Raw genomic sequence first — 568,610 nt, 5'->3', positions numbered from 1 at the left:
GATCCATCTTCCTTCCTTCCTTCCTTCCTTCCTTCCTTCCTTCCTTCCTTCCTTCCTTCCTTCCTTCCTTCCTTCCTTCCTTCCTCTGATTTGTCCTGTGTGCCTTTCACAGAAAAGGCACGTAGAGAGGGAGAGAGAGAGTATGCATATGATGGGGGTGGGGGGGGGAGTAGAGTGGGAGAGAAAGAGAGGGACATGTAGTCAGCTTTGGAGCTCATTATCATTCTTAATAAGTCTTAAGGAATAAAGAGAAGCATTGAGTGTAAATGCTGGGTAATCCTAACACTGCTCAAGGTGAGAGGAGTCTTGAGGACATGGGAGAACAGAGAAAGGAAAGGGGAAACTGGTTGTGGAAAGGGAGGAACAAAAGGAATCCTTTTAATCAGGCCCAAGTTGGCTAAGCTTCTTCTGTTTTCTTGGTAGATGGAAACTTGTGCCACAGGGACATCAGAGTGGCTTAGGAAAGTTCTAGCTGAATTTGGATCAAAAGAGAGCTTTTTGGCAAGCTTCATTATTTGAAATCTAGAGTGTTACCTGTTTTCAAGTGTTGCTTTTAAAGTTCAGCATTTCAGAACCAAGCTATTGCTTATTTTATTTTTTGTGTTTGTGATTGGAATTGTTTTTCATTATTGTAAGATTGTTTGCCACCCAGAGTTACTTGTTGATATAGGTAGCCATACAAATTGAATCTCCCCTTCCTCTCTCCCGTCCTTTCAAATCCATTGAAAGCAGTTCTTCAATGGGTGAATGTTTTAGCTTTGTAACAGACATTGCAGCAATGAGAAATGCTTTTTGTGCTTTGACAGTTGTTCACCTTCCCCTCACCATCTTCCAGCGTATTTGCACACTGACTTGCAATCATGTGTGCCGCAAGTTAAGGCGCTATTAGAATGGAATTGTCCTGAGTTCTAACTAGCAAAGAGTACTATGTGTGGGATAGACTTCTGTATAGCTGGAATCTCAGTTGTGAGAATACATTTGCCTCTCTGATTGGAATAATTCCCATGGGAGAATGTTGGTGTCAAAATGGAACATTTACCTAGATTCACATGAAATATTTCCAAAGAATGATAGCTTCCCACCACATCCTGCTCAGAGACTTTTCATGAAGAGATCATTATGGCATTTCCATTATGATCTAGATATTAATGCTCAATATTTCTTGAGCAGGAGAAAAGTTGAAATGAGAGCTTAGCCCCTTCCTCTGTGTTTGTTGTTATTATTTTGATTCCTGTCCTTTTTACCCACTCATCATGGTGAGTCTTTCTAATTTGGGAAGATGCTTTCTCAAATTTCTTCCAGCTAACTTCTCTATCTGCTTATTTGAATTTCTCCTTGCATCTCTTGTTCTCTAATTCCTAAATAATTTATATCCAGATGTTGCTCTGTGTGTGTGTGTGTGTACATACACACATGTGTACATTTGTACATATAAATTGAAGGAGGAGATGTAGTTTTGGACACTAGGTGGCTTAAAGTTATAAGAATGATTTTAGGTGGTAGCTGTTGAAGAGGCAGTTGCTTTTGCTGGGTGGGCATCCTTTGAAAGGAAAAAAAATCATACTTCACGGATGATGAGAGAGCTTGGTAACTTTTTCAGATCTATTATGGGAACCTGAAATTCCCTTGGCCTTGAGAGTCCTGGAACATTTCTGACTCTACATTTAAATGGGCTGGGGAGAAAAATAATAGTATGGAGTTGAAGGTTTATCCAAACGAATACCAATGATAGGTTGTCATTTTTGCAAGACCAGATGGAGCTATGGCACCTTGGGTTAGATTTTGTTGCAGTTTTTTGTCTACCTCCTGGAATTCCTAAAGGCTGGTTTCAGAATTTTGAGAATGATAGAGCGGAGTATTTAAGCTGTTAATATTTAGATATTGTGAGTTATCTAAATATCCAACATTCCCAGGGGACAGGGAAGGGGAAATATTTATGAGACATTTGAATTGAGTTTTTACCATTGAGCTTCAGTTTCCAGAGAGGAAGGGAAATTACTAAAGAAGGCACTGCTGTCTGAGTTTCCTCACAGTATGTGCATGAATTCTTTGAAGAGTATTCCAGAAAGTACTGTATAGGTTTTTGCTTCATTTTTTCCTTTATCACAGCCCCTCAAATTGCATATTTAGAAGTGAATCTGTAGAGGAGGGTCAATAAGTTTCATATCTTTTTACTTTTCAAAGGAATACAGTATGGTCTAAGTGGGCTATATTATATTAATCTCCGTAACATATCTACTCAGAGGTACAAGTAGCTTAGTAAAAGACAAAGTTGAACAGAACCAGGTTTGAGGATTGGCGTTGCTCTGGACTTCCAGAGATCATTGTTTCACAGCACTGTACTGAAATAGATTGGCAAAAATGGAGTTTAGAATCAAAGATCAGAGAGAGTTGCAAGCAAAGATGGAAGCAAACAGACAAGCCAAAATTTAGCTGGCTGTCTAGTCAAAGGATCAGGCCTGTCCCGGAAATATTTATGGCTAGCCAGGCCACAGAAAATGAACATTCTGGATTCAGTCTCTGGCCCATATTATAACATTGCTGTTTGGGTCCTGGAGCAGATTACTGGTTTAAATCCTAGATGATCTTGAAGGACCCCTTATTCGAGCTATCTGTTTTGCTTTGTGAGCACTTTTGTTTGTACCCTTATAGTCCTGTGCTCTAAATTGTGTAGTTAGATCTATGGGGCTCTGCAATATAGATAGCCCTCTCTTGCAGAAGCAGTTGTTTCCCTTCCAATTACAACTATGAATGTATTTTCACAAGCATTTAACCTTTCCCTCTTTTCTCTTCAGAGGTGACTGATGATTTCCATGTGTGTGTGTGTGTGCATGTGGGAGGGAGGGGGCAGTGTTTTAGCAACATAAAAGCACATCCATGTCTGTACTGAAATAAAAGCAAGTTAAAAAATGTCACAATCATTTGTTTTAGAAAATGCTTCAAGCCAACCAAAAAACATTCCAATTTTGAATTTCATGAGACTCCCAAGACAGGAAAGTATGGGAGACGTCAGCATAGGAGAGCTTTCAGACGAGCAGATTGCATCCTGGTTCAGTAGCTCAGATGGTACATTTCATCAAAACTGTTATGCTTCCTGGTTATGAGCTAAAGTGACAACCACATTTTAGTCTTGTGTATTGTGTGAACCCAGCCCATGTAGTTAATTTATGGTTCAGCATGTCATGTGAATTCACAATTAGTCATTTAGTAAACTGTGGTTAATTTAATTATGGGTAAGTATGCCATGCAAACAGAGTCTCTCTGTCATACTGGAAGCGTTTTGGCAACAAAAACTCCTTGGCCTTTACTGCGGAGAGAGAATATTTAATTGAAAGAGAATAAAGTGTCTGATAGGCATTCAGAGGGTGTATGTGTGTATCTCTGTGTGTCTCATTTTGTCACTTTTGCCAAAACATACATTCTTATTTCAGTAACTGTGATCTTTTGAAGAGGTTAATTTCCATGACGAACTTCGGGCCACGTGCCCAGTGGATTTACCTAATTAGATTGACACTTTTTTCTTTTAAGAAAGGAAAATTCAGCTACCCCTTTGGAGGCACTTAAGTCTTGTTAAAACTATGGGAGTAGGGGTAGCAGGTGGCATGGTCTATTGCAGTGAAAAAAAAAGAGAAAAGAAAAGAAAAGCTTTTAGAAAATACACGAGGTAGATGCCTTTTCCCTGTAGTGGTGCCAAACTGCTTGACTTGGCTAACAAGATAACCTGGTTTTCATTTCTCTCTCCCATTTACTACTATTTTATCTGTTTCTAGTCTAACAAGGATTATTTTTAAAGTGCTTTCATTAAGAATTTTTTCAAAAAAGGTTCAGTGTTTTTTTTAATTATTATTTTAGAAGTCCTATGAGGTGAAGCTGTATGACACATTTTTGCTTTGTTTGAAAATTATTTACTTCCTTAAAACATTTGAAAGGTCAGTAAGATGGAGGGGTTAATGAAATACAAAGGTATAATGTTTATAATTAAAAACAATGCTAATTGTAAAATAGCTTACAAGCCAAACTCTGTGGCACCACAAAGCCATTCAAAATGGCAAGTGTCTACAAGAGTCCAGGTAGCTCCCTGCAACTGACCTACCAGGGTTATTATGAGGACAGAAGAGAGATGGATAGGAAGAACTATGGACACGTGTAAAGATGTACTAAATAAAGAACATCCAATCACAGGGATAATAGTAAAAGTATAATACATCTTAGAAGCATAAGTCAAGTGGATTAAAGTAGCTGGTGTAGAAATACTATGAGAGTTTGACTACCTGCTGTTGGGAGATGGAATGTTGCCTTGTATGTGCTTACCCTTCCCACCTACCCTCAAAGGGCTTTTAATGACAGGCGTACTGTTTTTCAAATGGTGGTTCAGAAATGTCCAGATATGTGTGCTTTTCCTATCTGTGAACAGCTTCCATGCTTATATGTGGTGTTTTTATCCCTGACTTAGGTCTAGGGAATGCTGTGAGTGAGTCAGAAATTACCCTCACTGGTAACACCTGTTGTCCTTTGCCCAAATCCCTTGACCAGGTAAAATAAAAGATAATTTTTTGCTGTACAGTATATAGGTCTACCCCCACCCCCACGCACTTTCCTCTGTTCAAAGATGTGGGTTGGTTTTTCTCTTTCTATTTATTAAAGGTGGGGAAGCAGGAAGGACACGGAGCTGGGGGAAGGTAAGCAAATGTAAGGAAACCCGGGTGGAACTCAGGTCCCAAGGAATGATCCAAGCTGACAACAAAGTTTCTTTTAATTGGTTGATGAAAAACAAGAGAAAAATAATAGTGGAATGTTGCAAACCTTTCACTCTTGCACGTTCCATTTTTTCCTTTGTGTGCTGCATCTGTCATCTTGGCTTTTGTTCTAATTTATGTTTTTGTCTCCATGCAGCCTAAGCTAGGGAGTGCTGCCATTAACAGCCAGCTTGGGGCATAGGTGTGGCAAAAAGATATTACCTTTCTAGCTAAACCCACAATTTCTATCCATCCATCCATCCATCCATCCATCCATCCATCTTTCTACACACACACACACACGTATGTGTGTCTGCACATGTGTATATTGCCCAAAAGGCTGTCCCCTCTCCTCCAACTGCTTAAAAATAAAGCTACAAAAATTAAACTATATAACAAAATATGACAAAACAAAGTAGATATTCAAATAACAAAGATAAAAGCAGCAGAGTATAAGCAGAAATTCAAAACATTGGAAGTCCCAAGTTTTCCTGAAGAACCCATTCTTTCCCCTGCCCATTAAAAGCAGAGCAGCGACTGAGCTCAGCTGAGGGGAAGGGAAGTGACCAATGACATATGGCCTCTAACCACTTTTCTGCATTCTGTTTCAGCTGGGGTGGACATGCATTTGGTGGCCAGAGGCACACTTAACAGGTGGGGGGGTGGGGCTGAGGGGCGCAACGTGGAGGTGAGTTTGGATTTGGGGCTAGTTTTTCTAACTGTAGGTACCTATTTTACGTTTTCTATCACGGTTTCCATTCCTTTCTACCTCAAAATGGCAGAAAACAGTCGTTTTTAACAGACCGAATCATGGGTGGGAAAATGTATGGGCCTTGAGAGATGGAGAAATGCATGCACCAACACCACACTGTCAAAACTGGCACTGCATGCAAAATATAACATCCTGAGGAAACCTGTTTCCGTTTTAAAAAGAAAAGAAGTCTCTAGTCTGTAGGGATGTGAGAATAAGTTAAAAAACATGTAAACAGTGATACCCCAGGGAGCAGAGCATTGAGCAGGATTCTGGTGATGAAGAGCTTCAGATGAGAAGCTTTTTATATGGACAGTTGCTCTTACCTTTGTTAACCTGCCCCCTCTGATTTTCAAAGTAGGTAGGAAGGCATAAGATTACCCTTTATACAACCATTTTTTAAAAGGTAGTTTTTAGCGCAGTTCATTTGTGTGTACTTCCAGGTATACACTAAGCTGTATGTCAAGACGTCTAGTTCCCCTAGCCTTGCTAGCTATGCTGAGACCTTGCCTCTCCTCCTGCCTCTCTTGTCCGTCCTGCGCAGATAGCAGATGCTTCAGGCAGGCAGTGCGAGCTCCAATGCATCGCATACTGACCACGAGTATCTTTCAACAAAGCCAGCTTTGGTGTCTGCTGTAAGTTGGACTTCATGAAAGTCTATCATTTTGGTTCAAAGTTGGCTGGTTTTGCAGCAACATTACTGAGGGTGATGGCAGGCTACTTGACTCTTCTCCTGGCTCTTGGAGGAAAAAGCAGGGCTGCGCTTAGAGCAAAGCTATCTTTCATAATAGCCGGTCCCGAGCGAACATTAGCCCTGACTTGGGGAGAGTGATTTTGAAACCACCAATGTGGAGATTAAGGGAGATGAGAATGTAAATCTTAAGTAAAAAGGTAATTGAATGTAATAGCAAACACAGCACAGGCTATGTTAATTTTAGCCCTTTCCCTGGATACAAGGCGCTGTATTAGTGTTTTATTACCATTTTGTTTGCTCTAATAAAATAGTAAAATTTATTTCGGGGAAGTTGAGCGATGGCTTTACAATGCAAATGTAAAGAAATTGGACTTTTCATTTATGCTGCTGCTTTTTCTTCTCTTTTGAAGAAGCAGCTACGAAAGGGCATAAATTAGGCCTGTGAGCCCCAGGTAAAAAATCATTGGGGGTGTGGGGCTTGTGTGCATGTGAGAAATAGCTTGGAAACAAACCTGCGTATGGTTTTAGAAGGACAAGTATTTTAGAGAGATTTGGTTTTAGTGGGCACCAGTTAGGATAAGCTATAATGCGAGCTTTAATATGAACAGTCAGGTAAGCTGTCCAGCAAAGAGAGGATTGTCTGGGCATAGTTTCAAATGATGAACAATTTGTGGCTCAGCTGAGTAAGTTCATTCTGATAACTCTGGGAAATGCCATGGCTGCTCCTGATTTTAGTTACAACATTTGAGGATCATTTGGACTGGCCAGATTAGGTAGGCATTTTGACCTTAGGGAGAAAAGTTCTGATTATTTTTCTGATATTATGGCAGGAAGGCTATTGCTCTACCCTCTCCAAAATGGAATTTTGAAAGCCTCAACCAATTCAGAAGAAAGCTAGGTTGTCTCTCTGCAACCATTTGTGTGACTGGGAAAGTATGGCACAACTGTACCAAGTGATTTGAACAGTCCATTAATAAATAAGTGTGTGTGTGTAAAACACTTCAGATGGATTTCCATCAAGAACTATAATTACATCAAATAGTAAACGGAAACAGGGATGGATTACACATGCTGCCCTGAAATCTTTGGCTGCCAGGCCTCAGAGCCAAGGTGCATAAGCAGGCAGTCATCTGCCATCTCATTCATTTCCTTGATCCATTTGTGGCCTATTACTCCCCCCTCACCTTCAGCTTTGATGCCCTTAACACAGAAGAGAACAAAATTTGTCTAGTCACAGCTGCACATCTTCCCAATCTCGTGTCCTCAAGTTGAGTTAGACATCAACTCCCAAAATTCTCAGGGCTTTCTTCCCTCTTTGATTGGACTTCTTCCCAAGAAGTACTGGACTCTTTGTCAAGTTGGGGCCATGCTCCTCAACCCTATATATTGTCTAGTAACTCAGAGCAGCTTGTGAGTTTGATCCAGTCCCAAAGCATCATTTTAGACTCCCAACCCCAGTCCATACAAAGCACTGCTTTATAGAATGATAAAGTGAAAGAAAGAAAAATCTAATTTCAAGGAAAGGAGCAAGCAGGCTCCCAAATATTTTCTGTGCCATGGTTACTGCATTGTACAGTCTGGTATGTTCTAGAGTGGAAGAGAATCATTGCACATGTATCTTTTGAGGAAGTAGTTCTGAAAGCATCTCCATAGCATAGAGATTAATTGCAGAGTAATGCCAGCTTTGTATAAAGTCTGACCAGCATTTGATATGCTCAGTCCATTTGGCCTTAATCGGAAGGAACCAGCGGTTGCTTTTGCCAGTTTGTCGCCCTTGCATTCAGTTGCTTTTCTCTATTTTTTTCACCACCTCCTGTTCCTCACACCTCCCCAGTCTTTCTCTTCCTTCCTGTCACAGTCTTGGTGTGTCTATACCTGTCCACCTGCACACCTGAGGTTCACAACTGCTTTGGGACAGCTGTATGGGGGTATATTTTTCCTTCAGACAACAGGGATCAGGTTCTAAATCCCTTGCCATTGTCTTCCCAGGCCTGCTTCCTCTGATGGCTTTCCAGGCATATAATCCTGGAGCCCACAGTCTGGCTCGGCCTTCGTTTGATCGTCCTTTGATGCAATTTTTTCTTCTCAACTGAAGTCTGGCAGCGTGTAGGGGGCTGGAAAGTAGTGCCTATCTCCTTTGCTGTCCTTTCTTAACAAAATGTAATTGCAGATGTGTATCTCTCTCTCTGCATAGGTAAAGTGGTATTCAGGCCTTGTGGGAGGTTTAGTGCTATTATACAGAGCAAATTCCTGGGCCAAGTGTATGGATAGAGGCACACGTCCTTAAGTCTAAGCGCCCTTCTGAGTCATTCTTCTGCACTTGGTTCCACAAGATGGAACTTTATAAACTTGTCCCTTAAGGGCCTCTCTGTCAGTGCTACCTGTTCATTATTATGTACTTTAAATCATGTTATTAATTAATTAACTAGCTTTGTTTGTTTTATCTTGCTTTTATGAATTGTAATTCACCATGAGGTCCCCTAAATAGTGGACGAACTATAAATATTTCAAATAAATAATTAAACAAATGTTCTAGAGGTCTGTGGATACCTTGCCAAAGAGAGCCAATGTAGTGTTAGAGACAACTTTGTTGGGGTGGAATCAGAGAAGCCTGGTTTCAGATCCTTGCTCGGCAATAAGTTTTCTTGGCTAACTTTGTGTTAGTCATCACAACATTATTGGGTGTTGCAATTCAGCAATATCTGCAAAATTCCCCCACCTTAAAATCCATGCATAAATTTGAAGAGGCCATGCAGTAGTAACAGACAAATAAGACAAACAAGTTGGTGAACAAGAGATGGAAATATCTTCTTCTCCTCTCCTGACCTCCTTACTTATAGTTATCCACTGAATTGTTAAAATTTGAGACTGCTGGTGTATGTCACACAATCAAGGCCCATTTTAAATTGGATTTGAAGGCCCCTAACCCTAACCCTAAGTCTTTATTAAGTCTCTGCTACACTTTGATGGTCTTTCAAAGTATATTAGTGGTGATGGTGGTCAGAGTGGGTTGAAGTAGTATATTTTTGTTTAGTTCAGATGCTGTTGCCTGAATTCTAAATTTGTGATTCATCTTCACAGACTTCAAAAAAGCATTAGGCAATGCATTTTTACCTACCTTTCTGCAAAGGCAGTTGTTTACTCCCACTTGAGCATCAATACATTACTCCACTTCTGTACTGTTCACACTGTTGATTCAGTGTGAATTAAGTCATTGTTGTTGTGTGGTGTGTTGTTGAAAGAATTAAAATTCCTAAACCCTCCAGAGATTGGTCTGGCTGACAGGAAAAAATTCACACAGGTATATGAATAGGTGATGTAGTATAGTGCTGAGGGACCACAAGATAACAGGCAATTGAATAGCATGTCTTGCATATTGGTTGCTGGGAAGTGATAGTAGAAGGGGTTATCATTCTCTAGTCCAGACTTTGGAACTTCCCAATGGTATACAGTTGGCCATTATGTCACACAGAATGCTGAACTAGGTGTGCCTATGGGCTGTTCCAACAGGGTCCTTATATAGAGTACTGTGGGGATGTTCTTGAAGGGAATGTTCAGAAGCCATTACCTGAAACAAGGGTAGAAGCATTGTTAATTGTTAATCCACCTAATTCCTGGGAAAGGAGATAGTGCTAGGAAGAGACTCAGGCTGACTCAGTGGGGTAGAATAAAAGGGAGTAAAACACAAGCAGATGTGCATGATTCTGTTACTGTAGCCTATCTCAGTAAGGTACAGGTCTAGTCTTCCTATGGAGTCAATTTCCTGATCTGGTCTACCTTGTAGGGCTGACACCTTCTTACATCCTAATAGGTAGCAGTCAGGGAGGTGGCTACATCTAACCAACCATATTCAGTTACATGTTTTTTTATTAAGGGCTGACAATCTGGGTTGCAAAAATCAGCACAACCAATAGATGGCAGCAAATTGATACAGAAAACACTGATTCTTTGCTGCCATCTAGTAGTTATGATGATTTCTGCAGCTCAGGTCTGGGAGTCCAACTCTTGTTAACCTAATTCTGTGTGAGTAATTAGTATACAGGTAGTCTTCAGCTTATGACCATTCATTTAATGATGTTTGAAGTTACAATAGCACTGAAAAAATGGACTTATGACCAGTCCTCATATTTACGACTATTGCAGTGTCCCCTGTGGTCACATGATCAAAATTTGGGTGCTTGGCAACCAGTATGTATTCATAATGGTTGCAGTGTCCTGGGGTCATGTGATCACCATTTGTGACCTTCCCAGGGGCTTCTGACAAGCAGAGTCAATGGGGGAAGCCAGATTTGCTTAACAACTGTGTGATTTGTTTAACGACCACACTGATTCGCTTAATGGCCACAGCAAAAAAGTCATAAGATCAGACTCACTTATCAACCACATCTCTTAGCAGTGAAAGTTCCGGTCCCAATTGTGATCGTAAGTCGAGGACTCTCTGTATATAGTAATCATAAATGTAAAGTCTGGCAAAAAAGGATGAAAAAAATGCAAAAGATTATTTGTAGATTTATTGTAAAGAATTTTGTTGGGTTTGATTATGGAGAGCACTCATATATTTGAGGATTGTGGGCTTGAAACTTTCCAGAAATGCAAGTACTTCTCTTCAGAAACAGGGTGTGGGGTCTATCCAGCCAATTGAGTTAATTTCCAATACCCTTGTTCATGCTGACTCATTTTTTTCTCACCCAGGATTTGCCAACTCTGCCAATTTCATCATTCAACTTGTGACTTATTTATATAGGGAGGCTCCTTTTTATAGCTTAAACCTGAAAAGCTTGAAATGATAATCTCTATGTTTGTTTCAAAGAGCTAAGTTACTAGTCCTCGTGCATTTAGAGCAGGAGGTTTGAAAATGTGGCTTATTCACTAACATCAAAATGAAAAACTCTCATGTATAATCCACAGATAATTTTTGCTGATGCTTTAAATTGTATTCAGCACTTTGAGGTTCTTGCGTTCATATTTTTGAAAGCATTTAATATTATGAGACTGGAGGCCAGTGCTTCAGTTTGAAAGCTGAGCATGTACTATTAAAATCTGTGACACATGGGCAAACTTTTAAAGGGGGAAGAAACCACTTTATTGCTTTATTTGTAAGTGTATCTTTCTGGCATTTGGTCCCACGCATTCACTCTGGATCACTTTATTTGAGCTATTTAGGTCTTTGGGTTACTTTATTATAAATAAATAAATAAGATTGTCAGAATAGTTGGAATCCTTTGGCTTTATGTAGGGTGTCTGTTAGCACTCCCACTTTCTAAAGTTAGCATCTTGACCTTTTCCCCCCATAGACATAAAAACTGCCTTCCTGGATTAGATCAATCCAGCATATTGTTAGTATATACTCTCCCCCCACCCTATTCCCATGGGACACTTATAAGTGGGGTAGAATATAGGTGGGAATACCCTGTTTTTTTCAGGATCTGATAATACATACAGTACACTGTTCTTGGAAGGAAGGTTGTTGGAAAGCCACCTGAGAAAGAAGCTGGCCAGACCAGCATACTGTAGCTGTGAATTCCTTCCATTTATTCTGTTCATCTGTGGAATATAGGAAGTTGCTGTTTACCACATTTAACTGTTGGTTCATCTCAGTATTGTGGGTGCTACCTAGCATGTCTAGCTGGGCCCCCTTCATGCACAATTGGCTTCTTTTCATCAAGAGCTGTACCTTGGACACTCCACAGGAAGAACAGCCATTGCCTCTTTGAACTGTGTACCCACAACTCCTTTCTGGGGAGAATAAGGCGCCCATTTGTTTATCCTTGAATATACAGCCACATAATTGTACCAATCTCCAAAGTAATAGAATAGCTACTCTGCTGTACTGAATCCAAAGCACAGAAAGAAGAATCTATGTGATAATCCTGGGATCTGTTCTGGCTACCCTTGTTTTTCTGGAATGCAACAGGTAGAGCATTTTCCAGTACCGTGACAATGAAAATGGCACCTTTTGAATGTTTGTCTGTCACAAGCTCCTATGGTCACAAACCTTTTTTTTAGGCAGCCACCCTTACAGGATGTCTTGAGAATAAACAATCCAAGAATTATAAATGTGCTCTCAATAGAGTTAATGATTAATATTTATATTCAGCATAGTATTAATTATATGTGCTGGGTGCAATGAGGCCCAAGCCACCCACTGCTTCTTTCCTATCTTCAAAATCTCTTTATTATAGCCTGCCTAACTGCATGGCTATAGGGTGGGTTAATCAACACTTTAACAAAAAGGGGGGAAAGACAGACATTCTCTGGTTTTCATAAAGCCCCTACAGCAATTTCCCCCAAATAGATGTGTTAAGATTGTAACTTCCATAATGCCCAGTCAGTATTTGGGCCAAGAATTCTGGGCACTGTAATACCAATACATCCGGAAGGCACCAAGTCCTGAACTGCATTATAAAGCATGCAAAGGAACCCCTTTCCTTCTCTCCTGGTTCAATTTTTTCTAGTCCCTACAGCTGTTTAATCTTGGCTTGGTTTAGCTTGCATTTATTAGATATTTAAGAAGCTCCATCAACAAAGTTCCTGCCTTCCACTGCTGTTGCAGCACATAAGACACAGTGAGGGGATGAGAAAATTGCTTGAAATGCATTAAACACAAGCCAAATCAGACTGTTGGGTGGCTTTATGTGTTCAAAGGTCCTTACTTTGTCTGAACAAGCTTCAGTTGCAAGGTTCATTTTCAGGCAAAGAATCAGATAGCAGCCAATAGGGAAGACCTCTCTGTACTTAAGGTTGAAAGCGGGGAACCTATGGCCCTCCAGATATTGATGAATCACAATGCTTGGCAGCGCCAACCAGCATGGCTCTTGGCAAGGGGTACTGAGAATGGTATCCGGCAATAGATTTCCCCGTCTCTAGTACAGGCAGTCCTAAGCTAGACTGACCAGGAGACTTGATGTGTTCCTCTGTGTTTGGATTGGCAGGTTGCAAGAAAAGGGTTTGGATTTGGCCCACGGTGCTTTGATGATCTCCTATCAAAGCAAGAAAAAGGAAAGCCCTCACTTTTTGGTAGAATGAGATTCTGATACACAAGACCGAAACCAAGAGATGTATCCGCCTATTGAATATTGGTTGTTTCCTGATTCATTTAGCAATATATCCCTTTCAAATTCCATCTGACCTTGCTGGTTTTGGAGGTGTAAACAGGTGGAATGTATTAGGAAAACTTGTTTACGGTGTAGCTTTAGTCATTGTGGTGCTCTCCCATTTTTAAACTCTACAATAAGCTGCTCATTAAAATAAAAAATGAAGCAACAGGTTCTCTTCTGCCTCTTTTTTTCTCCCTCATCCTCCCTCCCTTACAGTTTTAATTGCGTGATTTTTACATAGTGTAACTTTTGGAAACGCCCAGTGAGGCTCTCATACAGACTTTTTTTTTTTACAAAACAGTTTTTGCTTTATTACATTTGAATTTGTGATTCAGGAAAATTGATGACTCACAAAATCTACAGGTATATACATATATATTAAAATAAAACAAAGCAAAACGAGCCATCTAGGAGAGATCTCTGATAAGCATGAATGAGACATTGTGGGCCAAAAAGACAAACGTTTTCATCAAAGTTCTTTTTCAGCCAGCATTTCTTCACTTGGATCTCTGTCACAATACCCATAAGTGATCAAGCCTTTAAGTAAGGGCAAACAACCTATGCCTTGTCTAAATGCTGGTTCACATATGCATGTCTTTTCTGTCTCAACTGCAACCAAGGGAGTACTTTGATTTTGCTGAGATGCATCTTGGCAGCAATGTATGAATGTGTGTGACTGTGCACACAAAGCCTCTGTATCCTTTGCATCCCCCTCCTGTAACCACTTCTAGATCCTTAGCACTGCTGCATCCGTTTGAAGCTGTGGCTGTTCTGTGCTAAACAAAACCAGACCTACATTGAAGTTATATTGCCTATTACATATTTTTGGGAAGTCCTTTGGGTACCCTGTACAAAAATCTGCTTTGAAATCCAATGAAGGGCATGCTCTTGGAAGGTGAATTCATATGACAGACAAAGGAGAACCTTTATCAGCACAGAAAAGAGGAAGACCGTGTTCCTTCTTTGGGGGCCATCTGAGAGGGCCTGCTTTTAGATGCAAGTTCTGGGGGGTGGGAGGACACACTGGGATTTTAAAAAGTCAGAAACTCTGGAGAACTAGTCTCTCTCTTGTCTACTCTAGCTTTATGTGCAAGAGGGGGTGTTTGTATGCTGCATTAAGCAGTCATCCTTCCCTATTTCCACAGGCTTTGTTGCCCATGTAAATATCTTTATAGAGCATACGCAAGGAGTAAAGACTTGCTTTTTAAAAAATGGAATGTTGTGGCTACTGCCACATGCTGTGAGTCTTTCTGCACATGAACGTAAGTGAGTCCACACAGCCTGGGCCTGACTGACTGGAACAAAATAAAAGGACTTGCAATCTCAGGCCAGTGTTTTACAACCTAACTCTTAAGGACATTATAACTTCAACCTTTCCATTTCTCTCCCCCCACCCCCCATCTAGTCTGGCCGGGAAAGTGTTTGGTTTTGTTCCAAAGTTTGCATACGCAACAGCAGTTGCACCAAGAAAACCCATAACTTGAAGGGTTTTTTCCCCTCTTAATTCTCAGTAATAAACACTCTTAGCAGCTATATACACATCTACACATGCATGCAGCTGAAAGGGCCAACCCAGCTGCAGATATTGTTAGCTATTTGTCTCTTCTCCAGCAAGCACCTGCCTGGCAGGCGCAAAGACTTGAAACAAACATCTGCCCAGGGGTAGCCCTGCCCTTTTCTTCCCTCTCTTCCCTTCCATACAAAATTCACATACAAATGGGAAGCCTGAGTACCAGGGCAGCATAACTCAAGACACAGGGTTACACTTTGCTTTGTCAGTAAGTTCAAGTCCTGTGTTGGATCTTTAGCCTGCTTCTCCTGTGAGAGGTCCCAGTGGCGTGCAGCAGCACTTCCAGTACAGATTTGGCTAAGGGAAGGGGACTGACTGGTGAGCTTTCTGAGTGAGTGAAGATTTGAACCTGGGTCTTCCAAATCATAGTCTGACTCTCTAATCCATATGCTGTTTTTGGCACAGCAGAAACTGCCTAAACCAAGAGTAAAACTCTTGTAAGAACTTAGAGCTTATATGCTGTCCTTGTTTCCCCTAGCCTCAAAATTGTGGGAGACTTCAGGAAGCCACTACCTCCCCTCCCCTTTTAATATCAGTCTGAAGCTACTATGTGTTAGTTGTGCGGCGTAAAGTGGAGAAAATCAAGATGGTTTATTGAAAATCAAGATGGTTATAATGTTGGATTAAGGTTAAAAAGACTCCATTTTGATCAGTACAGTTCATTGGTGACCTTAGAGGGTTAGTAGTCTGTTTCAGCCTACCCTACCTTACGGAGTAGAAATTTGTGAAAATAAATTGAAGTGAGAGAGTGAGAATTTTACCTCTCTGTGCTCCTTTATGGAAATACCTGTCTTATAATGTATGTGGCAAGGGCAATGTAACAAAAATAATTTAAAAATTAAATTTAATTCTTTTAAGGCCCAACTTACATTAATGTCAGTGGATTTCCATGTCAGGCCTCTCTGGGGAGTTGCCCTCGCTCTCTAGCCTAGCTTTTCCTAGGCAGATGTGTTAGGTCTGTGGTTCCTCAGAGACTCTTGGAATATCAGTACTTGTACTTCTGGAAGGCACCAGGCTGGGAAAGGTCAATACAGATTTTCTTAAACAACTGTTTGGGGTGGGTGGGGAGCGTGGTTGATAGATCCAAATGTGCCAGCTTTCATTTATGGAGTTTGTAAGGGAACATGACAGATGATTGGAACTAGCTACTGCAGTACAGGAAAGTAGAATGAGCTCAATGATTTTAAAAAATGGGGCAGAGATGTCTTGTGGGATCAAATGATTAGAAATTCTTGCATTTTATTTCCAAAAATTGTATGTTTGGTAATACATTATATAGACATTCACTCAACACACAGAAATGGACTGTAGTACAAAGTTGTAGTAGGGCAAAGTTGTGTTTGCTGCCCAGCTTAAAAGTAAAAAAAGAGGTAAGGTATTGATTGTTTGATTATGTGCCATGAAGTTGGTGCTGACTGTTAGGGACCACATAGATTTCCAACGGTGCCCCCATCGCAACTGTAACTGAGTCCATCTGGTTGTATTTTATGTAATTTTATTACAATTTTTAAAAAGTCTTATTAATAATTGCAGGTCTGTGTATTTTATTGTTGTGCTTTCTGGCCCATAGGCCGTAATAAAAGTTTGATTTGATTTGAGTCTGTCCACCTTTCTGTTGGTCATCCTCTTCTTTTTCTTTCTACCTTTCCCAGACTTCTCCAGAGAGCAAGGTTTTTGTATAATGTGTCCAAAGTAGAATAATTTGAGCAGGCTTTAGTGAATATTAATGACAGAGAACTGTTCTCACAAAGTTATAACTTGCTCAGTTCTTATTCCCCAACCTACTTTAGCAAGGTATTCCTTTTTCAGGGGAAACTGGGAAATAATGTGTACAAATTTGAAACAATGTATGAAAATACATAAAAACTCTTTTTGTTCAAAAATATCAAATCAAAACTGTCACTGAATTTTTTTAAATAAAACTGTTCAGAACAACTAGATTTACAACTTCTCTTTTAATATGAAAACCTAATGTGTATTAAAACACCAAAACGAGCATTGCCAGTTAAATTGTTTAGGGGCATTTGGAACAACCTGCTCTGCTGTCCCTCATCCTTCATCCTTCTTTTTATACTTGTGTGTGTGTGTTAGTTCTGGAGCCAGGGTGGCACTACCCCTGGACAGAATCAGGATGCTAAGGTGAAACAAAGGCTCAGAGAACATCTGCAACAGTAAAGAAATGTAGGGGAAGAGAAATCCTGTGATGGTTTAGAAACCCTAAAAAGCGAGACAGTGAGACAACGCTCCATGCTGGCTGACTGGCTGGGTCAAGGACTGGGAGCGTTGTGCTGATGCTGTAACAGTCAGCTAACGCCAAAAACCAACCCAGAAGTTAATTGGGCCTAAATTTATTCCTCCTGATCAACTGTGGTTAAAACAGAGATGCTCCTTGTTGGAGGGTGGGTCTGGATAGGACATATGCACACACACAGCCAGTACTTAAAAAAATGAGGGATTTTATTCTGGACACTATGATACCTATACTAAAAAATAGCGTGATTTAAGATTATATACAAGTGAAAATACCATTTACAAAACCAGTAAATGTTTCTGTGTATGTTCAGAATAGTATAAGAAATATAATAAATCAAATCTTAACCTATTTAATTTTTCTCCCTATCAAATCTCTTTCCCTCACGTTCCACTTGTACTTTATTATGGCTTCTTCTTCCCCTCCTTATCTCAATTAATGTCTGTGAGCTTTCTTCTGGCTGTCTTGCTGGCAAGCAAAGCCTTTAACTCACAAGGTTCCACTGTCCAGTGTCTGAATCTCTGTACACACAACACAGTCCATCCTCCTGGTCTTTCCACGTTTACATAAGCTACTCCAGGTTTTTCTCCTGGTCTTCCTCCTTGTCCCAGGGCCTCCACTCCACATTAGCCAGGTGAGGTCCTCTCCGGCAGTATGGCCTGCAGCATCTGAAATCTAAAACCCTCCTTTCTCTGATTTTCCTTACTTTTTAACTATTCTGTATCTAAAGCATATATGTACCACTTTACTGGTGCAATCTAGCATTTCCCCTTTTTCTGTCTGTGTGCCCTTGGTCTTGTGCTGAGTCATCTGTCTTCCCTAAAAAAATCCATGACCTTGGCACAGACCCAACCACTTTTCTCCAGCCAGGCACTCTACCCTGCCACACTCCTGAAGAGGCCTTGTGCAAACAAGTGTTTTCTAGGCACTTCAGCTCTATTTCCTTTTTATTTTCCCACTCCTCCCTGTGGCCATAGAGGGGTATGGAAAAGAGTTAGAAAGGGTAGAATGGGTAGCCCTTCCCCAACTCTGTCTCCAGTGGTATAGATTCTGATCACCATTGGCTTTTTTCCCATTCCCACTTTTCTGGGGAGGTGGTAGTAATTGCCCTAGAGCAGCTGATTCAGTCAGTCCTGCTGTGCATACCAAAGCCTTTGTTTCGGTGAGCAAGACAGAACCTGAGGAGGGAATGGTACAGAGTGGTTAGAGTCCTGAATAGGGAGCACTCCACTGCACACTATTTTGTAGCAGTGCCCACTTGTTAACAGAAAAGTATGTTAGGAGCTGCCCTCACCCAGTATTCATTAGAAAACCAGACACATAGAAACAGGGGAATGTTTTTAAACTGTGCCAACTGGAAATAATCAGATGGAGAAAAAGGCGTTTCAATATCCCCCCCCCCCCCGAAGGGTTTCTCTTTGAAGGGGAAACTTCAGTGAAACTAAAAATCTTGACCATCTATAGTGGATCATATCACTTTGTTTTTTAAAAGCCGAAGGAAAATTCCTCCACGGAGAAGGACTTTGTGGTTGGATTACAAGTATTAAAATGCATAATATCAGGAGAGCCCACATGATCATGCCTTTCCTGAGAAATGTTCTCTGTGAAAATGAAGTTTAACAAGCATCATCAAGCCAGTGATTCGCCCAGGAAGGATTAAGGTATGAAGGAGGTCATGTGGGTGTCTCCCAGCAGGTGGAGGGTAAAGAGCTGGCTCTTTCCTAGGAATTTCCTGCCCCTTTGTATTTCTGCCAGCAAAATTGGGGCTCCTTTGGGTGTGCCCCAAAATTCCCACACATGCACCTGCCTCACCTGTGTGTCCAAATATCTGTTTCTCTTGCTCTAAAGCCTGTGAACTAGTTTTTTTTTTCTCTCTCTCTCTGTTGCCTGGATAAGTTATGGGTTGGATGCACTATCTTTGATTTCCTCCCCCTCTCTATTACATACATTCCCCTTTTTATATTAAATAGAACTGTTGTGAATATTATCTTTAATGTACTGCCACAGTCTCCCAGAAAAGGCTGATTTGAAGAGAATAAAGGAAAACTTGAACTCCATAAGCAAAGTTCTTGACCATTTCTTCAACTCATAGAAATCACCTATAGCAAATGGACATTTAGTTCCCTCGGAGTCTTTTATCATATTTTGAAAAACAGAAGTTGCTAATCTGAATGAAACTGATATCATCGGGAACAAGGGAGCCATTAATCTGTGATGTGTTTATACTAGCCTTCCCCAACCTGTTGTCTTTCACAAATTGAATGTTTCCATCTTACCGTTTGGGAATTATGGGAGTTATGGTCCAGTACCTGACAGCTGGTTGAGGGAAGTCTGGTCTGTTCAATTTAAATTGGTTTAATTGTGGTTTGCTTTGAATCTGACATGTATTTTCTTAAAAGGGGGCATCTTCTGACCCTTCCTTGACTCCCCTCAATGGCTAGATCAATTTTCCCCAGATTCCCTTTGTATGTAAGGATGTATTTATTTATAAACCACCTCACTTCAGATGCCAGATTGGGACAGTTTGAACTTGATTCATGCTTCTGAATTGAGCTTTTGATTCAAATATTTCCTTAGGAGATGACAGTCACACACTGAGTGTTATCTGAACCAGGAGTATGCAACTAATGTTATTCCAGGCTTTGCATGGCATGCTAAGAGCTGTATTCCAACGGTCAGCATGGCTAGGACCCATTTTGGAGAGCTAAGCCTCTGTTTTTAAGGCACACACTTTGCCCTTTATATCCCCACCCCCAGCTTAAATAAAAAGCCCAAATGGGCATATAGTCTAGACATTAATGAGCTGGAGATTCAAATTCTAGAGAAGATTGGATGCTACTAATCATACGAGGCACCAGGAAGAAAGGCTTGGGAGGGTATTTAGTTGGGCCCAGGAAGGAGCTATGCTTGGAATCTGGAGTTTGCTCCAGTTGCATGCTGAGAAGTTCACCTGAAGGCAAAAGAAGGAGAGGAGAAATCATACAGGCAAAGGCAGAGCCTGGCTCTTGGCTGGGCATAACTTGGAGATATTTATAGCTTGGTCAGACAAGGAAAGCCTAACAAGAACTGGAGGGAAAGGTGTTCCAGCTGTTTCCATTCTGCCACCTGGACTGGCTTAATACCAGTATGCGGGCCAAGGGGGTCTTGGTCTAATGTTCTGGCAGCAGCCCCTTCTTTGGAGAGGAGAGGGGAAGATTGAGCCTCTTGTGCTAAGACGTGATGACAGAACTACCTTTTGAGCACTAAGTGGCATACTTTCTCTGGCTTTTTAGACGAGCAAAAGCCATTAGTTTGCTCTGGGGATGGAGAGCTGGCCAACTTGTCACTTTCAACAATGGATCTTGTGGGTGCTCTCAGAGGCTTTGTTTCTGAAGATGGCATCTTCTGCAGGAAACTACATCTAATGGCACTCTGTATTATGGGCACATCATGATGAGGGGACCAGAGCTTTTATCCTGGGCAACAGATCCATAGATGTGACTTTTGTTGTAACGGTGTGGTACGCAGTATGCACACAGTCCCCATATCCACTTGTAGGTAGCATGACTTTTCTAGAAACATGCAAAGAACTTGTAATCAGGGTTAGCTGTCACTGGTGACGTCTCAGGATGCAGAAGGACTCTGCAAACATGTGTCTTCCATGGGTGAAGAAGCACAAAGAGTCAAACTAGCCAGGATAAGGATGGACTTCCCTTCCTACTATCCCTATTTCATTCCCAGTATGAAAGCTGAGAACAGATACAATTAACTGAAACAAATGATTGTGGGAGGAAAGCTTTAGAAGATTTCTGCTAGCTTATTTCTCTATTAGAGTACGTTACACACACATATACACACACGCCCCTGTATATATAAACAGAGCAGACGTTCAGACAATGGCCCTGTCACATCTGGCTTGGCGCCACTTGCAGTAACAAGAAAGAGAGATTTGGTGGAAGGGAATAGGAAAATGAATACCACATGTTGTAGTAATGGTAGCCATGGAATAGAAGCCCGCATAAATAAATAAATAAAATCAGCCTTTTCCAGCGTGGTGCCCTTACAGGTCTCCTCATTCCAGATAGCATGGTCAAGGCTGAACGTCTAAAACATCTGGATGGCACCCAGTTGAGAAAATCAGGATTAGATGAAATAATAGCTAGTATGATTCAATTCAACAGATCCTTAGAGATTGATTGTAGTTCACTAGTAGAGCCTCTGCTTCATTGTCAGAAAGCGTACCCCTTGGCATCTCCATTTAACAGAAACAGGTCTCATGTGGTGGAAAAAGTTTGTGACTGGAACACAGGACTGTTGCTTGCAGTCAAGCAAGATAGACAGTTGGCAAGCAGCCTAACCTTGTAGAAATTCATTTCCTATGTTCCTGTCACCTCTGTTTCCAGGAGCAGAATGTATCTCAACATCAGCTTCGCTGGGCAAAGAGAGAAATGCATCTTCATTCCCTGGTAGGGATTTCCTAGGAACCAAATGACAGATCACATAGATCATTGGTATCATGTGACTGGGTCTTTGTCATGCATACCTTCTTATAACAGAGTTTAAGTGATACGCTTGCTAGTCAGTGTCAGAGTAGTACACACCTTATTCACTGGTTCTCTCCTCTCAGCTGAGAAAGGACTCATGGTGGGGCCTCATCTCTTGACCCCCACTCCTGAATTTAAGAGAAAGCTGCTTTGGCCTAGCAACCCCCTGGCTTCCTGCCTGATGGGAAAAGGCAATTTCAACTGACTTGCAGTTCTGAAGTCTATTTGAGGCCCCTGTATGACCTCCTCTCTTTCAGCTGGAGCAAACCTAGAATGCTTTGACCCTTCCAAAGATTCTAAAGGCAGTCTTCTGTTTTGTATTTGGATTAATGCAGCCTTCATGTCTTTGACACCCATTTGATGGGGGGCATCACTGAGAGGTTACTCTATTGACTATACCATAGTTCAGGTAAGACAGTATTGAATTAGATGCATCACTGGTCTGATATGGTAGAAGACTGCTTCCTGGTTAGCAAGGATGATTGGTGTCTTCCTCCCACATAGCTTGGTGTGAGAAGCCATTCTCAGTATCCTCTCATGCCGATCTGAAGTAGAAAGGCTGTGCTCCCAGCTGGAAATAGGTCAGTGGGAGGAGACCCTCAATGTTGAGGCAGGCTGGAAGGTTTCCGAGAAGGGCGGGGGGATGGCCCTTGAGTTAGAAGCACTGCTGGAAGCCAAGGCTAGTCCTGCTGATGAGGTCCTTTCTCCTGCAAGCAACTCATAAAATATGGCTCAAATTTTCATTACGGGCTCTATTGATTATCTTTGGGGACAGATGAATTATGGGGGACATTAAATTAAAGGAAGAAAGGGAAATATTTGAATGAGTTTGGGAGGTCGATGCACAAATGGCTGCAGCCCCCGTCCACCCTGCTGCCTCTCTGGCACTTGCAGCTCTTAGGATTGAGCCCCCCAGCCTGTGCCTGCTCTCACTATGTGCTTGCTGCCAAGGGCCAGGCACGTTCAGGGGACTCACTTAGAAGGAGCACCTAATGGGGGTGTGGTAGGCCAGTTCTGCAACTGCTATCTTCTATAACCTGGAATGACATACTAGTTCTTAAGCTGGTTAGCCTGCTGGGTCCTGCGTCTCTGTGAACTAGTAGTGAGTTAAAACAGAAGGGGAGTAACGGAAGAGATTTTTGCTCTCTTTTGGCAAAGATACTTATCAAGCCCCCGCAGTAAGGGTTTGGGATCTTGACTCAGTAATAAAGAATATACTTTCTCATACTAAAAGTGTGAAGAACTGCTCCTTATCAAGCAGGCAGTATTGGACTATAGATGGACATGACTGAGGGCAGCTTCCAAAGTCGGTGTGATGGAGAGGATTTACAAACAGCTCTTTTCCTACCTTTCCCTGAAAACCCAATAACTGATAAAAATGTGCTCTTCCCCTCTTCTTTGTGATTGTTTTGGTTTCTTGGTTCAGTTGAGCTGGCGGCTGGAGCTTCTTTGGGACTTTACATTGCTTTTATGAGCTTGTTGAAGAATGCTGCCTGGATCATTTTTTGCCTTCTGAGGTGCCAGGCACAGTCTTTAAAAAGCAGCTTTTTCCTGTCCCACATGTGCCCTGTACCAAGGTGTTCAAAATCCATTTCTTTTGATGATATTGCTGATATTCAAACTCTTTTCCATCCTGTTTTGGCCTCCTTACCAAGGAAGTTATATTATTTCTTCTGGGCTGCTTCTCTTCCTGATCCTTTGCTGTCTCTTTCATGGCAGGCCTGTTTAAAAGCTATCAATTCCAACTGATTTTATTTATATCTATCTATCTATCTATCTATCTATCTATCTATCTATCTATCTATCTATCTATCTATCTATCTATCTATCTACAAACCATTTCGCATTTCTGCATTGAAGAAATTGTTCTGCCCACAATAAATGCACAATACAGTTGACAGTGGTTCCCTGGTGGGTGTTTGTTATATGCTAACATAGGGAAGGACAGACCGCTTTCTTGGTTGTTCATGTGACGTGTGTTCATTGTGAATCCTTTCTGCTCCAAGTTCTGTACACGTATATTTTTGAAGAACTGCATGAAAATGTGCTTTTAAATTGGGCACCCCCCCATCATGCATGTTAAATGTATCTTTCCCTAAACTAACTAACTAACTAACTAACCTTTCTTTCTTTCTTTCTTTCTTTCTTTCTTTCTTTCTTTCTTTCTTTCTTTCTTTCTTTCTTTCTTTCTTTCTTTCTTTCTTCACAAAGGATAACATTTTAATTTTTTTCTTTAATTCATATCTAACCAGCTTACTGTAACAAACTGCATTAGCACCCAAGGAAGCTCAGGTTGCATGGAGCAAATGCTGCAATTCCTTGCGTGCTTGAATTGTAATTTAAAAGTCTGAAGAGCATGTGTGTTTCTCATGTAGCTGTTTGCAGAAAGTTTTGCCCTTGTGAGGATCACTCATGTTCACAGCTGGGCTCAAGGCTGCCTAGTATAAGTCTGCGGCAGACATGAGGCTGGTTCACCTATAGCAAAATGAAAATACAAGGCCAGGCAAAAGATGGTTATGTCTTTTCTGCCCCAGACTTTTTGCCAGTGAGGCAGGGACGGCGACAAGAGGAAATCCAAGCTTCCTCATTGCTTCTGTATTTGATGAAATAGCTTGCCATTTGAAGGCTGAAGTGGCAGAACTCCACACTGTGCCTTATTCGGACAGCATTACAAATGGGGGGATGCAGTGGTCTGTTCCCAGCTTTGCTGTCCTTCCCTTCTTGCGCAGTTAGGGTTAAACTCAGAGGCGCTATGTACCCTTGTAGGTATTTCTAATTATGGGACACTCTTTGAACTCAAAGAGAAAGAAAGGGATACTATTTTATGTAACTCTTTTCCGAGTGTTGTGTTTACCTTGCTCTGCGTTTACTCCCTTACCATTCTTGGTGACTCTTTAAAAAATAATAATAAAGTGTTCTGCAAAGCTTATGTTTTCACCTGGGCTAACTCAAAGGGCTGCCCGTTTCCATGGCTGCTCAGTCTCCCTGTGGCAACACGCCCTTTTTTGTGTAAGCTAACTGATTGTTGTTAGATGATTTTTTTTTGCCTCCATAACTTCTCAACATTTAAGCAGCAATAGGGATTGGAGAAGAAGTCAAAAGAAGTCAACGTGGATGGCACTGAGGGCAGATGAATGGTTTGGTCCTATCCTGATCTGAAATGTATGTTGCAAACAACCTTTCCTTTGGAGGTGATTTTTTTTCCCCTGTTCTTTCTGTGGAATGATCTGAGAGATAACAGTTTCTATCTTTCTGGCTGAAAGAAACTTCACCAGTCAAGAAAACTATCTGATCTCAGTAGCTCAGAGAAAAAGTTATGATTTCTGAGGAAAGGTTCCTGGCTATTGAACATGGTTGGGGTTGTGCTTTCCTAGAAGAATCAAGATTTTTACTTACCTTGTCATTAGAATAATAATAACAATAATAATAAAACTTGTATGCCACCCGACTCACAACAACTCATTTAGAGTTGTTGGATGTGTTATGTATAAAGATGCAACTCAAGACCAACTGGGAACTTTAACTTTTACCAGCCTACATTCCAGATGAATAGGCACATTACAATTCCTAATATGCCAAACCACGACCTGACTTGCGGGTTATTCTTTAGCTTCCAAAAGTCTTCCTAGTGGGGATGGATAATACACGATTCTTCCAATGTTGTTGGACTGCAACTCCCATCTGCCCCGTGAGGGACTTTGGGAATTGCAGCCCAGTGATACTGGAAGGGCCACATCTTGCCCATTTCTGTTCAAGAGGGAGCTGCCTTTCAGCCAGAATCTTTATCTTTTCTGTACAAGTTTTGAGTTATTTAACTGCTTTCTCTGAGAGGAAAAGAACTCCCAGTGATGGTGCTTTTGCCCCTTTTAGCCCACTGCTATTTTCTGAATGCAGTTTTGATGTTTTACTTGCATTTTTATTTAGAGCTATTTCATCTGAGCCAAGGGTGTCTCCCGCTCAGCCCCAGGCTAGTTATGGGATGATTTGTGCTTACAGGCCAGGGACCTTCACCTTGCTCGGAACTGTCTACTCTGAGTGGCAACTATGATGACTTAGTTCTTTTAACTGAGGGTGTTAAGGATTGATTTGGAGATCTGTCCATGTAAAACATAATCTATTACCCCCATCCCTCAAATAAGATTATCAGAGTACAGCTGCTCAACAGAAGGGGACAGTAATTCAATAACTAAAATAATGAAAAGAGCTTGTTCTGAAGAGTTTCTTTCATACTTTGTGCTTGATATTTAAACTTGATTGCAGAGTAATCATTAAACTGTGAGCAGGAATTACATCGCTTAACAATTCTTCTGCAGTCCATCTGTTGAACTTTCATACCTCAGCAGATATTTCAGGCGATTTGTGGTATGTTTGCAAATATTGTTGTGAACATGTTCTCCCAAGTTTGGTTGTTTAGTGACTCAGGACCTCTCAATTTTTCCTCTACAGTGGGTGGCTTGGCTCGCTTTGAGACAGCTGGGTTTTGTTTTTCTGGATTTCTTCTCGGACATAGAGGATGGATGCTTGACTTGGTCTGGCTTTCCATATATCGGGCATTTTTTAAATCTCAACCTTCTTTCCAGTTTCACAAACTGTTAAATACAATTTATATTCCATGACCCCCAAAATTTCAAACCATTGGAACCTGTGTTCCTGTAGAGGTCAAACACCTTCTCATAGGTGGTTCCTACAACGTTTTGCTGGCTCCTAAATTTTTATGCATATATGTTGCAAACTTCTCTTAGGGAGTGGAGCTGGCACAGATGCCTGTTGATTTAAATATTTACCAATACTCACTGTGGTTTTTTTCCTTTTTATTAATTGTGTATATATTTGCTGTGCCTGTATCCCATAAAATACCTGCTGTTTTGGGCGTACCCCATTTTGAAGGGTACATGAGATCATGTTGTAAAAATGCAGTGAAAAACACTTTCATGCCACAACACATCAAATGGGATTTTGTAGTAAGATGAAGATATGTATTTTTTTTTCCACAGTATATGCTGAGTACAACATATTTCTCTGTCTGCCTAAAAAAGGTTAAATATTTAATTTTATAATGGGGGTCAATCTGTTCTTTTCAGAAAATGTTTCTTTGGGTCATTTTTCTGCTCTGGAGAGCCTTCTAAAGACATCCACTGACTTAGTTTCCTAAAATAAACCAATTCTGTGCATTTTTCCCCCTGTCTAGAAGTAGTATTTATTTAATGTGACTGAAAATCCTTGGGAGGAAGCAGTAAGGTAGTGGATCAGGCCAACGTTCCCTTTTTAAAAGCATCTATGCCAGTGCCATCAGTATATATTGAAGCAGTGAGTTCCATACGTTACTTACATATCATGCAAACCTTCTTTCGTACATCCTGCATCTCCTGGCTGCCAGTTTCCAGTTTATTGGAATAGGAGAGGAAGAAAAACTTATGTCTGTACACTTTCTTTAAACATGATCATTTCCCCCTCCCCCTCAGTACATATACAAACTGAAAAAAGAGTGTCCTTTTCTTCTGGGAAAGATTCAGCTGATAATTTAAATTGACTTTTCTGGAACTAGAAATTATATTGTTAAAAAAAAATGAAAAAGAGAACAAATCTTGGGATCCCTTTGTCTGGAAGCCTTCCTGAAACATTCTAAGCTATTTACTCAGGAGGAAACCCTCTGAGTTTAATGGAATGTCATTGCAATAGTATTTTCAGTCAGAAACTTCTTCAGATGTTCCTTCCACTAGAGACAAGTAGAATCTGTGAATTTGGCAATAGGGAGAAAAAGTTTTATACTGAAGAACATGTGTGAATTTTGAATGACTGCTGTCCTTTTCTGCAGAGGACCATGAAGATTTAGTGTTCTGAAAGGGCCAAAGCCCCTTCAAAAAATTCTCAGACTCATTTAGAACTATCCACAGATGACAGCTAACTGGTTCATAACTTTATAATTTTAATCTTCCTTTCTCTAACTAAGATTTTTCCCCGAAGCGCTCTCAAGCACAGATCTTAGCCTCACCACCAGAGGACTTAATAAGCAATCTCAGGCATTGTATTATCAAAAGACGACCACTGGAAAACAAGGGGAAGGTATGGACATGCTTCAGAGAACCTTGAGGTTGTCAGAAGTTGAAAAAATCCCTGTGAGGAATGTAATGGAATTTCCTGGAATAGGGCCAGCCTGGCAGGAATGCTGAACAAGATTATATTGCATGGAAACGATTTGTTGCAGATTCTACTTGTCTATTTGATTGTTGAACAAGGGCCCCTTTTTGTGTGAGTGTGTACCCCTATTCCATTAACCAATATCAGCTAATGTAAAAATCTGGAAACTTGGTCTGTTTGGGGAAAATAAATATGGTGAAATTGGAATTGGAATTTGTTTTAGTATTACCTGAAGATCCGGCTTTATAGGAAGGGTTCCTACAGAATTGCTCAACAGCTTCAGCTTTGCCACCCTCCTCTTTGATCAGTTATTACTTTTCTATTTCTTTGCTTTTGTTGCTGTAATCATTGCAAAACTTTTCTGCTTTTTGGGAAAGCTCCAGGACTTCAGGGCCCTTATTGCATTGTACTCAGCTTTGGAAAAATGGGTCACAAAGTTTGGTTTGAGAAGGAGGGTGATAATGATCTCAGTGTGGCTTGATATTTATTAAGAGATAGGCAAGAGATTTAATCCTGTCTTTGCATAGGTTTCTTTCTTTCTTTCTTTCTTTCTTTCTTTCTTTCTTTCTTTCTTTCTTTCTTTCTTTCTTTCTTTCTTTCTTTCTTTCTTTCTTTCTTTCTTTCTTTCTTTCTTTCTTTCTTTCTTTCTTTCTTTCTTTCTTTCTTTCTTTCTTTCTTTCTTTCTTGTACAGAGTGAGAGTGGTGAATCCATAGCTTTTTCGCACCCCAATCTTTGATTCTTCTCTGAGTTGTACATGTATTGATGGGTGTGGGTTTTTAAAATGTATCCAGTTCAATGGCATTCCAGCAATCTGGGTTTAGAGCATGAGGTCTCCAGATAAAAGCTGGTGATGACAGCAGGAGATAGGCTTTGAGATAGGACATAATTTTATCAGCTTCCCTGGAGTGGCCAGCTATTTCTCAGGGGAACAGACGACTTGTAATTAACCATCAGGTATGATTAATTTGGAGGCTGTTCCTCTCATATTCTGTAAGCTGCTTCTCTGGGACTCAAGTTTTAGTATGGCTTGCTGAGGACAGAGGTACAGATCCTGAATGCTATGTTTTCACAATAAGAAGACAGTGCTCTAAAGAGGTACTTCCCTTGTCACAGTGGACCCTACAAAACAAGGTTTCAGAAGAATGGACTATAATTTAGGAGCAGAACATCTGTGCGTGCAGATTCAGTACCCAACACCTCCAGCTGAAAATGATGGATGTTTGAGACCCAGGAGAATCTCTGCCGCTCAGAGCAGACTAGGCTAGATGGTCAAATAGCCTGGTCTGGCATCAGATAGCTTCCTGCGGCAGAAGGCATAACTTCCTGGGTTCCAGCAACTCTTATTTTAGGAGTTAAGCATCTTTTTATACCAAACTGGTATGGTACCTTGAATTACATGAAGGAAAGCCAGGAAAATAAACAAGTTAACATAGGAACTATCAACCATGTAAAGTCCAATGTCCATCTTTAACCCTAACTTGCAATATGGGTCTGTCTTCTTTTCTTTCTACCTTTCTTAGGACATAATCCACGTCTCTCCAAATTGTAGTTAGTTTGATTGAGATTTGTTTTCCTTTTATTTTTATCTTTCCCAGTAAGACCTTTTGAGTTCTGCTTTTTTGTAAATGCATTGCTATTTATTATTTTGCAACATGGTACTTGAAATCAGTCAAAATGGGTTCCTCTGCCACATGCAATGAAAGTGAAGTCCAATACTCATAAATGGTTAGGATTAAGTAAATTACGCATTGAAACTTTCTGTGTGCTTGTGAGTCATTTCCCAATAGCTGATAATCACCAGAGGATTTTACTAGTCCATATCTGTTCAATTCATCATTTATAGCTAAATTTGTAAGCCATTTGTGGAATATGGATGGCTTAGACAAAATTAAAAAAGAAATTTTCCTGATTTACTGCTTTTGTGGGTGATTCCCTTGGGGTGATTCTTTTTTACCATACACAACTGAGCAAATGAATGTACATATATGAGCATATACTGAGAGGTCCATGTTTGTGTTTATTTTCAAGAGTGTGTGATTCTGTTTCTATTGTGGAATCATTAGTTCCCAGGATATTCGATTTTTATCATCTTTATCTAGAAGGCGTTTCCATCGTTCAATATTGAAACAAAACCCAACTAGCTTGCCAGTGTTTACGCCTTTAAAGTGCAAAGTTCTTCACAAGTTTTTTAGATGGATGCTTAATAATTTTCTGGTTCTGATCTGCTAAGCATTTTTTAGACTTTTGTTGTAGTAAATAGATTTCACACATGGTTTTATGTACAAAGACTTAGATGTTGCGGATGTTGTTGGCTGTGGTTTCCCACATCAGGGAAAAATGCCATTATAAACATTTTGATTAGCATGGTAGGCTAAAAATGTTCTTTAACATAATGCTGAGGCATTCATCAGGAAGGCTGAGGATGTCAACTTGCAGCCAGTATCTTCATTCACATTCTACAGGTTAACTTGTGGAAAAACATTCAGTGAGATATTGCAATATAAATGGCTTCATGGAAAGGTGGAAATATTACTCCTATGGATATTAGGAGTAATCATTATTTTGCCACAATAGCTAAGAATAAGGTCTTTGATGTTCAGGGATAAAGTGTTTCTGCTTCTCAGATGCTGAAGACAAAGGCAATTAATCAAAAACACAACTCTCTGTCATTCCCTGGATTTTTCTGTACCTGGTGCATTTAAAATTAGAGTCTGTGGCCTTTGGGTCTACAAACACAAACCGCTTGGTCTAAGAGGTTGTCTTTGCACCACAAATGAGGAACTATCTAGTCCAACCTGTTGCCTCTGGATCTGTGGATCTGAGGTGTAGATAGCTGTCAAAGTGGCCCTGGGAAAGGAGCCAGAAACTGCTGAATGACAGTGCTGGAGGTAAAATGTCAAGTTCAGGTGTCAAGCCAGGACTGAATCTCAGAGAGCCAACCAAAACACTCCTGAACTAATGGGAAGACCATTCTGGGCTCAGGCTGGACATGATTGCTTCTAGAACCTGCTCAGGAAGCCCTGCAAATATTTGACCGCCTGGGAATAAATTTTGAAGTATCTGTTTGGTGTCTCAGCATGCAAGACAGTCTGACATAGCCCCAGAGGTTTCCAGTTCTTCTCCCACAATCTGCAGGATAAAAGCTTTTCCTGTTGTCTAGCTCAAGCCCCTGGTTTCCCCTCTCCAGATTTAAATTCACTCTATATAGCTATAGTAGCTGATTATAGCTGAGATAAGCCCAGACAGTAGAAGCCATAATACCTAGATCTTTTGATGATAGTAAATTTTTTACCAAGTAGTTGCATTCTGAGAATTTTATCATGTTGTTTTTAAATAGTTGTAAATATTTTTAACCTTCATAATTGTGAATTAGATCATAATCAGATGAATAATAAAACAATGTCAGAAACTGTAATTGACCCTTCCTGAAAAAGCTATTTGCAGCAGCAAAGAAAATTCTATAGACCAGAGGCTGGCGTTGTCCTTGTCTGACGCCTTGTTTAGGCTCATGATTGTGTGACTTAAAAACCGTCTTGCTGATCTCCCTTCTGAATATTACCAAGGTGATTTCATGCCAACCTAACAAATAACTGAACAACAGCTCAGTCTCAGTTCAACTAACTGCATTGCTCCCCCCCCCCCCCGGCATTAGTTCTCTGAATCTGCTTTGAGCTGGTCTGTTTGTCTCTGCCGGGTGAGGCATGCCCCTCCTAGAACAGCACAGGGGGTACAGTAAATCCTACTCTTTCACCAAGTTTCTTCCTTACCATTGTCTGCAGGAAAGACATAGGCAGTCTAGAGTAAACTTGCTCTTAGAGCTTTGACATTATCTCTGTTTCTCTCTCTCTCTCCCCACCCCCACCCCAATTTTCTTGAGTGGACTAAGAAAGGTGATTTGATGAGGAGCTGCTCTATAGATCAGACACAGGTGAGAAGAGGGACACATGGTTCAAATAAACTATCCCTGCTATCTCAGTATGAGAAATCTGAAGCGTTCAGGCTTGGTCAGTCATACAGGGCAGAATCTCACTGCTGCAGCTGGGTGGGAGTGGAAGCTGATTCATGTTGCAAATTCTACTTACAAGTAGTTCCTGGGAAATTACATTAGGGAAAAAGAAAGGAAGAAAGAAAAAGAAATGGCATAGTGAAGAGCTTCAGAATAACTTGGATGATGCTTGTTACAATTATGAATCTGGCACAAACAGTGACCAGTGCCAGTTAGCTGTACCATTGCTCTGGTTTGGCTTGACCTGATAGGATTATGATTTGAGCTAAATAGTTAGCAAAAGAATATGGGATAATATTTTCAATGGTAAAATTCATTTAATTCAATTCAATTTAAATTAAATTAGTCTGAATTTTAGAGGTATGATCTGTGTGTGCATATTCCTTGAAAGGTAGGCCCTTTGATTCCCTTGTTTGATTTTCAGCTATCAAATGCCTATAAAGCGTCTCCTGGACAAACAGTCTTGCTTGATGATATGACATTTCCAGAGAATGTTAAAATCCCAAAGGAAACTTGACTTCCCCAAAGTTACATATTAGGCTGATGTTTGGAGCCTGGCGCCAGTGCATTGCAGCCAGGAAATTCGGACTTTTTTAACCACTGCCTTACTGCTGGTGAAATCCTAGGGCAGTTGAAAGTTGGCAGGGGAATGCTTTATGTTTCCCAAGGGTAGGGGTGGTGCTGAGGTGCAGCAAACTAGCTTTATAAGTGATTCACAAGACGATATAATGTGAATATAATTCCTACATTTTCTGCCTTAAACTGATTGGGATTTGGCTATTTTTCCATTCATATGGAATATAAAGAGGAGTAAGAGATTGCCTGGTAAAATGGGTGAATGCCAAAGATTCCAGGATGAATTAATGGCATCCCCATCAGAACTGAGAAATACTTGCATCTGAAATGCTGCAGAGACCCGTCTCCTCCAACCTAGTGCCTTCTAGATTTTGCCAGGAGGAACAAGCAACTTGTGGATCTGCTCTCACGCTGGTTTGAAACCAGTTGAAGTCTAGAGGGAAGATGTGGGAGTTGTAACGCAAAATAAAGAAGTAATTTGGCTTACTTGTGCTGGAGGGCTAATTTCAATTAGCTATCTTGGGGGACTGAAATAAAGCTACTAGTCTTTAATTATCAATGCACCAGTTGGGATTATTGGAATTTTCCCATGGGATGAGCTGAAAAAAATAGCACTTTGGGGTTTTCTTTTTTGAATTTCACCATCCTGTCTTGTCCCAAGTAGTCATCTCTTAAGTTCTGTACTGATAGAAGGGAGATAAGAAGCCAATCTTCCTTTTCTGTCTTTACTTTTTTTTTCCTGAAGGATACGTGCACTAAGGCAGAAAATATTTACAAGTTTAAAGCTGAAGCACAAACAGGAAAGACCCTTTTTATTTAAAAAAATGACTGTAGAGGATATTCAAAACAGGAATTGCCATGGAAACACATCAATATTTGCTTAAATTCACACAAAGGAGGCTGCTGGTAGCAAAATTAGGCTTCTTCATCTTGCTCTTTTACCTATTTCATCCTACTTCAATACAATTCTTTATAAAAAATGTAATTGTACCATAGTTGGAGTGTACCCAAACTTAAGAAAAGCATTAGGTTTGATTCTCTGTCTCTTGTTCCCGGCTTACATATAGCTCAGGACAGTTGTCATGGATTTCAAACTTATGAAAACTCATTTGTTTTTTTTACAAGTACCCCAAAATCCAGCAACCTGAGCCAGCAGCACATTCTGAACCACATCTTGAGCAAAGGTATACTGCTGCAAAAAGTGTAGGTTCCACTTAACTTTCATTGCTTCCTGCCATGATGGGGACTTTGTCCTTTGTCCTTTTTCTAATTCTCTTTAACACCACTTGAACTTTCACAACTTTTAAGCCCTGAGTACATCTCTCAAGTCTAGTGCAGTACACATTTTTGTTCTGAAAAATGGTGTAATTTCCCACAGATATAGAAACTATCTTTCAGAACTTGAGCCCCAACCAGGGATTTTGAACCGAGGCCCAAGTGAATATTAACATACGAAAGAATGAGAATATAGTGGGTGAAAATCAATGAAATTTAGAAGAGATACTCAAGCATCTAATAGGTGCTGAAGCCTTAAGATCTTACTGAATGTGGCCACTGGAGTTCAGAGGGCACCATATGGGTAGGGCTTCTTTAGTTAATTGCTGTTGTCTGGGCTGGTTGAAATTGTAGATTAAATCTTGGATGTATCTTCCTTTTCTCACTTAATGTTGTTTGTCTTGGACTACTTGAGGTCACTGCTGAGTCCTTGTGCTTTTTCAACTGGAACTCTAATCAAACCGTTTCAATTTATTGATTTTCGCTTTTAGCAGAATTAAAAAAAAAACACCTGTGTGTGTATGTGCTATATATTGAAAATTATGCTGAACATATGGATGGATCATTGCTTTGTAGTAGTCAGGGCTAAGCCAAGCCATTTTGCCGCCTACATCAAAAGACAGGGTTGCATGCCAAGGAGTAGGATTGCTAACAAGTTCTTCAGCGCTTGCGACACAGCAGCATTCTCTGCTCTACCTGAAGGCCGCAGATGTCCAGAGTGGGTCATAAGGCACACCATTCCATCATTCAAGCCCTTGTTGCCACCTCTTGGCATCTGCTGCTTGAAGCAACTCCCTCACTTATTGTAGGGCCAGTTCCACTGGCACCTGTTCCTTCAGATTCCTTCAGAAGATACTGCCTTTAAACCCCTACCATTATTAGGGAAATGACCTTGGATGGAATGGCTAGGGAAGACCCTGGGAAACTGTTGGTGGGGGTGGAGCAGACAGCAACAGTCTGCTTTTCATATAAGTGAATTTTATATGATGTAAAGATTAGGAGATAGAAATGCATTTCAAAACTCTGTTGTTTTTCCCTCGTATTTCTTCAGAGCAAAGAGACCTCACAACATACAGGGAACCTATCAGACTTGAGCTGCATCTGAAACACCCTAGTGGGGTTTCTAGATCCTGACAGTCCCTCCTTTAAGTGTGGTTTGGAATGGATTTCAAGCCCAACAGCCTCCAGATACAAGGTATCCATTTGCCTTTATTCTATGCATTGCTTGTTACTCAGTCAATGAGAAAGAAAGGTCCTTATATTTTTCTGAGCTGTGGAAGTTTTCCTTCTTTCTGTCAAGCTTGTCAACAAAGAATTCTGTCCAGGAAATGTATTGTCACTAACTGCGAATAAGGCTTGAGTGCTCAAAATATCAACAGTTCATATGTGTACAGCCCTCTGGGCTGTTCAGTGCTCATTTATAGGAGCCATGATACATAAATTTATTTCTGTTGGAATGGAGGATTTTTCGTTCCTACCTGTGTTGTGTATACATATGCCTGTGAGGAGAAAGAGGAAGAGTCCAATTACTGGCATTAAAAAAAAAACCATATATACCAATAAATTAACTCTCAGTCCCACTCCTACCACAAGTAGCCGTGTTGAAAAACTGATGAGATTGAACATAGTCCACTTATTGCTCAAACCACGAGTGTGAAGAAATTCAGTAGTAATTTCTTAGAAAATATTAGGTTCTTTCCTGGTTCTAGAAGTATATAGAACAAGTTATCTCATTGGTGGAAAAGAAAGTATTCTGTACAGATTGTGTAATTGGGTTGTGGAACTTCCTGCCGAAGATGCAGCAGCAAGATGGTTTTATTTTTATTTTTTTAAGGACCTAGTGAATTGAGCAAAGGTGAAGTTTACAAATAGATTTTAGCCTAGATGAAAAGCAGAAGCTTCTTGTATAAAAGCACGGCACCTCCAAATACTGTATGCTGTGGGGAAATAAGGAAAGGCATCAATTTATATCCCGTTTGCTCCTGGAGCATTTAACTTGAGTACTGATGAAACACTTGGAAATGTGGACTTCTTAGTTTACTCCAAGAAGGCCATCTTAAAGTTGGCTGTACTCCATTACATAATCAAGATCCTCTGCATTTACAATGATTTGTTAAGAGGAAAGCTCGTTCTCTTCTTGTCTTCTAGTAACCTTCAGTCAGATGCTTTAGAGAGGTGGGTTCTTTGGTGAAATAAATAGGTCAGGCCTTCCCAGTTCTCCGGGATACTCTGGTGCAGCACAGATTTTTTACTGAGCTGAAGTTGTACAGTTGGGAAGCACTAATAAGATCCTCCACCATATCTGAAGGCAGAAGGCTAATTCGCCTGTTCGTTTGTTTCTTTATTATTTAAATTTATATAGCCATATATATCTCAAATACATGACTCCAGGCAGTTCAGAACAACTGAAGCTATATAAAAACACAAAACAATACAAGAATCATATATAAAAACAGTATAAAAACAATATAAAACTTATAATAACACAGTAGCCGAGGTATAACAAGAACCACCAGCAACAGTCAGCATAACCGCTGTTACGGTCTCTGCCACACTTGCGGATCCCCAAGCCCAAAGGCAAAACCAAGCCTTTAAGGGCTTACGAAAAGCCAGGCCAGTCTGATCTCCAGGGGGATGATGATCTCCAGGCATCATGACAGAAAAGTCTCCTCCCTGGGCCCCTCCACATGGCATTCCCTAACAGACGGGATCCGAAGCATGCATCTCCTGCCAGACCTAACGGGATGGGCAGATGTAATCAGGGTTAGGATAGGTCAGGCTTTAATTAATTAGATTTATATGCTGCCTTTCTACTCTGGTACATTAAAACCATATCCTTTAATACGGAGACAGGTATCTGAAGACATCTGGATTCTAATAATCTTCATATATTAATTATCAGTATGACCACTTCAGTGGTTGTGGAGACTCCAGTCTTGCAACTGGTTATTAGATAGGAATTCAGTTGATTTAACCGATGAGTCATAATGAATAAGCAAACAAGACCAAATGAACACTGTAAAACCAGCACAAAAACTCAGTGGTTTAAATATCTTGATTTTTTAATGTCTTTGAACTGATTTTGATGTTCAGCCAGGGCATGGTTTTGCTCTCTATCAGAATTCTGTTCCCTGCCACTCATGGACAGGAGCTAGAGAAGGCAATTTCAAATAATTGCCCAGGTGCAAAGTTTGGGCCATCAGGCTTTCCCTGTGTCAGTTCTCAGTGTTGTTTGGTTATGCTGTCTGATGCAATTTGGAAGAAGAGCGGAGGTACAAAATTATTTGCTTGGAGTCAGGTGTCATATAGATGATGATGATGATGATGATGATGGAGCAGTTCCATCTCCCAATGAGGTTTCAGTCCAAAAATCAACACAATGGAGATGAGAGGGAAGGGAGAGCGATGGAGAGGAGAGGGTATGAGGGGAACATGCGTAAATTCAAGTTCAGTTATAGAAAACTCCCAGAGTCCTAGAGAATGGGACTAAGGAATTGTTCCTAGATCTTTGCAAGAAAATGTAATTAATAGATTATATATAATATAGGGTGGAGGCTTTGCAAATTCTGGGATTTCAGTTCTTAACTATTAGAATGTGGCAATACCCATGCCTGTCTAATCTTTGCCTTGCCTGATGGCTCACACCCTTTGACCAAGTAAGAAGATTGGCTAGTATTTTGCGGAGGAAGTCATATCTTGATTAAGGGGAAAAAGAAACAGAGAGAGGAATGAGGCCAATGATGTATAACCACCTGCATAATAGCTGATAACAAGTGCATCCTGGTTTGCACAGTAGTGGTGGACTTATTTTCCAAAAGGACTGAAATCTGGGAGTGTATGGTCAGGTTGGGAATCTGTAGTAGTATGCATTTTCACCAGCTGCTACATGAACTTACACGCTCTATGTTACAGTAACTCATTGACTTCCATAAATGAACTGTACATTTAAATCTTGCCTAGCCACAGACTTTTTCTGTGTCTCTACTGAAGCTTCCTCTTCAGTATTGGCTGATGATCATGTAGTACTCGTCTTTTAGAGGCAGAATAGACACCATGCTTAAGAGGTTTCCTGGCATCTCCAGGTAAACATAGGAAAGAACCCTGCCTGAAATCGTAGAGAATAACATGTGTGAATGTTGGCTGGTGGATTAATAATTCAGTCTACAGCAGCTTCTTGTTCCTATAGGTAAAGTGCCCACAGTCTGTGGAAGTCAGGCGGCATATAAATTTAATCAAATCATCATCATCATCATCATCATCATTGAATATTGTCCTATTAGATTTGGATTTATTTTTGTTTCTAGATTAGAAGCATCAGAATTAGAAAATCTCTTTCTTTGTTTTTTAATTTCTTCTATTGAATTCTATACCTGTCCTCGATTTAGCATCATGTAACTGGGGTGTTTTGTTCTGGTATGTTCCAGGAACCTTATCTGTAGATTCTCTCATCCCACAGATATTATAACTTGTTATTTGATTGTACATTGAATGATTGCCTGAGCTATTGCAAAATTTAAAAAGACAAGGATGAGCCTTAGGTGGCAGTGATGTAAGAATCCTGATTCCATGCTAAAAACAAATTGAATGACTAAAACTAAAATTGCATAAAGGAAACTGTATTTGGTGATTGCTGACTGGTTGAGGATAGGATCATCAAATAGAAACATAACCTAGCTGCTTATGTGATGAAGGCCTACATCATTTTGTGGAACATGTTAGTAGAATAAAATAAATCTGGCAGAGCAGATCGTGTAATTTATTTTTTTTTACTGGAATTCACAAAAATAAAATTTCTCAAGTTTTCTTAATTTAAATTACACAGTTAACAGACAGAATACTGTATAACAACTTTGGTGCCTTCCAGATGTGCTAGATCACAACTCATAATTCCCAGCCAAAGGCCAAAGGTGAGAAAAACGGGAATTATAGCCAGTACATTTGGCAGGCAGCAGATTGGGAAAGACTGCCTTGTCAAATACTTTGAGCCTTTAGTAAAGGATCAGTGTTTCTGAGCATCATCTGAAGCTTTTTAATACATCAATGGACCACTTGCTCATTTTGTCCAGGGCCTCCAACTCCCAGAGAGTTGTTTCAACACAAGCAATGTTGGTACCAATTTAAAAAAAAGGAAGGAACCCTAAGCATTGAGGGTTTTTGCTTTGTTTTGCTTTGCCTTTGCCAATTAGGCTTAAATAGTCAAGCAGTCTTGCATTTAGACCAGGGAGGGCAAAATGCACAACACATTTCCCATACACGGTGCCCTATTAAACATGTAATTCCAAGGAATCTATCTGTTGATGAAAGGGGGAAAAAAACCCAAACAGCCCTTTGATGTTTTACACACATACGCACATATATCTCAAATACACTGCCTTCTGCAGTGTGCCACCATGAGTTAATTTTAAATGGGAGGGTGTTAAATATGACAATATCCCAAGATCTATGTTTGAGCAGATCAGAACATAGTCTGCCTTGGAAGAGAGAGTCTTGTTCACCCAGATCTCTCATTTCCAAATGGTTTAACATTTAAATGGATATATTTAAATGTAATAGTTTAAACATTTAAACTGATGTGTCAGTCCAACTGTCTTGAAACAAGTGATGTGCTGATGTTTCCTATTGGCTCCTAAAATCATGCAGCGAAGACTTTGTTTGTAGCTGCTTGTTTAACCACACTCCCAGGAAAAACACAGTAATAACGTACAGTAGGCTAACTTGAGAAAACATCTGCTTTGACAAGGGGCATATAAAGCTAATGTAGAATCCAGAAACTTGAGAAACTGGTATGTAGAGTGTTAATCTGTCTCAATGTTGCTGGTAGCGAATCTCCGAGATTGAATGTGGTAGTTTGGATATGTCTGTGAATGAATCTGGGGCCTTTTGTGCAATCCAGCCCCCTTGCAGATAAAGAAAAGTTTTCTGGAAAAATTTCAGCCAGCCACTCTGGAAAACCACCACTAGCCAGTCTAGGCCCTTTCCCCCTAATCTAGGATCCTCTAGATGCACTGGACTACAGATCTCATAACTGACCAAGCAGGCAGGAGATGATGGCAGTCATACTCCCAGGTCATCTGGAAGGTATCAGCTTGGGGGAGGCTAAGGTGAGCAATCCTGAAATAGGCACAGTGACCCATTGGGCTCTGATCCTGCCCTCTGGCTGACTTACAGTGGGGCAAAAAAGTATTTAGTCAGCCACCAATTGTGCAAGTTCTCCCACTTAAAAAGAGGAGAGAGGCCTGTAATTTTCATCATAGATATACCTCAACTATGAGAGACAAAATGGGGGGGGGGGAATCCAGAAAATCACATTGTCTGATTTTTAAAGAATTTATTTGCAAATCATGGTGGAAAATAAGTATTTGGTCAATATCAAAAGTTCATCTCAATACTTTGTTATATATCCTTTGTTGGCAATGACAGAGGTCAAACGTTTTCTGTAAGTCTTCACAAGGTTTTCACACACTGTTGCTGGTATTTTGGCCCATTCCTCCATGCAGATCTCCTCTAGAGCAGTGATGTTTTGGGGCCGTCGCTGGGCAACACGGACTTTCAACTCCCTCCAAAGGTTTTCCATGGGGTTGAGATCTGGAGACTGGCTAGGCCACTCCAGGACCTTGAAATGCTTCTTACGAAGCCACTCCTTCGTTGCCCGGGCAGTGTGTTTGGGATCATTGTCATGCTGAAAGACCCAGCCACGTTTCATCTTCAATGCCCTTGCTGATGGAAGGAGGTGTTCACTCAAAATCTCACGATACATGGCCCCATTCATTCTTTCCTTTACACGGATCAGTCGTCCTGGTCCCTTTGCAGAAAAACAGCCCCAAAGCATGATGTTTCCACCCCCATGCTTCACAGTAGGTATGGTGTTCTTTGGATGCAACTCAGCATTCTTTCTCCTCCAAACACGAGTTGAGTTTAGACCAAAACGTTCTACTTTGGTTTCATCTGACCATATGACATTCTCCCAATCCTCTTCTGGATCATCCAAATGCTCTCTTGCAAACTTCAGACGGGCCCGGACATGTACTGGCTTAAGCAGGGGGACACGTCTGGCACTGCAGGATTTGAGTCCCTGGCGGCGTAGTGTGTTACTGATGGTAGCCTTTGTTACTTTGGTCCCAGCTCTCTGCAGGTCATTCACTAGGTCCCCCCGTGTGGTTCTGGGATTTTTGCTCACCGTTCTTGTGATCATTTTGACCCCACGGGGTGAGATCTTGCGTGGAGCCCCAGATCGAGGGAGATTATCAGTGGTCTTGTATGTCTTCCATTTTCTAATTATTGCTCCCACAGTTGATTTCTTCACACCAAGCTGCTTGCCTATTGCAGATTCAGTCTTCCCAGCCTGGTGCAGGTCTACAATTTTGCTTCTGGTGTCCTTCAACAGCTCTTTGGTCTCGGCCATAGTGGAGTTTGGAGTGTGACTGTTTGAGGTTGTGGACAGATGTCTTTTATACTGATAACAAGGTCAAACAGGTGCCATTACTACAGGTAACGAGTGGAGGACAGAGGAGCCTCTTAAAGAAGTAGTTACAAGTCTGTGAGAGCCAGACATCTTGCTTGTTTGTAGGTGACCAAATACTTATTTTCCACCATGATTTGCAAATAAATTCTTTAAAAATCAGACAATGTGATTTTCTGGATTTTTTTTCTCATTTTGTCTCTCATAGTTGAGGTATACCTATGATGAAAATTACAGGCCTCTCTCCTCTTTTTAAGTGGGAGAACTTGCACAATTGGTGGCTGACTAAATACTTTTTTGCCCCACTGTATCTCAGTCAGTGGTCTCTAGAGTGGGTCGTGGGAAATTCTGAAATTCCTCAGAAGAGTCCCAGCATTTCTTTGTCAAGCAGTCTTCCTTTCAGAATACTGTTCTATGAGTTGCGTGCATGGCTTCTCTTGACTGTGCTTTGCCATGGGGCAGTGTCCTCTGAGATGAAGCCCACTCCTCCTCTGGGAGTATAAACTTGCTTTGGAATTAAATGCAAGACTTCATTTGCACAGAATTTGACAGCATTTGCACAACACATTTGATTATTGAAATAACTCGTTTTCCCACCAAAAAGCTAGTATGTTTGCAAATGTATCCACTTACCAGGTCTTTAACTGACCTGGCAAAGCCCGTTGTATGAATGCAGCCTCTGAGAAACAGAACTTTTAGATTAAGAGGCCTGAGCTGAATTGTAACCGGTTCCCAGAACCCCAGAAGCTCTAAGCTAACCTCTCCCAATCTGCTGCCTCCAGAAGTGTTCAGACAAGAACTGTCTAAACTCCCTTTGGCCATCCTGGCTAGAAATTACCAGAGTTATAGCAGGAGGGCAACAGGTTGGGGAAAGGTAAGCTAGGCCTTCTAGGGTAGCTGGAGGAGAAGTTGTCATTTTGAAACCCGTTCAGCTGAAGGAACTCCACCAAACTTACTGGCATTTGCTGTAACTTTTCTGAAGCCAATGTCCTCCACACCCCCATTCCCCCTCTTGCTCTGTTCTTTAGGAAAAGAAACCTGTTTTTCTTTCTTCTGCTTTATATCTACCTCCCTTCCCCCAAAAAAGTCTTATCCATGACTCTATCACATAGCTCACCCCTTCTATCTCTGGAAATGTAAGAAATTTGCACTTTCTTACCCCAGTGAGCACTTGGTTATCCCTCAGTTGATAACCTGAAATGAGGTCAGTTCAGCTTGCCCAGTGTGGACTGTAGGGTGGGGTTGGGGGGAGAGAGATGATGTGGCAACCATAAAATGCCTCTTCAGATTAATCAGTATGTTCTCCTCTGGAAATGCTAATGGGGAAAAGCAATTAAAGTGCCCCTTTCACCCCCCCTTTTTTTCCTAAGTAATCTGTGTTAAGAGCTGGTAATGAAGGTTTAGTGCCATTGTAATTCAATATTTCAGCTTCGTCAGTTTGTATCAAAAGGAGTCCCAAACTGGGAGCATGGGACAAGGGATGGGTGGCAAAAGCAGGTCTCTAGAAACTGCCAAGCCTGCTTCAAGCCAGAGGCTTTGGACTCCAGCACTGGAGGCACTGCTACTCTGGGCAGCCTGGAAACGGCACACAGGATAACAGACATGTGGGCCTGTTCACCTAATTTTCTAGACAGGACAAATACAAGAAGGGAAATAGGCATCTTCAAGTCAACCCTTGTGACAGGAGGCAACTGGGAGGAAGGCAGGTCTGTCCCTTTAAACAGTCACATGTCCTCACACAATTGTCTTTAATTTGAGGTCCGGTTGCGTGTTATTCCAGGGTTGATCTGCTTTAGTTAATTAATAATCTGACAGAAGGCACCCGAGGGGTTAGTTGTGGAGAGTGAGACCAAACCCCCAGCAAATGAGCCCCATGCTCCTCAGGGGCTCTGGGGTGACTCTGGGGAAAGGAGAGGACCTCAGCAGAGTTAGGGGACCTCTGAAGCGGGTTATGGCACCTGCGAGCGGAGAGAGCAGCAGCTTGGAAAAGCAGACAAATGGGACACAGGGTCTTGGAGAGTCCAGGGATGAGAAGGATGTGCAAATTCAGTGATGCCATCTTAACTGGTATTTAGGCCTTCTTGTTTTTCACAACTGCAACCTGCCCTTCTATCTGGAATACAGAGTGTCAAGTAAGGAAACGGTTTTCTCCTGTTTCTTGCTTTGCAACAATCCTGCGAGGCAGGTTAGTTAATGGCCAGTTTGGGGGACGCTGTTGAATGAAGCCAGTTCTTCTATCAGCACAGAAGACCACCCTCAAGGCCAGCACACAGCTGCCAAAGCTCCTAGGCAAGGAGAAGGTCGCTATCCCTCCACATTCTCCCCATTGGATGACACAGCTTTCCTCAGCCAGTGCCCTTCAGATGGGATGAGCTGAACACCCTTATCCTACTTCTGAGTCTTTTCTCCCAGACGCACCCACATAACAGTAGATTTGCCCATTCCTAGCTTTTTTTGTTTTCTGAGTGCCAACTGTCTTCTGCTTGTAGCATGATGGGATAAGGTCCATTCCACCACCTCATCACTGTGCACCTGTCCTCAGTTTAGTGTCCTCCAGATGGTAGTTGTAATCCAGCACATCTGGAGGGCACCAGGTTGGAAGAGGCTGTCTCACACATGCAATATAGTGGATGTTTCTGAAGGATTTTCCCAGAACAGAAGCTGTTAACTGTGCTATTGCAACCTCTTACATTTTTGTGTGCACACTCATGTGCATACATGTGCTTGTGTGTGTGCGTGCACGCATGTGCACGCGCGTGCGCACACACACACACACATGCAGGCATGCATGCAGGGTGAAGTGGCTTGGTCTGCCTCCTGCAATCTTGTCAGTTGCCCATACTGCCTCCTGACCAACATCATTAATGCTGGGTATTTATATTTCATTAACAACATTAAGCCGAAATGGTATTAAAAGCTAGTGCTGGTGATAAATAGCATATTAATAAAGAGGGAAGCAGACTGCAATGTAAGCAAGTGTTTTCTTCAGAGCTGTTGAGCCCGTTGACTCTTCTGAATCTCTTCCTCACTCTGGGATAAATTGAAGGGCAGGGGGATTGGCAGGTGGGCCTGAGAAGCATGTTGCTAGAGGTTTCTTGATGCCTGCTTCCCGAGAAGGCAGCAGGAGCTGCAAAAGACAGGCGAAGAGCCCAGTGCTAGGAGGCAAAGTGAGGAACTAGGCACGACTAGAATCTTTTGCCAGAAAACTGTATTATGTAAAAATCCCAGTCTTGTGCAGAGGAACATTTGCTGGAGAGCAGTTACTGTTTGGCTGTACTTCTCACCGTACTAGAATTCATTGATTTGATTTTGATTTGATAGGATGCTAGAGTAGATATTTGTTCTGAACCAGCAGGCTTTCCCCATGATCGTATGGCCAAGACTATTTGGGGCGATAGTGTATGTTTGAGGGAACTCCCCTCTGTTGTCAGCAACCAGGTGCTAACTTCATTTTCCACAAAACATATATTTACCCCATTTCATCACCAAAGCAGTTTTCCATAATCAAAATCAAAGAAACAAAGTAGCCATAATAATAACAGCAGCAACATAGAACTCATCAAAGCAAAGATAAGATTTTAAAAAATATATAGGAAAAAAAACTGTAAGAAAATGCAAGAAACAGATAGGCTTAAGATGTCATTCAAGGCATGGAAGAACAGGAGAGACTTTATCTGTCATGTGTCCAAATGGTAAACTTCCCCAAATTGGGTATCATCATTGAAAAAGTTAGTGATGCTGCTTACCTTGCCAGAGAAGGGCCTCCAAAAGCCTATCAGTATTTATCTTATTTTGACAGAAAGAAGGTAATCTTACCTTCAGGCTTGCTCACTGAAGCCCTGTTCTGACCTATTCCTGGCAGTCCCTGGTGTTTTAATTTCAGGATTCTGTGAAAGGTATCTCAAAAGTCATCTAGTCTGACTTCCTGCCAAAGCATCCTGGTCTTGGACACATCCTTGGTAGGTACCAGCCAGACTGTGCTTAAAAACCTCTAATGAGCAAAATACCACAACCTTTCAAGGCAGCTAATTCTACTCTCAAACTGTCCAAACCACCAGCAAGTCAGCTTTTGCAAGAGAATGCTCTTGGTTCTGCCCCCTGCTGCAAAACAAAAACAGATACTCCACCATGTCCTTAAAGTGTTTGAATAAATATTTCTTTTTCATATTGTAGGGGCTTGAATATATCAGAGCAGACTATGCAGGGTTTTGCACATAATTGGATTGATTTCTATGTGCTGGATAATAGAGAAGGATTTTTGAAAAGTTAGGAAGTCACAAGGAGACTTGACAGTGAGACAGTAGGATTGCCAGGTTTTTTTTTTTAATCCGCTTGAACACTTGTAATTTCTTTGAGGGAAACAAACATTTATTTATTTTTTACACAACAGCAACAAGAAGAGCTAGGTCATAGCCCCTGAACATTTATAGAGCGCCCCATATTGAAGGTATCATTTTGTGTGTGTGTTCTTTTTCAAATCGTACCTTATAAACAATGGACAAAAACAACAGAAATGCCAGCTACGAGCATGTGATTTTCCCCCCCCTCTTCTGTTGACAACCTCCTGTTCTAAAAACTGCACTGGAGGATGAGACTTGGCATTGCTTGGGTGAGCTTCCTTCGCATCCCACTCCCTCCTGAAGTTTTTGTGGTCCTGGCTTCAGGCACAACCCAACAACTCCTTTTCTGAATGGAATTTTAATCAAACTTGACTGAGGAGTGCTGAACGACACGAGGACATAATTAGATATCAAAATTTATGACCGACTAATATAGTTCCCTGTCCTTTTCTCTTTTTGTAAAATCTCTGTGTTTACCCTCTGCCTCACTCCTTCTACCCCTTTCGCCCACAGATTTGCCTCCCATAGTGGGCTGTTTTTTTTAGCTGATCAAACAGCTTCCTGAGATGTTGTTCTCTATCCGCAAGAGTAAAAAACAACAGGCAGGCATAATTTTGAGGGAAGACAGGATAGGTGTCAAAAAGCCCTTTTTAGAAACTCCTTATCTTGCCAGAGTTAATGTACAAGCCAAAAGGTTGACATTCCTCAGACTGACCCTTCTTTGTGAGGGTTAAAAAAGTCAGATATTGTGTAGAGAAGCATTTCAGAATAGCTTGATCCAAACTATCCAAAAAGATTACATTCATGTTGTGCCATATTCTCATCACTCAATATCTACTAACAGCCTGGATCTTTCCATTATGACTGTTTTATTTATTTTAAGGATACTAGGTTTACATATGGGCTTTCAGATTGGCTAACAAAATTAAACGCAATTTAAACATTAACTTAAAATAAACTAAACAGGCATAAAACAAGTACATTGCAGCAGCTTTCCCCACCAAGCATCCCCCTCCCCATAACTTTGCAGGATAAATTACAGAGGAGTTGGATAAAAAAAAGTAGTAGTTCAAGGTCAAACGAGTGACAAAATAAAATTGTCTCGATAGGCTGTCAGCAAGCTGGGAGAGGGCATTCCACAACCTCAGTGCCTCTACCATCCTTATTGGCCACATTTCTGAAGGTGGGGATGGCCCACTTTTTTATTTAAGGGACACACTATCCCATCCCTGTTCACTGTAACTGCATGAACAAAAAGGAAAGACGGAGGATGCATCTGAATTCTCCTGTTTTTACACATACAAACACACACACCTCTTGCTTTTTAGCCAACCAAGTAGGAGTGGAATTGCAGAAAAAAGAGGGTCGTTGTTTAGATTTGGGTTGTAGACCAAGGAAGACAACATCCATTTGTTTCAATGGACAGAGACAAGCCAGGGGCCTTTGTCCTTGGTTCCAGTTTTGCATCTAACTTAGTGAGAATATGGCTCTGATTGTTGGTCTTCCAGGTGAGGGCAACATGTTGGGAGCTTTATGGGAGCTTAATAAGTCTGAGCTGAAGCTGCAATTTGGAAAAAGCTGAACCCTGTTCTTTGAGCTGGACAGCTGAGCTCTCGTGGCACAAGCAGCAAAGGAGGCAACAAATGTTGGGTGTGTTTGTTCTCCAGAGAGCTGCTCCCTTTCACGCTGCTTGGTATATGAGGCAGCTGTCCAATTCCATAAGGCTTGCCAGAGAAGGAGTGCCTCTTTCCTCCCAACAAAGCTGGGATGGAGTTTCTTTTCTGACCCTTCCCCTTCTATTTCCTACGTATGCCATTGGGCAGGTGCCTCGTGTATCCTTCTGGATGCGGGTCAGTATGCTTCCTGGGTCGAGGGCTGGCTGAGAAGCTACCAGGCAGAAAGAAAGTATAGATTTCAATATTTGCTTTGGGATTCACAAGCACACAGTCCAGCATGATCCATGGTGTGACACTTTGATATTCCTTGTTGCTCTTTTCTCTTGCTGGTTTTTTTTTTTTTTTTTGCTTTTGCTAGAAAACCACTAAAGCAGAATTATGAGACACAAATGCTTGACAAATGTGTCCTTTTGACTTTCCTGGTGACCAAGCCTGAAAGTATTTATTGGGAGGGCAGGCAAAGGATTCCAATCTACCCATGCTTCCCCATTTGTTGCTTTTTCCACGGGGGGTTTGGAAAGCCAGGTGGGAGCCTCAGAGCAAAGCCGCCCGGGACCACCCAGCACTTAAACTCTTTGAGATGAGCTAGGAAGATCTCTCTAGCCACTGTTCCACATTTTTTTACTGGTAGCAGGCACTGAACAACTGGCAGTAACCAGGGAAGTAAATTCTCCCTCTTTTCTTTCACTTTCAAAAGTAAAATGAGGAAAATATGGACTGCAGAAACAAAAGATACAGCTGCATGTGAAACATGTATGAAATATTCACAGCCACAAGTTGGAGCAGTGAGCACAGTATAGATATGCTTAAGGTTCTTGGGCTTTTAATGGCAGTAGTATTAGAAGCCATCCGGAGTCATTTGGCAGTGGGTGGCATATCAATGTTTAAAAAATAATACCTGGATCCCGCATTGGCTCTTGGCACGCATGAATAGCCGCTGCCTCCCAGTATTTAGCAGGACTCCCTGGGCTCTGGGTGGATCCCTGTTGGATGCTGCTTTTGAAAGACATCTACTTCATCATGGCAGCACCCACGTTGTCCAACTTTCCGTTTCATTTTTTAATCTATGTGCAGATGCTTTCCTTTTGTTTTGTCAGAAACTCATGTGCCTTCCCCTCGTCTTACTCTTATTTCAGCTACATGCTGCTGACACAGCTTGGTGGAATGAAGAAGCCTCTCAACTTTTCCCCCTATCCCAAATGTAGGAACACCCCTTGCTTCCTCTTAAAAAACAACCACCATCTGCAGACTGAGTCTGTCATTTGCGTGAGTAGAAGGGGGAAAAAAATAAACTCAGCCCCAAAGCTGGAGGTTTAAGCCAGTTAGGGAAGACAGGCAGAGGGGGGAATCCTCTGGTTTCCAAGGAATGATTAGATGGTCTGCCAAGGGTATTAAATTTTGCAGACATTTTAACAGCAATATGCTAGATAGTTGGTTATTCCCTGGGGCTGGTGGATTCTTTATATCCTTCACTGAAGGTCATAGTCCTCTCTTTCTCGCTGCCCCCTTTTCCCTCAGCGTCTTCATCCTTTTTTCCCGCCCTCTTTCCCGCGCTTAATTCGCTGGTGTTCTGAGCATAGGAAATAGCAACCAACTACACTTGGTGTTCACCAGGGAAATTGTGAATACCTTGGCAGTTTCCCTTGCGGACCAAACATGGGGAGACCTTTGGGTACTTTTTTCCATTCCTTTTTCCTTCCTATAGTTTTTCCCACCCTTCAGTAAAAATGTCACGATTTTAAAAGCAAAAAAAAAAAAAAGGAAAAGAATCCATCTGGCATATGAATAATTTAAATGGCTCAGCCCTGTTCCTGTTTTGCTTTAATTCTTCCTGCATACCCTCTCCCTGCTAGCAATCTCACAGGGGGGAGTGGCGGGTGGGGGTGGCTGGGATTCAGAGGTAGAGCGGTCTTGGTTTCTTTGGAGTATATTTGGCAGAGAAGGTCAAATGGGGTTTGTCCCATAGCGGTGTCACAGTATAAAGGTGAGAGTGGAACAATGCAATATCACATTTGTCTATTACCAGAACAAGAGGCAGATGGAAACTGGCCTTCCAGCCAAAAGAGAGGGCCATCCAGCCTGTTGCATAGCTTCAGTGGTAGAAAGAGGCGAAAGAATCAGAACATTGTTAATAAATACGATTTGCATGTAATCCACTACAGTTGCTGGAGTTTTTTCGTAATGGATTCTTAGGTTTTCTATAATACAACTGCCTTATCAGAAGTTCCTGGGCTGTTGTGAACTTGTTTAATTGGTTCCAGTCTGGCCTGCAACATTGAGACCAACATCATTGAGACCAACATGAAATGTGTCTGGCTATGTGTCTACCCAGACATACAAATGATGAAAAGACCTGTGAAACTGGAAAGTTTTTCTGCTTGACTATCAGTGCATTATGAGAGCTTATGTACAAGAGCATATAATGTTTACCTTGTTTGCATACCTTTTTCATTAGGCCATAACAAATTGCTTGTTGGTTTCCCCCAAACTGTATTATATTCATTTTTCTTTGTGTAAAATAATATCTAGGTAGGAAAACGTATATGTGGCTCTGTATATGGTGTTGGATAATCAAGTTGGTTAATTGCTTTGCCATGGATGCACTTGTTCAAAATACCGTAGTATGATAACTGTTGTCCAGAATATATGCCAGAAAATTGTTCTGTGTGAGATGGGAGGAGGGGGAAGTAAAGGGCTGACAAGTAAAAAGAAAGAGTTGGGGACTGATAAGTAAAGAAATCAGAGTTTTCAGGAAAAGGTTTGTGAAAGAAGAGGACTTGAATAGGAAGGAAAAGTCAGAGAAAGCATTTGGCCAAGTTGGGGAGCATATGGGAGGTTAGCCCAGTAGATTTGGATGGCACCAGGTTGTGTGCCTTGGGAACAGTGAACATTAAACATGACAGCTTGAAGTAGAGATGTCAAAGAGTAGTTTGTCCTTTCAATTATCTGGTTTTTATTCCTTCCAACCCAATGGAATGTGGAAAACAATTACGTAAAGGGGCTTAATATCTTATCTATCCATGAGCAGGACTGAAAACTGAACCGAACTGGACTAAATTTTGTGTGGGGAGAGATGCAGTCAAAAGAAACATCAGACTTGAAAGTGGGCCTGATCCAGCTAGGGGCTGTGAAGGACAAACATCAGAAACATTCTCCCATTTCATCCACATGGGGGAGGTGGTTTGGCAGTGGCTAGGGATGTCGTTGATTGCTCCATTCTAAGGCCCCCTTCCTCTTCCTTTCCGGTCTTGTGACCTAGAGCAGAACTACTGTACTATTATGGGGTTGGAAAGAATTCCCGAAGCTATGTACTGCCAGCTTTCCTTTTTTAAAAAATCTTGTCAGCCAAACCCAATTTAAGATTTTTTATAAGCTACCCCACTCTTGGTATACGAGCTCTTTAAGATATTAGAAGATGTACAGGATTACCTGCAGCTTAATAAACATAAACTAACACAACAAGGGAATATCCGTTTTGAGGTTTCCCACTTTAATTTCCCTTTTTTCAGTTAACATACCAGAAGCAAACTAGCCTTAAAAAACTAACAAGTATGTACTTTGCTCTCTGTCCCAACAAGAAATCAGTTATGGATTTGACTGATCTTTTGAGGGAGCAACCAATAAAACAAGAGCTTGGTAGAAAAGTGTTAAAAGGGCGGGTGGGGGGGGAACTGACAAGAATGGGGAGGCATGTCAGGAAGATGTGACTAAATGCAGTCTTATTTGGGACTACTTGTATGGGGACAACAAGCTAGCAAGCTTTTACATTACACAGAGATCTTTTTGGACAGTTTCAAGAAAGGCCAAATATTAATCCCCTCTTAGGAACCAGAACCAGATTTTTTAGAAAAAACGATGAACCTAAACAAGGTAATGTGGATCAAAGAATGCAGGACCAAGTATTAAACTCCTTTAGCTCCTTGGAGCTCCTCCATCTCTTACTGTCTCCTGTTTTCTTCTCCACCTCAGCACTAGAATCCTAGTAATTTTTCTGTTCTCCTTTTTGTAGTGTGACATCCCACAACTATGTGGTTGCAAAGCTCTCCCATTGCATTCTGCATCTTCCTGTTCTCCTCAACATCTTTGTGCCATCTTAGAGCTGGACTCCCTCCCCATAAATGCATACGCCGTTCTGTCCAGCCTACAGGAAGAAACTGCACATTGCAGATTTGTGAGTCCATCCAGTGTATTTCAAAGTAGCACTAAATAATTAGCGCACTTCTCCCGCTCGGCAGATCATGCAGAGCCCTTTCTCAGCGCTCTCTGCCCAACTGTTTGTTGCGGTCTCAGCTCTCACATCCTCCAATGTGCTGCTTTTTCATTTTCAAAATGCTTGAGCCAGCTGAAGTTGCTGAAGCAACGCTGCTCAGAGAGTCCAGAATGGAGCCCCAACTGTCTCTTTAAAACCATTTAGAGGGAAAACAAAGAACTTTAGTGCATTAATTCTGGATGAAGATGAGTCTCTAGATGACAGCCTGATACATATTCTCCCCCCTAAGACAACTCCTATTTTCCCTTTCTCTCCATCAGTCTTCGTCTTTTCTGATTTCCCAAGAATTGAAAAGTTGCTGCTCTGAATGTTTTCAGCTTTTCAGAGTTCAAACAGTGAAATTTCTTCTTTCCCCATCCTTCCCACTAGGTAGCATGAGGTTTTTTAGAAGAAATCTCAGAACAGTGAGTTAGAATTTGAATTTCACTGAATTCCTCATATTTAAAATTGGCAGAAGGGTATTGAATAAAGAAGCCCCATTTGCAAATATAAGATACAGCAATAGCAAGTTCAGTAGCAGGTTGCAAATGGTATTTATTCCAACATCATCATCTCTTTCTTTTTATTTGTATTTAATGAGGTTCCAGAAGTACTCTGTGAAACTGGAAGATTTGCTCACTGTTTTGTGATCTCTCTCTTTCTCTCCCTCTCATTGGAATTAGGTAAAGCCTCAATTTAATGGATGACAGTTTAATAGACTCTAGATATAATGGACAAATTTTTCATTTGGACTTCACCCTCCATTTAATGGACTAATGTCTGTTAAATTGAGCTTTTACTGCAAATGATGTCCGTTATGTCATTACATGAAGGATGTAAATCGGTGCAAATGAGAATTTAACAGATGTTCGGATTTAACGGACACCCTCTCTTCCTAAATGGTCCATTAAATTGCGGTTTTATTATAAAGCTGTTAATGATACACGGTTTGGTTTACAGATCTTTTCCCCACCCAAATAGGCAAACGTGCCTGCTTGGAAAGTGGTGGCATTGTGAGACAGATTTGTTGGAAGGGAAGAGGGAAATTCAAGAACAGCATTGGGCTGGTTCTAGCAGCTCAAGGAGGGATACCTCTAAGCAGGTAGGAGTGTCAAAACTCCCTCGCGTTGAGTTTGACTCTACCACAAAGTCAAAGGATGCATGCAACCTTTGTTTTAGTTTTGGGGAAGGTTATTTTGGTTGTTTATGCCAAAATATACATGTATATTTTATAGTCCTGTGTACTGTTTTATATGCTTCTTGTTAGTTGTGTATACTTTTTGAGTTTGGGATTTAGTTGGAGGTTTGCAATTATGTTATAACTGTACAAGGTAGAGGGGAGGCAGGCAGGTCACATTTATTTATTTATTTATTTATTTATTTATTTATTTATTTATTTATTTATTTATTTATTTGCTTACTTACAGTGTAACAAATCCCAGGCACCCGGAAAAGCCCCACATAAATACAATGTATAAAATAACTGGTCTAACAAAAACTGATGTCAGAAAAGGTAGATGAAACCATCATTTTCACCATTTGCAACATTTGCAAATACATGACAGAACAAGATAGTTTAATCAGCCTTGTGAAAGGCTACTAAGTTGAGGTGGGGAAGACCTCTGAGGGTCTCTGGAGGTAGTCACTGCTAAGGATGGCCCTGGACCGCTTTCTCCTTCACCTTACATAGGATAAATACCCCCAGTATCACTTCTCAGGATGAACACAGAGGAAATTCAAATCAGATTTGAGAATGTATTTGAGAGGGGAAAATAGAGTTATGTGAAGACTCCCAAAGCAGCATGTAAAATTTCTCGCACTTTATCACTTGCTACAGATAAAAAAATGGCTATATGCAGTGAACAGAATTTTTTTTCAGAGGCACTGGCTAAGTCCACCTGTCTGTTCCCTCTTGCTTTTCTGATAATACAATTGTGGTATTTGGCACTGTCAGCATATTTTTTTTTGTAAAGAAAATTACAATATCTGTTTTGTTCTCCTTATGTTCTATCTAATTGTCCTTTTGGACACAAATATGCCTTTTTAAATGGTTGAGTAAAAATATTCCTATTTGACAGACAATTGGGGAAGAAGTACCGCAGAGCTGCAAAGTATGGGATTCATAGCATATTCCCCTCTTCCAAAAAATACCTATTTTGGAATATTATTTATCTATGACGTGCCTTTACCAAGATGTGGTACAAAACAAAGCAAATGAGTTGTGCGAATGCAGTCAGTGCGTCGGATCTTAGGTCAGTCAGCTTTATAGTGTATACTGTGACTGAATCAGTTTTCCAAGGTCTCCAAGAGAGGTCTTCAGCCATACCTAGAGATGCTGGGCATAAACCTGGACAGCTATTTAGGCAGAACAAGTGACCTATTACTTGACATGGTCTTGGTTCATAATAACAATTAAGGGGAATGGAAGGAAGGAAGAATCCACCACTTGCAAAAATGGACCTGATCTCCTAAACAGTTCCAACCTTATTCACCACAGATGAATAAGCTCTTTAAGAAAGGCCTGTTGGTGGAGACAGAGGTGGAGCCTCTGAGGTTGTGGATGGAGTTTTAGTGCTGGTTCTTTCGATTTCTGGTTAATGCCCAGTGATTATGGTTAGTTGTTTGCAAAGATCTAAGAGGTCGTAGACCTCAATGCGTTTCATTTTCTTTGTGTGGCTTCTTGAGGGGAGGTGGAAAGGGTGCCTGTTGCTTGCAGGGGTTTCATAAATGTATTATCTAATAAGAAACATTAGAAGAAGGTTTTAAAAATTGCTCCTCCATGCTGTACGGCATCAGCGACACCTGGAAAAGCTAGTCAGTGTGTGTTCTTAACACAGCAGAACGGTGTTCTGCTGCTGGGATTGAGCTGCAACAACAACAACAAAAAAGGGGACATGGGGGTGGGGAGCACTTCCTTCATGCATATGGAGTTTTTTTGTGAAAAAATGGTATTTTAATGCTTTCTATTAAATTGGGACTAAAAGTGGTATCTTAATTTGCATGCATTAGCATATTTGCATATAGATCACTGAAATGGTGGGTGAGCAAAGAGCCTATAAATGAAAAATCTTTTAAAGGCACACGCTCCTCATTAAATGCAGACATTACCCACAGCACCCCCTCCACAATATTGTTCCCCCTTTTTTGTTTTTTTGCCAACTTTCTACTTCTTTCCCCTTGTTTACTTCAGTTTGCACGTTTTTTTAATGTAAGAAATACTTGGATGTGGGTTTGGCAATGTTTTATGGTGAAGTTGGATCTTTTGTCACCAGCTTCTTTGATAGCAGAATTGAGCTATTTTATGCACTAATGAAAACAGTTGCTTTGCAGAACTGTGACCTCAGCTGGAGCAGGCAAGAGTTTTTCCAAGGAGTTTTTTTCCTAGAAAGCTTTTGAAAGTGGGAACCCAGAGGATCATAACATTACGTAAATGTAATCCCTAAAGATAGAGGTACATATCACTGTGTCCTTCAAATCTCTTCCTATGTGTTTACACTGTAAAATAACCAGTGCAAAAAGAAGCATAAGACTTGGGAAGGAAAAGTACTCTGTGCATGCGCAGAAGCCTCTTCTCTGTCTTGTTGCTTCAAAAACATCACGTGGGCCTTTTTCCCTGGCTTGTGCTTTGTGTTTATCCTTTGCCTTGCACACTAGTCTGAATGAAACTGTTGTGTGGGCTGGACCGAGGATGAGTCGATGCCCCACCACTAATGAAGATCGGAAACCAAGGGAATAGCCCCAGGTGCTCCGCCATGAGGTTGTGGACGTGAGGGGAGGTTGGGGCTGGGAGCCTAATGGAAGCTGTTTCAGTCAAAGCGGATGTTGCATTGATTCCTGTGTGTCTGTATTTATATATATGATCAAGTGTATAAACTTCAGCAGATATACGGCGCATAGATAAATAAAATGCATTCTGAAAAATTAATGAAATGGGCACGCAAGTCCACCCCCATTGATCATGACGGCTGCCTGGACCATCGGGTATTTCTTCTCTCCCCTCCTGCCTTCCACTTTTATATAGGATTTTTTTCCTTGTGAAAAAAGGTTGAACGTGCAACAGGGGAATTGTTTTAGGCAAAATTACGAGCAGATAATTTCCAGGGATGTATTTGGTTTGGTTTCTTTTGAGATGCTCACTGGTTGGTGCTCTTAAAACGGAGGCATTGAAGGTGAATTTGTCTTCTCTAGCTTGAGGTGTCCTCTGGAATACAGGTTCTAAGCAAGCAGAGGATGACCCAGAGGCCTGTGAAGTCCAAATATCGTGGCCTTTCCTTCCTCTCCTTTTGGCTGTGGGAGTGGTGAAGGAGGCAAAGAATCGAGGGGGACTTCTATTGTGCCACCAGAATAAAGAATAGAAGGGCTCTGTCTGAACAATGTTCCATCCCAGTTCCAAACCTCAATTCACAGGATTCTGTTTTGTCCCCCTTCCAGTGCACAGGCAAGCTGAATACGAGGAAGTTCAGATTTTGCCTTTGGCATGAATTGTACAGCCTTGGACATCTCTCTGCCCGTCTACCCCCTCCTATCTCTACAAAATGGAGTTAGTAATGCTGAGCAGTTTTGCTGAGCAAAATGTATATAAGGGATGACCAACATTTCTATGAATAATCTCCATTCCCCCCCCCCTTTTCATTAGCGAAGACTTTTTCAGGGTTTCTGTTTATAGAAGTTGTTATATTGTTGCTGCTATGTTCATTATAATGGAAACGTTTATTGAAATATTTTTGAATGCATTTCTGCTGCGAGTTATGAGCATGTTACGTGGGAAAGTAGCTTGTAAATGTAAAATTTAATTTAAAAGTTTGCTAGGAAAAAAGTGTCCAAGGGAGATATTAAAAGGCTCAAGATGGAAGAACTGATGGGTTGCACTCAACAGAATAAACTGTTTATCTCTTGTCTCTTACTTGCTGGGGGCAAGCATTTAGGAACTGCTGTGCTACTGGACAAAGAAACTGCCAGGGCAGATGAGCTAGGCCCAGGGAGAAAATGGAGAAGGGACTGTGGCTTTTAGTTCCTGCGAAAGAGGGAAGGGTAGCATGGCATAGTATATACCACTTTATTTTTAGTTCCTTTTTTCTTCTCACTGTTAATTGTGCCTCTGTTGTTAAGTGACAACGCTCCTGCATTCTGCAAGGGTCACCAAGAGTTTAATAGGGCAGCCAGTAGTTCCTTGTTGGGGCAGCCCATGACCTCCTCCCGAGCTCTTTTGGCATCTGTAAAATGTACAAGGGCTTTTGCAGGGCCTCCTTCTTGATTGCTGCTCTGGGAACCATCAGCCTGGGGAAGAGGGGAAGCTGATGGAGCATAGGCTTCCTTCAAAAATTATAGTATTTTCACTTCTGAAGACAACCATTGCAGAAGGAGACAACTCCCCATGCAGATGCTTTCTATTTTTTTCCAAGGGTGAGGTTGAGTCTCTCTGGGGTGTTTTGCTGGCAAGGATCTCCATATCTTAATGTGTACCTTTACTTTAGGATGTGTTTTACTGTGCTTAGAGAGATATGTATGTACGCTGACGTGCGGTTCTGAAACGATGTCTTTTTGTAACAAATGTTACATCAAAAAATGAATCCTCTGAAGAACAAAGGTGCTCATGATAGTCACGATTTCTTGGCCTCCAGAACAGTCTTCTGTTTTCAGTGAAATCCCATGCGTGGTTCCTGGATATATTTTGACAGGCTGAGATCTCTTTGCTTCTTCCAACAGTAATTGAGAAAAATATGTCACACATAGCCAAGAATATGAACCTTCAGTCCTATTGAACTATTAAATTTTTATCTAGTATTTTAGTTATGCCACTCAATGAGGTCATTTGAATTACTGCAGTGTAATTTTTGGATTCTCATCTGTACTGAAGATTCCTCCTGTTTTTGTGTCATCAGCAAATCTCACCTGTTTCTTGATTAGATTCCTCCTCTGTCTTCTCCAAGGTCTCTGATGAAAGTGTTGAAGGTACTATTCACTAAGCCAGATTCTTTAGCAACACTATTACTCCTTTGAGCAATTTGAGTATTTGATCTAGAGTGTAATTTCTTATGTACTTACTTTTCTTCTTGGACTTCTGCATTAGCTTCTTTAACATATAATTATTCCTTATGTGAGGTTTTCTAGCACAGTATAAAATTTATATTTTACGGTCACTGAGCTTCAATCCACCTTTGTGGCTGCTTTTTCCAAGTTGTTTTTTTTAATCCCTGTATACCGCCCAGGGTCACTTTTGTGAGGTGGGCAGCCATATAAATTGTTTAAATAAATGAATAAAGCTAGTAGCTCAGCGCCTCTTAGAATAATGATCTGTTGAGATCTCTGGGCTGTAGAATCTGGATGGAGGTTTATTCACACAATGTGCTAAGTCAGTAATGTGATTTGTTTGACTTATCATGTGTGAACCTAGACAGTTGTGTCTTATTCAAGGCCTGTGGCTATCAGTGAGTTAACATGTTATGTAAACCAGGCTGGATGCCTAAAGAACCCTGGAAGCCATTTAGTCCAATGGTGTCCAGATATTTTGGACAATTATTCCCAGCCTGCATATTAATGATAGAGTTTAAGTGCAGGGAGGCTGCTGGAACATTTTAAAGAAGAAAAACAGTATCTTGGATGGGCAACCAGGGCAGCACTTTGAGGAAATTTGTAGGTTGCAAGCACAAGCCAATTTATGCTCACTCAGACTGGGTTCAGTGGGGAAACTCCTTAACAAGTGTGCGCATGACTTCAGACCCTAGGATTCTTCTGGACAGTTGGCTCAAGTTGATGGCCTTTTTGTTCTCCTAACCCTCTATTATATGGCCCTTCTTTTGGAAAGTGTGGCCTTGCTCAAGCATGTTTCAAAGGATGGCAAGGCCAGCGACAACTTCCTGGAGGTTAAAGAAGTAAGGCCGGGTGGAAATCCAGTACCGACTTGGGGAAAACTGGGCTAGGCCATTAGTCTCATGAGCCACGCCAAGTGGGAAGCTTGTCATGGCCAGATTCTTTAAATTCACCAGAAGTAGAAACATTAGGGGCCCTGAGATAACAAGTTCAAGAAAATACGTGAATTGAGCATAGAGAAGGCGGCAGCGTGTGCTTCCCTGTTTTGATACTTTCTCCTTTTTGCCCCCCCTTCCCCATCTTCCCGCTGGTGTTTCCGAGAGACTCTTGTCGGCTTGGAAAGCTGCGTAGGCCCATGGCGGCTCAACCTTTTCCTCTCCCCGAGCCCCGGTCTAATCAACCCCTATAATTTATGCAGAAAATATGATTTATATTTAATTTCACCACACTTGCATTGTTAATTTGAGATGTAATTAACCCGTCGCTATGACAACTAATTTTGTGATGCCGTAAATTACTGCCGTCTTTTCATCAAAATTCAGTTAGTTTGGCTCCTGTGTGCAATGTACTGATGCAATTAGGTTGCTAAGGGCAACTCAAAAGTGTTCAATTTCTTTTGTGTATCTGCAGTGGGGCAGAAGCTTTTCTGGTGCCGTTATTCCCAAAGTCTTGTTTTATTTGGGAAAGTGAGCTGGGCGACAGCAAGCCCATAGAGAAAAGTGTCTAATGGAGGAAGAAAAAGATGAGAGAGAACGTTCTCCTGATCTCCCTTCTGCTCTTTGCTCTCCTTTTTCTTCCTCTCTCTTTCTCTTTCTCTTAGCTGGCTTCGGTAATTGTTTTTAAACTCTTTCTTCCCTGTTGAGCGTGTGACCCTCCATTCATCCCAGACTCGCTCCCCTCCACCTTCCTGTTCACTAAGAAAGAGGAAAAATACTTTATTCCGGAGTTTTCGGCCTCAACCTTAGGAAAGAATTTACTAGCCTGTCCAGAGGCTGCATCCCTCTGAATCGCACGCACGTGTGTGTCTCTGTGTGTGTAGTGTTTTCTTTTTTACTGCAGATTTAGAACTTGTTTATATAGATTTTTTCCTTGCTGCCCCCCTTCTTTATTTAAAACAAAAAACCTCTGTGTTGCTTTTGTCACGTTAATTCCCATTTTGCCAACACCAGGGGCCCAGGCAGACGAGTTACTAAGGAACACAAAATTTTAATTAGTGTATTTTAATCATTCAGGCTTTCCGAGCTAATCCACAGACCCTGGAGAATTCCCGAGATGCAGCTCTGTTCTGCTTTACCATTTATTGTTGAGTCTATTATAATTACTGTTAGCAGGTGGGGACTGGGAGATGTTTATTATGAGTTTTTCATCTTTAGTATAATTACTGAAAAAAACAAAATAAAAAGGTATCAGTACATTATGTTTTTCTAGATATATTTTTTCTAAAAAAAGAAAGAATAGAGATTAAAAGCGTGTGTGTGCATGTGTGTGCGCGCGTGTGTGTATTCCCACGCTTTCCTGGAAAGCATTGCTCAATTAGTGCTGCTACTTAAATTATTTATTTGTCTTGTCAAAATGGCAAAAACTAGTACCAGCTCCCTCTTTTGCAATTTTAAAAACTGTATTTCCTTAATTTCAAAACTTTTTTTCAATAAAGAAGCTAGAGTTCCAAGTAGTTTTCCTCCGTGAGCGTTGGGATTGGGCAGGTGGGAAGTTTACAGTGAAGAGGGTGGGATGGTGCAGCTGAGCTATGTGGCAGGGTGGTCTGCATATGGGTTCCAAACCCCCTTAGTGAGAGGAAGGAGATAGAAGTTAGGAGGGACCAAACCTAACATGGGCTTCCTGCGTCATTTGGGCTGGAACCCTGCTCTGCTAGCATTTGTCATGTTCTGGCTTCAAAACCTGAGGAGGGGTCCCTCTCCTTTCATAAGCCCCCCTGTCCTTATCCAGGACCATGCACTAATGTATCCCAGCATGGAGCAAAAATGCTGAGGACAAGATGTTTGTTGGAATAGCGCAAAGGTATCTTCACACGGTTCAGACAGTATGTTCTTTCTGCCCAGAGTGACAGACTCCTCACTGGAAACTGATTTCCAAGCTTTTGGTCAGAAAGACAGACTTTTTCGTCATCCACCTCTTCATCCAGGGGACGGTGCGTTTTCAGCAGTCGGCCTGCCACTCTGCTGCTCTTCTTGAGGAGACTCTTGGATGCCAAGCCAGATATCCATCAATCTCCTGAACTTCCCCCACCTTTGGATTGGGCTCCAAAAAGACCAGTGTTGATGCAACATATTGTTTTGTAAAAACAAAACTACAAGTAGAGGTGTTAAGCCTCTGCTAAATTTAATGGAGTCACATTATCCTTAATACTTGTATGATATGTATAATACAATGTTAAATATATATTTTAATTGCTTATTAGTGATTCTGTCTATCTAGAAAGGTAACATATCTGGCTACTTCAAATAATGCCAGTTTTAAAAAGTATAATATATTTTACATCTTATCAGAGGAGACAAAGGATTTTGGAAGGCTTTGAAAATTCATCCACGTGCATTTCCATTTGACTCTCCAAACTTTCCTGGTGTTGCCCAAGGTGGAGGGCAGCCCTTGGCCTGAGATTTGCTCCCTGATTGGGGACCTTGTAGGCTTCAGCCTCACAGTTGTGCTTCATCCACAGGCCCAGCAAATAGTGCCAATCTGACAGACTAGATGTGAAGGGAATTAGAAGCTACCCTTTCTTCTGTTTAGCCCACTAGAGGAACCAAGCCTCAGATGTCTGTTCCCAATTTTTTTTCTTTCTTTTTGCTTTTTCGTCCTGAAGCTTGTATTTTCTTTGATCTAGTAGCTCTTGGCTGAAGAACATGTAGGAAATCCTCCCCAAATTGGGAATCCTTGAATTACTTTGATAAAAAGAATTGTGCAAGAGATGAGTGTATGTTTGTAGGCATAGCGACCTGAGATTACCTCAGCTACTATGCTAGACTATTCCTGCCATCCCACCAAATCCTTCAAAATTCCCCTTATTTTGCTCTCTACTTACAAGATTAGGTAATGAAAAATCTGGCTGCAGGAACAACTGTTTACTCTTACCCTTCTTCCTACTCTCCAGTTCCATCTGAGGCTGAATCAAGATATTTTCCCTCTTGGGTGACAATTTTCAAGTTTCTCTGGAAAATACTGCATCTCTCTCTCTCACAGAAGTGCTTGACCTCAGCAGTGAAGGAAGACTTGGAAGCAGGACTGAGAATTCCTGATCCATTTACGTAGAATTTGGGCAGTAGATTGATGGGCTTTCACACGCATGTACACGCAAGAGTGCTTGGTGCTTTGAAGAACTGGGCCACCCCATTCAGCTGCTCCTAAGTATAAAGAATGTTCTTTGAGTTCAGAAGCTTGAAGCTCTGAAAAGGCAGGTCAACCTTCTCCTCTCAGTGTCTTCAAATACCTAGACTCAAGGTATTTTCACCCAGAAAAGGTCTCACTATCGCCTCCCTTTGTGCTTCAAGGAGGGAATCCCTATGAAAATAACTGAATATTCCCTTGCAGCCTTGGAAAATTTGCTTCTGGATCTGTACAGGGATGCAGTAGAGTGTGCAGAAGCCACTAAGTGATGCTGATTATCCTTTGGTAATAAAGTGCCTGGCTTCCTCACTTGGGGAACGGGGGAGATCGCACATGCTTGCCCCCTTCTCCACTTCCTGCCAGCTATTCTTGAGTCAGCAGGACAATTCCTGGCTGCCTCAACAGAGGAATAGTCATGCAAGGTCCTAATATTACTCTGTTCTGCTTTGATCAGATCTTACCTGCAGAGTTGTTTAAGATGGATATTGGCAAACTGGAATATTTGCATAGGCTCACACATGAGGAAAATTTGAAGGAGTTCCTCAGGATGAGCCTGAGGAAAAGGGTACTAGGAGGCAGTAGAGTAGTACATATAGACCACTGAGCACAGACCACGTGCTCCCACGTTTGCCCAGAGTCCGTGTGGCAATCTCACCCTGCTAAGAGAAGGCCACAGCTTGAGCAGAAGAGTCGGAGGGGTGCTGTTGCCAAGCCTGGCTTTTGCCTGTCTGATTGTGATGCCTAGTAATAAAGGCCTGCTGAACTGAGGCAGCAGCGGAAAGGGAGGGGATGCACGATCTCCTTCATTTTGTATTTCTCCCTCTTTCTTGGAATGTGAGTCCCTCTGCTAGTCCCAAACAAATAACATGGATGTGAAAGTGCAGCTTCCCCTCTCTGTGCTCGGTGATGCTTCCCACCTCCCATCATGTTGATTCAGTTACACCTGCTTCATTCCGATTGCAGTTAATGGTGCTGGGCAGGGATGGTACAAAGGGTGTGTGCCATGTGTCTTCTTTCCAGGCCCTTTGTTTCGGGCAGCTTCCTCTCTTGATGTAGCTGTGCAAGACTGTTAGGCAAGGTGGGACACCTGATGCATGAACCTGGAGGTTTTTCTCTTGGCCCTTTCCACGTTGTCCCGTCTGAGCCAGAAGGTTGCCTCGCACTTCAGAGAAAGCGTCCCTAGTCCTGTTCACACGGTCTTCCACTATTTTTTATTAAGTCTTCAAGTGCTGGCAGGGCACTCCATTAAAAAGCCATTTGCCTTTTGTGCTGGCTGCTCCACATGCACCCACCCCCCCCCACTCCCAGAGTCTCCCCCCGCCGCACTGCCCCTAGCTCCAGCTGCCTCTTGCTCAAGCAAGGACACTGACCACATTGTAAAATGACATGCATAGTTGGCAACCTGGCAAAATAGTGGTCCCCATAGCAACTTGCCCAGTCATTCACTTCTTCGAAGCAAAGTGTGTCTGTGTGTGTGTGAGGCGGGGGGGCGAGAAGTGTATCTGTTGAGCCACTGTCTTTAAAACTCACTTACACCATTCCAAAAATGTCCTTTAAAAAAGGTAGAAATAAGCATCTGATTTTGTTCTTCATTTATCCTTTCTCCTATTGGAGAAGGGCTGGGTTGTAGAAAAGCCCCCCCTCCCAATGGGCAGCCACGTCTGCAGGCCTGTTGTTCTAACCACCCTCCACCCCGGCACGTGGGGACAGTCCCGGCAGTGCTGCCATGGGCCTCCTTAACCTTCACCCTCCCAAACACCTGGCATGTTTCTCCAGAATTCCACCATGTGCCATCTTGGCCCTTTGCCTACAGGGCACACACTGAATTCTCCCAGGCTCATTTGGCATTTTATTTTGGAGGTGGGGCAGTTGGATGTGCCCAGCACCTGGCACGATGCCCACAGAAGGGGTGTTCCTCAGTTGCATGTCAGTGCTTGGCAACCAATAGAATCCCCCGGCCCCTCCCAGTCACTGGGCAGGCTGCCCAAGTTGGGGTGCTTGCTTTCCTTCAGTCGGCTTGGCAGGATGCCTGGGGGTTATTTGAAACCAGTGTGCAGGGGGAAATCTGCAATAGAGTGCACAGTGGCAGTGGCACCTAGTTGTCACCCCTGCAGGCATGCTTGGTACCTGGCTGTTATCTGTTCTAGGTGAAAAGGACCACACTGTGTGCTGACCTGGGATCAACATTCCTCCTCACAGCTGTTGCCTTCAAATTCTGTCTTCCCGCAATTGGTTACATTCTGTTTTGTTCATTTTGCCCATGGATCATTTGCCTGGAAGAGGAATGGCCTCCAGAAGCTGGTGGGGATGTTGACTGTTGCAGCAGCTTCTGGAGGTCATTCCTCCTCTGGCCCCCGACTCCTGCTTTTCTCCTTGCAGCCTCCTTTTGGCCACGGTTTTCACTTTTCATCTGCTTGCCAGTGCTGCACTGGGAAGTTCAAAAACGTTCTGGAAGAAGGCAGTGTTGACAAGAAAACTGTATGCCTGCAGTCAAGTAACATGAGGGCTTTTAAATTGTTTTTACCTCTAGGTGATTTCAGCATGAATTTTAAAAAATGGGAGAGGGCATGTGCTCTCTTGGACGGTACAAATGAACAGGCACCAGCAATAGAAAAGAGCAACCCTGCCTCCAGCCCTGTGTTGGGTTGTTAGCCTCAAAGTAAAGACATTTATGTGATTTATACTTTTTTGGTGAGATGAGGCTGCTGATTAGATTAAGAAGCTGTGGTGAGTTGAGCCTTAAAGAAATGCTACAAACTATCTAATGCCGCAATCAACAATTGGTCTATTGAACTTACAGTGGTAAACTTTAGCCTTTGCTCATTCTGGACCTGAAGGCAGTTAGTCCCTGTACAGAAAATGAATCCTACCATAAAGTAGCTTATATTTTGTTTGGAATCCCACCCCCTTGCATTAAAGCTGGAAGATTTAGCTGCCACTGAAGTTTTTCAACTGTAGCTTCACTATTCTTGAATAGTGGTAGATACTATGGAGTTACACTATTTTCCTGGATTTCATAGTATTGTGCAATTTTCCAGTGTTTCATAGAATCATAGACTGTAAGGATTAGAAGGTCTCTCTTGAGATCATATAGTCCAACCTCTTACCCACTGCAGTAATCCACTACTACATTATCCCAAATAGATGGACATACAGCCTCTGTTTGAATATCTCTAGTGATTTTTTCTTGATCTTTAATCACAATCTGCTTCTTAAAACCATTGCTTCTGGAACAGTTCTGCCCTGTCTTCTACATGACAGCCCTTCAGAAACTGTCTCCCTGAAGTCTTCTCTTCTGTACAATAAACACACCCTATGCCTCCAATAGTTTTTCATAAGTTTTTCTTTCCAGGCCCCTTTTCATCTTGGTTAGTTTCCTCTGAGCGTACTCAGGCAGTGTATGCAGTGCCCAGAATTGGATGAGTATTCAAGGTGTGGTCTGACCAATACAGAGTAGAAAGAACAGTTACGTCTCTTGATCTTGACTCTGTGCTTCTATTAATTCAGCCTAGGATCCTAGGATTGCATTTTCTTGCTTTCAACCACATCACATTGTTGGCTCATGTTCTACTTGTGTTCTTCAAGACCCTTTTTCTAGGTAGTGCTGCCCTCCTCATCCTCTACTTATGCTTTTGATTTTCCCTGCCTAAATGTAAGACTTGGCTCTATTCAAATTTATCTTGTTAGTTTCTGCACATTGTTCCAGCTTGTCATGATCCTCCTGATAATGCCCTCCAAGGTGTTTGCTATTCCCCTAGCTTTGTGTCATCTGCAGATAATCATGCTTCTAACCCCTCATCCAAGCCATTTATAACTATATTGAACAATATGGGGTCTGTAATGGAGCCATGTGGCATAACAATTGACACTTCCCTCCAGCTTGACCCACAGCCATTGTCATACGAACGCTGGATACAATTGTTCACCAGTGCTGCATGCATCTAATGGTAGCATAGTCCAGCCTCCTTTTTATCATCTAAGAATCTTGTGGGAGATTTTGACAAATTTCAGAGATGATCAAAAGATTCCAAACTGATTGTTACTTACTCATGTTTACTTGGAAATCAGTCTCGCTTTATTTAACTGTGCTTTTTCCTTTGTAAAAGTGGGCTTAGAACTGCAGTCTCAAGTGTTCTAATGGAATCCAAACAGCATACGAGATAAGATTAAACTCCACAGATTTTTTTTCTCTTCAAAACCATTATTTTTAAATGGTTCCACTAAAAGTGAACAAGACCAGTTCCATGGGTGTCTAGAGGTTCCCCCCTGCAAACGTATAAACCTGGATAGCTAAAGATGACACATGCCTCAGCTGTGGACTCCTGGGCCATTCCAAGACTCCATAACCAGTTTACCCTGCCCTTGAAAACATACCTGCCGTAGGGCTCTCTCTTATCAGCCAGGGCTTCATTTGCTGCCTCTGTTCTTGGCCTACCCCTCCATCTATCCTTCCACTGCCCCAGCCACCCAAAAGGAAAAGCTCCTGCAGGGTGAGAATGTTAAGAATCCACTCAGTTGCCGAGTTGGCACTGAATTGATCCACCTTTTGCTCAGTGCCAGGGCTTGACAAAGCTGTTGACGAGCACTCTGTTCTCCACGCCTTCCCTCTCTTTTCTCACCTGTCAGTTGTGACTTACTTACCACTATGTATGTCTGGAATGACATGGAGAGAAATCTACCTAGAAAAATGGAGGAGGAATTCTGAGAGAATCAAGATTTTAAAGGAAAGCTACATCAAACTCAATAGGGCAGAGCAATGGTATGTTGTGCATTTTTCAAGCTTGTTGATTTGTAGGATATAAGCTTGGGGGCATTGTTGTAACCTAGTGACTTGGAAACTCACACCTTAATTCTTCAACTCCAGCATGAAGGTAAATAATACAGTGCTACCTTTCAGAGCTGGTATGGAAAAGTATCTGAAGTGCTTTGAGTAATTGAGTGCCGTAAAAATGGTAAATTATGTTGTGATTGGTACACATTCACACTCTGTGCGTACTTGTGCAAAACTGGGACTAAGGTTTGCCATCCTAAAAAGGACAATTGCTTATTTCCTGTTGTTACTGATGATGAAGATGATACAGTCAAAATCACAAACAAACTGGGAGAAAGTCCAATTATAACCCCAAATTACAACCACAAACTGGGAGAAAGTCCAATTACAACCTCAAATTGATGAGTCTGTGGAACAGGGAATTTTCCCCAAGGACATGATCTAGAGAGCCTTCTGTCAGAGGGGAATATTTGTTCTTCTCGTCCAGCATTGTTGTTGATGCCACTGTCCTTCAGGGTGGTACCCTCCAGATGTGTTGGACTATAACTCCCAGCATCCCCAGCTGGCACCAGCCTTTGGCCCTGATTTCTAGGGATGATATGAACAACTGAAGTCCACTACTCTGACTAGCAGGGGCTGTCCCAGCTTTCAAGCACAGGAGGCTTCCCCTTTTGGCCATTGCTCAGTCTATTTTACCCACGTGGAACGTGGGCTGTACTGCAGGCAAGCCAGGCAGCCTCTTACTAAGCCCTGAGCCCTGGCCATCACTCTCATTTATTCTCTGGAAGCCTCTCCTGCTTGCCTGGCTGGATTAGCCATTCCCAATGAGCGGACCGGAAATGGCACAGTGGTGTTTTGTATCCATTCTCACACATGTTAATGCTTGTGCAGAGGATTCTGTTGGGGTCAAAACCTGCCAAATTAAAGTGCCCACAGGAGGCAATTTTAAGAGGAAGCCTCCTGATATCCTTCCCCAGCAGGCAAAAGAGGGGCAAAATGGGAATGCCGGGGATAGTAGAAGCATAGAAGCATACTGGACATGGAAATCAACTTGGCATGTTCTCAGAGGCACACTTGTTCCTTTAAGTGCTTCAGGGCTGATTAAGGCTGTTCTGAACAGACTCTGTGTTAAGTGAACCCCACAACGGACAGTAAATGCTCCAGCTCCACAGTTTGTGTTTCTTCAGCTCCCAGCTTCTCACCATCTATGCCGTAATTGCTTTTGCACTTCCTTTTATTCTTTTAACACCCCCCCCCAACACACACACTCTTTAAAGAAGTAGCTCAGTAATTTAGTAGCTGGATGAACTCTGTTTCAAAGGTTAATATGAAAATCTGGAATGGATTACTTAAAAATTACTTACACCGCTATTAAAATGATTATTATTATTTCTTTTTTTCTTTGTAGAGGTGTCTGTTGTGGCTGTAGAATTAATTTAAAATGCTAGGGTTTTTGGTTTTTGTTTATGTGTTTGTTTTTTCCTTGAGAAATCCAATAAGAAATTGAGCCAGCAGAGCAATCTGCAAACTGTCTGGCACGGACGAAAGTGTATCTTTTCAATTGGTGAGGGAAAAAAATATGGGCCTTAACTGAAACCATATGGCAGTGCACTTGAGAGAAATCTGCTGAAAAAGAAAGGGAGGGGAGTGGAGGAAGGGGGAATGCGTGCCAGGCAGAGGCAACAGGCAAGCTTGCTGCACGTGGTTGGGAAGGAAGGAAGGAAGGAAGGAAGGAAGGAAGGAAGGAAGGAAGGAAGGAAGGAAGGAAGGAAGGAAGGCAGGCAGGCAGGCAGGCAGGCAGGCAGGCAGGCAGGCAGGCAGGCAGGCAGGCAGGCAGGGGGTAGAGGCAGGTGCCTGTCTTGAGTGGGTAGGTGAGTAAGAAGGGATCAAGCTTAGGAAAAGGCACTGGCTGACGACAAAGGCCTGAAAAATGAGAAAGTGTTTCTTCCTAAAACACACTTCAGCTTTTTAATTCAGTTTTGGTTTACCTCAAGCAGTTTTGCAAGCAGCCCTACGAAATGAAAGCAAGCCAAGTTGTATATGCATACACGGACAGAAGTGGTTCTATCATATTCCTCCACTTGACTGAGTTGAGTTGGTGGGGTGAGCTATTATCTCTCTCCAGACTTTTTCATGTCAGTAATGCCTCCGTAGCTTATTTTCACTCTTCCTATCACCCCCAAAGGTTAGCAAATAGTGGAACAGCATACCCTGCTGTTAGCTAATTGATGGCTTCTGCCAGATGTATCCCTACCCCCTCATAAAGCTGGCAGAAAGTAAGCCTTGAAAGTGGGTGCCTCTGCTCCCCTCTACACATGCTGTTTCTGCTCTGGGGATGTGTCTGAGCTTGGCTACTTACAGCCTGAGTCTTTATGGCGTCACTTCCATTCTGATGGGAAAAGGGAGGCATAAATCAGTTGGCCTGCATGCCAAAGATTTCATAATCTCTACCTGCAAAGGTATGAGAGAGCATAGTTTTCCAGTGTGGTAACATAGTCTTCCCCAGCCTGCATCCCACATAGTTCCCAACCAGCCTGTCTGCTTGAGTCATCTGGAAGGTACCAGGTTGGGGAAGGAAAAGAGAAAAAGACCCTGGAGAATGGTTCCCAGCCAGCATCAAATATTCCTTGCTCCATGGGTTTGAATGTTGGTGTTGCATCTGAATCAAAGAGTGACTTTCAAAGGTTCCTGTTCAGATTCCTCTAGTGACAAAAGGAACCTCATTTTCACCGACTAGTGAGAGGCAACAGTTTGATCTCCTTTGGGCTTGTTTGTGCAAAGCTTGACCCAGCTGCAAGGAAAACTAAATTGTATGGTATATTGATGTTTTTTTACCTCAGTTTCTGGAAACTGGATAACATGCAGCACACATCTTGGCACAGATGCCATGCACAGTTCTGGTTGGATGCAAGAGGAAAAATCATGTAAGGAAAGCTTGGTTCTACCATGACCTTTCTCCAATATTGACACACTGTTCCAGGGACTGCCACCTCTGGTGTACTCCATTTTTTAGGTTGTGCTGATAACAAAAGGATCACAAACAAAAGGATAGGGATGACAAAAGAAAGGTGTTCTGGGTTACAGATGTAACCCAGTTTGCATTCCATACACAACATGTAAATCAGAAGTCAGCTTTAAGCAGATCTATGCATTTTTCTGAATTTTGCATTGCAGCTCAACCACGTATATATTGGGGAAAAAGCGCTGATGAAAAAGTGCATATGATTTGGAAGTGGGATAGAACAAGTTTACGGCTGGAAAAATGAAAACACAATGAAATCCATCTTGATAGATTCACCAGGCTGAACTCAAGTGCAAGTCTGATTTGTGGCTGTTGTTTTTTACCTACTACCTACTTCCTTTAGGAGTACTAAAGGAAGTACTACCTACTTTACCTACTTCCCCGGAAAAGAGGGGGTACAGAGCCAACTTTCTCTTTTCCCACTCGCTTCTGGTTTGCCTCTCTCTGGCACTCCTCCCTCACTGTGAGAACACCCAGCTTCCTGACTCTGTCTTCTGCCTACTGACATGTGTTCCCCATTAGACCTTAATTTCAGAAGATTTACAACACATTAAGTAATTTGTAGGTTATTTCAACTTTAATCTGCTGAAGTCAAGAAAAATCAAGATTAAATTCAAAGCACACGGTTCTTCAAAAAGCTGGGAGGGGGAAGGGGGTTGTTTGCCAAGCCCCACAGCCATCCTGTTTCATGTCTGCCCCAGAAGTTGCCAAGTGACGCAGAAAGTCAGGAGATAAGGAAGCTATTGGGTGAAATGTGAAGTATCTTGTTGGGCTATTGCTCAGTGACAGAATACCTGCTTGGTAATCAGTGGGTCTCAGTTCAAGTTCTACTGTCAAGCCTGCCTGCCTGCCTGCCTGCCTGCCTGCCTGCCTGCCTGCCTGCCTGCCTGGCTTCCATCCATCCATCCATCCATCCATCCATCCATCCATCCATCCATCCATCCATCGTGGAAGTTCTCGATTAGATCAAGGAAATAGTTATATATCAATACTGGCATTTGTCTAGGCTGTACTTTGAAACACAAGCTCTGCTTTCCTTTGTCTTCAGAACACACTGGGGTGGCTAAAGGAAAACAACAGGCTTTTGTCAGCTGGGAAGAGAATGCGTCTTACTTCTCCAGCTTCAGAGGAGACAGGTGGGTCATTCTAACCCACCTGGTAACCTGTTCTGTTTAGCCATGGGAGTTGAATTCCAGCACAAGGATCTGGACCCTCCTGAATTTTTTACCATGTTTTCCACCTTTGCAGTCCCTGATTAGTAGCTCCTGTAGCTGAGTAATTTGAAAAGATGGGCTCATGTTGGATGCGCGTCCACTAGAAATGATCGGTCAGTTGCAGGCCGTGGCAAAGGTCCGTCTTTGAGCCGAGACCGAATTTGGGCAGGGCCGGTTTGGACCAGCCAGTGTTCGAAAGGGAAGACTTGCTGGCTGGTGGGAGGAATCCACCTGGCCGATCCAGTCGGAAAAATGGCTGGAAAGAAGGAGCTCCCTGTAGAGACAGTGAGACATCTTTTCCTGCTCTTGCAGTGGGAGAGCGCCTGGGCAGGGCTAGGAGATGTGATGGCCAAGCACGCAGGCTCATCCAAGCGTGCCAGGCAGGTAGCACCATTGCTGCCCTGCTTCCCCTTGCTTGTCTCTGAGTCCTGGATCATGGCTTCCAGCGTGCTGGGGATGGAGGAGACCCTATGAAAATGATGATATGTGACAATCAGTCACAGCAATTAGTGTTTTGGTTAACAGGCCTTTTTTGTTTTCTCTCACCCAGACAGAATGTCACAAATAAATCCTCGCCTGCATTTGCATATTAATTGGATCGGAGACGTCAAGCATCTTTCATTAAAGAAAATGATCTGCATATTTGGAGACATAAAATAGTTATTTTGATGGGTTTTTCCCCCCTCCCTAAGATCAGGGGGTGGGGGAGGAAGGTGATGGGAGCAGTGGAAATTGAGGTAGAATGAAGGCAGAAAAAAGCTTCTTGGCGGGCTTAACCCCTCATGGCCTGTGACAAACTCACTGCTGAGCAAGGAAACATCAAACTAAATAAATAAAGTGTGCCTGCTGGAACATGTGGGTGTGCAAGCACATGTATATGTCTGATGCATATGTGTGTTGCTTTCCTTTGCACTATGTGTATTTTCACCCAATAAAGATTCTTTTCCATTCTGATGAGGGATTCGTAAACGCACAGATCTTCCATAATACAGCCAGGGGCACTGAATGATCCAAGCTGCTAGTGTAGCGGTTCAAAGTTGAAATAGTCTAGTTCAGAAGAGGGTTTGCTTTTCATCTGAATTATGGCTAGTGCAGGTAAGTTCATGCGGATATAGGAAAACTTTTTCCCCCATGGCATGGGTGCTTTAGTCAAACAAAGTAAATGGCACTTCTAGCCACAGAAGAGAGAAGAAATAGGGGAGGTACTAACTGACAAAGCAAGAGGAGAGAGCAATTCTCATAAATATTCAAGAAAAGAACATTCTGATCAAGTGTGTTTTGGAAATATTCATTCATCAAGGCAGAGAGAGAGAGAGAGATCCCCTTTTTTGTTTAAAAAACAACTATTTGTCAGGAAAAAAATGTAAAGAATATTTAGAATGAAACTATTCACATTCTTCAAGTGGAATTGCCTTCTCATATAAAGTTCTAATTTATATAGATATAAATAAATTGATCATTGCCTGTCTCCAGAAGATCTGTTTAAATAATCTTATGTTTTCAAAACAGGAAAGCAAAAGGAGGCAGGTAGCCGTTGAGCCCTTTCTAGATACCTCAGAAAATGTGTAGATGTGCAGTAGATATTCCATTCTTCCCCACAAGAAAAGTTTATGTCAAAATGCTGTCCTTTACTAGGTCAAACTGTTCAGCCATCTGGCCAGTATTATCTTATTAGGCTGCAGCTGGCTGTCTAGGGTCTTCCCAGAAGGGGCTGCCTGATCCTTTGCTAAGTGGCATGCCAGGGCTTCAACCTGGCCCTTTTTGTATGCAAAGCAGATACTTTACCACTAAACTATGATTAAGTCGTCTAATATTCTTAGGAATCTCTTATGCCACTTTACTGCTTCAGCATCTAATACTGCTGAGAGGGTGACACGCAGCATATGGAGAGGAAGAGTCAGTGCGCAAATGGGGGAAAGGCTGAAACTCGGGGAATCAGGTGCAAGGATGAGCATGTTCTGAGTGCGCAGAATTTTTCCTGTGTTGCTTTACTCATGGCAGGAAATTGTGCGGCAGGCCTGCTTCACGTGTGATTTGCCCAGCCAGTCTTGGTGCTCCTGTCTTCTATGTGTCTACTAGATTCAAGGGAGTTTAAGGGCTTTACGGGAAGAAGTCTCAAGTTAATTACCCAACATCTTCAAAAGGGCAGGGAAAAATCCTGTCCCAAACACCCTCAGACAAATGTCGGATGGATGGACCAGGGCTCTAGCCATGTTGAAGGCACCTGGCTCTGCTTCCAACCCTTACAGGCCATACTGCTTTTCTGGTCCAGAAGGTTTCCTAGCTCCCTGCCAAAAAAATGTTGTAGCATGCTTATTCTGAATAATTTGGGCAGTAGCTGAGTGACTACTGCACAGGATCTTGACAGATAGCTTTGGTTTGACCTTGTTTGCTTCTACAGCACAGTAGAAATCCGCCTTCCATTTTGGGTCTCTGGGAGTACAAATTACAGCAAAGTTGTCTGTGACCAAAGGCAGCTGGTGACAGCCCTGACAGATTTGTGCCAGCAACATCTGAAGCTGGGGCAGGCGTATATACGTTTCAGTATTACTGAGCGGAGGCATTTTTGTTGCAAACTTCCAATCTCTTTTTCTACACTTTGGGCTTATGTACGTCTGCGTGTAAGAGTGTGTGCGTGTGCAGGAGTGCGTGTGTATATACATGCATGCATACCTCTGACACACACACACACACACACACACACACACGTATGTCTTTCCATCTGATCCTCGGAAGCCATTGGTATCCAGGGAACATTATCACACGTACTCGAAATAACCCAGAAAGCTGCCAGTCCCTTATTAGGGAATGAATCCCTGTCGGAGAGTTATGGGAAGGCACAATTTATTGACAGGCCGGTGTGACTGCCGGCAGCTTGGGTCTCACCCTCCCTCTCCCCGGCTCCTAATGCCAACAGCCCAGAAACCATCTCTGGAATGAATGGGAAAGCCTTCACATTCTGCCAAGTTTTGAGGTAGCCCTGCTGCTGCCACTTGTGTTTATGTAGGATGTACTCTATGTGTCTGGCAAACAAGCCCCCTCTTTGGAGGGCTTCAGACATTTCTCAATACTAGCCTGGCATTCAGCTGATCTTTTGTGTTCGTACTTCTTTGCTCTGCTACAGTTTATGCTGGGTTTAAAATGTCTTCATTCCTCTTAGGTTGAGGATGACTTCCAGTAATATACTGCTGATTTTCCTCCATCGGTCCCAAATGTTTACACTTCTAAAGAGGTTCTGAGCTTAAACGCTTAGTCCCTTCTTAACTGAATACTTGTGCCAATGGCAGCCTTTATTCCTATCTCTACATTGTCCCAATTTTTATTTTTATTTTTTCTGTGATGAGGAAAAGAACAGTGGCTGTAGCTTTATTACTGTAAGAATACAAGGAGAACAGGCTTCCTTAACCTGCTACCTTTGAGCCTGTTGGAAAATAACTCCCATCATCTCCCAACCAGAATGCCTTCAAGGGGACCAGGTTGGGGAAGCCTAACGCATATAACCTTGTGAGACAAATTTATGGAGATTTATCACTAGTCGTCCTGACTCAATTTAGCCTCCAGAATCAGAGGTAGGGTTAGGGTTAGGGTTAGGATAATTTTCCTCAGGATAATTTTCCTTGTGGGCTGGAGCGGAGCAGGGCTTTTTTTTCAAGCCTTGCCTAGGGCTTCCCTAGGGCATGCAGTTGACCATTGGGGGAAATTGGGTGCAGAGTAAATAGGACTTTGGGTTTTGATCAGGCAACACTGTATTAGGAAGAAATTCCTTTTTCTTGCCCTCCTAAAGCTGTATCAAGAGTCACAATTTGTAGACTCTTGAGGGCAAATCTAAACGACCTTATTCTTGTTCTCTCATTTGGATGCCTGTGCATCTGGTAGAAAAAGGATGATCCTTCCTCAGGTTGGCTTCCCAGAGCGAATGCAGAGACATATTTGAGAAAGAACCTTCAATCAGAGCAAAGGAAGATGTGGGGCTGGATTTAACCGGTGTACTATTGTATATACATAAAATTTTAAAAATGTATAGGCCGTCTTTAAGGGTGAAAACTCTCCAAGTGGCTTCCAATAATCAATAAAACGTCAATAAAGTAAAATGTCAAAACACTATTAATAATGAATAAGAGTATCAGCTTAATACAGATATTTAAATCCATTAACAGTTGCCCAATAAAACCCACTTAAGAGAAAGCTCTTGGAATCCAAAATGTTTTGAAGGAATTCCTAAAGATCTATAAAGACAGGGTGCAATATTCACAAAGGGTAGGATATGCCACCAAAGTGGGACCACAGCTGAAAAAACTTGCCTTTTGTACTTGCCAGCCCAGGAGAACGGCAAGTGTAATTTCCTGACAGACCAGTTGTAAGCCTCCATCCAGAATTACTGATTTCCCATGCTAGAATTATTCTCTTTCACTCGTCCAAAACCATCCCATAGCTTTTCTTGAAATGATGCGGAGTTTCCACTTTATACTAATAGTCAACCCAGACTTCTAGATGACTTTGCCACAGATCTGATGCTTAAAAGTGTATGAAACTAGATGGAGTGGTTGAGTGCTGCATAGGCCAGTTAGCAATGGAGTGAGGCAGAAGACTGAGCAACGTTTTCTGAAACTCTTCTGGCAGAAGGTTCAGAATCTTTAGCGCCCTGTTCCACTCACTGCAACCACTGAGAGGTCCAAGAGAATTGACGGGGTACCCCATTTCCTCCCTCCAGGCATCTGTGGCTGGGCCTCCAGGATAGCTCCTGAGCTACGCTGGCAGGGGGCCATTATGGGGAAATGAAAATGTCATGCCGACTTGGGTGAAGGAAAGTCAGTAGCCATGCCACACATGGAGGGGAGCGCCAGGCATCTCTCATTACAGGGGAAGCTTCACAACTTTGATACCCCATCAGGGTCACCGCTAGCTGCTGACTGGAGATGCCCAAAGGATTGTTGGGTTTGTTTTTGTGGTGGATGGCATGGAGGCAGTGCAAATCTTCCAGTTGAAGTGGAATTTCAATCTAAGACATCTTCTAATCTTTAGTTGGGGAGGGAACCGCCTGAAGCATTTTGCGTGGCTTGCGAGCCTTCCCCAACTTAATGCTATCTAGATTTGCCACAATTGTGGTCATACTCGGTCACCGGCCTCCCTTGGTTGGGGAGTTTGTGATGTTCTGTTCCAGAATTAGCATTTTGGATGGGGCTCCATTCAGCGAAGAGCTGCTTTTGATTAGGTTGTTTTGTCCACCTTTGATCAAGGCTATTCATGAGAGAGTCTGCTTTGCCACTGAATCAGGAGCTTTACTGAGAGGGAAGGACATGGAGGGTTGGCGTATGCTTGGCTTGGATGGGCAAGAGCTAAAAATGGCCTCCTTTTGTAGGAGTAATTGGTGGGTGCTATCAATCAGGCATCTGCACTATCAGGAAATGATTCTCAATCAATTGTAATTGCTCTTTATCTATTTCCTGTGTAAATATTTTAAAGTGCCCCCCACCCACCCCCCGGTTTTATACTGGCAAATGCACAAGGAAATTGGAGACATCTTCTTCTGCCATCTGGACCAGAAAGGATCATTAGGTCCAGCTCTTCTACTTTTTAAGACAGAGGCTTCCATATTTCAGTGCATCTTTTCAGTTCAATGTCCAGAAGCAAAGGGTGGTTACCTACAAGTTGTACCTGAAGTTAAATGGCCACATACAAAGAGGGTAGCAAAAGGTCATGTGAGAGAGTCACAAGCAAGGTTGACCTTCTTATGGCTCAAAAATTATGATTGATTAATGCACAGAGTATCTATAGAAGGTGTTTTGACGAGATGCAAGCAAGTTGTTGGATTGAAAGTGGCAGCATGGGCAAAGTTAGCATGATGTGGTATATATTTGACTGCAACTTTGGGTTCAGTTTCTCAAGGCCCTGCATTTTTCTTCATAAAGAATTTCAGTTCACCAGTCCTTAGGTTTATGTTGTGTGCACACCGCTGGGGAAACTATTCCTTCCATGGCATGACATTCTACCCCATTTGCCATTTTCTGAAAACGTATTCCCCCTTTTTTTGAGCTTTCCTGGCTGACAAAGCTGACAGGCGTGTTTCAGATAAAATCTATAGAAGAGAAGAGAAGGCCCATCACTGAAAAGAGGTGGGATATAATAAATCAAGGGGCTGCTTGTGCTTCTGTCTGTATTGCCACTTCAATGAGGGACACACTTGGGACTCAGGGAGGAGGGTGCTGGGAAGAGCAAGCAGAGTGAATCTCTGCTCTTCCAAGGCGATGGGTAACGAGTTGGCGGGTGGCTCCAGTCCCAGCCATCCATCTTGGCAGTTATTTTATGGAGTTCTCGGATGTCCGGAGTTCTGCGGTGTTTTGTTAAGCGTCGTAACGCAGAGTTTATTTAATGTGAGTTTAACTGCCTTGTGCTTTTATAAATCAAAATAATTAAAAATAATAAATTTGAAGGTTAAACAACAGCTTGTGTGGTGACTGGGAGAGAAGGCCTGATGGAGAGAGTGAGCAGCAGGCTTGCAGAAATTGTACTTCTGAGCAGGAGAGTCTTTCTTTTCATGGCACTGGGGCAGGGGAAAGAAAAGAGTAGCATGGCTGGGGGTGTGTAGGAGGGTTGGGGTTATACCTGAAATAATTTGAGTCGGCTCCTGCCACCACCAAGCAAGTGGGAACTGCCATTTTTAATTCCCAGGATGTCCCAGGGCAATGCTAGACCAGAGGCATTGTGGAAAATTGGAAGGATGGGTGACTCAAAATAGTGGGGTGGGGGTGTTTTCCACTAAGGGCAGTTGGCCCTATGTCCTCTGATGCCCTGGAGGTTCTTCCTGGAGGTGGGAAGTGGGGAAGCCGGTTTGCAGGATCGAAGGATGATGGACACAGCCCCAGAAAGGTTGGCTCTTGAGGTATCTTTGGTTGGCTTTGGTCTGAATCTGAAGGTGATGCTCTTTCTTTTGTGTGCTTTGACTGTAGTTTTGCCTGATGGAAGAGTTTCTTCCCTGTGCTTCGTTCCTTGCTCAGGTCAATCACCGGACGCCGTAGTTCAGAGTTGAAACATTTATTTAGCACCCAAGGCAAGAGCATTGAGTGCAGCCAGTCCTGTGCCAGGGGCACAATACCCTTTTATAGTCAGGTACAAACAACTAGCTTGCACATGCCTAATTCTAACATTCTCAAGTTTAACTTTCCTAATAAGGTATAGCCCAATTTCTCACTTTCTAATTGGTACCCTTTATCTCTTTTGCCAGAAGCCTAACAGTTCTTCTCATTCCTTCCTTATCTGTCTTCGTGACCCTCTTGCTTCTCTGTAATGGTGAAACACTAACTTCCCTTCTAAAATGGTGTTAGTTCAGCTCTCTGATAACTACTTTCCAACATGGGCTAGCTCACTAACTGAGAAAAAGGCACCATTGCTGCAATGGCCACAATTTCTCTTCTTTTAATGAGTCTGTGTTGTAGTTCATAATTAGCAGTGATTACATCTGTACCTCACTTTCCCTCTGAAAAGCTCTTGCTGGTGGTGTATTTTGTTTTCCCTTCATTTTATTGGAATGATGGTCCTAGGAGGTAGGCTAGGCTGAAAGAATATAATTGGACCAAGGTCATTCAACAAGCTTCATGGCTGCATGAAGATTTGCACTGGCATCACCCCATTCCTGGTCCAACCCCTTCATGTTACTCTGGCTCTCATTGGTAATCCCTCTCATGGGTTCAAAGCAGCTCTAAGTATCACCCCACCAAGCATTATTATTATTATTATTATTATTATTATTATTATTATTATTATTATTATTAGTGATCCAACAGGATGGCTTCACCCAGGACAATCTTTCACCCAGCACTCACACAGAGCCAGTAAAGTGGTGGTAGTGGTGGGCGCCATGGCAGATGCTGGGCATAACCTGGTCATCCTCGGCACTTCCTACTCCAAATGGAATCTCCCTGCCCAAAACGTGTGTGCAAAGAATGCATGCTGAAAGTCTCCACCCCTCTGAGATGAGAGCACCTCCCTTCCTTTCGTGGGTATCATGGGATTTATAAGCCAGTTGATTCAGTTAACTGGAGCAGGATAGGAGTGGCAAACACACCAGCAAACTCCCCTTCAGGTGCTATGCTGAACGTCAGCAGTTAATGCAGCTAGTCTAATCTGGCCAGGGTTCTTTAAATGGTGAAATAAACAATGAGTCTAAATCATGTCAGTTTCATTTTGTGTACAAAACCACTGCTCAATTCCAAATAGGTGTGACTTATCCCATTACCAAGCTGCCAGACATATAAACTCGTACTGAACGTTGAGGTGGAGCAATAGATGACGCATTTTTCTCAAAAGTAAATGGATTTCGATAGTCTTCCCCAATGTTGCGCCTTCAAAAGTTGCTGGCGTACAAGCAGCTTTATGGGAGATATTGTACAATGCACATGAAAATTGTAATGTTAAGAAACTGCCTTAGAAAAGTTCAACTTGAACATTCTGGGAAAAGGTTTGCTATAAGGGGTACAGAGTTTTTATGGACTCCCATCTCCAGTTCACTGTGATTCCTGGTTTAAGTTTAAGATAGGTATAGTTGTTCCCCCCCAAAAAACTGAGTTTTCTGTTTTGTTTGCTTGTTTTGTTTTTGAGGTCAGAAACTCCCCTTTGAAGTGGCTGGGAAGGGCTACAAACTGAAAGGGTGAAGGGATGGGACCCTAGAAGGGTGTGCGTGCTCTCTCTTTGCAAATGTTCTTTTTGTGTTAACGTGATAAGGAATTTGATGGCTTTATCAGAAATACCAATGCCTTATATAGCCGGGTGAGGCAAGTGCGGTTCGGGCTCAGCACAATCTCTTGATAAATGGCAAAGAAAAGGAGGGGGAAGAGTCAGGCAAGCAGGAAAGCTGAAACTTTTTTTCACCAGATTGTGCTTGCACTTTGGGACAACTGATAACAAGAACTTGTTTGCTCTCCAGCTTTTCCTATTTTTATTCACAGGGTACTGGAAGAAAAATTCCTTAAAAGGTGGGTGGTGGGGAAGAGAGAGGATTCCCACTTCTATTTTTTCAGTTCCTCTCTTCCTCTTTTGCTTTTGACCAGTATTTTTTATAGAAAATGCACTGTCAAGAATTGTACATATTCCGGGTATTTTCACAAATTATGCTGAAATCTAAACTCAAGGAGCAGAAAGAGGATCTGAAATGATTGAGAAATTGGTATGTTTTTGTTACAAAGAAAGGTTAAATTATTGGGTTGGGAGGGGAAGCAACGAAAACGAAAGGATGTTATTGACATAAAATCATGGCACTGATTTAGAGAATTGCACTTCTTCTGAGAGGTTGTAACTGGGTGGCTGAGCCTCTGCTGGGCCTGCCAAAAAGCTCAGGTACGTGCCTAGAACATCCTGTTAAAAAGGGTCTCGACAGTCGGCTGAGAGACCTGCCACAATCAAGCAGAGTGGACAGTCCTGGAGAGGACTGAGCAATAATCTCATCTAGTATAAGGCACGCTCCTGTATTCCTATAAGCTTTGACCCAGTAACTAGCTTGGCCAAAAAAAAGAAGACAAAATAAAATTATGGTGTGGTAATTTGGAATATATGGGTAATCCTGGGCAAGTGGGGGCCAAGTGGTTCTGGAACAGCAGCTGGTGGCTGGCCTGGAATTAAGTCCCCTAAAACCCAACAGTGATCGTTTTTGGAATCACGGCAAAAGGCACGATGTTTGTATCAATCCTTCAGATGGATTCAGTGCTACTCCTGCAGACTCCTCTACCACACCCTGAAACTCATCCATCCCCAGAGATAGGAAGTTCTGGTAATGTAGGGTTGTTGCTTAGTATTATAAATGAGGTCAGAAAACATTTTACCTAAGAAAAAGGGAGCCTGGTTTTTCCCATGTTCCTCTGCCAGGCACCCTGTGCTAATTACAGGAGATGTCATTTAGTCCCTTGAGGTCATTGTAATATGGAAGTGTTGAAGGAGTGTGGCCAATCCTGGGGCTCCCTCCTACCCCATTGTCATCAGTTTGGTAGGAGCCTGGCCCTTCACTGATAGGAAGGAATGGGTTTCAGTGGAATAAGAACAATTTTGCCTGGCATGGAAAGACTAACAGTGTAGGTGAGCCTCCCCGGGGAAGGAATTTGACAGACTGAGCAGTCTTCTAAATGCTTATAAATATCTAAAAGTGAGAACATATTAGGGTGTGGCATCAAGAATTCTGCAGGTATTTTATTTTGAGTATTCACACCCACCTATATCTTTTGGTGTTGATCTGATAAGGATCTTTGAGTTAGTAACTGTGTCTGAAGGGAAGAAAAATGTGTGGCCTGATCTCTCTACTTTGTGTTCTGCCCTAAACTAGCCATTATTGTTGCCGACACTGGTCTTTTTTATGCAGCTATCACTGCACAAAAGTAGTAAACCATGATTTGCGTGCTGCAGACTAGACTCCACTGGAGAAATGATCCTCTTTGGGGTTTTGTAAGGTGTTAAAAGGGTTGAAAATTTGCCAAAGTAATAGCTGTCTTCCGGAAATGAGCTCATGCTTTTCCTGTGAGCCATCAGTTGTTCTACAGCTTGTATTTAGAGGATCTAGGTCATATTGTTTAGGGATTTTTTAAAAAATTTTTTTGGCTTGCAGTTGCTGGGTGGAAGGAGAGAAGGTGGGCTGTCCCACCCCCCACCCCATGCCCTGAAATAAAGAAATAAAGCCACTGGTCTTTTCCAAAGCTTATTGGGGGGGGGGGGTGATTGTCGGCTTGATGAATTCCCCCTGGATGTAACGAGCTGGTTTTCGGCTGTTAATATTGCATCTGCTGATGAAGGCTTCGTTAGGATAATGGAACGAAGCTAAAATATAAATGACTCGCTGTCAAGAAACAGCTTTTGCTTGTGTTCTCTTGACAGTTCCTGGGCCATGATGGCAGTGGTGGGGAAGGGAGGGGGGTTCAAGTGTGCTCTTCGAGTGCCCACGTGTTGTGTCTGTCCCTTTAGGATGCCTGCTGGGCGTGTGGCCAGCACCAGCCCCAAGCCCTGAAGGCTTTGGGGCTGGACAGCTGGGAAATCTCATGGGGAGGTTGCCCAAGCAGTTTGTGGAATCACAAACCCTGGACTCAGAGGCATCCCTGCTTTACTTTTGGAGCTTGACTTGGGCTGAACTAATCAAGCCCATATAGCAGATCTCTTGAGAGAGTTCTCTAGCTCAGTTGTTTGTTTGTTTGCATTTCTTTCTTTCAGCATTTGGCCAAGGCAGCTTCTGTAAAAACATTAAACATCAGGTATGTTTCAGAAATTGAAATCCTATGTTTCCAGCATGGCTTCTGCAGACACTGGTGTGCCTGCTTATGTATCTCTTCATCTATGTGAAGTTCTCTGCCCTATCTGATTTTATTATTTTTTAAAAGGATCCTTTTAATTAAAAAAAATTAAATCAGAAGCTAGCACACTACAAAGCAAAGCACTTATTTATAAGTCATGGGCCCATAGGCCTTCTTAGAAAAATAGTGGGTGGCTGCTGCCCGGTGATTTTCTTAGAAGGATTCCTATCTAAAGCAAAAGACAAAGGTAGAGCACGTTTTGGTATTAGGCTAGAGAATATTGTGGAGAACAAGCTAATCAGTTGGCGTGCTTCTAAATGGGTGTGTTGGGATTGGCTGTGGAACCATGTGTGAGAATGCCAATAACATATTGTCAAACTTCCAGATTGTCCATTGGCCCCAAAAGGTGGGGGATCCATGGTACGATCGTGGAATGCCGTCCAACAAACCTGACTGTTTTCTGACTGTATCTGGGCCAGGGTCAGAGATCACAGGTCACGTTCGACCTTCACCAACCTGGTACCCTTCAGATATGTTGGACTATAACTGTCAGCAGCTCCTACAATAGTGCTGGGGATTATGGGAGATTTTGCAGTTTTGCCAGCTGGAGTACTCATCTGGAGGATACAAAATTTGTTTTGCAGTAGGTTTTGAATGGAAAGATTCTTCTTCCTCTCTCCTTGCCTTCACTGACAAGTCACAGAGCATTTCAGCTGATTTTTTTTCTTCCTCCTTTAGTACAGTCTCAACCTAATAGAACTGCAAAATACTGGCATAAAGTTAAAAAAAAAGTATACAGTTATAACAAACAGATCGTACTGACCTCTTGTATTCATTCTTAAGTGAATAAAGTATATGCAGTTTATACCAAGCTATGCTTGAAGAGAGATTGTTCTTTACTGCTTGAATTTTTCAAAATACTATCTGCAGATGTGACACTGAAGCAAAATTCAACACCCATGTTGAGATGGCACGGTTAGCGCTTCTGTAGTAACTTTACAGTAACTTCCAGTGTCTCTGGCTGCAATTCATCCCATTATGGATGGTTATTCTCATTCACATGAGTTGCAAATGAGAACCCTCTCCTAGTCTGCAGTACTTTAATTCTGTCCTGTGGCCTACTCCAATCGTTGCCTCTCTCCTGACAATAAACCTATACCTAATTTGGGGGGTGGGGGACAATCACCAGTACAGTAGCAACCAGGAGATCTACTATTTATTAAATGCATCATCATCATCATTTATTTTATTTTTTTTACTACCAGTCTACTAATTAAAAATGTAGGGGTGACTCAGCTCAGGTCCTGGCTTCCTGCAGCTGTGGGGATGTGGATCCAAAACAAGATAACACCACCCACCATACAAGAATCCTATCTCAGGGAGTCAAATGATACTGGAGGGCCAGTCAGGCGCTATCCAGGAAAATAATGTCAGATTGGCTGCCTTCTCTCTTTCTGGACAATGTGACACCAATGAAAGCCAGTGATAGTGGATTTTTGTGTATACACACCCGACTTCAGTCTCTCTTCTGCCTGATTCCCCCACTGATCTGCTTTGGCATGATATACTGTGTTTGCGTGAAGCATTTGCCCACCAAAAAGACCAAACAACAGATAAGCCATCGCATAAAAACAGCCACAAAATAAATGCAACAACCCTAAGAATGGTAACATGAAAATCTGTTTTAAAAGCAACAACAAAGTACCAAAATAAAATGGAGATGTTTGTTTAAATCAAGACATTCGAAACGACTTGCTGTATATAATTTTCTAAAGAAGTAGCTTTGTAACTCCAGAGAGGTGGAGCACTGTCTGAGCACTGCGATCTCCATTCAGCTTGTCTCCCAAATGTAGACAAAAACAAAAATACAACCACACCAACCCATTTTTAACAGATTAGAATTATGTTATAATATTAGGGGATGGGGAGGTTGGTTCATGCCTTAATAATACTGTGACTGGGAAAGTAGCAGGATATTTCCTGAAGTTACTAAGGACTGAAAAGTACATGGTAGATCAGATTTTTTTTTCTTAAGTGGCTTTTCATTTTGTGGCTTAATTGACTCCCCCCCCAAAAAAATGCCTGCTTTTCTGTGAAATTTGGCGGTGGTGGGGAGTCGGTTGCTGCATTAATCCTCCTACTAGTCCTGGCCCCATCTGCATGTCTGGTTGCAGCTAGTGGAGAGGATGGCCAGTTAGGGATGTGAGAACATGAGGGTGACCTTGCCTGTGGTTGCTTGCGGTCAGGGCTGCCTTCCTGGGGTCTGGAGGAATCTCCCCCTGGTTGGAGGACGTTAGTTTCTGTATGCATCAATGGCAAGGATGCGTGTTTCCCTGGTTTTCTCCCTTCCCCTTTGTGAGCCTTCAGCACTTGGAGTTGGGACTGGCCCTCTTAAATTGTCGATAGTGAAACATGATCATCCTAGGCATTAATTAATGATCTCCAGTCTGTCCGTGGTCCAGAGGGGTATCAGCAGACTCGCTGAACCCCCCCCCCCATTTGCAAGGCCCCCAAACAGCCCAAGAAACTAAAAGGCTCCTGGAGGAGGGCTGCTGGCTGAACGTGTGAATGGGAGTCATTTTGCGGCAAATCCCACTGATACGAATTATTTCTGGGGCTGCTCCTAATAATGCTGAGGCAAGACTTGGAGATCTCAGCTAAATCTCTCCCTTCTTCTCGGGCAGCCCTCACAGTTAGCAAGGCTCCTGCCTAAAGCCTGGAGTGCATTTAGTGCCTCACTCCCTCCTTCCCAGCTTCTTCATTATCTTAATCACTGTTGTGGTAAAGTTTCATGCTTCCTTTTGACCTTTCTTTTTGGCCTGGTTATGCTGTTTAACTACAACTGACACTCGTCCCCTGGCGCTATTACCTAGGAAACCCACCACTTAGGCTTTTGCTTTCCCTCTCCCCCTGTCATTCTTGCTTCCCGTGTCTTTTTCTGTTTTATGTATTTTCCCCTCCCCCCCTTTTTAATCCTTTAACATGGTTTTCCTAAAAAGTTTTTTAATCAATCAAATTTTGGGCAGAAAATAGGCTCAGTCACGCCTGGTCTTTGGGTCGTGTGACACTCTCCTGGGGTCTTGACAGCTCCTTAAAAGAGGGAGTTGGGACATGGAGGCCAAACAAAATGTTTGCCCAGGAAAGGGACGGTTTCCATGACACTTTTCGGGCCCCTGCCTTCAGTTGGGGTAACCCAGAGGGGGGGAAGAAGCCTGGGAGGGGGAAACGTGTGTGCATTTGGGAAGGAGAGCAGAACAAAAACAAAACAAAGGAAGAGATACCACGGAGAGGTGGCCAACAGAGGGGTGAGGAAGTATTGGATGCATTGACAGCTGCCCTAGCTCTCGGGGAGGGGGAGTCAGCACATTGGGGGGCCGGTGGGATAGACAGTAATTTAGTCAGCTTTCTGATTCTGCATAATCAAGAGTCTTTTTTTTAAAAGTCAATTTTTCATCCTCTCTCGAGGCATTTCCTCCAGGAGAGCCGTTCACCCTGTCGCAGAGAGAGAGCTTTCCTGGGCCTTGGTATGCACTCTGTTCTCTGACCCCTTTAATCTCTCATTTGCACTTAGTTCCTTTGCAAGCTGCCTTGAGGTTCAGGAAGGGACTTGCGATTGTTCTTACCTCTTCCCTCGGCTGCTTTGGACCTCAGCGGATCCCGGTGGAGAGTCACAAACGCCTTTCCATCTGGTTTTAGCAAGGGCTTCAGATTAGGGCCTGAGGGGCTGGCATAAGATTCATAAGGGTCTTTGACGAGCAAAGGGCCATCCAATATGGGGAGTATGACAGAGCCTTTCTGTTGTGGATGCTAAGAATTGGATGGGGCTGTGCTTTGCGTTCCAGCCTCCTTTGTATGGTCCACCTCCATTCTTCTCTCATCTCTCCATATACTTTCCATATCCTCTTTCTCTCCCATTCTCTCCCCCTTCCCCACTTTATAATTACAGATTAGACTTAATTGATTTGTTTAGACAGCCAAAGAGCAACTTAAGCAGGAGGTGATATGGGACTGCCAAATTATTTGCAGAGCAGTTATGGTGTAGGCTTAACGGGGCAAAGGGAAGTTGGAGATCTCTTTTCCATTTCTCTCTTTCTCCTACCATGTTTGGCCACTGGGTTTGGCTTCCATTCCATTTGTTCCATAACTAGAACAAAGTTATTTTTATTCCAGCTTTCTGCTCACTCTCCTGCTTCAATCTGGTAACCGTCTGAGCAAAAGGGGCTGCTTCTTACACCAGTTGCGTGTTTGTCAGTCTTTGTGGATATATATGCATGTATTGTCCGTTTAGTGAATGCTTTTCTGTTGAGAAGGTCTTTGTGGAGGAATGTTCAGGATATAAATGAATTGTATTAAATTGTACCTGTTTGTTGGGTCCTAGATTGAAATAGGAGCTTCTCATCAGAAGGGACCAGAGCACTAGGTGCAAAATTGGGCTGCTTCTGCCGGCTGTCGTTTTTGTGTGCTTTGGGTGCATCTCTTTCAAAAAAGAAAGAGAATATTAGTTGAAGTTTTTGCTTTGAATGATCATTTGCATACTACCTAGAAAACAAATCTGGGTACTTGTGTGTGTGTGTGTGTGCGTGCACGCATGGCCTTAATTCCTTACGTCTACCTTTCTGTATGTCTGGTTATATATTTGAGCTTTAGCACATTTCCATAGCTCCCCTGCTCCCCTTAAATAATAAATTGGTTGGGCCTCTGTGGCTTAACATATTTGAATGAGGAGAGAAGAGAGACTTTTTTGCTCCTTTCCTACTCTGTCATTCTTTTGGCTGAGGGCACCCTTGTGCTGCCTTGCCTTGATTTTGTGGTCAGCTTTCACTGAGTAGCTGCTCCCTTCCAAAGTGACTTGATGGGACATTTGCTCTCTCATCTGCAGATCTTGTTTTGTCTGCCCTTTGGGAGGGGGAGATCAGGAAATCAAAACACCTTTGGTTCTGTTTGCTTTTCTCCCCTTCCATTACTCACTCTCAGTTTCTGGCAAAAGTTGAGATCAACAGGAGTGGGTAACTTGGAAGGGATCCCCCTTCCGCATCTGGGCACCAAGCCTCAGACATCTCTAGGGTTTCCAATCTACTCTGTGTAGGCTGGCGACTGAGAAAGAGGGGAGTCCCTTTATTTGACTCTTTGGCACTTGCTAGCTGTATTCACACAGCACGTTTAACAAGGTCAGTGGAAGATCTAGTAGCTGCACTTGCACAACAAATAAAACTTTGTTATTTTTAACCTTGTGTAGGACTTTTGTAGCTTAGTGTGTTTTACAAAGCTAGCCCATTTAATATGGTTCAGTGTATTAACCAGAAAACGGGCTAATCCAGTAACCAGGTTATTATGCAAACACTATCAAATTCTATAACTGCTCAAAATTGGAGAAATCTAGTATTCTTCTGGGTCTGGGGCAAGGTCCTACTTCCAAGAATAGCAAGAAACAGACTGAGGTAGTGCCTTTGTAAAAGCTGAAAATCACTCCAATATTTATGGAGGTTGGATTGGGAAAAGGAATCAGATGGTTAGAGAAAAGAGATCCATTGGTTCTCCCCTTCTGTGCTTTCCAGCATGTTGCTGATCATGTCCTTCACCTTGTAAATTGAGGGCTGTGATCCTGCCTTCTGGATCCTCCTAAGTGGCACTTAAATTATGGAATCAAAATAAATTTGTTAAGTCTTCTAAGATGCTATAAGAATAGCCCTTTGTGGGTTGATTTGCTCTTTTTTATATGAAGTGAGGAAAACAAAGTCTTTTCTTAATGATCGCAAAGTGCTTGGATAATAAGATTGCTATTTCCTGCCCTCCCACCTTCCTTTCTGAGTGGCAGTAAAAAGTTCATTAGAAAAGCCTTTTTTTTCCCTTTGCTGTATGCCTGGAAAAGCAACACCTGTTGAATGCAGCAAAAGTGGACAAAATATCCCTATTGAGTATCTTTTTTGCCCTAACCTCTTCCCCAGATGCTTTGCTGTGGGGAAGTAGATCCCTAAAGGCTTGCCTACGCTGTTTTAGCTTGTCAGTTGTCCTGAGAAGCCTGGAAGATTTCTAACCAAGTGGCCACTCAAAACTACAACTCCCAGAGTACTTTGACTCGGGGCTAATACATCCATAAGAAAAAAGGAGGGAGGGCTTTGGATGGCAGAACTGGGGCACTTTTAAAAGAAATCAAATTATAAGGTCTCTGATTTAATTGAAATATTTCAGATGGGAAGAAGATATGGATTTGTCAGTTCAACCCCAGAATCTCTTGAACTGATCCTGAAAATTTCTTAGCATCCATTTCAGATGTGTGAGTTTATTGCTCACCTTTTAAACACTAAAAATCCCACATTAAAGCTCCAAACGTATAGGAAATCCAGTCAGTTGCACAAGATTAGTTTGACAGTTAAGTACCAAATCTGTTTGAACTGCCAGGAAGGTGCTTGCTTATTCTTGCTCCCTCCCTTATTGTGTCTGCCATGATGGCTGAATGGAAACAAATTCTGTTCTGTTCAAGTCAGAGACGGCTGCCAAACATGATATTGAATGATACAGCAAATCATTAAACTAGCAATGAAAGAGGAGATCTGAATGAGAAGAGTGAGGTCATGGTTTAGCTGCGAAGTATGAAGCGAGCTTGGATTAGAATGGAAGAACCTTGATGTCTTTTGATGCGGAGATTGCCCTGTTCCTCGTCTATGGATGTTCAGACAAATGAGCTCCATCCACTAGGCCCCCCGTGTCTCTTGAATGAGACTACAGTGTAGGGAGCTCCTCCTGCCCAACCAAGTCACCATAAAGGCAAGGAAAAATGTGTGGCTGGCTGCAGTCATGCCTCTGTCCGCTCGTGTGTGTCTGCTGTTCCTTTAAGATGAGACTGGTGGGGGAATTGCATGCCAGTGCCAGCTTTCATTCAGAGGCACTTCTGCCGCTGTTTTTTTCACCCCCCTTTGGAAACTTTCCTGCCCAATTGTTATGTGTGATCCGATCTGAAAGTTACTCTCTAAGCTTCTTGTCACATTTTGACTTAATGAAGTGCAACTGAAGTGGGAATTGGGGTTCATCACGTCAGTTTCTCTGTACTCCCTTGTTGTCAGAAAACAGGGGCGGTTGGGGACCGTAATGCAACACTGCAAGTCGTTATCATTCCGGTCAGTCTGTTTAACACAAAATTAAACAAAGAACTAATTAGTGCCTCATGAATTAATAAATACGCAGTTGCTGGGGAGGAAGAAGAGGGGGAAAAAAGGTTGGTAGAGAAGGGATATTGGAAAAAGTCAAATTAAGAGACACTCTGATTGGAAAGGGTAAAGGGAAGGCCGAACGTCCACCTGTGCAACAGAAAGTTTTATGTCTGAGTTTGTTCCAAATGAAGCAGCTGAGTCAGGGGAGTAGTCCAGCCTCAGGTTGTGCTTGGTGAATCAGGGTCGTGTTCCTGAGAGGTATGAATATTCATACGGGGAAAAGACTTTGCTGCCAGTCAAGACAGCTTCCGAGGTCAAGAGGAGGGATACCAAGCACTCCCCTTGGTGGCTGCGGATTTGCACGCAGCTGGCACCATAAACCAGGTTGTGGGTAATTCCAGTACCAAGCGGAGGATTTCAGCATCCTGAGAAATGGCAAATTCTCATTAAAAAGAAGTTTCTAGTCCTTAATATTACAAGCTCGCTCTCTCTCTCTGAAAGCATAAATGGCACAGATGTGTGTTTGAAATTTCTGATGTCAAAGAAGGGCAATTTCTAGGAGAAACAGCAAAAAGAAAGTATGAGGCATGTAATAATAATCTCTGTTTAAAATAAACTTAACATTTATAAATGCGTTTAATTGGGTGTTTAATGCCATATTTTGTTTGTTTCTTAATGCAGTCTTTTGGTTAGGCTGCCTCTCAAAGATGTTTCCCCCTCTCTTCAGTCTCTTGTATCAACCTGGCAGAATCATGAGATCATGAGGTTGCCTTAGGGTTTTACTTCTTTTTCCCCCCTTTTCCCTTTTTTCTGACAGTGAAAAAAAGCAGAGGCCTGGAGCCTGAGTGTTAAAAATGCTACCAGGCATAAATCCTGCAAAATATAGGTGGGAGGGGAAAGCATATGACTAGTTCATGAGTGGCTAACCTGTAAAATGGGTACAATGGGGAACTAGGTCTACCTGGGAGTTTTACTGCAAAAGAAAATGTGGAAGCATCCAAGATAGACTGTTGACTATGTAGTAAAGAGCAGCAAGAACTGAAAGAGCCAGGAGGTAGGAGGGAGCAATCCTGGCTTATGTTTTAGGGGGCTTGCCGTTTTTAATCGCTGCTTAACAGTGGCCCAGAAAGGAGCATACCTGGGCAGCACACGGAGCCCCAAAGACCCCCTCTGGGTTCTTTGGGGATTGGCTTCAGCATCTCCCTTCCTGTGGTTTGAACAAGGAGACCCGGGCCAGAGCCTGGAACCTGGCCTCGGTGGCAGCTTAGCCTAGTCTGGCTGCGCCCTGCGCTAGATGAAGAGAGCAGCTCTTCCGTTGCCTTGGCGGGCTGATTGTCAGGGAGCGCTGAGGAGGAGACGAGAGTCCATCCTTAAGAGGACATGTCAAGTACAATTAGTGTTATCTGTCTAAATATGTGCTGGGAACACAGAATACAAGCGGAGGCTTGGATGGCTTTGATGGAGACATATGCAAGGTCAGCCTGCCTCATACAATCCCCCAATCTGATTTGGGGGATTACACGTTCTAAGTAAATTGGCGTTACTCCTCTTGCATCATTGATAAGCCGTGGTGGCCAAAATAATAAATGGGGGCGTGAGTGTCGGAAGAGCGCATGGGGGGGAGGTGCTGAAATCTTTTTTTTTTTTTAAATCCGGTAACGGGTGAGGGATGGGATGGGCAGGGAGGGTAGAAAGAGGCGATGGCATCCAGAAGTGGCCAGAGAGAGGAGGAAAAGGAGGCAGTGAAAAATGCAAAAAGAGGAGGAGGAAGAAGAGGAGGGGGAGACATCGAGGAGACTCTGCTACAGCTGAAATATTTGGGTTTAAATATTTAAAGTCAGGGCCTGCTGTTGGCACTTCTGAAGCACTAAAGAGGATAGGATAGCAGTGGTAGCTCTGTTCATGCGCAGAGCACCTCTTGCTTGCCTCTTAGTGCCTTCTAGCTCGCTTTGTCTGAGGACTTAAGCCACAGAACGAGACATCCCGAGGAGGCTTTAACTCCTCTTACAAAGTAGCTCGTGTAGTTTGATGCGAAGCTGGAAGCATTCCGATTTCATCCCACCAGTGAACCCCCAGAGCGGCATCAGATGAACCATCGCCGCTCCGCCCCCATTCCCCCACTTCCACCGGCAGGATGTGTGTGAAAACATTGCCCTGCCTTGCAAGGTGCTTGGGAGGATTCTGCAGTACTTGGAAACTCCAGCCTAGTTGCTGTTTCAGTCGGGCAAATCTTTTTGTTGCACGCAAGCTCCCCTTCCTCAAAGAACCCCTTCTCCCTTCCCCGGAGACCCCTTTCTTTCTCCACCCCCAGCTGCAATGGGGGACCCTGCCGTGCTTCCACATATATGCCTGCCCCCATATGGTGGCTTTTGGGGGGATAAATAGTGGAGGGGCCCAGAGTTAGAGGTCAAGATATTTGTATGCCATTCCTCCCCCCCGCCCCCAAATTAGTGATAATCATGGACTTTTGAAGGGAAACATGCTTTCTAATCCATGCCACCATGTAGCGGAAATGGAATTGCTACGACTGTGACGCATATGCAAGTTGCTCCACCCTGTGAGTTATATCCCAGGCTAGGTACATCCACCAAGCGGGCCAGGAGACCCAGTGTGGAACAGGCAGGTACGTCACCTTCCAGCCATCAGAGGGAAACAGGAACCCGTTGCCAGCTGTTTTGTAAGCAGCTGGTTCTACCTCCTTCCCTCCTCTCTCCGTCCAAGCACAAGGAGGCTCCCAATCGGAAGCCGCACAATATGGCTCTTTTTTTAGGCTTCTTCACAGTTTGGGAACATCTGGCTCTAAATAATTCAATTTACTTTGCATGATTTTTGTTTGTTTCTTTTTTATTGCAACTGTTGCAAGATGTGGAGAGGACTGTAAGAAGAACGCACACCTCATACGACTTACCTTTGAAGCTTATGTTGCTGAAGCTTGCTGCTAATTGTTGAGGGCACTCCTGTCCCCCACCCACCCCTGCCGCCCCACAGCCCCAAGGCATGGATCTTTTAAAAAAGAAAGAGAAAAGAGTGACTGCAACTGAGCATTTGCCTCTTCTTTCAAACAGCAGTAACTAATTCCTGCGTTAAGTTCCATTAGTCAAATATTTCAGTTTAATCCTGCTTGTTCAGGCATTCAAACTGCAAATCTAAAGGATGTCAGAAGACAGCGATTCTAAAACAGAGATTCTAGTCCATGTTGAAGACCCCTGTCCTGATTTTCAGTTGAACATAGTCTGCCCCACTTCTGACCTTATTCCCTAGGTAGGACAAGAGACTAATGTGCTGCGTATCTCCTCTCTGGTTTTAACAAGGTAGTAACTGTACATAGGGTTAAAATTGCTGCTCTCAGATTAAGGTCACAAATAATTAAACTGAATTACATGATAGCAAGATATATGGTGTTGTTTATAATGTTTTATGAATTGTCTTATGTAAGATTTTTTTTTTTTTTGCTTTTAGTTTGATTGAAAGGGTTGTTGTCCAAATTTTATTTTCAATAAACAAACAAATTGAATATATTCTTTTGAATTGTGACTTTTCTCCCCTGTCTGCCAAGATGTCCACTGCAAAGGCAGTTTTCGGATGGGAACAAGAAGGTTCACTTTGGGCTTTCCTTAGCAGTACATCTGAAATGAGCCTGCTGCCCTCCCTAACAGACAAACAGGCTGATGCAAGGTGGCTTACAGCAACAAAAATAAGCATAAAATGTAAGGAAGGTGCAGATAATTAACCCTCTTAAAACTTTTTTTTTTTTTTTTTAACTGTGCTCAGATTCTATTTTATGCACTTCTGAGTACTGCAGGTGAGTGAGGTTTGGATCTTCCCGCAATAATTTAACATTAACATCACTGGCTAAATCAAATGTTATAACGATGAAATGGGAACACTGGGGCAGCCTCTGCATTAACAGCCTGCTAAATTGTCAGTGATGATGTGTCTTACCAAGTGGCGTGGTCTCCAGAATTGACCATGTTCCCTTCCCTTTCCCTCCTCAGGATGAAGTGACTTCACAGCTTTAAAACAATAAACCAATTTGCGGAATCTGATTCCAGATTTATCGAAAGGTAGGAGAGCCTGCCAGGACCACAAATGGGTATGTCTGCCCACACGGGATCTTTTTTCCTACTTTTTTTGTATGTCTGTGTCAGTGTGGTGCTTCAGCTCGTTGGATGGCCTCTCTGATGCTTTATACTTCCCTGAGCCTAAAAGAGACAATATAAAGCTGCAGGAAAAGACCTAGGGAATGGCAACCCAGCCGCGTCTTGCAAAGAGAGACACGGGGACATGCTTCCTTCTGATGCCACACAGCTACTGTAGCTGGTTGGCCATGTGTGGTGCCCAAGTGACAGCCTGCTCTCTTGTGGGGAGGGAAGGGGAAAGACCAGTTTGAGGAATATTATTAAAATGCTTTCAGTTTATAAGAAGCTTTGTACAACAGGATTTGCAGATCTTCTTTCAGAAGACATCGATTTGAAATCTTAGTTGTCAGCATCTTAGATTAACCAGGCCACCTGTGGACCTGTACAGTTAGGAGTTGTCATCGCATTAGGTGAGGGCTGCCCTAGTTCTGCCCCTCTTTTTCCTCCAAAGCAGGGCTTCCTCTCTTGATCGTTCAGCCCCTGAACTCTACCACTTTGAATTGTGCTAAGGGGAGAGGTGCATCGCCCCCCCATTTTGGGAGAGGTGGCAGGGATGAAATCATGTGTACATCCTAGGACACAGCTCAGGGAGAACTCTGGGCTGCAGCTGTTCTCTCAGCTGGGCTGCTTTTACAAGGAACATTTTTTCCGAGGCCTGCCTCCCCTGAGCCAGGCAGAATTCACAATTTCTCTAGATTTTTGAGAACTCTGCTGGGTTAGCTGTCCTGAGAACGTGTTAGAGCATGGGCCATAAATTTTAAAAATTCCCCCTACCCCACCCCCCCGTCTTCAGCTGTCTGATATCTGTCTCCGGAGGTTCAGTTGAGAACATTGGGGTGCCTGCTCCCTGACTGTCCTCTCCTCTCTTCAGCCAGGTGTCAAGAGAGGGAGTGAGCAGGGCCTCTCTCTTTCCTAGCCGATCCATGCAGGGAGCCAAGCCCAGTTGGTGTCAGAGGTGACCGATAGAAGGCCAATGTTATGTAAATATTTCTGCTGCAACACGGCAAGAATGGGTAGGGGCTTGCTCATCCATCCATCATTGACATGGCCTCTCTGGAGACAGGGGGCTTAGTGGGGGGGAGAAGAAGGCGAAGGCAGACAGAGGCAGCATGTGCCCCACTCATAAACTGTTTGTTTTCTTTTTATCCCTATTGGTTTCAGGGAGCCCCACTGGGCTCCCGACTCTCGGCTTTGTCCTCTCAACCTCCCCACCCTCCTACTTGGCCCTTCACTTCACACACATCTCTGCCCCCAGCCCTGCAAAAATGCCTCCAGTTTTTGCATTTCAGTTTCTTTTTCTGACTTCAAAGGCGCCCTTTTATTGTCTTGGGATTGCCAGGCAGTGGCCCTGAAATGCGATCACAGCCAGGCATGGTGTAGGTCACCCTCTGAGCACCCTGCCTTGAGTGCTCAAAGGAACAGGCGGATGCTTCTTTTTGCAGCCTTCACAACCGTGGTTACAGCTCTTTCCTTCTCCTTCTCCTTCCCCTCCCTCTCCTGTTTTCATGATCCCTCGCTGCTTCATCATAGATCTCCCCCCTTCTCAGATCTATTTTACTCTTCCCTCCTAGATCTCTGTGGCCTTCTGCTGGTTCTGCTTCCAGACACTGGTCTTCTTGCACTGCTTGGAGGACTGGAGGAGACACTTTGGAAAAATCTCAGGGGAGACGGTGTTTCCCCAATTTTTCTAGCCTCCCCCACTTGGGTCAAGTTTTCCCATTCCCACTCCAGCTCTTGGCTTCCAAGGACCAGGATTTTTGCCCTCTGATGATTTGAGAGGGTCGTTGCCTCCCTGGGCTTGAAATGCTGGTGTCTGCTAAGTGTGGGAGGCCTTGCCTGACGCAGCAGCGTTTGGCTTGCAAATCCTTTTCAGGCTCCTTGGGGCTAGCACTGGCATTTCAGACACCCAGGTGAAGTCCTTGGGGCAGAAAAAGTTATCGTCATATTAACCCCTTGTAAAGCAAAGGATCTGGGGCTTTGGGAGCTTTTTATTAACTCTGCTTGCTGCTTGTCCCACCCACAACAACCTCCTTATGGCACTTACAGACCATTGCAATTTCTTTGAGTGTCACTCTTCTGTTTGGGGCAAGAGGGGTTATTTTCTTCTGTGAAGATGTGTTGCTGGGACTGTGGCATTTTTGTTTTTTGCACCTTTTCTGAATCTCCTTGCCATGTATTGTCTTGTACCTGCGGCCTCGTTGGGGAGGCCCCCCCCCCCCGCTTCTGGATCATTCCCTGAAATGTTCAGATTCTGTGTATTCTTGGTTTTTGTTTTATCCAACATTTTCAGGAGGATGAAAGGGTTCTCCTCTATTCTGTGCAAAGAACGCATACCAAACATTTAGAGAAGATGAAGAACAAATGAGATGATAATCCTGCAGTTGACCTTTTGTCTTATTTATATCTCTTTTGAATGTTGGGCAGCCCCCATCTCTCAGGTCTCTCCTATTTTTTGTTTTGTTTTGTTTTTGGAAGCTTTGTCCAAAATAATAACATCTCTTAGGCTATATAGGATAGGTTATTGGACAACTGACAGTGAACTGGGGTTTGCTCAGGTATAATGTGTAGAGGAAAATTGGGGGTTATGTTCTTATCTTTTTCCCTATGTCCTGGTGAGGCCTCTTCAGCCTTTGTCTCTCTTTTTCATCTACTCAGAAGCCTCCCTTTACTTCCATGTCACCCTAATTGATTGCATTAACCTTTCAGCGTATTGGATTTCCCAGGCCTCGTGTGGAGAGAGCAGTGCAATATGCTTATAATCTGGGCCAGAATGGACAGGGAGCAGTCAACAAGCCTTCTTCCCCAACAGGATCCCTGACAAATTGGCTTTTAGAAAAGACGAGTATTTGGGATGGGGGGCGGAATCTCTGAACTACGATGGGGCAGGCAACGCATCAGCATTGCACAGGGCCCTTAAGGAGAGCAAAACAGAGAGAGAGAGAGAGAGATGATGATGATGATGATGATGATGATGATGATGATGCTGCTGCTGCTGCTGCTGCAAACTTGATAGACTTGCAAATGCAGAGGAGTCTGAAGGCTAAGACTACCTTATTTATGAGGGTCAGGTCAACACGAGTAACATGTTCTGTAGGGATGTTGGCATATTTATAAAACTTCAGCAAATGTTCAAGAGAACGAATGATGCAGGGAGGGAGAGGGGTCCTCGCATCTTCGTTCTATCAAACCCTGAAATGAATTTGATTGGCAGGGTAAGTCCTGGTCTGACCAAAGAGAAGTGCATCTTCCAAGGTGCATAGTGATGGACAGATTGCTAGATTGGACTGGAGAGAATTGGATTCAGATCCTTACTTGTCCGTGACTCTCCCAAGTTGATCTTATGCTAATCTCAACCTTAGAGGGTAGACAAGAGGATAAAATGGAAAAATACAAAGCACTTCAGGCTGGGAAAAAAGGCAAGCATATAATGCAGGAAATAAAATCCTATATGAACCCTGGGTTCATATAAAATAAAATGTGATTTTATATGAACCTGGAACCCAGTAGAACAGCTGTAGCTTTGGCTGTCAGCTAGAGTCTTCACGTCAAGGGTGAAAGGGTACATTTATTTTGAAGATCTCTGCAAGCTGGGGTATCTTTAGCCAAATTTCATGCTGTCTTTAATGTCATTTGGGCTCCTGGATGAATGAGTCAGTCCCCATTTAAAAGGACATTTCTTCATACGTAACTGTTTTGATTTAACTTTTATCTTGATTGATTTATTATAACTACAAAACAAAAAGAAAACCAAACATGAATACAAATAAAAAGAACAAGTAAACAACTGAATAGTATACTATAATATATATATGTGTGTGTGTGCGCGTGGGTGCGTGTAAATTAATACAACTCTGGTTTTAAGCAAGTTTATGGAATCATATTGTCCAGTCTACACCAATGAAGAGTCCGTTCAAAGATCGACACATTTCATTAAGCTAGCCTTTTGTACACAATATATAAGTGTCTGTTGAAGAACATTAACAGTCTTTTTTATGATAATCCAGGCACAGGAGGCAACCAAGCTTTTTAAAACAACCACGGAGGAGTTCAGTAAACCTCCACATTTTTAACAAATCAATCTCATTTTAAGATAGTAAGAAATGTATTCCACCTTTTTTAAAACATGAGACTATTGATTTGATAAAATAGGAAATTCCAGCTTTCTTGTATATTAGCTATATTTAATTTAGTATAACTCTTTAATTGTTGATCAATTGATTTGTTGGATTAGCCTCTGGGGGGAAAAATAAGCTTTCTGAGGCAGTATCATTAACAATTACCTGATCTGGAGCAAAGATCCCATTTTCAGCCCAAACTTTCCAAAAAAAATGTTTTACCCACCATTTCAAACTAAGAATCAGTTTCTCCTAACAAGAATCAAATTTCCCAACACCATCTAAATATCTCCAACCATCTTCAATGCTGGAAGTAAGACAGAATTCTTACAAGAGTAGGAACCAGATGCTTGCGCGGATGTTGAGCTCCTTCTGCGTTGGCTGGCAGGGACCAAGCAGTGAGAACCCCTCGTTTTTCTGCCAGTTGCCCACCTTCCTCTTTTGCCTGGGTGGGGTTTGAGCATATTCATACTCCCAGGCAGTCTCCATCTCTGAGACTGGGAGCCCTTGCTGATATATAAAACGCATTTCTGCATAAGATCTCAACTTTAAAAAAAAAGGCCTCTGCAACGAAATATCAATGCAGTTTAAAATAAAATATAAACAGTGCCATAGCTGGATAAAATTAAAAGCTAGGCAGAAAAATTCACCGTTGGGAAGGCTTGGATTTGCCAGTATCAAGAAAGGGGAAATGTTTTTTGCGGGGAGGCACTTTCAAATTAGTGTTGACTCCTGGCGAGTGCCTGGACTAGTCCCTGCAGTTTTCTTGGGAAGGTTTTTCAGATGTGGTTTGCCTCCTTCCTAAGGCTGAGGGAGTCTGGCCCAAGGTCACCCAGCAGGCTTTGTGCCTAAGGCAGGACTAGATCTCACCATCTCCCAAGCCTAATGCCTTGACCACTACACTAAACTGGCTCTTTAGTTTTGTCTTATGTATCTTTTTTAAAAAAAAAAAAACTTGTCCCATGTTTGCCAACTGGAAGAGGCTGACAAGAAACTTCTGAAACAAAGGATGAGGTGAACTGGAGCAGGAGGGAGGCTCCTGATGAAGCAAGGGAAGAAGTGGGTCAAAAAAAAAATGGCAGCATCTTTGCATGGAAGAGGAAGCAGGCACTGGGTGGCATTAAGTTAATTGATTGCTTTGCAACAGGCAGACAGAATAACTATGTTATTCTGTCACCGTGGCAACAACCCCCAACTTGTCAGGCTGTTTAGATGATGTGAAGTGAAACATTGTCGAATTTGCAGTGATCTTGTTGATAGTTTTTTTCCGGGGGCAGGATCCATTTCCATTTCCCCAATAAGATGATTTGAACAAGGAAACAGAGATGGTGGAAGCCAGGAATAAAATGATTTTTTTTCCCCCTCAAGCCACTTTGCTTTTTAGGGTGAAACATAGAAGAATTTTTCCTTGCTTGAACTTTTTGAAGAATGGGTTTGTGTGTTGCATAAGAAGGAAACTGCTCTGCTTATGGAATGAAAGAAAAATGAAGTTGAGTGTCTTAAATCCTTGTTTATTTTGTCTGGATTGGAGAAAAAAAAAGAAAGTAATAACCAATATAAAGGACAGTGTTATTCTATAGTTTAATATTTATTTCTTCATTGGCTGAATGCTGTACTGTTTTCCCATGCAGGACTCTCTGTTGGAGGGGATTGAGGTATTCAACAGGTGCTTCTGCTCCAAGCACAGAGGTGCACCTGGGGGGATGCTGGCAGTCTATTTTGTACATCCTTCTGCCAGGCATCTGTGAATTGCATGAGTAGGGGGGAATTGGTTTAGTTTATCTACCTTGGTGGACCTCTGCACCCTGTTTTTCAAGCACAATGCCCATTAATAGCAACTTACATATTAAAATAAAACATCATAGGCAAAATCAGATACACACGAAAGAAATCAATCAACAATACCTGAAATGTATTGATTTCCCTTTAAATCAGAACAGTTTTTAATAGGGCAGATCAAATATCTCTGAGTATGCGTGCGTACGCTGGGAACTCCTGAAGAGGGTTTAAGCAGTTTATGGAAGCTTTTGTACATGCCAGAAGACTTGTTGTTGCTTCTGCTTGTCCATAAGTGTGCTGTTGCTGCTCCTCCTCCTCCTGATAATAATAATTAGTATTTATACCTAGTGCTTTCAGTCATCCAAAGTCCATTACTAGATGACTTGGTTGTCATTCTTACAACAACCCTGCCAAGTGAGTCACTATAATTAACTCCTTATTGCAGATGAGTTGATGGAGAGAGAGTGAGTGACTTGCTTAAAGATTCAAACCGGGGACTTCCTAATTGGTAACAGAGTCCTTTTAGCAGCTCTCAAGCCCTTATGTCAGAAACAGCTGAGTGAAGTTTTTGAGCAAGCTTTTTCTTTAAGAGAAGCTGTTGATTATTTATTTTGGTTCTAGTAACTTACATTCACATGCCCAAGTCTACTGTTGGCAGACATAACACTACCTATTAAAACATCATTAAGAAGCGTGGCTGTGAGAGCCAGCAAAGGTGAGACCTGAGTTGTTTGGGAACAAAAGTAGCTCCCGTGTGTAGACGTTCCCTTTTATCACTTAGACAAGCCAATCAGACTTGTATTGTATTAACTCTTAGGTTTGGTGAATGCAACCAGACTTGCAGTCTGGTTGAGTTGGGCCAATATTCTGTCATCTTCTTTGCTTTCACCTTCTAGCAGTCTTCCCCAGTTTGGGGACTTCAACTCCCAGAATTTAAGGGAGATCTTTTAAGGATTCTTATTCTACTACTGAATAGAAGGCAGTCTGAGGGAAAGTGACTTTCATGAGGTTGAGTCTTAGTTTTATCGTGAGAGAGTCCCAATGTTAATCTGGTGGATCAAAGTGGCTTTTTAAAATGCCTGCTTCTCTTGAGATTCAGACTTGGCCATAGTCCACATTGCTTTTACCCAAGAAGCTCTCCTGCTCGTAAGAAGAAGTTATCAGTGCTTATACCAGCTGCTTCTGTGTTGAGTTTACAGACTGCCATTTTTTTTCTGTCCAGAGAAGAATTCCTTCTGCCTGCAAGCTACGGGAATATTGTGCAAAGCAGCAGGCCCATGGGGCATCTGTGTTCCTTGCTCAATATCTCTTCTTTGTATCCATCACTGTTTCCCTTTCTCACTTTCCTGTCTTCCCTGCCCTTACTCACCTATCATCCTTGTCTCCTACTCGATTGCATGTTTTCCCATTGGAGCACCTTCTTGGGGTTAGGATTTGGAGAGTTTAACAGCTTTTGATGCTTAAATATAATCTCCAGCCCCAGAACAGGTTGATGAGCATTGCTTACACTCTCTCTCTCTCTCTGTATGTGTGTGAAAAAGAACCAACTGTTTGACTGGCAGAGCCGCCTGTAGAAATGAGATGGTTATTGGTGTCAGAAAAAGCTAAATAACCCTCTAACTGGTATGAAGGTGAATTCATGGTCTGGTGAGCACTGAAAATATGAGAGTTCTCTAGACAGGCAGCATGGAGCAGGAAATAACATCACAGAAGCTCTAGAGAATGCTTGAATACCCAAAAGCAAGACATCAGGCCAGAGGCTGGCTAACAGCTGTGTAAGTAGGGTGGTGTGGAGTGCGATTTCTTGGTATAGAGTTTAGGATTCTGGGCACCCTGGGATTCTAAAATTTTCTTTGAAAAAGCAGTAAGTCCCCAGTTCCCCTGGTTCCAGAGAACAACTTGAACATGTCTCCCAATCCTTCGTTTCCCTCCACTGTCCTTTTTGCCAGCAGTTTTCAGGAATATGAAATCGTGGAAATAAACAAAGCATAAATATTTGCAGATATGACTCCTACACAGATAAAATATTCTTGCAGGGAAAAAAGAAGACAAAAGAAAAAAGATCTACACCTATAGAGGGCTGACCACACCCTGGTGTGTAAAGTGGAACATTAAGGTTTATCTTTGCTGTGAGCAAGCTGATTATGCAGCTGCTTGAAGCAAAGTAAAATTCTTGGGTAGCACTTTGTACCAGGCTTCTAATGCTTTATGTCTGAGGGAGAACCACGCAGTGCTACCTTCCACTGTGCCTGCCCTATGGAATAACATTCACCTGGCACTCTGTACGGACCCAACCTGGCTCTTCCCGCAGGCCTCGGGACAGGGTGGCTTGCGATCTGCTCCCCGATATTAGAATGGAGTTTTGTCTTGCCTGTTACTGGGCTTAGGGTTTCCTCTTCCCTGGTGTGCCATTGCTTACTATCATTTATTATGGTTATTATTACGTTGTGGGTGGTTTTGTTTTTTAATCCTAATATGTAAGCGACCTAGAACCACTTCATGACTGAGGTGGCATACAATTTTATGAAATAAATAAATGAGCCAGGTGTGCTGAATTTCCTGGCTTTTTCCAAGGTGAGCAACTTCCAATGAGGAGAAAAATATATATTCAGGAAAAAAAAAAGGGAGATGGGGAGAGGTTAAACTTGATCCAGATGTTGGATTTCTGAAATAGAAACTTACTATTTCTGAGCCCAGATAAACTTTATCTAAAGTCTTATTGAATAGGACGGGAATTATCTTTCAAGGAGGCTTAGAGAGGAACTCCTATTTTAGTTCTTCTTTATTTGCCATAATCTGCATAAAAATGGGGTTTTCTTCAGGTTGCCATCTAATACAATGTTGGGATGGGCCACTACGTGTTGAACTGGGAGGGGTGGGAGATTGATCTCTGTCACCAGCTCTGTATACAAGGAAGTAGTTGCCCACAGCAGATCAAGGAAGACTGGTGCATCTACAGGGACTCCTACTCTCCTACAGTGTTCCAGATAGAAGAATGTAATTCAGAATATCTGGAGGATACATTCCTCAGGCTCTAACCATTCACCACATGGGTTTTGTAGGAGGACTCTGATTTGTGACAATAATCTTAAGACAGCCATATCCAACCTGGTACCTCCTGGATATGTCAAACAACGGCTCCTAGGGGCCACTGAACAGATTCTGAGGGCAAGAGGTTGTGGAAGGCTGTCACAGAGTTTGTGTAACATCTCAGGACAAGGTAACATGAACTTAGGGGACCAGCAAGAGGCAGCAACTATCTCCTCCTCACAGTTTTGAAGTTTTAAAATTTATTTATCTTTATTATTCCCCCTCCTTTTCTATGACATTAAGAACTGGGAGAAGGAGGAGGGAAATAGGAATGAGAAAAAAGGATTTAGTAACAACTCTGTGCATTGCAAAACTTCATCCTTTGAATAATGTGTCACAGAAACTGATGGGCGATAAAGGGGGAGACAGAGCCCAGCCAAGAATCCGGCTCAGCCAGTTTCCCTTATTTATTAAAGAAGAAGAAAAAAAGCTTAGATAATTAACTTTTTTGTTTTGTTTCGCGGGCAACTCCCCAGACTGGCAACTTCAGGGCGCCTGGCAAATGAAACTTTCTATCAGCTCTGCCAGAATGGCATAAAACAAACCAGATCTGTGCCCAGTGATTGCCTCGAAACCAACGCTAGCCGAGGTTTCTCAGTTTCAGGAGTTGGGGAATATCATCAAGGCCTTTGGGAACCCTCTACCCTTGCAAGAAAATTCTCGTTTTCTAGCTCAGTCATTACCAGCCCCACCAAGGCCAGAAGGACAATTGCTGCAACTTCCAAGTGCAACCAGACCGTGGTTGCTCTTACAAACACAAACAGTTAAATACCTCCTGCAGGGGTTATTCAGGAGGGGGCTTTGTTCCTTCTTCACCGTTTACCCATAGAATAGATTTTCCTGGTAGGAGGTCATGGGGTTCTTAATATAGCCTCAACTTTCCAGAGAGGAAGTACTGTTTTTCTCCCAAAGAGAGGGCTACTAGGAGAAGCAACATTTCAGATGAATGGGTTTGCAGAAAAGACCCACCTGTTGCTTTCCAGATGGCCCTTCACCAGTGCCAGCTTGGGCTCTGATTGACACACAGGTTGGTACCTCTTCTTCTATTTTGTGATTCCTTCCATTCTGTGGCTGCCTTTACTGCTAGGATGGATATTTGGGAATGACCTTCTCATCTTTGTAATCCTGTACTGGACTTTGTACGCTGTTGATCTGCACAAAGATGTAAGGAGATGGGAACGAGCTTGAGACATGGTGTGTGGCAATTCGGAGTAAAATCCGGTAAGTAGTTTTTCCTGAAGGCCAGTTCACAAGCAGCGCCTTTGGAGCGGACATCTCTTTTCATGAGGTGCCATGGAATGGTTCGAAAGCACGTGAGGCTGTGGTACTGTTGACCCTAAGCAGGTCTGGCTCTAGCATTTCCCAGAAGATCCATATAAAGAGTTTAGGAAATTAGTTAGAGGGGAAATTGTCTGCCCATTTAGCCCTGTGTTGTCTGCTGTGACAAGAAGTGTTCACCTTTCCATAATTTCTAAATGGCTTGGGATCCTCTGCATACAAAGCAAGTATTGTACCACTGAACTACGGCCTGTCCCCTCCATAAGCTTCCCTTCAGTGTTTTGTTATTGTTGCTGCTGTTGGAAGGAGCAGGTCATGATCATCCAGAAAGGGAAAAATAAGCTAATATTTGAAGAGGCACAGTGAGCAGCACTGCAAGGCAAGTAACAGCTCTTGAACACAGCTTTCTCTTTTTTTTCCCCTTGGGGCCAAACCTGGAAGTGGAGCTCTTCTTGGGAATTCCACTTGGGATGAAGTGCAAACTGCAGGAGAAATATTCAGAACACAGTGAAGGAAAACCAGCTGGTGCAGTTTGGCTCTTACTGCGTGGTGGGGAAGGATGGTTAATATTGCTAGGTTGTAGTGGACCATTTGTTTACTGTCAAGCAGCTTTCCTGTTTATGCTTCCCAGTTCCTTATTCTACACCAGTCAGACCTTGTGCCTGTTCTGGAATGGGCTTCAAAGATGTTACTGGTTTAGAGAAGCAGACTTGATCTTCAAAGACTCGAACCACTGTCATTTGTTTTGAGTGGCTGGGCTTTGTAAATTTTATCAGTGCCGGCTACTTTTTGTAATTGTAGCATTATGGTTTTATTGTTGTAGGTCACCTTGGGAAGGCATCTGCTCTTGAAGGCAATATGGAAACATTTTAAATTAACAAACACAGAATAGGATAAAGTCTTGTTCTTGTTACCCAGGTGAGAGAACTAGATTGACTGCTTTTAGGTTCCAGGAAAAGAGATTTCTGCTGAACCACAGTAGAAATTTCTTATGCTGAATCAGTGTGGAAATTCTGCAGTAGAGGTCTTGTAGCGGATTGTGGAGAGCTGTTGCTTGGGAATGTCTTTTCTGGATTTCCTGCATGGACCAAGAGATTGGACATTGTCCTGCAAAGCCATCCCTCCCCTTCTGGGTTTCCCCAGTTCACACAAATGAGTGGGGGAAGGATAAGAGATGCTTGTCTTCTCTTGGGTTGTAAGATCAGGCACTCAATTACTGCTGAAGCTGAGTCCTAGACAGAGAAAGTTGTGCCTGAAGCCAGAAGAGGAGGAAGAGCTGGTAATCGCGAGTGGTTGACTGCACTGAAGCTTTGCTTCCCTCAAGTACAAGATGCCCAGATAGAGAAGGGCTGTTTGAGCAGGCAACAGTATGGGTCTGGCTCTCTGGATTTCTGTGACATCCACTCTCCATCCCTTATCCTAAGAAACATAGGAGTATCCACGAACCCCATGGTCATAATTTATTATTATTTTCTTAAGTAATGTGTACATTTGATGTTGGTGGACTATTTTCAGACAGTCTTAGGTTCCCCCCCCCCCAGAAAAAAAACCTGCCACCTTCTTCACAGCTCTGTCTCCTCTAGCCCTTTGGTAGAAAACATCATTTTCACTCACAGATGCTACTCACACAGAAAATTACTGGATGGGTATTTTTCAAGTTTTTTTTTTTTTAATCTTCTACTCCCTCTTTTTTTTTGAAACTCAAGGATGTGTCATTTTTTTTGTTTCAATTTAGCATTGGAGAATTTTATAATTTAGTAATTAAAATCTCTGATAGGCTTTAGAAATTGCAGCTAATTGAATTTAATGGGAAGATGATTTTCAATTTTATTTGATTATCCGGACCCCTGGCATTGGTATTTATGGGAAAAAAATGGGAAATGTGCAGTGTGGGCTAAGATGGCATAATTGAATTAGGGCTAATCGGATTTCTTCGTCATGAATTTCACTATAATTTTCCTATAATTTTCCATTAGATATCTAGTTTACAAATATTCACAAAGAAATGAAGCTCTTTCGGAATGGAGATTGCTGGCTAACAGGATTACCAGGACGTTTGCACGGCGATGCCAGGCCAGGCTCCTTCAATAATGCAATCGCTGTGTCTGCCTCACACTTCCCCCCTCCCGTCCCCTGCCACCACTTCTCCCTCCCTCGATCATTCGTCAAAGCTGTGGCACTCCCCCACTCCCTGGTTTTCCATTTCTTTTATATGTGAAGTCAGCGTTGTTCACATCAGAGCCAGAGCTTAGTAGAAATGGGCACTCACAGAGGTCCACACTCCCATATCCTCTTTGTCTTTCTCCTCATCAGTCTTACTAATGCTGCCTGGATCTGTTCACACAACACGTTTAGGCAGTTCGTTTAAAGACTTAGCTGCATTCATACAATATACTAAGTTTGGCTACTGTTCACCTTGATTTGCTTGGTTCTCTTTTTGAGGTGCCAACCCAAACCATTTGATTAATGTGTTGTTCACTGTACTGTGTGAAATGGGTAAATTAATTAAGTCGGTTTATGGATGTTGTGTGAATGCAGACGTTGTATAGTTGTACAGATTGGGTTTAGGGAAAGAGGGGTTTCAGCTGGCCATCCAAATGCTTCCAGGAAGTGAGGTGGGAAGGCAAGAAACCTGCCTTCCTCCCTGCGTTTAGAATTCATAGTCAGAAGTAGACTTCATCTGTTGTTCGTTTTCCCATATAACTTTATAAAATCTCCCTTTCAAAACCACTTAAGCCAGTGGCCACCACTGCGTCTTGTGAGTTCCAGATGGGCAGTGTACAGTGTGACTCTTGTACTAATTCAGCTCTCTTAGATGTTGCTGAGTTTTATTTTTACGGAGAGGAGGCATTTTTCTCTCTTTCTCCAAGCTGAGAAGCATAGGAGGTTAATAGTTGAAGCAAAGCAAGAGTGAACAGTTATATCCAGCCACACACTGATAAGGATGGCAAAATGATGTAATGTGTAGTACCCTAAATTACCTTCACTGGAGATTTTGAGTAAGAACTCTGATCTTAGTGTAATGGATTCCTTTGTGTTGTAATTATTTTGTTCATGGGACAGGTTTTCTCAAGACTGCCCTCAAAATGGGATACTTGTCCTTTTGTCCCAATGTAAAATATAATTTAAAGAGCAAGGGTAGGCAAACTGGGGCCATATAGGAATTTTAAACCTCAACAGTTGATCATTCTGGCTTACTGGAATTGTAGTAGCACACATCTGGAAGTTCTAAATTTCCCACCCTGGATATAGAGGAAAGCTGTGGATTCTGTGGCCCTCCTACTGTCACTGGATTGCGATTCTCATCATCCTTGCCCATTGGCCATGTTGGTTGAGACTGAAAGCTGTGGTTGGGGAATTCTGGGTCAACTGTACCTTGGCCCGATTCAGCAGAGCCCTTCTTTGTTGCTGTGCTGGATTTTGTGTGAGATTTACTATGTCATTTCTGCCAACCTTACGAGCTCTGAAGTGTGCTGATTTGCTACACACAAGCCTCAAGGTTCCACCTGTTGTTTAAGGCACACTTGCTTTCCTTCAATTGCGTCTGGGTCTCGGGTGTGCCATTTTAGATGCAAGGAGGGCTGATGTGCAGCAGTGTTTGCTCCAAGGTGAATAGTCAGATCCTTTCTCTTGTGCAACCTGCTTTACTTGTGCTCACGTTAACACTTTTCCAGGCCATGGTTTCTGTTCTGTTTTGGCTAGACCGGAGGGAGAATCTTTCTAGAGGTTTTAAAATAGTTTATTCCACATGTGCCTTTGCCTGGAGACATACATCGTTCATCTTTTGTTGCAAGATAACCAGGCTGTAAAGAATCTCTCTCCTTTTGCAATCAGTCTCTCCAGCAGCTTCTGGTTAGATTTGGTTTGGTTTCTTCTTTCCAAGACAGCAGACATCCTAATCCAGCCGTTTTCCACTTTAGAAAGAGGCATCCCTCTTGCTTCATAATTGTGAGGTTTAATTCCTGGCATCTCCAATTGAGAGATCTTGGGCGAAAGGGCTGGGAGAAATGCTCTATAGCACTGCAAAAGCCTATATGCCTTGAAATCTTGTAAAACAGAGTAGCAATAGAGTATATTGGGAATTGGTTTACTACTTATGCAGTGGACAGATGTGTCCACTGCAGAAGTAGTAGGGAAGTAGTAGAGAAGTCTCCCCAGAGCTGAGTGAGGTGCTCATCCGATGTGGGTGATTTTGACCAACAACCTCAGAGGACCTACCAATGTGAGCAATATCATTCATGCCAGAAGTCTCCTGGTTCCAGATCCTGCAACCTCATTCAGGTTGTCAGAAGGAAGTTGTGCCAGTTCACCCTCCTTCCCCAAAGTTGTGTCTCTCAATGCCTTTGCAGCCATGGGGCAATTCTTTGCTTGTGTTATGATGAGTGCTCTTAACCTAGCTGAGGCACAGAGAAAACTCTTTATGTATAGCAGTAGCTCTTCCTCTTCCTGGACCTCTGCTCATTCAGGGTGTCTTCCTTCCTCTCAAGTAGCTTTGTCTCTTCTGTGGTGGCTTTGAGCTCTCACTAGGTCTTTCTGGGGAGCCACAGAATGGGGAGGGCTAGGCAGGGCTCAAGGTGGCATGGAAGGGTTACTGAAGGGCAAGTCCTCTTGGTCGTTGGTCTGGAGGGACTTTATAGAAGACGCCTCTCTAACTGGTTCCATCCCTGTTGTCCAAAAGGCAAGGAGGGAGTTGACTTTTGCCAGCAGTGGAACTCGCTTTCTTTCTTCTGTCTGTTGGCAATAGAGGTTTCCTTCTCCAGACGTACTGCAAAGGTCACGCTAACAGGTTGATCCCATGTTTGAAGAAAGTCCTGGCACGGGTGTCTTTCATAATCTCATAAGTGCAGGTCATTCGTTAGAAAATGGATCGACCCATTACGGAGGGTTTCCTATTGCTTGCTACCCTAGTCATTTCCTATCATTGAGTCTCACTGAATGTTTACGTTTGGGCACCATACACTCTCTTCTAGGTAGGAGAAGGCTGACTAGGCCTCTTCCATTGTAGGAATGGAGTCCCAGCCTACAAAGTAAGTTTCTGATCTTTTTTCCTTATTGGAAGAAGATGGCTTTGCAGCTGTATGAGGAGAAACAAGCTGGAAACGGGACGGGAGGGAAACGTAACTAAATGACTGTAGCAAAGGATTGGTAGCTACAAGGCTCTGCAATCCTGCCAGCCTGTTTGCTCTAGGGGGCCCAGCCCTGTGCACTGATACTTAATGTGCTGGGCTTTGGCAACACTCATCTGCCATGTCATGCTGCCAATGAAGCAATTGAAAGTATATCAAGGAGGGAAAGAGGTAGAATTGGAGGAAAAGAGCACATGGGCTGTCTGCTGTGCCTGACGCCCAGGCCTCTAGGCGCCTCCCTTTACGAAATACTAATCAAACAAAAAGAAACTGACTAAAAGAGGACAACTCAGTTTGCCTAATAGATTACCAAATCAAGGAAGGGAGAGAAAATTACCTTTCCAGTAGTCAGAAATGGAAACAAACTTCTTCAGGATTCAATGTGGAGGGGGGGGGGGGGGGCTGTCCTGCAAAACATGGAAAGTCAGCTCTGATTGGCTGCAAGGCGTGTCACAGTATAGTAAAGGTGAGGCCCTGGGACACAGCGGTCATGCTGGGTCTCTCAAATACGCTGGAAAGGAGTTGTGAGTGAAGCTCTGATTTGGGGAGCTTGGCTTATCATCGCACCCAGCAGGATTGTTAGCGTGCATTGACAGACTTGTCTTTCTCCCAGTGTAAATTCTACAATAAAATTGCATGGGGGCAGCATGGATCGCTAGAGGTCTTGCGAGTATGCACAAAAGCCCCTAGACGACACTCTCCCATCTCTTACTTGCTTTTCATGGACCCCGGAAACTCTGATCGGTTTCCAAGATCACTTTCTGATTGCCTAGGAGCACGGCCTAAGCATCATCAGTGACAACCCCCAATGTTCTGAACATGGTCAGCCACAGTCCTCACGAGCTCTTGAACCTAGAGCCGAGCCTTTCATTTCTTCTTAGGGCTGGACCTCATTCTTTGGAGTCCAAGGAACCTTGCCTATGTGTAACTCTTCAGATTTTCATAATGGGTAATCTGGACTCCAGGAGGATTTATTTTATTGCCTTAAAAAAAATAATGTAATGCTGGGTCTTGATTGTGGAGTTTAACCGTGATTTATTTTATTTTCTTTGCAGCTTGCCAGGAATCCTAGGAATGAAGCAATGTCTTGGCAGTTTTAAATAAAGGCCGTGTACAAAAGAACTAGGATTGGTGGCAGCCATTTGGTACAAGGAGAAACCAGGGCTCAAACTTGTAGCTTTCAGGAACTTAATCACTGTAGCACCTTTAGTATCCATCCTCCATAATAATAATTATAATGAAAATTAATCACTAATAATCATTTTCCATCCTCCCTGATCATTTTTCATCTGTGCTGTTACATACCTGTGGCCTTGAATATTTAAAAACTTCCCGTGTCATATGGGTGGGAGCATTCCCCCCTGCAGATCTTGGTCGGGGCAGAGTAGGTGTGTCACTATGCCATCCAGAATTGTGCAGAAGTTTGAGTTGCTTAAAATCCTGCTTTAAGGGCTAAGTTGTATGCGGGTGTCAAGCGGGAACCTGCGCACACATTCAAGGGTCAGACTAGCTCTTTCCCAGCCTGAACTGAAAGCCTTTGGAGGACTTTTTTGTGTGGGAGAACAGTTCTCTGCCTAGGGGGACGCTGCCACACACCCCTCTGATAACTTCCCACAATCAGCTCCAGATGCCAGCCTTTAGTCCCAGAGACTTGTGACACATCATTCTACCACTTCAAGAGCTTAGGCAGATGATCCTGCCTTCCACGCAGGAGAGTCCTTGAGGCCCAGCCCTAGCAGTGGACCCTCCAGTCTGCAGCCAGATGATGGCTGGCCTGTGATTCCCCTTGCATAGGTGCAGAGTGCCTTTCTCTTGTCACCGTCTGAATAAAGTCGTAGCCCTATCATACAGGAGCAGAGGGTGGATGCTCCCCCCCCCCCCCCGTAATTAAGGTTGCAATGCTGCATGGAAGCCTCATCCAAGACAGTGGAGTTTCAGTGGAGCAGTCTTTAATATCTGAGTAACTTCTTGAATGCTCCAGCAATTAACGGGAGTCAACCTGTGGCTGCAAAACAGTGGTTTTGTGCTTGGTTAAACTCCATCCATACTTACATGCAAGCAGAGGATGGGGTGCTTCTCATAGTGGGGGATTCTCATAGTTCTGGCTGGGATCAATTTTCCAGCTGGCTCCCAAGGCTAGATGCAGGTGGGGGCTGTTTTAATACAAGCCTGCTAGGCACTGTACGGCCTACCGTAGACCACAATGAGATGGACAAGGCAGAATGGGTGCGTCTGTAGGGGAATGGCGGTTTGGATTGACAGTAAACAACAGCCAAAAAACGGCTGAATCTTGTCCACAGGAGTGAAGTTGTATCCCTTTGCTGCGTGTTTTCATATGTGAGCTGTACGGTATGCATGCTGTGCCAGAGCGAACCCGAGACAGAGCTGTGCTTCTTCTCTGAATTTTTATAGGATTTTGCATGGCTTTATTGCAATCTGGAAATGTTAATTAATTAAACTTATTGCCATAGCTCCCCTGCCCTTCTGGAGGCATAAATCTGGGGCTCTTTTTCTTTCAAGAGACAGGAGGGCATGAGGCTTTCTTTTTTTGGGTGGGGGAAAAAAAAATATACACACACACACACACACATATACACACCCACAAACATACATATGTGTTGTGTGCATGGTGAAAATGTTATTATTTTATAAAAGAATTAAAGAATGCGAGGCATGGTTCCTAGGTGAGTTGAATAAATAAGGCTCTTCTTTCAAATGAACAGATTATTTATCTGATTAAATAGGTATTTCCCCCCACTCACCCGCCCCCTTTAAACATCCTGTTTTGGGTTGGCTGGATTCTCGGATGGTGGAACTCTCCAAGAGGAGAAGGGCAGGGATGCCCACTTTTCAAACGGGTAAAAGAGCCACCTGCCCAACTGCTTGAGGGAATCCCTTTGTGCCCAGCAACCAGCCAGCAAGAGAATCAGCCAAGTGTATTGAAGTGCCCAGGATGGCAAAGGGCTTCCTCCAGCCTTCCCAAAGACCTGTGAGATTATTGTGCCCAGAATTCCAGCCTTCCCCCCCCCCCCCGTTTTTGTTTCCAGAGGTTTCTTTTTCGAGGAGATAGCAGAAGAGACAGAAAGCAAGAGGGAGGAGAGAAATGACACCTAGAAAGTTGGACCACTGCAATAAAGAAATTACAGTGGGGTGAAGTTGGTCTTTATCTTCCCCCAATGAAAGGCCAGTGCAATGCAGCACAATTTAGGACTGAGAACTGGAGGAGAGCCAGCTCTGATCTCCATGCCTGAAGGTTCATTGACCTGGAAGTCCTTTCTTTTAGCCTTTCTCCCCGCTACAGCTAGGATGCTGGGCCTGCCACTTGCACAGATTAGCACCGATCTCATCTCGCTCTGCGGCCTTCGGGCAAGATCCTCGCCTTCCAGAGATGTGCGTCTGGGTACGATGGGAGTTGTAGGCCTGTAGGACCCTTGGACGGGAAGAGTAAGTGACAGCAGCTCACTTGCGGTCTCGTGCTGTGGGAGGCTCGCCATCGTTGGACCAAACTGATGGGTGGTGTGTTCAGGATGGACAGGGTGAGGGAAGGGATTCTTGCGCCATGCCTAATGGACCTGTGGAATAGGTTGCCCAGCAGCGTAAGTGACTTTTAAAAGGGAGGTTCGATGAATGCATGGAGGTAAGTCAGCATATTAGTGGTTATTAGCGATGAGAGCTAAGAAGAGAGGGTGAAGTTCTATTTATTACACCGTGAGCGTGGCCCGTGTCTTCGTACTCAGCTGGCGTGTTTTCCCATGTTGTTGGACTAGCTGGAACTGATCTGAGCCGGTGGGCCAGTTCTCCGTGTTTGCGCTGTAGCTCTTCTCCCGTTTCTGAGCAGTTTCCCGGGACCTTGCCACACCTCCCCTCTGTGATTCTCTCCAGAGCAACCAAACGAGAGCCTGACCAGACGGGGTTCCTCCAGCTCCCCGGTGGGTGAGGGAACGGTCCAGATTCCGCAATGGTCCAGAGACGCTCCGGGTTGCAGGAGCCTGGCTGTCCACGCCTGGCTGTCTGCGCGGGACGCTTGGCGTGGGAAGGGGAAAATAAGGCGGTTGCTTGGGCAAGTTCTCACTCCCGGGCACCGGGTTCTCTTACTGGTTATACTGGAAGCCACAAAGTGAATGACAAAAGCAAATTCTCTCCCCCTCCCCACATAGATCCAGATCCCTCACAAGCACGGGTGTGCTTCCTGGCTTTCATCTGGATATTAGATCTCAGTCGAGTGATCCTTCGGTAAGCAAAATGCTGAGATCCATGAACCCGTGTTTGCTTGGTTCACTTGTCCTTCTCCTCTCGTCTGTGCTGATGTGAGTCTGGAGAACAGAAGTCAGAAGCCGGCGCTTGGCGCAGCTGTTAAAAGCCAATTTGGGGAGCCATTGCCAAGCTAGATGGTGCAAATTTACATCTAACCAAATTGAAGTAGAGGATCCTCCACACACACACACAATTGTGGAAGCCCGTGAACCACGGACAAGAAGCTGTCCATGGACCATGCAGTAAAACTCTGGATTTTAACGACTTTATTCTGCCACCACCTCTGTTTTACATAGTTTGAGTGGATTTGCTGTGTTGGATCGGAAAGCGCTCTGCTTTGCCATTTTCATTTTGTAATCTCAAATTGATGCTTAAAATGCCTTTGACGTTTTAATTCTGCATGCAATCTGCCTCGGGAGAACTTTCTGCCCTAAGAGGTGAAATCGAAATATTGGGGGGGGGGGGGGGGGAGCAGCGGCGGCGGCTAGGTAGAGGCCAAAGCCACCCAACCGGAAGCCAGATCGCGGGGGGATCCCTTTCTCCCCAATCGAGCCACCGGGGATGCTGGCAGAAGCCGCGCAGCTGGCGGCGGCCTCCCTCGGCGCCGGGGGTTACTTTCGCTTTTGCTTTCTGCTCGCCTCGGCTGCTGCTCGCTGCGGAAGGGAGGGAGCCCCTCCTGGGAAGCCGTCCTCGCGGGCGGGCGGGCGGGGGGGGAGAGACCCCGCCGCCCCCGCCTCTCGCTCTGGCGCTGGCGCTGGCTCGGCCAAGAGCAGCCGGGCCGGCGGGGAGCCGCTTCCCCCGCCGGCTCGCTCGCCCTCCTGCGCGGCAGGGACTGAGCCGGCTCCGCGCGCTGCCTTCCACCTGCCCTCGAGCCGGGAGGAGGCGAGGCCGGGCGGGGGCGGGGCCACGGGCCGGGCCCGCCTGCCAATCACCGTCCCTGCTGACAGCCGGCCGCCCCCTCTTCCTACTCTCTGCCACTGAGTTACTCGCGGGTGCCCAAGTGGATTCCCAGGGACGGCCGTCAGCAGGCAATGACATCAGTATTTTGAACCAACTTGTTATTCGGGGAGCAATCAGTTGCAATTAGGTATTAATTAAGTATTATGAAAGTTGATTATTTAAGTGAATTCGGCTTTCGTCTCTCCGACTATGGTAAGTACAGCACAATTGTGCTTTTCGTGGGCTTTTTCCTGGTCTTTGCGCTCCTCTTCTTCTTCTTTTCTTCTCTACTTTGTCAGAACAACCGAAAAGAAGGGAAGAAAAAGCCGGGGGCGGGGGAAGCTGTGCCTTAACCGCTTAATTTTTCGCTGCCTTTCGCTCGGTCCTCTCGCTCGCTCTCTCCCCCCTCCCCACCTTTCGTTTTCCTGCGAGCGACTCTTCACAGCGTACCGGCCGAGCGAGAGGGCTCCGTTGTCTATAAATAGTTTCTCTTTTAGTTTAAAAAAACTAGCACGCACAGCTGATCGGTTTCACGTTTCACGCAGACTTCAAGGTTGTCAGTTGTTGGGTTCCCCCCCCCCTTTCTTCCTTTAAAGAGGGCGCGAGAACCCGTGAAACCTTTAATTCCCCCCTCTCCTCCTTTAGGTAAAAACTTTTTTCCTTGCTTCTAGCGGAGGAAAAAGTTGGCAGTGTGTGTTCGGGGAAGAGTTGTTTGACAAGAGTGATGGACAGCTTGTCACTCGCTGGAGAAGGGGGTGGTTGTAAAATCGTCAAAGGTGTACATTTTTGAAAAGCTTTTCCGTGATGCTTGGAGGTCTCGCAAAGTCATAAGCAGGAGGGCGGCTGGGATTTGGGGGCTGGGGGCTGTTTGATGTCAGGTGTAAAGCTACAGATGCTGTTTCACTTTTCTTTTAGTTTTACGGAAGTTGCTCTCTTCGGCCTCCTCATCCTCCCTCCCACCCCAGCTTTTCTATATTCCAGAGAGGTCACAGAGAGGATTTTGGTGGATGTTAGGATCTGGGGTCTGTTTATTTTGCCGCTGATGAGAACGTGGAGCTGTGTGAGTTTCCAGAGCGGGGCGGGGGGGGGGGGTAATAGATGAGAAAAAGAGAGAGCATTCAGCAGAAAGGAGGAAGTTTATTATGTGGATTTTCTTAGATCATACGTTTGCCTTTTTCCTTTCCTTTTGTGGTGTGAGTGTGTGTTCTCCCTTTGTGCCTATTTTGTCCTCCCTCTCCCTCTTTAATTATTTTTTCCTCTTTCTGTAAGCTTCTCCCATCCTGTCCATAAAGGTGGCTTGTCAGGTTCGCGGCTGTGCTGTCTAAATGAAAAGGAATTTTAATTTATTTGGGACAAGCTGCTGACGGATGAGGAGGCTGCTTATTACATTTAATGAGCCTTTCCTCACACCTTGGCTCAATTGTTTTCATCCTCTCCGTGTGAAATGTACAGGGGTACATCCAGGTGTTCCCCAGCTCCCTCTCCCCACTTTTGTTTATGGGATGGATAATAGCTGGGTCCGGGCAGGGGTTGCATTCAGGCTACCACAGAGCTGGGGGAGGGAGGGAGGGAGGGAGGGAGGGAGGGAGGTCCTGGCCTTCTGATGTTCCCACGGCCCAGCCTGGGGTGGAGTTTACAGTGGGTTTCCTTGGGTGAGGGGAGGGGGAAGGAATCCACGGCCTGGTGCTGCCTGTATCAGAGGATTGGCTTTGGAGGAATCATTTTGGCCAAAGAAAATCACGGCCCAGGATTGCACCAAGGCGCGTTTTGGTGCTGTCCTAAGGAGAGTTTGTTCTGGAGACCTTGGAATATGTCTGAGATTTCTCTCTGGCCCCTGCCTGAAACAAGCAAGTGAGCAGGGACTGCCCACGTTCCAACTTTTTAGACACATTCATGGATTTATGCCACATATCCTCAAACTGCATTGTTTTTAACACCGCACAAATGACTCTGGGACAGCAGCCATCTTCTAACATTTTGTTTGCTAGTCCCTTTTATTGGCAGTGGGGCGGGGGGGGCATGGGGGGTGAGGGAGAGATTTCACAATCTACTCGTCTTTATCCTGTTATCATTATGAATGGAAGACTGAAACGTTTTAAGAAGCAATGAATCTGCAGGAAATAATTGTTGTTGTCACATGGCCAGTCACCCCCTTATCTTTCTCATTCTGCCCCCTCCCCTATTAAAAAACACAGTAACTACAGTTACACATGCACAAAACCAGCTTTTGCCCAGTGATCCAGCATGCATTACTAGGTATTTATTTCATAACTCATAAGTTGTAATAAAATGGTTGATGATTGACTGGCCTCAACTTTGCACCTGCTATATTGGTTTAAAAGAATGGGGGTTATATATGTGTGCTTTTAATTTTTTTTAAAACTTTAATTTTATTTAATTATCATTGTATCATGCTAGGAATTAAAAGCACCAGGAAAGACTTAATGTGCATTGTTTTGAAATGTTGCTTCTAGAATGATCCAGACTTGGGTGTGTGTGTGTGTATGTGTGGTTTTGTTTTATTTTTTCCTTTTATTAGGTTAAGGGCCTAATGCGTAGGCTTGATATATACTTGCTAAGGGTGTGTGTATGTGTGTAGGCACTTCTCTTGTTTTCTTAGGAAGTTGAAAAAATTAAAGGGAAAAAGAGTGATTTCCTATGTTGGCTTTTAAGGTATGACAGAAAAACTTAATTCTTAAGGATCAGAATGAAGATCTTAAGACATATTTTGGGATTTTCTTGGGCCTACATCCAAAACCTTTCGTTAGTTCCCTGCTGATGACAGCTATAGCCTGATGTCCAAGAAAGCTCTCTTTTGCAGACAGGTCAAGAAGACCCCTTGATGTGCCCCCATTGCTCCAGAACTCAGTGTTGAACTCTGGGAGAGCTGGTGTCCAGCTGATTATGGCTTCTCTGTCGCACAGGCAGGAAAACACATGTAGGCCTCCCACGTGCATCTGCTGGAAACAGAGTTCTTACGTACATGTACCTAGAAGTAGAAGACATGGGCTGAGCCCTGGGACAAGGCCCCAGAAACTGCACCGAGGTTAGCCTGCAGGTGAACCCCTCCGCTGAGACTGATGGGGTGGTTCTGCTGGCACCCTTCTCTCTCGTGGGGACCTGTTAGTCTCCTTGAGTCATTTGTGACACAAGGGTTGTCAATGCCTTTGGAGCTATAGTTGAAGAAATGTCAGGCAGGAGAAGGGGGAAAAAAACAGAGTTATTATGCTAAAGTTAATCTACATTTAGGATAGAGGCAGTCATAATTACTGTACTTGGATTCCTTGGTCTAACTTTCTACAAATGCCCACTAGAATTCCTAGATTGTAGGTTTTTGCCCCTGTTCTGTGACACCACCCTGCGAATAGAAAACTAGATTTTTTTTTTTTTTTTGGAAGATGCTTATAGGAAAGAGGTTAGTGGAACAAGGACAAAAATGTCTGCATCCTTTCTTCTAGGACACCTACTCACCTGTATGGAAGTTTTTGTTACCTCTGATGACTAGGCAAGTTGTTAAATGCAAGACTATATTAGTATTCTTTTAGCAGCCAGAGACTTTATACCGTCTTTGAATGCGCTCCACTTTTTCTCTGCAAACAATGTTTTTACTATATTATTATTTGCTTATTTATATTCCACCTTTTTTCCATTCTGGAATTCCAGGCAAAATGCATGAGGTTTGTGGTTGTCTCCTTTCCAGGCACAAACTGGAATGGACTCTACTTACCTTCAGCAAGGTAGCCCACATCCTGTGCCATCAAATTCTAGACTCCTCTGCTGCTTTTTAGAGAAGAAACAGTTTTCTTGTACTTGGTGAATGAAGACCATCCCATAATTTTCAAGGAGCTAGTGTACCAATAAATTGTTGTAATAATCATTATTTTCTATATGTATATGTGTGCAATATTCCATGCTTAATTTTGTAATTTTATACAAAATTCAGTTTTCATTCAGAAGTAACAGTTTCTGGGTTTCGTTAGCTGTGAAGATAGACTGTTTGATACTGTATCTCAAAATGCTATTTTCAGTGGGGGTATATATTGGTTGGCGAGGGGGCTAAGTGCCCCATGTTCCTTCTTGCCTCCTGTTGCACAGCAGAAATAGAATAAATTATGCAAACAAAGCATGTTCACTTAACATAGGCAAAGTGCAAAAATTTTCTTTTGCACATGCAAAATCGGGTACTCTTAATTGCCCACATGAATAAAGATGACTTTCTAAGTCATTCTTCCATTTTAAAACATTTCTGAAAGTAATCAAATCCTAACTTTTTTTTTTTTTTTGGAGTGGAGGTAGATGAAAATATCACTTGATACTGAATTTAAGGAAGCTAGTCACATAGGGAGGGTAAGAATCTCCATTAGGACATTATACTGCAGTCTAATATGTTTTTGAGGAAGTCTCCTGGCTTACCAATATGTAAGTGTTCATATGAATCCCAAATTAAAATGTACATATTTCACATTATGTCCTTCCGCCATTTCTATTAAAAGTGTAGGATTAGAGGGATATTCTGGGATTGTCAATTAGCAGAGAACACATGTCAGTTAAGAAGAAGAGGGTATGTGTTAAATTTATCTTCATAACATATTCACTCAGTTTTCTGACGGTTTTTTTTACATTCTGGGTTGCTTTACCCTTATTTTGCTTCTTTCCACCTTTCTAAAAAAGATCACTATAGTAGAATGGAATCTAGTTTCTGTGTTCTAGTGCAGTGATCAGCAGATCCTTCCTGAGACCCTTCAGGGGATGGCCTTCCATATCGGGACCTGTCTTCTGTTGAGTCCAAGTATTTGAACATTGAGATGGTCAAAATCAGGCTTGCAAAAGATATATGTATTTTAAATGAGAACATCGAGACAACCAATTAGAGCTTGGTACAAAAAATGAACCACTTAGAATAAAAGAATTCTGAGCCATAATCCATACAAAAATAATTTAGGATTTCCTAATTTCAACAGGGTATTTGAGGGGGAGTAAGAGGGTTACCCTTTTGTTTGATATTAAACCACTAAGAATCAGAGATCCTTACTTGTTGGATCTCTGCAAATTCCCCAACATGTGAGTACCTGTGTGAGTCTGGGTCTGTGTGAAAGTCACATTTGTTACTATGATGTAAAGCCCTTCCCATACGCTCAATGTGTCATAGCTCAAACTGAGGTATTATTGGGCTGCCAGAGAAGAAGATGCCCATGCCAACAAGCCATCACTTGGAACAACTCTCCATAGTTCTTTACTCCCTACGCTTTCTGTCCTGTTGGTATTCATAGGAGGGCTTTCTTCGTTGATTTGAGGAGACAGTATTGGGCAACAAAGATAAAGGACACAACTTCCTTGTCAGGTGGGGCTTTTAAAGTCATAATACGCTTAAGGGCTATTCTCTGTATAGTATCCATGCATTTTGATTGGTTTCTCATGATTGTTACTTATAAGGGGCCTTATAATGGCTTTTCGTTTAACATTCAGAAACATTTTAATAAGAAAAACAAAATACAAATAGAATTAGATCATTAAGCAGTACAATTGAGTCCTCTACAATAGTCAAGAGCATACATCTAGCTGAAGGGATGGGTTTTAATGGAGTTTATGAAACCAGAGTATAGGAAGTACTTAATGCACCTCCAAAAGCAGGGAATTCCTCTGGAAGGTTGCCTTCTCTGAGAAGGCCTTGTTTTGGTAAGTGCCCCTCAAAAAATGTCTCCTGTTGTTGGCATCAAAAGCCAGGCCTCTTCCTTAAGTTGGATTCTGTAAGCTAAAAAAAAAAAAAAAGCATATAGTAACACAACCAACACCGTGCTGTCTTCAGCTAGTCTCTTGCCATAGCATAGAATCTGGAACCTGTGGATCTCTTAGTATTACCTTTTTGCCAGAAGATGGAGATGGTCTTCTTGCATTCCTATGATGGAGAGACCTTCTCATGGATGGAGAGATCATAAGAACATAAGACTAGCTGAGATGGATCAGGCCAAGGCCTGTCTTAGTCCAGCATTTTGTTTCTCACACTGGCCAAGCAGATGCCTTCAGGATGCCCGCAGCAGTAACTGAGATATATCCCCCTTCTGCTGTTGGTCCCCTGCAACTGGAGATGCAAAATTAATAGTCCTTGATGGACTTGTTCTCCAAATCAATCTCTGGGACATCCAAAACAGTAAAGGGATCTTCTATTGTGAAGGGGAGAATGCTGGGCCAGCAACTGTCCTGTCCTTTTTTTTCAGCAGGGCTAGATTGAATTCTGCTTCTGCAGGAAAAGCTGGGAAGAGTGAAGGAATGTGCTCTTTTCCTTTGTTTTTCATCCTGTCATTTTTCTCATTCATCACCTGAGAAAGGGGGTTACAACCCCCTTACCAAGGGGGTTACGGGAGTTAAAGTTCAGTGTCAAGAGCTGCATTTGATTGGGCCCCATTGCCCCAAATCCTTTTTATCAGAATGAGGTCCCATCACGATTCAGTTCTGGGAATGTGCAGATGAAAAACGCTGGCCCAGGAAATGGAAGGGAAGGGGAAGACTGTCTTGTCATCTTGAGGCACCAGACAGGTTGGCAACTCCCAAGGGCAACATCATCAAAACAACCACCCGCTTGTTCAGGATGTGGTCAGGCAACCATCGATACAATCATTTCCACACTGAGGAATGGCTGGTTTTCAAGAAAAAAGGAGCAGGGGACAGGGGTAGAACTAGCAAAAAGTGTTTTTTTTAACCTGGCTAGAGCCCCCGGGTCCCAATCCTGCCTGGTTATGGGCTTTGGACATGCATACACCCTCTGGTTCACTGCAGACCAGATCAATTTGGACGTCTTCAGCAATAAAAAATGCCGATGTCGTCCTAATTCACCAGGCCCCGAGATGACAGCAAATTTACATTTTTTAATTAAACTAGCAGCCAGTTTTTATGAGAGGGGGCTGGGTTATGCAAATCAAATGGTTGTGTACGAAAGATTAGGAGAGTTTGGGAATAAATTCCACAAATGCTAATAAAAAAGAGAGCGCGAGAGAGGAAGAGAATGAGTGAAAGAAAGAAGGGATATTGTTCCATTAGCCCCTTTTAGACTGATTTCCCTGGAGAGAAGTAATGGGGGGAGGGGGGTTTGAAGCTTTCAAAGACAGCATCAATTTTTAGGATTGAAGGCTCTCCTGGATGTTGACCCCTCCCAGAGGAAAGTGATAGCAAAGGCAAGGGGAAACTTATTTACTGTTGCATTAATGCCACTGTCTTGCTGAGACTCTGCAGTAGGAAGGCGGCAAGGGATCTGGTGCACATACTTGAGCCGTGGGGTAGGAGAGCAGCGGTCTGGGTATTGCCAGTCAGTCTGCCCACCCCCCACCCCCACTCCCCAGGTGCAGATTGAAGATTCTTCTTGAATAGCACAGGGGCCGGGATACTTAGTACAGGAGGGCATGATTTGCAGCACTACAGTATTGTTTGAAGCTGGCAGGGGCAGGTGGCGTGGAACTTGTTCTGAGGATTATCGGGAGCTTTTTGGGACCTCCTTAGGAGAAATGGGAGCTTAGCTGCACCACTGTTTAAACTTCAGTGTGAACTCCGCAACCTTCCCAACTCATAGGCTTCTGTTGAAGTGCGCCGGTGGCCATAGCCTCTCTCATGTTGCCCACTTGCAATGTGTGGTTGAAGCACAATGTTCTTCCTTCTATTGGTGCTTAGTTCCTGCACTGGGCATAGTCCTTGTGACATTGTTTTTTCTACTCTCAGGTTATTGTTATGGAACAGAAGCTGATTTTCCTGAGAGTTTATAACAGAACAATCTGACCAGAGAAGAAGGATTTGTTAGTGGCACATCAGCTGGGAGGGTTGCTACAGGCTGCAGCTTCTAAGAAAATTGGCACACCAAGGCTGAGAAATCCCCGAAGGAGCAAGGTGGGAGGAGAGGCCCTCCAAAGTTGCAGGCCAGCTGGAATGCCCACTGAGTTTGCTGGCTTGTTTATGAGGAGTTGCTGGACACAGCCAGCCAATTCCCATTGACTTGGATTACCGGCACCTGACATTTTGCGTCTTAACATGTGCACGACGACAATGAAGATCATAAATAGTGCTGCTTCCCCTTTTTTCAGATGCCTTGTTCAGAAGGGGCCTGGCTTGCTGGCCCGATCATTTCAAAACTTTTTCTCTCTTGGGAGCCACTGGTGCTGCTGGGTTGTGGTTTCAGTCTGAAACGGGCTCTCCAGTATTTGCAAGCCAACCAGAGTCTGTGTCAATGATTGAAAGAGAGGGATAGGAAGGTTTCCCAAGGTTGGGAAGTTCTTGGAGTTTCCAATCCTAGGGCAGTTTCATGCTCAGGATGAAAGGCAGGCAGCCCTCAAAGGCTTTGGGAAGAGTGAGAGTGGAGGGATGGCAGCTTGCTGGAACGTGGAGCCTGGGGGATGCTGAGGTTGGCAGTCAGGTCACACCAGGTTCAGTTCCTCCTAGGTGACTTTGCCACAGGGGCAGGTTGGGCTACCTGCTCCTATCTTTTTTCCTATGGGTGCGATGATTCACGTCCACTATTTTTTGACTGCACACATTAACCTGGGTCCTGATCTAACTCATTTTCTGGATTTGCGTGATGTGTTGAATCATAAACTAAGCAAATTGCCTGGATTCATCAAAAACCTAAACCAGATTAATACTAATCAAGCTTAGCATTGTGCAAGCACCACTTGTCAGCCTTTAACTGAGTCCTGTGTTGTGTGAACTGTACTGACTTCGGGTGCCAGTCATCCAATCAAATGGCGCTCACGCGTAGTCCACCTTTCCCATGCGTGTGGGTGCGTAAGAAGAGAGATCTGCTCTGCTGAGGTTACATTTACAGCTTTTCAGCTGGCATTTGCAGTTGTCCAGGCTGAATAGAACCTGGAACAAAATTCAAAGCTCTGGATTTCGGGTCTTGCTCTTGTTGTGAGGAGATCCTGCTGGAGATCCAACCAGCTGAGGGATCTCCCCACCATCTCTCTCCTCATTAAAAGAGAGTCAGAAGCTGCTAACAAAAATATGGATAGGAACTTTGCTGTGTCTCTGAAGTGCTGCTCTGGATGGGGTAGAGGAAATAGATCAGGGAGTAGACTTGTTTGCATTTAGATTTGCTCCAACTGTTGTCTATAAGCTCTTGCTCGCTTTTTAAAAATTCCTCTGTGTTACCTTCCTTGGTGTGTCCCTAATCAGTTGATAGCATGGGTGGTGGAAGGCTTTATTTCTGACCAGTTGTATAAAATGTTGAGGGAGAGGGTTTCTGTTATTTCTGCTGTTTCTGGAGAAGTCTGCCCAGTGAAAGAAGGGGAGGTGTGTTTACTCCTGCTACAAGACCGGGACACTCCACTTGCTTCTGCAGGACAGCGGAGGTAGCAAGGAAGTTGCCACCCTCCCAGCATTATGTTGCTTTTACTCACCTTTAATGAATCTTTTTAACGGAACAAAGTGCTGAGAGTTGGGTGGAAAGTCACTCCAAATAGCAGAGATTCAAGCACATTCTCCATCCAGTCGCAGCTGACCTGTTTTCTGTGATGGTTCCTTGCTGCCAGTGAATCGCCGTGTCCCGCGGACAGATACTGCTATGTGAGCATTTGGGAAAGGCAGCATTCCTAACACTGACGGCGCTCCATGGATTCTGTTCTGGATCCCTCCCGTTGTCAGCGCAATAAATTAATATCCTGGAAAGACCAAAAGCCGTGTATTGTAGGCGGAGCTTCTGTCAGCTAGACTTCTCTCTCCTCAAATACATGAAGCATAGTGGAAAGATGCTTCTCCTCCCAGTCCCTGTATTATTTCTTAGTACATATTTAATTTGTAAAAGGTTGGACAAATCCAAAGGAGGAACCCTGCTGTTATCTCCATTTTACAGATGGGGGCCTAACTTACATTTGAAAGATGAGGGGTGTTTCATCTTGCACAACATTAGGAAATGTGTAATTAATGTGGCTGTTACTTCTGTTGATGGCTCTAGATCAAGTGGTAACTAACATTGGGTGACAAGCCACTGCCGACAACACGTCGGAGGCAATGGTTTCTGGCTGCCAGTGATCTTTCCCTGCCATCTCATGGGTTTCCGTGGATTGACACACTCAGGTGCAGTCAAAGGTGTGGAAACCTCGGCCAGTAGACACGCGTGTGTTAATCCTCCACACATTCTTTTCAGTTCCAGCTTTCTTACCCTTGGACTCCGTGAGTACCCGGGATGCCTCAGGTTGGCTAGCGCCAATGGGTCTCCCTTCCACTTGGTTTTCCTCCCCTTCCTTTTGAGCATCTCTTTCGGAGCCAGGTACGTTCAAACCCTGAAACTCAGTAGGTGCTCGGGGCTCCTTTGGAAGATGGCAGGTGGTGAAGTCATTTGTTTGCTTTTCTGTTCATTTATTTTGTCTTCTGTTTTTGCAAGAACATTTTGTGCCGGGAGATGCCAAGTCCGGGACAAAAACAGTTGACAGGGAGTGCTCCAAACTGGTTTGGGCCTCCTCGCTCTCGGATGGAAAGTGGAGGGGGGAGGCAAAGGTAGATGCAAAACTCTGCATTTTGCATTGGCCCAATGACAGCATTAGCAGTTGCCCGATGTCTGGGACTCTCCTCTCCCCCCTCGCTTCCACCCATTTTGTTTCTGACTTCCCCTCGCGGCTCCTGCAGCCCAGCCCTTCTGCGCCCAGGGGCTGGGAGAGCCTGCTGAAAACCTATTTCAAGGGGACCAACAGGGTAAAGGCTCTTATGAAGCACATGAGATGGCTGCCCAGGCAGCTGGTTTGGGGGTGCCTGAGTGCTGCTGCTTTCGGGGAAAAAGGCAGGTGGGATTGTCCGTCTCCGGTGTGAAGCCCGTCCTTGGCTCGGGCCAAGGGCCAGCGTTTCTTAGTCGGGCAAAACGCGTTGGGCTCCTCCAATTCCTGAAGCCGCTCTTTTGCCTTGTCTTACGACCAGCCTCCAGCTGCCTTCGGCAGGCCTTTCAGGCTGCCGTTAACTGCTTTTGGATTGCTCGGACAGCAAGGCGAGAGAGGGAGGCCTGAGCCCACCAAAAAGCAACAGGGTTGTCATTCCTGTGTGATGAAGATGTGCATCCACCTGTATGCATGACCAGCTCTGCAGTCCCCCTTGCCCAAACGGAGAACTGCCATCTAGAGCCGCTCAAAATGGCTGCCTCCGGGAGCCCGGCTGCCCCCTCCAGCCATCGACCCAACTTTCCAGGGCCCAGGACGGCGCGGGTCAGTATCCCTCCTCCCCGGCCCTGCCAGTCCCGCTTCCTCCCCTCCCCGCCAAGAACGAGTGGCATTCTCCTAGGGAAATGCAGTTTGTTTTGCCAGGGTGACCTGTTTAATCATCTCATTTTCTGGTGGCCGTTTATTCCTTGTTACCACGGTTACGGCCCCATTAAAGGGAGAAGCAATAAGGCAGCGAGTCAAACAGGTAATAAAAACATTAAAGCCATGTGCGTATCGGCCAGGAGGGGAAGGCGCGCAGTGAGACGCGACGGGCCCACGCCAGAGAGACAGCGGGGTCAGCACCGTGAGGCAAGGGGACTGAAAGCGAAGAGGAAGGGGGGATAACTTCTCCAAACTCTAGGAAAAGTTCCCCCCCCCTTTTTTTTAAAGGAGAAGCATCAGCGCCGTTGCTTGTCCATAAAACCCTTTCCCGGGGGGCTGTCATACTTACAGCAACAAACATCAGCGAACATCAGAGCTGTGCAGCTACGCGCGGGGCTCCTTCCCAGTATTATCTACTGAGTTGTACAAGTTAAAATACGTGCGCTGCAGTCCGAGATAATCCCCAGCACCGTCGACATGGAAGCGGGGAGTGTAGTCGGACTGGCTGCGCAAATCCTCTTCTTGATTTCCCCGTGAAGGGATGCTTGGATTCATAAGGGGGTGGGGGGTGGGCTCTTCCTATTGCAGGGGGCGTCATTCATTTATTGTGCCGGTTTATTTCTTACCCTTCTCCTCAACTCAAGGCGGCTAACAGGGTGCTCCAGTGTGGAAGAGGCTGTTTTTTGCCAAAGTGCAGAAAAGACGGGGCTGCTGCTTCTCCAACGTATGTGCTTGTCAGATTAGTTTTTTGTGCAGACGTATGTCATATTCCCTCCTCCTGTTTCCCCCCCCCACAACAACCACCCTGCAAGATAGGTAGGACTGAGAGAGAGGGACTAGCCCAAGTCATCCAGGGAGCCCCTGTCGCTGGGGGTGGCCGAGGCCCTGGGCCGTCTTCAGTGAATTTGGGGTGTTGTCAAAAGCATGCAAGCATCAGGGTCAGTGCCTTCTGCTGGCCACTGGCCAAAAGATGAGCAAATCTTGAGTAGAGGACAACATTTGAAGGAATCCTTCTGAGTATGGATGTGGGAACTTTTTTTTTTTTTAAGATTTTTATCCTGCCTTTTTTTTTTTCCATATACAGCTCAAGGCGGCAAACATACCGATCCTTCTTCCTCCTCTTATTTTCCCCACGACAACAACAACATCGGAGTCGGGCTGACAGAGAGGGACTGTCCCAAAGTCACCTGGGGCTTGCTTCCTCTACTCTCTTTCCCCCAGGCTTTAAAAAGCACGCTGCTTTTGGTGAGAGATGGATTAGAATATCAGAAGGCCTAGGAATCATGCATTCTTTTCATAGTTCTCCGTGTATTTATATGTGTACAGTTGCACCCCACCTTTCAGTCTGCAGGGCACTCAAGGCAGGGATGGGATAAAGGGGGAAATAGTTTTCCGTACCACGTGACAGTAACTTTGTGAAATGAAGCGTCTCAGTGTTTCCACAACCTTTAGGCTTAAACAAGTGCTAGTTTGGGTCAGAACGTTTCTTTACTTCACTCCTGCAAATACAGGGAACAGCAGTGTTCTTTTTCTTCCTGGAGATGCGTAAGTTTACTCTGCCCTATTGCCCCTTGAGCTTCTAGAGAGTACCCAAAGTAGTTCATTGCAGCAACCCCCCCCCCCCAATTCTTATGGCAGCACCAGAAACGTGACACAGATAGGCTCATTTTGGGGGGAGGCTGTTACCTGGAAGAAAGAGCCACTGAACTCAATGAGTTTTATTTCTGAATGCAGAATTACAGTGTCTGCAGCCTTGTTACTTTAGGTATAAGGTTCGTGTGCGCGTATGTATGTTCTCCCCCTCCATGTTGTTTTGGGTTTTACAGCTGCTTTTTCACCAGACTTTTTATCAGAAAACAAATTTGCGGTGAGTGCCGAGAAAGGAACCAGAGTACTGAGTAAATATTCAACATATAAATGAGCACCGTGACCTTGAAAGAGGAGGGAGGGGCAGGAAGAGAAAGCTTTAAAATTAAAAAGAATAGAAAAATGAGTTTGCAGGCGTCTCATTAGGATCGGCCCTTTTTTCATGAATCCTTGGTGGGATCTCTCCAGGTTCAGCATTTTACAGGCTTGAAAAGTGGGACAGAGGCCCCTAATTTGCCCAGCACCACCCCAGAAACCCCAAGGGGAAGCTCTGTAAATGACTCCGTCTTAGGTACAGAGCCATTCCAGTCTACTTGTGGGGAGAAGAAATGTTTCTCTGTTTTAAAGCTACTTTCTGATCGGACTGTGGCTTTCTACCTGTATAGAGGAGTGTTTGTTTCTGAGCCCAAGCAGATTCATCCTAGCAGTTACCGAACATCAATCGCTGCCATAACAACAGCAACTATTGCAACTCTTACTGAAAGGCCTGGTAATCGCATTTTAATCATTAAATATTTTAAGAAAAGAACTTCATGGGGTTCTTTCGCGTTGAAAACGCTGTGTCATCTTCTTCTCGTTAAAAAAAAATCTGCCCGTTTCCTAAAAAACCCAGTGCTAAAAAGCGAATCCGCCTTCCGCGGCCACCACCTCTTCTGTTTCCTAACAGTTGTTCAGAAACGTATACAAGTGGAAGATGTCTTTGGAATATATGATTAAAGTGGAAAAATAACCCTGCATTTTGCTGGTGAGGTCACTTTGAACCGGGCCTGCCCTAGTCACTCGGCAGCAAAGGTCACTGGTTCCAATCCCAGCCAAATCCTTCTGTTCTGGTTTTCCTTCTTGGCTTCTCGCCCATTGAAAAGCCGCACACTTGGACTCTGGAAAAGGCAGCCGGGCAGCGCTTGAGCAACGCAGATTGTGCGTTATCTTTTCTCTTTTTTCCACCTAAATCGTATCCAAAGTCATGCCGCAGTTTTGTGCAGGCTCAATGAGGGGTGTGTTTTTCAGGAAAGAGGTGTGGCCCGAAAGGGGTTTGGACTTTGAGATCCAGAGGCCCGGAGTTCTGCGTTTTGCTCTGAAGCCTGTCGTGTTCCGTACTTGCAGTTGGGTGGCTAATATGCTGCTCTTAGAAAGATGCCAGGTTTTTGTGTGTGTCTGTGTGTGTGTGTGTTTTTGCTTCCTGGGTGACAATTAATTTTGCTCCCTCCCCTGTACACATGGGGTGGGCATCAAATTCTCCCTAAACCGAAGAACAGGAGGTGGAGAAGGGGGATAATTGTATCCTTCTCTCCCCTTCACGCCTTCCCTGTTATACCCCTTTATCTCTGCTCGATGCAAATAAATGACTACTTTCACTTGCAGACAGTCAGGACACTTGGTCACCTTAAGTGACTAGAACTCTGTGCGACTAAGTGATGGGGGGCAGCGGCAGACGCAGGAGAGGCCCTCCGATTTCGGTTCCATCCATGGGGAAGTAGAGACTCTACTTCTGTGAACGGCAGAGAAATGCCAAATGCCCTGCCCCACCACTATTAGCTCTGCCTTCCAGATTCTCCCCATTTTTTTCATTCTTTCTCCTTCCTTCCCCATAACTTCTTGTCCTCCTCCTCTTGCTGTTTATCGGCTGCTACTTGTTAAAAGGGAAGAGTAGGGGGCAAAAAGCTGAGTGTTGGGGGAAAAGAGGCATGGGAACATGGCAGTTGCAATCGTGGGCAGTCCTTGGCTTGTAAGGTTTACCCCTTATTCATTTACTAGCCTACTACAAGGTTAGACCCCTGTGTTTCCCCCTCCTCAGTCTATTAGTCTTACGGGAGATTAAATTTTAAAAAAAATCTGAATATCTAATTTTTGAGGGCTTATGTACACAGCTAGGATGCAGTAGGGAAAAAGAGGAGCAACCACACATTTTGGGCCCTGTTCTCAGATAGCGAGGGAATGGGGATTGCTCAGATGCTTCCAAAGCGAGGGAAGAAGGAACAAAACCCAGATCAGCTGTAAACAGTCCGAGCCATTTTATTTGCCTTTCAGTAACTGGGACCCAAGCAAAAGTCATCCGCACAGTCCCTTGGGACACAGGCTTCTTCCTGACAGTTGCGGCTCAGACAAATGGACTGGAGGACTCCACCTTGGTCGTGTCTGCTGAACTTTCTTCTGATTGTAAGGGGAGAGTGGGCATAAGCGCATCCTTCCTCTCTCTCTATAACTTCTACTCTGCCCTTCTGCCTAGACAGGTCATCACCCAGTTCCCAAGCCTGCCTCCAAGGGCTTCTTCCTTTGGACCTCTTTCCTATTTCAGAAGCGAGGAGCCAGGTGAGGATAGTTACGTCAGAACCCTAAAATATGGGCAGGGAATGATCTCCGTCCTATTTGGGGGTGGTAACCCTCATATGACAGCATGTTTACATGAACCCTATACCATTACTAGAGCTGTTAACTTCTCTGCTTGTATTTTCACTATCATTGCGCCAGAGGTCCAGCTAACGTGCATGTTCTCTCCCCATAACCTTCATGGCCAGACTGAGATGGAGACAAATACGGGTTGGATTTCCTTGGTTTGTGCTCCGTATTGGGGGAATCTGTAGTGGGGAAGAGTAGGGGGCAAACTCCCTGCAGCAAAGGTGTTAACCCATAGCAGGTGATTAAGCATGACAAGCAGTGATGTTTCTGTGTGGGCTTTTCAGTACCACTTGTGCGAACACCAAAGCTATAATGGCTGACATTTTGTGTTATCCACTCAGTTTTTTAATAGACAGCCATTCTCCTCCCTTCACTCTGTATTTTCCTTCCTTCCTTCCTTCCTTCCTCCCTCCCTCCCTCCCTCCCTCCCTCCCTCCCTCCCTCCCTTGCTGCTGCTGTCCCCATGTCTCTTTTCCCCACAATTTTCTAATTCATTGACTTAAAAATCTTGAGCCTTCTTTCCACCGCCCCCCCAGTTCCTTTCACATCCTCACTTTTTTCCTTCCTTCCCTCACACCCCTTAGTTTAGTTTCATGTACTTCTTTTCCTGTAGACAGTTAAACGTCAGCTGATCAATTTTGGGAACACGGTTTAACTCCTGCCCTCTCCCCATTGAAAGAGGAGTTGATGATAAGAAAAGAAGGGGCAGGATGGACCCCTTGTTTATACAGAGCTGGACTTCCCATGCAAACAGTCTGTGTGAACGGTCCTAGTGTTGGACAGTTGACTCTGTGTTTGTAAGAGGGTTCTATCCACTCTCAAGCAAATTCCACCCAATTCCGATTACCTTCTTTTCCATCTCATTCCCCAGCACCCTTTGCCGTTCCCTTCCTCTTTTTTTTCAGCCTTTTCCCCCCATTTTCTGACCCCTCCCCCTTTTTCCATTCTGCCTCTCATTTCTTTTTTGAGACCTGATGCAATGCCATAACTATCAGTAGCCTAGACAGTTGTTTGTCCAAGAGCAGGTGCCCTCTATTGCAAGGGTTTTTTTTTAAAGTTTTTTTAGCTTGACTCAGAAACTGGTGCTCTGCAAGCTTGGTTGCTTTCTCCTTTCTTTCTCTTTTAAGTTCAGGGACTGGGCAACTGAATTTTAGGAACAGTTGCTGGCTTTCTTCTAAAAAGAAGGCAACAGTTGTGCAAGGAGAGACACACCGAGACAACTGCAGATTCTCTCTCTCCCTCTCTCTTTCACCCTCTTCATAGCTCCAGGAAGGGCATTTGAAGGTGATTGCCACGGCCACATCCCCTGTCACAGCTGGTCTGGCAGGTTGGTGTGTCGCTGCTGCCTTTCAAATTTGGTGTATATTTGCATATAGGATTTGTTTCCCCTAAGAGAACCTTGAAGGAAGGTGTGGATATTGGTGCGATCAGCTCAGTTCAAGATAAATCATGTTAGAAAGTAGCTGTGGCGACCCAGACTATTAACTAGAATCAGCAAACAAAGCTTCACTGTACAGAGTCATTCTCGTGTAGAATGTGAGGGCTTGGGAACAATCAGAGAGACCCGTTGCTTTTGCACCCAGCTTGTCAACCAAACGCTGTTGGGAGCAAACCATAATTTTATATTCTTAAAACCAAAGTCATGATTCGACTACAAACACTGTTTTCCAAAAGAGTCCAGAAAACCCTCATCACCGTAACCCTTTGAAAAGTTCCAAAGCAGGGGAAGTTCTAGAGTACTTAAAAAAGCCTTTGATGGCGGAACAGTTCAAAATAAATGCCACTGGAAGAGTTTCCTACTGCCTCTTAACTCTAAAATTAGTGAGTGTTCGAAGGAGATTGGCCACTGTTTTGCCACACTGGTAGTTGGAAAAGTTTGATTACTATAAAAAAGCAGCTGCCAGTTCTCTTGACCAATATTTTCTCATATCCAAATGATCTGAATGCACAGGGAAGGAAGAATTATGAACAGCGGAAACTCCCTTTTGCCACTCCATACCAGTTTGTGACCCCGGAAAAGAGGTTTGAAATATTCCTCAGAGAATTGGAAAGTGAGGGTGCCCCAATATATTAACCATCCTTCATAGGAAATGTTTGAGTTCAAACACGTTGTACCACTAAAGGGAAGGGTCTCTATTTACCGTGACATTTTCCATATCAAATAAGATACTCCATGTTTTCCCCTCCCGTGGCCCTCTCCTGGCCGGTCTTTCCCTGCTTCCCATCAAAATGCTATTCCATCCAGCAGATCTCATTGATCCCACACCACAGACAGTGATTTCAGCGTAAGCTGCCAAGTAGGGCAGATCAATAAGAGTCTTGAGATGGGAAGCTGGCTGGCAGCTGTTTTTGTCCCCAGCCTCGCTCCCTGCGCTCCCCTCCCCATGACGCGTTTGGTGGGGAAGAGGAGTGTGAAGGCAACAACCAACGTGGAATTTCTCAGGCTGCGTCGAGAATGTTTGACACAACATTCAGTTTTTTCCCTGGATGGGTGCAGGGAGTCTTGTCTGCCGATTCAAATGCAAAGCTACTGACTGCGTTCCTAATGTTTAATCTGACATTTCTAAGGCTTGAAAAGTCTCCCTTTGGGAATCGGGGGATAACCTTGAAAAATCCATGATTGGGTCAGCTTCGTCTTCTTGAAATGTATATAAAAATGGTTCTTTTTTGTTTTTTGGGAGAAGAATCTTCCACCAGTTCCCACTGACTGGTAACAAAGATGGCAGTATATTTCTCTTGTGACATGCACCCTGTGCCACTTGCTTGAATTGCTGTCCCTGGCCCAGGCCTGAACTTGACCGGGTTTGAATCGGTCTCTTTCCCTCTCTTTTACAAGGCACTTTGCGGGGCTGACCAAGAGCACCCTGAGCCCAGCATTTTTGCAAAAATCCCCTCATCAGATGACCTTGGAGAAATGTTGCAGTGATCTGCTGCGGTTGGCTTTGCTTCCTGCCGTAGAGCGGTTTATTCTGCGGCTGGTCTGCTAGGATAAGCAAATTACTCCAGGGCCAGGATCTTTTCAGGAGCTCCAGCAAACCTCAGGAATCCTCGGGGAATACCCCTGGCAACCCCCCCCCCCAGTTAGCAGAAAAGCCTTGGATCTGGGAGGGATCACCCACCCAGGCCTTTTGCATTGCGGGGGGCACGCGTGTGGTTTCTTGGAGGAGACCAAGCAGGAGTTTTGCAGAGCATTCAGGTTGGTGGTCAGGGAGGATCAGATTCCGATCAGCCTTTGTTCTCCTTCCAATTCTTATCTGTTCAGGGTCTCTTCCCCCCCCCAATTAACCTGTTAGCCACCTCAGCCTGCAAGCAGGTGTTGTGCTCTCTCTGCAGTAAAAGTTAATGAAATGAGTATTTCGGGATGGGGGGTGGGAAGAGCAGTGTACTACACCCTCGGGCCCAGGGCTTATTAATGGTGACCCGCCATTAAGAGACGAAAGTGCTAACCTGGTCATATTTAGCATCTTCAAACGGCATCCCTGTGGCCTCTGCCAGCAATATCCACTCCTGCCTCTCTCGCCTCAGCTCTGGGCCAGCAGGAGCTGACTCTGGGCTTTTCTTTGCTACGGTGACTCTGCTGAGTGGTTCCGAAGGGCCTCCGAGCTGCTGCTGCTGCTACTGCTGCTCCCGGAGCCGCCAAGCTGCCCCCTCCCTGCTGCTACCCTCATTTTTCACTGCTGCTCCAAGTTGCTTTATTAACGCCGGGACCCAGCAGAGGATTGGGTTCTGGCTCCGAGGCCAGGGAGGCAGAGCGTTTTCTGCGTTCGGTGCTCCAAAGCCACCCCGTCTTTTCCTCTTATTCACAAGCACCCCATTTTCTTAGAGCGCATAAGCAGCTGGCTGTAGATTGAGTTCCTCATGCGATGCAGAGTTGGATATGCTGGGCTCTGGCATCCCGGGCATATAAACCCTCCTCGCGTCCCCTTTTGTGGCCGAGGTTGGGAGAAATGGAGTCCGACATGAAGGGTTTTTTTCCCCACGACACTTTAAAGGGCTTGGGTTGAAGCCTTTTTGGTGCTGGCACCTTGACTTTGGAATGCTCACTCTAGGGAGGTCTGCCTCGTGTCAGCTCTGTTTTCCTTTTAGTGCCCATGGGAACCATTGCTAGGTTGCCCCATTTCTTTCCTGTATAATCTGCTTTTTCTGCACCATCCTTCATGTGTCCGCCTTCAGGTGAGTCCCGTGCTGCCCAGGTAAGCCGGGCACAGGACTGGTGCTTATTCTTTACTTGGCTGTTTTGACCTGGCGTTTCAATTCTCTTGGCTTTGTAGTTTAACTTTTGTTTAATTAATTAGCAAGTTTACTAAGTATTAGAAGTTATGCTTTACCCACCAAACACATGCTCAACTCACTTTGCCTTAGTTACTTTTAATGACACGTTTGCCACGGTCTTAAACATTTGACCTCAATGCCTATTTGTGAAAGGGGTCCCCACGCAAAGTAGAGAAATAAATTAAAAAATGACTAAGCCTTCTCATCTGCTTACCTCACTCAGGCGGAAGGATGAGAATTATACAGCCAGTCCTGGGTTCAAATGCAATGAGAAGCTAAAAGTGCAAAGATCTAGCACCTTGTTCTGTAGTTTAATAAAAGCTGTTGGGGACATTTGTTAAAGCTGAAGTGATAATGCCACAAGCCGCAGGAATCACAACTCTAACAGAAGCTCCTTTTGTCTACCCAGTGGCTGGATTGCAGCACTGTGGCTTGCCCCTTCCAACTGCCAAGGCTCGGGGTCAACTCTTTGCACCCAACTTCCCATTTGGCAATGTTACTGGGCGCAGCCAGATAAGGCAGGGTGCCCCTGTGCTATAGGCAGGAACTCCAAAGCCTCTGTGCCAGAACAGTGGCTGCTCCTTTAGTAACAGAGCAGTTCCCTCTCTGACATACACACACTCGTTTGGCTGTGTGCCCCAGTTGATTTGCAGCCAGGTCTTAGTGCAAATCTCCATATCCTGTTAGAAATCCTTAATCAGCTGGAGATGGCTTTTGATGGTGGTAGGGAGACAGGAATGAGGGGAAATCAAACCCTCCACTTCCCACCAGCCATGGTTATGATTTTGGTGATCGAAAGAGAAAGAACCAAAATAAACTTTCCAGATGAACTAATAGAGTCTATTTCCTACACAGATATTTGGGGTTTTATCATAAAAATGCAGGTTATGGGAAAGGCCATGTCTGTTCAGAGGCATGCTGCTACTGCCGCCACCCTTAGCCAAAAGTGAACAGACTCTACAGTCAAGGGGCTTAATTCAGGGAACTCTATAGGATATGGCTACGTTTTCTGCTTCGGAGAACTCCCAGAATCGTCTACCACATTGGTGCAAATCCTGTTCAGTGGAGTAGTTATCATGGTGTATAATCTGTCTTAGAATTGCCTCAGCAATAAGGTGTGTGGTACGTACATAAAGTCCATTGTTTTATTTTTCCTTTGGAGCAGGAGAAGCCAAGGCGTGAGTAGTTTCCCCCAGCCCATGTCCCAGGGTTATGACCCGGTTCAAATCAGGCTGGCCCAACAGAGTCTGGTTGTGGAGTCATCGGATGAATTGTCACTTCAACTTCTGCACATTCCCAAAGGACTCAGCCTTGCAGAAAGTTCTCATGCGCAAGGCATATTGATGTGAACCGGTCTTAACCCTTTTTGGTGTGCTGCCGAGCAGAGGCGGAGAGTTAATTCAGTGGACCTTCCTGGACTGGTCCTTCCAGACTTCTCCCACAGCTACTGTTTATTGCTGGGATGAGTAACACTGATGGGTCTGAACAGCTCCAGCCAGGCGACAAGGGGAAAGAATAACAAGTTTCCACTGTCAGGCCCAACTCTGGGCGACTGCTATTTAAGGAGAGACTGGTGGATTTAAGGCTGGTTCTCTTCTATTGTACCAGCCTCTCGGGACATTAGAGACAGGAATTTGGTGGGTAAGTCCTGCGGGAGGGGGAGAGGGGCCGTGTACAAGCTGGGGGCTGGGTCCAGCTCATCCTAACAACTCAGCAGGTGCAAAGGAAAAATGAAGCACGCGAGACCAGGGTTTTCAGGAGACAGCATCGGAACCTGGAATGGAGAGTTAGACTACGAAGGAGCAAGGCCTGTGTCCTCACTGCTGTAGCGTTTGGCTCACTGACAGTATCCTGAATATGGGCAACCTAATTTCAGGTTTGCACGGATGGCTCTGGCAGCTGCTTGTGCTTTTCGCCTCCCCGCCTCACCCCAAGCGCCTTCACTGCATGGATCCTCCCATAGTTGGTTTAGCAACTGCATCCAATGGCTTGGCTCTCTTCTCCTTCACAGCTCTTCTCTTTTGCTCCAGACATCTGTTGCGCCCATCCCTGCATCGTTCCCTCCCATTTGACAGAGTTCCCCGTGGAAGGTTTGCATAATATCCCTAATGTCCTTCTTTTTAATGGCTTCGCAGTTGTTTCAAAGGAAGAAGATAGAAAATGGGCATAGTTGGTCAACTCTCTTGTTCTGATTTTGAAAGAGAGGATTGCAGTTATAGGTTCCTTTTTTTCCCTCCCAACATGCTGAAAGTGGTACAGGAGAGGCAGGTGGGTGGGTCTCGATCTCATTCTGACATTTCTGGTCAAGCAGTCTTATAAGTTATTTTATGTTGCTTTAAATTCCCACCAGCCAGGTTTGTCATGGCCTGGACGTACCTCCCCTGATAGAAATGGCTCCCGTCCATGTAGCTGGTATGGCATCTTTTATTGCTGCAATGTTTAACAGTAGTTGGTTACATTTCTCCTTAACCCATAACTCAGCAGGTAGATTTGGAGTCAAATTTCACTGCCTCTTTGCACCAGAGCAGAAATGGATTGATCTGGGCCTTTCCAGAGGCAGCATCTTCTCTTTCCCCCCATCTACAAGTAGCTTCTAGTTTCACCTGTCAGCAGAGGGGATGAAGTGAAGTGAAACAGTAGCGTTTTAATCTCCATGATAGCGCAGATATTAATTTAATCTTCATGATATTTCAGTTAAAGTAATGTTTTAATAATGTTTCAGTTAAAATAATGTTTTAACTGAAGTTAGATGTGGGAGGTTATTTTTTTAAGTGAACAGGAAAGGAGCTTGTGCATCGGGGAAGAAAGTTGCTAGATTTATGCAAAGAGCGGCTTGTCCAGAAGTTTGACCCTGGCTAAGGAGAACCCCATCCTCTTCCAGCGATGGTTTGGGCTTCCTTATCTCCAGTGGATTTGTCAACACAACGTCCAGCATTTATAAAACATTCAAAGCATTTCAGACATCTTTCTGACTAATAACTGCAACAACAATTTTGTAAGGTAACTCAATAGCATCATTACCCAAACACAGATGGAAGGACTGAGGTTAGAAGGAAGAAGACACCTTAGTAATGTCATGATAGATACCAGATTTAATCTAGGACTTCCTGAGTCATAACTCTGCTCTAATTCCAGAGTAATCTAGTGAGCTACTCCGGCAGGAAGCAGTCTGGTAGCCTGGTAACCCACGTGGGTCCAAGGACAACTGCTGGTTGGTCCCATCGCTCCCTCCTAGGCCTCCTGCTGGGGTCTTTTTGGCCACACAGCGATTCCTCCCGCCGCTTTCAGGAATGCGGGAGGAAAAAAAGTCAGTATTGTGCTCTGGCTGGGTTTGCACAACGTGTGGACTTGGCTCAAATGGGACTGGGTAGTTTGCATTTCGGTATGTTGTGAGAAATCAACCATGGTTTTAGCCATCAGTGCAAGCAGCGACTGGGGGGATACTGTCCTGCGTGAACACAGGCGCTGTGCTTTGTTAACCTGCATTGGGGTTTAATCGGTAGTGTGAAGCCAGCCATTGAATGCTGAGTGGGCACCCAGCAAGGAACATAGCCTGATCCAATGTGTGGGCAAGGAAAGAGAAGCAGAGCCTGTCTGTCTTTGCGAGCCACCCTGGATTGGCCTACCAACCCTCATCCCAGGCAATCCCTCCGCTGCCTGTAGGGCCATGTGGCAACCAGCTTTGCCAAGGACTGGCAATGTGGCAAGTTGGGAGACCCCAGCTTGCTCTACCCGGGAGAGAGCCTCTTTCTGTATGGAAATGAAGAATTTAGGCTAATGGAGCTCAACCATCTCTAATTTTGCGATGGCAGGAGGATTTTGATTGAAAGTAATTAAGCAAGCTAGCTGTAAAATTAATTAAAGCAAAAGGGGGGAATTTTTATTGGATTGGATAGCGATATAGCGGCTGTCAAATGGGGGACGGATGGGGGTGACCTGGATTCGCTGCCCTCCCTCCCTCCCGCTCGGGACGTTTATGTCACTGTAATCTCCTTACAGCGGCTGGTGCGCATTTGTTTGAAATAATCAAGGAAATATGGTCAGAAATTGTCAGCTTTCAGATCTAATTTACCTGACAGCCTTGTGCAGGACAGAATGACTCTGTGTGTGTGTGTGTGTGTGTGAGAGAGAGAGAGTGAGCGGTGAGCTCACACACTCGTGAATCTGTGCTCCCCTACAATTGTAGAGGGCATCTCTGTTTTTTCCTCCTTTCCCCTATTGTGTAGTTTCAGTCTTCCTGACACACCTTACACCTCCAAGGATTGGGAGAAACAAAGCAAAGAATTTGCCCATTTTCAGCATCTTGCCTGTCTGTACGCCTTCTCTCTCCACCCTCACCCTCTTTCCTTCATCCAGCTTGCCTGTCTCCTCCTCATCCCTGTGCCATAACCAGCTTTAGGGCTTAAGGAATATAGGATTAAGGGAGGTGGCTGTAATTCTGTATTCCAGATGGTTGACAACAGCTAAATCCACAGTCGCAAATACCTCAGTTTTAAAAATACTCCTAAATTAGTTCCTTTTTTGTTCCAAGCTGGCTCTAGAAAAAAGAACCGCGGGAGCAAAGAGTTCCTCACCCTGTCCACTGAGGTCCAGAGAGGACCTGTGCTCCCCTAGCCTGGTTCCCTAGAATTTCCCAATTCTTTTCCCACTTTGTCCTGGGGATCACAGGAACTTCTGCAACCAAGGGCAGGGTATGGTGATGTAGCCAAGTTTCTCTTAGGGATATTACAGTTATGGGGAGGCAAGGGGGAAATCCAGAAATGTTATTATCAGATTTGCATTGTAAAGCCAGATGTTTAGCAAGCAGAGGCTAATTTGAGTCACTGACACATTGCCTGGGATTGATTTGTGTCATTTTATTCTGTTTTTAAAAAAAGAACCGATGAGTTGGCCTAATTCTTTGACCTCTTCGGTTAACTATTTCAAACTAGAAACCCTGCTATTCTTTCCATAGCCTGGTTGCTTCCCCTTGGATTGTTTGCATATCTGACGGTCACTGAGTATGAACTAGACGCTTCTTACCTAGAATGATGCCGGTGTAGATTTTTAAAAAGTATCTATTATTTGCTTTGACTTCTTACCCCCATGATCTTACAGGCTAAAAAAGAGATAACCCCAATCAATAATAAGGAAGGCTGCAACCTTAACTGGTAGATTAATCAACTCGTGCTTCAGTTGATTAATCTGTAGCGGCCAAAGCAGTTTTAAGGGTATGTGACGATGGGTACCAGCAGGACATGAGGTCTTTCCGTCTTTTTCTGTGAAATTGAACTGCATGGCAGGGCTTACAAGGACCACCCCCGTTACATACCCAAACAGCACGGAGAAACTGTTGCAGGAATCTGTTTTCAGTATCATGATTCTCATCCTTGACTGCTCAAGTAGGAGAACGGAACCTGAAAAGAGACGCTGTAGCCAGAGGACCCGCTACGCCAGGAGTTGCTCTGGCAAAGTTTGCCCAGGATGACTGTTGATCCCAGACCTTGTGTGATGAACACTCAACACCGAGGCAGGTCTGAACAAGTTGCTGATTCTCTCGGCAAGGCCAGAATGAGGCAACTAGGAAATGAAAGATGAGTGGAAACAGTGGTTGCTAGAAGAAAACTGTTGGGGGGAGGAGAGGTTTTAGCATCTGCTGGGGAGAAAATGGATGGAAAAGTAGGTTCTCTTGATGCTCCCCATCAATGACCAGGAGTGTTTGTGTGCATAAGAAAAGGAGAAGGAAATGCGTGAGGTAATTCGTCAACTTAATTCTCTGTACCCAGATACTGCTTCTTTAATCTGTTCAGATTTGGCAGCCACTGAGGAGGACTGCAGATATGATCCACCGATCCCAGTCCCCCTCTCAGTGTCAGAAACTGTTCCCTCCAGGATCCCTCAGATAAGCTGCAGGACTTTCCACTCTGTGGTGGCTCTCTGCCTCTCCCCCAACCAAAAGATGCGGGCTGCGCTGTCCGTATTGCCCCCGTGTTCCCATGGTAATATAACCAGGGCATTACACTTTCCCTGAGTGCAAGATTTTTATGAACATCTTTGTTGGGGCAGATTAGTTCATCTAGCCATCTCAGACTGCTCTGATCAATTGTGGGTCTCCGTCCTTTCCCCATCTGCCACCTGATGATTGTAACAAGAGAGGCCAAGATTGAACCAGTCCAGAAAGTTCTGCCATTGTGTGGAGTTTTGTTTCAGGCCCATGCCTTGCACTACATCAGTCCCAGGTAGCTCCGAAAACAGGTAACTCCTGTTGTCTCATTTGAAAAAGTAACGCACACTAGGTTGTTCCAGAAATGAGTCATATTAGAAATGTGTTTATATTGTCTCTCCTTCCCCCCATCTCCCAATATTAGGATATTTTAACTTTCAAAGTAGTGCTTTATTGGCCATATTTCCCTTTACTCTTTGATGCCTTTCCTGTGTGCCCTATAAACCCAGCAGTCTATACAAGACTGCAGTCTACAATTTAATTAATTCCAAACACACCCACACATGCGCACACAAAATGCCATCTCCCCATTCCACGTTTTGTTTCCTGGGCTATCTTGGCTAGTAGGGGCTTGTCTCGCAGCTTATTAAATCAGGACCTTTGGGGTGAATTCAGACTTAAAACAGGAGATTTCATCCGTTACCGTCCTCCCCCTCTGCAAGAAATGTACCACATTCAATAAATCCCCACTGCTAGTAGCCTGGGCCGAAGCTTTGTAATACTCTCCTCCTGCTTCTTCAAGTTACCTTTCCCATCTAAGGACAAGAGGCAAGATTGTGCAGTCACCTGCCTGGTTGGCCATGTCAGGTGAACAATCGAGGGGTTGACCCTAAGCACCTTCTGCATGATGAATTGGTATCCTGTTGCTGATTTGATGATCTTGTTGCAAAAAGTTTTGTTTGTTTGTTTACTTATTTTACCTCAACTAGGAAAGTCAAGTGGTTGAACAGCCCTACATCGTTCTAGAAAGAACGATTTATTGTTAGTTAGCGGTTTCCTTTGGGAGTAGTTGATATGAGTTTGCTTGCTTTAAGACTCGGCTCACTAATCTTCTGCTTGCATTCCCGTGTCACCCCAGTTTTTTGTCCTGGTGTCTTAGCACAACATAAGTGAAAGGGCACTGCTCCATAACTGGATGCCTTCCTGATGTGTTGGGACTGTAATTTGTCGAATTCCCAACTAGCAACCATCTTTGGGAATTGCGCTATCACCAGGTTGAAGAAGACTGATAGTCAAGCTCTACATTTATTATTTCTCAGCCCTTTGCCTGCCTTTCTTCTTCTTGATTATGATATAGCTTCTAGTGATTCTTTTATATCTTTCGCTCTGCAGTTGTTAACTAATAAATAAATGAAATACATTTCTTGATTTTTTAAAATTTTGTTCGTTGTATCTCATCTTGTCATAGTGGAAGGAATGCTGTGAAGTAGCTTGGGTTGAGAGGTAGCGACTGGCCCAGAGTTACCAGGGAGCTTCTCTGCTTGACGGTAGGCTAGAACTGCGGTCTCCCCAGTGCCAGTTCTGTTTAATGCTTTATAAACCAGGCCTTGTAAACCATGATCTTCATTTGGAAAAAAAAAAAAAATTGCTAGTATAGTGATAAGATTCTAGGGACCTGTCCATTGTTATTCCCAGGACCCCCCCACCCCCACCCAAAGGATAGCTTTCTGTAGAAAGGAGACAAAAAGGTGCTTTGTGATATTTCCTAGCTTTAGCAGATTTCTTCAGATCCTGCAATTCCATTGTGCAAATTGGATTTGGGGTTCCACAGTTTGGCATGTCTGGTGATAAGCTGCAAGAAAAATAGTCCAAGCTGCGCCTTTTGTGTTCATGTGAATGCAGCCTGGGCCTTGGGGGCAGAAAACTGCTGGGGTGCCTTTTGCTCTCAGTTCAGTTCTGTAGTTAGGTGATGGGACTTTGGAAGGTGTAATTATTGTCCCTCCCCTCCATTGAAGCTGATGACCTATTTGTGAAGTGGAAACAAGAAAACTTATCCCTTTGCCTTACCTAGCTAGATAATTCTCAAGGTGTTTTTCTGGAAGGAAGAGGAAAAGAAGCTACCGTTCCAAGTTTTTTTCCCCTCCCTATCAAGTGTGACAGGGAATGTATTTGCAGAAGACAAGTGAAGGTTACTTGATGATAACCTTTTTCTCTGTACCTGTGAAAGGGTCAACTAAGATTTCAATGTACACTCGCATGATCTGGGTCTGAAGCAGTATAAGCTTCAATCTGACACAGGTGAGGAGCTGATCTTGACCAAATATTGCTGCCCCTCAAAGGACATAATTATGCAGCCTGGCACATCATCCTTGGCATACAAAATTTCTGTGACCCAGTAGGAAGCCATGCCACATGTGAACAGGTCAGCATGTGGGTTGAGGTTCCTTTCAGGGAGGTAACAGCCAATCTGGGAATCTTGGGCAACTCATCCGGCACACATACGATATTGTACCTTTGCTTTCATTTTAGAATCGGGCAATTGTCACTTAGCCACATTCTTTACCTTTGGTGCCATTTTCCATTTGCCTCCATCTGGGCCAGATGATTTTTATTTTTTCACCTTTTCCTGCCCCACCACAATTCAGAAACTCTCGGCTGATACCTTCTCCTCTTTGGTTTTCTTATAACATGCTCAGAGAAGGCAGGCGAACAGAGATGGACGAGCAAAGAGATGTGCGTGGGAGACCCTGGGCATCAGCAGAGGCCCTCTGGCAAGGTGTGTGCCTTGGCAAAGGCCCAGCCGTGACTGCTGTTGATACAGCCCTAGCTGGGGGCAAGAGGCAAAGGAGAGGCATTTGGCCATTGGCTGTGCGAATGCTTCCCGGAAGAGAGACTGAGAGCTTAGGCCTCTCCTAATGTACTGCAACGTCAAGAGGTACTGACGGGGTCTCCGTTGACTTAGAACGCTTCGCTTTGCTTCTGTCCTGTAACCGTCGTAAATCACACTTGTGGGGCTTGGCCATTGCTGAGGGAGGGGGATCCGAGAGACTCTTTTCTGGAGGAGGTCCACAGTCCACCGCGAGCCCTGCCTCCTCACTCCGCCTCGGCCACTTCCCCTTCCTGGGATGATACGCAGCCCCGAGCTCCACGCAGTGCCCCGGTCCCGCGCATTTCACCCCAGCCGAGGAATGGCACGCTGGGGTTTCCTTCCCCGTCCTGCCCAGATGATCTTCAACAGTCTCCCCCTCTGGCTTTGTAGCCCTTTTTTTCCCTGCCAGCTCAGGGCACCGGGGAGAACAACAGCAACAACAACAACAGTTTTTTTTTGCTGGGATTGCCAAAAAACCCTGTGTGCTCTACGACTCCCCAAACATCCCTTTATTTTTATTGTTCTGTTAATTACTGTTTAAACTTTAATAAGTCACTTTGTCAGAAAGTGGGGGGGGACTTGCAGCGTGGTTTCTTTGCAAACACTGGGCCCAACGGTGACTCTAGTGTAACATAACCCTTTATACAATGTGGGAATGTTTAGACTGGAACAGAAACTTGTTATTTTAATGACAGTTAAAGCAAAGGGGGAAAAAGGCAGATAAAAGAAGGAAATGAATTTGATGGGAGAATGGCTCTCTCTCTGGCATTTTCTCGCTGTGGGCATATTGTTGCCTGGCAAAAGATGGGTTTTTCTCATGTGCCTGGATTGCTCCTGAGCGAACATCCCTTTCTCCCTGCATATCACTCCTCCCTTCCTCCCGTTCGTCTTAAGCTTTCATATTAGCCCGGAAGACAGGAAGGTGTAATCTAGTCAGCCTGCTAACAGGCAAGGGATTCAGGAGCAAAAAAGACATTTTCCACAAGATACCTGCTTCACTGTTGGAAGTCTGGATGGCTGTCACTTAGATACTTTTCTGAGGAGCTCTGAGAGCAGAAGACATTTGTCTGTAGTTAGGAGCCCATATCGTCCCTGGGTCCATGCTCAGCTGTGTGCTCCAGACTGCCTCCCCTCACGATTCACATCCTTCGGCAAACTTCCGTTTGCTGCACTGTTTGCCCATCCGTCGGCTAGGGACCATTTCTAAGTCGGTAGGAACAGAGCAACTTGATGTGCCCTCCCCGTTCTACTAGGAGACCTGAATCGTGGCTGAGGTTTGCGTTTGTAGCTTTCAAGCAAGCGAGTCCCCCACAGAACGAAGTATTCATTCTGCGGCATCAATCTGCAGTACCTGGCATTTCCTCCCTGCCTTCGCCTCCGTGGCGTGCTAGTTAGCTCCCGTAGATGCTTCTTCCACTGTGTTTTCCCACTCTCCTGCCACCCTGCTGTCTTATGTCATGGCACCACACGTGTAATTTTATCCGGATGCCCGGCTGGCAGCAGCCGAGGCTCTAGCAGTGCCCACAAAATGCAGGCCTAGGAGTTGAACGCTGGGCCTCTAGAGGAGGCAGGCTTGCTTTACAAATGAGCTGAGTTTGAGCTCCCGTCTTCTCTCGCCCTACTCACCGGCTCTTTTCCAAGATGCTTTGTGAAACATTTGACCCTGCGGTAGCACATAACTAGGACTCTTTGTATTTATGGCGGAGATGTATAAGACAAAAGGCAAGTTAAGGAAGGGGGCCGAAACCAGCCACCACAACAGTGATCCACTTTAATGCCAAGTAGCTCCGTTTGCATGAATTGGATAAAATATGTGGGAGCTCCTCTGAAGTGATCTCCTTCACCCCAGGGTGGGCTCTTTTTAGCTCTGGCCGCATGAATTAGGCAGTGAAGTCAGTGGATCTCTGTGATTTGGGATCTTTCAGCGCTGGCTCTCCTTCTCCAGGCAACTGGGGTTTGGGGTAGAGGGGGCTCAGCTGCACAAAGAAGGGCAGTTCATCAGTGACCCCTCTGAAAACCACACTGCCCCTCAGCCCGGCTGTATTTCCACAGATCTCTCCATGTCCTGATCAAGCCCTTCAGGTCACTGGATCCTCTCGAGTCCCTGCCTCTGCCCACCCCACAATGGTCAATGGCTGTGGCTGACCCCGTCTCCCTTTGCTTGTCCTTCATGCAGAGCTGATGAGAGAGAAAGTTCAAAACATGGGGGGGGGGGAGACCAACAGGTTGGGTGAGGCAGCAATAGAGGGGCATGATTTCATACCTGTGACACCTTTACCAAAAATGCTTCACGCCTACCTAGGACGTGCCATCTTGGTTTTGCTCCATGAAAGCAGTTCAAGTTACCAAAGTACCCAGGGGAATGCTTTTGTGAGAATATTTCAGGAGAGCTTTCATAGCTAGAAAGCAGAGGAGAAGTCTGGATATCTCCTGAATGGGATGTGGGGAAAGGTACCCCTACTCTTGCACGTAGGAAACCTGGAGATTTAACACGGCTCAGAAAATCTAGTTTACAGGACTGAGTGCAAGGTTTCATCTCTGAGCACGGAAAATCCTGGCATAGTTGGAGCGTGTGTGCATGCGCACGCGCACACACACACACACACACACACACAAAGCAGTTGCAGTAGCGCTGAAAGCTGCTTTATGTAAAAGGAGCTGCCTCTTCTGTGATCGAATCTGCATCTTTATTTGAGTCTTGGGGAATTTTGCTTCATTTCTAGCCATTACGTAGGCTACCTTCTGATACTCGAGTCTCGCCGCCTGGGTCTAGAAATTACTTTGGTATTTTCTGGGAGCGAGGAGGCAGCCCTCGACGACGGTTTTCTCTGGGCCTAACTGCAGAGCTCAGCAAGATGTCCTCCCCCACCCAGGGATGAAGCCCCCCTGGAAGAAGGGACAGATGGCCTCTGTGGCCAGGGCAGCAGTGGGAATGCCCTCTGCTTTTCAGTGAGGACCTGTCCCTTTTCAGCCGGGGGCTGCTGATCTCTCTGCAAAAATGGATATTGACCGGTCTCTCCCGAATCAGCCCGAGGGCCTCTACCTAGTGGAGGCTGCCCCAGCAGAGAACTGGGCCCGTCCTCTCTCCTCCCTGCCCACCACGCTCCTCTCCTCCCCCAGCTCTCTTCCCTCCCCATGGCCTGAGGAAGGGTCACTTTGGACACAGAGCTTTGCTCAAGGATAGAACCCCCCTGGACAAAGGCAAGGAAGCAGAGTATTTAAACAAAAAATGCTGAGGTCTTATTTTTCTCGACTGCACGTTTCCCTAAATTGCCTTTGACTGCGTGCATCTCTAATGAAAGTTTATGCCCTTGTTAGAAGGACAACCAGGTCCGCTCCAGTTAGGGTTGGGTCTGTCTTACTGCCAACTGCCCTCCCCAGCGTGCACGCATGCACACACAGACACACACACACACACACACGTTTGGAGACATGCGTGCTCTCTCCCTAGTGAATAAGTAGAGGCTATTATAAAAAGGGGGGTGGGAGAGAAAATTCCATATTTATGTAAGTTGCTTTAAAAGGTTTTATCATGTCATAAAGGGGGGGGGGAAGTACTCTTGGAAATTGATCCTATATACCAGTCCATCGGGCAGAAGGACGTTAGGATGTTAATGGCCATTTTGCTCCAGGGTGGCTTATTAAAAAATTTATACATAAATGCTTAAAATTGCATAAATTATTTAAAAAAATCATAGTAAGCAATTTGCAAATTGCCCTTTACTTTTTCTCTCTCCCTTTCCCTAATTTCTCTGCCTTTTACCTTTACCTTCCCTTAATTTTATTTTTCTGAAGTTAGCCCACCTTCCTCCCCACGCCCCTTTAAGACTTTTCCCCCCTAACCCCATTTGTCTGAAATGGGTTATGTCGGAAAAAAGGGATAGCTAAAGCAAACCTTTTCCAAACCAGAAGTTGGGGGAAAGAGAGAGAGAAAAAAAAGCCAGCCGGAGCGCGAAGAGAGGGAGCAGGAGAGGGTGAAGAAGAAAGAAGTTTCCGCCTGCTGCGTGTCTCTTGCCAGCGTGGAATGTCACCCACTCATCCTGGAGACTGTACTGGGGAGGTTTATGATGGTTTCCCATTGATTTGTTTCCTCGACGCAGCTGCCGACCTCTATTGAGGGACAAACATAATCAGCGCTGACGCAAATTAGATGGTTATTCGTTTTGAAAATTGACAGAAAAACAATAAAAAAGATGAAATGCTCCCAAATCAATAGATATAATGAAATTCAAATAATCCGAGAGATGAGGTCTCCATGGCAACTGATAATGTGGAAAAGAAAACAATTTAATAAAGGACAGACACACTTTGAAAACAGATTGGGCAAAGGGAAGGTGGGGGAGGAGCGGGGGGGTTGGGGTGGGGGGAGCAGGCAGGGAGGGGGCGGGGGCAGCGGCGGTGGCGTTTGCATGGGGGGAGCCCACTTGCTGTTTCTCCGGTTGGTTAGCGGTGCTGTAGTGAAGGATCGCTGTCCACCCCAAGGACGCCTGGCATAATTAAGAGAGGCTTTCGGTCCAGAAAGTGCAGATTCAGGTTTTAATACACAAAATTATTTCAGGAGCACTGAATCGGAAAGTCGTTTGTTATGACCTTCCTGAGAGGCCTGGAGCAGGGCATGTTGGAGGCGCGGCGGCTGGGCCTGCTGAGTTATGGCATATTTGTGTTTTTATAGTGCGGAGGGGAGGGGGAAGGGGGGAGAAGGTTAAACAGTATTTACAGCTCACTTGTTTTCAGAAAGGAAAGAGAAATAGAGTTCACGAAAAGATGAGAGGGGAGAGAAAGAGGTTCCCCTGCACGAATGCGCCCTGCTGGGATGGCCACCCCAAAGAGACTCTGGGGCTCTCCAATCGGTGCGGGGCACCCTTGGGAAGAGGAAAGGGGAAGAGGAAGTGTCGTGTCCCCTGCAGGATGGGGCAGAAGGCCCTTCTGCTGGACCCTTGGGGAGCCCATTGCACCTTGCTTCCCGGGCTGGGATTTCTGCTGAGTGCCTTGCGCACATAGCACGTTTCAGCCTTTGTGGACACTTGTGGCAGGTAGCCCAGAACGGCTGGCTTGGGGTATGTGTGAAGGAGATGGGTGCACACCGATGGGATCCCCAAAGATTCACTGAGGCGGAGGGGTCTTCATGGGGAATGAAATGTCGTCCCTTAAGAGCTGTGCTGAATCAGACCAAAGACCTCTCTACTCCAACACCTTTTCCCACAAGTGGCCAGGTAGACGCAGCGCCGTCTCGTTCCCATCCTCTGCCTCCGGCTCTGCTTTCGGAGGCGGGTGGTCTCCGGCCCTGGAAGAAGCATCACTTCCTCTCCCATGTATTTACATCTTCTCATTTCAAATCCGCCTAAGTTGGTATCCCCCCTTTCATGTCGTGTATTTACTTGTTTGCTTGTTTGCAAACATTTTATACTACTCAGCTCCCAACACTCTGGGTGGTTTACAGAATTAAAAATCAAGAAGTACAACAATTTGTTCTATATCAAGAAACAGGCTTCTTTAGAGAACTCCCGAAACAGTTTGATTTCAATTTTTGCCTCTATATGGCCTTCAGCAAACTGTTTCTCTCTCTCCCTCTCTCTCTCTCTCTCTCTCTCATAGCCTTTGCCTTCGCATTTGTAATACGGAATATTAATACTGCCTTGGCCTGGATGAAATAGCTAATGTTATATGAATGCTAAGTATTATAATTCTTCTGTGCTGCCATGAAAGTGACCAGGAAACTAGACCAACCTCTCCCTAAAAAATAGCGCAGGCAACAGTTTCCCTCAGTTCTGTAGGTTTGCCTGAGAGCAACCAGGTTTGTATTGCCTTTAGTTCTTTTCCTTGGAGTTTCTGCACTTGAGACCATCATGGGTAAGATTGCCCACTGCTTCGGATCCGGTTCGCTCGGCAACCTGTCTGGCTTTCCACATCAGATCTCCGGTCCTGAGCAGACCAACAGTTGAATTTGGTCTGCTCCTCCCACTCCCCCCTTTGCTACCCCTCTTCCTATCCATCCCTTGTAAAATGGGGTGAGATTGATGGCCTGGGCTGTGGTGGAGATGTTAACACTTCTGCCTGATTTATGGAGTTACTTAGCCCAGAAGTGAGACCACTTAGACTTGTTTTGGATAGTAAACATTTTAACACAAATAATTTTTAAAAAACCCAAAAGGATGAGAGAGATAACCCAGTGGGAAGTGGGAGAAGATCATCCAGATTGGGGGTAATGTCTTAGGTCTCAGTTTTATTTATCCTTTTTTTTTTTTTTCCTTCTCACAAAAAGAAATGCAAGTACAGGGCTGAGCAGTAGCACAACCTCAGTTGCAACTTGCAGGCAAATCCTAGAAATGTGTCTTACCAAGATCAGCCCCAGGAGCCTTTATGCTGTGCTTAATGATTTAAGGCAGGTAGGAAATTGAAATTTTGCAGCGATGTGTGTGAGAATGCTTGTCTTGGGGAGTGACGCTCAGGTAGCGATTGGCAGTAGTAGATTCCTGAGATCAAAAAGTTGGGAGGGTGCCTGCAGTTTCTGTCCCCATCTGTCAGAACTTCACGACTTGCTTCCTAGAAGTGAATGGGAGCTTCTGCACTGAAGCCTGCTTTTATTGCAAGCGGGAGTAGGTGGAACTCACGAGGACTTACGCCGAGCTAAACACCTGCGGGATAATGCTGCAGAAGACAGAGAGCACTGAGAACCGGTGGTGAATGTGATTACGCTGGCCAAGCGTGCTTCTAGGGTAATTCTCTCCACCTCAAGAGGAACCTTTTAATAGGATGCCAGACTTGGCTGCTTTACTGGAAAGGATGTATTAGGTCTATATTACGTATTCCAGCTTTTAGACAGTGCTGGCTTTTCCGTTCTTTGTAATATTTTGCAATGGCAGACTTCATGAGAACCTGACTCCTTGGGCCCTCCCCGTTTTCGGTTCTTCAGCTGAGCTGTTGGAGATTGTGGTAGGGTAGGGGTAGGGGATTAAAACAAAAAATGCGTTTGAATTACTCACTTTGATCCAGTGGAACAGGATCGTTGATACCTGATCTAAAATATGTAAAGCTAGCCTTCCCACAATGGTCTGTCCTACAGTGGACAAGGGCCCCGTTATCACCTAACAGGCTCCTTTCTGAATATTGCAGTTAGAAGCTGTGCATGCTGTTCATCTATATATGTGCACAAGCACAGCACACAGGCACATACCCACAGCAATATGGAAGTGTTGCCCTAGGAGTATTTTTTTTTGCAGAAGTTACAAGCTACTATATATGAATCGATTGATTAACTAGTTCATATAGCAAATAAAGGCTGATCCAAGGCTGTTTGTTCCTTTGTTTCTTTAGTTTGTCTTGGTTGCAGGAGCTCAGATATCTTGACTTAAAAATACTTTTTACACAGTGTATAAATGCCTCAATTGATCTGAACACTCAGGGGGCAGGATCATCCTCAGGACACACCCCGTTCCCTCATCCCCAGCGTTTCTCCATTGGCTCCATCTCCTGAGCGCCTAATGGTTTTCGTGATCTTTGCTTTACTTCTCAAGCAGGCGAGCCACCACTACAGTTGCTTGCCCCCCCCCCCCCAAACCTGAAGCTGGAAGGAAGAGCAAAGATTGTGAAGAAGCTGCTAAGCAACTCCCCCCCCCCCCCAAAATGATCTTTGCACAGTGGCCTCTGTGAGTGGCCAGGTCTCGAAAAGCTTGTTTTGTTCATTTGGAGTGAGAGCATTCAGGGAACGGAGGGTGGTGGGTGAGTTGAGTCAATTTTGTTCCAGATCCTGTTTGTTGCAATTCAAGATCATTTTAGCCCCAAACAAAATAGGGAAATGTTTTACACGAGGCACTTCTGATCCATACAAGATCTTGCTCTGCTCTGCTCTGCTCCACTCTTCCTTTCTGGCTGTAGAGTGCTTACCACCCAGCAGCCGGTTCCCCCCAGCCCTGCCCTCCAGAATCCCCTCCTGCACGATCTCGCTTGGGCTCCGGAGGTTTAAAGAATTCATCCACCGAGAAGGCTGCTTGGCAAGGAGAATTGGCCCAGAAGCCCTCCGTGCAGCCAGACGGCCAGGTTTGCGCGGGGACTGCCGCTAAGAGGAGCCGCCCGGGCCTGTAGGAGCGCAGCATCCGCCTTTGGGCCAGCTCCGCTCTCACTACGGCCAGCCTGCCGTTTTCTCCCTTGGCCAGCTGATATATGGCATAAATTAGGCCTCTGAAGGGGGATACTGCATCCTTAAGAAGAAATATGTCCTCATTTTTCTTAAACACCGTTTGCACTGAGTGAAATGTTTAGAAGGGACGCTGAGGGATAACTTTATTTCTTACCAGGGAGTTCAGAGCCGCTCAGTTAAGATCATAAAACATTGGGAGTAAGGAAGCTGACAGGCTTCCCGTGCATTAGAAAAAAACCATTATTCATCCTGGGAGAAGCTCACCCCATGCCGGAGCCTGGTGTTTACTAGGGGGATGCTTTGGGGCTCTGGCTACCAAGCAGGTGGAGGCACCACAGGTTGAGTCCAGAGGTGACCCTGATAACAAGGGCAGGAGTGAGGAAGAGCGGTAGGAAGCCGCTAAAGAGCCCTCTCAGGTTGCGCCTTGCGACCGAGCAGCGATCTCAGGCCGAGGTGGAGAACAGAGCTCCCTCTGTTTCTCACCTGAGAGAGTTGATAGAGTGAACACGGGGTCCCCAAAGAAAGTCTGGGATGCAGCCTGTCCTTCCTGCTTCCCGTTCATGCCGCCACAAGATTCAATTTCCAGAATTGCCCGGTCAAACCCCCGTTAGTTTTACAGAGTCTGGCATCTGTTTGAGTGACCTGACTGGCTTTTGAGCGAGGCCCATCGTGCCATCGGGTCGGGGGGTGGCGGAAACATCTCTAGAACTGAATAGATTTGGAAGCAGCCTTCCCCAGCCTGGTGGAGAAGTCTTGGATTGTCTTCAGCTGAGAGAAAGGGGGAAATTCTGAATTATTTGTATTTTACACTCATAGCTATCTCTGTGGGGCTAACTGAGGAAGGAGAGTTTTCAGTTGCAGCTCTTGGACATATCAGATGCTAGGCAGGGCTGGGATATGTTGCGGGTTTTGTTACTACTAATTTGTTTAACCCTGGTCAGCACATACGATGCTTCTCTTCTCTGCTCCTTTTTTTTTTAAACCCTCACCCCTGTTTTATGACGTAAGCTGGGCTGAGAGATAATGACAATTGGCTAAAAGCTACTTAGCAATCTTCATGGCTCAGTGGTGATTTGAATTTGGAACTTCCCAGTTCTTGACTGTTGCACCAATCAGTTTATCTGTGAACTGCTTAGGACCCGTCTTAAAAAGATTATTTTGCCCAACTTGGGCATTAAAATCAGCTGGGGAGCCCGTGCCTACAGCGTGGTGCTAGCCTAGAGGCTTTTCCCCAGATATGGCACTCTTCTGAGCAATGTTTTGCCAGCCCTATGTTGTCCTCCTTCAGAAAATAATTGGAAGACAGCTTTTATTATTTCACACTTCAACATTAACTTTGTTTCATTTTTGTATTTTTTGTTTTTAAGCGTTGTGGATTTATTGTGATGGTTTTATTTAAGTCTTTTCTTAGACTGTTCTCTTAGAAAGTGTTTTGCGTTCCTGGGGGGAAGATGAGAGGGATAGAAATAATATTGAGAGTTGGTTGTGTCTCTCCTGGTGACAATTTATTATTATTTGGTATTGTTTATTTTTCACGATACCATCATATTCTTTGTACTAAAAAGCCACCATAGCAGCACATGACAAATCAGAGAACCTCAATTAAATTTTCTCAAGAAGGTTTCAGGCTTATCCAAGAACCAAGACATCCTTGAAGAAGGTGGACGTGAAGGTGATACCCCACTGGATAGGTTTTGTTTTTCCTCCTGAAGTGTCTGTTCCCAGAAACCTCTAGCCTAGATTCCTCCTTGTGACTCTAGAGAAGGCAAACGCAGGACCCCTGGTAACGCAAGTTGACACCGAGTTCCCTGTGGATTGTCAATCGAAGGTTAACCAGCCTGCAGGTGTAGACACAGCCCCAGCCTGCGAGACTTGCTGTTTCCCTCCATATGTCCATCGGTTCTTCTCCTCTCCTGCCACTCCTCCCACAGGTACATTGCCCTTTTTCTGATGCCCAAAGATTTAATATTTGTCTGAAATGAGAAACAGTTCTCCAATGAATTTAGAGAGTCAGGGAATTAATGTCAACTTCCACCCACAATATCCACACTCTTGCACACACACACACACACACACACACACTTCCTTTCCAGCTTCTCCCTCTTCCTCTCTTTCAATTTCTGAAGCCTGCTGATTTGAATATTTATAAATATCAGTAAATTATTTATTGTAGCAATCTGCTGTGCCATTTCACCAATTGCCATGAACACTTTAGGGTTTCCCCTTGTTTTCTTTCAAAGATTATGGCTCAGGAATTGTGGCAGGGTAGGCACAGGCAATATGGATTTCCGGAGAGGAGGATCAGGACGGGCTTGGGGGTGTTATCGGAAGGGAAGTTGAAGGCCATTTACTTTAATTGCAGAGATGGGGTGTTGGCCTGGAATCCAAGATCTGGGCTATTGGTAGTCCACATTTTCCAACCAAATAGAGTACAGGATAGGTATAGTTTGCCCATACAGCTTATTTTACGAACTCTTATTCCCACTGACTGTGCATGGGGTAGGGTGGGGATCTGTACAAATAACTGTAGTTCTGCCCCCAACCCCCTCCAGCAGTTTCCTCCCTCCCTCCCACAGTCTCTGGCTTGGTTTCACCAAGCCGCCCTCTTGAAATTACTAAGGACTAGAAACTTTCCTTTTAAAAGAAAAAAAATTAAAAAAAGAACCTTGAAAATGCTGAATTCTGTGGCTGGCTGTAAATTCCATGCTCTCTGGAATAGCCACTCCTTGCTCCCGCTGGGGCCCTTCCGATCCGAAAAGCTTCCCTATGCAGATACCAACAGTTCCCTCGCTCAAGGAGCTTCAGTCAAGGTTGGGGGGCACCCCGCTCTGTCCAACCCCCACAGGCCGGGGGTTGTTTGCCTTCCTTCTCCTCCTTCCCAGCCAGGAAGGCTCCCCTGTGAGCCCAGGGTGGGAGAAAGAGCAGTGCCACTGTGGCACTCTCCAAGGTCAGGTGAAAGAGACGCTGCTCCTCTAAGCCGAGGTCATCTCATCAGCTAAAAGCAATAAAATGTTTTATTGATAAACTGGAGCAGGATGTACGTGCATAAGAAGGGCAGAATAATAAACCGTGCCATGTCCAGTCCTCTCTCTGCCCACGAGAGGTTTGAAGAGTGGCCCTTCTCCCTGGCCACGCCATCTCTTCCCCCGTGCCTGCCCAGAGGTGCAAAAGGAATTCTGGTGCCATTAACTATGTTCGGGCCTGCTAGGAACGCCTGCCTTAACAGAATTTCTCCTCTTTCTGTCGGACCAGCTGCAGGCCTTGCACCCAGGGCCGTGGGTCTCACCTGTGGACTTACGGCAAGGACCATTTTGAGAGGAGTCTTACACTTGATGGAGTGTGGGTGGAAATCATAGAGACAGGGCAACTTGCCCGCGCCACTTTTTGCTTGAAAGTTCTGCGGCATTGATGAAATGAAGAATGTCAACGAGATCAGAACAAACTGAGTTAGTGTAGCAAACAGCGTTGCCTGATCACCCCAGGAGGGACAAAGGCTGTGCAGGACCCCTCTGGTCCTTGGCACTCAAACCTGGCTTGGGGACCTGCTTGAAAATAAACAAGTTTGCAAGCAGAGATGAAAGATACAGAATTCCAGCCCAAGCGTCGTACTCCATGCCCTTTGTGGGGTGACATCAGATCCCCGGCTGTTCTGCTGATAAAACCACCTGCTGTAGCTCTGGGTTGGTCTAGACGGCCTCTTGGTGATTTTTAGTTTTGGAACCAGCCAGATATTATCCGTGGCCGGGAGTGGATTTTGGCAGCCTAAATCTGCTTCACTTGGGAGATGTGTGCAACTGCAAGCCCAAAGGGCCTTCCCCCATCCCTGCCCGACCCTCTGTTTCCTCTCTCTCCTGCCCCAAACAATGCTGTGAATAATTGATTGGATGAAACCCTCCTGGCTCCTGCGAGGCTGGCACGGCGGCTTCCCTCCTGAGCACAGCTACTCAGCTGGGCTGAAAATTCTTCAATAAGAATATGAAAGGTCCATCTGTTCCCTTTTCTCCCCAGCCCTCTGAAGTGACGGTCCTCCCAAGCCCTCTTTCTCTTTCCTCACCCGCTACTTTTCCATCGCTGCCGGGATGTCCTCCCCTCTCCCACCCCCTCCCACCGGCAGGAACCCACTTCCTCTAGAGCAGGACCCTCACCCCCACTTTATAGCCCATTGTCCAGCTCCGGGAGATCCCCTTCCTTCATTGTCCTTCCGTGTGCCCCCACCCCACCCCCAGTTTGCCTCCTCCTGCTGATCCTTTATGGTCTTGGCAATGAACATAGAACTCGCCCTAAAGGAAGCAAGTGGTCACCAGCCACCAGATCAGCCCTGCCTGGAGAATTTGCCTAAACAGTATTTGCGTGGTGTTTTTTTCAGTACCGGTTTAACACTGAGATAAATAAAGTTGTGACCTGGATTAATAGTTGCAAGTTAAGCACATCTGCACATATGTACTTAATTTTACATAATGTTGCATCTGCTAATCCTGAGAAGGAAGATATGCACGCCGTATGCATATCATCATCCTGCTCCTCGTTTCTTTTTGCGTGGCATTTGAGTTTTGCATCCTCTTGAGGACTAGATCCTTTTTTATTTACCTCTTTGTTTAAAGTTTCAATGAGATTGGGATTTTCCATGCATTTCAAACTGTAAGTGGAAGGTTATGGATTCCTAACTGCTTTTCTCCTTTTTCCTTTCACTCAAGCCAAATCATGACTGTAAACTTTTGAGCAGTATTGTTTTCTCAGGAAGTGTTCAATATAAATACAGCAAGTGGGAGAGCATGTCCTGGGCTGGGATGAAAAAAGGCTCAGTGACAAGCCTGGGTTATAAATGGCTTCCTTAGATTGATGCAAAATCAAAACATTTCTTTTGGGGAGAAGAAAGTCATAAGGGAAGTTTACTTAGCCTGGAAACTTTTGCATGGCACTGGATGGAGAATCAAAACTGTTGGGGGTTGTAGTGGGGGTGGGTGGGGGTCAGCTGACCTTTTCAGGCAGGGGGAGGTTGGATCCCAAGAAGGACTGGTTTTTCTCCTCTTTGCTCTAGCTGGTCAATAATTCATATGCTGGACTTAAGGCTGCCTCTGTCCAGCAGTGGGGTGGGGTGGACGTCTTCTCCTCAAACTAGATACAAATGTTGTTGTTGCTTCCCTTACTCTCCCCTCCTCCTTTCTGAAAATGGTGACAGCAACAACTCCTGCACCAAACTGAGGATTGTTGGAAGTAGTTCTTCCATACAGGCTCCTGGAAGAAGCCTTCTCCCCTCCAGATTATGGTTGTTAGGACCTATTTTAGGGGGAGTGGGGCAGATCCATCTTAGACGCTGTTTTGGTGCCATCCCACTGCTAGGCCGACCAGAAGATGTCAGGAAGAGGCTTCAGGGAGGATCCTTTCTGAAATAAGCCAAGAGAATGGGGCTTAATTGCATTTCATGTATAGTCTGTGTTGATTTTTGCCTCTGTTACAATTGCTTCTCTGCATACTCTCTTGTGTCTGGGCTGTTTATCTTGATGCCAAATTCTGAAATATAAGACCCTTGGGGGCAGGGTTTTTCCCCCCATTTAATCTGTTGTGCAGAATGTTGTCTTTTAATAGCAGTTTGTGATTTTTAACCAATAATCATTTTAAAACTTTCTAAAAGGCTCAGCATCCTGGTCCTGGAACAGTATAATTTCAAATACAGTCTTTATTAAGAGCTGCCAAATGTTAAGGGAAGCCTGTAGGGGTGCTTAGGGGGCCATGTCCCTGGCCCTGAGGGAGGGGGTGCAAGGCTCAGGTCTCCTTGGCATCCTCTAAAGCAAGAGGGGCTGCTGCCTGCTCTTCCCTTCTTCCTTTGCATACGTACTTATCACTTTTTTCCTTTTCTTTATGTTTGTCTCCATGTGTGTTTGGCTGCTCCCCTCTGGAATGACGGGATTGCCCCTCATCCTAAAGAAGGTGTGGACCGGGTCTGCCGTTGACAGAGAGAGGGGCATAAGAACGTAGAGAGAGGTCTGCAAGAGGAGGGGGCGGAGGGCTGACGCGTGGCTTCCTCCTGCCTGTAGAAGAGTATGGAGAAGGAATTCAGCAGCCATTAGTAATAGTCAGCTGAGCCCTGGAAGGGAGAGGGTGTGAGAAAGAAACTCAAGATTGCCCCGCCTTGATGCTCTTGGGTATAAGAGGGGAGGTGAAGGGAGAGAGTCTCTGTCGGGTTTTCAGGATTCTGTGGTAATCATCCAAGTTCTACCCCCAGAAAGAGTTCTGGTGGTCCTTGGAGTGTCTCTTCTCCAGCCTGTCCTACCCTGAAGGGCTGACATCACCTCTGGCTGACTGTGGGAAGCCTGGCTTGCAAAAAAGATCCACTTGGGACGTTAATGCACACGCGCCTGCTCTCTTTGCACCGAATCATTGGTGGCCTTTGAGACGTTGGAGCAGGTTCAAGCCCTGCCACCACCATTTTCAATGTTATTTGTCCCACACACACATGCTTCCCCAGAGTGCTTTTGTTTGATGTTTGATGGGGTTGGGTTAGGTGTTAATTTCCCACTCACGTTAACCTTATTTGACCCTTTCATGTTGCCATCCGCTAAGGTGTAGCTGAGGACAGATGTGGGCCTGAATTGCTAGATCTTTCTGGAGCAGCTAAGGCCAAGGAAATAGGGTGATGAAACTTTGACCTGGATTCCCCTCTAAGCCAATATTACACAAGCTGGGGTGTGTGTGTGCGTGTGTGTGCGCGTGTGTGAGCATTTGTGTATGTGTCTGCAGAACCTAGATGTACCTAGGTGTGTACAGGGAGTGCCCTTTCTGTGAGGATATGGGTGGGTGTGTTTTTTACAGGTGTATGTGTTTTTGTTTTGCTGTTATCTGGGCATCACGTTTTTGTGGGTGAGAAGAACAATGAGAAGTGGATGCTTTGATTATTTTTCAGGGTTTCCAGACCTCCCACATGTAGAAGGATGTTTGATCAGTTTGATTAAGCTCCTTGCTACTTTGAAAATGAGATCAACAGCCTTTTCCTTCAGCTCTGGTCACTGTTCACTGTGATGTTGCAAAACATTACAGGAAATAGGTGCTGATTGAACATTTATATATAGGGCTGGCTGTCTTCATCTACAAGAGAAAGGAATGGGGGGATCTAGAGTACTAGCCAATGCAAGAAGAAAGAAAAATCTTCCGGATATGGCTAAAGCAATGAAAGACTGTCTAAATCACAATTCAAGATCAGAGGAGAGCAGTGTTTATTCTGGCAGTCTATGAATGTAGGTTGCCGAGGCAGATGGAGTTGATGTCCAGAAAGGTTTTGCCTATGTTTAAGGGGCATTTGCTCCTTGCTGTCGCTCGTTTGTGAGACAGCCATTGGCCAGTGGGTTTCTCCTCTGTTGCTCTTCTCTTTGTGGGAAACTGTGCCCAGAGCTGTCAGCCACTAATGCTAAGCAGCCACTTGCTGACAATTGGACAGTGATTCTGAAGTTTCAGGCTGTTCCGTTGGACTGTCAGGTTGAAGGATTGGGGGATGTCGTAATCGCTTCTGGGTGCACCACCAGGGGTCTGATGGATGGCAAACTGTGTCTGCCTCTTAGGGCTTAAGTGGGACAGATATCAGGGGCTGGATGGGGGGGGGGTGCCGGGCAGAAGCAAGGGAAAGGCCTGGGGTCTTTGGAATAAAACCCAGCCCAAGTGTCATTCTAATTTTGTTTGTGTGTTAGTTAGTAGATATATCCTATCTAGCTCAAGAGACTCCAGGCAACTAACATCCAAATAAAACTCATAAAATAACGATAAGAAATAGCACAGTAATAATATACAAGTTAAAAAATGTGCAAATGATACATATGAGGGTTAAGGACAATCCATGTTGCAGATCTTAATCTCCAAATGCTATCTTAAAGAGCTTTGTGGAAAGGTAGGAGTGAGGGACTGTATATGTTTTCTTCCATGAACAGGTTAGGGGGTGAGCAGAACTGTGTATTGGGCATTAGGCATAAATTAGTGGCAGGAAAGAGAGAAAGGGCATTGTTGAGACAGCACCTAGGCAGACCTTTGCAAAGAGGTTACTACATCTGCTTATCAAACCTATACATACTGTGGTTTATTTCAGTGCACATTCATAGCTTATTTTGAGTTTTACTACATCTTTGACTTCTGCAATTAGACAAAAAGGCTGTCTTGGAATGAGCTGTCCTGGAGCCAATGCCACAGCTCTGTGGCCAATAGACTCTTTCTTTCCTGTCTTCATGGGACTCTGGGTGGGTATATGGCTACCCACTTGTATCCTCACCACAGGCCTATGAGGTAGGCTAGGCTGAAAGATTTTGAGGAGCTCAGGGTAAGCTACTCATTTTTATGTTTTCTCAGGAATCTGAACTTCAGTTTCCTTAATCTAATTCTTGAATCAGGATGATATTTCCATCTGTAATGAATGTGAGTTTTGAGCAGAATTTGGAAGCATTTCCTGGAGTCTTAGCCTTGGATGTAGAAATTCCATGTCCATATATCCCTTGTTCAACTAGGACATGTTCTGAAGGGTCTTAGGAAGTCTTTATTCTTCAGAGTTGGAGCACACTGAGTGAGAGTCCAACAATTGAATAAGTCACAAATGCTGTGAGAATGTGCTCCCTTCCCGATAAAATCAATTAGGTTGTGGGCCTCTGTAGTCCTGGTGCCAGAGATTTTGAACTCACTTCTGATTAATCTTTAAGGGACCTCTTGGAAGTTGTTCTTCTGCCACCTTTTCTAAAGAACCTGGACAAGTGGTTGGGTTATCCAAGGCAGTTTTTCTCAAATATCTACAGTATTTGCTGTGTTTACTATACATTTCTATGATCAACCTTATCAACAGATTGTTTCATTCTTTTTGAGCATGTGGCTTTGAAAGGCCATTATGAATGCTTGGGATAGAACAATTAATGAACCTCTGCTAATATCCATTCTCTCTCTCTCTCTCTCTCTCCTGCCCCTTCCTCCAGCTGAAAGAAGTATATGCGCTGACGCAACCTCAGGAAACCCCAAGATGGCTGCCAAGCGCAAAGGTGGCCTGAAGTTAAATGCAATCTGTGCCAAGCTCAGCCGCCAGGTAGTAGTTGACCACAAGGGACCTGAGCAGGTACATGTCGACAAAGCCCCCCTTGGGTGGGAAAGTGTTGGCGGTGACGCTGCCGCTACCAAGGACGTCACCCAGTCTGTGGCGAAGGAGCTGGGGGCTGAGTTTGCTGAGGGAGCGAACCGTGTGCAGAAGATTAAGGAGGACAAGCGGAGGGAGGTGATAGAGAAATGGGTCAATGGCGAGTACACCGAAGACCCCTTGCTGGGGCGCATTGAGAACAAGGAACCAAAGGCCTCTGAGGGGACGGAGCTGCCCCCTGAGGGTGTGTACATGGTGCAGCCGAAAGGCTGCAGCGACGACGAGGATAACGGGGATGAAGCCGAGCCGCCGAGGGACTCCCAAGATGGCAGCTTCCTGGATGACCGAGATTCAGATGGGCCTCCCCTGAAGGACGAAAGCTTTCGGGCCCCCAACAGCGAAGGGAGTTCCAAACTCAGCGGAGGAGCGTCTTTAGGTAAGATGGCCGTGGGTTGCCTCTCTGACGTATTACTTTTGGTGCTTTGGGACCTGTTTTTCCAGAAAGCCTGGGGCAATCACCTTGAGGTTTGGGGACCCCTTTTTGCGTGGAATAGGGTTAGTTGCATGCTGTTATATCTTGGAGGCGAGGGCCTGTGACCTTTTCTTGCCATTGCTCCTGACGGCTTGGGTTTGCGAGATATCGTCCAAATAGTTTTTAGCCCCTTCAAGCATCACAGCGTCTTTTCAGTAACCGGAAGACGCCGGCTCAGCCTTGAATCCCCCAGTTGTAACTTAGACAACACCCCCTTTAAACAAATGCAATTAGACGTATATTTAAAATGGGATTAAGAAACGTGAGTAAAACATTACAGTGCCATTAAAACAGTCAATGCTACCTTGTGCATATATAATAAATGAGGACAATTCCTATATATTATTTAAAAGGCAAAAACTTAAATACATATTTTTCAGAATTATTTAAAACACTAATAGCCATCACTAAACTAAGTATAATGGGACAGTCACAGAGTGAATACAGGTACAAAATGGGGAGTTAAAATAAACGGAATCAATAATACATGGATCTGGAGTTTAATCCCCGTCACCAAATAGCACCTGAAAAGAATAAAGGTCCTCCCTCCCTCCCTCCGGTTGCAACTTTCCTGTATGTGCCAACCTGCTTTCTCCAGCGCTTCTGGTGTTTTGGCTGCTGCAGCCATGGGAGAGTCTGTCTCTCGCTTTGGAGGTGAGAAGAAGTGGGAAAAGAAGAGTGGCGTGGTGTGCCAAGCGGGGCCAGGTGGGAGGATGCGCAGTCGATGGGGCCACGGATGCCTTCTTCTCCAGCGGAATTCGATTGCCTTGGGCAGCAGCCCCCAAGACGACTCTTCCGTCTCCCTTCCTTTTCTCTTGGACGAGGGTTTCCTGCTCTCCGTGTTTGTTTTCCTAGGTGTGATCGGTTCGGCAGTCCTCCCTTTACTCTTTCAGCCTCTGTCATTTTGGTTTTCTTTTCAATAACAACACATTCTTGCTTTGAAAAATATGCCCACTCAACTCTTCCCTGGGCAGGGCAGATTTAGTTCATTTCCCATAGGTGGCACGGTGCCCCAACGTTCAAAACGCAGCTCTCCTCTTGGTTCGAATTAGCTGCGCTCCTTGTTCTGAGTCTTTAGGACCTAGATAAGAGGAAAAACCTGAAGGGATATTCTTTAGCCAGGAGGAGCTATTCAGTATGTGAGTTTGGCTATAAAGATAATTGAACTGGTAACTTCCATTCAATATAGCTGTGCCGTACTGCAAAGGAGCCACCATAGAGGAAGCAGAGGAATGTCTGGACGCTCCCTTTTTAGTATGCAAAACTCAGCTGAGGAATTTCCCGTTCTTCATATTGAAGAACTGGTGTTTTTCAGTCTGATAGAGCCAAGGTAAAAGGGATAGCTACAACCCAGTTTTTTGCCACGTGGAGTGCCCAATATTGCAGTCACTATATTGTGAGGGCCAGGGAATGGGGAACTTTAAATTCTATCGCTTTAGGGACTTAAATGGGTTCAGGGTTCAGGGTGTGTGTGTTTGTGCGTCCGTGCATCTGTGATGTGCCTGCTAAATCTTAGGTTTCACTCCCACTTTTCTCAGGTGGTAACAAGATAGGGCCAGGTATAGGGAGCTCCAGAAAACTATAATAAAGGAAGAGGATTAAGAAAGAAAAAAAAAAGCAGCTGCAGAGCGCATAGCAATTTACAGTTGAGTTTCCAGAAGTCTCATGCCCCACCCTCCAAGGAGAAGGGCATCTTCAAATGAAGTCTTAACTCCCATTCAGGTTTAATAACTTTGCTCGACACTTCGCCCTTTTTCCCACATCTCTGACAAGCCCCCCTGATCTCACCGATCCGTCAAAAATTCTCCCTTTTGTGCACAGGGGTCCGAGCTCCCCTCCCTCCCGCCTCCCCTTGCACTCCTGTTTAATAACGCAGCCGAAACTCATCTCCCTTCATCTGTCCCTTCCCTCTTCTCCAGCCTTCGTGAGTTCACTGGCAACGCTCATAATTATGCATATAAGATATAAACAGAGCTGTTTAATTATCCTTCGCCACATCAGTGACAGAGTAATTAACAAACATTGCAAGATCAATGAGGAGAAGGCTGACCTTCAGTTTCTTTGATAGGGAAAAGCCCTTGTCTGTCGCTAGCACAAGGTGATTGAGTTTGGACTGGTGCTTAAGTTTGTTTTAATTTTTCAGACCCCCCCCCCACCTATTATTCCACCCTCTTTCTTTGCAATATGCATGTGCACACACACTTCCCAAATACAGAGTTATGGAGAACAGGAACTACTTCAGAGAACATGAAGCAGAGTATCTGACCAGAGGGAATTTCATAGCTCCATATGGCAGGGTTGTTGTTTTTTTTATAACAGGCTGCCTTTCGAAGTCTAGATCGACAAAAGTTCCCACCCAAAGTGTGTGCCAGCTTCTAGGTGAGCAAGACAAGGAGGAAAATTCATGGAGGAGCATGTGATCAGCAGCTATCACCCCCAAGAACTAAAAATGGGAGCAAACGTGTGTCCTACTGTGGGCATAGGTGGTGGAACAAGGCTTTCACCAGACAGGCTGGCCACGAAAACAAGCTGAGGTAGTCAAGTCAGCCATCCTTATGTTGCTTGGATATGAAAGGCTTTATGTGGACTGGCTACAGATACACACATTTGCAAGGTTGCCTATGGAGGGCCCTTCAGTTAATTTGTAGGTGTTAATATTAGCTTTTCTTCACTGTTTCCTCCAAGTTAGGCAAAGCAGCTGAGAACAGGATTCCCACGCTTTCGTTTATTCAGGTAGCAGGCAGGGCGCAATCTCTTTCGCTCCCATATCCTTCCCCTTGCCTTTATTCTCTGGAGAGGTACACAGTACAACTTGCTCTTTGTTACATGTTTGTAGGCCACTTTGGGCTTGCCAAATCTCTGCTTCCTTGTACTTCATTCTGCTCGTCGTGCTCCTCGTGGCTGCCAACTCCCCAGCCGCCACCTCCACTTACGGTTCTGCACTCGGGCACCTGGCGGCAACCCTTGACATAAATCCCGTAACCCACCAGCAGTTTATTAGCTGGGGAGGGGGGTCAACTTGGCTCGGTTTCCTTCCTTGCTTGCAGTAAGCGCTGCTTTTCCCTTTTTTACAAGCCAACATTCCTAGCCTGCCCATTGTCTATGCAACACATGCTCTGATACCGGAGACAACGGGCATAAACTCTTCCCAGCCGCAGCTTTTCCTGGTGAGAAATGTGGTCCTTTATTTCCAGAAACCCCACCAAAAGCGTGACACTTTTCATGCCTGCCATACCACCGGCTGCATCTGAGTTAGGGAAGAGTTCGGCCTCTGTGGTGGAGGTGCTTGAAACTGAGTTCTCCTGCTAGGCACAAAGCTCTGTGTCGCTATTCCGGTTTTGGGAGAAAGTGAAAGAGGAAGAAGAGTTGGAAGGAAATGCAGGTTCTGTCTAGCGATGGGCAGGCTCCGTTGAGTGAAGGAGGGGGACGGTTGCGTGCTTAAGGGCACCTTCTGTCTCCGGGTGTGTGTGGCAAGGAAAGGACACCTTTGACCTGGACAAATTCTCAGGTTCTGGTGCAGCTCGGGACCTCCGTAGTAAGAGAGAAAGGGTCGTCTGGTTATATCAGCTGCTAGAGACAAGGGTTAATATTTTATTCGTATTTGGGTCGGGTGGGCTCAACTTTATTGTAGAAGAGCGCTGTACAAATATTAAATTATTTGGACTCGGTAAGGAAAAGCTTGTGAGTGACCCTTCTTCCTTTTGAAGAGAGAGAGGGAGGGAGGGAGAGAGAGAGAAATATATTTAAATATAAATATTCAGAGACATGCATTTTTTCCCTGAACCTATCCTGTAATTTCCTCTAGTGTCCTTTGTTCAATAGGCACCCAATGATTTGCCCCGTTCTTTCTCTTTTTCCTGCCCCTTACGGATTTCTTTGCTGCGGTTTTTCTGGGTTGCTGTTTGGTTTCTTTCGGTTGTATAATGTGGAGATTTTCTAAAATCGTCATTGGCTTGCAGTTAGTTAATCACTTTTGAAATTAATGTGAATCGATGCAGCACGTAATATGTTTTTAAACGGTGGCGAGGGAAACTCTCTCACGTTCTTTCGGGGTGGGGTGGATGTAGCCTAGCAATAAAAATTTTTCCAGTCAAACGGTCCTGAAGTGTGCACACAGGTGCCATACAAGAAAAGGATCCCCCCCCCCCCGCCCCCTTTCCTTTAGCTCTGGAGAATAACTTCTGAGTGCTGTGTGAAACCGAAAGGATGTGTCCCTGGAAATTTCACATACCTGTCAGGGACCTTCATGCGCAGTGAGGTTTTTCCACATCAGAGCTCCACGGTCCTTGGATCATCACTGCTCTTTCTTCGCAACCTGTGACCCCAAACACCATCAGTGCTACCTGCTTAGTCACAATCACCCCCCTTCCCCCAAACCAGGGTCTTCTCCTCATCCTGGCTTCCGCTCCTCATTTTTCTGTCCAGAAGAGAAAAGGAAGCTTTGTTCAGGACACCCTGCCCATCCCCCTGAGTCCAGAGACATTTTGCTCCATTTGGGCTTCTTTGCCTTCCCTTCCATATATAGTGTGCTGCTCTCAGCTATTTTTAGCCCCCTTTGGGTTGTGTTTGTGTGATGAGTGTGTTGTGCTTTCCCCCCCCCTTTTTTTTTTCCTTTTGCTAACTCTGGATCCTTTGTGATACGAGAGTTGCTCCAAGCCAGGGTCCTCCCTCTCCGCTCACATGCACACATATCTCTGTTCTTTGGCAATGCCCACAAATGGACAGGTGGCAGAAATGAAGGGAGGGGAGTCTCTTTAAAACCTCGCATCCCAACAGAGCCTGAAGAAGCAACAACAGCGACATTGTGAGAGGATTTAGCAAGAGTCCCCAGAGCCCACAGTGGCCTCTAAGAAGTTTGCATTAGACCCCAAATTTCCAGCACTGCCGGGATCCCACCATTTCTCAAGCTCCCTTTCTGTGCTTAACTCTGGCAGGACCTGTTTGCTAGTGTTTCCTAGTGGATTCTCTTGAGTAAAATCCTTGGAGTGCAGCTAGAGTGAGATGGGGGTGGTTAAATTGACTATAATCCCTCCCCTCGCCCCATAATTCCCCAATCTGGAATCATTTAGCTTCCCCGTTGGCTTTCTGCCCCACCCTCCCTTCATTTTGAGCCTGGCATGCATGGGATTTCAGTGTGAGTGCTGGGCCCTGGGGAGCTGGGGATGAGTCACAGGGGTGAAAAGTGATGTGATCCTTTTTCAAGTCAAAGGAGATGTGAAAAACAGGAGCAGTGGGGAAGATGGATTTAGCAAGAATGGGAAAATCTTAGTTCTGGGATTGTCCAGGATTAGGGACTATTGTGAGAGCTCTAGAGTTACACTGGGGAAGGGCAGCAAAGCAGCAGAAAGCTTTGAGGTGGAGCAACCCCTTTAATGTGGCAGCTCACACAGCACAACACGCAGTGTGGAAGTGGCGCACAAAGGCAAGGGGAGGATGTGGCACACGCTGCCACAAGGGTCCCAGAAATACGGAGGCGGAGTCAAGCGCGACACTTAAACAAGTGTGTGTACTCTGTCAGGGCAACCCGAAAAGGTAGGAGGCTGACACTCTTTCTCGCTCGCTCTCTCCACATTTCCCCAGCTCTGTGTTATCTCCCTTCTCCCTCCTTTTTGCATCAAAGGCTTTCCCACTTCCACCTCCACTTGACTCTCATCGTTTTCTGCCCATCCCAGACCCACACATGTCTTACCAAGGGATTTTAGATTTTCTAACGGTCCAGTGGGACATACAAAACATCTACTCCAATATGGTTTGGCAGCAGTGCTCCCCTTGATCTTAGCCAAAAGTCTGAGTAGCTTTCCCAGCTTTCAAACTGAAGTCTTTTCCCCAGCCAAATGGAAGATGCTGGGGATTGAACTAGGCTCCCTTTGCTGCTCGATGATTTTAAAACGGAGCCACGGCCCTTTCCACAGATCTTTGGGAACAGCTGTCTTCTTCTGAGCCAGACAGATCTGGGACTGCTGCTCTAAGTCTGTATCATCCAGGATTTCAGAAGGAAAGCCGTGCTGGCACATTAGAAGGGATTCTCTCTCCTCCTTTGTACTGATAAAAGCAGCCTCCACATTCTCCTTCCCAGTGACCAACAGAATTGCCTCAAGGGGCCATTTGTGGGCCAGAAGGCAGGATAAAAGATCTCCTTCCTCCTCTCTCTCCTTTGATTTTGTCGAAGTAATGTGGCTGTTACGTAGCTTATCCTGTTTGTTCCTTTAAAACTTGTAAAAGCTTTACATTTTAAATTTGTGTGTTTTCATAATCTTGCAATGTTTTGTGATCGTATGGTCATAAGCCACTCGGAGCGCAGCGTATAAATTTGGGGAAATAAATAAACAGAAGAGACAGGCTGATAGAGGCAGAAGCCACTTCATCCAAGGAAACTACAGATTACCCAGCCTTCTCAAACACAGTGCTTTCTAATTGTATTTGGACTTTGACTTCCATAATTCTCAGCCAGCATGACCTTTAATTGACTGGGACATGCTGAAACTCAAAGCCCCTGCAGAACACCCGTTTGGAAAGCCTGGGTTATCTTAACTCTCCCTCTGCATTTCCTACCCTGTAATCCTACTAAAGGAAGAGTAGTTAACCTTCTTTCTCCTCCAGACTTTGACAGCTTTTTCCAACATCCAGAAATGCTTTTGCTGCAATGACAGGGTAGCATCATAAGTCAAGAATATAGTAAAATTGGCTCTGTAGGATCAGAACAAAGGCCTATCTGGTTCATTGCTTGACTCCTGAAAGTGCTCAGCTGCATATTCTCAAACGCCAACAAGCTGGATGTAATTGAGATGGTCCCTTGGTGTCATTTGACTGTTCCCCAGTGTCTGGCAATCAGAGGAATATTGCCTCTTGAATAGGGAGAGTCAGTCCATCAGTTGCTTGGCTGATTACTAGAGCTTTCCTTTTATCTTTGGAATCATGCATTTTGAAGTATCTATGAGACTTATGGTAGATTCACAGGTAGAGAGTTAGATGGTGTTTGGAGATTTGGGTCTCTTCTCTGCACTCAAGTTGTCTTCACTTAGTGTTCTCTCAAGTGCAAAATGGGAATAATAAGAACCTAACACTTGGGCCTTACAGTCACATCCATATTAGCCTGTCTGCCGGCCTTTCAGGAACTGATTCTGACAATCGTCTCTTGTGTGGTGTTGACCATGTGAAGGGCCCCTGATGTTGTGAAAGTGCTGAAGATAAAGTCAATTGTGTCTTGACCACCTCTAACATGATCTTAATGTGCAGTATCTGGGGATGGATAAGACATGCTAAGTAGATTGGCAGCAAAAGGAGGAGGGAATGTCTCACCCTTGTTTCGAATGCACCACACCTTGTTTAAAGCTGCAAAGAGCATAGCTGGAGGAAGACAGTGGCCCCTCTGGTCCAGCACCCGGGCCCACAGTGGCCAGTCAGATGCTTCTAGGAATCCCACTAGAAAAGATGGGAGTTTGTTAGGGAAATCCCATTGTTCCTTCCACAGCTGACATTTGATTGTCGTCTTCCATCTAGAGAGGTTCCATTTAGAAAACTTCATTAATAGTCATGGATAGACATACCCACATTCAGAATGCATCTGGGACAGTAAATTAAGTAAATGAAGTCACTTAATTGTGAATGGAATGAAGAATATGTGTTTGTGTGTGTGTGTGTGTATGTATGTATGTATATGTATACACACACACACACACACAATCAAAATGTCTTTCTATCTATTTTGCCACAACTTTCATGAAGTTTAATGTTTTCCTCTGGCTCCCTCTGCCATCTTTCTCTCCCCTACCTTGCCCCTTTGCTTCCTTACCTCCCGTTCCCACCTCACTGCTTTTGGGGGGAAGGTGTCTCCTCGCTGCCAGCCTCCCCCACACAGGCAGGGTAGCCTGTGGCGCCTTTGGCATATCGGTAGCGACCTCACTTCCAGTAAAATTACTTTTTCTTCATATTAGGCCAAGGCGAGAGCACAGAGACATTTATGAAACTTTGTTTAATGTACTGAAAAGCCATCGGCTAGAACATTTAGGAAATTGATTTTCCTGGCATTGATGAACTCTTTTTATTTTACCCCAGTATTAATTACTTTTTTTAAAAAAACAAATTAATTTAAGTGTCGTAAAACTGAACAAGTGAGCCAAACGTCAGCCGGTCGTGTTTGCTCCTTCTCCCCCATCCCCCATCCCTGCCACCCCACCCTACCACAACTGGCAGCACAGAAGGGAAAGAAGGAAGGATGCCCCACCGAGTGACACTTTTTCTGTCTTTCTGTCACTTACTCCAGGGGAGGCTTCATCTCTGCGAGACTATGCTGCTACCACCATGAGCGAGTTCCTAGGCATGTTTGGCTATGATGACCAGAACATGCGGGATGAGCTGGCTCGCAAGATTAGCTTTGAGAAGCTGAATGCTCCTACCTCAGAGGCCAACCCAGCTACTGTTGCCACATCCCTTGCTGGCGAGGATGCCATGAGCAAGAGAGCCCGCTTTTCCAAATACGAGGAGTACATCCGCAAATTGAAGGCTGGGGAGCAAGTCCCGTGGCCTGTTCATCCGGTTAAGACTGAGGAGCTGACCAGCAAGCTAGGCAAGGAGGCCCCCATAGGCTTGGGGCAACCAATTCGGTTGCCAGCCCCAGAAACTTCACTCCTGCCTGAGACGAAAGCCACCATTTTGCCTCTGCCTTCATCCAGCAGTTCCCAGATGCAAGGGCTGATGTCTCGGGCCTCCAAGTATGATTTTTTCATCCAGAAATTGAAGACAGGGGAGAGTCTCCGGCCACAGAATGGCAATACCTACAAGAAGGCCTCCAAGTATGACTTGGAGAATGTCAAATACTTGCATCTCTTCAAGCCAGGTGAAGGCAGCCCGGACATGGGAGGAGCTATCGCCTTCAAGACAGGCAAAGTGGGACGCCCATCCAAATACGATGTCAGGAACATCCAGAAGATTACCCCAGTCAAAGCTCCAGCACCCAGCTTGGGCCCTAACCCTCTTGCCAGCACTCCCAGCAGCGCTCCAGTAGCTGGACCTGAGCAGCCGGTCTCTCTACCCTTCAACACTCCAGAATACCTTAAATCCACTTTTTCCAAGACGGACTCCATCACTACTGGAACAGTTTCCACTGTTAAGTAAGTCTATTCCCATTCATGACTGCTCTCATTTAAGAGATGGGGGGAAAAGAAAGCCGTAGCACCGCCATGCTGCAGCCTTCTCCAACTTGGCCCTCTCCAAGGGTGCAGAGCTGATAAAGACCATGTTGGCTGAGTAGCTGTAGTCCTGCACATCTGCAGGACGCCAAGCTGGGAAAGAGATCCTGCAGATGTGCTGTAGGAACATCGTCCATGTCCTCCTCTGGGCCCTAAGGGTGACAGGGGAGATGGTAGGAGAACATGTTGAAAGGTAGATTAAATAACTTAATGGATGAGAAAACTCAGGTGACTAAATAATAGCTTCAGGATCAAATATGATACGACACTTGGTATTAGTTGAGAGGAACAAAAATGGGAGAGAGGACAGAGACGAAATGGTTTTCCATAGGCTTCTGTTTGGCTACAATGAGAAACAGAATGCTACCTTATGTGAGCCTTTTGGCCTGATCCAGCACAGCTCTTCTTATGTTCTTAGGACAGATTGGGTTGTCTGAGGTCGATCGGCAAGGTTTTCTTTGGAGTTTTCCTACTAATGGAAGTTGCGGTAGATGAGTTACTGCAAGTAAAAGAAGACTTGAGTGACCTTTTGAGCTTGGTTCTGGTTCTAGTCTCAAATCTTTGGGCTCAGCGATCATCATAAAATCCCTGTTCTTTAATTCTCAGTGACTGACAGCCCCCCGAACCCCTATTTTGTACCAGATGCAGTTGCTGGATCATGATTTCAAATGGTAAACAAAGAGATCCCAGTGAGTCCAAAGCCCGCTCGCCCCATATCAAGTCATCAATGATAACAATATTCTGTTATATGATTTATTTTGTTTCCGTGATATTCCATACTTTCAGAGAAGTAGGGGTGGGGATCAAAACAAGGGGAAACTAAAAAAAACCCTGAAGCTTAACCAAAGTAAAAGAAAACATGAAACCAGGATGCATTACCCCAATAGAGCAGGTGTCTGCTCTATTGCATGGACATTTCAAATTCTCTGTCACCCATTCCTGGTGGGCTGGAGTTCGAATTGGCTTTAATCCAGGCCAGTCAGACAGTCATTTCATCGCAAAACCAGCTGTGAGGCACCTAGACCTTTTAAATCACACATCTCAGACAAGAGCATGTCAAGGGCAGCCAGATGTGAGGCCGTCAATCTCTGAAATGCTTGGCTCCATGAGTGTGCGCCATTCAGTACAACCCTCTTTCTCTCACTTTCTCTCTCTCTCTCTCTCTTTCTCTCTCTCTCTCTCTCTCTCACACACACACACAGAGTTGAGGATGAACTTTAGGTAAAACTTGGGGGAGGGAGGGTGAAAGATCCCTGTGATTTTTTGTGGCGAACCTTTGTGTGGCTTCCCTCTGTGCCATAACTTCATAAGAATCCTTGGGAGGGCTCGGCTGAGAATCCTGGACTTCAACGAGCACTCGATATGAGACATTTTCTTCTGTTATTTACCTTGTATCTTATGCATTGCAGGCAGCAGATAAAAAAAGGGAGCAGGGGGATGATTAGGCAAAGAGAAAGGCAACAGTCCTGCTTGGACTAAGCTGATGTTAGCTGGAGAACGACGTTGAAACCCTAGTTTTCTTCACCCAGCAAATGGGCAGTGAAAGAAGGTGCAGTTGCTAGAGGCTGCAGTTCAGGTTTGCACGTAGGAGGCCAAAGGATGGATCCTTGGCATCTCCAGCGTCAAAAAGATCAACGAGCAGACACTGGAAGATTTCCTCCTGCCTGCCTGTAACCCTGGAGAGCTTTTGTGGCTCATCAAGACCAGTTTTTCTTTGTCCACATGCAGGCTGAGGCGTGGTTTTATAAACACTGGCCAAGTTACTGCAACACAGCCCTTCAATAAATAGGCAGGCACCCTTTGGGGAGACAGGACTTGCTGGTGAACCAGGGTGAAAGGCTCCTCAGCAAGCCAGAGCGACAAAGCCCATGTGCCCCTCTGGGCCACGTCACTGCCCTTGGGCGCAGTCTCTCTCGGGTGGGGGGGCTTGATGCATGTCCGGATACTGCCTGGTGCTAACCATCTCTGCCCTGTGTGTGCTTCTCATTAGGAATGGATTAACCACTGACAAACCAGCTGTCACCGAAGATGTAAATATTTACCAGAAATATATTGCCAGGTAGGCCGATGTCCCTTCCCTGCACTGCCCTGGGGTCTTGGGAGCAGGGTGGAGGGGCTGTGGGACAGAACAGTGCAAGGGCTCTGGCTGCCCGTTTGGGTGCGGTGTAAGCCACCAGTCAGGGGCGCGGAGTCTGTCCCCTTCTCTCTGACATCCACACCGACCTCCCCACTGCTATCACTGCCCCCTTTCCTGCTCAACTCCCACCCTGTCCTCTCCCCGAGATGGGCCACCGTTCGCTTGAGGGAAGTGTTGTGGCCAGCTCCAGCTCCAGCTCCAGCTGACATGGAAGAGCCTTCTCTGCTTGAGATTCTGGGGATCTGTAATCAGAAGAAATATTGCAGTTAATCTGAAGTGCACCTTCATAGAGCATTCTGTATGGAAGTTACTTCATGATATCAGCTGGAACAAGTATATATCCTCCCCGCCGGCTTTCATACCACACAAAGAGACCGAGCAAATTCTTTGCCACTTCTTTCTGATGCGTTTTCTACCTTCTGACTATTTAGGATGCGTTCATTGACCCTCAAATTAGCCAGATCAGACTGCATCACTTTATTTCAGCCAGGGATAGATCATATTCGTACGTAAAACGGTAGAAGTGAACATAAAGTAAGCCCAAACCTATAATCACGAAAGAAATTTATCTCAGATGCACAATTGAAAAAAGGGGGAACTTGCCTTCCTGCAATCGAGAGAACTTCTCGAAGTCTAGTGGTCACTACACAAAATTTGCCCCGTTGATGTATAGCTCTCAGTAAGAATGTTGTGCTTGGCTGGGCTCCCGAGCCACCATTGCATTCACTGAGACCTAGTTGCGTTCCCTGGGCATTACGTGCTGTGGAGTCCTTGAAGTTCTCCGAGCTTGGTTCTTTTCTTGCAGACATTTCGTTACCCGACTTTAGGTACCTTAGGTACTTCTGGCCCAGACTGGGAGACCCAAGATTTCATCAGTCTGCCCATTGTCATCCTGCTTGTTAGTCTTCCATCTCGATAATTTAAAGCAAATAGCAGAGCTGCATCGTTCTTGGAAGGGGCTCAAGAGAGCCTTTTCTTTCCGTGACATTGCATGTTTTGTGATGCAAAATGAAACAGAAAACCCCCAAGACTCTATTGGCAAAGGACAACTTGGAATAACGGCATACAGTGCACGAGCCTTCTCCACGTCAATGCCCTTTAGGGGCGTTGAGCTGTCATCAACTCCCATCATCCCCAGCCAGAAAGGCGGAGGTAATAAGAGTCGTAGCCTAACATCTGGAGGGTGCCAGATTGAGAAAGGCTAGCACGCGCTGTAGATAATGTCCTGTTTTCAAATTGTCCTTCAGCTCTCTGAAAATCCGTCTCCAGCTGTAAATGATTTAACAGCACATTTAACCAGACATTATCCAACCAGGTATCCACAATAAGGATAGTTGAAGCAAAGCAATAAGGTGTTTAATTTCTCCTTCCCTCTCTTTTTCTCCTTGTCTTCCTCTTTTAAGATCAGAATTGATTCTAATCCACACTAGTAACTTTTGCATCGCAGGATCTGAAGGGCAACTCCTGTGCACGCATCTGCACGCACACACACCGCTTTCTTCTGCTCATTTTTTTCCCTCGCCCAAAGTCCTTCCCCTTGGGGCCCTTAAATCACACAGTGGGGCCGGCTTGATTAGCAGTCATAAGCTCATTATTTTAAGCTGTCTCTTGTCAAGACAAGGAGAGGATGGTTTGTCCTTTGCCAGCTGCAGAGGCAGGCAGCTTCCTCTGTGCTTAGCGGAGGTGGAAGGGGCTCCCGGCAGCTGCATTCCTTGAGATTAGCAAGGCTAGCTTGGGGTTAGAAGTCAAAGGAGAGGAGCGGTCTTGGGCCAAAGTCCTCCAACGCCATTCCGGAGACAGTATGGGGACCTAGGTCCCGTGGATGCTGCCCCCTGCCTTCGAAGAGCCCGTGCTTTTCCCACTTCCAGAACCTTTTGATTTAGCCTGCCCCATGAAGCGATCTGAAGCGTAACATGTGGAACTGTGGAAGAATTATGGAGCGTCCTGGGAGACGTCCAGAGTTATTTCTATTAGGGCACCTTCCCTTTCGTGGCCTGCAAGATCACGCAGTCAGGACCTCCATCTGTCCAGCTTGTATTTGATAACCAGGCACTTGCACTGAATCTAACACACGTGTGTGAGCATTTTGGAAAGGTGGGAAAAAAGGAATCGAGCTCTACATTGGGGACAGAGAGGGACTGTATCTGTGCAGCACAATTTGCTTGATAGGGTTGTTAAGAGGCCCCGCGGAAAGCTGCACTCGTTTACTTCACAAAACGGAGCCTCTCACTTAGCTTCTTCGGGGTGCATGAGACTCTACTTTTCCTCTCACTGTATATTTACATTTCTTTTTCCCTTGGACTCATTATTTATTATTATTAGTGCCCTAGCAGATGGTTCTGCTACAGATCTTGCTTAAATATTTATTTACACGAGCCTTTTCCTCCCCTCTACCCATCACTTGTAATTGGGGTGGTTTGGTATTGGTTTTCCCCCCCCCCGTCACGCACATCATCGTTATAGAGTAATGAGCGTGTAAACAGTTGCTAAGCAGGCTGACTTCTGTATTTATTATTTTTATTAGTATTTATTTATCTGGGTTTTCCTCAGTAGCCTTTGCTAAATCTGGCAAACCAGAGAATGAAATAAAATGCACATTTTGCACGGCTGTGCGTGCATGCTCCGGACATCTTACCCGTCTGAACACTTGCATGTTGCAGTCAAAGCAAGGGAAGGTGATCACCAGTTCTGTCATGCTTTCTAACTTTTATTTTCCCACTGTTGTCCTGTTGTGCTCTCTCGATAGTGAGCTGATCAGATTACTATTAACTGATGCTGCAGTATGATCACTGAATCTTTATTGGGGGGGGAGTACACTACAAAGGACATCTCCATTCTAATACTGGATTTGCCCATCAAATAATTCTTGATTATTTAAAGAAATGTCTTTTAAATGTTTTTATTTAAAGAAATGTATTTTTTCTATAGTCAATTCCTGAGAATTCTCCATCAGAAATTCCTAGCTTTCCCAGCAGGATTCTATAGATCCTTCGAAAAGATCCCTTTATAATGTAGATATGTTTTATAAGACTGCCCACACAGCAAAGGTTCTTAAATGACAGTTCAGAGGCATACATGTGGTCTCAGAGAATGACTCTTGATGCTACAATTGTTATGGGAAATTGTTAAGAGGTTTCTTTGGTGTTTCCATCATGTGCTGAAGAGACAAGTCACTTCTTAATATAGTCTCCATCGTAATTTGAAACAGATACCTACATTATGATTAATAGCAAAATAGGCTGAAGGATCAGTTCTCTGATGTTTCTATCACATTCTTAAAGAGGCAAGCCGCTTGCATACATGGTAAAATTCCGTTTGAAAGACAGCTTGCCTCTTTGGCATCAAAGACCTGGTTGCAGTGGAAATTTCAAGGAAATCTACAGCTGCGTGCACAATTACTCCCAGGGAAGTGTGCTTTAGCTTGACAGGATCGTGGCCCCAAAGAAGGAGATACAGCAGGAGTTTCAGTACTGAAGCATAAGTTAAGAAAATATGATAGCGTAGGGAAAACGGGAACCCCCGATAGCGTTAAGACCTACTCCCCTATGAAACAGAAATGGAATTTAAGTAAGGGGGCTCTCTCCAAGTCATGTCAAGCCCACAGCATATAATGAATGATTTTAATATTTAGTTGCTTCATTGGTTAGATGAATCAATTAAGCATCTTTCTGATCTACTAAAAATCTGGCCCCAATTAAATAGGCCACAGACTTTTTCCAACATTAATTATGTGGGTTAGCCCTTCTGAGGAAGGGGTGAGAGGGCAGCCCACCGTTTTGTTACCAGAGGGCGATGCGCTTTTCTGGATGAAGCCCATGAGTCATGGCTTGCTTGCATTAATAAATCTTTTTTTTTTTTTTAATAAAAAACGGTTGCTTTAGCATCAATATCTATCAATATTCTTGATTTTAAATGTCTGCTTCCTGCTCCGGACAGGAAGAGTTTAGAAATAAATCCATTGGCTTTTGCACAATCAGGTGCATTTTCTGCCTTTCTTCTTTATTTATTTAACCGTTCGCATCCTGAGTCTCTAAATATTGCCCAAAGCAGTTTTTATAGCAAGGCCCGATGGAAGAAAACGTTAAAAACATTTTTAAAAAATCTATCAAACACATCTCTGTTCTGATAATAGCTGGTAGCATCAGAGACCAGCTTCTGCCTGATGAGCCGGGCCTTTTGGGCATCCAATGATGAGAAGCAATTGTAGGATTGGATTGTATAAGGCTGCAAGAGATTTAACTCTCTGCAGGAAACTTGATTTTTTAAACAAATCATTCAAGGGACCGAACTTGGTGGACGCACCGGCCTTTCTGCTAATGGCAGAAGTCTGGCTTCCCGTTCTTCTTCGGGGGGGCCATGCAGTTCGCCGTCTCCACCAGGCCAGGGAGAGGGTCGAACGGTGAGAAAACCAGATTCAGCACTAAAGCAAGTTCCTCACTTTGCTCTTAAGGACTCAAAGAAGCCTGTAGCCTTGGGGACAGACAAGGAGACAAACGTACGTGTGCCCTTCAGTCTTCTTTTTCCCAGTCTGGTAGGCCCTGCGTATTTCCACCTGCCCGTGGCAGCAACGGGTGGGAAACTGGTCCCTGCCTGGGAAGGAGGCCTGCTGGGGCTCTGCCCCGGCGCAGAATGCTGGCCATCGTCCCATTTCGGTTCTACAAAATGGCGCTCGTAAATGGCCTTGAAGGGTGGCTTGAGCGGCGTGCAGCAGCCTGCGTGCTGTCGGCCCAGTAAGGAGTGTGCTTTGCCTCTGTGAAAACGCGCGTGGAAGGGACTGGCAACGCGCGGACCAGCAGGTGTGCCCCTCTGCACGTGGCGTCAGCAAGCGTGGGTCGTATGCGCTAGCCTTTCTGCTTTCCAAAGCTCAGCAGATGCTGCCCTTTAAAAATTAATAACTTGAACTGTTTCAAGTGTCGGACAAAGCCAAGGAGAGGGAGGTAGCCCTTTAGGAATCTATTAACTGGGGAAGGAGGCCGGGGGGAGATTCCCCAACCCTGGTGGGGAGGCCTGCCCCCACCCCAGCTTCACCCTTGATATGACATAGCCGAGGCATCGCTGTCTCCATTACTGCTCAATGGGATGGGGGGGGGGAGAAGAGGCTAACAGGTATAAAGTGTGGCACCCCTGAAGCAGAGAAGCAACCTTCATAGCGCTCAGGGGGTCTGGGCTCGTCTGCCCGCGTCCACGTCCTCTCACGCTCCTGGCATTTGGAGCCTGTATTTCCCAAAGGTCTGTTTTTCTGTTCTCCTTCAGCTCTCTTTTTCGCTGCTCAGGTTTCTTGGCCACTTGCGCCAGATTTCCAGCCATGCTTTCGCCGCTTTCTTTTTCCTCCCGGGGGATGGGCAGGCCTGCTTGGGGCATCTCTTCCTGCGCTTTTTGCAAATACCAGCACACATCGGCCGAGCTTTTTAGCAAGATCTTTGCTATCTGTAGCAATAGGCCTCCCTCCCATTCCACTCCTTTCCATCTTGAAGGTGTGCTTGTTGACCCTTCGGAGAATGCTGCAGTTCTCTTCTTTCACTTCCCACTTTTTCCTCCTTCCCAAACTCTTCTCCAACTCTGTGCCCTCCCTGGACCTGCCCCACCCCTTATCCCCCAACTCACACCTCTTCTTGGGTGCTCTGTCCCAGGGGTTTCTCCCAAGGCATAGAAGCTGGCCTGGTCCTTGGAGCCTTGGAGCAGTTGCTGATGTAGCTTCAAATGTTCCCCATGCCCAGAATTTCTCTCCCATTACTTCCAAATTGAAAGGCCCTATGTGGGCCTTTCTCCTGATGGCTGATGGCCTACTCCAGCCTTTTCCACTGTGGGGTTTCCAGATACGGTGGGTTGCAGTTCTTATCATCCCCGGCCAGTGGCCATGTTGGCTGGGGATTTTGGGCGTTGTATCACAAAGCATCTTGATCTGACCATGCTGGAGAAACTGTCTTACTGGATTGTCATTTGAACATCTTTGCTCTTGAGGCAGCCCAGTCAGATCTCTCTTAACTTCCTTCTTCTTCTTCTCTCTCTGTTGGACTTAAACCTTTCTCTTCTTCTCAGAGGGTCTGTGCCACAGGTTACCATACCTTGTTTCATTTTGCAGATACGTATCACAAAAAAACATGGGAGTGGGGGGAGGGATGCTACAAAACTCAGCATCCTGAACATCTTGCGGTTTAGTTTGATTTTTAGTTTTTTTTAAAAAGCAAGTTCCTGTTCCTCATGACTGCAAGGATATCTTAATGATTTGAAAATCCAAAGCAAGGCGAGCGGGTGGTTGAAGTCAGCGTGAAGATAATGTGCAGATCTACTCAGTTGCAGCTTGTCCTCTGAGTGCAGACCTGGGGATTCCTCATCTCGGCATCTCAGTGGGATCTTTGGGTTAATAATATCCTGGAGCTGGACATAGCATAAATTGAATAGGCTGATTCATGCTGTTTTTTCCCCAAAGTCCATGTAGAAATCCAGCGGCGCTTCCGTAAAAGCCTTAGTGATGTTTCTATGGGGAGAATTCATCTCCCAGTCCCCAGCTCTTAAGGGCCACTGTGGCATGTTCCAGTCTCTAGTTCCCAGTAAGTTTTCCTCAGCCGTGCCCTGAGACAAACAGCTTGGGTCCCTCCATCAGCCCAACAGTTACAGCAGGTAGACTTCGTAGCCCTTTGCCCCACTGCTGCTCCTCTGCAGTTTCTTTTTCCGTCTTTTAGTGGTCCCCAGATATCCAAGGTAAATATGCCTTTTTCTCTGAGAGTACTTCTAGATACTAGAATCTAGTTAATCTGAGTGCCCGCGTGTGTGTTTTGCCATTTGAGGGGAGAAGCATTCAAAAGAAACATATTGAATTGAGTAGGAAAGTTTCATTTGCAGTTTTCTAAAAATCAACCAGAAAATTATTAAGGTCCTTGCATGTCAATTTAGAAGAATTTAGTAGTGATCCCCCATGCTCTGCCAGAAAGAAGACAATTGCTTTTTGTACTGCAGAATCTGCAGCGGGGGGAGAGGGTGGGGGGCAGTTGGATGATCTCCAAGATCTCAACCAACCTTATGATTCCATTACGCAGCCTTCCTCGAGCCGGTCTCCTCCGACACGCGAGAGGTGTAGCTCCCCTCAGCCCAATGCAGGCTGGGAGAGCTGAGAGCCTTGGGGGGGAATGGCCCATAAGCCCCTTCCTAGATCTAAACACACGCTCCTCTAACGCATCTTCTCTCCCATAAAGGCCAGGAGGTACTTCCTGGCAGTCCACAAGCAGGAGGGACATGCAGATGTCCCCTCTGTATCTCGTGGCAGAGGGGCACCAACCCTGGAGATTACAGATAGTTGTTGGCATGAATTGCCCTTTCACTTCAGTTCCTCTCAACACAAAGCAGGATGCCAGGTCTTGTCCAGGGGGTGAAGCTGGTTTGAAATTAGCAGATGTCTAACCCAGAGGATGGGGAAAAGGGGAGCTGTTGGCCATTATATTTCTCACCCCCTCCCGCCCTTTCTCTCTCTCTCTTCTTCCCATTTCCAGGTTTTCTGGAAGCCAGCACTGCGGACACATTCACTGTGCGTACCAATACCGGGAACATTATCACTGCCTTGACCCGGAGTGCAACTATCAGGTAGTCACATCCCTCTTCAAAAACACAGAGGCTTGTTTTAGGGCAGCAGAGGGGGAAAAAAGGTTCAGGACTAAATACTCCAGTGGGTCTAACATCCAGTGCAGTGATTTATCCATAGTAGCAGAATGGTTCATAAGGCTGGCGTTTCCTAATGCAGCCTTCCCCTGGGGGAAGTTGTCCAAGGAGGTTTTTTCCTGAGGATCTTTGCATGTCAGACAAGTTTCTGCAAATGCTGCAACGCATGTTGGGATCACAGCCTGCCTGCGAACTCTTTCGAATACGGGCTCAACCAGAGGGGAAGCGTCACCGGACCCGTTCACAGGGATGCTGGAGGAGGCGCGGATTCTTTTAAGCCCCCAGGGCAAAACAGCTCCTCGCCCATGGCCAGCGGTTTCAGAGCAGCTCCCGCCCTCAGTGATCTCAAAAGGTTCTTGCATGCTAATGCAAGTGATGTTCTTGGCAGTAGTGCAAAGGAGAAGGAAATAAAATGGGGGGTTAATTTTAGACCTAGAGCCACTAGTAAGGAAAAAGAAACAGCGCACGTCGAGCAGTCATTGGAATTGGTCTGCAGTCTCAGCTTGTGTCAGGGCTACTCATAAAAACAGCTAGTTGGTACCATTCCAAATATACTTTATGGACTTCTGATGTGTAATTGTCACACAGTCCCGTGGTGCATACAAATGCTCCATTCTAGTATTTTCCCAAGGAACGATCATCTTTAAATAAATGCAGGTGGGCTTAGCTTCTCACGATAATGGAGATGTGTGGAATTAGCTAGCGGATTCCTCCTTCAATCTGGCCTCTCCTACCAAGTGCGTGACGTTAATCCCTCTCCGGCATGCCAGCCAAGGATGTTTCAGTAGCCACTGGAGCAGGGCGCCCGGTGTGACCAGCGCTGTCCTGGCTCCTGCCATCAAGTTTAAGGGAGGGCTGGGGGTGGAGGAGAAGCAGGATGTCGAGGAAGGGACAGAAGCTGTAACTGCTGGGAGAGCTGCCAGAAGAGAATCGTCAGCCCAGCGCTCTGTCACACGCCGCATTTGTTTACCCTGCACTCAGGCCTGGGTTTGACTCTGCTGTTTCTGTGGTCAGGCCCTCCTGAGCATTAGGGCGGTGGGGGCGTGATAGACGGGATTCCCAGGGATTGCTGCAATGGATTTCTTCCCTGGCATTCTCCAGTCTCGGAGGCACACCTCCAACTGCAGCCGGGGAAACTGGCTCGGTTTCCCCAAGCCTGACAGGCTGTGAGTTTCTGTTGATGGCAGTGGGGATGTGGGCAGTGAGAATTCAGCCGGGGTGGGGAGGTGTGTCTTTGACGAGCGAGCCCTTAGTAGCACCCAAGGAAGAGAGAGGAGATGAAGGAAAGGCTCTCGCCGTGGAGCAGTCCCTGCTTTAGAAAGGACGGCCCAGTCCCATGAAGGTGTGAAGTTTGGGGCGATTTTGGCAAACGTGGAGGATCCTGCTAGCTATGTACACACAGCAGTAAGTGGCTGCAAATTAACAGTGTGTGGCAACAGAATCTCCACAGAATAACGCCTCAGGGAAATCACTCCTTGGAGCTTCTTTGCCGCTCCTGTGTAAATCCCGAAGTTTAATAAAAGCAGTAGAGCCGGATCGAGATTTAATTCTCCTTTTGAAGAGAGAGGGCTTGGAGGAGGGGGGTGCGTTTCCCCATCTGTGTACATTCTGCTCAGCATCCAGAAGATCCACCCCCATCCCAGGAGCTAAACTCGCCCAGTTGCCTCTTTGCCCGTGTTTCGGGGTGGTCAACCTTTGGGGATGTGGGCAGATGGCCTTGAGGGGGAGCCCACACCCAGACACCAAATTGCAACCTGCTTCTGCAGATTTAGCCAGCTTGCAGTCCTTTAATCAGGGCTTGCCTTTAATTTCAAAAGAGAATTAACTTAGGGCTACGGAATGAACTTATTTTCTGTGCTTGTACAACCCAAAACTAGGTTTGCTCATCTGGCTATGCCACAAAAAAGCCTAACTGGATTAAAACCATCCAGGTTTAACATGTTGCACGCATGCACGCACACAGGCAGATGCTACATTTCTAGCTGATCTCGGCTAAGCGTGTTATGTGGACTTAGCCCCTGCGTTGGCCAGGTTTCTTTCCAGCACATGTCAGAAATTCATACCTGCATACAAATTGCATGGGAGCGTATTTCCCCCCTCCCTATTTTCTGTCTGCCGTGAAACCCCCCTTAGGGGCCACCTAAATAGCCGAAATGGTTGCATTTAGCTGCCAAGGGCATTTCTTCCACATTTCCATCCCTGGGCTGTTCTTGCTCTGGTGCCTCCCTCACCCTCTGCTTCTCCCTCTTGCCATCAGAGATTCACAAGTAAGCAAGATGTGATCCGGCATTACAACATGCACAAGAAACGGGATAACTCCCTACAGCACGGCTTCATGCGTTTCAGCCCCCTGGATGACTGCAGCGTTTACTATCACGGCTGCCACCTCAACGGGAAAAGCACACACTATCACTGCATGCAGGTAACCACCCAACCCTCCTTTGCCAGGCTGGGAGGCCCAGAGAGGCCAGCCGGGAGAGAGCCCTTGTCGTCAGGGAGGTCTTCGGGGTGGAAGCCCCTTCGACTGAGGCATTTGAGGGTCGTTTTAGTTCTATTCTGTGGTTTGTACTTGGCAGCTTTTATTGCTGGCACCTTGCTTTGTTGACAGAAAGCAGGGGGATGGATCCAGTAAATAAATTCCTCAGGTGTGCTTCCTTCCTCCACTGCAGATATGCTGGCATCAAAACTCCCAGTGGAAATCAGGACAGTTCACAACGGCAAGGCCAGGGCAGAAGAGAGCACAGCAGCCTTTCAGAGTATTTTTAAAGGGTTTTTTAATAACATTGTAATGATATTTACCTCTCAGTGAGCCAATCAAATTTAATTTCTGTCCTGGCCCTGCGTTCTTTTTGGAGCGAAGCCCCTGGCGTGCCACTCAAAGGCCGAGCCTGGCCCTCGATCCCAAAAATGTCTTGCGCCCCTTTGTTCTGTCTCTGCCTAAGTGCCTTGGCAACGTTGACCTGACAGTGAGGAAAGCCAGCCTTTTCTCCAAGGCCGCCTCTTTAGATGGGGACCATAGCCAGTGACCGATTATTTCATCCCCACTGAAATGGAGCTGAAAGGTTGGGATGGCTTTTCCCTTGGGGGAATCATCCCCTTTTCTGCAGGCTGGCAACATGTCTGGGTGAGTTGGGGAATGGAGAACCGGTGGATTTTTCCTTTGAGTCCCCCAGAGTGACTTGGGTGGGCAGGTCCTTCGTGGAAGGGTGGCACACTGGGCATCTCCCAGCGGGAGGCCTCCTTCTCCAGCCAAAGAGCCTCCAGAGCGGCTTTGCTCTCTGTTGAGCGTGACCTCGTGGTGCAGCGCCTGCTCTTTTGCTCCAGGTTTGTCCCTTTGTAACTGGCTGCTGAGCCAATCAAATATTAATAGCAGCCCAGATTCAAAAAGAAGATCAGAGGAAGGCACCAGCCTCTCTGCTAGGAAGGAAGGGTTTGATGGGGATTTAGGTTCAGCCTGGAGCAGAGAGGAACCTCTTGAATCCTTTCAGGTGCCTTGCAGGCTGGCTGCTCTTGTTGTTCATGGCTGGTAAGCAGCTGGCCAGATGCTGCTGGCCTAGTGATGCGATGATTCCTTTGAATTAAGCTGTTGGCACAGAAGTGCAGAATAATGGAGGTTTGGTATTTGCATCTACTGATGTCTCCGGAAGAGCGCTTGGGTCTCCCTATCAGACTCAGGCCCACCCCAGCCTGTGCAGCCACAGGAGTATGCTGGGTGAATTCTGTGGGGTCCTTGCAAGGTCCAGGGGCACCGTGCAATCCTCCGCTGGAAGTGAGCGTGCAGAGCAGCAACAGACACCTCAGGGAGGAAAGGATCCCTCCGAAAGGGGGACAAACGTTGAAAACCTTTGTTTGAAGCCAATGCCCATGTTAAGAAAAAAGGTGTCACAACATTGTAAATTCCCAATGAGAGCAAATCTCTTAAATAGCAGCATTTGCACCACAGGCCTCGCGAAGGCCCTTCCCCTTTTTATGTCCATAATTGGCCTGGACAAAATGCAGTTAGTTGTTTATACAAATGGACATTTTTCATGCTTTACCACAAAGAGCCCTATTGCAAATTATTCACAAGGAGTTTTTTGTTTAATTTCTTCTTTTAACACCACTCTGGGTCTGTCTTTTTTCAAGGTGTCAGGGTGGAAAGAGGCCCTTGTTAGATTGGAAATAGCTTCAGAACCTTCTGCGCGGCTTTCTCCCCCCGCTCCTCCCCACCCCGCGCACTTCGTGGGTGTTTGTCAGATGCTTTTCTCTCAACCCAAGGTGAACTGGAGTGTGTGTGTGTGTGCGCGTGTGTGTTTTGGTTTGCTTCACTTCTGAGATGGTGCAGGCATTGGCACACGAGCCGCAGACGGAGGTAGGGAAAGCAGGAACTCTTTCAGCGGGCACGGTGGTGTTGTCAGATTCTCCTGGAATTTTACTCAATATGGCAAGTTGTCCCCCTTTGCCCAGAGCAGTGCAGAGGTGGGGAGAGATGTTCAGCATTCCATCCCCACTCCGCAGCACGCGTGCAGTTTTAAAATAAAGCAAGCGACGGGCCAGTTCCTTCTGGTAGCCAAGGCTCCCCGTCCCCAATAACAGAGGGGATTTGGGGCTGAAAGAGCGACTTGCCCCCTACGGGATACCCCATAGGGCTGCCGTCTTTTCCACAGTGAGTTCCCATCTCTCAGTCGTCCTTTGGCTCTTTTGCTGATGGCCCATAGCTTACAGGCAAGCAGAAGGCTCTGGGCTGCGACTTTAGCAAAAGCGATGGGAAAGGGTTCCTCTGCCAGGGACCCTGACGAGCTGACATCAGTCCTTTAGTCCCCTCCCTTCTTGGTTTGTTCCTCACTGGGATCTGCAAGCCAGTGTACCCAGAGAAAATGTTTTCTGTTCTCCTTCTGGAAGGAAGTGAAATTTAAAAAGTAATAGTAGTGCTGCCGTACTCAGAAAACATTGATTTTTTACCTTTTGGGCCTCCTGATGCTTTTTAAACATTTGCCCTGCTTCCCTCCCACCCTTGCAACAGGTGGGCTGCAACAAAGTCTACACCAGCACCTCTGATGTAATGACCCATGAAAACTTCCACAAGAAGAACACGCAGCTTATCAACGATGGGTTCCAACGGTTCCGGGCCACGGAAGATTGCGGCACTGTGGACTGCCAGTTCTACGGGCAGAAGACCACTCACTTCCACTGCAGGTGGGCACTGTGCAAAAGGAAAAAAAAGATTGTCACTGGATAGGCGGGCATCTCCTCGTTCTGTAAAGTTCACCCCCACGCCAGGGCTCTGCCCAACATCTGTTAGGACCAAGGCAGGGAGGCATTTGGACAGAGTCGCAGGCTGGAGATGTTAACAAGGCCTTTGCGTAACTTGGCTGCATCAGGCAAAGGACATTTATGGCGATCAATCCGGATCCAGATCTGAGCATTTGAGGGGAAAGTGCAGTCAGGAAGATGGGCGGGCCAAATGAGGTGTGTCCGAGTGCGACAAGTTGGGCCTTTTGGAATCCCTAGCTCTGATGTGGCTTGCTTGCTCACAGAAGCAGCTCTCGGAGCCCCAGAAATGTATCTCTACATTAATGCTGGCCCACAGATTTAAAAGTGGGATCCAAAGAACTAAAGTCCAGCTACAAATCAAGATCTTCTCTTCCATGAAAGCCATTATTTCAGCCAATAGTCCTAGATGGCATTGGGGGACAGAGCCCCTGGCCTTGGAAGGGTGTCATGTAGCTGTATCGCTGCTTTGCTAACAGGTTTCAGTTCAGTCCCCAGTGAAAGGACTGGCAAGACAACAGCAGAGCCAAGGTGCAAGGGCAGGATTCCACTAAGCTGCCTGGCTTCTCGCTCCGACAGGACTTCCAGTCCTGGAGGGACAGGTGAGCGGAACGCTTGCTGCCCGGGCCCTGGGCCTGATCCACCCTTTTCCCTCTTGTAGGCGGCCCGGCTGCACATTCACCTTCAAGAACAAGTGTGACATTGAGAAGCACAAGAGCTATCACATCAAGGACGACGCCTACGCCAAGGATGGCTTCAAGAAGTTCTACAAGTACGAGGAGTGCAAGTACGAGGGCTGCGTCTACAGCAAGGCCACCAACCACTTCCACTGCATCCGGCCAGGCTGCGGCTTCACCTTCACCTCCACCAGCCAGATGACCTCTCACAAGCGCAAGCACGAGCGCCGCCACATCCGCAGCTCGGGCGTGCTGGGCTTGCCCACGGCCCTGCTGGGCGCCAAGGAGAACGAGCAGGAGGAGTCCAGCAACGACGACCTGATCGACTTCTCGGCCATGAGCTCCAAGAACTCCAGCCTGAGTGCCTCTCCCACCAGCCAGCAGTCTTCCGTCTCCTTGATTGTCCCGGGCACCCCCTCGTCGGCAGCAGAGCTGGCTGCCTCGCAGGCCTCCAGCAAACCCGCAAACAGTATGCCGTCAGCATCAAAGATCCCTGCCCTGCTCTCTCAAGCTCTCCCAAGCAATATCCCTTTGGCCCTGGCCCTCCCCAACGCAGCGCTTCCGGGAGCGGCGGGCTCCTACTTCCCCATCCTTCCCAGCCGGGTCTCGGCCCAGCTGCCTGCCAGCTCCACGAGCTTGCTAGCCGCCGGCACGCCCAGTACCAATCCAGCGTCTTCGGCCAGTTCCCCTTCCCCGGCCCTCTCAGGTTCTGGCGAGGCGGCGGCCACCTCTTCGCCAACTCCAGCAGCGTCCATAATGGAGAAGATCTCTGCCAGCAAAGGGTTGATTTCGCCCATGATGGCGAGGTTAGCGGCAGCAGCACTGAAGCCCTCCGTGGCCGTGGAGGCAGGTGAGTCCCTTGGCAGGCTCGCCTCCTAGTTCCACCAGTTTGCTGGGGGAATCCTGGTCGGGGTGAGCGCGCGCCATCTCTCAGGTCGAAAGGTAGGCAGGGCTCTCCTGCCAGAGGAGCTGAGACCCTGAGATCAGCCTTTTGGCCAGCTCCTTTGCCAAAAGACAGCAAGCGCCTGTTTTGAGGAAAGGGCAGGTGGAGAAAGTCTGGTTCTTTTCTCTGCCTGTCAGATCAGCTGTCCGGATAGAAAGCAGGTTTGGTTTTAAAAGCCCCCCGTTCTTTCTCAACCCCCGCCCCCCGTGCCGGAGCAAAGTCCCACCTGAAAAGCGCATGGCACGAAAGATGGGAAAAATCTCTTTTTTTGCAGAGAAGGAGGGTGGAGAACTAGTTGTTGCAGGTGGCTGCACTGACTTTTTTCAGCATGTTCTTTGCAGTCACCAGCCTCTCGGTCCTGTTTTTCAAAGGGTGCTACTGAAGTGAGTAAGTGTCAAAACAGAAAGCTTCCAGGTTGCCCGAAAAAAATGGTTATAAACGGAGGTGCGAGAGAAATCTTCAGGAGTCGTGCTCAGAGGCTGGACAGAAGCACCTCGAGAGAACTCCTCCCCTGGGGATAAGGCACCCAGGCGGCTGTCGTCGGCCGCTCTTCGAGGCACTAGCCCATTGGCCTAATGGGAACCTGTTATTGGTCCCTGAGAACGTGGCCTCCCCCTGGTCTCCAAAGGAAGATTATACACTGCCGGGGAGGGGGGCCTGGAGAACAGCTTGAGAGAAGAGTCAAACCCTGAAGGTTTTATTCACCATCTCCCTGCAAGTCACAGGTAGCCCTGCCGCCAGGCTGGAATTGGGGATGCTTTTGGCCCTTTCACGTCCAGCTGGGGCTAGGTCACGGCAAGGGGGAGAAAACCAGCAAATTTTCCAGAAAGCCTTTTATTCTTTGCATTATTTTAAAAAGGCCGGGGGGGATCTTTCTTAACAAGGAGAGTGGTCATTGATGGATCTATTTTTTCTTGATTTTTTTAATAAAAAGCCGCTTGCTGTCTGCGGAGCAGTTCCCCATCAGCTGAAGTGCCTCTGGGCAAATTAATATTTTAGTCACTGGGGAGTAGTGGCAAGAAGCTCAGCAGACATGTTCCTGTCAGCAACTTTTCCCTGTCATGTTTTAATCCTCTCCTGCGTGCAGAATTTTTCTCCCTGAACTTGGGCATTTCCGCCTTCTTTCGAGTTTCGCCACTTTCCCTTTTCCAAATGAGAGTTGGAGGTTAGGGGAGGAGGAGCGCCAGTGCTGATGCCCAGGAGGCGTTGGTGGGAGGGTCAGGAGGCACCATTTGGTCGAGACCCCGTGTTGGGGCAGAGGGGCCACGCAGTTTGAACCAATGCGATTGGGTGTCATTTTCGATAGAGCTGACATGGCAGACGTTCCTTCTGGGCATGCTCAGTGGAGAGACCGGTGCCAGTCACCAAGGCAACATGGAGATTGGGGAAGGGGAAGGGGCTTGACTAGCAGTCCAAAGCTGCCACATTGCCTCAGCATTAACAGCATCTTTAATAAATGTTTAAGAGGCAGCCCCACAAATTAGTTATGACAGCTTGCACAGAGCATCAGATCTCCCCCTCGCTCCTTCCATCCTTCTCCTTTAAAGAGCCCATAGCCTGGACAACTTTGACATAATTTTTGCAATAATTATCACTTGAAGAATTTCCACACCAGGATGGACGTCAGACCCCATCACGTCAGCCCAGCAATAAATGCTGACCAGCAAGGCCAGGCCACTCTCTTCCCCACACTGACTCTGTACGGGGGGGGTGTGTGTTTTCTCCGTGTGTGTGCGTGAGTTTAAACTGGTGCATTATTTCTTATGGCTGACGTTTATTGTTGGTTTCCCTTACTCTATTTATTGAAACTTTGTGGGTCCCTCTTTTCCCCACTTTTCCATCTCCCTCTTTCATAAATGCAGGAAACGGGCAGCCAACAACTCCTGGACGGTTTAACCCGACTCAGATGAAGCAAGAGGCTGCTGAGAATCCCAGTGCCGGGTCCACGGCAGCCCAGGATTCCTTGCAGGAACACAGCTTGGACCTCAGCGTGAAAGATCATGGGTAAGAAAGGAGGGTCTTCAGGGTAGAGGAAGCAATCCAGTTTTTCAGACTGTATCTCCCACAATCCCTTGCCACTGGCCAGGCCGGCTGGGCCCAGAACACCTGGAGGGCACCAGGTTGTCTCCCCCTCCTGTAGATGGAAGAGGTCCAGCTGGCTCTTTCTTAAATGGAGCCTTGGGACGCATTTGGGCTGGTGGCAGTCTGTCCTCCGCAGGGCCCAAGGAGTGTGTGAGTGGAGGACCTCCCACTCCAAGGAGGAGGACCACTGGCTCAGCTTTTCAGCGGCCCCAGTGTGTGTCTTAGTCTCCGATGGTTGGCCTCTCTGCCTGTGGGGTTTCTCAGAAAGAGCTGAGCTCAGCTTTAAGGCAGCCTTCTCCAACTGGGAGCCGGGTACCATCTTTGGCCAGGCCAGGAGGCACTGCTGGCCTTGTCTCCTAACACAGTCGAAGGGTGCTGGGCTATCGAAGGCTCCTGTCTGGATGCTGGCTGGGATCAAGTTAGAAAGGGAGGTCGTGGTGCTTCCCATGAGTTAGCCAAGCCATCTCCCTTATTCCCTGGGACGGGGAGGGGGCTGGAGCCACTGGGGGAGAAGACACCCCTTAGGGGCCCCCTTGCTGAGATGTGGACTGAGCCTTGAGGCTTTTCCTGCCACGCGTAGTGAGCGTGACCTGGCCGAGAGAAGGGTGGGCTTCGTCTCATCCTTCTTATGCATCAGGTGGAACGTGGGGAGGGGGTTGCCAATTTGAAAGGAGAATTAATTGCAGTTCCCCTATGCACATCTTAACTAAACCCTGTTGGTTTGTGTGTTCCAGTAATGAATCAAATGGCCACACAGTCTCGGCAAATTCATCTCTTTTATCCTCGCTTATGAATAAGGTAAGAGCCATCCATCAAGAGCCTTTCATTCCCCCCACCAAGAGAAATTAAAGCCGTGGTGGCAAGAGAGGGGGAGACGCGTTTGTTTTTTAATGTTTTGCCTCTAATAAGATGAGTTTGTACCATTTAAATTTTGAGACCATTTTTCATCGGGTATAATTTCAGAGCCACTGCTTACGAATTAATTTAATGAACTGGCTGAAGAAATATATCGCAGCCTCTGACTCTCCCCCCCCCCCCGCTTTGGAAGGAGGAGGACTCTGAAGGGGCCTGTTGTTTTTTAATTTCAGAAGCAGGCCACTTCTTGTTTTCTTTATTAGTACCATGTCTTTACCTTAAAAGTTTCTAAGGGGTGAAGGAATTTGCTTTTTCCTTTGTTGATATTCCCAAGAATGGAAAAGAAGGAAAGCCACCCAAAATGTTGAGCTAGCACACTTCTCTTGAAAATATTTCATTTTTAAAAGCATGCGGCCCTTTTATGAAGACCATTCTTTAAATTATGCATCCATCTGTGATGTATTTTTTCCTTTGTAAATGTTAAATACAATTTTGGCTAGACTCGTTCTCCTGCCTTACATAGCCACAGCCACTCAGAGCCTGTTTGTCCTCGAAGCCGGGGTTGGGGTTTGTTCTCAGGCACTGCTCTGAACTTGCGATCCAGGCAGGGCTGAGAATCCCCCCCAAATGACCGGGTGACTTTGCTTCGGAGCGGCACCCATTCTCCCAAAGCTTTTGGGCTCGCTCGCTCTCCTCAGCTCTTCATAGCTCTGCAGTGAGCACCATTGACTCTCCTGTTGTCTTTGCTTCCTCCCCTTGAACTCTTTCGTTGGGGCTGTTTGGGAGGAACTTGCAAGCCTTTGCCATTCATCTGCGGTCAGCATTAAGGGTGGCTAGCTTAAATCCAGCCAGTTTCAAGCAGACGCTTCCTCTGGCTCAGGAGGGAGAGGAGAGGAATGGGCCAACTCACAAGGAGGCCAGCTTCATTCAGGCTAAACCGCCTCAAAAGCCAAGCTTGCTGGGGCTGATGGGTGTCCAGTAGCTTGCTCAGAACGCCACAGGGAGGGTGTAATCGGGGGGTATTTTAACTCCACTTTCCTTGGCCAAGTCCAAGAGTCCTTAGCAAGCTCTCTCCAGGCTTTTCCACTTGAGGATACACTCAGGAAGCTCTGGGCTTAGCCAGCGATTTCTCTCCCAACTTCAGGATCTCTTTTCTCCCCACAGATGTCTCAGAGTAATCCGAATCTTGGCAACCTCCTTGGCTTGAAGGGAGAGAGCGATGGCGGCCAGCTGGCAGCAGCGGGAGATGCAACCCAGTATCTGGGCAAGACAGTGAAGGCTCTTGTTCAGGAGAAGCTTGCTGAGCCCTGGAAGATGTATTTGCGCAGGTGAGGGGAGGAGGAGGACCTGGATGGAAGGAGAGAGGGCTGGTGGGAGGCCAGCGTTGCCCCACTTAAGTCCTTGCGGCTGGGCTGCAAAGGCCCTTCCCTGCAAGGCAGATCTCCCAGCCCCACGCCAACTGTCCGGCTGGGCATCCGCTCAGATCAGCTGTCAAAGCAGCACAGGAGGCCCGACGCGAGAGCCATGGTTAGCTTACCATATCTCACGCATCACGTCCCAGGACATGAGTGATTTTGCTCATTAATGGAATTGAACCCCGCCTTAGCCTCTGCAAAGAAGCTTACATCTAAAAACATTAACTAAGAACACATAAAACAGGCATGACGTAACTAGGAAGTAAAACTGCAGCTAAAACCAACTAATTCTCTGCTCTGAACTGAGCCAGAGGAGCCAAAGGAGTTTGTCTGGGAGGGCGCTCCAAAGCTCCGGGCCCCAGTCCGCTTTGCCAAGGAGCGTCACGGCGTAGCCTGTTGACGGGAGACTCCAGCCGATGCCTTCGGCTCGTAATTCCGAGTGTCGGCCTCGTGTTTTTCTCCTTTAGGCAAGGGCGTTATGGGCCTCTTGAATTGCCCCGTGACTTGGTTCTGCTGACTTCCTCTTCTTCTTTTCTTGTGGGTTCTTTTGTTTGATTAACATTCTGCCCTCCTCGCGGAGTTTCAGCCGGCCTTCGGACCAAGCTGGCTTTATCCGCAGCAGAACTCAGGGGCTCCTTCCAGCCATGCCTCCCCCCTCCCCCCAGCTCTTGTAATTTATTATTCACTTTGTTTTCAAGCTTTCGATTCATTCCTGACCCATCAGCCATCACCACCGTTTGTACCTGGGCCAATTTGGGAACACCCAAGTTGACGAAATGCCACACAGAAGGCCTGATCAATTACGTTTCCCCTTCCACTCCTTTTGCAGTTCTGCCTTTTCAAAGTGATTTGGTTTTTCCAGAAAGATCTTGAGCTCCTCCGGAATCTGAATTGGGTTTCAGGGCTCCTCTGTGTACGACATGACAATAATTTCCTTCAAGATATGAACCTTCCACAACTAGATGTGTGGCCCCACAGCTGCCTTACTCCCATTGAAGGCTGAAACTTCACAAAAACCCAAACCCCTCCGCACTGCTTTTTTTTAAAATCATGATAAGAGAAGGCTCGGTTTTTCCAAATGTGACAGAAAAAGAATATATTAGAGAGGGTGTTGCTTTCCTGCCTAAAAAAGGACACCTTCATCTGTGTTTTTCAGTATGTAAATGTATTTAAATTCAGCCAATTCAAAGCCAAACAGTTAATTAAAAGATTGACACTCCTAGGAAATTATAGCCCGGTTTCTTCCTTGTCCAGCAGGCCTCTTCCCTTTGTCCCACAGTATCTGTCCGATCAGCCAGGCCATTATGTTTCAGCGCAAGGAAGCTGGTGTCCTTGTCCCCGGTTCAAAGCCGAGCCAGGAGTATTCCTGCTGCTTGCAGAATGAGACCCGCGGCTCTGCTTGCCGGAAGACTTGAAGCAGCCTTTCAGATGCCGCCTCCCGCTTGGGGGAGGCTTCCGGGCCAAGGAGAGGGCCGCTGCTTTGCTGGCAGGGGTGATGGTGGTGGGCCCAGCTTAATCCCCAGGTGGGGCTGAGGAAGAGGCCCTGGAGGGCCTCTGCCAGCCGGCGTGAGCAGCACAGGGCCTTCATGCTTCATGCTTCCCCTCCTCTTGGCAGGTTTGGCACCAAGGATTTCTGTGATGCCCAGTGCGACTTCCTTCATAAAATGCATTTCCATTGCGTGGTGGAAGAATGTGGTGCTCTCTTCAGCACCGTGGATGGAGCCGTGAAGCACGCCAAGTAAGTCCGAGCGTCCTTCCCCCAAGGCTCCTCTGCGTGTGTGTGTGTGCTTTTTAAATAAAGAGGCTCCTTCAGGGAAGGAGGAATGGCCAGAGATCACAAAGATGGTTACGGGCAGTGGGATCACATCTCCAACAGCGCTTCGAGGCACTCTCGGCCTCAGTCTTCGCACCTGTGAAATAGGAATACTAGCACCAGCCTACACTGCAGGTTCATTCCCGTGTGGGAGACAGGAAATGCCCTAGGCACTTTGCGGCAATTTACTGGATCACAGCTCATGAGAAAATATCCTTGGCTGGTTTGTGACGTGGTGTGCGGTGTGGACAGAGCCACGGGTGCTGCGTTTCATCTTTGAATGGCTTTTTGTCTCACGGACTTCCGGTTGTCTTTGTGAACTGCCTCTCCTGATTGGAACGCTAAAAAAGCGTGTGTGCACTTGTGTGTGTGTAAGGGGGGAGTGTACATCCTTCAGTCTGTCTGTACTTGTTTTCAAGTCCTGAAAAGGGCCTGATAATCCAGAGGGGGAGCAGGGCTGTGGCAGAAACACAGCCGTGGTCTGTAGCTCCTGACCTTGGAGGCTTGGATGGCCCTCGCTTTGCCCCTCTTCAGACAATCCTTACAAACTTGGCTTTGGCCCCGGGGTTTCGGGCCAGCCCCTTCAAGCGGGAGATGAAAGTTAGGTTCCCTCAGATGAATGTTGCCTAGTGAAGTTTTTTAATTTTGTGAAGCTGTGCAGAATCGTTCTGGAGCTGGGCGACTTCGAAATTCAACAGATAGAGTGAGAAAGCCGCTTCGTGCAATACTAACCTCCCCAGTTAAGAAACTAGCAGGGGCCCACTAAGCAAAACCTAAATGGGGTGGGAAGACACGCGGACTGGATGACCTGCTCTAGCTGTCAGCGGAGGTGAAGTGCCCACGTGGATGATGGGTCTCTCTCCTCACCCCCTGCCTGCAGCTTCCACTTCCGAACTGAGGGGGGAGCCATGAAGGGAACCTCGGAGCATTCCTTCCCGACCCCAGCGGAGAGCAAGACGTCCCTCGCCCCTTCCTCTCCATCCGCCGCTTCCGCCATCCTGGCCACCGCCTCGGCCGTGGACGGGCCCACCGCAAGTCCGGCGAGCGTGCCGTCCGCCCCCACGCTCCTGGCCTGGAAACAGCTGGCTTCCACCATGTCTCAGCTTCCTGCGTCGGGGCCTGGCCTGGCCACCTCCCCCTTGGCCACCACTTCCCTGGAGAACGCCAAGCCTCAGGTCAAACCCGGCTTCCTCCAGTTCCAAGAGAAGTGAGTGGCTCTCTTTCAACCTGGTCCACTTTGCTCTAAAGAAGGCGTCCTTGGTGTTTCTGACCTGAGCCTGGCTCTTTTGGAAAGCTGGGAGGCGCTCCGGACAGGGACATGTTCTCTTTTGCATACTAGTCTTTAAAGGGTTCAGGAAAAAAGGGAGGAAAATAAATATTTCAGAAGCCGCCCTTTCCAGAGAACTGGCCATCTAACCTTGCAGCGTCTGCTCTGATTGGCAGCAACTCAGCTAAACTCTGCCCAATGAAGGTTTTCCCATTGCCCCCCCCTTTTTTTTTTTGAAGGGACATGTTGGGTCAAGAGGTGGCCTGGGCTCGGTGTATCCAAGACAGGTCTTTTGTCACTGAGATGGCCACGGCTCAGAGCGGTTTGGGCTCACGAGGGAGTAGGGCTGGTGGAGGACATCTGCGACGGTGGAAGGAAAGCTAGCAATTGCCCTGGTTAGCCAGAAGAACTCACTTTTGCTCTTTCCTCCAGCGATCCTTGCTTGGCCACAGACTGCAAGTATGCCAACAAGTTCCACTTCCACTGTCTCTTTGGGAACTGCAAGTATGTGTGTAAAACCTCTGGGAAGGCCGAGTCCCACTGCCTCGACCACATCAACCCCAACAACAACCTGGTGAACGTGCGCGATCAGTTTGCTTATTACTCCCTGCAGTGTCTCTGCCCAAACCAGGTGAGGATGAAAAGGGTCCTGAGAGAGTTTGGGCTGGGCTGGGCTGGGCTGGGCTGGGCTGGGCTGGGCTGGGCTGGGCTGGGCTGCGGGGAGGAAGAGCCGATGAGGAGCTAGAACAGGAAACCCGGCGGGGCTGGCCCCTCTCCTGGTTGGTCTCCACCAGGCCCAGCACTTGTCTGCCCTGCCAACTGACCTCTTGTATCATGTCCTCCAAGGCTGGCTTTTCCACAGCTGGAGTCCTTCAGATGTGTAGGACTACAGCTCCTATATTTTCGGTTAGCTTGGCCAAAGACCATCTGGGAGTTGAAGTCCAAGACATTTGGAGGACAACAGCTATAAGGAGGTCGGGGTCTGGGGTGCAATGGGCCCAGGGAACGGGTGTCTTAGAAGAATGTGGAGCAGACATGTTCAGAGAACCTCTTACGAAGCACACAGGGGTGTGCCCTCTAAGTGGCAAAAGAGCTGCGCATGATGAAAGGAGGAGGATATAAAGGTGAAGCGAGGCCTTGGAAGTGTTCTCTGAGGCCCCCAGCCCTCATGCTGGATTAGGGGGTTCTCTGCCTGGATTTGAGGTGCTTCCCTCAAGAGGGGGGCCCTGACCCTTCCTCCTCTTCTGGCTGCAGCACTGTGAGTTTCGGATGCGGGGACATTACCACTGCCTTCGTCCCGGCTGCTTCTTCGTGACCAACATCACCACCAAGCTTCCCTGGCACGTGAAGAAGCACGAGAAGGCTGAGCGGAGAGCCGCAAACGGTTTCAAGTACTTCACCAAACGAGAAGAGTGCGGCAGGCTCGGTAAGCGGCAGGGCAGGGACGCTGCGCCCCCCGCCCCCCCGGCCTTGAGTTGCACGGAGCTGCCTTCCAGCTTCCTGGGAGGTTAAGCAGACCAGCTGGGTTGTAAAGGCTGCCTTCCTCAGCTTGAATTAGCCCCTTTGATCCAGGGCTCCTTCCCTGAGAAGTAGCTGGAGCTCAAATGCGGAAGGTCCGCCGTTCCTCTCCAGGAGTGGCGCAAGCCCCTTTGGGTCCTGAGGAGAACCGAGCAGGAAGCCGCAAGCGCAGCACAGGCCTTTGGATCCTCGGGGCAGGACCTGCCTGGCACACCCCGGAGGGAAATGCTCTTGCCTTCCCTAGGCTGCCCCGCCTCTCTCCTGGCCTCAGCAGTGGCTTCTGCTGGAGGGGAACGTGGCGCTCCCTTTTCCGGTGCCAACCCCCCGGAGAAGCAGCGGCACGTCAAAGCACGGGGGCAGAGGGTGCGGCTGGCAGCCATGTTGGCCAACATGCCAAGGCCGTGCCAGAGCAATTACAGCATCGCTGTAACACCTTCAGCCCACCTCGTTCCTCCAGCAGTTAAAGCGAAGGAGCCCCAGTGGCAATGCCCAGATTGGTGCCCACCTCGGGCAGAGGCAGGAGAGCCTTTCGCTCTGCCGGTGCAAGAGAAGCCGAAGGGAGCCGGGCCCAGCTTGCTCCTTCCGTGGCCATTTCACAGGGTTCGCCCCCCACCCTCCCCAGGCAACTGCTTCTGGGTCTGCGCAAAGGGCAGCATCCGGTTTGCTGCTCAGCTTCCGGCAGCAGAACGTTGTGGGCCAGTCCTGCCCCCCCGCCCCTCTGTGGGAGAAAAGAGCATGGGGGGGTCAGAGAGCCACGGAGATCCTCTTGCAGAGCGCCCAAATGGCAATCCTGTTTTATCCCCCCCCATTGGAGGGATGGGTGTCCGAGGGCCCCCTTTGTGTGCCTGGCCCCCCGGCCCCTCCTGAACACCACTCAAGGCTGGGGATGGGGACCAGGCACCCAAGGAGACTCACAGGCCAGGAGAGGAAGAGGCCCCTCCATTTTGTACTTCCTCAAGAATTTATGTCGGGCCGGCAGCAAGCCGCTGGCTGTCACCAGGGCAACAGGCAACACAGCCGCCAGGCCGCCCGTACCTGGCTCTTGGCTCAGGAATGTCAAGAGGGTTGGCGGTTGCTGCTGCTCACTCAACCCGCAGTGCTCCGGCGTGTCTCCGGGCCACACAAAACCGGCCAATGATACCCGACACTCGGCTGCCCCAGCAACGGGCAAGCCTTGGCCTGCCCACCCAGGACCGTTTCTGCCCCACCACCAGCAGAGCAGAGGGCAGGCCGAGGAGGCAGGTGGGGGGAGAGGGAGAAGGGGAGGGAGAAGACCTCCAGGAACACCAGCATGGCAGTGCCATTGCTCGGTTTGCGGGCTGCCCTGTAAGCGGAAGGGGAGCTGTCACCAGCTTCAGGCGCCCTCGGCCAGTTGACCAGTCCCTTCACGCCGTCTGCACCAACACACGCAGGGGCCCGTCTGCAACGGGGCGGGGAGCAGCAGAGGCCTTTGACGCCCCTATTTCCCCCGGCAGGTTGGGTTTTCAAGCAGCTTTAGCTTTGGGATCGCTCGAGAGCTTGTTGTGGGGGACGGCTGGTGCCTGTTTTTTAACCTCCACTGCTTTTTAATTGATGGCTTTATTATGCTGCTTCTGACTAGATGTATATGGATTTTGGATTTTATTTGTGTTTTCATTGTATGTCATGCTGAGAGAGTATTTGCTATAAGGCAACTAATAAATCTTGGAAATAATTAAATAAAAGTTATAGCAGGCAGCATCCGAGAGGGCCGCTCGCTCCTGCGTGTGAAAAACAGGGAACGCCACTTTTAAGATGGCCCTTGGCATCTGTAATTTTCATAAATTTAAAACGGCTTTCCAATTAAGCCCTTTAAAAACTGATCAGTTTTAATTTGTTAAACCTGCCAATTAATAAATTAAATGCAGCAGTTTTACGTAGGTCACTCTGTCAGTCAGTCGTTTGGGGTATCTCAGAAATGCCCCTCTCCTTCTCTCGTTAACCTTTGCCCCTTCGGCGAAGGAGACAAGCAGCGGCTGATCCCACGCGGGGTCTTTCTTTCGGTGATCTCCCTGTTTGTTCCACTTTGGGGGGGAGGCATCCCCCTTGACCCCCTTCGGGAGTTCTTGGGCAATTCTGCAAATATGGGAAGGCAAACCCGTGTTAGGGGAGAGTTTAATTCCCGACGAGTCAAGAGTTGCGGAAGACCAAGTGCCGAAGTAGGGTCCCGGTCTCCCCCCACCGCTATGGGGCAAAGGCCCTCTCCGCACTTTGAGAGCGTGTGGGCATCATGACATCATCCCTTCCGAGTAAGACCATCATGCTGGTTTTATAGATCAGTTGCAAAGTGGCCCTAGCTTTAGAGCCCCGTGTCTTGGATCAAGACCGACGCCCGGCCCGGCCCAGCCCGGCCCGGCCCAGCCCTGGGGCGCGTCTGCTACTGACTCCTAGGCGTTTGCCGCTTGTATGACTTGCAAGTCTTTTCCATTCCCCTCCCAGGCTGTAAGTACAACCAGGTCAACAGCCACTTCCATTGCATCCGTGAAGGCTGCCAGTTCTCTTTTCTGCTGAAGCACCAGATGACGTCCCACGCCAGGAAACACATGCGGAGGATGCTGGGGAAGAATTTTGACCGTGTTCCCACTCAGGTGATTCCCCGGGAGGGTAGTTGCCGCGTGGCTTTGGAGGGTTGTTTTCAGGAACGCAGGAAGCACGGAAGCCTTGGCGTCGGGCCCCTCCAGCTCCGGTGGCCGCCGCTGTCGAGCAGCAGCTCCCTGAAGGCTTCCCCGCTGGTGTCCTTACCCGTGCTGAGGTTGCGGGGAGGACGGGAGCCGGCTTCTAGCCTACACAATGAAATCACTCAGTGCCATATTAAACTGCTCTAGGCTCTTAGAGCAGGGACGGACAGCCTACATTAGGCCGTAGCTGCGGTCCCAAAAGTGGCCGGGGCCAGGGCAAAACATAAATCTGATTTTAACTAACTAAAATTCAATTAGAGTTAAACGAATTAAAAGCAGTTTAATGTGATTACTACTCATGCACTTACTGATTTTTCTCTTATGTGATATTAAAAGTCACAATTCCTGAGCAATTTTTCCAAGGCCTCTGGAGGTCAAAGTTTCAGGAGCGCAGTGCCGCTCTTGGGCTTCAGGCTGGGCCTGAGGACTAACGCTGCCTCCTTTGCTTGCACGCATGCAGACGGGCACGGCAGGAGGTGTCAAGATCCGCCCCACCAGGTGGATCCCCGAGGCCCCGGGCACAAAGCAGTCAGACCCCCCCCCGTCTGTTTTACCCCAGAAGTCACCCCTGCCCCCTCACTTGTCTTGCTTCAGGTCATGGGCCACGCTGCTAGGAATGACAGCCTCCCTCCCGTGAGCAGCCTGGCCCCCAGCCCACCCTCATCAGGGACTCCTGCCTCCTTTCAGGGAGCTCCAGGCCTGATGGACCCCGAGGCGGAGGAGTACGTAGATTACGCGGGCTGCAGCCCTGGGGCCATCTCCTCAGAGTCCTCCAACATGGACCGCAGCTGCTCCAGCACGCCAGTGGGCAACGAAAGCACGTCGGCAGGTGAGTGGCCCCGGAGGGCCTGGGCGGGGCTCTGAGAGTTTAGATGGTTCTCCGTTTCAAACGTCGATGGCTCTGGGTGGCGCTCTGCCTCGGTGCTCTCGGGACCTAGTGCTGGCACGTGGGATTTGTGGAAGAGCCTCGCCGGGCGAATGGTGCCTTCGGAAGGCCCTGGAAGTCTCAGCAGAGAGAGCCAGGCCTTGCGATACCAGGGACAGAAAGTCAATGCCGTTGACTGAAAATCTCCACAACGTCATTGATTAACGTTCGCCTCCAATGAATCATCTGAAAAACGCATTCCCCGTAGCGCAGTTGAAACGCGTGACCTTCGTGGAGGCCGGCTCGGGAAGGGGCCAGAATGTCCGTTGACGCTCTGGCCCCGAGGGCGTGCCTTCAGGCTCCCCGGACCAGCCGGAGCGCGACCGAGAGGCCCGGAGAAGCTGCCGGTTCCCCCCGGACTTCTGCTTTGCCGGTCCCACCCGCCTCCCTGGTAGACCTGCTGCCCCTGCCCCGACTGGGGGGTGGCGCCTCCCTTGCTAGGTGGTGACCCTCGATTCGCTGGCACTGCTGCTGCTCATCACCCCTCCATCTCCTCCTCTGCTGTGGTTCTCTCGTCGTACGTGTGAATGCGTTCTCCATTTTCCATTGTGCCGCTTACACTCTCGGGGTCTTGTTTTGGTTCTGTTCCTTTTCTGGTGGTTGGCTTGTTTTTCTTTTCCTGCTATTTTTTTCTTTCCACATTTCTCCAGGCTGCCTGGCTGCTCTTCCTCCTCCTCCTCCTGCTGCTGGTGACGATGTTACCCACAATGCACCACCACCACCACCACCTCTGCCTCCATCTTTCTCACAAGCCCTGCTCAGATCTCCCCTCCCCTCCCTCCCCTATCTCTTCTCTCCATCTTGTGTCTCATACTCTCTGCTAAGTGCCACCCTGGGATCCAGCAGGGGCATTGTCTTGCCCACCGCCAGCTCGACAGGGCTCTCACCCATCCTTGCCACTCCAACTCCAGTCAAAAGCGATGTCCCGCTAGTGCAGGATGCAGCAGGTAATCCGATCTATGCTTTCTCTTAGCGCTACCCCAGCCCCCTCAGCGTAATACATACCCCGGGCCTCCACAAGACGGGCCCCTGAAGTTACGGGCCTGTCTGCGCAGCGCCAGACGGGCAGCAGTCTGGAGGCTGCATTCTGGACCGCTTCAGCTCCACACCCTCTCCAGGGCTCACCGGCAGGACGCACAGTCATCCCAACAGCTGCAAGGGCATTACTCGCCTTTAATTTCACTCTTTCACCAGCATCGAATAAAAACCTTACCAGCAGTGCCTTATACTCGTAGCGTTAGATTATCAGTGGCCACAAGTTCTGAACAATGCCTACAAGCGGACTTAGCAGCAATAGAAAAATGACAGAAAATCTCTAAGAGGAATTCAGATCAAAATTAAAGCAATGCCTACGTAGTGTAATAATCACAGTAACAGAGAGATAATCTCGTGTGCTATGCGGAAGACACGCTCTAATGGGAATGTGCTTGTCTGAACAGTCCTCTGCAGAGAAACATGGTTTCTACAAAACAAAACCCTAAAAAGTAAATAATTGTGAAATATAACAGAGCCAAAATTTCCACCGAAGGCCATTCAGTGATCAATCATCCCGATGGGTTCAGAAATCCTCCTGACCCAATCCCCGGTGGGGGGGGGGAAACAGCTTTTCAGAGCCTTACGAAAGGCAGGAGGGGTTGGGGCATCCGGGTCTCGGGAGAAGCGCTGTTCCATAGGGCCAGCGCAGCCACAGGGAAGACGCGTCTCCCGCGCCCCCCAAGATGACGCTGCTCCAGAGGTGGGGCCTAGAGCGCGCTCTGCCACGACCTGGCAACTAAAAGAGAGTCACGCTGTATCCACCAAGACAGAGTGTTTTTGCCTAACTGGGGGAGACTCGCAAGGAAAAAGGGGGGTCCGCCTCTCCAGAATGACACCTCTGCCTTTGCTTCCCCAGGGAACACCATCACCATGCCAACTGCCGCAGGGGCCAAGAAGCGCTTCTGGATCATCGAGGACATGTCCCCGTTCGGCAAGCGCCGCAAGACCCCGTCCTCCCGCAAGATGCTGGACGAAGGGATGATGCTGGAGGGCTTCCGGCGGTATGACCTGTATGAGGATTGCAAAGACGCCAACTGCCAGTTCTCCCTCAAGGTCACGCACTACCACTGCACCCGGGAGAACTGCGGTTACAAATTTTGCGGCCGCACCCACATGTACAAGCACGCGCAGCACCACGACCGCGTGGACAATCTGGTGCTGGACGATTTCAAGCGCTTCAAGTCCTCCCTCAGCTGCAACTTCCCCGACTGCCAGTTCTCTGGCAACAGCACACACTTCCACTGCCTGCGCTGCGGCTTCCGCTGCACCGACAGCACCAAGGTGACGGCCCACCGCAAGCACCACGGCAAGCAGGACGTGATCAGCGCCGCTGGTTTCTGCCAGTTCAGCTCCAGCGTGGACTGCGAGGTGCCCGAGTGCAAATACAAACTCAAGTGCTCCCACTTCCACTGCACCTACCCGGGCTGCAAGCACACCGTGGTGGGCATGTCGCAGATGGACTCGCACAAGCGCAAGCACGAGAAGCAGGAGCGCGGAGAGCTGCCGGCCATCTCTCCGGGCCCCGAGGGCCTCCCCCCGTCCGCCCTGGAGTATGAGGCCCAGAACTCTTCCGTCAACCTGGACAGCTCTCTCAACCTGAGCACCGACGCAAACAGCTCCCTCTTCTTCCTGCAGAACGCCGCAGGCGTGGGGCTCAACGACTCCATGGACCTCAGCCAGAAGCCCCCGGAGGGGACGGGCGGCCTCCCTCCCACCCCGAGGGAGAGCCTGGCCCCTGCAGCGGGCAAGCGGTTCCTGGCCAGCTGTTGCAACGTGGAAGAAGAGGACGATTCTTCCCACGACGACGACGACGAAGAGGAGGAAATGAATGAGGAGGAGGACGAGGAGGAAGATGAGGAAGAGGACGAGGAGGAGGACGAGGAGGAAGAGGAAGAGGATCTGAACACCGATTCTGAAGAGTCGCTTCCCGATCCTGAGGGCCTGCCCGCTAAAGACATTAGCGAACTGGAGGAGGTGGGCTCTTCCGCCGCAGATCCCAGCGATGCTTCCACGCCGTCCGGCGAGCGAGCCTCTGCCCCGGCCCCCGAGGCCTCTCCTTAAGGTGCAGCTGCAGCAGCAGCAGTGGGCGCAGGGGCTCGGCCTTTGCAAAAAGAGCGCAAAAACTGCATGAACAGGAGACCCTGCTGTGTGAGGTGAGGCAAGAACAAATGCTAGAATGGCGAGCGGCAAAACCGACTCTATCCCAGAAGGTGCACAGGAGGAGGAGGAGGAGGAGGAGGGAAGCACTGATTCTTGGACCACGCAAAACACGGAGACAAAGCAGAGCCGCATCCCGGGGCGGGGAGCAGCAGGAGGACCCATCTGTTGGGGCGCACATGTTTACAGGGGGCAGGCAGGCAGGCAGAGCATCGTCTACAGACCAGACGGACTGGCCCTCCCGCTGCTGGACGGCTCCGCTCGCCGTGGCAGAAAGCGCCCTGCTTCTCTCCGCAGGAGGGTCCCTTCCCCTCCGGCCTCGGTTTGCTTTCGTTCGTCCTGTAGTTCTCCTCCCGTTCTCAGGGAGATGGGGCAGGCAGCTAGCGTCCGGTGGGGATGTGATGAGGGATGAGAGGCTGAGTCACATACTACATAGATACATCTATACGTCTATAGGTGTCGATATAGATATATATAGCGGCAAAGCTGGATTCGGTTCTGCGAAGCTGCAAGCCGAGTCCTTTTGCCACCGGGGGAATTAGGGAAAGGGGTGGGTCCCGGTATCACTTATATTCCTATTTCTTTCTTTCTCCTTTCTCCAGCATCAAATGAACAGGAGAAATAGGAGTCTCAGGCAGCTTGGAATAGTTGGAACAGGGGTATTTATTATCAGATTTAAAACAAAAAAAAAAGAGGTGGGGAAGACATGAAATGAATTGATCCAGGCTGGGAATAAAATATCAGTAATAATAATAATAATGATAATAATGATAATAATAATACTAATTACTGTTTTTTCTAAGGAAGAAGGAACTTGTTATTTATAAGGCGGCCCTCTTCCTGCAGCAGGAGGGTCCCTTTCTGACGGAGCCCTGACCAGGGGCACCGCCGGCAAAGGAGCAGAGGCGTCGCTCTAAGCAGCCCCAGCCTCCGGAGGGCAGGGGGGCCCAAAGCCAAAGCGGGGGGCTTGTGCCCACCCGCAGAAGCCCACGGCCCCAGAGCTTGGCGGGCCCTCTGCCCGCCGCTCTCAGGAAAGAGAGGAGTGCTCACCACAGGCCCGAGGGCAGCCTGAACATCTTTCAGTCCCCCTCGGCTCCGTGCCTGGCCTGCTGTAGGAGGGCGGAGGAGGAGCAGGCAGAGGGCCGGGCCCCTTGAGGCGTCTTCCCCTGAAGGCCTTGGCAAAGGCAGGCGAACCTTTGGCTCGGCCTTCTGGGGCTGATCCAGGTGGCTCCGGTGAGCGGCGCAGGCGCCCGAGGCCCTCGAGGGCTGCCGTCAAAAGCAGCCGGGCAGCACTTGGTCCTCTGAGTCCGGAATCGGGCCTCCGTGCCTTCGGCCCCCCGAAAGGCTGGGAAGGCTCAGGCGCGGCCAACCGAGGGAACCTGCTCGAGCCCCACAGAAGGGAACAGATCCTGGCTTCGGCCTCGGGCGCCCGACGACCTCTCACCTCCGAAACGTGACGGCTGAGCTTTGTGTTGGCGATGGCTGTTCTCTTCCTGTGTCCCGTGACCGGTCGGCGGGCTGCAAGAAAGGAAAAGCAAAAGTCACAAACGGTCACTTGGCACTTAACAGCGCAAAGAATGAGAATGTAACCCAGGAACTTTTTAAAAACGTAAGGCTAGCAAGGAAGGAAAGCTTTTTCAGATGTCCCAGAAAATGATGATAACCTGTATAGCATTTCCCCCCCTGTAAAAGTTGCTATTAGATATATAGAATATATAGAGAGGAATGGAAAGCTATAGATAGAACAAAGAGAAGGAGCCATACCACGATCATCCTCCGAGTATCCAGTGAGAAACTGCCTTGAGAAGAGGCTTTTTGGTATATGCCATGGATACTCACACCTGCCTCTTCCCCACAAACTATTAAAACACGTTATCAAGAGGCAAAAGGGAGCAAAAGGGGACTTTCTGATCCATCTTCATTGACAACTCTCAACACTGATCGCCCAATATTTCTGAATTTCAATTAGGCAGACATTTAAAAAACCCAGAAATGTGTCATCCAATCCCATGGGGTTCTCCCCCACAGATGCCAGACTGGTTTATTGTGTGGCTGGTAAGATATGCACGGAGTCTTGGTTGTATTTTGGAGTGTGGCCAGAACCAGTTTCGGGGCACCCCCCGTTCTGACTCCTGCCCCCCCCAGCTGAAAAAAGGGAGTAGGGTGGGAAGCCCAGATGAGACTCCTGGGTTTCGTTTCGGGTGAAGGAACGCGTGACTAGGCACCTCAGGCAGTCGGGCCACCAGGTCACGTAGCACCCCAAAAGTCCACGTCGCCTGCTCGTTTGGGCCTGGTCTAGCAGGAAGGGAATAGCAATCCCCAAATTCTGGCCTGATCCCCTGGGCAAAGGCAGGGGTGGTTCTGTGGCGTCCAGATCGCCACATCGGCCAAAACAAAGCAGGAAAGGCAGCTGGATCGAGAAGGGAGTCCCGCTGTCCGAGGGGAGAGCGAGGCTCTCCTTCCGCCCCAAGTGCGAAGGCCCCGGAGACAGGCCCGAGGGCCCCACTGTGAGAAACCCGGGTAGAATTCCTCAGCACATCCCTATTCCTCTTTTTTACTTCTTTGGTAGCTCGCCAAAAGGTGCTATGGAAACCTCTTGTTTGCAGTCCCATTTCTGGAAACCGTGAATGCCGTGCGGGGAGGCGCAGTGACCAAGCCCCACAGGTACATTGACAGAGGACTTGGGAGTCCTCCACCCAAAACTGACTTGAGTAGCACACGTGTGTGTGTGTGTGTTTACAGGACTTCGCGACTCTCAGGCTGTTGTAACGTTTCTCGTGTCTTAGCTTTGGCAATAAAATCTCCCGGCTGCTTCTGGTCAGCAGCCTTCGGCAGCCGGGGAAGGACGCGGGGAGGAGCAGGGCGAGGAAAGAGGCCGCTCTGTGGCCAGTCGGGCTGCGCGGCCATCCGGATTCAAAGGGGAGGCCGTGATTCGGAGCCCCCGCCGACCCCTCCTTAAATCTAACCTGCGTTTTCCGGGGATTGTGCGTGAGTTGCCGGCGTGAGTGACACGCACATCCACCTGCACGTGGAATCGTCACCATCTCCCCTTGGATCCGGACCGCTGCACAGCCCTAAACGTTCACCTGTTTTGCCTCCCTTCCTGGGCAGCTGGCTTCTTTCGTGGAATTGGACATGCAAAAACCCAAATTAATTGTGTATCGGCTCAACCCTCTTTCCCGTCCCTAGTTCCAGAGTTTGGGGCTTTTCCTCCACTTAAGCCTACTTTAAACGGTTTTGTTTGGAAAGATGTCATCAACGTGTATCTGCTGCATCGCGGTGGACAGCTGATCCAGAAGAAAGCACTTAATATACCCAGGCATTAGTGGGAAGTATGTAAGACGAGCGAGCTTAAGTGCTGCCATAGACTCGCGCGTGTAATTTTACGGAACAGGAGAAGCCACCAGTTAAAACCATCCGGCAAGGCACTGAAGTTTTTATTTCTTAATCCGTTAGGTCCCCCAGCCCTTGCCCGATCTAATCATTTAAGCTGAAACTATTTACCCACTTCAATTCCACAAGGGATGTGTTCAGCCCCGCTGAAACACACAGACGGGTAAACACATCCCTGGGAAACCCCAAGCAGGGCCGGGATCCTGGGCGCGGCAGACGGCAGCTTCCGGAGGGCCGCGACAAGGGCCCTCGCCTAGGGGCCGATCCGGGCTGCGCTCTGCCTCTCGGGGCAGTTCTCGGCAACCCCGCTTAGGAACGGAGCCCGGAAGACGTCGTAAACCCGGCGCCCCAAAGCCCGCCTCGCGACTGCTCTGCGGCTGGAAAGCCAACCCCGTGTCTAGGCAGAAGGGTGCCCCCCCGCCCCCGGGCCCTCACACACACACCCAGACATCCACACATAGGGGAATTTTGGAGGGAGAATTCTAGCCTTTGTAAAATCCATATTGCACACTAGGACTATAAGCCATTGCTAGCTCATTTTGAATTTTAAAATGTGTACTTTCTTCTGTTGTTTTTAATTTTTCTTTCTTTCTGTGTGGGGCGGGGGCGGGGGGCGGGGGAAAAGTGATGCTTGAAACTACCAGTGCGCTTTTTAATGTTTTATAAATATGTATGTGTATATATATATATATATAAATATATATATATATAAAATATAAAATAATATGTATGCACATATATATATGTGTGTGTATATATCTATATGTATATACCTATATATATAGATATATAGCTATATATAGGTTTTGAGACAAAAAATAATGCGGAAAGTGAAAAAAAAATCCTACAACAGGACAGTGTGCTCTGATTTTACTTGAATTTGGTCTTCTCAGCACCTACGTTATTAAGAACTGAATATTTTTCCACTTGAATTTAGTGCTACTAGAAATTTAATATATGTGTTTTATTTATTTGATTTTTTTTTTTTTTGCATGACTGATGCAAGGTTTGACATTTTCACTCAATAAAAACTGGAAAAAGCAAAAACAAAAAAGCCGAGCAATCACGGTTTGCTACTGATTTGTGATGTCTGACGTTTACCTGGCGACTCAGGATCCCGTTCTGGCTTGAGCTCTTCCGTCTGCTGAAGAGGCCCGGGAGCTTTTGGGCGGCTCAAGCCCTGGGAGGTCCTCCGGGGCACAGCTTAATCGCCCCGAGGAGAGCAGTGGAAGTGGGGACCCCCCAAATGCCACGGGCATGGGAGGCCGGGCTTCCGAAATCGAAGCCCCCCCCCCCCCGTTTCCTGCCCTTCTGCTTCTCTGGAAGCCTTCAGCCGCCCCCAGCGCCCCGGCCCTAGAGCCGTGGCCCACATTAGGGCGGCTTTCTCGGTCCCCGCCCAGCGACCGGCCTGCGGTCAAGAGCAACGCACCTGCCCGAGCCACCTAGCCGCACCCATCTGCCCCCTCGAAAGCGAGCGATTAGCCCCAAGGTGAGGGCAAAATGCATCTTTGCCAAGGCACACCTGCGCAGCCGTCCTCTTCATCCTCTGGCCGAGAGCAGCAGCAGCGCACAGGGGAGGACAAGCGAGCGCCTTGGAGGGAAGACGCTGCGCCACAGCACCTTTGGGATCAGGCTAAGGCAAGGTAGGCAGGAACCCTTGCTAGCCCCTCGCCCCGGCTCCGGGCAGCTTGCTCCCCGTCCCACGCTGCCTCCTGGCCCCCACAGCCCTCCGGCTCGTCCAGCCGTGGCACCCCAGGGCACCAGACGCAAAGCGTGCCCTGCCGATTCCCTGCCTCCGACAGACTTGACCGTCCTTCCGTGTGTGTCAGTGGGTCTGCCGGCTCTCCAACGGCCGGATCAATGGGTAGCGGTGAAGCGCAGCGTGGGCATAACTTCAGGGCTTCCAGTTAGTCAGCCCTTCACACTTGCACCCCGGAGATCTTCATCAGAGGCTCCTCGTGCCTGGCCTGCTCCAAAAACCCACTCCTCGTTCTCCGGAAAGCTTTTCAGAGCGGTTGGCCTCTGTCTGGCAGCTTCGGGGGAAGCAGGAAGCGTGCTCCAGCGTGTTACTCCTGTGAAGGACAAACAGCTACCAAATTCACTTCCCTTCTCTGGCCTCGCCTCAAAATTCACCTGCCTTGCCATTATTTGTATAAAGTAAAGGAGCAACTCAACAGATACTCACTTTGTAGAGATTAATGTACTTGCTCAATGCTACCCCTGAATGAATTAGTCTGTGTGGTGGAAGGCCACTATTAAATCATACTCGGGCTGTATTTTAGCAAAGACAATTTCTATAATAATCTATAATTTCTAACATTTTTTGCTGGTTTTAAACCAGCACTTCAGCACAAACAAGGTTAGGTTTGATAAAACATTTCAATACCTCACCCCCTCGGTGTCACATTTTTTTCTCCTCCTATGAAGAAGAGGAGAAAGGTGTCTCGTATCCATGCAAATCATAGACAAATGCAATTCCGTATCTATCTTAAAACACCTTGGTCATTATTATGGCTATAGTATAGATACATAAAAAATGACCTTAAAGTATACTGAGTCTTTCTTTTTTTCTTTTTGGGCTTTTAAACCTTGCCGAAAATTGAGACCCAGCTGTCAGTTCAGATCCTATGTTAGGCGACGTTGTGGGTCCTAATCTCTTCCTCTCGATGCCCTATTATTTCCTCCCTGTCTTCCACGTGGTGGATCAACTGTTATGTGTTATTACAACCCAAATCGGACAGACCGCAGCTCTGAAAAAACGACGGCGTCCAATTTGCACGCCAGCGATTTGTTTGCACAAAGCAGTTGGCCAGATTTCAAGGTGTTGACAAAATTATGGCTTTTTAGGTATTTCGAACTCCCAGAAAAAAGAACCGAGTCCTGCTCCCGGGACACACAACGAACAGCTTCTCCATCAGTTTAAACTCTCCCCTAGGACGAAGTATAGACCTCAAAAAGGCCTCCAGCCAGCCTGGGTCCAGATCTCATAATTTCATTAAAAACCTTCCTGCGCCACAGGGCTGAATTTCTGCTGCCGAAGGGATTCTGGACTCCGTGGCCCATTTGGGCCCAAGCGGAGCCCTCTGCCTGGACGCGGAGGGGGGCTAGGCCCCGCTGCCCTCCCGGGCTCCCCTTGCATCGCGCCCCCTCCCAGTTGCTCTGCTGCCGTTCCTGACAACTTCCCCAGATGTCATTACCTGAACATGCTGCTAATCCGATCTCGGAGCCGAGGGTTTTGTTCCTGCTGGAGCCGTGCCTGTAGGGGAGGCGGTTTTTTGCATGCATGCTTTCAGAGCAGAAAAGAAACGATGCGTGCGCGCATACCGCACGCCCCAAGACGCACGCACCAGGAGAACCAGCGGCTTGCCGGGCGCCCGTTGGGACTTGCTCCAGTCTCACTGGAGGGCTCCCACTTCTCCTCAATAAAAAAGTGACTAATTGACGGGAGAGAAAAGCCAGGTTCAACAAATTAACGCGCACCCCGGGGGCGAGAGCGGCTCTGCCCAAGAGCTGAGGCCCAGCTTTGCGGAGCCGCTCAATACTGAACGGCACATCAGGCCATCCCTCGGCCATCGCGCAGGAGATGGGCAAGGACCCATCCGGTTGTTCCTGTGATTTCACAGTTAAAAGGTATGTTTGGGGAGCTGTGGCGGCGACCAAGCCAAGGGAGAGAAAGCCACCATGGGCTGGCCGGTGGGTCCATCTCGGTCAGGAATGTCCCCAGCCTGCCAGGTGGCCACTGTGAGCTTCCCCAACGCAGTGCTAGACCCTCCGCTTGCCCACCGGCAGCAGCCGCTCAAACCTCAGCCCAGAATGCTCAAAAGTCCGTCCGTCCTTCCTTCCTGGGGGGGAAATAAAAACAAAGGGAAAAAGCACGAAGCAATCGAGGCCAGCCCATAATTTTTTCCCGTCAGCCATTACAGATGGGCTCGTCCAGCACCCTGGTCTAGTGTTCACCTTCAAGGTCTTATGAAAGGCCAGCAGGACTAGGGCAGGTGAATCTTGGAGGGCGAGGTGTATATAAATTGAAATGCGTAAACTTCATGCCACCCTGTCTTTCTGGGGGGGGGAACAAGCCAACCCTGCATGGCCAGATTTAAGTGTGGCTTCCTTCAGCTGTCTTTTAAACTGAAGAGGGCACATGAAGCTACGCATTTCTAACCCAGACCCACGCTGCGCAACGAGCAAACGTCTGCCATGTGGGTCAGGCAAGGAGGACCACCAGCAAAGGCCGGCATCTTGGGATCCTTTCATTAAGCGAACGGTGCTCGGATCTCTCGCCAGCGTTGGAGGCCCCGCCAGGCTAAGGGCCACTGGCCCCGGAGCTTCAAAATCAAGCAGAGGCAGTTTTCCGGCCCAGTGGCCTTAGGTGACCGTTCCCATCTGCCCCAGCCGACAGGGATGGTGGTAGGCCAGTGTATCTGGGGAGGCCCCCCGCTTGGAGGCAGCTGAGCGAGCTCCAGGAGGACCGGACCCCTCCGGCTGGGCTCTCTGGGTGTAACAGACGCACACTGGAAGGGGATGCTCGGGCCAGCAGACGCAGCGGCTCCGTCCCAGGTGGGCTCTCCTCGCCCTCGAACGGGAAGCGGCCTTCAGTTGCACAGAATGGCTGACCGCAGCGTCATAAACCGTACCCGCGTGCACAGCTTGAAAGCAAGAGGCAAAGCCGAGCCTCTCGCAATTTTCCTGCCCAGGACCCAAATGTTACTTGCCACAGGAGATCGGATTAATTGCTATCTGCAAACTTGCATACCGGGGCAGAACACAATTAATTAGCTTACGATTCCAGCTTTGCAGGGGCCGCCTGATGTCCCTCCCACCATCTAGCTTTGGAGGAAATGCAGCTCCTGAGCAGGGGGACCGCGAGCGAGGAGTCCACAAAGCGGCCACCTTTTTCTTACCCTGGGTGGCTCACGATATGCCCTTTTTCCTTACAGTCGGTGTTTGGATCCCCTTTGAGTTGGTCACAAGCCTCTGGGAATCGGCATGATTGGGTGGCATACAAATTTAATTAATCAATTAATTAATCACTAGTAGCTCGCACATTTGTTAGTCAAGTGTACTTAAATAAACACGACGGGGTAAAAAAATAAATAAACCGGGGATGACTCACGAGAAAGCGTGCTCCTGCCACAGCCGCATCCTCGTGGAAGAGTTGCTAATTATTACAGAATAGCAAATATTTTTAAAAGCATTAAATCTGCCGCTCAATTAATCAAAGGCACCTTTTTAATCCAGTTAAAAGCCTTTTTAATTGACGATCTGTGCCATTACGACTACAGGCTTCTGTACCTTTATGTGGGAAGGAGTTGACTTTAGTGCAGCGAGGCTTGCTTCTGAGGAAGCCCGCGCAGGCCAGCCCTGGGGACCAAGCAGCCGCTCTGCTTGCTGCTTTGGGAAGACTTCCCGAGGGGCCACGGAGCGCCCAGCTTTGGAACTGGCCAGACACGGGACTCCTCCTGAGGTCGCCCCGGTGTCTGCCCGCAGCACCACCCGTAACGCCTTCGCCTTTCGGGCCCTCCGCTGGAATTGGAGCGGCTGCGCTCGGAAGGAGAATCACGCCGACCGGACGCTTTTTCCATGGGGGTTTCTCGCCAGAAGAAGGCGTTGGGCAGGGAGTGTGTGTGTGTGTGTGTGTGTGTGTGGGCGCACACGCAAAGGCTTCAGAGTAGCTCCCAGCCACACCTCAGAGGTGCACGGCGATCCAGCTGGTGGTGCGAGCAGGGCTGCTCAGCACCTTGCTTGGCAGAGCTGGTCGCCTGGCGCAGGTGGCCTCCTCCGCCCACACGAGACCAAGGCGAGGGTGTCGCAACACCCTGGGAACCGAGAGAGGCCTTCCTGCGGGGGCCCGACCAGCACATCTGGAAGGGGCCCCTCTGCTCTCGGCCTGGAAGGCGGCTTTCCTCGTTTCTCTGCGGCAGAAGGGCGGGGGGAGAAAGCCCAAAGGGCGCCAACTATTCCTATCCGCGCCTCTCCTTTGAAAAGAGCCACTCCTCAAAAATCATTCAGCCTTGATAAATGGCTTGCGTCATTTCGCGCGTGGCTCCCTCCACACAGGCAGGTGTTGCAGAAGGTTTCCAAACCTTTCTTGGAACATTTCTATGGACCCGGCTCTGCCCTCAAGTCATCCCACTCCTGCCTCCCTCCCTGTGGGTGTGATGAAGTGCAGACAAGTACAACTCACCCAACCTTCGCTGGGGGCTCCCCGTTGGAGGTCCTGCTCTGGGATTAGGGACACTGGAGAGATCTGGGGGCTCCATTCAAAAAAGAAGACACCCCCCCCCCCGCTTTAGCACATCCCAAGGGAGGAAATGGGTCAGAAGGCAGTTATCTGTCAAATGACACTTTTTTCTGAGTATCAGAATGCAACTCTAATAGAAAACACAATAAACAAATAATTGAAATGCAACATTTGGTTGATTTTTAAAAAATTAAGCATGGAGGGGGATAATGACGCGGGTTAGACTCACATTTGAAAATACCCGAAACTGGCAAAGAACCGGATGCTAGATCTGTAAACTCACGAAAGGGAAATGGAGAAGCTGGTCTTTAATGGCGCTTCAGCGTTTCCTTCAAATACTTTCCAAGCTTTACTTGAACATGGTTATTGGAGCCCTTGATATCGAAGACGTGACAGCCCCAAAGCAGACACTCCCTTCACACTGTTTACACTTTGGGGAAAGAAACAACAGCGAAGGCTGAAAAATCACAGAAAATCTGGGCTTAAAGATAAATAGATCTCCTTCCTGCAGACAACTGGAAAAAGGTGACTGGTTGGGGACAAGTGAGCGAGAACTTCAGGCTTGTCCAGCCGGGGTTGAATTTTCATCTTTGGGTGACATTTCTCCGTCAGCCCACAAGGAAAAACCTGGAGAACTTCTCCCCGCAGGACGCGGGTTCCGGACTTGTAGAAAGAGGGCTAGTCCCTGTTGCTGGAAACAGGAGAGACCAATTTCCTCCGACGTTAAACAAGCCATTTCATCACGCAGGTCGTAATTTAAGGGTGGCTTTTCTCACCGTGAGCTTGACGCCATTAAGCTGACTTTGGTTGGGAGGGCTTTCTGTGCATGCTCAAGAACATCTTGCTCTGAGATTGCTTCCCACAAGGAAGTCTGCACAGGCCACCTCAAACTCAAGCAGAATTTGAGTCCTTCCTAGCTCTGTGTGTGTGCGTGTGTGTGTGTGCGTGTGTGTGTGTGTGGACACATAACTGCACACCTGAAGGGCCAGGGTGGGGAACAGAGGCTTTCAAGGCCGTGCAGAGTCCTCAAATCCGAGCCTGAAAGGGAAATTACCACTTTTCCTCCTCTTTGGCAGGAAAGAAATTAAACCGAATAAACACGGAGGATTTGAGTAAACAGCCGAAGTTTCTCTGGCAGGCCAGCCCGGACCCTCCTAGCCACGACGCAGGGCTCACCGTGCCCCCCAAGCAAACGCCACCACCAAGCAGCGGGAACAAAGCTCTTCCATCACGGGCCTTTGGGGATTCGCTGCAGGGAGCAAGAGAAATGGGGCAGGCTGACCAAAGCCAGCACAGACCCAGAAGGCCTCCCTGAGCATCGCCCCCATCCCCACGAAGGGCTGCCATCTGGGCATGGAGGGCTGGCCCCCTTTTGCCCTTGGGTGCAGGGGGGCCATCAGGGTTGGTGGATTGGCCAGGCCAGGAGGCCTGGGCGCCAGGAACAGCAGGGGCCCTCTCTTTGAGCCCCCGGGCTTAAATCCCCAGCAGGAAAGTCCACTCAGCCCCTCAGCGAGAGACCAAGGGCAAGAGGGTTGGCATCTGTGATGCCATCTTGAGCAGCGCCCACCCCGGGAGGAGAGCAAGGCCGAGGGAGACACACGGGCCCAGGAGAGCTGACGGGGGAGAAAGCCCTCGGCCCGGCTGCACAAATGCTGCAAAAGCCCCCGAGCGGAGGCTTCTTGACCCCAGAAGACGAGCCGCAAAACTACAAAAATAAAGCCTTGCCGAGAGACTGGGATAATCTCCTTTTCTAGAAAAGCCCTCAAGTGAGAGAGCTCGGTGCTCGCTTCTGCCCCATTTCAAATATTTTTACCTTATTTGGGTGACAGATATTATTTTTCTAACGAAAGGGGGAAAAAGAGCTGGCCTTCCTCCTCCAGGCCAGCTACGGCCTCTGAGCTCCCTGCGCGGGCTCTGCGGGGAGGGCGGGAGGCAAAGCGGGCGTCCTGCAGGAGGGGAGGGCCCCGACCCTGCCTGCAGCCGGGCCGTCTCCCCCCCCCCGCGCTCCTGCTCCTGCTCCTCTGCCAGGTTTCGCGGAGCCCACGGGGACCGACTCTGGGCAACAACGAGGGCCGTTAAACTGCCAGGCAACAGGCTGAAATCCAACTGATGCAGCACTGAGCCCACGACGGAACTTCTTGCTGGAGCTTGGGCGGAGGGGATGTGGCCGGCCTGTTTCTTCAACCAGGGACGCTCACTTTTAAAACAATAAAACCCCACAAAACATTGACAGACTGCAGCAAAACAGCCACACGTGCCCCTCGGGAGGAAAGGGGTCGTGACGCTGCAGTATGTGGCTCACAAATGGGCGGGGCTTGCACTGACAGCGCAAGGCCCCTTTGGCCACAGATGCCGATGCACGCACAAAGTCGTCTTAAACACAACAAGGGTGCGGTATTTTTCCACACTAACAGGTGTGTAGACACAACCAAAAGCAGGCCTTTGAGAGAAACCTGGCCCCGCGCCTACCCCTCTACCCAGAACTAAACCCTAATGGCTATCCGTGGACAAACATTACAACATAAACCATAGTCCCATTACCTATGTTCATGTGGTAGGTAACATGGAAAAAAAAAACCAAGCGTGTGATGGCTTGTATGGATCGGTCTGTTTCACCAAACCTCCCAAGGAACTGTGTGGCTTGGGGTTAGCAAACTGTGTGAACGGAGCCTCTGGGGTTTAGCAACCCTGGTTTATAGTTCCAGGTCTTGCAACCTTAAAAGCCAGTTTCCAAGCAAGCAGGTGGCTGGTGCAATCACAGCAGAGAGGCAGCACTGAGAGGCGACGCTGCCAGTTTGGGCTCTGAGGTGGCGGCGCCGAGGACCGATTAGCCTCCTTTCAATCAAGTCCCATCCGCCAGTCCCTCTTCTTCTGCCCCACCTACCCTACAGGGTGGTTGTTAGGGGTAAGGCTGGGACAAGAGAGCACTCTCAATTCCTGAACAAAGGGCAGCAGATGAATCAACAAATACAAACGAGGAAATGCCCAAAAGGCAATGGCTTCAAGTTTGAAACCAAGCGTGTTTTCCGTTTGGCGTACCACCTCACAGTCCCCTTTCTAGCTGACCACTTTCCCATCTATGGTTTGACCTTCCTTACGAATGCTCCACTTCCCGTGATGACATTCAAGGCTCTACGTTATTAAAGCGCACAGCAATAATGGTTTGGCGTCGCCTCTCGAAAACAAGCCTGCGCTGGAAAGGAAGCGCGGCCAGGAGGTTTAAATGAAGGGCGGCGGAGAAACGAAACGGCCAGGGCAAACGCCGTCGCTGATATTCTCCATTCTGTGCAAAAATCAAGTTGGAGACGAAGCACGGTGTGCACGGGTTGCAAAAGATTGCTTGAAGGCGAGCTTTGTTGCAATTTTAATCATTCATTCGAAGGGCAGCCTGCACCTTAAATTGGTCTTAACAGGGAAAAAGAGAGGGGGACGCAGGCCACCCCCCAAAACAAACCTTGTTCAGGTGGGTCTTTAATAAGCCACTTGACAATCAAGTGAAAACAGATGTGAAATTCACAACCTCGTTTGCTCTAAACTTCCTAACTCACCCTGCTCGTTGCAAACAGTTGCCCAACGCAATTTTTCACCTTCTCCTCTCTGCCGGCCCATTTCTGTTTTCAAACCCTTCTCTGCATATTACGCAGATGCTGAGAAGACAATGTGTTTCCCATCATTATACCCTCTCGTGCTTGATCCAGTTGTTTGTATCTGACAAGGATTCTTGGCTAGCAGGAGGCAGGAAAGGGGGGTGGGGGGATCTTCTAAGGAAAGTGCTTTCAAACCCTCTTAAAAATTTGCCCTGTTTTAGCAAAATGTAATGTTCTTCGTGAACATTAAAGGAGAGAGAGAGAGAGAGAGTCCTGCATTTTCATCCATTTAAGGAATGAGAAATCACTACATTCAATAACAGGTCTAAATACAGTAATGGAACGGTCCCTTCTCGCGCCCCATAAGCCGGAAAATGTCACCGTGTACCAGACACGCAGGGTTGGCAGGGAGGGGAAAGAACAGCCAGGAACCCGTCTTTATTTATTTGCAAGACAAACGCTGCGGAATGTGGACACCTCCTAACTTAGGTTGTCACACGCTGCGTTTCGAGGGCTATCCCGTGCCAGAAAAGCAGGCGTCTCGAGAACAGGAAGCGATCGGGAATTATTCTGCCTTGCCCGTCCAGCACTGGCTGGGCAACTGGGCCTCACGCAGAGTGCCACAGATCTGAGATCCGAGCGTTGGGGTTGGCACTTCAAGGCCGGCCAACCCTTTGCGCAGGTGACGAAGAAGTCCAGAGGGTTTGTTTGGGGGAAAAACCGTTCCTGCTGGCGCCCCCGGGGCACGTCTGCCAGCCGGAGCAGACGGTTCCGAGATCAATGCCCCAGTTCTTCGACCTGCTATACGGCCACTTCTTCCGCTCCTAAATATAATTCAAATCAAATAAGTTTGCCATTATTCTCCCTGCGTTTTGTGTCTCTGCCTTTAAAGTATTTCCCTTAAGTAATTATTGGATTTGTTAAGTTGTGCGATCTCAGCAGACCCTTGCTCCTGTACTTTTAAATATGCTTCCCACAATATAATGGCCAGAACCCTGCTTTTTACAGTTCTTGCTCAATCTGCCAGGCATCCAGCTTGGTCAAGACTAGGAGTTGGGCGGTAGCGCCTGCTTCCTTGAACACAGTCGCACACACCGAGGGGATTTCACTTCCATTTGCCTACGTCTTCGCTGCTATGATAAATTTAAATAAAATCATGCTTGAGTTCCCCAACAAATAAACTTGGTGCTTTAGCTTTTAGAGAGGAAGTAATCGCTTCCTGGCAGAGCAAGGACATATCAGTGGAAGCTGTTTTGCAGAATCACAAATTCAAGAAGCCTCAAAAGCCATCTGCAACAGCCTCGCCGAAACACATTTGTGTGTGATTCAAACCCCCCAGTTTGGGTCATTCCCAAACCTTTAGCAGCTGAGAGCCAATTTCCCCTATGCTTCAGAAAATATTTTTCTGTCCCCTGTTAAGCCCTGCTCTCTTCTCCAGGCTAGGCTCACCCAAGTCCTCCCCATTTGGGTGGCTTTCTGGATCAAACCAAGGGTTCATCTAGTCTCACCTTTTGCTAACGACAGGTAGTGGGTGAAACCACACTCACCTGGGTTCACCGACTAAGCAAGACTCACAAACTTACAATGATGGCTTGAGTAGGTTGTGTGAACTGAGTTGTATCCTGACAGACCAACTCACATAAAGTTTTGGGGAGGGAAATTCCAAAAAATAAAATAAAATCCTGTGTTCCGCCCCCGATTGGTCCGCCCCCGGCGCCTGATGGACCCGTCAGGGTTTCAGAGGGAGCTGGGGGATATTCCCGTGGACCTGCTGCACGGTCCAGCGGAGGCCTTGGCTGCTGCCTGGAATAGAGAAGCGGCCGGGGCGTTGGACAGGATCAGGCCTTTGCGGCCTCTCTTGCCACGTCGGCCCCGACACTCCCCGTGGTTTACGGAGGAGTTGAGGGTGCTGAAGAGGGTTAAGAGACGTCTAGAGTGCCGCTGGAGGAAGACACGGACTGAATCCGACCGAACACGTGTTAGAGCCGCTATTAAGGCCTACATTGTGGCGATAAGGGCGGCGAAGCGCCAATACTTCTCCGCCCTTATTGCGTCTGCAGAGTGCTGCCCGGCGGTCCTGTTTGGGATCACCAGGTCCCTCCTTGGTAAGGGGGATGTGGTGGTTCATTTGCAGGGCCGCACGGAGGAATTTGCAGAGCACCTGCAGGATAAAATCGCTCGGATTCATTCCAAGTTGGACTCCGAGCGTGGTGCAGGGTCTGGGGAGATACCAGGGGACCGTTCTTGCCTAGTTATCTGGGAACGGTTTGATCCTGTGGTTCCTGAGGAAGTGGACAGGATCCTCCGGAATGTGAGGGCCACCACTTGTCATCTGGACCCATGCCCCTCCTGGCTGGTGAAAGCAGCTCGGAGGTGACATGTGGCTGGATCCAGGCGATGGTTAAGGCATCCTTGCAGGAGGGAGTGTTTCCAGCGGCCTTTAAAGAGGTGTTGGTGCAGCCCCTCCTCAAGAAGCCCTCCCTGGATCCTACTGTTCTGGACAACTTTCATCCAGTCTCCCACCTCCCCTTTTTGGGGAAGGTGGTTGAGAATGTGGTGGCATCGCAGCTCCAAAGGGTCCTGGAGGAAACGGATTATCTGGATCTCTTCCAGTCAGGTTTCAGGCCTGGCTATGGAACGGAAACGGCATTGGTCGCACTTATGGATGACCTCTGGCGGGAGCGGGATAGTGGAAGTGCGACCATCCTTGCTCTCCTTGATCTCTCAGCGGCGTTCGATACCGTCGACCACGGTATCCTGTTGGGACGGCTCAGGGATATGGGGGTGGGCGGCATGGTCTTGTGCTGGTTCACCGCCTTTCTCTGGGGCCGGTCCGAATCGGTGGTGATAGTGAGCGAGAGGCCCCATCCTCGGCCCCTCCTTTGTGGGGTGCCGCAGGGCTCGGTTCTCTCTCCGCTCCTTTTCAACACCTGCATGAAACCGCTGGGCGAGATCATCCGTCATCATGGGATGAGTGTGCTGATGATACTTAACTATATATCTCCATCCCTGGTGAAGTAAGTGATGCCGTGGCCACCCTTTCTCAGTGCCTGGAGGCTGTGGGGGTCTGGATGGGGAATAACAGGCTTCGGCTGAACCCTGGCAAGACGGAGTGGCTGTGGGTCAATGGCTCCTCTGTATCCGGGACATTGTCATCATTGGTCCTGGATGGGGTAGCACTGCCCCAGACAGACCCAGTGCGTAATTTGGGGGTCCTCCTGGACTCACGGCTCCTGCTCGAAGAGCAGGTGGCAGCCGTGGCCAGGAGGGCTTTTGCACAGCTTCGGGTTATGCACCAGTTACGCCCTTTCCTGGATCAGGATGCCTTGCAAACGGTCACTCATGCCCTTGTTATCTCCCACATAGACTACTGCAATGCGTTCTACATGGGGCTACCCTTGAAGAGTATCCGGAAGCTTCAGCTGGTCCAGAATGCGGCCACGCGAGCAATTTTTGGGGCCCGAAGAAGGACCCATATAACACCTCTGCTCCGTACCGGTTTGCTTCTGGGTCCAATTCAAGGTGTTGGTTATCACCTTTAAAGCCCTGCATGGCATGGGGCCAGGTTACCTGAAGGACCGCCTCGCCCCGATCTCAACCCGTCCCACCCCATCTCACAGAGAGGGCATGCTCCGGACCCCCTTGGCAAAAGAACTCCGATTAGCGGGGTCCAGAAGGCGGGCCTTCTCTGCTGTGGCCCCTGCCCTTTGGAACATCTTGCCCCCGGAGGTGAGACAGGCCCCCTCACTCCAGGCCTTTCGGAGGGGTTTGAAGACCTGGCTCTGCCATCTGGCCTGGGCCGGGGAGGGAGGATGTCAGAAATGGGATAGGCTGGCCCCTTAGCGGTCTGGTGTGGCCCCTATCAGCCTCTTGGATTTCTTAGCCTTTTTATCTTTGTAATGTCTGGTTTTTATAACTTTTAATTATGTATTTCTGATTTTAGTTTGTTGTAAGCCGCCCAGAGTCCCCGTTGTGGGGAGATGGGCGGGGACAAGTTTATTAAATAAATAAACAAATAAACAAATAAACAAACAAACCATCTGTTCTCACAAGGTAACACTTCAGGGCCACACTGATTTACCTGCCACGACCTCTGCGATAATCACAAACCAGAAGAAAATAAATCATACTGAGAGAAGGTCTTGGTAAACGAAGAGGGTGGAATTCCAGCCATTCAGACAGAAATCATTGGGTCACTTTCTAAAAGTCCTAACAGCAACACGCTCCCCGCCCCGCAAGAAGCCTTGTCGTTGCCATCGACTGAGAGGCATTTGCCCTTTTTCTCAGTGGAAATCAGCCAAGAGCGAAAGAAAAGAGAAGGGGAGTAAGAAAGAAAGAAAGCCACAGATGGACTAGCCACCGCCCAGCGTGAAACAGTGGTAACTCATATTTATTACAATTATATACAGTCATATTTTATACTTGAGTTCTATACATGATCACACAGACGAGCACATTTCGTTTCCTCTCGGTGAGGACGAGGAGCAATAAGAGGCTCAAGATGTTACTGGTTTCGAGGCTCTTTTAATGAAGTGAATGGAAATCAACACTGCTGGAACACCCGAGAATACGACGCCACAAAACGAGGTTCCTAAAACCTGGTTTCTTTTCTCCACCCAGTAAGGCAAAAGTGGGGGGGGGGCAGGGAGGAGGGGAGAGCACACACCTCCGTGTGACGCAACAGCCAGGCCTCCGTCAACGAGGCTTCAGTTGGAAAAGACAATGGGGCCCCGAACCGGCTCCGTTTTGTGAAGGAGCCACGGAGGATCCGAAGCCCTGGCGGCCCCAGCACCGCCCCGCAGGGTTGGAAAGGGGAAATCATGTCAAGCCCAGGTTAGAATGGCTGTCCTGGAGGGCTTCAGGCCCCCCCTTGTTAAGGAAGGAGCAGGCGCTCTTGTATAGCGGAAGAGCAGGAAGAGAGAAAGGGGCGTAAGAAACAGAGCAAACGGCCGCTGGCGGGGAGGGAGGAGGGTGCTGTGAGGCCGGTATCCCCAAATCGGCTCTCAGGCACCAGCAGCTCGTCACCTTTTCCAGAAAGAGCCAAACTGGGGGAAAGCAGGCGACCGTTTGCTCCCCAGACTGAACCGCAATAAATAAGGAGGGTTAGCGATGAAGGCAGGGGACCCCAGAGATGAAGGACAGGGTGGGATGAGAGCTCCCCAACCGCCATGAGAAACGCTTGCGCTTCGAGGCAGTCGGACGGGCAGAAGCCACGCTGGGGAATGCGAATTTATCGTTGGGGAGGATGAGAGGACCGGCTGGGCCCGCAGACCGATGCCTGGCTGCGCACGGTTAGCGAGAGGAGACCTTCACTCGGCTGCGGGGCAAGCCGGGCGGTGGGAGCTGAGGGAAGAGGGGCTGCGGTGGGGAGGGGTGGGCCCCGACACCTGCTTGGCGGGTGAGATTACAATGCTACTCGGGGTGAACCACAGAAGTGAGGCGAAGGGACGATCTGAGCCTTGGTGAAGAGCGAGGTGGGCGGGGAGCCGGGAGCCCGCTGTGCTAGTCAATTTCGTTCTCATTGCTTGCTCCCTCGGGCCTCCGCAGCTTCTCCACCTGTTCGTTTATCTGCCCGTCGCCTCCTCGCCGGTCCTCCGTCTGGACGTCCTCTTCGTCTGCGTGGTTGTCATCTTCCTCCTCCTCCTCCTCCTCTTCCTCCTCCTCCTCCATATTGCCCTGCTCCTCCCGCTTCTCCTCTTCCCCTTGCACCTCCATCCGCACCTGCCCCTTCAGGTCGATCACCGCCTGCCCCTCCTCCTCGGGGCCCAAAAGGTGGCAGCCGACCTTGGGCCCTTCGGGGCTGTGGTTCTCCTTGACGGGCGAAGGGGAGTTGGATTCATTGCTGACCGGAGAGATGTCGCTGCTGGTGTTGTGGTTGTTGGTCACCGGGTTGGAGGGGGAAGAGGGCTTGACCGGGATCTGCCAGGACAGGATTTTGGGGGCTGATGGCGAGGGAGGAAACTGTCTCCTGGAGAAGAAAGAGGAGCAGGTCAGCACGTCCCCCGAGGCAGAAAGGACCAGCCCACCCACGTGCTGAAAAAAGCTACTGATGCAGCCTCCCCCCACCCCCGTTCCCTGCAGAAGCTGGTGGGGCTGGCAGCGGACACATCCTTCGACACTTGTGATGGGATTGTGTCTCTCCCCCCGCCTGGTGCAGCCGGGCCACTTCAAAGTTCTGCAACAGCGGAATGACGTGTGCGTTTGTGGACCGGGAGTTTGCGATGCTGCCCCTCGCCCGCTGCCCAAGATGGTCCTCTCACGCAGGCCTGGCGGCTGGGCCCGCCCTGCTCTGCCCAGCTAATGGACGTGCGGATGGGCCAGGAATAATCAGCATCGCGCACTGAAAGTAACACAATGTAAAAAAACAGTAACAACAAGAACACAACATTGGGAAGTTCTTGCTTTCTCTTTGGCCTGTGAGAGGCTCCCTGTGGCTGCTTTTCTCTGGGGGGCAAAGGAGAGCAAAGGCCAGCCAGAATTTGGCCCCCACACGAACGCCAGAGTCCGAAGTCGAAAATGAAAGGGCTTCCTGGGACACGCAGTTCAGCAGGCTGAGCACCAGATCGCTGCAGCCATAAGCCACCCCGGGAACTTGTTCCCCCCGCTCTTTTGGCAGCTGGAGATTTCAAGGGAAGGACGGTGAGCCTTCTATGGGCATTTAAAGGAAAGGTGCGATGACGCTGGAAACTGCCTCCCTGTTCAAAGCCTACTCGGCTGGCCGGGTCCATCTCGCCTGAGTCTCGCCGTCTCCAGATGGCTGGGCTGGCTGGAGGGGCAGGGCAGGGCAGGGCAGGGCAGGGAAGGGAAGGGAAGGGAAGGGAAGGGCCACTCGGCTGGAGGGCAGAATCGGCCATAACCCCTAGATGGGTAAAGCCCCGTCTGAGGGGGCAGCAGGCAGCTCCCTGTTCCTGGGGGTCTGGAAACAGACCTCCTGAGGGACGGATGGTCCCAACGATGCCAAAGAGAGTCCTTTATTTAGGGCAGAGATCTCTGAGCTACTTGTTAGGGTTATTCCCATTCTACCTGCAGGGAGGAGGTCTTGGCTGCCCCCCCCCCCGCCGGTAAGAGTGGTGGGCAACTCACTGGCAGGCTGCTCTGGACCAGGCTGGCTTTTGAACTGAGCCAGCAGAATTCTGCCAACTCCATCTGCCATGCTGGGTGCACGGATGAAGCAGGGCACTGCTGGATGCCAGGGTGGGCTCAAAGCACAGGGCAGAGCGTGGCTCAGGACCCCCAGCATTTTTCTAACTGACCTTGGAGGGTTTCCTTCCCAAAACGTGAATCTATTTCTCTCCCTCAGCGCTTCCATGGAATATCTGAGCGTCACCTAAAAGTCATCCCCACGTAAGAATCCCCCCCCCCATGCCTGACCCCTTAGCCGTTGCCTCCTGACCTCCACTCAGGAAGAAACCCTCTCTTTGAAGCTCCCCTCTCCTCTGCATGCAAAGAAGCAAATGCCACCCATTATTCACCAGTATCGTAAATGCTATCAGAAATTCAATTTAGAGACTTTTTCTTGGATCCTGTGTCACGGCCTCCTGCTTTGCAGCAAGGGAGGGCTCGCCTTGGATGGCTCTGTTTATTTATTTTAAGAAATATATTTTCCAAGAGCACTTATCTCCCCAGCTGCATTAGCACACAAGCACCCATCACCAGTACTACTAACAAGAAATGAATTTCTCCTTAATGACAAGATGTCCTCCCGCGGACACACAGATACAGCGGCTGCCCTTGTCCTGCTCGCTGCGACGGGGCTGGCAGGGATGGAATATTGAAATGGGCATTTCGCGGCGGTAAGGAAGGGGGCTGTCTCGGGGCCCCTCTCTCCCCACAGCTCCCAGAGTCAGCTCATCATCTTCCCCCTCCAGAGTCAGCGTGATCAAAGAAATTGGCAAGGAACAAAGGACCTCTCTCTGATCTGCTCCGTGGAGGAGCCCCAAGTCCTTGGGGATGCCACTTTCATCTTTGGCGTTGTCATTAAGCGTATTCGACACTTTCAGAAGCTGCACTGCGGTTTTCTAGCCTGCATCATGTTCCTTCTGGAGCAAGACGCGCCTCAAACTCGCAAGAGGAGACCAGCCCAAGTGAAGCACCTCCATATTTGGACATCACTCCTGGTGCTTAAACTGCTCCCACCGTCAGCCTTGGATTCACTCTTCAGTGAGAAATCCAAGACTGGACCCAGTGTCATTAATTACTTTAATTAGAGAGAAACTCTGTAAATGGGGAGGTCTCTGAGGACCATGTAATCTAGCACCACCACCACCAAGTTAACTGAAGCAATCTAGAGCTGTAACATCCTGGTTCCACTGGCCTTCTAGTCAAGCTTCCTGTTTCCTTGTCAGGCAACTGATATCTATGGGAAGTTCACATCGCTTGGAGTCATCGGAGGGGCTGACAATGCTCACATCTTTGCCACAGGTGAATTCTGCGCTGTGCAGGAGCTCTTCCTTGTGTTGACCTTGAATGTCCCTCCACTCACCTTCACTGAATAACCTTATTAAGTTCTCAGTGCCTCTAAGGCGGTGAGAAAACTCCTCTTGTCTCATACATCTCTACAATGTGACCTGCCTCCAATTTTAAAAAAAGTTCTTCCACTTCAGTATGATGGTCCATTTTAATTTCACCCCCTGAGGATTCCATCAGGAGCCCCAAAGCAGAGGATATCTAAAATAACGGGATGAATACATTATTGTGAGAGGCCTCTCGCGGACTGCGTAAAGCCACTGAACTGGTAGCATAAAAACAAACGGATGGGTGAAACAGCAGTCCCACTAGTTGCTGCGAAGATATTGTGTGGAAGGGCAAGGAGGGAAGAGGCTTGCAGAGAGCTGAAGTGAGTCTGCGAACTGTGTTTTCAAAGAATGGACCCATTTCTTTTCTGGACTAAGGGGTGGCTCTGTTCCCTTCTCCGCATTCTTTTATTTCCTACCTGTTCAGAAGGAGCCCTTTTAACGAATAGATCTCTGACTTCAGCTCACTGATACTCTGAGACTCCAAAATCCAGTTGGTCGATGTTGTGGCCTAGGAGGCAAAGTAGGGACAGGAGTCAACACTCGCGAAAGGTCTCCAAGAAGACTTCTCCCTCAAATGATACGGCCTCAAACGTGTGTCCAGCAGTGGCTACCTTTCGAGTGAACTTCATAAGAACCTACGAGCAAATGTTTCTCCCCTAGAGGTACCTGCCACCGATAGGCCCCAAACTGGCATTTTTTCAAAGATCTGTTCCATTTTTATCAAAAGCCAAAGAGGTGATAGGCAGAAAGTGGTGGGGAGACCAAGTGGTCTGTAATGCCTTATAGGACAGAATAAATATAAAAAACTCCCTACCACCAGAAGAAGTGAAATCTCTCATCTTCAATGACTTTAAAACAAGGATTAGGTGAATGTGTTTAAAGGTGGTTTAGTTTAAACCTCATCTCCTGGGTTCAGCAACCAAGGACTTATGTTTTTATGCTAATTTGTGGACTTCTGAGAAGCATCTCGTTAGTTCAAGTCCTCCTTCAAAGGTGACCTCAGACCTGATCTACATCACAAGTTGCTAGGCAGTTTAAATGGGAAGACTGGATCTCCCCATCCAGAGACTTATGGGAGGGATATAAACGCATTAAATAAATCTGACCTGGTCCAGCAAGAGTTGCATATTTGTATATACATTTGGACGACTTATATGTCAATGAACTACGTTAGCTAATCAGAATCTCCATGTTCAGAGGTAATTTACTACTAAGTAATGACAACCACATTGTGGACGTACTTCTTATCTGATCCAGCAAAGCTTATTTTTGCCCTGCTGTCAATGGAGGGCCAGCATAGTGTTGGGGTTAATGTGCCAGACTGAGACTCAGAAAGGGGAGGCCTGAAGTAGCAGGAGGTGCCACGGAACGCAGCGCGCATCTGTCTCAGAAATGCCACTTTGCGCCCAGCTCAGAAGAAGAGGAACTCCAGTTTTCCACGCAGAACTAAGGAGCCTCCAACTTGCAGATGCCTCCCGTGAGGTTTAACAGCTGGCTCCAAGAATCTGCCAGGGAATGGTTGGCTTGGCAGCAGACACCCTGCTTAGCCCCTTCCCCAGGCAGCGGCGGACTCGGCGTTGTCACAGCTGGCAAACTCAGGCACAGATGTGGTCCCCTGGGAACGCCAGCTCTCCCCCAGCCGGGCAGCCACTGTTTTGGCTCTCTTGAAAGCCTCCAGAAGCACGTTAACAAGAGAGAGATTTCCACTTGCTGGCCTGCAAAGGCGTTTGGATTTCCAAGACACATATGGTGCCAGATGCTGAAGGATTTAAGAAATAAAACCTGACATCTGGGGCTTTTTAAGACAGCCTCTTTTAAACACACACATAGAGTAGAAAATGTACGCCTAGAGGTCTGCCTCCATCCTCTCTGTCTCCCCCTTTTAAAAGCTCAATGTAGATTCTTTTAATTACTTCAAGTCTCTCTTTCTAATTTTTACAACATGCTCCCAGTTGCTTGAAAAGCAGATAGAAAAACTTACACTGCAGCTGAGACAACTCTTACTTTTCCTGTTTGTTTTTACTCTACAGTTTATGAGTTCAGCCAAGTCTGTTCTTTCTATATATATATATATATATAGAAAGTTTTTGATCATAGGGCAGAGTGCTGCTATATTAAGATATTTTTTTAAAAAAGGCAAACAAATGGAGGGGGGAAAGGCTTTTGAAGGTTCCCCCACCCCCAAAGCACCATGCTCTTTTCTTAAAACATGACATGTGCTCTTAATAACGCTTCAGACCAAAAGAAAGAAAAAAAATCCTGTTTCCTGTCTGGCTCCAGGCCACCCAAAACAGCTAAACAGGGCATGATACGAAAAATGAAAGGGTGTTGTTGGTTTGACGGAGCTCAAGGCATCTCCCTGCCTAGTTTACTCCAGCCGCCCCCATGGACCACCTCCTAAATGACGGGGATGTAAGTGGACCACTTACTGATTTTTTGCTGTTTCTCTATAAATCAACGCACATACCTAAGTGATATTTCCTTGATTGTCAAGGAAAGTCCTTGAACTGTTTGAGTTCCGTGTCCCACTTCTCCGATTCCATGGTCCCTAATGGCTGTTACTATCCCTTAGAGCAGTTTTTCTCAACCTTGGCCACTTTCAGACGTGTGGATTTTGACTCCCAGAATTCCCCAGCCAGCCATGCTGGCTGGGGAATTCTGGGAGTCAAAGTCCACACGTCTGAAAGTGGCCAAGGTTGAGAAATGCTGCCTCAGAGGAAAGACGTCTGAATCAAAAGCCATGATTTCTATCAGCCCCACGAGGCAGACCAGGCCAGGAAATCAGCTCCTAAACCTCCCTATCGCGATTGGCGATAATAACAGAAGGTTGCAAGTCTGGTTGTGCTGTTCATCCCACTATATTCCAGTGAATCAAGGAGGCATCCGCCCGAGCAGCTTCCAAATTGTTATCTCCTTCCTCGGGGCTTAAAAAACGTTCCGCCCAGGCGACGGTTCTTGCAGAGTTCTGCCAAGCCATCTTGCTTACTCTCCACAACTTCAAGCAGACTTTGAGCAAAGGGACTCCAAGGGGACTTTCCCCCACCCTACGCGATGCTGCCAATGGCCAGCCAGGAGCTGCTGGAAAGGCCGGGAGGCATTAACCAATCCCTTGAGATTTTTCTGTCAGCACTGGCAGCGAGGTAGACTACTTCTGAACACGGAAGTTCTTCGGCAGATGGCCATCAACAGAGCATCTTGTCCTCTCTGCAGCTCTTCCAGCCATCTAACTGGGGCTAGGGACGGGGGTGGAGGGAAGGCTTACAAAACTTTTAAACTGTCTGGATTGAAAGTTAAATTGTTTGAACGTTTGTATGTGAGTCGGAGAACGAGATACCTTGGAGGTAGCCAATTCCTGGGTCAACTCCTGAATTTTCTGCTGCTGCTGAATTAGCAGTTCCTGGACTGAGGCTAAAGTGGTCTGAAGCTGAGTCACTGTAAGGAAAGAGGAGAAGGGAAAAGCGGAACATTGATTAAATTAGAACAGGCATACAAGGAAAAGAGAGAGAGCGAGAGAGAGATTCCTCGAACACGAAGCAGCAAGATCCCTCCATTTCTCGGATGTCTGATTTATCTATGAGCTCCCACTTCCTCTAACTGGTTATAATTTATCTGAGCTCTGGGTAATCTACCTGCACTGTATCTAATCTTCACCATTCCTACTTTATCTCCCCTTTGTATAGATGTCTATAGCTCACAGGGTATCCGTCTGAAACCTCTCCCTTCTAATTATGACCGTCTATGATTTGCACGGTTTCTCTGAATGGGTATAGCGTCAGTATCATTTATCTACCTCCGGATAGGCAAGGAAAACGCTCTGCTGGCTGCCGGGGGAAGAGGCTGGAGCCAAAATGGAGCAGAGACTGTAAGGTGGAGGTCCCCTGAGAAATGGTCCCGACCCACAGCAGGATCTGTCTTCCTCACCCCCCCAAAAAGTCAGATGAAACCTTTCCAGAGGTCCCATTCTTTCCTTCTTTTATCCACCTCTCAGTGATTGAATGCACAATCAATGCACATTTACGTCCAGGCTCTTTTGGCATTATGGTATGCATCTCTATTCAGAAATGTCCATTGAATTTAATGGTGCTTTCTACCACGTGCAGGTCTGGCACCTTGATTCTTCTTGTCACGGACAGCCTCTTTCATTTTCAAGGCAGTTACATTCAGAAGTTTTAGGAAACAAGTGGGTAAGATCATGCGGCTGCCCAAAAAACTTAGCAAAAGTCAAAAAGGACAAGATGGGAAACGGGATGGGTTGAAAGGAAAACGGAACTGCATACAAGGAGGCTGGAGCCGCAGAGGTGGTCCTCAAAGGGAGACCCATGAGTTTAAGCTTGGTACTTGGGACCAACTTGGGCTGGTTCATACAAAATACTAAATCCCGATGTGGCGCTTGGGGATTAACATGATGTGCAAATCTATTCAGTAGGGCTAACCTAAACCACTACAGTGCATTTAGCAAACAAAGGCTTTCAAAATCCTGACTTGAAGTTATGTGTGAAGGCAGATAATCTGGGAGGGTGCAAAGAATCTAAGGCAGCCATTCTCACTTTGGGGGCTTCCAGGTGCTGCAGCACGGGCCTCAAATGCTACGGCGCAGCACATCTGTGGGGGGTTTGAATTCAGCAAAGCTGGCTTAAGAACTATCCGGCGTTTAGCTGAAAACTCACACGTCTTGGAGAAAAAGAGCTCGGTTGGTAAAAGGGATGGGGTTTTGGGGGGGTTAAAATTATAATTCAGCAGTTCCATCCAATAAAGAGGTTTGTAAAGAAAAGATTCCAGAGGCATGACAGGTAACAGCTAATCTAGGCCATCTAACGGGGCATGGATAATAAACAGTGCCCCATAGAGTCAATAACAGAAAAAGCTGAAGGGGTCACAGGACACTCCATAATTACAGACTTTCCTGACCCGGCATTGAATTCTTGGAAGGAAAAATGTGATTTGAGGAGAGGGGAAACAGGTGCCATTTTTCTCATACACACACACACGCATATATATATATATGAGAGAAACCAAAACACCCGACCCCAAAGAAAATACTCAGAGAAGCAGAAATTAAAAATGAACTTTACAGCCCCTTCGAAAGGCTGTCATTTTATTCCCCTTATTAATATTCTGAGGTTGGGAGCCTTTCCGTAAAAACATAATTAATTGAGGCCGCGCCGACAGTAAACAAGCAATTTCAAATTAAACCGAAATGACGGCGGCTTCATTTGCAAATGTGAACAGATTTCTCAGAGCAGATAAATGAAGTCGCCACATAAAGTGGAGATGGGGGAAAAAGGTTGGGGGAAAGGAAGGCAGGCAAGGGAGGAGGGAGACGCAGGGAGAGGGGCTTTGGGGGGCAGAAGCTGATGGGATCATTAATCTTTTACCTGTCTGCGTCACGCTGCCACTCATTTCAGAGATGCTCGACTCGATCCTCTGCAACTGTTTCCTGTCTTCCTTACCTCTCGTGATCAGGGGAAGCAGATATTTCTGCAAGAAAGGGGAACGAGGCAGGGGGGCAAAGAGAAGTTTATTCGGTTCAAAGTCCAGAGCAGCCTCCCCAAATTCCTAGGTCAGTTGGCAAAGGCAGCTTAAATGCACGTCCGCCAAGCACGTGATCCCACTGAGACGCTGTCCGGCTGCCCCTTGGACTTCACTCCTGTTGGCAGAGTGGAGGGGCAGAGCTGGGACCGTAGCCCCTGGGTGTCTTGCCCTCCTATCTGTGATTTAAGCCACGATTAAGAAAACTATGATTTGGGTCACGGTGCCAAATCATAGCTGGCTTCAAACTCAGGATAACGGATCTATTCCATACCATATTTTGTCATTCATGTTTTCTTGGCTGAGCCCAAGCCACCAACGCATAAAAACCATGGCAAAACTTCCTTAATTCGGATTTCGGATGGTACTTATATGAAGATGCTGATTGAGTGCAGGCAATTAAATCCTGATTTGATAAGGGCCCCAGATCTTTTTCCCCCTTTTCATTTCTCCCCTTGTGTAAACCAAGGTGCTGCAGCTAATTACAGTTTCTCATCATTGTCAGTCTATGGCTAGTAGCTCTGAAATAAACTAGAAGCCAACTTTAAAGGCAGGCAGAGAAGGATACACTCTTGTTAAGGTCTCGGTCCCAAAGGGAATTTCAGCTCAGCTGTGCAAGCATTCACCCCCTCACCAATAACTGGGGAAATGCTTGGATCATTTAGTTTAGAAAGGGAGCAGTTCAGCTTTTCATCTTGGTCTAGTTCTTACTTTATAAAGGGAACAAAAAGTACAGATTTAGAAGGAGAGGTTTAAAGGTAATTCTTCAAAAGGGTTTATTATGTAAAAAATATGCACACCAAATGGAAGGGCCTCAGGGTAGAAAATATGTTCTCCAGATAGCCATTTGGTCTCTGCTATGTATATGAATTTGCATAGCCCTTAACACTTCATGGATGAAAATGGGGGCCTCCTTTTAACACCCACAGACACAAGCTACACATCTCACCACCACCCAATCACAGAGCACTGCAAGAGACTGTATTCATTCAGTGGCGTGCGTTCCCAAGAGCACGCTACGGCCAAACAGGTACTTGGGGGCCACTCCCATATCCCCAAAACTGAAGGGAATACGTTGCCAAAAAGGGGGATTTGAGAAAATGCTGACTTGTAGAATAATGTGCTTACATCAGCTGGTAAGTAGAGATGCGCATTTGGGAAGAATGACAATATGATCAATAGAAACAGCAAGGGGCCAGGTGAGTTAGGCGTGAGGATGCTCAGCCCGTGGCCCAGCCCTTCAAAGAGATGGCCGCATTGAATAAAAGATTCCCCTCTTTACAGAAGAAGAAATGTGAGCAGGATAGAAATGCATGTAAATGTGTCTTGCAAGAGGCCCGCCTTTTGATGCCTGTTAGTTATGATGGCGAAATGAAAAAACCCACGTTCAGAGGCAGGAACGCTGGGGTGAAGGGTGGCTTTGCACCGCCCTGAGAAAATCAGAATCATTTACCTTGTAGAGCTGGTGGAAACCGATTGCAATGCCAGTCATAATAATTGCTAGGGCACCATAATCTCTCCATCTGGAGCTCGGGGGACCTGAGGAGGAAAGCCAGCAAGCAAATAAATAAATAAATCACAGTGGAAAGCAGCATGCATTCAGAAAGGAGGAGGTACAGAGATATCCCCCCCACACACACACTATTTAAACCATTTCCTTAAGAAGTGAGACAAATAGCTAAGAATGTCTTCTGAAAGGCTGGAGACACGGTGGGCGAAGGCATGGAAAGTCCATTACCATTCCTATCTTTGACTGCTAACATCTACCCCAGTCAGGGTTATGTGAACTACAAACGAAGGGGTTACTCTGGACCGTCACAGAAGTTCGACATCTTTATACGGTCAATAATTTGGGGTTTGAACTACGGCGAGTTCCCTCCCCCCTGTTCTCTACTGCTTTGACCTCCAGAACAACCTCCAAAGACACCTGTGGGTCTCCCACCCGACTCCATCTGTGGTGGCCTTTCACCCCTTCCATCTCTCCCTCTGTTCCCGTCATGCTCACGCTAAGAACATTTTATTGCCCCCTGGTTTTCATTATTAATGAAAAGGGACTGGGATGATCTTTCGCAAAGTTCAGAGAGTCTATAAAGAGAAGGAGCTGAAATGCCATTTTACGCGTTTTCGGGATGTGTGAAACAATTCTGTCTTGTGGCAAAAAATAAAGAGACCGAGGAGAAAGGGAAGAACTAATTGAAGCGGAGGGGGAGAATTTGCCATTTGCTTTTCTGCTGCAACTGTGGGAGGAAAATCTGTAGGCCTGGAACCAATTCTGGGGACTACTGAAGTAACTTCTGCAAACTTACTGCAGAATCCCTTCTGAATGCTGCTGGTCCAAGAAGCTAGAGGCAAAACGTGCGAGGTGACGCGGAACGATTTCTGTGCCTGGAATGAGCCCCCATAAGCAAATGGCCTGTATTCAATGCCACAGGGTTGTCAGACACCGACAAGAAAAAGACTGACTGAGTTGTAGACCAGTGTTTTCCAAACTTGGCAGCTTGAAGACGTGTGGAATACAACTCCCAGAATTCCCCAGCCAGCCTAGGGAATTCTGGGAGTTGAAGTCCACATATCTTCAGGCTGCCAAGTTTGGAAAACACTGGTCTACAACTAAGTCGCTATAAATTAAGAGTCTGTAAGTTCATTTATAAATGCACGTGCCTCCTTTCAAAGCTAAGAAGGGCTACACTGAATAGTAAAAGCAGTGTTTTGGAAGTTTAAACTAAGAACCAATGAATAGAATCATGGGGAAAAAACTCAGTTGAAACAGCTACTCAGGATAGTGACAGAAGTGCCCAAGTTAGCTGAGCGTCTTCCAAAACAATTCAGAACTTAGCTCTGCAGGACTGCCCGCAGGGTGGGCATCCTTACACTGTTGCAAGAAACCAGCTTGTAGTGCCAAGCTATTACCTCAGAGTTGGCCAGAAAGATGGTTTGCAGAAGACACAGGGTTTCACCCTGATGCAATACCTTTCTGGAAACACCCACAACGAAAGTCATAAAGATCAGGCCATCCTGAGAACGCTTAGGAGATGCAAACACTTTTTCCACACCTTGGGTAAGGAACTCCCCAGAATTTGCATGTAATGAAGCGGGTTAGGGGAGGAGGGGGAAAGACCACATAAATCCCATCTATCATTTAAACACTTAAAGCCATCCTTACTCTTGGATTAGAGTATTTCATAAATGCCAGTAGCAGATTTTTTTCCTGCCTCCTCCTCCTTCTTCCCTTTCGCTCCTTCGCCCTCCTCCAAGTAAGGGGGTTCACTTTAGGAGCATGTTTAAACTAGTCAGATTGAGTGATGCTCCCACCAACTAATCGCATGTCAAATAAAAGATATTTTATGTAATAAATTACCGCTACAAGTAATTCACTTGTCATTTATCAGTTTTATTATCAGTCAGCCCAAGTCTTGTTTCTCTATATTAATCAAAATCAAGGAGTTGGAGGTTTTGTGATTTCTTTTTTTAAGAAACAGTTTTGACACCTCTTGGCAGAAAGGGCAGATGTGAAGAGGAAGAATTCACTCTCGCGCTGACGGTGCGCACACGTTTGCACGCCCTGGTGCGCTTCACTCACTAGTGAACCGTTGCCTGCTCTGGCAACAAGGAGGGCTGTGAGTCACAGGAAGAAGGAGCAAGCCACTTGCAGCGGGCAGATTTACACCACAACCCATAATCCTCCTGGTTTGGCAAAGCAGGTGACACCAGAGGTTTAATCTACAGCTGGATCAATCCTCAAAAATGCTCTAAAAAGAGACCATCCCTTGTTTCATTCAACCTTTCCTTTGGAGTGATTCGTTTTGAAAAGTCACAAGAAAATCTACGTCTTTCCTGTGTTGTAATTTTAAGCAAGCTCTTTTCCCTGACATCCTGTCTTTCTACGTGCAGGGAGCAGGCTTATCTATCCAGCAGCATTCCGACTGATCATGCCGTGACTCTACAATGGCGGTAGATGAGAAATAATCTATGCTCTCACATTCTTTCTCGCTTTAAGATCACCCATGAAGCCTGTTGCGGAAGACCGTCTGAATTACTTCTCAGATCCAAAGGGGTGCAACTTTATTGCACCTCTGAGTTGTTGCACACAATTAATTAATTTCCCTTCTAGCTCCCCGAGCAGGGATGAGCGCCAAACCACAGCAAGGGGATTAAGTTATAGTTCATTTCACAATATCTTTATTGGGACTAATAGATGGTAGTAGATTTCTCGCCCCCGAACCTCTTCCTAGCAACTAAGATTGCATCAGCCTGGAACAGGAAACCAGCAAGAATTCCAACCTTAAAAAAGGGAGGGGATGAAGAAGATATTTCGGATTACTGGAAAGGGCAGCGTGACAGATCAACATGGATGAAGAAAGAGATCTAGGCTCTCATTTGACCAGAAGACTAACAGGCTCTATTAGCCCTTCAGAAAACAATAAAAAGGCCACGTAATACCTAGAAATAAAACAGCTTTACAACGTCCGGCAGGCTACTTACTATACGATGCGAGCTGTGTGGACTGCGTTGGCACCAACTGTGGGGATAGATTATGGGGCTGAGGTTCCTCTTTCGCAGTACCCGACTGCTGGAACGCCAGATCTATCTCTTCATCCGTGAGTCCTGGTGGGAGAAGCAAAGGAGAGGTTTGTGGAAAGCTTCTCTGCTTACTGAATGCCTCTACTAATACAGAGAACTCACACGGACTGCAATTAAGATTCTTCTTCCTCTACAGAGACTTAGCACCTCAATCCCATTTTCAACTGAGTTTGGGGGAAAAAATCCATCTATCGTCATCCTCTGGCAACCCAAAGGAGCAACTCTTCTTTCCAGATGTCAGTTGGGTTCTCATTCTTCCATTCCAGTTCCAGAGGAAAGCCGTCTTTAGTTCTGGATGGGGTCCCACCCCCCAAAAGGGGCAGATGTACAATCTGAGGGGCCTCCTGGACTTGCGTCCCTTCTAGAATGGGAGGGTGGGACCAGGACAGCTGGTTCACTGGTGGCGATCTCGCCTGGGTCAGTAGGCTCCGATTACGGCGATTCATGGCCTTGTCATCTGGGTAGACTCCTGAAATTCGTTTTACGTGGAGCTGCCCTTGAAGGCAGCTCGGCAGCTACTGGTGGCTGACTGGTGGAAGCTGGTAGAGCACAGTGACGATGATAGGGTGGGGTTGCATCCATTACCAGTCAACCACGTTGGGTATTACCTATACAGCCCAGAATGTACGGGGCCTGGAAAGTAAAGGGAGCAGGGTTCAGAGTCCAGCCTTTTTAGTGTCTGGAATAGTTGTGGCACACAGAAGATTGGGCTTTCCCCCAGAACCTGTGGAGAAGAAAGGGCTTGGTGGGGCTGACCGTACTTAACAGACTTGGCCTGCAAGGTGATAGTTCAGCTCTCCTATTATGATTTTGCGTGTGCATTTTTATTCTTGTAGGGGTAAACTGCCGAGAATTTATGGAGTAGGTGATGTGCAAATATATGGAAAAATTAAAAAAAAAATGCTTCAATCTCTCCAGTGAACATTTCTTAAAAAGTTTCTCCTAATCTGTGGCCGAAATCTGCCTCCTTGAAATTTCTTCCACTGATAATATTTCTACTCTCTAGATCTCGGAGGTGCACGACGATGTACGATTCCCTCCCCACAAGATCTGTCAGAACAGTTGCCAGAGGCTCCCCAAACATTTGACTGAACTGTTAATGTGACAGAAAAGGGAAATTATTAAATATTGGACTGGAAAGCAGTTGTCGTGAATTACAATTACACGCAAATGCAAATGAAATCAAACGAAGTCTCCCACTCCTTTTTAGAGGGTGGCAGATCACTCAAAGACCATGAGCCACCACAAGATTTTGCACATTGGTGCCTAAATTTGGTCTAATTTCTACCTGGTCACCCTTTCACGTATCTGAAGCCTACCCTGTCCCCTGAATCTTCTCCCCTCCAAGCTAAACGTGTCCGTTTTTTTCAAGCACCCCTTAACAGATTTCCGTTCTGCTCTCTTCACTGTGAATATGCTCCAGTTTGCCAAGAACAATCCCCAAATCCCTGGAAAAGTTCCATGGAAGCCTCAGAAAACTATTTCAGCAAACAAGGGCTACCCCTGAATTTTGGATTCACTGGGACGGGGCGGATAGAAACATCTCCTTTCACACTGCTGCAATTTAACCTTAAGCGATGGAGTATTAGTCTTCACTGCCACTTTCCAAATGTGGCTCATTCAATTTCCTTAATTTATCTTTGGGTTTATTGCTGCTTTTGAAGTAGTTTTTCTATTGCAATTCCCCCATTCTTCCTCTGGAAAAAAAAATAAACAAATGGGGGAAAAATATGCACCATCAACTGCAAATGTGGCTCATTTTAATCTGTAATGGTGTAAAAAAACCCCAACAACAACTCGAGAGTGGGGAGAAAACTAACAATAATGTAGGAAAACAGACAGGGAAACAAAAAGCTAATTATTGGGTTAGACGACTAATTAGTCTAGATCGTTTCTGAAGATGGGAATAATTTGCTTTATTTTATGACAAATGCCGAAATAAAAAGGGGGGAAGGCGAATGGGGAAACAGGTCTGGCTATGATTAGCGCGAGTGGGACACAGAACGCTGGGAAGGATAAAACGGAAACAGATCAGAGGAAACAGGCTCAAAATTTTCAGAAATTAGGCTGACATTCCATGGTTTTGAAAGCTGTCATTTGGGTAACAAGGATTTTATCCAGCACTTGAAGTCATCCGACATGACTGGATTGGAGGAGTGCCGGGACCTCCCCATCTGCTACGGCCAGAACAGACGGAAAAAATTTGGCCAGCGAGAGAGAGAGAAGGGGGAAGAGAAAGTAAGGAAACCAGCTGCTGACCAGTGAAGGAAGTCCTACAGCTGGTTTGATTTTGTTTAAAGAGGAGATGACACTCATTACAAACGGAAAACTAAATGAGGTTTACTCACCTTGAGCCCAAAGGTCCCTCCCCATCGGCTACAGGGAAAAGCTGCAGTGAAAAAAAAACTGCAAAAAATCCCCCCAAAAAGGATTGTTGTGGGAACAAAAGCTGGATCCCAGATTAGGGTTCGAGACTCAGCATTTGCAGTTAAGTGGCTTGGCCACAGATCTGGTGTAGCTTAACCAAGCCAAGATGAACAAACTGTGGTAGAAGACAGGTTCCAGCAACTCCTGGGCTCACATGTGGAAACCCCCTCCTGGCTTCATGAGCTTGGAGGGGCACTTGAAAAAGCCAAAACAAATACCTCATGAAAATGAAACGTGAAGTAAGCATTGCATTTACTGAGCTTGGAAGATGACGTTGTTTCGCTCAAGCATCATTTGGTTGAAGAGTTCTCCTCTGATTCTAATTTCTTGCTCAACGTCTGACCTTCCTCCATTCCAACCATTTTAGGAGTGCCAGGGTTCCTGACATCAGAACCAGGCAAGGAGGAACGAAAACGAACTCATGGGGAACTGGGATTGGGAGGAATGGGATCGGGATCCTTCAGATTTGATTTGGAGGAAGTGCTTCAGAAGGCATGGGACTATAGAAACAAACCTTCTGTGGCTCATTAAAGCAGCCCCTTTATTTTCCAGATGCAGCTGCTTTAATGAGACATTGCAGGAAACAAAATAGACTCCACGTGTCAGACTTCCCACAGTTTCAAGCCCCCAAGGCCATTATTTTCCTTGCACTTAAAGCAACTGGGAGGAACTCTGGCAACTGGACAGAAGGGTTAAGCAGGTAAATGTAACCGTTTTCTAGATCTGACTGGCCAAACACTATGGGATTTGTAGTCCCACGCTGTCTGGAGAGGAGATGCTGAGATAGGGAAGGCTGTTTATTGGGCTGAGGTCTTCCACCTGTAATTAAAAGGGAAGGAATCTGCCCATCGTTATTAAGAAGCCATTTTGGTTTTATTTATTTGCAATTCCCTCATTACCAAGTCCATCACAAGGATGGAATAATTAAAAGTTCCCAACTGAACTGCCCACTTCCCTCTCCCCCTCCCCCATTCGCAGAGAGCATTTGCGATAAATATTATCATTAAAGATTGCTCAAGAAACCACAGAGAGATTCTTTGTTTCTGAGGTCTCCCAAACTGGAAAGCTCAGGAATAACATTCATTGTTAGCCATCCCTGCTCCTAGCTCAATTCACATCCTGTTCAGAGGGGATAAAGAGATAAATTTTTGTTTCTGTGCATTAATCTGGTTGTATTAACTGGCAACAATGGGATTAGCCACAGCCCTGTAGCTTTTATTGGGGATTCTCTTAAACTGGAGGGGACTTTTTTGAGATAGGGAGATGTAGAGGTATGATCAGGACCTATGGACACCAAATAGTAGGAAAGTTAGTTCTCTACCAGTCAAACTTCCCTGGGGCATCTAGGTTGCCCTCATTGGAAACAAGTCATGCGACATAGACATCTTTTGTTAAAAAAAAAAAAAAGCAAAAACAGGATCCAATCTGAAGCTGACCCACGGTGGAGTAGGCTACAACTCTCATGTTCCCTAACCATCCAGGTCAATGAGTAGGAATGATGAGAGATAAGGTAGAACAACATCAGGTTATAAAGAATTGGACAAATGGGGGATATTCCCACTCCCAACTAAATAGAGGCATCATGTTCAGAAACAGGCAAACCATGCGCAGATGTATTTCAGAAACCATGGCTTTCTGATAAACATCTGGATCACCATTCAGGGCAACCAAGTGCTAGATAAAAGCAGCTGCGTGTTTTCTATTCCAAAAGTACTGTTATACTGCATGCTGAATCTTTGGCTTTTTTATAAAAAAAAAAAAAAGTCTTTCTCTACTGTTGATGAACCAAGCAACTAACACATCCCATCAATGTCATGCTCTAAAGAAGAATCCTGTGGAACCCGAAGTCTACGTAATCTTTACCGATCCAATTTCCTCCCCTAAAAGGACAGATGAGCCAAATTTTGGTCCACGTCCTGCACCAGATCTCATGTTTTATACCAAGTCTGTTGAGAAAGCTCCTGATTACCTATGAGTGGCATATGTACCCCCAAGTTTGACCTTCTTCCTTCTGCTCCCTGCCTCATCCTCTCCCTGTGAAGCCAATCTCCGTGTTCTCCTGGAGAAGACATAGATCACCACAAAGGTTAAAAGGAACAATAAAGAGAGCTGCCAATTTGGCCTTGAAAAGCCGAGCGGTGGCTCTATTACAAGAAGGCATCTCCCTGTGTTGTTTACCATCACCCTTGACTAATGCAGACTTTTTTTTTTGTTTTAAATAATCTCATGCAAATTAGACACACACTTCCTTCCAGTTGATTGCTATCTGCAAGGAATAATATAACCACAAGGACTGAGTCGGGGAGAAGGATGCGAGGAAAACAGGACGTGATCCCCCCCCTCCGACCCCCCCCTCCTCAATCACTACATCCATCTATCTTTCCTTCTTGCGAGATGCCAGCTCTGGACGAAGCAGCTTTTGCTCTCGTAACACCTTAAAATATTTTTCCTCCGCAGAGGCTGCTGCGCGTGCACGCGCCGTTTGCATAAATGAGGCAGGAGGGTAGTTGGCTCTTGTCTTCGAGAAGTTTGCTGCCACCACCAGACTGTTTACTTTAACCACGGCCACCCCAGGAACGACATAGATGCTAGCCGAGTTAACAAAAGACAGCTTTCCTAGGAAAAGTCACCAGAAAGCAGAAGGGGAGGAAGAGTTTCAGCTCTAATATTTGCACACAAAAAAAGGGCGAGCACGCAGCGGACAGAGCCCAAAGTCTTTTTAGGACACTTGATCCTGGCCTTTTTTCCAACCCAGTGGGGCTTCTGGGCCATTCAGACAAACCACCGCTCGATTCTTCCCCTAGCTTTAATAGCTGGCTCATGTACGTTTCACAAACGGGAGCAGCTGCCCGGCTGTCACTCACCACCTTTCCCACTCAAGAGCAAACAGCAAACTTCTAACCGATTCCTGTTTGGCACCGATTCGGCTACTGTTGTACGCTTTCGGGCCTGCCTACGGGGCATCCTGGAACACCTCCGGGTTCTGAACAAGCAACCGACTGGTTTGTTTTCTTAAAAGTCAATCTGCTGGCTTTTTTGTTTGTTTCAAAACCAAATGCCGTTAAAAAAAAATAAATCATTGGACTTTTACCGCAAATATTTCAGGGCCAATTAATAAAGATACGTACTTAGAGTTGCTGCTAAGAGTGTAAACACACTTGGTTTCTGCATGAGAGGCATTGAAGATCTTGGCAGAGTGCCTTTTCCCAAAACGGACTAGGGTTAGGACCGGGAATGCCAGGATCCTCCACTAGGAAGGGCTGTCTCTGTAAGAATGTGTTCGATTGGCTACCTTCTTGATCTTCCCAGCCCAAAGGGTTAGGGGCATTCCCCTGGAAGGACAAATAAAACGACAGCTGGGCAATGCGTTTCATATGTGTGTTGCAGCAGTTAGATTGGAGACCATTTGGAGTGGGGTGTGTGTGAAAGGCACGCACTTGATCGCTGAATAGGCAACTTGCATCTCAAAAACTACATAGTGAGCAGAGCCAAGATTAAAAGTAAACTGGATTTCACTTCATTGACACTGAAATAAAATATAGTTAAAACAATTACTTCCAGGCATGTTAGCTAATAATTACCTTCCTCTGTCACATTAAAAGCTGTAATTTGACAAGGGGGCACAATCAAGGCTTTGGGGGTGCTTATAGTCTTGGGAAAGTCAGCTGGGCACCTCTAACAGATGGATGTTTGTAGTAGCTTTACATCGATTCTTGATTTAAGTAATTTTTTGCTTCTCTTCCCATAAATCTTTGGTTGTTGTATAGATTAAAAGGAAGAAGCAGCCAAGGTTGAGTCCTGGTGGCTACAGGGATGGGTGAAGGTATGGAAACCATTTTCCACTCTTTTCTGTTTGATTCCCCAGTCTAGGCTACGGTTCTGGGATTCCTAGTGATCTCCCATCCAATTACAAACCAGACCTGGTTTTAATGAGAGGAACAGGATCTCTACCAGCCGCTGTAAATTTGGAGGAGGCAGGACTGCACACCCCTAGAAATCTAAGACCTTAAACAGGTTGATTCCAGAACTTTCCATTTGGCATAGAAGCAAACTGATAACCAATGTGACCATTTTAATATCATTCTAGGATTTTGGATTCTGCCCAATCCTCTGCTGCATTATTAAATTACGACAGTAGTCATGGGTCTGCCCTGCATTTAAGAAAAAGGGGGAAAAAGTAAGTCTTGTATTTTTTAGATCCCATACTTATGTAATGCTATATATAAAACCACTCAGTTACTGGGTAGGTTCAACATGTGCTCAGTGAAACAAACTAACTGAAAAAAAACCCCATTGGCTAAGAGATTCAGATTCAACAATATTGCCTTCAACCCACTTCCTGTGTTAAAAATAAATAAATAAATAAGCAAGCAAGCAAGCAAGCAAGCAGATGAACTTGTGGGATCCAATTAAAAAGATGGAGCTAATGCAGCCAAGAAGGGGGAACATATAAAGGATTTTGCTTGGGTTTGGCATAAAACATCCTGGCAGGAATTCTGTCTTGCTGGCTGAGTTTTCAAAGTCTATAATAAAAGGAAGCATAAATAGAGGCAGAGAAGCCAATGTCAAGGGGTGAGAGTTGGGGAGAGATTGCTAAATATCTCCTTCGCCACAGGTCCTGCTTCCCCCCTTCCTGCCGCTGCCTCCGCTGCTGCTATGGACCCCCGAATGATTGATACCTGGAGAAAAACAAGGACCCCTGCCTTTCAAATAACCTGCCTTTCAACGCACCCGCCCCGCCCCTCGTCCTAGAAGAGGCTCACTTGCTTTCCGAAAGGGCCACCAAAGAAATAAAATCAGGGAGCCGGCCCCAAAAGAGACGCAGCCCGGATGCTGAAAGGAGAGGAAAGAAGCCGAAATTTGGGGCGGGGGGAGGGCTCGATTTGTTGCCGTTGCTCTTGCTTTTACGAAAAGGATGCTCCTGATAAATAAATAAATTAGCATTTTCTGGCTGGGAGCGGGATGGGCGCGGGGAGCAACTCTCCTGGCCCCCCCCGTGCGCGTGCCACCCCGCCTGCAACCCCAACCTCGCAACTATTAAAAGTCGTTGGGTGACCCGGAGACCCCTATTTCCCAGAGCCTTGTATAAAATTGAATTTTTTAAACATAAATTACACGTAATGACGACACTGTAAAAACTAACAGTAATGGAAAGCTGTGCGGTATTTCATTAGCCTGTATTATTCCATGCCACCTGATCCGAGCGGATCTTGTTTATGAGTTAGTGTGTTAGCAGGATGCCGATGGAAGCATTTGCTTCGACCTTGCACTTCTCATTGGGGCATGAAATTACGACGCCAGCACCTTGGTATTACGGCCATAAATACAGTAAACTGCAAATTTAAGCCAACGGCTCCTATTGTCTCCGAACATAAAGCTGATCGGTATTTATTTAAAAGGAGAATGAAAAAAAATATTATATATCACCTTGTTTATGGGTTGGGTAACCCCCCCTTGCTTTTCCTACCGACCCCTTTCCAATCAACCTTAGTTTGCTCCCCCCTGAAGGTAATTGTTCATTTCCAATGTTTAATTAAAACTAAAAATAACATTAAAAAAAAAAAAGCCAACTTTACCCAAAGGGACCTCAACTTTTAGGCAAATCCACCCCTTGTCCAGGTTGTAACCGCTCTGTCGCTCAGTCGGAGATGGGCCACGGTCTGTCGCCACCGACTTCCGATAGTCCCTCAATTAAACCCGTAACCGCCTTAAAATATTTCATCCCCCTCCCCAAACGCACAGGCACCCACCCTTTGGCAGAGACGCACCCAAGCAGAGCCGCAAACGAAAGTCTTCTTAATTAAGTGTTCTCCACTAATCAGCATCGTCTTTTAAAACTTAGTTCTTGGGGGAGTGGAAATGTGGGTGCTCGGAGCCTGGCAGCAGAGGAAACGCAGAGCCCTTTGTTGGATTTATAGCTGGAGGGCAACTAAAGAGAAAAACCACCAAGAACTTCTGAGTTATCCGCACGCTGGACGCACCATAAAGGGGGCACTATCCGGGAGCAGCACGGCCTCCTGGATCATCGGCCTAAAAAGAGGCCTCGTGCCACATTTCGGGGGCCCCCTGCAACCCACTCAGTGGCTAAATCTTTAACCCTTTACCGAATTAACCCACTTCTCACTTTTGCAGGGCCGCACCTGACCCCAAGGCGCAACATGCAAACGGAGACTACTGCCAACCAGCTGTGCCTACTGGGGAAATGCCTTCCCCAGAATAACCCCGTAGCCTCTAAGCATTTTGGGCGAAGGCAGCCGACGGGGGCTTTCTCGAGAAGGCACACCAGGGGCAGAAATAAAAGTTGCATTTCGGGGTGGAAGGCAGTGTGCGTGTGTCACATAACCCATTATTTTATTTTTCCAGATACCCGGCTGCTTAGAGCTGCTTAGAGAAAGCGGAGCAACCCTAACGGAGAAGACGCGTGTGATTTTTTTTAAAGAAAAAAAAAAAGATCAGAACGTTTTAAGAGAGAAGGCAGCAAGAAAAAACCGGAGTGCCCTCCAACAGGCACTCTTGTATAATGTCCATCTCTAGGCTGTGCCCTGAGAGTATACTCACCTCTATTACATTAAATGTAGCAAGGGGGGAGAGGGAGGGGGGAGAGGAAAAAAAAAATCTCAACACAAAGGCAAAAGGACACTGGGATATCACAAACCGTAACACGGCATAAATCACAACATTACAAGCCGGTGCAAAATATATTTCATTGGCGCTTTAAAAGGCAAAGGAGTTGCAGTTGCGCTTGTCAGGAGAGGTCAGATCCACCCGCCCCCCCAAGCTGGAGGCAAAGAGAGTCCTCTGGTTGCTGGAAGCATGTTTCTTGGCCCACCCAGAGGAGGGCGGAGGAGATCAGCCACGTCAGATCCAGGCTGTCTCTGGAAGAGAAGGATGCAAAGCCTCTGGCCTGAGAACCATTTTCCCAGAGAGCTGGCCTTTCTGATGAAAATATTAGAGGAAGAAAGCGCCCATGAGGGAGAAGAAATGTCTTTGGCAACTGCGCGGCAGAAGGCTAGCCTCTTCAGCTACTATGGGAAGATCAAAGAAGCATTATTATTCAATAGCCTTCTCCTGCATTTTGCAGGAGTGAGGGATGCAACAATTGTGATCAAAACTGAGAAAGTGTGAAGCACCATTTCTTTCAAATGAACACGAGCTATATATAAAAAAAGAGGTATGGTTAAAACAAAGAGAAAAAATATATATAAATGCACACAGAACAGAAGGACAACTGAGGCCTGGTGTTCTTTGGAGTAGGATCTGGACTTGACTTCCCAGGCTAACGGCTATCGTTCTTCCTTCTAAGCCGCAAGGGGGTGAAAAGCTAAAAAGAGAAGCAAACACTGTGTTTGAGTGGGAAAGTATGAGCAAAAGTTTCATCATGAGCCTCCTAGGAGTCACGCGGAATATGTTAGCTGCCATTCCAATTCTCCAGGGCTGAGACTGGCACAACAGCCACAGCTCTTTGGGGGTTTGTTAATAGTATTATTCTCTCCATCCCCTCCCAAAGAACAAAACAAAGGGGGGGGGGGTTAAGGGTTTTGGCAGTGTTTTAAGAAACTGCAGTTTGGGGAGTGGGATCACTGGAATCATTACGCCAGGAAGATGACCGTCGAGTCTCCCAGCAGCCCAGGACCAGACGTGTGGACTCACGTCAGGGCTGTTGTGCCCGCTTCAAAAGGAGGTGGATAAACTCCACTCGGTTCCTCAGTGTTTGAAAGGGCTGAGTTTGTCTAGTCTGGCCAAGATTAAAGGGCGAGGTGGGAGCAGCCTTCAACTCTCAACTCTTTGAACAAGCTGCTACAAGGAGGTTGGGCAGACTGGATGACTGTTGTCCCAGAAGGCAAGAAAGAAGAGGGGAAATGGCAGAGAGGCAGATTTGGGCTCACTTTCAGGAAAAAAAAACACCTAAATATTAAGAGCTCTTTGTGGTGGATCAGGACTGCCTTGGAAGTCTGTGTCTTCTCCTTCTCCAACTTCAGGCTGGATGGCTATCAGGGAAGGTATCATTACAATTTGCATGACTCGTTCCTGATCTCAGTGTCTTCTCTGGGCACAGAAAGGAACAGTGGATTTCACCAACACAATGCCTCTTATGACTGGCAAACAATACAAAGCCTTTTGATTGGGCAGGTCTGACACCTCCTACCTTTAAACTTCCAGTAGATGGAGGTTTCAGACACTAGGGTTCAAAACGTTTTTGGAACACAGTGCACCAAATCCATACGTTACAAGTTTGGGGCAACATCACACAGCCTTGGCACCTTTTTATTTATGGTTTTTGACAATAAGGTTTTAGGAATATAAAGTTACCATTCATTGTTGGCGCTATGATGCAAGGAACATGATGCAGTGAAAGAAAAAGAAAAAAGAAAAAAAAAGAAAGGTGGGGGAGAGGTGTGTGGTATGCACGCCCCATCTTTTCTACAATGCTAAGTGAGCAAAATATAATGTCCAGAAGAACACACTCCACCAATTCATGTCAATCTTAAACCCTACATTTGTGGAGTGCAGAAACTGGGCCAGGATGAAGCTCTTTGCGGGCCTCTCTTTTTCAGGGTGTTTTGAATGGGAGAAAGACAGCTCTTTATGGTGTTTTTAGCTGGCCTTCTTTACAGAAAGCTCACCCCACTTGTCTTTAAACACCTCAAGTTCCACGACCAGGCAGAACCGTTTTGTCCTTTGCAAGTCACGCTGGAAGATTTATGGCTTTCAAAAACTTTCCACTTCGACTCTTCCGCTAAAGAAAATCCCAGCATGATGGGGTCTACCCCCACGATAGAATGAAACAGTTCAGAAAGCGCAGCCCGCCGATTGGAGCAATTCTGACCCGGGCGAGAAAGGTGAAAGTGTATTTTTTTATTTTTTTGCCTTAAAAAAAATATCCTTGGTAAGTAGACATCTACTGCGTTTTGGCATAGCAACGTTCTACTTACAGGGTTCTGCAATCCGAAGAGCCGTGAGCTTTAAAAATGCCAGGAATGGGAGTTGGTCATCATCTACTCTACTTTTAGCCTTCAATGGTTGCAGTTGGTTTTAGCCATCCTATTGAGGGGAGGGAGGCAGGTCTCAAGAAATGTTCTGCTTTTCTGATGCAAGACTGAGAAGCACAGGTGAGTCCTCGACTAACAACAGGAATCCATGGGCTATGGATTTATTGACAGCATAGTACAGAAGCTGGTAAAAAGACTAAACTCCAGGGTATTCTAAATAAACACATTCCCACTGCCCCCTCCCACCTCCAACCCCTCCCCAGTGCTTCCAACACAGGCGCTCTCATTTTAGCCGACACAGAATTCGCACCTCGCAAACAAATTATTTAACTGCTCTTATTCCCCTTGAGGACTGCAGCGATCATCTGAAAACGCAGCTCATCTCTCGCCTCGATGCAACAGCGTTGATAGGTTAAATGCCGCCGTTTAATTACAGTAATGGAAGCTGCTATTTTTTGGTTCTTACAAACACAGCTTCTCTTTCTTCTTCCTTTTTTTTTTTTTAAGTCAAAACCACAAACTCGGATTACTCTCTCTTTCTTTCTTTTTTAAACCCCCCTCCCCCCCCATTTCGTATTACTGACTTTCAGTGGTGGCTGGGTGCTTTGGTGGTTCAGGAGTGCAAAGCAGGAATAACAAATGACAGAAGAAGAAAAAAGAACTTTTAAAATGCCAAATGAATGACTGAGGATAGAAGTTGTGGGAAATGCAGCAAAATGACACTAAATGCCAAACAACTGTGAGTTCCTGCCCTTTTTATCCAGGGAGACTGTTCCACTTCAAAAATGCAGAGCGCACGGGCTCCAGGCTAGTGAAACAGAAAGCTTGTAGAAAAGGTGAAAAGGATGAAAGATTACTCTCTTGCACACTGCTACAAGGCTGTACTTAACAGAAAGACACCCCAAAATCCCATTTCTGTTTTATGTCTGTCTCTGTCTCACACACACAACTTAGGAGCAGCTGCCTCACACAAGGGCCAGTGGGAGTGGAACCTCCATATGCAGAAGCAGTACTGCCCCGAAAACCAGGCCAGCGCCAGAAACAGGGTACTGGACACATTAGACATTAAACAAGACTCCATACTAGAATGGAACCAAACATCTGGGAGCATTGCCACAGCCCTCTTTCTCCACCCCTGCTAACCCGCCTCGGAGAATAAATGGTACAATTTCCAATGACATATGGCTAGCATGGATACTGGAAGGATCCCCGTTAGCTCAGGTTGAAGCTGATTTAGCCCAAGCCCCACCTTCTATGCAGCACTGTGGGTGGAGGGTCTCCTTCTTTCTCACAGCCCCAGACTGATTTTCCATCTTTTATGTACCATCCCATTTTAAGCCCCTGATTCTCAGAGCTTCCCTTAGTAGCGCTGATTCACGTCGGTTGCACATGAAGACAAACTTCATAGCAATCTGATAGCAAAAGGTGAGTTTCACCATCGTAAATTCAGCAACAATGCAGCATCTCAACTGCCGGGTTCGCAGACAGTCAAGGGAACAGGTGGCTTTCTAGCACCCACCAAAATGTTTTCAGCGACAACTCCAATCATCCCCTCCCTGGCTGGGCTTGATGGGAGCTGCGATCCAGAATATCTGGAGAGGCATCAAGCTGCCACTTGGTTGCCACTCCTTTTCAAGAATATCCACCCACACTGACCAGTGTTCCCCGCCCCACCTCACCCCAGCAGCAGAATTCCCAGGTTCCTGCCGACTGAGAATTACGGGAGTTGAAATCTCAGTGTTTTTTGGACAGGGCCCGGATGGAGGCGGTGGCAAAAGAGAACATTAAGCCTCTTTTAGAATTTAAGCAGCATTGCTAACCCCTTGACGGCCTCCCCCTGCCCCATTTGTGTTTAGCAAGAGAAGAATCTCTCACCGCAGAGCAGGTATTACTGGTAACAGGGGGGAAAAGGATTTCAATATTTCCTCTGCTCAGCGGTCCTCGCACACCAATGTCCCTTGGTAGCGAAATGATCCCCAACTGGCGCCTCTCGTCTTCCCCTGCAAAGACGTGACCTTTAAGGTGACGGAGGTCAGCGGTTGACGGAGACAAATTTAATTTTGTTTATCACCATAAAAAGGGAGCATTTCCACACAGACACAAGGGCATGAATACTGCGAGTCAGGTGGGAATGCAGCAGCGGGGCCAGGCGCGAGAGAATCGCACGCGTACTTGGAGGAGAAATTCAATCAGCCAATTCTAATGCATAAGGTCAGCGACGCACATCAGGAAAAGAAATCTGATAGGATAGCAGTTTTTAATATAACCCATGTATTTGCTACAAAAAGTTCTAGGAAATTGTAATGCAATCGCCCCGACGTCCCTGGGTGAGATCAGGGCACTCCCCTTACTTTTTAGATGACTTGCACAAAGGCAACACGTATTTTGCACAGTGCAACAAAGTCAAGAATTGCATATGGTATAAGGAGCAGGAAAACTCTTGCAAAGAGGAAAAAAAGAGATAAGTTGGATTTAGCCCCCTCTTTCTGTCCACGCCAGTGAACTTCTTCAAAGTCAAGGACCCACACCGGCCTCCACAGACAACCTCATTTAATGTTAATGAGCTGAATTAGACAACAGCCGATCTTTCACCGAAACACAGAATTGTGATTGGGTCTGGTATTCAGGCTGGGTACACCCCCCCAGCTCAACATCTCTCTACCTGCCCTTTAAAATGGGGGGGGGACTGCTAGGGGTCTTTAAAGATCTGGGGGGGTGTCACCCCGTTCATTCCACACACTTCCCCCAAATAAGTCCCCCCAACTGACTCGTGGGAGGGAACCCACAGATTGTAATAAAGCAGAAGATGAGCTCTCAGCAGGGCTCTAGAAGGCATCTCTGGCCATTTTAAATAAACCCCTTCCGGCTTTAATCCCTGGTTCCGTACCACCCACCCACACTCACAGAAAGGAAGGAAAAAACGATAAAAAGATCCTGGAACCGCATGCGTTATTTCTTTTCTCATCCATCTGGAAAGGCAAAAAAAAAAAAAAAAATTGAAGGGGGGAATCCTTCTATAACTACCCCCACCCTTTTCCGTTCAGCTAAGGGTAGTGCTTGCAACGAAAGATCAAAGCTCAAAGGCTGGAGTAGGATGGCGCGCAACCCACCACAAACTTTGCTGTCTGTGCAACCAAACCTTTGGAGCCATGCCTCCCTCCGCCCAGAGTAAATCCGGCCAGCCGACGGAGGTATTTCTCCACGCTCTCTCCCCCGTCAATGACAGTACAATTTTCCCTCTTGACAAGCAGCCACGGAAACCACAAAAACAGCAGGAATAGCGAGCCGGCCAAGGCGAGGGTGGTTAATGACGCCAAGCCAAACCTTGGGTTCCCAACGCCGTGGAGGGAATGCTTTCGTGAACACAGAAGAGATGGGAGAGATTAACTCGATCCTCCGAATCAGGGTAGCGCGAAGCTTCGATGGAAAGCAATCTCTGTTTTTGTCGGGTTTCAGGATTGGAGAAAAGGTGTTGAGGATAGGAAAAAGAGGTGGGGGTGGGGGGGAACAATTCTCTCTCTCATGGCTGTAGAGGGATGCTTAAGAGTCCGAGTAATGTCTTTGCAGCTCTGCTGCAAAGGAGGGACCCAAGAGTGCAGAACAGCTTTATGGAATGAGGGAAGGATTGTCAGTCAATAGCAAACTGAAGCTCTAGTTGGTTCTGCCTGAGGACTCCACTGGGCAAAGCCAAGGCAGGAAAAGAGGGGAGGGGGCTACTGCACATCATGGGACTTGCACCTTCAATTATGGATCAACCAAATGCACGTTTAGAGGATTCGACAAACCCACTCAACGGGGTCTTTGCAAAACTGTTAGGAGAGCAGGTGGCTGCTCCTTGTAATGTCCCTTCTTTTGGGACTTAGTACCCACTCAAGAAAGCAGAAAGAAATCAGCACCGAGCTTTGGATCCTACAGGACTGGAAGTTAGCAGAGAGCAGTTATCAAAACCCCACTGGAAAACCTTGCTTAAAAGGATATGCTTTGGCTTGCTCAGGTTTTCCATTCGTTTTTAAAGGCCTGCTGTTTTGCAAAAAGGAGTTCTGCAGAGTACAGCGTGCGCAGGAAAGGGCTCGCCAACGCCTCCCTCTTCCCCTCTCTCTGTCTCTCTGCCACACACATATTCAGCTGGGACTCACACAACGAGCTGGGCCATAATGTGGTTTATTTGGTTTGGCTTAGCATGTTGCATGACCCCAAACACTGCAGTCTGTAAGCCATACTTTATGGTTTAGCATCTAAGCCAACTGTGGCTTAGCCAACATACCATGGTTAATCAAATCCTTCCTTAATGGGAGCAACACGCTCACCCTTTACAGGAACAGCTACTGAAATCACCTATAGGCACGTCAGAAGTTTAAGATGACTCTGCCATCTTCCTTTTGGGAGGTCTGTCAGCTGACCGGACTCAACTTCGGCCAGCTCATCCCTCTGTTTCCCTCCCGTCCCTCAATTCCTCTGGGGCTTGCTTTGTACCACACCTGGCTATGAAGTCTTCATTTTTCTCCCCTTGACTCTGCCCTTGGAAGACAAGCCCTTCCCTTCAGAGCAGAATATTCTAGGGGGTTCATCCGGGAAAGGGATTAGTGGTTACTAACTATGAACGTTTCATGTTGTCTGCCTGTGGTGTAATATGAACTTCAGCAAAACATACCGTAACATTCGAATAGGGATTCCGTTATTTTTTTGACTCCTCTCTAATGGAAGTTCTCAAGAGTAATGAGTCAGGAAGGAAGGAATCTCCATGCGTGCGGGATTCATTCAGGGCATCAGGTTTTGCATTTTTGGTTACAGGTATTTCGCAGCGCCCCTGCACTACTTGAGACCACAACCAGGGCGAGATTGAATGCCTCTACCTGGAGCGAAAAGGCACACCTCACAGAGAAATTCAGCACATCAAGGAGACATTGTTTTTGCTGCCTTTCTTGATTTAAAACAGCGCTCCCCACCCCCAGTCCATTAGGAGTTGACCATGATACCGTTTTCCTTTTTCCCTGCCTAACACCACCTGTCACGTCTTTATTTCTGGGCAGATGATGGGAAATCTCAATGGCAACTCCCAGAATGCTGGTCCAGCTGGTGAGCCATTATATTACCTCAATGTACAAGTAAAAAAAAGGAAAGAAAAAGCCATTTCTCTCCCCGCCCCCGAGAGAGTTGCAGAACTGAGTTGTGGACTTGTTGAATTTTTACTCCCTGGTCCTTGTTTGGACGCCTGGCCATTTCTGCCTTCTCCTCCTGTTTTCTTTGCTTGGCGGGGGGGGGGGGGGGGAGGTAGAATCCTTGTTGCCTCCTAAGCTAAAGAAATGGTACATTCTGAAGGTTGTGAAGGGACTTAGTTGAAAAAAAATAAAATCCACCGAGTGCATAGCAGCTGGGCAAGACAATCTGTCTCAACACACACAGCAAGATGGCAAGAGCCACGTCTGTCCACAGCCACAAACTCTGAAGACTTCGAGGCAAGTTTAGAAACATTTTGGGAGGACAAGAATTCCCTCGCTGGAGACTCACGATATTTATATAGAACCTCCATGTTCAGAAGCACTGAACCTCCCACGTCCAGGAGCAGCGTGGAAGGCGCGTTCACTTGTGTTCGGCGTGGCAGTTTCCAGAGACCTCTCATGGGCTGCTGCAGAAAGGAAGATGCTTGACAGTCTTTGATCTCCTCCAGCAGAGCTCTGCATCCATTCCTGGTGGGCGAGGGAGAAGAGGCCGAAGAAAAAGCTTAACAAGCATTAGGAACTTGCCCAACAAGCTTGCAGCGATCTGCCTCATTTTTGTGAACGAATGGGGGTCTTCCCTGCAGAGAATGCAGGCACCTGGCCTTTACTTGGCAAAAAAAATAAAGAAGAAAGAAAGAAAGAAAGAAAGAAAGAAAGAAAGAAAGAAAGAAAGAAAGAAAGAAAGAAAGAAAGAAAGAAAGAAAGAAAGAAAGAAAGAAAGAAAGAAAGAGGCACGAACCTCTCTGTGACACTCCCGAAAAATTAATTACAAAGCTGAAGGAGGAAATTAATTTTAGAAATGCAAGAGGCTGTTCTCCCACCACCACCACCACCTTCCTCCTCCTCCTCCTCTCTACTTGTCCTTCACCCTCGCCACCAGCAGGACGCCAGGCAGGTGTCCTCGTTTTCATTTCCAGCCGAAGGGGTGCAATCTTGGAGCTGTCCAGTCGATAATCTGGCCATCAGAACAAGCTCTGTAATTAAAAGGTCAGTGACCTGGAAAGCAGGAGTCCTCACTTGCAGGGCTTCTCAGTAGTGATGGAGCTATTAAATTAAGGCGGTTATGAAATCAATGCTAAAAAAGCTTTCACAGTAACAAGCTCCCGTTCAAGGACATATAAACTGCCTCGCGAAATGGAGTTAAGTTATGAAAAAGGAAAGTAATGGGGGGGGGAGCTAAATTGGAATCAGCTTCCCTTTCAGAAGCCTCTTTGCCTAGACACCATACCTCCCCTTCAGAAATAGATGGCCGGGGCGAACCGTTTTAGGATCCCTGCGCGAGGCTGAACCAGAGGAAACCCAAAGCCGCAACTACAGGAAAGCTCTCGCAATATTTAAGACTCACGTCGGGTGCTGAGTTTGTCATTATAACCACAGCCATCAGCCAGACCCCAAAGATTAAAAAATGCACAGCGTATGCAGAATTTCTACTTAGACAGGTATCTTCTTCAGCCCTTGCTCAGTTCCGAGATTATTCCCTTCAAACACGAACTGAGAACCGAAAGCTTTTACGGGATGATATAATCTGCTCTCCTGGTACGGAAGAGGCGAATCGCTGCTGAAGAGGACATCTACTTGCCCACAAAATACCCTGTTTATTTATTTTAAAAATGTCACAGCCTTGCTAAGCAGAGAGGGGCATAAGACTGTCGTTTGCGCTGGGCAGACTTCAAAGGTATTCACATTTTTTTGGCTTTGAACTGGTGGCGTTTCTAAAAAAGGCTTTTTAAGAATACTCCGGATTAGACAGCAGCAAGGACTGAAGGGCAGTTATATTTTAAGACTTGAATTTTAACGCAATATGGCACAGCTCCAAACATGGCTTTCTTCCAAGCCACCGTCCTCAGGACATCCCCGCCCAATATTCCTGCTGCTCTCCGTCACAAGAGGAAAATACTGTACAGGGAAAGTTTTTATAAGGTCTCTTTTCCAGTTTTATTCTGACAAAACTGGGGTGGGATGGGGGGAAACAAAGCAAATCTTCCCCAAACTTTCTTTCGCAATACTTTTCAATCATTTTGAGGTGGCGTTTCATGGGGTGATGGGGGAGAGGGGAACAGGCACGAACTCTTTCAAATAAGAAAAAGGTTCTTGGGGCATGAAGGTATTAGATTCCAGGTGACGCAGGAAGAGAATTCATTACAGAATCTGCAGCTCAAGCAGTCCGAACTACGCCGGCCGCCTGCTCGCCTTCTTTTGATCCGGCACGAAGCTCGCGCTGGGTCTCCACTCAGCTGTCACCACCTTCTATGACTTAATGGCCCGACAATAGTCCCCAAAGACCCAGGGGGCAACTGAACCATAGGGAGAGCTTCCACCCTCCTCCGTCTCTTTCAGCGAATTAGGTAACGAACCAGATTAATGAAGCCGGCACGCAGAAGGGCAAAATTTCCCTTGGCCTCCTACACATCTCTCCAAATAAGAGCTCACTGATCCATCGGGAGCCGTTTGCTCAGGCTATTACACGCGCGCAGCTCTTAGGTCTTGCCAGCCCTCCTGAGGTTCGAGATCAGATTTTGTTTCCATTTGGGCTTTAAAGGGTTTAATTCTAGCTGTAGGAGAGGCCCTGTGTGTCCGGTCAAAGCTGACAAAATGCACAAAGGGGAGTTAGCACCTCTGTGGGCGTCCCTGTTTGTGATTTATTCCCAAGAAACGCCCACATGGAGAAATGCCAAAATGGGCAGATGTACTCAACGTGCAAAGCACTCTAGTGGCTCACTCAGCGGCCTAGACTCCGGGCACTAGCTGCTGGGCCTGGCCCTGCTAGAGGGAACCGCAGGCCGTTCCAAAAAGGTGTTGGAACAAAGCAACCCTCACCCTGGGTTGGAAAGTTAGCCGATACCAGAAAGTCAGCTGGGTGCTAACGTGGTGTATTAAATCTGGATGTACCACAATGCCCAAACTGGTTGGCTGGGCTAACTATTCAACGCTGTAGTCCAAAATTTAAAGAAGGTACCACAAGTGACTCCCACTGAGGAAAATCAGAGCATCTGCAAGGCTTTGCCTCTCATGAAGATGACGAGAGTTGCGGGTCTTCGCAATGAGTTGCGGATTCCGGAAGCTCTCCTGGCGGGCATCAAAACTGAACGTCGAAGGCAGGATGGGGTGTGAATAGGCCACTCGTACCCAAGGTAGAGAGGCAGAGGGCAACTCCCGCCACCAGTCCATGTGCGTCCTTTCCCAATGGGAGTTTACTAGAAGGAAGCCCACCCAGAAGAGTGACTCATGCAGTTCGACAGCAAGGAGTGTACACAGGAGCCTTTGATCATTGATTCATTAATGGCAGCACCAGAGCCAGCCCCAAGACACATGCTGGAGTTCTCCGTACAAAAACAAGCTTCCTTGTTACAGGATGCCTAGGAATCCACACCGAAAAGTTGCAGCAGATCCTTAGCTCTTAGGAAGGATGGTTCTGTTGAGGTCTCCAATAAGCTTTGGGCTTGTGTGTAGGCTAAGTCAGGAGGGGGAAGTTTATATAGGATATGTAACACCCTAACACTCTGTATATACTGGACTGACACCCCCCATTTTAATTAAAGCAACCCCCTGCCAATCCCCATACACTACACAGGGATTTCTCCCTGCCCCACCCCCAGGAGGTAAAAGTTATTGTCAAAGTTCTGATTCCACTTTCACATTGATGCTCATTTCATCAAAGTCCACTCTTAAAGGGAATGACGACGCCTTGTGAACAATTAGCACAAAGGGCAGCTAAAACAAAGGGATGGGGGGGTGGGGCACGCATCAAACAGGATTATTGTTGTTGGGTTTTTTTCTTCTTCTTCTTTTTTACTTTGATCATTAGCTTGGTAATTCATTAGAAGCTTTAATCAGGTCACCATCTCTATTCAGTGCCGTCTAGTCTCTCCCCCACCAAACCTACCACCAACTCTGCTTCTCCCCGTCAGAGATTTATTACAATTAAACAGATTAGATGGAGCTCAGATACTTAAAAAAAGAACAAAACAAAAATAAAACACACTGGCCCGTCTACGAAGCTGGTGGCAGGGGAGCGTGGCGCAAACATCGGAGATGTTGGTGTCTCGATTGCTCTAAATACCTTTTGCAAATGAAATCTAAGTCCTTCTGCATTGAAAGAGAAGCACAGAGAATGCAGAAAAGAAATGTCAGGAATAACTGGTCATTCTGGCGAGATGTACAAATAGTCCTAATAGGGCATGATATGCCAGGGAACCCTGTTTCAGGTGGGGGGGGCGAGAAAGGGAGGTGTCAACGGATCTCTCGGCAACTATAGATTTTGCATCAGGTTACCGTGGGCAATCAGTACAGCTTTTAGGTTCAGCTTTCTCCTGCTTCATTGCTTCGATGATAGAGTAGAAATCCCAAAGCGTTTATGATTAATTACTCCCTGTAGGTCCACATATTTCAAAGAAAAAAAAGAAAAAGAAAGAGAGAGAACCCTGTATGGCAAGAAAGCGGATCTGAAAGTGAGGAGTTTCAAAGGCCTAATTTTTGTAATGCAGATGAGGCCGGAGGCAGAGGCGAGTGTACTTCATACATGTTGTTTAGTACAAAAGCCAGCTACAAACCAACCTGTGGACACAAAAAAATCTACCTACCAATTACTATTATTTAATCTATCGCATATTTATCTTGCCTTTGTTCATCTGGCAACTGAAACAGCTTCCCCTAACTAGTCCCTGTGAGATATGTTAGGATTACAACACCCAGGATCCACAGCCAGCATGATCTTTGGCATTCTGGACACTGCAGATCCCACAAGATGGAGAATCCCAGGTTCAGAAAACTGCCCTGTTGTAGAGCCCACCCAGGCTGTTGCTCCACAAGCACAACCTGTGAGAAAAGACAATGCAAAGTTGGGCTACGTTAAGAGAAGTGGGGCGCCTCCACAATGCAAGGTTTCAATTTGGGCTGGTCGAGCTGCAGTTCCAGATGCCACGTTCTAACAAGAACGTAAATGAAACTGGCACATTTCCAGAGCAGAGTGACCAGGTCAGTGAGGGGTCTAGAAATCCCATTTTTCGGAAGAACGTTTGAAAGAACTGGGTACCCACAGCCTGAAGAAAGGATTAGGGGGAGATGTTGTGATCTTCAAATATCTCAAGAATGAGTTCAACTTTGGGTGGTACTTTCTCAGATATTGTCTGGGGGTTCACATGACCTCAGTGCTTCCGTACCAATATATGTCACTGAACACAAAGATATAGGTGCAGGTAAGTGTGAATATACATCCTTTCACACAGGGCTCGGCCTGGCACTGGAATTTTCTTTCAAACCTGTTCAAACGTTCCATATACAGGGGATTTTAAAAAACCAGAGAAATATTCAATTGTGCCAATCCGTAACTGCTTTTTGCAATTGTACAGCTAAGATACAGGATTTATGACCTCAGTGAAGATCTAGTCTTTAAACCCTAACAAAACTCTTGTCTGTCTGGGTTCTTGAGCTGACAGTTTGAAAACTTTAGATGGCCACTTTAAGTTTTAGATTGTCACTTTTTTTAAAAAGGCAATTCATTTAACATACGTGCAACAGAAATGTTGCAGGGCCATGAACTGAGCAACTTCCACTGGCTGGAAATGATGCTGAGTTTATCAAGATGTAGATCTTCTTTGCTTCTAAAAGAGCTCGGCAGTCAATCGCCTGCCCTTTCTGACTGTGAAAGGCAGAGTGACCCCAAATTTAACCCCTGCTGGCTGCTCGTCTTCCTTGCAGCCTGTCTTTTACCAGCTGGTCTTACTCTCTTCTGAAGCTCCTGACCATTTCATCTGGTCAGCCTACAGTAAATACCATGAATGACACAGAGCCAACCAAGAGAAGCCCTTCGGTCTTCTGAGAAGCTGGCAGTTCAGAAGTTTGCAATACAAGCAATTTTATTGAGTCTCGTTTCACTGGCTTTCCCCGTTCTCCTAGGATCTGTAAATGTTAAAAAGGTTTTAGCCTTAAAATCTTTGAGTTCAAGAGGACAGCGGGGGGGGGGGGGCAATGTGACAACTCATGCAAGAAAAGGCTGAAGAAACTGGAATTTCGGAGGGAGGGAGGGAGGAAGGAAGGAGGGAAGGAAGGAGCACAGATTGAGAAATACATTTTCAGATTGTATATTATAGTACCTTTCTTCTTCAGAAATGTTCTTCTATTTGCAAGCGGGCTTTGGCGAACTCGGGAGTTTTGTAAAAACTTCACTGCTGTGGCAATCTGCAGAGCAGGCAAACGATTGGGAAGAAGAAAAAGAGAATTTAAAATAGGATTCATCAGAATTCAGATTCCAACCCAGCCAAACTATCACATTTTATTACAAATGCCTGGTTACCAGTAAATTAAGTACATTGGTAATTTAACTTAGATGCAGATCTATATCAGAGAGTTCAAAAAGGTTATTTTTATACTGTATAGCAGAGATGTTCATTTCAGGATAAATAAAAAGGTGCAGCCCTTTTGAAGCTTGGGAAACATGAATATAAACAATCAAGGAAAGAGGAAATGAAGAAGAAATGAGAAGCAACAATACTTATTGTACACGGTACTTTACAAAGAATAAGAGGGCAATTCTTGGCCATTAAAGGAATAACAATCTAGAAATGGATGCTTAACAATTCTAAAATGTTAAGATGTGTTTGGTTAAAATGTATTTCTTAAAACAACAGAAAGGAAGGTAAGGTAACCAAAGGCAGGAGCAAAAAGGAAAAAATATATTTTATCTTTATTTCAACCTGTAAGATTTCTATCATCCACATACTATGATCTCATATTTTACAGGAGCTTATGATCTGTTTTTCCCTTCTGCGGAAATATAAACCTGGGGAAGAGCTGCAGAACAAAGAATCCAATCAGGTTTCAAGAGCAAGCTGGGCCAAACCCTTTTCTGATTGCTTAGAACAGCTTTCCTCAACCTGGTTTCCTTCAGGCTTACTGAATTAAACTCCTATTATCCCAAACCACTTGGGATTAAAACGGCCTAAGGTCACTTTGTTAATTAGTACGTGTTTGCTTTTTTTTTAGCCAAAAAGCAGCATGGAAAGTACGTTTTAGCAAATGGCAGCTTTCAATAGCAGGGCACCCGTTAAGATTACGGTATCATCTCCTTCCAGAAGCCAACAGCTCCTCATTGAGTGAGACCACGGTTGCTTCCGTTCACCAACCCTGGTGGCAGATTTGCCTTGACTTTTGCTTCTGGACCTTGAGATTCTGTCCTACGCTGCCACAACCTTCTAACAAAGATGAACGGGTTTGGAAGAGTTTGAGTTAGAGGAGAAAACCCAACCCAAGTGGATTGCCGTAACTCGAGGGAAAGTTGGCCTTTACCTGGTTTTCAAATATGCATCTTAGGTCAAAGAGCAAAGTTTTGATGGCTTTTAATGGCTCTTTTGATGTACTCCTTGGTGCATTCCATCAATGTTGTGTATGCTTATATAGCCCCCCCCCCCACTTAAATGGCATCTCTTATTTCTTTAAATACATTAATCAGTCTTATGTAGGCAAAACTGATCCATTGGACAATGCAATAAACATGAATTATCATCTATCCAACATGCATAATGGCTTAAAAAAACATAATAGCAGGTGTAGTTTAAATGATTAGCTATTACACCTGCGGTGCGTCTGATTCAATTGGGGAAAATCATCTTTAATAGGTTAAAAGGTTTAGATCACCCGGCTTCCCCCTTAAAGTGGCTGTAGAGAGGGTATGATGGAGTACGCTGTCATTACTAATTCATTTAAGGAAAGCATGGGGGGAATATAGCAAAGAACAGCATTATATGAGCCAATCTAATTTAGACATCAGGTAAAGCAGAAAAACACCTTTTTAAAAAGCATGATAAATGAATTTGGGAGGGAGATGAAATTCATATTTTTTTATTTTAACGGGAAATTTGACCAAGTCCCAGCATACTTGGGATTGAAGAGAAAAGAAGATAGGAGGCGGCGGAGGACAGAAATTCTGCTCTTTAAAGTTTAGCATTCAATCATTTCAAATCATAAAATAATATGAATCTAACACCCCACCTCTCTGCGACACGTAAAGCGCTGCTTTGATCTTGTTTATGCCCCCTCGTTGATCTGCCTCGCTGGAAATGCCAGCGATAGGGAAATTGCACATTTAAGCGGCACGGGTATTGCCGCACAAAAGGCAGAAGGATAAACAGTACAAATTAATAACCTGCAGGAAAAAAAGTGCTGAACCAGAGAGATGTCCGAATAAGCAGATACGGAGATGTGCCAGCGTATCAAAAGCGACTTTGCTTCCATATTAATCACCGGCTCCTTCTGGAACTTTTTGATGGGCCTTGTTCTCTGCGACTTAGGGGGAAAGGCTGACACCAAAATGCTTGCTAAGACCTGGCAGGAGGCAAACTTTCAAAATCTCCCAGATTGTACAGCTTCATTAACTTAAATTTAACACTCCGTGGCTCGAGAGCAGCATTTATGGACTAGCAACCATTAGGGATCATCTAATAATGCCAGGCAGAGATTCCCAACTTTTATGGGCCACTGGGGGGTGGGATGAGAAGGTCATTGCCCAGTTGGGAACAACCTTAACCCTACTTAGTTAAACCCTGTCTTTGGTATTTTAAGAGTGGAAATCAGTGGACCAAACTTCTGTCTCCTATGCTACAATTGTATTCCCTGCCTCCTTTAGGGGAACTTAGTTCTTGGAGTAGTGAAAACACCAGAGATAAAACTTTTCGAAGGAGATGCCTGCAGAGATGCTACTGTGCTACAATCTTCAAAGTTTTCATCTTGGTCCCACCATTATAAGAAACATAGAAGCCTATCCCAGTATCTGGTCAACATCACTAACGCTTTTACACCTCTCTGCATTCAGCCTGTGCCCACGGCATGCCTTGATGGGACATTTTGCAAACGTCCAACGGAACAGTGCTTTTGCCCTTGTGGCTTGGGCCAAGACGCTGAACGGATGAACCACCTCCTTGCGGACGTGATTCCAACCCAGGTGGCTATCTTTGCCATGTTTTTTTTTAAACTTAGAAACCAATTTTTAAGCTCTCAGTTTGGTTCCATCAACTCAATTCTTTTGTATGCCTCTTCTTGTTGTTGTCTTCTTATTATTACTAATTTAATTGTTTATCCTATGTAATGTTGCTACAATCTGCGGTCACAACAATAAATAGGTACATTGATCAAATTGGAGTCCTGAGAAAGTTCTCTGGCCATTTCACACAAAGGCTGCCGTGGTGGCCGTGGCCAAGATAACATACCCATTTCTCAGAAGGTAAATAGGTAAGGTTGCTCCCATCATCCTCTCTGGATTCCCAAGATGCTCTCTATCACCTCAATTTACCTTGGTCTTTTGGGGGTGGGGCTGGGGACAGGAAGGCACACTTCTGAACAAAGCACCCATTATTTTTACTTCATATAAATATACCGCCTAAACCGATTATAAGAACTGAACCTAAAGCTTATGCAGAACCATTTGATGTCGAAATGGCTTTGTTGATCTAAAACTGAAGAAACAGAGCCTTTCTACCCCAAATTAACAATACTGTTTCTGCTAGGCAGGCTAAGAGCTGAGCTTTGATTCCACCCACAGGATGAAAAAAATGGCAGAGAGGTTACAAAGAAGGGAAGAAGCACAGTGCAAAAGATCTACTTCTCAATAAAGCCGTTCTATCAAAAAATGAAATCGCTCCATTAACAAGAGCTAAATTATTTAAAAGGCCTCCTCCATCATTTTTTTTGCTAAAGGTCTATTGATTGAAAATGACATTACAAAATTATAGCTAAGAAAGAAAGATTCTCTTGCTCCCTCTATCAGACACAACTTCTATAGAGACATCTTTGACTGCTATTTCCACAACACACAAACATACACATTATCTATATCCTCAAATTTCTAGGGACTATGAAAATACAGTGGGCATTAGGGATTTTACCATAGTTATCTTAAAATCATTACTGGAGATCTGTTCTGTGGAAAAATCAGTATTCTAACGTCACTAAAGAAAAGAAGGTGTGAGTATCAAACTAATACTCATTCCTTGTTTTCAACCTAACACATTTCAACCTGGATACTGAATTAACCCTTTTTCTGGTTTGGTGCACAGAACCATAAAATAGCCACACCGGCTGAATTTACATGCGATCTTAAACTTCCCCAACACACAAGTAAAAGAAGGTTAAACGTAACCAACCTTGGCATGCTGTTGGAATGCAGCCTCTAGGTTTAGAGCTGGTTAGCTTAATGTGAATACAACCACAGTCACAAACTTTGCCACAACGTTTTTGCCCTCGAGAGCCCAGTAAGGCAGAGTCAATTGTGAGATCTATATAATGGCCCCAAAATCACTCAAAGACATTCCTGGATAGTTGGGGAACCTGTTAAGCATCCATTCTTAATCCAAGACCACAGCCGTTTTACCACATCCTCTTGTTGTCTGTTGATCTAATTCAGCTTCCCATAAATAAACCTTTTTCTTATGTATATATTTGGGACTACAATGATTTCCACATTTAAAACTGTTACTCGATATTTTTTGAAAATGTTGGTCTATAGAGTCTGGATTATATAGGCAGCCTAGGAGGAATTAAGTTCCTGAGTTGGGAGAATAAAATGCATCACATTTCCTGGCCAAGCAGGATTTGAACCCATAACTTTCCAGTCCCCTTTACTAAATCATATCAAGCCTCAGATTCCACCATGCTGACCAAGAAGTACATTACTAAGATTGCCACTTTTATATATATTTTTGCAAAAACGGAGCCACTGGCCATAATAATTCTCAGCATCAAGAGCCAGAAGGTAACATCTGTGGGTGATATTGAACTGATCAGCATGCTAAACCATTACAATACCAGTTTACAGTCTAATTTTGCAAATATTTCACAGGATGGAATTACATTTTTTTGGCAATTTGGAATGCCAATAAGACACCCAAGAGAGAAGCCCTTTCAAAGCTATGAGAGCCTGAAGAAATTGGAGGAAGCGAGAGGAACTGACTAGTTCTGTAGCTTGAAGTTTAATGTGTGGTTGAGAACTTCCCTCAACATCCATTCCTGTATTTCTCTGAATGTTGTGGCACCATTGCAAACTTACCATTAAAAACAGCTATTTGAGATCCAGTACATTCAGAAATGTGCATTCTGAAAGGTTTACAAAACACCAATTCATATTTTTAGGTGGCTTTTTCATTTTAATTTGTGGATTGACAAGGAAATGGACTGGATGGATTAACTGACAGATCTTCTGGTACCTACTCAGAACAAGCAACTTGCTCAAGAACAAAACCTACTTTTTAACATTCCTGGACTCACGAGGAAGAGAAAGGAACACCCACCCATTATCTTGGAGAGGGGAAGGTGAGAAAATGCTGTGTTTTAAGTAAGACAAGAAGGGGGAAAAATCCCTACTCTTGTCAGGCCTAGCTTGACAAATATGGTCATCAGTGGCACAAGGAAATAGTTGCAAAGCAGCTGTTAATCAGGGTAACACATTGAGGAACGCTGATGCTAGCAGTCGTGGAAAAATGCAAGAGGCTAATTATGAAGCAATATATCTTGCTAAAGAGGCATCGTTCCTCTAGATTCCAGATACAGCTTTCTCAGAATAAGAATCCTGGGTTGGCTGGATCAGCACCCACATACGTACGGTGCCAACTTCCAGATCCATCAACCAGGTGATTGCCTTGATTCAACATTCGGGGTTGTAGGTAATTTTTTTTTTAAGTGCTAATTTGGAACTAAGAATGGAGTAGGGAAAGGAGAACAATCACATCCTAAACCCCACCAGCTACAAACACAAATATGTCATGTTTTGTTTTTTCTTTATCATTGGGTTGGAAGGTGCTGTAAAAAAGTGCAGGTGTGATTAGAAACTCTGCCTGAGATGTAAACATACTGGTTTCCATGCCACAAAGCATCCAGGTGTTCTATTTTGCAATACAATCTAAAAAGTCACTCAACTGGTTTTGACCCTCTTTTTTCAACTGAGGTGAGGAGACTTAGATGATAGAAGGATTCAGCATATCAAAAAATAAAAATTAAACTATCAGGAAGGAGGCCAGAGTACACTGGTTCTACTCAACAGAGTAGTGTTCTACGTGCAAAGAAGATACCATTGTTATTATTTTGTACTGTGTTTTGCCTTTCAGTGTTACGGTGACCCCCTTGTACGACGCTTCATCGTAAGCACCTCAACCATGGTGATTAAAAGCTGGGACAGACTTGGGATCATTTAACCCTTATCTTCAGCATCCATGACAGATGGCCATTTAAGACCTCATCGAGGAAGGTCCACCAGCTCCTGGGGAAGTCGGTACCCCTTGAAAGCCAGTTCTTGCTTCAAGGAGGATCCCCCTAAGGTTTTGGTTGAATTCTGCTTTTGCACCAGGGTGAAGATGGCCCACTAACTGTTCTGGAGGATAGGAATGTCCCCTTGGCCTCCACCCACCTCTTCTTGCTCCATGGCAAAAGCAGCACTTTCCAACTTCTACTGGCTGGGCAACCTGCTAATGCACTTCATTGCAGTGAATACCCACTCACTCCGATCCCTAGCTGGAGGGAGCACAAGGTGCGTCACCTTGAAGACCCATACAAAAAAGGTGGGATATAAATAAAATAACAAATACATATATACATCAATGTTCCTTAGAACTGAGGGAGCATGGGTAAAAGTGTTGCCCCTATGTAATTCTCAGGCATAGTCAGACCCCACACTTACAAAGACTACTCACTTGATTCAGGCTAAAGGAGAGCCATGCTCAGAATTCCTTCTCAGCCACAGAGCTTCCTGACTTCATATCAGGAATGACCTGTGGTTACAACAATCAACCTATTTACTTACTTAGTACTATGCTGGTCAGAATCTCTCTGTCTTGCCTACCTCATAGGTTTGCTCTGAAGATAATGTGGGAGGAAAGAAAGGGGGTTAATACTCTGAAATATTGCAAACGAATGCAAAAACATTAAATTGTCAGAGGCATTTTAAATTAGTGAACGGCACTGTCTAATGCATTACTGTAACAAGTAGAGAACTGTAAAGATGCTTTTTATTTCTAAAATAAAAAATGATTTTTATTTCACCATGGCCATTTATATATACCAACAACAGGGAAAAAAATTACTTAGGACTCTCTCCTACATTTCAGAAACAACAGGGTATTTGGACAGCGGGCAAATGTATTTAGCCTGAATGGATTAGTCAAAAGGTAGGTGAATATATAGGTTTTAAATAGACTAATTAATAGTTACTATCCTATGTATGATCATATATATGTTTATGATGCTATCTGTATCTGTAATCACAAATATTGATTCATTAGGCGTTGCCTGAAATGTAGCCTGATCTTCCTTAATCTTGTGCTTTCTACATGTATTGGACTTCAACTTCCAAAATCCCCAGCTATCATAATAGCAACACAGCAATTCATCCATCCTCCAGAGCTGAATCTAAGATGACAGGACCTTCTCTGATTCAATCTAGAAGCATGGGATAGTAAGCATCACTGGTCCACTACCTCTCAACTCAATGTACCTCAGGGTTATGGAGAAAATATTGAACTGGCAGGGCTATATACACTGGCTAGGAGAAAGTCTGGACATCAATTTAAGTACAGTGGTACCTCTACTTACGAATGCCCCTACTTACGAAATTTTCGAGATACGATCAGCTCCGGCCCCAAAAATTTACCTCTACTTACGAATTCACCTCGACTTATGAACCGGATCTGTGGCCATTTTCCACCCGTTCCACATGGTCCACGGCCATTTTCCACCCGTTCCACATGGTCCACGGCCATTTTCCGCCCGTTCCACGTGGTCCGCGGCCATTTTTCCGCCCATTCCACATGGTCCGCGGCCATTTTTCCGCCCCTGACACGTGGTCTGCGGCCATTTTTCCGCCCTGCCGCGTGGTCAGTGGCAGTTTTTCCGCCCGACGCATGGTCCGCGGACGCCGGAACGGATTAACGGTAATTACATTGAACCTTATGGGAAAATTTACTTCGATTTGCGACCAACTCGACTTGCGATCAGAGTCATGGAATGGATTAAGTTCGTAAGTAGAGGTACCACTGTACTACTACTATTACTCTGATTCTCTGCTGTCATCTAACAGTCACCCATATTTCTACAACCCAGATCTGGTACCCACTCTCACCATCCTATCTAAATCTAGGTAGGAGAAGCATTACCAGTTTCCAAACTGTGTGTATCTGTTTTGCTCTAAAGAATCTCCCCTCTTACTTGAAACGTTTTATGTAGCTTGAAAAAATGGTATTCTCCTTTATCACCACTGACAAAACTTTATCCTCCCTCAAATGGAGAGGAGAAACGCTTTGTCAACTTGTTTGCTTGTAACCTGCGCAGTTAAATAAGGCAATATGGTTTGTAAACCACCTAAAGTCTGTTTGCACGCATGCATGAATAAATGAAGAGGTTAAACTGTCCCTAAAACCAAACGATTACATACAAAAAGAATACAGAAACTGAAAGGGGGAGAGTGGGATATAAATGATGCGGTGGAATTATAGAGAAAAGGGGAATACACATTTACCTATAAATAGATCTGAAGAGATGTTCATTAGTAATCGCTGAATTAGTATTCTGAGATGATTGCAAGAAAGGAAACAGGCTAAACAACATTAGTTAAAGAAATAGCCAGTTCCTTAGAACATGCCAATGGAGATTAGGTTCCCACGCTGCCTCGTTCTGGCTTTGTGTCCTGGGCGAATCAAGCCTCTGTGGATTGCAATCCAAGTCTTAAGAGTGCTGATCCTACCAATTCTCATTAAACCATGGCTGGGCTTAGCACAATGCAACTACCCAGTGACATTCATTTCAGTGAGATTTATTCCCTGGTAAGTGGGAATAGAACTACACTTTTATGGATCATGTAGTTTAAATCCACAGCAAAGAGTTGCTTCAATATGTCATCTTCAAAGTGCCATAAAACTCTCTTTGTGAAAGCTAAGTGATATATCTATCAAACAATGCTTAGAGAAATCCAAGAAGGGGAAAAAGAGGGGGCATGAAGTGGGTGTTAACGTCTCTTTCTTTACTGGGCACCTTTTCCAACTAATAAATGTTATTAAAAGGCATATGCTCTCATGAACTACAGTGCACTCATCAGACCCACACACAACCAAACCACAGATTCATTTTGTTGACTACCATAAGCATCTTGGCCTGAGTGTTTTGGACTAGAACCTATGCTAGAATAAACTGGGTAGTTCTGAAATGTGCTAAGTTAAGCAGCTCTCAAACAATGAGGAAGGAAGGAAGGAAGGAAGGAAGGAAGGAAGGAAGGAAGGAAGGAAGGAAGGAAGGAAGGAAGGAAGGAAGGAAGGAAGGAAGGAAGGAAGGAAGGAAGGAAGGAAGGAGAAAATAAAGTAACAGTTAAAAAGAAAAAAGAATACTCCAGTTGCAATGCAGAGACAGGTAGGTGAATTTCCCAGTTAATAATTCCAGCCTCAGGAGCAAATAACCTTGGGGACGAATCAGCCAAGGATATAGTTGAGGCCCAGAGAAAGAGTTAGTGTGCCCCCTAGCTAGTGCCATGGGGAACCACGGTTTCTGCCACCCAGCCTCTGCTGAAGAAAACTCAGCCCAAATTAAGTGTTTTCACTCAGTGAAAATGAAATGTTTTGCAAGATGAAACCGAAATAAAAAATGTGGTTTTAGGTAATTACTAGTTGGCATTTACATATCACAGCCTAGTTCAACACCTATTCATTTTCCCCTTTTATTTTCAATTTTTTAAAATTACTCATTAAACCCAGCATATGACAAGGACAGGAGAGAGTGGAAGGAGGGGGAATTATTCAAGAGTGTGTGTGTGTGTGTGTGTGCGCGCGCGCACGCGAGCAAGAGAGCGAGTGAGCTGCTTTAAATATAGTCATCTGCAGTGATCAGATACCACTAACCCTTCCCTGGGATTCTGTCTGGAAAGAGTGATAGCTCCCCTTTCTCAATGAAAGTGAACAGACAGAAGAACATATAACTTAATTTGGAAAATAGGCCCCCAGCCTGCCACACTGTTATTCCTAAGAGTAGCCGGTTGGAAAAAAATCAGGGCTTTTCTTTTTTGCCCAAGGTGGTGTGACATTAACATGTGCCTTATCATCGCCAATCCTTTTAACTTTTTATAGTTCCTCTGTTTTCTTGTTTCATCTAACTCCCCCCCCCGATTTCTAACTCTTAGTAGGCAGTTAAAAAAAAATGGTTAAAAAAGAATAAGACTTTTTCTCCCCCTTTCTCTAAATCAGGAAAAAAAAAAGTTATTTAGAGGCAACTCCTCCCACCCTGCCATACTACTCAGTGGTATATCTAAGTACTAGCTGGTAGCCACAGACTATCGGTAATGCCACGCAGACAAGTTTATCTGTTGGTTTATTTATTTATTTGCTTCAAGATGAAAGGGAGATTTTCTGTCCCCACTCTGCAAATCAATCAATCAATCAATCAATCAATCAATCAATCAATCCAGCAGAGAAGGAACCACTCTCTTTTTCAGACACTCTGCCCTCTGGATTCTAGATGGCTACTCGTATTTCGGGACTTCTTTGCAAAGCTGCGATGTTTCACTTTGTAAAGACAAGGTAGAGCAAGCTCTTTTGTCCAGTGGCAACCTTCTTAGGCTGGGAATCAGGGATAACGGAGTGGGGAAGGGGAGAAAAAGTTGCACCCTAGGCTGAACCGTGTAAGCATTACACGGTTCAGGTTAAAATCCCAGGAGGAATGGCTACATACCTGCAAGAAGATTTCACTGAACCTGAAGAACTGTGCCCTCAATTTGATTACTCCAGCCTCTGTGCTAGGAATTCTGGGAGTTGTAGTCCCAACAAATCAGGGAAGACTAGACTAGATTTCAGGTTATAGTCCAGCTTTAGTCCTGCTCCCTAACTTCGTGCTGTTAAGATTCTTCCAGCTTCATACTCTCTCTGCCTTCATTTAAAACAACCGGGAAATATTCCTGGATGCAATTTGTCTGTTTTATACAAAATAAGACAGGTTGCTTTTTAATCTTTTTTTTAATCTACTGCATAAAACATCCTTGATAGAAATATACAGAAGATGACATGATGAAGTCATATATTTTAAGGCCTATTGTGCAAATATGTATTGAGGGAATTCTAAAGCAGGGCATTATTGACCCAAGTCTCTCTTAAAACACTTTGATATATTGGGGGGGGGGGGGGGGAGTCCTGACTGAAAGGAACAACCCTGCCGAATAGCCGCCTCTCCTTCAGTTTCGACTGGCCTGGGTTACAACTTAATGGATTGACGGTCGAACTCTTTTCAAACAGAAACAGCAATGTTCAGAAACTCTTAGAAGTACTCGTTGGTCGTGCCGGTTTAGGGATTAATGGAGATGCAACAAGAGGACCACGTTAGGGAAACTTCATCTATATTAGAATTATAGAAAAAGGGCCTCTGAATCTATGCTCAGCCCTGGGCTTTGTGAATTTGTCCAGAGAGAAGTCCTCTGCCATCACCCTGTGGATGGAAGTTGTTGCTCTGGGGACGGACGCAAAACATCTAGAGAGCAGAGTATCTACAGAATGCATTAAAAATCAGAATCGGGCATTTTACAGAGTAAGAGAAAGAGAAAGAGTTTGCACAAACTTGTTTAAAAAAGCAGGGGAGACATCCCAAATCCATACACGAAGGTTTGGAGAACAAAGGAGTGGTCCAGCATTAAAAAATTTGTCAAGAACATGGATCACGCTGAAGGAATATAATGACTGTGTCCAGCAATGCTTGAAGTGAGTGATCCCAAAAATAGGATTTCTAAGCTAAAAGTATGAAGCTGTGAAAATAATTATTGGCATTCCCAGTTCTTCCCCCAACCACCCACGCCCTGGGGCCATGCATCGAAGCACAACCCCTCGCCAGCCCAGGTGTATTCTAATTTTAAAGTCTTTAGCCCTGAAGGAGTGGTGAAAGTGAAAGAGAAGGAGCTCTGGGCCCCAAAGCATAGTGGAAAGTTCCAACTAAGAGGTCCAGCGAGAAACATGACCACCCTCTCTGCCTTCTGGACATTCTTTCGACTCTGGTTATTGGAGGATTTAAATGACATTTTTATCCCAGCATTTCCAACAACTTGTGGTGAGTCCAGCTGAAACTGAGTGAGGAATTGGCTCACCTTGTGAGATCGAGATCTAGAGCTAGCTCGGCCCAGCCCTGGTCTAAATGAACCACCACCCAGGACTTTGGGCACCTGGCTGAGAGCCTCCATGCCCTTAGCCACTAGTGGACACGTTTTGTCTGTGCAACCTCCTCTCTGCATTGCAACATCAAAGTAACTCCAAAAACAAGGCAAGGAACAATGAAATACTGGCTTGTAGGCCTGTCAGCTGCACCGTAAATATTCCATGAATGAATGGACTCCTTCAGCTTCCCACGGGGGCCATCCAGCATCTTTTATGGCCATTACGTTCAACTATTTTTTAAAAAAACCAAAGACCTGTCATGATAACCTTACCAGGGGACGGAGCAGAGGGGGGGTGGAGAGGAAGAGAGGGAGAGGGAGAGAAAGAGAGAGACGACTCCATCAAAATGAGGCAAACCAGATTCCCTGGGGAGGAGAGAGTTGTACCCTTCCTCCTCCATCCACCTACCTGGAAGCTGGAGCTCAACGAAAAAAACTTGCTTTCCAGACAGAAGCCCCCCACCCCACCCCCCCGCCACCAACTTGGGAAAGATGTCTCCCTGGGACCTTGGAGAGCAACTGCTGGTCCATGCAGGTAGAACTGAACTCCATGGACTAAGACCAAGGAGAGGAAAATAAGCACATAAGGGAGGCAAATTGCGCAGGTATCCCTCTTTCTCTGTTGTGTTAATTTTACCCTTTTAGGGATAATGTGCTCAGCCACAAAAGGATGATGTTCCTATCGTTGCCCCTTTAGCCTAAGGCCCATGGATGGGTCCTTCTTCTCCTCATGCATTCCAGAAGTAGAGTTACCCATCACGTCTAACATGGCCATCCCTAAATTCCCATTTCTCCCATCTGGTGCTCTTTGGATGCACTGATTGGCTGAACATTCTGGGAACCGTAATCCCAACGTATCTGGAAGTCACTAGGCTGGGGGAAGTTGTATTAGCCTTTGTTTATTTGTTAGATTTATATCCTACCTTTCATACAGGACCTCCCAGGCCTTGGGGTATTGTTGTTTCCCTCCCCTGCCCCCACCAAAATGTGATAACGTCTAGATGCTTTAGATTTTTCCTCAATTGTTTTTCTATTTTTAAACTGCAAGCCACCCAGAGTCATTCTGGAGTTGGGCAGTCTCCAAATCTAATAAATAAATGGGGGAGGGGGATATATCATTTTCTGTCCTGCTCCCCCCCCCACAAAAACAACCTTGTAAGGTAAGTTAGGTTAAAAGAGAATGACCAGCCCAAAGCCACCAATTAGGTTCCCTGGCTGAAGACAGGCCAGACCCTGGGTCTCCCTGATCTTAGTCCAACACCTTAACCACTACACCACACTGGCTTTCATCAGAAATGAGGAGAAAAACAGGGGCTGTTACATTTCCAATAAAAAGACACTCAAGAACTCTGACACTAAGCAAACTTGCCAATTGAGCTTTTTTTACACTGTTCTTTGTGGGACTCTTTTTTTCATTTTCCTTAAACCTTGAAGTAGTCAGCACATGTCAAGCATTATTACAATTACACTTTTTCCCTACTAAAAAATTAATAACCAATTATCTTCTTTAGGGAAGGAACGGGGTGGGGAAGAAAGCCAGCAGATCTTTACCTACAGAAGTCACCACTGCAGAGTATCAGCACCAGAAAGACATATGCACTATATATTTACCGAAAAAACTCAAAACTTATACACAATGTTTAAACAAAGATGGGGCCCAAAGTTTGGAAACAGGTTTTGTAGAAACTAACTAGGCACAAGTGTGAATAAAATGGAGGACTGGAAGAGGAGGGTTTAGTGAACTCCCACTGACTCTGCAAAGAGCAACTGAAAATAATTCCCAACTAGGTAGGGAAAAAAGGGAGTTTAAAAAAAAAAAGTTATAAAGTCTCCCCACACAAATCAGCTTTTTCTTCAGCCTTCTTCAGCTGCAAAATATATCAATCCAGTCCAACATTTCTCTTGTTTAGGGCCAAGAAACACCAAAGCCAACCCGCTCTAGAGAAGGCCCTATTCCACCACAGAAACAGAACACTTGTGTGAGGTTCAGAAACATCTTAGCTAAAAGGTTTGCAATATTCGTGTTTTTTTTTTAAAAAGCAATACACTGTCTTTTTCTTCTGAAATAGGGCTTTGCAAAATGCTTCCTTATCCCACCCATCAATGGTAACCCAATTTGGATGCCTCCAAGCTCTGTCTGCAGGACTGCTGGAGAAATCAACGCTTTTTATCTTAAGGATTATGGATTGCTGCTTGACTGAGTACCCATTTTAAAATAAAATAAAATAATCCATCCACACCAAAGATCCAATGCTTGGCTTTCCCGACCCCACCTACATTCAAGTCTCCCCTTCTCCTTTTTCTGATGGATAAACCTCACCCCCTGCTCTCTTCTGCCCAGCTCTACCCACTCTTTTTAAACCATGCAAAGATTTATTAACATTTACAGTAAAAACAAATAAAATAAATGCTGAAGTAAGAAATATAGTGAGGTAAGGGCTGTTTTGCTAGCACCATTTATCCGCGGAAATCCAATTAGAACTCAAGTGCCAAAGATACCTAGAAAAGAACTCCCAATCGAATCAAAAAATGATACAAAAACATTAACCTGATGGCTAAAAAGTCCACATTTAAAACATTTAAAGTAATAAAGGCCCTTTTATTGAGTCTTTTCTATATTTCATTAGGGCTGCAATTGACCAAATGCACTTTTCTAAGGGCTGGGTTTGTTTTCCTGTTTTTTTTTCCTTCCCTCCATTTATTTTTTTGTAATTTGGTCTTCTAAATCTAATAGTCCACTCTTTTTTCTTCTGTGATAGCTTTAAAAAGTAAAGAGAAAATACAATTTTTGTTATCATGTTCCTTAAAGAGAACAAAAAAAAAAAGATCACGCTTCTCTCTACAAAGATGATGATGACGACGATGATGAAGAACCCAAAGTACAAGCGAATAAGGAAATCATTTCTGGCTAATAAGGCTGATAGTAATAATGATGGAGAAGAAGAGCTGTCACCTAATTAATGAAATCATTGTGAACTAATTGTTTCAGTTTTAGCTAAAAGGTGGGGTACAAATATGCTAATTCAATAAATCTGCGGAGCATTTGAAATCTACATAAACTTGCATGTGAATAAGAGACATTGTACTTGGCTTTTTACATATAGGGAGAGAAGAAAATTGTTCTTCCAAGACATCTTTCCTTAGCCTACACCCAGAATTTTTTATATATTAAAATAATCAAGTTTATTAACATGGCACACAGCTTAATAACCTTAGGGTTGTCTTCCAACTAAGATATTAGGGTGTACTTCCTTGGCTTCTGGGAGCCTTAGAGAATGGAGGTCTCCATCTCCATCTTCAGAGGGTAAGGTCTATGAGCAAAGCCAAGCACCCAAGGTCTTCTTCTGGTGACTGGGGTCCTACTGGCACCCAGGTAAGGTTCTTCTCCAGCTCACAAGAAGATAACCAGCCAAGTATGGTTAGAAATGTGAAGATGCATGCAATATACTGTTTATCTATAGAGAAATGGGTATGTCAGATAAATGGGGGAATGTTAGAGTGGCCAACTTTGCCTGCAGTGGAAGGGATCTAGAAAGGAAGGACAGGAAAGGCATGGCCAAAAAGAAAGCAAATGAAAGAAGGGAGGTAGGAGGAGAAAAATGGGGGTGCCAAAAGTGGCAAAAGGAAGAAAGGGGGGACACAGGGAGAGACAGAGAGGAGGCTTCGCCCACTTCTGAATGTCACTCCGGATTTCAACAACAGCAAAGGTCCTTTACCTGATAACTGATAAACATGTGCAATGCTTTCTTTTGAGTTGGCACATGGTTTTTTAAATCTGCCCTAGGGCAGAAGCAGCCACGTGGACTACCGTACGGTTTGTACTTCCCGAAGAAAAAAGAACAAGAAAACAAGCAGGGCCAAAGAAGGGAGGTTTTCCAAGGGCTGTTCAATGTATGGAAGGAGGGGAAAAGAGTCAGAAAAGGAATCATTAGCAAGTCCACAAAACATCCATGCTGGAGATCAATTCATTGAGTGCTGCCTCTGTACATTTGGAGAAAAGTACTTCTGATATAATAAAGGGCTCATAAACACGCAGAAATTGGGTTAGGCCCGTTTCGAATTCCTGACAAACGGGCCAGGAAAACGAAGCCCTATTTTAATTAGCTGGACTTCCATTGAGTGATTCGATCAGAGCCAAACGCTGTCTGGATGCTTTCTCAGCTTGACGGTCTCCACCTCTACAGCTTAAGAGGACTTCTGATCAGATTAGAGGCTGTTTCTACTCTGCTCTGCTGTACAGCAGACTCCTGCTGGCCGGGTAAACCTGGATGCCCAGGGAGATTAGAAAGATCATTTAGACAAGTGGACAAAGGCCAGGGGAACTAGAACCCCCATCTAACTGCCCACGGGGTATGTTCCTCATTTTTCAGACTACAATGCTGCCTGGTTAGGACAATGACAGTTCAGCAGACTTTATTCTTGCATGTATGCAAACACAGAAATTGGAACTGTACTCAGGATTTTGCCATCCCCAGCAGCTTTATAAAGTCCAAAGAATCTAGTTTCAGATCATTTGGCCTTCTTGGTCAGACCCAAAGGTTTGAGGAAATGCAGAACCAAGGCAATTGTTTCGTAGCCAATTTATGCAGGCCAAAATTCACCCCCTAAATATTTTGCCAGCAAATAGAACTAGCAATCCATAATTCAGCAATCAAGCATGTGCTCTGCATGTAGAAAGATGCATATTCAGTCTCTAGTTTTATTACACAGAAAAGAGAACTGGAAAAAAAAGATGGGAAAGGTGAATTATTTTTTCCTTTCTCTAGAAAAAGTAGATTTTTTCCCCTTACCTTCAACATTTCTTGAAATTTTATTCTGCTACATAGAGGGAATTTTTGTTTTGTTTTGTTACTGCTCTTTTCCAGAATATTTCTGTATCCTTTCTCCCCCACCCTGGGCTTTCATATCTTTTATCCTTTCAAGTAAAGAAAGGGGAGAAGAGATTTCTACGAACGCTAGGCTGCTTTTATCATAATGCATTTAAAAATGTGTGTATTCTGAAGTAAAGTATTTGAAAATGTTTACTGTAAGAGAAAAGCATATTTAAATGTAATATTTCATATGGAGTTACTTGGGAGGTGGAACCACAAATTATTGCTGCCACACACACACAAAATGGACTTGTGAATGAGCCACTATGAAAGTGACAGAATCTGGATAGAGAATTGATCTTTCAGCCCCTACTTATGGCTTGTAATTAGGGCTATCAACTTTTTCTGTTCTCTGACAGAGATTCCAAGAAGCTTTATTTCAGACAGGAGAGCAGAGGTCTGAATAAGGCCACGTTCTGCTCAACTTTCCTGCAATGGTCTTGGAGGAGCAACACAGCTTGTCCTCAAAACCTATACCTGTTTGATTTTTCCCAACCTGTTGTAGTCAACGGTCCTCCTGATGTTCTCATCAAGTTCAAGGGTTAAGTAACCAAGGGCTTTTCTTGGCGGACCAAAAAGTACATGAAGGGACATGGCAGGAGGGAGAGAATCTAAGAAGCACATAGCCTCTTCTCAAAATAGCTTATTGATCCAGAGTGTGAAGTTGCAGATAATTCTGGGCGTGGTAAAGATTGTCTTCCGTTTCAGTGATTTTATGCACAGGGAATGCTGTTAGTGCAACAAGACCAGTCCCACGTAGACTCCTCGGCAGGCTCCGACAGGAATGTTTCCCCATTTTTTTAATGGGCAAAGTGAAAATGGCAATGGGTTCCTTAACAAACCAACAAAACAGAATACTGTATGCAAAAAGTGTTGACCTTCAAGCCTCCCCCTTTTTAACCAAAGGCATCCATCAAGTAGATGATCTCTGCACCTTGTGACCAGACGGGATATCTGAGCATCTGTTTTGGCTACAGGGAACTCTTGTCCAATGATTATCTTGGATTCTATTTTGCCAATCCCTAAGCTTAGGTGAATGATTCATCCCATTCAACTACAGATAAGGCACCATTAAAAAAAACCCTAATCATTTCTATGAACATCCTAGATAGATTTTGTTCTGCCAGAGGCTGCCCTGATCTCCATATAATGAAAAGGAACAATTCACTTTCAGAGAGCTCCTGATGGAAAGAATCCTTGGGCAAGAGACAAATGGAAGACAATAAAAATGGTGGACATTCTGGGATTTCTCTCGACAAGCGGTCACTCTTGCCGCACAACTTCCTCCTGCCCCCTCCTTCCCCATGAGGGTTTTCTCAAGGGGAAAGCAGCCATCGATCTTGGGTCGCACAACTTCCAGGGCCGTTCCTTATCTCAGAACAGCCTCTGCCGTGAATTCCTGCCTGCGCTTTAATGTTTAAATTATTAAATGCATTAATGTATTTACATTATTCAAGTCTTATGTGCATTTTTCTCAGATAATTTATGTATAAGAGTTTGAATGTCCATGACTGTTAATGTCTACAACCCTTCCTGTTCATTATTGATTCTGGAAAGGGGGGAAAAAGTCAGTGTTTTAATGCCTTATTTTTAATGTATTAAGAGTCTGAATAAGTGCATTCTCTTTTTTCTTTTGTAATTTCATAATTTAAGTAGTGCATTTATTAAACTGACACAGTATGAATTGTGGTGAAGGTTGGCTCCAGTCCAGCCTGCCAAAGCAGTTCGACCGACCATCACGCTACTTTGCAAATCAAGCAGCAGTTTAGCTCCAGACCTCAACAATTTCTCGTGAAACCAGAAGAGGTGAAATTTCTTCGAAGCTTCTGACAGCTACCTACCTGCATGCCACTGGCCCCCATTTTCCTGTTTTCTGCATCTTTTTGCTACTCTGGGTATCTGAATGAGCCCAAACTCTACACAAATGTATGATTTCTTTTACAGATTTGAATTGGTTTGACAAAAGGGCGTGTGCACAGGTGGCCAAAAGTCCACTGAATCTCTGATCAGTTTAAAGACAGCTGGCTCAATTTGATGGAACAAACTGATCTGGAGATTTGGCTTCAAGATTCAGTTCAAAGAGGTGATTCAACTGAATCACTTTCAGATCGAAGCCTGACATACCTTACAGCAATAAGGGATAAATGGGTTGTTTTTCCTCTTTCTAACCAAAATATGGCTTATAGTTCTGTGAAGAGAAGAAGCCCACAGTAAAAGAGAAGCCTTTCACATGCAAGAACCAGTCATCTTCAGACTGAAAAAAAATCTCTTGGGAATAAGGAGAGTAGCTGCATTCAATGGATGTAATATTAAGCCAACTGAGGATCAAGAATATTGATGACCAAGAGGCATCACAGCTCAGGAACAGAGCATCTCCTTCCTGTGCTTGTGAAGGACTCAGACCCTGACATCTCCAGGGTATGATGGTGAAACCCTATAAAGATGTAATCAGTGTAGACTAGGGCTAGAAAGTTTGGTCCTTCCCAAATGTTTTCAGCAAGCTCCAGTCAGCATGGCCCATGGTGGAAACCTATGGGAACCACAGTTCAAAATACCTGGAGAACTTCAAGTTGTTATCTTAGCACAAGAAGTTAGGTGGATCAAGAGGAGGCATTTGATTCAATGTTTGCCATTTCCCAATAGTTAAACTGTGCACATAAATAGATCATATACCTGAATCTTAGTACAGTATATAGTATTCATAAGTGATTTCAAATATTCAGAGTGCTTTATATTAAGGCCCACAGCCTTTAAAATCAAGCCATCTACTGAACTAATCTATTCCAAACCATCTTAAAACCAACCAAAATGGCAATTCTGATTGAATAAATGTTAAGGGCGGTAACAATTGTAAACAGTAGGCACAAAAGAGCCATTCTGTCTTCGTTCATGTATTTATTTAGTAAAAACTTCCTGAAGTCAAGCTCAAGTCCTGGCGACTTCAGGGACAGCAATTTGAAGATTTATTTTATTTATAAAATTTCAGCGCTGTTTTTTTCGTCAGTGCAAACAATCTCCACAGTGCAAACAATCCCCACAAGGAGGAAGGGGTGGGAGGCAGTGCTTCCTTTAAAGATGCACAAAGCATTTCAAGACAAAGGGCATGAACTTGTTTTCCTGCAAAACTACTGTTTTATTCATATGCAGATTTAATCAATTAGTAAACTAATAGGATTAATCAACTCATATTTCTTTAACTGGGTGATTGCCCATGTACTTTGAGTCTTCTTGGCAGCCATTCCAGCAGGCTGCCAAGTGGAGGACCACAAGCAGCGTGGGGTATTCCATCAGAGGGAGACATTAAATTATCTGTGGCCCTTCATTAATTATCACCACTGGCAAACATTCCACTTGGCTACCTAAACGGCACATTAAAGGAACCAACTGTAACTTTAAGAGCCTAAGCCAGAACTTGCTGGGTGTTTTCCCTCCTCTCATTCTTGTGTATTTTTCAGATTATTAGCCTGAGGGGTGAAGGCTATTTATTACCAGTCTTTATTAGGCTGTTTTTGGTGAAAGAGCAGGGCAAACAATAGGTTTTGAACTAATTAATTCATAATAGATGAGCAAACATCCCTTAAAAACAACCTCTGCTAAAAAAGAATTTTAGCAATTGTCTTAAAGGTAAAGGAGAACAAAAACAGAAAAATAGAACTCATAAGCACAATTCCAACAGTTTAACCAAAACTATATTAAGAACCCCCCCTACTAATTTAGATCCTTTTTAAAAAATCAACATTATCACAACAAAAATAAATCAAAAATGTTAAATAGGGTAAAATAACAATAAAAGATATTCGATTTTTAAATGAATTAAATCTAGAATACATGGAATCCTATTGTCCAACCTTTCCACTGATAGCAAGCTAATTCAAGTTGACAGATTTTGCAAGCTAACTTGAGAATCTAGTACGCCCCCATCCTTCCTAGAATGTATAATCATTTTCTCTGCCACAGTTCAGACATGGTATGGCCAACGCTCCTAACAGACAAATTCCACATTTTGGGGATGTAAGTTAAGAAAATACCAACATCTTTAAATTTACTTCTTCCCTAAATCCTGGTTCTTCACAGTATTAATATCTGGATAAGATAATATCCAGCTTGATCCCTTAAACTCAACTGTGTAAGTTAATTCAAGTGTACCATTGGAAGCATCTTTCTAAGTGATCCCTTTTGCCAGGCGCAGGCTACAAAACATTATTCCAGGGTCTCAAGCAGAGATTTCACAACCAGCTATGTTTGTTTCATGTCAACTCTGTCCCACCTCACCCCGTCTTGATGCTAACATTGGAGGCATCCGAGCGAGGGGAGTATTTTTCTACAATAAATAAAATCCATGCCAAACTGCACCAAACTGGTATGGACACAAGGGTTTGCAAAACAGAGGATGGTTCGGGACCTAAACTTCTTGTTAAAAAACCCAAAACAAAACAAGATGTATGTTGAATGCCTGGGGAAAAAGGCATGTACATGCACAAGCTTTTCTTTGGGGGAGATGAAGGGGGGCAAGGGGACTTTGGTAGTACAATACTGACATCCAATGGCTTGTTAACTTAACCTCTGGCTCCCTGGTGGGAGGATACCCTCTTCCTGGCAGCAAAGTCATCTGGGAAGAAGTTGAGCAGCTAATTCTATGGCCAACCCTCAGGGAAATTCCCTATCGGCACGTGGGAGCATGGGGGTGCCCAGTACGTATATAGTCTGTGCAATTTCCATGGTCCAAACACAGACAACTGTGACAAGCATATTTTGCCGGTGCCTAGGAGGGGGAAGAGAGAGAGAGGGAAGAGAAAGTGGAGAGAAATAAAGTTGCTAGATGCTGTTTTAAGCGCTGACGCTGCCATTTCTAAGGTTAAGTTTGTGTTTTTCCCCCTCCCTCCACACCCCCTTTCTCATTACCATTCTTTAACTGTTACAATTTATATCAGCATATAATGTTAAATAATTACAGGGAGCAGAGGCTCACTCTGGCGAGAATATAAACGCGCCGTGGGATTCTACAGATTTAAACAAATAACGCACTCGGCGGGGGGCGAGCAGATGAATTAGCATTAATATCCTTCTCGAGCGATCCCAATGCTGTGTTGCTGTTTAAATACAGATCCTTTCCTGTAACCGTTGATATGACAGCTTACAAGCGCCAGCCCCCTGGTGCAGTTTGCCTGGGCAGTCAATGCTCCCCGAACCCCCCCAAGAAGAGCGCCCTCAGTAATGTTCCATGGGGCACAAGGTAATAACAATATTAAAAATAATATTAATAATAATCCTCTTCCATTTAACAGTCTAGAGCAGCCAGCTGCATTAAAACCTTCCCTTTTAAGGGCTGTCACTACAGAAGAGCAAGCATCTTTCGGGGCTATCGTGAAAAACCACGGAGACCGAACGGGATCTGCCATTCACAGCCTTTTTGGAGATCATTAACGGATTCCCTCTCATCCAGGAATGGGAGCACTGCAAGGTCTGTTTAGCATTCATCCTACTGAACAAAAGGGGAAGGGAATCTATATGAAGGAAAAAGAGGGAGAAAAACGAGAAAACTAAAAGAAATAAGACGGAACAATGGATACAGGGTAAGTTTCTTTTTGGGTAACAAGAAAGGGCCACAAGCTTCCTATAAACATGAGTGTCCTACAACAGCTACTAACATTAAAAACAAAAACAAAAAAGCAGGCCATTGATCCATCCATGCGCTGCAATTTAAAACAGTCTGAAGCCATCTTTTATGCTACATTAGTTGATGGCTAAAGAACCTGAGGGGCTTTTTTCCAAACTCTATTCAAAGAGTCCCCTGATATCACCTGGGTCCCAACCAAAGGCCTTGTTTTATTCCAACATTTTGTTTTTTAAACCGTTTTCATGCTTGTTTACTTTTATTTTATGGCCTGTTTCCGTTTTTTATTGTTGCTGTTGTGGCTTGTTTGCTTAGCAATGATCTGTGAGCCACCCCACCAGCAGAAATCCAGGAAATAAAGTTTTAAAAAATATTCCTACTCCCGCCCAAGGGATAGGAAATTCTTCCTTGCTTGCCTTAGACGGCTTTTTACAAGCCTGCCATTACCTTGGCTTTGCCATTCATTTGGAAGAAAATCCAATTCTGGTTTAAGTACCCCTTCTTCTCCCCACCTCCAAGTGGTTCGTGTCCCCAGCGGAACAGCTGCTCTTGGTGACCAATGCTAGAAAGAGCCTGGCCTTGTAAGAATTGCTGAAAAAAACTTGACGTAAGTTTCCAATGCGATGAAAAACTTGTTTTGTCAAGAAAGGCTCCTGTGCTGTTCCCCAACTGCAGAATCATAACTCTGGAGATACAAAAGCATCTTCCTGCATACGTGTGGCATCAATCTGCTGTGGCTTAGAAAGCCACCTTCCTTACAGTTTACCAAAACAAACTGTACACCAGGGTTAGGGAAATATGATTTCACTACCAGGAATAAGCATTGTTTCATACCTCTGCCTTATCTAAACAAATGAGGCCTGCATCTAGTTGTCTCCCTTGCTTGCAAACATTTTTATTTCCAAATTTTGCAACACCCAGCAAAACAGGCAGTGATTTTACTGCCGGCTGCACCTACTGAGAAACTGCATTTAATCTTAGAAGGAGAGACTGAGTGATACAAGAATAATTAAAAAAAAAACTTTAGGAGGGAAGAAAACTCTTCTAAGGTGCTGATTTCATTATCCAAGAGACACATTCTCTAGGCTGCTATGCCATTCTAAAACTTTTCTTACAAAAAGTGACAAAATTCAAAAAGAAAGCACAGTAGGTTTTATCAAGGCTTTTCAAAAAGCGTCTTTTTCTATAACTGTATTTCAAATTCTTAAGCCACAAAGTCTGCAAAAGGCAGGAGGGAAATCAGCAATGCATATTCTCTGCTGCACGAAGCATAGATTAAAAGTAATGTTAAAACTGAGTTTCCTACTACCTTCCTTCAGAAGCCCAGCATTCGGGGGATCCTTTGAGCAACTGATCTTATCATCCACTAATCTGTACCGTCACAGAACCCCATTTTTCTTTCTAAAGGCTTTCTGGGTTATTTACAGAAGGAGCAACTCAAAACTTTGGCAAGGTTTAAACAAATGACCGCAAAGGCACAGCGTACATTTCAACCGTGCACAAGAGTGACTCCTTTGGTTCAATACAACAGGGAGCACTTTTCCTACAGAGGCCTGGGCTCCCAGGACTGACATCCCAGGGTGACATTTTCAACAGGAGAAGGGGAGGAAGCGAGAGAGAAGGTGTGGCTGGATAAGAAAGGGGAGGGGAGAAAAATCCCTCTGCCTTGCTAGTCCCAATGACACTGCAAATAAAGACCATGTCAAGATTTAAACCATAATAATGGAAGGGCTATAAAAGGTCTTGGCCATAATGTTTCCTCCACTATCCCCTTTCATAAAACGCTCTCTTTATGTTCTGTACTTTGCAGTAATACACAAAATGTTTTTTTTTTTGGTGAGTGAGTCTCCGCTGGGGAAAGCTCGCACGGAACGAAAGCACGGCTGCATCTCACGCTGGAAAGTGGATGGGCTCTTTGTGGATTTCCCCATCAACAAATCTCTTGTGAGAAGCTTTTCCTTCCCAGTCTCCCCCCCTCCCCCCCCCGGCAATATATACACAAAAAGTCTGTGCCCACGCACCGACAGATGTGCATACTTGTAAGACCCTTATGGCAACCGGAGGAGGCCAACTGAAGACAGAGAAAGCAACTCGAGAGCGCCCTGGAGCTCCTGGCAAAATCTCACTAAAGCCATCATGTAGTGTATGGAGTATCAGGATCCCACTTCAGGGACCCATGGATAAAAATAAGGGAATTAGACAGAATTGGTGGGGCTGTGCTCTTGTCTCAACACTCTTGTCACCTCTTGCTCCTCTCTCCAGCCACGACTGCCCATGCCACTGGTTAGCAACCTCCTCTTCCAGGAAATGGAGACGAAACAGCCCTCTGCTGCTTGTGAGCAGTTGTTATGGATCATACAGAGGAAAAAAGGCATAAATTATTCATGGGACACTATGGGGCACATGCAGCCTCCAGATGTTACTGAACGACAACTCCCAGCTACAAGGGGGAAGAAAGAAAAATGAAGGTGTGTGAGGCCTAGATCAGCCTATATTTTCAAACAAGGACTTACAATATCCAATGCAGAAGGATGCTGGGGGTTGCCACAAATCTCCCTCCCTTCTTTGGAAGAGGGCTTAGGAAAATATGGAGCCAACCTGAACAGGGGAGAAGAAAAGGGCCATGCTTGGATGACAGAGCTCTGCTTCACATGAAGAAGGTCCCCTCTCCAGTAAAAGGAAAAGATCAGGATGGGATGCTGAAGAATTCTGTCCCAAATGAGGCAAGGATATGTCATTAAACCTCTAAACCTGGAATTACTAGGCTCAAGCAAGTTACCCTTGACTTGTCTAACAGGACAGGACTGCGACGAGGTAATGTCTGGAGAGCATCTGGAATACGTGGAAGTGTTGTAGAAGCATTGAGTTCTTCTCAGTGTTCCTACTGTGCAATTCTTTTCTTAAAATTTTATTCTACACAAAAGTTCTGGTGAAGTCAGTTAGGCTGAGCGACCAAAACAAGATAATTACATGACACGAAGAGCACAGGATTAGAAATCTCCACGGATAAAGTTATATTAAATATCATTTGACCAGAATCGCCGTAGGCCAACATTGTCCTCTTCTAGTACATTTTTTGGCATTTCTTAAACGCAGTGGTCGCCATTACATCAAAAACCAAATGCCATGCAAAACACAGAAAAGAACTTACGGTACTGTTCACTTCTTGCTAAACCTGCCTTCTCACCCGCTCCCTCAATTCTCTTTCCAGTCCTCCCTGCTCTGTTCTCTTCTCCGGTTGAAAAAAATTCCAACTTCCACATTTTTGCCACCTGAAAAGGTGACAGTTATATAAAACTCAATAAATTGCTGTCAATCTCTAAACTCTAGTTAAGAGATTAGAAGCCAAATGTGGCCCCACACACTTCTTTCTCTGAGCAAATTTGTCCTTCCTGATTTAATTGGGGCCTGGCGTTATATCTGCACCAGGTCTAACTGCCATTAATTTCACTATTCTGAACTTGGCATTTGCTAATTAACCATGGTTAGTGCTGCTCCTAGAACATCTGAAAACCATAAAGGCTATCTATCTATCTATCTATCTATCTATCTATCTATCTATCTATCTATCTATCTATCTATCTATCTAATCTATCTATCAGATTTATATGGCTGCCCATCTCACAAAAAGTGACTCTGGGCGGCGTACAACAGTCCAATAAAACAATAAATACAGTAATTATTAAAAACATTAAAAGCTATAAAAATCACTTATGATAATTATTACAATATCTTATAGCCAAGGAAGTATAGAAAAGGAAGGAAGGAAGGATTAAATCACAAGGAAAAGAAGCATGCGGAAGCGTTAGGCCTATAACGACCTATCTTTTCAAACAAGGACTACACTATCCAGCTGGCAAAACCACCAGGGAAAGGGTGAAAACACACAGGAAAAAAAAAAGTCTAAGGTGCAAGTTAAAACAGCATTAAACTAAAATCAGCAGCCTGCGCAGGAAACTCTACCGCTGGGAAAGATGTAGGGCAAATTCAAAGGCTGGCTCTCTTAAAAGTGTGGGTAACTGCTGCCCTCTCTCGGATACGCGCACACAGCAAGGGATCTCTCCCAAGGAGAGATCTACTGAAAGCGCCCCCTGAAGCAAATCCCCGCAAAGGAGTTGTCATTCCCTCGGGTCTGTTCTCTGTTCGCACAGAGAAAAGTCTCCAAAAGATGAGTCACAACTCAACCGGTACCTCTGCTAGAGGCCTGTCCCTCCTTCTATAGCTGAACACAAACCCTGGGGTTTGGAGGAAGCTAGATCTCCAAAGGTTGAACCCCAGGGAGTTATAAAAGGAAGGGAACAGTATTTTTTTCTGTTATTTAATGCTAAACCCAAGAAGAATAAATTGAGAAACAGGGGGATGGGCAGGGTACATACTAAAAATCCCAAGATAAGCAGCATACACCCCTTCCCTAAGAAATGCAGAATTTACATTGATGGGGTTTACAGGCACACAAAAGGAACATTTCCTTCTCTTCCACAACAACAACTCTTCCTCTTCTACAAGCCACGTGCTTTTCACGTCCATAGACCGGGCATGGAATTAAAGACTCCTTCTTTAAAGGCAGGTGCTTTTTCCAATCACAGCCCAGGTCACCTGACCACCTCAGGTGCCAGCCCTACCTGAACAGAGTAGAAGACAGGGAAGAACTGGGGTCAATTAAAACGTCTCATTCAGATATGCAAAGAATTTCAAGGAAACTCTCCTATCGATCTTAAGCTGGGCAACTTAAGCAGAGATGACAGTTCCCCTTTAAACATGTTCTCCTGGTAAGTACATCGGCATCTGTGGACAGTGGGCATATAGTATTTGTCCAGATCAACACATTAAAAGGAATCGATAGATTAAAAGAGTGCATTTTGCACAAGCCACAAAGAAAGAAAAAGGAACAGCCATTCAATGAACAGAGTCAGCAGGAAAGAGACAAAACCAAGAAAAAGAAAAAAAGATTCGACCCAAATCTCACCAAGAGGTCAAGCATAACAGAAAAGGGTTTGACAAATTAATGCATTCTCCCAATAAAAGTTTAACGTATAGAAAAACTGCCAGCAACTATTTTGATGCTAGAAAGGTAGTACAGCGTGTAAGAAAGCTCTCTGTAACTTGCAGAAGGCTTTCTACAAACTTACTTTTTTAATACATGTCTCTCTCTCTCTCTCGCTCTACAGTCTAGAGTTGCAAAATGTATTTGTACAGTACATAAAGCTCTAAAGATCAGCCTTCAGAACATCTGAGAGAAAAAGGACAATTTCTGGAGGGGCTTTCAGTATTTGGCCCATTGTATTCTCTCCAAGACTTTCCTCATGATATAGACAATTAGTTAGCTACAACCATTTCCATCCAATTTCCTCCTGAAGAATTCAGACAGAGGTGGAGTGGCCCTCTAAAAGTTTATCTGGGGGGATTCTCAGACCACTGGAGTCCACAGGCAAATGCCAAAAGCCCCCCCTGTGAAACAAGAGGGTAATTTAGCCTAGGCAGCGACAGAAAAAGGAAAGAGTATCAGTTCAGTGAACTCTTGTGCAGGCAGTAACTGCAATGGCATTGTAAACCTCTGAGTTTATTTGGGCAGTTCCTGGGGGGTATATATGCTGTGGAAAATACTAGAAAGGAGGATGGAATCCGTCATTTTATTTCCAACTTGTGGTTTGGCAGAGGTAGAATAAGATGCTACGAGAGAAAATGTGAATTTCCCACAATCCTCCAGCCTCACCTGCTGTGGTATTAGGGAAGCCATCTGAAAGGGATGGAGAGGGTTTTTAAACTAAATCTCCCCAGAACAAATTCTCAAAAAACAACCTTCTCCAACCTGTTGCCTTCTATGTGATCAGGATGATAATTTTCATGTCCTTCCTCCCAGCCAAAACGATCAGCAGGGGTGACAGGAGTTGTACCTTAATGTATTTAGAAGGAACAAACTGAGAATGGCCATCCTAAAATCTTCCCAGGCTCATTTTAACAGACTTGTCTCCTCCTACAAAACCGCGCCAGCTGAGACCAAAGAATTGATCAGTGGTTGGGTGGCAGAAACATCTGAAATAGAAAATTTGTGGTAGGAGAAGTGTCGAACCCTTGACACCACCAGTCTTTCCCTTTCAGTTACTATCTTCAGTGGCTTGGCTTGTAGGTCCCTGTGTTCCTCCAAAGCAAGAATAATGTGCATTTCAGAATTATAGAAATAATGCCGCTAGGCTGGTGGCAAAATGTCAGGTTTCTTGGACAGAAATTGTATTTCATTTCAGGGTAACAAACACACAGCCACTGGAATGTAAATGAGGAAGCAAGAAATTCCATTTCCCCGCACATTTCTTCCTTCTTTTATTCTGCCGTACGGACTTGGGTCCCAAGTCCAGCAATGAAAAACAGAGAAGGAAGTGTTTTCCGTTTGTACAAGTTCTGGGGCGTCTGCGAGTGCAGAAGCCAGGGCAGACAAAAGCAGAGCCGTGAAGGGGAGGTGGCCAAGGGGGGGGGTGTAGCAAGGGTGTCATCGAGCATCTGGACTCAAGGAGAAGCTGATCCCATGTCAACAATGACAAACGTGGCTGTAAACGGCATTGGAGCGAGATGCTGACACCCTGTGAACACAAGGTTACACTTCCCATTGTGAAGGAACAAGGCAAATTTTAATGGGCCAAAACCGACAGCAGGGAAATGAGAGGCCAAAATTAAAAATAATAATAATAATAATAGTAATCATAGATTACAGATTCCCTCCTGCCTCAGTCCATTTGGCCCTGCTGCGGACAAAGGCACTGCCTCCTTTAGTAGAGATTATTTAGATTGCAGAGGTTATTCCAAGGGGACTGGGTGGCTCGCAATAAATTGCAGCTACGGCTTGGTGGTCTGGGGGGAGGGCAGGGGGATAATTTAATAAATGGTTGTGGCTAAGTTTCTAGCCCTCATGGTCACCGTCACAAGCTCAATAACTGCAATGTCTGCAAAAGACAGGGGGGAAGGCTAAACTGATGCTTTCAGCTACCCAAGGGAGAAATCGTGCTTAACATCTCTTTTCTTTAAATCCTTTTTGACTATTATGTATAGCTAGTATTAAGGGTCCTACTATCCCCGAATATGTTTTACCTTTAAAGCAAAGATGGAAGGAGGAGGAGAAAAAAGAGACACGAGCTACCGGGAACTGCCATACCCTTTGGCTAACAACCCCGTTGTGCGATGTGAGGCTAGCTAGAAGTTGTGGCTGGAAAAAAATCTTCCTCTAAGGCAGCTTTTCTCCAATTTCTGCAAGGCTAGGCTGCAAAATGTAACCCCAAATTAAGTTTTTAATTCGCTGCTTGAGGCACAGGCTGAGGCAGTGAGCAGGGCTGGCCAGGGAAAGCAGAGAGGCTGAGGGGGACTGTGTGGTGGACCTCCATACGCCAATGCTAGTCTGTGGACCACCCCTTGAGATTTGTGGCTTTAAGGTGTCTCAGAAAATACACAATGAATTGCCTTTATGTTCCTCAAAGTAAGACATCGCCTGGTTATTTCTGGGACCTTATATGTACTATCGCAAGCTTTACCATGAGAGAAAAGTGGGTTTATTGGCGCCATAAAACAAACCATATCCATTGAATTGTATAAAATTTTTACCTTCATCAGACCCTCTTTTTAATCCAAGACAATGAAAATAGGTCTGTGATGCGTTTGGATGGTTTACTTACAAAACACACCATAGTCTTCTAGAAAGTAACAAAAATATACCTGGGAGGAAACAATAGAGGAACTATCTTGTTTTCGGCCATATTGGTAATATCTTACTACACCCTTGCATTTCTTAATAGTCTACATAGTCACCAGAGGTGACCAGGAATTCCACGCAAGTGAGTAACAAGAATGTCTCCCTCCTCGGTCTCTGTGCTTCCACAGAAGTCAACTTTCATTGTCACCAGCATAGAAATACCATGTTTTACTAGAACAATAAAAATGAATCACTTCATCCTTCCTCCGAAAGTCCACTTGATAGATGCTATCACTGTTCACACTGTTTTTTTTTACTAGCGCCTGCGCTGGGAGGTGGTGTGGGAGCACAGCATCAAAATGGCAGGTGTGACCGGGCAACTGAAGCTATGCCTCTTTTTAACACATGTGGCGTTGCCGGCATGTAAAAAAAATGGTGGGGCTCCGATCGACTAGTGATGCTGATCTCTCCCATGGCCACCTCTGAGCCTGTTTCAACAGTGACAAAAGACAATGCTTCCTACTTTGCAGCCAGAATGATGGAAATGCAAATTAGCACCCTTTTAGGTGGCTTGTAAGAATTGACTAGACAGAGTAGGCACATTGTTGGATTCATTCAGAAGTCTATGATAGCACCAAAAGCCTACCTTGCAGGGCTGCCTTAAGGGCTCCCTACCTGGGCCTGCAAAGTACGGAAATCTAAACTAAATTCCAAGATTAGCCTTTGCCCTGCAGGGACTGTGGTGGGCAGCAGAACGCATAAGGCAAGGAAGTCAAGCTACAGCTGGGAAGTAAATGATCCAATTAGTTCAAGGTCTCTGCAGAGCCCAATGTAGACAGATTGGATGACGATACCTAAGCAGAAAAGGAAGAAGTGATGGGAGAGTAAGCAAAAAAAAAAAATTAATTAAAGCAGAAGCAAGAAAGGAACCCTCACCCACAGAATTATACACTCCTTCCCAACGGGCTCTACTGGGCCCCCAAACGCATAGGGGTCTCACCTCCATGAGATCAGGTTTTATTTCAGGGCACAGTTTTAGCGTTGCGGTGTGTTCCTCCCCCCCTGCTTTTCCCAACGAATTATTTTTATTTTATATCTATGTCTATATATAGATATATAGCTGCTATGCGTTTCTCTTTCCTCCGAGCAATTACGCGGCAGTATATAAAGAGCAGGGGAGATGATGTTAATTAAACAGAAGATAATTTCTGTCAGCCCACAGAGTGGGGGGCAAAGGGGTGGGGAGGGGAGGAGAGGGGAAAAAGAGCAAGCTGGGCCTTGGCTCCTTGGAAAATCTCTCTGTTCAAAGCACAGGTATTAGTGTCAGCAAGAAATGGTCTAATTTATTTAAATAATAATCATAATAAACTTAAAAAAAAAAGATTGCTGCTGAGAGAAGGCCTTGGAGATACAGAGGAAAGAAAATGGGTGGAAGATACAACAGGAAATCTGACTAAATCTGCACCAAATGCCCCTAGTCTAAAAAAAAAAACAAGCAGCAAAGCTATCTGATGAGGGTGTATGCGCAATGTTGATGTGAAACTTTAAGCCTGCAGATTCTTCCCAGATCAGGCTGGGAAAAACTTATCTGAAATCACAGAGAGGTGACTGTTGAGCAAAGACCAGCTCTCACCCCTCCCCAACCTCCAATTTCTCTAGAAGTTAGCATCTTAACGCAATGGCTGCGGCTGATGAAAACAGCCAAGCTGACCTTCTATTCCTGGCGTATCTGCAAAATGTCATGATGGGAAAGTTTGGTCTAAATGCTCACATGGGGTGATAACAACATCTGCAGGTTCAAAAAAAGAACAGCGAGGATTCCAGGGTGCTATTTCCGAGATAGGGTTAACATTGTAGGTTCAATCGTTCCAAGAATGGTTGGCTTACAAGCAGATGACAAGTGTGCTCGTTTAGGTAGGTCAGCTGCTTGTTTTAATGATTATTTATACTGCCCATCTCTACCTGTATTCACACACTGCAATCAGCCGTGTTTTTTCAAACCAGCTACAACCTAGTGGGTTCATAATTCCCATAAAGCCGTGAACTATGGTCCATGAATCACAACTGGGTTAACACAACACACTATGTTATGACTTAGTGTGGTAGATGAACCCATCTACCGAATAAAGCACTTTAGCAAGTTAAAAAGATCACAGAGACAAACCTCTGTTCCCCAAAACTGACAACCTAAATCGTCATTGATGAAACAACAGAATATAAGAAGGGCAAATGGAAGGAGGGGAGAAAGAATGGAAAAAAATGCAGTTATACTTGGTTGTATCTGGTCAGGAGAATGAAGAGGATAAACTGTTGGCCACAAAGCAAAGGCAGGTTTTGAGGACAGAAGAAAGGTTAGAAATGGCAGGTGAGCTTCTGCCCTTTTGGTTCTTCTCACAAAAGATTCCTCTTCCCACTCCATTCATACTGTATATGCTGTGTTCAGATGTCAGAACAAACCAGATTTTTCTAATTGTTTTGTGTTGCTGCGCTGTGGACCTCAAAATGCAATCATGGTCCTGGTGAGACTACACTGGGATCCTCTGCAATTTGCAGGAATTTCACAGAGAGTATATTGGCACACACATAAAAATCTTCAGTGGGGAAAAAGAATGAAATATAATGAAAGTTACACTAGCCTAATATATATTTTTCCAAATCAAAGTGTATCTTGTCTGGTAGAGTGTTGGGATTTTTATGGAATTTGATGTCACAACCCCCCCCCTCATTTTTCAAAGAAACCGAAAGACTGAGCAAAGGGTTTCCAAATGAGGAGGCTAGCTTTATTATTTCAATTCAGCTCCCTTTTCACCAACCCACTGAGAATCTTTGCTAACAAATCTTCACCATCAGAAGGCACCCCACACTTCAAATGCAACATCTTGGAACAGGCTAGTCTGAGAGGGGAAGCTGGAAAAGTTAGGATGACCCCCAGCAAAGCACAGGAGGGAAGGCAGTTCTCAAAACATAGGGGTCATTCAGAGAGCACCAAACAGCGCTGCGGAGCATCTTCTCATGGGTCCCTTTGCAGATGTTCCGTGGAAGGAATGGTCAAAGTGATGCCAAAGAGAACTTGGAAGGAAGATGGGGAGGCAGGGAAAGCAAAGAGCTTCTAGGTAAGGCTTTTACTGCACACTCACCAGGGCGTCGCGGGATGCGCCATTCTCAGTTCCAGAAGAGCTGATCTGCATAAAGGAAGAGCAAGGTTAGAGTGCCACCCAATGGTCATCCTGAAGCACACTTACAGTCACGCACGGCAGAGGTAAGAGAAAGGCCTGTTAACTGGTGGGAGTGCAAATGTGTTATGACCAAGCTCCAATTAAAAGGGTGCAGTAATGGAAGGGCTGCAATCCTTGAGGACGGGCAATGCTGTGATATATGGGCAGTGTGACCTGGCATAAGGCAATGTCCCTTAATTTCAAGCATATGAACAACAGTACAAACCTAACCCTGCTTCATTGCTTAATTAGGACTAATGGAGAGAGTTACATGCTACACCTGCACCTGTTAGAATTGGTGCTGGTTGGACTTAAGCTTAGTTTAATGCACTTGTGTAGCTCAGACTGCTGTTTGCAAACCCACTCTAGGCGTGACTTCCAACTGCAGTTTGGCACGAGGGAGAATAGAAAGTGGGTACCAAATAAGACTAACTACAGTTAACTCCAGAGTTGTTAAGGGGAAATAGGAAGGCCATTTAGGGGAAGGAGATCGTAAACCCAAAGGAGAAGAGGAAGGAGGAAAATGTGTGGGTGGAAAGGAACTGTAAACCAGGAGCAGAGCACTTCCCTTCCATGGGGAGGGTCACAAGTTCAACCTCTGGTTTAAAAAGACCAGAGAGCAGGCAATAGGAAAATCTTTGCTCACTTTACCCTTATTGGCAACTCCATAAATAAGTTACATCCTTTCCTGGGCTTGTGAAGCTGATCCCAGGAAGGACACATTTGAATTAAGCAGGTACCAGTGTATCTATGTTGCACCCAGAGCGGCTCTGAATTTCTTTTATCCCTTTGAATACGGATTACTGCACGGCCCTAGGAAACAGCCTCGCAAGAAGAGCCAAAGTAAAACTCCTATCCAAACGACCACAAAGAAAATGAATCCATGTCAGATATGAACCAGGCAGAGCTGAAACTGGAATGGAGAGTAAAACAAGCAAAAAAAAAAAAAAACCCTAAAAAAGGAAAGTATCTTCCATTTTCCAATCTGGGAATTAGAACTATAAACAGTGTGATTGAGTTGCAGTTTCCATCTTCTCCTTTCAGTATTTGGAATTACTAGATGAAACCCTAAATGGGCACACACACTCGGTTCTGGCCTTCTGCTTCTGCCACTCAGAAGCCCCTGGAACAAATGGCCTTCTGTGAAAGGGTAGCTTCCTTGTGGCAAATGTTGGCAACATTTCTGTTGTGGTATTATTACAGCCATCTGTAGGAAACACAAGGTTTCATTTGTTTTGGCTTCTAAACATAGCCCATTTACTCCCCGAAAGCCAGGGGGAATTTCTTTGTTTCGTTAAAATGTAACAAAAAAGGTAGGTTTTCCTTTTCTTATTTAAAGAAAAAAAGCAGCAGCATGAAGACATCAATGGAAATAATGTAGCCTGGTTCCAACTTCTGGCCCGTTCCTTCTCCACAACATCCCTTTAAAAAGTCCAGGCCAGACAGGATGCAGAGAATTAAATTGAAGAGAGCTAATAAACCCATGTACGTTTGACTGTTTTTCCCTCAGAATGCAGGGACAAATTAGATTTTCACCAGTGTCCTTTTATATCTTGCAGTTCAAGGAATTTCTCATACAAATACAAAAAGCAATCGGTAACAATGCTGGGGCTGAGGAGGGAGGGAGGGAGGGAAAGAATGAAATGGTTTATTAAAAAGGCCTCAGCATCGATTATTAAGGTTTCAGTTGTGGTACAAGGGCTGAAGAGAAATATTAAAACCTGTCTTAGCTCCTTTTCAAGAGCCTAGTTAAGAAAATGCTTCCCCCTCTGCCCCCGCCCCAAATAATTTCAAAATAATTCCAAATACTCAAAGGAGAAGATGGAAACTGCAATTCAACCATGATGTTTATAGTTCTAATTCCCAGATAGGCGGTCAAGGAAAATGGAAGACACTTTGCTTTTTTAGAGGGGTTTTTTTGGGGGGAGGGGAGGTGTTGCTGCTCTCCTACCCTCTTCTTTGGCTGAACTGGATTCCCTCCACTGACTTTGGTCTCTTCCTTTGTCACTCCTGTATTGACTATCCTGTGCCAGTCATTAGGCCTAACTTCCCATCCCAGTGGGATCCACCAAGTGACATTAACGGTAGCAACGTTCTTCCAGAAGAAATATATGCATGGTTTGATGTACTACGATAAGCCCACTCCTCTCTAAATGCTGGTGTTAACATGTCAGCCAGGTAGACCATTGCAATAAGTCCGGGAACTCTACTTTATTGATATAAAGAATCCTGAAAGACTGGCAGCGCTTCCTCTCCCTCCCTCTTATGCCAGAGAGAGTGGAGGTGGGGCAACCTTGAGTTTCTTTATCAGGCTTCCTCCTTCCTCTGACTAAGCTCGCGCTTTATTTATTTTATTTTATTTTTCAATTTATATAGCCACCCATCTCAGACCAGTTTTATTAACTCCTGCCATTTATCTTCTTCAGTGGCTACCTCCGGACCCTACCTTAGGTTGCCAGAAAAGTACCATCCACTCGCAAGCCCCCTCCTCCCAAAAAGCTCTATGAAAACAAGACTGCTGACTCTGAGGGAGGGGGGGCAACCGAATGCAGTGTTTTTTTAAAAGGGGGCACAACTGATAGACCAGCACAGCAAACAGGGATGCTCTGCGCCCCCACAGATAGTTGCAAATCCAATTAATATGTTAGTATTTGTATATGCTAAGAAATGTCTGGCCTCCAGAGTTCACGAGCAGTCCGCAGGTGAAAAAATTAAAGTGTAATTTCAAAAGACTCAGATGATGGCTCAGCTACTGATTTATATTCAGACAGATGCCTGTCCTTATGCAGTACTCGAGAAGTTTGTGAATTAAAAAAGGGTGGAGGAAAGGGCATGGCGGGGGGGGGGCAGCTGTGGTGCTTAAAAGAAAATTTTGGCAGCAACATCTCCAGGTTTTTCTAAAACAGAGGTCCAAAAAGTGTGGCCTGTAGCATCCTTTGTGGCCCCAGAGACCCTGCAAATGGGTGTTGCCAATTTTTTTTTTGGTATTTTTATAATTTTGGGAGGTTTTATGGGGCAAAATAAGTGCTTGATGCTTACAGATGCTTAAGGAGCCTTTTTCGGTACCTCTTGAAACTTCCTGGAGCCTCTTCTGAAAGGGTCCCTGTCCCACTGACTTTCAGAAAGTGGCTCTCGACATGTGGCATAAAGCCTGGGGAGTCCCGTTGGGCAACAGTAATTGTGCAACCCTGTTGTAAGAGAGTCTAGGAGAAAAGAGGTGAAGAATGCATAGAAAAAGCACCCTTCCCCCCATTTTTTAACACAAGCATTTCTGACGCATGTAATGTAATGAGTACTGATAAAAGAAAGATGGCCAATGATTACAGTCTGCCTATGCATCTTTTCAGCTTGTGTATTGAGCCCGAACTTCTCGGCTGCCCTCATCTATTATCTTCTCAGAAACCACAATTGCTCCTCTTTTTTCCCCTTTTAAAGACTTTATTGAATTTTACATAAATGTACAGATATTTAAAAAAAACCTTCCAGACTCCTCAGAGACATAGCCTAAATGATTCATCCAATTAGAACTTCATTTGGCTATTATGGAAGATATTGAGCCATATAAATCAGTTCAGGTTAAGATGAAAGAGCAAGAAAATGACAAATGCTTATGGACGTGTCTAAAGAAACGGATTAAAAAAAAAAAACAAGGACAGAAAACCAGGCTTTCTGCAGAAGAATTTTCTGGTACTTTTCCAGCTTCTTAAACACATCAATTTTCAACTGAAGATGATCAGGCTCCTGCATCAGTCACAGTCATGTCACAGACCCACAACTGTGATTCTGCAGAGTTTAAAGATGAGCCCTTTGCTCAGTGTTATCAGGTGATAAGAAAAATCACACACAAACAGTGGGACTATTCGCACACGTACAGAAATAGATCAAAATAAATATAAATATAAGCCGCCATGTACAAATATTGCAGCTATTCACATGTACCAGAGGGATTTTGCCACTATGACGTACTACGGATCAACCTCATCACTAAATAATATTACAAGATGAATGAGATGAAGAAAATAAGAAAGGGCTGGGGAATCTCCAGCTCTTCTAGGCATCCCTCACAACTGGCCACGCTAGCTGTGACGGACGGCATCTTGTTTGCCACAGCGGCTGACCAAATGTCAACCAGCCGATTACGATGGCTGTGTTCAAATAATACGAATGCGTTCAGAATAATAATTTAAATATGATAAAAAGAAACAGGATTGTTATTCCTTTTCACAAGAGTTTCATATCACTCTTACTTTTGACCTCAACCTTCCCATGCTGGGGACAGGGGCAAGGCAAACCTGTCACACCTCTTCCTGGGAGAAAGTGGAAATTGCAGATTCACAGACTGCGTGGGCCATCCTAGTGCCCTTCAGAATGTCTGTGAGCTCAGGACTACAACTTCCATCACACCCAACTAAAGAAAGGTCAATCCACGGCCGGAGAGTCCCTCCACTACCTTCTTTCTTTTCTGCTGGAATTTATAATGCCCACCGTCTCCTCCCCTTTTGGAGAGGCGGGCAGAGAGGGCTCATGGCATGTCAGAAAAGTATCTCTCCTCCCTCTTTTCTGTCTTTACTTCAGGCAGCCCCAAAGGCCACTACTCATTCCTTACCCTCAATCCCTTTCAAAAGGGGCAGAAACTAATTTCTCCTCTACACCTCCGCCCCCCCCCATGCACCGTGGGTCACAGAACACCCAGCTCCTCCTTCCCCTTTTAGGAATCCTCCGTGGTCTTTTTTTTCTTGGGGGGGAGGTTGGAAGAGCACATTTCTCACCACGGTCTTCATTTATCTGGTACAAAAAGATCCCCCTTCCCCCTCCCATTAGGGGGCAAGAGCCTCCGCTTCCCCTATCTCCGGGGTACTTCTAGGGGTTCCTCCCCCAACGTCCTACACGGGGGAGGGGAGGGGAGAAAAGAAAGGGGCGCCCTCCCACCTTCTCCTCCCTCCATCGCGGGGCAAAGGGCACCCAGCACCTGCCTTTCCCTGATGGAGCCGGGAGATCCCCACGCTCTGCAACGGACGAGCTGCGAGGCGAAAGCCCCCGCAGGCCCTAAGCACCCCCTCCTCTCCCCGGAACGCGGGGACGCCCCCGGGCCTCTCCCTCCTCCAGCCTCGGCTCACCTGCCCAGGTTGCTCAGCCTGCTCCGAAGAGGCCATGTTTCCAGACCCGGCTAATCCACACGTGAATGGCGGAGATGGCAGAGGAAAGCGGCGAGCTCAGTCCGGAGCAATCGAGCCCCGAGGCGCCGATCGGGAGAGGCGCGCCGCCTCGCCTCGCCTCGCCTCGCCTCGCCTGGCCGGAGCAACGCGGGTCGTTTTAGAGTCGGGGGTCCCCAAAGTTTGGGGGCGGGGGCGAAAAGTTTTTAAAAAAGGGGGGGAACTGACTCTTATCTATGCCTACTCGAAAGAAACGTCCAGGATTAGAAATAGACCTGAAATAGAAACAGACCTCAGAAGAAATCTCTAGGGTTAAATAGACATATGAGTACAGTCCTGCAACTGAATTACGCACGCAGGCTTAGTTAGAAATTTGTTTTATTTGTTTTTATATTTATTTTTTAAATATTATGTATATATTTATTGCTCGATTTGTACCCCAGATTTCTACTCTAAGCAGCTAACAAAAATTTTAAAAAGGGAATATAAAATGTGAAGGAAAAGTAACCCCAAAATCAAGGTTAAAATCAGACATCGTCTACGAGATATGCAACAATATATTAAGGTTTTTACCAAGGAACGGAGTTTTTGGTGAAAATGATTAACAGCTCCTTGCTGGCCAGGGGCCGATGAAAGCGGCAATCCAGCCTCTTGCAGAAACACAACTGCTGCTGTGTTCACACAACATAACGCAACGGTTTCTGCAGCGCCCTGAAGTACTGCCTAAGCCCAGGTTTCTGAGCAGAGAGATGTAGATGGCCTTGAAGATTTCTTCTGATTCTATATTCCTTAAGATAACGTGCATAGGGAGTCAATGAAACACTAAAAATATTAAAAAGTGCCACACGGGTCTTGAACGTGGAATATATATTCGAAATAGCTTCAAAGTTCAAACGAAGCATAAGTTTTTGAAATCAATACAATCATCCTCACAAACTCGGAACGCACCTACTGTACTAACGTTTTTGGGGAACTGGGAAGATGATTGAGAAATACATTAATACGAATCTTTTGCTTTCAACAAACTGGCCGACTGAAGTTTGAGCAGGGTCGAAAACTACATTTCCCATCATGCAGCAAGATGGGGGAGCACGAAACAAAGGACGCTCAGACTGGACTACATTTCCCAGAGTGCCTCAGCAGAGCTCGCCGGGCTCTGATTGGCTTCCTGGAGAGAGCGGTCGGCCGTGTAGTCTTGCTATACTGCAGAACCCGAACCCGAGCAAAGCCATGGCGGCGGGTCGTTCAGGGCTTCCCCGGTTGAAGCAATGCCTGATCAGGAGGAAAGGCCAACAGGAACAGCACGGGGTGGCCGCCTCCACCCTCCAGGAGCTGCAGACTAAAGGTAAGACTTTCCGCTTTGAGACTTCCAGGCAGAGGTGCCACAGGTGAAGTGGCCCATTGCACCATTCTGACCTACAGGACTACCTGTTTGGCATTCTCTCTAGCGGGCAAGTCCTAATTTACCTCTAAATTATAATAACGTTACCAAACGTTATATTCCATCTGAAAGAATAACATTACACACTTTCCTAGACTAAGGGTTTTCCCCCCCTTTCTTGCCCTTTTTTCTTTCTTCTCTTCTTTAGTTCGTATGATCTTTTACCCTTGCACTTAATACTTTTAGTAAAGTTATTATTTTAAAAAAAAAGGAAAAAAAGAACCGGGGTTTGGGAGAACAGTCCATCATCCTTTCCCTTGCTACGTTGTAAGGGATTCAGGGTGCCCCTTTCAGGTAGGAGAGGGCAAGGCAGAATTTGGTGCAAGGGAAGAGACTTAAGGGTGGAGCGGCCCATTGCCAGAGACAATGATGTCCAAGTTTCTCGGCATTAAAGAATTCGCTGCTGGGAGAAAAGCAAAGGCCGGACCCGTAGCCCTGCAGGCGTGGGTTCAGTGCTGAAAATCTGCTCTAGGGCCTTTTTTGAGGACTGGGAAAAAGGGCAGGAAACAAAATTAACAAGAGAAGCGTCCTCGGCCAATGCAGAAAAATGTTCTGTCTTGTCCTCAAGAACTCCTCCTTTTTCTACAGCCTGCAATCTGCTAGCGATTGACTCGGCCTCACGGCCTGTAACTTTGGTACTGGCTGGAGACGGCACCATAGTAAATGACGACGATTATTTTTTGTGCCTGCCCCCAAACACCAAATTTGTGGTGATGGCTAAGGATGAGAAGTGGACCAGCAGCAGCACAGGTAAGGAATTATAACACCTTTAGAAGCTCAAGCCATAGAGGTGCAAACAATGCCTGCCCCAGGACAGATAATTTTGATCAACATTTAGAGGATGAATTCAAGGATCAGCGGGCCCTCGGAATGCCTTATTATTACACTTAGAAATGTATAGATGTTTGTTTGGGGGTAGGGGGGAGCAAGCAAGGAATTTTTGGGCACCTGAAAGATATCCTATGTACACTGTAAAAGAGCCACTTCACTCCACGGTAGCCCAAAATCAGGACTCTGTTGGGCTCCCACTGTGTGAAATTGTGCTGACACACCTCTCTTACTTTTTAATGTTCAGTGGATTCATGACTCTACCAGTTTCAGGTGGGGGCACAGCCTGGCTAGAGGAAGAGATCGCTAACACAGATGAAATGGACAGCGTTGGAGAAAAATGGAAGCTCTTGGCCAGGCAGCTCAAGAACGACCTTTCTGCCATCGTGCTGATGTCTGAAGAAGACCTCCAGGTATGAAACGGCCATGCTGAGCAAGTCTAGAATAAATGTCTCTTGTTCCAGCCATCTCCTTGTCACTTTTGAAAGCAGGGAGCACATAAAATAGGAGGATATAACCCAAGTCTAACTGTCTGTTCTCCCCCTTTGGAGGAAAACCAAAGCATACTCAACAGATGATAGTTCCAACTCTGCTTTAAGTCCACAGAGAGAGAGACCATCGTCCCTGCAGGGAACTTGGTTCCATCATTCAATTGCTCCTACCAAAAAGTTCCTTCAAATTTATCTGCCAGGAACTTCAGAGAATCATAATCCTCTTTCTGGACTACCAGCAGAGAATGAGCATTCAATAAAATCTGCAAGCAATCCTTCCACACTGAGAATTAAACCAACCGCCACACAGCCCCATCCTTCTTACTTGGAAGAAAGTCTTCCTGAATTTAAGGGGAAGCCTCTCAAGGGATCCCGCAGAGGACTGCACTCTTAACTGGAGTCTTCTCTTTATCAGAGCACCGAGAAGGGGCATGATTTATGGGGCGTTCTTTTCCTGTTATCTTCAAGGATATTAACTAGCTCTGTGTTTTTAACACCAAGTGGCAGGCAGCTTTCAGAGCCTCAGAGAGGATTTTGTTTTAACCCTAACATGAATGCCAGGAAGTAAACCTGGAATCTTCCATGAGCAAAGCTGACATTCCTTCTTTCTCCCAAAGCCTTGGGAGTGGATGTTCTATCGCCTGCTGTGTGAACTTATTACACGGCCACATTTAATTATGACTTTGGGCTAAGTGGGGGAGTCCCGAGTCTCTCTCACCTTGGCTGGGTCCTGTTTTCCTCCAGGCGCTCATTGACGTACCGTGCTTAGATCTGGCTCGAGAACTTTCAGAGAATCAAGCCCAAACCCAAAGGTTACAGGATACCCTTCAGGAGACGCTGGACAGGCGGGAAGAGGAGCGTCAATCCCGTCAGCTTCTGGAACTCTACCTGCGGGCAATAAAAAAAGAGCATCAAGTTGTATCCACGACAGAAGGTAATAAGACCCTTATGGAGAAGCACTGGTTAGGAATGAATGAATGAATGAATGAATGAATGAATGAATGAATGAATGAATGAATGAATGAATGAATGGAGCAGAAATGTTACCCTAATATACCTTTTAAGTCTATACCTCAGCTGTGTACCCTTGTCCTTCAAACAGCAACCATAGAATTTTCACTATTTTTTTTACTTAGTGCCAGCACTCTGCTAGATACTGTACAAGTTCCTTGACACATCCTAATTTATGGAAACTTTTCAATCAAGCCAAGATCAAAGCACGGCTGATAAACCTGGTTTCTCCATGAGCCAAAGGTTAAGGAGAATTTGAAATGTAACAGGCAATTACACCAGGTTCAAGCATGTTTCAAATTGGGGTTACATTTGAACAGGGCCAGCATCTGCACCTCATGAAACTATGACTTTGGGAGAGGCTCTAAAGTAAAATAATTGCTGGCTTGGCAGCTATTGCCATGCAAGGAACATTTCTTATTTTGAGCCAAAGTGCTACATATCCCATTGATTGTAAGCTGCTTCGGATATAATTTTGGGTGGACACGTTGCCTGCACATTTTATTTATTTATTTACATGATTTGTTTGGTTGTTTACTAAGGCTTATATATAAAAGAATTTAAAGAATACACTGGCAGTGGCATAATGACAGAAAAAGCCAAAAGGTTTTCAAGGAAGCCTTCTGGAGGCTTCAAACGTCTCCTTCAGGAAACACAGGCCCTTCTCTTTGTGTCTAAAATCAGAAGCAGAGGAAAAATCCATGGAAGGAGCCGACACTGTGGACATTGGGAGCAGCGGACCATGTTCAGCAGAAAGCACTCTGCTCAGTACCCATGTTTTGACTGTGCTGAAAGAAAAGTCTGCTCCAGAACTCAGCCTGGCCAGTCAAGATTTAGAGGTGGGTAAATACAGACAGCTCCAGCCATTTAGCCTGGCCTTGTTCTTCCCTTCTATGCATGGTAATGGATTCTGGGACCTGGTGAGCATCATCCTCTTCCCCTAACGGCTTTATCTCCCTCAGTTCCAAAGTACATGTTCCCTGGTGTGTTCAGAGCTAAACTGGTTGCCACACACCCTCGCTCATTTGGGCTGGGCTGCCCAGCGTGGTCGTGCTGCTGGAGCAGATTTTGTCCCCTTGCCTATCACTATCATCCTTGAGCCTGATGGTCCAGTATTAACAGCCATGCCTCTTCTTCTCGTGCAGCCCAGTGTATTCCTTTTCCGCTCCGTGGATCGTCCTTCCTTTCTTTACCCCCTTGGGGGCGACCAGCCTTGCCCATCACCTTGGCTTTCTGGCTAATCACTGAGCCTCCATATTCCTGCCCCAACTTAACTGTGCCGTGTCCTGCAGATGAATCTGCCATTTTGTAAGCCATGTTTCCCTAGTACAAATAGCTAGAGCTTTCTGGCTTGGTGGGGAAGCAAAGGCTTAAAACAGGACATTGAGTATGATAAAGTATAATAGTTTGAAGAGAGATTTGAAAGAAACAGGAGAAACATGTTTGAAGTTCTAGAATAGGATTTATGAACAAGGCAGGAACATCTCGGTCTATGAGTTAGGGTGACAGCAACCTAAGATAAGAGAGGATTACAGTCAGATCAGGATGTGTTCTTGGGCTGATTTTTCCCTACTAGCATTTGAGCCAGGAAAAAAGCATCTCTAAAACTCTAGCTTTCTGTTGCAGCTGGTTTGCAAAGAAGACTCTGAAGCCCTTTCTCGGGCGCTAAGCTGGGATAAATGCAAGACTGAAGCCTTAAAGGAGGCGTGTGGGCAGGAGCTTTCAAGACGGCTGCAACAATTTCACGCTCTAAATTCATTGAGGAGCATCTCCAAAGGCAAGAAAAAGCTGCCAGGGGTTGGGGAACGGACGAGTTCTAAACGCAGGAAGTAAGAGCCCTGGAAGTGGACGTTTTGAGGCAGTTAATCACCCTCTGGGTTTCCTGAATGGTAATGCCGTGTTCTTTCAAACCAGCCAAGCACATTTGGACAAAATATAAAAGCAAAAGGCATTGGGCAACTCTGCCGTATCTCACCTCACCAAACTGTTTATTTATACATAGTGCTGGTCCAAGAAAAGAAATATTTTCCTTTTTAACCCCTGAAGATTATGGTGTGTGTTGAAATACAAAGACAGCAATGCTCTTTTGAATAAGGCCCTTTCTTTGATACTCAGAGGTGGAACTACGAAGCTGCCAAGATGCAGAATTTTACCTATCCAGCAAAGGGCCTCTCCTGCTTTTAAATGATTAACTTTACAGGGATTATTAAAAAAAAAAATGTCTGGAACATGTGGATTTTGAATATGTGCAGCTGATAATGGATGCAGCACCATGGGATAATCTCCAATCTTAGCAGAAAATGTTAATGATTGTATTTTTTAAAAATTAGTTATATTTTAGTATTAAAGGCTTTGTATGATTGGCTACCTTTTTGACTGCTGATTCAGCTATTAACCTTTAAGATTAAGTCAGTCTGCCTTGGGATATGTATTCTAGTAGGACAGCCCTCTACGGTAATTTGTAAAAGTAGCAGTAATTTGTAAAATAAAAAGGACTCTTAATTCCAGCTCAGCCTGGCTGACTACATGGTCACACTCAGAATAAAAGAAGGAAGAAATGTGTGGAGAAATGGAATTGCTTGCTTCCTCATTTACATTCCAGTGGCTGTGTGTTTGTTACCCTGAAATGAAATACAATGGTCAACGGTAGATAAATGGCTTGACATTGTCTTCCTGGTCCCCCCCAACTTCCCAGGGTAATATTATGAACAGTTCTGATCACTGTATTGGGGGGCTTTTTACACTTAGGGGAAAAAGGCAAAGAAGGTGAGAATTTGCATATATTTATGCAAGTTCCAAAGAAAACACATGGAAGGAACTTTTTCCTCCTTCTCGTAAAAGACAGGAATGCATCAAGGGCAGCCCCATCAAATGGCAGGAGACTGAAGACAGACAAGAGGAAATTCTTTCACGGAGAGCAAAACTTCATTCTGGAATTTCTGCTGCAAGATGTGATGGCCACCAGCCAGAGGGGATGGTTTTAAAAGAGGCTGAAACAAATTCCCTGGGAGTTTAAATATCACGATGGCTGTATATCATCTCCAGCGTCAGAGACAGTGACAGTTCCTGGGGAATAGGAGGAGAAAGGTGCCATTCCTTGAATCCTGCTTATGGACTTGGCTGTAGAAGCCTCTTAAGAAAACAGGAAACGAGCAGAAAACAGGAAATCTGAATAGACAGACTTTGGCTTTGAACCTGCAAGATTCAACCTATATAAACAGTTACAATATAAACCTCCACTTTAGTTATTCAGACAACTCTCTGCTATTTCCCCGTCAAAAAAAATAATCTTTGAACCAATCCTTCAACATAGTATAAAGGAAGTACTGCCTCTCTTTCAATGCACTGTTTCCCACAAATGGGAATTCAGCTAGAAAGGCATACAAGGAAGGAGATACAAAGCAAGGAAGAACAAAAGGACAATTGGTATTTGTTTCCATCAATTCTTTTCCTCTCTCATTCGCACACAAATACACACTGATTCAAGGTTAAATCCACAAATGTATTGTCGCTATCGAACCAGGTTTGTTCACTGAAGCACTAAATGAGGAATGCATTCAAAACCATACATGATATTCACTCTCAACTGAATACAGCACAAAGGTTAGGCACATGTAGCAATATTTTATTTCAGCACGTAACAACAATTGTATGGGGAAACAACTCAGCACTGGCAAAAAAACAGGAAAGACAAGCTGAGATACAGCATTCTTAGCTTGCCTGAAAGTATCTTCTTGGAACTCCTAAAGGCATATACAATCTTTGGGTCTCTGTGTTTTGCTTGTCTTCCATAGAGACTGACAATTTAAGTCACACTATGCAACTGGGCACAGAACTCCCCAATATCTCAGTGGCCACACTGTTTTTGTTTCCTGCAATTTTCTCACAACAGCATTTCAGATGCTATAACATTGAATCAGCATAAATGCCCAGATGTGGCTTCTGCTGCTGTTCCTTTGCCAACCCTCTATGTGGCACACAACGATTCTGTCAATACAAATACGGAAACTCTGCTTTTAGTGATGCTTGTGAAAAATGCAGTCAGCAAGAGTTTGAAGCTGGTTCTCTCAATTCTAGCAAGCCGTTTTCAGACTTCATATATTTAAGTTTGGAACTTGGTTCCTTACATTTTCAATACATTTGCTAAAATACTGTACAGTCAAGACTCTGAATATACTGTAGCTTTGTAGAAGCCCCCCAAAAGCAGGCTGAGCATAGAACCTTGGCTTTCTTCTCCTTTATTTTTTAGGAAATCACATTCTCAACCTTTGGGATAAGGTTGGGCTTGAAATTTGGTAGACTAAGCTTGCAGAAATCTCAGGAGCCTGAAATGCCCAGATTAAGAATGGCAGGGACTGAGTCACTGAAGCAAAAGTAAAGAAGGTAAAAGATGCCAGCTTGCTCACAGAATTCTGTATTCTCTGTGTTTAAATCCCTCCTCAACCTAATTGGTTGTCCAGTTACTTCTGTCTATCCTGTCTTTTTGGACTGCTGGTACTGGTTAAAAGAACCATCGTGTATTTCACAGAGGTCCTCGGAAGAAGGCTGGGACCCCCATGCAGTGGAAGGAACAATTTCAATTTTCCCTTTGGAAACACAGCCTTGATACAAATGTCTATACAAATGGGATCCATACGTTTTTCTTGTTAGATTAAGCAGAAACCTAAGGAAGTTCACAAGCATATTTTGCTAATGCATATTGTCAAACAGAAGAGCAGATGGGAAATGTTTCTTTGTATACTATATGTGCAACCAAAGCACATTTAACACACGAGCGAGGCATGCTGTGTTTTGCCACACAACCAAGAGTCGGGGGGGCACCAATAAAAGGCTGCCAAGAGCATCTGTGTGGGAGTCAGGAGATCCAAGAAGTATATAAATGAAACTTTCTGTATGCACACTTCTAATACCAACAGAAGGGAAAGAGAAAGCTAATTACACAACAGTGTCTTCTCCCCAAAGTCACCAGTCCTATCCACCTCGAGTCCATTGGTGCAGGAAACAATTTGTTAGCAAGAGGAGAACGTTTTCCAGAAGAAGTTCTTACAGAGTGCCTTTTCCCGGGTTGGGGGCTGAGGAACAGGTGCTCTCTCTTCCCGAGGGCTGGCTACAATCTTCTCCTGCCTTGACAGATGGGACACGTTCACGTGTGATGCCCGTTCAGCCAGCCCCGAGAGGAGAACAAGGAATTTGTTCTTTTCTATGTCTGCTGGTGCCTGGAAATACTTGCAAACGAAGCAAAAGTGAATTAAGCATTGTTGTAGAAACGCAGAACTGCTGACAAGCAAGGCTTTTAAAAAGGATGGGAGTTTAAGCTGCCTTGCGTTGAGTCTGGCAATTAAATCCTACTAAGTTTCACGCACAGTCCCTTCCTGAAGATCCTTTCAACTGAACACGGCAGGGTTCAAATATGCCCTGTGAGAGGCAAGGTTGCATCAATCTGCCCTAGACATAAGGTCTGAGTCTGCAAGCAACAGACTTGCTCTCCTTCTGATTAATCCTAACAAAGTGCTGTTAGAAACGTGACAAAATATAAACCTGATTTGAGACTTAGATGTTTACAGTATTTCTCTTCTCCCCTTGCCAAGTTCTCAAGAACAGAAGCCTGTCTCGGTGGGGTGTCAAGGGGTGCTCATGTCACTGAATGAATATGCCTTGATTTAAAAGCATCACCACACATAGAAAGCTAGCATGTCAAGGGAAAAGCTTCTACCGGTCCTACATTTTTGTTGAGCCTTCGGGGTTTGGTGGCTTGTATTTCAGTATTTGGATATTCAATTACATGTAATCAGGAGGTGCCTTCTAGCAAGGCCACCTTGCAGCTTTCCAGGTTTTCGGGCAGGTTGTCATTCTGAGGGCTTTGTCAAGGAACCTTCTGCCTATAAAACAGATCTGATGGCTGAGCGAGGGCCTTCTCCATCACTTTGAGATATTGACTGCTCCCCCAGGGGCAGAAATGAAGGATTATTTCCTCTGCTGCTGAGTATCAAGCATATCTGGAATTCTTCCTGCCTCAGATCCCGAGACCATCCACTCACTTGGGAGAGGATAACCTCTGTTGCTTAATAACTTTATTAGTTTCCAGTGAAATTACAAACCTACATTTTTCCTTTGAAAGTAGAATTAAATAAGCAGAATTGCTTTTTGCTCTTTCCTTCAAACATAATTCCACTCTAGTCCATTTCATTCAAAAGCTCTCATTAAAACAACGGCTATCAGCCGTTAATCTATCAGGCTGCCATGCTGTAGCTCACGCAAGACTTTGGAAGAAAAATAGAGTTTTAATGGTAGATTTTATGGAGTAATCCTTGGATCTGTTTCAGCAGAGAATAGCGTAAATCAAACACCCTCGAGCTGAAAACTTTTAAAACAGCTTTTTAAATGATCTTTCTGACAACCCATAGCAATTATTTTGATAAAGGTGAAGCTATAGTGGTTGTTTTTTTTTTTTTAACGAGCCACATACAGTGGAAATTCAAGGGAAAGCTCATCAACACCTCAGAGCTACATCAGCTTTTCTTTCTGACAGGCTATGTCCTGATCAGAAATATTCTTTGCATTTTTTCTCCCAATTCTTGTTTTTAAACAATGTCACCTTAGCATTAGTCAGTCCACAAGAAGCAAGGGTGTTAAAAGTCTTCATTAAAATAACGTTTCCAAAGGAGGACCCGTACCGAAGGGTAAAGATCTCAGCTGGAAGTCCAATAGGCATGTTTAGGGTACAAGAAAAAGCAAACAGATTAGCCAATAATGTAGCCTCAGAATTAAGCCAGTGGATTTCAGTTCAAGCTTATTTTAAAATACGTATGCTCCAGATTGCAACCCAATGCTAACTCTATGACTACAGAATAGTCTGGCTATATTTTATCAGCAAGAGAACAGGCTCTCTTCTGCCCTCTGCTTACCTTGCTCTGTTGCCACACCAGCCCTTCTGGAACAGGAAGTGCAACCACTCCAGCAACCCCCATGGGGCTGGGAAATAGGATCAGCTCCAGAAGGAACAGGCCGAGTGGGGAGAACACTTGGAACGCCATCTGGCTCAGAGGTACTGTGAGCTTCACCTGCTTGCAAGTTATATTTTGAGCTTTTTAGAAATGGGGAGGGAGATATCTATTTTCCAACCTACTAGGTTTTATTAGAGGAGCCAATCCCCACCCCCACCCCACCCCACCCCACCCTCCTTCCTTTCTTTCCAAACTCAAGCAATGACGCACAAGCCAGGGCGCAATTAAGTCTCCAAATTGTGCATTTTGTATGCTTTAACCCTTAATTAGAGTCTCTGGGTGTCGATCCCATTAGAGTACATTTGCCATCAATTTAAGCTGCATGTGCATTTTTATTTGCTAAAAAAAACCCTCCATCTGACTGAACCTCATTTCCTCACCATTATTCCCATGATGGTTAGGATGCTTTGAGTACAAAATAGTGCGATTTAGCAAAAAAGTGATTCACCACGGCAAACTGAGCAGAGGGAAGAAAGAAAGCCAACTCAGAAACGTCAAGAAAACTGCAACAGTCTTGGGATAGATTCATGAGTAGCAGAACTAAGTATAATATCAATAATGAAACTTTTCCAGGGTATACAGAACAGCAAAAAAAAAATCCCAAAGGGCAAAACATTTGCAAAAAGTCCCGCAAAGTACAATACAGATGAAACATATTCAAAATTAGAATGAGCCCTGGGACAAGATTCAAAATAAAGGCAAAATTTCACTACTAGCTTCTTGCAGTAGGGTGGGAATAACAAAGTTATTGAGTAGAAGCAAATGAGAAAGTCTGTAGTGGGAGTGACATGTTATAGGTTGCTAAAATATTAGAAGGCACAGAGAAAATCAATAGACTTCATTTCTCATAGTACTGGATAAAATTGGTTGTCAGTAGATTCTGTAAACAACAAACCAGAGTTATCCTTTACACAATGTAGAATTGATTTATGGCATTCACTGTCATAAGATGCAGTGAGGGATACTGCTCAGAGAGTTTTAAGAGAGGACAAGACAATTTCATTAAAGAGGGAAATGTCTATTAATGACTTGTAGTTAACTTCACGATATTGGAGCTGTCAGGTTCAAAGAGAACGTGTCACTCGGTGATGGGGGGTCACATATCGCTTTAAACCATAATGTGGTTTGACTAATTTTGTAACTCAAACCTTATGATTTTCTTAAGTGCAAGGCCAAATGTCTGGTTCAGCCAAGCCCCATTTAAAAACTGTGGCTTAGTATGATATGAAAAAAACCCCAAACATTAGGAGTTGAGGAACAAAACAAAATAATTAACCTTTTCAGTAAGATGCTCAACTAAATCAGACATTTAGGATAATCTAGTACAATTCAAATGTGAAAATATATCTAACTAAGGTATTTTGAAGAATGGGCTGAATGAACTATTCCTGTGTGAACTCATGAAAGATCTCAAGATAGGGAACTGAGAGGCAGGTATGTATTTTTCCCTCATTCTCCTCCAGTGCTATTGACTGCTTATGCTGTTACTTCTCCAGCTTCCACCCACTACATTTTCTTCCTATAACCAGGACAGTGTAAAGCCCTGAAGTTTCTCTCTTGAGATTTCTAAACATTTATTGTCAGTGAAAACTGAAATTCCCTTTCATTGTTTATAAAGTAGCACAACCATTCTTCTGATGGGCCTCTCTCATCTTAAATAACTTCCTCTAGTCAATTTGAGTCCCATTCCTGCATCTATGCCAAGGTCAGCTGAACACCTCTTCTCTCCCCAAAAGAAAATTTAAAGTTCATAGTCCACATGTAGGCTTACCAACTTTTACTGCATCTCTCTTCCTCACTTTTTTTACCTCCTCGTCACCAATTTTTTCTCCCTGCTTTTGCCTTAGTAAATTTGCTAAGATGGCTTTTCAGCTTCTTTGGTACTTCCAGACAGGCGGTTCCCAGAGGTAACGGTCAAAGTATCACATAGTTATTCCATCTTAGGAAAAGGAAGATTACAAATGGAAAATGGCATTGCTTATAAAATTGCATGAACGAGGCAGAAAGGACTGCATAATAAAAGCCTTATCTGAAATGGATGAGAAGTGCAAAACAGCTTGAGAGATTGCACAACAGCCAAAAATTCAACTGGGCTACAGCAAGTTCTCATGGGCTCAAACAGAATTTTGGATCCTGGATGTTATCTTCTGCTAAGAATTACTTCCTTGATTCATTCTTGTTAAACATTCATCAGATTCTTTTCTGTTCAGCTAAGCAAACTTAAAAGTCCATGTAAAGGAATGAAGAGATGGCCCTGGGCCTAGGGAAGGAATGAATAAGTGGTAAGAGGGGACTTGCAGAAAACTAATTTACAAGCCATAAGAAAAGGGGAAGGATGAGAAAGAAATTTGAAATAACCCCACTTTGATTTTGTTTAATGTAAGATGGGGCAGAAAGAAACTTCGACAGGCTTTCAAGATTCTGTTATTCTATCTTACTACAATAAATAGCATTCCCCAAATCTGTGTCAGGTCTGTTTCTTCACTTGGCCTACTGTGAAGGACTGACAGTCCCCTAATTAAAACCATACAATTTGTTTGTTCCACATCAACTAGCACGTAGATTCAGCCGAAGCAAGATTTACTATATTTCCTTTAATTTGTCTGGACTGTTATGTCTTAGATGGCAATGAATGCACGCTTTCCAAAAAGACATAGCTTGAGAATATGAAGCTTAATATGAAACCATCTGGTTTATGGCTCTTTCATTAACTGCCATCTCCTGTACTGACCTATAATTTTTATAAATAAATTCTGGACTTAAGTGACATTTCCTTCTAAAAAAGAAAAAAATAAATCTCTCAAGGTTCTTAAAGTATTAAGTTCCCCATTCAAGTATATTTTTCTTCTCCCAATGTTTAACACTTTTATTTGTCAAATACATTGTGCTTACTTAAATAAAAAGCAGAGAATTGTAATCTAGGCAAGACGACACTGAGGATCCGTGCTCCATAATGAACATGAGAGATCGCCATTTTGACACAGCAAGAATGAGTTTTACGCCATGTTGGAATCTTCATTCACAATTGCCACAGGTTCTTCATGCTCATTAGAATTTCTTCTCCCCTTCTTAGCAGCTGATTTCTTTTTCTTTTTTTCTTTTTGTTCCAGGTTATTCAAAGAAAGCTCATCACTCTTCTGAGTAATATGCTTCAGCTAGAAATATAGAGAATGTCATCAGTCACCTACGGTAGCAGAGATTCACCATGCAGCCAGTGGAACACACACCAATGCATAAACACATCCAAGGAGTAGATAACATGAAGATTTGTAGGCAGGTTGACATCCAGTGGTTTCTCAGACCCAGACAATACAAGGTCTAATAAAACAGCGACTAACTACTCATGATATTGGAAAGACAAAAGGTAAATGGCAAGCTGTGATTCAAGATAAAAATCTACGATGTGTCAGTTATTAAATATCTGACTACAAATACACATCTTGAAAAAAGTCAATGTTGTTCAAAGGTTTCTCCCACCCAGTCCAAGCAGAGTTATAGCAGTCAACACACATTAAATATAAGTGGTACCGTTTTTCTGCAAGAAAAGGAAGAAAAGGGAATGTTTTCCTCCATTTGTTCTTATCTTCCAATGTATCTACCAGCTATTTTTAGTGTTTGAGTCAGACTTTACATTTGTTTTATAGCAAGTAAAAATGTTCATCCAAGGTAGAAAGAAGGACGGTAGATCAGTCTGCACACAAATTTACTGTGTAACTCTTTTCCTACCTTTAATTGCTTATTCGCTGCAAGATGGTGTTAAGTGACTATTATACAGCGGTAGGAGACCTGTTCATAATGTGACGACCACAATTCGATCCCCAGCAATTAAAAAGGGCTAACTAGCAGGTGACATGTAAGGCTTTTTGGCAATGTGTAACATAATTAGACTACAACTAGGAACATTCTTCATCATCAGCCACGCTGGCTAAAACAAAAGGGAATTAGATTTTAACAATCCTTGAACTCCTGGCTTACAAAAAAAAAAAATCTGAGTTGATATAAGGCATCTTCCTGATCATAAGCATGCTTATGATACCCTTTTCAGACATTGTGGCTGCTCAATTCATTTTTGACACGAGAAAAACTCATGAAAACATATGTACTAAGCGTGAGCCAGAAGTCTTCATGGGAATTTGGTTCAATTTATGATTCCCACAGATATCCCAATCCATACACTTCAAACCAAAACAAATCTCATTTGTTTTTACCAGTTTTAGTGACAATTTTGTAATATCTGTTGTTAGGATGACTGCATCTTGTTTCAGTTTTATTCTGTAGAAAAAAACAGCTTATTGGAGCTGTTTGGTCCATGACAACTCATACACTATTGTTATTTGCAGTACAAATAAATGATGGGGTAAATGCACATAAGTTCTATCAGGATATAATGTGGCACTATGTTCCCAACAAAACTTAGCTTTAAATACAATAGTCCAGTCAAATGGTGCTGTACTGAAACAGCAATTCTGTACAAAGAACTGTATACCAATTTGCTCTCTACAGAGCAAATCCCTCCAACTTTAGTAAGACTTTTCAATTAACTTGCAGAACTGTTGCTGTCTTATGGGGCAAAAGGAAAGGAAGAGGAGGACTCAGACATTACTTGATCCTCCTTGATAGATTCCAGTACAGGCTCTGGGCATTTTTCTTCTATGATATTCTTCTGCCCCAAATCCTTTTGTAAGAAGAAAACTCACCAACTATAACCAAGTGGCTATGGCACAACTGTAATCTTGGAGCATGGACAGAAGGAGCTGTTTTGCTCTTCTGTGTTCAATTAAGCTGCCCTGCAGCTGTTGGTTCAAGGACACACAACTCAGCTGAATGCCTCACCCCCACCCATTTCTGCTTTTCTAAATACTGCATGGTGACAAGAAGCTTGCCCTGATGGGATTTAAAATTAGCAGAAACATCGGCTCTGTTCATCTGAAACTGAATTTCTACTTTTGATAAAAGAGAGGCTGCGTATTGTGGTAGCTTGTAAATGATGCATAATAAATATTGTGAGCAAAATGCTACAGAGTGTTTGTGCTCATCAGACAACTTGAAAATCTGTATCAAAATAGGGTACATCAGTCTCCCTCTCTCACACACACACGTTCATTCACAAACACAGACACCACCCATACCAGGTACTATGAAAGGCACCAAACCATCACTGATATTTGCAGCCCTCCATTTTGGGGGGTTATGAGAATGAGGGCTGTAGACTAGGAAACAAAAATTGAAACAAAAGAAAGCAGTAACTTTGCATTTGTATTACTAAGATGGTAGAAATGAGGAGGGTAAGAAGTAAGTGAGCCCACCATTCATCTTTGGTAGGCACTTTGCCAGCCTTTCAGTCATCGGACCTTTCAGTCACCCAGGACCCATTGTGGCTGACCTGAAAGTCACTGTTCTTCAAATAAAGTCAAGTCAGGGGGAGATTCCAGTGTGAAATTGCCAAAGTAGAATTGACCACAAAGTTACATGGTTTATGAGTCAACTGAAAGGCCCTCTCTTCTTCTAAATTCATAAATTGCTATAGACAAATGGGGAGACTGTGCTTTTCAGCAACGATTAAAATTGCATGATCAGTAAGCTTAAGCCGTGTATTTGAGCTTAAACCAGGACACCAGACAAGGAAACAACTTATATCCTATGACTATTTCTAAAGCCCAAGATGGCCATGAGTAAGACAAGAGAAATAAGAAGCTTCTCTTCTTAAAGCTACAGTAGCATAAAAGTAACAAAATTAAGATACACAAATATAACATTTCCATACTAGTGAATGTTGTGTTCAGTGTGCTAGACAGAAAAGTAGATTATGTGATGATAGCCTTTTATGCCTCTAAAACCTACACCATAGCCTGTAAGGTACCACTACTTTTTCCAATATGGTGGCTTTCAGACAGATCTCCAACTGTTCTAATACCAAACCAGCAGGTATCAGAGAAACAGAGCTCCAGAGTATTCTGAGACCATCACGCTGACTAATGCTGTCCTTGACCTTTAATGCTCCAATGTTAGCAACTTTCTACAATCCAAGAGGCAATGAGGTATTTCAAACAATTCAGTCCAAGATACCAAGAGGTTCGTGTACAGGTATGTCCCCCAGGAGAGCAGCATCTGTGGGGGGTGTATATGTGTGTATGTGAAACAGGCAAAGTGACAATCGCAGCATTGTAATTGTCACAAAGGGCTAGCGGTTTAATTATAATGCCCCAACCACCATCTTGCCTGTTTTGACCCTTCTCTGGAGATGCCACTGCCTAAGGATACTGGGGCACAATTGTCTAATACAGTTTATTACAGTTCTCTGCTCTAGTCCACAGATACTTCTATTCTAAGCGTCCTGCCAGCCAATTTAGAAACTTACTTTACCGTAAACTTACTTTACAGATTCAGTAAACCAGCATGTCATCACCATTCAAGGAGCCCCCAATGTTTAGAAGAAACGTAACAGTAGACAGGGCTTTCCAACTGAAACAATGTACCCCAAAAGGGAGGATCCCATCTCACCAATGAGTTGCTCCTTCGAGCCAAAAGCTTCACATCTTCAACATTAACCGTACTCCGTTTTCCGTGCCTGTGGGAAAGAACAAGGGACCAGGTCACAAGAAGATTGCAGGAAGACTGTCTGAAACAAATGAATCTTAAAATCCTGCCAAGAAAGTTGCTTAAGTGCCATGGAGTCTTTCGTTCAAAGCTTTTCTACAGCTGCTAGGTACGTTAACCAAGTGAACCTTTTTATACAGTGGCAACTAGATAATGTTGAAATATCACTGGGATCGTGCTTTCACTGGAAGAGTCCTGATTTTACACTTCTTTTCAAGAGTAAATTGAGAATCCTCACATCGAGTAAAGCATACAGTAGAATCCTTCTTGAACTGTACTACTTTGAATGACAAAGAGTAGGAAATCATATTCTGATGTTCGTCTGTGTAAAATGAAATGTTCCCCTGTAGCAAACTGACACACAGTGGAGAAACTTAGTTATCAGATTACTTCTTCCTACTATAACTCCCTTCACTGATGATAGGAAGCTGACCCAATTACTTTTCTTTTTGTGTATTGTGTTTGTAACTGTTCTCTCTTCACTGCTCAAAGTCTGTGAGGGTTGGGGTGCATTATAAATTGTATACAAGCAACTTGGTTTAAACTGGGAGAAGAGCAGATCTTGCGAAATATAATTTCTGATCTACTAGTTTAGTGTTTCATCTGACTTTCCAATGCTTCCTGAGACTCTAAAATAAAATTAGGATAAATGGAAGTGAGAGAGAAGGAGAGAATTATCTCAGCAAACTCTGGGAAAAAAATCCTGGATGAAGATACCACTTGCTATTAAAACCAGGTTCTTTGTGCGTCATTCAAGTCCCGCTTGATTTATATATTAACACACTTGCCCATTATATAAAGACACTGATTTAGAACTGTAATTTGCAAAATGAAAATTGACTTTCATTAACCCCCAAAATGAACACAAAAGCAGAATGTAAACGGAATGAGATAATGAAAAAAAAGGATGAAATTATGAACAGCTGGAAACAGATACAGAAATAGATGGTCTGATCCTGTGGCAGTCTTGTATTTTTAAACAAAAAGAACAAATATGCAATTTTCTACCAGTAGCAGGTAGAGGAGAGGAACAGAAAAGGCTAGGGTGCTGGTGGATATATACAAGAGCCTTGGAATCAATGAGGACAGGTCTGAACCTGGCTAAAAGATTAGAAAAGATTAGAACACCTACCAACCCAAGCATTGATCAGTTACCTCACTGAAGCCTACAGGACACCTTGCTGCAAAAAAATGGTTGACTATGAAAGCATGCTTTCTCTTTGTTCATTAACTAGCTCCTTCTTGGTCCACCCTTTTCTCAAGAGCTTGGCACCAGTTACAGAAGTAATTTAATGTCGTTATTAAATAAAATGCCAATTAATGCACTGAAATAGAGTGTCAGAATTAATTTTAGACCATCCCTGCTAAAAGGCAGCTGGATGAAAGCAAGAGGCTGACCAACAGCATGCTGTAAGTATGTTGATACGGCATTCAACACCATAGGTCCGTGTACTCAAAGCCACCAGCAACGAAGTCTTCAATGTCTTGCGTGAGCCACCCACTGGATTCACACATCACACTAATTTGGTTGCTGTTCACTCGGCGCAATATGTGCTAGCTGTGACTTGTTTAACAAACTACGGTTTAGTATGATGTGAGAACACAGCCACCGCTTCTGCAGGAGTCCCTGAGATGAGCATATTTGCTAACACAAAGGCAAAACCAGAACAGCAACTTTAAACAAGAGACGGCACGTCGCCGCCTCCAGCGATTTACGTGAGGCAAAACAAAACCAAATGGCTTCATAAAATAGTACCGCAAAAACAGTTTACATTATCTCCAGCTCTAACCTGCAAACAGGAGCACCATCACAAACCACTCACTCACCACTGCTCAAGAGGCTGCATCTGTAAAGGAGACCCTCCGACTGTGTCTGCTGTGGCTTAGGCACATATCTGCAGGCAACTACATTAGGCAGACTATAGTATACTCATAAACCATTCCCAGGAAGCAAGATTCAAACAAAAGCTTTATTATCCTGATGGCAATTTTCTGTACAGTTAAACTGGCTTCCAAAGCAATTCAGGAAAATGGAGTGTGTATACATGCAGATCTAAATGCAAAATTTGGCAGCCGTAAAAAATAAATAAACAAATAAAGCTAAACAATCCAGAATGGGTTTTAAAGTCAAATATCAATAACGCTTCAGAAGAATAGGAGGCTGAGATAAGAAACTGTAACAGGTTCAAGAAATACTGTGCCTTCAGGAGACCAAATATTAGAATCCCTGGCCACAGCACACACACCCTATTAATGCCGTCTATTTTAAGAAATAGTTTAGCTAGCTTCCAGGAGAAACAGAAAAAGAAACAAAAATATTTTTCTAGATGTCTTATTAGACAAAGGTACTTGTTGATTATTTTTAAGTATTACCTCTTTCAATAGTACTTACTTGGCAAACATTTCAAGGTCCCTTGCAAAAATTTCTGAAAAGGAAAAATAAAAAGTATCTTAAAATGTTTTTCACTTGAAAAGCAGAGTCAATTTCAACTGGTAACATACGAAGTTATAGGTAAAGCAATCTGGCTTCCAGTACTATCATAAACATATTTATTTATAAACAACCCCAGTTTGTTAGTTTAGCTGGGATGAAAGCTACGCTGGTTATATAATAGCAGCTCTGTAAGTTAAGGAGAGATCTAAAAACACATCCCAGAAAATTTAAAGGCAGTGTATCAAAGACAAAGTAACTGAAAGGAAAAGGATCTTACCCACAGGGATAATTATTCTGAACAAAAATTCCGGGTCTTATTAACCAAAGACTCTGGATTTGATCTCCAAAAGGTGCTTCAGAGTGCACGCCAGCACGAACACAGCACCTACCTGCAACACCTTAAAACAGCTGCATCTTTTCCTCAGATTGCACTATTCCAAGTGTCATGCTTGCACTCCTGTGTGTCCTGAAGCACGTTTTGAAGATCAAATCCATAGTCCGTGGGGGGATGACAAAATGTACACGACATCATCACGCAAACGCCATGATTCGCCTATTTGCATCAGACATCAGGACACAATGACAGCTTTTGTTTTACAACATCACCACACAAGCATAATTATTTTGGCGACATGTGGTTTGCTATGGATACTGTTGCCCACTCGTGTTAATCAAAGTATTATTATTTCTATGGATTGTGATGGAATTTTCTTCCAAATCAAAATACAGGGAACCATGCAATTTAATTTCAGTCTGGTTTTTCAATCAGGGCTCAGCTCTTCAGAATACTTGGAGTACCCGAAGCCCTGCCTACACCTGGCTTACTCTGATATGGCCACATTTTTTAGACGTTTCCTTAACCTTCGAAAGGACTAGAAATTCTGCTTCAAAGCAAACACTGTATTGAACCAAACCTCACATTGTACAGAACACAGAGACGCTTGTATAGAAAGCAATGTTTAAAGCAACTGTTAAAGAACTCTAGAGCACGTTTGACTTGTGGTTCAACTGATTTTGCAGAAGGATCTGCGCATTCCCTCTAGTTTTACAAAAGTAAAAGATGTATCTCTAGGTAATATCTAATTCCAGTTCTTTTTTTTAAAGAAATACACTGAGCAGATAAGGAAAAGTACCGCATTGCCTAAAGGTGATCTCAGAAACAGCTGCGATGGCTTGTCTGCTAAAGCAAATGCCTTTATCTTCAGCAACTTCTTCACACAGACGGGCAGCAGTGTAATGAAAAGCCGCTTTCAACCTCTGGGAAAGCCAAAACATTGTTAAGGCGGAAAAGTTACAATGTCACTTTATACACTGGTGTGCGTATATATCATACCAGGTCTTCAAACTATATAAACTGAATAAACAATAAATAAATAAATGATGTATGATGGTCAACCCAGACACCAAGGTCCTCCGACTGACAAATCTGAGAACTGGGGGGATGCAGAGAGACCAGGAATTTGGGATTTTACATCCCCTTCAACATATTATAATGGCATCCAAATCCGAAAGCAAAGGACAGATGTATTTTGTCCATTTGTTTCCTAAATGCATAACCCGCTTCATATTTTTCATAAAAATCAGCATATTTTGCAACAGCTTTTTAACTGCCTTGTATAAAACACTTGACACACACACGCATGCATGTATGTTGGGTGCGTATGTATTGCAGTATGTGTACATATGTGTATATATGTGTGTGTGTATGTATATAGGGTGTACCAAAAATCAGGCCTCCTAGACAATTTATATCAAGTACGTTAAATATTCAATTTGACTGCCATTTGCCTCTAAACACTTCTTTACTCATTTGATGCGTGGCTTTTTAATGTTCTTAGGTTCAGAAACATTTTCTCTAAAAAAAACAAAACAGTGCAATTGGCCAACAGGCCTGACTTTTGGTACAACCTGTATATGTGTATTCATATATATATATGTATGTATGTGTGTCTCTACGTGTATGTATGTATGTGTGTATGTGTGTATATATATATATATATATATATATATATAATAGAAAAGAATATATATATATATCAATAGAAAATATATACGTGTGTGTGTGTGAGTGTATATCTGTGTGTGTGTGTGTGTATACATACACATAACACTCCCTCCCTCAGCAGCAACAGGAAGAGTGAAGAAAATGTCACTCCAACCACTCTCATTCCCAACATTTCGTCCTCAAAGCACTCTGCCCATGCTCAAGGGACACTTTTGCACCTGGCTGAGGCCACGCCCCGTTTTGCAGCAGCGGGATTACCTCCCTCCCCCGGGAAACTCCCCTTTGCACACGCTCAGAGGCCCCCTCCGCTATCACTTCCTCCCCGCTCCCCCAGAAAACCTCACGGAATATTTCAACAACCCAAGAAACGGCACTCTGCACGTACTCAGGGGCGCTCTCTCTCTCGGGGGGGGCAGCGATGTGCACCTCTCCTCGACGGAGAATGAAACCCTTCACTCGCCAAACTGCCTCTCGACCGTGGCGGGTAAACAATAAAAGCCGAATCACCGGGGAGAGAGAGAAAAGGCCGCAATGGAGGAATCATAATTCATAATAATAATTATAATAAAAAGGGAGCAACGGATATTGCGCCCCCCGCGCAAGTCAGCCGCGCCCGCCCTCTGCACATGCTCTGGGGCGCCCTTTCCCCGGACGCGTGAGGAGAGGAGAAAGCGGCATACCTGCGCCTCCGTTTCCATGGCGGCCAAAATGGCGGCCGCGTTTCCCGCCTTTTCTCGCCTCAGGCGGCGACAGCGGCGCTGCTGAGGGCGGGGCGAGGGGGCGGGGCCGCCGAGCGCGGCACTACAGAGCCCATCCGCCTCCCCGCGGTCCCAGGGCGCCTGGGCAGGGGCGACCGCGCCCCCTCCTGGCGCCCTCCAGGGTTACAGCCCCCATGCGGAGGGAGGATGATGGGGCTTGTGGTCCAGCTGTGGAGAGCGGCGGGTGGGCGGGGCTGCCCGAAAGCGGCGCGAAACGGAAAAGGGAATAAAGTGACAGAAAATGAAAATAAAAACGTCAGTGAAACACTGCAATGCAGAGCGAAACGAAAGCAAAAACGTAAAACAAAATATACAGGATGACAGTGTAGATAAAAGAATACTAAAAAAAAAAGGTAAAAGAAACTATAAAGAGTGTAAATAAAAGAACGTAAAATAAAATAGAAAGGATAAGAGAGTAAACGAAAGACTGAAAGAAGGTAAAACAACACGTAAGGAATAAACATGCGTGCGAATTAAAATAAGATAAAAGGATAACAGTGTAAATAAAAGAACATAGAAGAAACGAAGCATAGCAAATATTAAAAAATAAAATAAAAATAAAGTAAATCTCTTTTAAAGCCGCCTAGGCGCCAGCCTCCCTCCTCAGGGCCTGAAATAACCCAAAGAAAGCCTTTTAACAGGGTCAGCGTTCGAAAAGGAGGTGTTGCCTTGGGACTACACAGCCCCATCATCCTGGGCCAGCTCTGGCGATACATGGGGAACCGTAGTCCAAGACGTGGGGGTCTCCAGAGGCCCAAACCGGGCAATTTTGGGGCCGAAGACCAGATAATACGCTAATCGAGAAGGAGCCAGCCGGGGTGGAGGAGCTAACTACAAGTCCCATCATCCCTGCCCTTTGGCCAGGTGTAACCCTTGCTTCCGGACATCGAAGCCTTGGGCTTTCTTGCAAATTACTACGAAATGGAGGGCGCTTTTATCGATGCAACAGAGCGAAGACACGTCGGAAACGAACATTTATTTCAGCAGAATTTCACCATTTTCGGTCTACTTTATTCTGGATTTGCACAAGACACCGTAGGGACACCGTTACAAAAAAATAGAAAATAAAACCTAAAACTGGACATCTGGGGAAATGCCCCAAGGCGGGGAGACCCCCCTCCCCGACGAAGCCTCCGTGGGGTTTCCACCCTCTAGGCGTTATAGGACGAAGACGAGACGGTGCCCCCGTGCCCGGTCCAATTGGTGTGGATGAATTCGCCCGGTTTTGACAACAATTCGTAGGTGTGGGCACCGAAATAATCCCGCTGGGCCTAGGAGAGAGAACGCACAACATTTTGGGTCAGCAACTTGAGGTTTAGGAGTTTGTGACTAAAGAGCTAACATTAGCTGGGATTGCATTCACACAACCACGGTGCCAAGCCAAACAGGGTGGCTTCCAAACAGGGGGGATTTCCATTCCCAGAATCCTTAGCTGGCTGGAGAATTCTGGGAATTGAAGTCCATGCCTCTGGAGAACGCTCTCTGGCTTATGCACTTTCCCCGACGGGGTGCTAGACCGACTGTGCTATTGTGGCTTGTACAACAAGCAATGGCTAAGAGCGAGCGTGAGGCGGGAATCTAAGCAAGGTGTTCAAATTGCAAGGGGTCTTTACCATTTTTCCCCCTTTTCTTCAGGATAAGAAGAAGACCCCAAAGACACGTTGCAAACAAGGAAAACGGAACTTCCCCAAATCTGGCCACACTTTTAGTTAGAATCAGAATTAAGCTGGGATTCAGCTGCAAACAAGCTGGGGGTTTCAGGGAGGAAAAGCGAGCGGGCAGAAGCGGGAATAAGGCATCGATTGAGTCACCCATTGGGGGAGATGGGCGGCGTACAAATTGAATAATAAATAAATAAAATAAAAATCAAGGCCGGGTGAGTTTCAGATCGGCCTCCGTTCATAAGTTACTTACCTGAATCAGGTTAGCGGGTAAAGTGCCATGTCTGTACCCATCATAAAATGCCAGCGCGGTGGTGAAGCAGGGCATCGGGATCCCCAGCTGGACGCCAGTGCTGATTGTACGTCGCCACGAATCCTTGGGAAAAGACAGAGGCGGAGAAAAATTAATTTTCTGGGCAAGATTATTTGTCCATCTAGGACAGTGTTTCTCAGTCTCTGCAACTTTAAGATGGGTGGACTTCAAGTCCCAGAATTCCCCAGCCAGCACGCTGGCTGGGGAATTCTGGGACTTGAAGTCCACCCATCTTAAAGTTGCAGAGATTGAGAAACACTGATCTAGGACAATAGATAAACCAGCTCTCCTGATATCTAAATTTGAAATATAAATAAAAAATTAACAAACTCCCAAATCCTTCTCTGCAGGTGCCTGTGGAATCTTCTGCCCCGAAAGCAGACTTTCTGCCCCCAAATTTGAGAACCAGCCTGAACTAAAGATGCCACAACAGAGCAGGCAAAATCCCCCCCAGCAGATGCAAGCAGCGTGCCAGGAAATCAGATGCAGCCAGAAAAACGAATTATTTTTTGCATCCTTTTTCTTGGAACCCACTAAAGGCAATTTAAAAAAAATCTGAAATATTCCCTCTTGCTTAAACATTCCCCTCTCCACGTTTAGTCCACCTTCCGGATTCAACCGTACATTTTCACACTGTGTTTTCCACTCACAGAAGCCAAAAACATTTCCACTGGAAATGGGAAGCCTCTAACAAACCAGATTTTGCACTGCGTAGAAACTTCAAACTGCTCACCAGGTTACATACCTGACAATTCTCCACCGCCGTCTTAAAAAAGACATCTAGTAGTAAATTTTGGAGGTCAGGGGTTCGGTCAAACGCTTCTTTGATTTTGCCCAGGAAAACACTGCCCAGGAGATATACAAAAATGGCTATTAAGAAATATTTAAATGAATAAGGTGGAAGGATCAGGATATTATACTGTAGAGTTTGGTTGGGAATCAGTACCCAAACCTGACTTACACAGAAACCAAGAAGTACAATTCTGTACCTACCTAGGAAATTTTACCCTGGATCCAGCAGGACTTACTATCAGGTAAAGACAGAGAGTGCTGCTGTTCCTAGCTTCATATTGCAAATTTTGTATCTAAAATGCATTCCTCTTTAGCGTTCTGGGTCATTTAAATCACTAGAGCTCCTATGATTAACAAATAAGGATTTATTTCAACCAAGGGACAGCCCATATTCCTTGGCGCCAACATGAAATAGAAAAACCTAGAATTTATTCAGGACTATAGCTAGGGAACCCTGCTGCGCTAATTAAAAAAATACTGTATATATTATTACAGAATCTTGTATATTCCTTTCTGGGATTGCTACTGATATAAACATTGTCCAAAGTTAGTGCTGTATGCTTAAGAATATTTTGGCAGCCTTAAGGACTAGAATTTTGAAAGCAGCGATTTTCAGAAAGGGAACTTCTGCCATGTTCTATCTTTGCTTTTCTTTAACTCTTGTGGAATGGCGGCGGCACCGTCTCGACTATACGTCCGGAATGTTTGACCGGAGTGGTTACTCTGAGTTGCGCTCAGAGCTTTCACCGCTGAACGTTCATCCTCCAATTGGTTTTCTGTTCCTGGCTCACCTCCGAATGATGCAGCCTCCACGCCACATCAGCGCAATGGCACCATAATTTAAGGTCCAACCAAACTCCTTGGCAGCTTGCCTCAGCAACATGAAGCCCTGCGTGTAGGAAATGATCTTGGAAGCGTAGAGGGCCTACATGAAGGACACCACCAGTTAGAGAACAGCACGCATACATAATACTAACCATGGTGTGTTGTAAACCATACTTTGTAAAGCTGATCCATAACTAAAATAAAGGACTTTGATTCTGACTAACCACAGTTTGCTAAGCAAACTATTGGTGCCCAGCTTGCACATCTTACTAAGATATAATGGACAAGTTCACAAATCACACTGAACAAAACCCCCACAAACTAGCCATGTTATGATTCAGTGGGTTGGCAAACCCACATTTAGGAAGGAACTCAGCAAAGGTTAGGGGATCCTGAGATCATCAGAAGTTTTGTTCTATAAAACAAGACATCTTTGATGATCTGCGTTTCCCGAACATGGTGCCCTTCAGATGTTTAGGATTACAATCAAGAGTACCATACTTCAGATTGGCACTAGATGGCGGCAAGGAGTTGCAGAAAGTTCTCACTGTCGTCACCTCATGGTGGTGCAGAGTTTTGCAGCTGAGACACAATATGCTACAACTTTCAGCAAATTGTGCAATCACGGAGTTACGGAGAGAGCCTATCGAGGAAGGCCGGTCTGGCTTCTGCTCCGGCAAAAGTCCCTTTTATTCCCATTTTGATAAAAACGACAACCCCAGCGAGGCATCACGCCCACTGATGGGAAAGGCAGTGCACTCACTTGACGGACGTCCTCCAGAAACGCTGCCTTATTCCCGCTAAATGGCGGCTTTTGGGGACCACTCAAAAGTTTGCTGGCTTGCACCCTTTCGTCCTTGAGCGAAGACAAGCACCGGGCAAAAACAGCCTCCCCTTTGGATGGGAAAAAAGCCACATTATTCCTGACCACTCCGGGTTAAAGGCAAAACACCACTAAAGGCAATTTCAAACAGAACAGAGGTGTGTTCAAAAACAACTCAGATGACTCTCATAAGGAAAAACATTAAACTTCACATAACAGGAAATTGGAAACACAACGGAGCTGTATAATCAAATTGCAACTGTGTTTTCTGGTTAAACCCAGGCAGATTCCTTTCCAGAGGAGCAGCTAAGTGGTTGCAGCAAAAGGAAAAAAACTAGCTTTACTCCTTCCGACAAATGATTTAGAATAATAGCAGCCTACAGTTAACACACACACACAGAAAAAGGGCGATTTGCACCACCAGCTCAACCAGGTCATTTAAAGGCCAAGTGAGCCCTTACGGGTTAAGCTTGCTCTCGTTCACTTTTGCTAGCTTTCGGTGGCTTGGGGATTTACAATTCCCTCCCTCGTGCGCGTCAAGGCAAGGGGTCACTTCAGGATCCTATGCGTAAACATGTTCTTCCAACCCCACTGATGAGAAATAGGATTCGGGCTGGGAGGACAGAGTGAAAATCCTGCAGCTTTTTGCCAGTCATGGCGGGCACGTGGTTTTCCTCCACCCCAGCGATCACCGCTAACCCCTCCTTTGCAGAAGAAGAATGAATCGGCTTTTTTCAGGAAGTTGCAAGTCACGCTGATGATAACAGGTGGGGCAAACCCAGCAGAAATTCACCTGTTTGGCAGCGCGGCGCCTCCAAAGAAAAGCCTTCCCTTATCGAGCGGATCTGAATGCTTTCGAAAGTATTTTAGTGCGGCCAGGGGGGAAAAGAACAAATAGCATTCCTAAAGAGCGGGTGTGTCCCAAGCAGAAAGGAAGGGTGTAGGGTTAATCAGAGGAAGATTTAAAAGTTCACAGGAATCTTCCTTGACGGCCCAAAAACGGGGAGATCTCCTGGCAGGCTCGCAAGAAGAGCAAATGTGCAGCCAAGGAGGCTAGTTACCTATCAGAGTAACGGGAACGCCATATTCCAGAGCAGAAATTGCTGTCCATTTCCCAGTCCCTTTCTGCCCAGCGCTGTCTCTGATTTTAGGAAGCAGGTGTTTTCCGTCGGCATCGCGGAATTTCAAGATGTCGGCTGTGATTTCGATCAGGAAGGAATCCAACTCCGTCTTATTCCAGTCCTGAAACACCTGGGTGCAAGAGGGGTGGGAGGGGGAGTCAATCCCTCCATCCCCATAGAGGCCTGCTGTCTTCAGCCCCAGATTGTTCATCTTCTCAGACTCTCCTTTCCCTTTTTTAGTAATGTTTTTAAACTGATGTTTAATGTATTTATATATATTTACGGTTTTAATGTTCTGTGTGAGTCGCCCAGAGTTCCCCCATTGGGGGGAGATGGGTGGGGGAGAAATTGAATGAATGAATGAATGAATGAATGAATGAATGAATGAATGAATGAATGAATGAATGAATGCATGCTGGGCCCAAGGAAACCCCCTCCCATCACTGGGCCGACCACCAGTACCCTTGTGGGAAATATATTGCCCAATTAAGTTGGGGTATCTAAGTTCCTGATACGACCATAATCAATCAATCCATCAATCTATTGTAGGAGTGATATGCTGGTCCATGACCACAATCAGTCCCCCCTCCCTTCCTCCCATCCATCTATCCACGTCATTTCAGAATGGTCTCCCTCTAACCAAGTCATCCAGATCCCACAGCCCCCCTTGCTCCATTCTGGAGACTCACCTTGGCCATCTCATCGTGGTCCATGGCCAGTACATCCTTCATAAGGTGGTAAGCCTCACAGATCAACTGCATGTCACCGTACTCAATCCCATTATGGACCATCTTCACGAAATGTCCAGACCCCTCATCTCCCACCTGTTGGACATGGGGAGAAGGGACCACATCAGGAGGCATTGTAATTTTTGCTGGGTTCAGGATCTGCTCGTTAAGAGGGTCCAGGTTTAAGAACCGGATCAACCCTGAGAGCACCAGCCACACCCAAGTTCTGTTGGGTTTGGCAACCCAGAGATGCTTCTGACCAAGTGTGAAGCTTTTCCCCTTTCCAGCAAATATCTCCATCTTGCAGAAATGCAATCCAGCTGAAAAAAAAGAGGTGAGTTGGAGACGTCCTGCTCTAAAGTCAAGCTGGGACAAAGGATGACGTGACGTCCCGGCTCCTAGGCTGACTTTCACCACAAACCCTTCCGCCTAGAACTACGCTACATCAAAGCTCCAGAGATGAGCGTGCTTCTTTTTCTTGTATCTGCTCATTCATTTCTCTTTTCTATCATGCCCGCTTAGGTTGCATGGCACAATTGTAAAAGATGAAGTGCTGCAAATGTGTCAGGAGGAAGGGGGTCTGCACGGGTGCCTGGACAACATACCAAAGAAATAAAAACAATAGGAAGGGATCTGAGGTCAGAAGCATCATGTTACTCTGATCTGAGTTGCTAGACTAGAGCTCCTCTAGGCTCCATCTTTCTGAACGGCAACAGCCCTCCAAGAGGGTCACCTTTTGCGTCTGCCAGACTCACCCAGTCACAACACGGTTCTCCAGTCCCTACTTTGGCTGCGATACTCTGAAATATTGTCTTGATGTGAGGCCTGCGAAGAAGGAGGTGGGGAAAGGAATTAGCAAAATGCACCCAACTCCTGCCAGCATCTAATTCCTAGCAGCCTTAAGATGAAGGACGGGGGAATAGTTATCCCAAACTTTTGAAACACGAACCATGCTTCTTTTGCTCCGCCGGGCATGAGGGAGGGTCCATACCGTGCTCCTTCTTCACCCCCGCTCACCCCGCTTCCCACAAACAAGATGCCTTTTTCCTTGAGTTCCCTGCAGCGTCTCTAAAGGGGAGAAAAAGGGGGGACAGAGGGAGAAGCTGAGTCCTTCTGCAAAGAGACGATTGCAGGGGGAAATAAGCTCATTCAGACTGAAGCATTTCTCCCACTAAACACAAGACTCCATTTCTGAACAGGGGAAAGATGGCTGAAATCCGGCTCGTTTAAAAACAAATTTTTTTAAAAAAAGAGGAAAATAGCTAAACATACTGAATTTCCTGAGCTCGGCTGAGGGAAGCTGGGCTCATCCATCAGGGCTCCGAGCTCATCAACGCAAGAGTTTCGAAGCAGACTGAGCAATTTGATATTTTTCAAGTGAAAGTAGCCCGAACACAGGATCATAAAGTTTCCTCTGCAAAACCCATTTTGTGCTCCTCGGAGGAAGCAGCAGCTAGCAGAGACCTACCGTGCTATCTCTGTATTCCGAATTTCCTCCGTCGATAATGATGTCTCCACGACACAACAGCGGCACCTGAAAACACAAAGGACCCGCCATAAATAGATCCCACTACAGCCGATCAGTAACTTGCTATTTGAACCCTGGCATACAGCTTTAGTGATTTGGACTATGGAGGTTTATTAAGCCCAACCCAGAGGGGTCTCCTCACCAACTTGTTGATAAAGTCATCCACCGCGCTTCCGGCCTTCACCAGCAGCATCACACGACGGGGTTTTTTCAGCTTTGCGACCATTTCTTCTAAGGAGTGAGCTCCAATCACTTTTGTCCCCTTGGCCTCGTTTGCAAGGAAATCGTCCACCTTAGAGACCGTCCGATTAAAAGCACATACCTGGGCAAGGAAAGGAGAGAAGAAATCAGAGAGGAAACCAGGGAGGTTGGCACTGCAATTATTAAAATGCCTATTTTCCCAGCTTTCTCGTTGCAGACTAGGAAAGTCTTCCCAACACCAAGGCACTGAACGACCACCTGGATTTTTCTATATTCTCTTTTCCCAGCAAAAAATATTCCATATTTATTGAATTATATTTACTTATTACTTAATCATGCAGACACAAAAATATTACTTTCTACATAATTTGTGCCATTGCTTCACTGCAGAACGACTGGCTGAGGAGACAATCTCAAGGAAGTGAGTCAAGCTACATTTTACAGACAAATGTTCTGAGAGAATAAGAGAAATCCTCTTTTAAACTCTTTTCCGCTTCAGTTTTTTTAAACAGCATCCAGTTTATTATAAAGCCAATAGGAGACTGACTGATTTTCACATTTTAGATTCTTTAATCGGGCCACAACAATGCTATGAGATGCCTAAAACTAAAGACTGAAAAGCTACAATTTTTTTTAACACAGAAGAAAAAGATGTTATACAATAATTAACAACCGGTTGTGGAACATGTCACAACAGATTATTGAAGCCACATTTCAGAGACATCTGGCCCGAGAGACGTCCAGCTTCTGTGCCTCACAGACCATTTTGCACTGAATCGGTGCAACTCAAGGTTTACTCACCACAAAACCATGATCGTTCATGTTGAGGATGAGATTCTGGCCCATGACCGCCAAGCCGATCAAGGCGATATCTGCTCTGCAAAGAAGCAGCATAGAAAAGATGTTGAAATGGCAAGTCAGTTCCAAAACAGGCTTCTCATCCCTCTGTGGCAGGCACTCCATGAAATGCCCTTAGGTTACTCAAGCAAGTAAGCCCAGCTACAAAGGGAACCAAACTAGAAGCACTGGAATTGTTAGCATATTATTAGTAAATTATCCTACCATCTCTCTGCCAGATGCTCAGAAACTGTCTGTCCCCTGGATAGGATGCATCAGCCCATCTTATATGGATATTATAATTATATATTCTTGGCTTCCCCCATCAACCCTAACCCCACACTAAACCACAGATCATGGTTTACAAGCCACAAAGGGGGCTGGGGGGTGTGTCAAATAACACATTAGGCCAAACCCACCAAGTTTCATCAGAGGGACTTGCGAGGCCCCAAAGGTTGGAGTGCAAAGAAAGAAAAAAATGAAAATACCCATAAGAAGCAGGTCAAACCCAGGCAGGATGAGAGTGTTTGCTAAACGCTCAACCCTCCAGGAGGCGGGGATGGGCTTGCGACAGCGTCTTGCCACAAAGAGGAATCAGGAAGTAAATGGGATTTCTTAATCCAGCCCGCTTCTCCCTCTTCAGCCCTGGCACCCAGTGCCAAGGCAGAGACTGGCAGCTGCGTGGTCCTCCTGCACCAAACTGGGTTGGCTTTAGAAATCAAGGAGGGGACGGGAGAAACTGCAGGCAGAAGTTCTCTCTTTCCCCAAAGCAAAGGAGAGGGTTGCCGGGACTAAGCTAGCTCTGAGCTCAGAAAGTCAAGAAAACCACTTGGGTGTGGAAACATCCCTGCTTGGGCAACGCTGGCGTTTCTTCCTTCCCTCTCTAGGTCTTAAGCCGATTTAATCCAGAGGCCTGGCAACAGCCCTGGCGGGATCCGCTCAAGAATCAGCCTTGGGTTTTCACAGGGCCAGCCCCACATCTCTGGGGTCCGGAGGATGAGACCGGCCTCTCCCGCTTCGCCTGCAACTGGCCTTCAGAGGCCTGCTGCCCCAACCCGCCCAAGAGAGCGGCCATTACGGTCTCTTGTGGCCATGAGTTCCACAGGCTCGTCGTTCCCTGTGAGAAGAAGGGCTTCTAATTCTATAGGAAACTGCTGGTTTTTCCTCTAAAACAATCCCTTTTCAGTTCCTCTCCATGCTTGCCAATCCTGGCCACATTCTTCTCTTGGGTTAACCCAGTTTGCTGGGTAGGCCTCAGCTCAACACCCACGTCAACCAGCCATCCGAACCACGGTTGATGATCGGCACTGACTGAGGCCCCCCCGTGGACCAAGCCCAACCAAACCAGAGTCTGGCTTGGTCTGGGGTCTGGCCCAAGCCACGATTTGGCGGTCATAGCCATCTTGTGGGAAAAAAATTGGTCTGAGGTAGAATTAATTGGCAGCTTCAGCTGCACTTTTGGGCATCCACCCCCAGGCTCGAAGATTGGGTGTTTCAGCCAATGGGAAGCCATCCCAGAGGACACAGGTTGGAGGGAGAGCCAATGAAAGGAGCCCCAAATTGAGCCACCTATCCGCTGAGGGGGGGTGGGGGTGGGGATGGTATATAAGGGGGACCCCAACGCAGAGCTCTGTCAGAATTTTGGAGGGTGCAGCGGAGGAAGAAGGGAGGAGGGAAGAAAGAGGCGCAGCCCCCCAAAGGGGAAAAGTGGGCTGAGTCACTGGGGGAGGGAGAAGCCACTGCCTGCCCCAGAGCTCTGGGTTGAAGACGGCGCTCTGCTCCAGCCGGCCGGCCCAGAGTCCTGAGGCGGCAGCCCAGCAAAGATGCCCCTCATTTGGCGCGCTCCGGCCGAGAAGGCCTCTCTCCCCCAGGCTCCCTGCCCGGGGCGCCCCAGCCTCGCCTCCAGCGCCCTGCCGAGTCTCCCCGCGTCTGACTCGGCCTGCTTCGCCCTCGGGGCCACCCCGACTTCCCGACCCAATCACAAGCTCCCACGTCCTTGGTCTCCGGCTGGTTCTTTTTGGAGGGGAAGGGGGGGCTGGCCTTGGGATGGGATGGGGGGTCCTTTCTCTCTTGGGCCCGCTGAGATGCGCCGCTGACTCGAGGGCGCTTCGCAGGTCCCCGGCGCTCTTTGGGCAGCCCGGATCGGCCTACGAGGCTCCAGTTCACCCGGGAGGGGGGGTCTCGGCACGTGCCCGACGCAGCCCCGCCTCCTTCCCCGCCCACGCCCCCCGGGAGGCACCCCCCGCCTTGGGAACCGGCTCGGTGCGTAAAGACGCGCCGGAGGGTGCCCGGGGGGGCTGCGGTCCCTGCGCGCCGCCTCGGGGGTCGGGCCGGGGTTCCTCCCGCGGGGGCGACCGGGACCGGCCCCCGAGGCTGGGCGAAAGCGAGCGGCACTCACTCGGCCATGGCGAGGGCGAGCTTGGCGATGGCGGGCACGGCAGGCGAGCGAGGCTCCGGAGAAAGGCTGGTCTCGCAGGGCGAGGCTTCCTCTCGGTCTGGGCCGCCCACCGCGGGGAGGATCCGGCCCGGCGCGCCTCGCCCTTTAAAGCGGCGCGGGCCGGCCTCTCGCCAGCCGGGGACGGGGGGAGCGGCCGGGCAAGGGCGCAGCGCCCGCGGGCAGCCGCGACAAAGGTGGAGGAGAGGGAGGAACCGGGGTCGGCCCACTTTCGCCCGATTCTTCGCCCAGCTGCCTCGCGAGGGCCGCCTTCCCTGGGGCGGGGTGGGCCAAGGAGCGCATGAATGAATGAATGAATGAATGAGCGAATGAATGGTGGGCGCGGAAAAAACCCTTTAAATTGCAACCTTTGTAACGCTTCTTTGCATTATGCTGGTTAAGCCGCCTGCTGCTTTTTCGGTGGCAAGAAATGGGACCGCGCGGCGAGCGCATGGCGGCCTTTTCCTTTCTCCCCATCTGGGGAGGGGGGGAAACCCGGACGCCCCTTTTCCTCGTCCCGTGGAAAACTCCCGGAGAATGGTCCTCCCGTCCTTGCGATTTGGCTCCCGTCGCCGGCTCAGACCTGCCAAATCTTGCACCGCGCGGGAAACCGGCCTAGCCCTCCCAAGCAGGAGATGGCGGCGGGGGCGGGGGGTTTCTTTAGCAGCGGCCGCCTTTCCGCGCCTCCAGCGAGTTGTAGGGAGCGCTAATGGGGGGCGCGCCCCTTCCCCTGGTCCTGGCTACCGCGGCCTCCCCCTTCGCATGCCGGCAGGGAGCCTCGGCGGGCCGCTGGGAAGGCGGAGAAATCCGCCGGCGTCGCGAATTCTCATTTTCCAACACAATTCGGGGGGCCAAATGCCCCCCGCGGGCCAGCCGAAAAGGCAGCCGGCTGCGGAGATCCTTGGCAGGAGGAGGGGGCGCTTTTCTCGCCGGGCAGCGGGCATGCGCATTCGGGGCTGGTGGGCATCGAAGGCTGGCAGCATAAACGTCATACCAACATACTGTAATTGGATTCTGCGTTTGTTTTCCTCTCCCTGCCCCGTTCCTTCTTCCTCTCTGCGTTCTGTCACCTGGGGGCTCCGTAGGGTTGGATTCATCCCTCAGCTGGCAAAAGCCAGATGTGCTGCCCGCTCTTGCCAAGGTGAGGAGTGACACAGCCCAGACACCCCCCACAAGAAGCGGGGAGGACCCCTTTCGCAGCACCCCAGCTAAAAGCCATTTACGCCTGTCCCCCTCAGGAACAGGACTGAGTAGGGTGGCAACGGGGAAAGACCCTAAAGGGACTGTACTCAACGGGGTGGCAGGAAGGGGGTCTTTGTAAGCGGGCACCGCAGTGCAAAATGAAACCACGCCTTGGTAATACACTAGTTGAATCTTTATTGTTTTCCACCTCGTTCACTAACAGCTCAGTGGTGCAAAGTTACCATACACGGAGTTAGATAAGAGTATCTGCATTGCACACCTAAAGGCTATACAGTAACATGGTTCCAAGTTAGTACAAATACATGAAGTATATTTACAGTTTGTATACCCAAGCTCCAAACATCAGTTATATTTACAAAATAAAACATGGGTTGCCGGGGCGCGGGCGGGCAGGGCAGGGCGGGGCAGAGCAGGGCGTCCAAGAAGGCAGAAATTAATCATGTACAGTGTTCTGAATGGAGTCCTTCCACCGGGAAGGAGGAGATCAAACTTCCGATGAAACCGATTGGTTGCAAAAGGCCACTTCAGTTGTGCAGCAAAGGCGGGGCGGTGGAGTGGCAGGTCCGGGTTAAAAAACAAAATACGTCCGCTACGAACGTACGACGTGAGCGAGAGAGGCCACTGCAAAGCGCGCAGGGTTCGGGTCAATAAATAAGGCAGAATTTGGGATCGGCCTGGCCTCGCATCCGTTCTCCTGCTAAGCTTCCAAGTCCGCCCTTCGCCGTTGGCCCGTCTGAAGCAGCAGGCTCCTTCGAGGGCGCCTGGATGGAGTAGGAGCGGCCCCACCCCAAAGTGGCCTTCTGAACCAAAACCGGACATTTTTGCTCCTATCCCCCCGCCTCCCGGGGGCGAACGTTTCAATCTGAGCGAGGAAGCACGGCGTTAAATACATTCCTGACGCTTTGGAAAATCAAAGGTGCTGCCACGGATGGGGAGGGGGGAATGAAAGGAGACGCGGTGGGTTACTGGGATCCCTGGGTGAACTGAGGTCCTGTTTCGGATACATTCAAGCAACCTTCGAGCAGCAAAGTTAGTTTTTTCTTTTCCTGTCCTTTAAAGCAGCATGTTAGAAATAAAACAACGTGAACGGAATGAAGAAAATCTAGTACCGTGGGAGGCTTGGGCAGACACGGGATTAAATCACGGCAGAACGTATGACGGGAGAAGGGAACGACGAGTGTTAGGGTTTATGTACAAGGGAAACAGAAGCACAAAGACACGTTCCTTTACAAAAAAATACAAATTAAATAATTCCCGTAAGTAATGCACTTGGGAACAAAGCGAAAGAAAGGGAAATGTTTGCTTGGGAAAAAAACACCAGGAATTTGCAGGAGGGGCTCCCTGGGCGAGCCTCGCCAGGGCTGACTTGCAGCCCTTCCCCAACCCTTTATAATTTAATGACCAAGCAGGCACCAGCCGGAAGAATTAAAGTCTGCCGCCGTTTGCCAAGAATGGCTGTTTTTTTAAAAAAATCAGTCGGCTCTGATTGAATCAAAGAGGTACTGGTGATTCTGAGATCACGATCGGGGTAACAGCCCTGGCATTTCCTTAACTGAGAGATCTGCAAAGGAGAAGGACGGGGCCCCACTGAAACGGCGGGGCCTTGGAGCCGCAGGGCCCGCGCAGAGGGTTGGCTGGCCCGTGGCGGCGGCCTGCAGCTCCAGACGGCGGCCCGAAGAACTGGCCGGCTCTAGGGCCGCGTTGGCTGGTTACAGATTCCGCCTTTCCTCTGCTGAAACTCAGAACGCTTTTCGCCAAGTGCAGGGGCGGGCAGGCGTTTCTTCCTCTGTTCGCTTTGTGAGAACCGGGGGGGATAATTTGCCCATCTTAGAGCGCACAAGGAGGGACCCCTGGATCAGATCTAAGACTTCTGAAGGGAAAAAAATCATTCCCGCAGGTCAATTTTAAATCGTCCATTGCAGAACCAAACCCCGAGTGTCTAAAATAAGCAAGGGAAGAAAAGAAGATTTACACTTAACCTCTTGTTCACATGTGCTCCACATACAGATTGGCCCAAGTTGAGCTGAGAAGGTGCCCTTCGTGTAATCCTTGGCCTCATTCCCAACTTGGGTTACGCTGTGCCCAGAAGAAACCCCTTAATGCTTCTCTAGAGCTCCTGTTAGATCCAGCGTGATTTTTCCAAAGCAAACCCTTCACAGACGAGCTTTGTTCCAAGCTCAACAAAGAAACAAAACATTTAGTGGAGACGTACTATTGCCAGAACATTTCCTTTTCTGGCTCCAGACAGGTTCCCCCCACCACGGTGGCAGCGACAGGGACTTCTCGCCGTGCCCAAAAAAAAAATGAACCCATCGTTAAAGCCACCGCAAAATCCCCCCGGCTCCTGAACCAGCAGCCTGGTTGGTCTGCATGTGCCCGTGCAGGGTGGGCGCTGTGTAGCGCGTCTGCGGGAGATGAAAGAAACTCTCGTCGCCGGGCTGGGAGTTCCACAGTGAGACTCATGTTTAGGGAAAGAGCCCAAAGCAATCAAAGAAAATGCATAGCTAGGTCCCGCTTCAGGACGTGGACTCCCTTCCATGTTCCCTTGGCTTCTGCAGAGAATTGGCACAGAAAATGCTCAGCAAATCTTCCCGACTCTACATCACGGCAAACTCTGTGAAGTTCCACGGCAGAATTAAAAGAGGATGGATTCCCCACCCCTCCTGGTGACCGCCGATTCCCAAACAAAGGGATCCAAAATAATAAACGGAGAGGCAACGTAATTGTGGAAAGGAGATGCCCCAAATTCAGGCTGGAGCCTTTCTTTGAGAAAACTGGTCTGGTTACTTCAAGTTGCATGAAAAATCAAATCATCGACATCCAGACAGAGACAAACACATCATAGAGACCAGGACAGACGACGTCACTTGGGGTGAGGAACCAAGTGCCCGAACAGAAAAAGCAAAACAAAACATTTCTTTTGTTAAAAAAGTCGTGCATATAAATCTGAACCCCCCACCCCCACTTCCCCACTCACCCCGACTTTCCCCCCCTCCCATCGTTTATTCTTCGGTTTGGCCACATGCGATTATTAGTGTTTTCGACACTTGAAAAAGAAAATGGTTGCAATAGTGATTTTTAAAAAATGGGGCAGGGGGGGAGAGGAAAGAATGGGAGAAAGTGCCGGAAGGGAGCCAAGTTAAGCCACGGGGTTACATACAAGGAAAGAGAGCTATTCAAGAACCACAGAGAAATGAGAGGGGGTGCTTTATCTATAGCCGAAGATGTATTCGGGAGAAAATAAAAATTGCATGGGAATTCCCTAGGGACTCAGTACTTCAGCTGCCCTGAGAGTCTTCGGGCGAGTTTGGACCTGCAGAGGAGAAAGAGAAGGACGAGGACAGGGTGAGAGCAGCGCTGGTCAAGGGATCGCACCCAGCACACAACCACAACTATCAGGGCAGGGGGACCTGGGTTCAAGTTCACCCCCTTCCTCGAAAGCTTCCTTGAAGGCTTCTTAACTCTGCCTGTGACTGGGAAGCTAAGATGAAGGCCAGGGGAGAAATACACCCAGCAAGAGCTGTTTTGGGACACGCGAGACTTCTGGCCTGGACGTGGCAGGCCTGGGGAACTTTGAAACATGGCCTTTTCTGCCTTCAAATAAAACTTCTTCGTCTGAAATCCTGATCCGTCCCATCGTCTGCTCACAGTGACAAGGCTGTTTTACTTCCTCTTCCTGCCGAACCCTTTCTAACCGGTCCCCTCGCTTCTGACCACTTCTGCAACAGCTTCCTCTCAAACCCGTTTCCCCTGCCTTGATCCATGCAGATTTGAATTTTCTCAATGTCAACCCCCCCGTGGTTTCCCAGCACCGTTCCCCCTAGGAGGGCTCTGGCTGTAAATGCATGCTGTCCATTTCAGACCACAGGTTTTAACCAGGGTTATGATGGCTCCCCATTTTTCCAGTATCGGCAGGCCAAGAGGGCCCGCTTGACAGGCACGGCAGCCCCGCCGTGTGGCTCTTACCGTATCGTGCCAGCAAGAAGGGGGTTGAAGGCGTACAGCCAGTCACTCATGTCTTTGTCGTTGATGGCCTGGAGGAGGACACCACGGTGTCTGGTGCAGACAGCAAAGGTGTTGGGTGTCTAAAATATGGAAACAGAACAGGTCAGCATTTTAAGCCTCTTTTTTTCTTAGATGATTTTCAAACCTCCTGGATTCCATAAAGCAGCCCTTTGTTACCCATTCTTAGCAACGTTCCAGGGAGCGTGTCTCCCGTCCACCCCCAAAGGAACCCTTCTTGATCTGCACCTGGTTCGAGAGCCATCTTACCACAGCAGTGGCATTCGGAAGACAGGAATAAAGAAAAGATGTTCCTTCTTTCTTAAGAAGGGACAGAAAAAGGCCCAAACCAGGTGATAATTTTAATCCACACCCTCCGTTTTCTGGGCCCACGACAAGATGACCTCTCTGCCATTTCCCAGGGATTGTCAGGAGGCGAACCGGCCACCGGCTCGCCCCCGAGCACAATTTCTGGAGCCGCGACTGACCTTTACCATGGCTTGCTGATCCTCGCTGTACTCCACCTGAGCCGTGGAGAGGTTGATGATCCCCCTCTCCACCGGATCCTTGTCGCTGTTGTAGATGAAGACGTACGGGCGGCGGACTACCACAAAGTGTTTGGCCCACGAGGGGGAAAGCGGCTCCTTGAAGTGGAGGTAACCTTTCTTCGAGACCACAGAGCTGGAGGCAGACCCCAATGAGAAACGGGCAATCAGGCAGGGAGCCTGGCTGGTTACAGCACCAGTAGGACCCCCCCCATGAGAAGAAGAGCCGTGAATCAGAGCCCCCCAGAGGTTGAGACAAAGCAACCCAATTCCAAAGAGGCGGTGTTGGCTTTTCTCCCTATTTATGGGAGGCACCATCCTTCCAATATGGAGACTCTTACCCGGGTCGGATTTCCTCAATATCTGGAACAAGGTTCAAAAACTCGTTTTTCCCTGCTCTTGCCAAATAGGAAACTTCAGCAGGGGGAGTCAACTGGAAGGGTTCTGTCTCCAGCCCGGGGCTGGAGGCCCGAGAATTTGCTTCAGGGGTTCTTTTGTTTTAAAAAAGAAAGAAAACAGTAAAAAAAAAAAAGAGAGAGAGAGAGAAAGCAGTTAGTTGAAGTCAGCAGCTGCAAAGGCCAGAAGAACACTGACTTGGTTCAGGATTTCAGCATGCAGGCCTGGTTTGCACTGAAGGCTGAAACCCAGCCTTAATCTCCCTTAAAAAAGGGAGATCATTTATCTCCCTTTTGGTCTGGCGAGGCTAGAAAGCATCTGGAAGTATCTGCTTCACGAAGCTCGCCCAAATGAAAATCAGAACTAAAAGAAAAGCAGACATAGAAAGCTAAAAGCAGGAAAGCCGCGATGAATGTTACTCTGTTAGAGTTCAGAAAAAGGGGGAACCAGTCACTTCTTTACGAAGGAAGGGTCCCAAAGCTATGAAAATGTTGAGAGAGAAAAGGAAGAAACAGTTGGATGGGGTCCAAAGGAGGGAAAGTTTTTTAAAAAAAGTTTTTTTATCTAAGAGATCATTTTAGAGAGAGAGAGAGATTCTGGTAAGCCCTTTTGACATTCCTTCTGTAGTTGAGCCTACCGGAGGAGTTTCGTCAGTGCACCTTTTCAAAAAGGAGCAAAGTCACATATCCTGTGCTGCAGCTCATGCAATTTCAGTGTTTCCTAAAGCATTAAGGCTTCCTGATCAGTTTGTCTTCAGAGTAAAAAAAACAGAATAACCAAGGCTCCAACCTTAAGATTTGGGAGATCTTAAAGGTTATTTATCTACCCTCCAAATCAACCTGGACTGAACGGTGGCACTTCTGCCCCCCAAAACCCCTGGTTTGCCCACAAAAACACCCGTCCATCAGGACGGATGGGGCGAAAGGGACGGCAGGGTGAATGTTTTCACAGGCCAGAAAGCGTTCGGGGGCTCTGCTGAGGGACAGGCGTCAACTCAGCTCAACTCACTTCTGATCCACAGAGTTGTACCTCGAGTCCGACAGCGAGGGGCAGGTGGAGGAAGGGGTGAGGGTGGAACTGCTGAAGCTGGAGACTGAGGCGTCCCGCCCGATTGGAGAGATATCGGACAGCTGGAAGAAGAACACGATAACCCTAAACTCAGTGCTGGACAGAGGGCTTAAAGAAAAAGGCTAGTGTTTCCTTTCTAAGAACTCTACGCTAACCACGGGGTCAGGGTTGGGCTTACCTTACAATCACTGATGCTGTTGTAGACCTGGTTAAATTCACGGTTGAAAGAATGAGTAAGAAGCTGAAGGCACTGGAAAGAGAGTTCCGATTAGAACGGAGGAGACAGGAAAAGGGTTGCGGAGAAGTGTTTGATTTCCTACAGAACCGCTTCGGTAGGAAACGTGCTGGGGGGAACGTGCTCAATATAATGATTAATAGGCCCTTACAGGATGATCATGATCACGATGATTTATTAAACTTGTACGCCACCCGACTCCCAACGACTCTGGGCGGCTCACCGCAATCAAAGAAATTACAATAAAGCCAATAAAAGATAGAGGCTATTAGCTTCAGTCCCAACAGTTCAGATGCTCTCCTGTGGGCTGGGAGAAGGTGCAGAATCGAATGCACCTGGAGGGCCCAACATTTTGGGGCGGGGGGAGAAGTCAGGCTTGCCCCAGCCCCCCTTCCCCGAGCTCCATACCTTGGTCGCGAGCTCCTTCTCCCGCTCCACCAGACTCTCGATGTCGGCCGAGTCGTAGCCGCTGCTCTCACTGGGGGTGATGGCGCTCTCCAGGGTGGTGGAGGAGATCTGCGAGGAGATGCTGGTGGAGGTGCTAAGGGTGCTGCTGCTGAGGCTGGGGGACAGCGAGTCGCTCAGGGACTTGGGGAGGGCGTCCCCGAGCTTCTCACGCAGCAGCAGGAAGTGGCGGGTCTTCTCGACCTGCAGAGCAAGAGAAGAATCCAGGGGTTTCTCTGTCCTCCCATGACTTCTAAATTAGCATTTCCTCGCCTGCCTTCCAAGCCATGCCAAGCATTGGCTGGGGGGTTGAGGTGGACCCAGCCATAAAGGGATGCACGCAGAGAGGGAGAACGGGGCAATTAAGGACTTTTGCAACCTTGGGGCGACGACTCCCCAACGGGAAGACACGAAGTCCGTCCATGAGGGAATCCCAGCCCTCAGTTTCTGCTCCTGCTCGTTCGGGCACCCACCTCATGCAGCAGCTCGAGCTTCTCCAGCTCCCACTGGTGCTCCAGGATCAGGCTGTCTCCTCGGGGCCTCCAACCTGCCAGATTCTCTTCTCCTCGGACATACGCCACGGACGTATCTAGGACTTTCCGTCTCCTCCTCTGCATTCCTGGAACATAAAAACCGGGTTCGGCTCAAGTCGCTCTCCCAGATCCTGGCAACTCACCACAAGGGAAGGTCACCATCTTCCACTCACTACCCAAAGGAGTGTTTCTTCTTCTCCCTGCTAGGCCGAGACCCTTTGGGACAACCTCGAAACTGCCATAAATAAAGCCACTCAACTTGGCTGTCAGTCCTTTGGGGTCGGCCAGATCAGGAAACAGACACCGCAATGATTTCAGGAATGCTACTGCACTTTACTTTTCTAAGATAGAAGGGACGGATTGACTGCGTTGACAGTCCCAGACCGGTAAAGTTGTAGGGCATAATAACTGAAGCTTGAAAGCCTGTCAGAACTTCCCTCTACCCCATCTTATATCAAACAGGTGGGGTTATTTTGAGCTTCCTTCTCACACTCGCCACGTTCCCAGGATTCTGTCTCTCTTCCCTTAATGGTCCACCCATTCCTCCCCCAAGATCATCCCTACATTCCTTTAGCTTGGGTGCCCTCGAGAGAAGAGCAAGAAGGCCAGTTGCCACTCACTTCTCCTACCTCCAAGGCACCTCTGCTTTGGTTAATCTATGAGTTTCTTTCATTGATGCCCTGTACTGTGATCCCTGAAGTTTTATTCCTTCAAGAAATAAGGACCATGGCACCGGGCATTAGCTCTGTTGAGTTCATGGACAGAAAACCAACATGCACAAATATAAGAAATAAACTATCAACCCTGTCGAGCAAAATATGGGTTTTTTTGCATATTCGTGCAAAGGGGGGTCTTCTGACCTGGGCTTCCGGTGTCAGCCATTTTGCACAAGCTCAGCTCATAGATACCGGTTACTCGGTTGCTGTTTCCAAACAGGGAGGGAAGAAAAACAAAGTCAAGTCATCGTACAACAATTCTATTCTTATCATGTGCTCTTCCTTTTTCTCAAGCGAAGGGATCTTTGACCTAGACCTGGTCAGCCTGAAACTAGAGTCTTCTGCTGTGGCCACTCGCTTGAAGATTTCCAATAAGTAACCCAAACAATCTTCTGAAGTTTCGCTGGGGGACCCGCGAGACCCCAAGCGTCTCCAAACTAGGCCATCAACCACCCCAACCCACCATTCCAGATCCAAGCTTAATCCAGAGGTCTCTGGCCCCGGACTGGCCTAGTGCTGATCTGACTTACGAATCTGGGGACTTTGAGTAGCCACGGACAAAGAGACTGCGCAGCGAGCGGGGGGGCGAAATCTTGGCATCTCGTGAGTAGAAGACCATGCATATGTCCTTGGTGATGACAGCTGGTTGAATGCAGTGGTCCAGCTGAAAGGGAAAGACAGCCAGAAGTGGCTTTCACCATCAACTATGCTCCAGCTCCAGATTTATTCTTCTCTATATGGAATGACAGACTGAGTGAGCTTCACTTGATCAGAATTTACTCTCTGTTTAAAATCATATGAACTCACTTAACAGGTCTTAGGAAGAGAAATGATTTAACACCTCTCTCTTGGGAAATAACACCCTAAAAGAGCAAATATGTACTTTATATCTGGTTCTCAGGGCTCCAGAGCTACAAACTGTTCAGTAGACGAAAGTTTTAATCTATGTCTTTTGGCCAGTTTGAGCTTTTGGTAGAGAAAACCAATTTAGAAATGAGGACTATTCCGAGTAAGCATAAAAATACTGAGGTCTCACTGATTTCACTGGTCTTAAATGTTCCTAAGGCCTTACTACTGAATTGGTAAAACTATTTTTAGAGATTTCACAATGCAGGAAGGGATTTACCTCTTGAATACCAAAGAGGTTCTCTGCAGACAAAAAGCTAGCATGTCAGGGAGTGACCTAGGGCTTATTCCTGAGGTGCTTGCTTTCTAGCTTCTCGCCTAGGAAACAGGTACCACCTGCAATGATCCAGACCAATCACAAGCGATCATCTCAGTGAGAAAGAAGCCTCCATCTGGTCCAGATTATGGGCTAAAAGAGCCTAATTCTGGCAACTGATTTTCTTTTTGATCATTTCAGAAGTTCTAGGTTAGTTCTAAAAACTGTAAAAAAAAATGGAGCTTTCAAATTCCGGTTAATTTAGGAACTGTGTAGTTGAGGTAGATATCCTTGTCCACAGTTCAGTCAGGTTGCTGCTATTATATTCTACTGGCTGGGTTTACTAATTTGATTCTTTTCCTGCTGTTGTCTGTGGGTTTGTTTTTAGTTACTGCAGGCTGCCCAGGGTTTTGGGTTAGGGCTGCCCAGATAAAATAAAATAAAAATCAGCTTGGGAAAGAAATGAGAAAGAGGTATTTTCTCCAGGGGTCCCTATTATTTAGAGCAACTCCATCTCCCCTTTCGTCCTTCCATCAGACTGAGGCCGGAGACCAGAAGACGCAGCCTCACCTCCAGGTAAGCTGAGAGGGTCATGAAGATCTTCTCTGCGTAGGGGGTCACCCGGTTCAAAAGAAGAGAATTATGCAGGGAGCTGTCCCAGACGGCCTCAAAGCGGTAGAAAGTCCTGGGGGGGGGAAACGAACGCTAGAAATGAGATACTTCAACACAGCGGAGCCTCTCCCAGGTCACAGTTACACAACCAAGACTTGCTCCTCTTGAGCAAGCTTAGAACTCTTCCTGGAAGGTGGGAGGGTGCAGAGCCCTTTCTGAGCCCAGGGGCTGAGTTTTCACAAATGTCCTCTGACCTCTCCCCACGTCCCTGGAAGCTACACCTTCAATACTTTGTTGATGAGCGTCACGTATGAAATCAACCCAGGAACTCTCAATTCCTGACTTGGGAGTCAGGGTGAACGACTGCCATTCAGAACGAAGAATAAGAAACAGAGGTGGTGGCCACATTCTATGGACAAGGCCATTTTTTGGGTTTTGTTTTGTTTTTTTAAGGTGCCCCTGCCAGCTTGTTCCTGAAGGTTTGCCCACCCATCAAACATCTTGATGGCAAGTTAGTGCCCCAGCCCTGCCCTACAACTATAACAGAAGCTTTCCAAACTCTTCTCAATCTGGGCATACCTGCTTCGCAATGTGAAAAGTAATTGAATCTTGCACAGAAAAGCAGGAAGCTAAAGAACTGCAGAAAAGGAAGGAAGGGAGGACAGATTTGTGGCACTGTTCCAGAAGAAGCTGCGGCAGCAAATGAAATCCCTTTTTAACTGTTTCAGCTAGAAAGCAGGAGGAAAGACACTCAGCTGAGCAAAGTTATGTCCAATTCTTGATCGCCCTGGTGGGTCAGGGTGGAAGAGACGGAGAGGGTCACATTAAAATGGCATTTCAACCTCATGAGAACCAAGGAGTGAGCAAAACAGAAGCCAAAGTGAGTCAATGGAACGGAAGAAACACAACTGGATACAGACTGGGAATTGGGGACAAGGCCCCTACAGGACACCCCAGAAAGGAAACCCCTTTCCAGAGTTTGGAGGGTGGAATTCAGGGAAAGAGAGACAGGCAAACATTAAGGGAAGAAAGAAGCTAAGCACAGATATGAGACTTGGACTCACGGAAAAGCTTCTACGTAGCAGATTTAAATGCTGGCCCAAACCTCTTGGATCAGAAAGGCTCTTTTGCAGCATGCCTAAGATATCAAGACATGCTTGGCAGACCTCTGAGAAAGAGGCGAAGGGGAGATTTTAAAGCCACCCCAAAGCGAGGGGCGTTGAAACCACGCGAGGCCGAAAAGAGGAGGGCGCCACGTGTGTTTGGGCTTCTCTCTGTCAGCCGAAAGGAGCCTCCACACGCGCCTGGGCCCATGGCAGGCAGAGGCTGAAACCTCTGCCCACCAGCAAAACCAGGATTAGGGAAAAGGAGTAGAGAAAAGGCTGTGCACTAGGCCAGGAGCATTGTGCGCTGAGGAAGCAAACTTGGAAAATACCTAGGCATGTCCTTATCAAGGAAGAGTCTGTGGAGATACAGAAAGCTTTCGTTAGGTCAGCCCAAACATGGATGGAAGAGCGGGAAAGGAAACAAGTTGAGAAGCAGTGAAAATGCAATCCAGCCAAGCTGCAACCCAAAAGGCACAAATGCAGGGACGTGCATCATGTATGTGGACTCACGATGGGCATTTTAAACTTTCGCTACTCCCACCTTCTCCTGCCAAGGGCAAGAGCTGAACCCTGGGCGAACCCAAAGCAGGCCAGATTTATTTCAAGACACGCAGGGGGGCATCGTCGCAGCTTTCAGCCGGGGGAGCCCCAAAAACCCTTTGTGGTGGGTTTTAATCCTATATCATCCTTATTTGCCTATTACAAAAGGCTCATTTGAGCGGTCGGTATGTCTAACGAGCCCGCTGCTAGTGTATTCAGACTGCACATTTTTCAGCTCTTGATGAAGAAAAACCAATTTGCTGTTTTCGCGATTTGTGAAGGTAAATGTGGTAGCAGGAAGCAGACAGCAGATTCCTAAGGGCCTCAACTCATTTCTCCTTTCTGCCTGGTCTACAAACTGCTTCAAAACTGTCCTAGTCAGAAGTCAGGGAAAAGAGAAGCTTATCCCAACCCAGGGCCCCACAGGTGGGTCAGGAATCCCATCAGCCATGCTGTCTGGGGAGGATGGGAACTGCAGTCCACCCTAGCTGGGGCTTCCAGGTGGGGCAACTGTCCTGCTTGGTCAGGCAGACCCAGACTGACGAACTTCTCTGACCTGTTTGAGCTGTGAGAAACTCTCAAGTATTTTGCGGAGATGATGTTCAGAGACAAGACTGCGTCCACGGCGGTTTCATCCACTTCAGCTTTGTTCCGGATGCGCCCTGACGAGAGAACAGAGGCGAAAGCAGAGATTTATTTGGAGTCTATTTACTCATTTGTTGGGAAGAACTGCCAAGGGGAAACTCAGTTTCAGAAAGCTGGGTGACTACAGAAATACTTCATGTGAACATCTCCAGATCGTGACGTTTCCCCATCCGCCACCACTCTACGCTCCAAATGCCATGCTGAGAAGTCAAACCTTTGTAATCTTATGGAATGATAAGCCTCTCCCGGCCACACCAGCCTCAGATACAGACACTCCCACCCTGTGGGACCCCGTGAAGTAGGGTCCCTGCCAGCACCCGAGGTCTCATGAAGGATCATCGGCAAACCTCCCTCCCTGAAGTCTCAAAAACCTGGCAAGAAAATCTCAGGGAGGGCAATTTCCCCGTCCAGAAGAGCAGGATCAGTGGTCTTATTGCAGACAGGCCAGGCTTTGACTAAGAGCAGATGAGGCCAAAGTCACTCGCAGTGGGGAAGCAAAAGGCTTCAGGTCAAAGATGGATGGGCCCCACACCTTCCATCATATTTTCTGCCATGATCTGCTCCCATCATTCAACCTAAGGACATTTTCCTCAAAGCCCCCAGCCCCCAATGCCTTGCACCAATCCATGCTCTCCTTCTGCCCCCTCCCAGCACTCCCCCTGAGTCTGGACAGCCCCACCTCTGACTCTCCTCCCTGTCCAGGTGGGATCCTCCCTTCAGCCCCTCTCTGGCTCCCACCTGGACATCAGAGCCCATACCACATAAACTTGGTCCGACTCAAGACAACTCAGGAATAAGTACCAATAGAAGCGAATCAGGAATAAGCACCAGCAGGGAGGCCTACAGTACCCTAAATAGCCATTTCTATCCTTTCCCTCCCAGCAGGGCACAGATCAACTGGGGTGTGCTAGATATACCTGGCAGCAAACTGGGCTGGGCACCGCAGTGAGTGAAATAGCCCAGAGAGAAAGCAGAAGGGAGAAGGGAGCCATCCAGAAACAGAGGAGGGGATACGTACCCACCACCAACTCTCGCACATCTTTCCAGTGAAGCTCATTGCCTTTCTCGTGGATGATGGTAATGGTGATCCTACGCTGTATTCCCTGCAGCGATGGAAAGAGCCAAACTCTGTTAGTTCTCCCACTGGGCCATCAGGGCTGGGGTGAATTATGCCCTAGGTCGGCCTTTCCAGGTACAGCAGACTCCAGAGGGGTTAGGATTAAAACTTCCAAGATCTCCTGACACCAGGACCAGTGGAGGACTCTGAACTTGGGAAGCCTGCCAGATGCTGGTGCCAGAACCATCTCACTCCAGTGTCGGCCAGGAAAAAGGGGGGGAACGGAACTCAATTCCCCAAGATGAGGCTTATGGGCAGATCCCCGAGCAATGCAGTCAACTTTTAATTCAACAGCCCAGTTCAGGTGGCCACATCTAACATCTCACAGACAGCAGGGTCTGGTCTGATCAGAACTGAGACGGGAGACCACCGGCAATAGCAGGATGGTAGGCTAGGCTTTTCAAAAATCACAGAAGAAAATGGCGAACAGGTTCTGTACGTTATTGCCACGGCCAAGAACATCACAACAAACAACTTCATGTAGTCACCAGAGCCGGGCTGGATCCAAAGGAGACCTTATGGAGATGTCACCGTCCACGTACCTGGTGAAGCAAGAACGTCCCCTGGCAAGGCAGGCCCCCCGTGTGGTCAACAATGGCCGGGATGTATCTGCAAGGAAGAGGGGAGAAAACAGCAAACGGAGATGAGAGAGATGTTGAATTCAACCTCTTCCCCCAGGCTCACCACTACCTCCATCCTAATCATTTCCCCATCAGGTAAGCGCTCATTAAAAATACAGTTTGCTGGGGAATACAATGATCTTAGCTTATCCAAAGATAATCGCATTTCTTAGAGAAGGCTTTGGAGGGAACGGTGAACAAAAAGGGATGTCTCTGTTCCACACTAAAACCAATAAACCTTTGCTACGCTGGGGGTCCTGAGACAGCTCTGTGTATTTCTCTTATTCGTTCTGGGAATCAGTTACAGAGCTCTGACACGCGGTTCTTCCAGAGTGGAAAGAAATCAAAGCATCTCTTGAAAATCCTTCTCCATCTTTCTTTTGAGACTGAGTTCCCCATCCTAAAAGCAGAACTCACAACGGGGAAACCCTTTCTGACACCCCAGATGCCCACCGGCATAAATACCTCTAGCAAGGCAGCTTGCTGAAGGGCAAAGCAAGTCTTACAATGTCCATCCAGAGGACGTTGTGGGTCTGGAGCAAGGGAGAAGGTCTTCTCCTTCTCAGCCTATTAGATACTGGTAGTGCATGGTCCTCCATGCTTCATCTCAAACACACTAAGCTCGTTCAGATGTTCCTCACCAAAAAGATCCCACTCCACCCCCCCAACTTAGAGGGAGAAATGACAGGCAGCATTCATAGAAAGCAAGAGAATCAGGCCAAACTCACTCTCCCGTTGGCTCCAGTTCGCTAATCTCGAACCAAACCAGGAGATCATATTTGGTCATGCTCTGCCCCAAGTTGGGTTTATTCATCGTGTTGAGTTTGGTTGCTGGGACTGAAAGAGAAAAGGCCTGCTTTAAAAAAAAAATGTAGCAGGGAAACGGTGTTTGAAGATCCCTAATGTTGGCTGGGGTTTATGAGTGCCGAAGCCACCAGATTGGGAAAGGCAGCTCTCGGGAGGCTTAAATGAAGTCCCACCAGCACACTTTCACTGATGGATTAGGACTTATAAATTCCAGCCTAAAATGAGCTATTTTCCTCTTATCACTTATTAACCAACAACAATTCACTAAGTAGTAGTAGTAGTAGTAGTAGTAGTAGTAGTAGTAGTAGTATTAAAAAGCACAGAGACAGAATGGGTACCTAGGAACAAAAGAGACAGAATTCCTAATATACTTTCAATGGACATGTAGAACAAGGTATTCATAGAAAAACAGGGCCATGGATTCAGGAGGGGCCCGTGTGCTACGTCCTGACAGCTTTGAGCAAAAGCATTCAGCGGGGTTTTGCCCCAGTCTTAGAAGAGAAAACAGAGAATCTGCAACGTCCTTAACATCCGGGTTCAACTCACTGGGCTTGAATGTGGGAAGTGTCACAGTTTTTGATTAAAGTCAGGGCCCAGCCCACCCCAGGCTGGAGGTGGCATGGTAGACAGCGGACCTGCAAATGCATTTCAGATTCAGGGATCGCAGAAGTGCCTACGATACAGGGCTCGGGGCCACCCCCAGAAGCAAAAGAGGCCTGGCGAAAGGGTCGGAAGGGCTGTTCCTCCACCGATCCCAGATTGAGCTACTGACCATCTCGCCTGGGGAACCGCTGGACCTGACAGCTGGGGACAGGCAGCGAGAGAAAAGGTGGCAACTGGTTGGCTTCGTCTTGGACAGCCGCCATGGCCGACGTCGCAAGCACGCGGGCATGCTCAGACAAGGCGTTCAGCACGTGCGCGTTTACATAGCCAGACATGAGATACCTGATCAATTCAATTTTTCTCTCATGGTCTGGAGAAAGCAACGGGAGGATGTGGGAGGAAAAGATGTCAGGCAGACAGGCAAAGGCGAGAGGAGAGTGGCGTGAGAAAGGGAGAGGCAAGGAGGTTGGGTGGGGAGGGAGAGAAGGTTTGAAAAATGGAATAAATGAATTCAACATGCACAACTGAATGCTAAACCAAGAAAACAAAGGGGCTGTTGTGACGGGGGAGGGGGGGAGTTACTGAGAAGGGAGCAACATGGTTGATGAGTAAGTAGGAAAGGGCTCCTCAACAGTGTCCAGGCATGAGAAGAACAGCAGCACGCTTTCATCCAGCCCTTCAACCTTCGGGGGGGAAAGTCTGCTTTGGAATTGGTCTCAAGAGGACCTCCCAGGCTTGCAAACAACAGGTGCTTCTATGGCAAATACAGACTGGCAACAAGCCCCAATGATCAATTGATGATAAAGATGATGATGACTACTACCACAGAGAAACTGTAGTAAAGTTTGTCTCTTCCTTTTAATTCCAATGGCCAAAGTATTGTTATGTTATTGATTTTTTCCAATGTGATGCCACCCAACTCCAAATGACTCTGGGCCCCAAGGATCAATGTATTATTATTTTATTCGATTGGACGTCACCCAACTTCGCCCGACTCTGGGCGGCTCCCTGCAACCTTCTAAACACTTTTGTGTGCTAAGAACTTTGTTACTCCTCAGGTGGGAGAAGTTCCCCTGGAGCACGGTTTCTATTTCTTGTTCCCCTCCCCTGAGTCTCCTCCAGTTCAGTTAACAGAAGAAAAAGAACTCTTACCTGGCTTTGAGAGTGGCATGGGAGGAGGGAAATATCGCCGGGATGGTTGCGGAGGGCTGTGGAGAAAGGAGGCAGTTAGCGCAACGTGCGTGTATGTAAAGAAGGAGGGATGAACCAATCACATCTTATTTTAATTCAGCCTCACAGGGGCGACGGACAGTCTTTCTTTAATACACGAAAGTGGCAGCAATTCCACACCACCAATTCCTCCCCTCCCAAACGGAGATCTCAGGATTCAGATACCTGTTGAGATCCTGTCCCTGGAGCGGATGAAGCTGATAGTGTCCAAAGACCTCAAAGACAATGGGCTTTGTCTTGATGTATTCGACAAAGGATTCAGTCACTTCCACAGAAATCTGTCAGAGGAGACAAGGAACACCCATCGGCCCGTGAGAAAAGGCTGAAAAAAACTTCAGCCAACCAGCAGCAGAAGAGACAGCTGGCTTGCCTACTTGGAAATGGAAACGTTGCTTCCGAAACGTCAAAGCCAGGTGATGCTAATCTCTGAAAAGCCACCAAGAGTCCCTCAAAGAAGGCCACGTCACCAGCAGACCCACTTGCACTTACATTTTGGACATGATAAAAACCGAGCGGTGTCCCTCGGCCATTATTTTTCAGAGGTTCGGTAGAGAAAGCTTCATCATGCCGGTGCAGAAAGCTAGAAAAATAAGAATATACCAAGTGAACATGAATTACTCCATCACCAATACCATCTCTCCCTGAAACCTCCAGGTTTCAAACCTATTCATTCACCCTTTGGGTCAAAAGGAGGTTCCTCAGAAGGTAGGAAACTTCTTGATGTTTAGTCAAATACTAATGTCCAACAAGTTGAGTGATCTCTACTCGCAAACCTGTAGCCCCATCAAAGTTGCAGAAATTCAGCTCCCAGCAGGCCTTAGTCTTGATCACGCTGAGGTTGCTGGGAGCTTAGCTCAGTAACATTTAGAGACTAACCCAATTTTACAAGATACCCGCAATCTCCCACATCACATCAATCAGAGGTTCCCACAGCAGACATAAATTCCTCAAAGGACACGTCAACGTGGAAAGCAGGAAGTCAGAGATACCCTGCTGTACAGATTCAGTCTATGTGTCACCATCTCACATCCCAACCTGAGGAAAAGATGCCAATTTCTCCTACTCATTCATTCGCACATCTTTCTTTATCCTTTTCTATACCGACTGGCCCCAAAGACAAGTTTGGGAAGCCACAATTTCTCATCACTGTTTGCAAAAGCAAACGCCCTTGTCCTGCATTGAGCAAAGCGGCCCCCAGGGGATGATCAGAGATCCACCAGCCGTGAACCCACAAGGAAAAAAAGCCATTCCTTCATTGCCTCTCCAGAATTAGGCAGATGAGACCATAACTTCCCTTACTCTGTGCAAGCCTGAAGAACTAGGAGCGTCAAGTTCCTACGAAAGCCGCCTCTGAACTTACTTGAATTGGCAGAAGATGTCTGCATATTCTGGGAGGATCCCGCTGGCCTGGAGCACTGTCACACGGAATGTAAACACGCTACCCAGTTTCAGGTGGTCCCCAACTTCCTCACTAAAGCCTTCCATGACCATCTTGCCATCCAATAAAGTGCCAGATTTCAGGTCTGAAGGGGAAAAAAAAGAACCATCAAACCAAAACGGATGAGGATTCCAACCCTCTTGGAGCACTTTCATACGGAGTTGCTCTAAATCACATCACAAGGTGTCTCCTGCCAGAGTTATTTGCCCAGCATGGGTGCATGCTTAATTCTATCACCATGGCTTTCAGAGGGACCTCAGACCCAGAAACCAGAATTTGGTGGCCTTAATGGGATCCAACCAGCCATCTGAGCATCTCTTCATAAACTTCAAAACAAACCTGAAGAAGCAATGTTAGGGACCACTCCATACACACATCATCAAAGCTTGTACATCATAAAGATTCCTTCCTCCTCAGTTTAAACCTCTATGACCTGGATCTAGCATAGCACACAACAGCCTCAATTTTACAGGTGCCCGATCACTCTGGGATCCAAACGTGACCTCAAAGAATCAGAAGAGCCCTTCTACATACAAGTCATCCAGTGGTGTCAGCTCTACCTACCCAGATCATTCATCCTGTTGATTTCTTCAGCAGGCGTACTGACTTCCGCACTCTGGCCTTGGCCTTCGACAATCCTCAGTTCTTCCAAGGACAATCCAGAACGAGTCAGGGACACGGACGAAAAGTTGCTCTAGGGAACCATAAGCAAACGGGAAATACTGATTGAAGGCCCCTCCCGCTCTTCCTACAAATGCTTTTGTGCCTCTTTACGGATAGGACGACAGAGATGTCCTTGAAGAACAAGTTACCTTGTCGAAATACTCATTATCAAATGAGATCTTCGCGGTGCCAGATTGCCGAACGCCAGACCCATAATCGGGGGCTTCTTCATCGGCTGTCAAAAAGAGAGAGAGAGAGAAAGATGCGGGATACAGCAGTGAGATGAATGAGGCTTCAAACACCCTGACTCTGGTCTTTAAAAGAGAACAGTTCAGCTACTGGCCATTCTGAAGCAAACAACTGCACGCAGCTTCTTGGCAAGGCCTGGCGGCAACCTACCAGCTATAGCTTGGACCGCCACACGCAAGAATCCACGCACTTCTCCCTTCTCACTGACGATGGCCACTCTGTGAATGAGGGGGACTGGATAGAGAAGATTGCTCAAGTATACAAATGCCCTGGAAAAAAAAAATGATAAAACCCATGAATAAGACAAGAGTTACATCTGACCAATTTTAACAGAGGTGGCATCTATTTCTTTGGCTCAGCACCTCACACAGGACAAACCACTCAACAGTAGGGCCTCATCTATTACGATCAAAGATGCGTTCACCGAGATGAGTTTGGAAAGGAAGCACAGCTAGACCAATCTTAATCTTTTAGCAAATCACCAACCATTTAACCCACCCAATAGACAACTATCGATTGCTTATATGATATGAAAACTTAAAAAAAACCCTGTGAAGGCAACCCCCGAACACATTTCTGGTTTTAGCTTTTCTTCATTATGTATCCTGAACAAATGGGAACATTTTTAAAGGAATGTTTTACTGGGAACCAGTTACGGATCTCTTTCATGACAATTTCAACGTTGCTGCCTACATTCAGAAGTCACAGCCAACCATGTTTGAAGACCATGTATTTTGCAGTTCAGAGGCAGAAGCAGCCCACTTTTGGCGCATGCTAGCGTTGCCAAAGGAAATTTGGTCTTTGCAGCAGAAAAAGGTAAGGTATTAATTTCAAATTACGTTTGCCACCTCTCAGCCCCACTTAATATTTTTATGAAGACTGTGGCCATACAGAGGTAGGGGTTTTATGCCCCAATGGCCAAACGTAAGCTCATATGAACAATTAAAATAGGAAAAACAGATACTGTGGACTAGAAACTTGGGGAAACTTTTCTGTGGCCATGTTAGTCTATTCTGCCATTGCCCACACGCTTTGCCCCAACCAATGGGAATTTCCTGAAATGAAGAGAAGGTACAGTAAGCAATGCCAAACACAGCACACACGGTTTGTATATTCTATAACAAAAAATGTCAATAGAATGCAACATAAAGGGGGGGAAAAAAACCACTAGCACTATCAACACAACATATACGCAAACAGGATTAAAACAAATCAACATCCTTTTTCCAGCCTGCTTTGTCAGTTTATTTCAGGGACAGCAAATTCTTTTAAGGCAGCAGCAGACTGAAAGAAAAGGGGAGTTACTATTAGCCGAAAGACAGGTGAGATAAAGCAGCATCTTCACATAAAACCAAGTCAGACGAGAAATGAAAAGTTTAATGTAAAAAAAAAAAGAAAAGAAAAAAGGAGGGGATCAAAAGACGACAAACAGAACGCAGAGGGGATGGGTTGGGGAGCATAATCCGTGCAGACCGGGAGGCAAGTGCTGGCAGGGCCCCCCTTCTGGTGCCACCCCCAGAAAATAAGCATCAATTTCACACGGACCCAGCCTGTGGAAAGAACTGACTGCAAGGACTAGCATTTTTCCTCTGAGCTGCAACGTGGAGGCCGATCTACCATCCAAATTTGGGCAACTGTACGATCTACCAGCTCTCTAGCTTAGCATATGGGGCCGGGAAGAAAGGGATGAATGAGGAATTCCCTACGTTGCTTAAGAGTGGCAAGTGGCCACAGCAGGGCGCTCCAGCCCCAATCTCAAAACTCGGGGGTATGAACCCATGTCCAGAGTGCAACTTCTATTCCTGGCTTCTAGGAGGCCTGCAATGCCGTAGGCCTGTCTGGTGATTTCCAAACGGTGGCCTCGTTTAGGGTAAAAAGGCAGAATGACCAGGTTCCCCCGTCCTGCTAAGGCAGGAACTTTTAAGAAGCCACAACTGTCCTGGTAACGCAAAGCCATGATGATTGTCTTTGGGTATCCCGTTAAGAGAAAAGCAAACCAACCACATTATGGGTTAGGGCGTGAACTAGAGCAATGGCTGGGTTCAGATGGGATGTTAAGTAAAGGTTAAGAAATCTTAACCATGATTTCGTGTCATGTTTATATTGACATCAGGAAATCTTGGTTTATATGAAAGTTTTGAGAGTGTCAGCTGGTATTGTGTCTGTGTGTGTTTGTGTGTGTGTGTGTTGAGGAGATGGGATTAGAGACCCTAAAGAAAAATAACAGCTCCCCTAAGGCATGGTTTGACTGTACATCTGGAAGCTCAAACCTGGATATAGATTTTGATTCATAGTTACAAAGGAAAACTTTACCAGGCCATCTTTAGAGCCAGCTTTTATTCTTATGCACTAGGGGGAATCATTAGAGTCCTGTACGAAAATTGAAAACAATTCTGCAGATGGATTTATTCAACGGGGCACACGCTCCAGCGTTTTCAAGATCTTGGTCAGCAATGGGACAGAGCCAAAGTCACTTTAGCCACTCAGTTACAGCGAGCTCCTCTCTGCAATACAATTTAGGAGGGGGCTGAAAACTAAACTCATCCAGGCTTTTGAATCTTTTATCCCAGGTTACTCTTTTATATTCCTTACGAATGGGTGCTTTTAGAATTGTTTTCACAGCAGTTTTGCAAGCCTGCCAGAGAGGACAAGGGGACGGGAGACATTTTAATTTTTTAAAATCAGCAAAGTTGGGAGAATAGAAGGTACAAGAAGTCCATTTTCATCTTACGGCTCACGGTGGCCTTTGCACAGAGGTCAGATAAGCCCACAGGCTTTGGGGTCATTCTAGCATATGATGCAGGCTAGGAATTATGGGAGTTCCAGTCTAACAGTCCAGAAGCCCCAGGTTGGGGATAGCCAGCCTGCGCTTTGCCTTGACCGGTTCCTAGTGACAGGACGTACACGCAGCTCATGGAAAAAGCAAGCTCCTGCTGGTCATTCTTACAGTTGACCTCACCAACCTTCCCACCAAAATGAACCAAGGGGACCGGTCGTAAAACGGGTCATGCCCATCACTGAAGAGGTCCGATCCCTCCTCGGTCCCAACGTCGGAGCCCGTGTCGTCCACAAAGGCCTCGTCGTCAAAATCCTCCATCTCGTCTTGCTGCTCGTCTGCCAGCTCCGTGATATCGGAATCGGCCGTGGAGAAAGTGGGGGAGGGCGTGCGGTCAGCCAGGCGCTCATTCACACAGCCGTGGAAAATGGGGGAGCTAGATATATCGGTTAACGGAACACTTTGATTAACATGGCAAGGGAGGAGGGAGAGAGAAAGAAAGGAATAGCTTCATTCGAAAAAGGGGTCTGTGGCTGAGCCCAGCTCACAGCCCACCAGAATAACATCATAAGCCAAAGCCTTGGGGGGGGAGAGGGACAGAGACAAAGCACAGTGCGGAGGAAAACAGGCCCTCCTATTCAGATGCTCAGTTATGTTCAGATTGCTATAGAGGGTTTAGGCAAGAGAAACAACCATTCCCAGTGCTGCCAGAGGAAGCAAAATGTTCTACCCCTTCTGCAAAAGGTGGTGGGTCGAAACAAGGGAGTCCTGTCCAGAAACACAAAACTCCCTTCCTGGAATAAGCTAAAGTGTCAGGGAGAAGGCTGGATGAACTGTTCTTTCTTGGTGGGCTAGTTCACAGGGAGATAATTCAGTGGGGTCAAAGCTGATCGGTATCCCAGGGAATTCTCTCCCGACAGCAGCCAGAAACAGGACAATCCAGATTTCCACCAAACCGCCTATGAAATGAATCGTTCGGCTTTTAGGAAAACCGGGGCGGTGCTGCGATTTCTGTCGGCTTATCGCTCCCCGGATCCCCGTTTTTCCCTGTGAAAAAAAGTTGTGCCTGGTTGCAATGTACAAGCCGCTGCCGAGCAAAGGAAATGCACGCGCTCACGAAAGCAAAAAAAAAAAAGGCAAAGAAACAAAGGAACGTCCGTTCCACCTGGACGTTAAGTGGAACAAAGCCTGATTCCCAGTGAAGAGTGACAGAACGTGGATCTTCTTTATTTTTATTTATTTATTATTATTAAATACATAAATTTATTGTATTTATGTATTTAATAATATTTAAATAAGTTTATTTTTAAATAATCTATTTAAAAATTATTCTTATTCTTTCCTCTCTGCTCCCAGAGGCAGATCTTAGAAGCGAGAGTGGGTTAATTTGAACCCCGGGGTCCTTCCTGGCTCGGAAGTTACATGTCGTCTTCTGTGTTTTCACAGCCAGGGAAATGCGACTGATAAACTGACTTCTATTCCGGGGATGGGAGGTCAATTTTCAAGGAGAAATTTGGGAATGTTCAGCTCACTCTCAACTTCTAAAAGAAGAGCACCCCTGAAGACCAGCCGCTCGCGTGGAGGCAATTAAACGCTGAATCCTGTCCCAAGCATGCCTCTTCTCTTCCGGGGCAGGGGGAGATTATGGAATGATGCTGCCGCTTCAGAACAGCAATGCCAGAGATATTCCCACAAGGGCCAACGGTCCTCCGTTCTGCATGAGCTCCCGTCGGAATTGGGTTCCGCCTACCTCCCAACCAGCTTGAACCAATGGAATCGGTCGTAGAAAGGGTCGCTGCCCGTCATGGTGCCCTCGTTCTCTTCCTGGGCATCGGAGGCCATCTCTCCGGCTCGGTCATACATTTCCCTCATCAGCTCCAACCTCTGCCTGAAGAGCAGAAAGTGGCCCAGAGGTCAGCAGAGATCCTGGATCGATTCAAAGGGTTTTAAATCCTCCTGGCTACCATCTGAGGTTTGAGTGCTACCTACGTAAGCAACTTTTTTCCTAACTGTAGCACCAACACGGCTGAACAGCCTCCTGAAAACAACCCCAGCCAACTCCCGGGAGATTATGCAGCAGGTTGAGATGCTAAATTTAACAGCTTTGGAAGTACTAAGGTACTTCTCACCCTACCTGGCAAACGGGAAAGCCACCGGCTCCCCTCAAAAAAGGAACGTTGCAAAGAAAAAAATGCTGGCTGTTACTGTCCATCAGCAAATGAAAGACCACCGTTCTGTTTGAAAAGTAAATTTGGGGGAAAAAACAGCCTTTTCTGGTTAAGGAAGTAATGTGATGCTTCCTACCCTCCTTAGCAACCTTAATGTTGATTCATTTCCTTAATAGTCCCCTACATTTTGCTAAGGAGCTTCAAGAATACAGAGTTCGTAAAGATCAGAACTCTGCTCGTATAAACTGTGGTGGGAAAAGGGACCCCTCTGTACACGTGTAAGCTGCATTCACTACCAAACCTTGGAGATGCCCCCCATACCTATGAATTGCTTAAAGCCCCCTTGTAAGAAAACCTTCACTGCAAGCTGAATGGCCCCTGACGGGGAGAAGACTCAGTCAGAAACCTGTGGCCCAATAAACCAGATTGTTTCTGTTCACTGACCACATCTCAGAGATAGCACAGCTAGCACGTTGACTTAGCAGGAAAGGAGAAAGGATAATCAGGTCACACGGATGGGTTTATCTAAAACATTCCAGCGTCGTGCTGTAATTTCCGCCTTCCTCGGCCTGGCAACGTGGTGGGCCAAAGGTATAGGAGCCCGGGTTCTGCTGTTGCTCGTGGCTACTCCGCAAAGTATCAAAGCTTTGCTGGGGGTCCAGCAGCTAGGTGTGCATGCAAATAAAATTATGGGGTATCTTCCAAGGGATCTGGTTGCTTTAGGGGAGCCAGGTTTGGGCCGCAACAAAAGCCTGCTTGTTTTTGAATTTTTCTCTACATGTATTTGTTTTGCAGGCATCTCTGGCCAGAATAGAGCTTTATCGAACTACCATTATGTTAATAGCCTCTCTTTATTCCATGCAGCTTCAGGCAATTTATGGACATTGATGTAAATCCTATTTATATCTTTATAGCCGCAGCATGTTTTCTTCCCCGCTTGTGATCTGAAGCTCAGCCTCATTAATAATAATCTAGGTCAGTGTTTCTCAACCTTGGCCACTTTAAAATGTGTGGACTTCAACTCCCAGAATCCCCCAGCCAGCATGGCTGGCTGGGGAATTCTGGGAGTTGAAGTCCACACATCTTAAAGTGGCCAAGGTTGAGAAACATTGATCTAGGTGCACAATGGGTCTCGCTGTTGGTTTGACCCCTGCTGCATTTTTATGATACGCTGATAGACTTTTTAAGATCAGAACTAGTTCTACAGATGGAAAAGGCGAGGATTGCTCTGTTAAAGCAGCTGGAGAAAAAAAATCAAGCCCCTGGGAGGCTACAACCTGCAGCCACTTGTTCAAAGCCATTCCTTGCACACCTGAGTTTTTCCAGGGACCAGTAGTGAGTAGCACCGTTCTTCAGATCCTGCACTTCTATGGCCACCACCGTGCGAGGGAAGGGGCAATGGCCCCGGGGCTTCTCGGAGTCAGCGGGCAGCAGTTCTGGAGGCAACGGGGAGTACAGCGTGTCGGTCAGCAGAACAAACTGGAACTGCACCTGGAGGGAAAAGAAGAAGTTGACGCAGGTGCCGACAAAAGGCTTTTCGTCCCAAACTGGTGAAACACGCTGCTCCTGCATATGGAGGTCCTTTGAAGCCCTCGAAATGGATAGCCACTGACTGCCTTTGCAAATCAGCCTAAGGCTTTTGTTCAGATGGCTCGATCTAAAGCTGTGTTCTTACTCCACAGCAGGAGCATGGGAGGTTCAAGAAGATGAGGCTGGCACCTCCCTAAGGAATTCACGGTGTTGTGGCTGGCTGGCTTGGGAACTAGGGTTCAGTCTGGTGAGATTCTGTCTTGAGGTGGAAGCTAATAAACGCAACAGAACTGTATTTGCATTGTCTCTTGGAGTTCTTTGGGCTGAACCTGACATCAATCTCCCCAGACTCAACCCAAGTTCCCAAGCTAGCCAGCCACAACACCGTGAAGTCCTTAGGGAGGTGCCAGCCTCATCCTCTTGAACCTCCCATGCTCCTGCTGTGGAGTAAGAACACGCTTATCTCCCTGAGCCTGGCCTTCATAAGTCCATTCCATCACAAAAGCAGTGTTTTTCAAACTCGGTCACCTGAAGATGTGTGGGCTTCAACTCCCAGAGCAAGCTGGCTGGGGATTTCTGGGAACTGAAGTCCGCACATTTTCAAGCGGCCAAGTTGGAGAAATGCTGATCTAAATTGATCTGGACCTCGGCATTTGCCAGGTATATCGCCTTCCTCCTAGAAAACCTTACCTTCTTTTTCAGCTCCACACTAATGGCATTGCCTTCCTTCAGGTAGACTGCATTGCCCCACAGCTGGTCTCTTAAAGACGTAAACTGGTGAAACTTCCATTTGCGGAAAGCCCACTGGGCAAGGTCGTACTCGTGCTGAGTCCAAGGTGCTGCAAAAAGCAAGATCCAAAACCCAAAAGTTTAGTTCCTAACGTATTGTCGAAGTTCCTAACATTTGCACTAAAGCAAGGGCCTTTTCTCTGGTGGCCCCCCAGGACTATCTCAAAGAAGTGTGGCTAGTAGGACATGACAACACTTCAGTGCCGGGTTGAAGTTTGCTTTCTCCAGATATTTTGAAGGATGATGTTGCTTAGGTTTGCTTGTGATTTTTGCAGGCTTTTGGTGGCCTTTTTTTCTTGAAACTCTTAGAAAGGAACGTTGTTCTCCTGCATGGCACCAGCGCTTACACCTTACAAATGTAGTAACGCTTAGAGAAGTGGCAAAAATTATGGTCTCAAAACTATAAAATGACAATGTCAACTGCATATAAAGAAAACTTGTATAAGATGTTTTACAGGTGGCATTTACCTCCAGCAAGGATTGCGAGAATGTACAAGAACAAGTCTGATAAATGTTGGAAGTGTCATCAGAAGCCCGGTACATACTACCATATGTGGTGGACATGCCCAGAAGCTAAAAGATATTGGATTAAAATCCACACGTGGTTGGAAAAAATGATAAAACAACATATAGACTTTAAACCAGAGACATTCCTATTAGGAATTATACCTGAAACATATAGCAAAGAACTGAAATATTTGATTGTAAATGTTCTGACAGCGGCTAGAATTGTATTTGCTAAAAACTGGAAAAATGAAAAAGTACCTATGCAGGAGGAAGTCATTAAGAAAATTATGGAATGTGCAGAGATGAGTAAATTAACATTTGAAATTAGAGAGCAAGAAGATAAACAATTCTATATGATATGGGATTTGTTTTATCAATGGTTGGATGAAAAGATATAGTAATGTAATAGATCAGCAAATTATATAATAGAAACTTGACAAACTGATATAAATTATTATATATATATATAATCAATGGATAAAAATGATATAAATCTTATTATGAAAGCTGGTGTTATAGACTAGTAACAAATGAATAATAATTGATAACTGATAAATATATAAATATGTGTTGGATAGATGACATGAGATTTTATATAAATGATGAGTGAAGATTATGAAAGGATGGCACAAATGATTGGTAACTGGCTGACACACGGTTTGAAATGGAAGATGGTTTTTTTATGCTTTTTCTGTTATTGTTTGTTTGTGTTTGTTGTAAAAAATAAAAAATTTATTAAAAAAAAAAACAAATGTAGTAACGCTAATAGTCACAGTAATCATTTCTAAATCACAGAGTTTATGTCTAATTGGGCAGGTCAGCCACAATGTGGTGCAGGAAAGGAAATCAGTGGAATACACTGGAAAAGAGGGAGTAAAATGAAAAGAACCGCTCCAACTCCCCAAGTCCCCTTCGATTCCCGGTTTGAGAAGCTGGGTTCCCAGCCCAGCCCGTTTTCAACATCACCCAGAACTCACCCTCCTCTTCCTCTTCTTCCTCCTCCTCCTCCGTGGTCTCGGCAGCCAAGGACCGGGTCTCCACCTGTTTCTGCAAGGCCTGGAGCTTACTTTCATAATCCTAAAGGGAAAAAGAAGATACCGTCTAGGAGAAGACAACAGAAAAGTGTGGGGAGGGGAGAGGGAGAGGAGGAGCACAGAGGGAGGACACGTGTCATCCTGTACTCCAGGGAGGAGAATGTAAAAAACTAAATGGAGAACAGACAGGGAAGACCCTGCTGCGTCTCCAAGAGATTAGCTGCCTTTTACAGCAACTCAGCGATAAAGAGGCCTGCAGGCATCGCTTTGTCAGACCTGGAACTTTTCTTCTCCTGCGCAGCAAGCTAGGCGGCTTGGGAATATGGCATCACTTTCACAGCCGCCGACTACCTTTGGCCTGAGCAAGGGGCATTCAGGAAGGCCAAAGGACACTTCCTTGCGCACCTGGCTACGCGCTGAAAGAAATGAACCCTGTTTACAGTGCTCAGGACTGACAGACGTTGTTATCCAGGGCAGGTGGTGAAATGGATGCAAATCCAGCCTTAAGGCTCTCTCTTGACTGCAACCCACGCCAGTGTTTGGGTGGGAAGAAGTGCAGAATACACCCTGAAAGCTCGGGTTGGTCAGGGGATCCAAGGCCCCAGCGCAAATCCAGCCGCTTCCATTTCAAAAGAGCCAGGTTCTTGACCTCAGAGCCCCACCATCTCTTCTCCCATTGCTAATCAGCCTTCATGCTCTCGAACGAGGCTTTTCTCAGGAGATTTCACAGCTGAGATGAGATGGGGGTCTTGCACACACAGCATTGCTCTGATAAGGGTTGATGGTTCACCACGTCCTGGAGAAGCTACAATGGGCTTGGGATGAAACTGAACACAAAAATGGTGTTCTAACGAGTCGACATTGGGGACTGTATAATATCTCTGCCACCCGAGCAATACGGTAATGGAGAGCCGGCTGGATTATTGGAGTAGCTTTAGACTGGTCACTTTTCTCGTAGATGTATAGCTGAGGGTGCCGTAGCTCTACATAGAAGCTAAATGCTGCATTTGACAAACTATAATAATTATTTCTAGCAGGGGATTGATTCAGACTACTTGGAAAGTCCTTGTTATTACTGCGTTTCAGTATCTAAAAGGATCTCTTGGCTGTTATTGTAAAGATATTTTTCTCCAGGCATCAGGAGCGGCTTAATCCAGCCTTCTCCAACCTGGTGCTCTCCAGATGTATACTGAAACAACTTCCCTCAACCCAAGACATCGTGGTCTCTTCAACCAGCACATCAGGAAGACACCGAGTGGGGGAAGAGTGGCTTTTTTTCCCTAGACAGAAAAATATCTGAGGAATGCTGTAACATGAAAATTAATTCTTGCGGATTTTTCAGGAGAGGAAGATTACACTGCCACTTACATGATCCTTAAAAATCCACACAACCGTATCATCCTATTTTTACATTTCTAACACACACGCACACACACACACACACTTCCTCAAACATTCTTCCTGATCTCTGGATGTTTTGCTATGTTCTCAGTGCAGTCCTGGGCAAAGGAGTTACAATGCCCGCTACAGCAGCGGGACTCACAATTTAAGAACTTGGAAAGGATCCCACTGGATCCTTCAGATGGTGGGAGTTAGGAATGGCTGGGACAGGGCCTTCTGCAGACAGCTCTACAATTCCTGCTCCAAAACAGCAAATTTGGTTATATTAATTCTACATTATGTGAAGGAATTTCATTTGCCCCTTTCTTCCATCAGATTCCTCTAAAGTTCTGGAGTTAACGGAAGAAGGGGAAGCGAGTGAACTAACCACGTTCTCCACGCTGTTCGGTTTTAAGAAAAAAAAAATCAGCCCTTTGGGTTTCCAAAAGCTGGCATTTTACTTCCCAACCAAAACAACATGACAGACTTAAGAAGAATATTTTGTAGTTTATTGAAATGACTTGTTAAAAAGCATGAGCAATTCTGCTTTTCACAAAATGCAGGCTTGCCCTCTTTAAAAAACAACAACAAAATAATCAAAACCACTTAAAAACAACAGATGGACAGATTTTTCAATTCCATCACCTCACTGGAAGAAACAATTTCTCCTTTACAGTAATCATGAATAGGTTCACACCCAGAAGCTTCTGAAATTATTTCAAAGGCAACCTAACTAGAGCATTAAAATATATCTATCTCTCTATCTATCTTGCTTAACAATCAAGAAGGAGAAGAAGGCACAGAACGGGCTGAAGAATCTAGCTGAATCTATTTTGAGGAACGCAAATACTTTCCGTACAAACTTGGATAGATTCCTTAATTAAGGCCAGTTAAAATGAGGATGAGGATGACGATTGAGAGAGAGAGAGAGGGAAAGAATGAAAAGAGAATTTAGAAAGCAGGCACAGCTTCCTCTGTTGTCTGCTGTCCAATCTAACCATTAGTAAGGCCATCTCAAAAATGAATGCTTGCCGTTCAACCCTCATTTCCGTGAAATCACCAAATGACATTGTTAAAACAGAAGCCCTCTCCTTGGAAGAAAGAGGATGAGCTACAATCCTGTGGTCGTTGATAGAGAAAAGATCTCAGTCAGTTCAATGGGACTTATTGAGGAGTAGGCCCTGCAATGTGAAGGAGGGGAATCAGGGATGGAAGACCTTCCCCACCCACCACCCACCCCTACACCGACTTTTAAAACAGCTTCAGGAGCAATTTCTCCATAACACAAAGACAACAGCTGCGGTGAGCTGAGCAGGGCGATACTCACACCTTTGGTGGATCTGCTCAACTGATCTCCACAGAGGAGCTGAACTTGAAAGGGAGCCAGGGGGTGGAGTGGGGCCAAGAAAACTGAAATGAAACAGCAGCACAGTACAGGATCAGGGATCCTCAGCTCCTCCCACCCCCGATATTTCACTAGCCATCTCAGCTTCCCGGGTTGATATTCAAGAACAAATTCTCCTCCTAATTCTCTTTAACAGGTATGAATAGGATTGAGCATAGAATTGGAGGGGAGAGAGACAAGTATGCTTGCTTTAAAAAAATAATAAAACTCTTGTATTCTTTCCTGAATCGCTCATTTAACATGTGAGGATCAGACATTGCTCCACTCCCCTCTCTCTGGCGAAACCCTATTCTACATGAGAGAGTTCTCGTTGTTCACAGGCCTGAAACTCTTTGCTCCCTTTACGTCGAGCAAATTGTTCTTCTGACTATGAAACAGGCAGGAAAAAGACTTCCCTCCCCACTGAAACAGACCGCGAAAAGGTTTAGCTCCAGCTGGGCTTCAAAATCAAATGTACTTTTTAATGTACATGCCCTTTTTTTAAAGGGGAACGCTTTAACCCAGTAGGAGAATAATGTTCCAAGTTCATGGAGATTCTGACAACTCACGCTGGACCTTCCTCGTTGGAAACGCCACCAAAAGGCTTGTTTTTGCAGAAGAAAAACAACAGGACCTTTCTTTACAGAATATGTTCATTCCCCCTCTCTACATATGTGACTGTCACATACACTGATAGTCCCTGCCCGCGGCTTCTGCTTGCCCCGGGTTCTGCGTTCCTGCAGACAAACCTACTTGCCAGTTTGTGGAGTTGCTGAAGCCCCTAGAATAGATTGGCAAATGGAAAAGCTTTCCAATGTGGGGGCATCTTGAGCCGAGGGCGGAAACAGCCTGGCATCTGTTTTGTGAGGAGGAGGGGGTCACTGCACGCGCAAAGAGGTCCTTAAGAGAGTCCTGCCTGTGACTGGATGGGCATCATAAACTGCCTGTCGGTCACCCCAGAGGGAACCTAGGAAGAAACAATTGGAGCCACGCAGGTTCCCTGTTCTTTTGGAGATCCGACTCCTTACACCTAGCACGTGTCTCTCCCCTTCCCATTACCCCCAAAAGCAGTAAAATTTCCTGCTCTCCGGCGTGTTTTAGGATACGCCCCCGTAACACAAATGAGAACTTAAGAAGAACGAGTTGCCCTGTCTTCCTCATCTGCCCCAGTTCCAAAGCTTTAGGGGTGACTTCTACAACATGGATTATGAAAATGAAAAACCCAAGACGCGGAGGAATTCAATCCGCCGCTCGAGGTCAGGCTCTTTCATCTAAAGTGAAAGGCTGTGCAGGTCGCTGTCAAGACCAAGCAGATCGGTCTTGTTGATTGTCCAACGGGCCACACAGATGTGGGTTAAAATGTCCCTACAGGTATTCCCATTTGCGTTCATTGCTTTTCCCCTAAAAAAGACGATACACTGACAATTCCCAAACTTACGTAGTGGCCTTCTCTCAAGGCCAAAGTAAGGGAATTCTGCAATTTTTTTTTTTTTTTTAAAAACACCATTCCCAAATGTTTCACAGGCAGTAACAGACAGGTAGAAAATGTGCGGTCTTGTGCTTTGCGTGTAGATCACTAACTGCACACGTCCTCTTTCGAAGCCCAAGGTCAGCTGCGACAAGACACTCCCTACGCCACCCCATCCCACCCCTTCAGGATTGGCACAGCTCTCTCTCCTCGGCCCTCTGGGAAGTCAAACGGTCGTTTCTCGACTGGCTTTGAGATTGGGGGCAGAGAACTGCCGCCTCATGCGCGGAGGGGTCACAAATTGGTTGCAGGGGCTCGGCCGATCTGCCTGTCTCGTTCGACCGCCGGCTGCGCCGTTCTCGGGGTGCGCAGTGGGGCCGCGGTCAGCGCAGTAAGACTGCCAGTGCTGGTGCACGTGGCGCCTCTGGTGGAACGCCTGCAGGTCTTGGCTGGGGCTTGCACCCGGGGAGGGCAAGGACTCGGCGGAGGAGTCCGACGTCTGGCGCCGGAAGCCCCTCTGCTGGCTGTTGAGGGAATGGCTCCTCCAGCGCACGGGGGCAGAGGGGTACGGCTGCAGGTGGCGGGGCGGGGGCTGCGCGTTCAAGGGCTGCCTCTTGATCTGGATCTGATCGGGAGCCTTCTGCGGCCCGGGCCCGCTCCCGGGCGGAGGAGAGTCCTTGGGGAGCGCGGGGGCTTTGGCAGGCAGGGCTTTGGGCTCGCCTGCCTCCTCCGCCGCCTCCTCCTCCTCCTTGGGGATCCTCACTTCAATGACCTCGTCCTCGGTGATGATGATGTGAGTGCCCGGGCTCCAGGAGTTCCTGTGGGTCGGGTTGCTTTTGAAGGGGAAACGGGGCTTACGGTTCTCGGGGGGGATGAAGCGGTGCGGCGTGTTCTGCCGGCGGAGTTGCTTCGCGATCTCCTGCTGCTGCAGGTTCTTAAACCGGATTTGCTCTTGCCGCATCCAGCGCAGCCTCCCGCGCCGGAAGGCAGGGTCCTCCTCCATTAACTGGGAAACCCGGTCCTCCTTCACGGAGGTGCTTCTCCCACCGTGGTTCACGTTTTCGTCTGCATCTGCCAGACCGGTGGCCTCTTTCAGTTTCGTGGCGGCCGTGGCGGGTGGCCCTTTCGGTTCTTGGGAGCTCATCAGCGGCAAAACCTTCTCCATCTTGAGCATTTTGTTCCTGAGGACCTTGATCTCTTCGTCCTTCAGGTTGTTCTGCTTTTTCACCTCTTGCAGAATATCTTCAAGTTTGTCGATATGGACCTTGAGGTCGTCCACGTCAGCGATGCCCTTCCCGCTGAGCAGGATATCTTCGATCTTCTCGTCGCCCACCCCCACGGTGTCCCACACGTCTCGGGCCACGGCGCGCCACGAGTCACGCTCGTTGGGGTCCTTCTTCCCGTACATGGCGCAAAGTTCTTTCATCTTCACGATGGCCAGGGCCTCAATCTCCTGCCGCGTGTGCCGGAAATCGTTGAGAGCTACCTCGTAGCAGATCTCCTTTACGGCCTGGATCTTCAGGTCTGAAACGGTGACCCATCTGGAGTCTTTGCTAAGCCGCCGGCGCTGAGGTATCTGATACATTTTTATGGGCTCTCGTTTCTTTCCACTGCTGGGGAGGCCACATTTTTTAACAATGGTTTGTAACTTGCTGGGGGGCAGCTTCTCTCTCAGGGAAGTAATCAGCCGCCAGCTCTCCTCACAAGACCGCTTGTCCGAGTCATCCCCACTATCAGAGTCTGCATCCTTTGGAAAACAAAAACAATCGAGAAGTGGCCCCAAAATAACCAAAATTAAAATTGGAGAAAAGAAGGAAAATTCTGAACAAGGAAAAGAAAGGACAACTAAAAATTATGAAAATGATTTGGGGAAGAAGCAAAAGGAACAAATGATGTGAAAATCTAACTGCACTCTTAAACTTATCCCTAACCAGTCTTCGGTAGATTTCTTTAATTCCAGCCACATCTAAATTTCGTGGTACTTTAATTCTCATCCAAGAATATTCCAAGACTTTCCAAAATCCAATCCATATGAAACTCTTAGAAGAGCCAAAACCAAGTACCTGTAGAAAGGTGGACGTAACACTTCATTCATGCTAACGATGTGCAAAACCCGTCAAACATTTTTGCCTGGTTACAGCTGCCAAGTTATTTCATTAGGGGAAAAAAAATCTTCTCTCCGCAGGGGGTGATACCTGACAGTCATCGCAGAATGATCAGATGAACAGCCAAGGTTAGAGGTTGAGTTAACACTGGTTAGTAAATGCTGTACACGTGGTGCAGGAACACTCAGATTGACAATCCATTCAACTAGAAAAGCAGCCGGAAAAGGGTTAGAGAATACGAGAGAAACAAGTTCAGGAGCAGCCAAAAGTGCCAAAGTTAGAAGTAGTGTGATACAGTGGTTAAAATGTTGGACAGAGGAAATCCAAGTTGAAGTCCACCCTCAACCATGGAAACTCCCTGAGCGACCTTGGGCCAGTTCCCCTCTCTCAACCCAATCTATCTCATAGCGTTGGAAGAAGGAGGACTATACATGCCCTCTTGAGCTCCTGGATAAAATGTGGGTTATAAATCTGACAATAACAAATGAACAGTGTAAATGCCACCACAAAAATCTTTCGGGCTCCAAGGAGGAACTGCTACAAGCCAGCAAAAAAGGCTAGCATGTTGTTTCAAAGGGTTTTCCATTTGCCAGTGATTCTTGGTTAAAGGTAGAGATGCCTTTAAGTTATTATCAATGATCCTAAAGATGCCCGAGACTTTTGAAAAACGGAATTTCATTCAAGTTCTCTACTTCAATGCTTTCAGCCACCTTTCCACATCTCATTGTCATGCCTCTTATAAACTAATTAACCGACCCAATAAGTTATATCTGACTGTTGCAAACTTCATGCTTTTTCTTTGCTGCAAAGTAAAATGCTTCTATATTAGTAAAATTGGTGAGAGTTAAGGAAACCATTCCAAACAAGCTTCAAATAAACTTTCCCCTGATGTTCCAAGAGTGGTGGTAGGGTATTAAGTTTTTTTTTCAGGGTAATATAGTGGCAGGTCTTCAAGACTCGCTCAGGTTAGCTAACCCTGTGCTGGGGCTTTCCAGATATCTTTAATCAAATCACCTAATCTCTCAGCCTAAGCAGATCTTTGAAGTCCAATGCATGTTGAGAGTGCTAGTTGGAGACACTTAAGAATGAAGACTAACCTCCCTAAAGTCTTGGAGCCCATTTCTCCTGTATTTCTGATTGACCCATGGGTGTGTGCGCGCGTGTAGCAGCTATAATAATTGATAATCAAGAAGCCAACTCAGCAAAAGAGGATTGCATAAGAGAAGGCTCCAATTGTTGAGGAACAGCTTCAACGTAACAGCATCCAGAAAGTTCATAGATTTTTCAAGGAACCTGAATGGTACCCAATCCAGCCAACTGAGTTTTCTTTTAAAAAGGTTTTGGGGAGAACCACTTTCTAATGATAACCAAAGAGACTTGATGGTCTTTTCACAGACCAGGAAGCTGAAAGGTAAAAACTGCTTTTGTAGCAACCATCTCACCACCTTGCTTGTTTGTGGTGAGATGTTTCTGCAATGTCAATTATGTGAATGCTTGATTTGCCAACACCAAAATCTCACTTTTTGTGTTAACCCCCACCGGCACGTGCATCAACATTTCTCTTGCTAAGGATTCAGACTCCATGCAGGGTGGGGCAAAGGCAGAAAGATTAACGCATGCATCACTGCAGCAATCATTCTGGAGATCCCGTTGGAGAAAACCTGGCAGACCAACGAATCCAGGAGCCTCTTCTCTGTAGGGCAGAGTTAGTACTTGGTGACTCTTTAAGACAAACCCAGGCAAATCTCCATAGTCATTAGGAGGGACCAGATCACTTCAGAAAGGTCTGGAATTGGGTGTGAGGCACAGAGAAACAATAGTTCCTTCTGTCTGCTGAAGAACCTCAACTCAGTGTGGACTGGAGAGATTCCAACATGTTATGGGCCTGAGGCATGGTCAATGTAAGACCAAAACAGCACACTAATAGCAAATAACAGCTAACTCTGGGAATAGGCAGAGAAACGTGGCCTGGTATAACAGGGACACCTACCAGCCTCTGCTGCTCCAGTAAGAGATCTGCTTCTTCCTTCTCCTTCTTGTACAGAATCTCCATCTCTTGAAGTCTGCAGGGAGAAACAGGAACTGCTTATATAGGACACCATCACCCTGCGATAAGTAGTGTTGGAACTGGACTCGTGGTGCATCTCCTCCCTGAAGGGCCAATTTGCCCATCTAAGAATCCTCTGGGAAGTAAGAACTTGTTACAGTTGCTCCCATTTACAGTATCTTAACAAATGATTTAAAAATGTGTTTCAGAGGTGTGGGTGAATAAATCAATGGCCATGGCAGATATGCCCAAGTAGGCCAATTTGGGGAGATGAGACTGAAGCTATCAATTTATTTCTTTAAGGAAAGCGTTCAAAACTCTTCCAGAGCTACAGAGGTGGAGATCTGGCAAGAGAGCATCACAAATTTGTGGTCGTGTGTCATTTATTCTCTATTTGTTTGGAAGCCCAGAGCGCCATTTTGCAAAAGCAGGTGAGACCCAAGTCACCGTCAAGACAGCATGACGTTTCAACAGATGTACAGAACCTCCTGAGCTGCAGCTCATGGAAGCTGATGCTTTTTAATCAAACGTGTGAGTCGGAAAAGACACTCCCAGACTCCTCCTAATTTTTGGCCACTGTAGACTAACACAGCTCCTCCCACAATGTTTACAGATTTCTAGAAACTTACGTTGTCAGCTTGAGCCGTATTGCAGAGCAAGAGAAACCCAAGTAGTTCGTAAGCAATGCATCTGGCTGATAAATCATAATAGATTCCTCGTCTGAGGGCTGAACAAACCTCTCTCAATAACCTGAAGCACTATTGCAAGGCAGGAAAGAGGGTAACAGGCTAAAAATGAATTTCCATCTGCTGCCATGAAGACTACTTGCCTAGGATTCCAATTAAAAGGAATTACATGTTCTACTTCCGTTTCGCAGGTGCAGATGCAGACTTGGTTTGGCTTCATGTAAAAAGGCTTACCTTTTCTCCATCTCCTGCTTCATATCAATTCCCTGTTTCTCCAGCAATTCTCTCTGGGCAAAAGTCCAGTCGACAGGTTCGGAGGGAGTCTCAGCCGACGGCGTCTTCTCTCTTTCGGCCCTTGCCTGCTCAGGATGGTTGAAGCGGAACACGTGGTTTTTGCCCATAATAATGCGATTTCCTGGATGAGCAATAAAAGAGGATGGCCAAGAGTCCTTTTTTGGAGGACAATCAACCCCAGGAGACATACAATTGTAATTTGGAGCAAGGAAGGGAGGTCTATGGGAAAGAGCACATGGTCTGCCTGCAAAGGACCTCGATTCAGTGCCTAGTTGTGAAGAATGAAGGCTTGGTAAGCCCCCAAAACTCCTCCCACTTACTAGCCAATGCTAACAATAGTGGGCCCAGCAGCCCAGCTGGGATAAAGTAGTGTCCTGCAGGTAAAATGAAGCCCCAAGGTCAGCTCTCAAGACACACTTTCTCATGAAGAAATAGAAATGTTTACCTGAACGCAGCTGGACAGGCTGCACCACCCTCTTGCCATTGACATAGGTTTCTGAGCATTCACACGGTTCTAGGCTAACAATCACTAGAAGGAGAAGAGAAAGCGCTTGGATCACTGTCTGAACAGCTTTGGTTGGGGACGAGAGATCCAACATACATGAAGGGCATGAAGTTGGAGGAAGCTGGCCAGGAAATTAAAAAATCAACCAGCCACCTACTGCTTACCACTGCCGTTGGGGTTCCTCTCACTTCTGAAGATGCAGTGCTCCTCTTTGATATGAGCTCCACTCAGGACAATGTCTTGGCGTCGTTCTGCATCCGCCTGGCCAACCCTGTGTCCGGCAAAGAGGATTTCTAAGGCATTGTTATGGCTTCTAAAAACAGACAAACTCATCTGCTCCAAGAAACAAACACAACGTACATATGGGATCAAAATATTTCAGATCGTGCTCAAACCAAACCTTCAGAGATCAACATCTCTTTTCGCGCGGTTCGGCTGAGAAGATGAAAGAATCCTTTGGTTGTGGAAATAGCTATTTCTAATTGATAAAAATAAAATCTCCGGCCTTCTTTCTGCAGGTATTAATATATATGAATTCACTATTAGGGAAATCGAATCTCCCTGAGGCTGAACTCTGAAGAAACATATGCTATGAAGTCACCTACCAGCATTAATCTGCTCAAAATACCCTGAGTGAAGTTTGTTATTTGCACACCAAATCTTTTATTTGTAGGCCATGAGGAATACTGGTTGTGTTTAGCAACCATGTTTGTTCAGGAGAAGAAGATTCAGAAGTTCTCATTTGCAGCTCGTTCAGAAACATAACTGAAAGTCTTAAACTAGCCACAGTACATCACGGTAAGGGTTTCAGTATGGATAAAACCACAAACTGTTAGCCAAAAACATATATAAAGGTAAAGTGAAAGGGACATAAAAGCCTGGAAAAAGACTAGATTTTTCCTAAATTGGGACATTTATGACAATTATTGTTTTTCCTTCTCACTGTAGCCCTGCAAGGAAAATACAACTCTTCTCTGTCTACATTCTACAGGCGTATACATATTTGGTAAAAAGCTCCTGAAATTCTAAATTTGACAAGAGTTAATCCCACACATATCAATAAGGACATAGATAATTAAGGTGGCCAAAAACTTAATAAAAATGGATGTGGTCTGGAAAAAGGGAGAACGGGAGAGCTTGTCCTCGCGAGATGGGTGGTGCCTAAATTCGAAATATAAATAAATAAATAAAAGTGGACGGTTTCTATTTATCATGCTGCTTCTTACCTAGTTATACCATCTTTGATGTAATAAAGTAGGCACTCTGACATCAGGGGATCCTCATTCAGGTTTACGAGATGAGGTGTCTGAAACAAGAATGGCATTCCTTTAATCACACTCTCTCTTCCCCATGAAGGCTTCTTACAGAAAGACCTGGCAGTTTCAAAATCCAAATGCAGATTTTGCCCTCCAAGGAGAAAACCAGTCTTTTCTTGAATGAATGAAATTTTATTGCAATACAGAAAGAGAACAGGATCATAGGAAGAACATCAAAACCCTTCACATATCTGGACAGACAGGATGAAATGAGTTAAAAAGAATTTACTGGACACTTTCGTAATTGAGTAGAAAAGTTAGGAATGTGTAGTCCATCTGGCATGGAAACTGCTAAACTGAGGAAGAATTGTCTACTTGGCATCCAAATGATCTCATCCGATTTTGCGGAGGAAAAAAAAAGTTGTGGAATTTCTACTGAGCAACCATTTCACAGATTGCAGGGATCGCTCTTGCTTTCAAATGTCGGCTTGGCTGGAAAGTCACAGACACCTGTTTGCAGCAAACACTCTTAACGGGATCTAAAGCTACTACAGTCACTCAACCAACCTTCTTTGGGGAAAACACCCCACTGGAATCCGCAAACAAATCGCATGGGCTTGAAGTGGATATCTGGCCAATGAGTGCCAGTAAGAGGAAAAACAAAACATTAGACCAGCAACAAAAATAGGACATTCCCACTCAAGATTCCCATCAGGCAGCTCTAGCTTGTAAACTAGGGGCAATTTGTTCTGAGTTACAAATGCCAGTTCTAGCATAAAATGGAAGTACAAGAACTGAAAGGAACAGATTACCAACAAGAGAAAGGGAGGTAACAGCTAACCAGGATGGATATAAAGGGTAAGGAGTAGAGGGATTGAATTCCTATATTCTACTTTCACAAGCTACAACGTCTGCTTAAGCATCTATTTCTGCACAAAGACAAACCTGATCGACTGCAAAGGTATCAAAAGAGTCATCAAACAAAGTTGATGGTCTCTGAGAGAAGATCTACAAAGAAAATCCAGAAGATGAGAGAAAGAGGGAAAAGCGGGCTTAGGACGATGATGAGACAATCATAACATAGTGTGTTCAGCAAGATTCCAGAGGCTTTTGGCTAAGGACATTTCAGGGCACCCACCAGCTATCGATGCAAACCAAGAATTCTCCCACACCATTTCCAAACTGCAATGCTTCAGAAATCTGAAAAGGACTTTGTTGCTCAAACTTTGGGTTCTTCCTCATCCCGGACCTTAATACCTGCCGGAGTCTGGCCTAATGGGATGCAGAAAGCTAGTCACTCCTACAAAAATTATGATCAAGGTGTTGTCTGAAGTGGTACATGGTGTGTTTTCTGAAAAGCTCCATTAACCCAGGTGTCCAGGTCTGGCAAACTTAAGCCTCAACATAGTTATAATACAGAGCCTGCCTTCAGGACATCAAGCTGTTAAGAAAGTTGAAGATGTTCACCGTGATGAACTGAAATGGAGTATGAAGAGACTACTAACTCAATTCAGCAGAAAAAGTGGAAAAGGAAAGGGAGGGAGCGGGAGGTCAACAGCTTGAACAACAGCAGCCAAGATTTCTGTGGTTAGACCCATCTGAGGTTGGCTTAGTGACGGACTTACATTCAGGAAATTGAAGACATGACTTACAGTGCAAAATGAATGAATTCTTAACCCAAGAGTTGGATAATCCAATGAATTCTTAATCCAAGAAATTATCTAAGGCCACAACGTGAGAGCCAGAGCAAATAAGAAAGATAACCAAAACCCTAACCCTCGGTGGAATTTCAAACTGGACATTCCAGAGGGCTATCTCAACATCTGGCAGGATCCCAAAGAAAACTAGTGACCGTACAAGACTGTCATCAAATTACAACCATTTATTTGCATCCCAATGGTGGGTGCAATTCTTGAGGTCTGGGCTACAGAAAAGTATCCATGCTTCTATCATGATTGCTTTAATTGATACTGTTATTTTAAATGTCCACAATACAACCACCATCCAACCAGCACCAAACCATCTTTCAAGAAAGAGGGGAGAATACAGGTCCCCTCACAGGGCAACTCACAGCGTCACTATGAGCTGGATTCAAAAGGCTCCTTTCCCAACCTCAAGTTACAGCTCCTCCTGAGAAATGTCAAGTTAAATCCAAAAGCTACTGCTCTCTCTGCAGAACGCCTGGTCCAACGGAGGCACAAGAATGAGAAGCGAGTCTATCGCAACACTGTCAGTTCTGCAGAAAAGCACCAGCAGATTCTTGGAGCCCAGCAGCTGTTAGGAGCTCAGATCGCCCCTCTACCAAATCTTTATGAACCAGTTTCACAGCACTGCATACCTTTTTCGGTGAGAAGACGCCGAGGGTGCCTCCGTCTTCTCGGATGGCAACCCCCATCTCAGCTAACAGAGCTTCTCTATGGAGAATAGACAAGAGAAGAAACATGCTTAAAATTCAATTCTGGGAACCTATATTTCACTATATATATCTCCGTGAATACATATTCACTTCTAGCATCATTTTCTTCCTTTCTCTCAGGATTACAAAAATCCCCAACAACCTCAATGCTATTCTATTGTTTTGGACTGCTGATCCACAGCATTAACCCTTCCCCTTCAAGTCTCTCCAATCTCCCATCAGCAACTCCCTTCAGAACTAGAGTTCTATCTGGACTATAACTTTTTATTCTTAATTTTCCTCCTCACAACCCCAACCTCTCCCTTTTTCGCCTTTGGAAGTTAGGGGTTAAAAACCATCAACTGGAATCCTGCTCCACCTTGATAGTCTAAGTTATGGTAGTCTTAATCATCTTCTAAGGTAATGATCAAGATGATTTGGGGGCCTAACCTCTCCATCCTAATTGCTTCGGTCTTCCTCAATTTCTCCTCCCATGTTTCATTCAGCTCTGCAATGATTTTCTCAGATTCCTGGAAAAAGAATGAAAGATTTAGATTATATATGACCAAACATGGATTTCTTTCTAGGCTCCTCAGCATAACACATTTAAATTTAGCCAAATGTAAACTTCAAATAGGAACATCAAGGCAAATAATCAGAACGGTCAGTGAACAGAGTGATCCCCTGGAGAAAGCTTTTTCTTATGCAGTCACTTTGCTTTGCTCAGAGAATTTTACAGGGAATCCAGATACTGCCATTTTCAATCTATATTTTTTCCCTTTTCTTTCATCTAAAGCCATAAAAATTCCATGTCATGCGCTTGTAAGATATCCTCATGTTTACAAAGCCAATGATTTTTAAATATTATCTGACCAGGCTACCAACTCTAAAAAGAACTGCAGCAGAATCCTATCCTATGCCAAAACTTGGCAATATTCTGGCCAAACGCCTGGGCATTGTTGTTCAAAAGCCCTGATAACTTGTTCTCTAATTAACCTTCTTCAGCCCGAGAAGGATGGAATGTAGCACAGGGTTTAATCGAAGGGCCCATGTCGCCAGAAGCCACCACATTAGATGCATATTGTTGTTTCTGCTTGAGTCCATGCACATATCCATCACAGGTGCATCCATCCCTCACAAAATATGGGGTCAGCAGACAGAATGCTGGCCAACATCTTCCCCTTGCAAGAAGGTGATCCGGCAGGACATCAGCCATATTTCAGGGCCTTCAGCTTCCTCTTTACTGCTGAAGGAAGTTCTAACTATCTTCAGACTATGTCTTCTTCCTTTTTTTTCTGATTGCATCCCAGCTCCTTGTCTGGCTTTCTCTTCCTCGGTTTAACCAAGTTGTCAATATTCTCCTTTCCTATGTCAGGCAACTGTCCCCAAGAGCCACAATAATCCATATGACCCGGGGAAAGTGAAATTTTTTGAAAGGCTTTCACTGCGATACTCAAAAGGGTAGAAGAATCATGCAGAGGCTTTCCTTCAATAGCATCTTCAATAAGACATATACAAAGAGTTGTTTCTTTCCACAGGAATGGGGGGGGGGAAACATTGCTCCCACTCGTATTTCCCTTTAGAACGGACCGTCAACAGGGCTGTTTCTCTGCCACTGAAAGCCGTTAAAGAAAGTGTACAATCACGGGCCAATCAGCTAGGCAGGAGATAAAACACTAGTCGTGGGTGGGCATGCTTGAGTAGAAGAAGAGTCAAATGCCCACACAGAAACGGAAAGGTTTTTCTTCCAGGATCGACAACTCCAGTGGAACAGGAGACATTCTCTACACACTCACTGGCTTGTAGCTTTAATGGCATTTCGAAGCTCACAGTAGAAACGCTGCTGTGAATATTGATGAAAATAGCAAACCGATCCCAGACATGAAGTTGCATATTTGAGATCTGAAGCTGTCCCTTAGTGCCGAAGCAGTCTCTAAGGGTAGAGACGTACCTTGGAGATAAACAAGGATTTTTTTTCTCCTTCCACCTACCCCCCTTTTTTTCTTTTTTAAATACATAAACTTTGTATTCCATCTAGCTCACCCAAACCGCCCTGGAAGCTCCTCATAGTGGAGGGGAGGGGAAGGGAAGGGAGGTGCGGAAAGGCAGCATTCAAAATCGACAACCAAACCAGCTTGCTGCCCCCCCAAGCCCAAAGGGGGGGGGAGGGAAACTTTGGCAAGGCCAAAAGATAAAAGTGCTGGACTGTTGTGCCCCTTGGAGGCCACTCAGCGCGCAGATTCCGGACAAAAGCCTCCATTGTCTGCAGACCGGAGGGCATTCAATGCGCCGCACATTTTAATTAGTGGCGTCTAAGTCTCAAGTCCCTGCGTTACAGATCGTTACAGTGATCCCTAGAGAAATCCACTGTTACATGAATTTTAATGTTTGCTTTTAACTTTTTGGATTCTCCTTAAGGTTGTTCGCCACGCTAAGGACTCCTCTAAGTAGAAAGGTGGGTCTCGATCCAATAAACATTAAAAAAAGATTAGCAGCCACCGGGGCTACTTCGCAAAGCCATTTCCGCAGACATTTTTAACTTTGCTGCTCTTAGGAAGACGGCCTGATCAAGCTGTGTTGTCTGTTTGCTTTTCAAGAGCAATACTAGTGGAATGACTCTAGTAAGATGGTTCTTCCTCTTTTTCTGATTGGGTATTGCATCATCATCATCGTCGGCCGCACAGATGTTTAGACTGGATTTGGCATTTTTATCCGCCCATCAAGTCCTTCCCGAGGACCTGGGATAGGCAGATGTTGTGGCTGTTGTTGTTGTCATTATGCCTTCGAGTCAGTGTTGACTCCTGGCGACTGCCTGGACAAGTCCCTGTAGTTTCCTTGGCAAGATTTTGGAAGTGGTTTGCCATTGCCCCCTTCCCAGGGCTGAAAGAAAGTGACTGGCCCAAGATCACCCAGCTGGCTTTGTGCCCAAGGGAGGCCTAGAACTCCATCTCCTGGCTTCTAGCCTCGTGCCATAACTACTACACCAAACTGGCTTGCATCACATTATTAACTGCCACAAAAGTAGCACTAAGAACTTCCAAAAATACCAAATGGTCCAAGTTTAAAGGGACATACTCATGCTGCAGTCCAACCGATGTTACGAAGGGGTGGTTCCAGGCAAAGCCAGGATGGGCCTCTTGGGGCATTTCACATCCCAGGGTCCATACCTTCAAACGTTCAATGGCTTCCTCTCCTCCGGGCGTAGACATGATCCGTTCTTGGATACTGGAGACCGCAGTTAGGCCCACCTGGCTACTGAGAGAGCAGGAAGATGGAGATGCAGTGAGGGAGCCCATGGATGCTGTGGAAAAATGGCCAGGACGTTGATTCTCGGAGGCTAACAAGTATCTGTGTTTATTGTTCTGAAAATCTTTCAGATCTGAGAGAGAGAGAGAGACAGACAGACAGACAAGCAGAAATCCAGGGAAGGGAGAGGCAAGGCGAAGGAGAAAGGAGCAGAAGAAAGGGAAAGAAGAAAGAGAGGGAGGAGACACCAGTATAAGAGGATAGCGCACAAAAAGCCAACAGACAGAGATTCAATACTACTAGGATGGCAGTTTTGAAGTTTTGAAACATAGTTCCCTCCATCCACCTCGCTGCAAACTCAAGTAATCGGAGAGCACCTTGAGCTGGGCACCTTTCCTTGAGCAGCAGCTGGCTTCCTCAAGGGTTCAGTCTTTTATACCTGGGTAGCCTCTTCTTCTATCTAGGCCTGTTCAGGTACAGAGAAAGAGTTTTTCCCATCATCTGCTAACTGATCCTTTCAACAGATGGTACCAGGGATGGGATCAATTACGGGGGTGGGGGTCTGCAGGGTATGATAAAAATCAAATAAAATGGCAGCAGCAATGTGTGCTTGAAGCTCTGCCTCTTTTTTACGTGAGTGGTATGTGCAGCACAATTTTAAAAAAAGGATAGCTCTGATCACACCATTGCAGGCACCATCTTGATCGTCTTTTTCCATATCCAGCAGACACCCTTGGACCAACACCTTTCAGTATGGAGACAGAGGCTCCCGAAATGAATGATCAGATTAGCTGCCGCTGTCTTTGATGAGATGGGATGAGAGCCAAGCATTCAGCACTGGCCATTTTCCTCTTTCCTACACTTAAAATAGGCCAATAGGCAACAGGGCGTTTTTGAAAAAAAAACAGCTTTTAAAACGAGGGGAAGAGTGTAATTTTTGAAGTAGCTGACCTCAGAAAGAAATCACAGCGAGTGGTCTTTCTGAATGATTCGGTATCTCCTCCAGAATATGGGTATGTATGTAATGATGGTTCTGTTCTAATAAACTTATACATCTTCCCCCACCCACCAAAAATATTCCATGGTGCATCCAGAAAGTTTCCCATTTCATTGAACTGAAAGCTCGGGGCACCCAACCTACACACTCTGTTTTCCAGAGCCCAGCAGTTATGTTTCAAGTTGGTTTAAAAACTGCCATCTGCAAATTCAGAAAAGAGCAGGATTGGGGTCAGAGCACAATTAGAACATGCCAGGAGGGCAGTGCAAGGACGGAGCAAAATCGAACATCCTGGAGAAACTCATGCATTCACAGGAAAGAAGGGAGGGCTGACAAATGCCAAGGCTGCTACACAATTGTCACAGAGCACCACACGGTTGGGCCATGCATGCTTCCCTCTCCAAAAGCTGTGGCTGCAGGTGCTTGAATCAAGAGTTAAAAGCCATCAAGCTGAAAGCAGCATGAAAAAAGGGGCCAGAAATACTGGAAATTAAAAAAAAAAAAATGCCAGAAGGAGACTAGATCAGTTACACTTCCAATTCTCTGCATTCAAGGAAATTGCCAACAGATCTCTCTTTCTTGCTTTAAACAGAACGGCAGGGTAACAAGGGAGGCCTTGAAAACAGCAGTTTTGCAAATCCCCCTATACTCTTCTTTTCCTCCACAGAGGAAAAGAGATATCTGCTGGAAACTGCTCAGCCACCTCACTAGCAATCCATTAAACAAAGGCTTCTGTGTGAAGTGTATGATTTGCAGCCTGCCCACCTCTCTGTTAGTGGAATGGGCGAGGATGGGTGAACCCTAGGGAAAAAAAATCTAAATAAAAACAAGCAAAGGGCATTATTCAGCCACAATAGACAGCTGCCATGGTATCAGTGTTCAAACAAGTAACAAAAAATACACGGTATTTTTCAGCTAACAGCAATTTACACACACACACACAGAGTATATATATATGAATGAGAATATACTGCTAAACTGAATGAAACCGTGCACTTTTCAATTTTCTTTGGGTTTGAACTGCCAGGACTGGAAATAAATAGCAATGTTTGTACATACGCACATATATGCATATAAATACAAATTACACCACACTGGATTATCCTAAAGTACTGTTATGGTTCCAAATGTTGGTAGTTCAAATACAAGAGGAATTTAAAATAGTTGTCCTTTATTTCACCCAGTCTATCAGCAGGTTCTCCTATTTTCTTTAAGAGAGGTTTTGATTCTGCACTCTCTCGAAAGCCCTCTCTGGTGGACAGTTAGCCACTAGATCCAGTTCCATTAAATGATTCCATACTCTCAATTTTTTTTAAAATGCTCTCCTGGGATTTCCCTGTAAGGAATTGGAGTGTAAAGTTCAGATGCAGCCAACTCAGCAAAAGCCAAAGATGGAAAAATGGATTAATTCTGCAATACACACATTTGCCTCCACTTCCAGAGAAATCATCCAATGGATCAACTGAAGAAAGAGGTTAGGAGGAAGATACAAGAAGGGTAAAAATACTCAGGATTAACAGTAGACATACAAGAAGAAGAAAAGCCTTAGCGATGGATAAAGAAGAAAGTCAGATTCTCAAATTCAACCCAGTTTCAGCTAATTTGTTACCACACAGAAAAAAAAATCCTCTATCATTTGAGAGCCCAAATCAAATGCTATTTGATTCATGTTTAAGAATTTTTTTCTTCTTTTATCCATTGTTTTAAGGGCAAACGCTCTACGCATATACACCATGTGTTTAAAAAGAATGAACAAACATTTCTTGGCAGATAAACAAGCATCCAGAATTCAAAAACAAGGGTTAACATTCATCCTTCAACAATTCCCAAAGATTCACTGAGAGAGAGAAAAAAAAATCACACTCACTGTGCCAGAAACTCAAAGCTTCCTTACCATCTCATTATAGCAAGTAGCTGACAAGTGTAAAATGATCATCTGAAGCCCCCAAACCAAACCCCAAATTTTTCCATTAGCGACCCACCTCCCAGGATAAAGAGGGTATGGTGGGAAAATCAGTATTTGCCCACAATTCAAAGTTGTGGCTAGAACAACTCTGAAAAAGCATCGGCTGCATCATGAGAAGACCACATGAATTGGACCTAAACGCGAGATCCATACCCTTAACAGATGGCACCCACCGTATTTCAAATGCCAATCAGCAGGGTGGTGAAAAAGTTCATTTAACCCGTCCCTCTTCATGACACGGATGGGGTGGGTGGTGGGGGAAGCCAAACCTATTATATAGCGAGGCTTATCAAAATGTTTAGAGGCCTTGAAGAGGACTCTTTAAAAACAAGCATTTTCACTATGCAGAGATGGAAAAACAGCCCACATACCCCAGGCCTTTGAAGTTTTTTAAAATTTTTGCAAGTTCCAGAGGGAGGTATTTCACTTAAAGTGAATGGCCTTCAAAGTTTGGGTTGTTTCGGGTTTGAGTAGTATTGCATTTGAGAAGAACACTGTTACGCGGGAAGAAAGTGGCATTTAGGATGGAAGACAGACATTCAAGGAAAGGGGTTAACATGTAACCAACGTATAATTTACAATATTGTCTCAGTATAGTGTTTATCACCTATAGTTTCTCTTTCTCCCTCTCTCATCTTTTTAAAATTTCAGCTGCATTAACCAAGTACCTTTAAAGTTTAATATAGACAATGTCTTGATTAGGAAATGGATATGAGAGATCTTCTAGGATACCAAGCTTTTAATAATGTACTAGGACTTATTAGTCATACGATATTTGTTGGCTGTCTTCCCGTACTTTACTCTTCGTATTTGGCTTTGTCATCTGTATTATTTATTCCTCTCCACCTGCATTTGTCTCATTTTTTTCTTGTATTCTTTCAACGACAGCAATAACAGTAGAAAGGGAGGGGGTTACATCCTGGCTGCTTACGTTCTGCCAAAATAAATCCCAGTTTCTTTTACTCTGATCCAGTTTGCCCAACCACCTCTGGAAGGAATGAAAACATGAGAATCTGCCCTTCTGTTTTGTTCTGGGGGGCACCTGGAAGTGGAAGGCTGCTGAAGCTGACAATTACAACCTACTCCTGAAACGAAGGCTTTGAAAGGTTACAGGAACAAGCTACTGTTGCAGCTGACCCAGCTTCCTTACCCAGGAGCTGTTTTCTGGAAGCCCCTCTAATATCCATTCAGGGAATGGACATCTGGATGATCCTCTCAGAAAAATGGAAGTCAACCCATACTCAGCTGGGTGGCTAAATCAGCAATGCTCCAACACGAGATTGTGGACAAGATCTGTTGATCAAGCTAAGGTACGTGAACCTTGGTGCAGCCCATCCCGGCCTCTCTCCTGCACCCTCAAATTGACGAAAAATGCTGATTTTTTTTTTTCCAGCTCCACCAGGGGAAAGAAGTGACCTCCTGCAGAAAAATCGGGAAATCCACCCGTTTCCCTCCACTTACTGTCAATAATGTCCCCAAGCCCTTGAGCGCGAAGTAGATCTTTGAGCCGGGTGACTTCTTCCTTCAGCTCCCGCACCAACTTGGCATTCGGATCCTCATTGATCACTGCATTGCATTTGATCTGCTTTGCTCGATCTGCATACCTGGATGGATCAGTTTGTTTAGATAACACAACAGCAATAGCGTATGTATAAATATCTTAACTGGGCAATGCTCAAGAATCTTAGAAGACAGACTCTGAGGGCTTCTATCTAGATCAGTGTTTCTCAACCTTGGCAACTTGTTGAAGTCCACATATCTTAAAGTTGCCAAGGTTGAGAAACACTGATCTAGATCTTTGTAAGAACTGCAGCTGTTCCTTTCACTATTAATGTTAGTGTCTCTCAAAGGGCCCTGTGGGTGAACAGGTGGGAGATAAGCCATAGAAATAAGTAGATTAAATCAAGTAGGAATAAAGCCATCCCCAATTCACTCAATTGCTCTACAAGCTCAAGCCACATTGCATAAAACAGGGGAGGAAATGTGGAACAGAAAGCCTAACCTTTTAAAATCCCATTCAATACCTTAATGTGCTCAATGTTTCATCATAGTTTATGTCTGCTGGGCTCAGAGCAGCCACCATGGCAGTTCTGGAGTTGCCACCTATGAGGCAGAAAAGGCAATCAGAAGATCAACTTTGACTGCCAAGGCATGAAAATACTCAGCACAAATGCACCACAAACATGTCCATAATTAGGATGTGGGAAGGCCACTAAAAGACCAGATGGAATTGGGAATTTTAAAAAATACATTTCTGTATCATAACAATATTGTTGTACAAGGTCGATACCAACTGGGTATCAGAAGTGGACCTAGAATCCCATTTCAGATAAGCCAGGGTTCATTTCTTCAAGGCTTGTTGAACAAGCCACAGTTGATTGTGTTTACACATCAAGCTAAAACACGCGATTGCTTAGAAATCAGATTAGTGGCGTTCACATAGCACACAAGACCAAAATCAAAGAAGTCACACCACAGTTTAGTGAGTTATGCGAATGCCGCTCTGACATTTGCCAAGGTTAAGAAAGAAAATTGCACATTCTTATTCTCCCTCGGTCCCAGAAACTTCTCCCTAGACCGAATATCATCTGACCAGTGAGAAGTTACAATCCCAATTTTTTCCACTCCGGAGCCATGATGACTAGAACCTTGCTTTGGAAACACAGCTGATAAAACCAACATTTTTAGAGCGTCTGGGAGAAACGGAACCAACGTCCTGGCTTCAATGGCCAGGACTTTTCAAAAGATCTAGGCCTCATGAACTACAGTCTGCTGCTTCACCGGAGGGGGACACTATTTGCAGAGAGAACGACCACATATAAAATAATTGAAGGAAATGGTTATTCAGACTGAAACGTTAAAAATGAATGGAAAAGGGCATCTCGACTTTATACCTAGGTTTTCCCGGAGCAGCCACGTCAGCACAGAATCCCTGTATGGAATAAAGTCCGTTTTCTTCTTCTTCTTACTCTGCAAAAGGACATTTCATCCTTAAGAGTCTGTTACCATCAAAGACACCGGCGTAACGGTGCACCCAAGCTGGTGACCTGCCACTTCTACAGAACTGTATGTGAAGCCGGGACCTTGTGGAGGTGAGGCTAGCGAGAAGGTAACACTTGAGCAGGCTTAGTCTCAAAGGATTTTTTTTCTTTAAACCGTTCAGACATAAAAAGTGCCCCTCCTTAATTAGGCAGAAGATCTGAACTTGCGAACTGTTTTTGGCACAGGTATGAAAACTGGGAACGGCAAGCACCAGCTTAGAAGAGGCATTCGCACCTTGCTGAGAGAGAAAAGGAAGAATGCTCTTTTTAGGAAAGCGTCTACTGCAATGCACCAGGTTATTTTCCCCCACATTCGTCAAGGTGACGGCGCTGCATTGATCGACCACGTTATCCGAGTGACATGGCACCCCCGGGTAGAAATGAAGAGGAGGGGGCAGAAAGGGGGGAAGGGAGGACAAATCAAATCAAAGGCAATCTTGCTCCGTGTTCTCCTCTCTCTCTCTCTCCCTCCCCGCAAATTGAGCAGCAGTCAATTGTCAGGAAGGAAACACATTTTGAAAGCGCTCTCAGTTTAAAATATTTTTTTTAAAAAATGATTTTATAGCACGGAAGGGCTGATGCTCAAGAAACACAAGCCTAGAGCCCTCCCTCCTATGTGCACGGAGCTGGCTACGGTTTTCCTTGGATCCTGGCCATGGATCCGATGGGGTTAGCCAAAAGGCAGCTGATGAGCCTAATCAGGCCCAAGAACAGATGCCTCGCTGCAAAACAAAGAAAGAAAATCCTATGGAAAAATCTGTTTTGAGAGAAAGAGGGAGAAACCATTATTCTAAGTATGCCTGAACGCACATACCGTGTAACAAGACAGCCCCGGACATTGAAGGACACCCGCCATTGTTATAGAAGTGAGCCACGTGTGATCAGGTGACATATTTTGCTCCATTTTCTGAAGCAGAGAGTGCTCTCTCTCCATGACTATCCTTGAAATACCAAAACGTGAGTATCCTTGAAACGCACGGATTGTGCAAAGAAAATATAGAGAGTCCTCGGTTTAAGAACAAGTTCCGTTCCCAAGGTCTGTCCTTAAGTCGAATTTGTACATAAGCTGGAATAGTATTATTGTATACTACTGTATAAGTAGTATTGTATAATTAAACCAGATCATTGAGTATTTAACTCGAATTTTGCTACAATAGGCTCCTTTCTTAACTATGGGTTGTCCAGAAACCAGGCGTTCTTAACCCGGGGACTACTGCATAAAAGAATAGCATTTTCTTTGGAGTGGCAGGATTTCTCCAGCTGCTACCAAAATCCCTGCTTCGAGAAAGCTGGTCTAGAATTTTGCTCCCTGGCAAACTAGTTTTCATTCTTACATGTGCAATCAGAAAGGGTGCAACTGCTCAAGGATACTGCCATGACCAATCCATCAAAACTGATCCTATTTACGGTCCGAGAGCAAACACCATAAAAGGAGTCCATTGCTGTTTCCGCAATTCATCCCAATCTTTAAGACAGGCATCTTTGGAACGCTAGAGAGGATAAGATGGGTGGGATTCTGTTTTCTTTAGAAGTTAATTCCTATCTAGAGACCAACAGTGTCTACAAGCTACCATATTCAGTGACTATGCTTTGCCCATCATACCTTGCTGGTGCAGTTATCCTACGTTTGGAAGCAGGGAATGGAGAAAAGAAGATAAGGTAAGCTAAGACAACAAGAGGCAATTTTATATCAGTAACAGAGTCAGACATGATATTCCACTGTCATTTTTCCAAAGAAGCAAATCAGTTAGTCTTACCTCCCATCACCCTAAAATGCAAACAATCCGTATCATAAATCTGGGTAGCTATGAAAAGCAACTCCAGCCTTACTGTAGACAGGAAGCTTTATGAGAGAGGAAACAGGAAGGGCTTCAGCCAAGTAAAATAAGGAACATAAAGGGGGCAAAGAAGAGGAGCCACCGCATACATCAAGTTCCAATAGACTATATGGAGGTCTAGGTTGAACCGCTAGGTCACATCATCAGTATATTGATCCACAGCGCATTGATGCACCGATGTTGTTACCTAGCCTGGAAGTGAAATTCTGCAGGAAAACAAGCAAGCTCAGAGAACACCAAGAACCCAGCGTGCACAGGAAGCTCCAGGACCAGATATAATCCCACATGGGTAGACACGACCACACTGCACATCTAGATATCGGAATAGTTTTTTCCCTTGTGCCATTGCTCTGTTAAACACTACATGACTCGTTATGTGCTGGACAGTGGCTTCTCCCTTTGAAAAAGTTATTTTACTGTGTAGTGTTATTGTTTATTATTTTTCTGTTGCTATCCAAACGTACTATTGATCTTGCTGTTCGTCACCGAAGACAAATTCCTTGTATATATTTTATACTTGGTCATTCAAGTATTTTGGATTGTATTTGTATTGTAAAAGCAGCCTTCTCTAAGCCACGCTTCAACTGATCAGGGTCCCCACCAAACGGGCTGAAAAAGGCTGAACAGAGCTGTACGCCTCAAGCCTGTAATCTAAACCACCTTCTCCAGTGCAGTTTTGAGGTGTTTGAGCTCAAACCCTAACTGTGGCTAACCTAAAACTCAAAGCAAAGAAGAACCAGTTTGGCGTAGTGGTAAAGCTGCTGGACTAGAAACTAGGAGATTGCGAGCTTAATCATCCTTCAGATTCTGACGTTGGCTGGTCACTCTGTCTCAGACTAACTCACTTCACGGGGGGGGGGGAATATGAGGGAGCACTAGGTACATTAGTAGAGCACTAGGAGCACTTGAGTTGCACAAAAAAAGTGGGATATAAATCTAATAATAAAAGCTCCTCTGAGGAAAGGAGGAAGGAGATGGTGGGGAGGTGGAACACACAACCCATGCTTTTTTTCTCTGAGGTTCATATTTGTAACTGTCAGTGCTAACTTAGTAATATGTCCAAGTGTGGCCCTTTTCTTTCTCTGCTTTTTCACATTCCTCACATGTTCCAGTTTTAGCCTCCTGTATGGTTTGCTGCTGCCGCCTTTTATGGTGACAACAATCCTATGAGAGATCTTTGTCGCTTATTAGCAAGTAAGACTCTTCATTCTGCCTTGGCCTTATCCTTAGGGAAAACTAGCTGCCAAGGAGAGATAAGCTAATCATCAAGGGTAAAAGGGGATTGCAGACACAGAAGCTTCCAGCAGCCCTTCCTAGCTGCTCACCAAGGGCTCAGTGATGAGTCTGACTTACATATAAAAAAAAATAAGGGGTTGCTGAGCCCCTGAGAAGTCAGGACCAAAACAAGAAAAAAGGAGGAAGAAGAGGAAGAGGAAGCGAGGCCAGAGAGAAGGTGAGAGCCTAGCACAAAACTGAACTCTCTTGCTAGGAAGAGGTTGAACATTCTCCGGAAGAACTTTTTTAAGTCAAGAGCCACAAGACCAGGACAAAAAATCAGCGTTTAAACATTTCCCATTGATGGGAACGTAGGTTTGGCAGCCCTACAGTTTACTTCCTGAAACCACCAGATCAGAAGTTCATTCTGAGATAAAGAGAACGCTAGTCGAGAGGGACACAGGTGAGTTTCTCTCTGTTGAAAAGCTATCGTTTTGGGCTCCCTATGAAACATCTGAGCAATGCTGAAAAGCAGTACCTGTTAATACAATAGTATCCCCCAGGCCTTTTGGAAACGCATGTCCCCTCAACATCTCACACATGACTAAGCCCAGTGGGCTTGCAAGGCAACCCTGTTTTTCAGGATACCCAAAGAATCTGGACTCACCACTTCCGCCAAGGCCGAAATCACCTTCCCCAGCGTGGTCAGCGACTTGTTGATATTTGCTCCCTCCTGGAAAACGAACCAGACATTTGATGGAGAAGTTGCTCAACTACGAGAAAGTTGGAACTGAAATCTTGTTTTCCTGCCCTCAGGCAGGCTGGGTTTTTATTTATGCAGCAAGGACTTTAACACTTGGATCTGTCCAGGGCTCAGTCTCTGGAAAGCAATGGCTGAAGAGGACTAACCAGTTGTTCAAGGATATTCGATGAGCTGGCATGCAATTTTAAGGAAGGGGGGCAGGAGTTAAACCTCTCAGAAAGGGTTAAGAGGGGCAACATGCTAAAGAAGCCCATGAACGAAGCGCACTGGTCCTATCGTGATCAAGATGGCAACTTCCTCCAAGCCACTTAGGACAGGAGTCAGACCAATGGTTCCTTTAGATCAGTACTGCCCGCTCTGTCTATCAGCAGCTCTTCGGCAGAAGCTTGGCGCCATCGCTGGCTATCGAACCCTTTTACCTGGAGATGCCAGGGGTCAAATGGGGGGCTCCCTGCAAACCAAAGCATGATGGCTATTCGCCAGCTGCACATCAGACCCTAGAAGAGGAAGCTGATACCTTCAATCGAGTCCCTTTGGCACCAGTAGAGTCGGCTCGCTCGCTCCCGGCAAGGTCTACGAGACTGATCTTGCTAACCTGGAAAGATGAGCAGGGTCAGGCCAAGAAAGGAACAGTTGAGTACCCCAGTCCAAAGGAAAGCTGGTCAGACTGTTGTAATTTGGCAGGATTGGACAAGACCAGGATTGTACAGTGTTCAACTGGATTGGTACAGCTCTACCCTCGTAGAGTATACACAGTGCTAAATAAGTTGTCTGCTCTTTGTTGTGGTTTTCCAAAGTATTATTCCAAGTCACAAAGCTTTTCTCCCCCACTGGGAATGTGTGCTTTTTTAACATGCAAATCTCACTAAAGTTTAAACTGTTGCTTGCCTGTCTCCATCGCCAATCTCAACTAGGTTTGTGGGGAGGAGGCAGAAAGGAGTTAATTAGTCATTAATTTGTTAAGCTCTGCCAGGCAGAAACACTGCTGCTTCTGTGCATGGGAAGGGAGGGTAACTTGGCCTCTCTATCTTCCAAGTTCTTCCTCACTTCCCATTGCTGGCGTTCTCTCCCTCTCTCCTTTGTGCACCAAATATAGCATAACTCCTCTGGAAAAGCCAGGCAAGAGAAGAAGGGAAAAAAAAAAGATCTGGTCCTAAAGAAAAGATATCCAACCGAAGAAAAGCTTTAAAGGAAAAGGGGTGAGTTTGGAAAAGAGGTCATATGGAATTCCATCGCTATTCTTTCCATTCCGAGAGAAATTGCTCTCGCGGCCCCCTTGCTCGGTTGCAAGGATCCTACCTTGCTGCTGCTATTCTCCAGGAGAAGAAAGAGACTACCTTCTCAGTAGAAAGGTTGGTTTCAACATCATGTTTCTTCTGAGTGAAAACTATTGTGAAGACGGCATGAGAGCGACTACTGGTTTCGTTCATGTTCGTAGCTGCCACCGTCCTTAGGAAGGAAAGAAGGAATGTTCTTTTATGCTTAGAGGGGAAAAAAAATCAGAAAAGACAACAGAAAAGCTGCTTCGGAGGGTTGGCCCTGCACCCACCAGCCAGCCTCTGAGCCTACTGGAAGCTCTCAGCTTCTCAAAAGAAGAGTCTGGACGTACAGATTTGTTTCCCCCAAATATTCTCCCTGGTGAGGGGAGCAGATCTTGGTTGAACAGGAGGGCAAGAGGAATCACAGGACATTTTCCAAGACAAACCTGCAGATCCATAAAGCTTTGCCCATGTTCTCCAGCTGAAATTCAGCAAGGAGTTGTATCATGTACCATAAGACTGTACATTTGGCCCAAGACTGTCCCCGCTGGTTACACTGTTCCCCACAGCGAACAGAGGTGGGGAAGTTCTGCCTGCTTCTTTAATGAAATCTCTTTTCCCCCTTCTTCTCAAACACTTTAGTAACAGCTAAATTTAAATTTGAATTTATTAGAATTATAAGGCCACCCAATTCAAAACAGCTGCTTTGAAGCAGAATAATTACTGGGAGGAATTCAGTAAAGCACCCTTGGCAAGCACATTTTCTGAAATGGTTCAACTGTATCTTGGGTTAATAAATAAGCCTATTTTTATATAGAGAGCATATTTTTTCAATATAAAGGAAGTTCTTTTATATCCGGAACAACCAACCAGAAAAGGTTCCAATAAGTATACTTCTTTATTTCACCCAAATTGGGGCACCATTATAATTATGTTTGAAATAAGCACAATTTGAATGTGAATATATTAAGGGTACCAACATTGAGAAGATGAGTAATTTAACCAATCAAGTTTTCAAATACTTCCTCCCTGCCAGGCACCATGACTGAGTATGAAATACAAATGGTTTGGCAGGATCCCTGAAATGCAGAGACACCAACCTCGCTTTATTCCCAGCATCCATGAGGTCTGCAATATCAGTGTAAGAAGTGACAGCAAGTTTGGACAGGTCTTCTACATAAGGTCCAAGTAGTGGGTGCTCCCGGACCCGCAAATTCCCTTTGTTTTTGGGGTTCAGCAAGTCTCGAACTCTCTCACAGTAGATCTCCATGTAACTGACCTACAAAGAAAGTTAAAACACAGAACACCCATAGAAAATGAGTATCACCAAAAAAAGGGGCTACTAGTACAGATGAAGTAGGTAATACGAAGGGAGATAGATTTCAAAAACTTCTCCAGAGGGTTAAAAATGCTCATTTAGGAAAGCTCCATTATTCATCGTGAGGGCACTTCAGAACCAAGACATCAATAAGTATTTTGAGAGCTTCTCTAGATCACTCAGGTATCTAAGGAAAAATGAGAGGCATTGCAAGCAGCTATGACCTAAGTACCCACACAAATAGCTCTGAGCTCAAGGAGCCATCTTATATAAAATTGGACCACTCTTTCAGACTGCCCAAGATAGTCCACTCCAGCGTTTCTCAACCCTGGCAACTTTAAAATGGCTGGCTGGCTGGAGAATTCTGGGAGTCTACACATCTTAAAGTTGCCAAGGTTGAAAAACACTGGTCTACTCTGATGGCAGTTACCAACTTCAACCGTTCTCATTTCATGACACCCAAATTTGGGGATTTGAAGGGGTAGCTGAACTTCCCCAGGGCAACCCTTGTACCTGATGTGGACAAAAGGCAACCCACTAGATATGGTTCGATTCCAAATTCTATATAACTCAATCAGGGATAATGAAGCTGCAATCTAACAGAACCTGGAACAAACATATCAATAAAGACAAGTCAAGCAATACATCAGGGAGCAGCAGCGTGTGTGTCTACATCAATTGCCTTTAAGCTCTTCTTGTAGAATTCTCCAAGCACTTGGTTGGCCATGATGAGAATAGGATCAGGGGATAAATGGGCTTTTGAATAAGTTCAGGATCAACACTAACATTTCCATGTGAAAAAAGAAGGGTGGCTTCTTCTGAAGGAAGAGGGGAATCCAAGATGTATCACCTCACCACAGTCTCCTTTCCTCAGCCAGACCCGAAGGCTTAACCTTGTGGTTTGCAAGTTCACACCACAGGAGTCTGAAAACAATTGCCCACCATCTCCCAAAAGTAGAGTGCTGCTCCCAAGTGTTCTGAACATCCTTTTCTTTACAGACTTTACAGGCTACAATAAACATGATATCGCTTGATATTTCTTGGCATATCCATTTTTTTGGAAGGGGGTGGGGGCAAAAGAGAAGCCAGGATGTTCCATCTTGGGAAGACCCAGAAGAAAAAGACTGCTTTTCACTTTCCCACATGAAATCTACCCTGGCCCCAAACACCTCAGAAGCCAGTAAGCTGCAGAGAGCTTAGCAGAAGCTATCATTGTTTTCCTCAAAAAAGGAGAGTTATCAAAACATGGAATAAATGTGCACAGCAATGTACTATTTTTACACAGGCTGCATTTCAATCAACGGCCAATTACGGACATAAACCTCCACTGAGCAACTTTGTGAATGGTCTGGAAGGGCCTCAGGTTAACAGGAAGAATGTGTTTGTTCAGGCACAGCACCATCTATTATGCTACCTTCCGATTGTCTACATTCTTTGGGCCCCGTGGCAATCAAACCCTCCACACACACTCCCCATGACGCAAAGCACGCCTAGGCTTCCTCTCTAAGCAGTAAAGAAGCCTTCCACCACTACGCTAATATCCAGAAACAAAGCAAGAGTCGAGTAACAAACTTTCTGGCATTCCAAAACTATCAAGGCATTCATCTCTAGCTCCATTCAACACCCAAACAGTGGTTCCCAGCTTCTAATACGGAACAGCTTTGGTGTATTTTTAAGCCTCCAAATCAGGAGCTGTGAAGTCGTTGTGAAGCGCTGAAAAAAAGGTAAGAACCTTAAGAGAAAGAACTAGCCGCTCGGCATGACTGCCCGTTTTGACTGTAAGAGCAGCAATGGTGGGGTTTTTTTTCCTTCTGGGCAATGAATCAAGGCTCTACAGACATAGTAGAATCACCTACTCCAGGAAGAGGTCAAAGCAGAGCATAGATCCCGTATCATCCAGAGTAACTTTCTCTGCAAAGCAGTGATTGGGGCTGTGGGTCTGTTCATTCCATCACTGATTTCTCTTAGCAAGCTAGCCGCGATCTCATGGCGCTACTACAAATTTGAGAATTTTTATGCAAAAACTGGGCAGTGCGGAAGAAGAATGGCCATATTGAAATGATATCCCAAACTGGATGGTATCAGAAGAAACAAAAATATCCTATAAGTCAATCCTATCAAGTAAAAAACCCTTCATCCAACAAAAATGTTCTGACAACGCCGAAAACCAGATTCTGTTTTTGAATCAGTATCTCCGAATCTCCTAAAAGAAAGGGAGTCTGTATTCCAACACTGCAGCAGTACAAACCCATTAGGCCCACACAGTTAAGTGCCAACCTGGGAATTTTCTAATTCTGCCATAAGGTATTTCTTGATTTCTCAACAAGGCCAGCTGGACTAACACTTGCACGCCAAGTATGGAAGTGGGGCTGGTCTTTCACAAGTCCACTTTTAAACCAAAGACCCGAATTTCCACCAAGTCAACCTTTTTGTGCACACATGCACACCGTCTCTCATACTCACCTCCACAGAGTAAGACATTTCCTCATTGCTGTTGTCGTTGATCTTCTCAAAGAGCTCTTCACAGAGCTATAAAGAGATTGAGAAGCCATCAAGCTATAGTTATGCAGAAAGGAATCTTATGATGTTTGTCCATGACCATTCACCTCTCCCACCCACCTACTCCAAAATACATTGATGGATTCCTAGTTTAGTCCCACCCAACCCAAATTCCTTACAGGTAAACCTATTGACCCTTTCTATAGGTTCTCATTGTGCCCAAAGTGGGAAGGCAGCTTAAGGAAGAAACAGGCCTTAAAAACCCAAATCTGACCATTGAAATTAGGAATGTGGGTTGCAATTCCAAAGGGTTATGATGATGTTAAATCTTCTCTATTCCAGCTATAAAGCATTAACACTGCCACTTATTTTTAGAAGAATCCTTTGAATTCGCCTGTGTGAAAAGTTTCGACCAGTTTGGATGTTTTTAATAGCTCCACTAAGTCGTGGTCACTCAGGGTCCCCATTTCTTCCTTATCCCCTTCCTGCACCCCAAAAGAATAAAGAAATACCAAGTACACAAAGCTTTCAAAGCCTAGAGCCAGGAATCCTAATTATATATTCAAAATAAATACAACGTACAAAAGAAATTGCCTTGAAAATATTTGCTCTGGCTTCCTTTCTTACAAGCACAGTACAGAAATTTCAGTGGACACAAGATCAGATAAGATCACTTCAGTCAGAGACACCAAATTCTACAGCTTTCAGTAAAGATGAGACACTTGTATCTACGTAGCCAGAGCAGGCAGTCCCAATTTGTGAGAAGCTCTCGTTCAGTATGCACACGAAGCAAAACTCAAGCTTGTTCAGCTTTCAAGTGAAATCACTGACATTAAGATCACTACTGTATAATGAAGTGAAGGAAATGGTGTTGAGTGCACTGCTCTGTCTGACAGCAGAAGCTCTGCCTGCTTGCAGATAAGAGGATTTGGGGCCCTGTTATCTGGGTTCCCATTGCAGTGGGGACAGAGTGAACGGCATCTGAGACTTTCTACATGCTCAGTGGGTTGATCTATAGCCCCTCCCCCATAGCTCTTATTTTGCCATAAGAGATTTTCTAACCGTATGTTTTGGTGGGCAGCAACTGATTCGCAACGTGCGGAGGGTTGACCTGGGGAAATAGCTGCTGAAACCATTTGAGAGGCAGCAAACTTCCCGTTTCGTGCAAAACTGTTTGGGAATGAGAAGGTTGCGGGGTTGCCAATCTGAAGCTTCCAAATGTGTACCAACAATCAGGGCTCAGTTTAACTTTTGTTTCTTTGTTCTTCCTTCTATTTCAGAGACCCACAGCTTGAACACCTGGCTAGCGTTTCATTTAATCCATACGCAGTTTCTAGCTTGAACCAAGCCCTTATCTGATTTCTCCTTTGTATGTTTTATCAGATGGCTGGCACATTTTCAAACACTGTGCCAGTAGCTTTTGCTGCTGGTCCTAGAGCAGAATGATTATTCAGATCAACTATTCGCAAAACAGTTATACAAGCTTAGCCTTTGCTCCTCCGACATCCCTTACAGTTTCTTTCAACTTACCCAGCATTACAGTCTGGAAAATACTGTCTTCCCATGTCAAAATGGCATTGTCTTTTGAAATTATTTTAAGAAGTCAGTTGGACAAAAGACAAATGCATCTGAAGACGACTATCGTTTCAGTGTTTTCTACAAAATGCTTACCATATATCCCAACTTCACTAAGAAGTTCAACGTAATAAACCAATAAAACACAAACAGAGTTACAAATTCAATGAAAACGAAATACAGAGTGGGTTGTGTACCACTCTTCACACCATCAGTTTTAAGCGTCATTCAAAGGCCACATTTTAAGCAGAAAGAGGCATTCAAGACTCACAACTAACCACCCAACTGCCACCGAGACAGGCTGCACAATCTGGAGGAAGACAGGAAGTAGCAAAGGCATCATTCGCTTGCCAGAGAGAAAAGCTGGGATATCCTCCAAGCTTCTGAAAGGCTCACGCAAAAATGTTTGGGACCCGCAAAATAACGAGAGATCCAGTTTACCTGTGGGATGATCCCTGCCTGGTTCTCCTCCTGCTTCCCCATCATGGTGTAAGATTTACCGGCTCCGGTTTGGCCATATGCAAAGATACAGACGTTGTAGCCTTCAAAGGCATGGAGCAGCATTTCTTTCCCAATATCATTGTATACACGATTTTGAGATGCGAAACAAGGATCCTCAGACTGCAGGGATTTAAACAAAAAGGAGTCAATCCAGATCCTCCTGAAATGGAAGAACGTTCATGTAGAGTGATGGAAAGAATAAACAAATCTCATAAAAGAGCTCTCTAGAGAAAGGTAGCAAGATTTTTAACATGTTAGTCAGGGCTGGGAGTAATCACCATTGAGGGACAGCATCTCATCAACGCATAAAGATTTTCTACCAGAGTTAGGCTTACTCTAATCTTGTTGGGCTACAAATGTCCACCATCAAGGAATTCCCACTACTGCTCTCAGATTGTTTTATCAGTGAAAAGTGAAACATTTTATACATACAAAAATTAATACAGAACTGGATATGGCAACCTTGGCAACTTGGCTGCTTTAAAGGGAATCAAGATGGCTGCTTTCCCCCCCAACTAAGAAATTCTGCCAGCTATGAAACTTAGCCAGCTTGTGCAGCTGTCCCATGTTGACAACCCTGTTCATTAAAGCCATTCTTGCCAATTTTGTTGGAAAACAGAGAACCTTAGCAAATTAGTACTGAGGGCAAATAGGGCTGGGGAAAAAGAACAAGCCCAAGTTAGTTAAATCTGCAGTTTTATACAGCTGACTCTTTTCAAGAAATCTGAAAGAACTGGAAGACATTAAAACGTTGAACATCTTCTGAGCCACCCAAACAATGAATGGGAAAAGGAAGGGCGTATTGTTCAGCAAGGCTAAACAGCTAAAATATTTGATGAAGAGAGAGGTGATAGCAGAGGGCAAGTTGTGAGATCACTGTGGTATAACCACATTTTACTATGCTATTTTTATTTGTACAGTACTGCAGGGCGCAAATCCCTAATACCAAACTCCTACCACTGCCTCCGCTGAGAATCAAGAGCTTCTGAGTTTACTACAAAAGAGGGTCTCCAATCTTCAGTCTTTCCATATTACTATTTCTAGAGAATTCTGTGAGCTACAGAGTCTTGCCAGCTTACAGCAGCTCCAGTCCCACCCACCTCTATTGCCAACTTTTCAAGCACTCCTTAACTGAAAAATATCAAGGGGCTAAAAGGGGAAGCCAGTGCCAGACCCTCCAGTTTAAATGGCAGTTGTGTTTTATCAGCTTTACCAAGGAAAAATAAAGCAGACAAAAGACTTCAGAAGGCAAGCAAGTTCAAAAAAGCAAATGGGGGGGAAAAGTGCTACTTTTTTTTAAACAAAGCCTTTAAGCATGACATAATTCGGAGCAACAGCTGACCAGCAGGAACATTTTTCCCACTGAAGGAATAAATGAAGCAGAATATCTCTAAACAAGATGATCACTCTACCATGTTCTGTATGGAAAATCAAAATTATTACTCAATTAACAACAGAAAGAGGTGGGGGAAAAGAAGGGCAGGAGTTCAGAGGATTGGACGTGTAACTTCAAGGGGGGGGGGAAGCAGAGGACTCTATAAGGGACCCTACTTTAAGGGGTAGAATAATCAGATATTGGGAGCTGTGTATTGGGGAGTGGCCAAGGCAAAAACCATCCATCTCAATACTGTTCTTCAAAAATCAGATTCAAGGGAAGATGCTTCATTTTCATGTCTCCCATTATTTAGGGTAGTAGTTTTAAAGAATATTTCCGAAAGATTTGGGGAAAGGATACTGCACATAAATTCCACCTATTCTATGGAACAAGGTTGCCCATTTCCTCTGTGAGTCATTTACGAGCTAATATATTTCTTATCTAGCAGTTTGCTTTATCCCAAAGGCAACGTCTGGGTCTCTCTGAGATGATTTTGCAGCAATGTTTTACTGATCTGTTTTCTTTTCTGGGAAATATTCCTACTTTGTTTGATTAATGCAGCAAAATACGATGCAGGTTCTGCAGAGAATTAACATTTTCTCTACACGCGAGCTAAAAATGTTCAGTCATCTGCTCTACCCAATGCATAGATTTTCCTTTTCTGGAAAAATCAATGATCCAAGTGTACAAAGTGCTGTGGATGGGAAGAATCAGTTTTCACTGTTTTGATCTGTTTAAGGACACTGAATGGCAGTACCACAAAGTCCAACAATTGCTGGAAGTCAGCAAAATCTCAGAGGTAGCTTTCACAGGGGATATGGGGGGCTTCAGTGCCTGGAAACGGGCATGCTTTCATGATCTGGTCTAGTGGGAGTGCAATGGGGAGCACAGTACCCTGCTCTTAATCAGCTAAGCCAAGAGATTGAAAACTCATCTTTTACTGAGTTATAAACATTCCTGAAGGAAGTTTATACATAGATTCATACATGGAAATTGTTTGCTGTTCAAATTCCTTCTTGGAGCTGCTTGGGCTAATCCTCTGTCTGCAAGGCCATCCTTGTTCACGCTCATACCTCACATGAAATTTAATATTTCTGATCCCATGCTAGAAAATGCATTTAGATCAAGAAGAACCTTGGCACTTAAATGGCTAAAACCGCAATCCAAGCAGAGGAGAAAAACAGCTGTTGGCTGGAGGAGGGAAAGAGAGAAATATCCAGCCATCAGCTGTAGGGCTTGTACCCCACCTTCAGAAGGAATCTGGGTCCAAGACAATACAGAAGTCTTACCGAGGTGTGGGACCAGTATGAGTAGTCAAAGCTGAAGGATTTTGGTGTTTCTTTAGGGTTCTTTGGGTTCAGAATACCTGGAAGAAACAAACATACACATTCACCATCCAAGAACTCTGAGGAACAATCAGAATCAGCTCCCACCTTCTACTACTTGATACTTTACTACACTTGCCCACCAAAACGTGATTCACAAAAGATTATACGTCATCTATTTGTATTAAAAAGCATTGTGCAGAACTATCATAAACAAGAGTAATACTATCACACACACCCAGAGCCACAGTTGTTTGAGTTGGGCTCCATATTAATAAATCTCTCAAATAAATAGAACCAGTATTGCTTGGTGGACATTTGACTTGCTAAATAACCCACTTTGAATCCTGTGGGTTTATTAGTTTTGTTTTAATTTTACTGGCCATTCTATTAGCTTAAGTTCTGTTATTTCATATTTGTTCTTGTGGGAAGCCATCTTAAATTCTTACCAGAAAGGCAGGATATACTGTAAAATGTTTTTAGCATATGTATATAGGAATAGCAGAAGGCAGATGAAGCAACTTAGCCATGAATTGGGATTTCAGTTTTGAAAAGCTACTAAGCTATCCAGTAACTGAATTCAGGGCCACATATATTTATTTATAAGATTTACATGGCCACCCATGTTAAGAAGCACGACTCTGGGCAGCTCACAACAGCAATAAAACCCCCCAAATCATACAAATAATAAAACCAAGCTTAGCGCCAAGAGTCACTGGAAAAGACCCTAATGCTTGGAAAAATCAAAAGCATTAAAAAAGAGAGGTGCCAACGGAAGACAGGGTGGCCAGATACTATTGCTGATAACACAAGCGTGCACTTACAAGAACCCAAAGAAGCAGTTACTGACAGTCAGTCCTGACAAAATTTTATCCATTTTTCAGAAGCTGCTGAACAATGATAAACCAGTTTCAATAACAAGCATATGCTGGAGATCATCAGATGTAACAGGTTTGCAAGGCAGCAGATAGGCACTTTCTAAACTCTCGAGTATGCCAAATATAATAAGGAGTGTAAGAAATCCACAGAAAGCAGAGAGATAGACGAGATGTCAAAAAATAGGCCATCCTACTGAGAATTTCTGGATTGGGGAACGAGGAGAATTCTTCTTTGAACTATAATGAAGACCCACAACCCTCCCCCCTGTCCGAGCCCCAAACAAAAGCTGGCACGCATTAGTAATACAAAGCTCAAGGGCTCCTGGGAATTTCACAGCAGGGCATTCAAACCTATTTGGAAATGCCTGTTACAATACTGAAATAAAAAGCTCCTGAACTTATGGATTTTGCTTTCAGAAGCTCAAGATTCTATGGAAGAACTGGAGCAGGCAATGAAAAGGAGGAGGAGGAGGAGGAGGAGGAGGAGGAGGAGGAGGAAGAAGAAGAAGAAGAAGAAGAAGAAGAAGAAGAAGAAGAAGAAGAAGAAGAAGAAGAAGAAGAAGAAGAAGAAGAAGAAGAAGAAGAAGAAGAAGAAGAAGAAGAAGAAGAAGAAGAAGAAACCAAGAACACACTAGAGTGGCATGTTGAAACGTGCATTGGAGAATAAAATACGTAGAGCACCTACGCACAGATTCTAATAGAAATATTTTTTTAAAAAGACAGAGAGACCCATTTGTTAATGCTTTCCCCTTCATAATGCCTACCCAAATACGCTCCTTTGTTTTGTCTTTTGATTGATTCATTGTCACATTTCTAAGTTGCCCAACTCCAAATGACTCTCAGCAGATTCACAACATAAAAAAACACCGATTCTGCAATACAGGTTTCGGAAATGAAAAGAGTACATATCAAGGTTGTGCAAAAAATAAGATGATCTCTCTCTCCAAGCTCACTGCCAAACTACGAAAGAGGAAACAGAAGGGGGAAAAAAAGCTAGCAAAAGTCTATGAGATTCTCATTATCAATTTCTGTCATTTATATCCTGTGGAAAGTTGGCCAAAATTTCCAGGTGGCTTCCTGAACTTTCCTGACAACACTAAGCCATCTTATCATCTTATCTGGTTTTGTCTTCACACAATCTATGAACCCGACCACCGATTTAATGAATCACGGTAAAAGCACACTGTGGCATAAGAGATGTATGAATGCACCTCTGTATTCTGGGACAAAAAAACTTTTTAACAGTCTTTCTGGGTTGTTGCACTTAACAATGCAAGAGATGTCTTTGGGAGGGAAGATAAGATGGTGCGAACCATCTGAATTTTTCATGCCGTCTTTTATGGAATGTGAAGGTTGTGTTATATGTGTTTTATGTGTTCTATGGTTTTTATATTTTTAAAGCTGCACTGGGGTGGCATTTAATTTCGTTGTACAAGTAGTACAATGACAATAAAGATTTCTATTCTATTCTATTCTATTCTATTCTATTCTATTCTATTCTATTCTATTCTATTCTATTCTATTCTATTCTATTCTATTCTATTCTATGTACTGCCCAGTCTGTGATGTACATCCTGCAGCTGGCAACAAAATCAGAAAGGATCCCTAATCTTTGATCATTATCTTCTCTTTTCACATGCTCTTCCAGCACCCTGTTAGTCACTACAGTATTTAAATTTTCCACTGGTGCTTTATGCCAGAACAGGCCTTCCATGCAAGCCAGTGGAATGGGAACAGGATCCATTTGCGGACCACAAATAGCAACGGTTGCTACTGGGCCTCCCCCTGCCGATTCCCCACTGAATGGGTTTGCCTTATGCTGGCGTTCTTAACTTATGAATGCTGACAACTAAGCAAAGCCCAGGATTAATATCACTTACACAAGGGCGTCACATGGGGAAAAGATACGTGGCTTTCGATAGCAACAGGGAGATTAACGTGGAGGCAAACAAGACTGGCAATCCAAGGACTCTCCCACAGCAATGGTCCAAACCAAAATTACAAAAAAGAATAGAGATCAGGCACTCAAGCTCCCTGCAGGACTATGACTTTGGGTCGGCCATGCTCTCAGCCCAACCTACCTCAAAGGGGGGTTGGTGTCATGGGGAAAAACAGGAGGAGGGAGCGCTATTTAAGTCACTTTATATTCCTAAATGAAAGGCAGGATGTAAATCTAAAAATAAGTCACAGACATTTCCACTTCAATGATCCGTAATAGAGAGAAGAACAGACTTCTGCCGAAATCTCTCTAGTTCAGCATTTTGGCTCTTCATTAAGCACATTCCTATAAGCAGCTTATGAATGACAGAAGCATAAATGAAGTCACCGGGCAAAGCAGGGATTGGTATTCATCATAGCAAATTACAGTGGAACCTTGGGTTACGAACGCTTCTGTTAACGAACTTTTCGGGTTACGACCAGCTCTGGCCGCAAAATTTTGCTTCGGTTTGCGAACTCCGCCTCGGGGTACGAGCAGGATATGCGGCCATTTTCCCTCCCGTGACACGGTCCGCGGCCATTTTTCCGCCCCTGACACGTGGTCCACGGCCATTTTGCGCCCCTGACACGTGGTCCACAGCCATTTTTCCGCCCCTGACATGTGGTCCACGGCCATTTTCCGCCCCTGACACGTGGTCGTAGGGAGGAGGACGCTCCCTCCAAGCAATAGCCACCTCCCTGTCCTCCACGCCAGAACGGATTAACGGTAATTACATTGAACCTTATGGGGAAATTTGCTTCGGGTTGCAACCAATTCGGGTTGCGGCCAGAGTCACGGAATGAATTAAGTTCGTAAACTGAGGTTCCACTGTACAAGATTTGAAAGAGGGGCACTGCCTGTAGTCGAATCAAATTAGGAAGTTGCTGTGGACAAACTAAAAGAAGTCTAGGCAAGGTTCACGCGTACCAGACAAGTTTTAGATGTTCTCCACAGCCCTGCCAAACCAGGCAGTAGGAGTAAAGTAAGATGCCACGGCTGTTAACACAGCAGCATTTAGGTGCCCTTCCCTCCTATGCTGACCCACATACGGATGAAACACTACACTGTCATCTCTTCATCAGATAGCTTTCCTAATTTTTATTTTCCCTGGCCGGGTTCCCACAAAACATATATTCAGACTAAACCAACCACATCATGGTTTAGCAGGGTGTGTGAATCCAACCAACTGGGTCGTTTCTTTACATCTAGCCCTCTATGGCTGTATTTATGTTAAGTGCTCAGGGGAGAGGCTATGGAAATCCGCCTCAATGCCAATCTTGCTGGCCAGGAAAGGCTTCTTTTAAATCGCGGATGGGCCAGAGGGCCTCCAACATCTCCAGGCGGAGCCCCCAAAGCTCTAACAGCAAAACAGTCAAATTTCAGGGGTGCAACTTCAGGTTGTTTGGGGAGAGCATTAAGAGGGAGGATGGGAGCAGTTTGCCATTCCAAGGTCTTGTCTTCGGAGCTGGAACTGGAATACCACTTTTTTTAGAAGAGCTTTACGCAATCCCAAGCCAGCTCTGGGCCTGGGAGCCACAAAACAGCATCTATTTCAGGTAAATGTCAGCACTGCACCAATACATTCGTCTGTAAAGCAGGGATGGAATATCTCGATCCTGAAGGGTATATTAATAGGAACACTTCTTAAAAGCAGCGACTTGATTCAATTCAAAGCCTACAGTGGCCCTTTGAAGTCAATTATTCCCAGTTTGCCATCCCTATGGCAACAGCTTCAACTCATTTCATTGAGAAAATAAGACTCACACCGAAGCGCTCATATCATCATGATGCATTCACTGGCTTGGATATTACGAACAGAGATATTTTAGGAGCTCAGAGCTGCCTTGTTTTGGTTTTTAGGTTAGTAAGAAGAGCCCTTATGAAATGGATGGGAACGCTTGGCACAGAGTAATTTAAATAAAATCTGACATGAAGGAGGCCATCTGGACTATCGGAAAGCCACATAAACACACTGAAGCCAACCAGGAAGGGTATGCCTGGTATGAGATCTGAACTAGGAATCAAAAACCAGGATTTGATCTTGATTTGACCATCCTGAGTTATGACTGACAAGCCATGATACTAAAAACATTCCAAGTTTCTGTGGCAGTTGGACTAACAGGGAGCAGCAAAGTAATAATACACTGCTAATATACATGGCGATGTGTGCCAATGTGCAAACAGTTCTTCTGAACAATTTCAGAGTTTCCACACTGCAAATGCAACAGTCCCATTTCAATGCATTTGTCCTGTTGCCGTTGTCGTTTTCCTACTCCAGATTGGTTTCTTCAGTTTGGAGGCACGGGGCTCCGGGCTAATAATTTAATTACACAGAACCTTAGAAAAGGAGACAGGGAATCACAGCAAGGGCCTACACGAACCGCTTGCTTGTTGTTCAACAAAATTAATGTGTTTATCTGGAATTTGAAAAAAAAACCAACATGGCAATTAACTCTTCTGTTTGCAAACCACCCCTCAAATGTCTTTGTGTTACAACTATAATTAGTTTCCATCACTGCGGCACTAAAAGCAACTTGGAACATCACAGTTAACCCTGGCCACCTGCTTTGGAGAACGCTACAGCTATAATAGTATTTTATGCTGCACTGTAGTTTTTATAGTAGTTTTTTTACGCTGTACTGTAGTTGCCCTTCGGTAGAATTCACACTTGCTATTGGTTAATGTGCAAAACAGGCTTTCGTTGTCCCACCTACCAAAGTCATCTGGATTGTTTTCCCTGTTTCACTGCCATATAATCATCATTTCTTGCCTAGCCAGACTTGCTCAGTCTTTAGAGGTGTAGACTCGCGGCTCAAGAAAGGGCAAACACACATCATTGATAGCAAATAAAAAAATGGAACCCAACTTCTCTGATTTCCTCCTTGCCTTCTTGTCAGGCTATGTTTGACTCAAGGTAGGAGCAAGTCCTCCCCAGAATCATCATTTTAATTAATTGAGTTGTCTTTAAAGGGGGTTGCATATCATAATGGCACCCTCCTGATGTCAGCCAAGCTCATTCTTACTGGCCATGGAGTGGAAAAGAAGAACCCACTCCATTAGCTCTGACACTCCTCCATTCGCTCTTAGCTGCCATCTGGCTCTTCTTCTTCTTGACCTACTTCTATATAAGAACAGTGATGTAACTTTTAAGGACACGCATCCTGTCTTTTATGTCCTACAAACTGGGACAGTCAACTTTTGCGTGCCAACTCTGGGATAAAGTGTTGGACCTGTGCAGCTGATAATCTGAAGGCTACAACTGCTGGAACTTCACTTAGCTTAATAAAGATGATCCTCCATCGGCTACCGTTATCCAACAGACCGAAGCCAGCGACAACTTGTTAAACGTAGCAAGGTTTGTTTTTCAATTTCGTCAGGCGCTGACTAGAGTAGTCTCCAGAGGATCAAATCACAGAGTATGAAACAGAACAGTAGAGCTTTCTGCCATTAAAAACCGTCTAAATCGCGTGACCTTAATCCTGGAAAACCAGAGGAATTAAAGCAAGAATGGGCTGCTTTAGATTTCACTGATATTCCAGGAAGCCTTTGTTTATTTTTTAACGCATGGATGTTAGCCGTGATTGTGGGCAAGAGTTCATATTAGAATCCTTGAAAATATACCCGGTCAGGATGTGTCAATTTCCACTGTCAAATACATTCCAAGTCTACTATCCAATCCTGCCTCAAGTAGACTAAGAGAAGCAGAAACTTTTAATATTTTATCTTCATTCCTTCATAGCATATGTATACAAGACAAATTCAGAACAGGGAAATCTTTTAAGAATCTCATTCCAAATGCTCAAGTTTCTGTTTTTACTGAATCCATTTCCAATCCATACCAAGTCAACATTATGCAAAAGGCAAGTTATTCATTGCACATGATAACAACTTCAACCACTGAATTATGCAGGGTCGGATTTAATTTTTGATCACGGGCCTCAACTCTTGATTTTGTTCCAATGGTTACTTTTTTTAACTGACCACCAAGCAGAACTGAAAAGCCGGGCCTCTGAAATTTGTGAAGACCTTTCATTCATATTTTATTTTATGCTGAGACTGTTCGCTACCCAGAGCCTTCAAGAAAGGGCAAAATACAAGTGAATAAAGATAAATAAAATAAAGGTAAGAAAAATGAGTGATTAATATGTAATCAGAGCATGGGTGTCATGCTCATCCTTCTGTACCATTTGCTGCATATTTCCAAATGCAGAATAATTTCAAGTCAACAGAAACAATCTCCACTCTCCCAAAATTTCCCTATGCTTATTCAGCAAGGAGGGACCCAGTAAATCCAAAACTCCTTAATTCTAAGTAAACTTATTTAGGCTTCACAATTCACAAAGCTTCAGTCCTCTTATTGAGAATGGATCAATTAAAAAATAGAAATTGTATTATAACAGAGAGTTGAAATTATGAAAAAGGTGCCTACTTTAGTTTTAAAAGAAAAAACTGACACCTAACTTGTAAAGTTTAAATACTGCCTTGCCTAACCTCTGTTTGGAAAGTACAAATCAAATAAATTCCTTAACATACCAAAAGAAAAAAAAATCGGGGGCTCTAATAGTAACAAGTTCTACAGCACGCCAGCTTGGAACACTGACAAGAAAAATTAAAAAATTAGGAGATAGATTCCAAATTGACTAAAAGTATCAAGTTGGGATTGTGAAATCAACTTTAAAAAAAAAACAAGCAGAACAAGATGCGGCCTCAAACTGTAATCAAGAGGGCTTGGGAAAGAAAAGATGAACAACCGACCATCCGGGTGACAGTGTTGTTTGCAACCAAAAAGTACAGACTCCTTGAAGTTTGTCCAATCAATAAGAATTGAGCTTTTAACCTTCCAAAACAGAGGCAATGACTGGCAGGCTGAAAGATTACCATCTGGAGGCTTTCTGATTTGACAGATGGGAAATGGAGGCTGAACAATAAATGATGTGTCCAACATCACACCATGAGTCAGTGGAAGGGAAGAATACAAACATAAGTGATCCAGGTCTACAAATGTGGTGAAGTGAGTTAATCAAATTAGGACCAGGGAGATCCACATTTAGCTCCACACTCAGACAGAAAGCTTGCTGGGTGATCTTGCTTCAGTTTTCCAGTGTGATAAAAGGAACTTAAATAAATCCTCCAAGTCAATTTGGACTAGAGGTTACTACTTGATAAATGTATTCCAAACCCATTGGCTCCCATATATTCCATCCCACATGTTGAGGGGGATATCTATTAGATTTGTTCACCATTAAAAAAAAAAAAAAACAGGATGAGAAAGACAGGGAGGGCAAAAAGCAGCAAAAAAATAAGCAGCTTTCAAGCTTAAGAAGTGCCAAATCACACCCTTTATTTGGAACACGAAGAATGCTTTTTCCCCCCTTAAGGATGTGACTAGAAAGCCTTGGACGGCTTACAAAAATCTAATTAAAATAATCTGAAAGCAGAGTTCACATTACTTCAGAGCAAATGGAGAGAAAGAGACTCTTCTTGGCTTCTAGTCCTGGACTGGCATTTTTTTAGTTCCCTGAAATAAAGAAAGCTCCGTGCACATTTATGGGATGGCTTAGCCTGGAATGCTGTTGGATTTACTCCCCTGCTTTAGGAATTGCAGTTCTGGATCAGGAGGGGAAAGAAGGGAGTCGTGTGGAAGACGAGGACAGCCGAAAGCTGCGGGAAGAGCTCTCATCCTCAGCTGCTCTTGCAGATCCAGTTGCTATAAATACCAACCCTGCAGCTGGCGTTTCAGGAGAACCATATGCCTTACTCTTCGCCTCAACCTGAATAACCACTAAAAGCTACGGCCTAAATTCCATTTGGAGCTTTTATTCTCTGCCCGCAAATGGAGGCTAGACACACTTTGCAACCGGGTCCACAGTTTCTTAATACAGAGCTCCGTGTCATATCAGAAATGGAAGACTGCATATGTCGCCACCGCTATGATATACAGCTTTCACATCTGGATGTTGACTAGAATGGAATGCAGGGCAAAAATGAAAATCAATCTAAGAAGTTCTTGTTTCACAGGAAAAAAATTAAGAACAGCTCAAAAAAAAAAGGAAGAGACTATATCGGAAAAGGATCCATCATCTTATGATTATCCTTCATTTGAAACCAGGTCAGCGTTCTCCACCACCAGCTTCCAGCAGCTGCCTACTCAAAAATACAGCACTCTGTGTTATTCTGCTCTGAAAGAATAGAACGCCAAAGTTCACTTCTGGGTGCATCAAATTAAAGTTCGAAGGGATGGCTGCACGGCTGCATTCAATCAGCTTCCAGATTTTTGAGATACAGAACCTTAAATTGTAAAAACTTTTAGCCAGAGCTTCCATTTTTTCTCCATTCAATTCTCACGCACATACACACAAAAACCAAGTAATATCCTGAGCTGATTTTGTCTGGGCCCCAGTGCTAAGCAAGGTCAGACTTGGTTAGTATTTGGATAGGCGATTCCAGGGAATCAAGATGGCTTGTTAGACTGGGAAATCAACAAAAAATTCCAGGAGAAAAATGACAAACCACTTCTGTATTATTGGCAAGAAACTTACAAGTTGGCACACTCCAATCTCATTGCTTTAATGGGTTCAAGTTAATTCAGTAGTCACAAAGACAAGATACAGAGAAAGTTTCGATCATATAAAACAAGAGACTGCTCCACAGAGAGGAAATGTTTAAAACCTAATTTTAAAAAAGCAAATGAAATTTATAACTTGAATTCAAGTCGTTTTGGTTTTAAAAGGACAGCAGTGCTTGATGTACGGCGCTGATAATATTGTGCCTGATGCTTCATAAGCTATTTTGAGGACTACAAAAAAACGGATGGAACTTTTAAAGATAATCAGTCGATGAAAGGTCCAACTAATTATCAGCCTGTGAAGCAATAAACACAACAGCAATTACAAGAAGCTGAGATTCACAGCATGCCCCTTGAACTCAGAAAATATTTTGTAATCTACATAAACATTAACTGAATAATTCAATGAGCTGGGCTTCTGGGGGATATACCCTCCCTCCAGCTGCTAGATTTGAGGCAAGCCATTCTGCTACATGATTTGAAGCACAAGGCCAAATTGCTTGGGAGTGGAAGCATAATTGTGGTGTTTCAGTTGCTGTCATATGATTGAACGACATTCCTTTCCAATTACTAAAGAGCTTGAAGCTGAATCACCAGAATGACGTCATAAAAGGATACAGCACTGTATTCCAGAGCAATCTTCTATATTGCTTTTCAAAGAGGAAGCCATCCTCTTAGCAATAGAAGAAATTGACCAGAAAAGAGCGGAACAGACATCGAATCTCAAGTACAGAGTCATGGCTTCTGCCTTTAAGAAAGGTTAACTGAATAAAAAGGAAGTCTGGATCCTAACTGGACAAGAAGAAGAGAGACAGGGAAAGGTTAATCAAACTGGGGAAACCACATATTGGTTGAAGAACAAAAAGACCCATCAGCTTATGCGCACTGGTGGAAGGCACACGTCACCAAAGTGTTGGTTCAAATAGACCAGTGTTTCTCAACCTTGGCAACTTTAAGATGTGTGGACTTCAACCCCCAGAATTCCCCAGCCAGCTTCTCACAACTCAGGAGAGAAAGCTAGAGTCAAGCCCTATTCTGCAGACTTTGCACCAACTACAGTGAGTCTCTCTGAAGAGCTCTCTGTTAAAGAATATACCCATCAAAGCAAACTTAAAATTGTCCCCGATATGACTCTATTTGCTCTTCTCACCACAGCAGGGTTTTTCAGATGGTTCAGGAGATAGCAATGTGTATTTAAAGGGGAAAAAAGCCATTTGGTCTGAATAAACCTGTGAATACACAGCTCCAGAATCAGTTTTGCAACCCTATGGCTGGAGATTTCATATAGGCAATCCCCACCTCAACACTCTTCGCTTCTAAATTCCCCACGGAAGCAACTTTCCACTGTGTAACATCTGCAATCAGCTCTGAGTGCCCCGCAAGCAGACGAGGCTTGCTGCCAGCATACCAGCCTCTTAATGCAGTCAGAACATGTGATTTCAGCTGGACTGTAGGACTTCACTGGAATAAAGAAAACCTGATAAAAAGAAGAAGACTGTCGTGTGCACAGAGAGATTACAGCAGTTATGCATCTCAATGTCCTCTGCAAGTTTCAACTGATGGATTAATCCAAGGCCAGATGTCTTACGGATGAGTTCTTTACACTTCTTTCCTTCCAACAGGACAAAGGAAAATCATGACAACCCCCAATCGGTTAAATCCAAGGATGTTCATCAGAAGAGGCAACTTTCTTCCCTGGTCAAAATCAATGCTTGCTACCATTTTAAGTCCTCAGCAATGTATAGGAGCGCCATACCATCTGACTAGCAGTCCTTGCCTGCTCATTGGGTAACAGCAGAAAATAGCTATTTCATGCAATTCTTGGGATTTTGTTGGGCATGATGGTTTTCCATCAATCCTCTGCAAATCACAAGCAAGATTTTTATCACAGGGTTTTTAAACTTCCCTGAATTAGATATTTCGACTTCAAACAGCTCAGTACAAAGAATCCTGATTCTTTGCTGAGTCTTAGTGGATGGTCGGTATATTGGTAACGCCAAACTCTTGAGGAGACTGGAAAGACTGCCATTCATCCAAGCCTGCCCTCAGGAATCTGCAGAAGCAGCAACATTTTGAAAGAAAAATGTGCAGGATTAAATCAAGCTTACCTCTGCTCTTCCATTTGCTAATTATCTGACAAGCCTTCACTACAATTCTCTTCTGCCCTGCATTCTTGGCCTGACTTATTTATGGATCTGATGTGGCAATCCAAGAAGCTGATAGCATTCACATACAAACCACTTTAAAAGTTCAGAAGTTCTTAGTGTAACATTTTTTAAAGCGCCTATTTCTATGCCATTCTGACCAATTCCTCTCAGTGAGAACATCACAAAAGTAACGCTTTGCCACTTTTTCATAAAATGATGCCTGTGAAGATGGCTCAAACTTCCGTGCAAACTCTATTTTCCTTTCCACCATTTGCATTTGTGACCTCTTTTTTTTCCTTTCTGTACATTCCTGGCATATTTCCCACTTAACAACATACTCAGAGACTCCCGTCTGCAAGGCTTAAGGATATCTCTAAGGCTATTTTCCCACAGTTATTAATGATCCAAACGAGTTAAGTCTGACCACCTGCCATTTCAGTTTCCTTTTGTCTGTCTGGAGACATTCAGCAAAAAGATACAGATCAAAACATTCCCAGAAAAGCAAGTCCAAGAGAAAGATGCAAAGGAAGTCTTTCTCAGCTAAAAAAGTGTGGCTTAATCCTCATGGTTTGTTCTTTTTCTTTTTAAACTTTGTTCCTTGAAGTCTACTGTCAAGAGACTATGCTGACATCAACAGACCCAACTTCAGAATCTTCAGCAAAGAAGGAGGTATATAAAGATATAAGGCCAGCAGACACAGGCAGATCATTTAGGGGTAGGAGAGAACAAGAAGAGCCCACTGTATTTAAAAAAAAGTTCTGTGAAGAAAGCCACAGGCCTAGGGGAGAGAAAATGCAGGCTGGACACAACGGCGCTCTTCAAATGCTCCAAAAACTATCACACTGAAGTTGGCGAAGATTTTTTCTCTGCTGCACCAGACACAGGACTAAATCATAAGAAACATGATGGGAAACGTCTTGATATTACAAGCAGTTTGACAGTAGAACCAACTCCTAACAAGGATGGTGAACTGTCCCTCACTGGTGGTCTTTAAATGAATGCAACAGAGGAGCCTGCAGCCCTCTCGGTAAACTACAATTTCCTGCAGTGTACTAAATGGCCAAAGACGTTGAGAGTTGTAATTTGGAAACATCTGGAGAGTCACAGATTGTTCACCTTTGAAGCACATGAAGGGTAGTTATTGGCTGGGAACACGCTTCCTCTAGCTTTCCTGAGATTTCCTGAACCAAAGGGTGGCTGCTGTAATGAAGGTGGGGAACCTTTAAGCTCTCCAGATGTTTCTGAACTGTTACATCCCAACAGTTCCTGCCAGCGTTGTCAATGATGACGGATGTTAACAGCAGCAGTTGAGTGAGTCACTGCTGTGAGTTGGGTGGCCGTATAATTCATTCATTCATTCATTCATTCATTCATTCATTCATTCATGGAAGGAAGGAAGGAAGGAAGGAAGGAAGGAAGGAAGGAAGGAAGGAAAGAAAGAAAGAAAGAAAGAAAGAAAGAAAGAAAGAAAGAAAGAAAGAAAGAAAGAAAGAAAGATCATCTACAGTGACACAGGTTTCCTACTTCTGACCTACAAGAAGGCTTTCAACTTGGCAGATGGCAGAAAGGAACATTAGGACATCCTGAACATTAATGGCTTACAAGTCACGAAACAGCATCAAAAATGCCCAGGCCAGCAAATCTTGTTCCCCCCAGAATACCTCTTCCCCAGAATAAACTTGCACAAATCATCCTGCTACTTCCAAAGAGGAACTTGTGGGGAGATGGGCAGGGACAAGTCAAATAAATAAATAAATAAATAAACTTGCACAAGATGGCCATGTAGCATTACAAATGACAAGGAAGTCCCTGAAGCACGTGTTGTTGCTTTGGACTCATTTCCAGATGATCATACATCAGTAAAAATGCTGCTAGGTAAGATACAACCCTTCCAGAGCACCAAGAACAGGGGAAAAAAAATACAAGATTGCTGCAAAAAAAAGAAACTGTTGTTTGAATAATTGTCAATGGCATTACCTACATACAGTACTAAGCAATTTACTGAGAGTCCCAGAAAGGAAAGAAAGCCACTTTTTTTTTTATTATTATTATTATTATTATTATTATTATTATTATTATTATCAGAAAATTAAGCTTGACTTACTGGTGGAGTTTCCTTGCATTTGGATTATGCATTTGGACTCTTTGCTGGTCTCTCGGGAATTAAAAGGTCTGACCCGGACAGCCACTTTTACAGAAGCTCCTGACATTTTGATGGGCTCTTGTGTGCACTCCAGAAATTAGGTTTCAAGGACTTCCACCGTTTCTTCTAGAGTTACCTTTTAAAAGAAAAGAAATGTGATTTTCAAATACTTTTCAGATAAACTGCCATTTATTATAGCCAAGCTCGTCTGATCCACGCAAAACAAAAATTAACATTTCCTTGGCATGTAAGACAGCGAGAGTATTCACATCGCTCTTCTATCAAGCTGAGAGAAACATTTTCAGAAAAAAAAATGGAGTCTTGATCACTGACATCACTCATGACTCAGTCAGCTTTAAAAAGAGCTGTTTTCTGTACTGCTTGTTCATTTTATCGGTATATGTGGCAAGTATAAAAGAACCCAACGCACCTCCAGGGATATCTTTTCAAAAAAAGGCAAGAAGACTATGTAATCCCATTAGATTTCATATCAATCTTTCTGCTTGGACGTTTCTATATTCGGCAGAGGACAATAACGCTGCAGAAAATCAAACTAAACCAATACATTCTTTGCACAGAACCAAAGTAAAAATGCATTTTAGCTGGAAGGGAAAGCAAAGTATATGTGGGGAAATGAAAATGTCTTCCCTAAGGTGTTTCAAAACAGCTGATGTGGTATCAGATAAAAATCAGAATACAGGCCTAAAATAGCATGCAGTACCCTGTACCAGTTTTATTTGTTCACTGCATTAACTGACATGGTCAGTATCTTTTTAAGTTCTCTCATTACTCCTTGCATGAAAAATAAACGCTGAGTTGTTTCTGTTCAAGGCAAACATATCCCAATATACTCAAACAACACACCACTGAAACACTTATAGGCGCTTGGACACGCCAGAAAAAGTAAGAGGCAGACTCACAGCCCTTAAATATCAAATATTCAGAATTTTTCCACATTACAAAGAAAACCTGCTGCAGACCTGCATTTCAGTATGTGTGCTCTTGATGTCCTGAAGCAGGATGCCATTAGAGAATCAATTAGGATCCTCAGAGAATCGGTCAGAACAGCAGATTCTGTTTCTATATGGTCTGACGCCTTCGATCCTTTTGAGATATACATTTGACTTCTGAGAGCCTCCACAGCCAATCAAGATTTTGACCTGCAAGGATTCCAGACTTCTGCAGGCGCGGAAGACCAATTAAAGCAGAACATTTTGGGAGACCAACTAATTCAAAGGAATTCCTCAACACTTAGCCGCAGAGGGGCAAAAAGGGAGCATCTTGGGAGGGCCTGCCGACACCCTTCTGAAGCCTCCAGAGGAGATGGGGGTGAAAAAGGGGCTTTCCATTTGGGGTGGGAGCAAAATGGATGCCTTAAGCTTTGCAGCCTCTTAAGGCCTCCATCTCTTAAAACTCCTGAAGCTCCTCCCCAAATGTATCTGGCTCCACCCACTTTTGGCACGCGGCTTTCTATGGGCAACGCAAAGCCTGGTGCAGTTCTCAGGTAACAGAACCCACCCAAGGACCCATGTATCATTTTTGCAGCTGCCAAAGCACCCCAAATCCAGCGGTTCTCAATAACAACCTAGATGGGACACCAAGTTAGTCACTGAAGCTTTAATTAAACATGTAAGTCTTAGCACAAGTGATCATTACAATACCAAAATGCCTATAAAAGATGGGGGGAGGGCATTAACAGCCAAACCAAGGTCCTTTGTCAAATCAATTGATTTAAAATATGAAAGATTGAGAACCATTACGCTGGAAGGTACCAGGTTAGGGAAAGCAGTTTTGGCAATACTGGACCATTTCACAGCAGATGCACAATTGCGATAAATATACTTTGCCATCTTTAGCCATCAACTGATGAGATTGCTCTCTCAACTTGAAATTCCTGGTACTACAGTAGAATAAGGCTACCTTGCACCTTCTACACAGCAAAACCAAATATCAACATATTAACTATTCACTGAAGGTGTAATGGTAAAAAGCAGGTGGAGGAGACGAAACCAACTTTTCTTTATTGGTTTGTTCTCTGCACTTTGGTCCAAACTAAAGGATCTAGGTTGTGAAAGAAAACACAGTCCTTTGTGGAGTCTTCATGCCCATGAAGACGTAAGTGGCTCTTCAGTTTAGCTGGAATTTTCTGCTTCACCCTGTTGGGGTGAATACAGCTCCATTTAACTGAGCGGTCTAAATATCTCCAAGTTGAAAAGACAGTCTCTTCCTTTCACCTCCCAAAAGTTTCATGTAAATTAAGTGGCAAGAAATCTATCCACCCCCTGGGTTGGTGGTGCACACAAAAAGCAGCACAGTAAAGAGGGGGTGAAGTAAATTGGGGGTGGGGGAGCCTATGACAGCTTTCTCAAACATGACACACCAGCATCAGGTCACATTCGGCAAGAATTCTAAGAACAGAATTCCTATATACCCCTAGTATACAGGAGTATACAGTGGCCCCTATATACATAAAGATTTCCAAGTTGGAAAACACTAGTTTAGGACCATTCCCAGGGAAAGAAACTGGGGAGGGGAGAGAATTAAAAACAAGAAACTGAATCACAGAAATACACCCCAAAAGAGGAGGCAATGATTTTGCCTCTAAGCCTTAAACAAACCAAACAGACTGATACTCTTTGTTTAATCAAGACATTTCTCTCCCACTATATTAAAACAGGCACCCTTTTTTCCACCTCCCCTCATCTTTAAATAATCAGAAAACAGTCTGAATATCCCCAAAGGCATGGATGATGGTGGAATTAACTGAGCCACGGATTACAACTGTCCTGTCAAAAGCAATCCAAATTATTGGATTTGCATAAGATGCTTAACTGGGACATTCAGAGATCCAGAGTATCATGGAACCCCTAATACCTAAACATTTCTGGGTCAGAATCCGTCCCCAAATAACCCAAAGTTCTCTGGATTAATTGTGGGTTACTCTGAGCCAGGTTGTCATGCGGATGGAGAAGAGAAAGTGAACTCTCCCATTTGACCTCAGAGTTATAGACAGGGATCCTACAGGAGCTCCACAAAAGTGGGGCCTATCCAGGAAATCTGCTTTTTACAATTTGCCCCATCTCAGCGAATATGCAGGGGAGTAACAAAGCGGCAGAAAGAAAAGATTGGGGGGGGACGTACAGCAACCAACACCGTACAGCACCAGGACAATGACAACAACAAAAGCAGGCAGAGATCCCTTTGTGAAGTTGGCTCACTGGGAGAGAAGACTTCAGGAGGGAACAGTTTGAGGGCTTCTGATCAGCGGAAGTACCCTTGAATTGTACCGAGGTAGACTGCTAAATATTTCGGCGTAAACGCAAGGAGCAATACCAAGTACATGAATGTTATTAAGTTTGGCATCAATCACAAACCATGTTTTTGTAATGCTTATACTGCTATGGAAACAGAGTGTTACAGAGCCAGCTAATTCTATTCCTACTGAAATTAATGGAACTGACCCCTAAGTGTATCTGACAACAGCTTAAAATACCTTTCATTCCTATTTCCATGACTGTAGTCATAAAAGAAGCACAATAAATGAAAAATTCACGGTATGAGGGAGGAAACCTGGCAAGACTGAGACAAAAAAAAAGGAAGAAGACAAAGGGAACAGACGAAAGCTCAAATGACTTAAGATTCAAATGGAGAAATCTATTTCTAGAATAATAACAAACATAAACATTAGGGAGAGAGCTAATCTAGTCCCTAAACCCCACCCTGTAAAATTCACGGCAAACAAAAAACACACAGGAGAGTGAACATGCAAGCAAGGGGTGACAAATGTCTCCATGAATTCCAGGAGAGCATTTTCACTAAGCTACTCATCAGTCATTCTTACCACCCAGCTACCCTGTCTCTGACGAAGACCGTCAGATCATAATCCCAATATGGCTGCCTCGGTAATTGTGCTGTGCTGGATACAGTATAGAGGAAGGGAGGAAACGTAACGAAAAGAAGAGCATCTCTCTTTAGGGGTGAAGTAGCCTTAAACAAAAAGCAAGGGCAGGGGGACAAAAGACACAGAGTTTGCTGCAGTCCCCCGACAAATCACCGCCGTGAGGAGCCAGGTTCAAGTTATATCGGTAAACTTGGAGCAGAGGGAAATTCAGCCTCAAACCCCACCCTGCTTCTGAGATGAGATGGAGTTTAGGCCGCAGTACTATTGCTGTAGGAGAAAAGATGCAAGCTGTGAATAATCGGTGCCTGAGAGATTACGACAAGGGTGAGGGCAGGGCCCAATCCAGAACAGATTCTTTTAAGGCTTCTCTCACCAGGGAAACAGAAGCACAGGCTGCTGGAGGCAGAGGGCTCGATTCAGAGAAGGAGTTAATTCCCTCATCTTAAAGTCTCAGTTTCACTGACAGATTTGAATTTGAGAGTGTCACTGTCAGAGCATATCACTTAAACTTCCCAACTTGGAACTCTCTAGACAAATAACTAAAACTCGGGAGAGGCGGGAAGCACTGGCTAGGGGAAGAGGGTTCACATTTCACTGGCTTGGGAAACATCCTATGCCAACCTTTTAAAAAACCAGGCTGTCACAAGACCTCACGCTAGCTGTTGTGAACTAGATGTTCGCTACAGAAAAGGTCTCTGGGGGGACATGAAGCTGATAAAAGGAATGTGGGTAAGGGGAGGGAAAAAAAAAACGTGAGGAATCTGCAACTGGAACTGACCGGTTGGGGGATAAAACACCAGACCTTGAACAGAAAAAGAATTCACAGAACAGGCTTCCTCCTGCACTCATCAAAGTGGAAAAAGCTTGTGCAAGGAAATTCCTGGTAGCATATGAATGTGTGTGTGCAGCAGACACACATATTAACACACAAACACTTGCAAACTTGCACCCAATCTTGTCTGTTAAATACAGATGCACCAACTTTATTGTACCTGTCTACAGTTAAATACATAGAATAGAGTGCTGTGGTAATACACCCACCAATTGATCCTCAATTTAGCAGGGGCACATCCCTAAGAGTTTCGCACACTAACCTCTAAATGCTTCAGCCAACTGGAGGCTTTTGGAACCAAAATGTTAGGAACAAAGCCAGCACACTAAGGAGAGCTCCTAAGAAAACCCTACTTAGGAGTAGAACTATTTTTGAGAGATATATATTTCTTTAGTTCCGATGCCCACACGTAGAACTAGTAGAATAAGAGGCAGCTTTTAAAAATCAATTTGACTATTGTTAACTTATTACGATAACAACACTTTTATTTCACAGTAGTTGTATCTACCCCTGAAATAACACACCATGTTTGTACTGAATTGTGTCCGCGGAAGATGAAAGAAAGATGTGGCAAAACTACTCAATTTTTTTTTTTACTGCTGGTCTGTTCTGAGAAACTCTGAGATCTGACAGGGGAGAGGGCGGGAGAGGAGTACAAGGTTGGGGTCTGGACTACAACTCCCATAATCCCACGGGAGCATATCCCACACACCCAGAAGAGGCCAGTATGGAAAGCCTTGAAATCCCTCCATCCTCTCCTCCAGCGAGATGGTGCCAGTTTTAAAGCCAAACCAAATCCGCTTTTACTTTGGAAGAGATGCCTCTTGATGCGGGAGGGGAGGGAAGACTTTTGAAGACGTGGAAGAAAAACAGACAAAAGAGAGGTGAGAAAAGAGGGATGAAAAAGGAGACACCACAATCGCCTCCATGGTTAATTCCTTCCTTCGTGCCAGCTCGACATCATTTGTGCGTGGAGGGGTGGCGGGGGCTGGGAACGGGAAGATCGGGCTCCCCTCGCGTCCCTATTCCTTGGGACTCCAACCCCATAATCCCCGATAAACTCCAGAGGATGGGCGCTGCAGCCCTAATGCATCTGGAGGGCGCCAGGTTGGGGAAGGCAGGTGAGCAGGTGGCAGGGAGGGGAGAGGGGAGGATAAGCCCCGCCCCGTCACCGGCTGCTTCTCCTCTCGTCACGTGACGCGCTCGGGCGTACCCCCCCTTTTTTTTAAGCTCGTTTTTACCTCAGTGCAGTGAAGGGCGGAGCGGCACCGGTGCCGCAGCTTAATTAACGGCTTCCCGGAGGGCCACGAGCGGCGAGGCAGCTAGCGGGGAAGAGGCCGCCCAGCCCCATCACGGAGCTCCCCTCCCGGGACGGCGAGAAGGAGCGAAGGCCCCGCGCAGCCGACGAAGCGCCTGACAGCAACGCCGCCGCTCTACTGACAAGAGAAAGAGACGGAGCCGCTTTACCCCACCCACCGGCGCCAGGCCCCGCCCCTTTCTCGCGGCAGCCCTCCAATCAGACACGGAAGGAGGCTTCCCGCCTCCCGAGCGCAGCAACCGGCAGCCTCGCGGATAGGTGGCGCGCTTTGTCCATCGAAACCCTGCGGTGACGAAGAGCCTCAGGAGGGGAAGACCGCCTCCGCTGCCAATCTCGGAACGCCTCTAAACCAATCCCATTAAGGGAAAGCGCAGCGTGGGCGGGACGGGGGCCTCGAAGCCAGCCAATTAGCGTCCGAGGGAAGAATGCGCTCTCCGCTTCATTCTCGGAATTCTCTTTGGGATTCTTTAGCCGGCGGCGGAGGAATGCCTCGGCGGCCCCTCGCGCGGAAGGACAAATTCGATTGTCGCACGTAGACCCGGCGGGGTATAAAAGGGGGTCGACGCGGCGCTTTTTCTCAGATCGGCGCTTTTGTTGGGAGGCGTCGGGGTGGCCGAGGGAGAGAGCAAGTCGGGGCTTAATTCGGGCCAATAAACGTGGCCAATAAACGTGGCGGTGACGAAGAGCAGAAACGCAACACATTCGGCGCAATGGAATAAACGCTAATTAAAGCTGACAACCGCTTTTCAGTGCGCCGTCCTCCGAAACAAGCGATGAACGTCTGAATGCAGGACGTGTATTGGTCGCAACCATCATGATCACGAACTATGCCTTATTATGGGCTGGGATCGTTCAGCTGAGAGATTGTAAATTCACAATTTAGAGGAAGACGATCTGTAGGATAATCACTTTAATTTTTGGGGCTAGGAAATAACTCATCCAAATTTGAATTGCTTACCGAAAACTAAACCTTCAGGCTATTTGCAAGGTCCCTTACTCGTAACCCTTTTTTATAAATATAATGGGATGCTGGTACACCTTCCGAGACTTTGCACTGTAACCCCAAGCTAGAGCTGACTATCTTTAAATATTTTATTGGTTTCTATTTTATTCTCACTATTGATTTGTGGCAACCGCTTGTCCTAGAACGGTTTAATTTCTATACCTCTTCTGTCCGCTTCTTTTTTTAAGAGCAGATGATATTCTTAAAATGCCTACTTATATGCCATTAAGATTTCAAAAACTTCCCCCATATGCACAGTTGAACAAGCAAATGACTGGATTCAGACAAGCTAAGCTACAAACTTGGTTTCTGAATAGCAAAGGTGGCTTGCAGACAAAGCCAAAATTACATCATGCACGTGGCCCAACCGTTAACCCTGTCAGTATTTGCAAGCAGCCTGCAAGCAAACCTGGGTATTTTCTGCGAGCATTCTCACGTTATATAGATCCAGCTTCCCTACACCAAGAGCTGATCGGTTAGCAGGGAGCATCTGCTTTCCAAGTCATGAGCAACTAAGCCGATCTTGAGCAAGGACGCTATTTTTTGGCACGTAGTATCGATTCAGAGAAACGTATTTTCGTCTAAGAGACGAAAGGTTGAGCCTGACTCATTAGAACCGTGTGCTACTCACTTTAGCCCATGTTTATCTATAACAAGCCATGGCTCTTGGTTTACTGCACGTAGGTAGGTAACATTATTTGCGTCCAGTGGCTTTTCCCTTTGAATATGCAGACCAAACCCACGATAGGCTTCTCTCATCTAAAAATTAAGAATCCAAAACGAAGTATTTCCAGTGCTGATTAAACAGCCCATCTGTTGCGCAGCACGCCCAAAATACATAAAGGAACCACAGGGAAAAGATGCTTGTGAATGTGTATCACCATTTATTGTTGTTCAAGAATCAGGAACTGAACAGAGGAAACTGTCAGCAGAAAAGAAAGAAAAGAAAACGTTTTCTTTTCAGGCTTAATTTTTTTTTTTTTTTTTTTAAAACACTGTGGTTTCAAATCCTTTTCAAAAAGGACGTTCAAGTATCTTTAAGCAGGGGGCAGTCATACAAAAATGTTTCATCTTTTTTATATAGTTTCTTTTTTTAAAAAAAGCGAGTCTACATTTTTCTGCACCCTTTTTGCTTTGGTAAGGCCAAGCCATGGATATAAAACTGGTACACAACATAAAAATGGATCCGTCCTGCTTTGACTTGGAGGCGCCGAGAATAAAACGATCTGCTCTCCACCCCCCCCAACCCTCAGAGACGCACTTTTAAAAGACAGAGAATCATCACCATTTAGCTTACTAGGTCTCTGGCTTTAAAAGATTTTTTTAAATCTCTCTCTATATATCTTTTAAGTCAGTGAAACCCTCGTATTCCACTCTGATTCCTTTGTGGCAGCTGCTTCAATCTATAATACAAGGCCCTGAAGAAAAAACAATTTAAAAATAACAACGAAGGGCATGTAGTCTCTCCCCAAAACCTAAAGGGATATGCCAACCACTTAAAATTTCAACGTGCCGACAAAGGGGGAGGAAGAATGAAATTTGCTATCGTGAATTCTTCTTCTTGTGTGTGGCCTACCAAATAAAAAATGATTTCTAATAGAAAAATATGATCCCCCCCCCGATTAATACTTCTCGCAGGCACATTTGCTTTTTCAAGATTATGTTCTCTTGGGGTCAGAGAAGAATGTTTTTCATATACAGGGAACGTTTTTCTTCACATTACGGAACCCAAAAAAAAAAAAACGAGGTGGCAGGATCGTGCAGGCAGAGGTGATGAGAAAGAAATGAAAGGGTCTGGGGATAACCATAGCAGCAAAATGTTCAAAGTTTCAACCACTATCAAATTAACGGAGATCTGGCAATATATTTAAAAAAAAAAAAAAAACGTACACACACACACACACACGCGCTGCTGCCCCGATCCGCGTCTTTTGCTAAAACGAATTCAGCCGTGCGAACCCCGACTATGAAACGGAGGAGTTCGTTTCGGAACAAGCGCGACCTCCGAACTGATTCCCCCACAATGCTATTGACTGCCGATTTATCGCTTAAACGTATGTACAAGAGTTAAGCTGCTTTTTGTGGTGATGCCTTCCCCTTCGCTCCGTCCACGAGGTTCCGTGTCATTCGTGGCAGCAGGCACCGTGTGAGCTCCGGCTTGGCCTCAGCTTCCAGCGATGTGGCATTCCCCTCGCCTCGATCCGCCGTCCTGCTCTTCCCAGTTGACCTCGGCGTGTGCTGCCAGGGGTGACACCTCAATGGTCAGGGTGTTGCTTGTCCCTCATCCAGGTCTGGATTTGCTCTTTCAGCTCAGGCACTGAAAAGGAAGGGGCGAGATCGATGGGGTTTCTTGGGAACAAGCCGCGCAACCCAAATACCGAAGCCCTCTCCAAGGCTGGACGAAGAAGACACGGCTGGGTGAAGAAGAGGAATCCTTAACGCCACTCCCCTGCGCGCTGATGATGTTACCTAGCTTGTTAATGAAATGTCTCCGGGAGGAGAACCAAGCTCAGAGAACCCCAAGAACCCTGAAAGATTAGAGATTTCAAATTGCTGTATGAACTCCCTTGCTCTGGCTTTTGGACCCGCAAGGGAAAACCCAACTCTCTCCCAGGTACCTGGTTCCAGCATATTTTCCGTTAGTGTCTGGCGATTGAAGGGATCCGTGGAAGAGTTGAGAAGGTGCCGCAGAATGACAGATCGATCCATGATGGTTCCCGATGGCAACCGGACGGGGTCGGTCATTAGGGTGTCCATGAGTGGATCTGAAGGAACAGAATGAACTTGTCAATTAAGTTTTAAAGGTAGAAGCGCTGGCTGCTCCCTGTCATGGAATGGGAGACTCAACAAATACACCATGTCGCACCTACACAGAATTTAAATGACTGGTAAAAACCAAACCACCTTCTTTTACTCTTTGGAAATTAAACAGCTACATCCTGACAAGGATTTCACTTACCTCTGAACTCATCAGGAGCATCGCTGTAGTCAATTTCGGCTCGGGCATTCTTGGCAACGATTTCATCCACTTTCTCTGCAAGCAGCTTGAATTTTTCTATTGCTATGGTCGATTTGATGCCAGCTTTCCTCATCTTTGAAATCACCTCCTCGAACAGCTCCTTGCTGTAGGACCGCTGCGAAAGCAAGAAGGCACAACAAAGATTGTGAAAGCCAGCAAAAAATGAACACCAACGAGCAGTCAGAAGACCGATGAAAACGCCTTCATCTCACAACGCACGGACAGACACAACCATAGTTTCAACTGGGAAACTGTGGGCTTCCTAGACCAAGCTAAATCCAAAAACACCAGGGAATTCCTGGAAGCTTGGCATTCAGACAAATCAGCCGTCAACAGACACATAGAGATAAGCCACATTTACACCCCATTCAAAAGAGACAATAAAAAAAGCTAAGAAGGAAACAAAAAGACCAGAACAACTCCTCTCCAGGAGCCAACACCCAGGTAAGCAGGGATTAACCCCAGGCAAACAATCAAGCAGAAAACAATACCTTAATCAAAGAACTACCAAGGAGAAAACCACCCCCCCACCAACTCTGGCAGGGCAAGCTACGGTATATAAACAGGGAGAAAACCCCACACTTGCTCCTACTGATGATGTTACCTAGTTGGGTGATGAAACGTTTGCAAGCAAACAACCAAACTCAGCACCGACGACTCCACAGTTCAACCCTGAGCTACATATATTCTCTATTGCTACCAAAACAAAGCGGATTTCTAGGACTTCTGCAGGCCCCCAAAGGAGGGAAGAAGAAAGTTGGTGTCCATGGTTTTTTTCCTGCATTAGGCTCTTCTCAGCATAGAATCGATTCCAGCACGTCTGGGGAATGCTACTGTAATCAGTGTGACAAACATGGCTGTTATCTGCTGGACAGGGAGAAGTGTGTCATATATGTATCTCTGTGTGTGTGCGTGTGTGTGTGTTCCCTGCCAATTCCTATTTTGTGATTCTAGGTTGCTCACAATATCTAGAACACGATTTGAAACCCAGAGAAAGATTTAGAACCCTCAGAACCAGCAGCACGGAAAAAAAGAGTAATCTATCAGATACTTTTTCAGGAGCAGACCAGTGCTGGAATAGGTGCACCTCTTGAAACTCCTATCTGTATCTTAGGTTCCATCTTGGGGTCTAGCTTTCTACCACAAGTTTGAACTCTTGCCCATACTGTACACTGTCTGCCTTCAGTACACTGTTCTGCACAGGCGTCTTGCCACACCGAAGTAAACCATTTCATACAACTTATTGTTATTCGTTCTTGTTTAATTTGCTGTACGAAGAGGATGCGCTGGCGAAGGTCACTTGTTCACCCATCACCCAACCACTCCGGTTTCTGACAATCCAGGGTAGACCTAAAGGCCAGAAGCGTGTTATTTTCAACGGGAATTGCACGCTTGAGCTTTGCCAGCAGTTCAGCACGCCGTGCGGAGATCTCTCCAGCTGCCCGCTCAAAGCACCAGCTAAAGGAGGTTTATTGGTAATAGAAATACCAGCCGGGAGGCATTCAGGTAGAAAGAATGCCTCCCCTCCAGAAAACACCGCCAGTCTGAGCAACTCCAGCTTTCCTATAACGAGTTATCTCCTGCAGAATGCCCTTCTGTAGACGAGCAATGACAAGAGTGGACACCGCTGGCGGGCAATCAAAACCCTCTTCTCTCTTCTCATTATGTCAGTTTTCCAAACTCCTGCAGCGAGCGTCAGAGGAGAAGGAAGCCAACACCTGCTGGGAGCTTGCCAGTTTAATGCAGCACTGCTGTAGAAAGCCCACACCGGTTGTAAGGCACCCAGCTCCCCAGAGCGAATCCACCAGAGCCACCAGGAGGAAGGCAAACTCACATCCCTGGCCAGCTTTGAGGACGCTGCGGCCAAAACCTCACTCAACCCAGCCACGCTCACGGCTTAGGGAACCGAGGGGATTCGACCTTCAGCTCCTTTACTCTCATAGTCCCGGCAGGCAGAAGGAAGAAATCCATCTGAACTGGCAGGGATCAGGGTGAAGTGACTTGCACTGGGATTGCTCTCTGCTCCATCACATCTGCTGGCTTCAGGAAGCGATCCAGATTTATCTGCAGTACAGTGAATCGACTCCTGAATCGAAGCCACGCAGCAGGAGGAAGTGAAAAATGAGCATGTTTTTTGAGATTCCTCATTACCGTCGGATTTCTTCCCCGCCTTTCAAACTGCCCTTCTTCAAAAGATATGCAATTATCACAAGCTAAGTATGGCAAAGGGCCATTTCCCCCCCCAAGGAATTTCTTCCTTGCCCTGGTCAAGTAAAAAAAAAAAAAAAAACAGAGACTTGGGGGGGTTGGTATTCATTCACAAATGGCCCCCAAAGGGTCACGAAGGACCAGCTGGAGCAATAGATTAGTTAGAAAGCATTTAGGACAGAAAGCAGACATTCGGAACATGCATAGTCCAAAACTATTGTAATGTTACAGACAGAGTAACGTGGTGGTGGGGAGGAATTGGGAGAAAAAGTTAAGAACTTGCTTTTCCTAAAACCTCAAAGAAGAAAACTGCTTCAGGCCGGCAAATGGGAACAGGTATCATTTTTCCACGTGGGCCAACTTAGCTATCTCCAAACTATTCTTCCCCAATGCTCTCTGCTCAAACTCTTTTCCTTGAAGAACAGATGGTGCTACCCTCAGCTTAGCAAAGGAGTGAGTCCCCGCCTTCTTGCAGCTGGAAAAGGTATTTGGCGACCAAAATTGGGACCGGCGATTCGGTCGTTAAGCGAAGCGATTGCCAAGTGAAACCGCCAAGATGCTTACAATCTTCCTTCAGCTTTCCTTTGCTTTACAGACCTCCAAAGGTCATACACACAAGGATTGGTCATGAAGTTACTTTTTCATCACCACTGTAACTGTGAACGGTTATTAAACGAGGACTACCTGTATTATGGGAACCTCCTGAGTTTCTGCTAAGGGTTTCATGAATCCTGCCCACTCTCGAAGTTTAAAGCTACAGACAAGGACAGCAGCGATAGTTCTGCCTGGATACCAAAAGCATCTCGTCGCATTGGGGATGTGATGGGAGCTTCGGGTCTCCCATCACATTCCTTCTCAGCTACAGAGTTGGGCCCACCACTCACCTGGTCGTCCGCTATTGCTTTCGCAAACCGAGCACAGTCTAGCTGCAAGTAAATGTCCGTCAGTTGGTCCAAAAGCTTCTTTGGTTCAAAGCCATACTTCTCGGGGTTTTCTACTTTTAGATCACGGCACTTAGGGCCACACAACTGCTGAAGGTTGAAGTTCAGCATAGCAGCCAGCCGTGGTCCAAGCTCCTGCAACAGGAAATCACAGAGCGCACATTTGGAAGAGAAACATCAGCACGACAGGCCAGGAGCAAGCAACACAAACCCTCTCCTTGTTCGGCCACGGATTTTTGCCCACCGAGCCCTACCATGTTCTAGATCAGAGGGCCACCACCAGAGACTCCCAGGGCTGCGCAAAGCCTGAAAGCCTCCAGTATCTACTAACGTTGTGACCAACTTGCCACGTTGAATGGGACTGAGTATTAAATTCCAAAATGAAAGTCAGTATTAACTTTGCCTCATTTTAACAATGTTCAAATGAACATGAAGTTAAATCAAGTTTAGCCCTTGTCCTCCAAGGAGCACCACTCTCGGATCTGAGATCGCCACACCCCTCCTCCTAGGCCCAAAGTTTCCCGTGTCCCACCAGGGCCCACTCAAAACCAGGCGAGCCTCTGCCTGAGTTCAGGTTCTCCTCCTTCACCAGGAACTGCCACAGATCAGCAGTTCTGCCAGTGTCAAAATGCTTGGGCTTGGAGTCCAGGAGGGCTGGGTCTCAAAACCCACCACAATGACGCCGTAGCAGATTGTCTCATACTCACAGGCCTGAGGAAAGGCTTCTGAACTTGTTTGGTGAGGATATGAAACATGTCGACTGTTTCGGTGGCCAGAGCCAGATAGGAGCGCGAGACCCGCTCGTCCTGTGCCAGCTGGGACTGCCGACCCTGCTGCTGATCCTAGGGAGGAAAGAGCCACCGATAGAGGGAAAAAGGCCCCCGGGCTTCAACCCAGTTCCTACTACACTTTCTCTGGCTCTTCTCTCCCATGTCCATCAAAAGCACGAGAGTTTGTATAAATGACTTCATTTGCAGAACAAATCTCCAATATTTCATGGCACTTGGGAAGAAGAGTTCAGGAGACCAGGGAAAAGGGGAGGGGGTCATTCGTTTCTTTTCTCCTCCCAAGTCCCAAGTGTTACGAGATGTCTGGTCAGTTCCTTGGAAGCCAGGTAGGGCCCGGCTCAATACAACACTTTGAGTGTCCCACGTCAGCGTTCCTTCCCCCTTGGAGCCTCCAAACTTTTTGGAACTGCAACTGTCAAAAGTCACCATCTTTGATCATTCTGGCTGGAAAATTCTGCGAGCTGCAGTCTCAAGCTTTTGAGAACAGGCACCAAGTTCAGGAAAGGGACTGAGAAAGACCAGGACTGATCCAAGCTTTTGATGTTTTTCGGTAACCTGCTTGGAGACTTTTCTAATCAAAAGGCAATGCAGGTTCTTCCTTTCTTCCTGTCAACCCCTTGCTATTAGTTGGATGGCATTGTAAGCTGTCCAGGGGTTTTTCCCTCTCCAGGTACCATTAATAGGTGATTTTTTTTAAAAGGGGTAAATCTCAACTATATTTTGCTCTTGGGCTGCTCTGATTGAAGGCGGGGAGATCTCTAAAAACAAGCCACAACTCACCCTGGGCAGAAGGTCCCACTGTTCCTTGTTCTTCATCTCCTCCTGCACTTCATGGATGCGTTTTAGGGACTCTAAACTCTCATCCAGCAAGAATGTCGTGTCATTGATCAGCATATTGATATAGCGAACAAACTGCTTGCCGGAGCTGAAAAAAAGAGACGGACAGAATTCAGTGGGTTTCTTGGCTCTAAGAGATGACGATGCCAGGCAGATAAATCTGAGAAACGTGGCCTCCAATCCTTGCTCAGGAGTTTGAACTTTCCTGGCATCCATTTTTTCCTTCTGCAAAATAAGAATCAGGAAGCCACCCTGTAAGACGGGTGTTGGGAAAATGCTTAGGGTGACCAAAAAAACACCTCGGTGCCGTGCCATAGCTATACAGCAATCCGGAATGATCAACCGTTGTACTGATTTTTCTACTGCAGCGATTTAAAAATGATTGCCGCTTCCTGGAGAGATATCTGGCCTAGGAGCGCAGGGCCAGTCCCAGTGGCCTGCCCACTTTGGGAACAAGCTTCCACAGTGCTACACTCACTTAAACTCTTCCATGAAGGTGCCGTGGTGGGCTATATTCTGCCACAGGCTTTTGAAGATGGTGCTGATGTGGTAACGGATTGTAAATTTGTCGTAGAATTCGCTGGTGGCCCCAGTGTGCTCAACGTCTGAGAAAAAACGGGAGACAAAGAGTTGTAGCCTCCATGCATCCAGAGAACGCCAAACGCAGGTTAAGCGAGAGCAGCCACGTTCACACAACGCACTAAGCCAAGGTGGGGCTGGGGAGTTTGTGGTTCAGCAACTTGTAGGAATCCATCTGAACTGGTTAGAGCAGTGTTTCTCAACCTTGGCAACTTTAAGATACGCGGACTTCAACTCCCAGAATTCTCCAACCAACCATGCCGGCTGGGGAATTCTGGGAGTTGAAGTCCGCATATCTTAAAGTGGCCAAGGTTGAGAAACACTGGGTTAGAGGAACAGGCCGTACTGTTATGCCACGATACGGCTTCGTTGCCCGAGCTAAACGCTTTGTTCACATCCAGCCGAGGTGTGTTACCAACCTGTATAAAACTTCATCAGTGAGGGAACAAGCAGCTTAATGGAGAGCGGATGGTTCTCAATCATCTCAAAGAACTTCTGAGTCCGCGGCTGGACGGCTGGGTTCGTCATGAACATCACCTCCACCAGCTTGGCCACCAAGTAAGGGTTCCGGATGTAGTCCTGGTTGCAGAGCATCACGACGAGGAATGTCACGAGCTCCTGAGTGCAAGGCTCATAGAGTACCTGAGGCGAGTATCTGAAAATGGGGAGAGCGAAGATGGAAGGAAGCAACAGCCGAGGAAGACTTTACAAATGAGGACTGTGGAATCTAACCCAAAGTCCATCCTAGCCTTTTTTTTCAAAGGAACCGGCCAGAAGCCTTGGAGAGACCTCTTGGCTGGCTTGAAATTCTCTCCTATTTGGGCCCCCCAAAGGCAGGAAGAGGGAGGAATAAATACATCCTTTTTAGAGGCAACATGGAGAAACAGGCAGCCCATATTCGCCAAACTGCTAAGGGAGTGGCGGATTAGAGAGATCAAGTCAGGAGATAGCAGACGCTTCACTTTTAGGACCAAACCATCGTCATTCCCCTTTGAAAGGCTGCACCAGGAGGTCTCTATCCGCAAGAAGTTTTTACTTACTGTACAATAAAAAACAAAAATTCCGCAATATCTTCCACGTAAAACTCAGGCATCGCTGCAAAGACTTTCGGGACATCTGGGTTTAAAGGCAGTTTTATGCTGTAAATGGGAGAGGGGGAAAGAGATCCTTTCAGGAAAAGTCTTCTCCAATTTTGCACATGTGCACTTAATACAAAATAATACACCTAGGGAGAAGTTACACAGATATAACAAGGTGGAACAAAAGACATAATATTGTGCTATGTGTTAACATGTGAGTTACCTAGCAAGCGACAGTGCAGACAGGAAAAATAACCCCTAAAGATAAAACCAAAGTTGGGGGGGGTTATAGCCACACATTTATAAACACAACCCACCCATTTTAATGTACGTAGAACTGAAGTACAGCTGATACCACGATAAATTCCATTCTATCCAGTAACAGCTACAAGGACAGTCTTCCAGTTTCCTGCACGCATCACGACTTAAAAAGCATGGGTGTAAATCTTTCTATGGATCTGTGATGCAGTTCCACAGAGGCCAATGGTCCATCTAATACACTCGGGCCTAAATCTTTCCCAGGGCCAGTCCTTCAACCATTTCAACTACAGATACCAAGGTCCCTCACTCGCAGAATGTGGGACTGTGGTCCTGAATGCTTCTGTGGAGTGGCTTCCTGTCCATAGCCATGGTTTCATGCGATATTTTTCCTACACTATGTTCAGTGGCTAAGACCTCCTCTGTGTGCCAAATGCGTCATTCATTACTTCAGGATGGCCCTCTAAAAATATTACGATTACCTCTCATGCCTTTTGCCCTTGCTGTTTGTCTTTTCACCGAAGATAAATTCCTTGTCTATATTTTATACTTAGCTATTAAAGTATTCTGTATTTTAGTGCAGATTTTAGATTTGCGCACACAGATGTGCCATAAAATGTGAGGCACCTGGCAGCAAGGAATTTAGTCAACTGGGCTTTTAGGCCCTAGAGCAGCCCAGCCCGAGATGGGGAAACTGTTGCACACAACTCACTCAGGATAGGCCGGATCAAGAATCCGAAGCAAGAGTTGGATCACCACGCTGTAGAAGTTCAGGCACCTCCGGAGAAAATTCTCATCTAACAGGCCGGCATCTGCACAAGCTTTGCACCGCACCAATCTCTGGGCAGGACATGGCGAGAGCAAAATGATGCGACACAACATACAGGCCGTGAAAAGTCGTCACCGCCCTCCACAGACCGGGCCCACAAACGCATCAGGGGAGCCACAAACCTTCAGTTGGGTTTTGCACCGCTTCAGCATCTCTCGATGCCTCGTAGCTAGAGGGGAATCTTTCCACTGACTTTCGTTATTCTTCAAATCCTCCACGGTCCTGTAAAAACCAGAACGTTTGGGTTGGGGGAAGATTTAAGCAATCAGGACAAAAAGGTAAGGGCTCAAATGATCAAAGAGGAAGAGCGTCCCAAGCCAGACGGTCAGGAAAACCTACGAGGAACGATGAAAAAAACGGTGCCGTTTCAGTCGAAAGGCATTTGTGCCAACTTTGGATGGTCAACTATTTGTTGACATGGATTTCTAAGCCCCTCATCTAGGCAGCTTAACCCACAAAACCAGCCGGCGTAAAATAAAGCCATTAAAACCACGCGCCATAATAAAAGCAAAAGCATTGTTTTAACGGCTTTATTTTACACAATTCCCTCTCCGAACATTTGCAGACTGTTACGGTGCACCTCTTGGCCTCAAGGCTCCCGAAAGCCTCCCTGCATGAGAACAGGGAAAAGACCATCCCAGCCGGGGGGGGGGGCAAGGCCATTCTAGAGGGAGGGGGTGCTACAGTCACAGGGCGCACCGCAGATTCTGCTAAAACAGCTTCCGAAAACCCTGCCCGCCGGGTCAGATGTTAAACTAGGGAGTTCCCTCTCCAGCTTTTGACTTCTCAATGAAGTCTGCGAAGACTGGCAGGCAGTGCTTTAAAGGGATTTGAGCAGTTTCCGCCCAGCAGAATTTTAATACAGCCGGGGTGAAGTGTATGTTCAAGGAAAAAAGGCCTCTTTAGAACAATTCCAGGGCCCTGCAGAAGAAGGAGCTGTCTGCTGTGCAGAAGAAAGCAGGGACCCTATAGACTGATCCAACCCATCGATTGGCTTCTTCTCTTGCCTTCTCGGAGTTGCTGGCCCCAGTCCCACTCCTTCTCTGCTGTCTACCCCTGCCCCCATGTTCCTCTGCCAGGCTAATGCTCTGACAATGCTGTCCATGCAGTGCTCTGGCCGAGTTCTGCCAGCTATTACTCAACCCAGCTTTAACCTCCCTGAACAATGAAGCTATTGGCAAGCTCTGAGGCAGCTTTTTGAGAAGGCCAGCCTGGCTTCCCACAGAGAATACCGACGGCGCATGAGCTCACAGAGAAAAGACCGCCTTCGCTGCCTCCCACAGCCATCTGGAGTCGCCAGGTGCCAAGTTCATCTGGGCACACCATGTTCCCACCACACATCAACACTGCCCAGAGCTCTGCAAATGCAAATCTCCCAGGGCCCAAGAGGCAAAAAGACTGGCACGCAGTTACCCATCGCACGAAGCTCCCTTACGCATACAAAGCAGACCTTCACTTCCTCCTCTGTTCTCCCTACATAAATAACCCAGGTTTCCCTAGAGTATCTGCCCTCGGCACCTCAGCTTTCTTTTTCTTGCCAAATTCTTGCTTTGGAAGTAAACCAACCCCCCCCCAAAACCCAGGCCCACTAACAATGCAGTTTGCTTTTTAACCTGTTCAGCTCCCGGATGGCTCTGAGTCGACGGATGTATCGACGGCAACTTGGTAAAATGGAGAGGTGGTGGGCATGGAGGGTCAGGAAGAAACATTCCGTTGGGAATTTTGGCTCAGAAAAGACAGACTGATCTCTGGCTGTGGAAAGGAGGATAAACAAAAGTAAACGAAAAACCCCAAACGAGGGAGAAAGTCAGGATCGCTCAATATCTAAACTTTCTCAACTGAAGGTCAGTAACATGTCTGCAAGAGGATTTAAACAGAGGATCTCATCTGTCACCCGAATCTGCTGCCAAATCCTTCAGGATCCAAAGACAGATGACAAAAATTGCAGGCACAAATAATTCATAGAAACTGTATAGATAAACCTCCTCGAGGAAAACCATATCGGGGACGGGGGCTCTCCCGAGGCATAAAAAAATGCAGAGACTGCCCTTGACAGAACTTTTCCTGTTCTATCTAGCACAAGATTTTTATTTTGTAAGCTATCAGGAGCCTCTGGAAGTGGGCAGGACAAAAATATTATTGAAGATATTAAATATATACTCCGATGGGGGCGGGGAACCACGCACGTGGAAATATTCTCATAAAAAGAACAAGCCATACCCAAACAAGTTACCCAGCTCACTGTGGAAATGAAAAAACTGGCAAGAGAACCACAATACGCTCCGTTTTCATTTTCCTTTTAAATCAGATGTCACAAATGTTCACACAGAGACACACTTTGTGAGATCTCAAATGCAAAAGGGAGGGTTGAAGAGGATCACCTAAAGGTTTTCTATCTCTCTCTGCCCACCCAAAAGAACACCTAAAATACATTTAAGCAGAAGAAAAATTAACATTTGCCAAAGTACAGAAGTAACTGGATGCAGATTCCAGAAAAGGTCTTGATCCAAACACCATTGCTGAAAACCTGGATTTATTTTAGTACGTGTCCCTGAACAAACACGAGGCAGAACGTCAACTCACACAGCTCCGCCATCCAGCTGCTGACATCCTCCAAGGTGGCTTTCACTCGCGTTTCGTCCGCCGGCACCATGATCCGACACCGGGGGTGGAAAATGTAGGAAGGATCGACCGTCTCGAGTTTGATTTTTGTGCTCAGCTGCTGCAGCACCCACAGAAAGTTAAGCATAAAGCCATCCGTAGATACCAGCCGATCGTCTGTCTGCGTGCCCAAAGGAGAGAACTCAAAGTAAGAAGCGAGCTTGGGCCTAGAGTTGACCTCAAGGACTTTTTAGGTGGATATCAGAAGCCCAACTAAGGGATTTCCTATCTGAAAACTAGACAAGCGGCCTCATATCTTTGAAGTATCCTTCACGCTATTTTCCCCAGGTAATGAAACAGCTATACAGGGCGCTTCCAGCTTGCAATCTTCCCTCTGCCGGTTTGGTGGGCTTACTGGTAATTATGGGAGGCAGGAAGGAGTAACAGAAGAGTTACTCACCTGCATTTGTGCCTTTTTGATGTTGGCGTTGACCACCGCTGCCATGTAGCTGAGAGCGGCTTCCCGAGTTTCTCCGTTGAGCAGAATACTGTGCAGGATCTTGAATAACTCTTGCTAAAGATTGACCGAGCAGAAAAAGACAGAAAGGAACTGATGGTGTGGCTTAGGACACCTTTAAGCAACCTGCCAGACGTCACAAATACCAAGAATCGCAGCTTGTGGCCTACGTTCCCTTCACGTAGTCTGGGGTGCCTCTTTTAATAATGGTATGAATTTACACACCTTAAACAAAGCAGCAAAATCTTTCCTTGCCTCACAAGAGAGGGAGGGAGGGAGGGAGGGAGGGAGGGAGGAAGGAAGGAAGGAAGGAAGGAAGGAAGGAAGGAAGGAAGGAAGGAAGGGAAAGAGAGAGACATAGAACAGCAAAGGCAGGCAGGCAGGTAAACAGTTCTTCCATTTTAATTCAGGACTATATATTTCTGCAACCAATTGACTGCCCTGTCCCAAAACAAGGTGAAAAACCAAAGTTTCTCTTCAGCACACCTACCCTGGCAGATTCCAGATAATGCTGCAAAGACTGGCTAACCACCCGTGTGTTTTCCAGGGTAATGGTAGGTCCAGAGAAATATTTTTCGACAACTCTCGGCTGCAAGGGCAGAAGAGCAAAAAAATCAGTCCTGAGCAGCAGTTCCCCACTGCCTCCCCACAAAACCCTGAAACCTGAAAAGAGGGTGCATTTTTGCTTGTTTTTTCTCTGGCCTCAACTATTCCTGTTCTCTTCCAATCCAGACAGAAGAAGAGCATCTTGGCCCAAACCAGTGTACTTGGGGAGTTTTGCCACCCTTCTCCCTATGCTCTTTCCCATTCAAACAGGCTCCCTTTCAGGAGGAGGAGGAGGAGGAGACACACCGTCTACGCACATCTCCCTCTAGCTGGAGAGTTCACAGCTCAGAGTACCTGCTTTCCAAGCCAAAAGTGCCAGTTACAGCACCCCAGAAGCTGGCTGGAAGGATCCTTCAGAGGATCAATCTGCATTAGTCAGGCCAACTGCCTGATTTGATGAGCCACTGTTTGACTAATGGAGAGAGGCATCTGCTTCCTGCCTGAGCCTGTCGCTCGACACTTACGTCATCTTCAGCAAAGACGGAGAGGCTGAAGAACACCCCAAGGTAAGAGAGTCTCTGGAGCTCTCGGCCCATCCCAGGGCTTAGGGATTTTGGCAGCCACAGAGGCAAAGACACCACCTGGAGAGAGCACACAGATCCAAAAAATGAGCAGGACGGGGGCTGGATGCTTGCATCGCTCTGCCTTTTCAGTCCTTGGGCAGAATCCCGCAAGGATTCCATGGGGTTGACCCAGCCCATCTTGCTGTTTTCCAGCTTCTCCGCTTACCAAGCTGCAGACGGGATGCGATTTTCCAAACTTGATCTCACACAGTTCCCCTAAAGCCTGGGTGGGAAGAGAAGGAGAACCAAGCGTTCAGATCCTGCTTCTGCTCCGACCTGCGTCTGGGTCGTGGGAACGAAGCACGGATGAACCAGAAGCCTAACCAAAGACCCCTGGGAGTTAGAGCTCACCAACGTGGGTGGGGGGGATAGAGTAAGAAGTCCTGGGCCTCTCTTCAGAGCTGAGTTAAAAGCTCCTAGCTTGGGCACCCCCGGAGAAATCATTGCAGCTTAGCCCGCAGCCTTGCCTGGTTAATTAAGAGGCTCTAACTAACAACAGCAGATCTCAAACAATCAATCCTTGGAGGTCTAAATTGAGTATCACTCCCCACAAGACCTTCTCTATTTGTTCTTCTTAAGTTGAACACAAGATCTGAGAGAATGGGTTTTGATTCCATTCCCCTAAACAGAAGTCAGACTCTGCCTTCAACATTCCTTCAGTTAATACTCCTCTTTAAAAACTAGCCTTTCGAGTAAACCCCATTCTTTGACGTGGTCCACGCAGCCACAATCCCGGGAACAAATCAGTGCGAAGTTTGTAAGCAGGCAAGAAAAGCAACTCCAGAGGAAATGAAGCCACAGGTTAAACATGAATCTTTTTAAGGATTCAGGGCAACAGAAACGGCACTTTGTCCGGTGCCGGAAGGCTGAACAACGTGAGTGTGGGGGAAAGTTTCACCGGGGGGAGTTATTCACAGGGAGTTGGCCCTTCTATCACTACCACAACGGCTCTCTGCCCTTCCTTCGGCCATTCACCATGTCTCCTCCAGCAGGCATGGCCAATTCTGTGCAAGGGAAATCCTTGTGTGACAAAAAAAATTCACGAAACTTTTCTGCAGACCACGGTATCAACAAACTCAAAAAACGGCCCCTTTCAGGAGCTGGTAACAAACTGATTTGTTGTCTTCCACATACCCCAGGCTTTGTCTCACCAAATGTTGCGATCTCAAGCCAAACAGCCTAACCTACATTTCCAGAAGAAAACACACCTCAAAAGGAGGTTGGTAGATGATCGACCACGTAGCCGACATCTCTTGGCCAGCTTGATAATTATATAAAATTAGATAATAATTGTGCACTGCTAGCTCTCCAGAAGCTTTATTGCACTACAGGGTTTGGGGGAAGGGGTCAATCAAGTGGCATTATTAATACATTTACCTAGTCAGTCCTTTCATGCTTTCAGAATGCTTCCCACACATTATTAAATTGAGAGCAACAATCCCGTCGGGTACATTGGTGACATTACCCCTTATTGCCAACGGTGAGTCATTGGCCTAATGAAAAGCCTTAATAGAGTAACCCCAGAACAAATTAATAACTTAAGCCACAGTTTAATGACAGTGCAAATGGGACGTTGTTTAGCTTGAAGCAGTCACTCGTGTTTGTTTATTTGAAAAAGGCAAACCTTTACCACTTCACAGTATAACCAAGGTCAGAAATTTTTTCAGTAATTTATAGGGGGATAACCCAAATATAGAAAATCAGCAAATTCAGAGTCTGTTAAGAGTCTTCCTTCCTTCCTGCTCCATTTGAACCAGAGTGATTTGGCTTTTTTTCCTGGTGTAGAGGAACATTTCATGATGTGAGCCCCCACCAGCCATCTAAAGACCCCAAACCCTGATGAGAAAGGGGCTGTCTCAAATGTTAAGCACCCAGGTTAAGTGGCACCAGCAGGTTACTCTCTGAAACTCACCATAAGGGGGTATTTAAAGTTGTCGCTGTCAAAGGAACATTCTTTTGAAGCAAGAGCCAGCCCTTGTAAAATAGGTATAAAGATCTGTTGAAAGAAAGAAAAAAACGAGAAGAATTCTGCTGCTCCTCGCTTCCATTTTGAGGAGCTAGGCCGACCAAGAGCCAGTCCCAAATCAGTATCCGCTCCAGGGTGAACCGGCTGAGCGCGGCCTTGGGAGTGCCTCTGGAAGCTTCAGCCCTAGCGAGATTTCTGGTTCAACCGGCTAAAAAATGCGGCGGTAATTCAAGATTCATCCAACGTGTTGGTTTTGCTCAGGCTGCAGCAGGAATGGAGCCCGAGAGCTCGGCACGCATCTTACCTGTTTGAAGACCTCTTCATCTTGGTGAGTCGTTCTCACCAATTCCTGGATGAAACCGAAGGGGAGATTCCTACAGAGCATATACGGGACTAACAACGAATGCTGTTGGGTCGACCTGCATGCAAGAGACAAAAGGGTTCAAAAACTCCCCTGCGTGCCTGAAATAACTCTGAAGCCCAAGGTCCACGCAAGCTGTTTCCAGCTTGGCTCAGAGGGCAGATGCCTGAGAGGTTTAAAGGGGAGGTCAAACAAGGATCGCTAAGTGGCCTCCTGTTCCACTGACCTCAGCTGCGTTAGGGATCCTTGGAGCACCAAAGCCGCGTGGGAAATGCACTGGGATCGGATGTTGCTCAGGAGCTGGCTCACCATCGGCTGGCTGCACATCTAGGAGAGGCAGAAACGGGGTGAGACATCCCGTCCTTCACCCTTTAGAGCTTGGGCCCCAAGGCGTTGGCAGGGGACGGTAGCCTGTACATAACCCTTCCTTTCTTCCTGGGCAACTTTTGCTCATGTTTCCAAGTCAAATTAAACCAAGCCTCTAACAGGAAGCTAAGAGATCCTGTCATATCTGAAGGCGCAAAAGCGGCAAGTCCTTGAACGTGGTCTTCTTGGACCAATGGTGGATTCCCCAGCTAGATTCAAACTGCTCTGCTGCTGTTCAGCCCACGCTAATCATCTGTGAAATGGGTCTAATGCTGCTGCTGTGTATGCTGAACAGAGCAGAGAGGTAACCACTCAACCATCCTGGCATTACTGTCTGCATGGCATGACCGGGGCAAACGTTGGGCGCTAGGAAGCGCCTTGGCAGAGGCAAACCGTTCTGTCCTCTGTGCGAAGGTGGAAACGAGGCTGATTTAAGACCAACCAATGTGGCATAGCAACTAAAGGTCCGGCCTAGGAGCAGCAAGATCTGGGTTCAAGTCTCCTCTCAGCTCCAGGACCAAATCAGAGACAATCAAGCCTAATCTATCTCGCAGGGTTGTTACCGAAGACACAACTGGAAGTGGGAGCATTACTGGCGTCGAGGAGAAAGACAAAATACCATTGAACAAAGATCCCAGTTTGGTGGCCGCCTCGCCTATATGAAATGTGAAGCTTTCTGCACAGTGGGAACTGGATTAGGCGGGGTGCGGAAGCATCACTTGGATGACTGTTCCCTGAAGGGCTCCCACCCAAAACCCACCTGTTTCCCTGTTTAAGAACCCCTCCTTCCCCAGTACCTTTGGAGCCTTCCTCTCCTCGATCCCCACTCGGTCGAAGCACTCGATGAGGTAGTTTAGCATCTCCGTTTCCTTGCACGTCTCAATGGCGAAATGATCGCTGCACGAGTCAGAAATGCTGGCCCCCCCGGAGCCTCCGCCGCTAGCAGACAGAAAGGACAAGGCGGGCGGCTGAGTCCAAAGGCGAGAGCGCCCTTCAGAAGCCAGCAGGAAGGAAGGAAGGAAGGAAGGGCCGTGGACGGGGGTCCCGCTGGACAGAAACACCGCATGGGGCGAGATTCGTCCCTCTGTTTGCACACAGCCCCCCAGAATCCCCATACACCGCAGCCAGGCCAGGCTTGGCTGTTACAGCCTGCCCTCCTTGGCTGACAGGCCCACTTGGAACCCGAGCCACGTCTTGGAAGATAAAGCCTTTAGTGCCAGTCAGGTGAATGCCAACACAGAGAAGCGTGTTGGTGCTGCTTGAACTCCCTAATGTGATTCTAAAACTGTAACAGAGCTGAGCTCCTCGGCCACCAGCCACCGATTCCTCACATCATCACTCAAGCAACTCCAGCTTAGCATCTTGTGGACACCGTGAGACCCACCCACGCAGCCCCATGGCTGTTGGGGAGCAGGGGGTACCTTGGGGTCAATGCTCTGGAAAAACTGCTTGCCCCTTAGGAGTCCTTACATCCTTGGGCCCCACCCGGACTCTCCCCTCAACCGAACAGACTCTTCTTCAAAGAGGAGCACGACTGCGGGTGGGAGAAACGTAACTCTGGGCACAACCAAGCATCAGGTGAAGTGGGGTGCCAGCCCAGCAGCCTCAGAGCCTAAACCAAAAATCCGCTTTCCTGCAGGGAGTGAACTGTCCCCAAGTCAGGAAAGAGAGCTTGCGCGATGACAACCGCAGCCACTTAAGCTGTGGCTGAAGGCAACCGGACCCTGACAAGTTCACAACCACACTCGAGGCTTCGGTTTCGCTGACCCCCAGCTCCAGACTCCATGTAGTTCTCATTACAATCTGAGCACATCCTTGCCAGGGCTCATTTTGCACACGTGGGGGACAGCGAGCGTGCTTTCCCACTGTACAGATGGAGTTTGTGTTGCACTAGGATGAGAAAGCAAGCGACCGGCCGTTTGACAACAGGCTCCTGTTGGCTCGAACAAGAAATAAAGTATTTTTGAAATAGGTACTTGCGCTATGCTTCTTTGTAAGATACTACTGTTGATTTGTTACATATTGCACACATACACACACCATGTTTGTGTGTATTTTAGAGCGGTTTAGAAAGCCCAATTAGACACATTTATTATTTATTTTGTATTTATATATCAAATTGGTCACCGCCCATCTCGTTGAAACGGCTCCTTGATCATAGCGTTATTGTGACTGCTTATAGGCTTTTTCAATCACAACAGAGCACCCCCATGATTCACCAAAGTTACTGCATCGCACTAGCTGTGCTCACGCAACGTATTTACCTATGCTTTGCTTAATCGTGGTTTGCTCGGTTGTAATAAGCCACAAGCTAACCATACAGGCGAGACTTACACAACACCATCGGCTGAAGTACAGTTGGCTGGCTGAGGGTTCTCTGTGTTGTTCAAACCCAGCCTCTCAACCATGAACTATGTCTTATTAAGCTGAGATTAGGGCTTAGCAGGCTGCATGAACCAAGCTTGCACGAACACGCCTAGTTTTCACCGAACTGTCCCTGCTCAGGCCACCCCTAAGGAAACAGGGATGCTGTGATGATACCACCTGGATGACTCCAATCCTCTTTATGGCCTGTTCACATATAGCAGATAAGCCAAAACCCTAAAGAAATCCTGGCTAATTAGGCACATGCTCTAATTGCTCTAGCTTGGCTTCTCTTGCAGGAAACGGCTAAGCAGATTGACAGACTTCCCATTTAATAGCTCCAGACCAAAACCTCTTGGCTCCCCGCTCCCTTAACAAGCCAAAAGCCAACTCTTCTAAAGTCAAAATGGCAACGGTTTACCATTGATGTGCAAGCCATCAATTCTGTGTACAGCCACCAGTTAAAAGGCTCATTTCAAAGTATTCCTCCTATTGCTTGACTCACAAGGCAGCCTGGGGTAACTTGATACTAAAAAGCATAGAGAGAAAACAGATTTCATCCTGCAAATGGAAATGTGTTTATGCAGTGTGAGGAATAGGAAATTAGATGCTGATGTGGGGGAAGGCATCTGGAAGGCAGAAAACGCAAACAAGTCACACTCTTTCTAGAGTACCTGGACCCAAATGGGACACAAGAAAAATCCTCCTCCTCCTCTTCCTCATTTTCTTCATCAGAACTGTCTCCAGAGACATCAGAAATGGCAAGGAAGAGGGAAAAAGGGCTGTCGTACATACTGGTATAATGAAAGCAGACGTGGATGAATGAGTACAAGAGAATGGAGGGGTGAAATAAAATTCAGAAAGGGAACACACACACAAGCCATTTGGTTTTCTATTAAGACCATCTTCACTGCAAGCATGCAGCGAGTTAAGCTGGGAAGTTAGCCGCACAGGTTAAAGCCACAGTAGAGTTAAGGCGTGTCTTTGCAAACCTCGGAGCAAGACATGGGTGATCAAGAGAAGCAAAGCAGGCTGTCTTCTGGGAAGATTACAAAAGGTTTGTTGGACCTTAACAGTAGGGACGTAGCTGCCTTTGGCAGAGGTGAGGATCCTGGTCTGTCTCCTCCAACTGCCTGACATCACAAGAAGAGAACTTCATTGCCAGGGGTCTAAGAGACTCAAGGGAAATATATAACACTGCCTACCTCTAGCCCGATGCTGATGATGCCAATTGACAGAGGTTCTCAAAGGCTGAGGCCCAATTCTTCCCAGACATTTGAGCGATTGCTCTTCACTATTATGCAAAAGCCCACTGGCCAAACCCTTTCCTCACTCTGGGACTCAAGGAGGACTCTCTAGAATCGCTCAACAAGAATCTCCAAGAGGCTACCGGCGCCACCTCTCCCAGCACAGTTTAATTACTTCTCCTTTGGCTGAAGAATGGCTACTCTACACCTTTGCTCTAGAGTCTATATGTTATAGGCTCGGTCCTGAATATTGCACATTGTTTGGTAAACCAGAATCTAACTTGCTCTCTTGGGCTCTTTAGACCAATGAGATGGGAAGCAGGGCCATCTGAAGAGAGACCAGTTCATTATGAAGGAGTAATCACTTTATCATCTCTTCCATCAATTTATCATCTCTTCCTTCCTCCTTCTGCCATTGTCCTTCTCTGTCATATTTGTCAACCTGCGAACAGAGATAGTCTTTTTCTTACTGCCTGAGCCATCCCAAGATCCTTTTGGCTGAAAAGCAGAATAATGCTTCTGTAAGTTAGCAAAATATTTCTTCCTTCCTCTCCGCTGCCCCGGAAAATGCCGTGAATATTGCCAAAAAACACATGGTTCACAGTCAGGGTTAGCTCAGCTCAAACACAATTAGAAAAGCAAACCAGAAAGCTTGTTTTAAAAGGGGATTGATTAGCTGAAGCCTAAAGATGCTCTTCCAAAATGCAGCTGGTCACTGCAACCCAGCATGGCACACACAGGAAACCACAAATCCACCCAGCTACAAATATACCTAGAGGGCATCCTGCTTGGGGAAGAAGTGCTGCTGCCCAGAGTGGAGAACAGAGGCAGGGCGGTGGCTACAGGCCTAACCCTGGACGAAGTGGCCCGCGCAGCTGGAGGGCTGGGGCTTATGGCTGGAGGAGTCGAAGAGGCTGAAAGACTGGATGTGCTTGTTGAGGGTGAGGCAGAAGGAGCTGCCAAGGTCCAGGGGTGTGCCACTGTGTACGGACGGTACCTTGGGGATGAGGGCTGGACACTCAGTGGCCCTGCTGGCATGAGATGGGGGCTGACAGACAGGGAAGACATGGGGAGGGGAGCAGCGGGGCTGGGAGAAGAAGTGAGAAAGGAGCCAGCCAAAGGTGGGTGACTTGCGATATTGAAAATGGGAATGGGGCTGCTTCCATAGAGACTGCAATCAACAAAGGGAGAAGGAAAGAAGAAGAGAAACGTAAGAATTGGCAATGGGGAAGGCAACAAAAATGGAGAAGATGATGCAGAAAAGAGAGAAAGCAGCACTCAATTGAAATTCTCTCACCATGGAGGGGCCTCTCGTAAAACGTTCCAGGATCAAAACGCCCCAATCGTTTGGAAGTGGCCCAGCCCCATTTCAAGGGCAGACCACTCCCAGGACCCCTTCAAGGCCAATTCTCTATGCGGCTGCCAAATTTGCAAAGAGACGTGCGCCTCTCTGCGCTTTTCTCCCCAGGTCTCTCAAAGCTGGTTTTTGGCGGGTTGACCTACCTCGATAAGGAGCTGGAGCCGAACGAGCCCACGTTGCAAAACACGGGGCTGGTTCCTGGGTTGGAGCCAGTATTCAGGACCAAGTTTCTATCAGGCGACCGGGCAGCGGCTGCTATGGGCTGTGACGTGGCGGTCAAACTGGCAAAAGGGTTTTCTTCTCTCGAGTGCGTCGACATCATCAGGACTTCCATCAGGACTTGCCCAATCAAGTCCTTAAAGTCCGAGAACACTTTGGGAAAGGAGGGGAGGAAGAGGGTGACTCGACTGCCCGCCAAGCATCTCACGTGGCAAAGAGAAGTCAGAAGTATATCAACCAGCTTTGAACAGACGTGCACATTTCATGCCCAAAGGCTGTCCATCTATTCAGCAATCAGGATGGTGGGCTCCAATCTGACAAAACCGACAGGATGCTCACCGCCTTTTAATCCCAAAAGTAAGAGGAGCTGAGCCATTCACGCCCTGTACTTCCTACTGCAACTCTGTCTGGGGTGCCAAATCACCATAGGAAAATTGAACCCCAGATCTAAGGACAAACTAGATAAAAAAAAAAAAACCCTCTAGCAATTGCTCCCTTTAATTTAAAAGCAAATTAGCCCAGGGAAGCCCAAAAGCCCAGGGAAGTTTTAATCCAGCAAGAGGTGGCAAATTTAGCAGACAGCCCCAGCTGTAAGTCCTTAGCATCTCTAGTTAGAAATTATCCTTTCTGTGAGAAATGGAGATTTAAGAAAACGAGGTGAAGCTAAGCTAGATGAACAGGCAAGCTCCAACCCCACCACAGCCGTTCTGTGAGCCCCCCCATGAACTTTGGCACCACCGAGCCTGCTCTAAAAGGCGCTTAATACAGCTTCCTTTTGTAAACGAACTATAACACTCTGCTTCTAAACTCCACATTCTTAAACAGAGATCACACAGCAGGGTTCTCACCATCTTTAGGGTTCTGTTTGAACTGCTCAGAAAGGGAAGTGAGGAAGATGACATCTCTGTCCCGGTCTTTCCAGGAGACCCGGAAAATCTTGCAGACTAGCTGCAAGGCTTGTTCCTCTGATATTTCCAATCCCGAGGGGGGCTCCTGCAGGGGGGGACACCAGAAAATACTCAGGGCTCATTTTGCCAAGCCAAAGGAGCGCGGAGACATTTAGCAAAGCCATGAAAAGCTACCATGAACAGCAAAGGCTAACTGCCTTTTTAATCCCCCCTTTTATAGGCCACGAGATCGCCTTCCTCTCTGTTCAGCAGTGCAGGAGTGAGGTCTCCTAACTTGCACCAGGAATTGCAAACTCAGGATCAAAAACTATACTTGCTCTGTACCGCAGGGAGCCACGTTTTTATGTGGCATGGCTCGTTTTCAAAAGTCTTTTTGCACTCCTGTAAAACCTGGGGGGCTGTTGCTGCTACCTCCCGCCTGCATGCAGCTGGTGTTTCCCCTCCCCCAAAAGGTAAGTAATGACATTCATGTCTGTACAGCAGAAACAGAAGGAATCGACCCTATCGGAGCCAAAAACGAATGCTGTGAACAGGCAACAATTTAGAACGGGACAAAAGCGTTGTTACTATGAAAAGGGGCCAGATGGACCTCTTTGGGGCAACAGCTCCTGAGCTGCAATGCTGAAGCTGAGAAAAACGTGCCTTGAACCCCAGCCAGGTTTCGGTAGGTTGGGGGTGGGTTTTTTTATTCACTTATTATGAGCCATGTTTCTCGGCCACCCTACTCCAAATGACTCTGAGCAGTTTTACAAAACGCAGATACAATAACGTGCAAGGAAACCAGTACACGACATAGTGTAAATTACAACTGGTGTATGGAGGAAGACTGCAAAAAACACATGATGCCTCTGTTGTTTTCACCGAAAGGGGACCCACCCAATGCTCCCAGCCTCGGGCCTGGAGAAACAACCAGGTTTAAAGATCGTCTGAAGGCAAGCAAAGTGGGGGCCACGCAGATCCCTGGGGTGGTGCTGTTTCAGAAGCGGGGCGGGGGGACAGGGAAGGCAGACCCGGTGCTGCCACTAGATGGCACTGTTTAGCTGATGGGACCTGGAGCAAGCTGATCTTACTGGAGCGAATAGGACAGACAGCCCCAGTCATCCAACACAGGGAGGGTTCCCTGTCTGAATCAGAACCTCTTGCGGTATAGCCAGCGCGTTTGCCACTCAGGCCTACCCTGGCACGTGAAGCAGGTATTACTCCAGAAAAGACAGTTAAGGGCCTCTTGGTTTCCCCACCAAGGCTTCCTCACCTTGTCGGAGAGGCTCCGTTTCTCCCTTCGGTCGCTCTCATCCACTTCCATGTTCTCGATTCCCGAATCCACGTCCACCTGCGACAAGCTGGAAAGGAAGCAGAGAACCCCTTCAATCCCTCGATACTTTCGGACGACTCCCCGCTTTGAAAAGCTGCCGCTGAAAAGGGACGCTCCCCAGCGCAGGAGGCTGAAAGGAAAACAGCCCGAGGCGCACGAGAACGCCGCAACCCACAGCAACGGTGCCGCTGGCTGTAACTGATCGATAACCAGCTGCCCGGCCACCGCCTGCTCTGGAACAAGCCAGCGTGACTCACGTAGGACAGCTCCAGCCCGTTTCACTTCTCACCCCCCACCTTGCGTTTTGCGGTGGTGTCTAGGCAGGACGGCAAGCACAACTCCACACGCGTGCGGTGAGACAGGCGCTTTGATTCTGCATCCCCTAATGCCGTTATTCTAAGCTGTGGCTGGGTCTATAAATTCTACCTATCTGTACCCAAACCTGGAAATCTTCCAGCCTTCTGGAGGCAAAGAGGAAACCCTACAGGGCAAGCCTTTACCCTTAACGGCCATAGAACGAAATAAAAAAGACAGAGCTATTCCGTGGTCCAGTAGCTTCTCATTTCTTCCATGCATGTTCACCTCTTCCTGTTATATTTATTCATCATCTGGATCTGGGAGTCAAGATTTCCTTTTCAGTCATGTAAGCATTCCAGTGGAGACTCTGAATTGCTTTATGGAGGCTGATCACCTACATCAGGGGAGGAGGGAGCAATCTGGGCTGCGTGGCCCATCATTGTTTGCCACGGGCATGCTGGCTGGGGCACATCAGCAGCTCTGTTTTGGAACATGAGAAACCGGGCTCCAAAGCTCCACCAGGATGTACGATTCTCCCACAGGGCCAGCTATCTGTGCCCGATAAAGAAACGCTGGTAAAATCCCAAGAGGTTACGCCGCCCGAGGCCAGAGACCGGAGGGGGCCTCCCGTACCTTTTCTCGCAGGAGACGGTATCGATGTCCATGCTCTGAGACCGGGAAAGGGACTGGGATTGTGTTTCGAGGCTGTTGGATGGCGAGCTGCTGAGTGAACTCACGCCTTCGCTGCTCTGGCTTCGGTGGGCAACACCTTCAGGAAAGACGGCACTGATTAATTTACCCGCTCAACCTTCCAGCGGGTCCTCCCCTAAGAAAGCACTCCTAGTCAAGTTGTAGGCAATTGTGCCATCTTGCAGGAGGAAAGCATGTTTCTCAGCCTTGTCAACTTCCTGATGGGTGGCCTTTACTACCCAGAATTCCCTAGCCAGCAAGGCCATGGCTGAGAATTCTGGGAGTTGAAGTCCATACTTCTGACACTTACCGAGGCTGGGAAGCACGACTGGAAGTTCAAGGAAAAGAATTCATGCCCTCCACCACACCACCCATTTCTCCAATGACTACTCGGCATTTTGAAACAACTGAACATTGTTCAGCTCTCAGTACAGTATTTTGATTCTTTCTTCGGGGTACTGTGGAATTCACATGGCCCCACATCTAGCTTGCAATGGCCTTGTTGGGAACTAAGGAGACTATTAGATGTTGATCCATAATTGAAACACATTAAAACCATGGCTAAACATTTCTAAACCACTCATTCCCAGAACTTCAAGAAAGGAAGGTAGATACAAGGCCTTCTAGGAGCTCTGAGCAAACATCCAGAGAAGTCTGCCTACTGCATCTCTGTCTGAGTAACTGCTCAAGCTGGCCTAATTCCAAACAGCGGACGTCAGAACTTGTATAAAACCACCACAGTTTGGTTCTCGGGTTGACACATTCTGAAAGCCAAGAGTTTCAAGCATGGGACTGAAAATTCAACTCGGGGGGTGGGGGAATGAAAGCTCTGATAGCTGAGTCACAACACTGAGTGGGCTAGATGGCCCAAAGCATTATGAAAAAGCCAAGAAAAGGAAAATGTTGAAAATGAAACATAAGCAGCACACGTAACACCGAGCCACTAGGCACAGAGTTCAGACACCTCAACTTTCAAGATGTTTTTCTCCAGTGTTCAAGCTGACTTTCCAAACAAACAAGTGCTAACTGATACTCCAAACTACTTTGATTTCTGTGCAGCAGCACACAGTGCCATTAACAAGCCAATGTGTGAATTTATTAACTATCTTTAGCAAGGAAGCAACAGGATCCATCACAGAGACCCAACAGTTAGCTCATCCTTCCCCCAATTTTTGACCAGTGCTACTATTTTATCCTTCCAACAAATTCCTGTGAGCTAACTTCATGCCGATTCAAACTTCTATTAGTCTGGCTTATTTGAACCAGGAGTTCAAAGAAACCAGAAATCCTAGTTCAAATGTAATGCCAGCATTTTTTTTTTTAATTCACTCTGTTCTTCTCACATAAGCCAAGGGTTCTCTGGGTCAACTAACCATCTCAATACAGCATCTCTCAGTTATATCCCTGTGCTACCCATAATCCCCAGCCAGTTTGGTTATTCCGATGACGCTGGAAGCTGGAGGATGCCAAGGTGAAAAACGAAATCCTAAATACTACATAACTGTCTTCTCTTGCCTGCGAGCTGCTTAGAGTCTCAGTGACTGAAGTGGCATAAAAGCTTTTGTAAATAAAACAAATAAATATTGTGGTTTAGCATGCCGTCAAAACTATTTTTAAACCTGGTGAGAAGAACTTGGCTACAGCAGGCAACTGGTCACGCAGCACACTTATCAGGGTTAATAAGATAAAAGGAAAGAAACCAGCATTCTTTCTCATTTATGTGTCACATACCAACTAATCAAGTATTCAAAATGATTTGGCTCTGGAATGAGCAATATATATGTACGTCTGGGTGTGACACACACACACGCTCCGTAGTTTATTCTAAAAGCGATTCTCCCCCACACACACACATTCCACCCTCTTTCTAAACACATGTTTTTCTCCCCCCCTAGTAAACATGAACCTGGAATCCAAGCTGGCCAAACTCATTCGTTGGCAGAAACAAACCGAGAGAGGCTCCCCATGGAGAAATCCCTTTATTGTTACACTGCCTCTCAACGACAAGGTCAATGTGCTGAATGGCTGCTTAAGCAGATGGCAGGAGGGAGGGGGTGAGGAGGCAGCCGCACGACAGCTCTGCTTGCTGGGCTAAGCAGCCACCTCCTTCACCTTCAAGGGCCAGCTGTTCTGCAGGCTACAGCAATCGCTGTGGAAGAGACTGTGGCTGTCAAAACTAGCCATGTTACCCCACTCTCACATTCACACAGGAGCTGTCCGGCTTTCCACGTTGCTTAGAAGATGGCTTGTTGGTTTCAGTTTAGCGAGACACGTGAATCAAGCCTTTAGGGTCTGCAAACCCTGGCTGATGGTTGCAAACGCAGCAAGGAGCTCATTTCTTTAAACTTCCTTGCCCGTTTCCACAAAACGATGAAAAAGCACGTCAGCTTCTTTACAGCTGTTAAACCCAACACTCAATTCACATTCCACGTTGGCCCTGCAGGAAAAGCCTTCATTTCTGGAGAACCAGAGTTCACCCCACAAAAAAGGAGGGCAGGCACGGCTTTTCTCACCCTAACGAATTGGCATTAGCCAGCAATGGCTTACCTGACGCACCAAGTGGAGAGGTAGCAGGGGTCATACTATGAACATTGAGCCCAAGGTTATGGGGCGCCCCTGAAGGCGGTGCTGAGACAGGCTGCCCTGGGGGGTTCTCCCTCTGTGGAGACGTAAGTGGGGTGGTGGGCTGGGAAGATGGCCCACCAGCAAGCCGGGCAAGGCGCCTTCGACGGATCTGCAATGAAAACCAGGGCATTGTGAGTTACAGGATTTCAGCCCTTCAGAACCCCAGACGGTCTTGAGCAATCCTATACTGGACTTTCAAAACAGTCAAGGCCAACTCCAGCAAAGTCAGTCCTGCACAGCCCGGCTATCAGGTCAAAGACAGAATAATTAAGAATTCAAGTTCAAGAGGCAACCGACACCTAGAAAGGACAGAAACTGCTTCAAACCACGAATCCATCCGGCCCAGTACCAGGCTGTCCCTGGCAAAGAGTCACTTCCATTCCAATAAATCTTAGCAATTCACCACCTATCCCTTTCCCCAAGAGAATTCCAAACAACATTTTCCCAGAAATGGATACAGCATATGTGGAAAACATGTTGCAGTGTTCATTCCACTGCTCAGAGGGGCTCTATTATTAGAAACAGAGCAAGGTTCTCCCTATGGCCTTATGCAATAATTTCAACATCCTGCTCTCATCTTCTCAACCTGGAGAGTATCTTCCAAGAAAGCCTTTCTCCATCTCCGTAAGAGGCAAAAGGAACCTGTGTTTCCACAAGCTCCTTTTTAAGATTCCTCTTTGCCCATGTTACCTTAAGCGAACGAAATGTTTTCCAAACTTTCAAGCCCAGATTTACGTTGTTTCCATCCTAAACAACGTGTAAATTTAACCCCTTTCTGGAGGTTAAACTCCACACATCTGGAGGGTATCCAGGTTGAAGAAAACTGAACTCAAGAACTCATTCATTACGTAACTCTTGTTATTTCTGGAGTGATAACTGATATAACACTTTGGTGACATTGGCCCCCTATGACCTGAAGTTATGGGTTTGTAGTATTTTGTTTGCATTGAGAAGACAAAACTTTGAACAACATTGAGAGAAAGGGGCTATAAGTCCATTGCAGGAAGCACAGAAAAGTGGACTGTAAAAGGATTTACCCATATCACCACTGACCAAAATTGCTAAAATTGGGGTCAAGGTAGTGTTTTCATCAGAGAGTCATCATCACTGAAAGTTGACTCAACTCATAGGGACCAGGTTGAAACTATTATTTTCCTGAAAAGAACTGTCCGTCTTGAATAATGTCTGCTGCATTTCAGGGTTGGATATTTCTTGGCCAGAAGAATGCTGAAAGGACAAAGAAACTGCCTTATCAGGGGCCAGATCATGGGACCAGCTAATCGAATGATTCCGAACCTTGGCAAGGTCTGGATATGTGGCCTTCAACCCCACCCCGCCCAACGTATGCTCAATACTGGTCATGCTGGGGAATTATGGGAGTCCACACATCTGGAAGTTGCCCAGACCTGACAAACGTTCTTCAGGACTTTGGGTTGGTGCTTCTCCAGCTCTGCTTGGAACCAACAGGGTTCTACATGCAAAGCAGAGGTCTACCATAAAGCTCAAGACATAGCAACATAGGGTGCTGCTTTAACCTGAGTAAGACCTTCATTCATCGAACCCTAGCAAAAACTTTCCAGGATTAAAACTGGGAGCAGGGGCTCCTTCACCCTTTCAAGAGAGGCCAAGGATTAAACCTGGGACCCACTGGTTCGAAGCAGAGCTCTGCGTGAACTACTTGAAATCTAAATTTGAAAAGGAAAGAAAGAAAGAAAGCAATGCCAGAGAACCCGCCCATCTGAAAATTAGTCCATGTGGTCTGATTCTGAACCACTTCCACGTAACAGGTTTGATCTTTGTTCAATCAGCTTCGGCTTTTCCATGCCACACCTCCTCTTCTGGAACCACAGGAAGGTTCAGGAACAATTGGTGACTTGACATGGATGAAGGTGGGTGAGAAGCACTTCGGGCTTATTTGGGAACCACAGGAAGTAATGAAGTGAGGCTTGTCCAATCATGGTTGAAAAGGGTGTTGTTATTCTACCCACAAGCAGAGGCATCATAACTGAAATGACTAATCCAGAGCTTAGTCTGTTTTACCCAGTCAACTTAATTAGGTATCCTTATTTATTATTTAAAGTATCTCTATCTTTTCTAACCTGAAAGGGTCCCAGGGTGATTAATACAATAACAAAAACTAGACTGATCCCTCTAAAAGACATTATACAGAAGGGAAAAGGGATGGAAAAGCGGGGGGGAAAAGTAGAACATGACTGCAAGTATATTGTATTTATAATATACACTATATACATTTGTACTCAGAGATGGGCTGATTTGCACAGAGCAACAGGACTCCCCGTGTGAAGCTTCAGGCACCTTAAAAGGCTGCATAAGCAGGGTGTGGTCCTGACTCAGGTTCCCACTTTTTTTAAAAAAATGGGAATGCTGAATCTCCAACTTCTAGGTAATGTCTAGAATTAAGATTCAAGCTCTCTGCAACCAGGGAAGAATTATAAGCCAAACAATGTAGTGGAGCAGGCTTCCCATCCTGGCGTTCCAATATACTTGAAGTATGCCAGGCTGAAAAGGACTGCAAGAAAAAGTGTTTTCCTTCACTTTCAAGGGCTGGCACAACAATGGGTGCCTCTCATTCCATTCCCCTCCATGCTCTTTGTTCCTCTGGCTTCCTGTTCGCCCCCACTGTTGAAATGTTAAGGCTGCAGTCAGTTAGCCAGCAACAAACTGGCTTGCTCTCCTATAACTATACCATCACATACGTGAGATAGACAGCAACAGAAATCAAATAAATAAACTGTGGTTTGCTTGCAGGCCCTGTTTAAACATTGTGCTAGACTGCACATAAACGAACTGCATTATGGCCTAGCATGAACCTTGCTCAGAGGAATATAACAAATGAGCTTATTTAAATGGGCCAACTTTGGATTCAGTATAGGGTTAGGGTTTCTTTCACCTGGATGCAAGTGTCAGAAAACCTCAATTTGTTCTAATTCCGATTAGCACATACAATAGTCTCTCTCTTTAAGCAATGCCAGATTTTTCTCTCTCCCAGTATCTGACGGAAGGGGTGCCTTTTCTGCCTGCCCCTCTATAGCAGAGAACAAGTCCTTGGCAATTGGCAACATGTGCCAATGCACATTCTTATTGCAACAGCAAATGCTTGGTAAATTATTACCTTCATCCTGCAACAACCACGTCATCTTGATGTTTTGGAAGCTATGGAATGACTTTGCATAAAGATGCCTGTTGTTGCCATCTGATCTCCATAAATGGAAAGATGATACAAACCAACATTGGAGAAAAAAAACCTAAAGGTGATCTTTTGAAGCTGACCACAAGAGAAGGTTCTATGCATTAAAAGTACTAATAAATAACTTCTATGTTAAACAAAGAAGTTTTTACTCCTGTTTACTTACTTTTTCCCTCTGTGACGTCCTGAAACGTTACAGCTTTTCCCCTGAGGGATTTCCTTCAAGTCACCTGATCATGTGGAAATTCCAGGTGGTTGTGCAGGAACTCCATCACTCAAATAAATATGCCCCTTTGTAGATTCTATAATCCCACAGCCAGACAATACTGTGCTTTGAAACTGAGAAAGAACTCCCAAGCACCTTACTTTTGGATCATTTCAGAACGTGCGAAGAGAAATCGTCCTTGCTCAAGGGTTACCCGGCAAATGTCCATCTAACCCACTTTTGCAGGACGTTTCAGAGAAACCTCTTATACTATGGCCAGAAGATATCTCCTACTGCAATGAAGATGCGTAACAGCCTTGAGACAGCTCAGACGAGTTCCCCTCAACTCCAACCAGAATGGTCAACTGGAGTGCTGATGAATGTAAAGCCAAATTAAAATCTCTCCTCGTAACAATATATCCCCAATAAGTAACTACACATTAGTTCTTGTGCATAGACAACTGCAGATACAGAGTTGGTTTCAGTAGCTTTTTTAACTAACGGTCAAAAAGGTTTGACCTGTTTGGTTCCTATCCCACAAGACCAGAACCACTCTTTTTGTACTCATTGCTTAGTTTATGTGGAAGAAGCAGTCAGGGGGGAGAGAATCCCTAGCAACTGCTCACTCCTTCCCAATCGATTACTGCATTTCCAGCCCAAGTCTGATACCATTTTAAAAGCAGGATGCTCAACATCCTTAAATTGCTCCCAGGGTTTTGCTTTTACAGCTGAGCATACTGGAATTTTTCCTTATTAGCAGGAGGAACCATCAGCAAACACACAAGTTGATAACATGCAGGTAAACATGCTGTAAATTGTTCCATTTTATCAACAGACATGCTCAGTTAAGAGTGCTCATAAAATACAGCTTGGTTCATAGTTTGGGATACCATGGTTTATAGGAATATGCCACAAACTAACACCACTTTTTTTTCTTTCCTCTCTACCCAGACCCCATAATTTTTCATAGTTTCCCTGACCACAGCTTTCCATAATAGGTTGGGTATACCAGGATTAGCATTTAAACTGGTTTGCCTTTAAACCTTAGTTTGAATTGGGTTTACACACCATAGCTTGGAAGCCATTTATGGTTCATGGTTATAGCCCAATCCTGCCATCAAAGCTAAGAACTGCAGCTTGTGAACTGGTTTAGCAAAACATTTGTTTTCTGTTTATCCAAGATTTTTCACCACTGACCAAAAAAAACCCTTTGATGACCGTTCTTAAATCACCTTTCTCCAATCTGATGCCTGTTGGCTGGGGGATTATGGAAGTTTAAATCCAATTTATCTCAAAGGAATCAGGTTAGAGAAGGCTGGCCTAAATTACAGAATTCACTCACACATCTTGGCACACTTTATTTCACTGTTCAATTCAGATTTCACCTAATACGTTATTCTCTCTTTTCTTTGTTTCTGAAACGGTGAGTTCTAGCTTTAAATTGTCTTAGGTATTTACTGTGAACTCTTCTAAAAGTCATTAAGATGACAACTATATGTAGTAAATAGTTTGTTCATAGGAGGAAAGCTTGCCTTATTAGAGCAGACAAGCCAGAATTTCAGTACATTCTCACAACAGAAAACTCAAAGTAAATTACAAAACATCATCTTCTTATATTAGGCCACTACATCATGACTCAGAAATATAAATGTATTCAAACATGCAACAGAGCTCAATTGCTTATGATCAATTAGACCTAAATATTTTTACAGATAAGACTTTCAACATCTGTTTTAATTGGCAACACACAAAATTCCATTGCAGAAAAGGGGAAAAAAAAAAAGATCAGGAAGGACTAGAATGAAGAGAGATGGAAAAAACACCATGTGCTACAACATACTGCCTCCCTGAATAATTACAACTATTTTAACATATTTTATAAAAACAAAACACAACATACTAAGCCTGAGTAAAATACAGGACATCCTCTAAGACAGGAAATACTCTCAAGAACACCTCACCATAGCAATAGCCAACAACCTTCTAGTCATGCCATAAGTAACCTGTCACATGGAGGTATTTAAGTCCTGAATCTGAAACTACTGAAAAAGCAATTTCCAGAGTTAATTTTATAATTTCATATATACAGACCTGTTACCGAACTTTACATCCTGCTGTCTTCCTGACTATCAACTCAGACTGGGAATCTCAAAAGTTACAAAACAAAGATCTACAACAGGCCATAAACACAGGGGAAAAAATCAAGAGTCCTTGTAGCTCACTCACATTTTTGTCATCCATGTTCTACCAAAAAAAATCCACCTTTCAATAGCAGTGGAAGAAAAGCTTGAAAATATTTGCCTTTTTGAAAAAAAGCAACCCGGACCCTTTCAAACAATGAAAAGAACTACATATAACCTGATTTTAAAAAAATCCAGAATTAAATTCTAAAATCTTTCTTAAATATAAGTGAACAAAAGGCCAGTTTGCTCTAGTGGTTAAAGCACCAGACTAGAAAGCAGGAGACGGCGAGTTCTAGTCCTGCCTGAAAGCTGGCCGGCTGGGTGACTTTGGCCCAGTCACTTTCTCAGCCCAACTCACTTCACAGGGTTGTTGCTGTGGGGAAAACAGGAGGAGGAAGGAGTATCAGGTATGTTCGCCGCCTTGAGTTCTTTATAAAAATAACAAAGATGGAATAAACAAATACAAAAAAATACAAAAAAGAGGAATGAAAACCTTCACTTCTCATGTGCAACTCTCATACCTAGATGGTCTTCCTAACACACCATGGCAAACCTCCTTCAGTAAAACCAGCCAGCCACACACCCACAGCTTCCTGGTTATCCAGTGCACAGAACTCACCTCATCAGCACTCAACTCCTCCATAGTTTTCCTCTTAATGGTGGAAGGAGTTTGGGGAAGGAGGGCTCCGGTGCTTCCCTCGAGGGATGTGCTTGGAGGAGGAAACGTCTATCAGTTAACCCCTGTCCCGATGCCTCTCTCTCTAAGGAGCCCTCAGAAGTGCATAGTCAGAGGTCAAGAGCAACCCCACGGAGGAGACCCGCTCCTAAGCGCCTAGAAAGCATCCACCGCCCGCTCTCCCACCTTCCCTCCCTCCCAGCCCCGATCGCTCCACCTCCAGACCCCGCTCCCTGCTGGATCTAAACTGGTCCCGCTACGATCCCGGGGTTGGGAGCTTCTTACGACCAACACCCTCAGGCGGCTCCCGTTCCTGCCTTTGCATCCAGCGCGCCCGCCTGCCTGCCTGCCTGCCTCCCGGGCCTAGCCTAGCTGCATCTGACGCCGCGGGGCTCGAGCTCTGCCTGTCCTAGCGCCCCCCGGCGTGTGCGGGGACCACCCCGCGCTGCTAGCTCACTCTTCCGCGGGGGTCCCAAGGGAGCAGCTGCGCCTCTGGGCCCGGCCTCCCCCCGGCTGCCTCTCCCCCAAGCGCGGGCTGCCTGTCGAATGCCCCCGCAGCGCCGGGGGTCCCATAGGGAGCCTCCCCTCGCCCTCCCGCCCTCAAAAAGCCCGCCGCGAAGGGCAGCGCCGGCTGGCAACTCCCCGGCCCTCTCCCCGTTGACGGGCAGGCCCACCCGGTACCCCGGCCCTGTCGACCCCCCTGGAGGCTCCGCACGCCCGGCTCGGGCGGCCAAAGGCGGGCGGGGAAGCAACGCTCACCGGCTGAAGCCCCCGCGCCTCCCAACTCCCGCCCACGCGTGACCGCCGGAGCCCCACTTTCCCCTCAGCTTTTGCCTCCCCACACGGAGATTATTCATCAAAACAAGAAGGCGGCGGCGGCCATCTTGGCGTCGGATCACGTGACCTCCTCGCCGCCGCTCTCCTCGTTTCTCCTCGCGTGCGGCAGGCGCAGCGTGTGCGTGCATGCGTGCGCACCCAGACCAACGACGCATGCGCGCCCTGGGAAGTGCGCGATAGGATGAGAAGGCAGATCCGGAGGAGGAGGAAGCGGCGGCTCCGCCCTCGCTATCTAACACACGCGCGCGATGGTTGCGCTGACCAATAGCAGTGAGAGAGACGCCCTTCCCGGTTACTAAACGCCATCATCAGTTAGGAGGTTGGCCAATGGGAATGAAGAGGCGGGAAAAAAGGGCCCTGCCCTCCCACTTCTCTCCGTAATCTCACGCCAGGCTGAACCCTAAGCAAGCTACAGTAGCGCGGAGTAGGCGGGGCTTATTTGGGCCTGCGTCATAGCAACAGGGGCAGGGCCAAGCGCGAGAGGTCCTGGCGGGAAAAAAAAAGACTTAAGGGGCGGAGCCAGCGTGGAGGCGTCTTCCTGTAAAGGCGCCGAAGCAAGATCTTTTAAAAACTAAATTAGGCTCGCAAGGCAGTATAAATTATAACGTTAAGCCAATATAAATCGATAGCAGTAAAAGCACCATACTGGTCTTCCCCTCCAGTGAATAACAGCTGATTCCTTCTACTGTATCATGTAATTCATCATTAAATTGCCATAATTGTGAAGGGCACAGCCCTGGCTTTTTAAAAAGCCTTGGAAAGGGGCTGCGTTCAGACCACGGTTCAATTTCCTAGGTTTGTAGGTAGTCCCCGGGTGAAGAATGCCAGGTTTAAGGATGACCCGTAGTTGAGAATGGAGCCTGTTGTAGGAAAACTCGAGTTAAATGCACAAAGGATTTAAGTACACGATGGTTCAAGTTAATTACACAATATTACTTAGTATTACACAATACTGTTCTGGCTTACATACAAATTCAGTTTAAGGACAGACCTTAGGAAGGGAACTTGTTCTTAACCTGGGGACTCCCTGTACAACAAACTGTTTAATCTTAGAGTGAACAATGGGCTGAGTTTGCACACCGGGCTGGCCCCTAAATCTCCCCATGTGCTTAAAGCACTGACAAAATGCTTCTATAAGGCAATTTGCTATCAAATGTTGGGGGGGAAGCACAAAATAAATAGAAACAATATACAATATTAGACCAGAGGGGAGAAAAATAAATGCTTCCCCCACTCACAAGGCCTGGGGAAGAAAAATACTTTCAGGGGGTGCCTGACCTGCTTTGGAACGGGTAAACCTTGTGGGGTGCACACGGCCGGCATTTGCAACTTCAGGGGAACAAAGTGGGGGTGCAATTCAATTGCTGGCAGCCGTTCCCCGCAGCACACTAAGCTTGGTTCATGTTAAGCTTCAAACTCCTGAACGTGGTTAATTCAGTGGCTAGGTTAAGTGTGTCACGTGGATGTGGCCAGATCCTGTTCTCTACCTCATTTCAGACCCTGTAGGAGGAGAGCCGTGTTACTCTCTGGTTTCAAACAATCAGGAGCATGTTTTCCAACTGATTGTATTAAGAATCAGAAGCTTTCCTGAGCCTCCTCCAGGTTTTGACTCCATTTGGCAACTCTCCTGCAAGTATCAGATTGCATATGGACGCACCCTCCTGGTAAGAGGAGATCAAAATTGCTCCAACTTTCCCCTTCTGAGAAGACATGTCATCCATCTCCTTTGTTTCCTAAATAAATCGTGGTTGAAGCACCTACAACATGCTAAGCCACCAACCATGGTTTATAAACCAAAGATTGGGTCAGATAACATGCTAAACCAGAGGGAAAAAGACATACAGGCAAACCCTATTGTAGGTTAATGTACTGTGTGAATGTAGCCAGGTTCCATATCAGGGTTCCCCGATCCCATTCAGCCGGACGGCCCTAAAGCATCCCCAAGGAAGACATCTTGGGACAAGCGTAAAGGGAGCATAAAGACTAGAGACGCCAAGCTGCATTGCCAATACGTTTAATGAAGTGACCTCGTAACAGCCGCTTTGTTTGCTCCGGGAATCCACACGGGCATTTCCAATAAAGACGCAATGGAGAAAGGGCTGAAGTTCCCACGCTGCTGACTTGCAGTAAAAGAGGTGCTGTGGGAAAGCATGCCTCGAAGGTGGTGGCCCGGGCAGCTCTCCTTCCGAGAAGTCCCATTTGAGGTTCATCCTCGCTTGAAAACTTGCCTGCTTATTTGGTCTTCGCAACAGAGTTCCTACACATAAAGACAGCCGTGGACTACCGAGTCTTCAATGCTGGGATCCAACCTCAGACTACTCTGGCTAAGATGGGTTGCATCTCAAACCCACCCCACAATCCAGTTCACATCCCCACTTAACTGAGTTAGGATCAAATCCCAGCTCATTACAAGCCTCTCCATTGAAAGAAAGCTTTAGCATCATCTACTCTTTGTCCCCCTGCTTCTGTTATACATTACTTATAATGTATAACATTATACATTATGGATAATGGGTGGAATGGAAGCAATCCACCCGCTAAACCTATCCACTATGCTACCTTACATTTAAGCATTACTTCCTGAATAAACCGCAATTGCTTGGGTTAATACCACAAACCAGTTAATCAGCTGCAAAAATTAGATTAGTGCACATTTTGTATCCCAAGCATGTGAAAAAATGGTTGTGGTTTCTTCATGGAGATGCTTCAGATCAAAGAAGCCCATGTGTAGAATATTTGAGAAGACTGATCTGTTCCCAACCCTGGGACCCTGAGTTGGATCTCTTAATCTAGATCAATTCAAGTTAATCCATCAAAAGGCTTCCTACCAAATACAGTTCATCTCCTTCGATCCAGTGAGTCCAGCCTCGGTTCCTCTTCTCTCCATTCTGGACACAGACAATTTTATCATTGTCCCAAGTAACCACACTCTGCATTGAAAGGGGAAGATTCTTTTAATGCTTAGTTTCAGACCATTTTTAACTGAACAGATTTCTAAAGTAACATATTTTAACCCACATATTTTCTGCTAAGCAAGACTTTTTAACACTTTAAGCAGCCAGCATTTTCAGTTACCGGGCTTCTGAGACTTTAAGAGCCATGGGTAAGCCAATATCCAGAGCAAATTTCCTCCCCTAAAAAAACCCAGAAGAAAGTTTTAAATGAGGTTTTATTTTCATTTCATACTTTTTCATGAGGAATACCAACTGATGTAATAGGATCTTTGAATAGGCTGCAGCCTTTTTTTGCAATGCCAACATCTTATGTGCTCATAGATCTATTAAAGGAAAGAAACCTCTTCTGCTAAAAGCAGAATAACCTCAAACGAAGAAAACTGGAAGAACTTGGTCTTGCGTGAAGAAATATTTCCTATGATTTTGACCATAAGTCTCAGCATATATCACCATACAAGTTAATATTTGGTCTAGATCTGCAGGGATGCTGTTCAGTAACTACCTTCACATGCCCCATGAAAAAAGTTTTTGAAGCACACCTGGAAATCTAAGAAAAGCGCTCAGTCTAGGTTTACAGCAAAAGCTGTTAGTTTAAAGTTTCAGCAGGGGTCTGACTGGCTTACTTACTGTGCATTTTCGGTTGTCCAAACCTTTGTTATCTTCATCAAACTCCTCTCCAATCTTGAACTGGACAAAATAGTTTCGAAAAGTGCTTGTTGTGCTGATAGAAAAGGAATCTCCTTCCTGTTTTATGACCTTCTGAGGCTTCAGCAGATTTGCTATCTTGCGAGTTGCAAAATCTATACCTTTGCCAGACACAGAAGTTACAGACGGAAGTTAAACATTGTCTCCCGCCACGTGTTTATTGGCTCCCCCGCTTAAATGAATGCTGCCCTCCTTGATCGTAGTCAGGATGTTATGCATTCATTTCAAACCAGTGCCAAGATTCCTTTATACGAATCAAAACTCAGCAGATTAATGTTTAATTCAGGAACAACAGAGGAACATAGCACTGATTGGAGGTTACTCCAGAAAATGACCAGGCTTTGCATACACAAGGAAAAGGAGTCAAGAGCGGCAAAGTTACTGCAGCTGAAGATAGAAACTAACAGTTAGCATGGCACTGAGAACTAAAATACATGAACTGAATTTATGTCTGTAAGTATGTAATATGTATATTCAATAAACAGAGATGGATCAAGTAGCATTTCTGTTAAGTATCATAGTATGGTTTGCTTATGGCTTAGACTATTGCACTGAACCCAGTGTTACGATTTATAAGCCCTGATTTATGGCTTAGCATGGTGTGCAAAACAGACAAGTGTGGTTTATTCAACAAGCCACAGTTAAAATGACGGCAGAGTAATGATGTGGGGGCTTAGCCACACACAAGCAAAATATACTGTGGCTAAGGCTAAGTTATTTAAGCATCTGAAACCCAATTTACACAACATTCAAGATATAGAAGAATACATATTTTGCTCCTTGCCTACGTCTGTGTTAACCCAATGAAAAACACAGTACAAATTCTAGGTTAAATTAACCACCTAGCATAAAAGGAAAGGCAAACCGAAGGGGAAGCAGAAAAGAGATTACATAGAGTTTCACAGGCATAGCTCTGTCTTTGAAAGAAAACGAAGTGATGCCATCAACTACGTAAGCATCTCAGAGAAAGAGGAGGAAGAGAAGAGGCAGCAATGGATCTTAAACCTCCGTTACTTGCCTAAAGCCAACATATAGCTTTCAAAATTCTCAGACCGGACAAAATTCCACGTGCCATTAAAATCCACTGGCATGGCTGAGGAGAGAGATGGAGATAAACAGGCACTAAAAGGTCCAAGCACTCAAATGAGAAGCTTGAGTTGACCATGCCTTCTCTATATAAGGGGAATCAGGAAGGACAACAGTAGGTGGGATCAAGATCTGTTGCAGCTGGGCCTCAAGAGGAGAAAGTTCATGTCAGCTGTAATCCAGTGTAGAGCTAAAGTAACTGTTTCATGAGTCACAGACGCAAAGGACAGTTTAACCTCTCTTGGGGCTGATCAGAGTAAAATCTGCATTTCCCCTCTCCGGCAGTGGCCAAGAATTAAAACCCAGAGCTCTACCTAAAGATCCAAGGAGCAAAAGGCTTAGTTCCCTGTGTCTCGAGTAGCCTACAAGCAAAGCCTGTAAACTTCACACTCATGGTGTTTCTTCCCAGCATTAAATATTGGGAGAGATCCCACTTCTGCACACGGAGACTCCATTGGTATCAAAAGAGGAGTCCCATTGTTTCAGGCCAGCGTTCTGCTTGCAACAAGAACTAGCCAGCTGTCTTCTGGAAGCTGACCAGAAGCTGAAAAGCCACCCTGGATGTTTATTGATTTGCCATTTTGCCACCAATTTATGTTTAAAGTATCTTTCAATGTATTCCAAATAAAGGGAACAAAGCAGTGAACGGTAGTCTGCCTCTAAAACTGAGATGTTCTACTGGTGCTGATCAACCATTTATGAACTTATCTCCCTCTACAATTGTTTTATATTCATCTAAGATAGTCTCATGCTTGTGTTTTTGGCAATGAATTATGGAAGCAGGCAGAGTATTCGTGAGTAGAAAAAGGAATTGCAAGTAGAAAAAGGAATTGTGCGGTGTTGTAAGCTAGTAAGCCCAGCGGGTGAAGATTTGTCACCTGGCACAGTTCAATATGAAGACATACATTCCTAGAAGCCCATCAGATTTGGAAAAAAGGACTTTCCCTGCCAAAGAGAAACCCAGTCGTGAAAAATCCTTGAAAACCAAAGGATCTGGCTGGGCGTGACATCAAGCAAGTTGATTGACTAAACTTTGATCCAACCTGGTGGACCTCCTCTTTACGTTCTTATTAGCAATGGTTATTTGGCAATGGAACCATTTGTTCAGAAGCAGTATACCTCTAAGCATCCATCCATGGGGATATTATAAGAGGGTAGGGGCACTGCAACTTACACACACACACACAAAGTTGTAGGCTTCTCAAAAATATAATGAGAAAGAGGGTGCTGGACTTCATAACGCAATCATCAAGGACAGAGGTCAGTGTGGCCTTCCGCACTGTGCGTTACAACTCAATTTTGTTGCATAAAAAGGGATGAAGCAACACCCACAGGCTAACCTTTGCTCGAGAATGCACTTCTGCCAAAGTTTTATCTCTCTCTCTCCAGATATTTTTAAATCTGTGGGCGTAAAAGAGACTTCCTCTTGTTAACCAGGTTCCTCTGTGGGCCAACTCATCTGTTTATTGTTCTGGATGGTCTGGAAACATCTGCAAAAGTACTTTGAGGTCAGTAGGTACCACTGAACTCTGACCACATTTCTTGGCCAGGCGTTGCTCTCCAATCTTCAAACCACCATGGGGCTGCAAAGCCAAACCCAAATTGCTTTCTGGTCTGTCGTGCTTCATTGTTCTCTCCCCTTGTGGTGTAATCCAATGTGAACACTCAAGCAGCACTGTCTGCTTTCTTTCACCAGGTCATGCTGGGCATTCAGTCAAGTTCTAACTCCCCTTCAGGACCTCCCAGCTCCATCTAAATGCAATGTGAAGTCCCATGGAGTTCAGGTGGACTCCTGATCAATAGAGGAACAGAAACTGGACTCAAACATTACGCTAAGTCACAGCCATAACTTGTCAAATAAATCATAACTGGATGGTTGCGTAACACACAAGGCCATAAAACTTGTTTTATAAATCTCAATTGGTTTGATTCACGCTACCCACTGAACTGAACCAAAATACATCAGGACTCGGGATCTTGGTGTCAGTTTTAGGTCAAAGTCTGAACCCAAAAAACTGCTGCGTGAGAAGCAGGAGCTCTGCCACAGTGCTAGAGTAGTTGGCTTTTTATTGGAAGAATCTCCCGGCTGATTCTTCTCTCCAGCATCCCAACCTCGTAGCTCTTTGCAGAATTAAAACTGAAGTGAGATCCAGCCACCACCCCAATAGGTTTTCAGTGTTATTTTGACCCAAGTAAAATGTTTTGAGTCAGCCCTGAGCTATGGACCTCTTCACAATCCCGGTGGAAAATGACAAAACTGGGTTGATTTCTGATTGTATTGTACTACATTTATTATCTTTTTTCCCACCCACGTTACACAGAATATGTGTTGATTTTCTGGCTCGTTCACATTATGATTATAGTATCAAGTTCAGAATTTATACATACACACACACACACACAAAACAGCATTATGATTTTCAAGGGTAGGTTGTGTGGAGGGAGGCAAAGTGCAGTTCTGCAGTTAAAGATGATGTGCATAAAGGGCTCTTTTTTGTTAATGATTAAAATCTGAAAGAAAAAAATCAAAAATTTCAAAGGAAAACATACAGGCGCACATACACATGTAATTACTTAAAGAAAAAATCATCAGAAATAACAACATTGATGAGTGTTGATTTTCATAAGGGTCTTTCTTGTTCCAGCAGGTATATTTTCCTCCCACTCTAAACAAAATCTGTCATTGTCCTGCCAAACTTCAATCATCATAGATAAGTTTCATATTTTCTTTATTTTCTGTATTTCTCTTTTTCCCTTTCCCCCCTACACCCTTTTTCCTCTGGCAATCTGCTGCCAAGGATGTAGCACCCCCTGTAGGTTCTTACTAATTCTAGGTTATATTTTCCAGTATTTTTTATTCAAAATTCAAAATTCACAGCTGGGTTTTTCAAAAAAAATGTTCCAAGCTAGCTTGTTCCTGTTGGTACAGAAGTTTGAGGAGCGAGATTTATTGCTTGCTTCCTACTCCTGCATCAGCAGTTCTGACTCAGTCCAACTAGGGCAGTGTTTTTCAAACTTGGCAACTTTAAGGTGTGTGGACTTCAACTCCCAGAATTCTCCAGCCAGCACGCTGGGAGTTCTGGGAGTTGAAGTCCACACATCTTAAAGTTGCCAAGTTTGAAAAACACTGAATTAGGGGATGAAAAAACCCTGGGAAATACAATCAGAAAACACTCTGAGCTGCTAGATCTCTCCAATGCTGTTAATTTGTTCTGCCTCGGGGATACCAAAGGAGGTAAACTGGCTTCACAGGGTCATGGAACAGCTGTGGTCCACCACTGGCCACGCAGGACAGCCCACCTTTTGGGCTGCAGAAGAGGTTTATCATCTTGATGCCCATCTGGAGGGCATCCTGTATAAAATAAGAGCTTAAATAAACCCGCTGACATGATCAGCCTGTGTGGCTCACATGATTGAATGCTCCAGCAAAAATTTTAAAAAATCCATACTTGTAGAAAACGAGTATGTCACAGTGAATGTTTGCCTAGTGTTTGCTATCTGCGTGTGACGTATTCAATCAAATGAACCATCCTGCACAGCTAAAGTGGTAACACCTTAAACGATAGACCCAGCATTTTAAAATGCTACATTCCGAGACCACCTTAGCAGGCAAATGTGGTTTCTCATGTCCACACAGTTTAACATACCTCATACCTCCAAGCTCCAACCACAGTCTCTTAAAAAATGCTTTAGTGCTTAAATCAACAAGGCACTTAAAGTGGCACCCCGATCACTCCGGACCGAGAACAGCTTACGTCCAAGTGAGAGGAAACCGGGCTGCACTGAAGTACTAGGAACACCGGGGAGGTAGGATTTATCAGAGCAACAGACAATATATTTCTCTGAAGATGCAGGCTTTATGTAACATTCATTTTCAGGGAAAGAGTCTTTCCCAGTTAGCAGCACACTCCATCTCTTTAGAAGCCCCGTCCGTCACTGCATCCCGAACTACAGAAAGGACTAAAACGGTGCATCATCAGAGCTAAGAAATGGGAAACGGCCCTCATTTCCTATTCCCATTCAAAAAGTGCCATGCAAAGATACCAGCCGACGACTCAGAGATGAGCCACGGCGATGGCTGCCCAGATGGACACACTCCGTTTGAAACTGGAAGCAGACCCCAATCTAGCCTCGGGGCTGCCAAATAACAAAAGCGTAAGGATGTGTTAGCCAGCCCTGAATCTCCACAATGGAGAACAGAGCTATGAGGCAGACTGGGATTAAGATCCATAAAGTTGGATGGCCATTGCCAACGTTTCAACCTTTCCTTGATTTGCAGAAGCTAAGGGTCGAATACCTTGGTTGCTGCAAGTCAAGAAGCTTCAAAAGGTACAGGAAGCCAGCTTATGGTTATTTCGGCCAGTAAGTCGACCATGTTCCAAAATTCAATCCCGACACGCGGTGGGACTCTACTACCCTTGGTGGTCATAACCAAGTGAGTAGGGAGGAGACACCACCTAAAACTGCTCCAATGTGTGCCAATCTGACCCTATTCCTGCTCTCTCCCCACTCCACCCCCATTCAATTTTTTATGGGCCCTCTTGCGTTTTTCTGCAAAGGAGCCAAGACAACTCCTGCATTGTGGTCTTCAGTCTCTGCAGTGTATAGATTATGCTGTGTGATGTAAGCCTGAACGATGTCGGGCACTAGATACCGTATGCTCTGGCCCCTCCTCAGTGCTCTCCGTATCTTGGTTGCTGAGATGTCGTTGGTAATCCATTCCTCCACCAGGTGAATGTTCTCTTTGTGCTTCCACAGCATGTCGGACTCGTAAATGAACTTTTGCGCGTGGTTCCCCAACCTGGTAATGCACACCATGCCGTGCTTGGACACAATTTCCAGGATGTCTTCTGGCTTCCAGAGCCTGGGCACTGCAAAGGATTCCAGAACATCCGTTCCGCAGAGCAGCTTCAGCTGGGGGATGCCTGAAAAACAACAGGCCAGCATGGGAGGGACACTGGACAGCAGAGCTCTTGGCACCAGAATCAGCAACATTTGGCTCCCAAGAAGTTCAAATTCTGGAGTTATAAATGAGGAAGGACCTCTGTTGATGATGCTACCAGTACTGGCCAACAGATGCCTACTGGACCAGCCAGGCCAACAGTGATGGTGGTTTCAGCTTCAGCTTATTTGATTTTACTGAAAGTATCTGCTTGCTCAGGGCAGTGAAAGTATTTTCAAATCGGCTCTGGCACGCTTGATTAAGTGTGTCTTTACTCTTAAAATGCAAAATACAACAAGCACACAATCAAAATATTAGCCAAAGTAGTTAAAGGGTCCTATACTATATTTAAAATCAACTTAGGAGGGATTCCAGGGTGAGTGCATGGAGGGAGGGCACCGCTGGAAAGATCGGCTCAGGGGTATCCCTTTGATGCCAAAGATGATCTTAGGGTACGGTTGCTGTCTGGGAATATCACTGGAGATACTCAAGCAGATGACGAATGGCTATCTAGAGGAAGACCATAAGCTGCATCTTGCATTAAAGATCCAGAACTGAGGAAAGGGTTGAACTAAGAAGCCTGTAAGTTGCCTCCTAACTAAATATTCTGGCCCCCAGGATTCTGAAACAAAACTAACCTTTTCGTTTGGATTGATTCATTCGAACGGGGAGTTGGCTCCCTGTTGCCCGCTTTCTCTTCCGGCCTGCTTTGCTTGGAAGAGGAGCTTCCTCAAAGCAGTTGGAAGAATATGAATGCTTCAACTTGTGATGGTGATATCTAGAAAACAACATTGAAAAAAGAGAGGGACGTACACAATGGGATGGCAGCACTGAAGTTCTTCTGATCATTTAAAGCCACGTTCCTGTTGTAACTTTATGCAGTTTTAACCAGGTGCACAGTGCTTGACAGAAGCCTGGTAGGAGAGATCTCTGCTCCCCAAAACTTACCCTGTATCAAAGTACATATAAGCTGATAGGCTTGCAATCCAGTCCCACACCTGTCTATTAAACATCTGTCTTACTGAGACACACCGGGGTTGAGACCTCGTGGGTATGTTTTTTTCTTTTAAAGGAAAGCTGAGAACCTCTGGAAATCCACCCACAGCACGGCTTTCCTGCAAGACGAGGAAAGACGCCCAGCGCCAGCCAATACCTGAGAACTTTGATGGTTTCCTGCCACTCTGTTTGGCTGCTTTCCCAGTCGTCCACTTCCAGCCAGTCTGAGTTTTCTGTTGCGAGCCTTGCCATGGTTACCCGGTGACTGGCGCTGATCAGGCCTTTCTTCAGATAGGCGTCCCCCACAGGCGAAATGATCCCTTTGACCACTTTGTATTTCCCTGTGGATGCCAATACAAAGAAACCTCTGGGTTGCCGTAGGTAGACGCTCCAACTAGGATCAGAGAAGCCTGGTTCAAATCACCTTGGATAAATACACAATAAAGCTCCCCAGGTAACCTTTTGCCAGTTTTTCTCTCCCAGATGCGTCCTACTATAAGTTTTGTCGTCCAGCCCTGACAGGCTGGGGGTAACAGGAGTTGTGGGGCAAAACATCTGGAGGAAACTTGCTGGAGCTAGGCCGTTGGATCCAATGCCAGGGTTAGTATGGATCTCCATGCTGGGTTAGTAAATCCAGCTTGGCTCCCAGCCAAGCACCCAGTTTTACCCGTTTCCTGCAGGTGATCTCTTGCCAGTTCGAAAAGTCGAAGATGCATGTTGGTGATGGGATTGAAAGAGCCACATGCCAGCAGAACCACTTCAGCCCGGTTGTCAGAATCCTCCATAGGCCTCGGCTGGAGCCACTCTTGCAGAGGGAGAAGCGAGTCACAGTGGCCACATGCTGCAAGGGAGGAGAAGCAGGAGGAGAACATGATAAAAGGGGAAGGAAAGCTATTTTCACTTTCCACTGGAAGAGTAAAAAAAAACAGCAGAAAGAGAAAGAGAAGTCACTGCCTCATGCTAGCATAGAAAGCAAACCAGTTCCATGCAATGGAGGGGCAGAAACATGAGCAGACGAGAGGAGCCTGAAGCTTTGCAACCTTCTGATGTCAAGCCAGCTCAGCAACTACGCTACCGCAATTCTGTCAGGGCGACCAAAGAGGGGTGTGTGCTGCAGTCATCGGCCTACCCTGTGAATGAAAACCAAGTTTCTGGTCCCCATGGGTCTGAAGCTAAGTGACTGTAAACCATTAGCTCAAATGTTGCCAAGACAGCCAGTCGGTTTTGGAAGTGCCAATTTTAAGGTTGTTTTGGTTGCTACACTGCAGAGTCACTCTTTCTGGGCACACACAAGCCACCAAAGGACAACAGAAGCTAAATACAAGAGAAGGAATATCTGTTCCCCAGACAGTTTATTAACATCAATACAGTACCATAATAATTTGATTGCTTTTAAATGGATTGATAGGATTTCACTCTGTGGCCTTTTTTTCTACTGAATCCTGATAGATTTTCCAGGGCCGTATTTTTACTGTTAAAAGTTGCATTCCTTTTAATTTCATATCTTTATTAGGCCAATCAAGACAGAAGCAAAAGGGACAGCTATTAAAGCCAGGAGGTCTGTGTTTAATTCCAGTCTTGCAGCCTTGAAGTGCAAGTCTCTCTTGGAAGTACATTTTCCAAGGCCAGTTGCAAACGTTTGAATAATGTATACAGGAAAAATGATCCCTGCCTGCCATGAATATAAAAATGCCTGACTTGGCCAGCTACCTCTGTGGCTAGGCAGCAGCAACAGGTAGATGGGGCCTGCTTCTAGAGGTTGACACCTTGTTGGAAAGGGGTGATCCATCCAGGATCTATAATACCCTTTCTAGACAGAAGATCAGCCAGAACTCAGAAGATCAGCTGGAGCTTCCAGGTAAGGTGGGGGGAAGATAGGGGAAGAAAAAGATGCTGACATCAAACCCTTCCCTTGTCCTAACTCAATGTTCATATGATGTGGGAAGACTCCAATGCACTCCTCACCTGTATAGGAGCATGTGTTAGGAAGAAGTCCCAGAATTCCAAAGATGAGGGCTGAGTGGGAATTCTGGGAGCTATCTGCCCAATGCTGAGTGAGTCAGAGAAGGAGGGATACCCTTCAGACTACCCTAGTAAGAATCTATGTTAGGGTGGCTCAAAATAGAACTTCCATATTCAGAAGCAATTTTCCTCTGACTGCTGAGGACAAAAGAGAGAACACAGTGGTTCTCAATCCAAGTCAGAATTCACACATCAGGCTTGGCTTAGCACACTGAGGTCTCTCAACCACGATAGCTGTCTTTGTGTGTTGTGTGAACCTAGACCATTGTGCTTAATTCAACAAACTGTGGGTAACAAAACCATGACTTAGCACAAAGCATTAACCCAGCTAAGGTCTGCATGCAAATGTAAACATTTTCAGTGAATAACCCTTCTGGACTTCACTTGGAAATGCTACGCCTGAATCTAGGACCTTGGGAATGTGAAACGAAGGCTCTGCTGCCAAGGACCAGCCTTTCCCTGGAAGGGATACAGCACTGTGGCAATGACAGGCCTTCAATCTTGCATTTGCAGTTAAGCAACTCATTCTACGGTCCTGGGGCTCTTTCTTGCCAGGTTCTTGAGGATCAGCTATGATTCACTTCTGCCTGGCCCACACCGCCCATCACTTCAGCCGATGGCTACCAAAGCACCAGAGATTCAGACTGTAAGTTGCCACATCTTGGAATTCATCTCCGGCGCGACGTTAAAAATTATTCTTATTCACTCCTACGGCTTGTATTTTTATATTGCCTGATAAGAACATAATCCTAGTTATACACGTCAGCTTTACATAGGAAAAAGAATGAATTTATGTTATTTGTAACTCTGTGTGGGAAATCTTCTTTCACACTTGGTACCTGCAGTCAGAAGCCTCATTCAGTAATCCACTTTTGCATCTGTTCTAATCCAGGCTTAAAACCTCTGCAACCCACCCGCATGACTTATCTCTTGGCCTATAGCTTTTGTTCAACCTTTTGGTAAGCTTTCTCTTCACTTGTTGAAATTACAAGAGTGAAATTCACCCCTTAACACTGCTTGCCGCTAATGCCCAAACGCACAGAACTATGGTAATCTCTCTCCAAACAGTAAAGGTGCTGATCAGTCTGTTTTGTTTTTATTTCCTTGTTCTTTTCCCTAGACAGCTCGTGATTTTTGCCCTTGGAATTGCCACTCTTCTTCTCCAATTCTACATCCTACTACGGTATAAAGTGGATATTTTTTGTCTGCGATATTCCCTTTACATGCTTGCGTACCTTCTAGAACACGGGGGCAGCCAACCGGAATATCCTGAGAAGTCCTTGAGAAGAGAGAACTTGCGGCCTGTCCCATGAGTGTTTTTGGGCTTGGACTGGGATTTTTTTATTTTTTTTTTTTATTTTTTTTTTTTTTGGTTAAAGTCTCTGTTGGAGACTTAACAGACGATTTCCTGTTTTCCCCCGAAGGTTCAAATTCCAAACCTAAAGGACTGAAAATTTAAGGGAAGGCTGTGGTGGGACAGGTATTTTAGACTATACTGATAGTAAAACTATCACCAAACCTTGAGAGCAGTGCCTCTCATAAAGAAGACCCTCTAATTTAGCATTAGGAAATTAGGTACATGCTGGAAGTTATAGTACAATATATCTGGAAGTCATTGAAAAGTTATAAGGACTTAATAACAACAAATCAAAGACTGAAGAGGAGAAATCCATTGCATGCAGAAGGTTCCAGGTTCAAACTCTAATTTAAAAGGTCAGATAGGAGGTGATGGAAAAGACCCTTCTCCATGTGAGATGCTGACAAATATGCCAGATGGAGAAATACCCAGGCTCCTGTGTTATTCTCAATTTGCACTTCTGGATTTGTACTGCACTCTACAAATGGAATAGGGTTTTGTATGCAGTATCCCATGGCTATAGAGTATAGGAAGTGGAACATGAAGAGAATCCACAGCAGGACAGGACAGGACAGGACAGGACAGGACAGGACAGGACAGGACAGGAAGCTTCAAAGACAGGTGTGAAAATGTGCAGATTGAGTTTTCCAAGTAAGGGGGAACCCGGTGGGAAAGGGACAGTGCCTTGCACTAGCAGGAATGAGACAGGTTACAGGCAAATGTATGCAAAGATGCATATCATGTACACTACATTCAGCAGAATTCAGCTTGGCCTGCCAACAGGTAAAAGATAACTCTCGTGCAAAACTTGCATATAAAGTATCAGAACTGTGCATTCCAAGTTATATTTGAAGAACTCCTGCTTATGAACTTGGAACACATGGTTACTGGGCCGTCTTTTTCTCCACCTTGTTTTTCAGACCTAAATCTTCTCACTATTGCAGCCAGCCCCTTCTCTACAACCTGGTGGGAAGCATCGTCTTGACATTCTTCACTATGGGTGTGTGAAGGCTCCGGGAGCTCTCCAGAGCACCACAAGATGACAAGTGCTGCAAGATGGTGCTCTACAGCTCATCTTATTCCATGAGGATGCACACGTATCCCCCCATTGTCTTAGAGCTATCACAGCTTTGAAGCAGAACGTTGCTCCTCAAATTGGTAGACTGGGTTTACGCATTGCTCCCAGCCATAATGTCACCATTTTGACTTCACAAATCTCTTGCTGCAGAACCCGGCAATCAGCCGGTAGCTCTGTAGAAAAAGACAGGGTGGGGGGCATGTATAGTTAACATGAAGAGCCTGCAATCATGTCCACCTCCATACGCTAATTCTCCCCCTTACTATCTTCTAGGACTGGCTTTAATCTTAGCCATGGCAGAACACATCCCGTGGGAGTTGAGAGCCACTGTCTCCATTTTTGGACTCGCCTCTTTTGCAGAAGGAGTTTGTATTACCTTACTCACTGCCTTGGCCACACAATGTGTGCGTAGCTTGTGTCTCCATTAGATTTAGTCCCACTGAAAAAACTAGTATCTGAGTTGGACAAAGCATGGGCTTTTTAATATACTTCTACTAATTCGTTTACCACGGAGTAATGGTATTAGATTAACTTTCAAGCAAAGATTTCTGATCCTAAAGGAATGCATGTTCTGAATCTTAAGAGAATTCCTCGCACTGGAGAGTGATTCTAGATAGAGACCACTTAAATTAAATTATTATATTTAATAAATTATTTAATATTTTAATTTAACTTAAATTAAATATTAGAAAATATTTTAAATTCCTTTATAATTAATAACATATATCTTTCCCAGGCCAGAACCACTCCTGAGCTCTATTACCTCTCAGTGACTCTGTCAGTGGCTAGCATAATATCAGCCAGTAAGTATTGTGATTTCTCTTTACACAAAAAGCTGGCAGAGTGCTATTTGAACTTATGTCCTTTACCCCAAATTAGCTGATTTCCAGACCCATGTCTTCTATGGTTCCAAGTTGGTGCTGAGGCATACAATCAAAATGAGAGGGAATGGAAGGAAAAGGAAGGGATCACATTCATCTTTTAAAGTCTGTGCAGGTGGAAAAGAAATGAGTCCAAACCTGCCTTATTTAATACCCAGAGTGAATGATATTTTCTACACAATCTACTCCAAGTTTGGCTGTAGTAGCCCTCCCTAATTTGGTGTTCTGCAGATATGCAGGAATAAGATTGCCATCTTCTCCTGCTAGCATAGTCAATGGGTTAACATTCACACATTCAGAAAACAAGATGTAACGCTGTGCCTGTGAGTTTTGCACTTGGATAGAAAATACATAAGTATATTATTCCTTTTCTTTATCTTTTACAGCCTATTTTTCCTTCTTGGGATTATTCTGGCTTGCCAATGTCATTTCTCCTGGACTGACGTTGAACGAGAAAGCCAAGACTGGAATCTGTTATGAGCCAGTGTCTGAATGCGGCTGCCTATGGCACGTCTGACTGGCCGCGTACTGACCACCGGACTTAGCAAGACCCCTGAAGCTTCAGTAACAAATCTTCCTACTATGGCAGGATTCTGCACAACTCCCTTGGCTTCCCTTTCTCTGCCATGGAGAAGACAACAACATCCCTGGCAGCTGGCCCAGGGAAAAGACCTTGAAGCTCACCCATGCTTTTAACCTTTTGAAGACTTCTTGAGTTGAAAAGGCAAGGCTGGAGCTTTTAAATGGCTTGTAGGCATTTTACAAAGGATTTCACCATCCACCCGTTTAAAAAAGAAACACACAAACCCTTGCTGTTTTTTGCACAGAAGACTTAGCCTTGAACTGTGGCTTGAAAACAAGGGGACTCAATTGTCATGGGAACAGATATGGAACTAGAGAGGGAAAGAGTAATGTTATGCATGGTGCCTAATGCTTTGGCTTCGTAGCAGAACCAACAGCACCTGTCTGTGTTAATAAAAATGTCCTCAGGCAGTGCATCTCTGCCTTTCCTGCAGCAGAATTTTTGACATTCTCTTTTAGGCTGGAAGGAGAAACAACTGTTTAAATAAAACCTAGAATTCTCTCTTTGTCTTCCCTGGATCGGTTTATATCAAAATCACTAAGTTCTCTCTTCTTGAAAGCGGGTGGAGACAAAATATAGTTTGTTGCTCAAACAGATGCAGATTCTACAGTATTTGGTCAGCATCTACCTCCCAGTTTTTGTGATGACAGAAGAATTCTAAAAAGATTTTGAAAGTATAGAAATTGGCAAATAGTGATAGATATTGTATGTAATTATATAGAGATCAAGAACAAATGAGAAGCTAGCTTTTCAAAAATATCTTTCAATGTACCCCCTGCAATAGTAGAATTATGGAAGCCTTCAACTTATGTCCCAAACACCTCTGTTGTGATTTCAGAAATGGAATAATTTAAATAAAGTTACAATGCTGGCCCAATATAACTACTCTATAGCAGAATTTTAAAAAAATGTTTAGGTTTAGATAGTTTCAGGATTAAATTCTAGGTAATACTTGCATCACCTCTCAACAACAGAATTTAAGAACACGTATCTTTTCTCAAAATATGATTGTCATGCTTGGAAAAAAATCACCTTTTGAGGCTGCAGCTGACAGCTGTGGAACAGCCTGGTAAAACAACAAAAACCTTCACAGCTTTGCAAAATCGACTATGCCACTCACCCAGGTACAGTGTAAATGCAGCAACCTAAAACCTCTCAAAGGAGTTGCATGAGTTCCATCAAGCTTTCACACTATGATAGGAAAATGTGCCATCAACTAATTAATTCCACAGTATGCAGACATTGGCAAACCAGATGACTTATGTGTCTTGTCACATGAGCCATATAAGCCCCTTAAATAAATAACTAACTAAATGTCCCTCCTCCACCTCATTTTCTTCTTCCTGCACGTGTTGAGCAATGGAACAGCAAGACCCCCATACCACAAAAGCAGACAGAGTCTATGTTCAATTTTAAGCTGCTCTGAGAATACGGCTTAAGAGCAGCCTACCCGAGTATCCTTAGTAAATAAGAAACACATAAAAGCTGTGTTTTTTGCAGTTGCCCATCCAACTCAGCCCTCTCTAGAAAATGCCATAAATGCCATAAATGAGCACTAGGGCTGGGTTTCTGCTCGTGTCATACAGAAAGGGGGACCACGTGTAGCCTCTGATCGGCCGCCTAGCGTGGCCGACAGTCTGGGCGTCACCGGGGCAAGCATCCAGCCACGCCCATCGAAGTGGCAGTACCTAGCGGATCCTGGCTGATCTAGAAAAGATCAGCGGGATCGGACCTCGTTGGCACTTGGGTAAGAGACCACGAGGGCCGCAGCTAAATTGGGAAGTAAATAATAGCAATTCCGGAAGGCGGCAACACCAACCGCATGCTTGCCCTGGAAGACACTAGCGGTGGATCTGGCCCTTGACTGCACTGGTTCAACGACATCTCGAAGGCCACGGGCTCCTCGGCCCTTTCCTACCGCGAAACAGAAGTTCGCGTTTCTTTTATTGGCGCGCAAGCCCCTCTGAGCGCCGCTCAGGCCGCGGAGCGAGCCGTTCGCGCTTCAGCGAGGACCCTCCTGTCGCCCCGCGCACCTCCACCTCCTCCCCGCCAACTGGGAGGCTCCCGAAAGGGGTCTTACCAGGCGGCGAGGAGCCTCCCCTCGAGCGAGGACGGCGGCGACGACGGCTGAAGCCCGCCACCGAAGTACGCGGGGAAGCAGCGAGCAGGGGGACGAGCGTCGCGACCGAGAGCGGCCCTCCGATTGGCCCCACGATCCGGAAGTGGAGCCCTGTCCGCCCCGAGAGCGGTTCCCCCACCGCTTCCAAACCGGAAGTGGGAGGGGCCGGTCCGCCCCGGAATAGCGTCCCGCTGCCAGAGAAAAGATGTGATCGAGGGAGTGGGCGGGGTTCGACCTTTTATCCACCCTGGAGGTTGGAGCGGAAGGAGTGCGCTTGGGTAAGGGAGGGGGCTCGCGAGGCGAGGCCAGCTCGTGGCAATGCGGGCGGGGGGGCCAATGTGGATTGGGGGGTCGCCAGGAAGGAAGGGGGTCGGTGGCACCGCGAGGGCTTCGACTGCGTTGCAGTTGCAATCAGCGACTGGAAGCCCCGGAGGGGACCTCCGCCCCCTTCGTCGAATGCCCAGACCCGAGGCTGTAAACCTTAAGCTGTTAAAATAAAAAGTCAGTAACTGGGATGCATCCATCAGTCCTGGCAATATATTTTTCTTGGCCTCAAATGCCCTTCAGGGAGAGGAAAGAGAGATTTTACTCCAGAGCTACCAGAACGCTGTTCTGATCTTTGTTATCTAAATAAAATGCTAAACTGCACCCCTTCTCATTTTTTTTTCTTCCAAGTAAAGAGGCAGTTTCAACGTATGGCGCTATGGCGGGGTTCTCCCCTATAACTGAGTGGGTCACCGCAATGCTGCTTTGTCTCTCGCAGATGTCTGTTGCACGTGACTTAAAATGGCTTCGAGGGGAACAATGGAGACCAGCAAGCTGAAGCAGAACTTGGAAGAGCAGCTGGACAGGCTGATGCAGCAGCTGCAGGATCTGGAGGAGTGCAGGTGAGGAACGGCGTCCTCCCGAAGGGGCCTGGTCCGTTAAGGATCCTTGCCAAGTGTTAGATGGCACGGGGCAAATGTCAGAGTTTTCCTTTCAACCCTGAAGCGTGAATGCCATGATGCGTATGGGGTGTGTGTATATATAGACCTTTCTAGATGTCCTTGAAAGGACAGGAAGGCCTGGCGCAATATGGTTCATGGGGTCATGAAGAGTCAGACACGACTTAACAACTGAACAACAAAAGATGTCCTTGAATGTGCTCTTGCAATGACACTGCTTGGCGTAACTTGCTCATTAGCATGCTGCTTTTGTGAAGCATTATGGGTAGGCCGCAAAGCGTCCCGTTCAACCAGATACCTCCTGAGTAAGGCCCACGTGAACATGGAAGCAGTCATTTTGCTGTGTTCCTCAACGATTGGCGCCAAATTAGCTTTGGCACCAAATATTTATTTGCTGCAATCATCTTCACCCCTAAAATACAATCTCACAGTAGGTTACACAGGTTTGTAGTAGCAAAGCCCCTGATCCCAGCTTGTAACAATGGACACAGAAGGAAGAAAGGTGATAGCTTCAGGCTCCATGTCTCCATAAGTAATAATTAAGGTTTTCTCCCAACTGCAACATTTTCAGCGCCAGCAGTTTTTGTGCCACTTGGAACTAGGGGACTGTTCTACCATCATTTCTCTCCTCTCCTCCCTCTCTCTCTATCTGAGCCAAGTAATTACGGACATGCACATTTACTGTATTTGTTTAATGCCTTGGATTCTTGGAGACAGCTTACTTAGACACTTGCTTTTAGTTATTAAGAAATGAAAATGTCAGCCTGCTGCCCAATTAAAGCCATGGCCCAATAGAACAGTTTATTCTTTGCATATAAAAGATTCTATTGTAAGCTGAAAAGAATCTTGGATGGGAAATTTAGAAAGGCCTTGGAGAGCAATTTTCACTTGAAAGCGATGAATGGTCCCATCATATAGGTTGGGATAAGCAATTTTTTGAAAGCCAGAAACCACTCTTAAGGCTTTTTGGATTGGTTGGGACTGCAGCAAATGAGCGATGAGAGCCAGGATTTTGGAGAGGGGTCTTGAGATTTTTTGTGCAAGCTTGAAGGGATTCATTGATTTGTTAAATGATTTTTAAGGGTGTGTACTACAATTTTGTGTTTTCCAGCTTAAAACTACCATTTGCAGTAGGCATAGCCAAGTATTCTCTGGGGCTGCAAAGAGGCAACCTTTGCTGCCTCAGGTTACCTGATCTTAGTATAGGTAGGTTAGTTACCCTTGGTTGGAAATATGCTAATTGAATGCTAACTGCTGGTAAAGTCATACCATGATTAATCAGTTGGTTCCCATTCAGAGATGAACTGGATGCCAGCGAGTATGAAGAAACCAAGAAGGAAACGCTTGAGCAGCTGAGCGAGTTCAACGATTCCTTGAAAAAAATTATATCTGGCAATATGACCTTGGTCGACGAGCTTGGTGGGATGCAGCTGGTGAGTATTTGGCATGGTTTCTGGGGCAGTATGTCAAATGTCTTCTCCAGTGGGTGACTCCACCTTTCTAGACATCCTCCTTTTGGGGAGGGATACCGTAAGCCTTCTTCACTGCAACCGTAAACTCTGTCACCCGTAGAAAAGAGTGACTGAGCCTTGTCCCTTAGAAGCAGCTGACCTTGCAGAGTCAAGGAATTTGCAACACGTTTCCCCATCTTGCAGGGGATAGACGGTGCAAATGACAGAGTGCTCTAGTATTGATGTAGCTTAGTTAGCGGGATTGACAAGTTTAGTACAGCAAGATTATGCAACTAATATGAGCAATAATATTAGTTGTAATCATAATAATGACTATGGAAGGCATGTTAACTTGCTGCAGCCCAACTCTTGTTCTAAACTCTAGGTAATACTAGATTCTTTTTTCCTGCCTTAATATTTCAGGAGCCCCGGTTGCATTAATAACTTGTTTACTAAACACAAATGCCCAAAGTATGCAGTGCTCTGGTTTCACAAATGAATGTTTCAAAAGTGCAAAAGTTGGCTGCTTTTTAAGTGACTAATTAACAGGAAGCATCCCGTGTGCTGATAGTAAAGGAGCTTCTTAGAGATCGCGTGCCCCTTGCTAGCCACAGAAATAATTCATGATAATGTTTATGACTATGTAACAAGAAGTAACCTTGACTATTGATATTTGCTACAAACTATTTACATTTTATCTTTTAGGCTATACAAGCAGCCATCAGCCAGGCTTTTAAAACTCCAGAAGTCATCAGGATGTTTGCCAAAAAACAGCCTGGGCAGTTGCGGACAAGATTGGCTGAGGTGAAGATGTTTCTTTTTTTATAAACAAACTGGGTATTTTTTACTGTGTGTAAATTGAGGACATTAAGAGAGTTATCACTTTCCTTCTGAGAAGCAAAATATATTTTTGGCAAAACTGATACAAATGTAGAATGCTTTCATTTTGAGAATTGAGGCCCCAGTTGACATGTTTCATTTTATTTCCCCATCCCGTTTTTATCTTATTTGTTTATAGATTGGTATACTCTGGGAACCCTTCCATGGTTAAAAATGATTAAAGAAATGTACTTTTTGCATAAGTTATTGTGTTTAAATCTTGCACTGGTATACAGAGTTTTGCCTGATTTGGTCCATATGTGTTGGCTCGAACGTACTCACAAGTGGTTGCCGTTCACACTAAGGAAGAAGAAATTGCAACCTTTTGTGTTCTTACTCAGAGAATGACATCAGGGTGGAGGAGATTCTTGAAGCCAAGAGCCACATTGGTGCAAAGCGAAAATCCCCCAGGCGAGCTTCCTAGCCCTCTTGGGTATAACTGATTCCAAGTCACAGGTGCAGACCATCTTTCTCTGCAAACGTCACATATGTAATTGGAGACCGTGTGACTGCTCCCCTTCCCTTCCCTTCCCTTCCCTGCTTAGATGGACAGAGATCTGATCGTGGGAAAACTGGGACGGGACCTCTACACTCAGCAGAAGGTAGAAATCCTCACTGCTCTCCGGAAGCTGGGAGAAAAGGTAACTTGTTTAACCTGCCACCCACTCCTCCCCTGGAATTCCATACAGGCTGGGAGCAGGTCTTATTTTGGGTGGACTCAGTTAAAACAGGCCTTTTCTTTTTGCATTAATTGCTTTTGATACTGTAATTGAACAGAGCAATGTTAAGGAGGTTTTAATGTAGCTTTGATTAGTTGATTATTTTATTACGCTCGACCTTTCTGCTTTATGAAACCTTAGAGTGTACTCTATCTTGAAGGGGAAGTTGTGCCCTAGACAGTAAGATAATTAACTACTTTCATGTGTATTGTGTAATATAAAATCCCATTATTTTACTATTACATTTAATATGGCAATTTCCTACTCTTCCTTGTTTTCTGCATAAAGTCCCTTACAGTATTGAAGTTTCTCTCTTCATCCCATTTAAAGCATTTGATGGCATTATTAACAGCTTAAACTTTAAGCTGTTCGCATTTATATGGTATCTCTGATGTGATTAACATGTCTGTGATTTAATGGATTCAGCAGATGGAAACAAGAATGCTTTAAGCCTTAAAGCATTCTTGTTTCCATCTACTGAATCCATTAAATCACAGATGATTGAATCACATCAGAGATTACATATCAATGTGATACAGTCAGCCTTGTTCTCCTTCTCTTTATTTTCAGTTGACCCCCAGCGATGAAACTTTCCTTTCAACGAATGCAGGAACTGCTCTCAGCCAGTTTGAGAAGGTCTCAACTGATCTCGGTAAGATTCTTTCCTTTTTCGGTTTATCTTCTAGCCACTTCTCCTTCATGGCTCAGGAGTGTCAGTCCCACACCCTGGAGGAGGAAACAGCCACTTCTCATTCCAAATGTCAGTTAAGAGCATATAAAGGGGGTTTAGCTTGTGTCTACACTTCTCTCACTTAGGGTCAGTAGGCAGGGAGGGGCCACTTACGTGCACAACAAAATGGAATCTGTTGAGAGTGATTTTATTCTGAGTGACTATCACAAGTCCTGGCCACTCTTAGATTCCAGCCACTGCCTGCTTTTTGCAAGGGTCCTGTATTGTTACAAAAGTCGAGCCCTACTGGGTCAATCCCATGGCCGGTCTTAATCACCATGCAAGCAATGATGCTCTCAGCTGTTGTTCCCATACCTCCGCTTAACTCTGGAGCCAACCTATTGCTATTTTATTTCTTAATCGCCAAGAGCCTCTCTCAAATGGAGCTTCCATCTCATGCAAAGGAATAACAAGGTGGTTGTTACTGAGTTCTCCTCCCCTTTATCTCTTCCATCATGTCTGTCCTGGACATTATTTTTATTTATTTATTTATTTTCAAATTTGTATGCCGCCCATCTCCCCCAGTGGGTGACTCTGGGCGGCTCACAATAATATTATAATATTATCCCATATTTAGAAGGTTTGGGCACTATGGACATCCTGCTTGCTGCATTCATCATTATCACACTCCTTGCTGAATACGTATATAATAGCAAATGTACGTTGGAGAAGACAGCCTTTGGAATAGTCTTCCTGACCTGGGACCCCCTGGATATTTTAGACTACAGTTCCCATCATCCTCTGACCATTTGCCATGCTAGTTGGGCCTGATCGGACTTGCAGGAAAACCATCCAGCCAGGGGAGCCTGCTTCAAAGCTTAATTGGTGTTTAAATGTTGCCAGGTGTATTTTAGGGTCAAAATAGAACATAAAGGAAGTTGCTTACATCCTACGTCAGGTAGATTGCTGTTAAAGAAGTAACACTAATAGAAAGTTTTAACTTGTTTGCTTGCTTGTTTTCCTTTAACAACAGGATCTGGGGATAAAGTCTTCGCTCTGGCAAGTTTTGAGGTAGAAAAATCAAAGCAATGAAGACTTTTTTTTTTTTTGAGACTAGTAGCATTGGACTGTTCTTTTTAACCATGTGTTGTATTTGTGTGTTTCTTACAAATCTTTTGTAATATTTGTCGTTCTAACGGTGAGTTACTCGAAAGCAAACAGGTCCTGAAGGTAGCCTTTTCAAAGTCAGCAACGCACATTTTGAGGCTGAAACACTGAGGTACTTTCTAAAAGAACAAAAACGTTCTATCCTAGTTTGCTGTTATTGTCAACTTTTGACCAAATATGACAGATTGGCTCCCTTGCCTTCTTTGTCTTTGAGATGCACATTGTCTAGTAAAGTTGTTGCATGCCATGAGAGAAAGCCATTTCTTTTAACAGCCATTCAATCTCAACAACTGCATATGTTTAACTGCTTGCAGAAATTTGGTCAAATTTAACTGACCCATTTTTTTTTAAGCTGGGAATGGGGGGGGTTGTGGAATGTAGCAGCATTTGGTGGAAATCATGCCTCTGTAAAATCCAAGATTGGCTACAAGCAGCCTATTCTCCTACGCTGTCAGCTCCCCTTTTGAGGTGACTGGGTACTGTTGTACTGCAAAGAGGCAACTGGCAAACAATAGCCTCCCTGTAAGGAATTTTCTGGGCCAGTTTAACTTTGTGTATTGGAATGACAGTGAGCACAGCTGGAAGCAGCAGAAAGATGCTGGGCCTCTGGCCTCCTTTGGTAACTTGTAGTGTTACAGACTATAAGCTATTGTTCTTCCTATATGTTCTGATGGCAACACGAAACAGTGTCTTCAGTAGAAATAAGGGGACATAGGGAGCCCTCCTTGGCCTGTGCTGCTCCTGAATGGAGATTGCTATGCACAGCCCTTGTTAGCTCAGGGGCGCACTGGGATCTTCCTAGATTAATTCTCACTCAAACTGTTGATTTTGGTATGAAGATTTTTCGTTTGAATTAACTAACAGTATGAATATATTACATTTTCAAAACTGCTTGCCTTGAACCTCAGAAAATGAGTCGATTGGAAAACTATCATCAACTAAATATGTCTTCCTTGATTTCTGCCCCAAGGAGTATGCTAGCCCACTCAAAAGCAAAATGTCACTATCATCACATCTATCGACTGCCTTCAACAACTTCCAAATAAACCTGCTGAATAGCAGTTGAGAAAATCTTCCTCTAATTAAAATAGGAACAAAGACAGTGATTGTATTTGCCTACCTTGCAAATGTCCGTGTACTGCTAAAAAGGTGCTGTTGCATATTGTAGCTTTGCTTAACCTGATTCTCCCTTATATAATCCAGAGAACCATAATGCAACAGCATTATTAACATTTAACAATTAACAATCAGGGACACCCAACTTAGGACCAACTTGCCCAAGGCGCCCTTAATGGGAAATACTCATGCGTACTTCTGGATTGGACGTCAGTCATTGGATGACTTGAATAAGTGAGCCAAACCATAAATGGCAGGATAATAGAATTGTCTGGTTCCTTAACACTAATGAAAAACTTTTGCTTAGTGATAGATATCAACGTCTGACATATTCCGTAGACAAAGAAAGTCAATTGCTGGTATTAATGTGGCAAAAACACCATGGGGTGCTCTTGTTTTCTTAATGGGTCCCCTATAACCTGCAATCACAAGAGGGAAATAATAAAGCAATGCTGCTTTTTCTATCGCAGTGTGCCTGATCTACAGACATCTCAGTTGGCTGCAATTCTAGTGAGGCGTTTGGGCTGTTCAGGGTCCAAAAGCGTTGTAAGAAAAGAGAGGAGACAGGCAAAACTGCGGTACTACCCCAGCACCCTTTGTGGGGAAGGCATCCATGCCCCAGAAGCCCCCCCCCAAAAGGGAAACCCAGTTCATACATCACACTAAGTCACGCTCTGGTTGATTTGGTGTTTTGCTTAATAGATTGTGTAAACGCCTGTCACCTGTGGCTTGGTCAACAAAGTACAGTTAACTGAACCATGGTTTAACATGATGCGTTAAAAAGGGCAATGGGGAAAGTAAGTCTCCTAGACTGGCAGGAAAATATTCAGCACATCACTTTCTAGAGTAAGACTGTTCCTGTTGCGATGGCTGAATAATAGCCTATGCAGACCAACTGTCTGGAACAGCCTCATTACTGATGATTAGGGAATTTGTCTGTTCCCTGCAGAAGGCAAGCTTTGTGCAGGTGCAGTCCTGTGCCTTGAGCCAGCCTAACTGTCACACCAGCTTTAAACAGGTGACTGAGCTCGTTTCAATCAGATATTTGCATTTATTCCCCTCCTTTTGCACACTGTTCATCTCACTTTAATAAATCATCACTGGGAAATGCATTTTATCTTCATTGTCCATTGATATTTCTCCCTTACTCCTGTCCTTTGATAACCCCAGGGCTTTCAAACATGGCATACGATTTTGAATGTATTTTGTGGGAAGATAATAGTAGGTTTTATTTTATTTTTTGCTTCAGCATTTGGAATGTTTGCAAGTGTTGCTTAAAGTGGTGATAAATAAGGCATAAGGAGTCTTAATGTAGCCATTGGGCATTCTAATCCCTTTTTTAAATCCTCTCTATAAGCCCTCTAAATTACGTCATTTCCAAAAACTGTTAAAAATAATTGTCCAATTGGATATTTTAATACTGAATTAGTTGTTTGCTAGCATGACAGTCTAGGAAAAATAGGAACCCCGCCTCTTTCTGGATTTCTGAATGTACAGGCAATTTTGTGGCTGAAAATTGGTTAGAAGGAACTGTACTTTGTTAACAGTTTTCTGTCCTTTCCTCTACTACTCAGTTTTTTCCCCTGCCTTGCTTGATGAAATGCTTCTCATCTGTTTCACTCTTTGCTGTCCCTGCACTTTGCTGTAACCTGGTCATTCTCATAAAATTCTGGTTTCAGCCCCAATCAATGGAATTCCTAGCTCTGAAGTAGTTCATTTGCTTTATTCTACTAGCCTCTTTTCCCTATTTTTTTTTTCAATATTTATGTATAATACTTGGTGTTAAAGTAAAATGTAAAATAAGATTGTTTGACATAGTGCTGAAAACACTGATCTCAATATTAAATGTTAGAATGCCACCATTTAATTGAGATTTTTTTAAAAAATCAAAGAAGCACCAATCTGATTTTATAGCTTCATAACAATTTGCCTTAAAAGTTTCCCTCCAATAATCAGATATTTAGTGTTTATCCAAAGCCAAGTACTAATTATCTGAGAGGTGTATATTATGCATTGTCTAATGCTGGAGTTCTATGCACATTCCCTGAAAGGGAAGCACACACAAAGATGTAGTTTAAGTTTTCATGGGCCTTGAAAGCATGGAAGCAACTTGTTGGCTTCAGAATTCAGACATCAACTTCAAACATCACTTTGTTTTAAATGTGAGCCATTCAACTGTGCATAACTCTGATGCCTGTTTTTGTTGTTGAGCACTTTCTAATGGTGAGCAGGGTCCTGTCCTTAAGCAATTACATAATCTGCTAAACAGGGACAAAGCAGAACATATGGCATGTTTTAAAAAGTGTATTAAGCCTGTAACGCCTTCAAAAGGCCTCTTGGTCAGTTATAAAAGATAAACAGATGCCTTAATTGCAAATCTCCCTCCTCAGATGAACATAAAATGACTGCAGACTTCTCTTTCCTTCACACAGCATACTAATTAATGAGCCTCCAACTGAAGGATCCCAGAGTGATGTTTCCAAATCCCTTTTTTCCTCTCAGCCTGCGCTAATGCCTTCAGCTTTTCTTAAATAATTAATTGTCATTACTGCCTGCTGTTCCCTGTGTAAGTGTTCACAATGGTCTCAGATCGCAGCATATTTGCACCCTTCCAGTTCCTGTCTGCTGCTTGCTTTTGCTCTTTTTACGAGCTTTCATCTTAAGGTCTTCACGGACTGACACAGGTTGTCAATTTCTGAGTCACTGGGCTTTGATGTCCTTTAAGTGCTAAAACACAATTTGGAAAGTGCAGAATGTTCATTTCTGTAACTTACAGGATTGAGATTCAACAGGAAGCAGAGGAAAGGAACAGTACTTTAACTGCTCCTGGGCAGCCTCTATCTCTTGGTGAGCCTTGCATAAAGAATTTGAGAAAAGAGGAAATGTTCAACAAAAGAAAAAAAGGGATCTGCCCCTTGTTCTCCCTGCATCCCCCATCTTTATCTCTGACATATTTGCTGATTTCATCAAAACGACCTCAAACAGATAGAAACAACACCGAAAGGGCTATCTAAAACTGCCCTCCAGATGTCTAAAACTTAAAATTTCTATCATATGTTGGGTTGGAGTGATGGATGTTATAATCCAACACTTCTGGAGGACTCCAAGTTGAGAAGGCTAGTCGACACTAAATTGAGTTTCCAGATAGGAATATTTGCTAACCTGGGCATATTTGGAGATTAAAACTGAGATTTCTTGTATGCAAAACAGCAGAGCAAGGATAAATGCTTACGTATACTTATTTATTTACTATTCATTACATTTGTATCCCCCCCTCGAACAAAAATTGTTCCCAGCAGTTACATTCTACATAAATAAATCAATGCCAATTTTGGTAATATCTTCTTCCTCAACAGAACTAGGTTCTTTAACTGTTGAGTAACTTTTTTATTTAGCTTTAATGAAATTACTACAGTAGTGTTATATATTTATTATTATTTTGCCAATGTATTCTCATAAGGGTGACCTTGCATTCCTCCTCTCACCACTTCCAGCCAGGCCTGAGAGTAAGAACATGTGTATTTAAGATTTGATTATCGGTTTTATCTAATCCAACCTTGTGCCCCTCTCCGCCCCTCTCACTCACTGAACTACAGCCCCCATCAATCCCAGCCCAGCCTGGTTGGAGATGGTTACAGACAGACCAATATACATGGAGGACATCAAAGCAGGAGAAAAGCATGTTAAGACTGGTGGTTTTGCTCAACACACTCAACGTGCTTCCTGGATTCAGCCATTGTTGGGGTCCCTACACTGAATGTAGGGATGCTGTGACCTGTCTACACCTACAAAAATCAGAATCATGCACATCATGGCATTCCCCATGACCCTCTATGGAAGCAAAAGCTGGACTTTGAAGAAGCGGCATAGCAAGAGTGTTGAACCTCGGTGTTAGAAAAGACTCCTGAGAAGACCATGGACAGCCAAGAAAACAAACTGATGGATCATCAAACCAATCAGGCCCAAGTTCTCACTCAAGGCATCAATGACCAACCTCAAATGATCCTACTTTGGAGACATGATGCAAAGACCCAGCTCCGTGGAGAAGGCTCTGATGCTGATGAAAGGAGAGAGGAGAAGAGGCCACCAGCAGAAAGGTGGAGGGACTCAGTTACAGTGCAGATGGGGGCACCCTTGGAAGACCTGAAGGACCAGGTGGGGGACGGAGAAAATCTACTGCGCATGCTTGCTAAGAGTCGACGCTGATTTGGCGGCACAGAATCCAAGCCCACCCTCGTCCCACGCGGCTGGCAGCCCAGCGAGCCGCCCCCCTCCCGCCTTCCATTCATCACGGCCCCCAAGCCCCGCCCCCGACGCGGCGCGAGGGACGGCCTTCTCCCCTCGCCCCGCCACGCCCGCCCCTCCGGCCACGCCCACCCAGAACCTCTTCCACGGCCTGGAAGCCACGCCCCTCTTACCTCAGGCGCGTTGTCGCGATGTTGCCGCCTGAGGCGACGCGGCTGGCCGCGTTTCGGGCGGCGGCGGCGGCGGCGGCGGCTGCAGCGGCGGCTCCCTCCCCTCTGGAGTCGCCCAGGCGCCTCCTCCTCCTCCTCCGCTCCCTCCCTCGGTCGCCGCCGCTCTGAGTCACGACGGCGGAGGGAGGAGGAAGAGGCGCAGCAGCAGCAGCAGCAGCAGGGGCGGTCGCTTGCGCACGAGCTCCTCTTCGCCCCTCCGGCGCTACCGGGCTCTCGCCTCGCGGGTCGCAGGGAACGCGCCCGCCCGCCTGCCTGCCTCCGGGGGCGCGAGGGGGAGGCTCTCCCATCCGGCACAGGGGTCAAGCACCCCCCCCCAAAAAAAATCACAAGAAACCCACCGCCTCAGGTAAGCGCCTCTCGGCCTCGCCCGCCCCACAAAAGGCGCCGCGCGCTGGCGGCGGCGGGGCGTCTGCGCGTGCGCGCTCGCTCGCGAGGGTTCCTTCGCCCCCTCCCTGTTCCCCAACGGCCGTTCTTTGCTCCCCCCCGCCGCGCGTTTTGTCTCTTCCCAACATGGAGTCACTCTTGCTTCTGCCCTTCTTCGGGTTGGGGGTATGCCCGCCTCCCCTTCCCCCCAAACTCTTGAAATCAACGAATATGAATCTTCGCTACGGCGCTGCTTTACTATTATTACTGTTATTTAGTTCTCACTTTTGCAGCGATGTTCCGGTCATCGGCCTTCAGTGCCAGTGGCTGCTTCCACACCACAGGCTTAACCAGGTTCCTGAGTTAACATGTTTTCTGGGTTTGCAGGAGATGCTGAAGAATTGTTAACTAACCAGAATGGCACAGGCTGGGTGTGCGCCACCCGCTCAGATGCAAATCTCTTATGGCCTCACACCACGCGTGAAACCATTGGCTAATGAAACTAGCAAGGTTTGCTCAACGCGCCAACCTGGGAAGGTTGGCGTGTTACACAAATCCAGCCTTTGGGTCTTTTCTCAGTTCTGTTCCTGTCCTTTCGGCTTTTAACGATCAGTTTAAATACGTTTTTGTTTCAAGGTATTATTTTCCAGTGGGGTTCTTTCACCACGAGACAGCAGTCTTAGTCTATGGAAGGCTTTTGCCTTTCCAACCTGTTACTCTCCAAATGTGTCCAGATTTTTCCATTCTTCCCCAGGGTGGCTGTGGGCTGTGCTACTTTTTTTGGTCGCAACAGAACTGCGAGCGTTTTTCTCAGAATTAATCATTGTTACATACTTGTACACCAGACTGAAACAAGGGTCTCCATTTACATAGCCTTGAGAGTTCATCCAGACGAAGATTCTCACTCAGCCAAGTTTATGGCGTGAGATGTTGGAAGCTTGGTTAGCCATGGCAGAGAGAGGTCTTTGATAGGAAACAGTCCTTGTGCCTTTGGATACGGTATTCTCTTTTGGACAAAGCCAGTAGCTCAGTTTTAGAGTATGTGCTTTGTTTTTAGAGTATGTGCTTTGCACGCAAAAGATTCCAGGTTCAGTTCTTGCCATATCTCAGTGAACAAAATCAGATGCCAGAGAAGAGAGACACCTTCCTGGCCAAGGTCTTTGAGAGCTTCTACCTGCCAAAGCAGTTCTGAGCTACAAGCACAATAGTCTGAGCCGATTACAATACTTTCCAGTCTGCCACACCCATCCTTAGTCTTTGTTCTAGCCTTGTTGTCACTCTGCTGTGTTTTTAGATGTACATTTAAATTACCTGAAGTATGTGCTTAAAATATACAATGTAAAGTTGGGAAGGAATCACTCTCACTATTTTCAGACAGCTGCTTTTGACTGTTGGATAAGTTGTAAGAAAAGAGTGGTCCTGTGGTTTCCAGTGTATGGAAATGAATCTTCTACAGTACATCATGGAGCAGATTGAAACGTGGGGAGGTCGTGGAGACTTACAGTCATGTCTCCAAAGTATGATGTTGTTGTCACCAGATGGGCCCAGTGATCAGTTAGAGGGTTACTTTTTAGTAAGGTAGAGAAAGGGAGCATAAATGACCTGCCAAAGTTATAGCTGTGCAACATGCCTCATCCTCTGCTAACCGTATGGACAGTGTTGGTTAGTTTTGGCACATTTTGACCAGATTGCCACAAGTGGAATCAAAAGTCCAGTTTTACCCTAAGTACGTTGTGATATTTTAATCTAGGGATGCCATAAGGCAAGATACCTGCTTCCCTCTGGTTTGGAGGTATGTGCTGTGTACTGACAATGTTTGGAGTACAACACTCACATGGATATAAAAGCTTAATTAAGTGGCAGGTTTACTAGCTCATTGTATTGCTTAATGTTGAATAAGGAGAGGGTTTGAGAAAGTACTGTTTGTAATGTTTGCTTCACTTCAGGGCCAAGGTAAATAATAGACAATAAATAAATAAATGACTGGGGGAGAGTTTTTTGAGTGTGGAACTGTCAGGAAATCTGCAACACAACTTAATATGGATATAGTGCATTCAGTTTCCAATTGTAGTGTATCAAATCTAGTTGTATTGTGTTTACATAACGCTTTTGCAAGCGCTTTTTTAAAAAATTCAGTTGGTGGCTAGTGTTCTTATATAAAATTTTATAAGACGTTCAGTCCCAAAGTATAGGTTTAAATAATCTTCCATCCCCTTTTGCCGTAGTGGCTGGCAAGAGAAATCAGCAGGTTTGTCTTCATAGAGACATTTTTCTGAAATTTATAAGGCAGTTAAGCTTTTTGTCAGTAGAAGCTTTAAAGAATAACTACAGAATCATATTCTGCTTGAATATTGAAAAATACCTTACTAATATACAGTAAGCCTTTAAAAATCACAACATTGGAATTATTGATGTATAATACTATTTTAGCAACTAGACTGTTTATAAGGGTTACCCGTGGCATGCATATTACAATCTCTGCTCAATTATTTTGCACAATTTGGCTGACAGATAGGGACATCTGTGTGATAAGTGTTTAATATCATTTATGCTAATCCTGCATAAATTGAGGTTAGATGTGTATTAATTGCAGACTATGCCATACAGCTTAATAATCACTTGTATTATTCTTCAGCCTTTGTATTTTCTCATTTTGCAAAGAGAGTCTGCAGTAATTTAGCACCAATTAAACCTTTAGATAAGCTCTTGATTAGGTGGTTTCAGAAGGAAATCTGTAGATACAGTGCATGGTAATATGCTGTTAAATTGTTTCAGCTGCAAACTACTTTGTTACCTTGGGTTTATTAGCTCTTCTATTGCAAAGTAGCTTCACATTTGGCCTTGTCTAGAAAGGAAATCAACTGTATCCTGCTGAGGACGTTTCCTTCCCTGTTCCGTTATTTTTTTAAATTAAAAAAACCTGACAGTTACAGCCCAGTTGTTTTAAAACAAATCACAGACTTGCAGTCTACAGATTAACTCAAAAGCTCACACCTTAGTCTTGTGGATAACACGTTTCCTTCCTGGCCATATCTTAAATGACAATGCAAGGCTTGCACTATTTAGTTTAACAACCTTGTGTGTGAAATTAGAAGTGATTTATTGTTCCTGTTTTGTTTAATAGCGTCAACATACTGCAATTGCTGCTGATTTTTTAGGGAACCCTGAAATTAGTTTGGAATAACTAGATATGTGAAGCATGAATAGTTAAGAATTAGGAATGTGTTTTGTACTGTTGTCTGAACAATTTCAGGGAAGATAAAACAAGTTTACAGCAAATAAAATTATAGATGGGTGTTTAAGGGGAAATGATTTATTCAGTTCTGACATTCAACTGTTGTTTGTTCACATCAAGTGTTGGCATTTGGTTTTAACATTTCCTTAAGAGCGTGTGTTAACTTGTTTCCAACAAATGCCTGTTTTTTTTTCCCTAAAGGCTTTGGCTTGATTAGTAATTTGCCATATGTTTATGAGCAACTAGAGTTGTTGCCAATTGCTTTTGTGAGAGCAAGACATTACAGCTTTGGCATTCTTGTAGCATATGTTTCTCAACCTGTCATAATTAAAATGCCATTTGAGAGCACCTCTCAGGTACCCATACATAAATATTATAGATGGCTTGCAAGACAGAGAAATACTACCCCCCTCTCTCTCCAAAAAAACCCCAAACCCTCATTGTAAAATTCTATTTCTCTGCATTCATTTAATTATTTTTGTTGTGGACAAAACATGAGTTACATCACATGATACTTTTAAGAGTTAAAAGTCTTGCACCCAGCTATTTTTATCTCCAATGTGTGTTTGTAGACTTAAAAAAAATCCTTTCAGGTCATCACTAGTCAGGGCCATTACTCAGAATGTTGTATAAAGCCTATATATAGGTTTAGGTGAGCTAAGTTAGGTTAACTTGTCTCCCATTAATTCTGCTCGTCCCACCAGATCCAACAGAGTTGGCACGCTCTGGTTCTTTCTGCCAAGGAGTGCCATCTGACAGGACAGTGTGCCTGCTCTGATGGTGTCTGCCCTGTGAAATGACTTGTCCCCCCACCCCACCCCACCCAATTTCCCAAGGAAATTGTTCTGTTTTGTCTTGTCCAAGTTGGATATGGGTTTTTTTTTATGGGGAATCCTAATGGTATGTTAGGTTTCTCAGTTTTGCCTAAAATAGCTATTTGACTCTTAGTTGCAAGTGTTAAAAAAATATGCATATTTGACTTGGGACACCTTTGTATAATTCTGGGGAATTGCACAGTCATATATTCGGGAGTACTTTATGGATTCCGTTGTCCATACCAATTCTTGGTAAAAACAAGAGTTTCCACTTTTAACTTTTGAAATAACAGGGACTGTGACATACTTATTCCATGCGTTTTTCTCATGGTTAAGAATAATTTGATTTTTGTCATTATGGACGATAAAAATAACTTCCTCTGTAAGTAAGTATATTTAGTAAATTAACATAAATTTCGTTACCAAGAATATTTGTTGACAAAACCCAGTGACAGTTAAATACTGCGTGAAATTCCACCTCGCTGCATGGTTTTGATGGCTATATGGTTTATGTACTTGTTATAGTTCCAGCTTTAAGCCTGAAGGTGGAATTCAATTGCACTTTTCCTATCTGGAATTATGACGGAATATGGATTTGACTCAGAGAATGGGGAAGACAATATTGAGCTGTTATTAAAAGGGTATTTTGAGTTCTGGGCCTTGATTGCACTCAGTGTAAGTTGAAGAAGGCTTTCTGTTGTATTCTTTCTATTGAATTCTTACAATACCTTAACCACATTAAAAAACATTCCAAGATTCCTAACAGCTCCTGTTTCCTGACCTCGACAGGAATTACTACTGACCTTAAGAAGGCTAGAAACGTCAGTTAGTTGACCTGGAATACAATGGAGGCAGCCTCGTGCAATGGATTGTTTGCACAAATAACAGCTTGCATATAATTTAAGGGTTGAGGAGAATAATAATTCCAGCAATAATCCATAGGTGCCTTGCCTTCATGTGGTCCAACAAAATTACTTGAATTTAACTTCATAATGAGTTCTTGAGTTCTTGAATTTAACTTCATAATTGCTCTCACTGTTTGTCAAAATCTTTTCATGAAAGAAGCTATAGAAGTGCAGGGATCATATCCAGGAAATGAACTCCTTTCCTGTTTTGGATATATACATTCTTAAAAGTACAGTTAACTGCTGCTTCTTTTATTTTTATTTTTTTTATGAGAACTGTGCAAACTTTGTCTACAATTTAAAGTAGCCCTTGGAAACATGGTGGAAACAATCTTTGGATTATTCCATTTGAAGTCAAACGTAGCTGAAGCCCTTTATCAAGAGACCCGAGTCCCTGAGAAGTTTGTAATTTTAAAGCATCCAGATCTTACTTTTCAGTTATAAATGGATAGCTGTCTGCATTCTGCATTGCAGGCGTCCCTATAGAAATGGGATGAGAATTAATTCAGTCTCAATCTGCTTGTGGTTCAAGGTCATGAATCAGACTGAATGAATGGGAAAAAAAGGTCCATGAGGAGTGTAGACAAGGGAACTCTAGTTTCAGTGTTCCAGTGTTCATTGGAAGATCTTCCCGTGAAAGAAGAAAGTTGCAGCTCTTGTGCCCTGACAAGTATAACCATATTGTAACTATTAAAGGGCCCTGCGAAGGTACAGCGGTTAATCTTTTTTAATCTTGGGCTAACAATTTGAGGAAACAACTCAGCACTGTGTGTGTGTGTGTGTGTGTGTGAGATTCTTCTTTTATTAGCTTAGACTCGCAGCGAGCAATGTTACAGGCCCTGGTGGTGGGTCAGCTGTTGTACAGCTGTCTTGTTGAACATTGCTGGTTGCTTTTGGGACCATAATCATCTATACACACCCTATATTCCCCTCAAAATATCCCGTTACAGATACTTGGGCATACTTTGTTTATTGGGAGTTGAAACTAGTTGTACGTTTTTTATTTTTCACTGAAATCCCAAGCTTCACTTGTAAAATGCTGGGGAGAGAAAAGTTCCTTCACCCTCATTTGGCTGTGTGAGGAAAGAGGAAGAGACTATGGTATCACTCAAACCAATAGGATGGATGTCCGAGGGAGAAAAAAAAAAAATTTTGTAGGAAAGGAGAATTTTCATACCAAGTCCTTGCTTCAACTCTCCGTACAGATTATTCTCGAAAGAAAACCTGCTCAACTAACCTAGGAATAATCCAAATCATGTTGGCTGAGGGGATTCTGAGAACTGACATACATATATCTGAAAGATGCCTAGGTTGGGGAAGAAAATCCTAATGTATCGAGTATAGTTTTCAGTTACGTGTAGTTTTTAACTGAATTAATCTCTGCTAAGTCAGTGAAATATTTGCTTGTTGAATTGCTTGTTCAAACAAAATTGTAGTGGATCAATACTCCTGTTTATTACAGTCCTTCAAAAAGTTTCTGACGTAGCGGTGACAAACGATACTGGCAATATTAGCTGTTACTGGTATTTCATGTATTTCTAATATTTTTGTCACGACATATCTGTAACTCGCATATACAGGTTCTTCGTGGTTTTGAGCTTTTCTTGGAGGAGATTTTTTATAATTGACAGAAAATGGAAGAGGAGCTGATTACTGTAAATAGCTCTTTTGTCAGATATCCTGGGGCTCGGTTATATATTAAGATAGCAAAGACAGGGAAAGTTAATTTGCAAAGATTTTAAAGTAGCTTTTTTATGGGAGAAGTTTTGCCTTCTGAAGTCAAAATAATTTCTGGTTTTGTTTTCCCTGAAGAGCTGCTGATTAGCTTCTTTAAGTCTAGTTTTATTCTTGTTCTACGGTAAAGATTGGTACGACTAATCTTCAGTATCCCATCTGATGGAGACTTTCTGGGGAATAGTTTGGCTTTTTTTTTTAGATGTTTTGTGGGTAGTAGAAATAAGCTGACTCGGCGCATTGTCAGCCTGTGCCTTCTGGTCAAAACTGACATGCTGTATGCATGTCCTTTAGCTCTGTCATTTTCAAACTTTTAAGGAGCTTTTGAAGCCGAAGAGTTCCTGGAAATTCCTTGGTTATTTGATCAGTAATGACAGCTGAAGGAAGGCAGGCATTGATCTCCTAGGATACCTGAGCTGAGAATGGAAACACGCCTTACGTAGGCTGCACAGTTTATGCGATTTTTGTTGTCGCTAAAATGATTGTGGACTGATAGATAGGTATATGCACATTAAGAAGCATTTTATCTGCATGCCATGTGTCTATGTGCTCTGCAAAGCTATTCTGAACAAAACAGTTGTCATTACTGTAAAACAGTTTTCATTAAAACAAGCATCCCCTTCTTCCTGTTTGACTACCTTATTACCAACAAGTAAACTGTTTGTCTTTTAAGTGTGCTCCTGTTTTTGATGACAAAACTTTTCCTCCAGGAACTGAAATCTTTAATTTAGCATTAAAAGAACGAAACTAATTAGAGCTAACATACAAACATTGTATAGAGAACAACTTGCATTTTTCACTAGGCAAGACTTGAATGAATGCTGGATATTTAACATATTCAGCACTAGTTTGGGACATATATTAAAAATCACTGCTTTGTTCTCACAGGGTTGCTGTTTGTGGCGTTTCCCAGCTGAGAGAACAGATCAGAATCAAATACTCTGGTGAGTTTGTCATTACTTTATGCCGTTTGGAAAGTGGCAGCAAACACCTGAAATACCCTAAACGTGTGACTTGTTCTGAGCGTCATTGAGTAGAATGAAAAAGGAGCCTCATTTCTGTGTTATAGAATAATTAAGTCATATTGGAAGGAATCTTAAGAGGTAATCTAGTCCCGTCCCCTGCTTGTTGCAGGATCTGCTAGAGGTCTCTAACAGACAACCATCTGGCTTCTGCCCAAAGGCCCCAAGCGAAGGGGAACGCACCCCTTATGTGGCAATCTATTCCACCAAACTGAAGGGCATCCATAGTGTGTGCCCTGGACAGAAGAGAAGAGTTTCTTTTGGCAAGACGTAGTGATGGTTTTTAGCAGTTGGCACTGCACAGCATCTTCTGTCTCGAGGATGAATCTAGTACAGTAAATATTTTTGTCTCATCGTCCCTTCAGAAATCTTAGAAACTGGAAAAAAGGGAATGAACCGTGAAGCTGTTCCTGGGAAGAGTCCGGAGGAGATGTATATTCAGCAGAAAGTGAGAGTCCTGCTAATGCTTAGGAAGATGGGATCAAATGTAAGTATTCAGACAACTTACCAATGAGCTCATAAAAATGAACAGCCAGGAATTTTTACCTTCTGGTTTACAAGGGTTTACCTGTTGATTTTCTTGAAGATACTTATTATGTGTTGCCAGTCACCAGAGGAATCACTGAGTTATTTCCAAATTATTTCCAGTTACCACTCTAGAACCCTGTAAGGGGTTAGCGATATTAATCCCAATCCTTATGCACAAGTTCTGTGCAATATCATGAGGATCATTCCATAAGCTGCTGGTGCAATTTTTGCCAAGTGCAATCACTTTGCAACAAGCCATCAGCTTGAAAAGCAAGAGGGCGGGAAATTGGTCTACCAGCGAGTTTGCCTTCTGCCATAATGGAGACTGAGTTTGTCATGCCCTTTTCCAGTTAACCACCAGTGAAGAGGAGTTCTTGCGGACATACGCAGGAGTAGTGAATAGCCAGCTTAGCCAGCTTCCTCAGCACTCTATTGACCAAGGTGAGTAACAATTTATACCTTTTTGCTATAAATGACCAACACAGAAGCAGCTTTTAGTTCTGATGTTAAAACAACAAAAATAGTAAAACCACAATGGTGGTGTTCTCTTTCTCCTGACTTGAGATGTAACCCACATACCTGGATACCTTTCTTTGTCATTTAAGCTAATTCCTGGCTCCTGGTTTTCAGAATTGAGGTGGAGCCCCGCTTTGGGTTTGTCCTTTTCTGGCTTGTAGTGCCATATACGTGACTCTCAAAAGCGGGTCAGTGAAGTCGCTTTAAGCCTCCTGGAGATGCTCGAGGATCCAAAAGGAGCCAGAGCCACAGAGACTTGAATTGCTCCAACAGTCAGCAGGAAAGCTTGCTGGAAAAGCCTCACCATTTGATCTTTTTTTTGGCTTTCGGCAAAGTGGCCGGGGAGGTTGCTGAAAACGGTTATAAGTCTGATACCGCAGCTCCCCTCCATAGTGTGAGCAGCCACCTGCTGACACTGGCTTGCGTTCTTTGGAACACCAGAACTGGACGTGATTTGGGGATAAGGAAAGGGTGGTGGGGAGATTAAGTATATTATCCCTCAGGTTCTCAGAGGTGGAGCAGTAGAATTACCCACAAAGACAGTGACATGAAATGGATTACTTAACCAGAACCCTTTGGCTATGTAATGTTAATGGAGACAGGCTTCCAGTTACCTCTTGGATGTCTAAAAGATTACTCAGAACAAATTGAAATGTATGATTGATTGCGATTGCAAGTACAAGAAATTCTGGTATGGAATTATGGACCAGCGCACATTTTTCCTTTCTTTTTATGCTATAAGTCAGAAGTCAAGAAGGAGCGTTATAGCCCCACCAGATCTATCTTGCTTAGTTTAGTTTTTATCACTTTGAAAACCGAGCATTTTGAATTAATGTTAATTTACCAGTCAGCTTTTAAACCGAATGTACATGAATGAAAACCCTCCTTTGTTTTTTTAATGTTAGACCATGATTCTCCATTAGTACTTACCTCAGACTGCTGTGGGGATCTATAAATTGAAGCACAATATAGTTACTGATTTATTTAATGGATTTCGAACCACCTTTCAGGATTTATTATTCTCCTAAGTAAGGTTAGCTGAGCATTAATCTGTCCCGTTAAAGCTTGATGACTAGTAGGATTTCTTTCTCAAAGGTTTTAATCCATCAAATAATTATATCCATAGATGAGCAAAGAGCTCATTAGGGAGGTAAATAAAATTCTGCATTTCCTTGATGAGAGAACAGACCAAAAAGACTAAAATCAGGCAACTGAGTGGAAGAGTTGGCCACTAGATGGCAGCATCTTCATAGAAAACCTTATAAAGTGCACACACATTTACTCTCAGTTGAAAAATGTGTGTTCTCTCCCTAAATCTCAAGATGTGTGGTGTAGAGAACTTACTTTCAGAACAAGATTTCTGGGCAGCAAAGATCCAACGGTTCATGGCACTGATTTTATGCCTGCTCCGAAAGTGACCTGGGAACTTCGGATTATTCGTATTTGCAAACCTGATGATTCACTCCATCTTCCGTGGATATTCCCAGATGTTATTTCCCCCAGAGCTTGATCTGGTGCAGTTTATAGAACTGCTTCCTCCCTGCTGCTGAAAGAGCCTGCATTCCGGTTTTCTCCGGCTGGCAGTCGATGGGCAAAATTCATAAAGCACGCTTTCTGGCCGTGCCTGTGCTGCTGCTTTACAATGGCTGCCTCGCAAGTGGGCGCCCTCCGGTTTCTGCTGGGTTTAGGTGTCGCTTGTGAGCGTGAACTGCTGCCCCGTTTGCAAGTCTGAAAAGGCTGAAGGGCAGTAGCGATAGAAGGGAACGAATGCAATCCTGACCACCAAAGGGCATTGTGAACCAAAGGCTTTGGGGTTTCTCTTTTGACCTGGCTTAGACGTACAAAACAGCAGAGCTGATCTGTATAAGCGCAGAGCTGGGGGAATGCTAGCAACCTGCCTTCCTTCTCAGTCTGTTTTGATCTTTTCTGCATTAGCGCTCTGCCCGTTAAAGAGGGAGCAAGGAGAAGCTATTCCTGAAGGGTTAAGCCATAATGCTGCTTTCCATCTCTCTCTAGGAGCGCCTGGTACACTCTACGGCACATCTGGATCCGTGTTTGTTAAATGAAATGGGGGTTGGAGTTTGGCAGAGCTGTTGGCTAGCAAGGCTGGAACCCTGGATGGTTTCCACTTCAGTGGCAGGACCAACCTTGGTGGCTTCAGCAGCTCTGGTTGCTATAGCGATAGAGCTTGGCTGGTTCGTGGAGAAAGCCGGGTCCCTTGGGGAGCACAGAGCTGAGATGCAAACATCGGCTGGGCAGGTAGGCTAGAAGTGAACAATAAGGCCATTCCACAAGCACTCTTTTAGAGGGAGAAAATCCCCTTGAGGTGGGAGAAGAACCCAGAGGGAAATTGTGAGAATCTGGATGACATGTTATGCAGTTGTCTTACTCAAGTTACCTCTATATGCAAACACTGCATGAAAGCAGATGCAACAGAAAGTACATCTACCCTGTTAAGTCTGAGAACTACATCTTTCTTTACTCCCCACTTGCAGGAAGGCAAAGGAAGCTTGTTAAAATTACTTAGGTCTGTTGAGCATGGATGCCATGTTTTCCCACCTTTTTGCAATGGCTGTCTGGGGTATGGAGACTACGGCTCCCAGAATTCCCAGTCAGGATGTTGGCCAAGGATTTGTGAGACACAGTCCAAATGCAACCTGAGCGTGCTGAATTGGAAAAGCTTTTGAAACCCCTTGTTTAAAAAATGATGCCTTGAGTTATTTGAAGCCACCACTGAACGTGCTCTCAGGTATCTAGAGATGCTTTGGGGTGGCTAAGTGGGGCGGTCCTGAGTGCGGTCTGTAGATAGACTAACCTATCCGATTGTGTGATTGTAAGACTGAAATCAGCGTGGAAAACCTTCGTCCTGATTTCCTTAGTTTGTAGCATTAGTGGTGAATTTGAGAAGAGGAGTCTGTTCATAGAGCTGGTTATAAAAAGGCACACCTTGTTTCCTAATTGTTACAGGACCTTCCCAAAAACCAAAGTCACTTCAAAAGTTATGTTGTTAGTGAGCTATAACCGACTCTATAATTTGTTATACCTGCTGTTTTCTAGCCCAGACACAGTTCACGTGAGCTACTCGGCCTTGCTTCGGCATCATCTGGGTGTTGAAACTGCCGCAGAATGGGGGCAGTCAACCAACTGGAGGGCATCCATTTGCAAGGCAGCCGTGGCTGACACATGTCACCTTCAGTTAGCTGAAGTCTGTATGTGTTCATGCTGATCAACAGGCAAAGTCAAGGGGTCAATGCAGGGTTTAGGTTTTGTGGGTTTGTCCCCTCGATCCAGTGGCAGGCATCTCACATCAACCTAAGTCTTTAACAAAATAAAGACAGGAAATGCACAGAAGTAGTGAAAAGCAATTGCTTATCACATGTGAAATGGGGAAGGGGGATACTGAAGACATTTCGGGAGCAACAGGTTGCAATGGGTGAGGCCAACTGTTGGCCAACAAGCTGCCTTGTCCATCAAAGGTTGGCATTCAGATATCTCCTATTTTACCTCCTTTCAAAATATTTATTTTCCCCCAAATGGATCCAAGCAGCTGCTTTGTATTTTGCTGCTTTCCCCAGCCTGCCCTCGTGTGATGCGGTATGCTTGTGTGAGAGAGAAAAAGGTAAGAGAATGTAGACATTAGCTGAGTTCCGCTTGGGAGCAAAAGGGAGGAAACATTCTAGCAGGATGGTAAGAAGCTTGAAGCAGTGTCAAAATCAAAGTTTGCTGTGGGGCAAGGACAAGAGATGGCCAATGGAACCCAGTTTGATCCAGTCCTGCAGACATAAAACTTTGGATCTTCTCAGTTGTTTATGACTACTGCAGTTTAAATCCATCACACCTTTCCTGTTTCCATAGGCAGTTCACCTGCCTGGTGCAAATGATTTTGCTTTTATCTATGATCACCTTCACCTGTCAATCTTATTCTCTGCTCCAGAGGATAAAAGTAGAGCTCTTTGTCTAGGAAAGTGAGGGAATATTGAAGCACGAACAGCATTACCTGGGTTTGGGGAGATGGTGAGGATGGGGGAATGAACTGGCACCTACTCTCCATGATGTCATCTGGGATCTTGCTGTTGCTAGGAAACTCTGCTTCACACGGAAAGTCCCTGCGAAGGTACTTCTAGAATTCAAAACAGCAGGCTGTACCTGGCCTTGCATTTTCTACCATGCTGTTGGGTTTTTTTCTTCCCAATGGTCTTCCCTAGGTAAGCCCTCTTGCGGGGAGGTCTTAAGTCTTCAGACAGCTCTTTTGTGGCCTAGATGTACTTGAGGTGTTGGACTTTCGGTGTCATTCTGTAGACCTCAGTGTCTTACCGCGTAAAAGTTCTGTGCATGATTATCTGGACTAAATAGATTCAGGGCAAAATTTTATGGTTATGGAGTGGCAGGACATCTGCGTTAATCTTCTTAATATGTTTCTGAGCTCTGTTCCTAGAGGAGTTGCAGATAAAAGTCAATCAAGAAGAGTATATGATTATCTTCTCTTGGACAAGAGATCTTGGACAGCCCCTTCTAGCTACCAGAGGACCTTTGCAGACTGCAGCCCTCATTGTTGGCCCTAAACGAAAGAAGCCAACCTGGCCAGCCTTGCCCACGTTCTCTCTTTTCCTTTTGTGCTACAGGTGCGGAGGATGGCGTGATGGCATTTTCCAGATCGGAGACCGAAGACAGAAGACAGTAACTTGAGCGGCTCTTTGTGCAATATAGAACTGGAACAGGGCAAACGAAGCGTTTGGCGGTTGAAGGAGATGACAGGACATCCCCAAATTCCTTTGCCCTCCCATAAAGTTGGTGTGTTCCCATGATAGCTTCCCCTGCTCTAAATTCCGTGCCCCTCACACCCAGCCTTCTGAATGCATTTCACAGCCCTCTGCTCTGTACCCCTATGTTGGTTCAGTAGGTCTGTCGCTGATCCAGGATAACTCCAGGAATGCATTTATGATTGGCTTACCCCCCCCCACCCACCCCAAAAAGTGAACTGATTGGCAGGGGAAAAGGAGAAAACCTGACAGGCCCTCCGCTCATGTTTCATTTTGCTTTTTTATGAATGGTTGCTGATGTCCTGCTTGTAAAGCCTTCAGGCTCCAATGCTTATCTAGGTCATGCTTGTGTGTTTTTGGAGAGGGGCTGGGTTGTGCGCAACTGGAAGAGGACTGGGGTGGCTGTTTGCAAGATGAGAGGCTCGCAGGTGTTTTGCTGACATCAGTGTTTTCCTTTGCTGGAAACTGAGGGGGGACGGAGGGGGAGAGGGGGGTTGTGTGTTTTCGTTATCGCTTCTCATTTCTTGAGACGGTGGGAGAGACAGATCTTTTGCTCTATTTATTATAAGCTTGCTTGCCTCTCAGAAGAAGCTGGCGTTAACTGCTGACTTCCAGCGGATCGCAAAATCTGTCCTACCGCTAACATTTCCTCTGCTGTCTCTCAGAAATTGCTGCTCGAAATCTGGTGGTTTTTTGGAGTCTATCCAGGCTGGGAGGATCAGAAGCCCAGAACTGAGGTGGTGAATCTCTGACAAGAAACAAGAAGGTGCGTTTGTGCCTGTGGCGAGATTTGCTGACACTCTGCAGGCATTCATGGGTTCCAAAATCTGTGACCCTCACCTTCAAATCCAGCCTGCTTTTCCGTGGCTATTGATCTTATTCCCGAGCATACTTTTTTGGGGCGGAAAAATCTACTCTCAAAGGCTGCAGGTGGCATAACCAATTCACAGTATTAATTATAGGCCTTGGCTCACCAGGGTATTAGGATCCAAAAGCTTCATCCGCATATTTCTTTTAAGAAGGCGCTGGGGAGGTTCCACTGCTAATATCTTCCAGCAAAGCTCTGAAGGTTGAGTGGAAACCATTATGTCGAGCAAAGGTTTGAGCTTCCCAGATGTTTTTCGCAGTCTCAGTGTGAGCAGAAGGATACCTTCAGACAGCCTAGGAGAAATGAGATTCGATTTGCAGGTTTGCAGGGGTTGAAAATTAAGCTTCGTTTCTTGGGCGCCAATGGCGACCCACTTGGGAAATCAGCAATAAATGTAGTTTACCCTTTCAGTAAAACTTCAGTTCCTCTAGAAAGTTAGGATTTTTGTTTTGTTCTGTTTTTTTAAATATGGATGCAGAAGGTCAGTTCTTGAAAAGGACAGATTTTTGTTTTCCAGGTTATACTTAGTTTCCACGTTGCAGGGACTCCAGATTCTCTTCCTTGCATTATGGGAAATTGTCTTCACCAGAAGCTCAAACTGATGTTTGCATCTAACACTCCTTTTCAATAAATGGTACAATTTGGACTGTGGCTTTGTTGTCAGGAGCAACTTAAATTCCATCATCGCCCGGAATGCTGTGTGTTTGCTTTATTAACTTATTTTTAATATTCTTCAGTGGTACTCTTCCCAGAACTTAGTGCTCCCCCGAAACGAAGCGTGCTTGTGAAAAATTCTCCATCCTCAGTAACGCTACTTTGTCTCTCTGAGCATTGCTCCCAATTCGGTGACTCTTTTTTCCCCCAAAAGCTGCACTGCCGTTCTCTCCTGCCTGTTGCAGAAGTTCTGCTCCCAAATCCATTTGCAAAGGGCTGCTCACTCTGCCCCAGCCCTGTTTCCAGTGCTGTCCTTCTGCATTGCATAGGGATGAGATGTTGAACAACTGGTGCCGGTCTAGGATCGGTGCCAACAGGGTAAACCTCTGGAAAAAAAAGGTGGTCCTCAAGGAAGCCCATTTGAGGATCAGTCTGGTCACTGGGTGGGTTGAATAGGCAACGTTGCTCCAGGCTGTGGTGTGGTGCTCGGCGTTTGCAAACTGTTAAGAAAAGCAAAGTGAGTGTCTCTGTTTTTTAAAACTTTTGGAGGGCTGAAATGTAACTTGAAGGGGTGGGGAAATACAGTTTGTAAGAGCTCTTCTTGTTTTCTGTGCTCATTGATGGCCAACGCATCTTTTGCTCTTCGGGGGAGGGGGGTGTCCAGAAGACCTTGAGCCCTTCTTACCCACAATCCCCTTTTCGATGTTGAGCAGACAAGGACAGGGTTGCTAACCCCCTCATTGCTTGCTCCTAGTTCATACATGCACACACGGCTCTCGATTTCTTTTTCGGTGCACCATTCTGTCCCTATCTCATATTTTCCTCCCACAAAAGGCCCTCTTGGCTTCCTCCCCGGCGGCCAACCAGCAATTTCATCATCAGATAAGTCTAATAAATTTTGTTCTGTAAAGCAACCAACTGGGCCGGTCAAAAGGAGGAAAATGGAACCCAGTTTTTTGATTCTGCATCATAATCCCTTGTCAGCTTTAAGCTGGGACTTCCTAATTGTGGAGGGAGGGGAAGCGGCTTTGCTCCGACCAAAAGAGATGACCAAAGCTTAAGATCAGTTGGGTCACCTTCTCCCTTTCCCCCTCATCCTCTACCATCTTGGAATATTTTTGGAAACCTCAATGTGTCTCCTATGAGACCGCCTTCCTTCCTGCATCCTTTTTTAAACAAGGTGGGGTGGGGTGGGAAGGGGTTACATTTTCCTCTTCCTCCAAGGTTTTGGGCTCCTCCTCTTTGTGTCCAGGTGTAACAGCCTTGCTTTGTTCAAAGTTCTCCAGCAGCTTCTTGAGTTTCAGGTTCACCCGTATCAAATCACGACTGCTGGCTTGGAAATAGATCAACATCTCAACCTTTTCTTATTTTAAACTCTCCACTTGCTGCATACAGAGAGAGAGGGAGACACACACACACACAATGCCAAGGAGAAGACACCTCAGAGGCTTTGCTGCTGCATCTTTTTACACAGCATAATTAGGGAGTGCCAGAGGAGATCTCTCTGCAATGCTGTTTTGCTTTCCCCCGCTTTTTTTTCCCCCTGCCTCTGCCTTAATAATATTAGAAATCTAAAAGCTGTTTGAAATGCTAGGAAATTTGGGGATTGAAACGCACAGGCATCCCTCTAGGTTGCTGCTGCATTTTGATAAGCTGCTGTGAGCTGAGGAAGGAGGGAAAAAAATCCTAATTAAACCCGACAGCCTCTTAAGCCTCACCCTCGGATCCCCCCACCCCGGCTTGGTTCAGCGCCACGTCGACCGCTCTTTGGCCAGAAGGAGATCTTGTGGATGGATTTCTCCTGCGATGCTGCTCTTCCCGTGATTTCGTTTAGCCTTGACTTGACTTTCACGGGCTTGAAAAGAGGCTCTCCTGTCCCTCCTGAAAAAGCAATGCAAGCCTAAACCTGGTTAGGATTTTGCTGAAAGTGGCGCCTCGTTTCGAGTCTCTTGCAGAATGGCAAATGGAAATTATGCTGCTGTGCCCCACAACGCGCTGGGTTTGCCCCGACAGCTTGCACTGCAATGTGCAGGAGGCGACCCCGAGATGTTTTTGCCCAATATGATTTTATGCCTGTGCCCCTCAGGTCAAGAACCCCAAAACAAGTCAGCAGCGGCCTGCTAGGGACCCATAGACGAGCAATGCCGTTTGAGGAGGGCTCTTTATGAAAAGGATCCAAGGCTGACATAAACCGCATAATGCTTCGCATTACGGAAGCTTAAATAAGTTTGAGTCTGAGCGAGAGACTGTGGCCAGGCTGTCTGTTCAGAGTTGCCTTCTGTCCAGCCGTGCTGCAAGGCTGCAACTCTCCCTGCTACAAATCGAAATTCTCAAAGGTGATGTTCGGCCGCCCTCAGACAGGGCCCGGAGGAGCATTGAGGCTACCCTGCCGTGCCAATCGGCTGCTTCCCGTTTTCCCGCAGAAACGTTTGCGCCCTGGATCAGATCCATGGCGGCCTTGCCCTTTGCCCTTTTGCTCCGGCGTCCTGACAGAAGGCGATGTGGCTGAGGCAGATGGGAGCTGCCCAAGTGAAAGGCTACGCGTGAACCTGCTACTCAGAAAGGGGGCCTGCCCTTGAATTCGTACCAGCCACCCTCCAGTTTTGGCAACAGAGGCCGCGTTGTCTGAACAGGTCGCTTCTTTTTGCCCTCCCTCCCAGCTCACCTTTGCAGGTTGGGACACCCAAAAACGTTGCAAGGAGAATGCTGCTCTGCAGGAGGCTTGCCAACCAGCTATGCCCTTGGTCCTCCCTAAATAAAATTCTTGGCCACTATTCCCTCTCAACCAAAAGCGATCTGTTCTCATTCAGGCTCCCCTTCCCTTGTCGTTCCTCCCCCTGCACCCAAGCAAAGATCTGGGTCCTGCCAATGGCGAGGTTTCTCCCAAACCTGGTCTTTCCGTGTGAACCACAGGGGGTGCAGTTCATGCTCCGGAAAGGATCAGCCTTGCCCGATGCCAGTCTTTGGCTTCCCATCCCACGGGGGAACATCCTCCCTGGCACAGGCGGGTGCCTTTGAAAAACGCCACATCCCCGCACATTGCATCTCCTTCGTTTCCTTCATTTGCCAGATGTTTTCGGGGCAGCAAACCAGCAAGGCCACCATTTCAAATGTGTCCCTTGCCTTGGCGGGTGGGCGAGGAGGATTGTTTCTTGCTCTGTGCAGTTCTCCCACATTACCTTGGCAGGGAGCCAATTACTTAAAAGGAACCAGATCGAATAATCCCAGATGGTGTTTTTCTAGGCAACGCAATGCCGGATTTCGGCTGGGCGTTTTTCCCCTCCTCCTCCTCCTCTGCTATTTTGTTCACCTGATGGGCTTTAATTTCTGTTTTTCCTTAGGCGATACCTTTCTGTTCTGTTAAAGTACATTGCACTTCTATTACTAAAGCAAAACTGGGGTGGGGGGGAACAAAATACATAGGAAGGTTCTTCACGTAAATCAGATTATTTGGCCATTTAGTCCAGTGTAAGGAAAACTCTGATCTGACAAAATGGTCTTGCAACCCGCTCCTTTGGAGCAGATATTTTGGGGCTGGAGCCTGGGAGGGCCCATGACGTAGCAACTTTGCTAAAATTAAGCAAGCGGTATTCTTCTGCGGCTGAAGCTGGACCTTGTAGGACCAAAGATGTCCTTCCTACAGCAGGCTGGGCAGAAGAGACCCCCTTTATTCCACAGTCCAGAATCTGGTTTGATTATTTGCTCCAACCCAATAGAGCTGAAACGAAATGAAAAGCCTTCAAAGTCACCAATTGAATTATCAGTAATTAAGGTAGTTGCACCACCATTGAGATGTTTGAAGGCCAAGGACTGCGTGTCCCCTCTCCCCATCCCTTGCCAACCCCAAAACGAGGATGGGGGTAGGATGAAAATCTTCAGCCAGGATTCTGAGGGAATGTGAGGTTCAGTTTGGGCACCAGGTTTGAAGGAGGACTCAAAGAAACTCAAACAGGTTCCAGGAAGGGCAACAAAGATGACCAGAGGTTGACTGGAAGAAGGACGTCACGCAGAAGAAAGTCAGCACCTGGTCTGCCTCGTCCCAAGACCTGATCTCCAGGTCATGGGATTACCATTTTAAGTAGGCTGAAGGCCGTGAATAATTTCCTAATAGTAAGAACAGCTCAACAGAGGACCACTGACTTGAGGGAAACCCTCGGCTCTACTTCCCTGCTGGCCTTCAAGCAAAGGCTGGACGTTATTGGAGAGTCATTTGGATCCAGGGCTGAGCAGCGGGTTGGATTTCGTGGCATAACACAGCATCTTCTCACTAGATGGTTTTAATTGAGCCGCAATTGAATGAATACGGCTAATGTAACGATAACTCCCTATAGACGTTAATAATTCCACACTTCTCTCGCATTAGAAGCTACAGTTCAAGGATAACTTATAGAGGATGAGCTTTGTGACTCCACGGGGCATCCGGCTAGTGCTGCTTTTTCAGACCGATGATGATGATGCTAGCGCAAGGGGGAAGTGGATTCATCCACCAGGCCTTGCATTGGAGAGGGAATCGATGTCCTGTAAAAACAACTTTATTTTTGTTTTTACGAAACAAGGAATGCTTCTTAATTTTTATCTTCAGGAGGAAGGGCCCTGTGGAGAGGGGCCTGCATTATTCCTTAATTAATAATCACGCTACGCTCTGAGCTTCTTGGGGACTGCCGAGCATCGTTCTGGCAAATAAAAAGGAAGTGAGGCAGGACGGCTGAGGAATGGGGAGCGAAGGCCTATAATTGTACTAATAAGCTGTAGAGCAAAGTATGCAATTAATATGCCATAGGAATAAAAGGCACATATGCTAATAACGGAGGCTAATTGCGTCTAAATGGCGCGCTCAGTCATGGGCTCGAGGACGGCAGCCTTGTGTTTGTGCTCTTTTTCGAATTAGCAGCATGGAATAAATTAACACCCACAGATCTCATCTCCAGGCAGAGGCAGAGAGAAAAACACAGGTCTCTCCTCCAACCCTTTGGGTTATGGGCCTGGTTCCCCATCAGTTAAAGCCACATGTGGGTAATGCAGCCTAACATCTGAATGGGCTCCTTAGTTGGATCACAACTCCCATCAACTGCAGCCCGCATGGCAGGGGTGTCGCCCCCTTCTGATCTCCCTCCAGTGGGGGCTGGTGCTCCCCTCCCCATCCTGCACTTCTCTCTGGGGCCCCAAAGAGACAACCAATCAGCCACCACCACATGCCCCTATTGGTGGGCAAATGTTCCTAGGGCTAACCCACTGTTGGGGATGGGAAAGGGGGTTCTACCCTTGGTGTGACCCAAGAAAAGCCACACCCTTTGAGCCATGATGCTTCCTACCGCCATCTCCCCCCACCCCCAGATTGGTATTGCCACAGCAGGGTGGCAAAATTAAAAACACTATTTAGAGAGGCACCTTTATTCACAACAAAACAAGGCCACCAATGCTTTTTATTAAGTGGGGTTGAAAAGGGCTGCTCAGAAGTGGCCCAGCTGTGCAGGTTGGGTGAACCTAGAAGATGGGCACTGCTGTTGTGACCACACCTTGAGGGGAGGCTGAAGAAAGGAAGCCAATTCAGGGTCATTGGGGTAGCTTCCTCCTTAGCAGCTCAGGGGTTCACAGCCAGCAGGAGAAGGATGGCACCAGCCCTTTGGTGTAGGCAGTGATTCCTCTTCCTCTTCCCAGATGGTCTGACTAGCTCTCTGAGCTGGGGTCCCCCTTTATATACGGTTTTCCCTCCAAACCAGCTCACAGCTGATTGGTGGCCCCGTTTTGGGCTTCTCCCATTGGCTGCTGGTCCAGCTGTTCCATTGGCCTTCCGGCCAGCTGAGAGACCAATGCCCACGTGCTTTGAGCTGGCCGAGGCAGCATCCCATTGGCCGAAAACGACACGCTTTGCAACCTCGGAATTTGTATATGAGGTGAGCACAATTTAGGATCGGCTCATCCTTCCTTCCCTCCTCCTTGCATTTAATTAACTGACATCTGCTCCAAACACTGAGCTCATACACTGTGGTAGGCCAAGATTTTTTGCACAGGGACTTGTTGAATAAACCACATTTAGTTGGCCATGCGCATTGGGTAAAGCCATAAGCCATGTTTCACAAACTCTGTAGCTGGGGTCACGCATTATCAAGTGAAATCAAACTGGGACGGCCTAACTCTGACCCTCTGGGGAAAGAATTCTGAATTATAGAATGGCAGTTAAATCTGGTTGGCTTTTCCTCAGCCAACAATAACCCAATTGCTAACTCACTGGCTAAGGATGGAAAGGGAGGCCTAATGAGGCAGAGTAAATGGCTGCCCCCTTTGTAATTGGTGGGGGGGGGCTTCTGTCTTGGGAACAGCCAGGGTAGCAATGAAGAGGTTGGGGAGACTGAGGCTCAATTCCATTGGTGATGCTGCGTTAGCCACTCTCGATCTCCTCACCCAGCCTACCTCACAGGATCGCTGTGGAGATCAAGTAAAGGAAGATCCCATGCTAGGCCCCTTGAGCTCCTGCAGAAATCATCTCAAATCTATGACACTTGATTTTTAGAAGGGAGATTTGCTGTTTCACCTCAGGAGGCATCATGTCTGCCCTCTACGTTAGAGCAAGGGAGATGCCAGGCTCGTGGAAATATTTTTAAATGCATTTGCTTGGCATCGGGAGGGCCAGCCACTGCAGCCAAGCCTCATGAGGACTAGACACGCTATGAGACTTTTGAGCATATCCTTCCCCAACTGACCTCCATACCTTTTGGGCTATGATTCCCATTACAGTATTGCCAATGGTATGAACTGGCAAAATGTCAAACGCTTGCAAAACGCCACATTTCTCGGTGCCCTTTTCTCTACCCACTGCTACAATCCACTCATACGGACTCCTGAGGACTAGAACTTTACTGCTAATGTTTATAAATGGGACTGTATAGGATGTCACGTTCTCCGTCGGCTGTTCTGTTCAGCCCTTAGGTATTTTGGCACTCGGCTGCCCAGCCTGGCAAACCAGCTTCATCCATGGAGAAAAACATGAAGGTCAGATTGCTTTTAGAGACACCGTTTCTCCCCCCCACCCCTCACCCCCGCCATGCCCACCACCTACATCCGAAGACATTTCCTCTCTCTATTGTCCCAATCTGATTGAATTGTCTTCAGCTGCCTTCCTTTCATTTGGGAAATCAGCATTTCAACCCTTTGCTGAGAATTCTCCCCTCTCCAAAATTTGCAATTTGTCTGCATCCCCTTCAAGCAGCCTACAGAGATGATCTGTGGGGGGGGGGGGGGAGAGCGAAGGACATGGGGCTACCCCAAATTTGGAGATGGAAGAGGAGGGGGTGGAGAGGACCAGGGTCCTAAAAGGTCTCCCTCTGCAACCAAATAATCCAAAATAGCCAAGATCTGCCAGCCTAGTGGGCGGCTCTGCTAAATTCCCCCCAAATGCTCCAACCAGAGTTGTAAAAACTGATCAGTTGATGCCCCACTAATTGACACACTTTTTTTTTTTTTTAGCATTATATTCTTGGCTAAAAAACCTGAGACAAATCCTTACTCCTTGACCAAGGGTAGTTCTGCTTGTCGCGGTGGCTAAACGAAGCCTCCGAGCTTCGAAGAGCATCCTTTGCCCATCTGGCCTGTGTGAACTTCCTGTCCGAGGGACTGGGCGCCCAACAATTCACAGCGGCGGTGGTGGAACGGAGCTTCCATGTTCAAGAGCAGTATACCCCTGCAGAGAGAGAGAGAGGATCCCGGAGTCACAGCCAGTAGATCTATCTTTCCTGAAGGGTGAAAGGCTGGCCAGTTTTTATTTAACAACCTTCCCCCCCGCCCAGAAAAGTTAAAATGCTGTGCCATTTGCCCCCTCCCGCCGCCCAGAACCGCATGCCCGATGGTGCCCCAGAGCGACCCGCCCTCACCGCTGCCCCCGTTTTGTCACAAAACCCTCCCTTACAAAACGGCCTTTTCCTAGAGCCGTGGTGGAAAGGCCGTCAACAGGAAATGCTCCGTTACCCTGATTTTTCTGTTCATTTAAAAAAAAACCCCGCCTGGGGAGACATTTGCCGTCCCCTGGTGCGAAGCAGGCCCACGTGATCCATTTAAAAATAAAACTCGAGCTGGAAACAGTAACACCCCGGAGGCTCTGAAGTGCATTCTGCCTCTGTATTTCCTGATTTCGCAGAGGGGAGCCGACGGTTCACGGGGGGTGCCGGCGGGCCGATTAAGGGGAGGGGGAAACGAGTCAAAAATTCTGCAAAACCCCAAATTGCAGCGGTTCACTTGCTTAGCAAGATCAGCAGGGCCAGGCTTGTGCTGGTTTCTAGCCTAAATGCCCCTCCACCCAGGATCCAGCCTCATTAAAGCTCCCTTATTGAAAATCTGCTACTAGAGCCCTCCATGATTTATACAAGCCCTGGCTTGACCAGGATGCTAAAATCCTGCACTTGGTTTTTAACCCACACCGTTGGAAAAGGGGTCCCTACCCCTTTCTCTCCCTCGAGAGCAACCAGCCTCAGAGTCTCACCGAAAAAGCGAAAAGGTTTCGATGGATATCATTGCACGCAGACGGACCCACCCCATCGATAGTGGGGCAAGGCCGGGCAGCTGTCAGAAGAAGACTTGGGAGGATTCAGACTCCGTTCAAGTCTTATTCTTCTGTGCGGGGGAAATCAGAAAATGGGGGAAATGATTCATTCATTCATTCAGTTTATATAGCCGCCCATCTCAGACCAGTGACTCTGGGTGGCTAATGACAAATACTCCCTATACTCCTTTGTTCAATGCATCGGTGTGTTTCTATGGCCTTGCACATTGATGAAATTTGAACAACTGGTGCCCCAGATTTTTTTTACTCCTTTCCTGTTCCTCTCTCCTTTTCTATCCGATCTTTCTAACCAAGATCTGTCCTAGTTGTATTCTGGCAATTGATGGATTCCTTAGCCTGACATTCCTCTTGCCTCCCCCCCAAGGAATTCATAGAGGGGACCCCAATGTGGTGGCACAACATCCCTGTGGGGTGCCCCTCTCTCCGAAAACCACCAACCCAAGATCCTCTAGGAAACGTCGTTGCTATTAAGGATTTCGTCTTGGGGTATTCTCGCCGGAGGTCCACCCTTGCTACCTCGAATCTCAGCTCGCTAGCCCAATTTTAGGTTTGGGAGACATCTGCTCTCCGCCGGACGCATCAAAGCACTGTGCGGTCATTCAATGCGCGGCCACCGAAGCAACGGGTTCTAGCCTTAATTGTTCCTTTTGCGTGGCGAATTTACTCTTGAAATGGGGCTCGCTTCTGAGCCTAACCCGAGAGATGCCAATGCTGAAATTCAAAAGCCTGGCACGGCTGTCTCTTGGGCTATCACTAAAGTTAGGATAACAGAGGGCTAGTGGCCGGAGAAATTTCAAGTTTTTGAGCAGCGCGAGGACCTCCGGGGGCTTCGAAACCGAAAATTCCTTTTCCCGCCTAGTCTTTGAGTATTGTCCTTTGTGGCTCGCCTCCACCTTAGCCAAATCATGGGGAATTTGCCCCGATTGTGAATTCCACCTACTCGCCAACTACTCACTTATTCCACTGTTTGGCGTCAGTGGGTAAAAAAAAAGAAACACCAGGACTTTCATTTTTTTTCCACTTTCCTGCGTAGACTGTGGACGCAAGGCCAACCAACCTCTGTCAAAGCAGCTTTGTGGATTTATTCGCTTGGCCTGGGGAAACCGGGAGAAGAGCATTGCTCCGATGCAATTTGCACACTCCTAGAATTGGTTTTCATCCGGGTTCCCCGGATTGCAATGTTGCATTTATTTGTCTTCCAATTATTCCATATTCTCATGTAAAGTACAGTGTTTAATGCACAATAACATGTTTATGCAACATATAAATATACTTAATCTATGCACATATAGTGTGTGTATATGTATATATGTGTCTGTGTATATATATATAAATATATATAATGTATATGTATACATGTATGTGTGTGTGTGTGTATATATATATATATATATACACACACAAACACATAATAAGTAGTAAAAATTAGTATTACATTAAATTAAATTAGTCCTAGTAAAAATTCCTGAGTGACTTTTCATTATTTTCTTTCTTCTACGATATTTTTTCACTTCCCATTTAATCACGGAGGTCTCCCATTCAAGCACTGATCAGATCTGACGCTGCTCAGTTTGGACTTAGACGTAGCTGAACTTGGCTGATCTCGAAGAAGCGAAGAAGGTCGTAGCCGGCTTAGATTTTCTAAACAAATAATTATAAAAGAACAGGAAGGAGAAAAAGTAAAAATCCTAAAAGTCTCCTCGAGTCCTCCTGGCGACGCCAGATATTGTCCATGTTGGGTTTTTGGCCACAATATGGAACTGCTTCCCGAGTGCCTTTTTTTCTGGGTTGCTTCTCCTGATGTTCCAGGCTGGCTCAGGGATCTCCTCGTGGCCCCCCATCCATAGGCCACCCCGCTTAGCCTCCAAACCCAGAGGTGGGGAGCCAACATTTGGGAGGGTCCTTAAAAAAAAAACCCCAAAAACACTAACAAAAGACAATAATGAGAAAAGCTATGGGAAAAGCAATGGTCGCGACACCCGTGTTAAAAATAAAGATCCCGGGAATAACATTTGAAAAAGTTGGGGCGGCCTCCTCTTCTCCTTACTGTTTCAGGCCTGTTCTTTTTTCCCTGTATTTTAAACTTTATTGGAATGTTCTGTATTTTAAATTCTGCTTTGCGGTTTGACGGGGCGGGGGCCATCAATAAGGCCCCCACTATTGCATTCAAAAAGAAATGAGCTTTTAAATAATGTTAAATAGATTTTAACAACACCGCAATGGGAGGGGGGAGAAAAGCCCCTCCCTCCAGCCAAGAAGAGGCTATGCCCCGCCCCGTCCCCCCGCTTCCCTGGCGTAGATGGTATCACCCCTTCCCCCCTCCCGGCGCTCCCCGTTGGTCCCCCCCTTCCTCGCCTAGCAACCGGTGCGGGAGGAGCGGCGAGCGCCTGCGCCGCCATCTTAGTTCGTCGCCGGCGGGGGAGGACGCGGCGGCCGCCGGAGCGGAGGGTCGCCCGCTTGGGAGTCGCTCGCTCGCTCGCTCGCTCGCTCGCAGCGGCTCCGTCCCCTCCTCGGCCCGGGGGCGCCGTCGGGGCGCGCGCGGCGGAGAAGCCCCCCTGCGCGGCCGAGATGCGGCTGCTCGCCCCGCTGGCCCCGGCCTGCCTCCTGGCGGCGCTGCTCTGCGGCGGCCTCCGCGCTGCCCGAGGTGAGGCGGGGGGGCGGCCGGGGGCGACGCCTGACGGGGCGCGGGGGGCGCAGGCGGGGGCGGCGCGGCTGTCACGAGGCGCGGCCTCGCCTGACCGGGGGGTCCCCGCGCGCCGCTGAGGGGGAGGGGCGGGGAGGGGGAGGGGGCTGTGCAGCCCGCGCGCGGGGCGGCGAAGGCGGGGGGGCGCGGGGCTGCGCGGAATCTGCGCGCGGGGCGGCGGAGGGAGTTGCCCAGGTGTGTGGTAGCTCCCTGGATGGAGACGTACAGCAGGTAGATGGGGCTGCAGGTCGCAACTCGCCAGGTTGTGTTCCCTTCTGCACGGGCTTGCAGAAGGAGATTCCCCCAGGTGTGTGGTCCATGCACAGCGGCAGATCGACGGATGTAGAGGCGGACGGATGGGGCTGCTGAAGCCACCGCGTTGCGTTCTCTCTGCACAGGATCGCGGGTGCCGCGCGTTGTGCATGGGCGCCGTCGGAGAGGGGATGCGAAATGTCGGGTCCCCTGTGCCCGGCTCGGGAGAGGAGGCCAAATGTTGTGTTGCGTACGCGCAGTCTGAGAGAGGAGGCGCAGCGCTGTTACACGCACGGGGTTGTAGTCCGAGGCAGGACCACGCAAGCCTGTGATATAGGCACCGAGATGGATAAATAGATAGGGTTGCTGCTGGAAAGAAGTCGCAATGTGGTGTGCTCTCTGCACAGGATCGCAATCCGTGAGCAGGTGCCCTGTCCGAGCAAGGAGGTCAAACGTTGTGTGACCTATACACAATCTGAAAGAGGAGGCGCAGGGATTTGTTAGAGATAAGATTGCATTTGGGAGACCCTTCACAGCGTTGTGTTCTGCGTGCACAGGACTGGCATCAGAGGAGGTGCAGTGTTGTGTCACACAGGCGTAGGATTGCGATTCGAAAGAGAAGCCGTGGTATACGCACAACATTGCAATCCAAGAGAGAGTCACCATTTTGCATTCCGTCGATGCGCAGCCTGGTCTTCACAGATGCAGTGTTGCGTGTGTGTTACGTAGATACATGCACAATATTGGAATTTGATTGATAGAGGCCTCAATACAGAGGATGCACGTTATTACATTTCTGTATATCCACATGCCAGGAAAGATGGCAGAGCTGCTCTTAACAGCTCTTGAGCAGCTTACAGAGATTGTAAGAATCATGTTAAAAGTATAACAATAGAAAACACAACTGACAAAGCCTTAAAACGGTCAGGGTAAAGCACCGTCTGGAGCAGTGGGGTCAGGCATGATGTTTGCATTGTTGGTCGTACGTACGTTGTACATGTCATAGAATATTTGAATGTGCATTATCATATAACGTATAATAGTACGCTACAAATGCAACAGTACGTTAATGCGTGGTTTAATAACCTTTGAAGGCGTTTTATGTGGACAGCCAGCAAAAGGAGTGTTAAAAATGTACAGCAAAACTTTTGCCTTCATCTTTATGACCATACTTACTTTTTTTACGCCTTGTGTTTGGTTGTACTGACTTGGGAGTAAGCCCCATTGAATTCAGGGGTACTTGAGAAGGTAATTGTGTGCGTAATAATGTTCTGTTCCAAGATAATTTGTCCTTCTTCCTCATCACCTGCTTATCATGCATGGGGGCATTTAATTTCTTCATTACTTCCCCTTCTGTCTTTTCCGATCCATAACCACATCCAAACAGCAGTCCTTCCCCCTTTTATGTAGTTTGTATCCTGCCCTCTCCACTTTGTATTATATGATAAGTAACAGATAGGTAAATACATGTCTTATTCTGCCAGATGCAGAATATTTTTTGATATTTAGGCATCCTTTATTCTCCTTTGCAAATATGTACTCATTCAAAAATAGCCTTTTGAACTCTCTTCCCCCCATCATTTTACCCACAGCAACCACCATTTTCCGTCTCTTACATCAGTGGCTCATTCTAGGTCCTGAGATTTGTGGGGTATAATTGTACAGCTTTGGGGGGGCGGGGAGCCTGCAGCAGACACAAACACAAACTTTGTTTTCCTTAAATAAAGCACTTCTCATTCTCTTCCTTCCTCACCAGTTATTTAAATTCAAGGAAGGCTCTCACTTTGTTGTTATCCTGTTAGAGATATGAGAGAGGAAGGTTGTTATTACCGGCAAGGAAGGTTAAACTTCTAAGTATTATGAATCTGCTTCTCTTGGGCGATAAAGAAAAAGTCCCTGTCTTTAGGTTCCTGAGATTGTGTGTGTGGCTGAACCTATACTCAAAATACAATGCACACATACAGCAACAGGGTTTGTATATTTGCTGGTGGGATTTTTTTTTTCTGATTGCCAGCCATGGACAGACTCCGGAAATCAGACCCTTCACCAAATCCTGGGAACTGAACCTGTGCAGTTTTTCCGGAAAACACTTTGTGGAGAGATCTCTCCTGGCCTTGAGATAGGAAGGGTGCGCATTGTAGAACACCTCAGGGTTTTATTTCCTTAGATGTGGAAACTGAAAACAAGGGCCATGTGAAATGGCTTAGATGCTGCCTTGGTGTATTGTTTCAAAAGGATGTATTCACTCTCAATTGATTTTCAAGCTGGCACAAGTAAAGCGTAGCGTACTGAAATTTTGCTTCACAGTTGGGGACAACCTTCACATTATCTGGAAAGGTGTCATTTTTTCCCCCTAAGTGATCTGCAGAACCGTGCTTAATTTTATTCAGTTTCATTGCAGAGTTCCACTGGATGATCAGAGCCAGAATAAATCGTTTGGCACTTTTAAAAGTAAGCAATGTATTACAGCATTAGTTTTCATGTTGGATTGTCGTCTCTGACAATTTGTGTGCCTTTCAGGCCACACAAGACTTGTTATCTTAAAATTCTTTCTGTTTTAACAGGGAGGAAAACAGTGGTGCTACTTTGATTCCCCATGCCAAAATGTATTTCAAGTCTTCCTTCCTTCCTTCCTTTTTTTTTTTCTTTTTCTTTTTGAAGCTTGTCCTCATAAAGGTTATGGATGCAATAAAGATGAGGCTAAATTCTGGAAGAATACTTACGTTAGTGTGAGATATTGAGAGGGCAAAAATTGCTGAGGCAAACTTAGAATGACTGAGCAGCCTTATACTAGAACAGCCTGTTCTAGTGCTATAGGAATACCTTTGATTTATTAAGAAGAAATAACTGGGCTAGAAAATCTCTTCCTTCCTCCCAAGATGAGTTATAATATTCTACTTGCAACTATGGAAGGAATCCTGAATGTGAAAGGAGGGATGTTGGGTGAAGTCTATCAGTGTTTATCATCTTTGAATTATGGCATAATGTAAGTATGAGTGCAGAAGGCAGGTTAGTAAGGTTTTTATCTTTAATGATGAGCAATTTTTGCAAATAAATCTGGGAATATACACTGGCCTTCAGCCTATAAGTACAATAATTTACTGATTTGCAATCTCTCGACACAAGTCTGTGTTGAAAAAATTAGAAGAGACGCGAGATATGAAGAGTTATTTAATGACACCCTCCATCTTCTGCCAATCCACCATTTACTGGCACCTGAATCATTCATGTCCTCCTATAGATTAGTCTTTTGGATGCAGTGCGTTGGTTTTAGGAACAGCTCTGATACTCAAAAGATACTAGCTTTGGGATTTTTTTTTTTTTTTTTAGGAACTTTATGCAGGCTGTAGGATGAGCCTCTAGATCCTCACCTCTTTGTTTACAAATATATGTGTTCAGGAAACTATACTGTAGTGAATTGCTGATTTAAAACTGGAAGCTGAGAGAGATTATATGTTTTAATCTTTGGGATTAACTAGAGGAGACAATCACATAGTCTGTAGCTTGAACAAGGTTGGGTTTGCTTGATGGCTTGCGTTTTGCATTACACTCCACACCTGTCCCAAAGCATCTATGTTGGAATTCAAAACCTTCTCGAATTGGGGTATTGTTGAGGGCAGTTGTGAAATTTGGCCTAGGATAGGTCTTAAGTTACCACCAGGAGTTGTTTCCTTTTAAATAGGTGCCCTGTTTCATGATTAGTTGCTTTGTAGCAATAAAAGCAGGTTCCCCCTCTTGGTTTCTGCATTTTCAGTCCGTGGTTCTTAACGCAGCAGGAACACTGCTGGAGAATACTTTGGTTTGGGCCCGAGAAACTTGCTTCAAAAGGCACTTTCAGAAGGGAAATCTTGAGGGTTCCCCTCCTGAATCTACACGCTGCCATTGCAATTTATTGCAAAGTTAATGCCTAACACTGCTCTCCTGAGGCTTGCAGAAAATGATTGCCTTTTATATAGCTTTGTAGAAAGAAAGGAAAAAAAATACTTCTATCTGTCTGGGGCAGTGATTTGCCGCACGAGAGGATGAGGAGCGAGCGTTAGTGAAGTTTGTGAAGAAATTGCTTGGTCACCTGGAGCAATTTTTTATTTGCCACAGGAGACTAACTGAACAAGTCTCAGAGAACGTCCCTATTTTTGACATGACATTCGTTCACCTTGGTCTTAATTTATGGCTTAAGGGTTGAGCTTCCTTTTTTCTTAAAAGCTTTTGTGCTTTAGGAAAGATGTTTTGTTTGATAAGTGGCTCTTTGAGGTCTAAGAAATGCACCTCAAATATCTTAAATAGCAGGTTGCTTTTTCCCCAATAACATGACATTTCAACAGTGAGAGAATGCAGAACAACTATAAACAATAATTGATTATAAATGTTTATTACTCAGCAGTTAAATGCATTAGATCAAGTACAGCCTTTTAGCTGTTCCTAATTCCACACCGAATATATTTCTCTTTTTTCCCAGGTTATTAAAAATTAGAGGTTATAAGCAGCAGCAATAACCAGGAAGTAGATTCTGAGCAATTTATAAGGTTTCCGGTGGTTCTCAACCTAAACCACAAACAACTTTCTTATCATGATTGCCTTCTTTGTCTGTGGCTTCAGTTTTCTTCAACTCCTAACTTTCTTCCTCTCACTTCTGGAGGAGCCCTGAGGCTTAGCTAATGGGGTAGCTTTCTACCCTGTGCAAAGATTTTGAACGCCACCTAAAATTGGCAAGAGAGGAGCTAGAAGAATCTGAAGGAGTATACCTACATATTTTGTGATGATGAACTGTATTGTATATGGTTAGTAAGACTGGATGAGATACTAAGAAAAGTGTCAGTGTAGAAGGAAATTATTATTATAGGGATATGGCTCGTTCAGGAGGATATAGCTGCCCTTATTCTCTGCCCCAGGTGTCAGGGTCAAGCCGCTGGCATTTGAACTTGAACAGGAACATCTTCCTGCTTCCTTGATGGTGCAGCCATGTTTTCATAAAGCTGGAACAATGTTCTCTTAAGCAGACTTTCAAACCAGACAGAATTGTAGCCTTCAGTTGTCTGTTCTTCCATTTGCAACTCTGGCTAAAATTGTATTCTTCCCCCATTTTGGTGTCCACCAATCGTGGTTGGGTCAGGGGACCAAAATGCTGGACCTTGCAGTGGGAGTTGTAGTCCAGTTGGGCAAGGCTACTAAAAGAGCATCTAGAGTTAGACTAAAGGACTATTAGAAGAGATGCTAAAGCTGATGCTATAGGATTACATGCAGAAGGCCTCCGATAAGAGATACAATTGAGTTATCTCTTGTGTATTGATAAATCAGCCCCTGGGAGTGAAATAACATCCCTTTGCCCATGAAGCCGGTCCTGATCCACTTGACCTCTGGGTGCTATTTTCCTTTTAATCTAATCAATACGAGTTCTCCCTCTCCAAAAGGGCTGTGTTAACCTTTTTTTAGATAAAGCCTTGTGCTATTTTCAGTGTTCCAAGAACAGTTCGAAGGTTGTCACCCCTCCAAAGATTGCATTAAATCTTCATTATAAACCTATCTGTAGGGTATAAGACTTTTTTTTTAAAAAAAGCCCTAATCTTTCAACCTAACTCTGGCAACAGAATCTGCAGACTTTCAGCTGGGACATTATATTATTACCCTTTATTCTGTAGCAGTCATCTAAAAACTTCAGAAATATAACAGAAACAGGAATTAAAACATATCATGCCATGCATCAGTAATTTAGAGCCATGTCTTCAGCACCTTATAAAATGCAGGTAGGGTCAGAGACATCCTGATCTTGTGAGGTGTGCTGTTCCACAGGACAAGTACAGTGAATGATACGACAGGTCCCGTCATATGAACCTGTTTAATAAAAAGGGCCTGGAGCACGCCAAGCCTATCAAATCTTGTGGGGTGGATAGAAATAATTGGAGATGGGCAGTCCCACAAATAACCTGGCCCTGTGCCCTGAAGGGCTTTGTAGGTGACAACCAACACCTCGAATCGCACCCAAAAGCCCACTGGGAAGTAATGCAGCTCATGAAGCAGTGGGGTTGCTCTCACTCCTTTGTAACATGGACCAGCTGTAGCTTCTGAGCAGTCTTCAAGGGCAGCCCCGTGTAGAAGACATTGTCATCCAGATGAGAGGCAATCAAAGTGTGGGTGATAGTGAGATGGGCCTTCCATCTTTGCTTTCCAGGGTAACATCTTAAATCACAGACACAGGTGTAAATAAATGAAAGCATTTGGGATATGCTGTTTCACGCAATCTCTCATTAATCTTGTTCTGTTATTTAATTTTACAGTTAACAAGCACAAACCATGGATTGAAACCACTTACCACGGCATTGTTACTGAAAATGACAACACAGTGCTCTTGGACCCTCCGTTAATAGCACTGGATAAAGATTCACCTCTTCGTTTTGCAGGTAGGGAGTTCTTGAAAGTATCTGCAAAGAGCTGGTGTCTGTTGATGTTCTTCAGGAGCTCAGTAGACAGATGGTGATATCAACATTATAGATAGATCAGCTCCAAACTGGAAAAGGGGAGGAGGGTCTGTAGCGGCCCCTTGTACTTCCTTAGCATCTTCACTTGTGCATCTCCAGGAAATAATGAACAATATTGCATTTTTAATTAGGGTAACGCTGTTCGGTGGGAGCCTTAAGGCGTGTCAGACTTCTCTTGATGACCAAGCCGCCTTTGACGTAGAGAAGTATAGATGGTTATTCAGTAATAGAAAGAACCCACTATCCGTGTGGAAGAAAAGCAAGTGGTAAAACAGGATTGGGGTCTTGTTTATGAGGAACTGGATTCAAGATGGCAGAATGAAACTAGAAATACGTTTGAGAAATATTGGCATGTTAGTTAACTTTGCGTACGGTTCGTATGTGAATATTTGACCTGTGTGTTTTGGAATAGTGTGAAACCCAACCTGGGAGTGTATTCACTGGGTTGTGTAATCAAGAAAGGCAGAGGGTCTGGTTGCAACTAGTGCCAAATTTTATCTGCAACAGCTCCGTTTTGTGAGGGGCTGCCACCAATCTGCCATTTGCAGTAAAATCGACTGGAATCAAGGAAGGGATGATGACGCCTCTCATCTTGGTTTGACAGAAGGAGATTATGTGCAGGAGACCATGTGGTGTTAGGTCTCTTCATAACTAGTAACATAAGCTTTAAATTGGAGATTTGTCAGCATCGGCCTTTTGTTAAGGAAAACCTTTGGCCACCTTCAGTTTTCCAATCGGACAGCATTCACACTGAAAAGCCAGAAAACTGGTTTGTCACCCTTTCCGTATTGGATTTCCATTCTGATTAGCCAGGCCCATTCCCAGCTTGGTTGCAAGCCCCAGATAAAGTTTTCTATCCGGCACCCGCTCACCTTTCTTACACAGCATGGTTTCCCAAACTGGCGTCCTCCCCCCAAAGTATTGAACGGGTTAGGGACTGTAAGTTCTCAAGGACAACCCAGCATTGGATCTGGTGCTGGTGGTTGCATTCCAGATGAATGGCTGGGTTCACACGTCCCCTCTGAGAAAGGAAGGGATTGTACCCAGCAATAGAATGGCTGCAGACAGCTCCCCTTGAAGCCTCTCCATTAAGGGGATAAGATGTTTGGATTCAGAGCCAGTTGGGGGTAGCGGTTAAGGCATCAGGCTAGAAACTGTGAGGCCGTGAGTTCTAGTCCCGCCTTAGGCATGAAACCAACTGGGTGGCCCTGTGCCAGTCAGTCCCTCTCAACCCTAGGAAGGAGGCAAGGGCAAACCACTTCTGAAAAACCTTGCCAAGAAAACTGCAGGGACTTGTCCAGGCAGTCCCCAGGAGTAAAAAACTGACTCAGTGGCATAAAATAAATTAGAGGGATGATTCTATAGAGATGCTAAGCAAGAGCATGTACAGGAAAGGCGCTGTAGAAAGGACAGGGCGTGGAACCTCCCTGCTTCCAATATATCTGGGAGGAACATGCAGGTTCAAGGTTTGTAGGGACAGTGGCTGTTTTTCATTAGGGGTTGTATTCTTGCTCTGGCCTTGAATCAGCACTTTTTTTAGTAAAAGCAACTTTAAATTCCAGTAGGATTTTTCCATCCCTCCCCTTTGGATATACAGTATTACTCAGTTTCAAAGAGTCGAAAGTAGGGAGCCCCCCCTCAGATTGAGATCTCTGCATTACGCAAGGCATTGAAAATGCGACATGTTCAGAACATGTTAGATTAAACACTCCCCCTGGTTCTGGAATCGGGTTGGGATGCAGTAGCTGACTCGGAAAAGAATATCTTCTTTAAATATCTTGGGTCCTCTACAGCAGCAATTTGCAAGTTTGTTTTCCTTTTGATTGTGGATTTCCCATCAAAGTACAGGCTGGCCTTTGGGAAAATGGTGTTTTCCAAGGCCCTCGGGACAAGGCATTACTCACATTTTCCAACAGATAGCATCACAGCCTTCACATCTAAGGTACTAAAATTGAGCTCCAACCAAACCTGGGGATGAAGCTTCTTTGGCAACCTATGGCAAGTAAAAAATGTCTGGAGGGAACCGAGAAGAGAGGCTTTACAAATCAAAGTTGCTAGGGCTGCTAATTTTCAGAAGATACTCAACACGTCTGGGGCCCTTCTTTGAAGGCATGTAATGTGGCAGCCTTCTGAAGTTAAACAGATTCATGCCTGGAGATTGCCAGGGTAGGATATGACTAAGAATCTTGTACATGGCACCTAGAGTTCCCTGGAAGAAAATTAGGGTATTAAAACTGAGAAAAACAGAACAAATGTAGTACATCATGATTAGAAAGGCCATTACTAAACACTCTCTGCAGGAAACTCATTTTCAGACTTGTTTTCAGGTTGCCTGGAACTGAATTAAGGGCTAAATTTGAAGAGCTGTCCTCCTTGCCTCACGCAAGAAGATTTAGATAAGGCGTAAGCAGCGGGGCCTCTGATGTATTGTGAATTGCTTTTGAAATGTCCCCTTAATTCCAGATGTTCAGTTTTCTGAGATTCCCCTGGAATACATATTAGGGAAAGAACATTCCGTCCTCAGCCGTTGGTGGCTCAGTTTGTGCCAGGACTGGCTCAAGGGCAGAAGAACAGCTCGCAGTTTCACCTGTGATGGCTTGCAAACTCCGCTGTCGATGCCCCAGGAAGTAGGGTTTTCCCAGCCTGTCCCTTCTCTCCAGCAGATGAACCAAGCTGCGTCAGCCCTGACAGCGTAAAGCAGGTCAAAAGCATTCTGCAAACACAGAGGCGAAGGGAGGGGTTGTTGAGAAGCATGGCTCTAAACTGCTGAAGGAGTCCAACCTGTCTGTCCTGGCTGGTGGTTGAGAAATCTCCATCCCTTGTAAATGTGGGTAAAGCTCTTTAAGCCAGTGGGCCATTGCCAGTTTGTGTAGCTCTGGTTTTCATACTCTTGATCCTAACAGCCAGGGATAAAACTTCTGCCTGAATTAGAGACTTCTCCATTTTCCATGGGAGACCTTCAAGCAAGGCACGGTGGTTGGCATCTCTCGTGGTCATTCTGTTGAGGCTTCTGAACCACCTTCATTGGAGTCTTCTTCACTTCAGTTTTGGCTGGTCTGAAAATACCCGGGGGTGGGTCGGCTGCTTTCAAAGTAACCCCTGGTTGGGTGGAGGGAAAACACCATAGGGTCATGACATAGCTTAGAATTGAAGCCCACTCGTGTGAACAACATCTAGATTGTCAGGGACCATTCCAGAGGGTCAAGAATGTAAAAAAAAAAAGTGAACTTGAGATGAAATGTGGGCTGATGGCAGGTGAGCCTCATAGAGCATTCTGCAGAGTGTGGGAAGAATGTGGACAAGCAGGGGTAGGTGGCCTGAGTGGATTCTGAGCCCCCCAAACCAGCTATTTGCATTGTTTGAAAATGGAGTTTGAACTCGCTGCAGCGTCTGAACTGTCTTTGAAACTAGTCCAAGGGTGGCCTCCTTCAACCATGGTTTCTGAGCTAGAAAAGAGGCGGGGAGGGAATGTGGGAGGGGGGAGTTCTGTTGCATTTACGGTTGAGCGCTGCATTTCGATTGTTTTGTTCAAAGATTTTCAGTCTAATGTCTACGTGTTTGACCTTTTCCTCATTTCCTCCTTTTTTCAGTCTTTCCTGAAGACTTGGGTTTATCTTTTCTCCCTTTAGAGAGTTTTGAGGTGACCGTCACCAAAGAAGGTGATGAAGGGTTCTTTCTATCCCGTTTATAAATATTAACCCACTAACTTTTGTTACAAAATGGGGAATCAGCACTTAAACAGAAGATCCTGTCATGCTTTTCAGCCCCATGTATTATCCACTTTTTTTTCCCTGCTTCCCCCCTGCCCTGTCCTTGGCTCCCCCAGTCCCTTCTTAAAAAATATTGATAGAAAAATGTTATGTTGTAATCCTTGGCTAGAAATATCAGTAAATCAGATATCCATTTGAAACCCCAGAGTGTTTAGGAGGCGTGGTTTGAATTCACAGCCTTTCCGAGCATCTTCTCCAATAGCATTGTTTTTCCAGGGATTATATGAATTCCATTTGAGTTGATGAGAAAGGTTGGTGTGCCCAGTGAAGACCTGCGTTGAGCTAACAGTGCAATCGTCCTGAATGGAGCTAGGAAAGAGAACCCAGGCTGTGTGGCATTTTAATATTCCTAGCTTTGTGACTCTGGATCAACTTCTTCCTTGCTCATGAATTCACCCTCCTGGTCCTTTTCGGGGTGCAATATTTCCTTTCCCTGCTGCTGAATTGGTCAGTGGATAAATTGATAGTTTCAACTGAGTGGAACAGTGGCTTTGCAGGGAGCCTGCCAACTCAGTCACGCTGACCTTGAGGCATGGAGTTGGAATTTTGATCCAGGATTAGTTCAGAAACGGGAAGAGATGGGAACACCCTAGAAAGAAGGAATAAACCCGAGTTGGTTGGGTTTGCCCAGTGCATTAATCTGCAAACCATAGTTTCCTGTAGCAATTGGGTTCACACAACACGCTGAGCTGAATTTGCAGAATGTGTGAATGCCGTGACTGTGCTTCTACTGAGTGATTTTCCAGTCTGCCAGATAAGATCCAGGCAGAAAATATAGAGGAAAGGCTCTGGAAGACACAGAGTTACTAAATAGCTATTGAAATGGATGCCTGAAAAATTGGTATTTCTACCTTTCTCCTCTGGTAGTTCATTTTGATTCCCTGACTTTTTCTTTTTCTTTCTTTTTTTAAAATCAGGTACATTGCACAGGAAGACTTTCCCCCCCGAATCCCTTGACAGAATTTTTGTGAATGACAGTGCTGAATCTTCTGCATCCGTTTGAAACTTTCTCCCCACGTTCCCCTTGCCCTCACTCTCACCTTCCTTGACTTGATAACTGAGTGTTTTTTAACTGTTCTGGTCAAAAAACATTAAAATGCCCAGCATTATTCCCAGTGTCTTGACCATCTCTTGGCTCTCTACTTTTCTGAGAACTCTTGGCCCTAGACTTTCTCAAGTACTCCTGTGAAATGCCTGTCTTCTCTTTCTTGACGTCCTCCTGCATGAATGGATGCAAAGGAAATTAATTGCTTGGAAAGCCAAACGTTTGCCTTTTTCTTTCCTCTTAAATACAAACTAAAGTTCCCAGAACGCAAAACACGGTACCTTTGCTTTGTCTGCAACCCTTCACAAAACCCTTGGCTGCCCAACGGTTGAGTGATATTTGTTCCAAACACACCCGCGTGTGTGCATCCGCGTGCACGCACCCCCACTCAAGATGCGTCTCCGCTTCCCTTGCTGCCCGAATATACTAACCCGAGCTGCCTTTGACTCTCTTAGGTGAGATTTGTGGATTTAGAATTCACGGTCAAAATGTCCCCTTTGAAGCGGTGGTGGTGGATAAATCAACCGGGGAGGGGATGATCCGATCCAAAGAGAAACTTGACTGCGAACTGCAGAAGGAATATACTTTCACCATCCAGGCCTACGACTGCGGGACAGGACCGGATCCGACAAATATGAAGAAATCCCACAAGTAAGCGGCGGGTGGGTGGGAGAAAGGAAGTCCTGATTGGAAACATGGTTTGCTTGCTTCGCTTTTCCTGAATGGGATCTGGTTTCTGCTGTTTTGTACGCATGTGGCGGGGGCATGCATGGTTCCTAACTGGAAGCCACCGTGATGGAAAAGAGCACACACCAGTTGCGTTTTGGCACCCACCGGTTCCAAATCACAAAGGGCGGTCTGCAGATCGGTCTTCCCCAACCAATCCCGCTGGAAATTGTGGGAACGCTGCTGTAGTGAAGAACAGCGTTGGTCAGGTTTCCCTCTCATATTTGCCCTTGTGCTCAGAATAAACCATGGGTTAAAATCACCTCTTCCACTTTTAAGAAAAAGAAATGGGGGGAGAGGAGTTAAATCAGCCATGCCGTCATACAGCTTTAAAGTAATGGTTTGCAAAAAGGGGGAACAGAGCAGTGGGCCCCAGATGGCTGATGGAGGTCGACACCTCACCATCCCTCTGACAGATGTTCAGGCCTTTTCTCTTGCAAGATTTACAGGACAGAAGCAATCTTCCTTGTGTTAAGAATCTGCACATTAACCTTTACAGTATTTTCCCAGTGAAGCTTGTGGCACGCTTAATATTTCGTTTTTTTGTTTTTACTAAAACACTGCTGGAAAACACAGTCAGTAAACAATAAAAGCAAATGTCTTCAATATTAATGCTCTGGGGTTGCATAGCCAGAAATGCTTCTGGTTTTCAAATATTTCCAGCAAACACTTGCCCAGACGAACTGGGATCTCAGTACGCTTTCCTAAATCCAGTGGTTTTTTAAAAAATCTGCTCCTTGGGTCTTACTTAATCCACTTGATTTTGTAAAGTAAGCTCTACCTATCGATCGCCGTCCGTTCTGTCTGCATTATGCTTTGTGGTACAGTCCTCCAATATGTATCCCTTTGTCTTTTGCTGATCCACAGCAGTCTTACGCATCCCGAGTCTCTCCCGTAGGTCAGAGAAGCTGATCCAAGCATCTTTGTTTGACGGGTTCAAGAAATCCAAAAGCTGCGGTAGATCCTTCAGAGGGTTGCTTAGTCAGCTGAAAGGGCAGCCCTTGTACAAAACAAGATGTGCAGCTAGAGTCAGCATATACGAGGATATATCCCCCCCCCATTTAGATTTTAATTTCCGATATCCAGGCTCCCGTTGATGTTTTATAAACAAGTCCTGCGTTTTTCTAATGGACTTCAAATGCAAAATGGAGAGAGAGAATCTTGAATATCTTTTGTTGGTTTTTCCTCTAATACGAGGGTCTCTGTGGCAGCAGATTGTCACAGCTCCCTTCCATTCCCCTCCTTTGACCTTTTAAAAATTCTTGCCCTCAAGAAATTAGGCAGTTGGCCTTCAGCTCGGTAAATTTGGGGGGGGGGGTTAATGAAAGCTGCCTACTCCAGCTAATGGAGGCCACACCTTTCTTTCTTTAACTCCCATAATTGATTGCTTAATAAGGCATGCCGCTTCTGGTTGAAAAAACGGAGCTGTAACTGCAACATCCCTTCCCGTTGGCTGTGCTGTCTGGGGAATTCTGGGAGTTGAAGTCCACACATCTTCAGGTGGACAAGGCTGAGGAACGCTGCTGTAGATTAGCCATGTCTGCTGGGTCTCGAACTCCCCCCCTCCGACTGAAGGCAGATTAGATTCTATGGTTAGGGGTGTTCTCTTGCGTTTCACCATCGTAGCGCCCAGCTGTCCTTGGCCAGTCCCCCAGAGGTAAAGCAGAGCTGGATCTGGCGAGTAGGTGGATGGGAGATCAACAGGAAACTCTGCCCAAGTGTTGGGGGTTGTAGTTCCAAGCCCTGGGGATTACCAGTTCAGTGGCTGACATCTTCCCTAATTTCTAGGCCCCGTTAACACTTGCATTTGTGTCTCTCCACCGCAGAATTTCCCCCTTAATAAGAGTCTGTCCCTCTGTTTCCAGAGCCACTGTGCACATCCAGGTGAACGACGTCAACGAGTACGCCCCGGTTTTTAAAGAGAAATCCTACAAAGCGACTGCGATCGAGGGGAAGCGGTACGACAACATCCTGAAGGTGGAGGCGGTGGACGCCGACTGTTCCCCGCAGTTCAGCCAGATCTGCAGTTATGAGATTGTAACTCCGGAAGTTCCCTTTGCAATCGACAAAGATGGTAAGGCAGCGGGGGGCATTTGGGATAGTGGCCCAAATCCCTTTTTAAGTGGCCAGGCTTGTGAGTGAGAAGTTTGCAGGCCACAGGGCTGTCTTAGAGAAAACTAGCAAAGGACCTCAAATCCATCGCGTCAACTTGTCACCTTGGAGGGGGGCATTATCCTAGTTTTCCTCCTCTCTGATGCAGAATGCGAACTCGTTTTTATTTGCGACCTCTGATCCACAACAGCCAGGTCCTTCCCTCTCCCTTTCCAAAGGCTCGGTTTTTGAAACCCATGTCCTACCTTTGCCAGGTTACATTAAGAACACCGAGAAGCTCAGCTTCAGCAAGGAGCACCAATATAAGCTCACTGTGACGGCCTACGACTGTGGGAAGAAGAGGGCTGCCGAGGACGTGCTGGTGAAGATTAGCATTAAACCCACCTGCAAACCAGGCTGGCAGGGTGAGTCTTGTCACCGCCCCTTCGTCATCCTGCCTTTCTTTGCTGCTCCAGGCACCAAAGGCCACTCTCTATAACATTTCTCGTTTCAGGCTGGAGCAAAAGAATGGAATACGAGCCCGGGACAGGAGCGCTTTCCCTCTTCCCCAACATCCATCTGGAGACCTGTGACGAGCCCGTCAGTTCTATCCAGGCCACAGTCGAGCTGGAGACCAACCACATCGGAAAAGGCTGTGACCGAGACACTTACTCCGAGAAGTCCCTTCACAGACTCTGCGGTAAGCAGAGAGATTCTAGGCTCCTTGGTGGGGCCGGGCAAGGCGAGTGGACCTGGGCTGCAGACCGGATGGAGGAGAGAGGCACAGAAGCCTTTTCCTCTCTGTGGGTGCCCGGTAAGGTGCGGGCACTTTATCTCAGCGCAGCGGGGGCCAGAGGACTGAAGATGAGCATTAAGGATTCGCCCATCGAAAATGAGAATTTTGCTGCCGGGTTGAAGGACAACTCTTTATTTCGACTAATAGCAGACAAACCGGCCTGGTTCTTTCCTCGGTCTCAAACGGCCCGTTCATTGTTCTTATTACGGAATTACAGGGGCTTCTTCTGACACAGCGGAGCTTCTGCCCTCCCCAAGCAACACGGCCAACTGGACAATAAACCTCCCGACAGACAACGGCCACGACAGTGACCAGGTCTTCGAGTTCAATGGCACTCAAGCCGTGAAGGTTCCTGACAGCATCGTCACCATCAGCATGAAAGAGCCTTTTGTGATTTCCGTGTGGATGAGGCACGGCCCCGGGGCCAAGGAGAAGGAGACCATCCTCTGCAACTCCGACAAGACAGGTGAAGGGGGTGGTGGTGGGGGGACACCTGTTTTGTTTGTGATCAAGCCCCTGTCCTTTTCAGCCCGGAAGTAGAACTGCTGTGATGTCACAGAACACTCACCAATGTTCTTAAACCAGCAGGGGGGCAGAACAACTGCACCAACATCTGTTTGAGAGCAGTAGACTAAACTATTGTTTCTCTGTAGTAGCACAGTAGTGGGTGTGGTGTTTCAGCCTGTCTGGATGCTGTGCTTGTTGTGACCTAGAGAGCCCACCTTTCTCCTTGGTTAGAGTCAGAAGCCTTACTGACTCTTACTTCTCCATAGCAGATGTCACAAGCTGATTACTTGATATATTTGGGAAGACACCAGAGCAGACCTGGTTTTTTCTCCCCCAAGAGAAGATCATTCTCTCTCCTTTGCTCTCGCATTCCTTGGCTCTAGTATTCTCTGAACAGGTTCAGTGTCTGGGCATTGCAAGCCATAATTTGGAAAGCGGGCTTGATTCCAGCAGGAATGTGATTGCTTGGGTGTCAGAGCGGAGCAAAGAAAATGGGGTGCCTCGTCACTTGGAGACTGACCCAACTCTTTGGAAAAGGCTCCTATTTTCCCCCAGCTAAAATAAAAAGTTTGCTTTCAAGAAAGCTGAGGCTGTCGGTGGCTCACTGACAGTTGATCACAGTTTGTCTCTCCAACCCCCCAGGAGGATGTTCACCTACTGTTGGAGGCCCTTCTGCAATGTCGGGTTGGCAGTTGTGGGGGCAGGATGTTGACTAGATTGATCAGGTCCATGTTCCTCGTTTACCTTGTCTGGAGCCACCTAAAAATGTAAGGTTTTTTTTCTTGCATATAGTAAGCGATCAGGAACCGTGATCACTTTTGCCAGAGACCCAGATTATCCAGTGGTTCCTTGTTAAGTCACTGCAAGATCCTTTGCTTTTTGGGCTGCGAGGAAGGAACGCTTGCCTTTCTCTCTCTTTCTTATTTTCTTTGGATTGGCTCCAAATGAATTTAATTTGGGAAGGATCAAGAAATAGTGACACAGGAGGCTGCGTTTATTCCAAACGTGCCCTGGGTCTAGTTGCAGAGGGAAGCTGCTCCAGAGAAGGAATTGTAAGCTTCGCTTCGCACAATATCAAGTGTTTCCTCTCAGTTAACAAGGGTGGGGGGTGTCTGGGATGCTGGAAATAATTACTTTAGGAAAAGGAAGCTTGAAAACATGAATGGATAATTATTAGAAGCATATGCTGTCTTACGGTTGCTGCAGAGAAATTCTTCGGTTGAGCAGAGAATTCCCACTGTGCACGTTGACTTCTGGCTCTTAAAACTTTCTTTTTCTTTTCTTGGAGGCCTCCAAGCCTTCTGCTCTCCATGGTTAATGTTTATTGAACAAGCTGGTGCTGCTTTGGACATACAGTCCATGTTTCTGTGTGTCAGAGAAAGAGGTTGCTGGGCTCACACGGTGCGCTGCTTAGTTGTGGTTTATTGGCTTAACCCTAGTTGGTCGGATTCCCACACAGCATATTAAGACACAGGCATGACTTAAAAGCCACATTGTCTGAACCATCCTCAGCCAAAACAAAACAGTTTCGCTCCCCTCCTCCTTATGGCTTAGCGCAGTGTGCAAAGTCAGCCACCGAGTCTCTTTCGATGTGGAACGAGGCGACGAAACTTGGCCTGCAGGCTGGCAAAGTGGAAAAGAGCACGGTTTCCATGTTCAGCCTTCAATTTGTCCTGCCCTCCTGCTGTACCTCTGCAAGGCGTGTCAGGAAGACCCGCTGTCCCGTTTCTGCTCTGGCAGGGGCTTGTGGCATTATAACATGCAGCGTTGGTAGCTTTATCATTTGGAGAGCTGGAAGGAGGTGGAGCCTAAGGGGAAGCTTTTCTCCTGTTATTAGCTCAGAGCTGGGCCCCTTCCAGGTGTTGCCAGGGACTGTAGATCATGGCAATTGTAGTGCCAGACGCTGGGAGGGACCTTCATTCCATGACTTGCCAGGAGCATTTTACACACCATGTGCTGGACGTGGGAGGTGGAGAGGGAATTCTAATTCTGATCCTCTTGTGCAGACATGAACCGTCACCGTTACTCCCTCTACGTGCACAATTGCCGGTTGGTCTTCCTCTTCCGCCAGGATCCCTCCGAGGGACAGAGTTACAAGCCGGCCGAATTCCACTGGAGGCTGAATCAGGTGGGCGCAAAAGTATTTCAACCGCTCTTGGCCAGCTCCCCTCCGTGGAGCCACAGCTCCTCTTTTCTAGTTGAAAAACAAGGCCAGAAACTTTAGATTTGCAGAGTGGACAGCCTAAAGGGGCTGGAAGGTAGGCCCTTTGGTTCATCTAGATGAGATTGGTGGCCCGTGGCCAAGGTTTCAAGCAGGTCCCATCTAGAGGTGCCCAGTCTTGAATCACGATCTGTCTGCATGCAAATGGTGATAGGACAGGGCCTTGAGCCCATCAAATCCAGCTCCCTGGCCAGGGTAGGGCCTCATTAAAATGTCCCTTACAGATAACTGTCCGGCCTTTCCTCGATCACATCCAGCAAAGGGAAATCCACAGCTTCCCTGGCCTGTAATTCCACTGTCCACTTTTCCTGTCATGGAGCTCCAGTTAAAGCTGTTAATCTGTGTCCTGTTTTTTGGGAATGATAAAATACAGAGTTGTTTCCCTCCCGTCTTCTTAAACCCTTGGCTCCTCTTCCAGGTTTGTGATCAGGAATGGCACCACTACATCCTCAACGTAGAGTTTCCAGTGGCCACGCTCTACGTCGACGGCGTTTCCTTTGACCCCTTCCCGGTGACCGAGGATTATCCGCTTCATCCTTCCAAAATAGAATCGCAGCTCGTAGTTGGAGCTTGCTGGCAAGGTAGCAGTCTTCTAGGTTTTATCCTGGTTGCCACGATTTGTGGGGTGGAATCCCATTTGGGGGCTAGTTTGGATTCAATTCCTTCATTCTGATCTCCGTGACAAGAGCAGTAGGCTGAGTGTGGATCTCTTCCCTCCAGCGTGGTTCCCCAAAAGAACCCAAAGAGGCTCAAAAGCATAACTTGGATTTGACATGACGTCACGTTGTGCAGCCTCCCATTTTCCTGGCTCTCTCCAGCTCAGATAGCTGCCTTTCTCAGCCGGTGGGCTGAACGGCCTGCCGAAACACTTCGTCGGTTGTCACCTTGCGAGCTGTTGGGGAAGAAAAACCTGGAACGAAGAACTGTGGTTCTCGAACTGGGTTAGAAGCTAGAATAGATATAAAACCAGAAACTCCTGTGAGAATCTTTTTTGCTTGCTCTGTCTTTCCAGGGATAGGTTTTATGAGTGGAGTTGATTGGGTAATTTTGCCAGGATAATTCACTTAACGCTGGGCTTGTATTTGATGGAGACTTGTTGGGGGGGGGGGGGGCTGTAAAAAAATGGAGCAGCAGATGGGTTTAACATACAAAGCAGGTTAAAACAGCCATTCCCCGGGGGCTGCATAACGCTGAGTCACAGCATCAAAGGTTACGGAAGGCTTTTTTCCTCATCAGCATCCTCAGAAAATGGATGCTCAGATTAGTCTAAGAACAGATGCACAACACCAACAGTTTTGCAGTGTAATTTTTCCTTCCCCCCCCCCCAAACCTTTCCCCCTAGTTGCACAGTTCCTCTTTTCAGGACTGCTTTGAAGGACTTCTTTATCAGGTCAGTGGAGAAAATGTCCTTTTCTTTTCCATCATTCTTCACGTTCTGTCTCTGTTCTGCTAGGTGCCATCGTAGACTCACGCAGGAATCTTATAACCATAATTGAAACATAAGACAATAGACAGCAGTTTAGCACAGTGTTGAGCTTTGGCAGAAAGAGGAATATGGGGACGATCCCCTTTTTCTCTCCTCTCGTCCTGAACCACCGCAGAGGAGAAATCAGTCCAGATTCCAGTTTTTCTTTTAGCTACTTTTTGGCTTGTTGTTAGATGCAAATCAGGAACTCATTTAAAAGAAATGCTTGAGAGTTCCTCCACAAGGTCATTGCAAACTCTGGAGTGCTTATCTAATAAACTGGAATTGCTTTTAAACCATAGTTTCTGGATCACACCAAATGACAGGGCAGGTTTCTGTGACAATGAAACCGAGCTCTCTTTTGGCCTTACAGCCCTCCCAAGGCAAAGGAGAAACTTGCAAATCTGAGGTTAAGCTTTGGTGTAGCATAATCATGGTTTATTGTTGCATACTGACCATGCCAGTGGAACAGGCCAAAAGGGAAGGAAATATGAGAGGAAGACCTGAGAAAGTAGTTGGCAAGCAAAGAGTTTAGATTTCATTTCACCATCTCCAGTGAAAAGGATCCTGGCTTGTTTTGCTGAGAATGCTTGGAGATCTGATGGCAGTCAGAGAAGTTGGCATTGATTCTGTACTAGGGAACTTTATGGTTGAACACGTGTGATCAAATCTTCTACCAAACCCCCTCTTTGCTTCAGCTTTCAAAAGCCTGCTTTAAAAAAAAAATCAGTCCAACTTACTTCATTTCCAGAGGCTTTCAGATAAGATAGCTGGGCCCTTCTGGGTGACACTCCCATGAGACCTCAGCTAGACTTGTGCAAAGAAGGCTCTTCGACCAGTTGTGACGCACAAGAGAGGAAAACCTAAGGGACAGAGTGTCCCTTCAGTTCCTGAAGAATATCAAGGGTTGCTTGATCGCTCCTTAACAGTGACTTTTGATGCTGACCTGCACTCAGACTGGGGTCTGTTCTGCAATGAAATTTAGTCCTGAACTCTTCCTTCTGAAACGCCTCTGCCTTTGACTGGGGGAATTGGGTCGTTAGCATTTGTCTCCAGAGTTGTATCTCTTTCCCAGGTCTTTCGAGTCTCCCGGCTTGGTTCCCAACAGGAGGTCAAAAAATGGCAAAAACTTTAACGGCAGAAAGAGGGAGAGATCAACCTTATTGTTGTTTGTTCTCTCCCTGTGGGGAGGACTTAGCAGGTAGCTCAGGTTCTGGGCCACGTCCTTCAGAAGATGTCCTCAGGAATACAACAGAAGATCTGTGGGATCCCCCCACAAAGGTGCTGAGATTTGGCAGTGGCTGGAAACGAAAACAGGGTTTAGAACACCGCTTGCTCCTTGTCCTGCGAAGTAGTTGCCTCTGTTTGCAGTTGGCAGATCCTGGTTTCCCACTGAATGCCGAGAGGGGCAGGCCGTGAGCTGCGACAGGTTAAACGTCCAGGCGCTACCTAACCCACCCGTCCCTTTCTTTTCTTCTCGTCCCTGTTTCTTGCTTCTCCGCAGAATATACGGGAAATGAGAATGACACCGAAAAAGCGACCGAGAACTCTGCAGGTTGCTGGCGGTCTAATTTTTCTTTTTAATGCTTTCGTGTCAAAGGCAAGCCGTTGCTCCATCACACATAGCATGAAGGCCAGCATTGCATAACGGCCATTGGAGGGACGCATAATCACGTCGCCGAGCTTGTTTTTTCCCATTGCACTTTCCTGCTATATTCACTTCCTCTTTGGTTCCCCCCCACGACATCTCCCCACTCCTCTTTTAGCAGTAACACCCAATCATACATTCATATGCAAGTGGGTAAGCCACGGAGGTGGCATTGAAATGAAGTAGGTTGAGAAATCTCTGTTGCCTTGCTGGGTGGTGGCTATTGCAGAGCAGGACCTGTTATGGACAGTGACTGTTTGCATTGGCCCATAGCTCCCTTCCTTGGAATGAGACAGCCAGTCCAAAACAAAGTCTCTGTCATTCATTTCCTGACCCATGGGGGACCCTCAGCCACAGAAACTCACTAGGTGACATTGGGCCCACATCTGTCTCTTAGCCCGGTCTCCTTCGTGGGGTTGTTTTTGTGGAGACCAAGGGAAGGCAGATCCCCACAGAAGCCTCCTTGGAGAAAAGGCAGGATCTAACAGATCCATAAAAAGGAGAGAATGGGATAAATTGTAGAGGTATGCATGAGACGGAAAATGTATTTTTTTTTCACATCTGAGGCAAACGTGTCACGTTCTGGGCTTTCTGCCAAACCCGTTCTGGATTGGTGGTGGTTCAGCAGAAACCTTTTCCGAGGTTCTGGTTCCAAACAGGATTTTACAGGGCCAGGCTGGTGAGGATAGGTGGGGATGCATAGAATGGTCGGTGCCCAAACTGTTTTGCACATCCTGGTGCCTTGCTGGTTGATAAGCAGGTGGCTGTGTTACCTGCTGGCTCACCTGCCTGACAGCATGTCTAGTTTTGGGGGGAATGGCTTGGTGCATTTAACATCCCAGTTTGAGATAATCCTTCGTGTAATTTGAAATTGCATCTTGCCTGACGTTCTGCGTCAGGAAGAAAAAGATCTTTTAATTACTATCAACTTAAACAGTGACATTGAAAGCCAAAGTAGAGGGTGGCTCTCCTGCAATTATGCCTAAAGCTTTGATGAGAGCTGTTAATAAGATGAATTTTTGACTGTCAATTAAATCTGCATATATTTGCCTATGAAAGCAGTTGTTCCCAAAAGTATTTTCTTTGTGTGTGGATTTTTTAAACAAAAAGGATATGTAAAAGTGTGTCATAATAGGAGAGGACTACTGGAACAGACAGTGTTCCAGATCTGATAGGCTCTGTCAGTCTTGATCAGTGTTTTTCAGCCCTGGCAACTGAGTCCACACATCTTAAAGTTGCCACAGCTGAGAAATGCTCATTTAGATGGTATTATGGAGCAGTCTCTATGGTCTCCAGGAATATTTTAGTAAAAATACAGATCTGTGAACAGATTACAGGCCTGGGTGGAAATGTAGCAAACGCCATCGCATTCCCCCATGATCCAGAAAGTCCTTATCATTGCGATGTTCATCCTAGACCTTTGATTCTTGGGAAGAAGGCGTACCTTTCCACCAGTTGTAATTATCTGTCCGTTTCAGACAGGATGTCTTAAAATATAGGAAGCTGGAGGGACGTGCCCTTGATTCCAGAATGGAGCTCGCTCATCCCATTCCTGCCCCCTAGCCCTTACTGCATGAACGAGCATCTTTATGTTCTCTCCCCCCTCATCGCGCTTGAGCATAACTGCAAGTCGGACTCCGGAATGGGCGCTCACTAACTGCATGCCATTGGAAAGCACAGCTGAGCACGGTGTGCGAGGGGCACCACACCAAAGGCAGGGAAGCGCCAGGACTAAACACAGCTGCTTTTCCTTCCCCGCTAAGGTGGCGACCTCCGGATGGCCCAGTTCTTCCGAGGCAACCTGGCTGGCTTGATCATCCGCTCTGGCAAACTGGAGAGCAAGAAAGTGATTGATTGTCTGTATACTTGCAAGGAAGGGCTGGACCTGCCAACGACCGATGGTGCTGGGAAAGGCCTGAAGGTACTCCCAGGCTGCTGCTGCTGCAGAAGGGGCCAAGGCCAAGATAGCAGAGAACAGCCTCCAGATTGCTTGGACTGCAATTCCCAGGATCCCTGGGCACTTGGCCAGGAGTGCTAGGAATTCTGGGAGGTGAAGTCCCACAACTGGATCGGGGGAATTGAACTTGAATTCCCTTTAAAATGTTTTTTGCTGCTTTAACGTAAAGGAAGGTGGCTTTTCTTGTGCTGCTTCGAAGCTCTTGTTTTCTGTAACTTTGGTAGCCTTGCCATTGTCCAAGGGCCAGCAGCTCAGGCAGGGCTGGGTGACACCCCCCAGTTAAAATTTGGGAGAGTTTTACCCACACAGCGTGGATGGTCCCTCTTATTCATCCCTCGTCCTCTAATTTTGCTGTGACTTCTCCTGTGTTGCAAGGAAGCAGTTTGAGGACTTTCTTCTCCCTCCCTCGCTGTGGGAAACTGCCCTGAGAACAAACAAATTGAGGCATTGCAGAGATAAAGCTGTTCAGGGGCATGGAAAACTGTCAGTACAAAATTTTATCGCCTTCTTGGCTCAACCTGCCAAGGCTGGAGGGATTTTAAAAAAAAAGTCTTTGGCGAAGCAGATATGCTCCCATGTGAGTCTCAGCTACATTCTCGGAGCCAGTTAGTAACACCTAGCATTTCATTATTAAGTCGCTATTAGTAACTTGCCTTTGCAACATCCACCACAGGAGAATCCTTATTTTTTGTAGAGGGAAGATAAGATAACATTAGCGAAGAAAGGCAGGATAAAAGAGATTATAAATGCAGCCTCAGCTCTGGGAAAGTATTAAGTGTAAGAAAGAGAATTAAAATACCTCACCTTGATTCTATGTGATATAAGAGAAGACAGACAAATTCTGGCAGGCTTTTAAGATTTTGTTATTTTACCTACTGCAGTAAACTAGAGTTCTAGTAGTCCTTGTGTTTCCTGACCCGGTTTAGGGCTGACCCTTCTTCACTAACCTGCTCCCTTCCTAGCAGCCCACAGCCCCTCACGGCTTCTTTGGGCTTCATTTCAGATCCACATGAATCCAAGCCAGTCAGCCCTCAGCCTAGAAGGGGACGACATCGAGCGGTTCGACAAAGCCATGCAACGCATCTCATACTTGAACTCGCGTCAGTTCCCCACACCCGGCATCCGGAGGATCAAAATTACCAGCACTGTGAAGTGAGTCCTTGCAATGGGGGCTTGGTTCCTGGGGCAGAACGTTGGCCTTTCAACCTTGTTCTGGCCTCTCAGTGTGGGGCTGTTAGGTCTGGGAAAGTTCTGGCTGGATTCATATCAGATTTTAAACTCAAGTTCAGAAGGACACGCTTGCTGTATTTGCAAACTGTGCCCAAACCAGACAACCAGGCTGTGGCTTTATACAGTGGCCGAGTTCACATGACAGTGGCTGGGTTTCACGTTGCGCGGTAAAAGACAGACTACTCTTTTTAAGAGTGGGTTGTGCAGACTCAGCTTATAAGGACTGTTAGTAATGTGAGGCCCTCTGTGTAGAACAGGCATAATGGCACTTCCCCCGGGGACCTGAACATCTAAAATAGATAACAGGGAAACAAGGGAGGAAATGGAGGCATTAATAGAAATAGGGGAAGATTCTCTGATAATTTGAAGAGTAATGACAAGGGTCAGGACTAGAGGGTGTTGAAGGACGAGTGTCAGGGAGGCCTGGGTCCACATCTACTCTCACCCATGGAAACCCACTGGGTGTTTGAGCCGGTCTCATGCCCTCACCCCACTGACCTCATATGCTTGCTGTTGTGGAGCGAACAGCAAGAGGGATTCCCACGTAAGCCCTTGAAGACAGGCGCTGTATAGATGTAGCCCGATCAACAGCCGGGTCCTCCATGGTGATGGCCACCACGCCTTACCTTTACAGGTGCGCCGACAACGAAGCCTGCATCACCATTCCGTTGGTCGAGGGGTACGTCATGGTCCTGCAACCCGAGGAACCCAAGATCAGCCTGAGCGGCATTAACCACTTCGCCCGTTCGGCTTCGGAGTTTGAGAGTCCCGAGGGAGTGTCTCTCTTCCCCGAACTTCGGATCATCAGCACCATCACCCGGGAGGTCGAACCGGAAGGAGAGGGAGAGGAGGACCCGACGGGTGAGGCCTGCCGAGCAAGCTTGCGTGCCTCGCAGCGAACGAACCGAGATGGAACAGGGAAGAAGGGGCCATCCAGAGATACGTTTGTTTCTGAAGCAGCAGCCTTGCTCCAAAAGGAAACAAGGCAGCACGTTGGCCGTAAAATAAAAGCAAAAGTTAATTTTTTGAAGTTTTCATCTCATCCGCTCATCTTCATTGTTTGGGGTCTCCTTTTTGTTCAGTGCTGCAGGCCAGTGGTGGCTGGAGGAAGGGTCCGATCCAGCAGTGTTGAGGATTTGGTAGCGAGAATAGGACAGGATAGACAGACAGGGAAGCATCCAGTGTCCGACATAGGCAGCACGGGCTTCGTGGAAAGATTCCGGTCCTGGAGAAAACTTGATGAATGGGTGGCTCTGTCTTGCCGAAACCTAGAATCCCAGGTTCTCTCTCTCTTTCCTTGTTCAGCTTCCCCCTTTCTTCTCTTTTCCAGTCCAAGAATCCTTGGTGTCAGAAGAAATCATGCACAATCTGGATACCTGTGAGGTCTCGGTGTTGGGGGAGGAACTGAACCAGGAGCAAGAGAGTTTGGAGGTTGACCTGGTGCGGCTGCAACAGAAAGGGATGGAAATGAGCAGCTCTGGCCTTGGCCTCATCCTCACCGGTATGGCCTTCCCCATCCCTTCCCCTGGGAGAAGGTTCACACATTGCCCTAAGCCGCAAGCTACGTTTCCAGAAGACTCTTAAGTCTTAAATCATGGGTTACGAGCTGTAAGAACAGGTTTTGTGAACCACAGCCCCCAAACCAGCGTCTGTTTTAGCTGACCCACATCTGTTCTCCGCAGGGGTGGACACCATGGCTAGCTACGAGGAAGTTCTGCACTTGATCCGGTACCGTAATTGGCACGCCGTCTCTCTCTTTGACCGGAAGTTCAAGCTGGTGTGCTCAGAGCTTAACGGACGCTACGTTAGCAACGAATTTAAGGTGGAAGTAAGTGAAGGCGTCTCCTCTCCTGGTAGGCCTGAGAATTGTTGGGTCTGTGAGCCTGGGCTTGGGTTTCCCCATGGAGGAGTTGAACATGTGGTGGCCTTCTACTAGTGTAAGAGAAGGTAGACATAACTTTAATGAAGGAATGCAGGGGCTGTTAAGGGAGAAGAAACAGCCAGTTAATCCTGTGAGAAAGAACAGGAAACAAAACAACCCCATCTTGATTGTGTTGGGTATAAAAGGGGCAAAGATTCTGTTATACCCTACAAGGATGAAGTAGCATCTCTGGAATCCTTGTGGTGTCTCTTTCCTGGCCTTATCTATCGAAGAACTGTAGGCATAGAGCTGGGTTTCCCCATCTGGGCAACTTCCAGATGGGTGGACTTCAACTCCCAGGAGTCTTAACGATGGTCACGCAGACTGGGAAGAGGACACTCAGGTTGGGAGGCATAGACCAGTCAACACAACAAGGCCAAAAAAACCCATTGAAATCAGCTCTCCCCCACTGCTGGTTTCCTAAAACTCCATGTTCCCCTTTCTCTAATCTTCTGTGTGCCAGGTGAACGTCATCCACACAGCTAACCTCATGGAACACGCCAGCCATATTGCCGCCCAGCAGCCCCAGTTTGTCCAACCTGTCCATCATTCCTTTGTTGACCTCTCTGGCCACAATCTCGCTGACCCTCACCCAGGGTTTTCCGGTAAGGACCCACCCCTTCCTTAGCTCTCCCCATTGCCGCCTCCAGCAGCTCCACAGGCTTTGGAGAGGCTCCCTCTGCTGTTGAGGAGTGAGACCTCCCTGGATCCTGCCCCCGAGGTAGCAGATCCATTAAACCAATTGGGTCTGAGCAGCATTTAATGCTTGGAGGTGCTGAAATTCAGGTCCTCGGGCTGGGGTCAGAAACTTTCTGAAATTTCAGAAGCTTTCTGAAATGTGCCTGTTGCAAAAGTAGGATTGGCTGCTTCTCCTGAGGCTCCAGAGGGGATTTAAACTTTTAAAAATGAGTTCTCAAAGCCGGGGTGGACTTGGGTAGTCACTTGATCTGGATTTGGGTGCAAATCTGGTGCGTGAAAATCTCTCCACTGCCTCCCTTTCCTTCAGCGAGGGAGTGAATTGCTCTCGGCTTTAAGAAAGAAGGGGATGAGATTCACTAACAGCCATCCTCAGGCTTTAGATGGCAGACTCCTGTTTGTGTCATAAACATTAGGAATCCCCTCTCTTTCTCTCTCCCTGATGAACAGATTGGGATCTCTTGAGATTTGCAGAATGGCTTCAGAGCATTGCAAGCCTCAGTATATTGACAGCGGGCTGCGGCAAATTACATTGTTTTGTCCCCGACTGTCTTGAGACCTTCCGGACCTTGAGAAGGGGTAGCAATTAGCCACCTACTCAAGGCAAGATAGTCACTTGTTGGGAGTGTTTGGACCTTGTGTTCCACAGCTGCGTGGAAAATGCATTCAACCACATCTCAGTTAGGAACTAGATCCTGGTGTATGAGTTACCACCTCGGCTGCTCAGCTTACGTATGTGCGAAAGATGCAGCGGTGTGCTTCCCGTCCTCCGCTTACAGCTAACTCCCTCGCTCTTCTGAAAACTCTTGTCTCCAGTGGTTCCAAGCACCGCCACAGTGGTGATCGTGGTGTGCGTCAGCTTCCTGGTTTTCATGATCATCCTGGGGGTCTTCCGGATCCGAGCGGCCCATCAGCGGACAATGCGGGATCAGGACTCCGGGAAGGAGAACGAGATGGACTGGGACGACTCTGCGTTGACCATCACGGTTAACCCCATGGAGGTAAAGTGTGGTGGACGTCTTTGCTCGCCCCGAGTTCAGAGCTACCAATCTGTAATCTTAACAACCCAGTATTGTAAATTTGTCCTTATTGGAGCTGTCGTGGGTGGGACTGGTATTTTGGACCCCCCCCTTTTTTTTCTTGGTTTTGGTTCTGAGGTGGGCTAGAGTGCCTTTTTGTTTAAAAGCAGCGTTAAGCCTATTTTACAGTTGCTGTAGCTATTTATGGACCTGTATGTCCAACCTTTAAAAGGCAGGGAAGCACATCACTCTGTTTGGAAAATTGTGCCATTCCCATTTTACTTTTTGGAAGGTGGCTCATGATGCTCATCTGAGCCTCTGTACCCGACATGCACACCGCCTTTCACACCCACCACCCGAAATATATCTCTTAGTGGTGCCCTTTCCTCACTTCTATCAGCCTGGCAGCATTCATCCCACTTTCTTCCTTGGGCTGATCGCTTTCTCATCAGATCGCTTTCTTGAATCCTGGGGTAGGGCTGGAGGGAAGGTGGCCATCCCCCTCGCGGTCCTCTCTTAAGATGCCCCCGCACGAGAGAGCTGTCCCAGGAGACCTTGTGCTTCTTTGTTTCCCAGACCTACGAGGACCAGCACAGCAGCGAGGAGGAGGAGGAGGAGGAGGAAGAGGAAAGCGAAGATGGGGGAGAGGAAGACGACATCACAAGCGCTGAGTCCGAGAGCAGCGAGGAGGAGGAGGGGGGCGAGCAAGAGGAGGACCCCCAGCACGTCAACCGGCAGCAGCAGTTAGAGTGGGATGACTCGACCCTCCCCTACTGAGCCCCACGCTCCCTGCTCTCGTTGTCGGTTTTCTTTTTGTTTTGCTCTTCTGGTCCAGAGACCTCCAGGACAAACCACTTCCCTTCTTTCCGAGGGTCCCTGGTGCGAGACAGTCGCCTGGGCCTGTCGAGTTGGCCAGTCTCCCTGCCCTGCCCTCCCACCCCTTCGTGTGTCGGGCGTCTCCTCTCCAAAATCCCTGCCTGTAGAAATGTAGCTAGTGCCTCTTCTCTTTCGGTTGCCCCCCAGTGATTGGATTGTGCTAATTTTTTTTTATTTTTTTTTTACTTGCAAGGCATCGCCTTGTGCTTTCTGCTCCCAGTCATCTCCCGCCAGGGGCTCAGCCACCCCGGCTGCACCCTTTGCAAACGGTTCCTCGATATTCCCACCCTCGTTCAAGTGTAGGTGGCTCTTGAAAGCAGCTGCCTTTTTCTTTCTGGCTTGCAGAGGCTGCTTTAATGAATTGCAGGGGAGGCGTTTCTTCTCAACACCTCTAAAACGTGCCCAGCTCTAACGCCTCCCCCTCTGGCTTCTCCACATTAGACTTAACTTTATGTTAATATATTTTTATTTTTCGGACTGGGGCCGTGCTCCCCCCTTCGCACCTCTTTTTGTGTGTGGCGAGGGGGCGGAAGCAAGACCGCCGCGCTCGTTCATTGGCAGAGGGTTAGCCTTTTTATTTAGCCTTTTTTAAAAAAAAAACAAAAACCTCGGTTTGATTTTAGCTGATTCGGTGGCTCAGGTCCTCCCTGCAAATGTTTGAAACCTCTCTTTTTCTTTCCCTCCTTCCAAACTCTAGTGCATGTGTACAATGGCAGAATGGGGTCAATATTTAGAAGATTAACAGACTTTTTAATATTTTGTAAATACGTTGGAATTATGTAATTATGTCACTTGTGGTAGTGAAAACATGGCTGGGGGGGAGGGAGGGGGGGAAGCAACCGTGCTAAGGTTTTAAGATGACGATGATATTGATAATGACGAATCATGCAGCGTGACATAGCAGTAAGTTTTTCTCAGAATTCCTAGGGCAGAAGCCTGGGACAGCTTTTAAGTAGTGCAGAGAAAGGAACGACGACCAGAGGTGGTGGACTTGACAGCAGTTTCACGTTGGGCCAGGTCTGTCGATGGGTTCTTCCCTTTTTTTAAAAAAAATATATATATCCTTCTTTCCTGGGGAAAAAGAAATGTGGCCTAACTCTAAAGGGACCTTCCGAAGCCACCTTCAGACCCAGCTCAGTTTGTATCCTTGCCCGAGAAGGGCCTTGAAGATGCGTGGCTTAAGTTGCACCAAGGAGCCCGGCTTCCCTTGAAACTTAATCCTCCCTGGATTTTACACTACAGTTCTCAGGAGTTGAGCTTAACGATGCCGGATCCAGAAGGCCGCGCGGTCCAAGTTCTGCCTCAGCTGCTGCGTGAGGTTTCCTTTCTCGCGCCATTCCTTATTTTTAAACACTTCTGTTCATTCCTGTAGCTCCTGCGACAGTAACTTGAGGCGTGGATGTCTCTTTCTCCAGCTTAATTTTTATTTTTATTGGGGGGGAAGGGGGTCTGTTTACCCCTAATGTATGTGATTCCTTCCTCCCCTAAAGCCATAGCATAAACATTCCAGAGAGTGATTCAAGAGATTGAAATAGACCTAGCATTTAAAAAACCTTGCCTGGATACGTGTTAGAAGGGGACCCACAGAAGCAGAATGATTTCCCCAAAGCAGGCTATACCCTGATAGCAGCAGGGAATGCTCAATTCTCCCTGGGTGGGTAGGGATCTTCTCCCTGTTAGTTGTAACTTTTTAAAATTTTGCTTTTATGGCTTTTCTCTGCTCGCGGCCAACATGGCAAAGCCCGTTTCCTATCTTGCACAGAGCACCCCCATCTTCTCTCCAGGTACGTGGTAGATCGGCCCAAACTGGCTGCAAAGATCAGGGTCAAAAGCACAAAAAATTCAAAAGGGGGGGAGGAGGAGAGGGATTTCAGCTGCAGAAACGTGGAGGGTGGGGGTTTTTTTGGAGTGAGAGGGAAGAAAGTTGATGGAGAGAAAAGGAAGGTAAGGGACACAGCTTGTGACAGAAGACGTTTTTTGGGAGAGTAAAGTTCTCGATTTGGTCCTGGCCATCCCACTGCAGGCCACCCTGAAAAACAGGGTGCCTGTACAAATTGGGGGGGCTTGAATTACCTCACCCCCACATCCTTGGAGAACCTTTTCAACTGCCAAGCCAGCGGCGTGGGGTTCCTTTTGGGCCAACCTGATCTCCACAGTGCCTTTGGCAACGGGAGGGCTCTGAAAGCCAAGAGCGTTTTCACTCACCACCCGTCAACTCATCCCCCCTTGCAAAGAGTAAAAAAGGTTGATGGATAAAACAGGCAAGGGAAAAGCTGGTTTTGAAGACTTCCACGTGCGACTTTTCACTGGGAACAACTTCTGTCTGAATTGTCCTGTGTTTTATTGTCACCGTGTAGAAAATCTCTTAGCCTTTTTCCCCCATTATATCGCCTCTGTTTAGCAACTGTATTTTAGAGACTGTAAACCTAATCATGTCCACCCCGCCCCCATGCTAATACGGAAAGGCTGTAATTTTTTTTTTCCTGATGCATTTTGTAGCCATCACAGGTCTAACATTTCAGATGTGTATATTGGTAAATAGGTCACGTTTGGAAAAGTCTGAGCTACAATAAATTTCTGGTTCTAAAAAAGACAAGACTTGCTGTCATCTTTGGCGGGGGGCAGGACTTTCCTCGGTGCAATGAAATTCCCTTTCCCCCCTCCCAAAAGGGCCACCTGAAAATAGACCGAGCAGGTAACGTTTGAGAATGCTTTGTCCAGAAAGACAAAGCATGTATCTAGTTGGGTAATTTAGATTTTAAACTCAAAAGCTGCACCCACTAGTATTTTACTCTTGTTTTTTTCCCCTTCGTTAAAGGCTAACAACCACAAATAGGAGGAATACTGCAGTGTTTATGCCAAACTCACCGGTTTTCTTCAGATAAGAAGGTAACCTAGCAGTCAACTGGTGCCACCCAGTCCTATTTGGATATAAGCCCAGGATGGTGGAGGTAACTTTCGACCTTACGGGTCTGTCTTTTCTCCTGCAAGCGGTGAGGATTTTGGTGTATTTCTCGTTAAAGAAATGAACTCTCTTGGCCAAGGGGGGTGTTGTCAAGCCCCCCCAAATCAACTCCGCATTGGATAAGTTTATGAAATAGCGCTCAATTTTTCCCTGGCCAAAAAAAGCCCCCTGCCCCCAATAGAAGGGAAATTTTTTTTAAAAAAAGCCAGTGTGTATTTTTTTTAAATTTCTTTAAATAAAGCATTCCTCCCTTGTTCCAAGGTTCGTTCCAGTTAATGGCCCTTCATCCCACCGGCGTGAAGATTTGTTTGGGGAAAAAACAAATCCGAAAAGCTTTATTAGGGCTTTGTCTGTCTGATTTCTCGGTTTTTTCTTCCCTGTTGTGTTTTAAACCATCCGTTTTTATTTTTTAACTTTTCCTACGCTAATAAGAGAATCCTCCCCCCAGGAACAGTTTAGTGGGTTGGGAGCCAATCCAGTCACCACATTCACACATCACACCAAGTCATGGCTTAGTGGGTTGTGTAAACAAATGCAAAGATGACAGATTGTTCTCCATGCGTGTAGATCCAACCCCGGCATATGAAAAAGCTTATCTTACGCACTCGGAAGAACGTCCTTTCCTCATTTCCCTCCCGTTTGGCTTCTCAAAGCTAATAAAAAGGACTAGTGAGAAATTTCAGGCTTTGAAATTCTTTGAAAACAAGCCCGCACCCCCAGCAGAAACAAACTTTGTCAAAGGTCACTGGTAAAACAAACTTGAATTTACTGAAAAGCTGAGTTTAAAAAGTGAAAGGGTTGCCAGTAAGAGGCCTGTTTTAAAAAAAGAAAAGAGAATGTAATCTTCAGCTCTGGATGAGATAAGCACAGGTAATCCTTGCTTAACTACCACAGTTTGGGAATGGAATTTAGGTTGCTAGGTGATACAGTTGTTAGGCGAATCATCACGTGACCAGACCTGACTTTAGAACCTTTTTTGCAGTGGTCATTAAGCGAATCACAGAGTTCCCCATTGATTTTGCTTGCCAGAAGCTGGCTGGGAAGGTTGCAAATGGTGATCATGTGACCTTGGGACGCTGCAACCATCATAAGTGCGAGCTGGTTGTCAAGCACCCGGATCACAATCACATGACTGCAGAGGTGCTGTGACGATCATAACTTCAGGCACCAGTCATAAGTCACTTTTTTTAGAGCCGTCGTAACTTTGAATGGTCGCTAAATGAGGACTACCTGTAACTGGACGTCTGTAAGAATGTGTTTGCATCTGACAGACCAGAACATGCGTGGTCATCATCCTTCCATCTCCTACCAAAACCCCAGTCATACTTCTGACCAAGGGCTCCTTTTTCAAACGATAGTTCCTGGGCTTGAATGACATGAACTTGGGGTTCAGCATTTTGTGCAAACCCAGGACATAAAGATAAATCAGCAAGTACTGTGAGAAAGTCCATCTCTTCATAAAGAGGCCAGCTCTTTGGAGACACTTTAAACATTACAGCCTACCTCAGCTCAACCAGTGAGTGAGTCAAGTACCTTCGAACAGTATAAAATGCGAAACTCGCGCACACACATACGTCTTTCAAAGTCATCACGCTGCATGGTTGCCAAATCATGCCAGTGCTCCTCATCTCTGCCCAGGACATCGCCATTTGGCAGAGTAGATATCTCCAGGGACTTCCGAGCAGGACATCTGCAGAAGGACTTCCTCTCGCTGTCCACGTTCGGGCACGTTAAAATGGTCCAGCCTGTTTCATGCAAGGTATGGAGGGCCCAACTGCTCCATCCTGAGAGCGAACAGGGATGGAAGACTCGGGGAGAGGGTCCCCTACTGACGGTTATCCTTGGAGACATTATGAGCCAGCCAATTCACTTTGGTCTTCCAGCTCTCCCGGAGGGCCTCGTTGAACTTCAGCTGGAATTGCTTCCGGGCCTCCTCATCTGTCTTCCCCAAAGCCAGCGAGTCCTGAAAGGTGTAAAAGAGACCATAGGGAAAAGCTGTTCATCTAGTTTCTATACAGGCAATTAAAAGGGTGCGAGATGGGTGCATATTTCCATCCAGATCTATTTTGGGGGTTCATATCCACCTACGACTGCTTCCAAAACATGAGACAACCCTTCTACCTTTGGTGTGTTCAGAACATTGGAGGTATTCTGTGGCAGGCTTCATGGTCAGCCCAGCCCAGCCCAAGCCTGGAAGATGGTGGCAAACCCATCCGAATGTTCTCCCTCCAGTTTCCTCCTCACCTTGAGATACTGGATGTCTTTGGAGCAACTCAACTCTGGAAGGCCAGCCGCTTTCATCAAGGAGAACAGATGTAAGAAGAGGAGGCCGTGACCTCGAAGGATCATGTAGGCTGTTTCACAGTAGTCTCTGAATCTAAGAAGAAAACAGGTCAAATGCAACGGCACCGCCAGGGAGTAATGTTCTTCCCAGACTGAGAAACATTCAGGAGATAAGTTGCCAGCTATAAGCTGCTCTGTGACCTGGGATGAGACCTGCTAACTCACCAGTTCACTGAAAAAAGAAGTGGTTTAGATGCCAATTAATCCTAGAGGAGAAATAGTTCCATTGCTGGAATTCTTGTAAAGCCCCCTCGCTTTCATCTCAACAAATCTTGTTAAAAAGAACCCGAAGATCGTGCCTAGCCAGGAATCGCCTGACAGTAATAATCTGAGCCCCCGATATGACCAACCACCCCGTGATCATTTCTCCTCTGCCGATGTGTTGAACCCTGGTTGAAACCAAACAAAATAAACCGCCCATCCCGGGTTTACCGTTCAAACTTCTCGCTGTTGTTGGTTTTCCCCTGCTGGATCACGTGAACAAAGTCGTAGGTCAGAATGAAAGGCACCCGCTCACGATTGATCCCAAATTTGGTCTTGAAGTTTCCCAGGAAATGGCCAAAATCAATATGGAACAACTGCAGAGGGATGTTGAAGGGAGGGAAGGAGAGAGTGAAGATCCCCAATTGCAAGGCCGGCAATGCTTTTAAAAAGGGTAGCGTGAACCGCGATATAAAAGAAAGAAATCAGAATCAAAGCTGTGTATGATATTTACAAACAAGCAAAACGATTTACAGGGCTGGATGTCACAATGTGGAGCAACTGCACAAATTAAAGAAAATTGGATAGTATTAACCATCTCGTTGAATTTCTGCATTACAAGATAATATGTATATCCACTAATCTAACCTAGGTTCTTATGGAATAATAGGGGAATTAACCAGGTAGGTCAGCCATCATGATCCCAACTTACCTGGCCGTTCTCTCGGACCATGATGTTGTCGCTGTGACGGTCACCAATCCCCAACACATATGTAGCGACACAGTATCCAGCACACGAAAGCGTGAATTCCTCGATGGCTTGCTCCAGTGCGTCACTACGCAAGAGGGGAGAGTGAGCTGGTGAAGGAAAGTCAATGCAGCCCTTGCAAGGCAACGTAAAAACTCACCCAGTGGTGCCTTTTCAAAGCATAAAAACCAAGGTCAAATTCCTATCCCCAAAAGGGAAGCTGTTGTTCTCCTCGCTTAAACTATCTTAAGCTCTGCTGTCATCGATTCTTACAATTTTTAAGAAATAGACAATCCAGCTAGCTAAGCATCTTGTTTCTGCAAGCCTCAGAAGCATCAGGAGAAGACCTACTTAGAATGGTTGAAGCTCTTGGCAACCAACAATGGGCAGGATCCCTTTTCTGAGTAGCCTTCATCCACCCAGTTTCATCTTCATGGCCTTCTCAAGCCTGGGTTCATTTAGGCTTTTAGGACAACCTCCGCCTTTTATTTTGAGCCTCTTCATTCAATACCTGTGTCACCATTATGTATAGCCTTGGCCGTGCTAGTTGAGATTTCTGGGAGTTATAATCCAGGCCTATCTGGGGGGCAGGGGGTGGGCCAGGCTTTCTTAGAACATACCCAGGGTTTTTGGACTTCAGCCAATTCAAGAGGGCATCCTTGTTGAAAGCGGCAGTGGCCGCCATATTGCTCTTGTTGAGTTGAATGTTGGCAATGGTGTCTGACTTCATCACCACTTCGATCAGCCCCATCTTGTCTCCTGTGGAAAGGCAGCCATAAGGGGTCATCCTTCAGAGGAGAGAGAAACAGAGAGAAGAATCAGATCCTGCTCTGGTGGGGTGAAACTGAGATCTTGGGAGGGTACATCCTGGTCCAAGCTCAGATCAGACACAAGCCAACAAGCTTGGAGGAAGGATCCGATCAAGGATCAGGAAATAGGAGGTGGCCTTCATCAGAACTGAACTGGTGGGAGTCAGGTGATGGAGGACAAGACTGTAGAAGAAACAGGGTGGAGAGAAGTCCTCAAAATCCATCCAGTCTTGTATTACGACTGCAGAAAGCAAGGCGTTCATGCTTAGGGGGCCGATTTCACCTCAGTCCCAATGAACCCAACGCACCTCAAGTCCAGGCCTTCTTGCTTCCATAAGATGTCCATGAGTTGGATCATCTGGAGTGTCAACATATCCTGACGAAGATCTGCCAAAAAGGGAAAGGTCGGTTTGGCCCATCCTCTCTCTCCTTCCTACGATCCTCAACTTTCCCCAACTGGGTAGAAATTACCTAGCAGAGATGGGAATCTCGCCCCCCCGGATTTGTCAGCTGGCCCACGAGGGGGCACTTTGGCTTGCTGAGCGACGCAGGACTCTTTGGCAGTAAACCCCATTACTTAAAACACGCTTCAGCTCAATCAGCTCACCCACATTTAATATTTTACTTCTCTTTGGAGCCAGCGTCTTTCTGAAAAAAGTCAAGGGGCCACCTCCCCTTCAGCTTAGGAAAAGCACCAAATGATGGAGGCTTCCTCTTAACCTTGCATTGCAGTAGCCTGGAAAGTGGTCACTGAACTCATCCGAGGGGAAGGAAAGGGCCTCCGAGGCCATCTAGCCTGACCCCACTCTGCTCAGAAAATCTAGCCTCAAAAGCATTGCCAAGCAACGGCCATCTGGACTCGGGTGAATCTGCAGAAATCTGCTCTTTGGCCAAATACTTGGTTCCAGTGTCAAATAGCTCTTCCCGCTCAGGATATTGCTAATATTGGTCCAAAGCCCTCTTGTTTTCCTTTAAAGAAGAAGCACAGGAAAAGAAGAGATGCCCCTTTCTAAACGGGATTCGAACACGGTACAGTGGTACCTCTACTTACGAACTTAATCCGTTCCGTGACTCTGATCGCAAGTCGAGTTGGTCGCAAGTCGAAGTAAATTTTCCCTTAAGGGTCAATGTAATTACCGTTAATCCGTTCCGGCGTCCGCAGACCACGCGTCAGGGGCAGAAAAACGCTGACCATGCAGCAGGGCGGAAAAATGGCCACGGACCACGTGGAACGGGCAGAAAATGGCCACAGGCCACGTGGAACAGGCAGAAAATGGCCGCGGACTACGTGGCACGGGCGGAAAATGGCCGCAGACCACGTGGAATGGGCGGAAAATGGCCGCGGATCCGGTTCGTAAGTCGAGGCGAGTTCGTAAGTAGAGGTAAATTTTGGGGGCCGGAGCTGGTCGTATCTCGAAATTTTCGTAAGTAGGGGCGTTCGTAAGTAGAGGTACCACTGTATCTCGGTAGCTAGAAACCAGGGTTGCTCCTTCTTACCGTCTCCATTTTTGAATATCAAGCCTGTGCTGTTTCCTCCCGTCTCGCCGTTATTAAACATAATCCACAGCGGCTTCATCTTTGAATCCATGACAGTGCAAAGCTCTACGCTGAAAACAGGCACAAACAAAATGGGGGGAACACAACTCGAATCCCCTTTGCTAAAACCTAAGGTTGCAAATAAATGTCTGAATGAATGAATGAAACTCAAATCCCCTCCTGAAAGGGGAAAAAACTCACCACTCCTTGAACTGAAGAGCTGGCGTAAAACAACCCCTAATTTCTAGTAAAATCAGTAAAATCGGCATTTCTCAACCTCAGCAAATTTAAGACCTGCGGACTTCGACTCCCAGAATTCCCCAGCCAGCATGCTGACTAGGGAAGTCTGGGAATTGAAGTCCATGTGTCTCAAAGTTGCTGAGGTTGAGAAACACCGAGTTAAATCACAGAGTTACTGCTGTGAGATGGGCAGTTCTCTAAATCATGAATGAATGAATGAATGAATGAATGAATGAATGAATGAATGAATGACTGACTGACTGACTGACTGACTGACTGACTGACTGACTGACTGACTGACTGACTGACTGACTGACAGACAAGTCCAGGCTCTTTCTCCCTCTTTCTTCACTCACCCCAACCTGCCCATCACTCTCAGGGGCTGCCCAGAGTCACAATTCTCAGCCTGGAAAAGCCCCATTTAACCCCAACAAGACTGGGCTGACCTTCTGGCGCCACCCCAACCTACGTTAATTCTACCCTGTTGTTTTTCAGGCCCATCCCAACCTCCCCCCCTTTCTCCAGCCCCTTACCTGACTTTTGCCAGGAAAATTCGGGGATCCAGAGGGGACTGGAGATTGGAGAGGGCATCTTGGTAGGTCTCTTGGCGCATACAAGTGTGCATGAACTCCTTGGTTTGAGGTTTGGTGTTTTTCTGGGCACTGACCTTGATGAGGTCATTCAGGGCCTTCAACTTGTTGAGGGCTTCGCTCTTGAGTCCGGAGAGAGAAGGAAGGTTAGATACAGTTGGATCCTGCAAGGCACTTACTTAGACACCAGTTACAATCAATCCTCTTGAGGTTAGAAAGGTCACTTGAGCTGGAGCATTAACTCACATGGTTTGGTCTTGTCCTATTCTTTTCGCCTTTGCTGACATCAACAGAATTGGTGTGACAACTCTAGGTCATTCGCTGTGTGTCCGGCTCACGCAATACCGGGGGGCAGGGGGGTTACAAGGCATTTTGTGAAGGATACATCCAGCCTTCAACGGTTGTGAATTTTGGGATAGCCGCCACGTGACTCAGCATGTTTAACCAGCTCACTGAAAGACCTAACCACTCTGCTTGCCCGATATCCAAAACGCAGCTAATTAAAACCTCAGTGAGGATTTTGTTCATCAGTTCTCAGCTTATGATGCGATGTTTGGGACTCAAAAGAGGTTAATTCAGCAATTAGGTGGTGAATTAGGGCGACATAATGTAACTCGTCAGCCTTTCAACTCTGCAATTTGATTAGCCGACGTGGCTGGGAAGTTTGGGGCGGATTTGCACAAGTCAGGATAGGTTGGAGAAGAGCAAAAGCCTTGCGGGGGTGGGGGGTGGCTTTCGTCTGCCCCTGTTAGCCCTTCGAGGTAGTCCAGACAAGAAACAAGACAATCCTAGCTCTGTCTTCATTATAAGGTGACATGAACAGAATCTTGCAAGTCTGAAAGCATTTCTCCCCTTCTCATCTTTTACTCTCCAGAAAACTAGGGAGGGTCCCTTCTGAAACGCTTCCCACGCCCTCCTGTGGGCTGAGAAATCTTTCGCCTGACGGTTGTCCGGTCTGCGGCTCTCCCTCCCGTCTCCCAAGGCCATTCCCACGTGCCATGGCAGCATCCTTACCTGTTTCATCAGAGCTTTGATATGGTGGGCATTTCCTCGGCAGTAGGCCTCGAGGATCAGGCCGAACCTTAAAGCAAGCGAGGGGAGGTGCATTTCCGATCTGAGCGTGGGAAGAGAAAAATGTCAGCATTTTGAGCAGGGGGAGAGTTACAATAAGTGTCTACAACCACTTAACTTCCATGGCTCCCACGTTTGGCCATGGCACCAGGGTGGGGCGCGAGGAGGTTGTACCACCAGGCAAGATGGTTGCAAATCCGGGGAAAAAAGAACTAAAACTCAGTTAACCATGACATGTAAAGAAAGCTTCCATGTTCAAGGGCAGCCTACCTCCAAATCTCAGCTGCTGAGAAGTGAATAAAAGCGTGGGGGTGGGGGTCTTTATCATTTCCTCAACCTTTCCAATCATAGGGAACAGATAAACCGCCTTGCCTCTCCAAAACGCCTCTCTCACCTGAGATGCCAGAAGAGAAAGTGGCCAATTTTCCGGTTGGATAAGGCCCTGTCCAGAAGGAACTTGGTTAATTCGCAGTCTAAGTAGGACTGGTATTTCAGAACTTGGACCAGCTGCAAGAGATACTGGAACAATTCGGCATCTCTGCAGGAGAAGAGCAAAGGATTAATTCGCGGCACCCTTGGCCTTTATTCAAACCACACACCCAACCCTGAGTGAATTAACCTGTTTTCTGGGTTCGCCCTTTGCACTGGACTGACCAGAATAAATACATAAATAAATAAAACAAGCCAGGTTTAACCCAACCCATCTTGCCACATTGAGTTGAGGGAGCTGCCAGATCTTTGAACAACCTGGTTAAGTAGCTGACTTAAATACAGCCCTACCGATATCTCTTTTGAGGACGGTTTTGACTCCCACCCTGGTGGGGGGATGATGGGAGTTGTAGTCCAACCCACCTGGTGAGTGCCACACTTTGGGGGAGGGTCAGTAGCCCTGACCCCCTCCCCCCCCTTCACATGGTCAATTTCATCTCTCCCCTCTATTCTTTAGGAAGCTTTGCCTTCTTTTTCTCTACGCCAAAAAGACATCAAGGCAGAAACAAACCCTGGTTCAAAGTCTGCCAAGTGGGTGTCCTCCGTTAGGGGCACACTCCCGCCTCCCTAATCCATCGCATTTCCAGGTCACAAGGGGTTGAAATCTGCCCCAGTTTTGTGTGTGTGTGTGTGTGTGTTTTTAAAGTAAAATCTGAAATTGTTGAGCACAACAATTGTGTTTTTTTAAAAGCCCACCCTTTTCTTTCTCTTCCCCACCCCACCCCACCCCCTATTTTTCTTCTTTTGAAGAGGGGAGACGCATTGTACTCACGTCAGCTTTTTCAGGGAGTTGACGGTGAAGCGGCCCACGTTGGGGTCAGGGAAACTGAAATCTAAAAGCTCCAGGGCGTTGAGAACAGGCAGCTCGGGCCAGGATTGGAGCAAAAAAACCATCTGTGAGACAAGCAGAGGATTAGCTCTGGATTGGGCCAAACCGCCGTCTTTTGCTCCCCTTCTGTCAGAAGAGCACTGAAGGTAACACGGCCGTGGTATACAGCCCCTAGACAGGGAGGCTCGATTTAAGAGCCTGGGCTGCAGTCCAAAGTCGCGTAACGTGGCCTTCCGAAACCCATTAGCAACACAGTTTGGAATGATGGGACATGTAGCACAACCACCCTGGGAGGGTCACAAGCTGTCAACGGCAATTCCTGCAAGAGTTCAGTCCAGGCTTTAAAGTCACGGCTCTAGAAATACTCTCCCCTCTGAGCTGATTACGGTAAACCCCAAACATTTCTGTTTCCGAAACCATACCCAATTTCCAGACAAATGAAAGAAGTTAAGAAGAAAGGGAAAGCTGATTAAGCCTTACAGAACAACAGCCTTCAAATCTTCTCGGGCCAAGAAGAGAGCAACTTTTGAATAGCGGGTGTTAGCCTTCCAGGAAAGAACCGATCTTCCTAAACACGGCACGCTAACTTGTGAATTGGGGGCAGATTTGCAGATGAGTGTCTAGAACTTAAGATGCAACTACTAGTTTCGCAGCCCGCAATTCCCCAACTAACAATCGGTCCCCGCCGGATCTTAACCCAGATTCTCACTTGAGCGACGTCCTCGTGTTTATTCCACTTGGCGACTATGAGCAGCTTGGCCAAAGCTCCCGGATATTGATCCCGAATCTGGTATCTCATTTTCCACACCAGGTCTTTCTCGTGTTCGTAAAGTTCGGTGGAAGACCTGCGCTCCAGGATCTCCTTCAGCTGCTGCTTCTAGATATATCACAAGGTGGCGGCCAAGATCAAGAGAAAACACCATCAATTTCCCCGCTAAAAAAAGGAGGAAGTTAAGTGTATTTATAGGAACGCTTCTCGAAAAGAGGCTCTGAAAGGTGGCCTCTGTGGTTTCTTGCAGGCTTGTGAGAAAAAATTAAGGGAGGGGGGATTCTACAGGGGTAGAAAAAGCACCCCAAAGGGGAACCCACATCACCCCCTGCACAACAGAGCAGTGAAGCTGAAGGTTGTTGAGCTCAGGGGAGAAAAAGGAAATGCAGAAAGTCTCAGTAAAGGCATGCAAAATTAAGCACGGTGTGGTGAGTGAGAACACCTCAAAGAAAGATCTCCGTGTGGTTGGGAGCGAAGCTGCAGAACTCACTGCCACAAGGGAACTTTGGGGACTCTCGAAAGGGGTGTGAACCAGGACACCCCCCTACTTTACTCTTTACCCACCCAAGCCCCCCCCCCCCCATTTCAAGCAGAATTTCTGCACAGCACCACAGACACGGACCAAAACGCCCGCAAGGAACCCCCGAGAATTAAACGGTCCGTTTTGCGCTGACCTCTTCTGGGTCCTCTCCCGTACCGTAGGCGCAATGGCCGTTCTGCCCTTTCTCCAAGATCTGAAACAGAAAAAGGAGAGGATGCAAAGATGGTATTTGGACGCTCTTTGTCCTTCGGGAAAGCGAGAGAGAATGCTGAATTAATCGGCTTTTCTTCGTTCTCCCATCATCTGGGACACCCCTGGCTGCTGTTTCCTGCTGGATCCCAATTTTGCAGCTGATGGTAAATTGCTTTGAAGAACCATCCGTAGTTCTTCCAACACCCTGCTAGTCCCGTCCCTGGGGCTCGGCAAGGAGACAATCAGTTGCTCCCACCCTCCCAAGACTGCATTTTACCAAAAGACCAGCTTCCCTTAACTTGACATTTTCCAGAAACCTTCAAAGGCATCATTCACGTGCTTTGGAAGGGTCCCGTTTGAAGAAAAGGAATTGACAGGTTCCCAGCGTCACGCTTTCACACGAACAAACTGAATTTCAGGCGGAAAACGTGACATCTTGGCGGATCATATGGTGTGGACCCCCTTTGGGAGCGTGCAAAACCACCCTGCGTTCTGTTACTCCGGGCACCGGGCGACCCAGTTCGGGTTCAGATTCCCCATCCCTCGCCCGCCTTTTGGCACAACTTTCAGCATGCTAACACCAAAGAGAACGAGGCGGATTGTCCGAGCGCCCCTTCGCTCCAATCACCCACCACACGGAAAAGCAGCAGGGAAACCGGCAGGTGGTCCTCTCACCTGTTCCAGGGAAGGGTAGTAGATCGGATACAACGAAATGCCGGGGAAGCGGATGACAAGCGTGGCCGCGCTCTCCGTGTTGGGATTGGTCTGGATCGTGCCCGTTGGGTTTAACAATTCTCCCTTCTCGTCTGGAACGAGATGTGTAAAATCAGCACGCCGCTTCACGCCCAGGGCCTCGCTGGCTGGATTTACAGGCGGCCGTAATCCCGTTTGCTTGAAGAGGCCACAATCGGAAGATTACCGCCCCGTGCCCTGCGCGAACCAGGCCTCTGTATCCCACGTCTGGAAATACGCTGTCGCTTTCCAGTGAGAAACTGGCTCACCGTTTAACTGCTCAATTAAAGACTGCTTGGGAGGACAGAACAATCCTGCTTGTTCCGAAGTTGTAATTTATCTAAAGAACAGAATACCGGACCCAAGGCAATATTATTTGGTTTGTTCCTTGTGCCGTCGGGATGATGAGCCCGTTGTTAGCAGTTCCCCTATCTGCAACCGGCTGAAAGAGCTGCTGCAGCTAAATCAAGCCTCCATATCCAAGAGCAGTATTCTTCTAAATTCCACAATTAAATGACATGATTAAATGACCCCCAGTCCAAAGCAGACTGTTGTACCGGTTGACAATTAAGACCTCAAATTCCATCTTTAAAACATGCCTGTTCTTATTTTCTTAGGTATTTTGGCTCGGCGGAAACCAGATGGGTTTAAAAAGGAAAGGAAAGGAAAGGAAAGGAAAGGAAAGGAAAGGAAAGGAAAGGAAAGGAAAGGAAAGGAAAGGAACAGCACATCCAGCTGGATGCCCTTCCTCTCCCCCCACCGGAAAAAGAGAAGCAGGAATGATTTATCCCACCTGGAAAGGCCGCCCACATGGGTAAGACGCACTCCCCCGTTTTCAACTGGTTTTGGTAGTCGAACAGCATCACGTTCACCCAAGCAAGCGGGCAGTCCTACAGAAGGGAGGAAGGAGGAAGGAGGAAGGTCGGTCTCTGCAGAGTCCTCGTGGCGGGGATGGGACTGCCAAGATCAGGGCCCACGGAAGCCCTCCCATCCCAACCTGAATTCTGCTGAAATGCCGCCAAAAACGTTAATTTTTCAAAACCAGTGCTGCTTTGGCCTCCCTGTTCGCCCCACTGCCCTCCTCTTGCTTATGGTATTCAGCCCGGTCAGTCACTCAGCCACCGGATTACGCTTGGGAGGCAACCGTTAATCCGGTTCAACAGGGTCAAAACACTTGTAGTGTAAACAGGAGGCCGGTTCAGCTACAAACCGCTGTCCCTTTTGGGCTTCTGCGCCGTTCCTTTCCAAGGCAGGCTGGCCAAGAGGCTAATAAAAACGCCACCGCCTCCTTTTCCCTTCCCCTTATTCCCCCCTGCTTGAACTAGCCAAAGTGAGTCAGGGAAAAAGAAAAATGGGAGATTAAACGGAGGGCAATGAGTAACTCCGTGGATGACATCCAAAAAGCAAATGACACAGCAAATTTGGGGGAAGCCAAGAAAGCAGAGGCTGCGTGACTCAGCAAAGGGCATAAAAAGCAGAGGAGGGCTATCAGCCTGGTTCTAGGAAGTCCAACGCCTTTCGCGCCCCCCTCCCCTTGGCAGCTGCCTGTTGGCACCTCCTTGCGTTTCTACGCCGGGAAAAACACCCCGACCGGATTACCGAAACCAGATCCTCTTTTTAAAATCCTGGAAGGAACCGGGACTTCTCATTTTTGCCCAGATGTCAGAGTGGCGGCCTCTGGAAGACCAACCAGCCATCGCGCACACGTGCGCTGACCCTCTTTCACCCTATTCAGAGTTTGTTGGGTGACCTTTTAAGCCCCCCAACTCGATTAAGGGACCCACTGGTTTTGATCCCCCCAAGCTCTCAAGTTTTGGGCAGATGGGTGTGAGAGACAGAACTGTAATTTTGCCTGCGTGCCTCTGCTTCGTTTTGTTTTTAAATCCCAAATCTGCCAGTGCGTAGTTCCCCGCTGGAATTGGTCTCTCTCTTGCTGAACGTCTAACTTGCAGCATTCGAAAACCACCTCCCTCTCAGGCAATGTTTGAGCCATCGACCAGCAAGTTGTGGTGGCTTTAAACGTGGGAAAATCTTCCCAAAGCTGCATTTCCCACCGCTGCCTCCCTCCGGCTGTTTCGTAGCCTTTCCGTCCTGCCGCCCCAGGATGGTACCGTCTCGCTGGGCGCCACGGCGAGGGACTTACGGCTTTTTTCGATTTCTTCTTGGTGGATCTCGCTTTTTTGGCTTTTTCCACGACCGAGTAGAGGGCCAGGCAGAGCCGGGCCATGCGGGGTAGGTCGCAGACGTTAATGTCAAATTTCAGCGTCTGCTCCCACACGGGCTCGGAGCAAACGTTGGCTTCTGCGCTGGTCATCATTTTGCAGAGCATCTCATGGCCGTGATACAGCCCGGCTTGCACAACCAACTGAAAAGGAGGACAGATGGACGAGACCACGTTATCCACCTTTGGATTTGCACCCCCCAATGAGCGGCGCCGCATCCATGGATGGAAACTGTGAAGCCTCCCATCAGGGAGAGGCGGATTTGGACCAAAGCAGGATGCCTGTCTGCCACTCGTTAGAATCTCGTCTCAAGCTTGTAGTCCTCATGGTTGCGGAGAGGCCAAAGATGGGGAAACGCTCCGATAAACACTCGTGCCAGCTTTTGCTCTCGCTACCTGAATGGCCCTCTTCTTGAGATCAGAAACGGCGCTACGGGGCGGGGAATATATCCCAGTCATAATTTGCCCCCCTGCTCTTAGGATAATAACACTGGCCAGTTTGCAAGGACGGCTCAAAGAATCAACCGGAGGCACCACACTCAGATTTGATCAGTGTGGTTTGAAATTTGCACTAAATTCAGGAAGGAAATAACATCTAAGTGCAACTTGCAAAAAAACAAAAGCAAAACCAAAAAACAACCCCCAAAAACACTTTAGTTCCTTCTCCCCCCTAATTCCCCCCCGCCATCCATTTTTTAAACTATTTTCCAGCAGCCACAGTCAAGACTAGTGTACCTGCTGCCTGCTCCTCCTAGCACCATTTTTTTTTTTTACAGGCAAGAAGCTGCATTTTAGCGTAAGGGAAATACAAGGAAGTCTTAAAAAAAAGAAAGAAATTCAACTGCCCATAAACAGCCTGAAGTTTCTAAGAACTCCACTTCTGGCTAATCAACACTGTGCCCTCATTTCCTGTAGTGAGAAGTTTTCTACCGCCAACTTAGAGCTGAATGAAAAAGTTTTGGAGGGGGGGGAAAAAACCCTGTTGCATGTTTTCGAGCTTCAGATCTCAGGTTTGATTAAATGCAAGTCGTAAACAACTCCTGAGTAGGAGGGGGGGAAAGCCGCAGAATGTCTAGCCGAAAGAAGAACGGGAGGAAAAAATATATTTTTTTTAAGTTACTTACTTTCATTCCTTCATCAGCATTCACCTTATTGCAATGCAGGAGCTCGATGTAATACGGTTGCTCAAGGGACCACAGAGATACGCAGGTCAGCTAACAACGGGAGCAAAAGAGAGAAGGCGTGAAGCGAAATTCACGGCTAGGTACACACGCTAATGTTGCCTTTGCTAAACCTGGCCCGAGATGGATCCCAAACCCCAGATTTTATTTAACTCTCATCGACAAAGATGAATTTACGAAAGTATTGAAGCCAACATTAAATTAAAAACTTTTTTCTGGTCTCCCAAACACCCCTGCAAGGTAGGACACATTCCACAAAGGTCAGCAATTGAACAGAGCCCTCGCTGGGGATGATGGGGGCAGAGGAATCTGTACCAGCACATCAGTGTCTCCCTGCAAATATCACTTCATTTCCAAACAGAAATTAAAACAACAACAGATTTGCAGTGTCGCCCGTTTGCTTTCAACGGTGATGAAAAAGGCTTACCTTTTGCTTAGGGCCCGGAGACAGTTTGGGGGCGACTTTGGGGGGAAGCCCAAGCCCATTGCTCTGTTCTTCCCGCAGAGTCAGGAGAGATGATCTGTGGACCATAATGAGGTGGGGGACGAGACGCTGGTGGAGGCACCCGCGGATGTACTGTGGGAACGGAGCAGACCCCGTTAGCGCGTCGAGCAAAGAAAGGCTCAAACACAAAACCAGGTGAAATCCGCGGAGCTGAGAACGGCAATTAAGTTAAAATAAAATTAAAGAGAGGGTTCCTCAGGGGATGGGCTCGAATCACAACGCTGGTCACCGAAGCAGAATCCTAAGAACTCGAACCAGTTTAAAAACCAAACTCAAGGTTCTAGCACCTGTGAAGGAAAGGGGGAAATAGGCACGCAGTTTGCCTTAAATAGTACAAAGGGCTGAGGCCCGACTTCCAAAATATGGACGTGTTTATGCAACTTTTGTGGTTTTCTTCCTAGTCCCTGGGTGGATTCCCTGAATTTCTTTGTGATTCATAAGGGCTAGAATGCCAGCTTAGGGTTCAACCGGGTTGACTGTAAACTGAATCGAAAGCTGCACAGCTTATAAATATGCCAATTATTTAAAGCCGCATTTCTTAAACTCGGCAACTTTAAGATGTGTGGACTTCAACACCCAGAATTCCCCAGCCAGCCTGTGTGGACTTCAACTCCCCTGGGGGATTCTGGGAGTTGAAGTCCACACCATTTAACATTGCTGAGGTTGAGAATTACATCATCCTGGCTACTATGACTGTGTTGGTTAGCGAGGGGGGAAAAGACATACCTGGAACTGATAAAGCGGATACTCCCCGTAGATATATTCGCATTTCCCGTTAACCTGCAAGGTGTACTCTTCTACGCTGTTCACTTTCTGGTGGCGAAAGATGGTGGCTTGCTTCTTGATGGCGTAGCTCATGAGGGTGACGGGGAATTCCTTCAGGGAAATCTGAAAAGTGAAACTCTCCTGCCGGCCCGGAAGAAAAGAGACAAAACGTTATTTTTGGGATCCGTCTCCGCTGCTTCCTCATCAGGGCTTTTGCACCAGCTCGCCTCATGTGTCACCAGCTCCTTGCCAGCTAGCCAGGATTTAGAAAGAGACCACCACCTGGTAGCATTTCAGGTTTACACATTAACAGCAGCATTGCCAGTTTTCCCCTTGCCAGGGGTTCAAATGGCATGGTGCCTGTGCTCTAGGATGCACGCGCGTGCACACACACACACACACACAAGCCTTTGCACGTTTACGTGCAACTAGCGGGCAGCAGGCCCCTACCCTCCTGGTTTTCCAGAAAGGATTTAAGACCTGGCTCTGCCAGCTGCCGTGGGGCGATAAGAGTTTTAATCAATCCTGGGGGTGGCTGGCACCCTGACGTCACTCCTGAGCTATTCGCCAATTCCATCATTCTTGGATTTTACTTATTATTTTTAAGACTGTTTTCATATTGTATTTTACTTGATTTTAGCTCCTTCGTAAACTGCCCCGAGTCGCCTTTCAACAAGATGGGCGGTGACAAATCTGATATATCAATATCTAAACATCTCAACGATCTTTATTTGCAGAGATTCAGAAGGCTCGTGGATTTACCCCTCCGGATTGGAATTTGACGTTGACAAAAACGTTCTTGCTGGGCACGGGCAGGGTCTTCCTCCTCCCGAGCCCGCTGGCGGTGGGCTCCAGTTGCACGGGGAAGCTGTACTCCATCCAGGCCTTCCAGCTTAGCTGTTGGCGCTGAGCGGCTCTCTGCTCGCAAAAGTCTTGCATTTTGGCACGGAAGTCGTCCACCTCGGAGTCCGCCAAGGAGCCAAACTCGTGCAGACCTAGACGGTGAACAGGAGGTTTCCAAAAACAGCAGAAGATGCTCTGTCTATCACACCAAGTCAGCTAGCGCCCTCGCTCTCGCTAAACAAGCTCTCTCTTTTTTACTCCTTCGCCTGCCTAAGTTTCTAGTCCTCATGTAAGCGTCGAGGAGAAGCGGCGCAAGGATGTGAGTGAAAATCTTAGGACCAATCCTTATAAAAGCCCGCACAGAAATCTCACTTCTGCCGCCTTCGTCTACATCTGTTGGCAGAAAACATTTTGTTAGGGGACCCTAGACATTAGCTTTCAGCCACTTTCATGATGATTCACTACGGGCTATATTAATGTTATTCGTATATATTGTTTGTCTTCTCTTACTCACTTGGATTATACATCAACACACTAAAACAAGGACTAAAAACGCAGAATCAAAAAAGAGCAGATGGGCTATTTCTATGAGTCATATATAAACTTTCAATCTAGTAAGTGCCTGCGAAGAATTAAAAATGGGCAACAGAGCAGGCAGCAGGCATCCTCTGCCGAGGGGATGTTTCAGGGCTTCCTGAAGAACGGGAGGCAATGCTTTTATTCTCCCCAACAGCCCTGCAGTGTGGGCCATGCCCCCCCAAAACTTTGCATCTGGCCCGCGCTGCCCCCCCGACCTTTGCCAATGAGGAGGCTAATCTGGGAGTTCAGCAGCTTCTTCGCCCGGTCCCCCTCGCGGGCCACGAGCCGCAAGACTGGCAGGAAGGGCTGTACGTCGCAAAGGCGTCTCTGCTCGTCCTCCAGTTCTTGCTGCTCCGCCGCTTGGTTGATGCAGGTGAAGACGTAGGAATCCGGGGGGCTGAGCATCTGGAAGAAGGGCTCATATTGGGCCTGGTGCCAGACCACCTGCAAGAAAAGGCGAGGAGGATTTTCTCCATCACTGCGCAGGCCTCGGGGGGGAAAGTCCTGGTCCTTTTAACCCGAGATACAAAGGATCAAACCTAGGACTCCTCTTGTTTCACTTCATAGCCCGCTTCCCACTCTGGTGGGCATACACGGTGGTGACTAATACCAGGAGCGTGCAATTCAAAGGCAAAGTCTGCTCGTGCGAAAAGGCAAGGAAACGAACATTTTTCGTTCCCAGCCGGGACCGCAGATGGAGCAAAAAAGAGGAGAGAAAGATGATCTTCTCAAATTGGCCACCCCTTTGCATACTGGAATATTCAGTCCTGGCTGAGAAGCTACAGAGTCGGGCTGTTGATTTTCCTGAGCAGCGAGAGGCCGGTTGGGCAAATCTCCTGCCGCGAAGAACGTACCTTTTTGATGGCAGCCAGGCTGGCATGGCAAGAAACAGAGAGGGGCAAGTAAATCCCGGTTGGCAAGAGGAAGTCCACATGGATGGTGTAGTTGCTCTCTTTCGACCAAAACTCTGCCGGGCAATAAATTCCCGGGGGCATCCTGATCGTTTCTCAGCGACAACCTGCCACGAGAAGAAAGCTGACATTTCCATCTCTGCAAATTCTGCCTTTGCAAAGAAATTTAGGTTTTTCCCTTTTATTTGAAAACCCCCTTCCTGACAATAAGCAGGCGTGTAGCCCCTAGAACTAGTTCATCTAAAGGACTAGAAACTTAGAACAAACATCAAAGCAAGCAATTTGGAAACAGCAGCAAACAGAATTATTTTCCTTTAAATAAAGTTATAGGTGAGTTGGTGATTCGTTTCGTTTACAGGTTTTAACTCTTCATGCTTATCTGGGATTTTTTTTTAAATGGTTATCTGTTTTTGCTGAGGATTTAGGTTAACCTGGGTCTGCCCTGTGGCAATTTATACTCACTAGATTACTGTATGGACCCACCGCTTCAACATGGAAATGGAAGAATGAGTGGAGCATGGAGAAAGGGACAGAAAGCAAGCAGCCATGCTCAAACTAGCCGCAGAGAAAAAAAAATCAAATTGCAAAGCAGAAACCCTCGCCTTTTCTTCCCTGGACCATCTCCTGATGTCTGTGAGTGTCTAAATATAAATAACATTAATGATGCCTTATGAATCAAACCAGTCGGTGATATAATATGATAGCCAGGGAACCCAGCATCAAAAATGGGTGTACTAAATGAACTTCCACATTAAGCTATTTTCTACAGCCATTGCAGCAATACAACCACATTTGTACCGCTGCAAGATTTGTCCTAATGTTCTCCTTGCTCCGTATTCTCAATCCTTCAAACCAAACTCAGTTGCTCTGTTAATGTTTGGGGGAAAAAATTGGTTAGATAAGCGTTGATTGGGCCTTCTCCAAAAGGCAGAAGGGTTTGGCTCCGTTCACTTGGCTCGTATAACCTCAGAATTGTTGTTTTATGCTTGTTGGACAAAATTTAGGATTCAACCTGCTGTGCAGCACCAGACACGGGGTTAACATTGCTATTATTCATAGTAATTTTTATAACATCTCCCTGAGAATATTTGCTCTGGGCTGATATTTTACCGCCAGTGCCCCTATTTCAGGAGGCTGGGGAAGAAATGCTCTTGGTGATCATCTGTCAAACTTTTCACAATTTATAATCTACCCAGTATCTCCCAGAACAAGCGTTGCTTCCTCATCCAAGAAACGCAACCTGTTTTTCATGCAGCTTTTGGTCAAATGTGGTTTTTTTGGGGGGGGGGGAGGTAGGACAGAGGATCTGTCTTCGCTGTATGTGTTGATTATTACCCCATGATTGGTGCAGGATTGCTTGGGGTCCAGATGCGGTCGCTGCAAAACCACAGGCTTAGAAAGGAAAGCAAAGGAAGGTCGCGAGCTACTCGGAGCGAAAATGCCGCTGTTGCAGCCAGCCAGAATTAGCATCACAGGATGTGTTTTTAGGGACCAGCTTTGCAAACCGGAACAGTTAACTTCTGCTGTAAGGTTCTTGTTGGAGTTAGCAGGCCAGCCAGGTAGAGAGAAAAGGCTGCTGAGCGTCCCCCTTTCTTTAAAGTAAGGGCGGGCGATGGAGAATTGGCCATTTTTAAGTCACGCTGGACCTTCTGAAATGATTCAGGCCCTTCCACCCTGCTGTCGAGCAGAACTGAGAACGCCTATTTCCTTTCTCGATCCCAGATGATTTGGCTGGGAGAGATTGTCCTCCCCCACCAAAAAAAAGAGAATATAAGAGGGGTGTCTCCAAGCGCAGAGGGGAGAAAACATCACAGGCCTTTGGAAACCAGATGGTCCTGGACAGTTTAAAGCAGATTCCAGAGCGATGATTCGTTTATTTATAAAATGTGCATCTCGGCGTTTCATTCTTTTTTAACTACCCAAGAGTGGAATGACTTCACTACACTTCTAAGGCAGACGCTGGGGATTTTCATCCCGAGATCCTGCGTGTGCAAAGCAAATCTTCTAAACCCCATCCCTTCCAACTTTACAGTCATCTTTTTCTTAGCTATTCTTTCTTTCCAATCCATTTGCAAGGCCTTTCTATCGTGCTGTTGCGCCAAACGGCCAGTGTCCTTCCTTCCAAGTTACGTATTTCTCTGTGGAATGTTTTTAAATCTGCCGGTGCTGCTTTTTACAATATTTCTGCAATGGCATTTTTCAGATCAGTTGGACCACCCTATTGATACCCTTACAGGACCATTTTTACACCAAAGAAATCTAGCTGCACACTGGCAAATTCACTTGGGGCTTTCCAGGAGTCTAATAATAACCAAATTGGAAAAAAAAGAAAAAGAAAAAAAGCGGGGGGGGGGACGCAAATCTAATTTAAAATAAATCAAGTTTCTAGACCTTAAGATAGCACGGCCATACTTGCTTTCTACCAACCAAAGATAAGAATGGATTTACTCTTATTAGGGTCAAATCTGATGCCGCTCCTGAGCGTCACATTTTGGAGCCAGCCAAAGCCCCTTCTGAAATAACATATTTTATAAAAAATACCTATAAATTGCAATTTCGTTCCCTTTGGCTGGGAACTCTGGAAACGTTCCAGTGAAGAGCAAAAATTTGGGGGAGGCCAACTGAGTAACAGACTCCCATTGAGATTACGGACATTTATACACCGCCAAGGCCAGAATCTAGAATCCTTGAAAGACCATCTTGGCTAGGGTCCCCCCCCACAGTCATCTGCTGCCCTTATAAATTATCCAGGCCCCCCTAACAGAGACAGGGGCCATTTCCAGGGCTGTTTGGCCAGCTTGCAAGGGGCCACAGGCCAGTTTCAGTGAAGTCGTCCTTGCAATGCACAGATTCCCTTGCCACCCATATGCAACAATTGGGAATTTAAAAAGCAAAAAATCTTGCATTTCCCCCCTCTGCTTTGCATGCTCAGAGAACACGTCTCTGTGTAAAACCCAAATCTCCTGAATTATGGAAAGGACGGTCCGATGCCCCTAACTGATGGAGTACATTATTATCCCTTCTGAAAAAGGAGAGGGAAGGCGGGCGGGGTGGGGTGGGGTGGGGTGGGGGGCCTTTCAAGCTAAGTGCTAATGTTACAGGGTTGTTTACAGAGGGCTCGCAAACAAGCAAAAAGCCACTTAAAAGGCTTGGATTGGTTTTGTTTTTTAAAGCGCTGCTGGAACCGCAGCGCAGGTCCTGTTTCTGCTTTAAAACAAACGCGGCCCCGAATTGGACGCAAAGCGGGTCTCAGACGAAGGGCTGGAGAAGACAAAGCGACCCGGGGACTGCCCCCCCAACACAAACATCTCAGACCCCCCCCTTCCAGATGCGCCCCATCCTTCTGGGATACTCAGACCGGCAGCTGGAAGGGGCGAACCGAGACCACGCAAGAGGCCCCCGGGAGACAGCGCCTTGGGAAATACTCTGCACGTGCTCAGAGGCGCGCTGCCTGGGACCCCCCCTCCCCTCCCCTCCCCACGCGGCTGCAATTCCACCGGGGGGGGGAGGCACCCGCCGCAAAGCCAGCGCGCCGGGGAAGGAGACGCCGAGCCGGCGCAGCGCAGAGGCCGCCCGGTCTCCAGAGGCGCGCGGGTCCGGGGGAAGAAAGGCAGCCCCGCGCGCCGGCAGGCCCCGTCGCCCCCGGCCCGCCCCTGTGGCCGCCGCCACCCACCTCCAAGCAGCAGCGCCGGCAGCGGCATTCCTGCCTCGCCCGAGCCGGCCGGGAGGCGCCCAGCCCGCTCGCCCCGGACCGGCTGGAGCGCTGGATGGATGGATGGCTGGAGGGACGCGCCCGCTCCACCTCTTCGCCGGGCGGCGGCTGGCTGGCAGGCAAGGGAGCGTGGACAAAGTGCCCGAGGCGTCCAGAAGCGTGACGCAGCCGGCCTGGCCCGGCCGTGCCCTGCCCTGCCCTGCCCTGCCCTGCCCGGGGCTTGCTCCCCTCCGTGCGAACGGACCCGCGTTTTAAAACGCGCTTCCCTGGGTCTGCTTCGTAACAGGCACTGTAACAGATCGACCGCGCTTCTGCATAGCTCTCTCTCTTAACATGCGCTCTGATAGGTCTTTCTTAGCCTGCCCTGTAGCAGATCTCCTTCACATGCCCTGTGAAGCTCGACTAACAAATAAATAGATTTGTTACAGGGCACGTGAAGAAGGAGGCCTGTTCGATGCTTCTGGACAGGTCTCTTTCTCCAGCTGCCCGTTGAACAGGGAGGTCTGCTTTCCAGCCTGCTGTCTGAACAGAGGTCTGCTTTCTCCCTGCGCTTTTCCAAACGCCCTTGGAGCAGCCAGGGCAGATTTCCAACGGCCTAGAAGAGAGTCGCTCGCTTCAGGAGAGGGACCCTCTCGGTACCTGCCCAGTTTTGCTGCGGACGGTCCAGTTTTCAGCTGCGCGCTGCAAAAATCTGTCCGCTGCCGGAGGCCCGGGCTGAAGGCACCCCCGGGCTGCGCTTCATGAGCATAAACTGGATTCTCGGGGTTGGAGGAAGCCCAACTGCTGCACTTTCTGTTTCACTCTGGTTTACAGTAACCTGTCGGAGGCCTTTGCTTTATTTCGCTTTGGCCAATCAACCAGGATCACAACTTCACCAGCTGAAAAAGGGGAAGCAACATAGGAAGCCCAGTTTCTAACTGTAAAATGATGCATGCTGAATGAGTTTTGCTTTACCCTTCTGTGTGGCCCTAAAATAAGCTGCTTTCCCCATTCGCTTTGTCTCTTCTTTCTGTTTTGGTGGGTCTGGCCTAAAATGTTTTGGGCAGCTTCCTCTACTACAAGGGAGGGAGGGAGGGAGGGAGGGAGGGAAAGAAAGAGGGAGGGAGGGAGGGAGGGAGGGAAAGAAAGAGAGAGAGAGGGAGGGAGGGAGGGAGAGGAAGGAAGGAAGGAAGGAAGGAAGGAAGGAAGGAAAGAAAGAAAGAAAGAAAGAAAGAAAGAGAAAAAGGGAGGGAGGGAGGGAGGGAAAGAAAGAGAGAGGGAGGGAGGGAGAGAAAGAGAGAAAGAGAAAGAAAGAAAGAAAGAAAGAAAGAAAGAAAGAAAGAAAGAAAGAAAGAAAGAAAGTGAGAGGGAGGGAGGGAGGGAGAGAGGGAGAGAAAGAAGGAGGGAGGGAGAGAGAGAGAGAGAGAGGAAGAAAGAAAGAAAGAAAGAAAGAAAGAGAGAGAAAGGAAAGAAAGGGTTTTTCTGTGTTTTTTTCAGAATGAGTAATCTCACAGCGTATCTGTTGATGTTTCTGAAACTGTTTGCTTATTAGAGTTCTGCTTTTCTTTTACAGTATGATCTTTTAAACTCTCAGATAAGCCACAGTGAATTTACTATCTCAACAAACACAATGGGCTTTTAGCACATTATAATCAGTAATTGATAAGGAACTTGTGAGCTGCCTTGCGTGCAACCTGTGCCTGTTTTCCAACCAACCTGTTTTCGCCTCTGTTTTTTTCCCTGCACCTCACCCTAATTTAAATCCTCCATCAGTCTAGCCTTTTTAATAAAATTGGCTAGTTGGAAACAGATGTTTGCCACCAGCGACTAAGAGGGCTCTCTTCCTACAGTGAGTTTATTTATTACGAACCTGAGGAGAAAAATCAAGGGAGCCAGGGTCAAGCAACTCTCTCTCACTGAACCTTCTGATCTTGCTAATTCATTTTTACACTTTTCCAGAATTGCTTCCTTATATGACAGAAAGCTGCAGGCTTATCTATCCAATCAGAGCACAATTACTGTACGTACGGTAACTATCTTCTCAACCTAAGGTTCAAAGACATTTGGAAAAAAACATGGGAGATGGAAGAATTTGGGGCAATTCCAGCACCTTGCAGGCCTCCCAAACAAGGCCTACCGGTATGTTGCAATTCTCCCAGAATTGGTAAACATAAATAAGTTTCTAGTCCTCAGGAATTGCAAAATAAAGAAAGCCAGATCTCTAAGATTAGGTTGCAAAGATAAGCACAAAAGCCCTTGGGGAGGGTGAAATAAAATTTGCAGGAGGCAGAGAAGCTTTTGAGGAGGCTCAGAGAGCATGGCGGTAAAGCCACCGAATGCAAACATTTTCAGTTTTCCGTTTTTTAAAAAGAAAATGGGAGCATTAAGCAACATTGGGCATCGGGCGCCACAGGCAAGACGCAGGCCTCTTGTGATAGACTTGTCACCATCGCATCAGTTCGGACCAGATTGGATTCAAACTCGGGCCCATTTCGAAAACTAACCCAGGAAGATTCAGGAAACTTGATTGGGACATTCACCTCCGATGGGATCCTCTCCAGCTGCATCCCCCGTGCAAGATCATCCCAGCTGAATCCAGTTCTTTGGACGGCCTTTCTCTTTTCGATCAAATTGCCTTTTCAGTGGATCTCCAAAGATTAGCCCAGACTTTTTATCTAGCCCAGAGGCACGGTTTGGGGGATAAGAACGGGGAAACGCCAGCCAGGCAGCTTCTCCGCCAGCCACGAATGGAGCCACCGCACAGCATCCTCCACGCCAAAAAGGAATGGATTAAGATGATGTCAAACTGCATCGCGGCCAGAATTTGGGTTCCATTCACTGCAACGGAACTGTGTTTCTTTTTGGGCTTCACGGGCAAGTAGCAGAATTGGCACGGAAGTGCTGGCTTCTTTCGGGAGGCCCATGCCGGCCATTGGACAGATTAGAACAATGTCTGCCAATTGGGGATTTTTAAAAAAAGAACAAATCAACGGCTTGGCTTCCGTTCAGAGCCTTTCCGAGCAACACAGGGGCATTGGCAACAACGAATAAATGTTGTAAAAGGCCACCTTTTAAGGCAGCCACAAGACAAACAGGAAGCGTGGCTCTTCCAACAGGTTATTTTTTTTTTCGCAGTACCAGCTGCAGCACCCACTTTGGGGTCTACAAACACCCAGAGAGACACCAGTTTGTGCCCAGAAATACCCACAGGAAGAGGTTGCTAATACAACTAAACTCTCTTGAAATAGCACAACATTAGCAATGCGTAACATATCTCCCCGACTGGAAGGCTTTTGGGGAAATCTGGGCCCAAATCTCACAGGTAGCCCTTCGCTGATCGCCTGGGATGAACCCAAAGATGATCCTAGGCGAACGCAAAAAGGAGAATGGATGAAGGAGTTGGATCTGGAGCCTGGTAAGGCTAAATCGGTGCCCAGTTTTCACCCTTGTCTCGTCGGCCACTGTTTCTTGGGCCTCCTTGAAAGAGCTGCAGTGAGCAAAAATCCAAGGCAGCTTTCCCAAATTAATTTCTGCCCGCTCTGATTTTTAAATTTTTTTGGAAATGTATGCCAGGGTGGGGGGGAGAGAGAAAAGTTTATGCAGGCATAAGGAAGCAAGGAAATCTGCTGATAGTGGACACAGTCACTAATCCAGACCTCTTTTAATTTTTTGCAACTGATGCATCGACGGGATAATTTTTAAAAAGGAGAACTAGCCGTTTATCTCCTTTTGCTTTATCTCCACTTCTATATTATGATTTCTTGATCTGGAGAAGTTCATTCTTTTTTTATTTTTAAAGGAAGTCAGATAACAGGCAGGAGGGGGAGAGGAAGAGAGGAAAAAATAGAATAGCATCTCTTTCCCCATCTCTTAATATTACCGCAAGGTTTCTTTGGGAGAAGAAATCTCTCTCAGTGCTGGGAAACTTTCAACCAGCAGAGGGGAAATCCACCAGCGATCAAAAAGGAAATGTCTTTTTTGGGCAGGCAATGCAAGTCGAATTTAGGGGGTTTATTCTGAATGTCAGCCAAGATTAAATGTTTTTTACCGCAATACTATAAAGCTTTTTTGCCCATCAAGCACACCCCCACCAGCCATTTTGCTACCCTGCAAAAAAAAATATACACAAACCCACACACACACACACTTCTCAAGTCCCTAGTCCTCAGGACGGAAAGCCCACGGAGAGCAACAAAGAGAATTGACATCTTCCTGAGATTTGATTGGTCCACTTTTGGTAACTGCAATTCGTTTTCTGGACTGGGCAGATTTGAGAACCAAGAACTGGATTGGATGTGTAAAATGGGGGCTCCTGTTGCCATTTAAGGCTTTTTTGAAAAGCAAAGAGGGCGACCGACATCCTGCGGCAGGGAGTTCCATTAGTAAAAAGGCCTCCTTTATATCTGTTTATCTTTCAGTTGAACCTGATTCATGAGAGTAGCTAAACCACGAAGTTTCTCGCACAGATACCAGCCAGAAGTACTGGGACTACAGACCCCATTGTTCCCAGATAGGATGGTCCCCCCCAGGCCTCCGATTAAGGCCCCCAAGGCTTTAAACTGTTCAGCAGTGCCATCTGGTGGAGGCCACAGAGCAAACATCAGAAATGCACCAAACCGTATTTGCTCAGGAAGATGCAAAAGTGAAGTCTGGTATTTAGTGGCAAACACTGTTTGCTTGAACTGTTTGGAAGAAGAAGTACAAACAGGTGCAGGGGGATCCCAAAGCCCATGCTCTCTGGTGAGAAAAAAAATAGCATAAGGGGGTAGGAAACCCCAAAGGAGTTAGTAAAAATAGTTTTGCTTTCTGAAACATGCATGTATTTAGTGGTGAGGCTGGAAGACAGAATAATAGAGCCGCGGGGAAAATCTCTCTTAAAAAATACAGGTCTACAAATAAAGGTATTTTTCTGCACAAAACCAATTTACCCTAAGTAACTGAAAACTAATCAAAACAGTGTTTCATGCAATGAAAACTTTATTTTTTTCAAAACAAGTTATCTCTGCTTTGTTTTCGACAAGGAGAACAGCAGCAACCCTTGAAACATAATTTTAACTCACAAGGAAGGAACTGAATCAGGCTACATCCTCCTTTTTTCAACTCAACCCATCCTACTTTCATACACTCGTATAAAACTGGATAGAAAAAAAAAATCTTGCACTCTAAAGTGCTAAACACTGCCCTGGCCGAATTCAAAATCTTAAAACAGCAATTGTGCCAGTCTAGATAACAAATGCTAAATATAATTTTTCAGGCCTTGGTTGCTAATTTGCCAGAAATGACTCCAGAGTCCTGCAACTTTAAAGAGACGAGCTGCAAAAACGAGCACTGTTCTAAGACGGAGAGAAATTTTATTCACTTTCAGCAGAGAACTTAGCTTCTCTTTCAAAGCAACCTCCCCCCGCCCAGTTTTTCAGTTTCCCAGATCTGTCAAAATGTGTTTTTTTCACTTCTCGCATTGCAACTGCCACAGCCTTCTACAGAACAGAAAGCTCTGAACGGTTGCACCGTGTTTATCCCACGAAGAACCCCGGCGCAAGGAACGGGCAAGAAATGTGCCATTGCCCTTAACTGAGCTGCCACAAACCTCAAAGAAAATGACAATATTGCAACCATAAACATTTGGCAGTCAATCCATAACACAAACATCTGGCAAATCCTTTGAACTAGGATTTCTAAACTTTCCACCAAGGAATTTGGTGGAAGGACTAGAACGTCGTTTTGGGGTTCCTTTTTCTCAATCCAGTTGATGAATGTGTCTTGCAGCAAGTTGAGAAATAGCAGAGGGGGTATGAAAAGTTTAACCCCTCCTGGCTCCTACACATTGGAAAAAAACGACAAATATGACTGTATTTCTCCACAAAGCATCGAAATGAAAATAAATGAGTGGAAACTATTAACGGAGAACGGCCATTTGCTTCATTTTTTCTTTTTCGGAGCTGGACAGCTCCTCAATTTCTCTGGGTTTTGCTCCCAAAGGGGCCTATTTCGAAGGAAAGAGAAGGGCCCCAAATTACTTTTGACGCAACAATAACGCTAAAGCCAACCTAAACGTTTTTCAAATGGATTTTTACGAGCATGTGCTGCGTTGTAAGAATCCCGCGGGAGGGTTCTTAAGAAATCGTACGAGAAATCCTTTGCATTTTTGGAAACGCACGGGAGGCCAGTGACCTCTTCCCACAAGTAATTCAAACGCTGCTACGTCAAAAAATAAAGACTTCCCCAATTTCAAGATAACAGTCACAGGCAGAAATCTCACAGGGGTTGCAAAACATCGCCCGTTTTAACCCCTACGGTTGCTAGAGGAACGCATCAACCGGTGAAACTTCTTGGTCCAACCCAGAAGCACGATTGCATTTTTTTTCAGTCCTGAAAAGAATCGGCTGCATCAATTTTTGTCGGTTTCGGGCAGGACACCTCGGGCGTCTCCATCCGCGACCCTGCAGGACTGCCGCCGCCTAACATCTGGGCTGCACAAGAAACTGAACGAACATCGTGGCCTGTTGGGAATTGTAGTTTAGCAACTTGGCTCCAACTGCTAATATAAAGCTCAGAACTGCTGATCTCCCTCCAGCTCCAAAACCGAACCGATTTTAACTTGCTTTAAAAGAAGTCGGGCTTTGCAGAGAAACTTCCCGGCACCTTCACCGGATGAGGCCTCAGCCCCTAGCGATGATCAGCTCAGTCCAGCGTGAGGGCCTGCAGGATGAAGCTGTGGCTAGAGAGCACCGGAGCAGGGCTGGAGCCAATAAGTTGGCCACCGGGGTCTCAAGAAGCCAGGACCTCTTGGTTTTTAAAGGCTGCCTCGGAAAGACAAGGCTGGCGGCGTCCTTAAAAAAAAAGCCCTGGAAATAAGAGGCGGTGGGGACTCCCCTCACACAGAACTAGAAACTTGAGGCACAAGAATGGAGGCTACCAATTTGACCGGCCTTTTTTCCTCTCGGGGGGTCCTCCTCGTTCTTTGCGCCTTTTAAAAGGGGAGAGGCTCATCGCAGCTCCATCGAAGGGGAATAGGTCGATTCCGGCCAGCTCCAGCAAGGCAGGAAGGGCGCGTCGGAGAGCGCCCGCACGGAGGGCCCCGGCGCCTCGGGCAGCAGGCCCAGCGGCTGCGGGGCAGCCACCCCGCCGGGCAGCCAAAGGCGGGGACAGGGCCCGCAGCCGCTCCCCGGCGGGCGCTCGCCGGCCGGGTGCCAGGGGGGCGGCCCCACCGGCGCGGCGGCCCAGAGGTAGGCGGCCGGGGCGCCGGGGCGCCGGGCGGGCGGCTCCGGGGGGACGAGGCGAGGCGGGGCAGGCGCAGGGGCGGCGGGCGGCGGCCTCCGGGCGCGCCGCCGCCGCCGGTAGTTGCCCGGCTCGAACATGCCGCGGAACGCCGGGTCCAGCGTCCAGTCGCTGCCCTTGCGCGGGGCGCCCTCGCGGGGCACCCGGACGAAGCACTCGTGCAGGCTCAGGTTGTGGCGCACGCTGTTCTGCCAGCCGCGCTGGCCCAGCCGGTAGTAGGGGAAGCGCCCGGCGATGTACTGGTAGATGGCGCGCAGGGGCAGGCGCCCGCCCGGGCTGGCCTCGATGGCCATGGCGATCAGGGCGACGTAGGAGTACGGCGGCTTCGGGGCGGCTGCCGCCTGGCCGGCGCCCCCCTGGCCGGCCGCCCCGAGGCCGGCGCTCGCGGCGTCCCCCATGGCTTGGCCCGGCCGAGGCGCCCCGAAGCGGCTCCGGCCGGCGTCGGGGCGCAGCCCTCGGAGAGCCTCTTCCAAGCGCGCCTTTGGAGGCGCCGCGCGCCCGCCTCGCCTCGCCTCGCCCTGCCCTGCCCTGCCCGCCGGTGGCTCTGGGGGAGTCGGGAGCCCCCCGGCCGTGGACGCTTTCCTGGGCCGGCGGGGCGATCGCAGGCGGCGCGGCAAGCTGCGCCCCGCTCTCCGAGTGGCTTCTGCGCGCCTCCCGCGCCCCGCTGACCTCCGCGCCCCGCGGGTCAGCGACGGGTCAGCGGCAGATGTAACCTTTTCCCAGCGCAGCCGCCGCTCCAGCCGACGAGGGGAAGGGGCGAGCAGAGGCCTCCCCGCCCCCTCCCGTCTCCCGCAATGCCGGCGGCGCCTGCGGGCCCGGCAGAGCGGGCACTCTGCCCGTGCTCTGGGCTGCTCTTGCCACAGCTCAACTCAGCGGCGGCCCTTCAGGAGACGTGTCTGCATCCGAGAGTATTTCGGATAAAGGGGAC

The 568,610-nt window shown here is 45.8% G+C and overlaps 14 protein-coding genes and 1 long non-coding RNA gene across 55 annotated transcripts in view; 5 read left to right on the top strand and 10 right to left on the bottom strand.

The window, feature by feature from the left end:
• The window catches only part of CASZ1 (castor zinc finger 1), a 212,973-nt gene extending 6,900 nt beyond the window's left edge, over positions 1 to 206,073 (top strand). For 3 of the 14 annotated variants that reach the window (XM_088136815.1, XM_088136816.1, XM_088136813.1), the window contains exons 2-20: positions 92,906 to 93,003; positions 159,301 to 159,891; positions 168,251 to 169,097; positions 171,166 to 171,234; positions 178,800 to 178,890; positions 181,223 to 181,387; positions 183,968 to 184,140; positions 184,877 to 185,742; positions 187,698 to 187,839; positions 188,652 to 188,715; positions 189,937 to 190,100; positions 191,803 to 191,925; positions 192,881 to 193,207; positions 193,700 to 193,898; positions 194,522 to 194,693; positions 197,243 to 197,391; positions 198,076 to 198,310; positions 199,057 to 199,353; positions 200,298 to 206,072. In XM_088136815.1, the coding sequence (XP_087992941.1) occupies positions 93,000 to 93,003; positions 159,301 to 159,891; positions 168,251 to 169,097; positions 171,166 to 171,234; positions 178,800 to 178,890; positions 181,223 to 181,387; positions 183,968 to 184,140; positions 184,877 to 185,742; positions 187,698 to 187,839; positions 188,652 to 188,715; positions 189,937 to 190,100; positions 191,803 to 191,925; positions 192,881 to 193,207; positions 193,700 to 193,898; positions 194,522 to 194,693; positions 197,243 to 197,391; positions 198,076 to 198,310; positions 199,057 to 199,353; positions 200,298 to 201,502 (5,883 nt within the window). In that variant the 5' untranslated portion in view covers positions 92,906 to 92,999 and the 3' untranslated portion in view covers positions 201,503 to 206,072. Of the gene's footprint in view, positions 1 to 34,669; positions 34,814 to 92,594; positions 92,618 to 92,905; positions 93,004 to 113,582; positions 113,844 to 159,300; positions 159,892 to 168,250; positions 169,098 to 171,165; positions 171,235 to 178,799; positions 178,891 to 181,222; positions 181,388 to 183,967; positions 184,141 to 184,876; positions 185,743 to 187,697; positions 187,840 to 188,651; positions 188,716 to 189,936; positions 190,101 to 191,802; positions 191,926 to 192,880; positions 193,208 to 193,699; positions 193,899 to 194,521; positions 194,694 to 197,242; positions 197,392 to 198,075; positions 198,311 to 199,056; positions 199,354 to 200,297 lie in introns of those variants that run through there. The other 11 variants (XM_025163103.2, XM_088136812.1, XM_088136817.1 and 8 more) reach the window with 10 other exon arrangements.
• LOC112540049 (uncharacterized) lies at positions 163,566 to 164,830 on the bottom strand. Its single transcript, XR_003084097.2, has 2 exons — positions 164,219 to 164,830; positions 163,566 to 163,685 (listed from the first exon to the last, which is right to left on the bottom strand). It is a non-coding gene; the product is annotated as an uncharacterized LOC112540049 (long non-coding RNA).
• A 13,096-nt stretch (positions 206,074 to 219,169) lies between the features above and the next one.
• PEX14 (peroxisomal biogenesis factor 14) lies at positions 219,170 to 294,807 on the bottom strand. The gene is made up of 9 exons (XM_007420085.4): positions 294,722 to 294,807; positions 289,527 to 289,571; positions 256,174 to 256,258; positions 233,347 to 233,469; positions 230,318 to 230,403; positions 228,711 to 228,813; positions 226,670 to 226,767; positions 223,752 to 223,843; positions 219,170 to 220,787 (listed from the first exon to the last, which is right to left on the bottom strand). The coding sequence occupies exons 1-9, from the start codon at positions 294,755 to 294,757 to the stop codon at positions 220,322 to 220,324; spliced, it is 1,134 nt and encodes a 377-aa protein (XP_007420147.1). The 5' UTR covers positions 294,758 to 294,807; the 3' UTR covers positions 219,170 to 220,321.
• Positions 294,808 to 295,918: 1,111 nt separating this feature from the next.
• DFFA (DNA fragmentation factor subunit alpha) lies at positions 295,919 to 301,115 on the top strand. The gene is made up of 6 exons (XM_088136811.1): positions 295,919 to 296,102; positions 296,787 to 296,948; positions 297,294 to 297,439; positions 298,262 to 298,451; positions 299,213 to 299,367; positions 300,155 to 301,115. Exons 1-6 carry the CDS (start codon positions 295,988 to 295,990, stop codon positions 300,359 to 300,361), a joined length of 975 nt encoding a protein of 324 aa, XP_087992937.1. The 5' UTR covers positions 295,919 to 295,987; the 3' UTR covers positions 300,362 to 301,115.
• A 4,475-nt stretch (positions 301,116 to 305,590) lies between these two features.
• Positions 305,591 to 317,732, bottom strand: CENPS (centromere protein S). 2 transcript variants are annotated; one of them, XR_015795483.1, is made up of 6 exons: positions 317,249 to 317,732; positions 315,697 to 315,820; positions 314,522 to 314,555; positions 312,034 to 312,100; positions 308,425 to 308,687; positions 305,591 to 307,471 (listed from the first exon to the last, which is right to left on the bottom strand). XR_015795483.1 is itself a non-coding variant. In XM_007420087.4 (5 exons), exons 1-5 carry the CDS (start codon positions 317,264 to 317,266, stop codon positions 308,529 to 308,531), a joined length of 402 nt encoding a protein of 133 aa, XP_007420149.1. In that variant the 5' UTR covers positions 317,267 to 317,732; the 3' UTR covers positions 308,372 to 308,528. The 2 variants fall into 2 exon arrangements, 1 of the variants encoding a protein (XP_007420149.1); XM_007420087.4 differs by lacking the exon at positions 305,591 to 307,471 and having other exon boundaries at positions 308,372 to 308,687.
• A 583-nt stretch (positions 317,733 to 318,315) lies between these two features.
• PGD (phosphogluconate dehydrogenase) lies at positions 318,316 to 328,683 on the bottom strand. Of its 2 annotated transcripts, none has more exons than XM_088136809.1 (13): positions 328,554 to 328,683; positions 326,120 to 326,195; positions 325,260 to 325,439; positions 325,058 to 325,123; positions 324,539 to 324,657; positions 324,345 to 324,414; positions 323,551 to 323,685; positions 322,802 to 322,991; positions 321,681 to 321,811; positions 320,884 to 321,017; positions 320,046 to 320,145; positions 319,241 to 319,363; positions 318,316 to 318,597 (listed from the first exon to the last, which is right to left on the bottom strand). In XM_088136809.1, the coding sequence occupies exons 1-13, from the start codon at positions 328,559 to 328,561 to the stop codon at positions 318,478 to 318,480; spliced, it is 1,452 nt and encodes a 483-aa protein (XP_087992935.1). In that variant the 5' UTR covers positions 328,562 to 328,683; the 3' UTR covers positions 318,316 to 318,477. The 2 variants fall into 2 exon arrangements, with proteins under 2 accessions (XP_087992935.1, XP_087992936.1); XM_088136810.1 differs by having other exon boundaries at positions 326,120 to 326,190; positions 328,554 to 328,673.
• A 1,266-nt stretch (positions 328,684 to 329,949) lies between these two features.
• On the bottom strand, positions 329,950 to 413,654 carry KIF1B (kinesin family member 1B). Of its 19 annotated transcripts, none has more exons than XM_025163141.2 (49): positions 413,451 to 413,654; positions 407,438 to 407,612; positions 393,730 to 393,806; positions 391,006 to 391,185; positions 388,954 to 389,019; positions 386,273 to 386,451; positions 385,251 to 385,362; positions 384,431 to 384,508; positions 383,818 to 383,883; positions 379,951 to 380,026; positions 379,081 to 379,159; positions 378,518 to 378,660; positions 376,514 to 376,552; positions 374,015 to 374,226; positions 371,298 to 371,377; positions 370,791 to 370,866; positions 368,423 to 368,502; positions 367,361 to 367,467; positions 367,137 to 367,220; positions 366,632 to 366,812; positions 365,655 to 365,727; positions 357,271 to 357,370; positions 355,688 to 355,836; positions 354,780 to 354,958; positions 353,050 to 353,187; positions 351,487 to 351,759; positions 348,674 to 348,792; positions 348,424 to 348,509; positions 348,176 to 348,305; positions 347,534 to 347,696; positions 346,663 to 346,753; positions 346,339 to 346,451; positions 346,096 to 346,151; positions 344,262 to 344,370; positions 343,456 to 343,522; positions 342,815 to 342,899; positions 341,708 to 341,813; positions 340,941 to 340,967; positions 339,464 to 339,578; positions 338,262 to 338,395; positions 337,876 to 337,937; positions 336,956 to 337,101; positions 336,447 to 336,686; positions 335,982 to 336,053; positions 335,744 to 335,865; positions 334,681 to 334,830; positions 334,283 to 334,475; positions 333,759 to 333,877; positions 329,950 to 333,105 (listed from the first exon to the last, which is right to left on the bottom strand). In XM_025163141.2, exons 2-49 carry the CDS (start codon positions 407,541 to 407,543, stop codon positions 333,063 to 333,065), a joined length of 5,481 nt encoding a protein of 1,826 aa, XP_025018909.1. In that variant the 5' UTR covers positions 407,544 to 407,612; positions 413,451 to 413,654; the 3' UTR covers positions 329,950 to 333,062. The 19 variants fall into 19 exon arrangements, with proteins under 19 accessions (XP_025018909.1, XP_025018917.1, XP_025018925.1 ...); XM_025163149.2 differs by having other exon boundaries at positions 334,289 to 334,475; XM_025163157.2 differs by having other exon boundaries at positions 335,765 to 335,865.
• Positions 413,655 to 415,496: 1,842 nt separating this feature from the next.
• UBE4B (ubiquitination factor E4B) lies at positions 415,497 to 450,296 on the bottom strand. 3 transcript variants are annotated; one of them, XM_088136804.1, is made up of 30 exons: positions 450,102 to 450,296; positions 449,286 to 449,376; positions 442,993 to 443,179; positions 440,389 to 440,524; positions 439,399 to 439,486; positions 438,087 to 438,231; positions 437,163 to 437,391; positions 436,432 to 436,830; positions 435,087 to 435,206; positions 432,846 to 432,987; positions 431,909 to 432,009; positions 431,626 to 431,740; positions 431,268 to 431,351; positions 429,522 to 429,578; positions 429,257 to 429,373; positions 428,677 to 428,775; positions 428,130 to 428,243; positions 427,652 to 427,850; positions 426,682 to 426,820; positions 425,191 to 425,290; positions 424,952 to 425,079; positions 423,943 to 424,041; positions 423,322 to 423,557; positions 422,802 to 422,928; positions 422,267 to 422,411; positions 421,406 to 421,540; positions 420,642 to 420,833; positions 417,490 to 417,664; positions 417,149 to 417,295; positions 415,497 to 416,847 (listed from the first exon to the last, which is right to left on the bottom strand). In XM_088136804.1, exons 1-30 carry the CDS (start codon positions 450,197 to 450,199, stop codon positions 416,786 to 416,788), a joined length of 4,206 nt encoding a protein of 1,401 aa, XP_087992930.1. In that variant the 5' UTR covers positions 450,200 to 450,296; the 3' UTR covers positions 415,497 to 416,785. The 3 variants fall into 3 exon arrangements, with proteins under 3 accessions (XP_087992930.1, XP_025019002.1, XP_007420158.1); XM_025163234.2 differs by lacking the exon at positions 450,102 to 450,296 and having other exon boundaries at positions 449,286 to 450,082; XM_007420096.4 differs by lacking the exons at positions 435,087 to 435,206; positions 436,432 to 436,830; positions 450,102 to 450,296 and having other exon boundaries at positions 449,286 to 450,080.
• A 1,881-nt stretch (positions 450,297 to 452,177) lies between these two features.
• Positions 452,178 to 456,257, bottom strand: RBP7 (retinol binding protein 7). The gene is made up of 4 exons (XM_007420099.4): positions 454,857 to 456,257; positions 453,761 to 453,939; positions 453,008 to 453,109; positions 452,178 to 452,436 (listed from the first exon to the last, which is right to left on the bottom strand). Exons 1-4 carry the CDS (start codon positions 454,927 to 454,929, stop codon positions 452,386 to 452,388), a joined length of 405 nt encoding a protein of 134 aa, XP_007420161.1. The 5' UTR covers positions 454,930 to 456,257; the 3' UTR covers positions 452,178 to 452,385.
• Positions 456,258 to 456,268: 11 nt separating this feature from the next.
• Positions 456,269 to 480,408, bottom strand: NMNAT1 (nicotinamide nucleotide adenylyltransferase 1). 3 transcript variants are annotated; one of them, XM_088136801.1, is made up of 5 exons: positions 468,864 to 468,998; positions 461,530 to 461,703; positions 461,020 to 461,203; positions 460,505 to 460,644; positions 456,269 to 459,838 (listed from the first exon to the last, which is right to left on the bottom strand). In XM_088136801.1, exons 2-5 carry the CDS (start codon positions 461,645 to 461,647, stop codon positions 459,534 to 459,536), a joined length of 747 nt encoding a protein of 248 aa, XP_087992927.1. In that variant the 5' UTR covers positions 461,648 to 461,703; positions 468,864 to 468,998; the 3' UTR covers positions 456,269 to 459,533. The 3 variants fall into 3 exon arrangements, with proteins under 3 accessions (XP_087992927.1, XP_087992926.1, XP_007420162.1); XM_088136800.1 differs by lacking the exon at positions 468,864 to 468,998 and adding an exon at positions 480,267 to 480,408 and having other exon boundaries at positions 456,270 to 459,849; XM_007420100.3 differs by having other exon boundaries at positions 456,270 to 459,849; positions 468,864 to 469,023.
• LZIC (leucine zipper and CTNNBIP1 domain containing) lies at positions 469,059 to 476,965 on the top strand. The gene is made up of 7 exons (XM_007420101.3): positions 469,059 to 469,180; positions 469,666 to 469,789; positions 471,144 to 471,279; positions 472,003 to 472,101; positions 472,722 to 472,817; positions 473,466 to 473,547; positions 474,599 to 476,965. Exons 2-7 carry the CDS (start codon positions 469,689 to 469,691, stop codon positions 474,655 to 474,657), a joined length of 573 nt encoding a protein of 190 aa, XP_007420163.1. The 5' UTR covers positions 469,059 to 469,180; positions 469,666 to 469,688; the 3' UTR covers positions 474,658 to 476,965.
• Positions 480,405 to 495,720, top strand: CTNNBIP1 (catenin beta interacting protein 1). The gene is made up of 5 exons (XM_088136803.1): positions 480,405 to 480,669; positions 488,264 to 488,319; positions 488,763 to 488,884; positions 489,276 to 489,366; positions 494,064 to 495,720. Exons 3-5 carry the CDS (start codon positions 488,789 to 488,791, stop codon positions 494,120 to 494,122), a joined length of 246 nt encoding a protein of 81 aa, XP_087992929.1. The 5' UTR covers positions 480,405 to 480,669; positions 488,264 to 488,319; positions 488,763 to 488,788; the 3' UTR covers positions 494,123 to 495,720.
• A 10,950-nt stretch (positions 495,721 to 506,670) lies between these two features.
• On the top strand, positions 506,671 to 536,043 carry CLSTN1 (calsyntenin 1). Of its 4 annotated transcripts, XM_088136796.1 has the most exons (19): positions 506,672 to 506,921; positions 513,485 to 513,607; positions 517,276 to 517,344; positions 518,956 to 519,151; positions 521,092 to 521,300; positions 521,593 to 521,742; positions 521,832 to 522,017; positions 522,331 to 522,579; positions 524,627 to 524,748; positions 525,260 to 525,422; positions 527,811 to 527,861; positions 529,718 to 529,875; positions 530,915 to 531,063; positions 531,776 to 532,002; positions 532,472 to 532,642; positions 532,824 to 532,969; positions 533,526 to 533,667; positions 534,575 to 534,759; positions 535,354 to 536,043. In XM_088136796.1, exons 1-19 carry the CDS (start codon positions 506,846 to 506,848, stop codon positions 535,552 to 535,554), a joined length of 2,973 nt encoding a protein of 990 aa, XP_087992922.1. In that variant the 5' UTR covers positions 506,672 to 506,845; the 3' UTR covers positions 535,555 to 536,043. The 4 variants fall into 4 exon arrangements, with proteins under 4 accessions (XP_087992923.1, XP_087992925.1, XP_087992922.1 ...); XM_088136797.1 differs by lacking the exon at positions 527,811 to 527,861 and having other exon boundaries at positions 506,671 to 506,921; XM_088136798.1 differs by lacking the exon at positions 517,276 to 517,344.
• A 2,811-nt stretch (positions 536,044 to 538,854) lies between these two features.
• PIK3CD (phosphatidylinositol-4,5-bisphosphate 3-kinase catalytic subunit delta) lies at positions 538,855 to 556,797 on the bottom strand. Its single transcript, XM_088136795.1, has 22 exons — positions 556,657 to 556,797; positions 556,018 to 556,246; positions 555,143 to 555,375; positions 554,342 to 554,521; positions 553,538 to 553,687; positions 553,054 to 553,143; positions 551,852 to 552,073; positions 550,502 to 550,598; positions 549,652 to 549,782; positions 548,918 to 548,977; positions 548,184 to 548,351; positions 547,418 to 547,539; positions 546,551 to 546,694; positions 546,100 to 546,199; positions 545,029 to 545,207; positions 544,217 to 544,326; positions 543,028 to 543,106; positions 542,531 to 542,698; positions 541,875 to 541,998; positions 541,394 to 541,539; positions 540,863 to 540,995; positions 538,855 to 540,581 (listed from the first exon to the last, which is right to left on the bottom strand). The coding sequence occupies exons 1-22, from the start codon at positions 556,795 to 556,797 to the stop codon at positions 540,444 to 540,446; spliced, it is 3,144 nt and encodes a 1,047-aa protein (XP_087992921.1). The 3' UTR covers positions 538,855 to 540,443.
• Positions 556,798 to 565,458: 8,661 nt separating this feature from the next.
• On the bottom strand, positions 565,459 to 568,273 carry LOC148216397 (uncharacterized). The gene has a single exon (XM_088137007.1). The coding sequence runs from the start codon at positions 568,078 to 568,080 to the stop codon at positions 567,391 to 567,393; it is 690 nt and encodes a 229-aa protein (XP_087993133.1). The 5' UTR covers positions 568,081 to 568,273; the 3' UTR covers positions 565,459 to 567,390.
• Positions 568,274 to 568,610: the final 337 nt, after the last annotated feature.

The sequence above is a fragment of the Python bivittatus genome, unplaced genomic scaffold, assembly GCF_059951505.1.
Source record: "Python bivittatus isolate LINGU-HERP-01145 unplaced genomic scaffold, Pbiv_v1 ctg000090_np1212, whole genome shotgun sequence".
Lineage (NCBI taxonomy): Eukaryota > Metazoa > Chordata > Lepidosauria > Squamata > Pythonidae > Python > Python bivittatus.
This window is presented reverse-complemented; position numbering and strand designations above follow the sequence as displayed.

Bases quoted from the DNA above. Each gene is read 5' to 3' on its own strand.
- PEX14 (XM_007420085.4), bottom strand. From the start codon at position 294,757: ATGGCCTCTTCGGAGCAGGCTGAGCAACCTGGGCAG. The intron at 230,404-233,346 runs GTAAGTAGCCTG...TTTCCTCCTCAG, and splicing joins CACACAGCTCGCATCGTATA to GTCCCCCGAGCTCCAGATGG. The intron at 228,814-230,317 runs GTAAATGATTCT...CCTTTCTTGCAG, and splicing joins GTTTCCACCAGCTCTACAAG to AAATATCTGCTTCCCCTGAT.
- DFFA (XM_088136811.1), top strand. From the start codon at position 295,988: ATGGCGGCGGGTCGTTCAGGGCTTCCCCGGTTGAAGCAATGCCTGATC. The intron at 296,103-296,786 runs GTAAGACTTTCC...CTTTTTCTACAG, and splicing joins CCAGGAGCTGCAGACTAAAG to CCTGCAATCTGCTAGCGATT. The intron at 299,368-300,154 runs GTGGGTAAATAC...TTTCTGTTGCAG, and splicing joins TGGCCAGTCAAGATTTAGAG to CTGGTTTGCAAAGAAGACTC.
- CENPS (XM_007420087.4), bottom strand. The intron at 312,101-314,521 runs GTAAGTACTATT...TCTTTCCCACAG, and splicing joins GACCTTGAAATGTTTGCCAA to GCACGGAAAACGGAGTACGG. The intron at 308,688-312,033 runs GTGAGATGGGAT...CTATATTTCTAG, and splicing joins CTCGAAGGAGCAACTCATTG to CTGAAGCATATTACTCAGAA.
- PGD (XM_088136809.1), bottom strand. The intron at 323,686-324,344 runs GTGAGTCTGGCA...CATGTCCAACAG, and splicing joins GAGAACCGTGTTGTGACTGG to GTGGGAGATGAGGGGTCTGG. The intron at 322,992-323,550 runs GTGAGTCTCCAG...TCTTGCACCCAG, and splicing joins ACCACGATGAGATGGCCAAG to GTGTTTCAGGACTGGAATAA.
- KIF1B (XM_025163141.2), bottom strand. From the start codon at position 407,543: ATGTCAGGAGCTTCTGTAAAAGTGGCTGTCCGGGTCAGACCTTTTAAT. The intron at 393,807-407,437 runs GTAAGTCAAGCT...TGTTTCTTCCAG, and splicing joins AATGCAAGGAAACTCCACCA to GTATTCTGAACCCAAAGAAC. The intron at 336,687-336,955 runs GTGGGTGCCCGA...CTTGCTCTGCAG, and splicing joins AGCTCGAGCTGCTGCATGAG to GTCGAGAAGACCCGCCACTT.
- UBE4B (XM_088136804.1), bottom strand. From the start codon at position 450,199: ATGAATAATCTCCGTGTGGGGAGGCAAAAGCTGAGGGGAAAGTGGGGC. The intron at 437,392-438,086 runs GTGAGAACCCTG...CCTTTCCCAAAG, and splicing joins CAAACAGAACCCTAAAGATG to TGTTCTCGGACTTTAAGGAC. The intron at 416,848-417,148 runs GTACCTGGGAGA...CTTCCTTTTCAG, and splicing joins GGAAAATATGCTGGAACCAG to TGCCTGAGCTGAAAGAGCAA.
- RBP7 (XM_007420099.4), bottom strand. From the start codon at position 454,929: ATGCCAGTGGATTTTAATGGCACGTGGAATTTTGTCCGGTCTGAGAAT. The intron at 453,110-453,760 runs GTAAGTAAGCCA...CTTTCAATGCAG, and splicing joins TGGACAACCGAAAATGCACA to AGTGTGGTTACTTGGGACAA. The intron at 452,437-453,007 runs GTAGGAAGCCTT...CTTTATGTGTAG, and splicing joins AAGGAGATGAACTGTATTTG to GAACTCTGTTGCGAAGACCA.
- NMNAT1 (XM_088136800.1), bottom strand. From the start codon at position 461,647: ATGGAGGATTCTGACAACCGGGCTGAAGTGGTTCTGCTGGCATGTGGC. The intron at 461,204-461,529 runs GTAAAACTGGGT...TGGCATCCACAG, and splicing joins AGATCACCTGCAGGAAACGG to GGAAATACAAAGTGGTCAAA. The intron at 460,645-461,019 runs GTATTGGCTGGC...GTTGTTTTCTAG, and splicing joins GAAACCATCAAAGTTCTCAG to ATATCACCATCACAAGTTGA.
- LZIC (XM_007420101.3), top strand. From the start codon at position 469,689: ATGGCTTCGAGGGGAACAATGGAGACCAGCAAGCTGAAGCAGAACTTG. The intron at 471,280-472,002 runs GTGAGTATTTGG...TTTATCTTTTAG, and splicing joins AGCTTGGTGGGATGCAGCTG to GCTATACAAGCAGCCATCAG. The intron at 472,818-473,465 runs GTAACTTGTTTA...CTTTATTTTCAG, and splicing joins TCCGGAAGCTGGGAGAAAAG to TTGACCCCCAGCGATGAAAC.
- CTNNBIP1 (XM_088136803.1), top strand. From the start codon at position 488,789: ATGAACCGTGAAGCTGTTCCTGGGAAGAGTCCGGAGGAGATGTATATT. The intron at 488,885-489,275 runs GTAAGTATTCAG...GCCCTTTTCCAG, and splicing joins TTAGGAAGATGGGATCAAAT to TTAACCACCAGTGAAGAGGA. The intron at 489,367-494,063 runs GTGAGTAACAAT...TTTGTGCTACAG, and splicing joins TCAGCACTCTATTGACCAAG to GTGCGGAGGATGGCGTGATG.
- CLSTN1 (XM_088136796.1), top strand. From the start codon at position 506,846: ATGCGGCTGCTCGCCCCGCTGGCCCCGGCCTGCCTCCTGGCGGCGCTG. The intron at 532,003-532,471 runs GTGAGGCCTGCC...TCTCTTTTCCAG, and splicing joins GGGAGAGGAGGACCCGACGG to TCCAAGAATCCTTGGTGTCA. The intron at 532,970-533,525 runs GTAAGTGAAGGC...TCTGTGTGCCAG, and splicing joins GCAACGAATTTAAGGTGGAA to GTGAACGTCATCCACACAGC.
- PIK3CD (XM_088136795.1), bottom strand. From the start codon at position 556,797: ATGCCCCCGGGAATTTATTGCCCGGCAGAGTTTTGGTCGAAAGAGAGC. The intron at 552,074-553,053 runs GTAAGTAACTTA...CCTCCTTTTCAG, and splicing joins ATGCTGATGAAGGAATGAAA to TTGGTTGTGCAAGCCGGGCT. The intron at 547,540-548,183 runs GTGAGAATCTGG...CTTGTCTCACAG, and splicing joins AACACGAGGACGTCGCTCAA to ATGGTTTTTTTGCTCCAATC.
- LOC148216397 (XM_088137007.1), bottom strand. From the start codon at position 568,080: ATGGGGGACGCCGCGAGCGCCGGCCTCGGGGCGGCCGGCCAGGGGGGC.